The sequence below is a fragment of the Ostrinia nubilalis genome, chromosome 26 (genome assembly GCF_963855985.1).
Source record: "Ostrinia nubilalis chromosome 26, ilOstNubi1.1, whole genome shotgun sequence".
In the NCBI taxonomy this organism is placed as follows: Eukaryota; Metazoa; Arthropoda; class Insecta; order Lepidoptera; family Crambidae; genus Ostrinia; species Ostrinia nubilalis.
Genome location: NC_087113.1, coordinates 2624986 through 3201701, shown reverse-complemented (window position 1 = coordinate 3201701; position 576716 = coordinate 2624986). Strand labels below are relative to the sequence as shown.

Genomic DNA, 576716 nt, shown 5'->3' with positions numbered 1-576716 from the left:
TTTGACTCATCGTTTTGTAAAAAAAAAGTATGAACACTACTGCGGCAAGTTTTTTATAAAGTTGACGCAACTATCCAAGATTCCAAAATGGTATAATACTCTAAGAAACCTAGTCGCAAAAAAGATATGCGTACCATTTTTACAAGCACTTCGCTTGTTAGTTAGTATGGGATAAATCTTACAACTGAATTTAAAACCAGTTCTCCTCAATCAATTGAGCTGAAATTTGGTATACTTGTGTAAGTACGATGACAATGCAATATTATGGTACCATTGAGCTGAATGGAGACTGGAGGTGGCCACAGGAACTTCTAAACGAAACGGCGGAATTGCATCTAGTTTGGGTTCGTTGGATTTGTCTTTTAGAGCACTTTAGTGCTAGATGATGTCCAGGGTCCTGATGATGAAGTCAATATAATTATACCATTTTGGAATCTTGGATAGTTGCGTCAACTTTATAAAAAACTTGCCGCAGTAGTGTTCATACTTTTTTTTTACAAAACGATGAGTCAAAGTGGAGTGAAAGTAAAAATCGTTCAAAATTTTAAGGAAATAAAATATTTTGATTAACTTTTGTGTAAAAACTGCAAGGATTCTGGGGGTTTTAAGAGTTGGGGTGGACAGCAACACTACTTAAGTTGCCGATACAAACAAAAAAAACAGAAATATTTGAAAAATGGTGGTCGTGGTAATGTAAAATATCATAAGGGGTGTCAATATTCGAAGAATTTCGTAATTTATTGTGTAACTTAAAAAATAATTGAGATAGATTTTTTTCCTTATTTTTCCTAAAGTAGTCATGACTATGTCCATCCTGCGGCGCCGGCTTATCCTTGAATTTTGAGACACGTTGACTTTTCGGATAGATCCAGTTAATTCTGTAACCTATTACTGATATCGTTTGAAAGAGCTCGTGAAGCACTTTCAAGATCAGTAAGCAGTTTTTCGATATTTTGTGTAGTTTAGAAATAATCGAATGAGATCACTTATCGTTTCCACCCTGTAATAGCACTCACAGTGAACTGCTCACTAGTCTCCACTCAATAATCAAATCAATAAATAATTATAAAAAAAATATAAATAAACATAAGTTATAAGTTGCACTTTCACATCGACAATAGCAATCACTGGGAAATTTCGGGAGACAAACAGTGTTTTGGTAGACAAAATCTCAATGTTTCCCTGACTTTCCAGGTGACCCCTCTATTTCACTGACTTTCCCTGACTGCTATGAGCTTCCCTGACTTTTCCCTGATTTTCCCTGACTTTCCAGAATGTGGACACCCTGGCTAATGTTATGAATAGATAAAGAGAAGAGTTGAATTTAGCGTCATCCATAATTTAATTGAATGAGCCAGGAGCTAAAGCCGTTAGAAATAATTAATTTTCATTAAGCTAATCTATTTTATAAACTGATGCAGAACGCTTACTTCAATCGTCTATTTTATCGTACCGTCTATGTTCATCCTACTTAAGAAATAATGTGACAGAATTTTTTAATTCAGTTCAATATTCTCGGAGCCTATTCAATACAAACAAAAAATCTTATCTTTTCTCTTTATAATATTAGTGTAGATAGAGTCTCGTTAACAATAAAGGAGAAATCACCGCCACCAACGTGACAATGCGGCAGGAAGGAATCCCAGTTTCACCATACCCTTTAAATTGTTCAGTCATCTATTAACTTCAGCTAATCACAATAACTAGCTATCTTATCGCGAATCTTTTTAAAAACTCCCGTTGTACAGCGTCGCTCCCTAAAATCATTTCTGTCACTGTCGCACACACTCTCATCTCGCTTAGGGTGAGAGAAATAGACAAATCGAAACTCCGTATTAACACAAACAAATTTTGTGGTATTAAGGAGCCGCAGGCGCAGTCATCGCCTCCGGGTGACGTCACCGCGGAAGCGACGGGACGTGCTCCCGCGCAAGGCTCAGGTGACTAACCTGTCTATTGTCATGTGGGCCGCTTGACAATTTATACTCCGACAGCGCGAGAGGCGAAGGCGAGCGAAATTGAAGAAACAAACGAGATCGAAGTGGACGATTGATTTTTTTCTTTACGATTACAATTTGATACTACATTTTAATTTTGGAAGCATATAATGCCCGTCTTCACCATCAATCCCTAATTTTTAAGTGACCCCTATGAAAACAAAATTCCTGTTGTGTTACCATAGGGGTCACTTAAAAATTAGGGATTGATGGTGAAAACGGGCATCAGCGCTATAATTTGATTAGCTGTTGATAAAGTTCAAAACGATTGCATTAAGACAACACATTTTTAGTTTCCAAAACCCCATAAACAATGCGTCAGTAATAAAAACATACGATAAATAATACTAAACTGTCGACAATACAACTCAGTTTACATTAAACGTGAAGTTATATTCATAACATAGAGTTTGAATCAAAACAAAACGTTTCAAGTTAATCTGACATAATTTGTTCATCTCTCAAGTCGCTCGCGAAGATAGAACGGTTATGGTAACGCGCGGCGGTAACAGACGAAAATAAAACGCAAGTAAACAACTGCAAGATCTAAATGCGGAATTAGAGGCTAAGAGCCACTACGCACTGTCGATGGTCACCGAAAAATACCATAGAGCAGTGAACCAATGACAAGTGGGTACAATAATTCGGACAGAGCAATAATTAGTAACGGGTAATTATAACAAAAAGGATCAAAAATAAGTATTTTGTAGAGACTGGTGTCCGTACTAGGATACCCCGAGCTACAGCACACCAGGCCTCCACGGCCTCCACCACCGGCTAATCGATACTGTGTGGTCAATTAATTAATCTATGTTATTTACTTGATCGAAAAAAAAAGGTATTAAAAAATCAGCATTTCATCATTCAACGAATTCCCAAGTTGGATGTGAATTTGAATTTGTATGACATTAAGATGTTCGTATCGATCCGCCAAATAATTTTCTGATACGAAAGACGATCCATCGTCAACAGACGCCTATGGATTTTGACATTTTGGCTTATTAGAGGTAAAGCTATTCTTGGCAGCACAGGAAATACAGGAGTTACAATTGTGGGAACGAGTGGGAATTGCCACGTCACACCAAAGGGTGATGAAACGTAATTTACGATGGCAATACGCAATCTGCATGCCACTTAATGCCAACTCCAGATGTCGGAAGCTCTCCTTTATGATGCAAGCAACACTGACAGAAATATAAAGGGACAGAAACACAACCCAACAAAATAGGGCACGACTATTAAAACACTAACTAATTCTTCCGGTAGGTAATATACGAAACTATGCGACTAAACACAAAATTAATAGAGTTGGGTGAGATTAGTGATGTACTATCGATAGTAGGATTAAACAGGCATGTGAAAGTAAATAAAAGCTTGTAAAAAGCAGTATATCGATGTAGTCTAGTTACTAAGCTGAATTAAGTAGAATCTTAATATCACATGGATAGCTTTCCACCAATAAGTTGGCTTAATAGTGACTGTTGGCGACAGATCTGGCAACACCGATGCTAGGACATGGTCTATGGACTGCAGCCTAGCAACGTAGCAACGGTGTTAGTCATCTTGTTTTTCGTTATAATACTGTTTCTTTGCTTTTATGTGATCTGAAATACAGTTTTGTATTTAAAGTTAAGCACATTTTCATTTCTGCAGCTAACAGTGACTTTTGGATACCTGATGATATTACGTCAAAACGAGGGGACGACCTATTTTGAAGAAGAGACCGTGGGTCGAAATACGTAGAATGGTCTTTGCGCAATAAAAGTTCATTAAATTAAAAATTATACTCGTGACTTCAGTTGGAATGGCACGACATAGCAGTAAAATATATACGGATATTATATTACTAATCTGTCTAAGGCCCGATTCGACCAAACTTTTCTCCGAGAATAACTCTTGGTATAACTTGACAGTTTCATTATGGGAAATATTTCAAAATGACGACTTACTCTGAGATTAATATTTACTCTGGTTTGGTCAAATCCACCCTAAAACTCTAAATAATTGTCGGTCCAAATGATCAAGCCTTTCATGTGACCTTTTGCTATTTTAGCTTGAATATTCTTAGTACCGTATCGATTTCACGCCCGGGCATTTCGCGCGAGTGTCCATTGATTGAGGTTGAATTCTGGCGAACTAAGAATTAGGGTTAACTACGAGAACATAAAATATAACTCAAATATTATCGATAGATATTCGACATCACTACTTCCCTAGGACTTGAATGGCTCAATCAGGTCCTCTCGTCCCACTTTCTGGTTTACTTAGGATCGAGTTAACTAGACCTATTTTTCTTGGCCCCTAATTAATTTAGCTGCGGTTTTCTAAGCGAGAACATTATTCTCCTAAGGGAAATGGATCAATTTGTCTCGCTCTGGAAATTATTACAGTTTAAGAGTCAGTTACAAATATTTATACTTGTCAGTACAATGTCAGTCGTCTATTAAAAGGTCGTAAAATCTATTTACATATTATGTAGTTTTAAAACACAATCTAACGTGTCCTTACAACAACTGTCATCAAGACGTTCCTTGTGCTAATCTCAGGCTAAGTTTCTTCAACACCAACTTTGTCTGTAACTATAACGATAACCGGTGTTTCTTGTATGGAGTTTGACGGGTTTTTGTCATTTGTTATAGTTGAAGTAAGAAACTTCATGCTAATAAAATTAAATAAAGTAGATATTAGACAAAGCCAAGACCCTTGCAGATTTACAGCTCCCATGACAGAAGTTGTTAATGTTTTTATTCTGCAAAAATTGTGAAAGCAATACAGGTGTGACTGCTGTTATTTCTGACCGGAAGATGGTGACATTGGTGCTCGATCTTCGCTTAAGATCCATCTGAGCGAATGATAAACTAGGCACAATGAAGAAAGAACATCAGTAGGATTACTCTAAAGCCAGATTGACTAGACAGTCTAGACACGCTCAGAATAATATGGAAGGTTAAGAAACAATCCATAATTGTAAGTAAACGAAGACGAGAAGAGACTCTCTTCTCGTTAGATCGTTTCTGTCTCTCTCTTCAAGAGACTTCTAAAAACTTTCCAAAATGACTCCGCTGCGGAGTAATTCTGCGTGGTAGAAGGAAGATGAGTTTTTAAATACAAATTATAATTCATAAGCGCAACAATTTTTACACGTGTTTACCCGGACAATGGCGAATGTATAAAATATAAATAAATTAATAATATATATTACTAAGTTACAATACATACAAATTATTCACCGTTTATTGGATGACAAGCAGTGTTCAAGCCGTCCCAAAATGCCAGCCAATGTGTCCTACAGTGGGATTATCGATCAGCGCAATCAGTAGTAAACCAGACATTATTGCCACACGAAAGATAGATAATAAGCTCTGACGACTTATGATTGAGTCTACCAAATGCACCTATATTTGTGTGTAACATTGGCAACACGCCGAAAACGCCGCGATAGCTCGTAAAAAGATTTTATCACTGCTACAGTGACTCGAGACAAACAGTGATTCGATATGAGTGTAAATGTCGTTACGAGACGACTAGGTGTGAATAGGGTTGCCACTTGTCAGGTCCAAAAACCCAAAGGCCGGACTCGGTGCTTAATTTGGCCAGATTTTACCCTGAAAGCCGAAAAATAATTCTCGTTATAGCTTTACTTGTGCGCTTGACTTTCGACTAGGGCGGCAGCGCCGGCAGCCATATAATAAGCCTAACAAAAGCCGGAGAGGCCGGACGAGAGAATATTAGCCGGACACGTCCGTAAAAAGCCAAACATGTCCGACCAAAGCCAGACACCTGGCAGCCCTAGGTGTGAAAGGTGTGGCTTGACACCGCCGCGTGCCAAGTTCCCTCGTATGGAAGCCATATTGAAAAATAACAATAGCATGCGTATACGTTACCATGTCGATCTAATTGGGAAACGGCGATTGATATCACATTAAATGAGAGAATCGAACCATGAACGGTATTTCCATATCGATAATATCGGTGATTTTGTTGTAACAAGCCGTTATGTCATGTAGCGCATTGACTGAATCTTTATTCATTTCCATAGCTCAGAATATAAGGTTAATTCCAATTAGCTGACAATATATTATTTTTCGACAACAAGGAACCTCATAAGCCTGGATCTCACCTGATGGAAAGTGATGATCATAGTAAAATAGTTCCTTCCTGGTTTGGCGCAGAACGTGCACATCGTGAAGCCCTTCTGTGTCTCTTCCCTTTAGAATGGGGGTCTTCGTGCCCATCTTACTTCTATTTCCTTTACTTTGAGCTTTTTCCGCTTTTTTGTAAAAGGTAACTGAGAGAACACTAAAGTGTAAGATCGTTTGATTGATTCGACTCTTACAATCCTTCAATAGAGATAGCACTTGTTGTATTCTGACAAAGGTGACTGAGTTTCTTCCGCCACTTCTTCTCAGCACCAGCCAATATGTTGTCCCGAAGTGGTGGTAGGGCATGCTATTTGGGACGCATGTAAGTGCCTTGAAAAGGGCCTACATACTAATAAAGAATTTGAATTTCCCTTGTACAGACGACAGCACATCCGACTTTACATTTTTATAGCACGAGTAGCCAGGATCTGCAGCTTCTTGATCGCCAACCAATGAAGGTCAAGTTTGTCCTGGGGAAAGTTAAACTGTCATTGGACCCGCAACTTACTTATTATGTGCCGCAACGAAATTAATCAGAAGAATATGTTCTTCTGATTAATTTCCTCCTATGGGAGGAGTGCGAAGTTAAGGCTCGACTTCCCTCCATTGCAAAGCGGATGACAGGTGACTTTACATTTTTATAGCAATATGGCACCTAAGTATCACAAGTAATTAAGATGCCACAGTGCTTACCTTGAAGTGCTGTCTGTATGTATACTGATGTAGGTAGGTACTGAGGCATCTCCAGGTTTCTATCGAAACTCATTAGAATTAACGACTCGATCGGCGTTTTAAGTTAAACACGACAAGGATTAGTGCGTTTCGGGAAATTAGGATGTCGTGACTAGGGATGTGAATGTGCCAAAAAGTATCGATATTTTTGAACGTATATACGACAGCACGTAAGTTAATGTGGGTTCTTATGTAGTTGTAATAGTTGTTATTTTGCAACTAAAATTTAAATTTAAGTTTACCTACCGAAAAAAAATCATTGATTGGTTTTGAAATCGCATATTGGCGATCTTAGAATAGCCTACATCCTAACCTAATCCATCGCAATAATATTACACAATCAAATAAATAGCAAATAAGCAATCAACAAACATTAAGTCTCGTATATCAAATAATCGTTATTTGTAATCAATCACCACGTTAATAAATAAACTGCTTAAAAATTTTCGTTAGTTATTCTGTAAGAAAAACGATTTTAGCGAAAAAATATTGTTTATTATTCAAAATTTTAAATAAACATATCAAAATATAAAATGACGTCCAAAACAAAAAAGCAACAAATTGTATGCTCTTTGAGCGAAACACAGTGATGACCACTTTAACGTGTCATCATTTTGCCTACGTTTCACAAATAAATATTTTTGTATTTGAAAAAAATATGAATTTTATCGATGTTTTTAGACGGGCCTAGTCTTAGCAGTTCGCAAAGTCAAATTGAGGAGTTGATAAACCCTGCTCGCTTTTAATGGTTTCCTGAACCTTTAATTAGGAAACTGGGATGGTTTTATATTTTCTTCTTGTATTTTTAATATAGATTTTTGTTATTAACTTCTCGACATGCTACAAATTAAAATATTTTGCAAAAAAGGGTCTTGAATAGTCAAGTTGTTTAGCTAAATTCTAAATTATAATCTAAGACCTACAAATTAATTGCACGTAATAATAAAAAATATACTGAGCTTGTAACTAAGGTAAAAAAAAAAACAAATTAAGGCAATAATAATAAGTAATAATAACACCTATGCTGTAGGAAAAATATATTATTGTACTGTGTAGATATGATTAAGTCATGTCGTAGCGGTTCATAGTCTACCTAAGTCAGTTGTAGACTTGTAGTAAATAAAAATAAAACCTAATTAGAACAGTACAATTCAAAACAGTGTTTCACTAAAAAGTGTTAAACCCAAGGCTTTCGGTCAGTTATAACAAAAATAAAAGGGACAAAACCGTGTTTTGTTTTAATCATTGTTTAATAAGAATATCAATTTCAGCTTCATTACAAACAGGTTAGAATTACAACGCCTTTTCTCATAAACGTCCAAATTTAATTTTGATTTACATCCGCCGTGTTAGCAGGGACGTATGAAATTAACTTCGCGAACTTCTCCCAAGGAAAATTAATGAAACATTGTAAACTTTGTATATGCTCAAGGGATCGTAATCGTAAGTTAGATGTATCGAGAAAACATAATTAAATTAATTATATTAGACACAATTTGAGAGTGGATGACGTGGATTGATATAGATAGTCTTCAAAATAGTTCAGTTCTTTTTTTTTATATACACAACAAGGAAGCTCTTGGCGTGTATCTCACCTGATGGTAAGTGATGATCAGGCCGAAGGTGGAAGCGAGCTTCACCTGGAATCCTCAACCACGGAGGAACTGGCTATCTTACCATTAACTGCCGGAACACAACATCTTAATTGTTTTGTGGTTTTCATTATTGATTTGGCTTTCTTTAAGTCGGATGGTGTATTATACATGTCACATTACAAAATAAAAATGGCATTATAAAGATACAGACATACATGTGACACCTTGCAAGGGCATAGCATCAGAGAGATGGTTAAAAAAAATATTTTTCGAATTTTACTCACATGATATCGAATAAATAAATCGATAAATTCCATAAACGTCACTAACAATTGCCCCATAGCTGTAAAATCGCAATAAAATATACATAAAAAATACAGGAAGAGTATCTAGTCTATGACAATCGTAATCGTTACGCAAAGTTCCGACGCGGCGCGCGCGCAGCTATTGCAGCGTTTATGTAACGCCTTTTGCGGTCACACGTTTCGTTATTGAGAATAATTGAGATATAATATGCAGTTTCTGCTTGTGTATAAACATCGAATAAAACTGTTTCAAAATAATACCAGAGCCCCGATTACGGTAATTTTTAACGTCTACAATCCAGACACGCTTCTCGATTCTGCGATACGATTGGTCGTTCAACAGCGTACGTCAGCTGTTTTGACCAATCGTATCGCAGAATCAGAAGCGCGTCTGGATTGGAAACGTTAAAAGTTACAGTTGCACCACCTAACTTTGACAGTTACTTACTACGTTAACCGATGTGTTTTGTATGGAGTTTGACAGATTTTTGACGTTTGTTAAAGTTAAAGTAAGATGGTGCAACCCAGCCTAATTTGAAGCATTTTTCTGGAAAATTGAAAATACTTTCTTTTAATTATACTGTGTAATTTTAATTTTATGTACGAATTTTAGTTTTTCTTTCTATCTTTCATAATGATTGTAACCCAGAAAACTCGTTATTGTACCTTACCTCATCTTTTAATGATAATAACTTTTTAATGATATTTAGTCATAGGGGCAATTAGAGAACACAATCGATACTTTACAAAGTATTGAGAGCTGTTATCAAAAATGTATTTCCGATAACGTATTCTAAATGAGAAATTGATAACCTAGATTACTCCCCTCTCTAAATCTAAGGCTGGGTTGAATCATCTTACTTTAACTTTGACAAACGTCAAAAATCTGTCAAACTCCATACAAAAACACCGGTTATCGTTATAGTTACGGTCAAAGTTAGGCGGTGCAACTCAGCCTAAATATCAAATCGTACTCTCCAGGAAAAAATCTTGTCAAAAAGAGTTTCCTTTCTAGCCAAGACGTAAACTATAAGAACTCATAAATAGATCACAAAACTAAACGACAAGGGCCTCGAACTTGACCAGTGGGCCGTCTGTCACACAAAAATTAATCAATTCGGCCAGATTAATATCTTAGCTGTCCAGCATTTGGCAGCGGCATGCACGGATGTCGTCGTGAACACGTTTGATACCTTTTGATACACAATGGAGACATAGGTAGAATGCCCATGCTTTTCTCAGTAGATGGGTTGCGGGATTATATCAAGATGTATTTATTCTACAACCATTTCGTTGTTACTTATTTACAGTTCTGAAATCAAACAATCGAATTCCAGATAGTAATTCATGCTTTTCTAAATGCTGAAATAATTTATAGATTTAGTTACAAGTCTAATACCCCCTTGAATTACCTCCAACTTTGAGGCCACTTTGTCTATGCCCTAGACAAAGTGACAGTCGTAATTCCGTAATCGCTTCGCTCAGGCGTTTGACTTTCTTGAGCCTACTCTTCGCACATCTACAATACAGCAGAATCGAAACGCCTCATTATCTCACGCACGCCGATGAGCCATAGTCGCGCACTTGACCGTGGAGTGAGTCATCGCTGGCGCTCCTCAATCTCTAGCAAACCAGTCTTCAAATAGCAAGTCTAATACCCCCTAGAGTTACAACTGTCACTATGTCTAGGCACTAGACAAATTGACAGTTGTAATTTCGTAATCGCTTCGCTCAGGCGTTTGACTTTCTCGAGCCTACTCTTCGCACATCTATTACAATACAGCAGAATCGAAACGCCTCATTATCTCACGCACGCCGATGAGCCATAGTCGCGCACTTGACCGTGGAGTGAGTCATCGCTGGCGCTCCTTAATCTCTAGCAAACCAGTCTTCAAATAGCAAGTCTAATACCCTCTAGAGTTACAACTGTCACTATGTCTAGGCACTAGACAAAGTGACAGTCGTAATTTCGTAATCGCTTCGCTCAGGTGTTTGACTTTCTTGAGCCTGCTCTTCGCACATCTATTACAATACAGCAGAATCGAAACGCCTCATTATCTCACGCACGCCGATGAGCCATAGCCGCGCACTTGACCGTGGAGTGAGTCATCGCAGGCGCTCCTCAATCTCTAGCAAACCAGTTTGCGAGTGGCAATTCTAATAACTGCTATGAGACGAGACTATCGTAAAATATTGTTTAGACATAGGCGCGTATTGCGAAAGGCACAAACCTCGATTCTAACCAGAAGTTTGTGATTGAAATGAAATGAAAATATTTATTGCCAGAATCAAACAATACAATAACTAAAGGACAGACCTCCAGCTACACACTAGGTATTGCCTGTCCTGTGGAAATTGGGCTAAAAATTGAAATCCTGAAAGTCCAGAATTTGCTTTTTGATTTGAAAATTTCTTGAGATTAAATCTAGTTTGGAACGTCAATTCGTAATATTAGTAATAAATAGAATGAAAAGCTCAATTCCACCTAAAACTAGTTTGAAACATTAAAACCACTCAATTTCTAGGACTTGACCAAGTAATTACATTCTGGCTTTTGCTTGAGCTTATTGAAATTCATAAGCCTTTTTGAGCAAGAGGACTGAAACGAAGCAGCGATTTATGCACCCTCTATATTTTAAATCGCACCTACTTGGTGGTAAGTACATTGATGAACGATGAACCCATTCCTTCTAACACTAGAATAAGATTACTTGGGTTAATTAATAGCTAATTGACTAAGTAACAACAATCCGAGTCTTCACCCGGATCGCAAATATTAGACGCCAATTTTAATGGTATCAAAGGATCCGTCATTAAAATTTTGGTCTAATGCTTGTTAATTAGCAAACATCTCGTTACACAGGATTATATTATGTACTAGCTTTCCGCCCGCGGCTTCGCCCGCGTGGAATTTTGTCTGTCACAGAAAAACTTTATCGCGCGCGTCCCTGTTTCAAAAACCGGGATAAAAACTATCCTATGTTCTTTCCCGGGACTCAAACTATCTCTATGCCAAATTTCATCAAAATCGGTTGCGAGGTTTAAGCGGGAAAGCGTAACAGACAGACAGACAGACAGAGTTACTTTCGCATTTATAATATTAGTTGGGATTGGGATATTCAGTATTGTAACTTCCTAACAATCTTTGAATATTTGCGTCATTTGCTAGTCGGCTGCTATTACCTAAACCAGGATTAATATCAGGGGTATTTCGTTTCTAATATACTGTACAGTCACCAGTCTCCAGTTACAGATCAGGGAAAGCAGCCAGTCTGTCTCATTTACATAGTTATTTAATTTTTAGCGTTAAGAGTTTCATCTCAAACTAATTTGTTTATTTTTTTAAAGATTATTAGTAATTTGTTATTACTAATACTCCCGTTAGCCCCTCGTACTAAACTCTAAATATGCTTGTGTCACGAGTGAGCTCACCACAATAGTCGAGCGGCAGCGGGAACCGAACCCGCGTTCCCCGGATCACGAGTCGTCCAGTCCGACCCCTTCACCGTTCGGCTATCGTGGCTTTTTGAGCTCTCCTTTGCCCGTGTGTTTGACGCCGCTGAATTTCAGCTGATAAAGGTTAAAAATGCCGGTAATGACTTTAAGTACTAGTTAGACAATTATGTAAATAAACATGAATATTTTGTTAATGAGAGGATAAGGGTTATCATCTATTAATGGAACTGATTGCAAAATAGTTTTAGTTATGAGCTATTTTGTGTGATTCACAGCGTTTAGGAGTTTAGTACATAATGTAAGATACTGTATGATAATGTGCGAGTTCACCTCGACTCCGTGTGAGCACAAAAACGATCAGGATGAGCTATGTATTTAAAAACCTCAAGTAAAACTGCTGACAAACGGACTTCTTAACTTAATTTTCTGCAGAAGCCGTTAAATCTTGGCTACAGCACAATGTACAGACGGCACGTCAACGTAACCACTGGGTTCTTGTGCGGTTGTAATAGGGGCGAGTTTGCAACAAAAATGGGTAGCCTGATGTGCTGTCGTGTGTACATACGAAATTTGGCATTGGGCGGGCGATTTGGGATAAATAATCTTGGAAATATTGTGCTCCGAGGGCCAGTTCGGCCCGACTTAATTTCTTTTGGCGTTCCAACTTGGCCCTGTATTTGCCGAGCGTATCGGTGGACGTCTCTTAAGACCAGGTACACGAATATTTAATAAAGACGAAATGATAAATTCCTTTGGTGTATTTTCTTGTAAAGAGCGTTTTTTTTTGTAGCCCTTTAACCACCCCGAATCGAGTTCTAGGGACAATAATAGATGGTCAAGTGTCACGCGGCCTTATGCGAACTCTTGGGTTTGATGGGTTAAAAGAATATTAGTAATTTTTATTGCACAAATTACTAAAGGTCCCATTAACCCCTCGTGGTAAGCCAATATGCTTGTGTTACGAGTGTGTTCACCACAATTAGTCCAGCGGCGGGGTTCGAACCAGCGTGTCTCGGATCTCGACTCGGCCAGTCCGCCACTCACTGTTGGACTATTTTCACCTCATCTGTCATCTGTTCTTTAATTCTAAACGTTCCCTTAATTGCTGATCGAGCATTTTTTGATTGTCAGTTTTGTAGAAATCATAATAAAGAGTACTATCGATAATAGAGCATTTCTAACAGACAAAAATGAATTTATTCGGTCAACGTAATTGATCGTGATCGATTTGGCTGGCATTGCGATATGATAAGTATCATGTTTATCTTTAATCGAGCCAAGTTTTCTATCAATCTTATAGTAGTTCTACAAAAATGTTAATGGATTCCAAGTAAATAGACTCCATCAAGGCGGAATTTTTCTTTATGTGAAATAATTATCTAAATTCTAAATAATAAATTTAAACGTTATAATAAGAATGTTCTAAGCTTAAGGCAAGTTACAGACATCAACCAAAATTATCATACGATTACAGTTACTGTCAAGTGTTTAGACAAAAATAAAAGCACTAACGACCAAATTCGTCCATTCTGAACGTTCTGGTAAAAGTAACAAGTGTTAATAACCACCATTGTCTACGAAACAATGTGACACGCAAACTGTTAACGCTCAACTCGTAATTAACTAAAAAGCCTAGGCAATCAACTATTTTTAATTTCATGTAAATTACTTCACAACAATTTGTAGCTAGAACGTTCTGAAATAGTTGTCTATTTCGGAGTATTTTTGACATTTTAACCGACCGAAGGTTCTCGGTTAGACCTGTATTTTATTAGAGTTGTTAATCGTCCTTTCTTTGATTCTTTGTGTGCGACCAAAACAAAAACAATCACAAATTGATTCCGAATATGACGCAACAAGCAACGAATGATAGCATGTGGTCGCCAAGCACAAAAAATAAACAAAATCAAATCATCAGTCTCAAATGGATTCACTTGAAAAAGTTCATAAATACTAATTGAAGCGTGTGACACGTATAATTTGACGAGAACAGCTGTTCCAATCAGATCATTAATTGATCGTTTCCAACGTTGATGACTTAGATTTCGTCCATCCACAAATGAAGTCCGGTGGATCTGACGAAATGTGGTATAGTCTGGTAGCAAAGTTATCATAAAACTAGTTCGATGAAGCACCTGAATGTCGTGCCCGAGCAACTGCACTCAGGAGGATTTGATGAATGCTGCTGACAACGCCACTCTTGTGGCGGAGTTTTGGGCTGACACTGTGTAGGTTTGTTGTCGACACGAAAAGAAGAAGAATAAACTAGCTTTTAATTAAAAACGCTTCCAGATCGGTGTAACGATTTGTTAATTAGATGACATAGACATGGTCAAAGTAGAGAAGGTAGAGAGAGACTTCCCAACTCATATGGCGTACCAAGGGCACCGTCAGGTTTTTTGTAGGTAGGCTCTGCCCTTCTGGCAGGGTGCCACATAACCCTCCAGCTGCCTCCTGGCTGGTGGGTATATAATTTGCTGTATTTTCCTGAAGATAAAAAGAGAGGGGTCAACTTCTAACTATAAAAAATCTACTGAATCCATTTCTAGTTGTAGAACAGTAAAGAAAGCATTGTCAAAGCGATGTATTGTTTAAGAGTAGCCTTGACGGAGTTCTGCGTTTGCAAAGTTCACGGCATTTGTCATGTGAAAGGGGACAGGACTTAATGGGCCTCGGATTTCGGTGAGATTTCAGTGACGTTTACTAACTGGACCGTTGTTGAAGCGTCATTCTTTCAAAAAATATTTCTCAATTTTCGTCTATGTTTTTTTAATGTTTAAGTTGGATCAGTCTTTTTATCGATCAACATGGAAAGCATTGGGCCTCCCCCAATGCTCAGCAGTGGATGTCCTATGGCTGAACTGATGATGATGATGAGTCTTTTTATGTTTCATAGCAAACATAAATATTCTGTTACGTCAATTTTTTAAAAGACAACACGAACTGCTTACTCTTGAAACCAGATACTTACATGGTGTTATGAATGAGAATGAATGACGCTCGCAAAACGCCTATTGGCCAAATTACAATAAAATCAGTTCCAGTACTGCGAAGAAACAGATAACGAAAAATCTTTTGCGAGTAAAAATACCGCGTATTTTTAGAAGGTCCCCAAGATACTCGACTTTCATTTTTATCTCTACATTGTCGTGCGCCTATTAAATTTTCCCCAGTTTGCCTTACACAGTAATCGAAACGGCCTGACAAGTCTGCGGTCTGCGGGAAATGAGGAGTAGATCCAGCCAATTCAATTTCATTACTCGCACGTAGGGTTGCCATTCGTAGATAAAATTTAATTCTTTGGCCGATACCAGGCGAAGCGACTGTTTTAAAAAATACCTGTTGACATGTCCGGATTCTGGGCTCCAAAATGCGGGATTTTCACGCGTCGCGTTTCTGGTTACCGAATTTTAGAGATGGCAACCCTGCTCGCACGGCACTCGAGGACCGCCAATGACACAATTTAATTACGTAAAGTAGGGTTACAGACTGAGTGTGTGATAATGTTGTCGACCTTGATGAATTCTATTATTGGTAATTTCAATTCCCAGTTATGGCGCAGGTTGTTACTTTACGTGGCCAGAAATACCATATAGCAAGCGTTAAATGTATTCTATAGGACTCTCAAAAAGTAGATTGAAATGATTCATCAAACGAAATATGAATTGTGTTAATTAATAGCTAGGTCTAAAGACTCAGGGCTGAGCATCATGTAGGAGACTTTTGTGCGGCGTCAACCTACTTATAGCTACACTGTTAAGCTACATGATTGATGATAAACTAGGCTTAAATCCACCTGTGGATCTGAGGTGGAATTGTTTAAAGCAATCGTAATCATTTGACAGTTCATAACGTACGATAAAGTCAGTTAAACAAAGCGTTTGACAGAATAATCGTACGTTATGAACTGTCAAATGATAACGATTGCTTTACACAATTCCACCTCTGGTCTACAATTTGTCATGTAAAAGGGGTCTAATATTTCAAAATTATCTACTAAGTTACAAAGGCTTGGACAAAGGTTACTAAATCATATTCAGGTGTGTTAATAAAGATGAAACGGATAGTAGAGAACTGACCGATCCTCTAAAATGGATCGCATTAGGAAGGCGCTTACTCTGCGGGATTTTAGACGAGAAGCGTAGTTTGAAAGATGAGTATGTTGCAATAAAAAATGGGATTTAGAAGATCAATGTTACAGCATCAAAAAATGCTTTAATCATGTACCTACCAGTCGTTATCAACCTAGAATCAATTGAAATACATATGTAGCTGATTCAATCTTTCTTCTACTTGCTAGAACTATTCTTTCGCAGAACTAGAAGGCAAATGACCAATTACTTAAGCAAACTGCTCAATAAACCAACCAGTTGCAATTTGCAGTTGTAAATGCTTTAGAAAGTATTTTTTGCGGCAACTCTGATGCAGTATTGTCAGCTCTCACGACAGGCCTTATATGGAGGTGCCCAGAACAGGCTTTACGGTTTTAAAAGGTAGCCCATAGCACAGGTTTTTCAATGTATACCTACCTGATCTGGGCAATACAGTAAGGCTTAAAATCGTATGATGTCCGTTCGATCCGAATATGAGATTGTTTTCGGTGGGGTATCACGGAATATCAGACCGAATAACCTCGGGCTACTGAATAATTAAAATATCGGTTTCGGCTGAAATATTTCCAGAAATTCGATTACAACGAAAATGCTGATGATTTTATAGACCATTACATTGAACGAAGCTTTTAGTAATGTCTGCCTACAAAATATTTGAGTACCACGTAATGTTTCGCAATTGAATGAAAAATCAGCCTCAACTTTGCAAAGAAATTAATTGACAGGACTGCATTACAGGCCAAACAAGACATCCTTTAATACATTTTTATACTTTAAACAACATTTAGACTATCGCACGTATCAATAACATTTTCAATCATATTTTCCGCATCCTCAGTACTTTAGTTCCAAGACAAAATGGCCTGCTAAAGAAGTTACACAGTACATCGTATGTCCGACCTGCATTATGTGTCCGAGGTTGATCGATACTGCGAACTTTATGAACCTTTGCGGTAAGTAAAATGTTTTATGGTGTCATGTGGTGTCCGTGACGTAGCTGGACCTTTATCAACCCGTTACTGTAACTTATAAATACGATTATGTATACTGTAATCATTAACAATCATCGGTGGTGAGGATGACTCACAAAACCAATGAAAATCATTACATTGAATACAGTAACCTAATGATGTGCTGTTTTTTGGACTAAATAATTTTATTTGATTGGACAGAGACAGAAAAAGGCCACTTGATAAAAGGAACTAAGTAAATGGATACGCCTCCAAAAATAATATTAGTCGTTTAATAATCTGCTAAATTAGGTTTTCTGATAGTTTAATAGCTATTCGGGCAAAAGATATTACCTACAAGGTTAAGTTCATCAAAAAATTAATAAATCGGCCATTCGTCAGATAAAAGCTCTGCGATTGGGACAAATAATAATTGGAATTCTTATTTTTACACAATTTAAATAATTATTTATAAGGTTTTGAAACTATAAAATAGGATTGCGGTACAAGGAAACATACAAACGTATTTGATTACACTGGCCTACAGCCATTTTGGTGCCGGGGATTTAAGACCTGATTTTAAGAATGTCTTACATGGCGATATCGAAAATGTAATCAGTTTTTCTCTATCAGCTCTAGTTCCCGAGATAAGTGAAAAACAATTTTTACAATTAATCTTTATTTTTATTAGCATTAAACATCAAGAAATTGTCTTTTGAGTGTTTTTTTCGAGTGAAACTTACTTGGGCAATCTCGCATGATTCCCAACAGTAGTCGACCATCATATGAGTGTCCCATCTTCCTTGGTATCTGGGCATTTCTCCACTAAATGGAAAATCGCTGTCCCAAGCTAAATTTATGTAGTAAACCTTAAAATTTCTCAGGTTTTTGTATCAATACCGACATAGAATTAGGTATTCTTAGCATGACATAGCATATTTAGTAATTTAATCATGGAATATTCGAATAAATAACCTCAAACGTCTCAAATCACAGTCCCCTGGTACGTCCCTTTTCCAGAATTACACATATTGTTACAAATGTTTATTATATTGCTGTTGATATTTGAATAAAAAATATCCAAATACATTAACAATAACAGTTAGCATCTTAATTCATCACAAACAATGTTTACAATATAATTTTAATCAAAATATCCTTCTGAGAATGCTGTCTTCAAATTATTAAAACATTCCCCTGTTAAAATTTTAAAACCGGTTTAAAGTCATATTTAGTTTTGGCGCAAAGCACTTAGATCGCGAAACGGAACGCAATAGATGTTAAGGTTGTTCAGTTGTGTAGCTAGTGGACAGCCGCTATTTTGTTTAATGCTACTACTGCGTCATCTGGTGAACCACGCGTCTCGGCCGTCAGTGAAAACATTCCCCTGGTGAGCCTTTTTTTTACTATTTTAAGAGTTTTAGTAACGACAATTTGTTTAAATTAATTAATCTTCTAGTATGTAGCCACATAAGTTGCGTTTATTTTAATGTTTTTAAATGATATTGTTTTATGAAGTATTCACGTAAAAATAACATTCCCCTGGCGAACATTCCCCTGTCATTTCATAGCACAGGGTACTGTTCATACCACAGGGGACTGTTCATACTACTGTTTTCCTAGGTTTTGACCACTAAAATAACGTCTTTTGAGTAGGTATTATCTCAAAATTTCACCAAAAAAGAAGCTACGTGAAACATGAGAAGAATTTCTAGAACAAAAACGTATAGCTGCTGCAATTATGATATCATCGACTTGAAACATTACCCTAAAAGAAAAATTGAAAAAAAGAAGAAAAAAGAAAAACTTTAAATAAAATCAGTTAAAGATATGAGTTGTCGTGAGCATAAGGCTGTAAAAAAAGTTTGGAGGGAGCACTGTGCTAAGTTTCGTGCAAAAAAGAAAGTCATGAAGACATAATAAATAATTTGTGTTTCTTTACGAGATCGAATCAGAAATGAGGAGATCCGTAAACGAACTAAAGTCGGTGACATAGCCCGACGGATTAGCAAGCTGAAGTGGCAATAGGAAAGCACATAGTACGCAGAACTGATGGCCCATCGGCAGCAAGGTTCTGTAGTGGAGGCCGCGTGAACGTCCCACGCTGCGTTTTACGGTACACAAGGTGGACCGACGACATTATAAAGGTAGTAGGAAGGCGCTGGACGCAGGCCGCTACGAATCGATCAACATGGAAGTCTTTGAGGGAGGCCTATGTTCAGCAGTGGACGTCCTATGGCTGAATTGATGATGATGATAATGAACAAATAATTTCGGAAGGGAAAATACCTACATCTGATTCAGAAGATTTCGCAGAAGAACAACAGGCGCCTTTAAGATCATCTGACCCAACACGAAATAACAAGAATAGCGTTTCAATATTACATTCACCAGAAACGGAGTCAAAAAACAAAAATTTGCAGTAATAATGTTTTGTGTTTATTACTTTTTGTATTTTTTTTGGTTCTGTTTTAAAAGGCAGGATACTACATTTTTGATTATTATAAAGACTGACTTTAGTGTCATACAATTTAAGTCTTAAAACTTAATTGTTCGTTAAGTTTAATGCTACTGTTATTAGGCTTAAGAAAAGTCATTATAAATTAGTAATATTTGTTTTAATAATAATATTTTTTGTTTCAAAAACTTACATATTTTTATAGCGGCAAAGAAAAATAAAGAGTTTGTTTACTCAAAGAAAAATACTAATTGTTTTTGTCCATAATACATTCCCCTGGGTGGTTGCAACAGTCCCCTGTCGCAATTTTGCGAAAAATCGCTAATAACTCAAAAACTAAGAAGAAAATGTGTGGGCTTTTTTGAGATATGTATTTAAATTACTATTGCCCTGAATTTCGTTAACAAAATTTCTCAACATTTAATAAAATTACTTCAGGACAGCCTTGTATGGACGATTTTCCAAATAGCAGAGAAACACCCATCTACTCTCCATTGTTTTTATATCTTGGTGAAAACGTTTTCCTTGTTCTTAGCTTAGTTCTCCTAAATTTTGTTGGAGTGGATCTGGGATCTGATGAGATAGTTTAATTTTATACCCATATAACAGCATAAATCTTTGAATTGAACTAGCACATCCTATACTTACTCTACATAGTTGTCAGCCTTATGCTTTCCGATGAAATTTTGTAGAACTGGTACAAAAGATATCTACGCAAGCCGTTCCACATAATTCATAGAAATCTCAAATTTAGTGGTGTCTTTTATTAATAGACTTATTTGAAGTCCATCAAAACTAGGGTAAACTACCCAGTTATTGGCCAACGTCAGTTATTGGCCATACTGCACTTTGTCGGCACAAAATAAGAAACGGGGCAGGTCGGGCCATCTGTATTTTTTATAAAGAACTGCTTTATTAATCAGGTTTCATTTTAGTTCATTTTTTTCCCGTTATTGACCATAGTGCCAATTCTAACAGCATTTTTTTGACAGTTGGTACCCGGACGCCCTCGGAGAAGTATTTATGTAATGTATTTGTTAACGGACGGATTTATTTAAAAAATAGTAATATGGAGTAGTTTTCAGTGTTTTGCAGTGGTTTGCAGTGCTATTGTGTTTTTTAAACGGTAAGTTTCAATATTACAGTATCATATTTAGAGTTAATCTCATAAAACCTCAGTTTTGAGGGGTGGCCAGTAACTGAATGACAATTTGTATTTATTTTTGTTTATTGGCCAGACCGGCCAATAACTAAATTATTCTATGCTCATCGAATTTCTGCGGAAATGCACCGTATTTGTAATGTTTTTAAAGTTTAGTATCTACTGGCTAGAAATCATTTATTTCTATCCATAAATTTCAGTTACTGGCATAGGTGGCCAGTAACTAAAAGCAAAGTGTCAATAACTAAATTAACCATTTTTTGTTTCACAGGCATCCATTAAATAAACAAGATTGCATCAAAGCGACGAAAGTATTCTCAAGAAGATCTTAACAAGGCCTTGAAGTTTATAGAAAACAAGGAAGGATCCATTCGACTAGCAGCAAATATTTTCAATGTGCCAAGAAGTACCAAAAAACACTGAATTCGCCCAAAATGCAGGACAAACGCCAAATAGAAAGACTACCGTTTGCGCTTACTTCCGTATCATCATTTCAGCCATAGGACGTCCACTGCTGAACATAGGCATTCCCCAATGATTTCCACAATGGCCGGTTAGAGGCGGCCTGCATCCAGCGCCTTCCCGCTACCTTCATGAGGTCATCGTTCCACCTTGTAGGTGGACGGCTTACGCTGCGCTTTCCAGTACGTGGCCTCCACTCCAGAACCTTGCTGCCCCATCGGCCGTCAGTTCTGCGTACTATATGCCCTGCCTATTGTCTGCTATGTCAGCGACTTTAGTTCGTTTACGGATCTCCTCATTTGTGATTCGTTTTCGTAGAGATTTTTGCTTGTGCCCTATGAAAAAGAGAATTATAGAATGTAATCAGTGCCAAGAAAAGTAGGTATCATTTGAATTGTATTCCAATTGCTCATAGAGTGTATGTACCAGAACAGGATGACGATTCCTTTTTGTGTCATTTATGATGATAAAGTTAGAGTAACACTGATGATCTGATGATGAAGTGGATTATTTATTTGCTGCTGTCTATAAAGAAGCCAAAAAACAAGGGCTTGATTAGATAGTGTTGTTTTTATTTGTTTATTTGAGACTTATATTGAAACTATAGCTCCTAGGTTTGAAATATTCACTTTGTCTATGAGTAAATTATATTGTTTCACGACTGATCTCATACAGTTTTAGATAACGTTGTGTTTTTCATGTTATATTGATTTCTTTAGCTGTAATATATTATTTTATTCTGTGGCCAGTAACTAGCATGCATATGGCCAGTTACAGAATTTTATGGCCAATAACTAGGATTATTCGTATGTTTTTGAATTAAATAAAAATATACATTCAAAAAGTGTTTAATTGTACTTCATAAAGCCATAAGGTTAAAAAGTAAGATTTCCTGGTCAATTTGATGTCTGTTTTTTGTTAATAAGTTATCGCACTAAGAAACCCTAAAGCTTTGAAGTGGCCAAGAGGCTTAAGTGGCCAGTAACTAGTCGATTTACCCTACCTTCTTTTAGTTTTTCAGTACTTAAACCACGAAAATTCTGTGAAATTAACTGCAAAAATTGACTATTTTTGCCATATCATAGGCAATCCAAGCTTCAAAAACTTACGTGTGCCTTTCTCCCATCGTCGCAGATGTTCAACGAATATTTTACATACAATATGAAGTAGCTACACTTAATTTTTGTGCCGAATTTCAATACCAAAGTGAGCAAAATACATATGATTTACCGTGTTTTTAATGGTTTGATGCTGATCTTTCAGTAGTATTCACCACAAACTTATCAAAATGAATCAGGATCGTTAACACAACATCTGGACGTACTAGCCATATTAAAATAGTAACATAAAGTTTATCGATATTAATGTAATAATGACTATTTGCTAACAAGGCGGGAAAAAAATTAAAATGAGGGTAGTCGACAAACTAGAGCTGATGAGTTGAAATGAAGTATGTGAATATATTGTCGATTACCCATTTTATCGACCGTATAAACAAAAAGAGCTGCACCAAAAAAAAACATTTTTTTTGCAGGCCTGTGTTATAGACAATTTCAACAAACATACTATGTCATTGACGTAAAATAATAATCATTTATCCAAATAAATGACAGCAATTTATTTAACAAAGACAGCAACTAAATGCAATAATGGCTGATTTGTTGTATGTTTGTACAAAAATAAATAACAAAAGATTGACCAAAGTAAAAATGAATAGAGGCAAAGGAGACTCTTCTGGTCTAATAAGATATCCTTTACTCAACAATGTCAGTTTAATCATGGTATCAATGAGCAGTAAACTAAAACACCATAAGCATCTTAATATGTAATTATGTTAGGTGGTATTTTACAACAAAATTGTGTAGTACGATATCCTCGACTGTACTTCATGAAAGCTAAATATATTATGTATGATATAGTATTGAGTATGACATCATTATGACACATTTATCGACGAAACGTGGACAGAAGTGGCTAGTTTTTTTAATAGCTCTTCCTTGGACAAATAGATACAAAGCTTGCTAATGTGTGAACATTTTCTTTTAGTTACAATAGCACTTTTTTGTAGAACAAAGCAGATATTTGACTGCAACCACACCTGATTTAGTGAGAAGCACTAATATTTATGAGCATCCTTCAAGTCAAGTTTAAATAAAATTATGTACCTAGTTATTTACTAACTAACAAGATCTGGAAAGTTTACAAAAGTGCCGCAACATTCCCTAGTCCTCAAATCCCGCATAAAATTATCAAAGTTTCAAATGCAAATACTTTGTGATTAGATTCCGATAAAGGCTTGCGAAGCGAGGTTTCCATTAGTCTGGTCTGCCCACACTACAGGTAGTTCATTTATCCTAGAGCATTGGTTCCCAAATTTATTTGAGACGCGCCCCCAACCTACCATGAACAAAAAATTCCGCAGTTGAGAGCAGTTCGACAGGGACTACACCAAGTTACCGGATCCAGAGAGATCTAGCGAATCTCTCAATCGGACCTCGAAGAATTTTCTAATAGAGATGGCGGTTTGAAGATGAGCTTCATCGAGCAATAAATAATCTTGACTGGAGGGGGCGGAATTTTTTGTATGGTCGAAAGGGGGCGCGTCTCAAATAAGTTTGGGAACCATATTCTAGAGCTTGCTTTGTCAATAAGGTAAAGGGAAGAGCTACTGTTGATTTTTTCCCTTTTCGAATGCTGCAAATAAGGCAGATTAAAATATAATGGAACCTATTCATATTAATTTCGATTCTATGACTCAATTTGATCATTGACTTACTGTATGTTGCCAATATACCTACTTAATGAACAGATTGCGATACCAATGATGCAATTTTTATTGATATGCGTGTACTCAATTTCACCCGAAAACGCTTTCGTGATCGAGTGATCATCGAATGATTCTCTCGATACAATACAGTGATTCTAGGTTCGGTTACTTACAAGTATCTACCAGTGTTGCCAACAGCTACCAAAGGCTCGTAGCTAGGAATTTAACAGAAAGTTGCTAGATTGAGTATATTTTTCTCCCTAAAAAGTAGCTAGAAGTAGCTGAATTCCAAAGTAAATAAAATACTAAAGAAATAAATCACTGCAGTTAATAAATCAGCTATAAACTCTTATCAACTTAACTTTAATACTGCGACTACTTAATTAACTAATAAAAAAAGACAATATTTTGATTTATCTGCCGAATTATAATTATCTAAATTATGTACGAGAAGAAGATGTAGCTGCACATGATTTGGAATATTTGTCAAGAACGGCTTTTGGAAAAACGTAATTGTGACAGCACTGGCAGCTTTTCCTGAGCGAATCTTTTATGCATAAAATAGAATTCAGAGTTATAAACTCATTCTATTCCTCTGTTTATTTTTTATTAAATTCATTTGAGAAAACAATCTTTTTACCTCAGCATTTGAATGCGGAAGTGAAAGACATGCTATAGCGAGTTCACTTATGTCTTCAAATACTTTGTAAAAATATATCATAATCAATAGTTGCTAGAAAAAGTAGCTAAAAAGTTTAGCTACAAGTTAAAAAAAATTGTAGCTGCCTGACATCAAAAAGTTGCTAAATCTAGCTATAAAGTAGCTAAGTTGGCAACACTGGTATCTACTGTAAAAACCAGTATGTGATTTTGCTTCCAGTTTTGTTGAGACGTGGTAGGCTTGAATATACCTGATTATCAGATGATTTGGTGTTTGAAATTGACATGTTTTTTTAAACCTGAATTCGACTGAGCAATATTAAACGCCTATGAAAGATTCATTAATTCTGACATTAGGATTGATACCTCCAATTGTTACCAGAAAAACACGGACATTTTTTCTCTATTTCGAGATCTACAAAGAATTGTCTTAAAAAGGCTAACAAGCGACATTAATTTAAATCTTCTTGACACGACAGAACGCTCACAATCCATCGTATACTTAAATATCCGTATATTTTCGTATTCGTAGTGGAAGACAGTCGCCCACGGCGTTTCCCGCGCGTTAAAATTAGATCCTGCATCGGGTGACATAACCCGACTCGACCCTGGTGTTAGAAAGTGCATGCCACTGGATGTTTCACGTCATTTTACCCTTTTCAAGGGTTTATTCTACTATTCTTAATTCCCAAGGTGAAAGGCTTATGTCGAACGAATCAATTCACCTGGGTGAAATGGTTCAAAGATGATATGAGGCACAAAATATTCTACTTTCTTCACCCAGATGAACAATAGTGGAATAATCCTTTTCAAGGAGTTATACTTTATGCTGGTGTAGTTTACGGCCTTGCCTGTTTTCAGCAGTTCAAAAGACAAATGGGTATATCCGAATATCTATTGTCTTGTATTATCAGTTACGTGTGCTAGTATTATATTATTATTTACGAGGTTTAGTCCTCATGCCCATAATCAATCATACGATATTAATCTCGCTCGACTAGACATTATTTTGTTATGAATAACTAACACAGGTTATACTAAGTCAATAAAGTTTTAAGTTATACTCATTCACTTACATTTAGTTGTAAAATAATAATAAATGGTCGCGTGTTAATTGCAAGTGATTTTTCAAGTCATTGTAGGTGACTAGATACACAATAGATTTTTTATTGTTCGTGGCTCACCGGTGTGCCGCGTGGCGTCCAACGTGTTATTATACAATAACACTGGCCACTCATAAAGTGTGAATAATATACCACGTGAGAAAAAATGGTATAAACATTGGCAATATCAAGAGAGGAACCTGATAAAATCTGTTTTATTGGGATAGAGTACTTTAAAATAGCTATAGGTACTCATGATAATATGGTTAGATATTATTTTTTAAGGCACAGTAATCAACGTAAGAGACACCTAAGTGATAAAATTAGATTCTAATACAGAAACAAATAAGAATAAATTACATTATTCCACAAAGTGGAAAACAAGCTCACAACGTAAGGGTATGGCGGCCTTATTATTACGTTAGTGTGCGCCAACCCTGCGTAGTTTATGCATGAGATAGCCTCCGTTTCAGCGTAAACAGTGTCCTATGGTATACCTTAATAGACGTAGGTATAATGTGAGCTTATTTACAGGAAAGTTCTCCTTAGGTTGGGAATAAATAAGGGTCAATATCCCATAAAGGATATTAAAAATACCTTGGCTGATCAAACAACTTTAGGGTTGATAACTGTAGGCATTATTTTTTATTAGTTAAACAATGTTATAGAGATAGGTTATTGATAAATTCATCAAATGTTTTTGATTACAGCAGAACTCTGTATCAAAAAAACGATTATAGAAAATGTTTAAACAAATATGATTCCAAATAGAATAATAATAATATGCTGATGAATCCACCAGCTGAATGTGGCACACATAATATAAAACATTGCAACTTTACACAAAAACACACAGATTGCAAATAAGGCGGAAAGCAATTGCATAAATTCCCCAAATATGTATTTCATCGTTCACAGAAATAATTTGATAATGTGTCATTGCATTCAAATTATGAATAAAAGATATCTAGGTAACTTGTTGTACTATGTTTTGGGTAAGGTTTTACTAAACTATCCTTTTTAAAATCTTACTGTGAACAGTGAAATACTGTGATATTGAATGTTAAAATCAACGAGTATTCAACAAAACATGAATACAAAATTTTCTCTACACAAACACCAGTAACACATTATAATGTGTTGGATATTTTTAAATGTAGATGACACATTGCACATCTGTTTTTGAATAATGTATTGATATGCTATGTAGTTCTGCAAAACATTCAATATTGTATTTTCACCTAGTTTCTTGAACATTTTAATTATTACTAATAATAAATTTTGCATTGTATTTAGGTGTGAGTTTCATAAACATAACACTTTTGAAATATAGGTAATATATTATGAGTAATTGACAAGTAAGATAAAAAATTACACCAGCCATAATCGGTTGGATGTGAAATACCTAATATTCAATCTAATATGTACTTCAGTAACTACTATAAAGCAGGAAAGACTGAATTACTTGCAGTAGGTAGGAGAAAAACGATTAACAATTCCATAATATTTAACTGAATCAATAAAATATGTTACTTATGTACACAAAAATGTGCATTGAAAAGACACATATATTTAATATATTTTGGTACATTTCATTCAATAGAAGGCAACAGAATTGATAGGTGCCTACTAGGAGAAACTACAGCACTAATGTTTGTGTTCTTGGAACTTATAAATAAGTACCAATAAGTGCCATTGTTATAAAGAAAATTGATTCTATTACCTTAATTAAGACAGTAATTAGGTATTGAAATGTCTACTTTAAATATCTAATTACTTTAGATTATGACAAAATTAAATTATTTAAGTTCTTACAGCATTCAGTGGACAATACTTGCAATTTTTTAATTGCCTGTAGTTTTTTTTTGCTAAATATCTTTGTTTGTTTCATTCACTAATTGGATTCATATAAGTATTGCATTTAAAGTAATTACAACACAATTGTTGTTAAAGTATTGAGTGCTGTAATAATCAAGTGAAATAATTGACTTAGTTACGTAAATAATATTATGTCTAAAACAATTTTAAACGTCTTTAACAAGCGCAAATGATCTTGTTACCCTGAAAATATGCTATGAAATAGATCATACTAAACAGAGTGTTCTTAGCTGGCTAAGACGAACTGACATGGTACACTGACCATACTTTCTAGCCTCAGATCTAGGTGTGTTGCTCAATTATTTTCCTCATATTGATGAAAGACTGCGTAGAACAGTAATGAAACTTTAATCACTCTGGCTTAGGTTGGTTTTTCACATTTTGAATTCAATATTCAGCTGTGTAACTTTTCCACTTAGGTAAATATTAAAATTTAGCATCAAAGTAAACAATAATAAATGAATGAAAGAATTATCATAAGGTTACTTCATTACACATCCAAAATGTTTCATGAAAATCTGTGTTATGGCCTGTGAAACTCACACCAACATAGTAAACATAGAATCTGTGCTAGCAAAAGTTGACTCACCGAAAACAGGGGCCTCTCCCTGGCCGGGGCCGACGCTGCCGTGGTCGTGGGGGGCGCCGGCGTCGGACTCGTCACATGGTCCGCCGGGAGCGACTCCGGGACAGTCTGCAGCGTTGGTCGCATCGTAGTCGACATCTTTGCAAGTTCACCAGGTCAAACACTTTACAAACACCTAGCCCGCCGTCACCTCTCGCATCCTCCGCGGGGTCCCCTCGCCCAACCGCCCCCGACCCTCACCAGCACGGATACACAGCACCAAGGAACGACCAACAACGCCCATCTAACCGCATTTTCCACCAGAAAAATACATCGCGAAACTCTACAGCTACAGCCCGAATTATACGATTTATAAACTAATAACACTTTCACGATATGCTAACGATCGTCGAGATGGAAAACGGAAATAGACTTTAATATAGACACGCAAAAAACTATTAGAAAGCTTACGGTGTCTTCTCCTGTCACATAAACACTAAGCAGGAATTCGGCGTATCAGCCCTTTATCACTACGCCACACGATTTATATAACGCGACCGGCTAGTTTAAACTATTATAAATCATACGGCTACGAAATAGTGGGCCATTTAATAGTAAAATTATTTCAGATATTCACATAACTCCGATAAAAGTCCTCACATTCTTGAATTCACTCTCAAGATGGCGGATTTTACCAACTCCTCGTAAATGGGCACAAGGCTGACACGAAAACATCAACCGGCTCTCTATCAATCCCTTTCTTTTCGTATCACATAAAACGAGATAGTGATATGTGAACAATATCAACGGAGTTTTGTGATACGACGAGGATACGTCACTGAAAAAAACTGCCAGTGGACATGCGCAAAAATAACGAATGCTATGAACGCACCCATCATGCGTTCAAGTATTTTTTTCTAAAGTTTATAATTTATTATACAAAGTGTGTGAAATAGTATTTTTTTAAAGTTTTAAACGTTTATAGCCCGACCAGGAACATAAAAACCCTCGCCATATTGCGGAAAACTAATGGTACTAATTTATTTTAATGGCAACCACAGATATGGATTAGAGATGGCAACAGTAACTGAAAACTTCATTGACATGTCACCTTGCATGTCAGTCTATTGCTGTCAAAGTGTAAACAAACTTTATTTTAAATGTGCGCAATTGATTTTGTGAATTAAATTGCTGAAATCTTTTTATAGTCGTGAAAGAAAAGTGGTTTACAATGTGTTAAAGTATTTGTCGAAGAGAAATACTAAGGGTTCGGACAATATTTTCATTGAATAAGGTTTCCGACAAAGGTTGTCAAATTGACTGACATGTTTATCGTATAGTACAGTCCACTATGAAAATTAGTTGTGGTTTGTTTCAACTACCTATTTTAAAAATAAATGACACTTTCTAAGTGTTGAATTTTATGGAATTGGGAAAGAAGTACCGAGTTTGAAGCGTTCATGAGCAGACATTGCAGTTGAATATTCAAGTTCTGAATTTGATTATTGATGAATAATAAAATAAATCCTACTAACTCGATTGATGGTTTCATTTAATTTATTTAAACCAGGTTACCTATAATAATATTTTTTCGTTAATTTATGAAAATATCAAATTAGCCCGTAATCCTGAATCGTGATACATAAAGTTAGCCTATTAATTTAACACAGGTACGACTGTACTCAGTGTTGCACTATCAAATGCAATTGACGCGCCTCTATTCCAGGGTTTTTATGTTCCTGGTCAGGCTATACATAAAATACTAATAAAATAAGGCTTCGCCCGCGAAATGTAGTTTGTCACAGATCGTCACAAATTATAGGCATATATAGCCTATAAGTTATTCTGGGGTTTAAACAACAATACTGTAAAGTTTCATCAAAATCCGTTCAGTAGTTTTTACGTGAAAGAGTAACAAACAAACATCACAAACATCCAGACATCCAAACTTTTGCATTTGTAATATTAGTAGGATATTAGTAAGAAGTAGGATAATGCAAGTTTTTTGTAAATCAACACGGTCTAGCAGTTGTCTTGTAACAACAAGTACAAACTGCTAGCTAGACCGTGCTAGAATAGAACTCTTGTTGTTTTAAGGTAACTTTAGACAAACTTCGTCTCACAAACTCACAAGTGTTTCAGAGTTGTACAATAATGAAGCATCGCGTTTTCGCAACAATAAAATTAGATGAAAAGAACAAAAAGCGTACCTGAATAAAATAAAGATCAATCAAAATGCGATCAAAACGTCACCTTCTGGGGTTTTGTAACACTAAATAGTATTTTTTAACTCATTTAGAGTAGCAACATAGAAGTATGATTTTTGGCAATGGCAAGTTAGGCGCGCAAGCGCCATATTGTAGAAAATGGCTGCCTTGTTGTTGGCGACTGTTGGGTGCTTGTTTGCAAATTAATGTTTATTTCTTTCCTTTATTATGAGTTGAATTAGTTGTTTGTGCTATTTATCGTGAGATGTAATATACGACTACTTCCTTTGGTAAGTAGTGTTTTGATTCTATCTATTTTATGTATTTACTGTAGTGCAGTCGTAGATGTAACTGCTGAATTAAAAAGCAACGTGAGCTTTCCTTGGCCATAAAGTTTCCTGTGTTTTCATAATAATCAGGTTAGATATCGACTATTTCTAAGTATACATCTTTCATCAAAAGGATTTACAAGATCAATAATATGCAATTCACTTATTTACCTACGTTGTGACCTTACAAATCGTCACACGGGGAGTAACAAAAGATTTCAACTATGGTTTCATTGTTACTGCAATTTTCTCGATGTTTTGAAGTTTTCATCTCTGTGTAGCTCAGCCAAGGTTTAAATCGAATTGATGGAGGGTGAAATAGTTAATTTACTGTGCAGCTGGGATGTTGTGTCTTCGGGAAGTCGATTCGTTTGTATTCGTGGTAATAAAATAAAAAAGTAGGTTGAATGAACCATGAATCTATCCGAATAACTGCTTTCTACGTTGCTAATGTTTGAGTTGTATCTTAATAATAACCCACTTAAGCCAAAACACTATCGTTAATTCCATTAAGTCTTCGTAACTACAATGGCGTAATAAATACCACAATAATTAGGGGTTCACTAATGACAGTTAGTCATGAAGGATTACTAAGATGATTTGCATACTTAAAATCCATTAATGTTACGCATTTGGTCATTAGAAATGTACTTGTCAATGATCACTTTACTATTAATTAACTACCCCTTTGAGTGTTCTATCATAAGCTAAGCACCATTTGTGCTAAAGCTCAAGCCCTATTTAGGTATTTGGTTGAAGCAGTAGCAGTTAGTTTTCTTCCAGCTTTGGTTGAGATTATTTGTATCAGATGTTGTGTGTGTGTTTATAAATAAAGTGCAAATAGGCTCTTCATTGTGACTTTTGAGAGAGATCCCAGTTAAATATGATTTCTGGTAAGTTTAGTTTCTAAAGATTGTTAACAGTGTTGTCTTTTGGAACTTTTGATAATTCACTAGGTACCTACCTACATATTTTTAATTTTAAGTAAATTTATTTGCTAAAATAAAATATTACAACTACATAATAATATTTAAAGAAACTACTTAATTAACTAAACTAAACCTAATTTAAAAATAATAAACTAAAATACAAGTCTTTAAATAGTAATAAAATCACAAACATTCATTGACTTTCAAATTTGAACATGATGATACAAAATCAATATGATTTGATTGGTGTAACTTTTTTCTAACTTTAATTTATCTAACTTCAAAGTAAAAAGTATATAAAATAATTGAAAGCATCAAACCTAAGTGAATTTTAATTTGTACAAAAAAATATATTTTTGTCTGTGCTCCATACAATAATGCCTCTAATTAAAATCTTTCAATACAAAAATCTATTTAGAATCTAAATAGAATTCATCAAATTGTATCAAACACTGAATCCAAATTGTATTAAATGTTCAAATTATTAACTACATACTACAATCAATTCTTAGACCAAAAGTAAAACTTAGTCAACAGCATGTGGTGTTTTCTTTATCAGCACCTATTGTTATTGAATTACCTCTTTATTGTTATCACTTACCCCTTCCAGTGTTCTACCTTAAGTACCATTTGTAAAGCTCAAGCCCTAAGTATTTGGTTGAAGCAGCAGTTAGTTTGCTCCCAGCTTTGGTTGGGGTGACACTGTTCTAAGCACAGCTGAAAGGCTCTGTGTCTGTGAGATAGGTGTTATGTTAGTGTTTATAAATAAAGTGCTCTTCATTGTGACCCTTGAGAGATCCTAAGTTCAATATGATTTCTGGTAAGTGTAGTTTATAAAATTGTTGTTAAGCTTCCAAGAAAAATTGATTGAAAATAATTGCAAACAACATACCTACTTATTTTAAAGTAAATTTTAAATTCTTCAAAAGTAGCTCTCTTTTTGATGCATAAAATAATGTGAAAATCTTTCAATTACAAAATCTGTTTAGATTCTAAATAGAATTCAAAACATTAGAATATCCTACTAAATTATTTCAAACAAAACAAAACCAAATTTAATTGAACATATTTGTTGCTTCTACTCATGTTAATTCAGGTGATTTTTTAATAACAAAAATTACAAGATTACCTACTTATGATATTTAACTACCTACATACAATCAATTCTTAGACCAAAAGTAAAACTTAGTCAACAGCATGTGGTGTTTTCGTTATCAGCACCTATTGTTATTGAATGACCACTGTTGTTATCACTTACCCCTTCCAGTGTTCTACCTTAAGTACCATTTGTAAAGCTCAAGCCCTAAGTATTTGGTTGAAGGAGCAGTCAGTTTGCTTCCAGCTTTGGTTGGGGTGACACTGTTCTAAGCACAGCTGAAAGGCTCTGTGAGATAGGTGCTGTGTTAGTGTTTATAAATAAAGTGCTCTTCATTGTGACCCTTGAGAGATCCTCAGTTAAACATGATTTCAGGTAAGTGTAGTTTATAAAATTCTTGTTAAGCTCCCAAGTAAAAAGTGATTGAAAATAATTGCAAACAACATACCTACTTATTTTAAAGTAAATTTTAAATTCTACAAAAATAGCTCTCTTTTTGATGCATAAAATAATGTAAAAATCTTTCAATTAAAAAATCTATTTAGAATCTAAATAGAATTTAAAATATTAAAATCCTACCTACTACCCAATTGTATCAACCACTTAATCCAAATTGTATTGAACACATTTATTTTGTTGATTCTACAGATCTTAATTCTGAATTTTTGATAAAAAAAACAAGATTTCTTATAAAAGCCTACTACAGTCAATTCACAGACCAAAAGTTAATATTAGTCAACAGCATGTGGTGTTTTCTTTATCAGCACCTATTGTTATTGAATGACCACTATTGTTATCACTTACCCCTTCCAGTGTTCTGCCTTAAGTACCATTTGTAAAGCTCAAGCCCTAAGTATTAGGTTGAAGGAGCAGTCAGTTTGCTTCCAGCTTTGGTTGGGATAACACTGTTCTAAGCACAGGTGAAGGGCTCTGTGTAAAGTGATTATTTTGCATAGGTGTTGTGTGAGTGTTCATAAGTAAAGTGCAAGTAGGCTCTTCATTGTGACCCTTGAGAGATCCTCAATTCAATATGATTTCTGGTAAGTGTACTAATTTGAGAATAAAGATTTTGAGACTTTGGTATTTTCTAATTGGTCTTTTTAGAAGTGTAAAACATTAATTGACTTTCAAATCTTAGCATGATGATATACCAATATGATTTGTCTAACTTTAATCAAGTTGAGCCAAAAAGTGCTTAAAAATAATTTAAAATCATTAAACTTATTGTAAATTTTAAATTGTGCAAAAATACAGTTCTGTCTGTTTTCCATAAAATAATGAAAATCTTTCAAATTCAAGTCTAGATTAGATTATCTTACCTATTAGATTCTAACAAACCTAAACTCATAAACACTTTGTTTATTCTAATTTGTTGATTCCACTAAACCTAAAGTATTTTAGATAAGTGATTTTTTTATAAAACATTTAACAAGATTGCTTATTTATTGTCTTATTATTTTAAAAAATCTCAGACCAAACAAAAGTAAAACTTTCTCAAATACCTCTTTTTATGACATGTGTTAATTTTACCTTTTTTATCCTTATCAGCTGTGGTTATTGTTATTTAAAAAGCCCACAAGGTGTCCCTTTTGTTAAATAAAGCCTTTTGTAAACTATAGATAAAACTAGTGAATGTAGGAAACTGAACGTGGTATTCTAGGAGAAAGTTTTAAATAAGTTTTAAAAGATAAGAATACTTATGTTTATCTTTATCTTGATATTTAAAACCTGACTCAAGAAAATCTAAAATGACAAAAATGTTTTAGAATTATTTCTTGTTCTATAACAATACAGTTATTAGCATCATAGATACTTCAAGGTTAGTTGATCATTATATTTTACATTTGAAATGTCATCCTTACAGTACAAAATACATTGCTTAGGATATGATAAAACATATGATAAAAATCTTGTCCAACTAAAGTTAAGTTCAGTGTCTTACATTATTTCACTGTATTCAAAAATAGGTTTCTAAAAATATGTAACTGATAAAAAGTTTGGTGGCAATATTCCACTTTATTTCTTTTAAAAATTGCGAGTCTGTTAGCGCGGGTACAGCGAACAACGTGACTTGCCGAAAGTTCGTCCCTTCACGTTCTTGTACACGTTGTGTAGGGATGGCAACAGCAAAAGCTGAGGGTTTGATTTATAGTTTAACTGAAATTCTGCGGGAAAAAGCTTTTTATGATGAAATAATTTCATGATAAAACGTTTGATCTGTGGGAGGACAAGCGTCGCAACTCGTAACTTGCATTCGCTTGTTCCTGCACACGTTTGCGATATCGGGTTATGTAATTGGTTCTAATAATCTATATTGGCAAATACTACTTTGTATAAAGCTTCTATCTAGGTGATAAAGCAATAATTTTAAAAAGTTACAAAGCTTATTCTTATCAGATAGCAGTCCACTGCTAGACCTCAAGTCTCCCAAAGAACGCTCTTGAAGGGAAAATAGCTCGTTCTCCTGCATTTTTCATTCTGCTACTGACAGCTTCATTTTGGTACTTAGTAGATACTTAAAAGAGTAATAAACCCGTAACATTGAGATGTTTTATTTGTCGCCTCTTACGACAATACGATATCCACTAATATCCAATAGTTCGGGTGGTTCTAATCTGCCGGAACTACTCGACTACGTCTTCTTCTTCTTGCTTCTGCATTTATTTATTTATTTGATCACCAACAAGGTGACAGTGTAGCATTTACAAGAAAAACTTAGAAATACGACACTTGTTAAATGCAAACTTAATTAGAGGTGAAAAAAAGATGCATTATGATTATAGCACCAGCAGTTAGGGGTAAGAACTAACAAAAATTATAATGGTGTAATGAAGACTTTTATAATAAGGAAAAAAATATCAACATTAACATTATTTGACTTAAGACTAGGAGTTGTATTGATTGGACATTCTATTCAAAGGGGAAAACAGCAAACAGGTTGTATCGGGATATCCTAGGCATATTTAAATTCACTTTTGAAAGCATTGAAGACTAAATAACCTTCCACCATTACAAATTGACACTTAGTACGCAATAAAGATTTGATTTGAATTTTGATTATGTATTGCTGCAGGTCGTACCCCGCGGTCTAGCTACTTCCCCAGACAGCGCCGAGCCAAAATGTGGCCCGCGTCGCAGTACCACTCGGGCGCCCACCAGCCGGGCAAGCCCAACGAGCACCAGAACCAGCAGAACCTCAAGACGCTGGGCATGACCTCCGCTATCTCTATGGCAGGTTGGTTGAGGGTTTTATTAATTGAGTAATTGTAGGTATTTGTACGTTAGCGCCGTAACTAGAGCGGTTCCCACAGGCACAAAGCGCAACTGTTTGGACAGGCTGATTGAAGATATAACCGCCCGCGTATAATTGGGTAGTTGACATTATTAACCGGCAGACAGTGGTGACTGAGTTTGTTGCGGCGCTTCTTCTCAGCACTTGCCAAATGTTGGTCTCGAAGCGCTGGTAGGGTAAAAAGATTATGAGACATGTAGAGGCTCCTTAAGAGCAAAATGACGATTTGTAAGAACTATTTATTAGTCTAAACAAATAACGAAATTTTGACTTTGACTTTGAATCATTTCTAAGAAATTACTTTTAAAAACACTGCATTCTAGCTCTGAAAACCGACCTGTCAATTTTCCGTAAAACTTGATTTATAGTAGCTTTAGTATCGATAAAATTCAATTGTACTAGTAGAACTGGTCAAGTCACAGATCTTCTTTTTGCCATACAAAATCCATAGGAGTCGCGTTTGGACAGCTAGAAAGAAGTGGTATCTTGTAATTATTGGTTAATTAATTGTCACAACTACCCAGTTACGAACACTAAACATAGTGTCACGAAATTGAGTAGTAAAAAACTTACACCATATCTTCTTAACAGGTCCAAAGCCGATCGACATCGAGAAGACGAATGAGCTCAAAGAGTCCCTCGTTCCCTTCAACGTGTTTGAGTCAGAAGACGAGATGCACCATCGTATGGAGGTGCTGGGCTCCTTACATCGCCTGGTCCGCCAGTGGATCCGCGATGAGTCGCTCCGCAAGAACATGCCTCCCAACGTGGCGGAAACCGTCGGCGGGAATATATACACCTTCGGATCGTACCGGCTCGGGGTAAGTGGTCCGAAGACTCCTGGTTTAGTCCTTCTTTAGTATGGAGGTGTTGGGTGCCTTGCATCGCCTGGTCCGCCAGTGGATCCGCGATGAATCCCTGCGAACTTCGGATCGTACCGGCTCGGGGTAAGTGACCCAAAGACTCCTTGTATAGTCCTACCTTCGTATGGAGGTGCTGGGCTCCTTGCATCGCCTGGTCCGCCAGTGGATCCGCGATGAGTCGCTCCGCAAGAACATGCCTCCCAACGTGGCGGAAACCGTCGGCGGAAATATATACACCTTCGGCTCGTACCGGCTCGGGGTAAGTGACCCAAAGACTCCTTGTATAGTCCTACCTTCGTATGGAGGTGTTGGGCTCCTTGCATCGCCTGGTCCGCCAATGGATCCGCGATGAATCCCTGCGAACTTTGGATCGTACCGGCTCGGGGTAAGTTGTCCAAAGACTCCTGGTTTAGTCCTCGCATCGTATGGAGGTGCTGGGCTCCTTGCATCGCCTGGTCCGCCAGTGGATCCGCGATGAGTCGCTCCGCAAGAACATGCCTCCCAACGTGGCGGAAACCGTCGGCGGGAATATATACACCTTCGGATCGTACCGGCTCGGGGTAAGTGGTCCAAAGACTCCTTGTATAGTCCTCGCTTCGTATGGAGGTGCTGGGCTCCTTACATCGCCTGGTCCGCCAGTGGATCCGCGATGAATCCCTGCGAACTTTGGATCGTACCGGCTCGGGGTAAGTGGTCCAAAGACTCCTTGTATAGTCCTCCCTTAGTATGGAGGGGCTGGGTTCCTTGCATCGCCTGGTCCGCCAGTGGATCCGCGACGAGTCGCTCCGCAAGAACGTGGCGGAGACCGTCGGCGGGAATATATACACCTTCGGATCGTACCGGCTCGGGGTAAGTGGTCCGAAGACTCCTGGTTTAGTCCTTCTTTAGTATGGAGGTGCTGGGCTCCTTGCATCGCCTGGTCCGCCAGTGGATCCGCGATGAATCCCTGCGAACTTTGGATCGTACCGGCTCGGGGTAAGTGGTCCAAAGACTCCTTGTATAGTCCTCGCATCGTATGGAGGTGCTGGGCTCCTTACATCGCCTGGTCCGCCAGTGGATCCGCGATGAGTCGCTCCGCAAGAACATGCCTCCCAACGTACCGGCTCGGGATAAGTGCAAGACTCCCAGTATAGCAGGGGTGGCCAAACTTTTGACCTGTGAGGTCTACTTATGCTCGAAAATATTTCTTGCGGTCGACTACAACTGCAAGGTACCTACAGTTTAGAAGAGTGAAATAATACATTTTTCATTTTCAATCATCCTGTTCAGTTTAACTCTCGCGGGCTACCAAAATAGTCTTCACGGTCGACCTCTTGGCGATCACTGCAGTATAGTATAGGACAGGCCCTCGACAAGTGTCACTGTATGGAGGTACTCGGCTCCTTGCATCGTCAGGTCCACCAATGGATACCAACAAACTTAAGTGGTCATGTCTAATCGATGTTTTCTGATTAATTTCGTTGCTGATCCAATGACAGTTAATAGAAAAACTTGGCCTTCATTGGCTTTCAATTTTGATGGTGATCATGATGTAGATCCTGGCCACACAGGAGTTACAACGGTGAAAACTCGAGTTAAAAATAGATATTAGTTATTTTATTTATGTTATTTTCGAAGATGACAGTCACACATTAACCTGTATCTGATTTCCATGTCTAAAGTTTTCCTTATAGGTATAACAATAACGACGGATATACTTTATTTTGTCGAGGAAAATTTCTCGATGCTACTCAATAGCATCCATACAAGATCATATTGTTGTGATGACATGTACATACCATACTATCCTTGCCGAACAATCTAATATTACAATATCGCTTTTTAGATTAGACTATGAATGAACATTGTTTTCTGTTTTAATATAATCGACTAGCGGCCGCCCGCGTCTTCATAAGCATTTTACCCCCTTAGGGGTGGAGTTTCGTAAAATTCGGTCTTAGTGAGCACCTTAGTGAGAAAAAGAACCCCCATACAAAATTTGAGACTCCTAGTACTTGTAGTTTCTGAGATTTCGTGATGAGTGAGTCAGTCAGTGACCTTTCGCTTTTATACAATGACTAGCGGCCGCCCGCGACTTCGTACGCGTGGATCCCGTTTTACCTCCTTACTAAGGAGAAAGGATTTTACGAAACTCCACCCCTAAGGACTCCTTAGGGGTGGAGTTTCGTAAAATCCATTCTTAGCGAATGCCTACGTCATAACATCTACCTGCATGCCAAATTTCAGCCCGATCCGTCCAGTGGTTTGGGCTGTGCGTTGATAGATTACTATGTCAGTCACCTTTGAGTTATACATATTTAGACTTATTATCTTGTTATCAATCGATGTCTCACAATCGTCGTTTTATTCGCAGGTTCACCACCGCGGCGCCGATATCGATGCGCTGTGCGTGGCGCCACGCCACATCGACCGCACCGACTACTTCCAGTCCTTCTACGAACTGCTGAAGCAGCAGCCGCAGGTAAGTCCTCTCTAGAGTTCAGTATGTAATTAATTGATGTACGGACTAGCACATCACTGTAGCACCTTATTTCATTGTAATTGGTGCTATTTTGCAACAACATGTCTACAATTTGGGGACGTCCACCCACATGGTGGACCGACGACATCATAAAGGTAGTAGGGAAACGCTGGACGCAGGCCGGTCGATCACCAATCGATCAACATGGAAAGCATTGGGGGAGGCCTATGTTCAGCAGTAAACGTCCTATGCCTGAAATAATGACGATGATGATGTCTACAATTTATTTATAATTTTTATAAATGCAGTTACGTTTTGGAAAGTCCAGGGTCGACGGGAATCTGATTATCGTCATTTCGAATCCTTTCAGCTTTCTTGGGGCCGTTTTTCACCAAAACGGAGACGATGAGAGGAGAAGTGATGTTTTGTGACCTACTAAAAGAAATTAGTTATTTACCTACACGTCTTTCTCCGCTCAGCTTCAGAAGAAACGGTTGAGCAGAGCTCCGCTTAGGTGGGAACTGCTTACTATGCTGCTTTGGTGGAAAGCGGCCTTTATAATCTGCTTCCTGACTTGTCTGTTTCTTTGTAGGTCAAAGACTTGCGAGCGGTGGAAGACGCTTTCGTACCGGTAATCAAAATGAACTTCGACGGCATTGAGATAGATTTGCTTTTCGCGCGACTGGCGCTGAAGGAGATACCTGGTAAGTAAATTAAATATTATACTCAACTCATCAACCGTCTGTGTTTCCTAGTTTTTTAGACTATTGCGGATCTGAAAATAAATGACATTTTAATTGTTTGTCTCTTAGATTCATAAAAAATAGCAACTAAAATTAGGTAAACGGTTAGTCAAAGAAATCGGTAAAAATTGGCATTTTAATTTTGAAATCCAGGTCACGAGCTAACCATTTCCATTTCGGTCACTAGCACACATAAGGGTTAACATTTATTGGCATGATGACAATGAGTTCAGATTATTTTCTTTGAGTAAATTTTATAGGTAAAAAATATTTTTTTAAATGGTTTTGAGGAAAGGAAGAACTCTGAGAGTATATGAACAAAAATATGAAAAAAATCAGCAGTCTATACTAGATAGAGTATAGGCTAACGCCCGTATTCACAAACGATGCTTGCTTATCGAACGCACAGCGTTGAATAAAGCTCTTTGATTGGTTCGTGTATAACCCTGTGCGTCCACGCGCTCTGTGAGACCTCAAGTAATGTTTGTGATTATGGGCGTAAATCCTTCTGGTAAATAGAAGAGGGTCGTGTTCTTGCACTGAAGTTGGTTGGATAAAGATGATGACATTAAAAAGACCACCATTAGGAACCTAATCAATGTTCTCTCCCCAGATTCCTTCGACCTCCGCGACGATATGCTGCTCAAGAATCTGGACCAGAAATGCGTGCGCTCGCTCAACGGATGCCGCGTCACCGATGAGATACTCCGCCTCGTGCCCAACATCAACAACTTCAGGCTGACGCTGCGAGCCATCAAGCTGTGGGCCAAGCGTGAGTGTTATAACGTTACACGTTAACTTATTTTGGTAATCGAAGTAATTTATTCATAATAATATTGATATTTGTATGCATTGTACTTCTTAAGTGTCGAGAGAGTCTCCTGGACCAGAATGTAAGGGACATGCCTAGAAGCTGGGTACACCCATTTCTGGGTGTTATTATAACGTATACAGTATAGAAAACCCTGTCCGACCCAAAAGAAGATAACTCTGGTTTGGTGCTCAAAAATTATAACTTCAAATACAAAAGGACCAAAATTCAATGAGGGCTATCGTTTTAGCGCTCACCAGTTAGCGCCACTGTAGAGTAAGGTCCTGTCACTTGCTAGTAGCGAAGACAGTGGCACCAACTGGTGAGCGCTAAAGTGGTAGGAGGACTATCGCATTTGCACTCATCAAGATAGCGCCATTGTAGAGTAAGGCCCTGTCAATCGCCAGGGATGCCAACTGTTAAGTATAAAAACGATAGCCCTCATTGTGAAAACACATAATATGTCCTTTGAAGTCGATAATAAATTGAATTATGGTAATCAGAATATTTTACATAAGTACAAGTAAAATTTGGCACACTACATGTGGAGAACGTATACGAAAACTTCCACGTGTACAGTCAGCGTCAAATAAAATAGAACATAATTTACTGGCCAAAAAGTTGACAACACAAGCCAAAATTTGACTCTCTACAAGCCTCAAAAGTCGTAATTTTTTATATAATTTCTTGTCCTATCTCCATCAGGCCACGGCATCTACTCCAACACGCTCGGCTACCTCGGCGGCGTGTCGTGGGCCATGCTGGTCGCTCGCACGTGCCAACTATACCCCAACGCGTTACCCGCTACCCTCGTGCACAAGTTCTTCCTGGTCTTCAGCCAGTGGAAGTGGCCGCAGCCGGTGTTGCTGAAGCAACCTGACGCCGTCAACCTCGGCTTCCCCGTGTGGGACCCAAGGGTAAGTCTTCATCATCCATCATCGTCACCAGCTAGGGAAATGGCCGCAGTTGTTGCTGGTAATAAGACGCCGTCAACCCAGACCTTCCTGTGTGGGACCCAAGGGTAAGTACTAGGGCCCGTCATCATTGTCATCGGGCCAAGGCATCTACTCCAACATGCACGGCTAAAGTCCGGTTGCCGAGCCCATATAATTTCGTTCAATGACCCCAAGCGACTGTGCGACGGGCGGCCGCAGTGAGTGTGTGAGCGCGACAGCAATTACGCGCGAATGATAAGGATGGGTAGCTTGGGGTCATTGGACGAAATTTTTTGTGCTCGGCGACCGGACTTTACCTTGGCGGCGTGTCGTGGGCCATGCTGGTGGCTCGCACGTGCCAACTATACCCCAACGCGTTACCCGCTACCCTCGTGCACAAGTTCTTCCTGGTCTTCAGCCAGTGGAAGTGGCCGCAGCCGGTGTTGCTGAAGCAGCCTGACGCCGTCAACCTCGGCTTCCCCGTGTGGGACCCAAGGGTAAGTCTTCAACATCATCGTCACCAGCTAGGGAAATGGCCGCAGTTGTTGCTGGTAATAAGATGCCGTCAACCTCGGTTTCCCCGTGTGGGACCCAAGGGTAAGTAACTACCACCCTCGTCGCTATTATCATCAGGCCAAGGCATCTACTCCAATACCCTCGGCTAAAGTCCGGTCGCCGAGCCGAGAGTCCGGGACCCAAGGGTAGTCATCATCATCCATCATCGTCACCAGCTAGGGAAACTAGGCCGTTGGTGCTACTGAAATAATAAGACGCCGTTAACCTAGGCTTCCCAGTCTGGGACCCTCGGGTAACTTCTCCTTCCACCGCCATCACCTTCAAAATCCGGCTCGAAGGACCAAAAATTAAAAAAAAAAAGCAAGTGAGTGCTGAAAGCTGATCAGCTATCTTATACGCATAGATCTTTTAAACCACGCAACTAATTTTAATGCGGTTTTCATAAATAGTGTGATTCAAAAGGAAGGTTTATATTATGTTTAATACATACAAAGCCCCGGCGGGTTCATCATCATCATCGTCTCGGCTACAACTTCTTGTAGCCGAGACGATGATGATGATGAAGCCACTGCTGAACATGGCAACCCCAAATGATTTCCACATTGTCCGCTTGGTAACAGCCTGCATCCAGCGCTTTCTTTCCTGCTTTATTTACGCGGCGAATTGCTAGTTTCTAATAAAACACGTTTGTTTGTACGCAGGTGAACGTAGCGGACCGCTTCCACCTGATGCCGATCATAACGCCCGCCTACCCGCAACAGAATTCTACCTTCAACGTGTCAGCGTCTACAAGGACCGTCATCATGGAGGAGTTCCGGCTTGGTGAGTACCAGCGTCTTGGAAACAAACTAAGCAGCTTCTCAGCACTGGCCCGTATTAATCTATTAGCCCGTAACAGTGGTAGGGTTGACTAAAAGATAAACATGAGAACATCAAGCTTGGCCACGGGACTATTCCCACCTTTCATTCCCATTGCTGAAACTCCTGTGTAGCCAGGATCAACAGCTTGACTGCTGATGATGAACAATAAAGGTCAAGTCCGTTCTCATTTTAGCGCGAAGATTCCTTTTCTTAGACTCAATCAGTTGGATTGCCATTTAGTGTATCGGGTCATTCAGTTCCCATTGCAGGAACTTAAAAAAAGTCATAAAAGTAATTTACTTTCTGCAAATAGGCTTTTTAGCCTAGGCGCAGACCACCAACTTTTAGTTGGCCGATAGTAGGGCCTGATTTTAATTTGTATGAAGAATCGGCCGATACCAAATCGGTGTAATGCGCGCACTTCCATACATCTCAATACTGATTAACAGCCCGACCCAACTATCGGCCAACTAAAAGTTGGTAGTCTGCGCCTAGGCTTATAAAGTACTTTTACACGTCCCAATATAACTTTAACCCTGCCACTGCTTCGGGACAATAAGTGGACCAATGCTGAAAAGAACTCGGTCCTTTCAGTCACTCTCCAATCAATCAGAGGCAAATGGAGGACTTGGATTATTACTCCCTAAACTATTTTATGCAATAAAGGCTTGACTATCACAATCTAATGTGTCTATCTATAACACCTACTATGTTTTACAATTTGAAACTATAACGCACCGTTTTCCCCAGGGCTGGCCATCACAGACGAGATAATGCTGAACAAGTGCGGCTGGGAGCGCCTGTTCGAAGCGCCCAACTTCTTCTCGCGGTACAAGCACTTCATCGTGCTGCTCGCCGCCGCCGCCTCGTCCGACGACCAGCTGCAGTGGTGCGGACTGATCGAGAGCAAGATCCGACATCTCATCAGTGAGTACATGCAGGCCTTTGTCAGGGTTCCAAATTATCAAGATAATTACGCTTCAAATTCAAATGCAAAAATGTTTATTGCGTGTCACATTACAATTTATAATCATCTGATAATGATCAACAACATGAGATACATTTGTCATATTGTTTCATAAGTCTGATGTTACATTGTTTCAAGTCGAGTTATTCATTGCGAATGTTGCTTTATGTTTAATCGCATAAAGCGTCGTGGAAAATAGAAAAAAAATGTGACGCTAGATAACGAGTGATCGTTGTGGAGGCAAATAGATAGGATTTATAACTATATTTGTTGAATAACGTCCACCAGTAGACGCAAATGCGGAAAAACACGTTCGAAAACTTCGATTACATATCACTTTCACGTTTACGTTAGGTGTGCTCGCTAGCGAGTGCAAAAAATCTTATAAATATTTTAGTTCTTGTAAGTAACCGCTAAGGACGCTGCAGCTGTACAATCTGTCATTCATTTTATGTCCTTTTTACGCTGTCGCTAGCGAGCACACCTAACGTAAACTCATGGTAAGCATACTGTTCATCTCCCCGAGTAACCATCGAAAACAAAACACGCACACGCAAAACAAAAGACAGTCAGTCGCATCGGCACAGTACCGACTGACAGCACTGATGTAAACGAAACAATGCTATTAATGATGACATTGACCAGATATCTCTTTAAATACCTTCGTGAAAACCGTATAAAGTATTTTTCTTTATTGAGGATTGTCTCGAAGTTCCTGGGATCCGATCCTAACTTGGAGACATTGGGATGGGACTGCTACTTGAATAACACTTGCAAATCGGTTCACAATTGACGTGTATAATTTGACTCAAAAATGAAAAAAATGAGACAGTCGAACATATTCTTTTTTATGTCACTTAACCGCTTGAGTCCCAGACGGCATTCATTAATGTCATAACAATTGATTATCTATTGTGTCTAGATTCGCGGGCCTTGAAGGATTAAAATGAGTTTTATGGTCGATTCTAACTCGTGGTCAATATTTACTCGTTCCTCTCTCCACAGCTACGCTGGAGCGCAACCAACACATCACCATCGCGCACGTCAACCCAGAATGCTACACCAGCGTGCCCTTGAACACGAACGACGGACAGCCGATGGCCTTACCACCAGGTGAATACCTCTATAACAGTGTTTTTCAACCTTTTTCATGACACGATCCCTAGATACACTATAACAGTGTTGTTCAACCTTTTTCATGACACGACCCCTAGATAACACTATAAGTACTACAACAGTGTTTTTAAACCTTTTTCATGACACGACCCCTAGATACACTGTAACAGTGTTTCGCAACCTTTTTCATGACACGACCCCTAGATACACTGTAACAGTGTTTCGCAACCTTTTTCATGACACGACCCCTAGATACACTGTAACAGTGTTTCGCAACCTTTTTCATGACACGACCCCTAGATACACCGTAACAGTGTTGTTCAACCTTTTTCATGACACGACCCCTAGATACACTGTAACGGTGTTGTTCAACCTTTTTCATGACACGACCCCTAGATACACTATAACAGTGTTTTTCAACCTTTTTCATGACACGACCCCTAGATACACTATAACAGTGTTTTTCAACCTTTTTCATGACACGACCCCTAGATACACTGTAACAGTGTTTCGCAACCTTTTTCATGACACGACCCCTAGATACACTGTAACAGTGTTTCGCAACCTTTTTCATGACACGACCCCTAGAGACACTGTAACAGTGTTTCGCAACCTTTTTCATGACACGACCCCTAGATACACTGTAACAGTGTTTCGCAACCTTTTTCATGACACGACCCCTAGATACACTGTAACAGTGTTTCGCAACCTTTTTCATGACACGACCCCTAGATACACTGTAACAGTGTTTCGCAACCTTTTTCATGACACGACCCCTAGATACACTGTAACAGTGTTTCGCAACCTTTTTCATGACACGACCCCTAGATACACTGTAACAGTGTTTCGCAACCTTTTTCATGACACGACCCCTAGATACACTGTAACAGTGTTTCGCAACCTTTTTCATGACACGACCCCTAGATACACTGTAACAGTGTTTCGCAACCTTTTTCATGACACGACCCCTAGATACTACCCATTCGCGCTAAGTTTTCCGGTCCGTGGAATGCGCGTCCCCTCCCAACCGCGATTAAACGCAATTAGTTGGTGATTAAACGCAATTAATGTCTTATTTTACGCAAATACACAATTTTTATCAATAATAATAAATAAAAAATATTTTAAATATAGTTTGCTTAGACGCTTTTCTTCGAGTGACGTCATATCGCCAGCGGCAAACATAAAGCGAACGGATAGTACACTCTATAACAGTATTTTTCAACCTTTTTCATGACACGACACCTAGTATGAAAAAATATTTTGAGATCATCCGGTTACCGCTACTGTTTGCTTTTATTTTCATGCATTTTATAATGTTACAAAGATGTTGTAGGGACCGAATACTTCAATCCATACAACATTTATGCATTTGCATTTAGATTTCGGATAAATACTCTATTTAATTTTACTTTTGTTTCATATTTTTGATGCTGTTTTGTGTCGCTAAATAAAATATTTCATTTCATTTTCAAAATATATCTTTATTTATAACTTTACTGTTTTTTTACTAAGGTAGTCTTTTCGACCTCTCGCGACCCCCTCTATACTGACTAAAAACACTACTCTATAATATACAGCATAAGGTTCGATTTCGACCCTCCGGTTACCGCTACATTTGCATTTAGATTTCGGATAAATCTATCTTTATAACTTTACCGTTTTTTTACTAAGGTAGTGTTTTCGACCTCTCGCGACCCCCCTATAGTGACTAAAAACACTGCTCTATAACATACAGCATAAGGTTCGCATTTCATTGTGCGTAACAGCATTGCTAAAGTCCATTTTTGCTCGCAGGCTCGACAGTGTCTACAGATCCTGCTCCGGAGATCAGCAATGATGACAACGTAAGTGGAATCTTGCATTTGTTTTTACATAAAAATAATATATTCTAGTAAATTCAGTCCGTTACGGTTTTCAGCTTGTTCATTTATATCAATTGTTTAGAATAAAAACCAGTTTCTTGCATTTTTATGAGCTTTTGACCCACATTGGATTTCTGTTTTTCAAAATTATGAATTGACAACTTAGGATCCCTATTTAAGTGTAAAATTTGAACATCCTCTATAATCCGGGGCAATAGAAACTTTCAAATAAAACATGAAGTAATGTTGTAGAATAGATATTCAGACTTATGTGGAGCTGAAAAGTCAGAGGATTGAGTTGATATTTATCACAATAATCAAAATTTCCACATCGCACGGTTGGTAGCGCCTCCCTGTTACCTTTATCAGTAATTGGGGAGGCATATATTCAGCAGTGGACGTCCTGTGGCTGAAATGATGATGTTTTTTTATGCAACACAAGGCAAGTATTGACCGCAATCGCACCTATGAGATATTCAACCTTGTCGAATTACCAATAAACAAATTTAAGGTACATATAAAAAATACCCTTATGTCCAAAGGGTACTACAAGGTTCGAGACTATATTGATGACAAGGATGCGTGGTCAGTTCAGTCTGCACATATTTGATGTACTCGAATTTGGTTATTCTTAGCGTTAGATAATTCCCGGCAAATTAGTGATGACTGAGTTTGTTCCGGCGTTTCTTCTCAGCACTTGCCATATGTTTGTCTCGAAGCGCTGGTAGGGCCCAAAAGATAAGGAGACATGTAAAGTGCCCCATAAGGGCTAACTTTTCTTTTTTATTATTTTCTATAATAATTTTGACGTTCATAAATGCCACTTGTGGTCTAAACTGAATAAATACTTTTGATTTTGATTGAGTGAGATGCAGTCTAGGATCCAAATTTTTCTTTGGCAAGAAAAGTCCAGCAACTAACCCATATCTCGTTTCCAGGGCGAGAGGATACCCAACCTCTGTTCCATGTGGTTCATCGGGCTGGTGTTTGAGAAGACCAGCGTGACGGTGGACCTGACCTACGACATCTCGTCGTTCACCAAGGCCGTGCACTACCAGGCCGACCATAACAGCATGTTGCGCGCCGGAATGACCATCGAGGTACGTATTGTATACTCTGGGCTCGTTATAGGGACTGCACCCTTGTTTGATACAGTAATTACCTGTGTGATTCAGTTGTTATTTGCATAATCTGCTGCTGTTTTTCCCGAAGACTATAATCCGGGCCTTTTCAAGGCGAGAGTGAATAGGCACTCACAGGACAGATATGTACCATCCTAGACTGCATCCCACTTAACACCAGGTGCGATTGTAGTCAAATACCTGCCTTTTTATGCATAAAAAAAAATGCAATAGTTCTCTGTGTGATGCAGTTGTTCCCTGCATAATGCAATAGTCCCCTGTGTGGTGCAGTTGTTCCCTGCATAATGCAATAGTCCCCTGTGTGATGCAGACGTCCCCTGCCGATACAGAAGTCCCCTGTCTAATCAGTAGCTAGCGCATTATATGATGCAGAGTGCTGCATGGGAACTGTCCCATACGTATCGGGAGTGATTGAGTCTTATCTCGTACTAGCGGCCGCCCGCGACTTCGTACGCGTGGACCCCGTTTTACCCCTATAGGGGTTGTATTTTAGAAAATCCCGTCTTAGTGAGCACCTACGTTCTAAAAGGAACCCCCATGCAAAATTTGATTCTCCTAGCACTTGCAGTTTTCGATATTTTGTGATGAGTGAAGCGATCTGCATGCGTTGGTGTGGTAGAAGCTTAGACGGTGACCTTGCTTTTATAGATATAGGTCTCGAGTCCCAAAGGCTTAAAAGGCTCTTACGTGACACAATCATATCTAGACATTTACCCAGTAATCTAACGCCATTTTCTCCGCAGGCTCGGCACGTGCGGCGCAAGCAGCTGCCTCAGTATCTGTCCGCGTCGCTTCTTAAGCGCGAGCGCACCGCGTCGGGCACCAAGCGCCGCCTGCCCGACGCGCGCCCCGCTCCCACTAAGAAGCACAAGAGATTGTCTGAGAGCAGCGTGAGTATAGTCAGGCCTGTTCATCTCCGCGAGTTTACATCGAAAACAAAACACGCACGATGGCCCACCTACAGGATACTATTCGACAAGGCCTCACATACGAGCGAACATTGACTCACGCACGCGTATTCTTGTGTATGATGGAAGAAAATAAAGAAAATGGTGTACTAAATACTGTGTAGTATTTAACTGCCTAAATAATAATAAAAACACAGAATGTACTTTTTTAAGTTGCCTCAAGACACTGAGAGGTAAATAAGTAGTTAATATTATTCATGATAATTCATGCTAAATCATGTATTTCCTCCGCCATTTTCCGCAGTTTGGCACCTCACGTCACATCATTTTACCGAAGTCAGCCCTATAGCTTCGGCGCAGTGCCGATCACTGACATTTGTCAACAAAATGGTGCTTGACTCTTGAGACAGGCTAAATTACACCATATTGTTAATGACATTGAGCATACATTTTTTTAAATACCTTCCCGAAGTAAAACTTCTGTACGTAGTACTTATTATTATTCTGTGGTATAGTTCCAAAATACTGCCCCCCTAGACAAAACGCACTTTTTGATCGAATCGAAAATCGAATCCGTCAAAACTCCATACAAAAAAGGGGCTTTTCGACCACTTTTCAACTGGTTTGCGATTATAATTTGCACTTTGTCTAGACCCCCTGAACTGTCCTATGCATGACATTGACAGTGGGGCGCCACCGTCAATACCGGATCGCTGGTTCCGATTTTTGCCATGTTGGAAACCATATAGTTGAACGATGGTAGCGCCCCCGTCATTGAGTTTGGTGGGACAGTTCAGCGTGGGTCATCCATACACTTACTGTTGTCATCAGGGGGCGTAGTGTGAGTTTAGTGGCTTCCAATGTCGACTGCGTAAAAAAGTGGCATTAAACGTATGACGGATTGTACAGCGCGCGAACTTTCAAGAACTAAACTAAATCTTCACATATTTTTTTAACGCTCTCGCTAGTGAAATTGATGTAAACTCCTCTCGCTAGTGAAATTGATGTAAACTCACACTAAGCTCATTTAGGCTTGGTCCAGACACGCGCGATGATAACCGCGTGGTTTCTGGGTGATGTGGTTTCTGGGTGATTCTCATTGGCGAGGCACTGAGGCGGTAACTGTACATCATCATCATCATCTCAGCCTTAGGACGTCCACTGCTGAACATAGGCCTCCCCCAATGCTTTCCATGCTGCCCGGTTGGTAGCGGCCTGCGTCCAGCGCCTTCCTGCTACCTTTATGATGTCGTCGGTCGACCTTGTGGGTGTACGGTTACTGTTTAATATAAATGTACGAGAACTGCCCAACAAACGGTACGATTATCACTGTGTTTGAACCAGGCCGTAGTCTATTGCAGGAGCACTACCCTCTCCAATGTACCAGGCAAAGAGGCTTTGACCTACTCATAAGCTTCTAAAAGCGCTTTTACTTGTACTGTGCTTCAGGACAATAATGTGGGCCAGTAAAGAGGTCCAAGAAACTTCAGTCATTGGCAATCTTTTTTTTTTCAAAGGTTTAACTTTTTTATTTATTTAAACACCCACTTCAGTAGTGTAGCTTTCAATTCGGCATTTGGACTAAGTCCCTTTGGACCACAATAAAATTGTGTAAAGTACGGCCAACTAGCAGCGATACAAAAGGTCGACACGACTGTCGAGTTGACAATATATTGTCTCTTCCCATCTTGTGTATTTGTCGTAATGTCTCGTTCTCCCGCCAAAATATGTCAAAGTCAGACGGGTTCACCCATGACATTGGGTTTGTTTACATTTGGTATCGCTTCTCGTTGGCCGTACTTTAGTAGTATAGGCTTCAAACGGATTCTAATTTATTTCTCCTTCCAGACGGACGAAGTCAGCATCCTGTCCTACAACGAAGACTCAAACTCGTCCAACATGTACGAGGTCAACATCCAGAACGGGACCGCGCCCGCGCACGCCGCCGACAAAGACAAGGAGCCTTCCACGTCCGCTTCGATCGCTTGCACGTAGCACTACGAGCAATGGCGGACGCGCTTCATCTACGGCACCGCCAAGCGGCTGTGAACGCTCGCTGCTCGTGATATGAACTAAAGTGAAGTGATCGTGTTGTACAGTGGACCTTTTGAGGCTGAAAGTGAAATAAGGCCGGTCAAAGCCGAATCGTTATGAACTTTTTTGATTATTTTGGCAATGGATCGCAGGTAGAATGTACTCAATGAAAACCTGCGATTGAAGCAACTTGAATTTGGTCTGCAGTTATGGCTGATTTTGTGCTACGAGCCATTGGTCGACTCTAATCTTACTGTAAATAATGATCAATTGAGATTGGAGTGAGCCTAGCCATATCTTTTTAAAATGACTAGGCGTGGAAGACAAATATTGCCAATTGATTTTTAACCATGATGACTTGAAATAAAACCCCAATTTGTGTGGGTAATGTGCAGTCCGGATAAAGACGGGTGTGCGGATCTCCTATTGTACATAGTGCTAGGAGTCCGTTAGCTAGCCAAGCAATTGTGGACTTTGCGAACGTGTGAGTGACTTGTGTTATTGAACTCTATTGGATGTGATCTTACTTACCGCAGTGCATCGAATTTATTCATTGGTAAGTAAGAGGCGGTAACAGTTTTGATTGTAAGTGAAGCAATGCGACGTCGTGAATTGCCACCATGGCATTGTAGGTTTACCTTTACTTTAAAAATGTCAAATTACCAATGGGAATCCTGGGTGGGTTTCGGGCCAACAGGATGTAGTAATTTTCACAAGTAATTCTATATATTAGCAATATTCTCAATGTTGTTTATTCATCTATTTGTCTTGAAATCATCAATGTAGATGATGGTGGACTTTTTACACTAAAGTTTGTCGAAAAACACTATTTTATGCAGGTTTAGCTTTTAATGAGACAGACTTATAGGTCTACCATCTGGTTCAACAAGAAAATTGGTAAAAATTAATGGGTGTAACATTTACAAAATACACCTATGGGTTGTGTAGATATTTCAACGATAACAAGCATTTTGACCCACTGAAGATAGTTTAGGTCAGATAACCTTCTCTAGGATAATCTACGTCTATAATTTAAATTGTAAGCAATGTCTGACTTTAAATTTTATAAGTAAAAATATATATTTTATTTAAATTCATATTCTCTAGATGTCTCGGGACGACGATCGACATCGTGGCTACGTAAGTTTTGAATGCATTAGAATAGTGGATGCATTTTGATTAAAATTTAAAAAAAATATGTTTCTAGGTGTTGTTTTCGATGTTTGACAATAGCGGGGTCCGCTATTCTTTAAGTTGGTCGGTCTTTGCTTGCAGATGTCTGGCGGGCTACGGCGGCAACAAGTAAGTTGGTTTACACAAAACACTGTCGTTTGCAAGGGTACTAATTAAATGCTCCGCTTAATCACAGTAACAAACATGCACATTTTAACCTCAACAATACCCATATTGAACAAATTTAGTTTTAACTACTAGACGACTGATAACTCATTAACTGGAGAACAAATTAACAATGCGATGGACAGAAGCACTGAAGTAATCAAAACTGTGATATCTTTAATTCATGAAATAGTTCAATTTTAAATAGTAACTCCTTGCAAACGATTAGATAGTACAAAGTGGAAGAAATCCATTATTATTTTATAAAAACTATAAATACACCTCTTACAAAGTGCGATGTGTACTTAGATACTTGTTGATATTGTAAATTATTGGAATATACGGTAGGTTTGTTGTATCGTTTATTTCGCATTTTCTATCGGCTATCTCTACGTCATTGTGAAAGGTGTCATTTATAATTTCCAATGACTCACTCTCTTTGTTGCATAGGTATTACTTGACAACTTATTTATGGATCTCCCAAAATTATTATCGAAATCGGTTTAGTCGTTTGAAGATTACAATATTTGCGATTTTTTTTTGTGCTGTCTTAATCAAAACAGTTTCACAACTAACAATTCCTTGTAGATATATACTAAATTACCATCATCATACATAAAAAATGCAAACACAATCATCTTCCATGAAATAAATTGATGTTGTCTGTATTAAATGTTAATTTTTCAAAAGCTGTATGTAAAATTTTCCTAAACTAGCATAATATGATCTGTCTTCCTTTCTTATTGCATTTAATTTTAGCCATCTTCAATTTCAAACGAAAAACTAACTGCCTAATCTCTTCTACATTAACCATGATATTAAAGTTGTCAAGTAATACCTGTTAGCCATGATTTGCATAGTATTTTTATTAAAAATATGCAAATGTCTTCTGCTTTTGATTAAAACAATTCAGGGTATCCTTTGCTTATATTTCCCGGATAATATTCGGTAGGTACCCGCACTTTTACTTAGATATAACGAAATGATTCCACCTAGATATAAGACTCAATGTAGTTGATGATAAGGACCTTCTCTATTGTAAGTTGTATATAACGATAGCCAATTGATTATTATATATGGAGATATATATCTGGAAAAAATATTAAAATTTGAAAAAAAAAGCGAAATAAATGTATATACAAAACATATTGTTTCATTTCTAGATTCTTAATTCCTTGCACTCTTTACATTTTCAGGTATTACAAAGCTCACAACATTGTTTCCATTCCATTTTAAGCATAGATTGAAACCAAAAAATCACAATATTATTCACACACACAATACAGTACAAAGACATTAAACGACTCAGTAGCCTTTCTGGGATTTTCACTACGCTGACAACCCACCTATCTTTCTAATCTAAAGCTTTGAAAAACTCACTTATACTAGTCATATAACTTACAATAAATTACATGAGAGAGAAGAATTGAAACACAAGTAAACTTTAAAATAAGTTTATTTTCATGTTAATAATACTTATAAAATAATAAATTAGACTATCTAATTAAAATCATGAGATTGGTCAATACTGTATAACAAGATCCACAATAAATACCTGAAACAAAAAACATGTTTAAATCGTTTAGACATACAACAGTGACACAAGTGAATGGGTAGGCTATTATTTATTTACATGACTCTAATTTCATCATCAGGTTATTAATTAGTCTACTACAGGAGCACGACCAGAGGCAAATCGAGGATTTGACTACCTCCCACACTGGCCAGATAGTTTGGGAAACCTTTTACGACAGCCACAAGCTAATTATTTACAGTCAAATAGAGGATATCACACTCCTCGCTGGGTTGGCCGAAACAAATCATCCCTCCTATAGATCGTTTCATCCACGAAGACGCGCCCCACCATTCTTCTGCTAATGTTTGACACGCTAAATGATCCATGAGTGCACACGCACACTACAATAATGCCGCTCGGATTGCTCGGATCAAACTCCCCGCACCCCGCGCGACCGAGACCAAAAATTGGTGGGGCGCGTCTTCGTGGATGAAACGATCTATAACACTACCATGATTGAGGTAATACTCCCGGTCCGGCGTCGGTTATTCAATCGATGGCTGAACCGGGTAAAAACTGGCTCGTCAACATACGCCGCTATTCATCCTATTATCACTTACCATGATAGTGGATCTTAGCTGCTATCTTGCGGAGTAACAGCTCGAGCAGTTTGCGTTGCCTTAGCTACTGCCACCCCAGTCCCCACAATGGTCTGGTGCCCAATAGGATGTTGGGCTACCAATTTGAAGGTGATAGATGATAGTACTAACCATGTAATTATGTTCCTATCGCGCTCGCACACTCACTGCGGGCGCGCGTCGCACAGTCGCGACAGCAATATAATTACGCGCGAGCGATAAGGATGGGTAGCTTGGGGTCATTGGACAAAATTCTACGTGCTCACGGACCGAGCTTTAGATGCACCTGGCAAAGTAACTACTCGAGCAGTTTGTGTATGGATGGCGGGTCTTAAGGTAAACGGCTACTAGTTCGTGATAGTACGTAAGTTCGTAAGTTTTTTTTCTAGCTCAAATAATAAGCAAATGGAATATTATTTATAAAAATTCTTCATTACTACAAAAACTCTATTATTTAAGCTATCTAAAAAACCAAGTACCAAGATTGTGGCGCCAAAAATGAGAGCAATACGAAGCTTCAAACTCTCAGAGAGCCAAAAACAGCCGTGCGGCTTGCAAAGGTTGCTCTCACCGTAAGGTTAGCGCTCCAACTTCTTAAGCTTATAAAAAGGCGAAGGAACGTCCATTTAAATAAAACTTGTAATAGTGGTTTCATGTGTTCCTTGACAATTGATTTGGCTTAGAAAAAAGTTATATGAAAACGTAGAATTCCTTTAAAATTGCGATTAATTGACTCACGAAATAGCGTACATATTATTTTTCGGGTGTCCCCTATTTCGTGACACTACCGATTCAAGGATATTATGCATAACATTTTGATGCTTGGTTTTTAAATAATTATTTATAATAATTTAAATGTAAGTTATGAAACAAATAATGCATTTATTTAAGTTTCTCGTGACCTAAATTAGGTATATGTTTCGTTCACTAGAATTTATATGACACGAGTTTGAAGTTCACATATATGACCAATTTTAAGATAAATTAGCATAAGTAGTACCAGCATAATTTTGGTTTTATTTCGATTTGTTTTATTTATCTTTGTTTATTTGTATTGTATATGGGATAGATAATAGTTAATTGACACATTTTGACAATAATCCATGAATTTTACTTGGGGAATTTGGAATAATCAGTATCACGAAACAAGGAACCGTATTATTGTTACTTTTTTCCAAGTTCGTGATATATAAATGTATGGTGTTAGGTACTTTTATGACACACACCATCAAAGAAATCGACATATTTTTTAGTTTTAAATACTTACCTACCTAAGAAATTAATTAATTACTTACTTTTTATTATGAGTCATTGGCGTATCTGGGGTTATTTTCTGGGGGGGGGGGGCTACCCTCACTTGAAACAGCTCCAGGGGTGGGATTATGGGGAGAAGGGGGGGGGGTTTACAAATCAAAATTTTATGGGTACGAAGGGGGGGGTGGTAAGTCCCCCCCACATTTCTAATGGTTAATATAAATATTTTCACATATCGCTAGAAATAACAAATCTAAAATTTATGGGTACGAGGGGGGGGGGGGGGGTGTAAGTCTCCCCCTACATTTCTAATGGTTATATAAATATTTTCACATATTGTTAGAATTAACAAATCAAAATATTATACTAGACTCACATTATTTCTTATGAATATTTCAGGTAAGTAATATCGTCAATTTCACATAATTATTTTATTCTAAATTTTTATTATCGTTTTTAAATTTATTAAAACCTTAATCATTATTAAAATATCCTAACTGTATGCATAAAACCTTATCCCGAAATAGGGGACATGAGTTCACGAACTTAGAAACAGAGCAAAATTTTGTCACGAAACAGGATCCAAACAAGAGGTCCGCAGAACAATTAATATAAAAAAAAAGTTCAAACTATATAACTATAAATTATGTATTAACTTACTGTCAAAAGACCAAAGTTTAGCATACAAAAGCTTTCATACTGATATCATGCTTGGTTATTTTTAAATAAAATGTTAAAGTCGTAAGAGCCTTAATATACCGAAGTAGGGGGCACTTACCTTAGTCAGTTAGTCTCCGTCACTTACCATGATAGTGACCCTCAGCTGCTGTCCTTCAGCGTGGCTTGAAGCGCGCGTTGGCGCAACGCTTGTGGTCTGCTAGATGCACCTGGCAAAGTAACTGCTCGAGCAGTCTGTATGGCTGGTCTTAGTCAACAGCTTGAAGCTGCCAGTGATAACTGCTCGAGCAGTTGGTATTAACTGCTCAACAAATCTCAAGCGCGCGCGCCGTGGAATGAAGAAAGTGGGCGGCGCTAACTGCGCGAAAGCTGTCGACAGCTCGAGCAGTCAGTGTATGGCTGGCGACTGCTTGACCGCACGATGAAAATTCACCGCGCTGTCGACCGCCCGAATCAGTTGCAACTGCTCGAGCGGTTCGTGTATGTGCGTCCATAGAACTCTGCAGTTCACTGTGCAGTCGCAGCTTGAAGCTGTCGACCCTGTTTCAAGCGGTCCGTGTATTGCCGGTCTTAGTCTCTATCACTTATCATGATAGTGACCCTCAGCTGCTGTCGTCCAGCGTGGCCTGCAGCGCTAGCGTGGTGAAATAGAACAAATGAAATGGCTGGTCTTAGTCGCCGTAAAACTCACTATGTCGCTGTAACACTTACCATGATAGTGACCCTCAGCTGCTGTTCTTCACTGTGGCTTGAAGCGCGCGCGGGCGCAACGCTTGTGGGCTGCTATAGTCTGGTCCGTTATAAGCTACCCATCCTATCGCTCGCGCGTAATTATGATGCTGTCGCGCTCGCACACTCACTGCGGGCGCCCGTCGCACAGTCGCGACAGCAATATAATTACGCGCGAGCGATAAGGATGGGTAGCTTGGGGTCATTGGACAAAATTCTACGTGCTCACGGACCGGGCTTTAGATGCATCTGGCATAGTAACTACTCGAGCAGTTTGTGTATGGCTGGTCTTAGTCTCTATCACTTACCATTGATAGTGACCCTCAGCTGCTATCTTGTAGTTTGCGCTGCCAAACCTAACACAGTAACAGCTCGAGCAATTTGCGCTGCCAGGTGTACTTGGCAGAGTTACTGCTTGAGCAGTTTCTGTATGGCTGGTCTTAGTCGTCGTAATTAATATTTACCGATTGTGACTTATCAGCTGCTTGTATGCTGCTCAAGCAGTTGCTTGAGCAGTCTGTGTTTGGCGGGTCTAAGTCAGTTAGTCTCCGTCACTTACCATGATAGTGACCCTCAGCTGCTGTCCTCTTGTGTGGCCTGCAGTGCGAGCACGTGGTGTTGTAGCGCGACACTAAGCTCGTGCACGGGCACGGGCGCGGCGGCGGGCACTTGAGTAGAACGCGCGCGACGCTATGCACCGGGCAGAGTAACTGCTCGAGCAGTTTACGCTGCTAGACCTAGCACAGTAACAGCTCGACACGAACCGAGTACATTGCTCTGGCGCTGACTAAGAAATAATTCTTGTCTGCGCTAGATACAACACGCGGCGGATGTCTACGCGAGACGATACGACACGTTAGTTAAGGAGAAAGGAGCTCGAGCAGTTGGCGCTACTAGGTGCAATTGACAGAGTTACTGCTTGAGCAGTTTCTGTATGGCTGGTCTTAGTCGCCGTAATTAATACTTATCAATGAGGGCTATCGTTTTAGCGCTCACCAGTTAGCGCCACTGTAGAGTAAGGTCCTGTCACTTGCTAGTAGCGAAGACAGTGGCACCAACTGGTGAGCGCGAAAGTGGTAGGAGGACTATCGCATTTGCACTCATCAAGATGGCGCCACTGTAGAGTAAGGTCCTGTCACTTGCTAGTAGCGAAGACAGTGGCACCAACTGGTGAGCGCTAAAGTGGTAGGAGGACTATCGCATTTGCACTCATCAAGATGGCGCCACTGTAGAGTAAGGTCCTGTCACTTGCTAGTAGCGAAGACAGTGGCACCAACTGGTGAGCGCGAAAGTGGTAGGAGGACTATCGCATTTGCACTCATCAAGATGGCGCCACTGTAGAGTAAGGTCCTGTCAATCGCCAGGGGTGCCAACTGTTAAGTATAAAAACGATAGCCCTCATTGTGACCTATCAGCTGCTTGTGTGCTGCTCAAGCAGTTGCTTGAGGCATTGCTCCAGCAGTCTGTGTTTGGCGGGTCTAAGTCAGTTAGTCTCCGTCGCTTACCATGATAGTAACCGTCAGCTGCTGTCGTCCAGCGTGGTGAAATAGAACTGAAATGAAATGGCTGGTCTTTTTCGCTGTAAAACTCACCGTCGCTGTAACACTTACCATGATAGTGACCCTCAGCTGCTATCCTCTTGTGTGGCCTGTAGCGCGAGCACGTGGTGTTGTAGCGCGACACTAAGCTCGTGAACTGGCACGGGCGCGGCGGCGGGCGCTTGGGAAGAACGCGTGCGCGCTCGGGCACGACGCTTATGCGCTGCTAAATGCACCTGACAAAAGAATATAATTTAGAGGGTCTCATGATCTCATCGCTAGAAAGCGATTTCTTCCACTCTAAGGACAATTGTTAAAAATATTTTAAAATATTTCAAATGCAATCCTAAGTCTCATGTTGGGAATGGGCAAAACCAAAGACTACCTACTGGAAATAGCGGAATTGAATTAGGCATAGAGTTCAACTCAATGCAAGCAGGAGCTCAATTATTATCAATAATGGAGCTGTGCGTAGTGTGTGAGCTGCGGGCAAACAGTATAACATAGCTTTAAATTTTCTCAAGTCCGTGTGAGATTTCAGTAAGTAAAGTCAAACGGGGAGTAGGGTAGGGAGATATAAAAATTGAAAATATATTTTTTCCAACAGTGGACAGTAATGAAACGGTGATGTTAATGATCACATACCTTCTTGACGTGCGTGTTGACCATGGAGCGCAGATGGAAGCGCGCGGGGCACAGCGGGCAGCGCCGCAGCGGCGCCGTGTGCGCCGTCAGAGCGTGCTGGTTGCGCCGGTTCACCGACACGAAGCCGCGCCCGCACGTCTATAGACACGACACACTTTCTAAAGCCTGGTCCGTGAGCACGTAGAATTTTGTCCAATGACCCCAAGCTACCCATCCTTATCGCTCGCGCGTAATTATGTTGCTATCGCGCTCGCACACTCACTGCGGGCGCGCGTCGCACAGTCGCGACAGCAATATAATTACGCGCGAGCGATAAGGATGGGTAGCTTGGGGTCATTGGACAAAATTCTTCATGCTCACGGACCAGACTATAGCCAGCAACACGACACGGCACGACCCACGTGTTATGTGACGTCAACTGTTTTGACCAATCGTATCGCAGAATCGATGAAGCGCGTCTGGATTGGAAACGTTAAAAATTACCGTAATCGGGGCTCTGAGCAAGCTCTATGATCAGAGGATTAGGGTCTTGGGTCGGCTTTTGCCTGCCCTGCCACCCTATAGTTACGCCACTGACTACACTATGGCGTCACAATGCTCTGCCTCCATGGTCTATGTCAATCGTATGCTGCATAGACCATGGAGCGCAGATGGAAGCGCGCGGGGCACAGCGGGCAGCGCCGCAGCGGCGCCGTGTGCGCCGTCAGAGCGTGCTGGTTGCGCCGGTTCACCGACACGAAGCCGCGCCCGCACGTCTATAGACACGACACACTTTCTAAAGCCTGGTCCGTGAGCACGTAGAATCCCGTCCAATGACCCCAAGCTACCCATCCTTATCGCTCGCGCGTAATTATATTGCTGTCGCGCTCGCACACTCACTGCGGGCGCGCGTCGCACAGTCGCGACAGCAACATAATTACGCGCGAGCGATAAGGATGGGTAGCTTGGGGTCATTGGACGGGATTCTACGTGCTCACGGACCAGACTATAGCCAGCAACACGACACGGCACGACCCACGTGTTATGTGACGTCAACTGTTTTGACCAATCGTATCGCAGAATCGATGAAGCGCGTCTGGATTGGAGACGTTAAAAATTACCGTAATCGGGGCTCTGAGCAAGCTCTATGATCAGAATCGCGCCCGTACCTGTACGTCTAGACTGCACGACACGACGACAAAACATACATTAGTTAAGGCCGGGTAGCAGAGAAAATGGCGAAAATGAGGTTTTCATTTTTCATTTTTGAGGTACTAAACAGTAAAATTAAAGGCTAAGATTTTTATTGGGCATAGTTGAGGATATTTTCTAGGGCTATTAACGGATGGAAACACGATTTGATGAAGTTGACTCGATAGAATAAATTCCCAAAGTTACCTCTATTCGTTTTCTATTTATGGTTTTATTTTTAAAATAAGCGATTTGAGATTCTAAATCTTTTATAGCCTGACCGGGAACATAAAAACCCTCGCCATGTTGCGGAAAACTAATGGTACTAATTTCTTTTAATGGCAACAGTAACTGAAAACTTCATTGACATGTCACCTTGCATGTCAGTCTATTGCTGTCAAAGTGTAAACAAAGTTTATTTTAAATGTGCGCAACTGGTTTTATGAATTAAATTGCTAAAATATTTTTATAGTCGTGAAAGAAAAGTGGTTCACAATGTGTTAAAGTATTTGTCGAAGAGAAATACTAAGGATTCGGACAATATTTTCATTGAATAATGTTTCCGACAAAGGTTGTCAAATTGACTGACATGTTTATCGTATAGTACAGTCCACTATGAAAATTAGCTGTGGTTTGTTTCAACTACCTATTTTAAATTTTTTGTCACTTTCTAAGTGTTGAATTTTATGGGATTGGGAAAGAAGTACCGAGTTTGAAGCGTTCATGAGCAGACATTGCAGTTGAATATTCAAGTTCTGAATTTGATTATTGATGAATAATAAAATAAATTCTACTAGCTCGATTGATGGTTTCATTTAATTTATTTAAATCAGGTTACCTATAGTAATAATATTTTTTGTTAATTTATGAAAATATCAAATTAGCCCGTAATCCTGAATCCTGATACATAAAGTTAGCTTATTAATTTAACACAGGTACGACTGTACTCAGTGTTGCACTATCAAATGCAATTGACGCGCCTCTATGCCAGGGTTTTTATGTTCCTGGTCAGGCTATACTAAACTAAAGTTCAGAAATAACTTGAGGGCTTTTAACGGATGAAATTTTTATATTGCGTCTTATTTAGTTACTATGTTAAAAAATGTGGAAAAAATCGTCCATGACGGCTTGGACAATCTCAATCAGTCGCGCGGTGGCGCTTACGGAGGACGGACGCGTGTCAGTTTTTTGGCCGTGACAGTTCGCGATTTGTCAATATTTTTGACAATGATAACTTTGATGAGTCACAGTATAATAATATCAGTGTTACTGGAGAAAGCTTAAATTTTTGATAATTAAAAATTATCAATTTTGTCTACCTATTGAAATTTAAATCGTTCGCATCCTTTTAAACGAAGACTCTACTCATGATACATAGTACATTCCTCAAATATGAGACAAAACCAATGAGTTAAAATTACATTTTAATAGTACCTACATACAATCGTCTTACACTCTTTAGAAGAGCACACTGACACAAATAAATAATAAAAAATACTGTCTAAGTTCTGTAGCTAAAGGTCTAAGCTGTAAGATAGAAGAATCTTCTAGCCAAAAAGATGGCAGATGCAGCAGATGTCAACGGATTTAAAACTGGAGTTCATATGACTCCTTGTAGACTTGAGTGTCTACAGCGTCCCTTCCTCCACCATGCGTAAGAATTTTCACAAAAATACTGTCTAAGGTCTGTAGCTAAAGGTCTAAGCCGTAAGATAGAAGAATCTTATAGCCAAAAACATGGCAGATGCAGCAGATATCAACGGATTTAAAACTGGAGTTCATGTGTATCCTTGTAGTTTTGAGTCTCTAGAGCAGTGGTTCTTAACCTTTAAGTCATGAGGGACCATTTTACCAAATTTCTGTCTTGTCAGGGACCACCTCATAATCGGTCAAAACCAGTTGACTGCAAAAATCAGTTAAAAGTGGTTTTGACCAAGGTGTGCAATTGCACATCGTGGACCACTTGGAATGCCTCCAGGGACAACCAGTGGTCCGCGGACCACCGGTTAAGAACCACTGCTCTAGAGCGTCCCTTCCTCCACCATGCGTAAGAATGTTTCAAAAATACTGTCTAAGGTCTGTAGCTAAAGGTCTAAGCTGCAAGATATAAGAATCTTCTAGCCAAAAAGATGGCAGATGCAGCAGATGTCAACGGATTTAAAACTTAGAGTTCATGTGACTCCTTCTAGACTTGAGTCTCTAGAGCATCCCTTCCTCCACCATGCGTAAAAGTTTTCCAAAAATACTGTCTGAGGTCTGTAATAAAAGTCTAAACTGCAAGATAGAAGAATCTTTTAGCCAAAAACATGGCAGATACAGCATATATCAACGGATTTAAGACTGGACTGGCACCACCTTGCAATGTCATCCTCTCATTGTTATCTGTAATGTAAATTATTTTTAAAATGTATTTAAAAAATAAAATGTTCGTTTTGTTATTTCAATAATCTGACCTCTCAACTCAACTACACTACACAAACACCTTTGTTCGCAACTGTACTGACGAAACCTCGATATTATACCGTTCATTTAAGATGGCAAGCTTTTTGCTGCGGTAATGCACTCCAGGTAACCGTGTGTGATGCTTATTGCTCATAGTGATTTTCGATACAAAGCCCCGTACATACTTTATACATAAATTATGGAAAGAAAACACCCAGACCAATACAAACAAATATGTATGCAATTTTAGTATGATATTTTTATTTATTAATAAACAAAAAGACTGAACAAAATTGATGCGTGTACTGATTAATGTAATTAACCACATGCAAAGCTTTGTGAATTGCAACAACTATAATTTATTATCCAAGCTCTAAATAATCGCTACTACGAGTAACTGATCATAAAATGTTTTTCCAATCGCTCAAGCTCCCGAGGATCTACCGATAGGCGTAATCTTGAAATTCTTTTAGCCGGCGCGGAACTTCCGGAAGGTCGGGTGACGCCACGCCTCTTTGAATCGTGTTTACTTTGGCAGTTATATTCTATATTTATTCGATTCTAAAATATATTCCCAAAAATTTTGAAAGTTGTTTTAATTTGTATCACTTGGATATGATTTGTATTAAAAAGCGCTGTGAGTGTGACGCTTGAACGGAAGGAAGTCAACCTAACCTAACCAACTGCGTATTTCTAAACTGCGTATTTCTATACTGTGTAGCCGCGAGAGCTCTTTGGCGCGCTGTCTTCGGCGAAGTATTGCGCGCGCAGATTTTGACAGCGCGAAATACCTACTTTAGCAGAAATACCAAGCCTTAAGGAACCAAGGTCTTATACTTAGTGGCACGTCACATGCTGACTTTATGCTTAGCGGCCGCACGTTTGCGACACGACACAGTTCTGTAAGCCGCACCCGCCTCCGCGACACATGAGTTACACAGGTAGCGAACAGCGTCACAAACTCGCATCGGCACGTCGCGTCGCCATCTTGACACGAGAATAAGGCTTGATTTCCTTCTACGCTGACATTGATCGCGTACGTTAGACAAGCGTACTATGGCGTCACAATGCTCTGCCTCACATCGTGTAGTGTTTACGCGTACGCTGATGACTGCTAAACCAGGTTTATGGAACCTAGATCAGCTCAACACTTGATTCAGACTCGAGTGTAGAGTCATGAGTCATTGTGTTGTGACATAGACTATACTAATTCTGTGCATGTGGCCCTTGGCGTATCTAGGATTCTTTTCCAAGTGAGGGGGGGGGGGGGGGGGGCATCTCGATAGGGGGGGGATTAGGGTCTTGGGCCGGCTTTTGCCTGCCCTGCCACCCTATAGTTACGCCACTGACTACACTATGGCGTCACAATGCTCTGCCTCCATGGTTTATGTCAATCGTGTGCTGCATAGCCCATGGAGCGCAGATGGAAGCGCGCGGGGCACAGCGGGCAGCGCCCGCACGTCTAACATAACATGACATAAAACCTTTAAGAAAAAGATTATACCACGGACAATAAATTAAATTAAGGGGGCCTATCTTATCAGCAATTAGCAACTACCTGCCAATAATATTTTTCACAAAATCGCTTAAAAGCACGGAAATTTTTAAACCTTTGTTTGTCACCTGTCATCCGCTTTGCAATGGAGGGAAGTCGAACCTTAATTTCGAACTCCTCCTATGTTCTTCTGATTAATTTCGTTGCGGGTCCAATGACAGTTTAACTTTCCCCCGGGACAAACTTGACCTTCATTGGTTGGGTTTTTGTGGCGGTCAAGCTGTAGATCCTGGCTACACAGAAGTTGCAGTGGTGGGAACGAGAGGTGGGAATAGTCCCGTATAACATGACATAAGTAATGGCGCAATTTCACTAGTCGATAGGGTCCGCATGCGGCGTGCGGGAGATTTCTGGAACGCATGCCACAGGGCCCGCATTCGTGGAACCGTTTTCATTCGTCGATAGGGTTCCGCATGCGGAGTGCGAGAGATTTCTGAATCTGGATAGAAACAGGTATGGCGCGTCAGAAAATCTGAATGATGAATTTCATTGGTCGATACCACGGTCGGTATAATGCATGCGGGGAATCCCCGCAGGCGTTGTACCGAAAGCGTATCGACTTGCAACTTTCATTGGTCGTTATCTCGCATGCGGGGAGTCCCCGCATGCTGTATATCGAACGAGTTATCGACTAATGAAAATGCGCCATTAAGGAGCTAACTTATGGCGCAAGTATACTATGCGGAAAGTTGCCCAATTTGAGGCGCTAGCTCGCACACAAGTAACCAGGATAGTATTTACACTATTACGTCTTCGCCAATTTCCCCCATAGTGTATTTGCGCCATTATACTTAGAGACACGATCGCACGAAGTCGCGCGTGACTCGACACGACATAATACACATTAGTTACGGAACTAGTTCTATGCCACAATAGTTACAGAGCAAAATCTATGCTCAACATTACGACACATGAGTTGCTGAGCGAGCTCTATGCTTAGCGACAATCTCACATGGAACCAGGCGCTACACTCAGCAACACGTCTGCCACCACGACACCACACGGCTTATCAAATAGTGAACCAAGCTCTGTGCACAGTGACTCCAGCACAAAGTGGACTCTACTCTACACTCTACAGGTTGCTGCCGGGCGATATGGAAATGACACTCACATTGCAAGTGAACGGGCGCTCGTTAGTGTGCAGCCGACTGCTTTTAGCACTTTCCATTAGGTCCGAACACCTTATTTTTTCACTAAAACACAGCAATTGTTCGTGAAGTGTTTGAGAAAAAGTAGCTTTCTATCAGCTTTTACACAAAGACGCAGTAGCGTTTCGTTTACGTTACAGCCTCGTTTGAACTAGCTGTCAAAGCGACACCGCGATACGGATTTGTGCAAACAGCTGATGTTTGTTCGTCGTCCAGTCGCGTTTCAGTTGAAAATATTTAGCGCAATCCGGGCGGAGGATCTACAGCTTGACCGCAATAAAATCCCAAACAGTGAAGGCCAAGTTTGTCGCGGGGGAAAGTTACACTGTCATTGGCAATGGCTGTTCTTTTTACTGGTCCTGTTTTTTTGACGTTCATAAGTTCCTTATTTTTGACTAGCGTCCGCCCGCGACTTCGTACGTGTGGATCCCGTTTTACGCCCTTCATCTATCTTACGCGGTTTAGATTTTTCATACAAAAGGATTTTCCCGCTAATTCCCGTTCCCGTGGGAATTTCAGGAATTCCTTTCTTAGTGAATAGAATAGAATGTATTTATTGCTTTTTCTGTGTACAGTTTGCAGTTGTTAAGCTGCTATTCTATTCTATTCTATTCTAGTGCACCTCTACGGTACTTAAGCTACGTCCCTTCCAAATTTCAAGTGCCTACGTTTAGCCTTTTAGGCTGTGCGTTGATATGTCATTTGAATACTCACATCGCAAGTGAACGGGCGCTCGTTGGTATGTAACCGGCTGTGCCACAGCAGCGCCCGCTGGCCCAGGAAGCCGCGGCCACAAAGCTCGCAAGTGTAGTCTTTATTCTTCGCTTCCGCTTCGTTCGCTGCGATCAGCTTCTTAGCTTCTGCGGTCGTGAATGGACGCTTCTCTTGCTGCTTGCGTCTGGAAGATATCAGATAAAATATCAGTTAGGGATTTGAATTCGCTGCTTGATGCTGTCTTTCCTGAACAATATAGGCCTTTTTAAGGCGAGAGTGAATAGGCACTTACAGGGCATATAATAATATGTATCATCCTAGACTGCATCTCAGTTAATACCAGGTGCGATTACGGAAATACCTGCCTTGTTTTGCTTTAAGAAAAAAGCAACTCGAACTCTTATATTTTAACAACTAACGGTTAAATGCTAAATGTAGGTAACTATGTCCATATTATTATGAGTAAGTTGCAGTCAGCGTCAAATAGTTCGTGACACCCAAAGTGGCCAAAAAGTTGACAACAAACAACTAGTCGGCCGATAGTTGGGCCCGAATTTAAATTGAAAATAAAGAATCGGCCGATCCAATGTGCGCACTTTCATAATGTCCGTACCAACTATCGACCGACTAAAAGGCGGTGGTCTGCACCTAGGCTCATTCCAATTGTATCAAAGAAGTTGCGAACTTATTGGCTACTTTGTGTGTCACAAATTATTTGACGCTATCTGTTCAAGGGAGGTACAAGTAGGTAACCATATTTGGCTTTGTATTAAAGCTATTATAGCACTAGATGGCGCCACTAGCAAGTGACAGGACCGGCAGGACCTTAATGAGGGTTTTCGCGAATGAAAAATCCGCCAGATGGCAATACGTAGACGCGAGGTCCAAATGCTGCATGATTGGTTATTTTTGACATGACATTGACATCCACCAATCACGCAGCAGTCAGACCCCACATCCACGTCCGGCCATCTAGCGGATCTTTCATTCGCGAAAACCCTCATTGCCAGAGGCGCTAGTGAGCGCATATACGATAGCCCTTTTTAAAAGTTTTACCATAAGTAGAGTGTATGACCTAATCTCTAGTAGGGATAGCTATGAACATTTTTAGACCTGTAAGGTAGAGTAGGCGCCCAACGTTGATTTTTAGTTGGCCGATTTTAAATTGTATGAAGAATCGGCCAAATCGAATCGGCGTAGTGTGCGCACTCCCATACATGCCCATACTGATCAACTGCCCGACTAAACTATCGGCCGACGAAAAATCAACGGTGTGCGCGTCACTTTAGTCTTTACTAATACTTTTGTACATTTTTCTAACTAACCTCTCCTGCGCCTTGGTATACATTTCATGCTTCTCAATATGCTTATCATAACTGACTTTTCCCTTATAAACTCGTCCGCAATAGTAACAGGCGTATTTCTTATAATGGTTTGCATTAGTATGATTTAGTAGAGACTTCTCATCTGCTAAAATCATACCGCATTGCATGCACACATATTCAGCGTCGTCCGATGATATATGTCTGATCACCGCGTGCTCTTTCATATGATTTATTATCGCATCACGTTTTTTAAAGGTCACAGTACAAATGTCGCATCTGTATATGTTTGTATGGGTTTGTATATGAAACTTATGGAATTCCTGATCCTCTGTAAGTGCATCGCAAACCTAAAAACAACAAATAAGTTACATATTATTGATTTTGAATCAAAATATGAATTAAACAATCTAATTGAAATCATGAATATGCCTTTTTTAGAGCAATATTCTTACAATAATTATTGTAGCACTTGTTTTTGTACACTTATTGATTATATTAATCGTAATCAATATTTTTTTATTTATGCCAAATATACACACCTTACAAGAATATAATGTGACGCCATGCTCCTTTCTCATGTGCTGCTTCAGTTTAGCCGTAAATCTATATTTTATAGGACACCGGGTGCATTTTTTGCTGGTCATGGGCTCACGTTTCTTCCTTTTCTTGATCATTGCATAGTTATTATCCTTACGGGGTTTTAATTTGTATTCTAACTTAGTTAACGTGCCATTGGGCTGCATTTTATAAAACGTTGACTGCTCATTTTCTTTCGAGACAATTATAAAGTCCTCCTCTCCAGTTTTAATTTTAGATTTCTTTTGAGGTTTTTCAGATTTGACTGGGAATTCCTTTTCGTCAATTTCTGTTCCGTTATTAACTTCCATGATTTTATTACCTTTTGCTTGACTTTGAATATCATAATCAAAACTGGTTTCCGGTGACACTACAGGTAATGAAATACAAATAGACTCTCCTGATATATCATCAGCCATATCTATCGTTTTGAGGTAGGACTCCAATTCATCGGCATAGTAGTGAAGCAATTGATCGTTGAATAAGGTGTTTACGTAGAACTTGTAAGCATTTGATGCGGCAATAAAGCATTCTGAGCACGCATTATAGTGGTCAGTATCTGAAATCTTTAGAAATGTGATGTTTTAAAATGTGTCTGTTTAAATTAAATATTTACAAGAGAAATTAAATTGCAAATTCTAACCTTAATATTACATAGGTCCCTCAAAACATCAGCTATGCAATACTCCTTGTCTTCCTTGCAGATCTTCGTAAAAATATTTTCACAATCGTCGGTCAGAGGCTTCAAACAAATTATACACAGGTTTTCACAAATCGTGCCATTTGCAAGATGTTTTAACACGAGCTTCAAGTCCAGGTCTTCGGCCATAGTCCTGCTTGGAATTTGAGGGGCCCTGGTAAAATAAAAATGGTATTTTATTAGGGAAATTCATTTTCAACACTGTTTGTGAAGTTTACTTTGATTTATTTTGGATTTTACCTCTCAATCGGTAAAGATGCGTTTTCTGATAAATTATTTTGACAGCTGACAATGGAAGCGTTCTAAAAAATTACGAGCCCTCCTGTGATGTGATGCGTGCGAGTAGTAGTGATGTCCGTTTATTTATTTAATCTACCGGTATTTTATTGTACAGCAGACCATTACTAAATACCTAAGTTTCACAATAAATAAATAAACTAACTTATTAAACACAATTTGACTCCTACCAACCTGGCCGTTTAGCAGTCTAAGCGATATAATTAACATAATTATTTATTTAATTAATTACCTACACATGTTTTAGGCCTTTTTACGTTGTTTAAGTTTAATAATGTCTACACTTTGAACTGAATATAAACAAAATTGTATCTTGATTATTACCCTGTATTGTAAATACAGGTGTTTCTAAAGGCTCTTGAATGAGCAAGCATTTTAGTTTCTTTTTTACATATAGGTGTCCATTTAATAAGTAGAATTAGCTATTTAAAAACAATAATGTGTATCAATGTGTATCTCAATATTATTTACTGAGTCGATTATTTGATAATATCGATATAATTTTTTTCAACATAACAACACTACTACTAATGATGGCCAAATGAAATAATCCAAGTCTGTAAAATTCCAAAAAACGATAATTTCCATTTCGATGGAAAATGGAATGGAATGCCAATAAGAAAAAAAATATTGTCAAAAAAATGGTTGCCGATTTGTATTGTTGTGTATGATATCGTTTTTTGCGAATAACTTCATCACAAAGCTGTTTAAATTAGTAATTTCCACACAAATGTATTATTAACTATAGATGGAGTGTAAGAAAAAGGATAATTACTATTGATTTCGTAGCGTTGCTTGGTAAAGAGGTAAGTATATGTACGGTACGAAACTACCAGTTTATTTACAAATTCCAATGTTTTATGCGGTTTTCTATACAAGGCGACTGTTGTTTGAATAATTCTCTTGCATAACAGCTAGTGTTCCCGGGGCCTATAGGCTTTTAGGCTTAAAATTAAGCCTATTTAGTTCTTTTTTTGGCCATGATAGACTACTAGGCTTTTAAAAGGCTACTCATTATAAAAAGCCTATAGGTTTAAAAAAAACCTATAGGCCTAAATAGCCTTTTAGGCTTTATTTCCGACTAAAGTCTTTTTCGAGTAGTAGGCTTATTATAAGGCTATAGCCATTATTCAGGTTATGGCTTAGTATGAATTAAACAAGTATTTTGTATTGCATTTATTTTAAAATTAAATAAAAACGAATATTATTTGAAATTGGAAATAATTAAGTACGTAATTGTTATACATTATTATTATCATATATTTCTAGGATCCCATCATCAGATCCTGACTTGGTGACAATGGGACCACCTCAGAAGTGTACCCTATCGAACAAAAAAAGAATTTTGAAAATCGTTCCACAATTGACGGAGTAATCGGTGAACATACATAGAAAAAAAATACATACAGTCGAACATAATAACCTCCTTCTTTTTTGAAGTCGGTTAAAAATAAATATTCATATTCATATTCATTTATTGCATCCTGTTGTACAATTAGGTGTTTAAAAATAAATAAAATAGACCTAGCCTAAAGGACGAAAAATCTTTATAGGTTTTTAGCCTTTTAGCCCTTTTGTAGGCTAGGCGCAATATGCGCCTAGCCTACAAAAAGGCTAAAAGCCTATAGTCATCGGGTGGACAAAAAAAGGCTATGAAAAAGGCCTAGCCTAAAGGCCTAAAAGACCTTTTTAGGCTTTTTTCCCGCTGTAGCCCCTAATTCATAGGCTAGCCTTAAAAAAAAGCCTAAAAGCCTATAGGCCTCGGGAACACTAATAACAGCCCTTTTAATATCAGTAAAACACATTTATTTTGTATATTTAATGATAGTCAACATATCTATGAACTGTGTAGCCTGTAGGTCTTAATTTCGTTGTAAATCCTCGCAGAGTTGGTCTACAATATTGATAACATTGCTGCTTATTTCCAGACAACATGGAGCAACTTAATTCAATACCAGATGCTCTTGAAAACAATGTAGAACATAAAGAACCGCTGGACATAAAATCCGAACCAGATGTAAATTTAACTCACCAAGAAAATGTTATGGTTAGGATCAAAAATGAGGAGCAGGCTCTCCTTGAACAAACAAATGAATCTAATATGTATTCCGATCCATCCTTTGATATGGGACACCTACAGGTTAAGGAAGAAGTTTCGATGGAACATGTCCCTAATAACTATGAGAATGCAAAAACAAATGAAGAGAGTCACAATTCAAATATTGGAATATCTGATAGTGCAAATAAAGATATTACAAATGCAGAAAATACAGAGCTTGAAGCAAATGCAGATGTTAAAAACGAAATGATAATGAGCGAGGACTCCCTAGTTTCGTACGATTACCCAAGTTTTGATGACTCGGTGAGCATGGACAGCAATGACATTGCTGCTTTGGGTAATGTAGAAACATGTCTGCAGGAAGAAATACATATTAAGCCTGAATGTCTTGATGGTGCTGAGGTAAAAATATTAATACTTAATTTTAGAATTTTAAATATTAACTTGTGAACTGAAGTATTCAGAAAATAATTAATACTTACTTATAAATTTATCCTATGCCAAAATATTCATCAGTGCTGCATTGCCATTCAAATCAAAAGTAATTCTAATAAGATTTTTAAACCATTTTGGGTAGCAAAAACACATACTATCTCGATAAATCTTCTTATTGTGTTCTAAAATTGCATTTTTCAGGATACACACAGAGAAGAATATCACAACATAAAACAAGAAACTGATGTTGTGACAGAAACACATTTAATATCAAATAAACTTATCAACACCACGTCAACGGTCACCAATCCACAGGACGGAATGATTGAATCTCACACCACAAAGACTTTAGTCATGGAAATATTACCTGTACCTCATGGAGAGGTAAACATTTCCAAAATAGGGAATCCAGAAGAAATCCTACCCACAGTATACAACGAGATGGACTGTGAAGACATGTTCCAATTAAATTCTATTACGGGAAATGTGTTATCATTGGAACAAGAAGCATACGGTTTGTTGAAAGCCAAGAAATCTCAGAATCACAAGGGCGTTATGCATCCATGTCTAAAATGTACGAAGGAATATAAAACTGCTGCTTTGTTAAAAAGACACATGTCCATTCATAGTACAATCGAAAAAAGAGCTATGGGCTTCATCAAAGGACAGCTAACTAAGAAAGCAAATCGTAAAAAACATTTCCAGGAAATAGAAATGGAAAGTGAAATGATTACCTTGGAGACGATAAAAGCTGAACAATGTGATTTAGATGTAAAGCCAGAAATCAAGAAGGAAGATTATGAATGTACCTGCGGCAAACTGTTTCAAAGAAGAAGCAGAATGGAGACATGTCTACGTTCTCACAATGAGTACGCAGATGCTAACCCAAGCCACCAATGTTCTACTTGCTTGAAATACTTTAGTGACAAGAACGATTTAGCTACTCATCGAAAAAGAGCGCATACTAAGAAATTTCACTGTAAATTTTGTCCTACAGACTACAACACGAGGAAAGAGCTATTTAAACATTTGCAGGCACATCAAAAGGTTCAGTTGATGGAGTATAAAGTTATATCAGAAGTTGTGTTGGGTAAGCAGAAGTTGCGATGTTTTATGTGTGGGAAAAGCTATGTTGAACTATCAGAATTGAAATGTCACGTCATGGAGGATCACACCAGTCCGTACAGCTGTATGCATTGCAAGAATACATTTGCAAAGATTATTGAATTTGGTGATCACATGAAGACTTACCATCCGGATGTAGAAGGGCAGTCGGTTTTGGACGTCCTCGAGGCGTTTTCTTTGTTAGTGAAAGCTTGGAAGTGCGAGGAATGTGGCTTACAATTTCACGAAGCAGACAAGCTCGCCTTGCATCAGATAGAGAAACACAGTCCAGATATTAAAGCAGATCCGCAGTTTCAGTGTGAGGATTGTAGAAGAGTGTTTATTAGTCAAAAAGGTCTCACGTCTCATAGACGGGTGCATCACAGTGAGGCGGTTGAAGAAACTGAGCCGACCATAAAAGGCATAATGTGTTTGGAATGCAGAAAGATCTGTAAAGACATGGATGCGTTGACATCACATATGAGGCTACATTCCCCGGATAGGAAATACCCTTGCAAGTTCTGCGATTTCCGGTTTTCGACGCCTGAAAAGAGGAAAACTCATGCGGAGTTGCATACGGGGGACATGAAGTATGTGTGCTTTATTTGTGAGTACCAGTGCAGTTCTGAAAATCGGTTGAAGCATCACAAAGGTTCTGTGAAGCATTTGAATATGAAGCAGTATTTGGCTTCTGGGGTGGCGTTTGCACAAGAACAGTCAACGACTGAAAAGTCACAGCCCGAGAGCGAAGTCAAAGGGAATGACATTCAAAGCAGTGAAACGGTGCCTTGCGATGTCTGTGGAGACAGTTTTCCCTCGGAGAGGGAGATGTTAGACCATAAACAAACGCACCCATTCATAGAGTTCCCCAACGATGATAAACCCACAAGAATATTTTTCAAATAAACCACTCTTGCCTAACTTAAGTGTTAACACACATTTAATATGTACAAAATAGGTTAAAGTTAGTAACTTGTATTACAAAGATGCATATTTTAGAGGTATTGGTTTGGTACAGAGTTATATTTAAAAAGCATATATTATTAAGAGGTATTTAAGCAAGAAGAGGTTTTGTTTTTAGAAGGTTTTTATTGGTTTATGTTTGATAACAATTTTTGTGTTTAAAACCGTTTGTACCCAAATCCAATATTCTAAACTTTATTAGTAAGGAATAAGTTAGATCAAAAAGGAACCATCAATGGTGAAAACCATTAATGGTGAAAACGGGCATAAGACTTAATTCTGAATTTTCGAAGTATTTAGCGATTATTTTATTTTATATTTCGATTTGATGGCTATGATTTCGTATTCGAATTGAATTTTTGATTTTTATAAAACGTAACTAGAGGCAATATTACAAGCGATTCTATCTACGTTCGGTGTTTCATAAACCCAGTATGTAACTATTAGTTTTATATAAAGTTTTTTCTATCCACATTCGGTTTTTCATAAACCCACTAATATGTAAAAATGTTTGTTTTATATAAAGTTTTTACTATTCTAAAGGGTGCAAATGGTTTTAAACCAGATTTTTTTTATTTTCTTTTGCCAATAGGCGTGCAATATTGTCTTGGGAGAGAGGGATACTTGAAACCATTAAGGTTGCCTGTGATTTGACTATAGTTAGATATAAAGTAATATGCAGCTTCGTATTATATCGGCAGTCTAGTCTAAATCATGTTACTTTTAAGCTGTATAATGTACCTATCGTCCAGTTTTTAATTCGAGTCTGTAAATTGAAGCCTAAATGCTAATTAAGTCTCTACTTTAAAAATGTTATAATTAACATAAACATATTGAATTATAATTAATATAAAAGCTGTGTACATAATTACACAGGTGTCTATTCAATATGGAAAGTTTTAGATGGATGGATATCACGTCATATGCTAGGCGCGCGAAGGTTTACTCAATGTTGTCAATAATATGGTGTAACTTGCTTTTGCGCACCACACGCGTATTTTTTCTTCTTTTCAGAGCGAATATTTTTTATACAATGGGTTCACCCATTGCCCCCGTTTGCGCTAAAAAATTTCAATTGTAACGCGATTGGACGACGAACGAAAATCAACTTTTTGACAAATCCGTATCGCCGTATCGTTTTGACAGCTAGTTTAAACGAAGCTGAAACGTTAACAGAGCGCAACTGCGCCCTTACGTTAAAGCTGACAGAAAGCTACTTTATTCTCAAACGCAATTCAAACGCTTCACTAACATTTGCTATGTATAAAAAATAAGGTGTTAGGACTTTAAATGGAAAGAAATCGAATTGTAGATTAGCTGGCATGATATTGGAGCGCAAGTCGCGCGAGACTGGAGTTGAAACGCGAATGAATTGGAAAATCAAAAAAATCAAAAATATTTATTCAGTTTAGACCACAAGTGGCACTTATGAGTATGAGGAGTCATTACATATTAGCGCAATCGGGGACCTGTGCCCCGATTACGCTAATTTTTAACGTCTCCAATACAGACGCGGTTATCGATTTCTTCGATTCTGCGATACGGATTTGTTAAAACAGCTGACGTCCGGGCACGTTGAAGATGAAAATTTTTAGCTTAATCGGGGCCCAGGTTTAATATTCAATAGCGTTCGACTATTAGGTATCATTTGATTGACTCGAATAAAAGACTGGACTATAAAAACAGGGTGACCTTGTCATTGAATTAATATGGGATTTTCAATCAAGAAACTGGACGGATATTGTCTGTTTGACATCCTGTTTTTACCCGCAGAAGTATTTGGATTTTTTTTTGCATTTTTTTAAATGCCTTTAGTCACACTCACAAAGCGCGTTTTCCAGTGAAACTGTTGTGCCTCAAAATATAATATTACAATTCTTTTAAATAAATGATAAATTAATCAGTTTGAAAGACTACGTATCTAGTGTACATGTTCTAAAGATGGTGCGGGACAAAGCCGAATTTTCGAACGCATTTTGTATGGAGTTGGGACTCTGAAGTTCGACCAAACCAACGCGATCAGCCCGCGTGCGCGATGGCGATCCTACTGATTTTTACTATCGCCATCATTATCGCGCACGCGTTGGTATGGTGCTTTGCTTTTGGTGTTTGGTAGGCAAACGAGCAGACGGATCACCTATGACTTTAAATCGCTCGTATCTCGAAAACGGTACGTCCTAGCGCAAAAATAAAGTCAAATTTGCCCCCTCCCCGTAGACCACCCCTATAAAAGTATGAACTATCAGATGAAAGAAAAAAAGGCATTTTTGGCTTTTTCAAAAAGTTTAATATTTTCTAAACTTAACTCCATAATAATCATCGTCAAAATTTTTCTTAGTCTCAATTTTATACAAAATGCGTTCGAAAATTCAGCTGTGTGTTGGAAACTTTTTTGTATTTTTTGACCGCAGTTTTTCACCGTTTTCGTGAAAATTAAGCGTCATTTTTAGTGCACCACCTCTATGTACTTAAATCTGTAAGAATTTAACATCGATTTTGATTAATCCTACTTAAGGGAAGTGCAATATTGTGAAAATTATGATGAATATTTAAATCCAGATTTCAAATTGTGTTATTTATTTACAAGAACTGTAATAATCGTGGGCTCAATGACCAATTTGAGTGATTTTTTCTCATATTTCTCGTTGTGTTCACATTAATATTATTCCTCCACTTGTCATTGATATAACACAAATGTAGTTGTTAATGTTTAGCTGTTATTCTCAGTGCCTGATATTGTTTTGTTTTGGCAGTGTACGTGTAAGGGAAATTTCACATTGGTGGCTTTTTTCATACAAATAAAAAATATTAAGTTATTTGTAAAGAGGCAACTTGTTTTGTCATGATTCTGCTAATGTGTAGGTTCCCTTGCGTTTATGAGGTTAGATGTTGGGGATAAGTTTTATTAATCTGTAATTTTGATTCATATCAATTAATTTTAAGGCGCAAGTAGCTTACTAACAGTTTTTTTCATTCCATCTAACAGTTCTAATTTGTATAATGAAATTACACTATTCTCCATCTTCAATTAGCTTAACTCTAGATTAAAACAACTACAGTTTGTTGTTTTTTTTTTTCAGTTTAAACAATGACTAAGGTTGTGTGTAAACCTAAAAAAATTACAGATTAATAAAACAATTTATTATGCGTTGTCGAAATAAAACGAGTGAATATTCAAATGTTGTTTATTATCACATACATACACTCCATCGTCATTTACCCGTCCGATCTCACTACCCAAAGTGCCTGTTTAGAAATCAACATGCTAAAAAGTTAGTATTTGATGAAACAGTTACATTTTGAATTCTAAATCAAACACGTTGAGTTCAAAATACATATTACAAATGGGTTTAGTTAGAAAAACTTGCAAGCAAAATTGCTTTCTCATAACAATATTTATTGTTCTTAGATGCCTGACAACATAGCTAGGTGAAATCACCTAGTATTTCATAAATATTACAAAATATTCGTGTCAGTGGTTTTGAAATCATCTTAGTTTCATCAATAAACATGAACGCTGACTCTCAGTCTATGACTTGATATACCTTTTACCAAGAGTTATCTTTAGGTAACTCGTAAAGGACATTGTCAGAAACCGCCTAAAAAACCGCCCAAAAACATTAACCCATCATAATTATTTTCTATTTTTTTTAATACATTAAGCACCCTTTCATTCTAATGGACACTTAAGCATTGAAAAATTAAATAAATAAGTCTTTTAACGTTTATTCTATAATACTATTACAACTTCCGGACGTTTTGGTGCGTGGCATGGTCTAAAACCTATCAAGTTCCATAATTTTTGCCGATAAAATCTGTACGAGGCATTACCGTACTTTATTGCTGGGAGTCCATGTATAGTGATGTTCCTGCGGCCATCATAGACAATAAAATATCGATTTTGAAAATAAAATAAATCGATTAAACTGCTTTGAAGACTAGATTTGCGTTAAAAGCTAAAAAGATATTGACAGTTTGACACTATTACAAGAAGATATCTAAAGTGTCCAACTGGTCGAAGGTCGTAAATAAAATAAAAATAATTAGGACCATAAACTGATATTCATGGTATCATAACTGTAAAAGTGTCAGAATCCGATGTTGAATCCAATGCCAGTTGAAGTGTGAGAAACATATATATTTTTTTTTTATGTGACAGGAGGCAAATGAGCAGACGGATCACCTGATATCAACCTAGTATAGTTGCCAGTCTCTCATAATCTATGCCAATGAGGGTTTTCGCGATTGAAAAATCCGCCAGATGGCAATACGTAGACGTGAGGTCCAAATGCTGCATGATTGGTTATTTTTGACATGACATTGACAGATATCCACCAATCATGCAGCATTTGGACCTCGCGTCTACGTATTGCCATCTCGCGGATTTTTCAATCGCGAAAACCCTCATTCATAGCACATGTATAATAATAGACCAAATGAACTTTTATAGATTGTGAAAGAGAAGATAAAGATTTTATTATTTTATTAAAATCTTGCCACGAGGTAGTTTTTCAGTAGAAACCAGGATTGGATAATCGCTACAGGCAAGTATCAGAACATTTTATAAATATTTTTAATCGATTATATCCATGTGAATCGTTTTAATAAATTGTCATTTTACTTTTTCAATTAAAACTTTTTCAATCCCTAGTCTTGTCAAACTGTCATAATGTCAACAAATTATAAATGTCACGTCAGTTGACTCAATTTCAGTCTTCTGTGCGTTTATTGTATTTTTATTTCAATGAAATAGTGCTAAAGGGTTAGTACTAAAACTGAAAGCCTTTTTTCAGAAAGAAAACCAATGTGGTGCCCTTATTATTCATGCTGTTTGAAAGTTACAAGTCAGTGATACAGAGTTGCCGACATTATAACTCCGTAGTGATACCATACCAAAGAAGAAGTTTTCCTAAACACTTGTGTTGTTTTTATATGTGATCGAATAAAAAGGATTAATTCTACTGCTCAAATGGAATAACTTATCCCAAGAGACCGAATATAAAAAAAACCTCTCCATAGAAATTATCACCATCACGAGGATGTGAATTTTTTTGAGAATTTGATATTGGTCCTGTAAGAAAAGTAGTTGTATTTCAGTAGTAGAATCAACCCATCTTGTTTCATCAGCAAGAGTAACTATAAAAACGCCCTGTAGGTAGGTATTATTAAGCTGAAGAGTTTGTTTAGTGTCAAAGACTGTCACACAGTGTAACTTAAATTGGCATATTATGATAATGAACATAAAAACTTAAATAAATATTTATGTTAATATTTTTTCTATTTATTTATTTTCCCAAAGCTTCACAGTGACAGCTGAAACAGCAATACTGTTAACAAAACAGTAAAACTAAACTTGGAACAAACTGTTACAAATATGAGGGGTTTAATATTTTACAAATTAAAATAAAACCGCATGTTGCTTTACTTTCTCGTATAGGTAATAAATGTAATTAATGGCTAGATTATTAATGTTACTTTGTTACCCTCAATAGTGAGGAAATCTTATAAAATGGTAACCCTGATTTTTATTGTCATTCAAGTGCTCTTTCTTCGCATAGGCTTCTGTGATTTGGCCAAGGGCCACACACATTGCGATAACATTATGCGACATTGATTTGACAGCAGCAGAGTGAAGTCTTGCGACTATACAAAATGATACCCTGTAATCGTAGCGCATACAGACATAGACGGGGCGGGGCACATAGCTCGTAGAGCTGATGGCCGCTGGGGCAGGAAAGTTCTTGAGTGGCGACCACGAGCCGAAAGACGTAGCGTGGGCAGGCCTCCCACTAGGTGGACCGACGATCTGGTGAAGGTCGCGGGAGGTGCCTGTATGCGAGCGGTGCAGGATCGGTCTTCGTGGAAATCCTTGGGGGAGGCCTTTGTCCAGCAGTGGACGTCTTTTCGGCTGAAACGAACGAACGAACGATACGTATTACCACTATTTACCAGACATTACTATTTATTGCATACTCGCCGGATTACACGTAGGAGCACGCGCGTAACAGCTTCGGCCTTGCATTATTATAAGATCTTGTTCCGCCCTTTTACGAACTTCCTCCGTGAGGATATCCCCGCCGAATTCTATGATGAACCTATCAAAAGTCATATTCTGCAATGTCAACCCACCACAAGGTGGACCGACGACCTGATAAAGGTAGCGGGAAGGCGCTGGATGCAGGCCGCTACCAACCGTGCGATGTGGAAGTCATTGGGGGAGGCCTATGTTCAGTAGTGGACGTCCTGTGGCTGAAATGATGATGATGATGAAGAAATGAATGAAAATGACAAATCTTCGAACGTGTATAATACCGTGCCAAAGTAATCATATAATTTTGGCACCTTAATAACTATTGCCGTTTTTGTTGTAAAGATCATGCAGCGCTACTTGCGGATATTATTGGAAAGAAAACTATGTGGGCTCTAGATCTGAAGCCGCTTTAACGAACACGAAGTGCTCATACAATGCGGCGTATTTTCTTCCAGTCTTTAGTCAGGACTTTAGTCGAATTAAAACCCCGGTTGAACGTGATATAGCCGCACTAGAATACGATGCTTTTTTGCATAATCGCAAGACTTCGTTCCGGTGTCGACCGAATGTTATCATGATGTATGTGGCCCAGGGGTTACCGTAGCCGCTAAGGTTTGAAACTTCTTGCTTAAAATATTGTAGTCTTTGGCATAGACTACGATGGTAGTCATGGAGATAGGAGTTTGTTATCTCGTGTCAGATGTAAATGGTGAAAAGAAAACTCATGATTCGTGGTATTTTTATGTAATATGTAGGTATTTTATAAAAGTGGAACCCCGAGTGATCTCCAAAACCCATTCTATTATTATATACGATTCGGCTTCGATATCTATAATACAATAGGAGTTTATTTCATGTGTCAGATGACAAGGGTGGAAACAACCTACGATTCATGTTGTTTATTTACGTGCAATATGTGGGCATATTGTAAAAGTGGAATGCCGAGTTGTATTTCTAAAACTTGTTCTATTATTTTATACTATTTGGCTGCGACTCGGCGTGACGACAATACAAAACATTTTTCGCGAATCGGTGTTCATACATTCACACAATACATTAGACGCCATGTTGTCATAAACGACATATTATAAAATCGCTGTGATTTAATATTCTTAATCATTAATTTTATGGCAAGTGTCCATCAGGAATCATTGTTCTTACACACAGAATCGTATTATTTCGCTTTCGGGTAGTAATATGTCAAAATTGTTGGTTCTTTAGGCGAACAATGTATGGAGAACGAACATTGTCCTTTCATTATTACTAAAGTCCGGTCGCCGCGCAGATAAAATTTCGTCCAACGACCCCAAGCTACCCATCCTTTTCGCTCGCGCGTAATTATATTGCTGTCGCGACTGTGCGACGTGCGCGGCGGCTGCAAATAAGGATGGGTAGCTTAGGGTCATTGGACGAAATTCTATGTGCTCGGCGACCGGACTTTAGACTCTCAAATATTTTTTTGATTACTAAATAATGTGCCCGTCAAGGAATACAAACACTTTAACGAATAATAGATACTTAGGTAAAAAAGGGTCTAATCTAATATTAAAAATGTCGCCTCTGTCATTCGTATTATCAAAGACTAACGAATAGTTTTGATACAAAAATGCCACTCTTTTCAAACCAAAATAGCTACTGCCAAAATGTGATTATATTAAACAGATTTGATACGAATGCCACAAACGACACTGCCTAATTACCGGATTTTTAGAATCGGTTCGTTTTTTCTACATACTGTATTAGAGGTTATGCATAGAGTATTATTACGTTTTATACTCAAATCTACTATTTATTGCATAGAACACTTGAATGGGACTCCAAAATACATATTTTCAATCCGAAAGACTAAATCTTAAGTAGGTACCACTATTGCGTACAAACATGTTATGTACTATAGGGCGAGCGCTTAACTCAGTGCTTAAGGTATGGTAGCGGCACGGGAGAGGTGACATTGACATACTATCCGTTCGCGATAAGTTTGCCGCTGGCGATATGACGTCACTCGAAGAGAAGTGTCTATAACTATAGCAAAGTATATTGAAAATATTTTTTATTTATTAATATTGATAAAAATTGTGTATTTGCGTAAAATAAGACACATTAATTGCGTTAATCACTAACTAATTGCGTATACCGGCAAACTTAGCGCGAACTGGTAGTATGACGTTAATGTCACCCCAACCATACAAATATGCAGAAGATCTGAAGTCTCGCTGACCAACTGCAACGTCACAAAAACACCCTCCCCTGCTACTACCATATTATGTATATTAATACATAGTCAGTGTTAGGGTTACATAATGAACTATTAGATAAGCTTAAAATCGTGTATGTACTATCATATTCAATAATTTACACTAGAAGTAGGACTACATTAGGGATGTTATGGATATGTAGTTTCGGTTATGGATACGGTTACGGATATTGGAATAACTTTGTTACGTCTTGTTTGAATAGTGTAATTGGCACTACCGTTCTATTCATGAATAAATAAATTGTAAATTATACCGGTTACGGATATTTTTTTATTTCGGATATACGGAAGTTTCGGTTACGGTTACGGATATCCATAGCATCCCTGGACTACATCACTGATTTATGATACTGTTTGTCAGTTTAAGAAAATAGCTAAGTGCTATTGTTTAGAATAATAAATAGATAATACATAAAAAATGAATACACATCAATAGCTTAATGTCCCATGTATGTGTTACTTTTGTCAAATATGTGGCATAAAGTGGACTATAGGTTTAACGCTTAAATCAATTAATGCCTGAGTTATGAGAGCGGTACGGAAGGGGTGACATTGACATAATATTATGACGTGACAGCATAAAAATCTGAAGCCTCGTTGACGTGTGACTTCTCAAAACCCGTGCCACTCCCTCAGGTACTGACCGAGTAAGGCTAAGAACTCACGGCGCGATTTTCACCCGCGCCCGCAGCTTCTGTAGAATGCAGATACTTATGTAAAAACTAATGCACAACTCACGACGAGGTTTTTGCCCGCGCGAAAACCGCCCGATCGGCGGGCGACCATTTTGTACCAGTGACTTAGCACTTGAGTTCTTAGAATAACCGCACAAATAACCGCTCCCGTGAGTTTTGAAATAAAATCGCAATTCCACAACAGCCGCGGGCGCGGGTGAAAATCGCGCCGTGAGTTCTTAGCCTTAAGCGGTAGATTTAAGCACACTTACATTTTCTAGCCTCAATTCTTTATTACAAACGTGAATATTCTGTAGTCACAGGCCAAAGACATCTAGATTTACACCACAAAGGTTATACAATTAATAATCTAAGATTGTATCTAATATGACTTGGGGTTCATTAGGTGTACAATTAAAACGGTGAATAGAGTGGTTTCAGTAGAATCACAAAATAGGAGCAGAAGACAATCTACATACAAAGTACGTTCGGGCAACGCACACGGACACGATATCGTTAATAATCGCAAACCAGTCTAAACCAGTGCGAGCGCGAATGCAGCCCGTTTGAGACGCGTCAAATCAGTCTAAACCAGTGCGAGCGCGAATGCAGCTCGTTTGAGACGCGTTAAACCAGTCTAAACCAGTGCTAGGGCGAATGTAGCCCGTTTGAGACGCGTCAAACCAGTCTAAACCAGTGCGAGCGCGAATACCGCCCGCTTCAGACGCGTCTGTGTGCGTATGCATACAGATTGCCTTCTGTTACTGTTTTGTGGTAGAATTGAGTGTTGACTGTAACCAAAGGGTTTAGAAAAGCGTCCAACGCGACTTTTTAAAGAGGAGTAGCCTCAGGGCCGTATCGCGAAGCTTAGACATCGATTGGAACTCAGGCCTGGATTTTGTTTTCTTAACCTTCTTTCAGCTAAGCCAAATATGTATTTGCGTTAAGAGTTGGTTCACCACAACAGTCGAACGACGTCAAATAGATAGACCATCATTGCTATTTTCCTCTCCAGACTCTTGATCTCACCACGAGTAAAAAAGATTTACTTGTAGTTTCTTAGGGTAGTATTCCGAAAAGTGTATCGTGGCGTACTAGTAATAGTCTAACGTGCTTCAGAACAATATTTTATCACCGAAAGTTAAATAGATTGAATGTCAATGATTACTCCGAATTTGGATTGTTTATGCTCAATTAAACAACACGACTATTGTTTACGGGGTATTTCAAAAATTTTCCTATTTCCTGGATGCATCTTGAACACAAAAACACACGGAAAACTAGGGGGAGGTCCTCGAGTCTGAAGGTACAGTAGAATCCCGATTATCCGGATCAATTAAAACCAGGGGTGTTCCGGATAATCGATTTCAAAGTAAAATCAAACAATAATTAACTTTTTGCAATAGAAAGGTTTTCAATACGTCATTTTAGAGTCTAACAATCTAAATTTTAGACCATTGGTCATCCATTTCTTTTAACAATGAACTAAACATACGTCCGTACCATGCATGTTACGGTGGCGGCGCCTTCGGTTTTTATGGGTCCAGATCCTGAATCGGTTATTAGAAACCGTGAAGAATGAGTCCGGATAATCGGATATCCGGATAATCGAAGTCCGAATAATCGAGATTCTACTGTATTGTACTTAACCAACGACCTGAGTACCCGCTTGAAATCCAATCGCCGTTCGATCTTTCTCACCTCACGCCCTGGGCTCCCTTAAATTCTCTCAATAACTGAACCGTATAGTCCAGGGCTGGGCCATAGCAGCCCCTGGCTTCCTTATGACCAGGACGTCGTTCCCTTTGTGCAGCGTCATGGGCAGTGCCACGGATGACCCGGCCTGGTGGAGCCGAGCGGAGGCGGGTGGCGATCGCGCGCCGCATATGACGATGCGTTCTACCCACGATTTTGTGGGGTAGACGGCTTTTTCGTTGATCATGCTGGGGATAAAAGTTAGTTAAGTTAGTTTTTGTGACTATAGGAACTGTTCTCACTTCTCAAGTGCGCTGTTATTGTTGATCAAAGAAAACGTGTACTTCTGCGAGCTAAAGCCTGGTCCGTGAGCACGTAGAATTTTGTCCAATGACCCCAAGCTACCCATCCTTATCGCTCGCGCGTAATTATGTTGCTGTCGCGCTCGCACACTCACTGCGGGCGCGCGTCGCACAGTCGCGACAGCAATATAATTACGCGCGAGCGATAAGGATGGGTAGCTTGGGGTCATTGGACAAAATTTTACATGCTCACGGACCAGGCTTTAGAACCACAAATTAAAAAAGCCTTATCGCAAATGTTTTTGTTGCTATGGGAATTATAAAATAATCTATCTAAAAGTAAAGGCTTATTTTCATAAGCCACCAACAAAAACCCAACTAAGTTTGTCGCAATGGAAAGTTTACTTGAAATGAAAAAATGAAAAAAATGAAAATATGAAAATATTTATTGCCAGAATCAAACAATACAATAACTAAAAGACAGACCTCCACACTAGGCATTGCCTGTCCTGTGGAGGAGAGAATAACGATTAACAGGTAGAATTAAGTACGGCTAAGCTGAAGCGTTATTTAAGGAACCAATAAATCGAAAATATGAAAAGTACACAGAAGACGAAAAGGCATCAGGGATGGATGTAGGGTGTGTGCTGTTGTGTGTAAAAGTGTAGATGTGTTGTGTATTAGTGTGTGTGTGTGTGTGGGGGGGGGGAGTATTTTCTTCTTCAATTATTTATTCTAATAAATTCTTCAGACTCATCATATGTCCAGTTCATCAGGGTCCGTGAGACGAGAACCTTTGCTTCTCTGACCGTGCAGTATTTATAATCACACAACCTGACAAGTTTATTGTAGATGTGTGGGAAGAGGAAGTTACCAAAACGCCGAGCAAATGAAGTTTTTACAGCGGGACAGGGAACTCTAAAAACACGCTTTTCGAGCAATTCGCCGTAACAATCAGAGTTCAGAACAGATTTGTGCATGGACACAGCAACCCTTAAGTAAAAGAGTCTTCTGACGCTGAGAACCTCGGCATCCCTGTATAAGGCCACTGTCGAGTATCGGATAGGTTTCCTTAGCGCCACTTTTAAAACTGCTCTTTGGGCTCTTTCGAGAGATATAAGAGTAGTAGATGCCGCTCCACCCCAGGCTCGAATACAGTAACCCAAGACAGACTGACCCAAAGCCATGTATACAGATTTCAGGGTTGTACCATCAATTGAGTCCCGAAGATTTCTCATTACGTAGATTAGTTTCCTAACTCTCCTTGACATAGCACCGATGTGATCTCTGAACGTAAGTTTATCATCCAATATCACCCCCAGATACCTGATAGTCTCCGATTGTTCGATTTGTTCGCATTTGCAGGTGCCACTGTGAGAAAGAGATGGGCAGCAGATTGAGTGAAGTTTCAAAGATTGCCCTTCCAAGGGTGCCGATGCAGCAGTTTTATGAAAGCGGAGAAACTTTGTTTTTTTAGTATTGAGAGAAAGCAGGTTAGAGTTAAGCCAGTCCGCCACCACCATCATACCATCCTCGGCTCTCATGTGGGCCTTTTGCCAAGACTTGTCATAAAAGATAAGTGCTGTGTCATCAGCGTAGCACAAGATGTCAGCATTTTTCAGTTGGAGAGAGGTAATATCATTCATATAAAGAAGAAAAAGGGTGGGGCCAAGAATGCTCCCTTGCGGAACACCAAAAGTTATCGCTTTCAACTCACTAGTATGTTCGCCAATCTTGATGCATTGCTGACGGTCCGTCAAGTAACTGGTGAACCATTTTAGAGCGTTACCACGAATTCCGTAAGACTCAAGTTTCTTAAGAAGGATGGGAATGGAAACCGAGTCAAAAGCTTTTGACAAATCGAGGAAGACACCGATGCAACTCTGCCCAGAATCAAGGTGAGAGGAAACAATATTTGTTAAGAGAGTAACAGCATCCTCTGTGGATTTACCCTGGCGAAAACCAAACTGCCGACTCGAGAGCATGTCATTAGTCTCAATGAAAGAAACAAGACGTTTATTTATTAATTTTTCGAGCAGCTTAGAGATACTTCCGAGCAGCGATATAGGACGGTAGTTACCAGGGCTATCTTTAGGTCCATCCTTGTATATAGGAACTACGGCTGCAATTTTCCAGACTTTCGGGAAAGTACCCTCTTCAATACTCCTGTTAAAAATAACAGCCAGTGGCTCAGCTATTACATGTGCAGTTGCTTTGATAATTTTGTGATTTATATTGTCGAGTCCCGGAGTACTATCTGGTTTAAGCATTTTTATGAGATCTAATATTTCTTGTGCATCTATGGGTGATATAAAAAAGGAGCTCAATGGTGAAGGTGGGTTATGTATATTTGCCTCTGCGGTTAGCGTTTCATGAGTTTTGTGAAGTCTTTGCAGGATGGAATTTGCAAGATCTTGGCCAACTGACGTGAAGTACATATTACACTCATTGAGAGAGTCTTTTACATTACTTTTTATTTTTAGGAGCTCCTGAGGGGAGTCACCTTTGTTTTTTAGAGATCTATGGGATATCCGATTTACACATTGCCAAAGTTTTTTGGGGATGTTCCTATTTTTGTTAAGTTCTGCGCTCTCATATTCCGCCTTCAATTTACGAAGCAGACCGATGTAAAAATTTCTATACCTCGAGTAGATAGTTTTTTTGATTTGGTCATTAGGGTATTTTCTTACTTCAGCATGTAGCCTGTCTTTATGCATGGAACACCGAATTAGACCCGGCGTCATCCATGGTTTGATGTTGAATTTACTATGGCTGATTTGGACCACACGGGAGTTACCGGATACTAAATCTGATAGTGTAGACGAGAACCTGGAAACCACTTCGTCAAGTGAGGAGCAATTAACTATAGCAGGCCAGTCGATTTGCTCTGCAGCTTGTGCAAGACCATCAAAATCAATTTTAAGCATTTTTCTTTTAAAGGGAGGCGGTCTGGGTAAGTCCGGTGAGATACCTGCCATGATCAGACTATGATCCGTAAGGTCTACGGGACAGACAACAGCTTCTGCTTTGGTTGTTGATGGGACAAAAAGGTGATCAATACAAGACTGGCAGTGAGTAGGGGAGTTTATGCTTGATATCAGATTGTGCTCGGCCAGTGAATTTAGGTAGGCTGATGAGTTGACATCGTCTGTTAAGATGTTTATGTTCGTGTCTCCGACGACTATTACACAAGGGTTGCGATTGATTGATGAGAGGGTCCTCCCCAAAGAATAGATGAAGCTATCTGGGTTCGTGAAAGAAGGTGATCTATATAGGGCAATAAGAGTAAAAGCATTCGGAATATCTAGCATGAGGCTGTTCGCGTCTTCAATTTCAGGTTCTGTAACATTACCAGACCATTTGTTATTTACATAGATAATTACACCTCCCGATTTGTTGATAAACTTAGTGGAACTGTAGCACTTATACCCCTCAATCTGTTTTAATATGGACGAGTCATTCAACCAGCATTCACTGAAGACTATGACGTCAAATAGAGTGTTCAACCTCTGAAGAACAACTAAAAAACTCTCAAAATTACGTTGCATACTCCGTATGTTCGCGTGTAAAATTTTAACAGAATGTTTACTTAAAATTTTACCACAATTTTCAATAATAGGAATTAAGTGGCATTCAACATTTAGAGATTGATCAATTTCAGTCAAGAGCTCAAGGGTATCCATAGTAGTAAGTAAAATATATTAGAGTTATGTTTAAGATACGTGTTGAGTTGAACGCCATCAAAAACTGTGTGGTGCTGAGGAGTAGTGTGGTTATTGTGATTGTGAACTTCATAACTAAGTGAGTGAGTGTACGCGGGGTGTGTTTGTAGTGAGAGTAAATGGCAAAACTGTGAGACTGAATTTGAAAAGTGTGGTTGTATTTTAAAAACAGAGGTGTGTGTGTGTTATGAGTGTGTAGTCTGAGAAGATGCCCGACTATAACAATGAAAAATAAATATAACAAAAAACAACACATAGTCTCAGGAGAGACCGTTTGGGGCAAATTATGAAACCGTAAAATACATATTATTATAAAGCATTGCACAAAAAGGTCATACAGCCGAAGAAGGTAGTTATTTGCCTCTTGCAGCAGACATCCTTTCCAGGTCCTCAAAACTGCGTATGTGAATAGGTGGACTGCCCTCCTTGCCTTCTCCTCTCCTGATGTAGACGTTTCCGTGGCGGGTCCAGCAGTATTTGTAACCGTTGTCACGCACAAAGTTCCTGGCGCCACGAAAAAGACGTCGGCAGTCACTTGTAAGCCGCTCATTTACGTACACTCTTCTTTGCGGTCCGGACGCCACTATGTCCTTACTATCAAGCGAGCGGCGTGTTTTTGCTTGTTTAATAAAGTCCTCTCGCTTACTTCTTCTCGTGAACGAGACAACCAGAGGGCGCGGCAAACGGTTTGTGTCACCTGAATCCTCCTTAAGCCGAGGCCCAGTCCGTGACACATAATTAAGATCGCGCTCATCTAGGTCTAAGCCAATTTTGACGGCTGTCGTGAGAACGAGGTGGTAAGGGTTTTCATTTGGGGTTTCAGTAATACCCAAGATCTCTAATTCTGACTGGAGAGATATATGGGCTTGTCTATTTAGTTGATCTTGCAAATGCGCGACCTGTGTCTTGAGGAGCTCATTTTCTTTTTCTTTTTCAGTCTCCTCCAAAGATTTAATACGCAGGTCGTAGTCCGCCAGTTTGGAGATTAACGCATCGAATCGTTCGGCAAAATCCGACTGCATCTTAATCATACCTTGATGTAAGAGACGAATTTCTGAGGCAATCGAGTCAAGGCTGGCCGGGGCCGAGCAAGGTGCATCATTTTTGAAACTTGGGATAGATTTACTTTTGTCCCGGAAGGTAACATTCTGCCTAACGGGAGTGTCGGTGTTGTCACCGCCCCTCTTTGCCAACGCCCGACAGTCTGGGCACGTCCAGTCTTCCAGCTGTGAAGGGGTTAAGCGCAAAGCATTGGCGCATGATTTATGAAATACTTTCATACAGCTATCAGTTGTGCATACTATGCACTCCTCCTTTGATATGGGTTGCAGACAGCCCGAACACTTCATGTTGATTGTTGACAATAACAAGCAAAGAAGTGATATTGGTTCTAAAGTACGCACGGACCGACTCGTTCGACCGGCGCGAAGCGGGAGGTGTAGTGTAGATTGCGGTGACTCACCGTTCCGTGAGCGCTTCGCTGTCTGTTGCCGTCCGCAGTGCGTAGGTATTTGAATTTTGCAACGGCAAGTTAGCTTCCCACTGTGATAACTCTTCAACCACGAAACACAGCCAAAAACAAATCGGATCAGCAGCTTCCGGGTGTGCACAGCTCCACGACAATACCAATCAATGCCAAAAAGTGTCAAATACTTTGCACTTTTCGATTCATTGAACGCGGACGAACAGAATTGAGGTGTTTACCGCTCGCCGTACGCGGCGTCGACTTTCATTAGAAATTATAAGAAAAAAGTAGAATTTAGGATTTTCCAAGTTAAGGATTGACTTTCCAGTCACTGGAGTCCAGTGCAAAGTGAATGACAAGTGACAAAAAATCTATGAACTACATGCTTCCACTTTAGGACAGTTTTTATATTTTGTAAAAGCTTTATTAACAATAAACAAAACATTTTTATATACCTGTACGTAATCGCGTCTTTCGTGTACGTGATCTTGGCGTAAATGTACTTCTGTTTCTTGTACTCGAACGTTTCTCCGTCGTCTATGTACAGGGTGCCCTCAGCCGTGTTCTGGAATTGGAAAAGTAAAACAATATTTTGTAGGTTTTCCCACTAGGTACCTCGTACTGAGCTAAAAAAAACCAATAAGTTTCATGTGTATTCGATGAACATCTGGGTTAAAACGAGAATGAGGTTAAAAATTAGGTGGGAAGTATTTTCCCACTACCTTATACTGAGCTAAAACAATAAGTTTCGAGTGTATCCGATGAATATCTGGGTTAAAACGAGAATGAGGTTAAAAATTCGGTGGGAACTATTTTCCCATTACCTCATCATGAGCTAAAACAATAAGTTTCATGTGTATTCGATGAATATCTGGGTTAAAACAAGGGAATGAGGTAAACAATTCGGGGGGAACTATTTTCCCACTACATTATCATGAGCTAAAACAATAAGTGTCAAGTATATTCGATGAATATCTGGGTTATAAACAAGGGAATGAAGTAAAAATTTTGGTGGGAAATATTTTCCCACTACCTTATCATGAGCTAAAACAATAAGTTTCAAGTATATTCGATGAATATCTGGGTTAAAACAAGAGAATGAGGTAAAATTTCGGTGGGAAATATTTTCCCACTACCTTATTTTGACCTAAAAAAAACAAAAAAAAGGAGAAGTTACTCACATTAGCGTCAAGCGCAATGACGAGCGTATAAGGGTCGTTGGCCATGAGCGCGGACGACCGTCGCACGCGCTCCTTGCGCGGGACTATACTGCCTCCTCGCTGGTACACCGGGATCTGGTGGGAAATTAATTGATTCATCATAATGTATGCCCCAGCTTCGACTCCCAGTGAGGTCCAGGGCATATGGACAAATTCATCAAGTTGTAAGTCTGCCTGACTAGTTACTAACATCTTAAACTGAATTTGTTGCAGCGCTTCTTCTCAGCACTTGCCAAATGTTTGTCTCGAAGCACTGGTAGGGCAAAAAAAGAATGAGACATGTATAGGCTCATTAAGAGCATTTAACAATTTGCAAGTACTAATTTAATTAGTCTAAACAAATAAAGAAAATTTTGATTTTTGATTTTGATCTTATTTGAATCTATCACAGAACTATAACGTTGACATCATGGTTGTGAAAATTAACGTTAGAAAAGAGGACCAACGACTATATTGCAGCGTTACAATTAAATAGTAAATATTTACAAGTTAGGTAGTTATAATTAAATTATTTTATATTTATTTCGCTATAAATGCGAGCCAAGCAAGTAATGTCCGTGGACTCTTATTAAAAAATCGTTTACAATGATTGCAATCGTTTTTATTTATTTTGTACTTAAAGTATAGGTTAGAAAAAACAAAAAAATACACCAAAACTTTTTAACACTGACCTTAGCGATGTTAACTTCTTGCGTGAAGTACCCGTTAGCCTTGTGCGCCTGGTACGAGTCCACGTCGTACCAGATGGTGTGGGATTCAGCTCCTGGTAAGTACACTTGTACGGTGTTCGCGCCCGCGGCTGTCACTGGCCGGACGAGAAGTTTGTTGCCTGGAGGTGACGTAAATTTTTATAATAAATAAGTCTTTCAGTAAATATTAAATATGAAAGAAACTTAAGACTAAGCCGGGTCCAGACGGTTGTAACGCGTAATGAAATGTATCGTGTAATGTAATGGAAATAGTATGGGCAGCACTTTACATGTAATGCTCGTAGTGCTGTCCACCGTAGAAATCGTGTTATAGCCTGACCAGGCACATAAAAACCCTGGCATAGAGGCGCGTCAATTGCATTTGATAGTGCAACACTGAGTACAGTCGTACCTGTGTTAAATTAATAGGCTAACTTTATGTATCAGGATTCAGGATTACGGGCTAATTTGATATTTTCATAAATTAACGAAAAAATATTATTATAGGTAACCTGATTTAAATAAATTAAATGAAACCATCAATCGAGCTAGTAGAATTTATTTTATTATTCATCAATAATTAATCAAATTCAGAACTTGAATATTCAACTGCAATGTCTGCTCATGAACGCTTCAGACTCTGTACTTCTTTCCCAATCCCATAAAATTCAACACTTAGAAAGTGACAAAATTTTTTAAAATAGGTAGTTGAAACAAACCACAGCTAATTTTCATAGTGGACTGTACTATACGATAAACATGTCAGTCAATTTGACAACCTTTGTCGGAAACATTATTCAATGAAAATATTGTCCGAACCCTAAGTATTTCTCTTCGACAAATACTTTAACACATTGTGAACCACTTTTCTTTCACGACTATAAAAATATTTTAGCAATTTAATTCATAAAACCAATTGCGCACATTTAAAATGAAGTTTGTTTACACTTTGACAGCAATAGACTGACATGCAAGGTGACATGTCAATGAAGTTTCCAGTTACTGTTGCCATTAAAAGAAATTAGTACCATTAGTTTTCCGCAACATGGCGAGGGTTTTTATGTTCCTGGTCAGGCTATACATTACACATTATACCTGTCTGGACCTGGCTTTACAAATTATGTACTCAGGTTTAAACAGCAGATAAAGTACAATTACTTTGTGTTTATTTCAAATGTTTTAATTGAAAGAGAACTTTCACATTGTACTCAATTATTTATTTGTTTATATACTTTATACATCTGAGTGTCACTAGTTTCGGTGACAACCTGTATAATGATACATGTCAGTCAATTTTGTGCAGGTGATAGGTTAAATAACTATTATTGAACCCGCAACGAAATTAAGCAGAAGAACATAGAAGTTTAAAGTTAAGAATAGAGTGTAATTATTTATTTGACTAATACCCGTTTTCACCATCAATCCCTAATTTTTAAGTGACCCATGTGGTATAACACATGAAAGGAATTTTGTTTTCACTTAAAAATTAGGGATTAATGGTGAAACCGGGCACTATTGTACTTGACTCATCATCATTTCAGCCACAGGACGTCCATTGCTGAACATGTGCCTCCCCCAATGATTTTCACATCGCCCGGTTGGTAGCGGCCTGCATCCAGCGCCTTCCTGCTATCTTTATGAGGTCGTCGGTACTTGACTGACCCTGTATAATTTGATAAGATGTCCTCACCCAGTAGATAAGTGTCATCGATGGTGAAGGTAGCCTCTTCTTGAGGATATTCTTGGAATAGTGGCCTCATGACCGGTAGACCGTCACGCGTGTGCTCGTAGAATAGGGTGTACCTGGTTTTTGTATCATTTATTAGGAAAACTTAGCAGAACAACATGTAATGGGTGTAAAATACTAAATATGATATAGATGTAAAGCCCGGTCTGTGAGCACGTAGAATTTTGTCCAATGACCCCAAGCCCATCCTTATCGCTCGCGCGTAATTATATTGCTGTCGCGACTGTGCGACGGACGCCCGCAGTGAGTGTGCGAGCGCGACAGCAACATAATTACGCGCGAGCGATAAGGATGGGTAGCTTGGGGTCATTGGACAAAATTCTACGTGCTCGCAGACCAGACTATAGTATGTAGATGTACAACCGAGACCAGAGACTGACGCCCGTATTCACAAACATTACTACGAGGTCTCACAGTGCGCGTGGACGCACAGGGTGACACACGAACCAATCACAGAGCTCTATTCAACGCTGCGCGTTCGATTTGCTGCTTCACTTAAGCAAGCATCGTTTGTGAATACGGGCGTTAGTTTTCAAAGGCGGAGATTTTTTTTGCCTCAGCGTACAGGGTACCCACTGAAAACCGGTGTCTTGGCACTTTGCAGTAATATCAGGCCTGTTCATCTCCGCGAGTTTACATCGAAAACAAAACACGCACGATGGCCCACCTGCAGGATACTATTCGACAAGGCCTCACATACGAGCGAACATTGACTCACGCACGCGTATTCTTGTGTATGATGGAAAAAATAATATGGTGTACTAAATACTGTGCAGTATTTAACTGCCTAAATAATAATAAAAACACATAATGTACTTTTTTAAGTTGCCTTAAGACACTGAGAGGTAAATAAATAAGTAGTTAATATTATTCATGATAATTCATGCTAACTCATGTACATATTTCCTCCGCCATTTTCTGCAGTTTGGCACCTCACGTCACATCATTTTACCGAAGTCAGCCCTATGGCTACCGATCACTGACGTTTGTCAACAAAATGGTGCTTGACTCTTGAGACAAGCTAAACTACACCATATTGTTAATTACATAGAGCATACATTTTTTAAATACCTTCGCGAAGTAAAACTTCTGTACGTAGTACTTATTATTATTCTGTGATACGGGCGATAGTTTCAAATATGTAGTTATTTATACGTTACCAGAAATCGAGCAGTGCGTAACGGCGTCTAGTAGCGTCCCGTAAGAGCGCAGTAGTGGCGGGTTCATATAGCCACGGCTCGCGGCGTTTGGTCTCGATGTGAGAGTGCGCTCGGAAGAAGGGCTGGTAGGCACCCGCCTGCAGAAAAGAATATATTGTTGATTACAATGGTTATCTACGTCAGGGTTTCCCAATTTTTTTTTGCCAAGGAACCCTAATTGATTATACTTTTCCTAGCGGAACCCCCGTACTACTCCGCCCGCACGCCCTGCCCCTCCCTTGTGCGTAAACAAGTCGGTGCGAGCGAACAACGTCGGTCACGAAACGTGGCATAATATTTTTTACGGAACCCTTGCGGCCTTTCCACGGAACCCCAGAGTTCCGCGGACCACCATTCGGGAACCGCTGATTCTACGTACTTTTAATTGTGAAAATTTTTAAACGTTAAAATAACAGTATTATTACAGCCAATGAGCTGCTATCGTAGTGACATTGACGTAGTAATGTCAATGTCACACTAGAAACGTCAGAATAGAGGGACGCGCGCGAACGACTCAGTACGCTTTTGTGCTAAATGATGAATAAAATTGTATTTAAAATGAGGCAATATAATGAGTTAAATATATGTACAGTGTTTTATTTATGAGAATAGATCTACCGTAGTAACCGTAAATAAAGACTATTAAATTTTGGCGAATTTTTTTTTGGTTCAAATCCGGCTCGAAGGACCAAATATGTAAGAATATTCTAGGCACTGCAGTGAATAACGTTGGTTACAATGGCGAATGTAACTAGATTTGGACCCCTTGGAGATTGTGTAACTGGCGTAAAGCGGGTCCATATACAATCCGGCCGAGTTAACTGTGCACTTGGCAGCCGTGACGTCACATCGACGCTCTGGTACGAGTGAAAGTCATAAAACTCATTTATTTTTGCATATAGGCTTTTAAAAAGCACTTTTACACGTCCCAATATTAACCCTACGGGATTTATTACGCCTTCGGGACAATAAATGGGCCAGTGCTGAGAAGAAGCAGCGCAAGAAACTCAGTCACTATTTATAGTGAATGCGAGGCAGAGTCTCATTCCAGCAATGTGTGCAGTTAGCTCGATCGGGTTGTACACTAGATGTCTAGTCCTGACCTGGTACCAGCGCGTCATCAGCTCGGCCTGCGGGTACTGACCTGGTACCAGCACGTCACAGCTCGGGCTGCGGGTACTGACCTGGTACCAGCGCGTCATCAGCTCGGCCTGCGGGTACTGACCTGGTACCAGCACGTCACAGCTCGGGCTGCGGGTACTGACCTGGTACCAGCGCGTCATCAGCTCGGCCTGCGGGTACTGACCTGGTACCAGCACGTCACAGCTCGGGCTGCGGGTACTGACCTGGTACCAGCGCGTCATCAGCTCGGCCTGCGGGTACTGACCTGGTACCAGCGCGTCACGGCTCGGCCTGCGGGTACTGACCTGGTACCAGCGCGTCATGAGCTCGGCCTGCGGGTACTGACCTGGTACCAGCACGTCACAGCTCGGGCTGCGGGTACTGACCTGGTACCAGCGCGTCATCAGCTCGGCCTGCGGGTACTGACCTGGTACCAGCGCGTCATCAGCTCGGCCTGCGGGTACTGACCTGGTACCAGCGCGTCACGAGCTCGTGCTGCGGGTACTGACCTGGTACCAGCGCGCCACGAGCTCGGCCTGCGGGTACTGACCTGGTACCAGCGCGTCATCAGCTCGGCCCGCGGGTACTGACCTGGTACCAGCGCGTCTACAGCTCGGCCTGCGGGTACTGACCTGGTACCAGCGCGTCACGAGCTCGGACTGCGTGTATTGACCTGGTACCAGCGCGTCACGAGCTCGGACTGCGGGTACTGACCTGGTACCAGCGCGTCATCAGCTCGGCCTGCGGGTACTGACCTGGTACCAGCGCGTCATCAGCTCGGCCCGCGGGTACTGACCTGGTACCAGCGCGTCATTAGCTCAGCCTCGGGGTACTGGAAGAAGCCGCCGACGTCGGAGCCGCAGAAGCTGACGCCGGCCACGCCCAGCGACAAACACATGGGAACCGACGCCACCAGGAAGCCCCATTCGGCCGCGTTGTCGCCCGTCCATACTGCCGCGTACCTGGAGGAAAGGTGGCAACGTTACCTGAGGCAGGCCTGTTCATCTCCGCGAGTTTACATCGAAAACAAAACACGCACGATGGCCCACCTACAGGATACTATTCGACAAGGCCTCACATACGAGCGAACATTGACTCACGCACGCGTATTCTTGTGTATGATGGAAGAAAATAAAGAAAATGGTGTACTAAATACTGTGCAGTATTTAACTGCCTAAATAATAATAAAAACACAGAATGTACTTTTTTAAGTTGCATCAAGACACTGAGAGGTAAATAAGTAGTTAATATTATTCATGATAATTCATGCTAAATCATGTATTTCCTCCGCCATTTTCGGCAGTTTGGCACCTCACGTCACATCATTTTACCGAAGTCAGCCCTATAGCTTCGGCGCAGTGTCGATCACTGAAGTTTGTCAACAAAATGGTGCTTGACTCTTGAGACCGGCTAAATTACACCATATTGTTAATAACATTGAGCATACATTTTTTTAAATACCTTCGCGAAGCAAAACTTCTGTACGTAGTAGGTACTTATTATTATTCTGTGCCTGAGGGCTTAAAGTAGGCGCACACCGTTGATTTTTCGTCGGCCGATAGTTTAGTCGGGCAGTTGATCAGTATGGGCATGTATGGGAGTGCGCACACTACGCCGATTCGATTTGGCCGATTCTTCATACAATTTAAAATCGGGCACAACTATCGGCCAAATAAAAATCAACGGTGTGCGCCTACTCTTACACTCAAGTTTTTAAGTAATTTTATAGGCTTTTAAAAATTAAAATTCCACTGGTTAATTATAATAACCTTAGGATTGATTTACAACATATTTCAAAAAAAGGTGTAAGACCCTATTGGTGAAAAATATTAATTAATCATTAATGTAGCGTTGCTTACCTCTGAGTGCCGGCGAAGACGGCGCGGGTGAGGATGAAGGGCCGGTACTTGCCGTCGCTGCGGTCCAACATGCCCTGGTGTGTCGCACGAATGTGGAACAAACCGTACTCGTTGTGGATGTGTCTGGAAGTCATGGCATTACGGTCACTCATAGTAGACTCTCTGGTTCATTTTATAAACTGCTATAGACAAGTAAAATGGTCAATGAGGACTATCGTTTTTATACTAACAGTTGGCACCCCTGGCGATTGACAGGACCTTACTCTACAGTGGCGCCATCTTGATGAGTGCAAATGCGATAGTCCTCCTACCACTTTCGCGCTCACCAGTCGGCGCCACTGTCTTCGCTACTAGCAAGTGACAGGACCTTACTCTACAGTGGCGCCAACTGGTGAGCGCTAAAACGATAGCCCTCATTGAAGCATGTGTATATTTTTGTGTGAAACAAGGATGGATGGATGATAAATTTAAGTGTGTGTGGTTGGCAAATTCAAAAATTATAAAGATAAAGCGAAAACTTCAGACAGGAGTCACTTTTACTATTACAGTAAAATAATTAAGATCACTACTTCGCAGAATTTGATCCCTATGACGATTGTATAAAAATACAAGATATCTCTTTCTATAAAAACGTATAGATCCAATTTGAAGCAAAATGGATAGAAATAAAATGTGTAATGAATCACAGGGTCTATTTGCTAACAACCAAACTGCAATATACAGGGTGTTAGGTAAATGGGTATATGAGCCGACACTAGCCCATGTTAACATGGGCATATAAATGGTATGGTGAAGTCAGAAATTTGATATCATCATTTTATTTTTCATACAAAATAAATTTAATAAAATCCGATTTGTATGAAAATTAAAATAATTACAATGAAGATATCAATTTTCTGACTTCACCATACCATTTATATGCCCATGTTAACATGGGCTAGTGTCGGCTCATATACCCATTTACCTAACACCCTGTATATTGTTTCAGCTCACTCACCTGTGTTCCCAGAAGGTATGCAAGCCTTGAGCATCTTCATCATGCTCGCGGTAGTGACGGCAATCCTTCGGCATGGTGATCTCAGGCCCGTTGAATACCTGCCGGGAAATATCACGTCATCATCATCATAATTCAGCATCATTTGTTTATTAACCCTTAAGTAACATCCTTATTTTTGGTTACACTTTGAACACCCTGGGGCAAAAAATTACCCCAAACGGAAATTGAAAAATTTTAAGTAAATATTTAAAATCAATTTAATTTTGTGATTTACAATGTATTAATGGACTCACTGAATTATACGATTGCTTTAAAAGAACGTCTATCTAGCGAAAAGAAACACCTTAAATCAATCATAACAAAAAAACAAATAATTTGTCATTGGCAACCAATAGTCTCCACAATGGTCTTCTAGAAAAATCTTGGAAAGTTATTGTGGGAACCAAAAACTTACACTAATCGGACATTAAATAGATGTTTTATGCATATTTTAAACACAAAATGAAATAAAACGAAAATTTCTGACTTTATAATAAAGCAAAATAAAAAAACTAATTTTTTTTATAAAATTATGAAAAAAATATTTAATAATATTTTTCATTTATTTTATTAATAATTTTTTTTTTAAAACACATCAGACACGCTGAATTACTGCGTAATTATCACTTTTGAGCCCTATTTCTGTGTCGAATTTATGAACACTCTGTTCTGAGGGGATGTCTTAAAAGTTCGAAAAGTATCATGTAAACAAGCTCTAATTATCTCTCTGCATTCTAGAGACAATGTGCTACTTAATCGTCATATAAATATTTACTCATTTTGTTTCAATGTTGTAAAAACCTATTAATAACATGTTAGGTCATGATAAATTAAAGTATGCGTAACTAACACCCTGGGGTAAATTTCTGCCCCACCTACCTGTACAAGTCAAATGGATGATTTTTTTCACATCCCGCATCTACGAGCTTAAAGCGCACACTCTGGATTGAGAATACACAAAACGACATTGCACTAACTACGCTAGAAAAAAAGACATGTCAATTTTTATGCGCCTGGGGTAAAAAATTACCCCACGGTGTTACTTAAGGGTTAACCTAAATAAAATAAAAATAACATTTTAACCGCCTGTGTGTTCTCAGCGCCGGCCGATATGTAGTCTGTCTGTTTAAAAAACCGAGATAAAAACTATCCTATGTCCTTTCCCGGGACTCAAACTATCTCTATGCCAAATTTCATCAAACTAGGTTCAGTCGTTTAAGCGTGAAAGAGACACAGACAGACAGAGTTACTTTCGCAACTATAATATTAGTATAGATTGTTTTTTATTTAATCATAAAGTTAATATTCCTTTACAGAGCAAGAACCACACATAGAGCAGCAATCACGAAATCTCAGAAACTACAAGTGCTAACTCCTAGTCTCAAATTTTGCATGGGGGTTCCTTCTAGAACGTAGGTGCTCACTAAGACGGGATTTTGCAAAATTCAAGCCCAAACGGGATCCACGCCTACGAAGTCGCGGGCGGCTGCTAGTACTAAAGTCTGGTCGCCGAGCACGTAGAAATTCGTCCAATGACCCCAAGCTACCTATCCTTATCGCTCACGCGTAATTATATTGCTGTCGCGACTGTGCTACGGGCGGCAGCAGTGAGTGTTCGAGCGCGACAGCAATATAATTACGCGCGAGCGATAAAGATGGGTAGCTTGGGGTCATTGGACAAAATTCTACGTGCTCGGCGACCGGACTATAGTACATCATATCATATAATACTCACGCTAGGCTCGTTCATGTCGTTCCAAAAGTGCACATCCTTGGACGTTCCGGGGAAGTTCTCGAAGCGGAATCGCTCGGAATAATACTTGCTGACCTCCGGGTTCAGGAAGTCCAGGTACGATGAGGAGCCGGGCCAGCACCAACCTGGGGACAGTTGGGAGATTAATATGGAGTATTTTTATTATTGGTTTTTTGGGCCTTCATTTGCGCCAGTTCGACCAGGTTTGATCTATTGTGGCAGCCCTTGTGTTTAGAGTTCACCGCTTAGTCCCGTTGTCTATAAATTTCCAGATTCTTTGCGCGTGATATCTGCTATCTCATCCGGGTGCATGATGTGTCGCCCGAGATGGATACTTAATATGGAGTAAGACTATTCCAACCTCACGTTCCCATCGCTGCAACTCCTGTGTATCCAGGTTCTACAGCTTCATCATCATCTCGGCCATAGGACGTCCACTGCTGAACATAGGCCTCCCCCAATGCTTTCCATGTTTCCCGGTTGGTAGCGGCCTGCGTCCAGCGTCTTCCTACTACCTTTGCGATGTCGTCGGTTCACCTTGTGGGTGAAAGTCACACGGCACGTTTTCCAGTAAGGATTTACAGCTTGACCGCCAATAAATAAATATGGAGTACAGAGGTAATGTGCCAAGTTAGGCCCATTCGTACATGAGGCTTCGAAAATATTCGATTCCCGACGATTGTGGTCTCTAAGCGACCTGTTGACCAATATTTTGTCACTGTTTTAAACTTTCATGGTCACTAACAAAATTATTATTATTGACGGGATTGCTAACATCTCACCCGCAAGTTTCTTCAGTTACTCCGTGACCATGGCGCTTGCAACAGTGCCGAAATATCGGAAACTCAAAATTAAGGTACATGGTAGCAATCCCGTCAATAATAATAATTTTGTCATTGGCCCATTAATCCTCCCAGTCCTAACGTACCTTCGTAGTCCTTCCCGTCCTTGTCCTTAACGTAGAGTCCTTGCGAAGTAGCGTCTTCGTGCAGGAAATATCCTGCTTCACGCTTGATATGAGGGTCGAAGATGGCCACCAGACGGCATCCTTTTGCCGTGTGTACCCTCCCAGTTTTAGTGACGTACCTTTGTAGCCCTTGCCGTATGTACCCTCCCAGGTCTCGGGACATACTTTCGTAGTCCTTGCCGTGTGTACCCTCCCAGTTCTAGTGACGTACTGGTACCTTCGTAATCCTTGCCGTGTAATATTCGTGACGTACCTTCCTAATCCTTGCCATGTGTACCGTCCCAGTCCAAACGTACCTTCGTAGTCCTTCCCGTCCTTGTCCTTAACGTAGAGTCCTTGCGAAGTAGCGTCCTGGTGCAAGAAGTAGCCTGCCTCACGCTTGATATGAGGGTCGATGATGGCCACCAGACGGCCTCCTGTTGTCGTGTGTACCCTCCCAGTCCTAACGTACCTTCGTAGTCCTTGCCAGGTGTAGTTCCCTCTCAGTTCTAGTGACGTACCCTCGTAGTCCTTGCCGTGTGTACCCTCCCAGTCCTAACGTACCTTCGTAGTCCTTGCCGTGTGTACCCTCCCAGTCCAAACGTACCTTCGTAGTCCTTGTCGTGTGTACCCTCCCAGTCCTAACGTACCTTCGTAGTCCTTGCCGTGTGTACCCTCCCAGTTCTAGTGACGTACCTTCGTAGTCCTTGCCGTGTGTACCCTACCAATCCTCGTGACGTACCTTCCTAATCCTTGCCGTGTGTACCCTCCCAGTCCTAACGTACCTTCGTAGTCCTTGCCGTGTGTACCCTCCCAGTTCTAGTGACGTACCTTCGTAGTCCTTGCTGTGTGTACCCTACCAATCCTCGTGACGTACCTACATAGTCCTTGCCAGGTGTAGTTCCCTCCCAGTCCTAATGTACCTTCGTAGTCCTTGCCGTGTGTACCCTCCCAGTCCAAACGTACCTTCGTAGTCCTTCCCGTCCTTGTCCTTAACGTAGAGTCCTTGCGAAGTGGCGTCCTCGTGCAGGAAATATCCGGCTTCACGCTTGATATGAGGGTCGATGATGGCCATGAGACGGCCTTTGTCGTGTGTACCCTCCCAGTCCTAATGTACCTTCGTAGTCCTAACCATGTGTACCTTCCCAGTCCTAACGTACCTTCGTAGTTCTAACCATGTGTACCCTCCCAGTCCTAACGTACCTTCGTAGTCCTTCCCGTCCTTGTCTTTGACGTAGAGTCCTTGCGAGGTGGCGTCTTCGTGCAGGAAATATCCGGCTTCACGCTTGATATGAGGGTCGATGATGGCCACGAGACGGCGTCCTTTAGCCGTAAGATTGGCCACCATTTCAGCTGGGTGGGGGAATTTTTGCGCGTCCCATGTGAAGTACCTGAAAATTAATGGTTATGTTAAGATTTTTGTTAAAAATCACCCCTAATACATTAATGTAATAGGGCGGATAAGATCCTTTATTACAACTAAATTAAGGTACAGTGTAGGAGGTGCTGGAACTTCTGTGCATCCCATGGGAAGTACCTGTGAAATGACGCCACATCTTTGTTGCAAAATTGGTGGCGATTGGTTGCAAAACTCTTCGCGACCTATTATTTTGATTACTTTGTGTGTGTGAATTTCTAAAGAGACATTTGGTTTCGAACTCAGCGGATTAGTTGGCATCTCTCGATATTTCTATGGCGGTGTAAGAGAGTCGCTGTGCTAACAATAATGGTTCTTATTTCTATAGCAATAGGGCTCACTTCTTGCGGTCGGTGTACTCTATATCCAGCCAGATGACGTCAGCTGGTATGTCGTGGTGGACGTCAAAGTTCTCGTCGACGCCTCGCATTAAGACTATACTTCTTATTACTACTGTGTTAGAGCTCATTCTTACTGTCGGTGTACTGGATGTGTGGTGTGAGTCGCTATGCTAACACTAATGGTTCTTACACAGATCACAGAAACTAAAGTAAAGGGAGATGTGACAAGGGGGCGGGGCCAGTGTCGCAGCAATATTCCCAAAAACAGAACACATTGCTCGCGACAGCAATGATGACAGCAGCGACGTCATAATGTAAACAATTTACATTGCTTGCGTAATACTAAAGATTAGTCGAACGTTGAGTACTGATACCGCAGTGGATAATGAGCACGTATTTTGATTACTTTGTGTGTGTGAATTTCTAAAGAGACATTTGGTTTCGAACTCAGCGGATTAGTTGGCATCTCTCTATATTTCTATGGTGGTGTAAATGAGTCGCTGTGCTAACAATAATGGTTCTTATTTCTATAGCAATAGGGCTCACTTCTTGCGGTCGGTGTACTCTATATCCAGCCAGATGACGTCAGCTGGTATGTCGTGGTGGACGTCAAAGTTCTCGTCGACGCCTCGCATTAAGACTATAGTTCTTATTACTACTGTGTTAGAGCTCATTCTTACTGTCGGTGTACTGGATGTGTGGTATAAGAGTGCTTTCACATATAGGCGTTTTTGTCGCGGGACTGTAACGCTTCTAAGTCGCGCTGCAGTAGCGCGACTCGTACCCATACATATTTATTTATTTAGTGCAGCTGCAGCGCGACAGACGCGCGACTGCAGCGCTTCGATCTGGCGATGGCAGTATACGCCGCGTGATCGCGTGCAATCAGTCGGCGTTAGATCAGTATTGCATGCCGCATGTGTATTGTGTACATTATAATTATTGTCAATAATAAAATGTACATTATAATTATTGTACATTGAATATTTGTTGTTAAACTTGTAGTGCGACTGTGAAGCGCGGCTGTCGCTATCAACGGCATCGCGATTTAGCCGCGCTACAGCTTAAAAAAACTTTACTGACTTATTTAATTAATAAATGTTATTATAATATATCTGAATTCTTTGACGATAAATCTAATTAGTTTATGTAATTGCCAAATTTTATTGTTGTCTGACAAATTGTATGCTCTTTGAGCGGAACATAGTGATACTACCTAATGTAACATGTCACCATTTTACCTATGATTCATAATAAATGATTTTGTATTTGTATTTGTACAGCCGCTGTAGTGTGAAGGGATTCGCTGAGCAGCACATCAGTCGCGCATATACTCACTTCTTGCGGTCGGTGTACTCGATATCCAGCCAGACGACGTCAGCCGGTATGTCGTGGACGTCAAAGTTTTCGTCGACGTCGCGCAGTACGTCTTATTACTACTGCGATAGAGGTCACTTCCAAAGTCGCCGTTGGCAAGGTTCCTAATGGTTCTTATGACTAGTGCAATAGAACTCACTTCTTGCGGTCGGTGTACTCGATATCCAGCCAGATGACGTCAGCTGGTATGTCGCATTGCGACTGTATCGATGTGAACGCGCGACAGAATCGCTACTGCATCGCTACAAAAAGGCGAGGGGTCTAATGGTTCTTATGACTAGTGCAATAGAACTCACTACTTGCGGTCGGTGTACTGGATGTGTGGTGTGAGTGAGTCGCTGTGCTAACACTAATGGTTCTTACACAGATCACAGAAACTAAAGGAAGATGTGAAAAGGGGGCGGGGCCAGTGTCGCAGCTATATGTCCAAATACAGAACACATTGCTCGCGACAGCAATGATGACGGCAGCGACGACATTATATTTTATGTGGTAACAATTTACATTGCTTGCGTAGTACTAAAGATTCGAACGTTGAGTACTGATACCGCAGTGGATAATGAGCACATATTTTGTTTACTTTGTGTGTGTGAATGTCTAATGCGACACTGTGTTTCGAACTCGGCGCATTAGTTGGCATCTCTCTATATTTCTATGGTGGTGTAAATCAGTCGCTGTGCTAACAATAATGGTTCTTATGACTAGTGCAATAGAACTCACTTCTTGCGGTCGGTGTACTCGATATCCAGCCAGATGACGTCAGCTGGTATGTCGTGGACGTCAAAGTTCTCGTCGACTCCGCGCACGTCTGCCTCGTCGACGTAGTTCCAGCGGCACTGGTGGTAGGCCAGCGAGAATTTCTGGGGAGAGAGAATACGTTTAAGAAAGAAAGAAAGAAAGAAAAACATTTATTTGGTTCCAACTTAAAATATAGCACACAGAATCAGATAACAAAAAACAGATAACAGATACAAGTTAGAACCAAAACTGGCCACCGCTCAGCATGTGTCATGTGTCATGTCTGGTGTGGTAAATAAAACCCAGAACACGACGCTGTTATTCTGCGGTGACCATTTTTGGAGAGAGCTGGGCAAACATGAGACAATACACAAAAACAAATAAAAGAGAAAAAACAAAATAAAAAATACAATATTAAAAGAAAGAAAAAAAAAGTAAATGGATTATGCCCAACATTATCCGTCATGACGCTGACAGGAGGGCGCCACCATCACGTACGGGTTTTAGTAACACGTTTACGGAGTTGGAACTTATACAGAAGCTCAAAGTTGCACAGCGTGCTATGGAGAGGGCTATGCTCGGTGTTTCTTTACGAGATCGAATCAGAAATGAGATCCGTAAACGAACTAAAGTCGCTGACATAGCCCGACGGATAAGCAAGTGGCAATGGGCAGGGCACGTAGTACGCAGAACTGACGGCCGATGGGGCAGCAAGGTTCTGGAGTGGAGGCCGCGTACAGGAAAACGCAGCGTGGGACGTCCACCCACAAGGTGGACCGACGACATCATAAAGGAAGCAGGAAGGCGCTGGACGCAGGCCGCTACCAACCGGGCAACAAGGAAAGCATTGGGGGAGGCCTATGTTGAGCAGTGGACGACAATTGACAAAATTTTATAGAGCGACCTGACACACGCATAAGCATATCACTTCTTAAATGCATAGAAAATTCATTGACTTTAGGGGTTAGGTAGTATCTTTACTGGGAAAGACCTAATGTTCAGCAGTGGACATCATATGGCTAAAATGATATTGAAAACTCACCGGCGGTAGAGGAGCGGCGCCTGTAAGTCTGGTGTACTGGCGGAAGACGTCAGCCGGCTTGTCTCCCATCATGATAAAGGTGTCGATCAGACCCGATTCCGACATGAACCTGGGAACAAGGGAGCATTTTAGTATTCTAACTGTGGAGTCACGAATGTGCAGTGTAGTGAAATCACTTTTAAAATGATGGTTACAGTGATACGTTTAAATTAGTGCCCAAGGTTAGTCGGTTTTGCGACAGTGACCCGACTTCAACACGTCTTAATTAGTGTCAGGGAAGAGATGGGAGAGTATTGATACAGCAACATGATTCAAATAGTGTCTGAAGGGGTTATTGCTACATTATGACGCCTCATCTAGTTTGGTACGAGTACAATGACACATTTCACCTAGTGCCAGTGACAGAAGGCACAAAAGGAAAGGGATTTCGCTAAAACCACCGTGTCTCTCTAAACACTCGACATTGGCAAAACTAGTGTGCTTCAAATTCGCACCATTGAAGCCATTAGACAGAATAATAATAAAATAGTGACACGACTGGATGAGTTAAGCACAGTTTAGCTTTACTAAAATTACTCAAGGAAGCAAAAAAATGACTTGCTACAGTGAGGAGGTTTTGCTACAATGACACTGTTGTTAGTGTGTCAGGAAGATTAGGAGGAAGTCTAGCTACAGTGGCAAACTCACTAAGAGGAGACGAGGAGCTTGACATATTTCTCCTTTTTATGAAATTTTTCTACAAGGAGATGAGTATGGTAGGTCATTTAACACCTTCTCTCACTAGAGGAGGTCTAACCAAAGTGGCACTCTCACCTAGAGGAGACGCGGCGCTTGTGACCACCAGTGACGACGTTGACGAGCGAAGACACGACGGTCTCGTCGGCGTAGTTCACGATGTCCACCCACGTCTCGGCAGAGAAGTTTGCTACATTGACACCATTTACCTAGTGTCAAGTGAAGGAAGGCACAAAAGGCACCTATTGGGCTAGGGAAGGAAGGAAAGTGATTTATCTAAAATATAGACATATCTCTGTCTCAGGGGAAGGGGAAACAATATTCCTAGTGATGCTAGGGGAAAGGGGAGGTTTGTTACATTAACACACCTCACCTAGCGCCAAGAGTGAGAGGAAGGGGTTTTGCTACAATGACATACTCACGTAGGGCTAGGAAAGTCAAGAGGAAGTTTGGGAACAGTGGCACACTCACGTAGAAGGGACGGGGTGCTTGTTGGCTAAGACAGGTGGTTTGTCATGACATGTCACACCTAGTAACATCATAAGTGAGAGGAGGTCCTACTGCAGTGGCACGCTCATTCAGAGACGCGGCGTTTATTTGTTAAGAGGTTGACGTAGAGACCTAGGAAAGATGGGAGGAGGTCTAACCAAAGTGGCACACTCACCTAGAGGAGACGCGGCGCTTGTGACCACCAGTGACGAGGTTGACGAGCGAAGACACGACGGTCTCGTCGGCGTAGTTCACGATGTCCACCCACGTCTCGGCAGAGTTGTGCCAGAAAACACCGACTGTTCGCTTCGTTCTGTAAGGAAACACGTGGGTTTGTCAGATCTAAAAACCTTTATGGTATTTAGTCCATGTACCAAATATATTAGCGTTAAAGATAAAAGTGTTTTCACCACGGGTGTGGAATTGTGGATACTATTCAGAAATTATTTCTTTTCTATAAATTAATCAGAGGATCAGAAGATTATTGCCCTAAAGGGCGTTAATTGCTTGTAACAAAAAAATGTCAGCCTTTGAAATGGCCGAAGGTATTTTATTTTGGCTGTCTTGCTGAACACAACTTTTGTGTGTGTCTGTATTTTATTGTGATGTCAATCACAAATGTCTCCTAGACTTTTAAAGCGAGTCGTGGCCAGTGACCCGGAAGGTCTAGCTGACTCTTCTGGTTGGTTTAGACTTCTAGAGCAAGTTATACAATTCGGGGGGCCCGCCGGAGGTCCTGGCCCCCCGTGGCCCCCGCGTGCCCACTCACCCGTGAGCATAGAGCACTGGCACGGAGCCGTAGATGGCCAATCGGCTATTCAGCTCGTATTCGAACACGTCTATAGTCTGGTCTGTGAGCACGTAGAATTTTGTCCAATGGCCCCAAGCTACCCATCTTTATCGCTCGCGCGTAATTATGTTGCTGTCGCGCTCGCACACTCACTGCGGGCGCGCGTCGCACAGGCGCGACAGCAATATAATTACGCGCGAGCGATAAGGATGGGTAGCTTGGGGTCATTGGACAAAATTCTACGTGCTCACGGACCGGGCTTTAGTATACGGGTGTTTCTCTGCTATTTGGAAAATCGTCCATACAAGACTGTCCTGAAGTAATTTTATTAATTGTTGAAAAATTTTGCTAATGAAATTCAGGGCAATAGTAATTTAAATACATATTTAAAAAAGCCCACACATTTTCCCCTTAGTTTTTGAGTTATTGGCGATTTTTCGCAAAACTGCGACAGGGGACTGTTGCAACCACCCAGGGGAATGTTTTATGGACAAAAACAATTAGTATTTTTCTTTAAGTAAACAAACTCTTTATTTTTCTTTGCCATTATAAAAATATGTAAGGTTTTGAAACAAAAAATATTATTATTAAAACAAATATTACTAATTTATAATGACTTTTCTTAAGCCTAATAACAGTAGCATTAAACTTAACGAACAATTAAGTTTTAAGACTTAAATTGTATAACACTAAAGTCAATCTTTATAATAATCAAAAATGTAGTATCCTGCCTTTTAAAACAGAACCAAAAAAATACAAAAAGTAATAAACAAAAAACATTATTACTGCTAATTTTTGTTTTTTGACCCCGTTTCTGGTGAATGTAATATTGAAACGCTATTCTTGTTATTTCGTGTTGGGTCAGATGATCTTAAAGGCGCCTGATGTTCTTCTGCGAAATCTTCTGAATCAGATATAGGTATTTTCTCTTCCGAAATTATTTGTTCATTATCATCATCATCATTTCAGCCATAGGACGTCCACTGCTGAACATAGGCCTCCCTCAAAGACTTCCATGTTGATCGATTCGTAGCGGCCTGCGTCCAGCGCCTTTCTACTACCTTTATAATGTCGTCGGTCCACCTTGTGTACCGTAAAACGCAGCGTGGGACGTCCACGCGGCCTCCACTACAGAACCTTGCTGCCGATGGGCCAACAGTTCTGCGTACTATGTGCCTTCCTATTGCCACTTCAGCTTGCTAATCCGTCGGGCTATGTCACCGACTTTAGTTCGTTTACGGATCTCCTCATTTCTGATTCGATCTCGTAAAGAAACACAAATTATTTGTTATGTCTTCATGACTTTCTTTTTTGCACGAAACTTAGCACAGTGCTCCCTCCAAACCTTTTTTACAGCCTTATGCTCACGACAACTCATATCTTTAACTGATTTTAATTAAAGTTTTACTTTTTTCTTCTTTTTTTCAATATTTCTTGTAGGGTAATGTTTCAAGTCGATGATATCATAATTGCACAGCTATACGTTTTTGTTCTAGAAATTCTTCTCATGTTTCGCGTAGCTTCTTTTTCAGTGAAATTTTGAGATAATACCTACTAAAAAGACGTTATTTTAGTGGTCAAAACCTAGGAAAACAGTAGTATGAACAGTCCCCTGTGGTATGAACAGTACCCTGTGCTATGAAATGACAGGGGAATGTTCGCCAGGGGAATGTTATTTTTACGTGAATACTTCATAAAACAATATCATTTAAAAACATTAAAATAAACGCAACTTATGTGGCTACATACTAGAAGATTAATTAATTTAAACAAATTGTCGTTATTAAAACTCTTAAAATAGTAAAAAAAAGGCTCACCAGGGGAATGTTTTCACTGACGGCCGAGACGCGTGGTTCACCAGATGACGCAGTAGTAGCATTAAACAAAATAGCGGCTGGCCACTAGCTACACAACTGAACAACCTTAACACCTATTGCGTTCCGTTTCGCGATCTAAGTGCTTTGCGCCAAAACTAAATATGACTTTAAACCGGTTTTAAAATTTTAACAGGGGAATGTTTTAATAATTTGAGGACAGCATTCTCAGAAGGATATTTTGATTAAAATTATATTGTAAACATTGTTTGTGATGTATTAAGATGCTAATTGTTATTGTTAATGTATTTGGATATTTTTTATTCAAATATCAACAGCAATATAATAAACATTTGTAACAATATGTGTAATTCTGGAAAAGGGACGTACCAGGGGACTGTGATTTGAAACGTTTGAGGTTATTTATTCGAATATTCTATGATTAAATTACTAAATATGCGATGTCATGCTAAGAATACCTAATTCTATGTCGGTATTGATACAAAAACCTGAGAAATTTTAAGGTTTACTACATAAATTTAGCTTGGGACAGCGATTTTCCATTTAGTGGAGAAATGCCCATACATTCAGGGCCCCACTCACCCGTGTGCATAGAGCACCGGCACGGCGCCGTAGATGGCCATGCGGCTGTTCAGCTCGTACTCGAACACGTCGAGTTTGTAGAGGCGGTAGAGCTCCCCGCCGGTGGTCCTTCCTGGCCCCTTTTTGTCCCGCGTGCCCCCCGATTGCCCCCGTTCAACCAATATGCCCCCCGTGGTCCTCGATCACCCCACGTGAACCCATTCATCCTATGTGCCCCATGTGACCCCCTTCACCCTGCGTGCCCCCCGTGGCCCCCACTCACCCGTGAGCGTAGAGCACCGGCACGGCGCCGTAGATGGCCATGCGGCTATTCAGTTCGTATTCGAACACGTCGAGGTTGTAGAGTCGGTAGGGCTCGCCACCCGTGGTGGTGGATAGGGCCAGGCCGTCGGTGTGCTCGGGGATACCTGGGGAAAAGAACGTCAAGTTCCTTAAAAAAAACTCATAAAAACTCTTTTAAAAAGCACTTTTACACGTCCCAGTATTAACCCTACCACTGCTTCGGGACAATAAATGGGCTAGAAAAGAAGCAGCGCAAGAAACTCAGTCACTATTGTCAGCCTCCTTTTCAAGGGTTTACAGTGCTTAAAATATACAACTTATAGTCATAAGTATTGATGCGAGCTAGGTAGTTAAACATTCCAAACATTTTTATCTTTTATTTAATCATCAACTTTATACAGTGTGAGTCACGTTAAAGTGTACATATGAAAATAGATGAAACTAGACCTATTTTTATCGACAAAAAAGAGGTAAATTTTTTTTTGAGATATTTTTTTAATTTTTTATAGAATTTTTTTTCTTCCAATTACTTATTGTAAAGAAAACGTAATAACTTTTAAACTAAGCGGTATATCCTGATAAAATAAAAACAGTAATATTGCTAAATAACGAGCGATACTAAAAAATACATAAAATACACAAAAAAGGCCAACAAATAATAAAAATTGATACTTTTTGAAAAAAATCTGCTTAAAAATTCGTGTCTTTTTGGTTATTTGATAAATTTCTCAAAAAAAATGCCCATATAACAGGTGGTTTTTATTACTTTTTATTATTCTCTATCGTATTACCTTCGTAAAACCTAAAATCGCATGTCTCTATCCCTATCACAACATTTGCTATGATCTATTTTCATATGTACACTTTAACGTGACTCACACTGTATAGGGTGTTTTTTTAGAGGTATAGAACTTTAAAAAGAAATAAAATATATAAAAATATGTTTGATTCACATGGTATTGGTTTTGTTTAACAGATGTTCTTATGCCATTTATGCTTCAAAATGATTTCGGGCCAAAGGGCGCCACGGTTGGCTCAAATATAGCGTAATCGAGATGTCCAATTTTCAATTACTTTTTCGAGCAACTGGGGCCATACATCGGCAATAACGCGACGAATGTTGGCATTGAATTCCGTAGTTTATCTGCTCAGTAGTGGACTTCAGATATTCCCAGAGAAAATAATCCATATGTGTGAGATCACCCGATTGTGGAGGCAAATTCAAAGATCCATCGAGTGAAATTATGCGCTCATCGAATGTTTCCCTAAATAAATTGAATGTGTCGCGTGCTGGTTGGATGGTAACACCATCTTGTTGAAACTATAGCTTAATATCATTCATCTGAGGAATGAAAAGTTACGAAAATTACGTCGACCGTAATATAGGACGTTTGTATGGAAAACTGAACCATGCTTTTTAAAACACATTTTTGCACAATTTGCAAACGTTGTTTTAAAGTAATTCTATTTAATTATAAAATGGCAAAACCTACTGTCCACAAATGTACCACCAACTATCAAATTAGCTATCACTAGAAACAGTGTAGCCAATTTAAAGTTGTATACCTCTAAAAAAAACACCCTTTAGTAGCCCTTATTAGAATAAAGAAGATAAAAGGGGTTAAGGCCGTGTCCAGATGACGCGTTTTTTTTACATCGCGCGATTGAGATTCTTAGGCAAAACGCACGACTGCATGTAAGTAATAATAAATAGCTCCTGTGCACAGGCTGGGGATGGTCTCTGGCTCATGATATAGTCAGAGACTAGATCCAGCATGTGCACCAATTTCACTTTTGTCGATTATTTTGCACTTAAAACGCCCTCTACGTGTTGGATCTGTATCCCCACGCAAGCCTTATAAAGGACCGGGCCACTTTTGACCCGTGAGCTCCAAAGCGTACAAACATAATAATAAATAAATAATCCTTGGACATTTAACACTGCGCCGCTAGCTCGACTAAACAATCGGCCGACGAAAAATCGGTGGTCTGCGGCTAGGCTAAGATATCATGTTTGAATACACTGAAATGTTCTATATTCTTATACAAGTTCCCGCTCTATACTCTATGGCCAAAACTACGAATACACTTACCATAGACCTGGTCAGCGTCAGGGAACGAGAAGTCGAGCGAGATGGCTTCATTACCACGCGGCTTGCTGTCGTGGTGCGACTTGAAGTTCTCGCCCCACATCCCTTCTTCTTCCTGCTAACAAAACAAATCATCATCAGGTCATTTAGTTTCCTCACAGACCACCGACTTTTAGTCGGCCGGCCGATAGTTAGGTCGGTTTATTCACCACCTATCACCTGGGTGAACAAATTAGATTTTTTTGTGTCCTCATTTCACCTCGGAACCATTTCACCCAACTTTATTTTCCAGGTGAATTGAGTGCACAAAAGTGGTCGCTTGTCGCCTTTGTTCACCTAGGAATTCATTCACCCAGGTGAACAGATGCGACTTTTTTCACTGATCAAGTGGACTTATATCACCCGCATAAATTATGTTAGAAATGCTTAGAAACTGTCAAATTTCTATGTGCAAAATTTTAAATAAATAAATAAGTTTGATATGCCTGCTTGTGGCATCGTAATTCCCAAACAAATACAGTAATACCCCGCTTTACGCGAGGGATATGTTCCGGAAAAAAAACTGAAATTCGCGTATAACGAGGTATATGATTAAACATAGTCAAAAAATATTTTTTATAGAATACCTACAATAAAATACGAATCAATAAATGCTAAAACAGGACTTCTAACCGAGCTAAACACGACGGACCAAACAAAACGAACGAGGGAATCCCCATGGAACAAAGTCGTAGAACGGGGAATGCCCAATTCTTCAATCAGAATGTTCAGAGGTAGCGAGGATTCCGCGACCAAAGAGAAGTTAATAACTACATTATGTTTATAACATTCTTTCGCATAATTCGAGGCATTTGAACGCGAAATTTGAAATTTGCGTTAGAAACCGCGCAATACGGGGTCGCGTAAAGCGGGGTATTACTGTAGACCGATTTTGAAAGGTTTTTCGTTTAAAAACCGACATAGTCAAAATGGTTTTTATATGTGTATGACTATCGGCTACCAGCTACAAGTTACAACGCTAATTTGCAGTTACCGGTTCGTTAGAGTAATTGAAGTAACTTTTAGAAATGTTTTTACTGGTGAAATTTTATTATGTTTCATTGTTTTTGCATTTAGTATTAAAAAGACAATAGTAAGTTGTGACCATGTGCACACAAAATGCATGACGTATTATCAGCCTATTTACTTTTACATTTTAAGGATTGGCTAGTCATAGTAATGTATAATTTATTACTTATTAATAACTACAGAATGTAACACTCGCGACCTACACAGATAAGGTGTTAATTATTATGTAATTAGGACTAATATGCGTGTAAATTACACGTTGCTCTGGATATGACCTCACGTAGACAATAAATTGTACAAGTCATAACACTGCACTCATTAGATAACGCGTGTCACAAATAATATAAACAAGTTCATTGTAAATTCAATCAGTAATAGGGATGTTTCCTGGGTAAAAAGCAAGACTTTTAATTAGTCCGGCAGTAAGCTTATCAAAAACTACTCGACAAGTATTTTTCACTTTTTAAAACTAATGAAAATGTAAAGAGATAAAGCGTACCAAAGTTCTAAAGAAAAGGCCCGTGACGTCAGTGAGTGCGTAAAAGTGCAGTGCACTTTGTGACGTCGCGCGGAACTTCGGCCGAACCAAACAACGGCCCGCGCGCGGGCCATATCCGGCCCGCCACTGCCATCAATCTGGCCCGCGAAAGCTTAAGTCTAAGCCTATGTTTGCCCACCTTTGTGGGCAGAAAAATAAAATTGTGATGGCCCTTGTAACATACCGAAAAAAATATTATGGCCCCAAGGCTTCAAAGTTTGAAGAACCCTGACGTAGAATCACGAAAAATTAAGGTTAAAATCAGTTATTTATTTTTATTCCATCTGGATCTGGAAGAACGTATCTCAAGTTCATTGAAAATCTATATCCAACAAATAATAATCTAAACCAATAAATTATCAGACACTGATTGATTTGTAAATCACATAGAATGACATACTTAAGTACTCGTACATTGATATCTCTTTACGTGCTAAATTACACTAAGCGATAAGAAAATTGGATTGACGGGACATGGATTTCGGCATAACTGTAGTTTGTTAGTTTGTTATTTTGTCAATGACGGGCTAGGGTAGGAGTAGGAACGGTTTCGCACTACGTCCGATCCACTTGACCTTCATTGGTTGGGTTTTTATGGCGGTCAAGCTGTAGATCCTGGTTACACAGGAGTTGCAGTGGTGGGAACGAGAGGTGGGAATAGTCCCGTTTAGGTCCGATCCAAACCGTTAAAATACGGATCAAGAGAACAATAGGTCTTGCGGTCTAATCCATTATATCTGATGAACATAGGCATATTTAAAAAAAAGTAAGGGACACATGAAAATTACCGGGCCAGTTATAGGTCTTACTTAGTCAGTGCCTGAGGTATGAGAGCTACACGGGAGTGTTTGAGTCGTCAAACTGAGTTTAGCACCTACAGTTGTGTAAATAAAGTTCATCTTTCCTTACTTTACGTAAACAAATCGAATCTATAACGATTGTGACGTAGTCTAAAGTCACTGGTATCTTTTACTGAAGATACAGATGATCATTGTCATCGAAAATGACACGAGCGGAGCCGCGGGTGAAGGTTAGCGCGCGACACACGCGAAAACGTTATCAGTCACGTACAGATAACGGAGATCAATGGCGGGAGTCATCGATCCCATGTACAAAACAATGTTGACACGTTTTGTGATCTTTTGTCTATTTATCTATTGAATTAGTCATTGAATACCTACGACTATTATTGATCACATTATTGTTAATACAGACCGACACCAACACTTGGTCTCATGATTAGAATCTGAGAGGTTCTGGGTTTGATTTCCAAGTAGGACACATCCTAAGACCTCCAAATATGTAAATATTTTCGTGTATTTACTTCCAGTTTTGTTCGGGCATTGCGGGAAGCTGATTTTATTATAGAAATATCAAATCACATGCTTGCCGCAGCCTGTCGTGTGCGCCTAGACTTACGCTCGTATTCACAAATACTACTATGAGGTCTCACAGTGCGCGTGGACGCACAGGGTGACACACGAACCAATCCCAGAGCTCTATTCAACACTGTGCGTTCGATTTGCTGCTTCACTTAAGCAAGCATCGTTTGTGAATACAGGCTTTAATTCCAATCAGAAATATAAAAACAGTAACTTACCACTTGAACAACTTCGCCGTTCTCTTCATTCTTCTGTTTTTTCTCAATCAACGGTTCGACCAACAGCTGTGAGTTCTCGTTCAGAACCACAGCAACCTCTCCCTCCTTGTCCAGAAACTCGATCTTCAGAGGGCTGGCTGTTATCACCACCTTGTGGCCTTTGGAGTTGGCCACGATGAGCTGCCCGTCCTTCTTTGAGACTTGGTCTAACCTGGGAGAGGAGATAAGTTTAAACTTTCTCTTTAAAGATGAGATCTGCACTGGAGAGTGTAGAAATACATAAATAAGTAGGGTTTTCAGTGTAGAAGACACTTAATATGTAAAGGACACTACAATTCATCTACACATAGTTGTGACACTGACCGCAGATGAAGCAAAGAACAGATCAGTAATTTAGGAAAAACATTTCGGATAATATATCTGTTTAACTATAGATCAGCATTGTGAGAGCTGGTTCCTATTGTAGATTTTAAGAAAATCTGGTGGTGAAATTATCACCAGGCCCACTCCGTGAAATCTATTTTATTAAATAATTATACATTTCAATAATTGGTAGATTCCTAGAAGTACAGTGTTGGGTTCTAATTAAATAGACAGGCTATACAAATGATGAGATCTGTTGATTTGTTGTGACGCTTGCTGTCTGAATAAAATCATTGGTACCAATCAACAAGCAGTGACATGTGATGGGTTTTAATTCTTCATTAGCCGGCTGGTTGAGTTTGAGAAATCTCGTTTAATTATACTTTTCTATGATGTTAAGATTTTTAGAATAACATGCAAAAAGTCTAAAGCCTGGTCCGTGAGCACGTAGAATCCCGTCCAATGACCCCAAGCTACCCATCCTTATCGCTCGCGCGTAATTATATTGCTGTCGCGACTGTGGGACGGGCGGCCGCAGTGAGTGTACGAGCGCGACAGCAACATAATTACGCGCGAGCGACAAGGATGGGCAGCTTGGGGTCATTGGACGGGATTCTACGTGCTCACGGACCAGGCTTTAGTTGTGTAATAAAATAAAAGCGTCTTACTTATCAGCCAACGGAGTGTCCTTCAACGCAAGCATGGTAGAGAAACGAGGGTACAACGGATTGACCTCTTCCATCTCCACTCGGAACGTGCTGTCCACCAGAGCCGATAACTTGAGCACATACCGGAACTGTGAACAATTTTTTTGTGTAATAACAAATTACTAATATGAAAATTATAAATAACTTGAAAAAATCGAACTGCCTAAGGCGGGAATTGAACCCACGACCTTCCGCTTGCCGGGCGACTGCTCTTCCAACTGAGCTACTTAGACACTGGCTGAACCCGTCGAAATTTTCAAGTGTAATACGCTGTTACGGCCAGCGTTTGTTTCATCAATGTTGAGTATACCTACCCTACATCTAACAGAAATATTGTTGCAAATATTTAACTGTCAGTTAAGATGAAACAGCTCTTTTACATAGTTACTCTTATGCGACTCTTAACGCTAAAAATTAAATAACTAAATTACTAATAGTCCCGTTAGCCACTCGTGCTAAGCTAAATATGCTTGTAGCACGAGTGAGAGAACAAATGTGCGCTAAACGTTATTGTTGTTCTTTGGAGAATTCGCTAATTTACGGTTTTGTTGTTTTTGGATAACAATGGTTGGATATTTAAATAGAAGTTAACATTTTAGAATAGCTTTTATAGGTACCTACAGGTTTGTTCAAAATAAAGCAGACTTCAGAATCTTAAGTTAAATATTAGTCGTTTGTTTCAGCCAATGTCCACTGCTGGACAAGGTTGCAGGAAGTACCTGGATACGGGCAGCTTAGGACCAGTCGTTATGGTAATCCTTGGAAGAGTTTATCAGTGAATATTATTATTGTTATATAGGAAAATAACCTAAATGTGTTTGCACAAGGAAAATATTGTTTTCATTTTGCTAAATAAAGGAGAAAGATTGTTTACATAGCACTTAATATACTGCCAAGGTACCTGTATGGTTTCAAAATAATACATAAGGTAAGGGTATTGATTAAATAGGATAAAGACAAAATTAGGATTCATCAGAAGTTGGCAAACATAGCAGCCTATCATATCAAGCATAAAATTATGACTCCATGCAGGTAAATACACTTGTTGCCGTTACATCATGCATTATTGGCAGCCGTCCAGCGCCTGAATGCCACCAGACTTCATGATTTACTAATCTATAGAAAGTTAATAAATCATTATCAAAAATTACTTACCAAAACTGTCTTTGACTCCGATTCCAGGTCGATAGAATTCACGTCCGCGAACAGAAGGTTGTCATGGATCATAATATTATCGAAATCAACAACGTAGTGAGATTTTTCAGGCTTGAAAGCCCTGAGGCGTTTACAAAATCCTGACTGTTCACAAGTTTTGAAATTGTTTCTATCGACACCAAAGCTACCGCTGATGGCCAAAAAGCCAATCAGCAGAGGACCTAAGGTCTTCATCCTGTAAGAGAAACAACACTGCAATTAATTATAGCAAAAAATATTCAAGTCTATCCTAGACAAAGGCCGGTGGCGGTCACAGCCACTTGTAATTCGATATTTAATTCAATTACCTGGCAGTATTACGGAGTTCTCCGATGTAAAAAGAGTAGCGAAACTCCCAATTCAATTACTGTATGATCATTGCCGGCAACACGTTGATAAAATAACGCCGATTTTTTAGATTTTGATAAAAATTGCACGCTCGCGTTACGTGGAGAAATCTTGTTTGACAGCCAGCGGACCAGGGTTGCCATTACGAAAATAAAACCGGCAACTGTCAAAATGGCGCTAGTGCAGAGCTGTTTCAGCCTTGTACGCATTAGTCGAGTAATTTAGAATTTAGTCGATTGAGTGGCGAGTATTTTAGTTAAATAAATATCAATTGTCTCTACGTTGGGGCAGGAAAGTTCTCGAGTGGCGACCACGGGCTGGAAGACGTAGCGTGGGCAGGCCTCCTACTAGGTGGACCGACGATCTGGTAAAGGTCGCGGGAAGAGCCTGGATGCGGACAGCGCAGGACCGTTCATTGTGGAAAACCTTGGGGGAGGCCTTTGTCCAGCAGTGGACGTCATTTGGCTGAAAAAAGAAAGAAGAAAGAAAATATCAATTGGCATATTTTTTACACTATGCTTCTAGTCCCAAACTAAGCAAAGCTTTTACTATGGGTACTAGACAACGGATTTAAACATACTAAAGTTAAGATTTTAGTAGCCAAAGCATAAGCCAAAGTGTCTGAACACTAATTTTAGTCGAGTTAAATTTTTGAACTCTCTAATATTGTTCGAAGTGGCGTCCTTTATTTTGCTAAATGTATGGAAGCTGGAAGCATTGAATTTTGGGATAGATCCAGTTAATTCTGTAACCTATTATTGGTACCGTTGGATAGACCTCGTAAGGCACTTTCAGGATCAGTAACCAGTTTTTAAATATCTTGTATAGTTTAGAAATAATAGAGTGAAATCACTTGTCTTATCTTTTCAAACCAAATCAAATGAAATCATTTAAGTATTTACTTTATTTAACAACCAGAGTAATTTTTACTCAGGGATTAAACTTTTCTTCTAACTTACGTCCTCGCTGTTAGTATCCACTTTTGCAAAAGCTCGGTGTTAATGTTATAAGCTTTGTTTGTTAGAACAATGGCTCGAAGTTCATACGAGTGCCTACACTATCAAACTTAACTTTCTTTGAGAGATACAGAAATCCTGAACGTCAATGTTTCAGTTTTTGACAGCAGCTCAAGAATTTATGGCAGAAATGTTTTTACATGGGCCTTTTATTTTGTAATGTTTTGTCGGAATAAACGAAAGTAAAAGATAAAATGTTAGAGGATAATTCTAGCACAGAACCTAGTGTCATTATAGATATAGCTGTTTCAGAAAGTACTAAAGAGGAACTAAAAGAACATAGTGATAAAGAAAGGAAAAGTTCAAATAAAAAAGACTATGTTGTGTACGAGTATTATGGACAGAACATACCGCCGTCCGTTACATGGGTACAGTTTTTCGGAACAGGTGTGATATAATATTATACAGCTGAAGAGTTTGTTAAAATATTTTTTCTTTCTTTCTTTCAAATTTCATCATCATCATCATCATCATCTCAGCCATAGGACGTCCACTGCTGAACATTAGGCCTCCCCCAATGCTTTCCATGTTGCCCGGTTGGTAGCGGCCTGCGTCCAGCGCTTTCCTGCTACCTTTATGATGTCGTCGGTCCTCCTTGTGGGTGGACGTCCCACGCTGCGTTTTCCGGTACGCGGTCTCCTCTCCAGAACGTTGCTGCCCCATCGGCCGTCAGTTCTGCGTACTATGTGCCCTGCCTATTGCCACTTCAGCTTGCTAATCAGTCGTGAAAAATTATTTTAGTGTTGTATAGCCCATTTATCGAGGAAGGCTTTACCATCCTACAGAACCACCCTACGCTACTACGGAAGGCATCACACACACTACAGCCAATAGGGGCGGAGCAGTAAACAAAAACGTGCGAAATCGCGGGCACAGCTAGTGCATAAATTGATAAAATTGCCTTCGTTTTAGATGACACAGAAGACGCTCGACCTGAATCAAACACTCCATTTGATCCAAAAACCAGGAATGCCTTTGTACGGCTTGTGTTTATGATCGTTTTCGCCATGATTCTCGTCACTATGATCATTAATCTTATCTTTAGATTTACGTAAGTATAGTCTTCCATTGTAAAGGTATTTTTAATAGGTAGGTAAGTTATAGGAAAATATTATGATTCTGGCAAAGTAGAAAGAACTGCCCCTACCGAGAAAAGCTAAGCTTCGGCCAAACCAACGCGTGCAGCTCGCGTCGACGATGGCGATATGGCAATGGCGACCATTGCGAGTGCATACTGCATAGATCGCCGCGACCATGACAGGACGCGTTGATGTGAACTTATCGCCACAAATTCTGAACGCCACCGCCACAGCCATCGCAATGCAGGCTGCATGCGTTGGTTTGGCTGAACCTTAACGACTATAATAATAAGAGTACTATAAGAGTAATATGCGACTACCCATGTTAGACAGATGGGTTGGGGAGGCCTGCCCCTCTCGACAAAATGTGACATTTTTTGTCGAAAGATGGTCGAAAGCCTTTTTTTGTATGGAGTCCAAAGGGATTCGATTTTCGATTCGATTAAAAAGTGTTACCCACTGATGCCCAACCCACGTTACATGGATAGTAAAGCCAAATCCTCCATTTGATTGATCCTAAATAACCTGATCATGATGACGAAGTTACCTAGTAGGTACCTAAATGAAATCTGCAACTTAAATTATTACAAATGTAAAAAAAAACTTTTTTCTTTTTTTACTTGCAGACCGCCCTTAGCCAGGCTTTTAACTGGAAAATCTGGACTTATTATAGCGATCGTATGTATGTAAGTTTATTTATTTATTTATTCCACTAATACATACACAAACGGATATAAGCAAACTTTAATGTTTTTTTTTTATAACAGAATTGTTTATTTCGTTTTGACAATCTCGGTCGCGTCTAAATGCGCCTGGTATCCGCCTGGTAACTACATTATACTTGTATCATCGGTAAGCTCTCTTATTATTGATTTACAATAAGTAACTAAAGTCCGGTCGCCAAGCACGTAGAATTTCGTCCAATGACCATTTCCTTATCGCTCGCGTGTAATTAAATTGCTGTTGCTGCACACTCACTGCGCAGCTGCGGCCGCGGCCGCCCATCGCGCGAGCGATAAGGGGCCATCCATATAGTACGTCACACGAATTTCATGATTTTTTGACCCCCCCTCCGTCCTTGTCACAGGTGGTCACATTTCTGAGACCCCCCCCTCCCTAGTGTGACGTCACATGTTTTGCAATTTCACATCGAAAAATTATTAAATTAACAGCAGTTCCGAAATTAGTTTTATTTCCATTTAAATTAAGTACTTTTTTTTATGAAATCAACATTATATCAAATATTCGAAACAATTGAAATGTGATGTCACGAAACTTAGGACCCCTCCCACCCCATGTCACACCATGTCACACTTCGTCAACCCCCTCCCCCCCTCTTTACGTGTGACGTACTTTATGGATGACCCCTAAGGATGGGTAAGCTTGGGGTCATTGGACGAAATTGCAGTGCTCGGCGACCGGACTTTATACCTACTAATGCCTTAATATTGTCATCTTTTTTAGGTAATTGTGTTTAGTATCATCACAGCGTACTCCACAGTGTATACAAAGTCTGTAGTAATTATATTGGCCATCATCGCAACTCTAATTGTGGTCTTAATTTGTTTTTTTATAGCATGTTCTTCGGTAAGTTACAAATGTTAAGGTAAGTTGGTAGTCGGTTCGTAGCTGCGTAGGTTCGAAAGGCATTGTAGCGACGAACGCTGTTGCGATTTTTTTTCCACTGCCTCAGTTCGAAAGACGTGGTAGCGAAAAACGCTGTTTCAAAAAATATTTTCACTGCGATATACGTTTTTAAGATCCTAATAGTTACCTACTTAGTATGGAGCTTCAACCACACCAACGCGTACAAATCGCCATCGCCGGCCGCGACCAAAGGCCAATGCACAGATATGACAGGTCGCGCGACCCATGACAGTTCACGCGACCTGCCATTTCCCTATGATCGCGCCGTGATGATCGCGCCGGCGCGATGGCGATCTGCACGCGTTGGTGTGTGGTTGAAGCATAGATTTTTTTGTTTCAGTGGGACTTCACGAAGTTTCTTACTTATATATTTGTGGTGGCCACAGCCTTCGCCGCCATATCCATACTCATTACGGTGGCGATGTACGCCTTCAAGATAAAGTTTAAGCCACTGGTTTTGGCTTTGCTTGTCATCGGCGTTCTTATCCAGAGTGTCGTAAGTAATGTTTTTGTGACACACTAGCTGAAATTTAAATGTAACTGAAGTCCGGTCGCCGAGCAACTAGAATTTCGTCCAATAACCGCGCTCGCACGCTCACTGCGGCCGCCCGTCGCACAGTCGCGACAGCAATATAATAATTACGCGCGAGCGATAAGGATGGGTAGCTTTGGGATCATTGGACAAAATTCTATCTGCTCGGCGACCGGACTTTTAGTTCATCTATAATCTGCTTATTGTGATCGCGTGTGGTAGAACGGGTGTCTTGTGGAGACAAAAGAGTTTTTTTGTCATACGTATTTTCTTTTCAGGTCCTCATAGTACAGCTCCAGTTGACTCTTGGAGGGAAAACAGTGGCGACTGGCGAAGAGTTTTACATTATATGTGCGTTTTCGTTGTACACATCAATCATTTCAATATTCTTACAATTATTGAGGTTTATAAAATTGGTGTCATAAAGTTTGTAAAGGACTCTACTCACTACACTGTTTCAAAACGGTATAGGTACATCATAGAGATATTTTAGTTGGAATTGAGTACTAAGCTAAATATGCTTGTGTCACGAGTGGGCTCACCGCAATAGTCGAGCGGCGGCGCCGGGGACCGAACCCGCGTTCCCCGGATCACGAGTCGACCCCTTCACCATTCGGTTATCGTGGCTTGTGTGTTCACACGACAGTAAAGTTTTGCGGGATAGGTACTGCATTACTGCACCCCGTAAAACTGGATTGGCGTGGGAACACGCCGACTATTTATTGTAAGTCTGGTGGAGGGCGTTAACGACTATCATAAAGTTTTTCAATAAAACTAGTACAGGCGTTAACGTTCAACCGTATAGTCTCATCATTATGTCGCCAACACCTTGTCCTTGTGATGATGATACCATGTAACAATTTGTTCAATTATTTATATCTATTTGAACACGTCACTCGAAGTGGTCACGATATGTACGGTGTAGTGGGTAGAGTCCTTAAATTGTCTCAAATTGTGTTTTTATTTCTGTAAATTAGTTTAAACGGGTCGCAGTACAATCTGCGTCAATTAGTTCTTGACACCCAAAGAAGCAGCCAATAAGTTCGAAACACGTCTTTGTTACACTGACATAGCCACGTTAGCCGGTGAAGAGGTCGTACTGGCCGACTCGAGATCCGAGGAATGCGGGTTTGAACCCCGCCGCCGCTCGACTATTGTGGTGAGCCCACTCGTAACACAAGCTTATTTAGCTTAACACGAGGGGCTAACATAACTATTAGTAATTTGTGCAATACAAATTGCTAATAATCTTTTAAAAAAAAATTGACCGCTTTAGGTGTCACGAAGTTCATGACACCTACTATTTGACGCTGACTGTACCGACAAATAATAGGTTAAACCATTGTAGTTCAATGTCATCGACCATATATCTTTGGTAACCTGAAATAAAGGCTGTTTATTTTTAATTAATTGGACTTTTAATTATATTTGTATTGTTAAAGACTTCATTAGATAACTTGGCGTGAGGCCGCGATGTTCTTTATATTGATCCACATAATAAAAAGGGAAGGTTCTGAGGGAGTTCTTGAAAGTTTTCGCTAGGGGCGCTGTACAATCCGTCTTACATTTAATGTCATTTTTTCACGTGAGCGCGTTTGATGTAAACTCACTCAGCCCTCCCTCTGACCTCTGTAATCATAATAACTCCATTTATTGCTGATATGAGTAGTTAGTATATTATTTCATTTATTTAAGGCACAAATACAACAAACACACAAAACCACTACGCAGGTATTTAATGTGGATGAAATTCATGATGATCGTGTGTGTGTCCCAAAAAGAACACGTCACACCAGAGGTGGTAAGGTTCAGTCTTGCGATCGCAATGCATAACGCTACGGTATGCGGTGGCGGACACATAATCATATGAAAAACGTCTAGAATGGTCTCTTGTTTCGTCGCAATATGCGACAGTGGTGAAGAGCAATTCGTCGCAGTTTGCGTCGAGACTAAAGTCCGGTCGCCGAGCAGATAGAATTTCGTCCAATGACCCCAAGCTACCCATCCTTATTGCTTGTGTCGCGCTCGCACACTCACTGCGGCCGCTCGTCGCAGTCGCGACAGCAATATAATTACGCGCAAGCGATAAGGATAGCTTGGGCTCATTGAACGAAATTATATCTGCTCGGCGACCGAATTTTAATACAGTTACGATCGCGAGACCGATACTTACCTTTGGTGTGACAAGTTTTGGGACACTCTGTATGTTTACTAAACAAAGTACTTCTTATCGGGCACCAAAAGGATATCTACGGACGATCCCTCAATATAGTTCATTCTTCGACTGCTTAGGCTACAGGTTTCTTTCGGTTTCTGAGAAAAAAAAGCATTAACTAACCATCAAATTAATATTTAGTTACATCACTTTTTAATAGTTATCATTTTAGTTTTAATATTTTAAATTACTATACAGTTTTGCATAAAAACACTTAATACTTAATAGGATTTAGTTCTTTTACCTGGCCTATCTTCTTACGCAGTCGTATACCAAATACTGCACTTTCTGAGAGATAACTGAAAAAAAAACAGTTAAAAATTATTTAATACTAGCTTTCCGCCCGCGGCTTCACCCGGGGTTTTCCCGGAAATTATTCGAATTTTTCTCGCCGTAAAAAACATCCTCGGACATCCACGAACATTTAAAAAAAATACTTAATTGGCAAAATTGGTGCAGGCGTTATTGAGTATGCGCTTACCAGCACATTTTGCGATTGTCGAAGAATTCATTTAGAATTAAATCCTCATTTTGTATAATTTTTGTTTGTGCAGTAAATTACGCTTTCAATACACACACTAACATATTATGGACTAAGAGCCAGTGACCGAACTTTAGCATTTTATACTTACATGTTCCACTAAAACGTTAATAAGCATCATTAGCTAAATAATCTTGACACAAAAAATATGACAAACTCATCTTCAAAATGGGTAACCCATGGTTTTAAGTTTGACGCATTTTTTGGTGTATTAAACTTAAGTTATGAATTGTCAGCGTGGTATGTCAAATCCTCCATCTGCCTCTGGTATTTTTTCCATTTTATTACAATTGTCATGATGGGATAACTTACCGTAAATTCACAATGTCCATAGCAATTACCACCGCCACCACCACCAATCCCGCCGCCACCGCCACCGCCGCCGCCGCCGCCATATCGATCATCATAATATTCGTTATCCACCAGCTAGCAAAAATGTGACAATAGTTTGTGATATGTGATTTGAGATGCTACTATTAACGCTTAAAAATTAATAACTATGTGACAATACAGGGTGTTTCAAAATACCCCCTAAAGCCTGAAAGGGCACAGAAACTGAAACAATCTGAAATAGAAGCCGTTGTTCCTATTGTCATATCTTGAACGGTTTTGGAAATAACGTACATCGAAAGTTTCCAAAAATATCGATATGAATTCCCTCACTATCGATCAGCTGCAGCGGGTCATAATAAGAAGTTGCAAAAATTTGGCATGTGGCACGATCCCGTTCGCACCACTTTGCACTGCGGAAGCGCCGAAAGATCGCGACACCGGCCGTCGGCTCTTCTTTGATTTAGTCGTTCATATGCTTCGTGCGTGATCGGTGTGTTTTCCTATCGTTTAACTACTTTCGAAAGCTTTGTGTTTTGTGTTGTTTTGCTACAATGGCAATGTTTTCTAATTCCGAATATTATGAGATGATGTTGTGTGTGGGTCGAGCTGATGGAAATTTAACTCAAGCCCGTGAACTTTATCGGGAACAGTTTATCGAAGGTAGACCGGCGGCTGACCAGCGACGGCTTCCGTCGTATCAGTGTTTCCATGATATGGTGACACGTCTCCATTCTACGGGCTCTTTTCATCGATCGGGTTCTAGTGGACGCCCAAATACAAACGAAATGCGTGCAGAAGAGGTTCTGCAACTCTTTGAAGACGAACCGACGACCAGTACAAGGCGCGCCGGGGCGCGACTTGGAATGAACCATGTTTCAGTTTGGCGAACACTGAAAGAAGATGGTCAACATCCGTACCACTACCGCCGCACACAGGAATTGATTCCTACTGACTTTGCGCCGCGAATAACCTTTTGTCAGTGGTACCTAGCGCAACTGGAAGCCGACCCGAACTACGTGAACCGTGTTATTTGGACGGATGAGGCTACGTTCACTAGGAGCGGGATTTCCAACATCCACAATGAACACGTTTGGTCGCACGTAAACCCCCGCGTATCTCGCCAAGGAAATTTCCAGCATCAGTGGCGCCTCAATGTGTGGGCCGGAATTTACAATGGCCATGTCATCGGCCCTGTCATTTTACCCGCGCGCCTGAACGGAGATAATTACCTCTCCTTCTTACAAACGGACTTCGAGGACGCTATTGACGACATTCCAGTCATCGAAACGGAGTACTTTGAACAGCAGCGAGACATGGTATTCCAGCACGACGGCGCTCCCGCACATTTTGCTCGTAGTGTACGAGCGCATTTAGATCGAAGATTTCCAGGAGGCTGGATCGGACGCTCGGGACCGATACCTTGGCCTGCCCGTTCTCCTGATATTACCCCGTTGGACTTTTTTTTGTGGGGTTTTGTGAAAAACCAAGTTTATTTTACGGACTGCCATACCGTGGAGGAAATGGAACAGCGTGTGAGGTCTGTGTTTGCATCAATAACGCCTACCATGGTGCGAAATGCAACACAGGCCATATCAAGACGGGCAAGAATATGCGTCGGCCATTCTCAGATGAGCTAGTTTTTGCGTGTCCGGGCTGTTAAATCGTTTAAAATGACAAAATAGAGACATGCAAGTATTTTTATATGTTACTTAACAACCCTATCCAGCTGTGCATTAAATCATAGGCCTTTATTTTATGTATTTGTGTCTAAATTAATTTCACGAACCTCTGTTCTCTAATTACCGTTACGCGTCCGCACACCGACTTAATGTTAAAAGCTGGCTGTAATTTTTATGTCGTAAAGATTTGGTTTACTCCATTCAACATTTTAAAGAGTATAATAGATTGTCTTATGCATAGCAAAATATCTATTCAATAGAACCATTCTGTAAATAATTAGAATTAAAAAACTGCTTGTCCGAGCCAAAATCCTAATTCCCGTGACGTTTTTTGTTTTTGGGCACACAAGCCTAAATAATAATATTTGACACATCATTTACGCATGCGGCGCGAGCCCTTAGTTAGTTCTATGACCTGTTAGCAAGTAGACGTCTATTGCGTTGGCGTACCGTCGATGAATTGCGTAAGAGTATAATTACCATATCTTTGGTTTTCAATTTTTCTATTTACCATGTCCTTATTTTTAAACTAGATTTTTGAAGGTAGATCCACGTTGTTGATTTAAATAGAATCAGTACTTTGGCCTCCATACGTTATAGTAAGACAGTATTTGCATACCCTGCAGATTTTGGAAATTTTGAAGAAAAACTATCGTTTTCTAATTTCCATGTACTAATTACCAAATATTTATAATCACCGTTGTATGAAGTTATTACCTACATGCATGCATTAAATTACACTCACGATTGAATAAGTATGATTATAAAATACCTAGACTTTCGCATTACAACTTTACGGACTTTTCTTCCAATCTGACATCAAAATTTTTAAAAGCTTTCGTTAGAGTTACCTCGAAATAGATTCGATTTCATGACGAATGTTCAGCTTCAGTTGCTGCATGGTTGTTGGATTTTAGAGTATATTTTAACCCCTAAGGTAACCCCACAAAAAGAAGTTAGCTGGAGTGAAATCGGGGCTTCCTGATGGCCAGGAGATGTCACCCCTGTGTGAAACATGTCTCGTACCAGATATTTATGTTTACTATAAATATCATTGATATTAACATGTTAAATCATTAATTAATTCTAATATAATACCATTAAAATCTATCCATGTTAACTTTGCCCTAAGAAGATGAGATTGTCCAACAGTAACACTTACCTGGTGTGATCACATTAAGAACAAAAAGGAACAAATGAACAGACAATGGGCCTTTTCAAGACGAGAGTGTTTAGGCACTTTGTACCATCCTACACTGCATCCTACCTGCTTTGTTATGCATGCATAGAAAAAAAACTTCGTGATATGCAATGGATACTGGGCAGAAGAAGCTTGGAAAACAAACTAAATACAAATGCATCCTAAGACCCATGTAGACATATGGCATCGACTGGTTTACAAAGTCCACTGAAGTGATACCAAACGTCAAAGACCCCCTTTCTACACGTAGAAAATTCCTGTAAAGCTTACAAACAAAGACTAGAACGTCATGAAATCTATTTGCTGCATCCCTTTTAAATTCTGAGAATTCTGCATTCAGGCTCAGGAGAAAGCGAATAGCATCAATCTGAAAACTTATTGTAAAAGAATCGAGGTGACAAATCATGGGATATGCAGAGCTGGAACTATCATTATTACAAATTCAATTTAATCTGATATTGGGTAATGGCTGATCACAGATAGATTAAAAAGAGGAAAAAACACTTATATCATTAACACATTTTTCGATATATGCATTACCGAAAAGTCAAATTTGTGAAACCTCCTGATCCATTATCTGTATCCATCGTTTGTACCACATTTAAAGCAAATAAATGATGATTCAGATTCTGATTCAGCTAAATGCTCTTATTTTAAATGTGACACATAGCCCCTTCTTGCTGAAACTAAGTGTTCCTGTTATAGCCTCGATTCTTGCAGTATACTGAAAATATGATACAATAAATAATAGAAATTAGTGTTTTTTCTTTTTTGCAAAGGGTTAGTAAGAGTACCTACAGCCTTTTATATGACGCTATATATGTATTTGTGTACAAATTTATCAATGCAAGATGTTGTTTTTTTGCTATTTTACACATCTTTTCTAATTACCGTTAGATTAAGTATTAGCCTTATCTAATTACCGTGACCATAAAATTTTTGGGTCTCATTTACGCGAAAACCGCTTTGAATAATTTGACGCCTTTACGATTGTTAAATTCGTACTTTTCATGTGTTTTATATTTAAATGCGTTTAAGTCAATTAAGCCAAATTTCAAAAATAATATGGTAATTAGGCTGAGAACGCCTAATCGTGAGAATGACCGGCGTACAGCAAGGAGGACGTCATTTTGAGCCACTTTTGTAGGTATGTACCTAACCATAATTTTGAATGCTTGTTGTTTTGTTAACGACGTGCGTGTATTTTTTTCTCCGTAGGTATTAAATAATAATAAAATAATAATAAAAACATTCTGTGCGCCTAGTAAATACTAGGCGCACAGAATGTTTTAAAGAGGCGTGGCCGGGGGCGTGAACATAGAAAGTTGCTCCTGGTCACTCCTGGTAGGACAATGAACCCAAATTAGTGATGGGAATTTTTATAATCGATATTTTTATTTTACATAAATTTACCCGAAATTTGAATATGTCGCTATGACTGTAAGAAATTAACAAGGGACTCTTTATAGACGTCTATTAAATACCCTTCAGTTATTAGGGGTTTTTTTGTAACACCCTGTAGATCATCCATCTCTTAGGCGATTATCACACTGCACCGCGCTCCGCCGCGGTCCGCGTGATTACATATAACGAATCCCGCGCGCAGACGCGTTGTCAGTGTGTTGTGCCGCGCGTGTTTTAGCTATGCAAACTGAGGTACTTGCATACAATGATTAAATCTATCGTCCCGCGTACCGCGGCGGAGCGTGGTGCAGTGTGATAATCGCCTTATCATTGTATTGATTGCCCATCCTTATAGCTTGCGCGTAATTATATTGCTGTCGCGCTTGCACACTCACTGCGGCCGCCCGACGCACAGTCGCGACAGCAATATAATTACACGCGAGCGATAAGGATGGGTAGCTTGGGGTCGTTGGACGAAATTCTATCTGCTCGGCGACCGGACTTTAGCATAAAAACACTTAATATTTAGTTCGTTTACCTGGGCCAACTCATTACGCATACAATATCCATCGCAATCTCTATCAAAAAATCTGGTGCTTCCGTAGGCAGTGTAGCCTTTGAAATAATTAAGCTGTAACAATAGAAAATCATATTATGTTACGCAACGCGAAAGTTTAAAAATAAACTTCATTCAATTAACTTAGGCTGAGTTGCACCACCTAATTTAGACTGTAACTTTAGCGATAACCGGTGCTTGTTGTACAGGGTGTTAGGTAAATGGGTATATGAGCCGACACTAGCCCATGTTAACATGGGCATATAAATGGTATGGTGAAGTCAGAAATTTGATATCATCATTTTATTTTTTTTAATTTTCATACAAAATAAATTTTATAAAATCCGATTTGTATGAAAATTAAAATAATTAAAATGAAGATATCAATTTTCTGACTTCACCATACCATTTATATGCCCATGTTAACATGGGCTAGTGTCGGCTCATATACCCATTTACCTAACACCCTGTATAGAATTTTGACGTTTGTCAAAGTTAAAGTAAGATGGTGCAACCCAGTCTTATCTAGTTAGTAGGTACAAATTTTACAGGGTTACAAACCGCTTAAGTGTTAAACTCAAGTAACGTATTATTTCCAAAAATCAACATTTTATAACTTTTTAAGCATTCGTGAGCAAAATTGTCGTAAATGAGCAAATTTCCATTGGATACTTTCAAATAATAAATCATAAAAATGCATTATACCTACACGTGAGTGCACAAGTGTTGTTATTAACATTAACATTGCCTATTTACTACAGCGATGTCACAGTGTGACATCTATTTCAAATGTTCACTGACCTTTTCCTTCTTCACATCTTTCGGAAGTGTGTCCGCTGTTAAAATAAGACATGACGTCACTAGACTTATGACCAGCAACCGCATCTTGCCTCAGGCATTACAGCCTTTACACATTATAGACTTTAAAAATAAAAGAAATGTGTGAAGTTTGAGCGATGTAAGTAAATTAAAAATTTCGAAAACACGGCCATTTTACCGTGCTTAATTAGCTTACATTAGGTATTAACCTTAGGTAGGTATTTACTTACATCGCTCAAACTTCACACATTTCTTTTATAAGCAAATGGAATATTTAGTCGCTTGTCACGTGCGGAAATATTAATTAATATTTCCGCAGGTGACAAGCGACTAAATATTCCATTTGCTTGCTTTAACAATGGTGAAAAAAATTAGATACTTAAACGTAGACCGTAGGCCATCTACGAAAAACCGTAGACAAATTATTGATCGTAGTCACTTTGTAGCTACGAACGTCACTACTACGAACTTCACGAGTAGCGTAGCAAAGGTCTACAATGCTACAGCGTAGCGTCAACGACGTCGACGAAATAATAATAAAAACCGTGAATAATAATTTTCCTGATTATTATATTTTATCGTTATAAAATTTTATGTTGTATTATAATTATTTAATAACATTCAATAAAAAAAAAATTGGTTGGTAATTAGACCGGCTTCTTTTTACCCGACTGCGCCAGAAGGAGGGTTATGTTTTCAATAGCATTTTTGTCTTCTAAAAATCTATATTGTCATGGGAATTACTAAATCAGCCACCATGAATGCGCATCTAAAAATGCTATTTCAGCCACGTCTTCGATGTTAGCTTCTGTAAATATAACTTAGCATGGTAGTTATTTTTTAGCATGTAACTTAAATTCAAGCAGTAAACTTGTAAATTATATTGGTACCAATCAAATTACTGTATCGCAAATAAGTAGTCTTAAAAAATTTGTGAAACATCTTTTATGACTCGCCCTATGATCATCAAAATATACCATGGCTATCGAAAAATACTAAAATTGTTATCTAATAATAAATTAAGGAAAATATTTCCTCATAATTTGAAAATGTGAGGCAAAAATGTTTGTTTTTTTTTACAAAACTTTGAAGAGCAGATATTATCTCGGTTCATACAAATTGTATGAGATCAATGTCATGTTTTTTTCCATAATGACACGCATGCTATATCTGGCAAATTATTGTGTATTTTTCTATTCTTTTTACTAGGGACATTAATTGTGCAAAGCAGGGTGTCGAGTAAGTTTTAATTTTATTAAATAAATTTATTTTTATTTATTTATTTTAAATAAATAAATATTGATATAGATAACCTAATGTGAAAGAAGATAAATAAAACACATGATTTGAAAGTCACAATTTCGGTTCTGTTTTATTTATTTTAAGGAACTAATAAACAACAATTACGCATACAAACCAGTTCGTAGTTATTTAATGTGAATTAAATTCATATAATGATCGTGAGTACGTATGCGTCATGTTTATACAGAATGTGCCAAAATTAATAAGTCACACTCACACAGGAGGTAGCTGGGCCTAAGACACATGAAATAAGCAAAGTTTCGTAAGTTTGAGATATAACCAATTTTAGTTACTATAGTCCATAGAAAAGTTTGATGAGTTTTGAAATTATGAACTGATATTAGTTATTTTTGAAAATGGACTTAATAGACCTGTTCGCTGCTTCTTAAGCTCATCTACCTCTGGTGTCAGTGTGACGTGCCAATTTGGGACACCCTGTATGTTTACTCGACAAAGTACTTCTTATCGGGCACCAAAAGGATCTCTACGGACGATCCCTCAATATAGTTCATTCTTCGACTGTTTAGGCTACAGGTTTCCTTGGATTTCTGAGGAAAAAGCATTTTTTATTTAAATAATTTACAAGATTACTTTTTAAATATATTATTTCATTAAAATATAACTATAGTTTTAGCATATAAACCCTTTAAAATATTTAGTTCGTTTACCTGGCTCAACTTCTTACGCAGGCGACTAATATAACTGAAAAAAGTCAGTTAGTATTATCAGTTAAAATTATTTAATATTATTCAGAATTTTTCATTTTGCGAGGAGAAAATCTTTATTAAAACAAGCGGAGGAGGGAATTGGAGGTTCCCTCGAAGCCAGAGAGACTCGCTTGCGAGCGAGCTAGCCTAAGGCGGAGCTACGGACGAATGTCCAAGCTAGGACACTAACTCGCGGTTCCGTTTCATTGGGCTCCTGTGAACACCGTCGGCTTTTAGTAGTTAGGTCCCACCTTTAGTGAGCAGGCGGGAAGAGTCCCAGAATAACCCACTGGCCGTCCCCATCGACCAATATGCACAAAGCATTTCCCGACGTCAAAAAAGGGCTCGCGAACTGTAGCATTTTATACTTACATGTTCCACTAAAATGTTAATAAGCATCATTAGTTATAAAAACTTAAAAAACTTATCACAAAAAATGTAATTAAATACCAAACTCATTTTAATATGCGTAACGCAATGTATTAGTATTTTTGGCGCATTTTCGGATTTGAATTAATGAACAAAAACAAAAAAATTCAGAATTATTACTGCAGCTGTAAAAGTTTAAAAAAGCCTACTTGCAAAAATAAAACGGGGTTGAGGTTTTTTTTTACTTCAGGCCTCCCCAGCCCAATTACTTCAGGCAAATCTATGCCAAATCCTTCATCTGCCTCTGGTAAATTATTTCCACAGTGAATACAGTGGCGTGCTCTTTCAGTGGAGTCTAAAGGATTTGCCATACTGGATGAGGTCTGAGGGCCTAGTGTGAGTTTTCATCAATCGTGCTCACTAGTGAGCGCGTCAAAAAATGTCATTAAATGTATGACGGATTGTACAGGGCCCCCGTAGCGGGAAACGTTCAAAAACTAAAATTTTCATATTTTTTAAACCCTCTGAGTGATGTTCATGCACGATGCGGGCTGCGTTCACTGTCACCTGAGCAGACCGCGTCCAGTGGACTTAGGTGACATTTATCCGAAAAAATCTCATCCGCGAATGAGTTGTCTCCCTTTCAAATTTGTTAGGTGTCGAATCATCCGCAAAATGATCAAATTCTTCGCATGAAACGTCACCGTTTCAAACTTGGAAGTGTCGTCTCATCCGAAATATATTCATTTAATTAAATTAGATCTATCTTCCAAGTTAGAAACGGTGACGTTTCATCCGAAGATAAATATTTAGCGGATGATTCGACACCTAATAAAGAAAGAGAGACAACTCATTCGCGGATCAGATTTTCTCGGATGAAATGTCAACTAAGTCGTCCAGTGTGGCAAATCTTTAAAATAACTCGACTGCCGCGTGCTGAAATTTTTACCATCATGGGATAACTATCAAGTGGCAGTGGGCGGGGCACATAGCTCGTAGAGACGATGGCCGTTCAGGCAGAAAAGTTCTCGAGTGGCGATCACGGGCTGGAAGACGTAGCGTGGGCTGGCCTCCTACTAGGTGGACCGACGATCTGGTAAAGGTCGTGTGAAGAAACTGGATGCGGGCAGCGCAGGACCGTGCACTGTGGAAAACCTTGGGGGAGGCCTTTGTCCAGCAGTGGACGTCAGTTAGCTGAAACGAACGAACGATGGGATAACTTACCGTCCAGACACAATATCCATAGCAATTGCCACCGCCAGCACCCCCAATTCCGCCACCACCACCACCACCACCACCGCCATAGTAATAGCCGTAATAAAGCTATAAAGTAAATATAATTATTGCAATGTCCGGTCACCGAGCACGTAGAATTTCGTCCAATGACCCCAAGCACCCATCCTTATCGCTCGCGCGTAATTATATTGCTGTCGCGACTGTGCGACGGGCGGCCGCTGTGAGTGTGCGAGCGCAACAGCAATATAATACGCGCCAGCGATAAGGATGGGTAGCTTGGGGTCATTGGACGAAATTCTTCGTGCTCCGCGACCGAGCTTAATTAGATAACTAATAAAAAAAAGTACAAAAACAATGAAGAGAAAAAAGGAAAAACAATGTTGCCAGAGAGGTCACCCACTCAGTATCATCTTGACAGTTGACATTTTACTGCCAAGTGCCAAGACACTGGTTTTCAGTGGGTACTAGGTACTTTGTACGTAGGGGCAAAAAGAATGTAATAAAATAAATTCAAATTAATTAAAATTACATTAAAATAAAAAATTACAATAACAATAAAATTATCGAAAAACAATACAATTACTAATTTCAATTAAATATTTTATGTCAATAATATTTAAAATTAAAATTCACAATAAAACAAAAATTACAATAAGAATAAAATTAACGAAAAAAACAATACAATTAATTTCAAATAAACATGTCAAAATAAATTAAAATTATATTACGTAACGCGAAACTTTAAAAATACTAATTGTTTTATCGCCTGCAAACCTTCAGGTATTTGATTATGAAAGAAACAGCTGGGCACAATTTCACTGACCTTTTCCTTCTTCACATCTTTCGGAAGTGTGTCCGCTGTTAAAATAAGACATGACGTCACTATACTTATGACCAGACACTGCATCTTGCCTCGTGCCTTACAGCCTATACACGATATTAAAGACTTTTAAAAACAAAAGAAATGTGTGAAGTATGTGCGATGTAAGTACATAATTAAAAATTTCGAAAACACGGCCATATTGCCGCGCTAAGACCGTACTTAATTACTTAATGAGCTTACATTAAGTTAATTATGATTCAGTGTTCACATTGCAGCTGATAATTTAAGCAAATAAGCATAAATGTACTATCAAACATTTAGCAGACAATATACAGGGTGTTGATTTCAATCCTCTTACTTATAAACTAAAAAAATTACAAACGAAAGTGGAATTTTTAACGAATATTTTCCGTGCTGTCTCTTGATGTCTCAACTGTAATGTGGCTTGCTATACGATATGCTGCAATACGTTTACACTGCGGTCTGCGGCCACCAACACCATCGAGCTACGCGGATCGCTCGCTTATCATGTCGGATAGCTTACTCAAGGAAGCCACACAAGAAGTATTTTTCTTTGACTAACTAAAGTTAAAGTTCGAACGAACGACGAAGGATCAGAATAAGCTACTTAATCAACTCCCTAAATATGGCAAGGATTGAAATCAACACCCTGTATGCATAGAAGCGAAAAAATAAAGACTTACTAATAATAATACTACTCAGGGTCCATCATTACTTATATCTAAAATAATAGCATTCCAGCTCCATTCCATAATCATTATGGAAGCAATAAGTATTGAGTATATTAGAAACTAGCTGACCCGGCGAACTTTGTTCCGCCTTAATGGCAATAAATAAGCAGACTTTTTTTTTAATTTCGAACGGGATAAAAAGTATCCTATGTCCTTCTCCTGGCTCTAAACTACCTCCCTGACAATTTTCAGCTAAATCGGTTCAGCCGTTCTTGAGTTATAAGTGGTGTAACTAACACGACTTACTTTTATATATATATCTATAGATAATTCGTAGCTACGCAACGCCAACTACGAAAAACCATCCGTAGACAAACTGTACTGACACTTTGTAGCTACGAACGTCGCCTCTACGAACTTCAGGAGTAGCGTCTACAATGCTACAGCGTAGCTACGTCAACGAAAAAATAATAAAAACCGTGAAAATAATAATTTTCCCGATTAGATTAGACTACTCAATAAAATACCCAAAAAGAAGTGTGTAGTGCGTGAGCTGGACCCCATTACCCCAAGCGATTTATAGTTAGGGGGGCAAATAATTCAAAAGCTCCCCGATAGGCGTTTCTGCTAATATCTTTGTCCTCAACACTTCGTTCGAATTCCCTACCATTTTCGAACTACACGTTCCAGAAAAGACAAACATTTTCATTTTTTTTATTTTCGCGTTGAAGAGTAACAAATACATCTGTGACCAAACTAAAAAAAAATTCTTCTAATAAAATTTTACTTTTAAAACATATGATTTTTTGCTTAGTTACAATTATAAGCGTAGAGAATGTTATAAGGCCATCATTTTCCTTTTATTTTACTTGGAGTTTAAAATATGTAAAGAATCTACATAGTAGATGTCCGATTAGTACAAGTTTTTGGTTACGGTATAATTTTCCGAAACTTTTCTAGAAAACCGTTGTTATGGAGACTGTTAGTTGCAAATGAAATATTATTATTTTTCTTGATAAGGCTGATTATAGATGTTTCTACAGTGTGTTTGAGTTTTTCAATATCTGTTCATTCTGTAACCGAAAATAAGGATGTTGCTAAGGGTTAAGGAACAAATAAACACCAATTGCAAACACAAAGCCACTTCGTAGGTATTTAATGTATGTATGTACATCCTGTATTTCAAGTAATTAAATAATATTATAAAATTATAGTACATGCTTAAAATACAGAATGTCCCAAAATTAACACGTCCCCGGCGGTAGTTGGGCCTCGGTTTAATCGAACGAGCCTATTGTTCGCGCCACTTTATGGCCTTCCCTTCCATATAAACCTAATTTCATAAAACGCACTTGACAGCCAGTGCTATTCAAATGCGTTTTATAAAATGAGGTTTATATGGAAGGGAAGGCCATAAAGTGGCGCGAACACCTGTGTCCCAGAAAAGTTTCTTAGGTTTTGAGATATAACTAATTTTAGTTATTAAAGTCTAGAAAAGTTTGATGATTGTTTAAATATTACTGATGTTAGTCTACTATATAAAAATAAGTCGGGTTTTCCTCCCTGACGCTATAACTCCAGAACGCACGAACCGATTTCCACGGTTTTGCATTCGTTGGAAAGGTCTCGGGCTCCGTGAGGTTTATAGCAAAGAAAATTCGGGAAAAGGGGGTAAAACGGGATCCACGCGTACGAAGTCGCGGGCGGCCGCTAGTTACTTTTAAAAATGGAAAAAGATAAGGAGACATGTAAAGTGCCCGTAAGTGCTACCTTTTTTTACTGTATTTTGACGTTCATAAGTGCATAAAGTTGAATAAAATAATTTTGATTTGATTTGGACTTTAGACTTGTTCGATGTGACTTATGCTCATCTACCTCTGTTGTTAGTGTGACGTGCTAATTTTGGGACATCCTATATTATGTCTACTCGACTAAGCACTTCTTTTCAGGACTTCTTATCGGGCACCAAAAGGATATCTACGGACGATCCCTCAATATAGTTCATTCTTCGACTGCTTAGGCTACAGGTGTCCTTCGGTTTCTGAAAAAAAGCATCAAACCATTTTAATTTTTAATAGGGTAAACTGCCAGCTATTTTACACGTCTTCAAGCCGTGCAGTCGAGTTTTTGGAAAGATATTTTTTTATAATATAATTTATATTTTATTATTCATTTCATTTTATTTCTTTTTTAATTACAATACAGTTTTAGCATAAAACCACTTTATGGTTCGATTACCTGGTTCAACTTCTTACGCAGACCCACAATATATCTGAAAAAAAAAACAGACACAAAATAAAATAAATAAATGCTTTGAAGACACACAAGTTCTAATAATTCGCCATAGTTAAAAAATCACGTAACACCTCTGTGTAAAAAATATCAATATCACATTATTTACACTTAAATAATGAATGATTTACATAACATATCAATGAAAATTAGATTGATTAGGTGACAATTTTGGAAAAACCTTTATAAATATTGTCGATGAAATGATATCTGATTTTCGAAGATGATATCTTCGAAAATATGCGTTTAGGAATACATGTTCCTAAAATACATTTTTAACTAGTTTTTATTCATGGAATACCCCTAAAATTTCCAGAAATCAAAAAGAGCACGTTGTTGGTATTATTATAACCAGAGGCGGCGTAAGGCGTGGGCGACGTGGGCCACCGCCTACGGCCTCGCGGTACAAGGGGCCTCGCGCATCAAAAATTTTGAAAAAATGTATACAAGGTGGAGATGACAATATCACAATACGACAATAAATGCAAACATTGACTATTAAATATAAGGGTATTTCTCATCGCCACGGTTCTTATCGTCACCTTCGTGGCGAATTTTATTTCTAACTTATTTCAACTTTTTGTAAACAAAAATTGTAGCGCTTGATGTGAAGATTGTATTCTCAATAAATCAGTCAAATAGTGAGTCTCGTTTGGAAGCTTTAACGTTTTGAATTTTTTGATGCCACGAAAGTGATTCTGTACTTCACAGCAATAATTTTTTTGAACTTTACTACTGTAAATGACTCTTAAGTATTTATAAAACATATATTTTGTCTTATTTTCATAGGTAAATAGCAATAACATAATATAAATAGGTACCTACTTAAATACAAGATAAAATTTTACCGATTACGTCACCTACTAAGTTACAAGATTCTACGCAATTGGTTTTAAGGGTGGGTGGCATTCTGAAATGCTAAGGAAGCAAAAAACGGATTATCAGTTCCTCAATAAAAAAAGAACTCTAACTGATTTATCAGTCCCTCAACAAAAATATATTTTTTATTTAGGTCAGAGGGCACAACTTTTAACTCAAATTTCAGATTAAATTTATCTTACAAACAGATACACAGTCACATATACAGACAAACATACAGGCATACAGACAGACAACAAAAATACGAGGCCCTTATTTATTTATTGATGTATTGATCTCTACTTACCACGTATAATTTATTAGTTATTAAAATATTGTAAAAACATAAACACCAGTCACTATATTTTAAAATAAACCAAAGCAAGAAATCACTTTCGTGGCCTAAAATCACTTTCGTGTATAAAACACCACGAAGGTGACGAAAATTTTGGTTTTTTATGAATTATCCTTAAATTTGAATTTAACGGTTCACGTCGAATACTACACAAATAAGTCTAACATGTTAAGTTTTCAATGGCAAAGTTTCAATTAAATTGTTTAAATTTTAGAGGTAGAAAATATTTTTCAAGCAAGCGACGGTAAGTCGATGGATAATCACAAAAAGTTACGTATTTTTTTCGCGGAGCGACGATCGACCTATCTCACCTCCCCAATGGTCGAAGCGCAACTGACGTTAACCGAATACAACGCTGTGATTGGTTGCTGGTGTTCGGTTTAACGGCAATCTTGTATTAATACTCAAAATTTTAGGTACCTAAAATCGTGTGACCAACGTATTTCGCTTTCTCAATTCAAAATAATTATAAGAAGATATTTTTTTGACTATTGTGTGGAAAGTATATTTAATAACGATGATTTTAGTATATGCTACACACAAATTGAATGAAAATTGTGAATGCAGTAAACAAATGTTTCATTGCAACCGAAGGTGTGACACGATGAGAACGCGAAAAATGACCCCGTTTTTGATCGTTTCATGTGATTTTTTCGTATTATTTTTGCTTCTATTACGATAAAATTTATTTTGTATGTAGCTAAATAGATATTTTATCATCTAATTTCAAAGTTATTGTTCTAACTTATACCGTTTACGAACTATTATTGTGTGACCATCAAATTTGAGTGTAAATGAGAAGTACCCATAAATTCTTGATAGCTAAACAATGTAGTTAAAAATAAAAATAAATATTTTTCCAAACAAATTCAGCCATAATCAGACACAAAATTAAGCAACAACACGGTTTTAAGTGACGAACATAATTCTTTGGCTCAATATTCCTTTAAAAACTGTCAATGTATAGACCTTTGACCCTTTTTTTTTTATTATTTCATAAAATCCGTCTTCAGGTCGCCACAGAACAAGGCCTCGCGAAATCTGTCTTGCCCACATCAAATTTAGGTCTTGCCCCGCCTCTGATTATAACAGCAAAATGTCTTCAAACGGTTTTTAAATAATAGGGAAACGGGAAACTAACAAGGTTTACTTGAATTTTATACTTACAATGTCTAAAATGTTAATAAGCATCATTAGCTAAATAATCTTAAAAATCTTAACACAAAAATATATAACAAACTCATCTTCATTGACAGGGGGACGCCACCATCGTTCAACTATATAGTTTCCAACATGGCAAAAATCGGAACCAGCGATCCGGTATTGACGGTGGCGCCCCACTGTCAATGTCACGGATAGGATAACTTACCGTTATGACACAATTATGGCAATTGAAATCGCCTTTTTTGTTGTCATAGTAATAAAGCTATAAATAATAATAGGAAATGTAATTATTGCAATGAATTAAATTATGCAACGTGAAAGTTTAAAAATAAAATAAATATTGAAAGTACAAATTATACAGGGTTACTAGTATTCCCGTCGTCAATACGAGTTAGAAGAGATCAAATGCAACAAAGACCCTAGGGCAGGGATGGCGAACCAATGGCACGCGGCACAATATTTAGCAGCATTAAGTGGCAAGTCTATTTGTGTCTATGACTACATCAAACATTTTTTTAGAAATTTGCCTCATAAATGTCCGCCATTCCTGCCCTAGGGAGAGCGGGGCTAAAAGTGCCGGGGGTAAATAGTGCCGACGCGAATATCTCAAAACAGAAATCGTATTTTTGTTGCGTAATGCCAAACAGTCGGGCACAGCGTTGTTACACTCACAGTGTGACATCTATTTCAAATATTTTCACTGACCTTTTCCTTCTTCACATCATTCGGAAATGTGTCCGCTGTTAAAATAAGACATGACGTCACTAGACTTATGACCAACAACCGCATCTTTCCTCAGGCCTTATAGCCTCTATAGACTTTTAAAAACAAAATAAATGTGTGAAGTGTGAGCGATGTAAATACATAATTAAAGATTTCGAAAACAATGCCATATTGCCGCACTAAGACCGTACTTAATTAGCTTACATTACGTTAATTATAATTCAGTATTCATTGATTAATTAATATTTCCTTCATCGCAGGGGACAAGCGACTGAATATTCCATTTGCTTTGCATACTTATATATATGTTTTATATGTATAGTTTCTTGCGCTCAAAAAAAGAGAAGAATCTCAGCACTGGCTCATTTATTGTCCCGAAGCAGTTGGTAGGATTAATAGGGACGTGTAAAGGTGCTTTTTAAAAGAAAATAAATCAATTTTATACGATTTTTTGGAGTTTTATATGGAAGAAAAAATTAAGAAAATAGCGAATAAAATAAGTTATTTTGGCAAGGAGTTTGGCATGAATGTTTAATTATTAAACAGTTTTAGAGACAAGACGTAAATGTCTTGATCGAAAACGATTTATTCTCATTTTGACGATTCCTATTAATAGGTATGTGGTCTTCCATGCCGCGCTGTACCAACGCTTCGTAAAAGACTATTAGTATAATGTGGTAAAAGTGCTTTTTAAAAGCCTATTTTCAAAATAAATGAGTTTTTTTACGTAAAAAGTAGTCTCGTTCTCTTTTTAGGGTCCTGATAAGGAACCCTTATAGTTTCGTCATGTCTGTCTGTCTGTCCGTCCGAGGTTTTGCTTGGAAACTAAGTATTGTCACTAAAGAGTTGTAATTTTGTGGCGGTATACATCATAATCACGCCTACAAGTAAAATAAAATTTTTAAAAGTGGAGAGGTTTTTATTTTTCATCGTCTACGATCGTGTGGGTATCGTTGGGACTTTTAAAATGGCTTAGGGGTTTCTAAAACTATTTTTCGATTTAGGGATCTCGTCGTCGTCGTCGTTTCAGCCGAAAGACGTCCACTGCTGGACAAAGGCCTCCCCCAAGGATTTCCACAAAGACCGGTCCTGCGCCGCTTGCATCCAGGTACTTCCCGCGACCTTCACCAGATCGTCGGTCCACCTTAGTCGGTTCTCACGTCCGAAATACCGCAGTGTCTCAAGTCAAAAGTATTTGACCAGTGTGTGTTGCCAGTGATGGTGTATGGCTCTGAGGCGTGGTCGCTTACTATGGGCCTCATAAGAAGGCTCAAGGTCACCCAAAGAGCGATGGAGCGTGCTATGCTCGGAGTTTAGGGATTTTTTTGTTCGAGTAGGATGTCCTCCCCTATCCTATCCCATAGCTAAACTATTGACTTGAAACATCTGGAAAAATTCATGATAATAGTGCATTTCCTGAACTTTCAAGAAAAACTATAACGATTAAGAAAGATCATCTCATGTAGGTATTAGAAAATTAAATTAACTTTTAAAAATACCTTAAGAAAACATTAAAAGGACTTGAGATGAAATAATTGCTTGCTTCTAAATATTGTATAGTGACGCCGGGCAACTAGAAACTCTACATTGCGCGTGGCACGACATGCACTTGGTTAACTATTTTAAGTTATTTAACTTATTGTAAACGACATCGAAAAGTTAATTCAAATACAATCAGGAATAATAAAACACAGTTTGAAAGTCACATTACCTACACTTCGGTTCTATTCCATTTATTTAAGGCACAAGGTACTTCCACTTCGTACAAATTCATAATGGTGATCGTGTGTGTGTACTTAAACGTGTTTAAAATACAGAATGTCTTAAAATTAATACGTCACTCTGACACAGGAGGTAGCTGGAACTAACACGTATCGAATAAGCCTAAAAGTCCATAGAAAAGATTCATAAGTTTTGAGATATGACCAATTTTAGTTAAGAATGTCTATAGGAAAGTTTGATGAGTTAAAATTAACTTTATACCTATTATTCACATCTACCTCTGGTGTCAGTGTGACGTGCCAATTTTGGGACACCCTGTATGTTTACTCGACAAAGTATTTCTTATCGGGCACCAAAAGGATCTCTACGGACGACCCCTCAATATAGTTCATTCTTCGACTGTTTAGGCTACAGGTTTCCTTCGGTCTCTGAAAAAAAAAACATTACAACCCATTTAATTATTAAAATAATATAATTACCTAGACAACATTACGTTTTTTATACCTGCTTATTTAATTATTTTTTTAACTTTAAATTATTATTTGTTTTCGTTTACGTAATAGTGTAGGTATTTGAAGTAGTGTGTTGAATTGGTACCTATTGTTTATAATATACCGTGCTTATAGCAAATACATTATATTATGCACCACTACATTTTTATCACCGAAAAAAAAAATTCTGGGTAATGAGTTATTGATACTGATCCTATTTATGCAAAAAAAAAGGTAAATAAAGCTACTCAAAATTTCATCCCAAAATTGGTAATATTTGGACACACGCGTCGCTAGCAATATTTACGCTCAACGCGGCAACGCAAGGCCGCCCGTTACTATGGAGAGAGATGCGACGTTGCCGGCCCGACGCTTCCTAAAGGCGGCGGTGTACGTTTGTTGTGCGGCGGCCATTATCACCCGCGGCCCCGCGCCGCCGTCTCGCTCGCTCGGCCGTAGGCATGGAACATTTCATGAATAGCAGGTGAAAAATCATATGAAATGAATTTCATTAATCACACCTGCTATTTCACTTCACATAGACTGCTATAATTTCACAGTCAACGAAATCACGAATCACATGAATTTCATTCATTCATTCGAGCGAAGTCCGTGAGCGCAGCTCTGCGAAGCGACCGAGTGAGTAAGAAGGAATGATTTGATCATATGCGTGTTAGAAAAGAACAAGAGATGTGATGACGGACGAAACTGGGCATTTTAAATATGAACTTTAAACTCAAAGGTGTAAGGTTTAGATTTCCTTGTCATGATTCGTATGATTTCATTAGATAGCAGGCAGATGAAATGAATGATTTTCACTAGTCGCGCGGTTATTGATGTGCTGTGAAACTGTTTGTTTTTTGTTGTGCGACATAAAATGAAACAGATATTGTTACATTTCATATTTTAGCTAATTAGCAATCCTTTATCATAATTCATACTTCATTAAAAGTAGCACATTATATGAAAGAGCTACATTAAAACACTGCGAATAAAAATCATTGCCTGTGAAATTTCGCATGTGAAATCATATGAAAAACAATCATCATTTCATAGAATGAAAATGAATGAAAAATAGCAATCATTTCCATGCCTACTCGGCCGCCGGCCGCGGTCAGTTGCGCGCGCGCGAGCTCTTGATCGGTCGTGAGCTGTCTTGTTAACATTGTATCAATCAAGTCAATAGTGTCGTGCAATTATTACGTTGTCTTACCAATTCACCTCACGTGAATACGTGTTAATAATACGTGCATTATTATTCTTGGCCGGAGAAATTGTGTAGTGCGGTTTTGCGACTGTACCGGGACAGCCACACTTCAGCACGATGCAGGGTGCTTATCAAAGCATTGAATTTTGCCGGTCCTAAGGCCGATCCTAAGCCCGGGTAAGTATGAAGGGAAAGTTGAATTATTTTATTATTTTACCTAAGCGCCTACTAAAACCACCATCTAAAACTGTTCGCACCACTCAGCTGTTATGGCGGATCTTAAATTCACGAACTACTAACGACGCGCGATCTCAATTGGAGTTACACAGTAGGTATTATTATTAACTAGTGTTAAAAACTCACAGAAATACAACGTGACGTATTACGTAATTACTAAATTACTGTTTTCGTCCTTTGCCCTGCGTTTAATTACAATTCTAATTACCTACTTGAAATGTTGCAATAAAAATAGCCTAAGATAGGTAGCTAAGTAATACATTATTATTATTCTGTGATGATAACACTGAAAGCCGCTGTTTTGGCAGATCTTTGAATTACAAATTTCTTTTAAAGTAGAGTAGTAGTCGTAGTAGCCTCGTAACGACACATTGGTGTGTATTCGTAACGTATTCACAGTAGGTAGGTATTTCATTGTATTATTAACTTACAATTAGTGTTAACAGTCAGAATACCACGTAAAGAAGTACGTAAGTGTAATGAAACACTTATTAGAACTCAAAATTACTTGAAATGTTGCATTAAAATGGTCTAAGTTAGTAATAATAACACTGGAAGCGTGGTCAAGGCGTGAGCGAGACAGACAGATCAATGTGCGAGCGCGTACGACTACTCTACTGAATGAACGAGCAGCGGAGTGGCCCAGCTGTGACGCGTAAAATAGGGACTAAAGAAAATTTAATAAAAAAATTAACTTTATAAAAATTTAATTTTTTTTTTTTACTTTATAATTTTCACACATTTCTACATAACCTGTTAAAATTTTTCCGGTGATAAAAAAGTAGTGGTGTATACTACGCGGCTTCTCAGTCGATTGACATGGGTTTCATAACTGGCCGCCAAAACACAACATTTTCAAAATGGCCGACTGTAAGGCATAATAATTGAGTATAATTATTATTATTCTTTGGTATTGGTACCAGCTTCCATATAAAATGTTTGAACTTCATTCATAACCAATAAAAAAACCTTAGAGAAAACATTAAAAGTGACTTTAGATGAAGTAATTGCTTGCTTCTGAAATACATAAATTGTGGTAACGACGGGCAACTACGGAACCCTACACTGCGCGTGGCACGATACGCACATGTATGGTTAACTGTTTTTTACAAGCTTTTTTTTACCTTGCTTAACTTCTTACGCAGACCCACAATATAGCTGAAAAAAACAGTTAGTTATTATCAGTTAATTATTTAATATTAATATTAGACTGGTGGAGAATTCATTGCATTAAATCCACATTTTGTATCATTTTAGTCCAATAAAATTAAGCTTTCAAGATATACTAAGAGCCAGTGAATGCCAGACCTTCATAATAAAAGCTAAAAGTTTGTCAGTGTAAGTACGTTGAAGCGTCCTGAAGTTTAGGTCATCGTGGCTATGGCAAGTCTGCTTTTCTGGCAAGGGGTTGGCAGGCCGAAGGTGGAAGCGAGCTTCACCCGGAATCCTCAACCACAGAGGAACTGGCTATCTTACCTCTTAACTGTAACACACTTAAGCTTCAACCACAACAACGCGTGCAGATTTATTACTCTTTTATGGCCAGTAGATATCAGTCATTTTTGCTATAAAATTACAAGCAATTTTTATCTGGGTGCTTGGCGCTAAGCTTGAAAAGGTCTGGCGCAGTCTGGCGTTCAATGACTCTATCTCTATCACAAAGTTTTAAACATACGAGTAATAGATGTTATCTTATGTATAAAAAAAAATGTCAAACGATTTTTAAATAATAGGTAAACTAGCAACCAGCATTTACTAGCATTTTATACTTACACGTTCTAAAATATTAATACGCATCATTAGCTAAATTAATCAAAAAATATCTTAACACCAAAAATAATTTTAAACTCATCTTTTCGATATTGCGTTTTTACGCCTGCCCGCACGGTCACGCATTGAACAAAATTAGTATAGAGACCGACAATGTTTTTCATGATGCGGGCTGCGGCCGGATATTTCTACTCTGACAAACGTTACTGCCAGTCAGGACTGCCAGTGGCTGAAATTATTATTAAATCACGATGATAACTTACCGTCCACGAACAAGTTCCATAGCAATTTACAGCGCCCATACCACCAATTCCGCCGCCGCCACCGCCGCCGCCGAACAAATTTTGAAGCTTTCAATGGGAAATGTAATTATTGCAATTAATTAAATTACTCAACGCGTAAGTTTGAAAATAGTAATTGTATTTATAGCTTTCAAACCCTCAGTAAATATTGATCATGAACGAAACTTAACTATACCTGTTTATTTCATATGCTAATGCGATCATAGGCCAATGACAGGTCGCGCGGACTGTCATGGGTCGCGCAATCTGTCATTGGCTTATGATCGCTCCGGCGATGGCGATCTGCACGCATTGGTTTGGTTGAAGCTTTAGGTACAAGTAACAGAGTTACTAACTCAATGTATTGTTAATATGAAATAAAAGAGCTCAAAATAAATGCAATCACAGACCCTACGTCCGGCCAAAAGTTAAATGGTTATTGAGTAACTTTCAAATTAGGTATTATTTCTTTTTATTTAGGAAAACAAACAACTGGACAATGCATATTTCATTTAAATAGGTAAATACAATCTGAATATTTTAACTGCTTAGTAGTGTCTTAAAACTACATTCACATCTAGGTATCTTTATTTTCACTGACCTTGTCCAACTTTCCATCTTTAGTGGCTGCTGTTAAAATAAAACATGATGTCACTAGATTTACGACCAGAAACCGCATCTTGCCTCAGACCTTTATTTTTATTTTATACGCCTAAGACTAGTATAGACTATACAGGGTGTTTGGTTGAAGGTTAGAGAAACTTCGTGGACGTTTAAGTAGGGTCATTTTGAGAATACCTACTAGTTAAATTTTGGCAACTTATAACTAGCTCTCAAGTCACTATTTGGATCTAAAACTAGACCAAAGACATTAATTTCTTTATTAAAAATCGGTTGAAAACATGCGATAAACAATATTGAGGCAGTTGTTTGGGTCCAACTTTGAAAAAAAAAACAATTTAAAAAAAAGTAGCTCACTTAGGGTTGCTGCGTGTAGAAATTCAAAATGCACATTTATATTAATAACGTTTATTCTAGTAAAGCGTTCCTCATTATTATCTCCATAACATGTATTCTCAAAATGACCTTACCTACACAAACACGAAGTTTGCTAACCTTCTACCAAACACCCGGTATTTAAGACTTTTAAAACAAAAGAAATGTGTGAAGTGTATGCGATGTAAGTACATTATTAAAAATTTCGAAAAGACGACGCGCTAAAACCGTACCTAATTTATTAATTAGACTACATTAAGTTAATTATGATTCAGTGTTAATTGATTTATGAATATTTCCTTCATTGCAGTTGACAAGCGACTAAATATTCTATTTGCTTGCTTAATATGCGGTATCAAACGTATTCTACTGTGAAGAAGTAAAAACATAACTGAGAGTGCGGAGCGAAAGCTTGTAGTATAGGATCCCACCATATAACGACCTTCACCGAACTGGTTAATGGATGAAGAGTATTTATATTTAACTAGCTTTCCGCCCGCGGTTTCTCCCGGGGTTTTCCCGGAAATTATTCGAATTTATCTCGCCGCAAAAACCATAAAACAGCCGAAACTGATATTCTTAATGTTTTTACTCGTTATGTTTCGGAGGGCGTGTTTCCGAGTATATGGCGTCGCGGATTTATTAAAATAATACGAAGGGTAGGCGAAGAACAGCCCGAAGAACCTAAATCGTATCAACCTATTACATTAATATGATAAATATCATGCATAGTTCACCTCTCGGGTGTTAACCTCTATTGTTACTTTGAAAGTTATATGACTGCTTTTATTATCTAGCTAAGTATCACATGAGAATAATAATTAATTAATTTTACGGCTTTAAAAAAATAGAAGGATAGGAATGTTATATAAAATAAAATACTTAGGTATGTGTTCAACAAATTCAAATTCTTTATTGCTCCAATGTTGGTATACAAAGGTTCTTACATTATATTGTGGATAAAATTCTTAAGATAATCGTGTGTGTGTGTATGTATATGTTTGTACATGATGTTGTCACTGACACTGGATTGGAGGTATAGTCTGGTCTGTGAGCACGTAGAATTTTGTCCAATGACCCCAAGCTACCCATCCTTGACGCTCGCGCGTAATTATGTTGCTGTCGCGCTCACACACTCACTGCGGGCGCCCGTCGCACAGTCGGGTAGCGTGGGGTCATTGGACAAAATTCTACGTGCTCACAGACCGGGGTTTAGCAGATAACGCATCGAATAAGCCTAGGCGCAGACCACCGACTTTTAGTTGGCCTGTATGTTTACTCGACAAAGTACTATTTATCGGGCACCAAAAGGATCGCTACGGACGATCCCTCAACATAGTTCATTCTTCGACTGCTTAATCCACAGATTATCTTCGGTCTCTGAAAAAAAAAGCATTTACAAATCAGTTTAACATTACGTTTTTTTAATGTTTAATTAATTTTTAAAATTTTTAATGACATTTTACACTTTATACTCGTAGTTCGTTACCTTGCTCAACTTAAGCGGGGGATCTATAAGACTGAAAAAAACAGAAGGTAAAAATTATTTAATATTTTCGACTGACGGGCTTGTAAAAAGATATACCTAATAGGTATTGTATATTTATGTTACGGTAAATGTGATAAATATTCACATTTACCAAATCATGGGGTAATTATTTCACAATAACCGGCGATTATTCATAATTTTCACATTTATCACATTTACCGTAACATAAAACTTAGGTAGGTATATTTGTAACGGAAACAGACCCCACTACGATCAGCTCACCTAAAAACCTGAAAGAATACAACCGGATCCAGTGTGGCAAATACTTTTTTACTAAGTGGACTGCCACTGGCTTAAATTATTAACATTGATAGGATAACATACCGTCCAGCAATTATTGCAACTAGCGCCGCCATGGCTTTCATAAATTTGCTATAATAAAAGGAAATGTAATTATTGTAATTAATTAAATTACGTAAAGTTTAGAAAAAAATACCATATTTATTGCCTTCACTTTATATTACCTTCAAAAATTTAATTTTGTAAAAAATATTATTTACTAAACCATTTTTTCATTGCAAACTTCAAGACGCTAATAATTCGCATTTTGGCGTGTTTATTAATGTTATTTAAGTAGATCCTACCCAGTTAGATATATAATCGATAATATTTGCTTAAAAAATAAAATCATTTTTTAATATAAGAATTGTCATGTCAGCACTACTTATCAACTAAAAAAATTAAACCCGACTCTAAAAAGTAGAAAAATAATTACGTTATTTATTTGGACAAATATATACCATGATTTATATTCTCGGAGTCAGGAATACAGGTTAATAAAGACACTTTAAATATCGGCAACTAAAAAGTATCATCTAACCCCTACGAAGTTTATTTAACCTTCCATGATCAGCTCACCTTAGTAATCTGAAATAATACAACTGTTGGTAAATACGTGCCTAAAATATTTAAAGTATTATCCTCCAACTCCTAAGCATTAAGGAGTTTAACCTTCTCACCTCATCAACATTAGATCATGACTACCAGACACATGTATTCTAATATCTTAATAATAACTTTATCTGTGATAATAAATAAGAAAAACTTCATGCGTGCCTACAAAATTTTAGGTTTTCCCTCATTTCCCCAGGATCCCATCATCAGATCCTGACTTGGTGACAATAGGACCATCTCAGAAGTGTACTACTCTATCGAACAAAAAAATAATTTTGAAAATCGGTCCATAATTGACGGATAGGTAATATAGAACCTCCTCCTTTTTTGAAGTCTGTTAAAAATTAAAATGGCAAAGTAACAACGTGTTTAATATTTTCACTGACCCTGTTCACCACCAAATTTTTCGGAGGAATGTATCTTACAGTGTCTACTGTTAAAATAAGACATGACGTCACTATACTTATGACCAGACACCGCATCTTGCCTCAGGCCTTACAGCCTTTATACTATATTAAGGACTTTTAAAAACAAAAGAAATGTGTGAAGTATGTGCGATGTAAGTACATAATTAAAATTTTCGAAAACACGGCCATATTGCCGCGCTAAGACCGTACTTAATTACTTAATGAGCTTACATTAAGTTAATTATGATTCAGTGTTCAGTGCAGGTGATAATTTAAGCGACTAAATAAGAAAATTGCGACCAAAATTAGATACGATTGTTTTAACTTTGCGATTTTGGCATGCATGTCTTATCAAACATTTAGCGGACAATACATAAAAGCGAAAAAAGAAAATACTTACTAATTACTACTGCATCAGAATCCATCATTATTTGTATTTTTCTTCATATCATAATATTGAAATAATAATAGTCTACGAAAAACCATCCCCCCGTAGACAAACCGATCGTAGCAAGCACTTTGTAGCTACGAACGACACTGCTACGAACTTCACAATTAGCGTAGCAAAGGTCTACAATGCTACAGCGCAGCGTAGCGACGCGACGTCGACGAAATAATAATAAAAACCGTGAAAATAACAATTTTCCCGATGATTATTTTATCGTTTTAAAATTTAATAAGACATTTAATCAAAAAAAATTTTTTTTTTATTTAATGTGACATTTCAAGTGAACCAGAATATCGGTGATCTGTTTGCTCGTTTGCCTCCTGTCACATAAAAAAAAACTTAAATTGCCTCACTTTTATTAGGCATATCAAAATTCCACCATTTTGAATTCTCCTCTAAGTTTAAAGTGGTATACGAGTTTAAGAATACTAAAAAAAAAACTCATTTATTTCTGTAAATAGGCTTAAAAAAAGCACTTTTACATACATACTTTTACATACATAACTAAAATGTCAAGGGCTTCAGAAATAAATACCAGACTAGCTTCAGAAGTGCATCCCTAAGGTCTTCATTATATTCACACAAACCATGAAATCAATCACACGCGTTTCATACAACTTCATACAATATCAATGTCAAGTTATGTGACACACGCATCATGTTATCAGGCACATTATTGTGTATTTTTCTAATCGTTTTCAATGTTGACGCGTGGAGAGAGAGGATATCAAAAGCAGGGGGTCGAGTAAGTTTAAATTTTATTAAATTCACTAGCTGCGCCCGCGCCTTCGTACGCGTGAAAACAGTTTGAATAATATTTTCCATTTTTTGCAAAATTTTTCTTAACTGCTCCGCCCCTATTGGCTGTAGAGTGATGCTAGCCTAGCCTTCCTTGATAAATGGGCTATCAAAACGAACCAGTACCTACCTAGTTCCTGAGATTAGTACGTTCAAGCGTTACGTTTCTTCAGCTTTATAATATTAGTATCTATAGAATATTATACATAATAAATCTGGCGAAGGTCGCGGGAAGCACCTGGATGCGGGAGGCGCAGGATCGTTGTGGAAGGGCTTTGTCCAGCAATGGAGTCTATAACCAAAATGCAGTCGAATTTAATATCCCATTTTTTTCTATCCTATAACGAATGATCATTTTTACATATCTAGGTACTTACTGACCGGCATTTTTAATTAAAATTCTTGATTCGATACGATATTGCATCGCTAAAATACAAAATGAAGTTAACTGAGTGCCATGGTCAGGTACGATACGACTAATTAAATTGACATAAAGGAATTTAACTTATTTTTCAGCAAAACAGAAGAAATATTATTTACGAATATTTGGTATGTAGGTATACTACCTACCTCTGCATAGTTTAATCGAGAAGCGACGATAGCCGAACGGTGAAGGTGACGAACTGGCTGACTCGCGATCCGTGGAACGCGGGTTAGATTCTCGCAGTCTTTTTTTGTGCTTATACAGGGTGGCCAAAACAGTGAGGTCTAAAAGAAAAATTTAGATTCCTTACATCAAGGTGTACCTAAATCACCCCCATGTATATAATACGATTGTGCTTAGTTTAGGAGATAGAGTTAATTTTGTGATATTTTAATTGGGTTGGCTTTTTTTTGGGTTGACTTTTTTCGGAATTCTTTTTTTCGACAGATTTGTTATTAATTGCAGATGTTTGAAAAAAATAATCACCTTCCTATCGTTGATTCAAGATACAAAAGTTTTGCTAGAAACATTAAAATTATGCTTTTATCAGAATACTATCAAATTTTCAACTTAAAAGTTTAAGTAAAAATAAGAACTTCCATAGGTCCAAAACCATTTTAAAAACTGCGCCGTTTCCTGAACATTCATAATAATACAAAAAAACATGTACTTAATGGGCCACTATTTCCTGTAATCGGTCCACTAAAGTGGTAAGTCGGAGATTCCGTTACATGTTTTTGACTTTCTTAGAGTGAATTAATATTGGGAATCCTCTAAGTTTACATTACGTAGAACAGATTTAGAGCAGTAACTGGACAGAACGCGCCGCTGCCGCGCCGCTGTTTTCGAGAATCGCGTTGTCTATTTGATTTTACGCATAAGCAGGCTTGTTCTTACTCGGACACTTCTTTATTACTATCACCTTAAAGTACAATGTCGCAAAATACTCGTAACACACTCACAGAGCCGAATCCATCTCGCTCGGGCGCGCTTGTCACCAATTTCACGTCTCGTTCACACCTATTCATTCGTGATCTGCTGAACGACCAAAAAGGAATAGTTCGTTCTAGCTTACATAAAGGAATTGCTTCCTATTAGTACATAGTACATGTACTGCACAAGCCTACGCATAAGATCCTGCCGCTCCCGCGCCCGCCGCCACCGCCCCGCTGCCCGCGAAATTCGAGGCTGAGGCCTCAAGGCAGCGGGAATAGTCTTGAGGAAAAGCTGCTTCTCCCACGGCCAGTGGCATGCTGGAAGCTTGGTGATTCTAACACCCGTAAGAAAATAAAAAACTAAGTTGCGGGCAAAAAGCTATTTGTAAAATAATTAGACTAAATTATTAAAAGTGCCTACCCAAAGTCATTATTCCACGCGGACGAAGTCGCGGGCACAGCTAGTGTATTATAAAATTTCTTAACTAGTAAAAATTCCTTAGAAGAAAATATTAAAAGTGACTTTAGATGAAGTAATTGCTGCTTCTGAAATATATTGTGTTAACGACGGACAACTACGGAACCCTACACTGCGCGTGGCACGACTCGCACTTGGCAATTGTTTTAAGTTTGTATGGAGTTTTGAGTTTTCAGCAGTGGACGTCCTATGGCTGAAATGATAATGATGATGGAGTTTTGACGGTTTCGATTTTCGATTCGATCAAAAAGTGCAACTTGTCTAGGGAGGCAGGTTGCGCTGTCGACTTTTTGGCCACTTTGGGTGTCATAAACTATTGCAAACCGTACAATGCAATAATGAATTTTTTTTTGTTTTATTTGCAGACGCCAGGTCCCAAACGTATTTTGTGCTTAATATCAGCATCTGAATATTACTGCTTGGGAGAAGATTATGACGTAAGTCCTAGAAACACATTTTATTAAAGAATTTTAGTAATTTTGTTTTTGCCCCTCGTACTAAGCTAAATATGCTTGTCTTGTCACGAGTGGGCTCACCAGTCACCACAATAGTCGAACGTCAGCAGGGTTCCCTAATAATAATTTTCCCGATTATTATTTCATCGTTTTAAAATTTAATGTATAATTATTCCAATTTTTGTATAATTATTTCAATTTCTTCCATAAACTTTGATTTCTTGACAAAACTACATGTGATATATCATCGGAAAGAAGAAAACTTAGAGATGTTTTTAAGATCGTTGGCAATCCATTATCACCATTCGTTTTTTTTAAACCGAATTCTAAGTAGAATTTTTTATCGTGGTTTGTACTTTTGTTCAACTTTGGCGGCTCGTAACTAGCCATCCAATCATTATCTGGATCTGAAATTTATTTTATTTGACTAAAGATATATTCGATATTAATACCAAATCAAAAAATCGGTTGAAAACACGCGAGAAAAAAAATTGAAGCAGTTTTTAGGTTAAATTTGCTTAAACTTGTATTCTTAAAATGACCTTACCTATACATCTACGAAGTTTGTCTAACCTTCCGCCAAACACCCTGTATATTAAAGTCTGTAAACCCTTGAAATAAAGGCTGATAAGTTTCTTGCGCTGCTTCTTCTCAGCACTGGCCCATTTATTGTCCTAAAGCAGTGGTGGGTTAATACTGGGACGTGTAAAAGTGCTTAAAAGACTTACGTACTTGCATAAATAAATGAGTTTTATGAGATTTTTTTATAACGAGTTGCCAGTCCGACGGTTCCGACCGCTTCACCGTTCGGCTATCGTGGCTTCGTATTCGTTTATGCTACATATTTTCTTTTGTAAGATAATTTATTTTTTTATTAATATAAGAATGTTGAACCGACGACCTGATAAAGGTACCAGGAAGGCGCTGGATGCAGGCCGCTACCAACCGTGCGATGTGGAAGTCATTGGGGGAGGCCTATGTTCAGCAGTGGACGTCCTGTGGCTGAAATGATGATGATGGATATAAGAATAAGTATCAAATAACAGTTCTTCTTACCTTTCAGACTAATCTACCATTTAATGTGCTGGTATATTACTTTATATTTTATTACTCTCCTATAGTTAACGTTATTGTTCAGTCATTTTACTATGAGAAATCTTTAAAAAACCATAACCCATCTTAACACACAAACAGTAACAACAAAAAATTCTTGATTCGATACGATATTGCATCGCTATAATAGGAAAATGAAGGTACTACCATGTACCATGGTCAGGTACTACTATGATACGACTAATTAAAATGACAAAGGAATTGAACTTATTTTTCAGCAAAACAGAAGAAATATAATTTACGAATATTTGGTATGTACCTACCTCTATTTATTTTAATTAAGCGACTACAGCCGAACGGTGAAGGTGTCAAACTGGCTGACTCGCGATCCGAGGAACGCGGGTTCGATTCTCGCAGTCTTTTATGTAAAGTACGGCCAACTAACAGCGATACGATAGGTCGATACGACCAGAGTAAATACAAATGAGTAGGTCATCTTCATAGAAACGCACCGAGCGCGGTTTGTATGTGAGCGCGCGTCAATACGTATGCGGCGCGGCGTCTTTCCGTTCTATACGAGTACATGGCCAGAACGCACCCATAGGAAACTGCTCGTGTATATTTTGCAGTGCCGTATTATCCATAAGGCACTTTAGGCCAGTGCCTAGGGGCCCACTATGACCAGGGGCCCAGCACTCCCGATTAAAAAAGGAAAATAAAAAAACATAAATGTTAAAGATTATTTTTATACAACAAAACTCAAACCTCCTCAAAACTTCGCCTTATTTTGGTTTACACATTCAATCGTCATATTTCGACATTGTGGAAGTTAATTCATTTTCGTAACGTTTAGGCCATAGAATTAGATTTTAAATCGGAAATAATTCCTACAACAGATTTTATTGTTTTAATGGCTTCATTTGTTGCCCATTAATACCATCCAAGGTTTTCGACTTCGGCGGAGTTGTGCTTAAGTGGTGGGGCCCCTCGAAAGGGCCATTTTTGCGGTTTTACTGTTATACCGCGTAAAGGACTTACTGTATCGAAAACTGATCTTCATGACGGTTGAAGGACATTCAATCCTGCATTGAATAAGACCAAATTCATATGTTTTGGATAAAATGTTCTACATTCATCGACAAAGTAGATAATATACCCGCAGGGTCCCAAACCTTGAAAAGGGCCGCCTTAACCAGCGTATCCCTGTCAAGCCTCACGAGTTGGATTTACCTATCCTTGTTCCTCCTTCATCCTTAACTACGGTTGCTGCACCTCTTCTCTGCACTCTCCTGAACGGCTCTGTGTTTTCTACTATGGCTGACCCTCTTCCTTGCACCCTACTGCACGACTGCGTTGCCTAGCCGTACGCCTGGTCCAAGGTTCGAGGCCACAAAGTCAACTTCATACGCGTGAAAATAGTTTGAATACTATTTCCCGAGCTTGCAACATTTTTCTTTACTGCTTCGTCCTTATTAGTCGTACCATGATGGTATAATATATCCTATACTATAGGCTATAAGACCTATCGTCGTGTCAGCCGAAAGACGTCCACTGCTGGACAAAGGCCTCCCCCAAGGATTTCCACAAAGACCGGTCCTGCGCCGCTTGCATCCAGGTACTTCCCGCGACCTTCACCAGATCGTCGGTCCACCTAGTGGGAGGCCTGCCCACGCTACGTCTTCCAGCTCGTGGTCGCCACTCAAGAACTTTCCTGCCCCAGCGGCCATCAGCTCTTCGAGCTATGTGCCCCGCCCACTGCCACTTGATTTTAGCGATTCTGCGGGCTATGTCAGTCACTCTGGTTCTCCTACGGATCTCCTCATTTCTGATTCGATCACGCAGGGAAACTCCGAGCATAGCACGCTCCATTGCTCTTTGGGTGACCTTGAGCCTTCCTATGAGGCCCATAGTAAGCGACCACGTCTCAGAGCCATAGGACCTATAGCCTTTCTCAATTTACGAGCTTGACCACACAACAATAATTATTTAAATCAAACCACTAGTTTCTGAGATTAGCGCGTTCAAACAAACTAAAAAACAAACTCTTCAGCGTTTTAATATGAACCTGTTGTTGTTGAATTTTGGAGTCGGACCTTGGACCAGCTGTAAGACTTGGCAACGCAGTCGTGCAGGAGGGTGCAAGGAAGAGGGGCAGCCACAGTAGATAACACTAGAGTCGTTCAAGAGAGTGCAAGGAAGAGGAGCAGCAACCGTAGTAAAGGAACGGCTGCACTGGGATGAATAAGGATAGACGAATCCAACTCGCGAGGCTTGACAGGAATATGTTGGTTAAGGTGGCCCTTTTCAAGGCTTTGGAGCTTGCGGGTCACGAGCCATTGGACGAGAGAGAGTTATTAATTAAACGTATATTTTCTACTTTGTCGAAGATAGGCACGAGAACGGTTTGTCCAAAATATACGAATTTGGTCTTATTCAATGCAGGATTAAATGCCCTTCAATCATCATGAAGATCTGTTTTCGATACTGCAAGACACGGTAGGTATAACCGTAAAACCGCAAAAATGCCCCTTTCGGGGGGCTACACCACAAGCGCACAACTCCGTCGAAGTCGAAAACCTAGAACAGTCTTAAAGAGTAACAAATGAAACCATTCTACTAATATTATAAATGCGAAAGTTTGGATGTCTGGATGTTTGTTACTCTTCCACGCAAAAACTACTGAACGGATTTTTATCTGGGGGCACGGCAGTGCCCCCACCAAGTCGAGCAAAAAAGCGGCACGGCCGTACCATCCTTTTCTCGAAGCAATTCAGGCCATTTTCGACCGCCTGTAACTTCGTTGTGGATAAAACTAGAAGGCTGAATTTTCATTAGCTATGCAGGCATTGTAAAGACACGGTATATTTAAAATTTCATTCAATTTGAACCAGTAGTTTAAGAATTATAACGGGTCAAAGTTACTTAATTTTGTCACTCACTGACTCTCTGACTGACTCACCGATCATCAAAATTCTAAGGCACTTCTAGCAGACCTAGAAGCTTCAAATTTGGAATATAAGTAGTGTTTGGTGTATGAATCAAGGAAAAACTAAAATATTTGGGGGCACGGTAGTGCAACCGCCAAGTCGAGTAAAATTTTTCAATTTCGGTCCAGTTTTCTAGATACTGCTGTCTACAAAATACAAAAAGAAATGAGATTTGGGGGCACGGTAGTGCAACCGCCAAGTCGAGTAAAATTTTTCAATTTCGGTCCAGTTTTTTAGATACATAACTGCTGTCTACAAAATACAAAAAGAAATGAGATCCAATATATTTATGTAAATTCATCAATATATTTATGTAAAACGTTAAAGATTTCCTGGCCTGGACTTGGTATTACATGGATCTCACAACTTTTTACCGTAGAACAACTGAGTTGCGAGACTTGTTTTTTTTGACAAATATTGTTTTTGATGGGATGAAACTTTACAGTAAGTATTATTGTTTATAACTTAGAATAAAACATATAGGCTATAATTTATGACGATCTGTGACAAACGAAATTTCACGCGGGTGAAGCCGCGGGCAAAAGCTGGTTAAAACAAGAAAACCTTTTGTAGGAACTGACCTAGTTGGCATTACTGCTTTGGTTTACATGACTTTATGTACATTTTTATTTTTAATGTTTATGTTAGTTTTATAAAAATATTATGCAAGATTTTCCTATTCTTTGTTTCATTTTTAAATGACTCCGATACTTGTGCTGTGTGATACGTGCTGTACTAGATAGTGGCGAAAGTCTTTTCACTTGAAGGAAGGCGTTTACCTTTGCAATGTGATTAGTGAAGTCTGTTGTTGATGATGATGGTACCTTCATTCTATTTCGTAATGTAGACAGTAAAAATTTCCAAATTGCGGTTTTGTGGGGGGGCCCGAAACGAGCTGTGCCTAGGGGCCCCGAGATGGTTAATCCGGCCCTGATATTTTGTAGTGCCTGTTTGTAAATCTGTGACTACAAACTATACACGAATTTTGCGTACTGATCGTGTATAGTTTGGAAGAGCTTAGTAAAAAGTCATTTCCAAACTATACTCGATTAGTTTCTACTACACCACTTACACTTGACTAGAGTGTGTTTCGTTGATATTGATTTAGTAAAATTCAGTAAAATATGGAATTATATTTAAAATTACATTTATTTGATATTATTACATATAATATTATTATTTTACTGAATCTATAATAAATCTAGATTTTTAACACTATTCTAAGTGGTTTTTGAAATTAAATTGATTAGGTAGATTTCAAATTAAATAACAATTATTAGTGTAATCATAAATTCATTTAAAATGAGAGAGAGTGAGAGAAGAAAGTTCAATATTATGCGAGACTTTAAATGCTAGGTTTGTATTGTCGGCCGTTTGCTGTAGTGGTTCGAAACGGACTACTATTCCGGAGGTAGCGGGTTCGATTCCCGCACAGTACAAACATTTGTGTGCATGAACATATTTGTTTGTATTGGACTGGGTGTTTTCTATGTATAGTATAATAAGTATGTATTTACAAAAAAAAAGTATTTAAGTATGTTTATATCCGTTGTCTAGTACCCATAGTACCTACAAGCTTTGCTTAGTTTGGGACTAGAAGCGCAGTGTAAAATGTCTAAGGATATTTATTTATTATTTATTTTATTTATTAACTTTTAACTCAACAAAATCATTTTGACATATTTCCATACCTACATAATTCTTAATTTAAGAGTTATTCGAGAATTGGTGAAATATCAGCCCCAAAACAAATATCTTTTCTATGGCAGAATAAGAAACACCAAAAAATCCTTTATCAAAACAATGGCACGTGTCGAAAGATGATTCAATGTTTAAAGTAGACAAGCAGATATGAATTAATATGTAATAGAAAGAGAGGTCAATAAGTCAAAATGACTAGCATGCAACTACTCGCGTATAAATTGTAATCACGCACTTATTACAATACATACATGATTAGTCCGTATGCGTACTGACGATGTCTATTTTGGAGCAAGATAATTGACCTAAGTCACTACAAAGTATACGCGAGCAGTACGCAGCATATGCGTACCTACTGGTCGTGTATAGTTTGGAGGAGCTTAGTAAATAAAGTCATTTCCAAACTATACTCGATTAGTTTCACACCCTTGCGTTCTGGCTATGTATAGAACGGAAAGACGCTACGCTGCTGTACCATCGGCAACAGTGTTAACTATCCATTGCCTGTCATGTCGTCTCGTTCTATCGCAAAGAATCGCCATTTAATGAGAGCGAGAGCAAAAACGGAAATGGATAGTTAACAGTGTGGCCGTTTGTACACCCCGTACAATGCAATAATGAAAAATTTTGTTTTTGTTATTATTTGCAGACGCCAGATTCCAGACGCATTTTGTGTTTAATGTCAGCATCTGAACATTACTGCTTGGGGGGAGATTATGACGTAAGTCCTAGAAACACATTTTTTTAAAGAATTACAGTTTTTTTTTATGCAAGACAAGGCAGGTATTTGACCGCAATCGCACCTGATGTTAAGTGAGATTCAGTCTTTGTTTTTGCACAAATTACTATTAGTCCCGTTAGCCCCTCGTACTAAGCTAAATATGCTTGTGTCACGAGTGGGCTCACCACAATAGTCGAGTGTCAGGGTTCTCGGATCGTTATCCGACCGACCGTTACTCGTGACCGTAAGCGGTCGGACTGGGAGTTATTAACACAGTGGTGGTGGTGGTGGTGGGTTAATACTGGGACGTGTAAAAGTGCTTAAAAGACTTACGTACTTGCATAAATAAATGAGTTTTATTAGATATTTATAACGAGTCGCCCAGTCCGACCGCTTCACCGTTCGGCTATTTTGGCTTCGTATTCGTATACCTCCTTCTACATATTTTCTTTTGTAAGATTAATTTATTTGATAATAGCTTTCCGCCCGCGGCTACGCCCGCGTGGAATTTTGTCTGTCACAGAAAAACTTTATCGCGGCGTACCTGTTTAAAGAACCGGGATAAAAACTATCCTATGTCCTTTCCCGGGACTCAAACTATGTCTATGCCAAATTTCATCAAAATCGGTTCAGTGGTTTAGGCGTGAAAGCGAGACAGACAGACAGAGTTACTTTCGCATTTATAATATTACATAATATATTAGTATAGATTAATATAAGAATAAGTATCTAATAACAGTTCTTACCTTCCAGACTGATCTACCATATAATGTGCCGGTATATTGCTTTATTTTTATTACTCTTAATCTTCCTATAGTTATTATTGCTCAGTCATTTTACTGTGAGAAATCCTTAAAAAACCTTAATCCATCTTAACAAAACAAAAAAGTAACTACAAAAAATATTTTATTATGAAGTATTATTTTCATTCAAAATTATTAATATTATTTAAATACATATTTTTACAGGACTCTCAAGAAAACCATACAGCAGCTAATGTGTCATAAGAAGAACCATTACGTTGTAAAATAGCTTAAGTAAAAGAGATGACGACATAGAGAGCCGGTATATTATACGAAGTCATCAAACGACCCCGAGCCGTTATACAGGGTGGAATTTTGTAATGCCACCTGGAGGGAAAGTACCTACTCTTAATACTGCAGACAGAAAATTTTACTGAAAGAAAACATTCCTTTATTTTTGAAAAGAAAGAGAACTACATTCATAGATTTTCGAAAATTCACTACCATACCATACATTTTTCTGTACATGATTAAAATAATTTAAGATTTTATGAATTTCCTTTCATTTGATTTATCAAGTTTGTTAGAGAGATTTCATCCTTATACTTGACCCTAACGATCGATGCAATAAAAATACAGGGTGTAATTTTTAACAGATTTTAGTTGGTTCGATTCCCGGGTGTGGCAAGCAAATTTTTGGAAATCTTAGAATGCAGTTCTATTTCTTTTCAAAAATAAAGGAATGTTTTCTTTGAGAAAATTTTTCTATCTACAATATTAAGAGTACTTTCCTTCCAGGTGGTATTACAAAATTCCACCCTGTATACAATTTTAACGATTGACTAATCAAGAATGTCAATGTCAATTTATCTAGCCAGTTCCTCCGTGGTTGAGGATTCCGGGTGAAGCTCGCTTCCACCTTCGGCCTGATCATCACTTACCATCAGGTGAGATACAGGCCAAGAGCTTCCTCGTTGTGGATAAAAAACATGATAAGAACGAAACGATTACGAAGGAAAACGCGACTTCATCGAATCCTCACGTAATAACTAATGGAAAATGAAAAACAAAATGTATAAACAGATTTTTAATTCAAAGATTGTTCATTGAGAAATATAAATCAACTTAATTTACACAAATTAATTAAGAAGTAATTCACTTTTTAATACAAAATGCATGTCTACAGTCTCTTTAAAATGATGTCGGTTTTAATAAGGAAATTTTATAATAATCATAATTTATTATAATTTAGTAATACATTGTTTATTTTGCCAAAATCCTATATGAAATAATGACGCATTCCTAGTATGAAAATTCGGCCTGATCATCACTTTCTATCAGGTGAGATGCAAGCCAAGATCTTTCCCGTTTTGGTTAACGAAAGAAAGTACCTATTTCATAATAAGTAGAAATATTAACTTTATACAGCTTTAGGCTCGATTTCCACTAAAGCGAAGCGGAGAAGACATAATGAAATCTGATTGGTTATTGAAAACACTTTTCCTTTTAAGCCTTTGTTTGTCACCTGTCATCCGCTTTGCAATGGAGGGAAGTCGAACCTTAAATGTCGAACTCCTCCTTAATGTTCTACTGATTAATTTCGTTGGGGGTCCAATGACAGTTTAACTTTCCCCCGGGACAAACTTGACCTTCATTGGTTGGGTTTTTATGGCGGTCAAGCTGTAGATCCTGGCTACACAGGAGTTGCAGCGGTGGAAACGAGAGGTGGGAATAGTCCCGTATTCTCCGTTCCGCTCTTGGTGAAAACCGAGCCTAACAGCAACAAATATGTCGTCAAACCACGAGGTTAGGTGAGAACTACCGGAATTTTGAAGAACTAAACTAATTAAGAATAACTACCCAAAATATTGAGTATTTGACATTCAATTGACATAACTTTTATAGGTGACCAGTGACGTCACTTATTTACCAACTCATTTGACTATAGGTAGGTAGGATAGGTATTCAAATTTGATGCTCTATCACATTAGTTCCCAAACTTATTTGAGACGCGCCCCCTTTCGACCATACAAAAAATCCTCAAATCAAGATTATTTATTGGTCGTATCGAGCTGTCTGGAATGCATTCTCTCAGCGGCAGGGTTCGAAATTATCAAGATAATTATGCTTCATGATAATTATCGGATAATTATCAACAGTATAAGATACATTTGTCATTTTGTTTTATAAGAAATGTTACTTTATGTTTTTGGTTGCTGATTGTTGTCAGGTTATCCATCGCTCGCTAGTCGCATAATGCTTAGAAAATAGATAAATATTTTGACGCTAGCAACTAGTGATCATTTTGTAGCTAAATAGATAGGTTTTATAACTATCTATGTTGATTAACGCCCACCACTAGACGCAAGTGCGGAAATACACGTTCGGAAACTTCAAATACAATTCATTTTCATGAGCGCATATTTTTGTTATTATCAACCGATAATTATCCATCTGTTATTATCACGATAGTTATCCTTTCGAACCCTGCTCAGCGGTCGCATGTTTTTTATACTTAAGTACACGGATGGCCCGCGCCCCCCTTTAAAGGTCTTTGCGTCTCCCCTGGGCGGCGCGCCCCCCACTTTAGGAACCAATGCGCTATCACGTCAAAATTTATGTCAATGTCAGTTGTCCCCCGTCCCGTGCCGCTCCATATCTCAGGCACTGACTAAATTTAGCTCAAGAACTATAATTTCATAGATTTTAAATCAATGAGGGCTATCGTTTTAGCGCTCACCAGTTGGCGCCACTGTAGAGAAAGGTCCTGTCACTTGCTAGTAGCGAAGACAGTGGCACCAACTGGTGAGCGCTAAAGTGGTAGGCGGACTATCGCATTTGCACTCATCAAGATGGCGCCACTGTAGAGTAAGGTCCTGTCAATCGCCAGGGGTGCCAACTGTTGAGTATAAAAACGATAGCCCTCATTGAAATCTTATTTCGCAGTAAATTGAAACGGGTTGAAGGACTAAAATAATGGTTTGGTAGTAATTAAATATCAATTATTTTAGTCTCCAAAATCTGGTTTTAATTTCAGTGTCGCCAAAAACGCAGTCAATCTATAGTATTATTTAAATTTACTTTTAGTGTAAGTGAATTTCATAGTAAAAATCTAACTGTTGACTTGTCTTTTATTGTTATGTGATATTTTAGTATTCTCCATACATTTCTCTACATTTAACTAAGTGTCCTTTTGCTAATATATTTATATTGTGACACAGTATGACGAACATTTTATTTTGGCAGTTATACGCTATAATTCAAATTATGTCTAAGAATTAAACTTAAAGTAATACAGTTCTCATCGTTACATAAAATGGAAATGATTAATAAATGATTTGGTTATATTTACAAGTATTTGTCATTAACTCGCTCTAGGCCCGAGCTTCCTTAGGCAGGCAAGACCCTGGAATAAACAAACAAGTGATGGTTAATCTAAGATAAGTTATATTTATTTAAAATAAATTAATAAATAAGCGTTGGTTAGATGCATGTTCATTCGTGCTTTGAATGCTTAAGGGTGAGTTTACGCTAGACGAGCAGTGCTCGAACTCAGTGCAAATACAACGAGCCGTCAAAAAACCGTATGCGACACATAAAAAACCGTCAGTTGGAGCACCACAGCCAATAAATCAGCTGTTGTGACGCCGCCATCTTTGTTCGCATAAACAACTTCTATTCCACTTTTCTTCATGATTCGCCCAATATTTCGTTAGGAATATCGAAAAAGGTCCACCCGACTTTTTACTGGGCACATCGCGATATGGCCAGCCAAATCATGAAGTGCCGGCGTTTCACGATGTGCCCGCGGTATATCACGATGGATTATTCCACTTTGTTCAGCTGGGTGATATCACCTGGGTGAATAAAGTGTGATAAATCCATCACGATGTAGCCATTTCAATTTTCAACGACGACTTAATGTATACAGGGTGTTAGGTAAATGGGCATATTTATAATTGATATCTTCATTTTAATTATTTTAATTTTCATACAAATCGGATTTTATAAAATTTATTTTGTATGAAAATAAAATAAAAAAATGATGATATCAAATTTCTGACTTCACCATACCATTTATATGACCATGTTAACATGGGCTAGTGTCGGCTCATATACCCATTTACCTAACACCCTGTAGATGACAGAGTTTGTAGAAATCATTGGCTCAAAAAGGTGCTATTTTGCAATAAAAATGTGAAGTCTAATGTGCTGTCGACTGTATATAAAATATTATGTATCTCTGCGGTCTTTTGAAAGAAAGAAAGAAAGATTTTGTAGTTGAGATTTACCGTTGTTTGGACGCATTCAGGTGAACGTAAACAGGCGACATGACCTAATTCCCATTACCTGTTCCTGGTACTCGTTCCGCGACAGCCAGAAGTTGTCCCGGTTCTTGCAGACCTCGGCCAGGACTGCGCCTCCGATGAACACCATGTCCTTACGCCGAGGCGGGTCCTCAATGCGGATCTTGAATTTCTGCAATAAACAGCCAATTTTTAAAGGGACTACTCAAACTTCACTGGTTGGGTTTTATCACAGAAACTAAAGGGAGATGTGAAAAGGGGGCGGGGCTGGTGTCGCAGCAATATGCCCAAAAACAGAACACATTGCTTTTAAAGCAATGATGACAGCAGCGACGTCATAATGCAAACAGTTTACATTGCTTGCGTAGTACTAAAGATTATTCGAACGTTGAGTACTGATACCGCAGTGGATAATGAGCACGTATTTTGATTACTTTGTGTGTGTGAATTTCTAATGCGACACTGAGTTTCGAACTCAGCGCATTAGTTGGCATCTCTCTATATCTCTACGGGTTGTATTGTAAGCCAAACTGGAAATCCTAGCTATGCACGAGTTGCGGTGGTGGGAAAGAGGTAGGAGGTCCCATAAATTACAGGTAGAGACGGGACGATTATTTGTGTACTCCCGTTTGATATCTGTGGTGAGATGAAAATCGAAAAAAAATTGCAATACTAGGACAATGCTACAGAATTCTTAATCTCAGCTCAAACTAGGGTGCCATTCTAGAACTCAAATGCAATTATTGAAGGTAGTTTTTATTTTTTAATCACAATGGGAAGCTTTCGTCATGCGTCTCGCCTAATGAAAAGTGGTGATCAGGCATAAAAGAACCAACTGTCGACTGTGCCGCCCTGTATACTCACGGCGAGCTTGTCGCAGTCGTTGCGCAGGACTCGCTCGAGGTACAGTTGTTTGATCTCGCGCTCGAGCCGCGAGGCAGCCCGGGTGCTATTGTGGCGGGTGCTATTGTGCGGGTGCTATTGTGCCGCCCTGTATACTCACGGCGAGCTTGTCGCAGTCGTTGCGCAGGACTCGCTCGAGGTACAGTTGTTTGATCTCGCGCTCGAGCCGCGAGGCAGCCCGGGTGCTATTGTGGCGGGTGCTATTGTGCCGCCCTGTATACTCACGGCGAGCTTGTCGCAGTCGTTGCGCAGGACTCGCTCGAGGTACAGTTGTTTGATCTCGCGCTCGAGCCGCGAGGCAGGCCGGGTGCTATTGTGCCGGGTGCTATTGTGCCGCCCTGTATACTCACGGCGAGCTTGTCGCAGTCGTTGCGCAGGACTCGCTCGAGGTACAGCTGCTTGATCTCGCGCTCGAGCCGCGAGGCAGGCCGGGTGCTATTGTGGCGGGTGCTATTGTGCCGCCCTGTATACTCACGGCGAGCTTGTCGCAGTCGTTGCGCAGGACTCGCTCGAGGTACAGTTGTTTGATCTCGCGCTCGAGCCGCGAGGCAGGCCGGGTGCTATTGTGGCGGGTGCTATTGTGCCGCCCTGTATACTCACGGCGAGCTTGTCGCAGTCGTTGCGCAGGACTCGCTCGAGGTACAGTTGTTTGATCTCGCGCTCGAGCCGCGAGGCAGGCCGGGTGCTATTGTTACGGGTGCTATTGTGGCGGGTGCTATTGTGCCGCCCTGTATACTCACGGCGAGCTTGTCGCAGTCGTTGCGCAGGACTCGCTCGAGGTACAGCTGTTTGATCTCGCGCTCGAGCCGCGAGGCAAGCCGGGTGCTATTGTGGCGGGTGCTATTGTGCCGCCCTGTATACTCACGGCGAGCTTGTCGCAGTCGTTGCGCAGGACTCGCTCGAGGTACAGTTGTTTTATCTCGCGCTCGAGCCGCGAGGCAGCCCGGGTGCTATTGTGGCGGGTGCTATTGTGCCGCCCTGTATACTCACGGCGAGCTTGTCGCAGTCGTTGCGCAGGACTCGCTCGAGGTACAGTTGTTTGATCTCGCGCTCGAGCCGCGAGGCAGGCCGGGTGCTATTGTGGCGGGTGCTATTGTGCCGCCCTGTATACTCACGGCGAGCTTGTCGCAGTCGTTGCGCAGGACTCGCTCGAGGTACAGTTGTTTGATCTCGCGCTCGAGCCGCGAGGCAGGCCGGGTGCTATTGTTACGGGTGCTATTGTGGCGGGTGCTATTGTGGCGGGTGCTATTGTGCCGCCCTGTATACTCACGGCGAGCTTGTCGCAGTCGTTGCGCAGGACTCGCTCGAGGTACAGTTGTTTGATCTCGCGCTCGAGTCGCGAGGCAGGCCGGGTGCTATTGTGGCGGGTGCTATTGTGCCGCCCTGTATACTCACGGCGAGCTTGTCGCAGTCGTTGCGCAGGACTCGCTCGAGGTACAGCTGTTTGATCTCGCGCTCGAGCCGCGAGGCAAGCCGGGTGCTATTGTGGCGGGTGCTATTGTGCCGCCCTGTATACTCACGGCGAGCTTGTCGCAGTCGTTGCGCAGGACTCGCTCGAGGTACAGTTGTTTTATCTCGCGCTCGAGCCGCGAGGCAGCCCGGGTGCTATTGTGGCGGGTGCTATTGTGCGGGTGCTATTGTGCCGCCCTGTATACTCACGGCGAGCTTGTCGCAGTCGTTGCGCAGGACTCGCTCGAGGTACAGTTGTTTGATCTCGCGCTCGAGCCGCGAGGCAGCCCGGGTGCTATTGTGGCGGGTGCTATTGTGCGGGTGCTATTGTGCCGCCCTGTATACTCACGGCGAGCTTGTCGCAGTCGTTGCGCAGGACTCGCTCGAGGTACAGTTGTTTTATCTCGCGCTCGAGCCGCGAGGCAGCCCGGGTGCTATTGTGGCGGGTGCTATTGTGGCGGGTGCTATTGTGCGGGTGCTATTGTGCCGCCCTGTATACTCACGGCGAGCTTGTCGCAGTCGTTGCGCAGGACTCGCTCGAGGTACAGTTGTTTGATCTCGCGCTCGAGTCGCGAGGCAGGCCGGGTGCTATTGTGGCGGGTGCTATTGTGCCGCCCTGTATACTCACGGCGAGCTTGTCGCAGTCGTTGCGCAGGACTCGCTCGAGGTACAGCTGTTTGATCTCGCGCTCGAGCCGCGAGGCAAGCCGGGTGCTATTGTGGCGGGTGCTATTGTGCCGCCCTGTATACTCACGGCGAGCTTGTCGCAGTCGTTGCGCAGGACTCGCTCGAGGTACAGTTGTTTTATCTCGCGCTCGAGCCGCGAGGCAGCCCGGGTGCTATTGTGGCGGGTGCTATTGTGCGGGTGCTATTGTGCCGCCCTGTATACTCACGGCGAGCTTGTCGCAGTCGTTGCGCAGGACTCGCTCGAGGTACAGTTGTTTGATCTCGCGCTCGAGCCGCGAGGCAGCCCGGGTGCTATTGTGGCGGGTGCTATTGTGCGGGTGCTATTGTGCCGCCCTGTATACTCACGGCGAGCTTGTCGCAGTCGTTGCGCAGGACTCGCTCGAGGTACAGTTGTTTTATCTCGCGCTCGAGCCGCGAGGCAGCCCGGGTGCTATTGTGGCGGGTGCTATTGTGCGGGTGCTATTGTGCCGCCCTGTATACTCACGGCGAGCTTGTCGCAGTCGTTGCGCAGGACTCGCTCGAGGTACAGTTGTTTGATCTCGCGCTCGAGCCGCGAGGCAGCCCGGGTGCTATTGTGGCGGGTGCTATTGTGCGGGTGCTATTGTGCCGCCCTGTATACTCACGGCGAGCTTGTCGCAGTCGTTGCGCAGGACTCGCTCGAGGTACAGCTGTTTGATCTCGCGCTCGAGCCGCGAGGCAGGCCGGGTGCTATTGTGACGGGTGCTATTGTGGCGGGTGCTATTGTGCCGCCCTGTATACTCACGGCGAGCTTGTCGCAGTCGTTGCGCAGGACTCGCTCGAGGTACAGTTGTTTGATCTCGCGCTCGAGCCGCGAGGCAGCCCGGGTGCTATTGTGGCGGGTGCTATTGTGCGGGTGCTATTGTGCCGCCCTGTATACTCACGGCGAGCTTGTCGCAGTCGTTGCGCAGGACTCGCTCGAGGTACAGTTGTTTGATCTCGCGCTCGAGCCGCGAGGCAGGCCGGGTGCTATTGTGGCGGGTGCTATTGCGGCGGGTGCTATTGTGTCGCCCTGTATACTCACGGCGAGCTTGTCGCAGTCGTTGCGCAGGACTCGCTCGAGGTACAGCTGTTTGATCTCGCGCTCGAGCCGCGAGGCAGGCCGGGTGCTATTGTGCGGGTGCTATTGTGCCGCCCTGTATACTCACGGCGAGCTTGTCGCAGTCGTTGCGCAGGACTCGCTCGAGGTACAGCTGTTTGATCTCGCGCTCGAGCCGCGAGGCAGGCCGGGTGCTATTGTGCGGGTGCTATTGTGCCGCCCTGTATACTCACGGCGAGCTTGTCGCAGTCGTTGCGCAGGACTCGCTCGAGGTACAGTTGTTTGATCTCGCGCTCGAGCCGCGAGGCAGGCCGGGTGCTATTGTGGCGGGTGCTATTGCGGCGGGTGCTATTGTGCCGCCCTGTATACTCACGGCGAGCTTGTCGCAGTCGTTGCGCAGGACTCGCTCGAGGTACAGTTGTTTGATCTCGCGCTCGAGCCGCGAGGCAAGCCGGGTGCTATTGTGGCGGGTGCTATTGTGCCGCCCTGTATACTCACGGCGAGCTTGTCGCAGTCGTTGCGCAGGACTCGCTCGAGGTACAGTTGTTTGATCTCGCGCTCGAGCCGCGAGGCAAGCCGGGTGCTATTGTGGCGGGTGCTATTGTGCCGCCCTGTATACTCACGGCGAGCTTGTCGCAGTCGTTGCGCAGGACTCGCTCGAGGTACAGCTGTTTGATCTCGCGCTCGAGCCGCGAGGCAGGCCGGGTGCTATTGTGCGGGTGCTATTGTGCCGCCCTGTATACTCACGGCGAGCTTGTCGCAGTCGTTGCGCAGGACTCGCTCGAGGTACAGTTGTTTGATCTCGCGCTCGAGCCGCGAGGCAGGCCGGGTGCTATTGTGGCGGGTGCTATTGCGGCGGGTGCTATTGTGCCGCCCTGTATACTCACGGCGAGCTTGTCGCAGTCGTTGCGCAGGACTCGCTCGAGGTACAGTTGTTTGATCTCGCGCTCGAGCCGCGAGGCAAGCCGGGTGCTATTGTGGCGGGTGCTATTGTGCCGCCCTGTATACTCACGGCGAGCTTGTCGCAGTCGTTGCGCAGGACTCGCTCGAGGTACAGTTGTTTGATCTCTCGCTCGAGCCGCGACGGGAGCCCGGGATACATGGTGGAGCCCCCGGATAGGACTATATGCTTGTATAACTCGTTGCGCATGTCTATGTCGGCCGCCTGGTGGAAATACAAAAACATAAATCAAAAATATTTATTCAGTTTAGACCACAAGTGGCACTTATGAACGTCAAAATATAGTAAATAATAAAAAGGAAAAAGGTAGCCCTTATGGGGCACTTTACATGTCTTCTTATCTTTTTGGCCCTACCAAATCATCATTAAGACGAAAAACTACGAGTTGAAAGCCAAGTGAGCGGTGACGCAACGAACTAAATGGGACGCACAATGGGACGCAATGGGTCGCGCGTCCTGTCATTGGCCTATGCACGCACAGTGATCGCCATCGCCGACGCGATCTGCACGCATTGGTTTGGCTGAAGCTTAACACGATCAAACTGCTTTACAGAGTAGACTCAACACAGAGGAAACACGTATTTTCTTATTTTCTATAACTTTTCTTAGAAAAAAGTGAATCTATATTTAAAAAGCGTGACTGACTGACTCACTCACTCATCACGAAATCTCAGAAACTACAAGTGCTAGGTGTCTCAAATTTTGCATGGGGGTTCCTTTTAGAACGTAGGTGTTTACTAAGAACGGATTTTACGAAACTCCACCCCTAAGAGGGTAAAACGGAATCCACGCGTATGAAGTCGCGGGCGGCCGCTAGTTTAGTATAATTAGGAAAGAGGAAAGATTAAATTTTTTGTTTGGCTCCGTAACTATTGGACCGATTTGAAAAATTATTTCACTATTAGAATCCTTATTTTTGATGGACATAGGCGGTTCTAAGTTCGCCGGGTCAGTTAGTCATTTTTATAAAATGGCATCTTAAACTATTTTGTAATAAAAATAGGAGGATTTCTCTCTGATCCCGGCATTATTTCCTTTGTCTACCTTGTTATGTGTCTAAAGATAAAGTGCGTTTTTAGCACGCAGTAAATGGCTTCAGTTTAATTTAATTTGCTATCTCAGAACTAGAAACAACAGACAAAAGCATTAATCTGCGTGCTGTAGATTGTGTCAAATAGTTTGTCACACCCAAAGTGGCCAAAAAGTTGACAACACAACAAAAAAAAATCAAAAATATTTATTCAGTTTAGACCACAAGTGGCACTTATGAACGTCAAAATATAGTAAATAATAAAAAAGAAAAGGTAGCCCTTATGGGGCACTTTACATGTCTCCTTATCTTTTGGGCCCTACCAGCGCTTCGAGACAAACATATGGCAAGTGCTGAGAAGAAACGCCGGAACAAACTCAGTCACCACTTATTGCCAGGAATTATCTAACGGTAAGAAGAATAACCAAATTCAAGTACAATAAATATGTGCAGACTGAACTGACCACGCTTCCTTGTCATCAACATAGTCTCGAACCTTGTAAAGCCTGGTCCGTGAGCACGTAGAATCCCGTCCAATGACCCCAAGCTGCCCATCCTTGTCGCACGCACGTAATTATGTTGCTGTCGCGCTCGCACACTCACTGCGGGCGCCCGTCGCACAGTCGCGACAGCAATATAATTACGCGCGAGCGATAAGGATGGGTAGCTTGGGGTCATTGGACGGGATTCTACGTGCTCACGGACCAGGCTTTAGTACTCTATGGACACAAACCTTATTCCAATTGTAACAAAGACGTGATGCGGACTTATTGGCTACTTTGGGTGTCACGAACTATTTGACGCTGACTGTACCTTCCTAAAATAAGTTCCGTACCTGTATGGTGTTGAAGACGAGCTCGGCGATGCCCTGTCCCTCTACATTGATGAGATGCGGCTGGAATAACGCCTCGGGAGCCTCGAAGCGTTCGCCTCCCACTTTGATCACCCGCCCGTCAGGCAGCTGGAATATTCATTCACTTAAGAGTAGGCGCACACCGTTGATTTTTGTCGGCCGATAGGTTAGTCGGGCAGTTGATCAGTATGGGCATGTATGGGAGTGCGCACACTACGCGGATTCGATTTGGCCGATTCTTCATACAATTTGAAATCGCATAACTATCGGCCAAAAATCAACGGTGTGCGCCTACTCTTAGGGCTGAATTTTCAATCGTCAGATATCTTTTATTTAACTGAAGAATAAACTTGTCATTTTGACACATTTGGAAAATTGAAACTGTCAATGTGCCAAACATATTCCTCAGTTAAAAGTTATCCGACGATTGAAAAATCAGCCCATAATAGAGAAACAGTAAGAATATTGTAAATCGATCGATACTTTAATTATGGCCAAAATAACCGGTTAATTGATATTATTGGCTATCGTTAACTAAGATAATAAATAATATAATCGATACTCGTTATTTAAAAATCGATTATCTTGGAGAACAGCACAATTATTTTAAATTGATAATGCTCCAATCTCCAGACACTAGTGGAACCTTATGAGGTATATGTAGGATACACAAAATGCTTGATTTTTTCAGATAATACACGTCTGTTTTGAATAAAACTGTAATAAATAGCTGTCGTATTTATACACAAGTAAAGATCACAGAACCTTATAATTAAAATTATATTACTCAAAAATCCTTCAGCTCTCACTGCCATTGCAAAATGCACTCAACCACTCACCACATACGGTTCGACCAGCACCGTGGTCTCCCACGCGAGCTTCTGCTCCTGTTCGATGTTGTAGCCGATGTAGCATAACTTCTCCTTCATCATGCGGACTGTCTCGAAGTCCGCTGAGTGGTTGAAGGCGTAACCACGGAGTAGGAGCAGCTGAAACAATACGAAAGATATTAAAAACTAGCTTTGCCCCGCAGTGTTCCCAGTAAAACGTAGTTTTTGTGTTAATCCAGGGTAACAAACATACACACTCACAAACTTAACCTTTATCCTACTTCCTACTAATATTATAAATGCGAAAGTTTGGATGTCTGGATGTTTGTTACTCTTTCACGCAAAAACTACTAAACGGATTTTGATTAAACTTTACAGTATTATTGTTTATAACCCAATAACATATAGGCTATAATTTATGACGATCTGTGACAAAGTAAATTTCACGCGAGTGAATGCCGCGGGCAAAAGCTAGTAAAATATAAATGTGCCAGTTATACCACGGAAAAAAGTTTGGTCGAATCGGGCCTAACAAAGAGAAGTAAATAAGTGACAATTTAAAATAATTGACAGGAAAAAGAATTGGGATCGTATAATTTGGTTTCATTTCAAATGGACGAATGTTTGGTTGTTTATTAGATATACAATGAAAGGACACTTCGCCTGCTGTTATACCTTTAAGGATCAAACGTTACCTTGATAAGGTATCTAGTGATGTCCCGGCCCGCGATGTCTAACCTCCTGGTTAGATGCGGGAGAGCGAACTCCTCGTACACAGGGCAAATGTGCGTCACGCCGTCGCCTGAAACAAAAAAAATATCTTTAGAAAGTTCTTTTCGATGAAGCCTAGACTATAAACAAATCTAGTACCCATAGTACAAGCTTTGCTAAGTTTGGGACTAGATAGTAAAAAAAATTGTTGTAATGACAAAAAACGAAAAGAAAACAAATGTTTTAACAAATTAGTAAATATAGATTTAAGACAGATTGCTAAAATCTATCCAAATCCGTCCATAAACTGTCAAATTTAAATCTGTATTTGGTCAAAATATCTACGGTTTTCGATATTTTTGCATTTCCATATTTTATTTTTAATATCGTTTATAAAACTGTTTTAAACAATATTTAATTGTAGAAGCATCGAAAATTATGGATATTTGATCGAAAACAGATTAAAATTTGACAGTTGACGGAGGGTTTTGGATTAGAATTGGTTTTATTAGCAATCCAGCGTTAAAGCGGTTTCGCACTACGTACAATCCGAATCCGTGAAAATACAGTCGTAATCGTGGAGCTATTTGTATCGCAGTTAGACGGGACTATTCCTACCTCTCGTTCCCACCGCTGCAACTCCTGTGTAGCCAGGATCTACAGCTTGACCGCCAATAAAAACCCAACCAGTGAAGGTCAAGTTTGTCCCGGGGAAAGTTAACTGTCATTGGACCCGCAACGAAATTAATCAGAAGAAGGTAGGACTTCGAAGTTAAGGTTCGACTTCCCTCCATAGCAAAGCGTATGACAGGTGACAAACAAAAGTTTACTATCCTTTGTATCGCAGTTAACATTAGATCCGATTTCCCTAGATTCTTTTCTAGATCCGTATTTTGACAGATTTGGACTGGTACAAGTACAACAGCTGGTACTAAGTCCAGTCAACAGCATAACATACTATATTGCAAAATCGCCTTTATTACCAGTACAATAAAACTCATTTATTTTTGCAAATAGGCTTTTAAAAAGCACTTTTACACGTCCCAATATTAACCCTACCACTGCTTCGGGACAATAAATGGGCCAGTGCTGAGAAGAAGCAGCGCAAGAAACTCAGTCAGTCAGAATCATAAAGTAGTGTACCTTGATGTACCGTCATATCTACGTACCTGAATCCACCACCACGCCAGATATAAGTCCCTGGGCATACAGAGTGAGCACCGCCTGTATGGCTATGTACGCGCTGTCGAAACCGTATTTCTCGAACATCACCTGAAACAAAATTACTAGAAATTAGAAAAAAAATTGTATTATTTATTACATAAGAAAAGAATAGCTGTTTAGCTGGATTATTAGTCGGAAACCGGTTATTTGGCCAATCATTTAACCGGATATCCAGTCAAATATTAGCGCATGGTAGTTAATGATTTATCTTTCTGGTATTGTTTATACACACAGGAGGAAAATGATAGCGACATCACATACTGAAATATCTTAAATAACTCCTTATCCAACTCTTAAACTTTTATTTAATAACTCGCTAAGTGTTATGTTATGTCTAATTAATAAATTTCAAGGAACCACTTCAATAAAACATTTTAAACGTTATTTTTGCAAAAAATCGTGTTTGCAAAGAATACTAGCTTCCAAAAACATCTTTACTAATATTATAAATGCGAAAGTAACTCAGTCTGTCTGTCTGTCTCGCTTTCACGCCTAAACCACTAAACCGATTTTGATGAAATTTGGCATAGATATAGTTTGAGTCCATAGGATAGTTTTTATCCCGGTTTTTGAAACAGGGACGCCGCGATTATTTTTTTCTGTGACAGACAAAATTCCACACGGGCGAAGCCGCGGGCGGAAAGCTAGTTTGTACACACGGCCACACTGTTAACTATCCATTTCCGTTTTTGCTCTCGCTCTAATCAAATGGCGATTCTTTGCGATAGAACTAGATGACATGACTGGCAATGGGCAGTTAACACTGTTGCCGATAGTACATAAATCTTGACACATACCTATTTCTGAGATTGGCATAACAATATTGAGTTTTTAGCCTACCTCAATCATCTTCTCCCTGTTCTTAGTGGGGTTCATGGGCGGTTCGGTAAGCAGGATCTTGGTCTCGTGCGGGTCCACGTTCATCTTGCTCGGCCCGAAGGTGTAGTCCCACACGTGGCACATGTCCTCCCAGTTGCGTACCACCTGGGGAACATTGACAAGGTTATAAAAAAACTAAAACTGACTGTGGGAAAAAATCTTTTTGTTCGGCTCTAGGCTCTACCTTAAAATGTAGCCTATGTGTTACCTGGGCCACAATAACGAATCGATTGACACTTTAGTCATCTGAATCGGATACACAGTTTGCACTATGAGGGAAACATACCTACGCCCGTATTCACAAACGATGCTTAAGTGAAGCTGTAAATCGAACGCACAGCGTTGAATAGAGATCTGTGATTGGTCCGTGTGTGACCCTGTGCGTTCACGGGCACTGTGAGACCTCATAGTAATGTTTGGGAATACGGGCGTTAAATACCTACAAAACACTCATGCATGGACTGCTACAATCATGAACTAATAGCAAAGAAAATAACGGATGGATTCTCTTTATAGCACTAAATAAATGTCTGTAGATATGCTTTATGCATTTAAAAAAGCTTGAAAAGGCAGAACTAACTTTAGTAAGCAATCTCTTCCAGTCAATTTGTCACGCATGTTACTTTGTCTAAATAGATTCATCATCATCATCATTTTCAACCATAGGACTGCTGATCATAGACCTCCCCCAATGATTTCCACAATGGCCGGTTGGTGGCGGCCTGCATCCAGCGCCTTCCCGCTACCTTTATGAGGTCGTCGGTCCACCTTGTGGGTAGACGTCCTACGCTGCGCTAAGAGGATTGATAGAGCAATATTTATATTTATGTTATTCAAAAGAAACTTACCCCATTCTCCATGGGGTAGCTGACTTCCAGCATGGATCTGAGCTGGGAGGCTTCATCTCCTACCATTAAGTCCTGAGGAAAATAATAGTCAATATTTTAGATATCTTGCTAACAAACTCACAAGCCCACAGTCCTTCTCAAATTGATATAAAGATTATAGCAAGAACATGGTAACACCAAAATAGCAAAAACATTACTTTTTTCTGCAACTGAGTCAAAGTTTTTCAGCAAGATATTGATTTTTATACATTATCTTAATTACTGATTTAAATAGATTTATTTAACAAATAAGTCTAGTCATAATTTAATCTATTTTTGATTTATTTCTATCATTATTTATTCCAAATAAACTTTATTTATTTGATAAGGACTGTAATGGTATTCAGTTAGTATAAAAACTCAATCAGACAGCATGTTATGATCATAACATAAATGCCTACAAAATGTTGCAATCAAATAATAAAACCAACTAGTATCTAATTTAAAAATAAGGTAAGCTTTATTATACAGCAGTTCATAATAATAATGTTGAAATAGTTCAGAATTTACTCCAAGTTTCTGCATTGTGTAATATGTCCAATTTGTGATTGAAAATTGTGTGAAAATGTTAATAATATTATGTTGTCTTTAGAACATACTTCTGTAACAATTATTGCATTTTTGAGCAGATATAGTATAAATTTGATCCCTAAAGCATGCCCAATCGTTTAAAGTATTTCTGTGGCAAACAGAAATCTACTTAAACTAAGCAAAGGCTAGTTTCTCATAGTTTTGAGAGTGTTGCTAGTTCTAAAAATTGTGAAGCGATTGCAAACTAATGTTTTGCATTCAGCAATCTATTGTGCCTTCAACTAACAGGTTACCTGGACGATCTCTGGATCGAAAGTCTGGTGTGCGTGAAATATTCATCGGATTAGTAACAAAACAGTATTCGTCATGCCTACTAGTTTAGGCATAAACTACAGACATCCCTAGATATTTAACAGTTCGGCTAGATATTATAACTTTCGAGGAAGTTATTAATAGTATGATATTTTGTGTAATGATTGGAAAATAAAGTTTTCAACAGCAATCTCTTTTTGAAAAAAATTTGGCATACAGCAAGTTATTCTCAAAGCTATATTTTGTGCTCAATCATCAATTTTATGTGTTTTATATAATTTATCAATCAACTGGGTCTTATTTTAGGTAGTAGAAGTGTTTTCATTCAGGGACATAAGACAAACCCATACAAATCAATACAATTAGTTTCATACAAATTCAATTTGTTATTTTGAAACATCTTATAGAATTCTGATCAATTCTAATAGGTTATTCATGCCGAAAACACAATGTTAGATGTAAAAACACATGCTTAAACGGTTTGTAACTTACTCCAATACAAATATCCTGTAACATTTAATTCTGTTTAGAAATTTTCTTTCCACAACATTAGAAACAGATCTTACACAATCACTATAGTGCCTAATTGCTATTGGCACTGTAGTCATGTAGATTAACAGGAAATAAGGATTAAATTTGGTTAATTTTGCAAATGGTTTGTCTGTCAATATAATAATAACTTTATATTGCATTTAATAACTTATCTTTAGCATACAGATAACTGATACATGTTAACATCCAAAGAGGATAATATAAACCTAAACTGTGTGATAATTTTAAGTTGAGATCTCCAGCAAAGAATGAGTGCACCAACCTTAACATCAATATCTCCGATTTTGTTCTCCGCTCTGATGATAGGCCTGCCTACCATCGACGGGAATATGAACGCGGGGAAGTTGCTGCCAGCGTATCCACATTTTACGAACTAGAAACAGAATATTTTCCTTTAGGATGTGATGATTCAGTGAGCTTATCACAGCGTTGATAACTTGAGATTTTCCATCAACTTACACCTGTGCCGTTGTCGCAAACAATGACTTTCCTTCCTTGGTCATCCATTGTTGTATTTTGGATTGATTATTAGACAAACTATTGGTTTCTTTTCGAAATATTTACAATATTTCCACCTGCGATAAAACCACTATCCCCGCAAGTTTTTTTTTTAAAGTAATGATGACAAATCGTCAAAATAGTAGTTAAATCTAAATTTAAATTGAACCGTATGTATAGGAATTAGTGTTCAAAATCTAATGCAATTTATATTTGATACGCCTAAATTAGTGTTGCTATTCTTTTCAATTAATTTTCAATTTATTCCCAATTTGATTGAAACGTTTATCAGCTGAAATGAGGACTGAAGCCTCTTTTAATCCTTGTAGGATACTTATGCGGAGGAGTAGAAAATCATAATTTACCTCTCAAAACCAAAACTCTCAATGATTGATTAGGTAATTTTGGGTCTTTAATCATACTCTGGCATTTAAGCATGCTCTCAATTCCGTAAACAATGGTAGTTTTTATAAAAAAAAAGTACTGTCAAGCTGACATTTTCAAATGTCAAATTTTGACGGCATGGTGCGCATTTCACGTGTTGTAAATTTTAAAATTTTCACATAAATTTATCAAAATGAAGCACAAAAGGTTTGAGGAAAATATTTTAGTCGATGAAGCTTACACAAATTATGGTAAAGTTGACAAAAATGCTGATGGAAAGAAAAGTCAGGGTATTGCAAAACATTTTGCGGAGACACTCGAATATGAGGAGAAAAAGAAATGGTTTCATCAGGTAAATACTGGTTATTCTTAATAAAAGGCTAAGATTCCTAATAATACTTAAGTTCTCATAATTAAAGACTAAATATTCGTGTTGAAAAATGGCAGAACAATTTCAAACACATTTTCTTCTTACATTATTAGGAGAGATTTGTCGTCTAAATTGCGGTTAAAATGCATTTTACTCTGTTCTCACAGCTCCCAGATGAACCCAGTACAATAACGAAGGTGCTGACACCAGAACAGATAGAAGAAGTGCGGAAGGAAGCGAGCAGTGCACTGCATGGTGACACAGCGGCATACGAAACCAGTAAGTCATGTTTTTAAATAATGTGTGGATCAGTTAAATGTAGATTATGTCAACAAATGTGGCAAAAAAGGTCTGTTCTTATATTACTTTTATGGAAGCAATAAACTTATTGAGTATTGAAAGAAAGAAAGAAAGAAAAAATGTTTATTTGACACCAGTTCCCTGCTCAATAAAAGAATAGCTCTTCAACAATTATAATACAAATCATGACCTAATGTAGACTAGATAATGATAAGCTTTTATTATAAAAAAAAGACTCAATTATAACTCTGTGCTCAAGATCTGATTGTACTAAAAATTAAAACAATCTCAGGCATAATTAGGTGTCTGAGTTTGTATCAAATTTTTAGTCTTATTCTACAATAAAATGTCAACAAATCCCATTATAGTGAATATTTTTAGTTAAAAATGCAACATGAAACTTTAAAATAATTATAAAAGTATCTTATGTTTTCAGAATCAAACAGAAGTGGTTCATCAGACCAGCAGTGGGCCAGGACTCTGTTGAACAAAGGAGCTATAGGAGACAGGGTAGCAGCAGCTACAATATTGATTCAGGTAAATAATTTACCATAAATTTCCAAATTACTATGTAAATCCTATGTAATGTAATGTCCATTACAGAAATTCCTATAATGTTTATAATATTTTATTTATGAAAGTTCACAACTTCCTGTTTAACATTATAACTGTACACATGCTAGGACATTGTCTAATTCATTATTTAAAAAATATTATTCTCTTGTAAATAATTGAAATACAGCAGGTCATATTTATATATCAGATAGTTATAAGAGTTTTCAATGCTTGTATCATCTTTAACAGTTAAAACATATCTGTTTTGTGACATGCAATTAATTTTTTGCTATATTTTTTCAGGATAACCCTCTCTACAATTTGACAGCACTCAGAAATTTGGTCAACAGTGTCAAACCAGCCAAGAAAAAGGATGGAATCATTGTTATAGGTAAATTATTTTGGAATCAGCAAATACCTACATATTAACATATTAGATATTGACTATTTTACTAATCACCAAGTCCCAAACTGTTGAAATTAAATAATCTTCAAGGTGAGAGTGAATAGGCATTTAGAGCTGGAACATGCTGGACTGCAGCTCACTTTGTGATTGGAGTCAAATACCTGCCTTATTCTGCATAAAAAACGTAAGATTAATCTATATGTATAAAAGCGAAAGGTCACTGACTGACTCACTTCATCAGGAAACCTCATAACATCTCTAAACTTTAAATTGTCATTATAGGGTGCAGACATCCGATAAGAACGGATTTTACGAAACTCCACCTCTAAGTGGGTAAAACTGGATCCACGCGTACGAAGTCGCGGGCGGCCGCTAGTCACTATCACTACATATTATAAAACAAAGTCGCTTTCCTGTCTGTCTATCCCTATGTATGCTTAGATCTTTAAAACTACGCAACGGATTTTGATGTCATTTTGATGTTTAGATAGAGTGATTCAAGAGGAACGTTTTTGAGTATAATACATTGTAACTGTGCGAAGCAGGGGCGGGGCGCTAGTTTATGACAACAAAAACTATGACTACTTTATTTCTTCCACCAGATGCACTATCAGAGCTCCTAATATCCGAACTCCTAATCCCTGATGCGAAGCTGCGGACACTCGAGCAGCATCCACTGGGCCACCTGGACGAGATGACGTCAGGCAACAAGCAAGCGCGCAGGAATATACTCAAGCTGTGGCACTATGAGGACCAGCTCAAGGAGTTGTATGGAAGTAAGCTTTAAAATTATGTCACTGTATTTTCTAAGGCTTTATGTTAAAACAATATTCGGAAGATCTGTTTACATGCAGTTTATAAGTGAGTTGTTTTTAAAGTCTAGTGAGCTCCTAAACATAACCTGTATTATAACATGGAATGTAAAATTAAATTGCATAGGATTGTTGAGTTAATTTTTACAAAGAGGAAATTTAATCAACAATAAAAGAGTCATTCCATAAACGGTAAATATCAATAGTCAAATATGTATTATGTTTTTCCCACATTTTTTGGTGAAATTCGTATTTGGATTCATTCATCTATTTCATTATTGAAAACTTGTTGCACACAATATAGGAGTACACAAGACGAACTGAATGCCCTTGTAATTCTCATCCATGCGCTGTTCGTTCGTTTCAGCCAAATGACGTCCACTGCTGGACAAATGCCTCCCCCAAGGTTTTCCATAATGAACGTTCCATGTGCTGTAATTACTCATATTTTAAAAAAGCCTGTTACATTTAGAAACTATTTACTTGTTTACTATAATCCAACCAAATTGAGCGTTCCAAAATGTTCTATTTCCCTCCCCAGCTTACGTAGAAGCGTTGAACAAGTTCGCCCACGACTCGGTGGAAGCGAACAAGGAGAAAGCCGTCAGCGCCATGTCTTATCTGCTCATGCATCACCCGGAAAGAGAGAAGGTAATACAATATTACTATACTCGACGCAGAGACTCGTGAAAGGAGGGGCCATAAGTAATTTTTGAAACAGAGATGCACACTCGCCAATATTTTATTAATTACTAGCTGACCCGGCGAACTCTGTTCCGCCTTAAAGGCAATAAATAAGCCATCGCAATTTTTCCTTATTTGCTCACCGTTTAGACCTACCCTGGACTACGACAAACATTTTAAAACCAAAATCAGCTCAATCGGCCCAGCCGTTCTCGAGTTTTAATCAGACTAACGAACAGCAATTCATTTTTATTTATATAGATTACGTATTATTAACAACGCTATGCCTGCCTCTGTGTGACGTCACCCATAACCAGTGTGAATGTAAAAGAAAACGTGATATTTACTGTTTTATTATGACATCGGCTGCCACGAGTCTTCGCCCCGAGTATAGCATACAAACTCCTGTGTTCTTCTGATTAATTTCGTTGCGGGTCCAATGACAGTTTAGCTTTTTCCCCGGGACAAACTTGACCTTCACTGGTTGGGTTTTATTGGCGGTCAAGCTGTAGATCCTGGCTACACAGGAGTTGCAGCGGTGGGAACGAGAAGTGGGAATAGTCCGGTAGCATACGATTTTTTTTCGCAAACCTAGACACATTTTTTACTGACACGGCACACCGTCAGAAGAAATGGAGTTCTTTTATGATGTCAAGTGGACACAAAAAGTGTCTACGTCTTCGCAGCCTCTTATGTCTTAGCGCGGTAGTTTTTGCTTAGTTGGATTTAGGACTACATGGTACAGTGTAAAAATGACAAGGATATTAAAATCTAAAGGGAGATGTGAAAAGGGGGCGGGGCCAGTGTGCAGCAATATGTCCAAAAACAGAACACATTGCTCGCGACAGCATTGCTTGCATAGTACTCTATGGCTGCTTCATTTAAGCCATTATTATTTGAGAATACGGGCGTTATTGTATTTTAACCTTTATTTCAGATGCTGTTAACGAACATAATCAACAAACTGGGAGATCCGTCACAGTCAGTAGCGTCTAAGGTGATATACCACCTGTGCCAACTTCTGTACAACCATCCCAACATGAAGTCTGTGGTGTTAGCTGAGATTGAGAAAATGCTGTTCAGGTATGTTGGTATTTTGGCTGGTATAGACCTTGGTATTATAAGCTAAACGGTTTTCAATTTTATGTGGTTGTGGTTGGAGTGATTTTGGAACAAGAATGTAGGATGACGTGCTATTCTATGGTTTTGCCAGACATCTGGCAAACACTCCATACATATTAAATCGTTTTCTAGTTAAATTTATATGAAAAAAAGTTAAAAGTGCCTTCCAAAGTACATTGTGTACTATTTGAACAGTCAGTTGTCTTACTAAAGTATCAACTCACAGGGACAAATCATCATTTTAGTTTATGTGCCGAGTGGGTAATCGAACCCTGAACATAAATCCAGTGAAAAGATTCCTCCAACTCACCACTGACAAGCCACTGGGTGTGAGATGAAGTTTTGTAACTTATTTTGTTTATTTGACAATAATGCTTTTTCAAATTGACTTCAGAAAGTACATTTACGTTTTTAAAGGGTAATACCTATTACCCAATAGGTGTATATTTCTGACGTATTTTGTTTCGTTCGCAAACCAACATATGTATCGCCAAAGCTAATATCACCCAATGTATATTTCTGACTTAAAATATTTTGTTTCATTCTAGGACAAACATATCGCCGCGTGCGCAATACTACGGCGTGTGTTTCTTGAATCAGTTCTTCTTGGGCAAGGACGACTCCAAAATAGCGGAGAACCTTATCAGGATCTACTTCTCATTCTTCAAGGCTTCGATTAAAAAGGTAAAGTAATAAACCTTATTGTAGAAAATATTATAACTACCTATGTAATTCCAGAAAAATAGCCTTATACTATTCTCAGGATCAACCCCCACTCCACAGCTCGCACTAAGCGATTCGATAATCTATACTTCTATACTAATATTATAAAGCTGAAGAGTTTGTGGAAAACCTTGGGGGAGGCCTTTGTCCAGCAGTGGACATCATTTGGCTGAAACGAACGAACGAAGAGTTTGTTTGTTTACTTGAACGCGCTAATCTCAGGAACTACTGGTCCGATTTGAAAAATTCTTTCAGTGTTAGAAAGATCATTTATCGAAGAAGGCTATACAGAGTGTTAGGTAAATGGGTATATGAGCCGACACTAGCCCATGTTAACATGGTCATATAAATGGTATAGTGAAGTCAGAAAATTGATATCTTCATTTTAATTATTTTAATTTTCATACAATTCGGATTTTATAAAATTTATTTTGTATGAAAATTAAAAAAATTAAAATGATGATATCAAATTTCTGACTTCACTATACCATTTATATGACCATGTTAACATGGGCTAGTGTCGGCTCATATACCCATTTACCTAACACCCTGTATACCATCACGATACGAGTAATAGGAGCATAGGAACAATGAAAAATTATGCAAAAACAGGTTTTAACGCGTACGAAGTCGCGGGCGCAGCTAGTTCTTTTAAAATTTGAATATCTAGGATTTGGAAATCGTTGCCTGCTGCTGTCTTTCCGGAACACTATAATCCGGGCTTTTTCAAGGCGAGAGTGAATAGGCACTTACAGGGCAGATATGTACCATCCTAGACTGCATCCCACTTAACATCAGGTGCGATTGTGGTCAAATACCTGCCTTGTTATGCATAAAAAAAAGGAAATAGTTGTGTATGCCTTCCACTTGGTGGATCGACGACAACCTAACACAACCTTTAGGTTGTAATATGCGGGCGTGACCGGTCGTTGTGAAAAACCTTTGGCCAGCCGAACCTTTAATTCTACCAAGACGTAGAATTAATGTTTCGGCCAAACCAATGCTGCTGCCGAACCGAAAGCCGAATGAAAATTAAAATTGTATGATATATCTTGACATTCTGATTTATTTATATTTTTATTTAATTTAATGTAACGTAAAGAATTGAAGGAATGATTATTAAAGAAATGTTTTTACTCTTTGAAAGAATTGTATGATCTAAAAATTAATTTGAATTTGCACTTACATTTATTAAAATAATTTAGATTAAGCTTAATTAATATTATGTATAATGTTGCAATGCCCTCACAGGGCTCATGTTCTGGGACTATTTTATTTTTAATACCTTGTTTGTACCACATGAAGCAATAAAGATATTATGATTATGATTCCAGGGAGACATCGACTCTCGCCTAATGTCCGCCATACTAACAGGCGTCAAACGCGCGTACCCATTTGCCAACAAAGACCGTCTTTCCGACACTCCTGCGCACATCGACGCTATACATAAGCTAGTACATCTAGCTAGTGCAGGCGTCGCTATACACGCATTAGCTTTGTTGCATCATACTTGCATGGCTTCTCAGGCCGCTGCGGACCGGTGAGTGTGAACTTTTAGTCCGCCGCATAAGGCACATAGTCGCGTGCAGCCGGCCAGCGTAACATAGCAAAAATAAAAAATGTATCTTTATTAATTATTCTTTTTTACTGATTGTCCAAATAGAATAACGAGTCTATGCTTTTAAGCCCGGTTTCCACTAAGGCAGAACGAAACGGAGCGGAGCAGAGCAGACAAGTGTTTTGAATAACCAATCAGATTTCATCATTCCACTCCTCTTCTCCGCTCCCGGATAAGGATAAGGCCCGGATTCCCCGCCTTGGTGGAATCCGGGCCTTAGTCATCGCAATTCTACTGTTGCCTATAATAGCAAATGATAAAGTTTTAATACCAAGATTGATACAAGGGTACTCAGAGCGATTTTGCACTACGTTCAACCATCGACCCTAATGCATAGAAATTAGATGACAAAAATCAGATCTACTGCGTAAACTCCCACTTAAATGCTTCTACGACTACCCCGGACCATATTTCACGGATTCTCATTCAACATAGTTCGAAACCTATATCATTCTCACTACACTATGCCCGTTTTCACCATCAATCCCTATTTTTTAAGTGACCCCTATGGTAACACAACATCCATTTTGTTTTCAAAGGGGTCACTTAAAAATTAGGGATTGATGGTGAAAACGGGCATATCAATCTTGTAATTTAATCTAATTTTCATTCCAGCTACTACACCGCACTATACCGAAAACTAGCAAACGTCGACATATTTAACACAACGCATTCCGCTCTTCTCTTCTCGCTCATTTACAAGTCGTTGAAGCAGGACAAGAACACTTCTCGAGTCGCGGCGTTCATCAAACGTTTGCTTCAACTTTGTTGCTACGCGACTCCCGCGCAATCGTGTGGAATGCTGTTTCTGGTGTCGCAAGTATTGAAGGATGGGGATATGAAGGATGCTGTCAAACTCGTGTGGACTAAGAGAGAAATTAAGGAAGAGGTTAGTAAAATAAATAAATATCCTTGGACATTTTACACTGCGCTTCTAGTCCCAAACTAAGCAAAGCTTGTACTAAGGGTACTTTTTTTTTGTAAATACATACTTATTATACATAGAAAACACCCAGTCCAATACAAACAAATATGTTCATGCACACAAATGTTTGTACTGTGCGGGAATCGAACCCGCTACCTCCGGAATAGTTGTCCGTTTCGAACCACTACACCAAACGGCCGACAATTAATTTTTATTAATATTATTTTTCATTGTTAAAATCTATGAATCTTAATAAAAATTAAGTTACTTATTTCAAGGGGACACCCTAGTCAATTGAAATACTTTTTTAGAGCTGTCAAACGAGGCTCTCCCATACAATTTGCATCGAAACAGGAACCATAACTTCTTCAAGTCACAAGAACTAAATATATATTTTTTTACAGTCAATTAAAAAAGCTAACCAAGTTTAGTTTTTTCTTTTAAGTAAGCCTATTGCAAAGAGTGAATAAAAACGTACTTTACTAAACTGATACGTATGTACTATCGACAACAGTGTTAACTGCTCATTGCCAGTCATGTCGTCTCGTTCTATCGCAAAGAATCACCATTTGATGAGAGCGAGAGCATAAACGGAAATGGATAGTTAACACTGTGGCCGATAGTATGTCGAACCATTGACTGCATCAACACAATACCTCTAGCATGAACAACTTTCGTCTTCGAATAGTTTGCGTATTAGATAAAATTCGATATTCAGCCTTCTAATTCAACTATAATGTGACAATTTTTACTGTCAAAATTAGTTTCATTCTACCATTTCTCATACTGAGTTCACTTTACATCACTTTCAGAGGGTCTCTGTTTAAGTTTTCATACTAAATCTTTTGATGGCGATTCGAATACGCAAACGATTTGAAGTCGAAAGTTTTTCGTGCTAGAGGCACTGGTGTCTTTGCCAAATACCTGCCCTTTCCAATTTAAAAAAAGTTGTACCTACACAATATTCACCTTATTTTTGTAGGAGGTAAAAGATGAAAAAGAAGAACATTCAGATACAGAACAGAACGATCCAGAAAAGAAAGGTAAAGAAGTTAGTGATTCAGATAATGAGACAGAAGAACTGAAAACAGAAGAAGAAAAAGAGGAACAGAAGAAAATTGATCTTTTGAGAGGAGACAAGAAAGATCTGCTGATGGGTAAATATGAAAAATAACGCATTTCTAAAAAACTTCACATATTTTTTTTTTAAATAGAAAGAAAGAAGAAAGAAAGAAAATAACTTTATTTTGGCAACAACAAATTCAGGCAACATAGACATACACAAAAAAATAATAACTAAGTTGCCAAAAAAGGTCACCCACTCAGTAATATCTTGACAGTGTGACTGCCAAGACACTGATGTTCAGTGGGTGCCTTTTGCAGCGCTATAAAAAAAAAAAAGAAATAAGAAGAAAAAAATAATAATAATAAAAACCATAAATTAATCATTCAATAAATTTAAAAAAAAAATAGGAAGTCAATTCAACAAGTTTTTTGCCTACTACAAGTGACGTAGAGCCAGTATGGCATAAAATATTGGTTTGATGCTTACTGCCAAATAACGTCATCATGTATTTCTACATTCTATTTTGCCAATCTCGCTCTTAAAAGTATTAAATTGTTTGTGTTTATTTGAAAACATATTTTGCTGTTCACATCAATGCAAATAGCTCTAAAAACTGATTTCCTGAACTGTAGTTATTACATTTTCAATGTTGTCTTTATTAATTTAATCTACTCCAAGATCTCTTTCTCTTAATATAAACATTATCGTATCACAGTGTTTGTAACAAAACTTCTTTGAAAACAGATTGACCGATTACAGTAGGTCTAAAAATAAGACGTACTTAAATTATTCTTCATATCCCTACTAATCCCTAGGTGATAAGGGTTTTTCACGCGTACGAAGCCGCGGACAAAAGCTAGTCTTAGGCCCAGTTTTTTGATTCATAGTTAAAATTACAAATTGTTAAATTTTGCTACTAATGGTTAAATATTAACAAAATGTTAACTAATAGTTAAAAAATGTACTAAAAGTCAAGCTAACCATTGTTCGAAAAACATTTTTTTCTGATATTTAACCACTTGTCATTGGCATCTGTCAAATTTAACCATTGGTTATTTTAACTACGAATCAAAAAACCGGGCCTAAGTATAACAAACGCTTATTTACCTCCACCAGATGACGACGAAGAAGAAACATACGTGGACCTGAAGATAGACGACGAAGGCAACGTCGAGCCCGCGAGACGCCGGCCCGCCGCCGCCGCCGTCGGCTGGTTCCACGCCAAGGTCAAGACGGAAGAGGCTGTGGAGAAGCCGGACAAGAAGTTGGAAACCAAGATACAGCTGAAGAGGACCGTTAATATGGATAAAGTGAGTACACGAAATCTCAGAAACCATAACACTTACAAACTTGGGCAGGGAGGCTGTGGAGAAGCCGGACAAGAAGTTGGAAACCAAGATTCAGCTGAAGCGGACTGTTAATATGGATAAAGTGAGTACACGAAATCTCAGAAACCATAACACTTACAAACTTGGGCAGGGGGGCTGTGTTTTTCGCAAATATTCACTGTATTATTTTAGATAGAAAAGGATTGGACTCGTGGACGTTGACGGAGATAATGCTAATATCAGATTTCCTCAAGCTGTACAGACAGGTCAACAATAATCTAGAATAAAAAAACGAGCGTAAGTATTCACAAACATTACTATGAGGTCTCACAGTGCGTATGTACACACAGTGTCACACACGAACCAATAAATATATATCTATAAAAGCGAAAGGTCACTGATTGACTGATTCACTCATCACGAAATCTCAGAAACTACAAGTGCTAGGACTCTAGGAGTCTCCAATTTTCCTCCTAGAACGTAGATGCTTAATAAGACGGGATTTTGCAAAATTCAACCCCTAAGGGGGTGAAACGGGGTCTACACTTACGAAGTCGCGGGCGGTTGCTAGTAACATAATTAATAATAATAGAATAGAGAGCCGGCTGGTTCCACGCCAAGGTCAAGACGGAAGATGCTGTGGAGAAGCCGGACAAGAAGTTGGAAACCAAGATACAGCTGAAGAGGACTGTTAATATGGATAAAGTGAGTGTTTTTGCGAATCGTTAGTTTGTTTCAGCCAAATGACGTTCACTGCTGGATAAAAGATTTCCACAATGACCGGTCCTGCATGCAACCAGGTACTTCTCGCGACTTTCAGATCATCCTATAATCTGAGTGACTCACTCTTTACGAAATCTCAGAAACTACAAGTGCTAGGAGTCTCAAGTTTTGCATGGAGGTTTCTTTTAGAACGTAGGTGCTCACTAAGACGGGATTTTGCAAAAATCAACCCATATGGGGGTGAAACGGGGTCTACACGTACGAAGTCGCAGGCGGTTGCTAGTAACATAATAATAATAGAATAGAGAGCCGGCTGGTTCCACGCCAAGGTCAAGACGGATGAAGCTGTGGAGAAGCCGAACAAGTAGTTGGAAACCAAGATACAGCTGAAGCGGACCGTTAACATGGATAAAGTGAGTACACGAAAGCTCAGAAACCATAACACAAACTTGGGCAGGTAGGTTCTTTATAGGGTGTAGATATGAAAGGATTTTACGAAACTGCACTCCTGAGGCCTCGTTCACACTATGCCGGACCGGCAGATTTGCCGGAAACTGGACGCCGGACAGTGTTCATATTACACCGGATCCCGCAAGAAAATAGGACAGTTAACAAGTTTACTTTTATCAAAAAATGCGAGCGAATAAGAATAATGACGAAGAAGAATGATAGGGTGTAGACATCCGATAAGAACAGATATTATAACAAAACTCCACCCCTAAGCAGGTGATACGGGGATCGTCGCGTACGAAGTCGCGGGCGGTTGCTAGTAACATAATAATAATAGAATAGAGAGCCGGCTGGTTCCACGCCAAGGTCAAGACGGAAGAGGCTGTGGAGAAGCCGGACAAACAGCTGGAAACCAAGATACAGCTGAAGCGGACCGTTAATATGGATAAAGTGAGTGTTTTGCAAATCGTTGTTCGTTTCAGCCAAAAGACAGTCACTGCTGGATAAAGGATTTCCACAATGACCGGTCCTGCATGCATCCAGGTACTTCTCGCGACTTTCAGATCATCCTATAATCTGACTGACTCACTCACTCGAAATCTCAGAAACTACAAGTGCTAGGAGTCTCAAATTTTGCATGGGGTTCCTTTTAAAACGTAGGTGCTCACTAAGACGGTTTTTTGCAAAATTCAACCCCTAAGGGGGTGAAATGGGGTCTACGCGTACGAAGTCGCGGCCGGCTGCTAGTAATAATAATAAAATTGAGAACCGCCTGGTTCCACGCCAAGGTCAAAACGGAAGAGGCTGTGGAGAAGCCGGACAAGAAGTTGGAAACCAAGATACAGCTGAAGCGGACTGTTAACATGGATAAAGTGAGTGATTTTGCGAATCGTTAGTTTATTTCAGCCAAAGGACAGTCACTGCTGGACAAAGAATATCCAGAATGACCGGTCCTGCATGCAACCAGGTACTTCTCGCGACTTTCAGATCATCCTATAATCTGAGTGACTCACTCTTTACGAAATCTCAGAAACTACAAGTGCTAGAAGTCTCAAGTTTTGCATGGGGGTTTCTTTTAGAACGTAGGTGCTCACTAAGACGGGATTTTGCAAAATTCAACCCCTAAGGGGGTGATACGGGGATCCTAGCGTACGAAGTCGCAGACGGTTGCTAGTAACATAATAGAATAGAGAGCCGGCTGGTTCCACGCCAAGGTCAAGACGGAAGAGGCTGTGGAGAAGCCGGACAAGAAGTTGGAGACCAAGATACAGCTGAAGCGGACCGTTAATATGGATAAAGTGAGTATTCTGGCTGTTAGTTCTTGTAGGGTACGGGACTATTCCCACCTCTCGTTCCCACCGCTGCAACTCCTGTGTAGCCAGGATCTACAGCTTGACCGCCACAAAAACCCAACCAATGAAGGTCAAGTTTGTCCCGGGGGAAAGTTAAACTGTCATTGGACCCGCAACGAAATACGAATTTAATCAGAAGAACATAGGAGGAGTTCGAAATTAAGGTTCGACTTCCCTCCATTGCAAAGCGGATGACAGGTGACAAACAAAGGTTTAAAACCTTTAAGAAAAGATTATTGCACCACGGACAATAAATTAAATTAATTAAGGCGGCCTATCTTATGAGCAATTAGCAACTACCTGCCAATAATATTTTTCACAAAATCGCTTAAAAGCACGGATCTCTTCTTGTAGGGTAGAAAATGACCGTAGTAGATAGTGCACAGTCTGTGATACCAGTGATGAACTATGGTACGGGGAAACGTGACCTGACGTGAGGTCGAACCATAAACGAAGACATTCGTAAAGCGACGGCGATGACTTCATAAAGATTGTGGAATTTGCTGCAAATTGATCAGCTTTAAATACTGATTTTAAGTGATTAAGTAACAATCCGATTGAACTGTAGACCGACAAAAACTGTAGTTAGCTCTTAGGCCGGGTTTCCACCAAGACGAAGTGGAGCGGAAAAGCGTTTTGAGTAACCAATGAGATTTCATTGGTTATGAGGTAACCAATGAGATTTTTGCAAGTATTTTTGCAAGTTTATAGAAATAATTGACAGCCCGTCGACTTCTCTTCTCCGCTCCGCCTTGGTGAAGACCGGGCCTTATCGTCGATTAAATCTGGCTGAGCTAACCATGTGTTTCTGCCGGTTCTCGTATTCACTTGGCCAGTGGCGTAGCTAGGTAATCAAGGGCCCTGTCGCCTGGGGCAAATAAAAAAACGGGGCCCCACTGCATTCTAAACTGGTTAGGTTTTATCAAATTTATTGACATTAAGCTTACTCCTGATGCAGCTTACGAATTTGTCTCTATTTATTTTGAAAATGGGAGTTTTCAAAGTTCAGTTCAATGAGGGTTTTCGCGTATGAAAGATCCGCTAGATGGCGGGACGTGGATGTGGGGTCTGACTGCTGCGTGATTGGTGGATTTTGACATTGTCAATGTCATGTCAAAAATAACCAATCATGCAGCATTTGGATCTCGCGTCAACGTATTGCCATCTGGCGGATTTTTTATACGCGAAAACCCTCATTGAGATTTTCTGGTAAGGATTCGGATGCCCCCTGAGGTTGGGGGCCCCGGGGCATTGCCCCGCTTTGCCCCTTAGTAGCTACGCCCCAGCACTTGGCAACAATAAGCGCTCCTGCACACGACGCCGCTACCGCGCCGCCGTCGCGCCTTTGCATTGTTTATACGCGCCGCGTGAACACCGCTGCCGCGCCGCCGCCGCGCCACGTGCGTAATTAGGGTTGCCAGGTCCAAAAACACAAAAGCCGGACTATGTGCTTCATTTGGTCGGACATTTTACCCTAAAAGCCGGACATGCGACGGGGGGGGGGGAGGCTGCAATTAGTGAGCTCACTACTATCATCATCGGTTGCCTGATGCGTGCGTGCCTTATTCTGTGGCTCGACTTTCGCCTGGCGCGGCAGCCAAATAAAAAGCCGGACAGGCCGGACATCGGTTATTTTGGCCGGACACGCAATCAAAAAGCCTAACTATGTCCGGCATTATTCGGACGCCTGGCAACCCTATGCGTAATTATGCTTTGATAGCGCGGCGGCGGTTTTACTCGGTGCGTATGAAGTGTAGCGGCGCGGCGACGGCGCGGTGGCGGCGTCGTGTCCAGAAGCCCTAACCATTTTCTCCCTTCCCAGGTGATATCCGAGTACAACCCATTCGCCCGCAATCCATCCTTTGCGGGGGCAGAACACAGCGCGTACGTCGAGCTGTTACCGCTGGCCAGACACTTCCACCCTACCGTCAGGCTGTTCGCTGAAAAGCTGCTGGCTGGTAAGCATGAGAGAACAAGTTTATTTGGTTTTAAGAAGTAGACATCCACCCACAAGGTGGACCGACGACATCATAAAGGTAGCAGGGAAGCGCTGGACGCAGGCCGCTACCAATCGATCAACATGGAGGCCTATGTTCAGCAGTGGATGTTTCAAATGTTTGGAAATGAGAAGTTATTGGTAAGGAAAGAAATAAATAAAAAAAAAAATTGGTTTTTTGTTTGTTTGGAAATTAGAAGCTACTGGCTGGTAAGAATGAAAGAAAATAAGTTTATTTGGTTTTAATGGCAAATGTTTGTAAATGAGAAACTACTGACTGGTGGTAAGAATGAGAGAAGAAGTCTAATTTTGTTTAAATAGCAAATGTTTTTAAATGAGAAGGCACTGGCTGGAAAACACTGCACAAACCTAAAAGAAAATAGAGACATATTTATTTAGAAGTGTGAAGAATTTTCATTCGGCATTTAGAAGCACTTGTGGCAAGTAATAAATCAAGGAATCTAAAATGTAGACGTTGGCATGACATAGGCTGAAGGCACAAAAAATGAAAAATAAAAAAAATATAGTAATAAGTGAATCGATTTAACAGTATCGACTTCAGCAACTTGAAAAATGCTGTTGTACTAATGCTGAACACTATTCAGCTACATGATTTTCAATAAAATGTGACACTTCTAATCGACCTTTTTCATAAATAGTAGAAATTAAGTTTTTTTTTATCATTTCATATATCATGGCCATTTCACACAATTCCAAAGTTATTTTCAGGCGTAAATCACACTTTTTACTGCAATAAAGTACCTTACTTTCCCACTTACAACTCAATCCCATTTCCAGAGCAAATAGTCCAATACAGCGGCGACCCGCTGAAAGACTTCGCCGGGATCCGATTCCTGGACCGCTTCGTGTTCAAGAACCCCAAGAAACGCGCCGACACGCAAGATGGCGACGTCAAGAAGGTCAAAGGATCGCACCCCAAGTTTGCTATCAGAAAGAACTATACTGCTAAAGGTCAGTTTAAATTGAATTTGTCAGTGAAAAAAGAATCATAATATCTCTGAAACGGTGATACTTTTACTTAGTTTTTGTTAAATACATTTTTTATTTTATTTATTTTTAAATGGTCATTCATTAGTTAGTCTACCTTCTGAAGTTTGACACAGGACACCCTGTATAAGTATACTACTAGAGAAGTTGTACAGATTTACATTCTGTTTAGGTTAGTTTATTATTATATCCCTTTTTCTTCTGGTAAATTAGAGAGCGTTGTTCTCAGATAAGATTAAATGACGTGATTACGATGATGTAGGTTTGCTACTGGATAAACTATAGTTCAAAATATGTAATTAATCTTTACAGAAGTTTGAATGAATCACTTTTTGAACCTAAAATGGCAACCACTTAGCATGTTTCTCTAGGATAGCAGAACCTAGAAGAATAGTACGTCACAGTGACGCAATGAACGTTATGTTTTCACCAACATACCCACATTTCATCACAACGCGTACGCTGCAGCGCTGGTTACCTAAATAAGTTATCACATATTTTTAGCACTAACTATTTAGTAATTAATTCTACTAATTATTTTTATTCATAGGTCTAAAGAGCTTGCCAGTGAACTCATCGGTATACCTGAACGAAGACGCCAAAAAGATACCAGTTGATGAGAGGTTCCTTTACGAGTGAGTATTGCCAGAATAAAAAACAACTGTCTAACCTTCTTTCACTTTCCTCATAACGTCGCTTGCCTCTCTAACTGACGTATCTGAATTTTTTTTCGAAACTGAGTTATCTACACCATCTTAATCAATTTCGCAAGACGAATCGATCTGTCTAATCACCTGAAAATTTTGCAAAATGTCAGTTACGTCAGTTAGAGAGGCAAGCGACGATAATATGTACGAGTATTTTATTTTATTAGTATTAGTAATATTTGGGAATGTCTTTTTTTAATATGATTTACCATTTTACCAAGAAATGACAGGGTTTTTTCTATTTTAAATCATACAAGTGAAGCAATACAAAAAGCCTTTTTTATACCTATCCTTTAGATTTCGAAGTAGTTTTCTCGACCACTATACCATTTATAATTGTCCTATAAACCTTTACCAAAGTTTTAACCTTTATATGTTTGTCCAGTTTCCTACAAAAGCGGCGCGAAGTGAAGGACTCTGATGACGATGACAGCGATGACGATTCCGTGACTAGCGAGGACTTCGAGAAGTATCTTGACAGCGTCACCGGCTCTCGAGCCCAAAGTTTGTTTACCAAATATAATAATTTTGTGAAACAAAAGATGTCTCACTAATCTTAGTACAGGGCAGGACGCTCAATGGACTGAAAATCGGAGGAAAATAGCTGGTTAAAAAAATCTGTTGACCAGTTCATCTTCTAATTACTTACTTATCTTACTTCTTACTAATATTATAAATGCGAAAGTTTGGATGTCTGGATGTTTGTTGCTCTTTCACGCAAAAACTACTGAACGGATTTTGATGTAACTTTACAGTATTATTGTTTGTAACCCTGAATAACATATAGGCTATAATTTATGACGATCTGTGACAAACTAAATTTTACGCGGGTGAAGCCGCGGGCAAAAGCTAGTTCATAATAAAAAAGCAGTGAAGAATTTATGTTGAGTATTATAATGTTTATGAAAGCAATGAAGATATGGAGTTGGGCGGGATATATGTTTGTGGTCTCTTACATTCATTCAAGTCAGACGCTTATGGCTGTATTAAATAGTCTGACTGATTAAATCAGTATTTTTCAATAAAATCACATTCATTAAACTGATATCAGTCTGCAATATTTTATGTTTAGGTCCACTTCCTTCCTTCTACGCAGGCTGCTACCAATCGATCAACATGGAAAGCATTATGGGAGGCCTATGTTCAGCAGTGGACGTCCTATGGCTGAAATGATGATGATGATGATTCCTTCTTAATCACATAACCATTTCTGTTTTTGACCGTGTCTAGTCTACATCGCATCCAAATATCTTCTTTGTTTTGATTAAGTAGGACACTGAAGTTGTACCCAGTTCTTACAACCACTAAGAAACAAATGACTAAAATAATAATAATAATATTTTTTCTCACAGCCGATTCAGACGAAGAATTAGACTACCTAGCGGATATGGAGGCGAACAAACAGAAGAAACAAAGCAAGAAGAAGGCTGGTGATGACCAGCTGGATGAGCTGGGGACTGACGATGATGATGATGTGGATGACGAAGACATTGGCGGCGGCAGTGATGATGGAGGTATATGTTTCTGTTTTATATTCATTAAAATTTTGTACACGGGAACGGCGGGGCACATAGCTCGAAGGGCTGATGGCCGCTGGGGCAGGAAAGTTCTTGAGTGGCGACCACAAGCCGGAAGACGTAGCGTGAGCAGGCCTCCCACTAGGTGGACCGACGATCTGGTGAAGGTCGCGGGAGGTGCCTGGATGCGAGCGGCGCAGGACCGGTCTTTGTGGAAATCCTTGGGGGAGGCCTTTGTCCAGCAGTGGCGTCTTTCGGCTGAAACGAACGAACGCACGAAATTTTGTGCACCGTATTTTTGATGTCTTTGGTGCGGCTCATAGACTTACGTTAAGGTTGTGACTTTAGCCGTGTATTCATTTTAGCCTAGGCGCAGACCACCGATTTTTAGTCGGCCGATAGTTGGGCCCGATTCTAATTTGTATGAAGAATCAATCGGTGTAATGTGCGCATTTCCATTCATGCCCATACTGATTAACTGCCCGACCAAACTATCGGCCGACAAAAAGTTTGCAGTCTGCGCCTAGCCTGTGGCCTAATTCACGTATATTGACAGTCAAGATCTCGCTGACGTTCACAAGTCTTCCCATTGAAAAACAGTTCTAAACTAAATCCTCACAAGGGTCATTTTGATAGAACGATTACTCGATAGGATCGCATTCAGCGATTTGTTGTCGTTGAAGTTTTGTTACGTGAATAAGGCTACTTGTTTCCACCAAGGAGGGAGCGGAACGGGGAAATGCTTTGAATAACCAATCAGATTTTATTATCCACATCTCTCCGCTCCGCTCCGCTTTGGTGGAACCGCGCCTCAAGTTGACAGACAGCAGAACAGTCTTGTATTATCATGACTGTTCTATGTCTGCATAAGTTTCTCAAAATAAAGAATAATGCCCGTTTTCACCATCAATCTCTAATTTTTAAGTGACCCCTATGAAAACAAAATTCATATTATTTGTTACCATAGGGGTCACTTAAAAATTAGGGATTGATGGTGAAAACGGACATAAGAGTATGACAACCTTTGTCATTGACAAGCCTTTCATATTGTACAAATATAAATATGTTTTTATGTATTCCCAACAGATAGTGACGGCGAACTGAACATGTCTGGTGATGAAGATGAGCCAGATCTGTCTGGAGACGAAGAAGGTAAGTTAAATGACGTTTTGTAACCATTCATAAGTTATATAGGGGGCTCTAACACGAGATCCGACTATAAAAGGTAAAGCTGTCCGGTAACGTAGAAGGATGTTCGGGTTATAGCCAGAGACCACCGAATTGACATACTGAATATGCACACCTGTGTATATTTATGGCGCTCTTAATAACAGTTAGAATAGTTTTGTAGCCGCCAGCGACCACAATAAAAAACGTCTTCGAATAGAAACAATGAATGTTTGCAGCCGAAGCCACAAGCAACTTTCGCACAGAAACAACACATTCGTCATCATCATAGAAACAGGAATGTGGCCCTGACAAGAGCCGTTGCATAGCTCTAAGAAGAGCTTCTATTAATGAGGGTTTTCGCGAATGAAAAATCCGCCAGATGGCAATACGTAGACGCGAGGTCCAAATGCTGCATGATTGGTTATTTTTGACATGACATTGACAGATATGTCAAAATCCACCAATCACGCAGCAGTCAGACCCCACATCCACGTCCCGCCATCTAGCGGATCTTTCATTCGCTATAACCCTCATTGTACTTTCGCATCATTTTTTGTTGCAATATCGCATTTATTACAACAGAGAAAGAGAGAATTCTAATTGCACCCTTTCTCTCAACAGAACTGCTGTTACAAGACAGTGACGACGAAGCAGACGAAATAGAAATCCCAGGGAAGAAGCAGAAAGGAAAACCTAAGCTTAAACTTAAAGGTAATAAAACAATAATTATGAGTTTGATCATTATGATTTTCAAAACTAAATTCTATCATTAAATTACTTTCGCAATACACACCAATGACGTCATTATTTAGTTATTGAATTAAAATGTAAAATGACGTCATTATTCGTCTCAATTGACTTAACTTTTGAAAGCAAATAAAACTAACATTTATTTATTCTGCCCTCAGGAAAAGATGATCTCGGATCCCTATTCGCATCAGCTGAAGAATTCTCAACACTTCTAGAAGAAACCGCGTCCAACAAAAAGCAAGGATCCAGCCAAGCCGTCTCCAATACTGACAATTCCAGCCACAAGCAACTGGCTTGGGAAGAGAAGCGAGACACGTGGATAAAAGGATACAACAGAAAGATATTGGGCAACAAAAAAGCCGGAAAAGGCAGGAAATTCAATAAAAACAAACAAAATGGTGGCTTCAACAAAATGACTGACAGCAAAAAAGGCGGGAAACGGAAAGGCGGAAACGCAGACGGTGGGGGTGGGAAAAAGAAAAAGTTCAAATAATGAATTTTATTTTTAATGCGTAAATAAAATTATTGTGTTATCCATTTTCATGTTGTTTCATTCTTGTATTATAGCATAATCATCACCTCAAACCTAAGACAATTTAATTTTAAGAAATGTTTTCTTGAATTTTTAATAAATTTAATTGAACAATGTAATCATGAAATCAGACATTTTAAATTGCTCTAAAGTTGGTGCCAATATCTTAGTCTAATTAAAAATAGCCTAGAATCTGTGAAAAAAAACCTAAATTAATAAACTCACTGGATATCAATAGATTTATAGCAAACGTAAGTAGTAATCAACCTAAAGTTTAACCCGACTCCGTGAAACGGAACGTATCCAACATTGTTTTCGTTTTCCTCTTCCACGACGAAACTTGTTTGTAGATTGGCTTCTGTCAAATGACGAACAGGCAAAAATAAACCTTATCGTTATCAGTCTAACAGGAATTCCTAACAATTATCACATGTTGGAGATTCTAATTGCACCGAAATCGTGCCTATTTGTAGTAAGGAAAATGCCTATAAAATTCTGATGTTCGCGCGCATTGTACGTAAACTAGAAAACTTCTTGTTTGTTGACATACTACATCGTATAGTTGTGTTGCGCCCCGCGCCATCGCGCGCCGTCGTATCTTGCATTTGTGCTGTGCAATTAAATTAAATTTTCAACGTTTAAGAACATAAACTGAACAGTGAAATCAATTTTGTGGACTATAGTGACGCAAGACGTACTAATAACTGTTAATTTCGACTGTGAACTAAAAAGAGCGGGCAAAATCAGTGTGCATGTGATTATAACGAGCTATTTATAGATACACCTACATAGCGGCGACGCCGTTTCTGTCTCTGCAGAAGTGAATTTGGATCAATTGAACATTCCAGCAGTATTGTGTACCTAATAACATTATTAATTTGCTAAATTGATTCGTAAATTAGATCGCATTTCTCTAGAAAACGAAACCGCGAAACAAGTTTGACAGCTCACGGTTGCACACATTCATAGAAAAGACCGCCTCGCGCAGTGCGCATGTGTGCGTACTAAGTGATGTGAATTTCTTGCGCTTATCGATTGGCGAGATAATTTCAAGGACACCAATCGAGACTCTATGTATGAAGATTAATTTTTGTATGATAACAATACACAAAAATTGAAAATTGATCAAAATGGATTCTCCATTTTTAGACAGTAAAAATTCAGATCTGATGTCTGTAAGAACTTCAACCAGTTCTAATCAGTTATTTATAGCTGAGAGTTCTGATTTACCTGATGATGCATTCCGCACAAGCGTCGACAACATTTCTGTTATCGGCGAGAATGTGACTGTCGGAGACAGGAATTTGTCAATAGATAGCAGTTTACTGAGTCCTAATGTCGGTACACCCGTTATTGATATAACTACACCGCTTCAAACCCCTGTACCGGAAACTCCGCCTCTAGATAATTCGCTGCCAATAACTGAAACTCCCAAAGTTGATGAAATAAATAAATCTGAGACTCGCCGACCGGAAAATTTATTGATATTATCGCTCACTAAAAAGAATGAGAATGATATTTTTGTAAAGCCGTCCCCAGTGGCGGAGGTCATGTCGCCGGCTAGGATGTTGCAATTCGAGGTCGATTTAGCTAACAGTGCGACGCCGACGATGAAGCGAGCCGCTATAGACTTCGACTTCTTCAGTAAGAACAAGTTCGAGGAATACTTTGATGAGGATGAGAAACCCACCGTAGTAGTGGAAAGGGAGCCTGAACAGTCAACAGAAGATAAAGTTTTTGAAGAAACGCCCGTTATCGTAAAGCCCGACACCGTTAGACACGAAATCGGCTTTGGTAAGTATCATAAGTAAGTACATTTAATTAGTTAATTTAGTTCCTCGAAAAAGTCCGTCCGCAAATGGATTATTTATCACATTAACCAAAATGACGCACATAGATAATTAAAATGTTTACTTGTAAGCGGCGTGTCAACAATCATTTTGCGGTCTAATGACATTTAAAATAACATTTTTAATGAAGCGCTTGACAAAGACAAGTTAAGTAATACTTGGTTACAAAACTTAGCCATTGAAGTGAAGGTCACTTGGTTGGACTACAATTGAAATTGTTCAAATCGACGGTAGAAGCAGAGTAGGTACATAGGTACAGTTTAAAGGTTTAAACACAAATGACTTCTTCTTCGTCAACTTGGAAGGGTAAGTAGTAGGTATAATTTTTAAAATAAGTACTGTAAGGGTTTCGTTCGATTAGAGTACCTACTAATTTGTGCCGTAAATTTTGATATCTTTAAAATGGAGTTTGCTTAACAAATCTTTAGCTACTCGTGGATTTGAACTCTCTGCAATAAACTAGTACAACAAAAAGAAGGGAACTGGGAAACAGGAGAAAATATTATAAATGTTTTATGCGCCTAACATTAACTTAAGTTGAAGATGGTGTTTTCTAAGAACAGATTACCAGCTTTCGTTAATCGCGGTTAACTCTCTAAATAAATACCCATAGTAATAATACGTCGAAGAAAAGTTTATCCTTATTGAATATTTCTGTCAAGCTTCCAATATAGTACCTATTCTTTTTATTTATGGACCTTATAGCATAGTATTTGCCTGTTGAATCATTACAAATTACGTAATACATAATAATATATTATGTTTATCAATGCCTTCATTTACAATGCAAAGGTTCTGAGCAACTTCCTCATCTTACAAATTATCCCCAAGATTCCGAGTTTTTTCGTGATAGAATGCTTAACGATCGTCAACATTTATCGGAAGCAATTTCAGAGGAAATTTCTCAACCTTCCAAAAATAATTAGAAATCAGAAACAAGCCTTCTTATTGAGACAACCAACAATGATCGACTAACTATGAACTTGTCGCTAGATGATTCACGATTTCACGCAATGCAGTAATGTAGGTCAAAGCTTACTAATTTGCCAATGTCTTTACAAACATCCGTTGTAAGTATTATAATTGACCGAAATTTTAATTAATACACGAATTGCCTGATAAAAAAATAATTGCGAATGATATGCCTACAGCGTGAGAAATTACATGAAATAACCTTGTTGATATTTATGTTGGAGAATTGAAACCGGCTCAAAACTTGTAACACACTTGCGTTTAAAAATTTCAATTATTTCATTATGACTTACGATTCTATTAAAAGTGAGAAGAAATGTTGCGCGTTTCACTGTGCTGATCAATACTGTCTATACTGATGATATTGTACAAAAGATCGTCAGTTTCATCGCAATCATCTAATCAAACAAGAAAATTAAAAACCCAACTCATCTAGTACCTATTAGACCTAAATGACCTACTTTCGTTTTACTCGTATATGATGTATAGGCCTAGGTAGAAAGATAAAGGTCTCAACATCGAACCTTGCTAAGCTTTAGCATCTTAAATTGGGCATAATTAGGGAAGTCTTTTCGTTGTTCAGTAGTTAGTACCAATAGGAGATAGCAAGGGTAGCAAAGCGTGTTTAAAGCGTGACGGAGGTGAGTCTGTGGGGTTTTCTGCGCACCAACGCCCTAGCATGATTTATTTTTTTACTGATCGAGAACATAGACATCATTGTAGTTCGACTTATTTCCTTCCTGGCCAGCCATTTCAGATCCAAGAGGCTTGATCAAGATGGTAAATCAATCCCGATCCAGTTTAAATCACCAAGCATCTGATTGTCACCAACTGCCTCTCCCTATTGTTCTGTCTAAGATCTAGTGAGAAAATTTTAGATTTAGGTAGGTAGGTAAATACGAGTTTGGTCCATTTGCCAGACTCAGACAGAATCTTTGTTGAGCATATTCTCCGCTGTTCCATCCAATCGCAAGCTAATTTAATTAATCATGACCTCACCCAACATTATTTTTTAAAGAACATTCTCGCATCACTGCCGGATCTAATTCGATGTTTTGTTTCCGTTTAATCAGAAACCGAGAGCCTAATTTCTTTCCATAGCATACAATTTTGGGAAGTCTTTTTTGTGATGTGCAAATAGGTAAAAGAAAAAAATACCACGTCTTTTAGTAAGTAGTAATTTATCTACGAGTAGTAATTACTTTCAGACGGTAAAGGAGCCAGAAGCTTGTAAACAAATTTGTTTATTGCCGTTTACCAATAATAACACACCGATTGCGGTTTATTTATTTGCGACCAAACATTTAATCTTGTGATCACATTTCTTGTTATGTACCTATTTAGGTATTTCACCGATGCATGTCGACAATAACAAGGTTCTCCTTGTTTCATTTTTCATTTCATTCTTGAAATGAAATAGTAATAGCTAACTATCCACTTATGTCTGTTAAGATGTTAGTGAGCGAGCATTGAATAAATATTGGCAATAAAATTCCAGTAAGTAGGTATTTTAATGTTGCAATAATGACATTAATTGATATTGGAAGCACCGAGATAAGAACAAAAATGATTCTTTTTAAATCCTTAATTTAACTCGACTATACGCACACACAGCTCTAGAAACAAGCGAGCGAGACTTATACATCTGTCTCAGAGTGAGCTTGCTATCTCACTCTTTACTATGGATAAGCAATCGCTGTGTCTCTTTTTGTTTACGTCCATGAAACGGTGACTTTTATAGTATACTGGCTAAATGCAGATAAACCGAATACTGCATTGCAAAAGCTACTTTAGCTCACCGCAATGTTGAAAACGAAGTCCCTTATGAGATTCGAATTTAAAAAAATGGGATCTTCTTTTTTAGATGATTGTCCATTTTTATTTTCAATTGTTGATACCAAGAATATTATGTATCTATGAGATTGATCTGCGTACCGATTTCAATCAAATGATAAGATAGTTCTGTTATGAAATAAATGGGCTGTGAAATTAAACTAGATTTTCTTAGATATTAGTATTTTTTGCACTTGAACATTTTATAACAAGGCATCCTGTTTTTTGATAAAAAATCATTTAATCTATTCCTTTCCAATTTTAATCTAGACCCTGTTATGGCATTAGGTTTATAGGTCAATCATTAGTGGAGTTTGATGAGGTAACATAATATCTACAATAAATAGTCGATCGTTTTCCATTGGCACCTTTCCAAGGTGTTCGTTGGAGATTGTCTGTCTCAGATCAGTATAATCAGAGAATTCGACAGAAGCAATGGCAAACGAATATCGAAAGCTAACATGATAATGATTTGGATAATACCGATTTCAGAGTACAATAATTTCAAGTAATCTTTTGGAATTACTATTACACACGTACAACGCGTTATATCAAAATTAGTAACCACAAATTTTAAAGAAAATTAAGTTTAATTCTTAATTCTTAAAAAAAGTTGAGCTCGTAACCGTCTTCGTACAGCTGGGTCTCCGACGCGTGTTTTTCTCTACACAATCAACAAAAACATGTCAACGTTCAACAAAATCGTCTACAAAAAATGTTGAATGCTTTTGTTGATTGTGTAGGGCAACACACGCGCTGGAGATCTGGCTTACCGTTATTATTTCGGCCACTCGTGGTACTTTTTTCTTGATTCTTAGGTGGCCAAAAAAAACCACGCGCTTCCATCTTGGTTTCGCTTGGGCCTTGGTATAATACATATTGTTGATAATAGATAATTTAGCTTAGTATTCATAAAAGTGGAGTATTTTTTAGCTAATTTATGAATTGTTGTGAATAATAAAAGATATTATTTTAATCTCAAACTTTTGTCATAAATAAATAATTTCCAAAATAAAGATTTGTTTCAAATGGTATTAAATTTATTTTAAATGATTGTTGTTAAATGAAAATTATTTTGAATTTATTAATTCTTGCGAATAAATACAAATTATAAAAAAATGAAACATGAAAAAAACCGATTATCGATTTGTCTGCGCATTTCGGTTGCACTATCTGGCCTCGTAAATCGTAAATGGTGGGGGAAGCGCCGCTCGCACGTCGCACGGCACGGTTTCTATTTTGCGTTTCTTTCTTGAATTCAGTTACTTTATCGCGCTGAGTGAGGCCGTATCTCATTCGCGCGTGCATTTTGTAATTAATTTATTTAGTGTACATAAGTTTTGTAAAAAGGACAAATTGAAGTAGTGTAAATTAGTGAAACGATACAAAAGATTAGAACGGAACAAAGTGGTTCGATGGACTGTGTTGTTTGTGTAGTGATTTTACAAATTTATGGATTTGGATTGGTTTTCGTACTAACCCCGTTCAAAAGGACGACGACGAGCAGGCTGTGATTTTTGGAACTCATACCCTGAAAGAGGAAATTGGTTGAACTCAAATTTTGACATTTCATTAGTGTGAAAGTAGACGAGAGTGGAATAATCCGAACGAATAACGAAGTGATTTCGGTAGTGGGACCATTTTGGATTGTTAGCATCGTTTGTTTTCGGTCGGCTTATACCGGACGGTGGCGCCATCTGCGAAGAGAAGTGCGGTGTGAACTTCGCCCGATCCGGAGTATAGCTCGTCGCGAAAAAATGCTTTACGTGTCTGCACTTTCGCTGGCAAAGTTGGTGTGCTAGTTGCGGGTCTCCAGTCTGGTGTCCTGATCTTTTTGGAGTCGCTCAGTGCGGGACTGTCGCTGTTGTGAAGGAAATCCATGGACAAAAGCTAAGTGTGCTATTCTACATGGTGTTGTTGAGGGGCTAAACCATGGCCACCGCCGAAATGAGCCTTCCCGACAAGAAGCCGGAGCACGAGTCAGGATATTACGAAGGTAGCGACCAGGAGGGCAGCATGGAGTGCGGGTGCCCGTCCCCGGTCAGTTCTCGCAACTCGTCGCATTCCACCAAGCTGAAGCGTCGCCACAGCGCCCAGAAGCACAAAAAGGTGCCGATCAAGAAGGCCAAAGCTGATCCGCCCGTGAACGGCCACAGTGACTCCAGCAGCAGATTGAATACGGACAAGAGTGTAGAAATAATTGAGTGTTCAAGTGTGCCCTCGGTGAAGGATCCCAAGAATGTTGAGGAAGTGCCCCCGGTGCCCGGACCGAGCTCGAAGAGAAGCAGTTCCGTTGAATTGATCGGTGGGACCGTACCACCACCAGCGAGGGATTCTGTGGACTGGAACCTGGTGGATGCTAGTAAAATTAGGAAAAGAAATAAACGTAAGTAACATAACTTTTCATTTTCACCTATTGTTTTATTGTCATAACTGACCAACCAAGCTCCTGGGATTCATGGTGGCAGTGGTGGTATGTATAGGAAGCAAGGCCATGTATGGATCTAGCTTGTATTTCATTGATTAAAAATTAGTTTCAAGTTTGTAAGTATTACCCAATTTAAAACTTTCTGTGGGTTGGTGTAGTCAGGGCTGTCTTTAACCTACTGGGCGCTGGGCACTTAAGGATCAAGGGGGGCCCTTATCATCTGAAAAAAGGTCTTTTGAGCAGACAGGGGCCCTGGGCATGTGCCCAAAGTGCCCAGTGGAAAAGAGGGGCCTGGGTGTAGTTCACTTTATCCTTAACCTCTTACCTACGGGAGGCACCTATAGTTGCCAAGTCAAAAGTCACTTCTCAATATGGGTGGCATCTATTGTTATTTTGGCAAAGCCAATACTAAATCACGGTTTACGACAAAAAAACAATAAAATTGCAAATTAAGTGTAAAATGCGCTTGTAATCATGAAACTAAATTAGTTGCAGAATACAATATTCCAAATTTCAATACCGTAAGTCTTATACTGTTTAAAATATCTTGATGTAAAGTGGAGCAAACAATTTTATAGGTTAAAATACCCCGTATCGAGAGGCGACTTTGGTTTCCAAGGGCCCGTAGGTAAAGGGTTAATTGATTTGCATAACTTGTGCAATGCAGATCTACTAAAGCTGAAAGTTGTAGAACACATTTTTTGATGAATAATAACAACTGTTATGATTTCTAATATGATGACAGTAGTAAAGATTGCATTAGTAGTACATGCACTGTAGGTATTATAGTTTCACAATTTTCGTTTGCCTAAATGGCAAAAATACAATAAATTTTTGGCAAAGCATTTTTGTGTTACATAATTTTAAGTTATGTAGGTAACACCTACTTGCAATCGATGAAAGAAAATAAGGAAACATACCTTCTCTTAAAATGTAAAATCTTTAAATAGGTATTCGATTCAATGTGTAATTAGTGATACAAAGCAGATGTTTCAAATGCCTTCTTTAATTTGTCCTTAAAAATGTAGCAAAATTAGTTAAGTAGGTAGGTAACTGGTTGCTACCTAACTGTGGAATAGTACTGAATGAAATACCACTTAATTAGCTTAATGATAATTAATGACTTCATTTTTAATGTCATATCTCATTAATGACATGATGTAACTCCAGGTTGGGAATCAAGTAAAATAATTGCACAAATCAACCTACTTAATGTGGGTTTTTATTAATTATCGTCATTAACTTACTCCCTTTTATTAAAGTTCTTTCTTTAGAAAATTTGTATTCTCAAGCAAAATTCTCAATTTATAAACTGGGACATAGTTTTAATTAAATTGGTCTTACATAATACATCCTTAAGTCCTTAGAACAATGTCATTTGAAGTTCCCTAGGCCAGTTAGGGCCAAATTATCTTAGTCATCATCAGAACACCAATTTACTGAGGTCTTGGTGAAGGTCAATTTGTAACTTCTGGGTTAGTTAAATGCCTACATACTGTTATCATCATCATGAGGTTTCCACAACCTTCTAATTACCAAGGCAAATCAAAGATTTGGACTACACTCCCCATGCTGGCCATAGGTTATGGGTTAGGATGGGTTTGACTAATATGACCCCCCATATGCAGGCCAATATTGCATAATTTTCTAATGTATAATTTCTCACATAAGTATCTTTAATTTCAAACACCATCAAACATTTCGACTACAAATAAGATTATCAAACATATTTTGAAGCATTATCCTCAATTTACACAAAATACCACACAGATAAAGGCTAGTTATTATCACATGAATATTATTAGTTAAAATTAAACAACAATACACTTGATAATAATGGTCATTAAAGTTTAACTCTATTTATAAAGTGGACTATGGAAAGTGCAATTAAAACAATGTGTTGTGAGAATTTAAATATTAGATTTATAATTTTTTTTTTTTTTTTATTTATTTATTTAATAGGACAACCAACAAGACATACACTGTCATAACCTAATTAGTTAATGACTTTGATAAATTAAATTAAATTAGACATATTTTATTGGTCCTCATCCAGAAATCAAGATTATGTATTTCTGAAATTGTTTTCTCATTGATTTCACATTGCATTTATTTAAACCTTCAATATCAGTTACAATTTAGATAAATAAATAAACCATAAAGTCCCTTTACTCAATATTTCAACTCAAATATAAGTTTCATAATTAACCCGGCGAGGATGTGGTACAAAAGGTATAAGTCGCGGATGTGGAGGGTCTTTATGACCCTGTATTTGATTTGTAGATTTTTCCCTACTAAGCGGTAATTAAAGTAATATTTATCAAGAAACTTAAGTAATAGTTAGTAGTTAATGGATTTAAATTGAAAAATTCACCAATAGCCATATACACGTTTAAATAATAGAGATATTCTAAAAGTCTAAAAAATAGTGAAATTTGCGTTATCTTGTAACAAAAAAGCAATTTCATCATATTACATAATATTAATTAGTATTTTCTGGTAATCAATATCTTATATCATTAGTTATTCATAATTAGTCTTCTAAGGTACAAATTAGCTCATTCTTAACAAAATAGAGCAATGTGATTTTGGCAAAATTTCGTCATTTTTACGTTTTCGCACGTCTATTTTCTTTCACCAGCGATGGTTGATTCACTAGTGGCGTGAAAAGGGTAGCAGAGTTCAATTACTCCAGCTACTGAGACTTTCAACAGCACACGGCTACGGGATAAATAACTGTACACACAAATATGAAGCACGGGGTCAAATTGACCCCTCCACATCCTCGCCGGGTTAATAAAAAACCATTATAATCACTCAAGAACATTAATCATACAAATAATTTACTATTTCAATATCTGTGGTGATTTTAACAGTAATAAACCGTAATTAAACAGTAATTAGTAAATACCTAGTTAGTTTTTAAATGTCAATGTTTACACATACTGATAAAAAAAATTTATGCCAACTGACTAGCCTATTTACTTACAATTTTGCTTGTATTCTTTTAATGTTTGTTAAAACCCTTCACTAACTTTTAAGTATGTTTGTAAATTATGCAAAAAAGATTTTATCCAAATAAAATATTTTTCTTTCTTTCTTTGTAAAAATAACAGTATCAGTAACTTATAAAAAGTTCACATTATTTTGTTTATTTATCTTTAAAAGGAACATACAGCCATATTTTGAATAAATTATCTTAAAACTAAATTATTTATTAATTCTCTTTTATCATGTTAATCAATGATCAATCTAGTGAAATTATAATTGTAAAAAGAAATCATTCAGTAAACTCGACAAAACAATAATATTTTATCTGTGTAGGAGGTCCATGCTACTGTTATCAGTAGGCCTTGGCCGACCGCGATAACGCAGTGTATTGTATCAGTCTTTATGGTGTCCCACTGCAGCCTGTTATCGACGTTTAATACCTGAAATATTGAAAGAAATGCGGGCCGAAAAAGTGGTGTGGAAACTGGCAATTTTGTGTAAAAAAAAATGTCACAAACTGAGATATAAATTGATTCAGTATCCTTAACATTACTTTAATAACTTCCAGTGACTTCGTCCAATATTAGCTTGGTCCACGAGTCAAGCTGCTGGATTGAATTTTTTTTTTTAAATTCTCCCAGCAACTGGGCCCACTAAGATTCTTAGGAAGATTTTTGTTGATTTGGTGTGTAATTAATTAATAAAAACATTGAAGGTGGGCCCAGTTACTAGAAGAAAAAATATTTAAAAATTCAATCCAGCGACTTTAAATTAGGCCAAGTTACTGGAATACTGATTATTCAGGTTAAATCAAACCACTATTTCATAGACTGTTCGGTGTCAATGTTACAGCCTTATTTGTTAGAAAGAAGCGATTTACACTGAATAGTTTCAGGATTTAAATACTGCAATATTTATGCCGGTAATCTATTATAATTGTTATCAAATTAACACTTTCACTCTGGAAACTTCATTTAATTAGCGAATATTTTTCACTTTTCCTTCTAAATTGACGCTCTACACCGATAATGTAAGGATTATCTGAATTAGTTTTAATTAAAACTGAAATTAATGTTACATTGACTCAAACAAGATAAGTTGTGTTACTAATTTGAAACCCTGTATGTAATAAATAACTGTTGCAACATTATCTACACCATTCCAGCACTCATTTAAAGTGTTATCAGAAGAAATAATTAACTTAAAAGATCAACAAAGATAATAACCATAATATCTTCCATCCAATGTTCATAAGTAACTATGTAGGTACTTAGAGTTAAGAGGAATTAATGAAGTAGAAAATTAACTGAAAAGAAAAATGATCTGTTCTTACTTTTGAGGCCTACTTTGTAATCATTGACAAAGACAGAAAGGTTTCTCAGAATCACATATTCGGCCTAAAAGATAAAACAAAATTCATTTCAAAAGATAAACATTTGTGTACTTACAAAAGTGTGCTACTAATATATTTATGTCTTTTTTATCTAGTTAACAAGCCATAATTATCATAACATACTGTGCTATGTCTGAAGAACGCAGTTGCGAACAAAATTTTGTTCCAAAAGGTATTATAATTTGCTTTTAATATTACTAAAGTATGCTCCCGAAATAAGTCTTTTCTATCAAGGTAATATCATAGCTTGTCTGAGTGCCACTAGCACAGTCTACGAGGCTCGAAGCGACCTCTGTGTCGGCGGGTCGACGCACTTTTGACTTTGGTTCTATCGTACGAGGCGAATTATGTACGATTAATTTCATTGTAGCGTTGTTTACTAGATGTGCGGAAAAATTCAGAACGATTAGTATGACTAAATTGACAAAAACAAGGAGAAAATTACGCGCTAATAGTAAAAAGAAAATTACGTAGTAATTTAGCTATCTGTCTCATTCACTCTGGTCATATGAAATAGAAGACAAAGATGGATAGTAGCGGTTCCTATACACTCTATTATTTATTTGTTTATTTAGGCTGAGTTGCTCCACCTAACTTTTTTTTTTCGTTTCGTTTAAATTTTTGACGTTTATTAAAGTTAAAGTAAAACGGTGCAACCCAGCCTTATTTAAGCTTATGCACTGTAAGACATCTTAAACATCATCATCTCAGACTAGCATATCCAGTAGCTCTTGACTCTCCATTACTTTTCAATGTGAACTCTACATAAGATCCTTAACCCTGTAACCTAAATGCCACCTTATTTTTGTAAACAAGTCTAAAAGTTAAAAGTTCGAGCCGAATATATCTTTCACCTTTATGTCAACGAATCCTTAACGTAACCTCGCTTTCGACATTAACCATGTCATTTTAAAGGACACAATGATTACAATCACTGGTTTAAACTCGATTCTTCTCGCAAATTATGTATGAACTTTGTTTCTTACTTTAGCCCCTAATGTCCTTACCGTGTCAGCGTGTGAAGTACTTGACATAATTCATAAACCCCTTAAATAATTTTACTTTTCATCCTTCTGTCAACATGCTGCTATACTCACGTAGATTTGATGTCAGAGAGTCTCTAAGTGAACGGTCGTCTAAATTATCTATCTATCTATATGAGCCTTTGGGGGTCTCGTCTTCGGACTTCTGTCCCTGGCCACCCGCATCCAGTTTACTCCAGCCTGTTGCATCGTCTGTCCACCGTTTAGGCGGTCTTCCCCTGCCGCGGGTGTTGTTGCGGGGTCTCCACTCCAGGGTCTTTCTGGCCCAGCCAACGTGGTTCATCCGTGCATTGTGTACTAAATTATTCCACAACACTATTTTCATATAGTTTCACTATTGACTTAAAAATTATGGCTTTCCTATGTAATCTTATTCGTCATCTATGAAGAATGTAGCCCAATTTCTTCTGGTCCAATCTGGTTATTTATTTACCAAAAAATATGAAAATCGGTTTGAATGTTTCGGAATAAACACGCAAGAAATCTAAAAAGACTCCTTATTATGCTGCTACAACAAAATTATGTAGCAAAAGTACCTACTTGAGTCAATGAACCCAAAGTTGTTGGAGAAATATCGTTTCGCACTTGATACACTTTATCAACAATTTATTGTATGCTAATCTGGCACTTATCAGTATGTTTATGTTTGCAAATAATGTTAATAATCATATTACATCGCTGTACGACATTTATGCATAGTTTTGTCATGGTACAGCCACTGAATTCAATTTATTATGAAGTTGACAGCAGGTACTAAGGAGTTTCATATAACCTTTATTAAGATTCAACGTATTTGTATTGTAAGCAATTATTAGCACAGTAATAAGATTATATTCTTCGAACTTGTTTCCTTAACTTTCCAATGTCAATCTAACGTAATAATATTTACGTGTATTTTTCCTGTTATGCCGCTCCTTACATTTGATGAATCAAGAAAAATATTTAGCTAGAAAATTCCAGAGTGAGATCGATAACCTGACAGCAAATATTTTTATTACTAATTTTGTTATCCTCATAGTTTTGCTAATTAAAGTGATAATTCTATTACAACAGGTGCTAGCATTGAGACCTTGTTTGCATGGTATTGTGACTTGAATGCAAAATAGGACAAGAAACATAGTATAATCGCGACAGTGTCCTGTAATTTTTATAAACGTCTTAGGCCTTTCTGCAAGGTAATTCCCCCCGAGCAACCTTGCACCGGGAAATACCCGCTTTGAAGATATTTGCTGTAGCTAATTTTATTCTTTAATTGAGTATTGAGTATATTATGTCGGCCGTTTGGTGTAGTGGTTCGAAACGGACTACTATTCCGGAGGTAGCGGGTTCGATTCCCGCACAGTACAAACATTTGTGTGCATGAACATATTTGTTTGTATTGGACTGGGTGTTTTCTATGTATAATAAGTATGTATTTACAAAAAAAAAAGTATTTAAGTATGTTTATATCCGTTGTCTAGTACCCATAGTACAAGCTTTGCTTAGTTTGGGACTAGAAGCGCAGTGTAAAATGTCTAAGGATATTTATTTATTTATTATTTATTTTTGTGCCAATTATATCTCAGGGTCATTCGAAATTCCGCGGTTTCCTAACAAATCTACCGCCCACATAAAATTTCTTTTACCGTTAATTCATTTGAAACCTTTTTGTGACCAAAATAACTTTGGGAATTGCTTCGTAAAGGCCAGCCGATTTACTAATCATGTTTACGAAAATAGGTACTTATTATCGGCGGAGTGAAATTGTTCGTAGTATTTCTAAAAATAGATCTGAGGCTTCCTTTTAGATATTTGATGTTGCCATCATATTGGGATTCTCGGATTTCATCATATAACCTATTTTATTTACCTGTGTAAAGGGTAAATGTAACAGTTATTATTATTTACAACGTATACCGGTATTACATATTAATCCAAAAAAGAAGGATGTTCAGAGAGGTAAAATAGGGTAATTGCGCCGGTTTTCCGTCCAGCTCCTGTTTTCGTCCATTTAACCGACTTGCCACAAACAAATACGGAAAATTAGAATACAAACCTAACTTTCCGTGCAAGTTTGGACTTGTTACAATCTATAATATCTAAGTAACAGTTCTGCCTGCATGAAAATGTAATTTGACAAGTAATAACTCCAAAAAAATCTACGGAAGTTGCTGCTGCACACAGGTGAATGGAAAACGTCGTCAAGTTAGAAAAAAAACGTGCCGGTAGGGTACTTTCATGGTATGTTTAATTACTGTTTTAGCTACTTTAACGTAATGTTTTTGGCACGTATGTCTAATTATTAGCATAATAAACACTATTTTAAGGGTTTATTAAAGTTTTTGTACAGAAATCTTAGATAATTAAGTGGACTAATACTAGCATAACAATTTTGCAAGATTTTGGTTTTCGTCCACGTGGACGGAAACCCTGACACCTAGTTAATATTTTTAATAATCATTTTACTTCAATGGACCTACAAAATACAATGTTTTTTCTTCCAATATGATCTTTATTGCTATTACATTAAACATTTTAGTTTACGTCCACTTTTTAACAGTGATAAACCCATAAAAACCGTTAAAAAGATGTGGACGAAAACAAAAAACAGCTTTAAACGTTGTTGTGTTTTCGTCCATGACGTCATGAGCAAGCACTGGGGTGGACGAAAACCAAAATTATCCGTTCCTGTAGATTAGTTTTCGTCCATTTGTCCTTCGACCTATTGCAATATTTTCCTAAATTTAGGTAATAAACTTATTTAAATCTTTTTGATATCATTTGAAAGCTAACAAAATTACCTTTCAAATGATATACCACAATCCATAGTTACTGTATTATAGAATTGGTTTTAAGTTAATAATTCAACTGCACCCTTTTTTCTACACAGTGGTCGAAAACTAGCGTACACTAGGACGAAAACTGATTTTTTTGGACGAAAACTAGTGAAATCGCCTCTTTTGCATAAAATATTTTTTATAAAAAAACCCGTGGTATTTACTTAATGTCATATAATTTTAACGTAAAGTAGACTATATAAGGACTAAAATGACATATAAAACATATGAGTAAGGGTATTTTAAGATACTCATTTCGCATCACGAAGTTGGCAACTCCGATAATTGGACGAAAACTAGCGCACTTACCCTAATTTTCCAGAGAGGGACTAATTTCTTTATTACTAGGCGTTATTTATCAGACGACAGATAGACTCAATAATACGAAAACGATTTTCAGAAGTGGCCCAAAAATATTGTAAATAACACGTAGGTACGGGGCGTACTAGTATGTATTCTGTGGTACTATGTAAATACGTTAACTTAAAGCGCAGTTACTTCTCTCACACGCACAATACACACATTGTGTGGACATTAAACTTTTTACATCTCTCGGTTAGTATGCTTATTTAAGTACTGATGTTTACTCTGATTAGTTAGTTTTGTTAAATTCACACGGTGAACATGTACCTATTGTATGAATGGATTTGACTGCCGGTCATATTAATTAATATCTTTCTTACGTTACATAATGAAATTATTAGAAGATAGTTGATTGTTATAAATAATAATATTTCTATGCAATATCAAATAAACATAATAGGTATATCTGTGACAACGTTGTGTTATTATGTATTATGAAATGGATAAAAATGATAACATGATGAACATGATCCATAGTCTACCTTGATTTTGATAAAAATATTGCTTATCACAAACCGCTATTTGACCTAATAATTTTATGTTGGTAAAGAGTGCGCACGCACTTGTATATTCAACAAAGTTCAACAATGAATATTATGTATTAAATTAAATTAAATGCCTTGATAATAGTAAATAAAGGTAGCAAGCCTGTAAGTAATGTGATGCTAACTAATCTTCACATAATGTGATTATCCTCGTATACACTTATACACTCGACATCAAATAAATCGCACCTCCCGCGACAAGCACTTTCAAACGTATGCATCCCCACTTCCCACCAATATTGGCACCATTTAAAAGCCTAGTTCTAAACTTCATTTCATTAAAGGAAAGGTTTTTACCCCAAAAATGTGTCTTTAGAAGGATCCAGAGTCCAGTTGGGATTAATCGCTATCCATCTGTTAAAGAGGACACGTGAGATCATTATTTGGTTTTATTAAAGCCCAAAGTGAGGTCTGTTTTCAAGACACATTTATAGGGCTAGGGATATTTATTGGGCTTTCAAATAACACCAATATTGTTGGGGCACCATGATTGTGTCAGAAGAAAATCTTTAAAGTTCGCGTCGCGGAAGGTGCGGTTTATTTGATGTTGAGTGTATTTATAAAACAAGGAAGTAACATTTTGATAGCCATGTGCCAAAATAGTCATGTTTTTGACTAGGCTAGGAATAAAGTTGTACTAAGTACTCAATAATTAACCAATTGTGTTTTGTTTACAGTTAATCTAAATGGAGCTTCAAAAGTGGACATATCACATTTCGACTTGCTCAAAGTCCTCGGCACGGGAGGTGAGTGTTTTATTTTACTTTTATTCGTACACAATATTTCGTAAATTCAATATTATACGCGACTAGCGGCCGCCCGCGACTTCGTACGCGTGGATCCCGTTTTACCCCCTTTTCCCGAATTTTCTTTGCTATATAAACCTCACGGAGCCCGAGACCTTTCCAACGAATGCAAAACCGTGGAAATCGGTTCGTGCGTTCTGGAGTTATAGCGTCAGGGAGGAAAACCCGACTTATTTTTATTATACGCGATATTCGGCAATATTGTTTAAAATAACGACTCGTTTATTGACCTGAATTTGATCACGTCAAGCTTTTTGTCGTTTGACGACTGAGCTATTATTGAAAAGTAGAGTTCTTACAATAGCAAAAATATCATAAAAAAATCTCATGAAACTCATTTATTTATGCAAGTAGGCTTTTAAAAAGCACTTTTACACGTCCTAGTATTAACCCTTCCACTGCTTCAGGACAATTCATATCATAGTCGGTAACCTAACAGTCTAGCAGAATCTTACAATTTTTCATAAATGCTATCTAGCCTCTGAATAAAATAAGCATCAGCAGAATTTACACTCGTAAAATTAAGCCATAAACTGTCCAATTTGCTGACAATAATAAAATAATTGAATATCGCACCGTTGTTACGTGCGCGAGCGCACGCATCAATGCACCCGCGTGGTCACGTGGGGTCACTGGCCCGCCCCATGGGGTGATGATTTGTTAACTATCTAATTACCAGTCTGCCTTTAATGAGGGCCGGCATCTATGGTGAAACATGCCCATGGAAGTTTTAGGGAAACGTATTTCGAGGAGTTTTCGTGGTGCATATGGACTAGTTACTAAAAGATGTACAAAAAACAGTCAAAGAAGTAAATAGGAAGATGTCTAGACGATGGCACGTCAAGATAAATACTTGGGCATCTATTTACCTTGGATAGGTGCTATATTGCAACAGAAGTGTGTCTAGTAAATATTATGAAACAGTTCCTATTACTCATCATCGGCTATCAGCTCTACGATAAAATTTGTGTGATTATTTTATATACGAGTACATATCCTCATCAATTGCACAATAAGTAGACCGGAAAAAACATTATGAAAGATGTATAAAATGGCATTACCTTATCCTTTTTAAACTGTGCCCTAGCACTTTTTGATGTCAAATAAAAATTGTTTTAAAGTGCATTTTTGTACTAAAGCAGGTGCACCAAACGCCAACATTAACCATCATTGGCCCTACAACTTTTCAAGGCGAGAGTGAATAGGCACTTGCAGGCCATCCTAGACTGCATCCCACTTAACATCAGGTGCGATTGTGGTCAAATACCTGCCATGTTATGCATAAAAAAAAACTTGACACTCAACACCAACCCTAATTGACCTCAAGCTCAACCAAAGTCAACAGTATCATCAGGAACAGTCCACACTAGGGTGGTCAGTCCTATGTGAATGCACCCGGTGCATAACGGTTGAAATAATCGCAACACCGTATCGGATGGGGTTGCTGAACTCTGCCTAACATTTTTTCTGCGTGTGCATGGTTTCGTTCTCATTCTAGTATGTAGTAATACTGTAATACTTCTTGGGTATTTACTCGTTGATTTTAAAGAACTCGTAATGGAAATGGAAGAGATGGCAGGTTCCATTGTGTGTTAGTCCCAAAATTAGGACCGTACTGACCTTTAAAGTAAATTAAGATGAATTATATCGCGTAGGTCGTATAACAGCCGAGGTTAACCCTAATGTCAGCCTTTATGAACCGCCTTTTCTATGTCTGACATCGCTCAATCAGATCAATGGTTGATGTGCTCTCTAAACTAAAAATCTAAAGCATGGATTCACCTTTCAAGTCAACTATTTTCTAATCAAACTGGGAACAATTGCACCAAGTTTTCTAAAACTAAATGTCTGCTAAATGAAGTAAAAATATAACCAACACTTTAGTTACTGGATAGCAGTTGGTTGTTAAAAGAACTGTGGCATACTGGTCACACTGTAAACCATTATCTTTTTACTCTAAAGCATGTGGTTGACGTGTTTTTTGAAATGCTGTATAATTTCGCTACATAATATCAATTTACGACTAAAACAATAATGAGATAGGAACAAGCTTATCGCATATATGCCTCACAAGCTTTTTTAAGCTCTCTTGTTACCAACATTGTCCACATGTTGATCCCAATGGGACTATCTATCAGTGATAACAGAATTGCCGCAGTTTAAAATAACATGACTGTCACTCAAACATTTTTTGCCAAATTATCATACTAATGATTTGACAATATCTCTTTAATAATAAATAATAATAATAAGTCATTTATTTCAACACACAGTCATAGGTTTAAGGTTACAGTTAATAATTATAATAATAATAAAATATTAAATAATATTCTTTGAAAACTTTAGAGGAAAATGAACTTGTGTAACATTGTTGTTTAATTTCTTGAAACAATTGGTGTTATTTATAATTTTACGGCTTCATTTTAAAGATAACACTAATTTCCTTACAAACACACACAAATACTATACCCATGACAATATGAGTTTCACATACAATGTGGTAATAAAAATCTGTCAAGTCAATATCGGTTGATTTTACGACGGAAAATAACCGCAATATCAAATACAATGGACACAAATTTACATCATTTCAATACTTATCCATATCCAGTAATGTGCTTACATTGAAAATGCTTTAGTACAGTCAACACAACAACATATTTTTTTTATGTAAAATAACACTTATTGACATCTAAATAATATGCCACGCTATTCACTTTGATGTGCTGTCGTAATCACCATAGATAATGAGGTTATCGCTTTACGTTTTTGCGTCAAGACATGCTCCGTGGTCTTATGCAAGTGTGACGTATTGTACTTAGATGCGCGCACGCAACAACGTCATCACTGGTCGTAATGCTTACTCTATTGCAGTAATGACGTCATAGAAGTATCATATGCATTCCAAGAGTCCAAGACTTACGCTCGTATTCACAAACGATGCTTGCTTTAGTGAAGCAGCAAATCGAACGCACAGCGTTAATTAGAGCTCTGTGGTTGGTTCCTGATAGTAATGTTTGTGAATACAGGCGTAAGACCCTTGCAATCGTTTTGTATTATGCTCATTACGATAATTATGTAGCTGTTTAATTAGCATTAGTATGAATAGTATTGTGTAATGGCGTTTAATGGGGGACCGATGCCTAGTGAACTCAAGTCTGATGATGCGTAAAACTAAGGGTGGGTTCATCATGGGTCGTATTATAATAGTAGAGAAGTAGCTAAAAAATTACGCGACGGTTTCACACTACGTTCGATCTGAATCCATGAAAATACAATCTGGAGCAGTCGTAGAACAGTTCTACTCAAAATATTGCCCGAAGTATTCGTAGAACACCTTCTACTAGAAATATTTGTATGGTTGTTACTTGATCAGATTGCCATCATTCGATATTCTCTAGTTCTGAATTTTGACGGATTCGGAAGTGACGTAGAGCGGAACTGCTCTATGACTCGTCAATTGTAAAATAAAATTAATGAAGACATTTTATTCTACATTTTAGTAGATTTAATTGTTAATTTCAACTTAATCGGCAGTTGTTTAGGCAACAGTGACGTATGAGGTTGTCCCAAGCCAGGACGTTCGTCTCGGCAGTTCGTTGACCCCCGAAACTGGCGCGCTGTGGCGGCCGGTCGTTACCCGCCCGTCCTTACCGCTTATGACCTTATGCGCACCTGGTACTTTGTCGCTCCTTGTTTTTCTATACAGTTACTTAATTAATGATTAACTAAGTTTATTAACTAACTATTGCTATTGATAACTATTGTTAATTAATGATTAACTAAGTTTATTAACTAACTATTGCTATTGATAACTATTGTTAGAGCCCGGGAGATCTATTCTCATAAATAAAACACTGAATACTCAACTTTCACATTAAATTGCCTTAATTAAGGTACTTGATACAAATAAGGCCTACCTAACTTTAAATGCTTATAGTTCAATAAATATTAACGCCGGTCAACAAAAACAAGGTTAATTAACTTCTTCCATCCTTTAATTTTAGCAATATTACAAAAAATAACACAATTTTTGACCAAATCTATTCAAAATAAGCAAATTACGAAACCACTGATTTTGGCTTTAATAAATCACCTACACGGAATAAGGCCTATATGATTCAAACGCCTGTAGACTTTAAAATTGAGGTTGTATTAAACAAAATGCGGTCTTATAACATTAAACATGTCGATTTGTTTGCGTTATCAAAATTTTACATACCAAGTAAACAGAAATATACTGTATATCTCGAGATAAACTTAAATTCCACTTATTAAGAATAATACATAAATTATAGAAACAATTAAATATTCATAGTAACAAAGTAAGGATTCCTTACTTAAATTATCAAAAAAAATATCAAAAACAAACAATATTATTTTTTTGTATAGGGCTTATTAAAACACCGTGTTCGAATAAGGCCTACACATAAAACCTTTTAAATAAATCAGTTTAGGAACATCATTTAGTCTTGAATTTTTGTAAACAAAATGAGATCTCAATTATTGTTAGAACCAGGGCATAAAAAGGCTTCTGAATCATCTTTACGAACTCCTACACAATCTTTGTGATACCACCAAAAGCAGTTCTTTATGGTAGCATATCTGCTACATTGTCTTCGAGACAGACATGATAATACCAGCTTTTATTCTCCTTTCCTTTAGAATTATACATACGGCTTTTTTTCTTATTTTTTATTGGTTTTGTATTTTGTTTCTTTTTTTTTAAAGGTTTAGTATTTTTTTTCGACTCTGTTTTCTTTTTCTTTTCTATGCTGTTAGTAACATTCTTATTAAATAAATATTTAGTTACTCTTTGACTCATTTAGTTTAATGAATTTGTCCGTAATCAGGTGTTATCATAAGTATCTAATATGGCCTACCATGCTGAAATAAGGCCTAGGCCTTATTAGATATCTTGCTCTTGTTGTCTTTAAAAATTTACAAATAATGCATCTATAGCCAGTAGTACAAATTAAGGTAATTATTAGCTACTAAGAAATATTTAGAAACGATTACTAAGAAAAGCTTAATCTAAAATAGCGTCATTTTACCGAAAATTTAAGATGAAATCGCCAGATTTTTATAAGAGAGCACGAAATCACCCACCACCTTAGAATAACGCGTGCCAATTGGTGCTGGGATCGTAGATCGGGACGCTCTTGCACTCTACTGGGTTTTAGGGCATATGAGTACGTGTTCTTGAAGTATTATCCCGGTTGGATTTATTTATCTGTGTTTTCTGATGTATAGGCCTTATTAGAACGTAGGCCTTATTTGTATCAAGTACCTTATAAATACAATTCATCACTCAGCATCAAAAGCGCGCGGTTTCGTCACCGCGCGTCCCTCGTTTCTCACGTTTGACCCTAGTGTGACATTTACATTACGTCAATGTCACTATGAAAACAGCTCATATCGTTATTTTAACGTTTTAGATTTTTCACAATAAAATTAACACTATTTATTTATGAATTAATCAATGTAAAGGCTACTGACCCCAAAAGCACAACCGTTGAAAATGTAGAGCGCAGGTCATATACCTGGTAGGTGTACTAGTTCTATAAAGTTTATTAACTACTAGGTAACCCGGCGAACTTCGTACCGCCTATGTTGTTCGGAAATAATGTAGAATTTTAATAGTGAAGAATTTTTCAAATCGGTCCAGTAATTTCAGAGCTTATTTAATACAAACAAACAATCAAATCTTTCCTCTCTACAATATTAAATTTATTTATTTATCAATCATTGCCAGGGCTATTGACCCCAAAAGCGCGAGGTTGAAAAAGTAGAGCGCTTGAAGTTTGAAGGATCTCAGATTTTATGCGCACCTGGTACCTCCTCATTTTTCTATACAGTTACTTAATTAAGTTTATTAACTAACTTAACCATTAATTTATTGATCAATCATTGACCCCAAAAGCACGGCGTTTGAAAATGTACAGCGTTGAGGATCTCTCATAAACTGCTATTTCTCTGTCTCCGTCATGAAATACTTTTTTAAACCTGACGTATTCAAAAGTAAAGCATGGTCTGAAATAAAAAAACACATTATCGTAGGTCTTGGTCTTGCACGTATCGCGATCACAACCACGCCGTGAGGGCATTGCCCTAACCAAATAACGGATTGCGGCGAAAAATTCGCAACACGATCGCGGATAATTCGACCATTCGTTTTCCGAACGTCAATTCGGCTATGTCATCCTTCGAGTCATTCATTAAAGTGATTTCGCAACGATTTGTCGTCAAAAACTTCCTAGTTCGTCGTAGATTTATGTTACTTCTCATAACAGTAAATTAATTGCTGTTAGATAAAAAAAAACTGTATTAAAACTATCTTTTGCTTTGCTGGAATTCAGTTTGTCACAAGAAAGAATAATTTATTCTGATATGTAAGAAGAATATACTGTAAAGTTTCAACGAATTCTGTTCAGTAGTTTTTGCGTGAAAGAGTAACAAACATATACATCCTTACAAAATCAATAGGATTGATCCAAGAAGGATGAAGTCTACTAATCATCTTGTAAATCTTAAACACAATCAGTTACACGAAAATACATCTATTGAACAATATCGTTACATACTGGGGGCGTAGCACATTGACACCATCGGCCCACCCATACGAGATAAGTCACCCCAACGCTCGATGGGTTTATTTTTATTAATGAGCAGAGCACTGCTCTAGTGCCGTCCATTCTGTGCATGCACACTTTCGTTGCATAACCACACCTATTGCAAGTAAATAAGGTGGCTTACTTTTTAGCTTGATATGCCAACTGAACATTCTGTAATCTCAGGCAACAACTTACTTTGACCGTAACTTTAAAATAACCGGTGTTTTTGTACGTAGGTTGACAGATTTTTGACATTTGTTAAAGTCAAAATAAGATGGTGCGACTCAGCCTCAGGCTCGTATTATGTAAACTAGTTAGGTACTTACTTAAATTAGTTGATCTTGATCCATACTTATGTGATAGTTAAGTATGTAAACGGAGGAGTTCAATGTGCTACCTAAACTAACGGGTAGAATGATGACGTAAATTATATTTAACGGCTGGTCCGGTGGTTCACATCAACTATAACGCCATCTGTCGTTCGAATCCTGCGGGGAGGAAATTTTATGTTAGTATGATGAGTACGAGTGTTTTAATTACCTAGAGTCATTGAATAGGAAATATCATATCCGTTAATTCCGTTATGTACCACAAAGAACAAGCTTTTGACATGGAGCTTAGTAAATTTTGTTTGTTAAAGACATCTGTGTAACTTGATGATGAAAAAGCTGCCAAAACTTAACTTATTTTGGGCCCAAAACATTATAAATTCTTGAAGTGATCCATGACGGTAAGGTTTGAAAATTATGCAAAATCAAACGACAGGATAATTATGCCCTATTATGCATGGTCTGAAATGGAATCAAGGCTTGGTCCTCCACAATGGAAAAAATAATATGAGATTTTATAAATTTCCTCTTGCACTTCCTGCTCTTGGGTTATGCCTCTTCTTTATTAACATCTATGGGCCATAGACTATGGCTGTTCTATTTTCGAGGCATTTTTTTCTCAATTTTCCAAACAGTTCATCATTCGTGCCTTTATGAGTGCACGCACACTACAGATTTTTTGGGCGATAGTTTTTTCGGGTTCTAATTTGTATGAGGAATCTTTCGATACCAAATCGACGTAATGGGCGCATTTTCATACATTTTAATACTGATTATCAGCCTGACTACACTATCGGCCAACAAAAATTCTGTAGTCTGCGGCACTTTAAAACATCTCAAAGACTCAGTGGTCTTTTTTCACTTAAGAAAGATATCAACAATAAGGGATAAGTGAACATTTCAGTAGTGCCCAACAGCCGTGCGGTTTTTTGAGCCGTTACCGCGTTGCAAGCAGGAAGACGGTGCGGTAGGTCAAGATACGCTGGACGCTCGCAAGTTGAAGTTGCGTGCGCGCAGACGGATGTAACTTGCACGTGCAGAACTTTTGGCCAGGTGGCGTGTCTGGGAGGTTATGATTTGCCGGCCGGTTGATGTGGGCTTTTTTTGGAATATTGATCGGAAAGTTATAAACTTAGAGAAAAAATCTAAACGTGAATTACACGTCATATAAAATTATCAAATTAATGCTAGACACTAAGCCTAGGCGCAGACTATTCAGAATCAGAACTATCGGCCGACTAAAAGTTGGTGGTTTGCGCCTGGGCTAAGTTAAATTATAACATTGTGATGAAGAAAATTAATTACAAATAATAATAATGGTAAAAAAAATTTGTCACAATGGTGAATTAAATTTTTAGGTAATAAAATAACTTTTACATTTTTATCAGCGTCATTTAGTCTCAAACTATATTTAAAAAATCCTTTTCAAATCATGCGTAGAAAACTAAGTCAGACCAATACTCGTACAAACAGATGTTATCACGCACATAAATGTTTTATATCGTGCGGATAGTGATCCCGCTACCCCTGGCTGTGCTCTGGCATAGTAGTCCAGACAGCTGTTTTATCTTTATCATTTGGTCTTATTATTAAAGTAAGTACATATTTAATTGCAAAATAAAAGATACTCCATTGTATAACGAGGAAAACGAAACAAAAGTTGATCGCATGCTGAGGGCTCGATAACATGTTTCATACATAAATCATGATCGTGTCGCATAATAATATAATCTTAACAGCGACTGAACATAATGTGGTCATTGGCATGTTCAGCTTAATTATTATCAGCGACGATAATACACTTACTTTAACTTAGTTATTTAATGTTGCATTATTTAAACTTAAACCTTGCGAAAATTCTTAAAATCCAAATAGTTCCCAAATTAACGTAAATTAATATTCGATTTAATACTAATGTAAATATCTTTTTAATTAACTGGTTTTGTATTTGTTTGGCAGGTCTTAATACAAATTTTACATTATGGAAACTTTACAGGGCTTCTGAACTTTGCTTTGAAATTGTTTCATACAGTTAAAACTGAATATTATGGTTTGGATTAAACTACTAAGGTCACAGTCCTTGGCGTCTTAAATAGCTGTGGAACAACTCAATATTCCTCCTAATCAAGTGACCATCCTTAATGTATGTGGCGATTTAATTTGTGGTTTTGTACAGAATGTAATAAATTATTATACCGCGTATAGCTGTCAAAGTGAGCTACCAACTACCGCAGAATGCAAACAGGTTTAGAAAGCACGAGTAAAATATGCCGAGAAGAGGCAAAATACAAATTTTGTTAAAATCGTCATCCTCTCTTGCTCCTTCTGCCAATGAGAAAGCGAGAGGCCAGATAAGTCTAGTTATTGTGAAACTACTCTCCCTTTAACTGCATTGTGAAAACATGATTAAAAATTCAAAATAAATATGTCAAGATGAAGCAAAATACTAATTTTGTTAATACCTCTGTCTCGCTCCTTTCGCCAACGAGAGAGCGAGAGGTCGTATAAGTCTAGTTATTGTCAAGTGACTCCCGAGGGCGAACTGCATTGTGCGTGCGCGCAAGCGACCAGGTGCGACGTTTTTTATGCTGCGCAGATGGCATGCGCAGTGCGTTTACCTTGCACCGAAGATTGCCTGTGGCAATTTTTGTTAAGTTAGTTTTGATGGGGATTTTGTTGATAAATTTTGGTAATATTTGATTGAAATTAGAATAAAGGTAACAACACCTTCAAAGAAACCGTGGTGGCTTGCAGTTTGTGCTCTGCAGTCCATCTTGGACTTGTACCATAAATAACAATAGTAATAATTAGATGCATTATTATTTGCATTTTATTCATATTGATTTCTATTATTGCAATTTATTCATACTTAATTTCTATTTTACAAAAGTAGTTATAAGTTATTTCTAATGTTTTGTTTAATTTGCTATTTCTTACATAGAGTCACAGTAAAATACTGGTGAGCTTACCCTAAAGAAATCTTAGCTTATGCATTAAAAAAGCTTACTAAAAATAACTAGAGAGTTATTTCTTACACGAGTATTAGATAAGTAGTTACAATTTATCGATTTAAAAAGGTTACTTGTGATTTCATAATATTTTTTCAGCAAACAAAGGTTACGATTATGCCAATCTCATAATTTCTTTTGTTTACCTAAATTAGAAACAAGTGTTGCTTAATTCTAAAATTATCCACGACAAAAACGAAAAGTATTTGCGGTTCTTAGGAAAAGTTCAACAAACGAAATAAGTATATGAAAGCTTTGTGCTTTTGTAAGTTTGCCTTGTTTCGACAGAAACGAAAAATTGTACCGAAAAATTCCACGATTTAATTAGATTTCTATGAAAAGCGTTTGAACGAACTCGTGTTATGTTGAAGTAGGCAAAAGAGAAAGAACATTAAATAATAAACCTACAATGTGAAGTAATAAATAATAATATGAAATGATTACCTATTTAGATTCTTTTGAAGGTAAAAAATGACTTAATGAATATCCCGAAAAGAGAGGAGCAAGAATTTTTTGACAAATAGATCTTTTAATGTTGTAATATGGTGGTTGCCTATTTAATAAACTCGTTGATGTAAGAGGTTATTAACCATCGCAGTACCAGCGACGTATTTTGAATTGTTCATTCAGATAAGTTTCTTGTGCGAAAATAAGTCTTTCGTCTGCCTAAGCGACTCTACATAATGAATAGAATTTAGACCAATTCATAAATTTTCCTTTTGCCTCTGTAAAACTTAACCTATTTATAAAATCTCCACTTGTATCTAAATAAGAGATAGTCAATGGTCATGCTCCTGCAGTGGCGACTAAATGACTTGATGATGATTCATAGAAACGAAATACATAGGGGAAAACATAATGGACGTACCAAAATTTCCAAATAACAAAAATCTAACAACAACAACTTTGAAACCTTTTTGGTATAAATTACACAATGACAGGGAAAGTGATAGCCAAATGAAATAAGTAATTTATAACCGATTCTGTGAGTATATTTACCAAGATTGGAGTAATTTACATTCTTCCTAACCGGATGCTATCACCTGTTCGTCTTGGCCGGGGGCGAATTCGCACCGGGTGTGTTTATTGCTACCTAAAGAAAAATAATAAAAAGTTCTAAATTCCTTGACTATTTTAGGTCCTTCTTAGACCTTCACAAGGACATGGTTAATGATTAGAAATTTTATGATAAAAAAAGAAAAATAAACAATAAGTTTAACCAAGTATAGATAGAGCGTTTGCATGTATGCTAGAGGTTTTTTTTTTATCCGCAACGAGGAAGCTCTTGGCCTGTATCTCACCTGATGGTAAGTGATGATCAGGCCGAAGGTGGAAGCGAGCTTCACCCGGAATCCTCAACCACGGAGGAAGTGGCTATCTTACCTCTAACTGCCGGAACACAACAATGCTGTTAACATTGTTGTTATGGCGACATACTTAGGTAAGATGGTGGTAGCTAGCCAGGCGGACTTAGAACAAGCCCTACCACCAACCAAACCGAACAGAAAAATCTGCACCCACTGGGAATCGACCCCAGGACCTCTGCGTCTGAAGCAGGTGGTCTTACCATTATACCACAGAGGCGGTTAAAAGTCATTGTTTGTCAGGTACTAATTGCTTATTTAAAAACTGTTTCCCAGGTGGACTTTGCCTCTTTGTTTAAAGGCATCGCTCGCTTTTATCAATGTTGTGTTTTTAAAACAAATTATAATCTAACACGGCAAGTTGTCATAAATTGATGTAACATTACCATAAATATCTTACACAAGTTAGTGTCAACCTAACGGAATGCGTAACAATTCTCAGAGGTTCGTCGACCTGCCTTTTGCGAATTAGCATTTTTATCACAACTGTTATTGCGTTTAAAACTTAAGTATAATGTTAAAAAGGAAAATACTGTTGATTAATTAAAATTTAGTTGAAGTTTTTTAATGTTTTCCTATTTTTTAGATTACAAAAGTAATAATGGAAAGCTCTCTTCTGAAAATTAAAAACAAACGCCTAAATATCATAGCATTTTTTAAAAATATCTTTTTCTTTTTTGTTACTAACGTTGTAAATCGATAAACATGGAATAAAACTTGTTTATAGGATTCTGAGAATTCTATGATCAAAGTTCTCTTTAAATTCATTTTTTTTATTAACATGTAGGCCCTTTTCAAAGCACATTAAAATGTCCCTAATATAGCTTGCCTTTCCAGTCCTACCACCACTTCTGGACAACATATAGGCTGATACATACATATTGAAAGCAAAGTCGCGAGCAATAACTGAGTAACAAGGCGAGAGTGAATAGGCACTTACCTACAGGGCAGATATGTACCATCCTAGACTCACTTAACACCAGGTGCGATAGCGGTCAAATACCTGCCTTGTTACGCATAAAAACATGTTTATAGTAAAGTGATATACATAATTAAAAAAATTAATATTCCCCTTCCCACAATAGAAACGTTATCGCCGCCAAAAGGTTTCTGTCATTGTTCCGTCGGCCATTTACACTTGTTTGAAAACGAAACCGAATCTTCCGAACTTTAGACTTGCCCTTTGAAGGGCTGTGAACTCTGTCGCTACGCCATTTCTCTTACATATAAATCTTGTCCTTGGAAATCGAATATACGTCAAGTTCAACGAATAACTTAATAACGTATGTATATTGTTTACTGATTGCCTCGTGTAAAAGAGGAGTGAGAATTCCTATTCACGTGTAGAAATAGCAAAACAAATTGTTTTAAACCACAAAAGGGTATAATCATCTAAATATGAGTTACAAAAACAGTAATCGATCTGTAAATGACTAAAATGTAAACGCTGAAGCATATTGTTTCATTACTAAAGGTAATTTAAAAGACAATGCTTGTACATCTTGAAATAGACGGCCTACAGGTTCAACGTTCGTCCTGCCGGTCAAAAGTACGAGCGGTGACCTTCACCTAGCAGAATTTTTAAAGGAGGATGAGAGCGAAATGTTGGTTCTATTTTGATTTTCGAATAAAATTCAGAAGAACATTTTCCTCTTGGATATTCGGGACTATCCCACCTCTAGTTCCCACCGCTGCAACTCCTGTGTAGCCAGGATCTACAGGTTGACCGCCAATAAAAACCCAACCAGTGAAGGCCAAGTTTTTCCCTTTTGGATACGTTGACATCGATATGTGTAAAGTAAAATCAGACGTAATAGAAATATGTTCCCCTAGCGGTTCCACTATTAAAGTAGTTAATGTAGTATTGATTGATTCTTTCTTTAGTGGCGAGGTTGATAGCTCTGTTAGTGTAAGTGGCAATAAAAGCAATTACATTTTATTTGGCATCGTCCTCGTCTATTTTGATACTTGTGATGACTTTTAAAACTTTGTGGACAATCATCTTGATGCTAGGAATTTTTGAATAATACACAGACTCATAGCAAATTATCTATTCAGTCTAATAATGATGTCGACTAGTCAAACAAAGGTGTTTGTTGTACAGTCGGTCGCTAGTTCCATATTATGACAACGCTAGTACCAGTATAGTACAGTAAAGTTAAACATGTACTCGACGTTGTCAAACGCAAGACGCACGTTGGGAATTGTTGCGTATTTGTTTACACGTGTTTTTTATACTTAGGTTTCTCATTCTACGTTTTCTTTTTGATCGTGGGGTTTTCACCGGGATTTTTCCTACTCATCTAAGTTGTACTCTTTAACAATGGGGCAAGTTTTTCACTTTTTCTACCATGGAAAAATACTCGAACATTGCTACTTGTGAGCCTTTCTTTTGTGAAGGGTACTTTTCCAGCTTAATCCTCATAAGGAAGTTTGATTAATAAGATTCTCGTATCAAAATTTTCTTCGTTTTTAACAATAGAAGACCTTGATCCTGCCTTGATTAAGGTTTGAAATCAATTTGAGAAAAACTGTGGATAATTTTCTCCTTTTTTATACACAACGAGGAAGCTCTTGGCCTGTCTCACCTGAATTATCTCCTATTTAGCCGAAGTCAATAATAACATGAGTGTTATACATATTATGGTATTGTATTATATTAATATCGATATTGTAATACCTATTCAATATCACATCATCACCGTGCAAATCGGTATTCGGTATTTTCGGCTCTACTGTTATTCGTTGAGGGATCGTTGACCGTTCTAGGTCGCTCCCGGTTGCATTTCGCTGGAGTGTTTCGTGCAGCCTTTACAATGTTTGTGATTTGTATGGTATGAGTTTGGTGCCCTGCTTCTTTGGTAGGTACTAGACTTACGCCCGTATTCACAAACGATGCTTGCTTAAGTGAAGCATAAAATCGAACGCACAGCGTTGAATAGAGCTCTGTGATTGGTTCATATGTCACCATGTGAGTTCACGCGCACTGTGAGACCTCATAGTAATGTTTATGAATTCGGGAGTTAGTTATTAGACAGAAACATCTTCATGCAAAAGAATTCATTTTGGCTCAGCTTCATTTTAAGGTACCTACTACCTATGTAAAAGTAACGGACCTGACGGCCACAAGAGTTAATGAAAAGGTTGGCATTCAATGAATTCTTTTAATATCAGTGAAGTTTAGTTTTTATATTTGAATAGAAATCATACTCGTAATCGTAAATCGTCAAACTTAAAGAACATTATAAAGTGGAATTCATCAAAGCGTTTGATTGTGTCTTCAAAGTTAAAAACTATTATGAAAAATGTATCTACAACGAATATAAAATATTAGTACTACTCTACTACTCAAGAATGTAAAATATTAACAGTTAGATATGTCTGAAAATATATTGTCTTTAGTAGAGAGAGACATGGGGAGTGTGGTGTATATGTAGACTGACATAGTATATACCATAGCCTAGGCAATTAGGCAATTTGGAATTTTGAAGTAGTTATCTTATTTATCAGCTTATATTCCCGCCAAGAAACCTTGCTTTTATCCATTCTCTAGTTTATTTTGACATCAAAATTGTGTCGTCGTTCCACCATAAATTGCAAAAGCCATGCTTTTGTTTTGCATTTCACGGTGAAGTAGGAGTTACGCAAGGTGCTTGCTCTATTTGTGGACCACTATTTCTATTCGTTTATTAGATACAGCAGTACTGAAATAGAAAAACTGAAGCGGTTAATACTCGGTCGTTTGTCTGGTGCACTTGAAAATATTACAGCTACCCACGCTTCGGGGAATTTAGACGACAGTTTGTAGCTTTGTTCGTGTTGTGTTGTTATTGTTTCGAACAATTTATTTTAGACATTCGTGTATCATTACGAAAATATTCTTTGATAATTTTGGTATCTTTAATAATTTCTACTTCAAGTTTATGAGTCAATAACTTATAATGTTTGTTAATTCCCGATTCCGAGATCCTCCTTATCTCCTTAAGTAAATATCTGTTCATACTTGATAGTGGAAAATCTAAGAATTGTATCCAATGTAAACTAAAAACTCAGTCTTCATAGTTATTGTCGCTTCTATCAAAGATATGATATTTTAACAAACAGAGCACTTCAGGATAATCCGACGAGTGTTCCAATCCCGTTACAGAATTCTCCCAAAACTGACTCTTAAACAAACTCTCCCTAAAAGAAAGGTAAATATAAATAGTCCACAATATTGATAGGATCGTCAAACAATAGTGCGTGATCGTGTGATCATCCACCGGTTTTTATGGCCACTTACCGTGCTCATCTCGAGCCGGTTACACCGGACGTATCCGGTTACCGGGTTACGTTACAGCTGCTTCCTCGGTTGTAGGGTCCATGAGGGGCTAGTTTCATTATTACCCGTATTATCCCCCATTCATTAGATACTAGCTCAGTACAGACTAGAGAGATGCAGTTCGATTTTACCCTCTTGTATCATACTCGTTAGTTCTGATTTAAGGACTAAGGAAATTAAATTTAAATTGATATAATCACTGCTGCATTCTGAGTCTTGAATATCTCGTGATCTTGTTTTCAAAATATAAGCTCTAGTTGAAAAATGACACTGAAGTACATACGGCTCTACAGTCCATTCTACAAATTCAAATCTGTGATTACTTAAAAAAAAATCAATTCAAGACTAATATCGCAGGCTTGAGTTTATATCGTTTTGATCGTAGTATTTAACCTCGGTTAGTCCCGGACTTCTAAATCCTTATTACCACCGTCAATCAACTCATTAGTTATCAAATGAATGTCTAGTTCATCGTTCATTCAACCTAGGCTGGCCGAATAGACGTATCTAGGTGAACCGAGCGACCTCCGATGACCCGTCCCACAAGTCATAGACATTTGGAATCAAGTGAACTTGTTTCAAGTATTTTTGGATAGACAGTCATGTTGAAACAGATTTAAGTATGTACTATCTAACTAATATTATAAAGCTAAAGAGTTTGTTTGTTTAAACGTGATATTTTAGGAACTACTGGTCCGATTTGAAAAAAATATTCTGTGTTGGATAGCCCATTTATCGAGGAAGGCTTTAGGTATATCATCACCCTACAGCCAATAGAGGCGGAGTAGTAAAGATTTTTTTTGCAAAAACGGGAAATATTATTCAAACTATTTTCAATTTTCACGCGTACGAAGTCACGGGCACAGATAGCTTAGTTATAACTCTATTATGAAATTTGCTTTGCCCCTTATCGCTATTTGTATTGAGAAACATCTCCGGTATTCGTTGACAGCAGACGAACACTTGTTGTCGAAAATATACTCAGCTGACTATATTATAACACTCAAATATTACACCGCGAACAGAAATAACATCAAGGACAGGTAGCACAAAATATTGCTCACAATAATACACGAGTCGAAGAATTTACAATTTTTAACTGCGCGATAGAGGTAGGCCTATGTTCAGTAGTGGACGTCCTGTAGCTGAAATAATGATGATAATGAACTATGCACTATCAAAAACATACAGAGAATACCGCAATAACTAAGATTCATAATGAAGCTGTTTATCAAGCCCATAATTTAGCTGCTCTACAATTTCGCTCAGCTTATTATCTACGCTACTTCTGGACATTGTCCTTTGAACAGTAATTGTTTAGCAATTTCTTATATCCTTACCCCATTGTTCGGTCTACCTGGCGAATTCTCATAATATTGTTGCGGGCTTGCGGAAACTAGGCCTTTTTTTACTTTTCCCCATCATAAAAGCGTACATACAACAATGAAGACCGTTTCAAACGTTTTGAACAATTAAGCTGAAGGCCGTAAAGGTGTTTTAGCACCTTTCTTCAAATCGGCACGGTTATTGTGGTAGTTTTCATTCAATACACTTCTATTCAAAATCTTTTTGTTAGAAGTTCATTGATATTGCCGGTATGAATGTTTAAGTCGCTATCTTATTTTGTCTTGTCTGGTTACTTTTAATTTATTTGGCTGTGAACAAGAAATGAAGTACTGCAATGCAGATAATTTAGATTTGAATTTGTTTCGGGACTTATTTATTTGGCAACCATTTGTCTCTAGTACTTTAATAACCTGTCTAATCCAAGATCCCTTCTTCAAATTGTGTTATTAATCTACTAAACGCTGAAAGATTACGATGACAACGGCTCTATCTTGTAAATAAATAAATAAATAAATAAATCTTTGGACAATTTCACACAGCGCCAGCTAGCCCCAAAGTAAGCAACTTAATGCTTGTGTTATGGGTGCTAGCTTAACGGATATACTACTTATATACTTTTTTTTAAATACATAAATATTATACATAGTCACACCCAGTACAAAAAAAAATAAAGTAAAAGAAACTTTATTTTTATTCACGAATCGTGTATGACGATGTATTTATTGTTTGTTACGCCTAACTAGAAGTAAAATCCACCAAGTATTCGTGGTATTACTGGTATTGAGATTCTTAATAAAACTGTTATTAACGCAATTAAGGTGTATGGCAACATTTAGCCTAATATTGTTTATGTGATAAAATAATCCCTTATGTTCTTCAATGTGTGCGACATGTTTACAACATTGTATTAGCCTATGTATTTAATTAACCTCCAGGCTTATGTGTGAACATAACACTGTTAATCACATCCGCGTAGACGAAGGCGACGATATTAATTTATGGGACATTCAATCTTACATAAGGATAAAGTCTACTAGACTGCTATCTTACTCACTCATTTTATGTACGAACGAGATGGAATTTAAACTGGACTCTTCGTGCATTGCACCGCAATGTTCCATCGGATTTGAATTCACGTGAATCATATTATTAAAGTGCTTTTTTCTTTGTTTCAGCTTACGGCAAAGTGTTCCTAGTAAGAAAAAGATGTGGTGTTGACGAGGGTAAACTATACGCAATGAAAGTTCTCAAAAAGGCATCAATAGTACAGAAGTTAAAGACAGCGGAACACACTAGGACAGAAAGACAGGTAAGCACCAGAATATACTCATAATTATTAAAAACTCCCCTCAGACTACAGAGTTTTTGTGGGCTGATAGTTTGATCGGGCTGTTAATCCCGATTTGTCATACAAATTAGAATACGATCAAACTATCGGCCGAGTCTGTAAGTCTGCGGGGTCTCCAAAACTGTTAGAAAGCTAGCATCGCACTATCATCTATGAAAGGTACTGTCGATAATGCATACAGTAGAGACTTACGGTGTTCCTCAAGGAGGTATTTTAAGTCCATAACTATTAATCTTCACAAATGAGTCGACAATCAAGGAGGTGTTTTAAGCCCATAATTATTAATTTACAGAAGTAAGTCAACAATCTTTTCTTTCTCAGGTCCTGGAAGCAGTACGAGCGTGCCCATTCCTGGTTACACTACACTATGCCTTCCAGACTGACGCTAAGCTTCACCTCATATTAGGTAAGTGTTTTTAACATAAAATATCCAACGCAAAACTCATTTTTAGGAAGGGATTTTATGGAAAATTCCAGTTATGTTTGAAGGAAACCTCCTGATTTTTCGAAAAGTAATAGTTCAGTGCTCTAGAAGGCACGTTTACTAGCCATAGATAAATGAAGGCATATGACTCTTGTGGTATGATCATGAACTCTGACATCAGACCCACAGATCACATGGAAAGAAGAATTAATAAAGGAGTAAATAATAAAACACTTATTACAGTCGTAAATACAGTCTTATTAATCTGATGATGGAAATTTTCGTTAAGGCATCCCTTAATATAATTCATATATCCTTCGGGATCGCTCAACTGACATCGCTCTTAATTTCTTCATCGTTAATACACAAACAGGTTCCCAAATTACCCCGAAACGGAACAATTACCGCGATTACCATGGTATTCGCGATCTGGTTCCGTTATTTGCATTATAATCAGGTTCCATGCTGAACTACTGACCTTGTTCGGCGTCCCAAATAACGAACTTAACTAATTGGCAGTTAGACGGTAATTTCAGAAGTTATTGGGATTATTGGCTGGTATTTAGGTAATTATTGCACGAATATAGGGTAATAATATTTCTTTGAAAATAAGGGTCATAAACTGGGCAATAGTTGAAAAGTATGGTTTAATACAAGTATAGTTGTTAAATGGCTATAAATAAATTCAATCGGAACTTTAGTCGTATAAAAGCCTGGTTCATGACGTCAATACCACCAAGTTTAGTACAAGTTAGTTGTTACTTGGTTATAGGTTATACATATCGTTAGCCGTTAGCTTGGTCTAAAATAGATGATATATTTTGATCGTGTACGGTATTAAAGTTTGACTCTAGCTACTAAAGGGTCTTGTCACAAAAAAAAAATGGCCCTCTGCCTCCTAGCGACCAGCCCAAAATCGATAGGACCATTGAGACCTCAGCAGACTCCTCGCACTCCGAACTCTAGTTGTATAAAAGAATCAGAATCAGAAATATTTATTTGCTTTTTCACATGAAAATTGTGTTTAAAGTAAAATTGTAGAGATCAAAACAAGCTCGGGTCTAGTAAAGGGTCCCAAAAAATGGGCCCTCTGCCTCATAGCGACAAAGCCCAAAATCGATAGGTCCAATGTGACCCCCATACACTCTTTAGCTGCATAAAAGCCAAATTGTAGAGATCAAAACTACCAATTTTAGTACAAGTTAGGTGTTACTTGATAGCGATATACAAGCACTAGCTTTCCGCCCGCGTGGAATTTTGTCTGTCATAGAAAAACTTTATCGCGCGCGTCCCTGTTTCAATAACTGGGATAAAACTATCCTATGTCCTTTACCGGGACTCAATATCTATGCAAAATTTCATCAAAATCGGTTCAGTGTTTAAGGCGTGTAAGCAAGACAGACAGAGTTACTTTTGCATTTATAATATTAGTAGATGGGTCTAATAAAGGGACACAAATTGGCCCTCAGCCTCCTAGCGACAGAGCCCAAAATCGATAGGGCCAATGTGACCCCACGCGTCTGGCGGAGGGCTCGAGACTCGAGTCAAAGCCCCGCGGGTCCTTACACTGTGACGTAACAGGTCGACGACGCGTAGCCTGCTTTGGCCCAAGGTCGCGCAGGTGGGGATTTGACCTTATTAGCGGAGTTCATCTGGGAGGCTTGAGGGAACTGCATTTTGTATTTAACATGTTGTATTGCACGATATGAATGGAGACGTCACACTATGTGACGAAAGGCCGATCTAGATGGACAATATTATTTGACAATATTAATTAGCTTTAAAAGGCGGTATCTATTGATGATTTGACTATATATAGCAAAAACAGTCATAATTGCATTTAGTTTTGGTATATTTAACGCTATAATACATAAACCAGTATACGTTGATACACGGTTATAAAGAATTACTACCTGATAGGAGGTCAGCTTAAAATGGACATGTTTCTAAGAAGAAAAACAAAGCTGAATTCTTTATGGCAATTGAAAATAAATAAAAAGGATGAGTGAATAAAAGTATAGAATGCCATGCCAGCCACTTTCCAGCCAATTGTTACAACAAATTCGGGAAATGTTCATTTCAATATTTCATAACTCCTCCGTTACCTCGTAAGTTTCGTATTTTATCGAAATATTCATTCCGCTTATTTTTTTCATTTTTGGGATATTTTATCCATTGTTCGTAAAACTCCCTTCGGGATATAAATATTACGTATTCTGAAATAAAAAAGAACGAAAAAAAAATTTTGGCATCAGCTTTACTAAAAAAATTTACAAGGTTCCGCACCAGTCCGCACTTTCTAATTTACTTTGAGCAATACAATATGAATGAGACTACAACATATATAAGTTGCAGCCATGGTACAACAAAGTACATGTAGTTTCTGGTCCAACAAACACAAAGTTCGCATTAAAAATGTAATATCCATCACATTCGACAGCTATGTTTTCGGCAACTGTAAAGTTATTTGCAATGTGAATGAATAAAAATGGTAGTTCTTACCATCAACTTCACGATCCATCATTAACTTTAGCACTATTAATTTTATAAACACTTTGAAATAGCGACAGACCAAATGCAGAAAAGTGAATGATTTCTTCATGAATTCCACCCGTAATGACACTTCAAAAATATTTATTAATTTATTGGAGGGTACTTGCACAAAATTATCACCATAATCGTGACCTCCAGATTGTCGGCTATCGATTTTGCTAGTATTATTGGAGATTTGAATTAACCCTTTTTGTCCATCTAGATCGGCCTTTCGTCACTCGTCACATAGTGCGTCATGTGGATCGGTTGGGAACCTGTTTTTTTAAGGAATATTAGTAATTTGTATAAAAATCCCTTAGTCCTTTGTGGTATAAGCTAAATTTAATTGTGTTTTGAACCCGACACCGATACATTTGGACTGTCGCTTTGGTTCAGTATTGTTTTTACCCGACTGCGCCAGAAGGTGGGTTTTTTAATTTCCGGGGTTAATCAATGTTTTTAGGAAGATGTGAGAAGTTTGATTGTAAAATTAACGTATTCCACTTTGAGCACGTTTAGAAATACAAGACAATTGAATAAAAAAACGGCAATACAATTTATCGACGCCCTACTTATTACGGTTTCCGTCATTTCTGTCTGTCGCAGGCAATTTGCGATATATCCATCCTCTTCACTTATAGTCAGATGCTAGCATGACAGATAATGATTAAACATGAAATTACGGATCTTTAGTCTCATCAATTCAATTTCTGCAGGTAATATTCATAATAAACTGCAGGTAGTAAGTCGATACAGATACGCGTGCGGGGCGGGGGTGACTCCACGTGCGAGCGGTTACCTTGAACTGCACTTCTGACAATCAATAACTAGGTATAGGTACGCCAGGACACTGCATGAGTTATTATACTCAGCTACACGCCCGTGCAAAGGCTTTATATTAGTACTGATATCTGATAATCGCGTTTTCAGAGTTAACCAACTGAGTGAGACATTTGATGATGTGAAAACGTTTGATTTTAAAAGTCCTCGTTCACCATCTCTGAGTGTTACTCGTTGCTTTAAATCACGAGTAGCAACGAAACCGTCGTCGTTTCAGCCAAATGACGTCCACTGCTGGACAAAGGCCTCCCCCAAGGTTTTCCATAATGAACGGTCCTGCGCTGCCCGCATCCAGGTTCTTCCCGCAACCTTTACCAGATCGACGGTCCACCTAGTAGAAGGCCTGCCCACGCTACGTCTTCCAGCCCGTGGTCGCCACTCGAGAACTTTTCTGCCCCAACGGCCATCGTCTCTGCGAGCTATGTGCCCCGCCCACAGCCACTTGATTTTAGCAATTTTGTGAGCTATGTTAGTGACTTTGGTTCTCCCGCGAATCTCCTTATTTCTGATTCGATCACGCAGGGAAACTTGGAGCCCGCTCCATCGCCGCATTTAATACGTTAAATTGAAATGCCACTTAATGCATGTAATGTAATACTTAATGCATGTAATGTAATTATTCGTTTAGTGCAAATGAAAGAGGCCCATCATCACGGACGTATCACAAACATGCATCAATCACTCGAAATTACCTAAAACGGTGTAAATTGTCTTGGCGAGTACATCAAAGGAAGATGATTTCGGTTGTATTACTATACGAAAATAACGTGTGAACAACACGACAATCTTATTTTTTGTATTGTTTGCTTTTTGGTCACTGTCAGTCCGAGATTTTTATGTTTAATGTGTATTCTCCGTCGGGAGACACCAAAATACCTTGGAATAAATGTAAGACATGTATTTCCTTGCTGCTTCAAGCCCAAACATTAGATGTATTATCTTACGCATTTTGTCACCTGTCATCCGCTTTGCACTGGAAGAAAGTCGAACCTTAACTTCGAATTCCTCCCTTGTTCTTCTGATCAATTTTACCCTTTTAACCTTCACTGGTTGGGTTTTTATTGGCGGTCAAGCTGTAGATCCTGGCTACACAGGAGTTGCAGCGGTGGGAACGAGAGGTGGGAATAGTCCCGTTGCGCATATTTAATTTACTTTTACGCATCCACTGTATATTTCTCGAAAGAATCGGTGTCAAAGTGAGAATGTCATACGTTATATCGACGTCTGAACTTACTGACCTCTGAAATCAACAATAAACAAAAATCTTCAATTATTCTGGTTGTCTCAAGTATAAAGTACGATTCAAATAATTCGTGCGTCTCGTGGAATCTTTTCAAACATTATTATACCTTTCATTGCTTCTAATAGAAATATTTTTCTTCGATTTAAATGAAATTGTCAAGGTGAAAAAAGTGACTGACATTCTTTCTTTACTTTTTTGTGTTAGGGTAAGCTACATTTGATTTATCTACTAGTGCCCTGAAAAGGGCTTTTATTGTTATAATAATAAGGGCAGATTTTTCAATCGTCGGATAAAATTTTTTTACTGAAGAACAAGTTTGGCACATTGACAGTTTCAGTATGGGAAACATGTCAAAATGACAAGTTTATTCTTCAGATAAAAGTAATCTGACGATTGAAAAATCAGCCCTAAAGAATATAAATTAACATAAATGTTACGGAAATGTATAGTTTGACAAATACGAGTATGAAATTGGATCGAGATACAACATCACGTTTTCGTAAACGCACTATTAAAAGTTTCATTCGATTTGAATAAGCGATTTCAGGTCGAGACAAATCGATTACTCAGATGCGTTCGTAATGAATTAGTCAAATCTGCTGGGCTACTCCGAAACGCGTTTACGTAGTTTCGGCTCTATCTGTCACCTTCGCTCATGCTGGCATCTCGCTTTGCGCGAGAGAGATGGCATCGTTCGAAATTTCGGATAACGTTTATCGGAGTAACCGCTGTATCGATTGTATATCGATTACGCGATCGAGTGCAACGATTGGGCCCGTTAGCCGCAGATGTCTGTGGGCATTACAATTTCAATGGGGCGTTAGTTTGACGCAATGCATCGGCCATTTTGGTTTGTTAATATGTTTGTTGATAAATCGTCGTTTAATATTAATTGTTTCTTGTATTTTATCGTGTAAATTTTGGTTTTTATGTAAATGAGTCATACGGTCATAATCTAATACGTGTAGAATTTTATAAAGTTAACTTTTAACATAGTTAATAACATATAACAGTTTTCATAGCTCATTAGTTTCTTCATGGTCCCCTGAAACTCCGTGATCCTATGTGACCTTATGTAAAATGAATGTCTTAAAGTCAAGGAAACTCTTTACTATTAACAAAAAATCTGAAAAATTAACAACGTACATCATGTAAAACCTTGCTTGCTGCATAGTTTTTATTTAAATCGATTATTCTAAATCTATCAGAAAGAGTGAAGCTGAGAAAATGGGAGAGTTGTAGTTTGATGTATGGCAGTTTGAATATTGAATTGATATCTATTAGAAATGGAATAAGGTTAAAAATTGAAAGTCTGAATATTCAGTCAGACTGGGTCTCCTCATTAAAAGAGCCTATGATCTGGCCTGAACTATGTAATTCTAGTATTCTTTTTTGTCTTGAACATAATGAAGTTCCATTTACTGTAACGTTCTAAAACAATTTACTATTGAACGATTGTCGCATCCAACCCGCCTGCCAAGCGTGGGGATTATGGCAAAACCCTCTACTATAGTGGAGGAGGCTCATAGTCCAGCAGTGGACTGTAAAGGGCTGTTGATGATGATGATGATTGTCGCATTGTCACCCATTAGTATTTATTAATGACCTGTCGTTCTGCCTGGTTTCCAACCTGTTTAGCCTAAATGTGACAGAACTGGTACACATTATTCGGCAATTTAACACTAATTTGTCTAATATACATCTACATTTTGTGGTCGAAATAAAATACTGTTATACGTTAGGGTTGTCACGTAATGTAATAATAGTGACTTAGTCCACTTTTAGCTTGGTCCACAGGCCAAGTTGCTGGATTGATTCCTACTCTAATATTCTAGAGTAGATTGTTGTGGTAGGCCCATTTACTGGAAGAAAAAATATTAAAGAATTCATTCCAGCGACTTGGCCGTTGGACCAAGCTAAGAGTGGGCCAAATCACTGGAAGACTCATACTAGTCTTGCCTTGAAACACGATTGATTAGCATTATTTTAGTAACTTAGTTTTGTGTTTCATACAGCATACGATAAACTAACAGTTTTAACGCGATCTACCAACGGACGGGAAGTTTGTAACGTGACTAAGCAATTTAAGAAGTACTTTAATAAACCAACCTTTGGTTACGTTAATCGTCACGAGTCAAAGTCTACATTAGACGGATGGTGGTAGTAATTATTTAGTTTGTAGTATGAAGTTATGTAACTGTTCATTGTGGTACTTTTGTGCTAGACTTTTTATTTGGTTGGTTTTTGGTTTGTTAATATGCAGACAAAAACTTTACAAATTATATTTTATTCGTTAACGCAGATCTTATCTTAAACGCTGTCTTTATCAGCTAGCTAGCCAGACTTTAAATTAAACCCTTGATTTATTTAATTGTTAACGACCAACCAATGAATCTTGTCTCTATAATACAATATAAGCTATCCTCATAATGTAAACTCAGCTGTTCATCATTCGTTGCTTCTATTTCAATACTAGTATTAATGTGACATTCAATCGATAGAATTTAACGTTTTTGACAGCCCTATGACGTCAAACAGTTACCAAAAACACAGTTGTAACTAACCGCAAATTCGTCGATTTCGTGCGAAATACATAAAAACCATTTGCGGTCAAGGTTGAGCGTTTAAGTTGGCGTTGCTTGAGTTGAGAATCTCATACAATTAGTTTGTATGGTTTACGCACAAATTAATGTTGTGAAACTACCGAAATATTGCTCAACTATCAAGTTGGGATGCCAATTAAACTCGACCTTTGGTTTGGCGTTATTATAATATAAATAACTTTCCATAATTTGTTAGAACATTGACAGAGGGTTTGCTGTCGGTTGGTCAAAAAAATGAGACGTTTTCATAGACTTTAATTCAAGAATTGTTAGTGTTGGAAAATCGCAGTTATTTCAACTGCATAAAGTCTAGTGTTTACCTTGATGTACCATCGTCAGTATTCGGACACATTACCCCAATGTTTAATATAACCTACATGATACATCACAAAAACTCAGCTATAGGGAAAACTGAATCGAATCAAAGCAAACATAACAGTAAGTGCATCAATAAAAACGGGAACTAAGTGATCCGATTAACTTCCATAGACAAAGAATATTCATTGCCACAGATCTGAACTGAGGCAAAAACAATGAGACATAAAAACGTATGCTACAGATCCCGCTCTTGACCTTTTAATCCTCGGCCTTCATAGATAAAGGCGTGTCCTCACTTTCCGCAATTTGCGACAAAAAGAGTTCAACAGTGAATCTGATTATCTGTCGTCGCGTCCAAAATATTTTCATCTCTGATAGTACAGACGACGGTATTCAAGCTGTCTTATGCCCGTTTTCACCATCAATCCCTAATTTTTAAGTGACCCCTATGAAAACTAAATTCCTGTTATTTTTTACCATAGAGGTCATTTAAAAATTAGGGATTGGTGGTGAAAACGGGCATTAGAACCTTTAATAGGTTGTTATGTCCGATTTTGTAACATTTACTGTTGCATGTACAATATGTAGTTAAAACAAAAGAACGACGATCAAAATGGCCGCTTAAACGTGTCACTTTCATCTCAACATAACAGGCTTACTGCCTCTTACTTTCAGTTTTCGTCATAGTTAGAAAATCTTTCACTGTACTCGTACAAGACAAGATGTTGTGGCTAGTATGATTTTCCATGAGATTTTTTTACAGTCTGGTGACTTGAAAGGCGCGTTCTTCTAGTTCGAAAGAAAATTAAATTCGTCTTCCGCTATCCTCGGGATCACAACCCAAGAACGTTAGGAGTTGTTACATCTCTCCAGCATTGTACCGACAAAGGAAGTAAACGAAGGTCGGAGAGCTTATTATGTGAGCCAGTTACTCCACAAATAAATCGTTATTGTGGATTATCTGACGTTGAAAGTACTCCATCTTACCTTATTCTTTGGGTTATTTGTCATTCACAATTGATTTGGCTTCTACACAATATAAAGGATCACTTGTATTGTAGTAAAGAGGTAAAAGATGGTCGTTATTTGTTAGATAGTTTCGTTTCAGCCAAATGATGTCCACTGCTGGACAAAGGCCTCCTCTAAGGATTTCCACAGTGACCGGTCCTGTGCTGTCCGCATCCAGGTGCTTCCTGCGGTTTTCACCAAATCTTACGCACAGTGACAGTGGGAAGGCGTACCCACACTACGTCTTCTGACCCTGGCTGATTGTAGGTATCGTATATCGTATCAACAGCCCTTTACAGTCCACTGCTGGACTATGAGCCTCCTCCACTAAAGTGGAGGGTTTTGCCATAATCTCCACGCTTGGCAGGCGGGTTGGTTGGCTCGTTCTCTGTTGAATGTGTAGTCCCTAAGTCGCCTCTTACTCCTCTGATTAGAGACATTTCTTCGTAATTACTGACCAAAAGATACATGATCAAATACGAAACACTTTTTATCTCGTCACGTGTATAATCCCGGATCTGTTCCCGGAGGACTCTTTACAGTTTCGTGAAAAACCTTTGTTCAGTCCTTCCTGGAACTTCTGATTCGATATTAAAATTTCCACGCAGTCAGAAAGTTAGTCTATTCCCGTGTTACCTTATCCCGGGAATGAACGTTACACATGGTGATAAGCTTTTTCTGTGAACTACAGCACTCTTCGGAATTACATTTACTTATGTAATTAATGGTTAATTTACATGTATTCTCAATACAGGGAAGTTGTAAGTAAACCAAATAATTATCGCTGTGAGATCATCGTGAACTTTTCGCTTTTGTTCAATATTTAAACAAATCCAACCTAAATTGATATTAATGATTGCTTTAAAATTGATCAATTAAACTGCCAAACTATAAAAAAATACTCAAAAAAACGTCTTTGCGTAGACATGCAAATACGTTTTTTAGAGTATTTTTTTATGTTGGCAAAGGTGTTATTTCAAGGTCTACCCAAATTGCATTACTAAAACATGTAGTTTCCACACAAAAAATAACTACACAAGCACAAATCGCGAACAATGAAGTACCAAGCAAAAAGACATCTGTCTAATATTGGCCAACGGTACCGCGACACCGTTTTGGTCACCTTGACATACTCTTGACTTGCAGTGTACAGAAAGAGCCTTTCCAGTGACGATAATTTGACGACAAATATCCGGTACGTTTTTTATACATATAAAACTAGCTTTTGCCCGCGGCTTCACCCGCGAGACATTTAGTTTGTCACAGATCGTCATAAATTATAGCCTATATGTTATTCTGGGTTGTAAACAATAATACTGTAAAGTTTCATCAAAATCCGTTCAGTAGTTTTTTCGTGAAAGAGTAACAAACATCCATCCAGACATCCTATTCCAAACTTCCGCATTTATAATATTAGTAGGATGCGACCTGTATTGGGTGCCTACCCTAGCTAATCTCCTCTAAATGGGTAATTTAGGATGTATAAACTAAAAATAAAATTCTTCTAGTTCCAACTGTCATGAGCTTATGAAAAAAAAATTAATAAGGAACAGCTGGACTTTTTAATCTGTCTCGTTTCTTTCGTTTCAGCCAAATGACGTCCATTGCTGGACAAAGGCCTCCCCTAAGGTTTTCCACAATGAACGGTCCTGCGCTGCCCGCATCCAGGCTGTTAGTCTGTCTAACTCGCTACTAATAATAGCTTGTAAATTATATTTCCTGTTAGAAACAAAAGGCTAAATAGAAGTGCTTCAAGATAATTTGGCCAATGCAAGTCCATAACCTTCACTGCAATATGTTTCTTACCACGTTACCCGAAGAACCGTTCCACAAAAAGATCCATTTTGACCAAGATTGGCCAACTGTTGTGGCACACTTAACTCACCTTGACACACTCCTACTGTTCGGATCCTAATAGCGCACGCATCTCTAGTGCCGTAAGGAGATTGCGTCGGCGCTGACTGTACTTAGTCTTATTTATCTAAGGCATAGAGGCGGTAATAAATTACCTCTTTATTTTAGCTTTGATTCTTCTTGTCGCGTCGACAACAAACCTACACAGCGTCAGCCCAAAACTCCGCCACAAGAGTGGCGTTGTCTGTAGCCTTCATTAAATCTTCGTGCGTGCAGTTATTTGGGCACGCAGGACACGACATCATGTGCTTCGTCGACTGGGGAACAAAACCACACTTGCACTCCAAGTTTGAGCCATCCAAGAATCTCCAGCTGAACAGATACAATCAAGAGCGCAATACCTATATTTCACTAAGGAGACAATCCCTACCTCTCGTTCCCACCGCTGCAACTCCTGTGTAGCCAGGATCTACAGCTTGACCGCCAATAAAACCCAACCAGTGAAGGCCAAGTTTCACTCGGGGAAAAGTTAAACTGCAACGAAATTAATCAAAAAAACAACAATGTTTCAGAGACCATTATAATTATTTTTCAGGTTCTGTATTTTAACATGAGACTAATTTTGCCAACTTGAAAGAAACTATTCCTATTTCATAACACTAATTGTTTGTTCTATTAGTAGGTAAGCAGTTTATCTTGTCTGTTTACAAAATGGTTAATTAATTAATTTGTTAATTTTGTTTGGCTTATCATTAGTGATAATGTTTTGTCAATTGGTTCCGTTTACATATTTTATGGATATTCATTGATCCTACACTATCTACATTAATATTATAAAGAGGAAAGATTTGATTGTTTTTGTATCGAATAGGATCTTAAACTACTCGACTGATTTGAAAAATTTCATCATTAGAATTCTACATTATTTCTGATGAACATAGACGGTACAAAGTTCACCGGGTCAACAGTCAACACTGACTGACTGAGTTTCGCTATACCAAGAGGCGTTATATGATCCATGTGACATGTCAGACGCCATAAAGTCTAATACAAGAGTCATTACATCCCACACATTTAGAAGATTGTTCAGTAATTTGACTAGTTCTATGTAATACGACAGATTTACTTGCTCTACCCTTGTTAAGCTCTAATTACAATCAACCTTTTGGCAGACACATGCCAAAAGGTTGGTCAATTATCACAGATTACTTATATTTTTGTTTCTAAGTACTTAATTATGTATTTCTTTCTTTTCTTCTCTTACTTTACAATAAAGTATCTACTATCTACTTCAATATTTTTGACATAGTGACGGCAAATGTCCTCTCCCGGGGAGATATCCCCTTTATTGGTGGTCAAGCTGTAGATCCTGGCTACACAGGAGTTGTAGCGGCGGGAACGAGAGGTGGGAATAGTCCCGTTCCATAAAAAAACCTATAGATTGAATTATTCATTGTGAAAGTAATACCAATGCTCGCACAACTATTATGAAATTGTCAAACGACTTTAATTACTCGATTTGACGAAGGTCAGTAACGTCGTTAACTAATAACCATTTATTTAGGTAGTTTGTTAAAATAATATCCGTTTCGCAGTATTTGCTCTGTGGTGTTTGTAAAAATTGTGACTTTAATAAACTAAATTAATTACATTATCATCTTTAAATCTATAGCATATCATTTCGGTGTTTTCAGTAAAAAATTGTGAACGTACGACATCAACCCACTAATCATTCAAAACCCAATTTTTTTAATGTTATTTGACTAACTGAATGAAGTTAAAAATCTAACCGTCTATGGCCTAGCAAGGGCCTGAATACTTAGTCCTACCTATTGCGATTAAGGTGCGATTTAACAACAAATATCCTCTGTCATTCCTTCTGATCGCATTTTACTAGTGATGTTTGTTTATGTACACGCTAAATCAGTACTATTGTTATCTAATTTGCTACTATTGTTATTTATTATCATCATGACCAAGAAACCGGAGCGCTCATAGCTACTGTACCTTCATTAGTACACACTGATAACGCACACACGTTTGACACATTTATTGTGATACTTGTTGTGTAAGGCCCAGAACACACGGTGAAACGCAATCACAACGAAACTGCAACTTCTAGTTACTTTTGAGTTGCATCTAAGTTTCAGCCATAGCGTCCGTTGAGAGACAACACATTTCATGACGCGACCAGTTTGAAACTTTCAGTTTCATTCATCAGAATAATCACAAAGTTGCAGTTTCGTTGCAGTTGCGTTTCACCGTCTGTTCTGGGCCTTAGTCAAACTGATTGCACAACGTTTTCACCGCAACAGTATGTTCTGGAAAAAAACATTTTATTTCGTCTCTTTACTCCCGGGGATTCCCACGATGATAATCGTTTCTCTTATCTGTGGTCGAAAATGTTAATGGAAATTTTCCATAAGGTGACCAGGTATCTTGCGCTGGCGCTGCTTCTTCTCAGTACTGGTCTTTGTTGTCCCGAAGCAGTGGTAGGGTTATAGTAATACTGTGACGTGATAAAGCGCTTTTTAAAAGCCTATTTGCAGAAAATGAATGAGATTTGATATGACTTTCCATGTTGCCCGGTTGGTAGCGGCCTGCGTCCAGCACCTTCCTGCTACCTTTATGATGTCTTCGGTCCAACTTTTGGTTGGACGTCACACGCTACGTTTTCCGGTACGCGGCCTCCACTCCAGAACCATGCTGCCCCATCGGCCGTCAGTTCTGCGTACTATGTGCCCTGCCCATTGCCACTTCAGCTTGCTAATCCGTCGGGCTATGTCAGCATGTAACATGGAAATCATTAGGGGAGGCCTTTGTTCAGCAGTGGACGTCCTTTGGCTGAAATGATGATGATGAATATGACTATGAATAATTGCCTCCAGTTAACAGCTGGCTTTTGGAAAGTGTGAGTCAGCACTATTATTCTTTGGTTTAGTTTGGGTAATTCCTATTGTGAAAGGTTTGCATACCATCGAATAATTTCCTTATGTTATCGTTTGTTCTTATCAGTAAGTTCCTGACTGTAACCACAGACATGTTGGAACTTGAATTGCTTTATTGATGTTATTGTCATTTTTGTGTGCACATTATCACGTATTTGGGACTGTGGTTTAGATAAAGGTCTATGGTCTAAAGTTCTAACTCTGCGTAATTAATAACTTTATTGGATAGCGAAAAATCTGAGATCCGGACTATTCCCACCTCTCGTTCCCACTGCTGCTGCAACTTCTGTGTAGCCAGGATCTACAGCTTGACCGCCAATAAAAACTGGGATGTTATGTGTTTCATTAGGAACTTTTGTATTCCATGAGCCAATCGTGCTATTTTCAATTCTTTCTTATGGCAAAACCCCTCAATAAATTGTTACGCTGTGTTGGGTGGGGCTAAAGTGACACATCTTTAGGAAATGCTAAAGCTTTCTATCAGTTCTTACGCGTTTAAAGTTTTTGACCTTTGCAAACTTTCGTTTCGATTCTAAAAGGTAATTAAGGAGTGGTACGTTTCTGATAAATCCTTTGTTTCAACTTTGCGAATATTCGAGGAAACAACTCGAGTAACATTCGCGTTTCATCTTAATTGGCATTTGGCAGCTTTTATGCTCGCTAATTAGAGATTTTGACTTTCGTGAGATGGATATCTCATTTTTTGTTCGTTACACACCGTTTGTGATTGTTCTGTAACCTCCAAATTAAGGATTAATTACCTTTTTAAGTCTTAGCGTACAGTTGGCGTCAAATCAACACAAAGTGGCCAAAAAATTGACAACACAACCTTATTCCTATTGTGATAAAGCGTGTTGCGATTTTTTGGCTACTTTGGGTGTCACAAACCATTTGCCGCTGACTGTATAGTGAAGTGAACAACACAATAACATTTTTGCTGAAAAATAGCACTTATTTCAACGTCATAAGATGCCACAGTGTAAGCTTGATGTGCTGTCGTTCTTACAAGTTGTTACAGTGGGCTTGCGCCTTGCGAAGCAGGTTAGGTAAACAATCAATATCATGATTGGTTCAGTAAAGTTCAAAGAAATATCTACTCTTTAAGTTGGAGATAAAGTGCAAAATGGAATGTGATAGGTTTTATATTTATCCATTATGCCCACGCGCATGTCACAAGGAGCGAAATCAACGCGTGAGCTTTTTATTCTTATTCTCTGTGCAGTTAGTATTTTAAAAAGCATTTCAATCAATTTGTACGATTCTACTATTGCATGTTATGAAACTATACTTTAAAATGAGCCTGCTTTATTCGCTTCTACAGTGGAGATCTAGAAACTAGAAATTAACAGTCAAGTAGGCTTGAAAGTAAAATTAATTAGTTGTTTACATAAATTGTATAACAAGTAATGAGATTGTATCAATTTCTCTTCTAACATGACTGCGAAAGACAATTTGCTTTAGTATAATCTTAAAATTAATTTGTTACTAAGTAGGTCATTGGTATTTCTTTAATTTAGCCGTATTTTTACAGTTAATTAAATCTGTTGTAAATATGATACAGGGATCTGTGTGCTTACGATGAGTTTATATTAGGTGTGCTCGCTAGCGAGTACGTAAAAAAATCTATGTAGATTTTAGTTCTTGAAAGTAGCCGCTAGGGGCGCTGTACAATCTGTCATATATTTAATGTCATTTTTTTACGTATCTGCTAGCGAGGACACCTAACGTAAAGTTATGGTAAGCACACTGTATAAGGACACGATCATGAGTATCCCAAGATGAATTATATTTATATCATCCCAAGCGTCAATTCCAGTAAAACAATTTCATTAATTACAACGTAATTCTAAATCAATCAATGAAACCAACAAGCAGGAAGTGCAAATCAACACAGTGCATTTCTCTATCGAAACACAGCATTTCATAACGCTTCCCCCGCCTTGACCCGACTTGCGCGCGCGCACCCAATCGCGCCTATTGTTCTAACGGTTGCACGTGTTTGGTTTGTACTTTAACTGTTTTAACGCAGTTTATAGGAGATTGGTTTCTTTGTGTAAGTTATCGACCGGGCAAAATGAACAAATTATAGAGAGATGCCAAGCCAACCAATGCGTTGAGTTTGAAACTCAGTGTCGCACAAGAATTCACGCACACAAAGTAATCAAAATATGTATGTGTCTCCCCCTTGTCACATCTCCCTTTAGTTTCTGTGATCTGTGGGACAAATAAATGTTAACCACAGGATTGATTGATTCAGAATTCAGGTGAAAAGTCAAAATTTCAGCATTGTGAAATTTTGCCACTTACATTTCTATATCTTTCTTTTTTCAACACTTGCCGGGCTAGGATGCGCCGTGATAAAATCTTAAAGATGATTTTAGACGACAAATGTATGGGCTTATCGCGTAGAATCGATAAAATGGCGTGATAAACGCTTATCGCGGCGCGCATACTAGGCCTATTGGTTTTTAGAACTCCTGACTGTTTATATCATGATTACATAAATGTAATCCTTCGTCATCATCATCATCATCTCAGCCATAGGACGTCCACTGCTGAACATAGGCCTCCCCCAATGCTTTCCATGTTGCCCGGTTGGTAGCGAGCGGCCTGTGTCCAGCGCCTTCCTGCTACCTTTATGATGTCGTCGGTCCACCTTGTGGGTGGACGTCCCACGCTGCGTTTTCCGGTACGCGGCCTCCACTCCAGAACCTTGCTGCCCCATCGGCCGTCAGTTCTGTCCATTGCCAATTCAGCCTATGTAATCCTTAATTAAACGCAAAATGTAATCCTTAATTAAAATAAAAGTAAAATCAACAATAAATCTTTATTAAAAACGATGATTACAAACACTCGCAGCGTGTTTGTCGATCCAGTTGGGGCAGACGATCGTTATTGCTTCAGTATTGAGGTTACCAGGATACGTATGCAGTCTGCCTGAATAAACATAAGCGAATAACATTTCAAAAATAAAGGTATGATAAATATTATGTTGTTAGTTGTTACTGTCAACAACTAAAAGTATGTAAGTGTCCCAAAGACGTCATAATACACTCTTAAAACTCCTGGATTAATCCAGAAGACAGTTTGATAGTAAGTGTTATTTGACAACCATCTGTTGAAGAGATTAATCATACTTTTACTTATAAAGTTTTTAAGATTGTAGGAAGTAAAATCTCTGAAACTACTGAAAAGGTTTTAAAAATTCTTTCACCAGCAGTAAGCAACGTTACTCCATTGAGTAAGATAGAGGCTACTTATTTATAAAATCCTCGCGGGTGAAGCCGTAATGGTGAAATATAATAAAATGATTAGTTCTTTTAGTAACTGACTTGAAACGATCTTCTTTAACAACAGAAAAACGTATCTAGATTAATTAATTGAATTTCAGAAAACCCTCATCTAGTTTGAACTTGAAATTAATTCGCTCGTGCTCTATGTAGGCCGCGTATCGCTCTGGCCTAGATGTGTTCTGCGAGCCATACCTACGTAATACTGCTTCAGAACCGTCTGAACGTTCAAATATGTCATCTACCGAGATAGATATCTAGTTGGAGCTGTAATTTTGTATTTTAAATAATTAAAACATGTGTTTATTGCCTTCGAACCATTAAACATTTTAGGGAGTTTAGCTTAAGTAAAACATCATAGGGTAAAACTACCAGTCTTTGGACCGTTATTTTTTTAATTAAAAATTGCATTTCTATTTAAAAAACTAAGAGACTCCGACTGTTGGAGATAAACGGGCGTAAGTTGCAATTTGCATTTGGAGTAATGTTCATTTTAAGGACGTTCAAGGTGTATTTTGTCAATGACTGGAAGTTAACCCTATGTAAAAATCAATGACAATAACACAGAAGACAATAAAACTAATATAGCCTATGTTATACATGTCTTTTTTCCATAAAAGAGCAAAATACAAATGAAGTTTCAGATTCTTTTGAGTTTTTTACATTATTTCATGAAGGAAGCTATAAAAAGCCTAAATTACTTTAATAGAGAAGTTCTGTTTAGTTTGAAACTTTCTCAAAAACAAGTTCTTCACAAGTGAAGAAATCTACAGTTAATAAAAAACTTGAAACAAACTTTGCAAACTTGACCTGAAACCGTTGAGCCTTGGAGTAAATGTATTTGTTCACATTGTAATTTTTTATCGTAGGCTTCACTTGTTATTCTTCAAGGTATTTTGTTATACCTACAACATACACATTTATTTCTTCAAAAAATGTTAAGTATTTTTAGTTACATTTTTAAATAATATGACGTGATTTATAAAATTTTCTGGTACAATGTCACGTTTTAAACAAATAAGGTCAGTGTTAGTTAACCAACTAAAATAACATAATATTATGAAGTTAATTTAGATAACTAATCGTTTCTTCTATTGTCACAAGCCTAGTTAACAGCCGGGCTAGGATGCGCGCCGTGATATAATGTTATCGATGATTTTAGACGACTTAAGTATGAGTTTATCGTGCTTAGTCGATAAAATATCTCGATAAAAATTTTTCGTAAGTTTAGGTATTAGGATGGCGCTGGATCTGGATGCAGGCCGTTACCAACCGGTCATTATAGTAGAAATTATTGGGGGAGGCCATGTTCAGCAGTGTACGTACGTCCTATGGCTGAAATGATGATGGTGACGATGAAAAGTTTATCTTGGTATGCATCCTAGGCCTCTACTGGTGTCTGACTGTCTCAATAGTCACTATGTAAACCTTCATGTTATTTAAATACACAATTAGTATAATTATGTTTTACGATGATGAACACTCGGGCATGCAACTTAGGATTAGAGGAAGCTATTCTATTGATTAATAAAATACAATTATAAATATTTTATAGACTGTATTTATCACAGTAGATCATAATCTGACTGACCCTGACTGGCAATTTCAGTTGCAAAATGGCTCCTAATTCTACTACATAAGAATCCACAGCGTCAAGCTTGATGTGCTGACGTCCTTGTGTCATCTTTTATGATAGCGAATGGTTCAAGCCTCGTGTTCAACCAATCAGAGAAGTTAACGATCCTTGGACGTGCTGTTATTTTTTATTACTTGAGCAGGGACCTGGGGGATAAGCAAAGGAATCTATATATATAAAAGGAGAAACTGACTGACTGACTGACTGACAGATCGACGCACAGCCTAAACGGCTAATCGTAGGCACTTGAAATTTGAAAGGGACGTAGCTTAGGTATCGTAGAGGTGCACTAAGAAAGGAATTTCCGAAATTCCCACGGGAACGGGCCCCTAAGGGGGTAAAACGGGATCCACGCGTACGAAGTCGCGGGCGGCCGCTAGTACTTCATATAGGGCTAGATTTGTTTTTCAAGCTATATCATCAAAACATCTCCATAGCCGTATGTAGCAGACTAAGTAGTTATATCATTGACGACTAGTAGCGATTGCATTGATCTAGAATTGCATTCTGTTCTGCAAACTTTCTGTGTTCGAAAATATGGTATTTGACGAATATAGAGCTATAATATTACCTACTTCAAAATAAACGCATGTTAACTGCTGCTGGACTTATTAAAAGTGACAGTTTTATCATTATGATTCTAAGCTCGCCATTTGTAGTTTGATCAACAGTTTGAAAATTGTAACATCCCAAGGTTGACCTACCACCTCATAAAGATAGCAGGATGGTACTGGATGCAAGTCGCTACTCGCTACCAACCGGTTAATATTGAAATCATTGGGGGAGGCTTATATTCAGCAGTGAACGTCCTCTGGCTAAAAATGATGATGAACGATGACTGTATTAACTTGTCCCCGGCAAATAATCTTAGAACTAACGAAACCTTTTTCTTTGTTCCAGATTACGTAGCCGGCGGCGAATTGTTCACGCACCTTTACCAGAGGGAACACTTCAACGAGAACGAAGTACGGATATACATAGCCGAGATCATACTAGCTTTGGAACAGCTGCATAAGGTAACAAAATTTTATTTATACTTGTCAAATACTGGGAAAAACTGAATTGATTGGGGTCGCCATTTTTACTCCATGAGGACTAAAGTTCGCGTAAACTTTTAAATTGCTTCGAAAAAATACAAAATAATGACATTATTTTGTAAGTCTAGCGCATAACTGATTAGGAGCGGCACAGGTGGGTGACATTGACATAATATGAAGTGACAGACCATACAAATCTTAAGTCTCGCAAACGTTTGACTGTTTGACATCACTTAAACACCCTCCCGACTCCCGCGCCGCTCCCATTATCCCATACCTCAGGCAACTACAACACGATACAAATTGTCAAGTGGATCAAAAATTCCAAACCCTTTTACCTACTTAGGGCTGTTTTTAATCGCCAGCCGGGCTAAGATGCGCGCCGTGATATAATTTTATCGACGAATATAATTAAATGTATGTGAAAAATCGATAAAATGGCGTGATAACCGATTATAGCGGCCTACAGATCACTCTTATTTATCATTTTCAGTTCAGTTGATTCAGTTAAAAGTTATCCGACGCATGATAAATCTACCCTTACACGTGTCTAGATCCCTCCAGAATCTTATTTATTGTGCCAGGTCCGAAGGTCGTCCTGACCCTTTGAAGTTAGATTAAACTAGCAACTAGAACGAGCTATTAAAATTATTACACACTGTCAGACCTTACAGTTAATACTCAAGACGGCCGTATTCACAAACATTACTATGATGTCTCACAGTGCGCGTGGACGCACAGGGTGACACGAACCAATCACAGAGCTCTAATCAACGCTGTGCGTTCGATTTGCTGCTTCATTTAAGCAAGCATCGTTTGTGAATACGGGCGAGACATCTTATTTCAAAAACAAACATCGTGAAGGTGTTTCAGAAAGTGATAAAAATCTCTTATCGTCTTACGACCGGTGACAATCAGCTGTAAGGTCATCAACATACTGTTGGTTATACACAATAGTCCATGTATAATACATATTATCTCTTACTATGCTTTGTAGAGATCTATAGACTCAATGAAAAAGTTTATAAAACTGTAACGCGTTTGGCTCGGATAAGCGTGCGTTTACCCTAATAAATTGGAGCCTATGTTACCCGGGTCATAATAACGAATCGATTGATATCTTATTCATCAAAATCGGATGAATAGTTTAGGCGCTATGGACGTAACTTCATACGTTGACTGCTTAAATCATAATCGTTCATTTGACTTCGCCGTAGTCGGATAAATAAAAGACTTACTATCTCCTTGACTTTCACAAAATTCAGACGTACGCTAAATTGATTCGGGTCTGCGGGATTATTCCGAAAAACGTTCCGAAGTTTCGAATGTTGCCATCCCTCTCACGCAAAGCGAGATGACAGCATGAGCGACGGTGACAGACAGACTCGAAACTACGTAAACATTTTCAGAGTAGCCGCTAGTCTGGGTCACGCCCCTCCAGACTTTGGTAATATTCCCTACCCAGTTTGAAAGTAAGATAATGGGTGTGTCTGGAGTATATACATTTTGATTATCTACTTACTTTGTTAAACAAGGGACTGAGGAATGTTACATTGTTTTCTCCTCAGCTTATGCTTAGAAATGGCCTTATAAACTGGTGGGGTAATAGGATACAGTTATGTTTACAGCCTGAAAAAAGGAATCTTTTCAGTTGATATTAGTTTTTCAGTTTATTCAGAAGTGATAGTAGCTTGATAATAATGTTTCAGTAAGTTTATCATCGTAATATTACCTTAAAATAGGTAAGAGTACGAATCAGACGAAACGCTGCGATTGCGACGAAGAGCTAATTTCGCAGAGCAACTGTTACACTCATAGTGCCTTTGCACTTTAGCATAATTTATGTTTTTTTTAAGAAGAATATTAGTAATTTGTGCAATACTAATTCCCGTCGCATCGCCCCGCCATCGCTCGGCCGTTGCCAGTTTTGTGCCCGCAGACTTAGGCCTTGTCCAGGAGGGCGAATTTTCGACTTGCGCGTGTCTTGTGGGGTGGACGCAATGTATTGGCTGCTAGTATCTCGCCAACGCGCGTATGATTCTACGCGCGACGAATTCGCCATCCTGGACAAGGCCTAAAGGCCTATTCAGACCTAAGCGGTATTCGCTACCGTCTGCGGCAGAGAAAACCCAGTGGGTATGCGGTAATAATACTGTTCAGACCTAAGCGGTATTCGCTACCGTCTGCGGCAGAGAAAACCCAGTGGGTATGCGGTAATAATACTGTTCAGACCTAAGCGGTATTCGCTACCGTCTGCGGCAGAGAAAACGCTCTAGCCGCGGTACTTGATACTAAATACCTCAGCGAAACCCGCGTGGTATGTACCTCTACCCACAGCGGCAGCGAATATCGCTCAGGTTTGAATAGGCCTTAAGTGTTTTAAAAAAAAAATACGTTTTTATAATTCTTATACCCAAACCATATTACAGCAAGTTACCTTTCTCCCCACAGCTGGGCATCATCTACCGAGACATCAAACTGGAGAACATCCTCCTGGATGCGGAAGGTCACATCGTGTTGACCGACTTCGGTCTCTCCAAGGAGTTCTGCGGCGGCGAGAGCCGGGCATACAGCTTCTGCGGGACCATCGAGTATATGGCACCAGAGGTCGTCAGGAGCGGCAGTCAAGGCCATGATATCGTGAGTACAGTTTATTTTAAACCTACGCACCGTATTCACAAACATTACTATGAGGACTCACAGTGCGCGTGGACGCACAGGGTGACACACGAACCAATCACAGAGCTCTATTCAAAACTGTGTGTTCGATTAACCACAACGAGGAAGCTCTTGGCTTGTATCTCACCTGATGGTAAGTGAGGATCAGGCCGAAGGTAGAAGCGAGCTTCACCCGGAATCCTCAACCACAAAGGAACTGGCTATCTTACCTCTTAACTGCCGGAACACAATAATGCTGAGTAACAGCATCAATGTAAGGACTTTTTAGGGCAGACTTTAGGATATACGGAGTTGTTAGCCAGTGATCAACATACATGGCATTTGCAGTCATAGTCAATTGAAACACCGTGCTGACAACCGCCCGATGCAGTCAGAACTGCTCGAGCGGTTCCGTGTATGTGTGCTATGCAGTGGCGGCTTGAAGCTGTCGATACTAGCTGCTTCAAGTTGTCCGTGTTTATTGAATAGCCTTAGGGCTCTCGCCCACGGCGACTTTTTGTAGCGATGCAGTCGCGCTGCTGTAGCGCGTTGGCATCACTTCTGTAGTGCGTTGCAAATGCGACTAACGCGCGTTAGTAGCGATGCTGTCGCTCGTTTACGAAACGCGCGACAAAAAGTCGCCGTGGGCGAGAGCCCTTAGACAGATTTTCCGTAGGATGTAACAAAAAAAAGCGTTCGTTCTTTGGTGTATGTGTAAAGGAGTACAAAATCTCCGAGATACAAGTAATTCCAGCACTAATAGGTCACAATACTCCACACGGGGGTTCTCTCAAACCATACCTCAGTGATATTCGTAATAACTCAATTGATAGCCAGGCTATGCCGCCTACGCATGCGTCCTTGGCATTGTAATGTTGCAACCAGAGCGACTGTCAGCTGACCTTTTATGTATTTAACGAGATATAGGCAGACGTTACGAGAACTAAATGGAATAGACCAAAGAAGTATACATCAGAGAAGCGATTCTTTCTCTATTTGATACAAAAATTTTTTGGGGACTACTATTTACAAAAATTCATAAAAGTGACCTGCTTTTTTTGCTTTCTATGAATAAAATACCAAGTTCACGAGATTATTTTTTTTTATTTTATTTTATTTTATTTAGGATAACAAACAATTGTACAATTCAGATATGCAGTAAAGTTATACATCGACATTTAGTTATTGTACAACCCGCACCGCTATCCCCATCTTACAAACATGCTTTGCCTCTTTGCACCACTAGCTGATTTATGGAAATGAACAGAACAATCAGTGGAGCCCACGGCCACGGATACCTCTATTCATTAAATTAATTAAATTAAAACTTATGTGCTTAACACTTTTTTTCGAAAACTACTACCATGACTACCATGGTCATACCATACCAAGTAGGTACGATATAACCACCAGCAATAGCTTGTGTTATGGCGACAAGATAACATATGAACTGCTTTAAATACATTATTATGTACTTACTACTACTTAAGGTATATCTTCTGCATTTCCTTCAAAAGATCTCTTAGAACTGACGACCAATAAATCCGAAGGACAGTCATCACCACATTATCCAAAACATTCTCGTTGCAAAATCGCACTTATTACAAATCTACAAGATTCAGCATTAAACTTGATATGCCGCCTGTACCAGTGAAACAATGATCAGTTCCCGTGCGTAGGATGTTGTTGACATTCCAAAGATAACGCGATTCGCGTTGATACGGACATCGTCATGAGAATCGCGACCTTATTATAACAGTTCTGGGTCGAAATTAGCACAGCTGTAAACATGACGGATATACCATAGGTTTGGTTGTAAGGTTTCTAGTAAATGTAAAATTAGATCTGATTTTACGTACTTCCGAAGAGTATTTTAGGTTTTGGACGTTATCTTACCGCACATTGTGCAAAATAGTATACTAGCTGACCCGGCGAACTTCGTACCGCCTATGTTCATCAGAAATGATGTAGGATTCTATGCTGAAAGAATTTTTAAATCGGTCCAGTAGTTTCGGAGCCTATTCGATAAAAACAAACAAATCTTTCATAATATTAGTATAGAAAAACCTTTTTAGAGCCTGTTACGGCGAATTTGGATAAAAAGAGCAAATTTTTATCCGTATTCTCCTATAAATTAAATACATACTCCTAGACACACCACACGTTTTATGGTCATCGCTACTTTACTATCAAGTAATCAACTTAGCATCGGTACTCTGCCATATATGTCAAAATCCTATCGATAGAATCGTCTTACGTCACCAATTAGAATAAGTCCGATGTTATACGTCCTGTCGAGCCAAAACACGCGAGTTCATCAAACTGTGGCCAAAATGTGGACAATCGACAGTCGACACTCGAGTAGAGTCTCAATAGTGAGGTGACTCACGCCGCGTTTGATCTTGGCTTATCAATACGGGTCTGGTTGTGAAAGAGTGAATGTAGATGGAGAAATTGTTGGTTGATCCTGTTGTGGGTTGACTACTGAATATTTTGAACTATAAGAAAAAGAAACTAAAGAAGAGGTAACCAGTAGAATGAAGAAGGTGACTAAGGGAGAAATATGCAAACATTCTGACCTCCCCAACCCGTCTGGCCAGCGTGGGAAATGTGGGTCAAATCCTCCAATTACCTGTAGTAGAGTCTCTAATCTACTCCCTCTATCTCTAATTTAGAGAGATTACTCCTGCAGTAGAGTCAATGAGCTGAATTGAGTTGATGATGATGACACCACTTATAAAAAATTCAAAAACTAACAATTTATTTCGCATGTACCTATACCTAACTGAAATAACCCACCATATTACACAGATAAATGTCCCATGTCTCGACCCATCACTGGCATATTTAATCATCTGGTGAAAAGTCCCCTGTCGCCCTAAAAACTCATGACAATAATAAACTGTTTGATTTATTTTAAACTGCAGAAACTTTATAGCTCCACGAGTTTGAGTCTCCGTTGAGTCATACGCCGTACGGACAGACGCGAAGTCACAGCTAAGCTAGGGACAGTAAATCTATTGAATTGATTCGATTAGAAGGCTTCTCAGAATGATTTTTAACTGCTCAGATGACCTACCTTTTCTATGGGAAGGGACCACTATTATTAGAAATTAGAATATGTGTGTGCTTGAGACTTATTTACATAAAAGCCTAGGTTCCTTCAAACAGACAACTTGTCGATCGAAATAATATTAGATTTCCTGTAGTAAAACAGAAGATATTCTTCTTGATTACCTTATTTTATTTTTCTTTATTAAGTAAACTCTTTATAATACCTTATGGGTTCTCTATTTTGCGGAGCTGATTTTTTCCTTCATCATCATCAGCAAAGCAATTAATCCTAGGGCAGTCCATTGCTGTTGCTGGATGAAAACCTACCGAAGAAACACTACAGAGCACGATCACCCACTTCATTCATCCACACTTCCTTTCTTCTTAAGGTCCATCGATCAGGAAACGTAGCATTTGGCATTGACTTTCTGCTCCTTCTGCACTGTGACGCAGGGCTTCATGGGCGGACGTTTGGCAAGAATTCTATTTTCAATTAAGGTTACGTTTAACTACAGTCTCCCACGGCCGGCCTCCCAAAATGGCGGAATTAAATCCAAAGTAACTTCAATATTGTGCTTAAACTTCCATGATAAACAAACTCTAACGACACTGTCAGTTCATCGTTGCCCCAAATTGTAGAATTAATCGCCTCTATGGACTATTGACCCCAAATAATAGACTAAAGTCCGATTTTTAATTCGACGGAATTCTGACAGCTGTCATTTTTTGACAATTCAGATGTAATAAGCCTTTTTTGCTTTGAATTATTAATAAATAATATGAAATGAAATTTCATCAACTACAACTTACAAGAATGAACTATTGTTTGTTTCGTGAATTCAATGTACACTAATTATTATGTACATTTTAGAGATTAAATAGAAAAAAACGTGTTTTTAACACAGTAAAACAACATATTAACATTAACGAAAATATGTATTAATCATCAATCATCATTATCTTCATCATAATCAACTTGGATTATAAAATTGGCATCTTGTTAAATTGATTATTTTATGAAGCTAAGATTTTATTAACAAATGGATTTTCATAAAAAAGGTTTGTAACCCATGGATTATTGGCCAGGGAGACCACTAATAGAACAATAATATCCCAATTTTTTTTGTAACTTCTAAAATATGATAATAAAAATTCAAATAACCATTTTGAAATGATCAGTACATTTTTAAGCCTTAGTTTTTTAAGTGAAACCTTAAATTCAAGAAAGGATTATTTTTTAATTTGTGAAAATGCTCTCCATCCTTAGTGGGAATGTTTCAATGTTGGCAACACTTCTGAAATGTCAAAATTCCGTCGAATTAAAAATCAGAGTTTAGGTATTTAATTTCGTGATAGACAACGGTTTATAACGACCAAAGTCATCCAAATAAATATGTGATAAAATTGTAAGTGGGTAATGAATCACTTGAGTATTTATTACTTGGTTTGGAAGTGGAGCGTGGGGTGCATACAGAATTAAATAATGTCTACCTAGTATGTTACTGATAAAAATCAATGCCATGAAACTTGTAAATGCCTACCTACCTCTAAATAAAACTGCTAGCTACTACTAACTCTACATAAGTAATTACATCAACTTTATTGACGGAAAAGAAAGATCCATATCAGAGGGCACTTCGAGCTTAACACAAAAGTCGTCAAGCCGTGACCCCAGCTGTTTCTACACGATAGATAAATAAATTACAATTTCAAATCGGAATATAAAATATCACGATACCGTTAAAAATATATCACGAAATATTGACTATGGAGTGAACGTGACACTGGTTCACGTGACGATCCCAAAATAGATGTGTGGAGATAAGCGAAAATACTTACCCAGACGCGACGGTTGTGAGTTGTGACTGAATATTTAGAATAATTTGTTCTAACAAAACAATAACATAAAACTTAGATCACTATGGTCCAGAAATCGGGCTTTAAGAATTATTTTGGCTTGAGCGTGTTCATCTTCTGATCAAGTTATGAACGTTCATTTTTTTTTATTTACGAGGATGATGATGATGGAAAGTGATGATCAGGCCAAAGGTGGAAGCGAGCTTCACCCGGAATCCTCAACCACAGAGGAACTGGCTATCTTACCTCTAACTGCCGGAACACAATTCTTGATTCATCCTTGAGTAGAAATGAGCACGCTCAAGCTGGAACTCTCAATTCAGAAACTTGGCCTAAAAGCCTTAAAGGTTTTAAACCTTTTTTTTGTCACCGCTTTGCAATGCAGGGAAGTCGAACCTTAATTTCGAACTCCTCCTATGTTCTTCTGATTAATTTCGTTGCGGGTCAAATGACAGGTTAACTTTCCCCCGGGACAAACTTGACCTTCATTGGTTGGGTTTTTGTGGCGGTCAAGCTGTAGATCCTGGCTACACAGGAGTTGCAGTGGTGGGAACGAGAGGTGGGAATAGTCCCGTTAAAACTGGGCCTATGATCTTCTATAAATGAGAATGATTAATTGAAGTCATATTCAAAGGACAATGGGCAAAATGGTACCCGGCTCCAATAGATATGTGTCTAGTATCGTTTGAAAGGTCTTACCAAGATGAACAACTTTTACTATGACCACCAGCCTCAGATCTGGTTGTGTACGAAGATATACATACTTTTTTGCAGAATGGTACCCGGCTCCAATAGTTATGTTTGTAGTGTCATTTGAAAGGTCTTACCAAGACGAACAACATTTACTATGGCCACCAGCCTCAGATCTGGTTGCGTTCGAAGATAAAGATACTTTTTGTGTAACCTAAGTATCATACAGTATGAAAGACAGACGCGCTCGGGGCAGGGCACCGACGAGATGGTCGGACGCGGTGAGGAAGACGGTGGGCGGGAGTTTGCATCGTGCGGTCCACACAGCTTATGACCGCAGTCTGTGGAGGAACACTATCTGTGGTCGCGATCCTCATCAGTGAGGGACCGAGGAAGAAGAAGAAGTATCATACGTGTCCATCGTATGGTACTTAGGTTATGCGAGGCAGGAAGGGTTTACTGCTCCAGCATCCTTCCTTAACTCTATAGTTATTGATGGGGATAATTGTGAAATAAATATTTTTATATAAAGAAGTACTACCCCCTTATTAATAAAAAGTTACACCTAGGAAGAACCTTGGATTAAAATGACATTTCCATATCAAATGACAATTTAAGCTAGAGTTCAACTAGGGTATAACTTTTATTAATAATTAGGGTTAAAGTTTTATTACTTCTTAAGGGTTTTATTATGGGTTGCTAAAGTGAATAAACCCACAAGACCCAATAAGTCCACCCACAAGATGGACCGACGACCTCATAAAGGTAGCGGGAAGGCGCTGGATGCAGGCCGCCACCAACCGGTCATTGTGGAAATCATTGGGGGAGGCCTATGTTCAACTGGACGTCCTATGGCTAAAATGGTCATGATGATTATGATGAAAGCGAATAAAGGGCTAATAGCTTGGGTAGTTCATCGTAGGTATAATCCTTTCCTTTTCAATGCTTCTTTTAGTTATATTAATAGATTGTAGTCATAATACATACTCGTATACATGGATGATTGTGTTATACTTTCATTATAATACTTAGTGGAATTACTGCTTTCAAAACGTGAATTAGAACTGGCCCCATAGCAGACATTTTCCTACATCTAAAGGCCTTTTAAAATATATATTGGTTATGGCTATTGGAGCGGGTACCACTTTCCATACATTTGTGCCCATCATCCTTAAGGGACTATGTTGGAGGTTGCATTAAATGCTACATCAAAAGCTGGTGAACTTATTTATTATATCTTAGCTCCAACCGACTTCCAAATCAGTTTTTGTGGTATGTCTTGCTGTGATAGCACTTTATTTGAATCGTAAGCAGTAAATAATTATTTAGATTCATTGAATAAACATTTGCATCAGCGAATTCTCAAGAACGCCATCTTAAAGAAAAAGAAATAACTCAGGTGCTTCATTGTAAGTTGGTTTAACGATATTTGCAATTGAGAAAACATTGTCTCGTGCATAAAATAGCATAATAATGTGCAGATGTCTGTGTATTCAGTAGTTTAACACGTTCAAATAGTAAAACACGTTTTTACTAAAGAATTACTACAGAAACAGTCACTGGGACATCTTCCATTTATATTAAAAATGGATCATCCTAATCGGCATTCTCTTAGATCAATTATCGAATTAGTTTCAGAAGTTTTCCATACATAAACCTATTTAAAATAATTAAAAACAAATAAACCAACATTAATAACTGGCCAATGTAAAATAATCATCAGTAATTATAACACAAGTAATGCCTTTCTGAGCATGCGATTGTTCTAAAGGTAGTTTTTGCGTTCAAGGATTCTGCTAGTACAGTCTATGTAGAGTACACACTGCAGAAATGCTTAGTAGCTCTTGTAGAGATAGACAATGGTACATCAATATACTGTATAAACGCTTTAAAAAAGCTTATTAGCACAACCAACGCAAGTAAATATAAGCAGTGGTGCTATAATCGCTGTGTTGATTCTGCAGACGACAGCATATCAAGCCGAACAGTGTGGTACCTTAAGAACTTAAAATGTGAGCTATTCTACAACAAATATATGTGGTCTGATATGCTGTTGACTGTACTTCTTATCTACTTATTAATTGAAATAAACTAAGTATATTAGCCAAAGCTGTGTGTACCTGTTATTGGCATGCATACACACTAAACTTCTATATGTAAGATTTTCATGTAATTACTTTGTATGTAATGTTGTTGGTATACCGTAATAAATAAAATAAAAATAAAATATTAGAAGACCTTACGACTTTTAGTAAAACACTGTGGGTAATGTGTGCCATTTTGCAGCAAAAATGTTTTAGTCTTATGTACTTTTGACTGAGCATCAAGGTAAAATTTTATGGTTCATGTGGTGGTTTGTTCAATACAGTAGAAAATACTTGTAAGGCTGTACAATGGTAATTATGGGGTTCTTTTGTACTTATAATAGGTGCTCTTAAGCAACAAAATGTATTAGTCTCATAATCATATGCTTTTGACTGTACAAGGTAAACTTTATGATCCATGGTGGTGGCTTGTCTACCTTCTTCAGGTCATCATAAAACCATAATGCAGTAAAAACATAACCCTCCTTCTGGCGCAATCGGGTAAATAGTAAAGTAATACTTGGATAGTTGAATCCCTATCACACGCTGACTGGGTGCCATTTTAGTTCAGAAAATACTTAATTCGTGCACACTGTATCTGTATTTGTAAACTATGTATTTTAAATTGAACTAAATGAATTATATTTTTCTTTCTAATACTTGTAAGGCAATGCAATGGTAACTATGAATAAAATATAGCTAGGAAGCAAAAAATACTACTGGTGCATACATCATTGTCTTTATTGTGACTCCAGTGTACCTAGACTTGTGATTATAGGCAATCAAGCAAGACACGTGCACCATGCAACCGTGACCGAGATTCACATGAATCTAGCCGCTGCTGTGTTGTAATAGCGACTACATTGGCGTGTCGTCTCCGATGCACTTTCTACTGTCAGTTTCGTTCGAACAGCTGACTTGGTAATATTGTAAGGAATGTTGAGAGTATTGTACGGGGTATTTGTGTGAAAAGTGTGGGTTTTTCTTACATAGTCGATGTTTAATATTCTTACAAGTTTTTGTCTTTAAGAATGGCTGACTAAATGATCACATTTTTACACGAACTCCACCACTGTGCCTCTATGTCAACACAGTAAAGTTTCCCCTTTACGCTTCCGTGCAAACTAAAATCAGCTGATATATAATGCGACGTTGCCACTCTTGTCTGCGACGAATTTTCAAACGGCAATACAAAATGGCTTCTGCGGCGATCTTGGGCCGAAATTTCACTGTCACATTGGACGTACGCCAACACGTATTTCGCTGGGTATCTAACAAAACAATTGTGCCCAACACTGTGTTAATAACTTGACTTTTACGTTCTTAATTTACGTATTTCAAACTCGTTGACTGGCTGAACCACCTGAATTAGTCTCCTCTCGCTCTCGCTTGTTTGTACCTCGTATACTCTGTCTCGTTCTCTCTCAGACCGTGACCTAGATGCTAGAGTTGCTCGCTGTGCTAATTCGGTACTATCACCGAGTGTAAGTACATAGTGTCGGGTTAATTATAAATTATTCAATATCTTTGTTTGTTTTTCATCTTACATTACATTTTCTTTTAAATTGCCGGGTGCCTTTTTGTCAGAGGGGCACAAGCAGCTATCTGTCCATTTGTGTGTCTCTTTCATTATGTACCTATGTCTTTCCTGCTTGTATGTCTTTCTTTCAAATAAAAACTATTCTATTATACTCTACCACCCGTATTCACAAACGATGCTTGCTTAAGTGAAGCAGCAAATCGAACACACAGCGTTGAATAGAGCTCTGTGATTGGTTCGTGTGTCACCCTGTGCGTTCACGCGCCTTTGACCTCATAGTAATGTTTGTGAATACGGGCTTACGACTCTACGTAAATTTAATGAAGAATCAACCTTGTTATAATCTTCTCAATTGGTAATTAAATACTATCATTAAAATCAAAATGCTTCCATGACCGATTTAAGGTAATCACTAATTTATTATGCGTTTGATTTCTCAATTTAACTGCTGACCTCTTTTAGTATTATGCTTTTTCTTTGCTCTACTTTCTGTGTATAATTAATTCATAATTCAATTAATAACAGTAACGTAACTGTTGTAGGATTTTTATCTTATTTTAATCCCAATAAGAAATTCATTTCAGCAGTTAGTACTTGACACCCACCCGCATTTAATTCAGGTCATTCGTAATCACGCAAATGTACTGAAATAACGGAAATTCAATAATAAAAGATAGTTGGTATAAACCCCGATCAAATTAATTTAAAAGAAATTAACCTTACTTGCATTCTTACTTGATAGAAAGTGACGATTAAGCTGTGAAAGTCGAAGCGAGCTTCTCTAGGATTGGAATCACAGAGAATTTTATAATTAATTCATGGATGAATCCATTCTTATTTTACCCAATGATTAACTTTATTTATTTCCTTTCATGCATCATACTTATCTACTGTATAACTTTTTCTCAAAAATCAAGTCATCTGGTTCTGCATAACAGACTGTAGTTACTTTCTATTTGAACCCTTTTTAATACAGATTCCGCTAGCTCTGTCTAGAAGTTAGGATTAATAATTTATTGTGTTGTGTCTTAGATCTAGTAAAACTTTTATTCTATTTGTCTAGAGAACAATAGTGTCTGGATTCTGGACAAACCTCAAGAGGATTTAAGACACAACTTTAATTAAAGATATAGCGGTTAAATATATGTAATAATTAATTAAATAAAATAAAAATAGCTCTCACCTTATTTATCTTATAAGACACTGATCTTTATAGCTTTCTTTAGCTCACCTAGGTACAGTTAAATATAACCTAACAATCAGTCATATCATCAGCATCGCACATGACCTTGCCTCCAATGCCGGCCGTGCGGTGATAATTTGCTAATCATACTGATAAGCTATCAGAGGTCACGTATTTAGTAAACACGGTGTGAGGAAGCGCGGATCCTTATCAACTTTCGTGACATTTTACTGTTTGGTTTATCTTTTAAAATCACGTAAGATGATACAGAGGACTAGTGTGAATTTACATTAAACGTTGTCACTAGTGAGCGCCTTTAAAAAATCTATGAAGATTTTAGTTCTTGAAAGTATCCGTTAGAGTCGCTGTACAATCCGTCATACATTTGTCACATTTTTACGCAGTCACTAGTGAAGACGTTTGATATAAAAAACTCACACTAAGCCCACTGAAGTCTGTTTTACTGGTGAGGTGTTATAAGATCTTTTGATTATAGGATTAGGACTATTTATTTTACACAACTCGACTCAAAAAGATTTGGAGTATAATGATTATTTACATGTTTGGTATCTTATAAGCTGCGTAGTTGAACTTCGTACGAATGAAAATAATGTAGGAAAACAACGCAACTGCGCACTGGAATTTTATGTACTGGGCGTACACATGCTTGTATTTTCAATAGAAAAGTTTTTTCGGCCATGGTTGAGTATTCGAATCGCAGCCTATGCTGGCGTTGTATTAGTTGGCAACTCATCAGAGACTAGAGGTAGAGATTTATATTGTAAAATCACACAAAATTCCTGCAACACGAGATATAGTATACAGTTACAGTTTAGCTTCTTTTCTGTACAATAGTCCAGTCCAGGTAGCCATCATTATGTATGAAGACGTCAACAAAGTAACCCCACACAAACAGTGTGACTAACTGACTACAAGATACAATTTTAAATTTCCGACGGATTGCCAACGATAAATTATTATAAAGGCGGTATTGCACAAGCTGCATTGTGCAGGGCCAGTGACTCATTATGGGAAGCGAGGCAAGATGTATACTTAGACAAAAATAGTAACACTGATAGAACACCATACTACAACTAAACCGATGTAACTAAAACTAATACGAATAACTAAAACCATTCGATAACTAAATCGATTTAGAATTTTGAACAGTAGTATAATTTCTTTCCCCACTTTGTAAAAATTTATTTTCGTAGACCAAAAGTCATCGTTCAAAGCTAGAGGTGGTTAGAGTTAGAGTACGATATGAATACGCAATTGAAAACAATGTTCAATAAAATTTTGGCGGTTTCTCTTTCTCTTCTTTGATAAAACGTTCAAGAACAAGTAAGTTATGAATCGACTAGCCCAAATGGTCCTCCGAATTCATATTTCGACTCTAGGTCTCCCACTCATTCTACATTTCTTTTCTTGCTACAAGAATAAAATGATTAAACCTAAAATAATTTTGTGCAGGCACTTCATTTCATTCAGATTTTATTTATAATAAGGTACCAATAGCATCGTCATATTCGAAGAAATTCAAAGGAAGTCAGTCGTTCATTCATACCCATATTATGACAACGCATTTTTGGATAAAACTTATTTTTGTGTTGATATCCACTGCCACATTTACTCGTAGTACTAAAATGTTGAGTTGTTGTCCCTTAAAATTGTCTCTTGAGAAACAAATACTTAAGTGTTCATAACAATTTTTTGTACACCAATAAGGTGGATGGTCTGACGAACGCCTAAGGAATGCTTATAAACAAGCTAGGTATGTATGGAGCCGACGACCGATGTTTCGTCACTCAAGAAGACTCGCCTAATTGTATTGAAATAAGTCTCAATTTACAATGACATCGAAATCAATATGCAACAGAACTAAACTAAAAACAACAGAAACCGAATAACGACTTAAAGTGACAGTGATTACAGTTGATAATGAATTAAAAAATCACTAATTAGTTGATCATAGTGTATTAGATTGTATTAGTTTCATAATAATTAGTACGATGAACTGTGCTTAAAAATTATCAAGTACTTAACCTCAATTCACTTCTCCTAAGAAAAGTCAAATAAAGTTTCATAATTTTTCACAAATTCATAAGGTCCTTTTAAAATTACTAACAACATCATTCCCAAAATCAGTAGGACTCAAACAATATTTGAGTACATTCCCAAGTTAGCAACATATTATCTAAACATGGTGTTAGGTAAATGGGTAAATAAATAAATTTTGTAAAATCCGAATTATATGAAAATTAAAATAATTAAAATGAAGATATCAATTTTCTGACTTCACCATGCCATTTATATGACTATGTTAACATGGGCTAGTGTCAGCTCATATACCCATTTACCTAACACCCTGTATATATAAAAATGAAACCCGTTTTCCGTTGTCACGACATAACATGAAAACGGCTTGACCGATTTGGCTGATTTTTTTTTGTAGTTTTCTAATACTCTGTACAAGGTTTTTACGGAAAAAAATATAAAGAAAATCTCTACGCTAAGGCGGTACGAAGTTCGCCGGGTCAGCTATTTGAAATTAAATCCTGTAGTCCTATGTAGGTACAACAAAGACAATGAGGGCTCATAAAATTTAACACTGCTGTGACATCATATAGGTATTTCGAATAAGTTTTATTTTCACCAAAAATGTAGTCTCATGTTTAGGAAACTGTATATTACCTACATGAAGTCTTATCACGTCATTATCTCCTACAATACCTCCTTGATCAAAGGTCTTGTCCTACCCTCATTGCCTTAGATTCCATATCATTACCACGCAGTATCACAAGCTGTACCCTCCTTTCGTATTATTGGAGTATAATTTTATCTCGGTGTATTTATAGAAATGGATCAAGCTGTGCACTCGCGTCCAGAAATATACCTTTATCAGGAATATTGTTTGTGCCAGTATCATTATGGGGAATTTCTGTTGATATTTATTGGAATTATGTCCTATAAATATAACGGTAATGGTGACATGGTAGTTGATATGAGCTGCTATTTCGGTCTTAGTTTTTGTCAACATTGCACATTTGACACTGATTTGTTGATTCGCTTCTGTTAAAAAATCCGTGAATTTATTTTCTCATCTACAAAGCAAAGCGTCTACCAGACAACCAGTGGTATACATACATACATTTTGTAAATATGGAAAACACCCAATACGCCTATAGGTATTTGCTTATGCACACAAATGTTTGTATTGTGCGGCCATCGAACCACAACTTCTGGCGCAGTAGCCGAGTTTTGTTTTCCACTACTGTGACGATCGTCTTTCGTTATCTCGCTCTACATCAACAAATATCTATGGTACGCCATAGTGAATCATGTATATGAGAAAGACTATAAAAGCCAACACACGTACGCTCAAGCGTATGTATACGTTTCACCTTCGTTCGCCTCGCCGCTATGAAATAAAGCGGGACGGCATTACTAGCTCGTACAGCGTGAAAGAGACGGACGCACATGTTCTAATGGTTTTGTATGGCGTTGAAAAAATGCGATAAGTACTGGAAGTTATTCACTTTTCAAAGCAACATAGTTCACACAGTATAATGGAACAATATTATGCGCGTGACCTCCATGCTAAGATCACAAATCTTGGAGTTTTTGTTAATCACTTTATAATGTCATCTGTGTGGTGAAAGTGTGGCATTTTTAGATACATATCAAAATTAATAATCCGTATACATGTCTACATTGTAGTTATGAGGATCCTATTGTAATATTGATAGAAATCACTTCCTCGGTCTAATGGTTAGAAAGTTGGACCCTCTCGATCCGGAAGACCTAGGATTTATTTCCACATAAGACATTAGACTCCGTGTAATTATAATTTTCAGTTTAGTTATGACATTGCTTGAAAGTTACTCAATGGCCCGAAAATTTCATGTCAAGGTCCGATAGAGCCTTGTCAAACATCTATGGGGGCTCAAAAAATCTGATATCGGAGAAACATTCACTATAGAAGACGGAAATAAAGAAATTAATGATGAATTGGTGCTCATATAAGAAACGAAAGAATCTCTACCACTGATAGATAGTTAAAGTGAAATATCCACAAAATTAAGCATTAAAACTAGTCAATCAATAAAACGAAAAATCTCACTGACCTTTCAACATGCCCGAGGTCGTTTCCAACCGTATGTAATGCAGTGTTGTAACACTTTAATTGATTGAAACCAATAAAGGTGGAAGTGACCGATTGGCACTTTCAAATTCTCAAGCTACTACAAACGAAAGTGTCGAATGAAGCTCAAGGCGTATCAAATGAATTGCTTATTGTGTTCTTGACGCCATTTTGATTTTTATCTTGATTGGACATCTCACAGTGATCTCACCGTCCAAATGTAATTAATTTCAGATATTTGACTATTAAAATGCTGTGGAAAGGTCAAACTTTTGTGAGCAAACCTATTAAATATTAAAATTTTTGGCTATTCCTGAACTTCATCGAATTTGTTTCATGAAGACAGTTTTAAAATATCAGAAACTGAAATGATTTCAGAAACTTCTTGATAAGGGAAGAAGAAGATCAAAACATAGATTTTTTTGTTGAGCAGATGTTCTAATTCATCAATGGAGTGTCCTAGTACAACTGACACTAGTATCGATCTAGTGATCGCCACTGCATGACACCTCCGAGTCACGTCAAGCATCAAATATCGTAGTTAACTTTCGTTATTTTTGGTGCATCGTAAAATAAGAGTCCTAGTATCACTGACTGATATAATATTGTGATCGCCACTGTTACGTTACGCCTCCGAGTCACGTCATGCATCGAATATCGTAGGTAACTTTCGTTATTTTTGGTGCATCGTAAAATAAATAGCCCATTAAACGCTCTACTTCTCATTGACATTGACAAGTGCATGTCTAGAGCTAGTGCAAAACAATTATCACTACAACACGGCCGGTGCGTCCTTTTTGCCTAACTTCGACTAATCAACCCAAATCGCGGTTTCGTTCAAAAAATGAGTAAGAGCCGACACGAAGGCTCTTGTAGAGGTGTATCGATAACATCGATAATTTAATTATGTCGACCGATTACAGTTATAAATGAGAAAATGGATCAACGTGCTTTCGCTTGAGTGCAGGAAAAGGTAGAGATTTCTTCTCTACAACAAATCTTCGAACTATTCATAGCTTTTATTTCCGCGTCTAAATGTATCTAGTCTGTGTAACAATATTATTTACCTTGAACTATTTATATTGTGATAAATTAGAAACATTTTTAATGCTAAGAGAAAAAAAAATACTTCATAGGTATTCGTAATGATAAAATTTCCTGTAAATAAAGCTAACTTACTCCAGAAACAAATCACACTATCGATGATTTTTTGTTTATTTTTAGCTATGTGAAAATTGTATCTCAAAACATCAAAATAACAAACAATACATTCTATCGATGCTTTTTTCCAAACGAACATCCCTACTCGTATCGCCGTGACCCACATAGCGGCCGGCCATTTTGTATGTGCGCATTGCGCCCGCGCTGCTTTCTGGTGGGACATTTCACATGATACTGGCCTTATCTGTGCTGCTCTCAGATCATAGAAGGGAATAGATGTGAAACGGGGGCGTGGCGCGTGTCTCCGCGATATGCCCAGAAACGAACATCGCCCGCGACGCCAGGTTAGTCGCGATTCAGTCGTACTGAGGAAATGTTCTCCGATATTGTTGGATAATGCGTCGTAACGTGCAATAACATAAGTGAAACGAAGAACTACAGGAACAATGAAGTCATTTACCACATGTAAGTATTGCAAATCCATTGGTATTTTGCTTATAAATAAAAAAAACTAAACATTTTTACGAACGAATTCAGTGCCGTGACATTTACTGCGATATCGAAATTAGTGGTGATAAAAATTCAAACACGTTGTACATTGACGATTTAGTTAGCAACCACTTTATGTCATGCGTAACTACTGCGCAATGTATTTTATTTCTTCCGATATCCACTGACGCGTGAAAATACACAGTACGGCCGCATGTGCCGGTCGTACCATAGTGCAGGGCTCGTGTTCTAATACGGTTTCCTATTATCGATAAATAGAAGTAAATTATTATTTTCTATTTTCTAATTTTGAATGAAAAAATCATGAGTTGCTTGCGATTTTTAAGTTTTTACAAAAACAATAACAATAGTAGAAGGGATTAGTAACTGTCAACAATGTAACTACTATAAGAGCTAGTTGAAAGCCTAATATAGGCATTATTTTTGATAAACATAGGCGGTACGAATTTCGCCATAATTAAAAAGTTAATGCGCGATAGTAGTTAATAATAATTACAGTGATCCTGTTATTATTATTAAAGTAAATAATAGTTATATTACCAATATTGTAAATACTGGTAAAAATCGCAAGTACCTAAAAGTCATGGGTTAAGCCCATGACTTTTCATACAAACTTTGTCAGTCTATAACTTCTATACTCCATCGATAACGACATTGAGCTTTGGTTGGGGTAAATTAATATAAGGTAACTTCATTTAGTCCCAATAATTGATTCTGAGCTTTTCGTCCATACAAAATGGAACTGACTCCTTTATGAAAAAATCGTTAAAGAACATAATAATAACGTATAATAATAAAAAGGTTTTCATACAAGCATTTTTTAAACCAATTTCGAGCCTTGCCCCCAGGATTTAAAGTATCGATATCTTATCGACTCCATTTTATCTTTCTTCTCTCTAATTGCTTTTTTCAAAGTGTGCGTCACGTCACGCGGCCATTGATTGGCCATAAGGCACGCCTTCTGGCCAATCACAGCACTTTTAAGCCGGTTGCACATGTTGTCGTAGACTCTCAGTCGCTTTGTTTTTACACGGTTGAATGTGTGTGTGGGAGCTGTGGTGGGGGAAATGTGGGGACACTGGTTCTCGTTGTAGTTACGCGCGACTTCATATCTATTCTCTTTCTATGATCTGAGGTGCTGCTTTACTTTTTTTGGGTGCATTCCAAATTTGAATTGTAGTTTTTGAACATTCATGTAATTTTTTTTAAATCAGGGATTGTTTTAACAACTTTAAAGGAATAATTTTATTGTGGAGGTTGAGTAACGTTACAGTTCTTATGATATAATAACACGAATAAAACCGTAATAGCTAGGTGTCATAAAGGCTTCTAATAACCACTCATTACACTACAGCGGTGATTTCATCTGCCACTCATAACAGTACACTAATGACACATTGGTTAATCTTAACCCAACGCAACAATGTCAGTACTTCAGAAAACACTTCTAAAGCTGTAATAAAGAATCAAATTCAGACATAATACCCCGAAGAGTGCATTAAAACACAAATACGGCGCATAAAGCGAATATTATGAGCAATTTGGCGTCTCTACCACGTATTAAAGAGACGTAAGAACATAACGTTCTGACTGACATTTCGTCTCGGTGTTTTGGGAAGTGAAAGTGACACGAAATTCAGTTTTGAAATCATTAAAAAGCTAGACTATTGAATAAAGCAAGCACTATTCTTTTGAGGCTAGCTTAGATGATGTTAAACTCCATTGATATGGTTTTTATTGACGGTCAAGCAGTAGATCCTGGCTACATAGGAGTTGCAGAGGTGCGAATAGTCCCGTAGCTTCAGTCGTGCGATTGCATTGGGAACACTGGTTTGGCCAACTGTAAGTCTGTAACAGAGATATGGCTTGTTTCATCTGTGTTCAGGGCATGACTGAAGGTAAAAAAAATAGGAATCGACTGATTATCCTCTTCGTGATTCGTGAAACGTCAAACCATGACTGCTAATCTATAAGAACAATGGGCGCTTAACCACTGTATGAATATAGCAACACTGCTAATATTATGCCATAAATTTAAATCTCTGAAGAGAAATTCGTCCTAGTTTTTCTTGGTAAACTTTTATGGAAATCAGCAAAGATGAGCGAAGTTCTACGAATATATCCTTGACGTTTACATAGTTATCTAGCCGATGTTCAACGTGCTTAAGCACGATTGTTATCCAACATGTATTTCTCTCATTCATAATAATCAATCAAACATAATAATTATGCCAGTTTGTACGGTAATGATCGTAAACATCGGCACTTTATGTAATTGTTGAAGCTTGTCTGTACACAATATTAGATTTACTGCCTCGAGATTTCCGTTACCATTCGCGATCCGAGAAGTGAAAGCCGACGAAATAATGCGTTTATCAGAGCATGACGCTCTTAGGCAAGCGACTCCATTGACATTCGCCAAAAATACAAACTAGTGAATGAACACAATATTTCTATATTTAATTTATTTATTTTCGCGCGTACTCCCCGCTCGACCGCTCACATGCGTAGTCGTTCGCGGAATGGGGTCGGACTGTTCCAATTTTAAATTTCAATTGTCAGATGAGAGGTTCGATTTCGATACTCACTTTCACTCGCGATTTTTTTTTCAAGACTGGGACGTTATTGTTATTTAATTTATTTCCGGCTTGGCTGGCCTGCGTTCTGCCTATAAAATGTCAAGCGCTTTCAAATCGACATTGTCTCTAACTTTACATCCAGCTTTTATTTTCTTTGGTTTGTGTATCTTGATTTTATTTCATGCTTCATGAAATTTTGGAATTAACGAGTTCAATTTATCATTCCGCTCGTACTTGGCACCGTTTATGACAGAACAAATAAACCATTTTGTGCTGGATCAAATACCTCAAGTAACTTACTAAGTATTTTTAATCCAAATACTTGCCTACTTTGATAGTTTCTTTATAAAAATGCGTTTTCTAGCATCTAGAATTTCAGTGTCCATTTCTTGTAATTGCAAATCAGTATAGCATTGCAAAGATAACTCCTCGTTCAGACAGCACCAATCAATCCAGGCTCCCAGAATATGTCAGTATGCGATTTCCTCTAAGCACAAACGACTTTTGGCAAGTCCCCAGCGGTGATTAGCTTCACAAACGGCTGCTAATCGAATATATTGGCGTTAATTTTAATCAAGAATCATATCGGTTAACCCAAATGACACGGCGGTCCTGTTATAACGAACTCGCTCGGTCCAATTATAAATAGTCCGATATGTTCCGTTACACGCAGCCTGTCCCGCTCGCGCTCGGAGATAAAAACGCACGTGCGAACGAGACGACAACAACCACAACGAATCTCCATCGCGTGCTCCGGCGCCGCGAGTCGGGTTTCCCCGTGCGAGTACACTTTCCTTCGCATGCGAATATTGTCACGTTCCATTTTCAATGGTAAAACAAACAGTGTACGGTTCAGTATCGATTGAACTGTATCCAAGATTAGAATCTTGTTGCGAAATTGCCGTAACCTTAACTCACCCTTTTTATGCCGTAATGTTTAGTCTGTCCGAAGAATTAACAAGCAAACGGCCTAACAGTTGGCCCTAGTTAATTTACACGTCGGAAGGGACACCTTATTTGCCACGGTTTATTATGCAAGGAAAAGTGGTCTCAAAAGCACACAAATTCCCTTTTTGGTTACTACCAGTCGAGGTTCATGTATAATAATGGAATTGGAAATTACCATAACTTGTTGGTAGCGAGCTGGTAATCCTAACGAGTCTGGACATCTGAACATTCTGAACAGTAGTACCTAAGAAGGTGTACTGTTGACATAGAAAAGCGAAAAACTGCGTCATAAGTCTCAACATCATCAAGCGATATTCTAATCTAAGAGTAGTTAGATTCCAATTGCAAGATCCATTTTCCCACGTATATCCGAGAATAAAGGGCTTCCTGTCAGAAGGTGATCGATACATCAGGTCAATGTCACGATGACAGCGGCACCTAAACAAATAGATGAAGAGTACAATAACTCATTGGAAAGTATACAAACATAAGGGATGTTTGCAGGGATGAAAGGGGATGGATATTGATTCCAGTTCTGGGTACAAGGTGAAGGAACTGAGAGATCGTGTTTGTGTACCAACAACGAATGAATAATTTAATAGAATACACAGATAATGGAGGAAAAGTAATAGCTTTGCCGAAATTAACTGTTATTAAAATTGAACTATTGTTGTCTGTTATGGAAACTGCCGTGCCTTAATTAATTGAAAATTGGTGGTTTTTTTAAAAACAGGATTTGCTACCATGCCAACCTTTGCTTCGAATTAGAATCGTTTACCTTGATGACAACAAGGGGTATTCTTAATTTTTGTCAAGATTGGCTAAAATTCTAGAGTCACATTCAGTCATTTTGAAACAACTCTGAAGTATGAATAGAACATCAGTGTGTTTCTGGGTCTCTAATGTAAGAAAAGATAAATAAATACATAGATTAAATTAAAAATTTAACCAATCACAGGCTTGAATCTAAAGATTTAAGTGAGTTCAAGATACTAGACAATGTCCTGGTCACTACCAACCAAGTTTATGGCTATCCAGTTATTAATACATCATTTTATAGACAGTCTAACCTCAAACTAACGATGTTATAATAATTTAATTTACAGTTTGCAATTAAGTAGGTAGGGTGATTGCTACAGTTATTGGCCCTTTAAGAGCGTTGTGTAAGTTAACTTGTGTAAAATGTAACAAAAACTCGACTTTTGTTTACTTTTTATATTTTATTATTAGAAAACAATATTGCTGCTATTTAAGCTAGTACCTATTTGGTGTTATACGATAAGAATTACAATAATAATTTTAAAAATATCAGAGATCACATTAAATTTAGCTATTGGCCCCAAAATCACAGTAATTGGCTCCTAGAAGTACAGTTATTAGCCACCGAAAAAAACCCATAAAAATCACTGAAACTTCACGCTTTGTAATCCTAACTCATTTTGTCTTTCCTTAAGATTAGCTAAGGATTCGTCATCAGTATCACTCTTATCGATTTCTTCATCTATCTCATCATCGTCAGTACATTCAGTAACATTGTAACAATTGTGACAAAGATAACTGTCTCCTTCTTCTTCAGGAATATGCTGTTGCACAAGATTTATGAAAGACACGGTGACATTCAGAGCATACTAAAAGTCTATTTTTTATAAGCTTTTTGCAAATATTACAGATTTGATTGGATACAGATACATTATTCTTACTTTTTTTATTTTAGCAGTTTTCTTTTCTTCAGCTTTCAGTTTTCTGTCCTCTCTTTTATGTTCTCTTTCAATTTTCCGTTACCTTTTTTCTTTCTCGAGGATTTCTTTTTCTTCCAGAATCCTCTGATATTCTGGTTACGGTAACGGTTCATCTCGTCGTTCTCGTTCGTCTACAAGTACCTATCTCATCTTCTTGGGTCCCAGTTTTAGGGCCTTTTGTCTCTCTTTCTTTATCTCTAGTTTGAAGTTCTCCTATTTCACTCAATGTTGATTCTTTCTCCCGACTTATAGGTTCAGGTTCATCTGTAACTTCCGCTTCCATTTTGCTTATAATAAATAGTCCCACAAACGATAGAGAATAAAAAAAAAATATTGTTTTGCATTTCAGGTATTATTTGTTTTATTTTTTTAAACTGATTAAGTGTTTCTGTTCCAACTACTTATACCAACCTTAGTATACTGTGTTACCTACGGCATCTTGTAACAATCTAGGTAAAGTAAATCAATAAAAATAGTTATTGGCCGTGCATAAGTGTCAGTAATTGGCCCCCCGGCTAATTACTGATCCTAATAGGTTAGGACGTTAGTATTTTAATAGCAAATATTTAAGGGTTAAATTAACTTAATCTTGAATAAAAATACAATAAAAGTAAAATTTAATTATTGGCCACCCATGGCCAATAACTGAAATAAATTGAAACGTGGTATAGTTATTGGCCGGTCTAATTTTAAAGTTATTTTATTCCAAAACAAAGTAACTTAATCTATCTACATAAGCTACCATTTATCTCTTTACAAAAAAACAGTAAAATTACTATAACAAGCAAAAACAATTAAATTACGAACAATATTCATAAATATTTACCTTAAAATTTTGACAAGCATGCGGCTACTCGGACGACTCGTTGTCGAAAGAAAGCTTCTGCTGTTTAGAGTGCCATCTGTTCTTACTCTGACATACTACATTGGACAGCGTATTGCTCAGAGAAAGTATTTGTGTCTCTTTTCCACTCTTAATAACGTACTTATGCTTGTTTATTTTTATTTTAGCCAAGGTGGCCAATAACTATGTACAGGCCAATTACTATAGCAATCACCCTACATGTGTTTTTACCATAAAGGCAGAGAAACCTGATCCAATTTAAGGTCACCGTGTCATATGATCAACGTTATGTTTCCGCTAGAGACGGATTTAGGATTAAATAACTTATGTCATTATTATTCTCATCTTGTTTTGACCGATTTTACATTAATACCGGCTCAATATTTAGGCGCATTTGAAATCAGATCTTTGCAACATGAACCGGACACAAAAATAGTTGTATCTTTCACAGCGCACTCCCAGGTCAGATTTCAACGAGTCAAACGGGCTTGACCGGACGAGGTCCGAAATACGTGAGTGCGCCCACGACCGCGCTCGACATTCCCGTAATCTTTCCGCATAACACTATACCCCGTTCGGAACGTAAGAGTTTCACCGGTCGGTAACGGATGACACAAGCGACGCCGCTGTTACGGTACCCCCTGCTTGCCGACTTTCAAACTCACGCGCACGATCCGAACGCGCTCGCTACCACTTCGGCCATCTTCGGAGACCGCAGCGAGTATCCAACCCGAATTCAACTTTATTCCTTTTTTGAACGATCGCTTTTCCTCCGATTTTCAACGCTGACAGCCACAAATCTGATACGAAACAAGTTGACGCTTGTCTGTATGATGTTAAAGTACAGTTTGGTCCGGTGGAAATTCCGTACCGTTAGCAGTGAAAGTGCTCGAGCAAAAGTGAAACGGATGATTTAGAATGGCGCAACGCGCTCAAGATTGGCGTAAAAAATCGCGATCGAGGAAATGTGAGAGGTTACAAAGTGGATTTGAGCTTTTTTTCGATTTTGACCTCTTAAAATGCTCTTTCTTGTCACTGTTTTAGATATATTTTTTAAATTTTGACACGGTTACTGCGATGTACGAAATTTTTATATCATTTTGAGCTCTCTCAACTTTCTAAACGACATTTTGTTGGGGTGACTAACCCATTTTGGGTAAATCGTTCATTAAAGCGAAACGTATGTGGCCCGGATGTGTAGTTTCTTTTAGTCGACGCCTAAAAAGGTTCGTTTCGATCGAAAATTTATACAAACCGTTAGGTACATCCTTTGATTGTTCCGAAATGATTTGGCAAGCATTCGGCTTTGGAATTTGAAATTTATGTGCCTATCCTCATCGAAGAGATTCAGACACGGAAAGAAGATCGTAAATTCATTGGGCATCATAAAAAGTTTAATTCAAGTAAAGAATATGACTCCAAAAATGCTGCAATAATAAAGAATTACAGAACCGGGATCAGAATTGTGACATCTGCCATCACAATAGATCGAAACCGGTCGTACCAATGCTAGGACTGCATTGAACTAGAACAGTTAAAAAAAGGAAATCATTATCGACCGGTTCGCCATTCAAGGAATGCCTCCACACAGCGATAAAGGCATATTTCCCATGCTCACAACAAAGAACGTATTGATTAAACTATTAATCAAACAATAAACGTATTTGCCAACTAAACTAACGAGGCACTTGTAGTTTCTATCATTAAAACACAGATTACTTAACTAGTTTGGCAAGGAATACTGATAATGAAGAACATAAATAATGCAATAACATTAAAAATGATATAACAAACTTCGTAATGGAATTGAACGCAACAAATTTTATGAGTAGGTATATCAATATTAGCAATCTAATTGTGATCGAATCCAAAATGAAGACACGGGCTGGAATCCATCTATTTACTCTTTGTAAGCCCTCCATGCCCTATGTCATTTCATTTATCTATTTTACACTGATTGCATCCAGTGCTATCCTGTTATCAGACCTTACAAGACTGTCCAGTTTATAGAGACATCTGAAGCTTTGAATCATGTTTCATGGGACGATGCAATTATGAATCATCTTTATTAATTCTTTTCCGACTGCCGATACACCGATCGCATCCAATGCTATCCTGACTGACCTTATAAGACTGTCCAGTTTAAAGACGGAATAAAATTTCTTCAGGGATGATTCATTTATGAATCATTTTGGTTACTCTTTCCCGACTACAGCCGACTCATCAGTTTATTCTGTAGCTCATTACAACACCGAAATTCATTTTCGGCACAAAACGATATCGAAATAAAATAAACACACGCACAATAACTGTTGTGAGTCACCAGCAATTGTCTAGCGGTGTCGAATACACGGTGCCGGGTATCTGGGTCAGTTGGCCAGAGGCCCCCTGGGTCTGTCAGTTGGTCTAACTCCATTTTTGGTCTAACTTCAGCAAGATTATACTGCAGTCGTAAATTATAGATGTCAACCCCATTGGTATTAAGTTCGGGAACTATGTACCTATCGAAGATACTTATACCTCCCGTAGCTGGATTACAAATTCTATTTTTATTACTAAAAATAACAGTTTTAAGTTTTAAAAGAGCATTAAATGAACTAGCAATGGAATTATCAGCCACGCTTGCGTATGTAGGTTAGTCGGTCAGGCGGAGGCACCTGAGTCTCGGACTGTTGCTACAGGCAAGAACCCGATTGGTAGATGACCCACTATTGCCGAATCTGATGATTGACATTGCTATAGTTAATTAACAAGAGTTTTTAATCCTAGAGATCAGATTATCTAGTTTGATATAATGACATTGCGGGATGACGTTGCACCAATAATTTTCACTAACAAGGTTGCTGATGCTGGTCCTACTATTGCCGAATCTTATGATTGACATTGCTGTAGTTAATTAACAAGAGATTTTAATCCTAGAGTTCAGATTATCTTGTTTGATATAATGACATTTCGGGATGACGTTGCACCAATAATTTTCACTAACAAGGTTCCTGATGCTGACCCACTATTGACGAATCTGATGCTTGACATTGCTGTAGTTAATTACCAAGAAATTTTAATCCTACGATAGTTGAACGATTCTGAAACGTCAAGTGGCAAAAATCAGAAACATAAACCCAGTATTGACGGTAGCGCCCTCCTGTAAATAACATTTCAGTGTTTTCCCATGTGGCAAAAATTGGAACTAATAACCCAGGATAGTAGCCTTCTGACTGACAATGTCATAGCTGAGACGGTTTAGTGTCAGACAACTATATCTTGTCTTTGACATAACTAATGTCATTGTGGGTGGGATGACGTTGCACCAATTATTTTCACTAACAAGGTTAGAAATCCAAGAGATGACAGTGCAATGTAAGTCTTGGTGTATCTGAATAGCTTTTAAATCTAATTAGCTCCAATGATCCGCTCCAACAAGTTTCCTCAAAGCCACCGACAACACGGCGCAATTTGTCTTATTGCTGAGGGAATTCCTAATAATCCTTTTTAATAAATTATATTCACGGTGTTATTCTCTTATGGCGCAAATTGATCGCATTCCCGATTACGACCTTATCGCAAAGCAATAAGAGTTATGCGTATCAGCTAATTTATTTGAAACCAAGTTTCTGTAGATTGCTTTCCTGTTCAGTAAAATCAACGTTGCCTCGCTTCTCCGTACTGGGAGGCCAGTGGAAAAGGTTATAAATATTTTTACGACAAATACGAGGAATTTGAGGTTGCTCAGGTGAATATTTGATATACCATAAGTTCTTTTTAGGGAATGCTAAGCCCGAGGCTGTATTTCGATATTGCAATAAACTTAATGACCTTGGACATACTAAAGAAATGGGCGTGGATTCTAAGCGCCGTAATACGATGGAACTCCAGACAGACAGGTCGATATATCATTAGATATCCTTAGAATAAAACTGATACGGCAGACGTAGAGATGAAAGGGCGTAGGTTTTCCCAAGAAAAACTGGATAAAAGCTTTGATATTGTTAGAAAATAGAAATATTTGTATTACATTCATGTAGGATGAATCGACCGTCAGAATATGATGACCAGAACGTGACTTTGTATACCTTGAAAGATAATTCACGAAATTGGTGTCACCTTGACGCTATATCGTTGAGATTTTAGAATAACCGTTTCGTATTCTAATAAACGTGATATCTGAAACACCAAGTAGAATGACCACATTATATCCTAACAGTATCTGACATTCTTTCCTTTCAAGACGACAATGACAGCATAATTACCAAATATGTGAATAACTGTACACGAAATTTCTCTAGAGATGTTTGTTATGTTATCGATATATACCGGATTCCCTTAAAGGGATATGACGTGTTCCAAAATTGGTTTTGGACCTTAAGTCAAGGGAGCAAGGTAAAAATATGGTGGAAACTGTACCAGAGCTGTTCCAAATTACTGCACAGCTATTACCCGTGACCAATACTAGTAATAACAATCTGTGACATTCTAATTTCCTCCAAGAACCCTATTTACCAGTAATTCCTTATGGAATTTTAAGAAGTCACCGATTACCGGTACTTTATTACTCCGGATTTCCGGGACTGTTTCTTATTTTACAAGCACCATGGTCTAAGGCAAGATACTTTATGACATTTACAGCGGATTATTTAATAGTTATTATTACTGCTATAACTCTAATACCTGGTCATTTAGATACATTCAAGGCTTTGCTAATTATCTTGACGTTGTAATTTTTTAAGGTGTTTAAAGTAAAAAAAAAATAACAGCTCCTGGCTGCACCGGTGAGAGTAGAGACAGCACATCAAGCTAAATACAGTGGATTCTTGTGTCTTTGTAATACGGGCTATTTTACATCAAAAATGCATAGTCTGAAATGCTGTCGTCCGTACTAGGTGCGCTAAAATATGCCATCGCGTCAGTCATACGAGGTCGCGCAATCCAGGTCACGGGGCCGCACTAAGTGGGCCTCGCGGATCCGCTCGCAGCCGTGAACTTGACACGGGATAAGCGTCGTTATTGCGCAACCGTATGTGCGAATGTTGCTTGATGACGTCTGCCCACGTCACCGGTGGACCATGGTCAATGTTGTGACGTGCAGCAGCATAGTCAAACGATTTACGCGGTCGCAATCGTGGAAATAAATTCATTATTACCAGCGCTGATTGACCGAAGTTGATTGTTGAAAATGTTGACGTAAGTGATGACGTATTGTCGTGGTTCTTTCGCCAGGTGCGTTAATGACATGCATTTTAATATTATTTTGCATAATCAGATGCAATTTCCCTTTTTACCTGAATATTAAAAACAGTTAAAACAGGCAGGTTCTCCATCATTTCTTTTAAGTAGGTTAATGTTTACAAAATTAATGTGACCTACATTTTTTTTTTCGCTAACAATCTTATAGAATTTCCAACAATTACTAAGACTGACAATATAATAATCAAAATTACTTCATTCACATGATCTTTTTGTATAGCAATCCATTCACGATAGATTGTCAATCAGTCAATAGTGCAAGTTAATAAAAATAACAGTGTATTGAACGGGACTCCGAGCGTCTTGTCGCATTGCAAAATGTGTGCTATAGTGTTGTGCCTTGAGCAACTATCGATAGTGTAAATATCGATAAAATCAACTTCACAGTCTACACTACAGTATGTACATTTTTAGTACTTATGGATTTCCCTTGTGGTGTTCATGTAGTGTTTTTATGAAATTATATTTTTCATTTGTGATCCTTCCTTGAATTATTTCGATAATTAGGTCAATGTTTGGTCAATCATAGTGACTCTCCATTCTGACGTCAACCATTTTCCTCGATATATCGATAGAAGTAATATTTATTTTCACAGAAACGTTGATAATTAGGTCCATATTTAATCACTCATAGTGACTATTCCGTTTTGAAGTCGACATTTTCCTCGATATATCGACATAATTGATGAATTATTTTCACGGAACGTCACTAGTTTGTTTAGTATAATAACTTTCGCTATTGTAATGTCAAGCGGCAAATTGCTTAACACATTCAATAGGAGCGTCTGTCGCAACATGTAATGTGTATCGATCGGAGTCACGATCTGTATTTAAAATTATTATTTTATAATGACACCTACGTACAGACAATAGAGCCACATAGAGCCGTGATTAAAATTATGGCTGCTTTTTGACAATCTGTCTTTAAGGGGTGATCTATTGCTGCTTTTACACTGCGCGGAAATTAGCCAAGTCAAGTTAATGTGAACACTTATCGAACAGTGGGGTGGGGATGAAAATCATTCATTTTTCATCCCCACCCCACTGTTCGGTGTGTGTTCACATTGACTTGACTTGGCTAATTTCCGTGCAGTGTAAAAGCAGCATGGAAAAAGACAAAGAATACCTATATATGGGATAACAACATAGGGTGGTTATGGTGATATAGTGTTTTTGTCCAAAAAGACACCTTTTCACTCGCCATAAGAATTCGGACCACAATTCCGCGTCCAGACGATCTTATTCCAAAGCAATTTATTGCATGAAAAATTATATACTTTGATCCATTTTGTCGTATTTTGTATTTTGTGTAAACTACAATGAGGTTCTTAAACAGTACTGGTTTTAAATATCATAACAAAGTAAATCTGTACGAATTGTGTAATAAATTAAAACGTAACCGACAGATAAATTCCAAATAACTGGTTAAAAAGTCCCAGTTCACAAGAAAATGGACGTGAAATTTTAAAAAGCTCACACGAGCCCGAAGAATCTGAAATACACAGAATATACGGGTTAAAATTCAACAGTTCAGCGAGAGTTCTTTTAAAAGAAAAATAACATGCTTTCTGGAACATGCAATTTGTTTCGTTTTTTCCGTTAACTGTGTATTTGGAGTTAAATGAAGGTTTCAGCTAGTATTATTTGTCTGTGGTTTCAGTAACGCTAATGTTATATTCTGAGTTAACTGGAATTATACCTACTCACTCAAAGAATTTAATGGTGGAAGAAACTTTTAGTGATGATTGATTAACATTTTGTAATTTTGGGGCTCTAATAAAAAAGAAAGGAAGAATAAATAACATAAAATGTGGGTATTTAATGCTACACGTGTCAAATCGTATAAAAGTAACTCACAGGCCAAAGCCTTTTTTAGTTTTTAAATAGCAGTCAGCAATTTTTGACTTGTGCTATTGTTGTCCGTGACCTTTGATTTAGTAAAAGTTCTTTCTTTCAATTCGACATTTCAACTTTCACCTCTGCTATTCTTAGTGATTGTTTATGATTGAAAGGCTGATAGCCTATTTGGAAAATATCTGTCATATTCGTTACAAAGTCCTGGGATATCTTACGTGCAATCAGCAACCTTATTTGTTAGAAATCGTTGTCAATAAGATGACCATCTGAAACTTTATCATGAACCGATGAAACTGACCGTTACCTACTGTTTTGGATTTCAAACTAGAGCAAGTTTGTGGCCCACCAATCCCACCATGTATGGTAATTATATGGAAAGTTTTGACTTTTCCTCAGTAAACGGGACTGTTCCCACCGCTGCAACTCCTGTGCAGCCAGGATCTACAGCTTGACCTTTTTTGCAGCTTTTCCTTAGTAAGCAATCTGTATGTGGACTGATGCATAAAAATGAGGATAAAGAAAACTCAAGAGTAGTAACTAAAACCCCAAACCAAGGAAGTCTTGCAAGTGAAAGTGCCTTGGCACGGCCCAGTACATTCACTTTCGTTTATTTATATTTATTTACCGCCATCAGCCATCGCTACTCTCTTGGCTAATGTAAAGTAACACATTTTATTCGCATATTATATCAGTTCCTTTCACTGTTTGCATACTGCCTACTGCTTTCTTTCATAACCTCTTTCCACGATCAAGGACGTTAGAGAAAATTCACCAGGTCAATAATTTATTTCTTTATGTTTATTAAAGAAACATACAGCCTTTTTTGATTCATGTAGCTTAAAATTAAGTGGGCTAAGTACACAATTTAAACTGGGCAACTTTTTCACATCAACAAAATTTATAGATTTAATTTTGAGTTAAACGAAGGTTTAGCTAGTTTTGTTTTCTGTGGATAAAAAAAAACAAGTAACTTGATGGGTTTTGAAACCAAAAGAAGATTAATGAAAGCCCTTACATACGCAAACCTAGTTTCAGTTCTCTTGGGTATAGATAACTAAATAAAAGATACTGAACAGTTAAGCACAGAATTATTTGAAAACATTCCGCAATGGAAATTTTCTCATATAATCATGTACGTTCAGCGATTAATATTTCAAAGCTCGGATCATCAGCAAAATTTAATTACCGACCTTCTGTCTACGTTGATAGAGTTCTCATGACAAGGTTGCGCACTCGAATCTAGACTTTAACGCAATAAACTTACGACCTACGCCGGTCAACCTTTCAGCACTAATCAATTGAATCTAGACTCTCCTGTCACGAACATAAAGACCTAAACTCAGGGCTATCAACAATTCTTAATCTCTAAAATACTCTAAAAGTCTAAATTAAAAGATGAAATTAAAGAAAACGGTACAATTTTTGAAGATTATGTTTTACAACGTTGAGACGGGTCGCTTATTCAGTAAATAAGTAACTAAATTACATTTTATTTAGATTTTTGGAGGTTGTCGAAGGTTGTATACTTTTTAAGTAAAAAATATTTCTTTTGACGTTATTTCATATTTTTTCTTTTTTGTGTCTGTCTGAAGTTGGTCTCTATTTCTTCATATCATTCAAACAATGCTTAATTACTTTGTACAATATTATCTACAATGGAAAGTCACAGAATTACACCTGACTCAATTGCCAATAGAGTAAATTGTAACCCAATACTCTACTACAAATTGCCTTTAAAAGTACTGGCAACCCTAAACGTGTTAGAGAGACAACGTGCAACACTCACGTGGGGGCATGTCTCTGGCGGGTCACGTGACCACACTCGTAAATAAACCTTGGCAATTGGCAATAATGTACACTTTTCTGTTATCTTTTTCTACAATATATTGATAATTTCAAAGGCCGCCCGTATGTGCTGGATTTTAGTTATGACTTGGTCGCTTTTTTTGGGAAACTTTTCATTACATACGTATAAAGTTACTCCTAAAATTGCTGTCACAGTAACTTTTATACACAGGGAAAATTTTATCTATATCTATAAAAGCGAAAGGTCACTGATTGACTGACTGACTCACTCATCACAAAATCTCAGCAACTACAGGTGCTAGGAGTCTCAAATTTTGCATGGGGGTTCCTTTTAGAACGTAGGTGCTCACTAAGACGGGATTTTCCAAAATTCAACCCCTAAGGGGGTAAAACGCACGCGTACGAAGTCGCGGGCGGCATAATAACATAAAGTTAACTCCCTAACAAATGATAAGGAACCTAAAAAAGATCCCACGACACAAGATTACGTTATCAAAACGTACCGTACCATAAATAAATCACAATTATGCCATGGAGACAGATTCGTTACACTCATTTGCAAACCTCCAGCGGATTGTGAAACTGTGCGAAAAGTTAAAAGTATGGTTTCTTCTAACATTTCCAAACTTCCCCACCTCCCCATCTCCCCACCTCACGTTACCCCACGCTTTGAGGTTTTCAGATGGCGCCGCACGTGGTAATGTTTTGCGCAGAATTTCTTTGCCATGAATATGTCAACGTGAAATTGTGAACTCTGTCAGTTTATAATATAACGCGTTAGATTGTAAACTAACAGTGGGTTAGGTTAGATTAGATTGTAATTTAACTAGGTACGTCAGATTATAATCTGACGGAATTCACAATTTTACGGTGACAAATACAATACACTTAAAGTAAAAGTAGAGTCAATTAAGTTTTCTCTCTGGAAAATTCTAGGACTTTCAAAGTCTGCTTATTTAAACAAAATATTTTTGTTTTGTTAACTTTTATCAGAGGACATTCAGTGTCATTAACCTTCAATAGCATCAAAATAAATACGTGTCACTAAAATAACAATTCAGTCACGTGTTCACTGCGAATTTAAGTTTTATTTGTCCCATTTACAATTCTCAATGAAATCGAAAGCGTATTTGATCTTGACCAATTCGAATAAAGTTTATCGATTAACATTTTAGCACCTTTTCGCGATGCAATTACTGATTCGATTCGGCACGTGTCATTCGATGCGTGTTTGTTTGTGGAAATCTTTACAATGGAGAGTTGCAACTGTAATTGTACAGTCAGTGTCAAATAGTTCGCAACACGTCTTTGTAAGGCTGGTTTTAGTGTCACGCGGACTGTCAGTGCGGATCGCTCCGCACAGCCGATCTGTATGAACTGCTAGGGAGCGAGCGGTTCCTCCGGACCGCATTACTCTAAAAAACGCTCCCTAGAAAGTTCATACAGATCGGCCGTGCGGAGCGGGTCCGCACCGGACGGTCCGCGTGACACTAAAACCAGCCTTACAATTGGAATAAGGTTGTGTTCTCAACTTTTTGGCCAATTTGGGTGTAACGAACTACTTGACGCTGACTATACCGCAGATGTAAACAACAACGCATAACCAAATAAGGCCAATGTCCCCAACGAGCTGTAATTTGAGGATAAACCCGTTTAAAAGAAAACTTCCATTTGGATTCTTATAATTCTTACGTCATCATCATTTCAGCCATAAGACGTCCACTGCTGAAAATAGGCCTCCCCCAATGATTTCCACATCGCCCCATTGGTAGCGGCCTGCCCGCGCCTTCCTGCTACCTACATACTTAATTTATTAAAAAAATCTCATTTTTCTCAATATGGCCTTACTAATCTGTACATTAATTTTGACAAGTTTCTTTTATTATCTTCGCTTACATAATATGTATTTGACCTTTCACTGTGAATTTAGAAATTTAATAAATGTGTAAACAATCTCCTCGAAATCGTTTCGCTAAGGCCAAAAACTTGTTCCTTTACTATTTTCTTACAAAAACCACAGATTAGGTGTCCACAGCGAGTGACAGATGACAACTAAATTGTTGTCAGATGTTTGTTGTCGATGTTAAGTGACAGTTTCCGGGTGGCGATGGGAAATCGATTTCCATTGTGTAGCTTAACTTTAGATTTTTGTCTATTGTCTGATAAAGCTTTTTGGTTTCTGTAAAAAATTATGACACCTTTAGAGATAGGTATCTATAATGGCTTTATGTGCCCTTGGTAAAGTCAAGTCGCCTATCCATTAAGGCTGGGTTGCACCATCTTACTTTGACTTTGAGAAATGTCAAAAATCTGTCAAACTCCATACAAAAACCACCGGTTATCGTTATAGTTACGGTCAAAGTTAGGTGGTGCAACTCAGCCTAAGCAGATGTATCATATTGGTAGAATTGCCAGATGGTCTGTAAGTAAGCCTTAATAAAAGTTATACAGTAAAATCTTCTTTTATTGTCAAGGTCAAATAACTGACACGGGTTCATTACCGAGTTGAATCTAGAAATTAGTAATTACCCACAATAAAGGTTAAAATCGTGATAGATTATCCAATTCCAATATCACACGGTGTCATTAGTGTAATAATAAAAAGACTCCTAAAACCGCGTTATAAGGAGCACGGCCTCGTCTGGACGTTAATAGGAGCCCCCAATGTCATGCAAATTGCTCTCGCGATTTGTTCTTGCGGGTTAATGTAGATTTGCCACAAAGTCGATTCGTCACGAAAAGTCTTAAGTCAATAGTTCAAAAATTAAGTGTGACGAATTTACACCGTGCTTTTTTTCGTGACGAATCTAGTTTGTGGCAAATTGACAATAACCCTTCAGATCGCATGTATACAAAATTTCAGCAATATACCTACTGTTTTGGCCCTTTTTTGGAGTTTCCTTACTTCTAGCATAATATCCGAAACCACGATAGCCGAATGGTGAAGGGGTCGGACTGGCCGACTCGTGATCCGGGGAACGCGGGTTCGGTCCCCGTCGCCGCTCGACTATTGTGGTGAGCTCACTCGTGACACAAGCATATTTAGCTTAGTACGAGGGGCTAACGGGAGTATTAGTAATTTGTGTAATAACAAATTACTAATAATCTTTAAAAAAAAAAAAAAAAAAAAAATATCACCACCGGCAGGCCTATCCATCTCCATACAGTCCACTCCATCGTTTTTAACATGAGACTGACAATGTTATTCATACATTATGTGGGATGCGTTCACTTTCTGACCGGATCCAGTGTGGCAAATCCTTTAGATAGACAGGCCATGGAATGCAGTAGCACAGAATAAGTAATAGTACAGGTACAGAAGGATTACTCCGCAAGACGATTTAAATAAATGCGAGTCTTGCTACGACGCGATACAGTGGAATTCAGCTCGCACAGCACTACGTACCTACAATTTTATTCACCTACAAGTTTTGTCTCTTTCTATCGCGTGCCTCTGAACTCTTCTTACGCTGTTAGGGTTGCTGTCTAGTGAAAAAATAATTAATCTACTTATTTGTAATGAGGTACGTATGTAGGTAAGTATGCATTCATTATGGAAAACCTTGGGAGAGGCCTTTATCCAGCAGTGGACGTCATTTGGCTGAAACGAACGAACGAATTCTGAACAGTAGTCATGGTAGGTTAGGTTCCTATATTATCCTAAGAATTATTGATTACCTACATGGCCAACATACCTTTCAGCATCTTTGGGAAGCGAAAAAAAAATCCGGTAGATTTCTTTTCGAATTTAAACACCCGAACGCCGCACAATATTTCTTTCTCTTTATGTCCATTTTTAAATAATACTTCGATCATAGAATTATAATCATACTACAACGCATGCCAGCGTCCTGACGGGCGCGCGCGTGACACTCGACTGATATAATACCCGCCGGCGGGGCGCTTCGCTGTAGGTAATTATCGGATGTACCGCGCGGAGTGAGCCAGGCCTGGCAGTAGTGAAGAAGTCAGCTATATCTTATTCCTTATGCCTTGTATGACCCATCATGTGTAGCAGTTGCATGCAAAAGACGCTCTTATTTTGCGGGAAATAGGATTGGAATCAAGGTTAACGTGTTTATGATGAGCTATTGTGTGCTTTTTGTTGATAACTGAGAATCAGTGTAACCATTAAGATATTCACTTGTGAAAACAATTAAACAGCTATTTTTAAAATATCTTAATTGCTGTCTTCGAAGTTTCAAAATAAGTAACTCAAAACTGTGTCAAGAGCACATTTCAATAAAAACTTTGCAATAAAAACAGTTAAACGCTAATATTACTCGCCATAATGCTTTATGTGTAGCTCTGAGGTTGGTTCTATTATTAACAATAAGGTTAGTAATCCTTTAGGCAATATAAAACAGAGTAGCATCAAATTTTATTGATATAGATCCCTATTCGTGCCACTAGGTCTCTGGCAGTAACGCTTATATTGGCCACCCTATTGACTGGCCTAATAAAGCCTAAATAAATACTTGATTATGCGCATTAGCATCGTACGTTAACCCGGTTTCCGCTGGGAATATTAATTGATTTACCGTCTTTGTTTATATCAGCCAATAAACTCTGATTTGTAAACAATGTTTTTTTTTGCCTGCGTTTGATAGGACGTGTCTATCGTAGACCCTCTTTTTAATTTTGTACACTTAGGCTGAATTGCACCACCTTATTTTAACCGAGGTTATAACCATAACCGGTGTTTTTTGTATAAAGTTTGACAGACTTTTGACGTTTGTAACCCAGCCTTAGATTTGCGGTCTAATTATTGAAAAAATTTAGGGCACAATACACAAAAGTGACAATTAAAAAGAAATATAAGTGGGAAATGGGACATTTAAAAAGGTTATCTATGTCGTGGTTATGAAAAAAAAAATGGTAATGACATATTAAGTGATGTGGCCAAATAAGTTCTTGTCTTGTCACTGAACAACTGAGGTCACAACACTAGTGTCAGATTTAATGAGCTGTCTTAGACCTTTATAACAATACAGTAAGTAACTTCATTCCGGCTTGCGTGTATTTTATTTATTATAATCATTATGTGTGTACTAAGTGGTAAGATAAAAAACAATTAAGTCGGTAAACAAAATAAATGCTTTTATGTTAACACTTTAATATGCTGCTTTGTTCTTGAAATTTCTGATAAAATATTTGCTTGACTACCTTCCGCATAAGATCATTGTCGTTAACGAACGTGATAACTTGATAATAATTTCCTTAATATCATATTTTTTATACAAAGACAATAAGTTAATAAAAATAAATTATAAACATTAATTCTTGCTATTACAAAGTAAGAATATATTGTATTTTTTTACAAAGTTGTAAAGTACATTATGTTATTTCTTTGAAGTAAGTAAATAAGTTTTTGCTGTATGTCACGTGAGTATTTTACATTATTTATCTATATGTAAATTTTGGCCTTGTAGGCAAGAGAGTATGTATGTAATAATAAACGTACATATTTAAATAAATTCACGTTGGCATGGTGATATTTTTTAGAAATGAATTATATGTACATACTTGCCTTGGTATTACGTCACTGATATTGAGAAAATCTGAAACAAAAAACTCCCAAGTCTCGATTTCTGTCCGAACGAGAAAGTTGCTCGACACTAAATCGATGTTTTCGCGATGCTATTGATCAATCTGTCCTTACATAAGTTCAATCTGATTGAATGAATACCGATCAGTAATCGATTAACTTGACTATCGAGTATCGATTACTTCCTTACTTCATTACTTCAAAACATAGTTTAAATTCTGTTATTTTTTATAAATATACCAGTGTTCACGAATATAAAGTACTATTTAGACAGTAAGATAGAGTCGCTTAATAAGACTCACTTACACTATTGTTGTAAAATAAAGAGTGAATTTCTAAAATATGGGACCTTATTAGGTGAATAGATATCATTTGCGCAATTTGTAAAAATGCTAGAATTGAAATAACGAGGTCTATCTAGAAAACGTTTTAGCGACAAAAGTGCCTTTATTTTTAGAGTAAAACAAGTTTAATGTTCTTGCCCAAAGGGTTTGCCAAAATGAAAGAGAATTATGTCGTCTATAAATTGTAGTCTGTCTACAACTTGCGGGTAGGTATTGTAACGAACCTAGTTTTGCATTGAAAATTCAGTCTTTAAAAATGCTACCTTTTTAAGTCTCATTCTGAAAGATTGTAGAGATAGTTATAATTGAATTTATTGTTTAGAGTATCAAAATAACGTTGTTCCCCGAGTTTAAATGCTTTTTTTATTGGTCCAAGACTCTAGCTAGAGCAGTGGTTCTTAACCGGTGGTCCGCGGACCACTGGTGGTCCCTGGAGGCATTCCAAGTGGTCCGCGAAGACGTCGTAATAAACAAGTGACGTGACGTGATGAGTCGAGTAAACACAACGCAAACGGCGCACAGTGGGCGAAAAATCTACCTCCCCTTTCATAGGATTTTGAAAAAACAAAAATAAGTGGTCCCTGACAAGATACAAATTTGGTAAAATGGCCTCGTGACTTAAAGGTTAAGAACCACTGAGCTAGAGTATTTTAAATAAATTAAAAACAAATTGCTTAATGTGAACCCATCTTAGCCAATTCGATATTTTTAAGTTATTTTATTTTACAATGTGTATGTTTGAAATGCGACTTAATGCTAGAAAATTTAAATAATATACTTGGCTAGACTTGGCCGTAACAATGTCCTTTTACAAAAGCAACGCTCGACTGTACTTACTTGATGAATGTGAATTGCGAAGTCTTGCCTCTTGTTGCTAAGTGAGCATTGCCAAAAATCACTACAAATGACCTAGATTAGCCATCTCTACAAGTTAAGCCAATATAGACTTTATTTTCTTGCAAATATTTCACATTTTACTTCACACCTCTTAGAAAATTATAGTTACAGCAATTTGAACCTTATTTAGCGACGATAAAGCAGATGAAACGTAATTTTAGTGTAGATGAATATGGCGCAGGTACACTATCGAGACAGATAGTGTAAACATGAGTTTCAGGAAGTCTCGCCATGAGTCGCTCATACTTCGGTGTGCGTTTTCGCGCTTCTGTTCGATCAATTTTCCGCATAGTGTACCTGCGCCATTACAGTAAGACCTTCCGCAAGACTACCGCGGCCTCGCTTCTACCACGATCAAGGTTCTGCGTCTGCACGATGCAAATTAATATGAACTTTAGTAATAAAGGATTAAGGTTTAGATACTGTTGCGGATTTGCCTCAGAGAAATTCTGAAATTGGCAGATGTATTTTTATTAGAAATGCGCGATGAAAGTTTAACAAATTGAGTTTATTTCCAGTTTTGTAGTTATTTATTCACTTTTTTTTTGTTTGGATGTGATTAATCTTTCTACTTAACCTATTGCAACTTTATTGAGTGAAGAAACAACAAAGATTAAACAGCTTGTCATTTAAAAATGCTATTATTTATAGTATAAAAGCTTTAACATATTATTCCAGTATGTAGAGCCACCTAAATGTGTGGAAAACTGTAGATACCTGAGAAAGAGTAATAAAATTGTAATTTACATTAATTTTACTGCTTCAACAATAAATAAATTGAAAAACTAATTAAATAAAATACATCACAACAAAAATAGCTTTCGATAACTAAATTATTGTGAATAAAATAACACATAATTGCTTGTTTACTGCGGTCGGGTAAATGGTTTACTCAATGATATCGTATGTATGTATATCTTTGTGATGGCTGATGGCACGGTAATACTTATCTATATTACCGTGCTGATGGTGAACTTACTTCAGTATATGGTTATGGAAGGTAGAGGTCGCGTGCAGTGAAATAGGGTTACATAATGTTTATTTATTTATTCATTGCTTATTGCACCGAAACTGTTGTCTTTCCGTCTTCTTATTATTTTGTGTATGGGATAAACCAAAGTAAAATATCTCAAAAAGATGACAATTCGTTCTGTCAATAAATGGGCGAGATATATCAGGATTTGCAATGTGCTATACATGAAAAAACTAGACTAGGCTAGTGCAATTGAATTTGTGAATGATGTTTTCCATTATTCTAATGAGAATAATTTTCCATTAAAATCTTTTTTTTAAACTCTACTTAGAAGCTTTTTCCTTCAACGACAGCTTGACATTTTTCAAAACTTTTTAGATAACGAGCTAGTTTCGGCTTAATGACGGTTAGGCCGCGCACCCACTAGGCAGCCCTAACGAGCCTTCGCCAAGGTTCCACGCGGAAGCCGCGCGCTCGGCTAATCTCATCGAAGGCCGAACGCGACTGTTGTGATGGCTTTGGGGATATTTTTATGAAATATTCATTTTGATGGCTAAAAATAACTGATATCTCTAAATAAACGTTACAAGTTGTTGTATGCTGATTGCTGATGCGTAATAGGAAAAATATGAAATAATGATATGCGGGTAGATCGCAAGTGGACAAAAAACACGACAAAAAGAAAGGCACATAATATGGCTTTTCTTTTGGAAAGAGAGACCCAGCTAAAAATCTATCTAAGCGTAATGCAATGTTTTCGCAAAGCATAGGGTGTATTTTAATGGCTAGGTTCATTGGAGGTTGAAAAATATTGACCAAATTCACTTCGATCGATTTTTCAACCTCCAAAACGGTGGTTACTTAAAATAATCCTGCATTTATTGATTAACTTTATACGATGTTTGTAAGACAAGTTCGTAAGGTGACCTGCCCAAGGGTACTGGCCAGTGTTTACTCGTCTCGAGAGGAGGCCTAGCTGCGTAGTTCGCAAATTAAAGGTGGCCACCCACTGGGACCAATCTTGTGTAACGTAACAAAGACAAAGATAGAACAAAATACATTATTTAACGCTCGTTTCGGTTCGATTCACAAATTAAAGGTGATCACTCACCGGGATCAATCTTGTGTAACAAAGACATGTAACGTGCAAAAGTCGGTTTTGAGCGAAATGACGTCGTGTTGTAATGGAATATTTGTAGTTTCAAGTATATTGTAGTTTTTAAACAACTATAGACGTCTACGTACATTCTGGAAACAGTAATGACATGGAAATAACTTGAAAATGATTCACATATTATTCAAAGGTGGAAATATAATCTGTTTTGTTTGGAAAAGCAATGGACTCTTGAAAATATCATCGTAAAATCTTAAAATATATCTTGTGGTTCATATAATATGTTTCTACAACATTCGTGTTGGTTTCAAATATACCTACTTTTTGATGCATCACTACATAGTATTAAATAAAGTCGCTTTCTGCTGTCTGTCCCTTAGATCTTTAAAACTACGCAACGGATTTTGATACAGTTTTTTTTAATGGATAGAGTGATTCAAGAGGAATGTTTATATGTATACTTAGCACCCGCGCGAAGCCGGGGCGGGTCGCTAGTCAAGTATAAATGGGAAATAGGATGAATTTGTGGGCCTATTATGCCACTATAACTCTTAGTTCTATATTTATGTGCGTAATTTACTTGTCTTTATGAAGCCTTAACAATTTTCCATGCATTAACCGGAACGTCTTATTAAACCTCCATCTCTCTTGTCCCCAGGCCGTAGACTGGTGGTCAGTGGGCGTCCTGACATACGAGCTGCTGACCGGAGCGTCCCCATTCACGGTGGAAGGCGAGAAGAACACGCAGCAAGAGATCACCAAGCGCATCGTGCGGTGCAGCTACCCCATACCGACTGACGTCAGCACCGATGTGCAGGACTTTATCAAGAGGTGAGTGAACAAGTAACGTGGGACGTCCACCCACAAGGTGGACCGACGACATCGCAAACGTAGCAGGAAGGCGCTGGATGCAGGTCGCTACCAACCGGTCAACAGTGGACGACGGACGTCCTATGGCTGAGATGATGATGATGAACAAGAAACTGGAAGATTTGCTTTTAAAATAGGCCTTTGGTGAGGCTTCAAGGCCACTGACGATCTTTCGCTCACCAGACTACTGCTCTGGTCACTGATTGAAGTCAAGAGTATCTAAAGCTATTCTGTAGCTCTTTATCAAGAGGTGAGTTGAAGTAGGTGGACCGTAGATGGTGCTTTAGAATACTGGGTCTTCAAGGGGACTGATAATCCATCGCTTGCCTGGTTACTGCTCTGATCATTGAGACAAGGAGACGTTTGTATACCTGTCAAAGCCAAGGTAATTTGCGCTGTGCATGACAGTGGCTTTAAAGAAAGACAGCTTGCTCAGCACCAGCATTGCGAAAGCTGTACCGAATATAGATCTATATTGTACTAAATCGAGTCTATTTTCTATTGTGCTGATCGTAACGACTGAGGTCACAACCAAATCCTTCAGGAGACATCTATTTGACGGGTTTTAATCGGACTGACGACTAATCATGCCCTTCATATTTTTTTATTAAATGTAGATTGATCAGTCTACCCAAGACAAAGAAAAGGACATAGAAAAAATTCTAAGTCGTTTGTCCAGGGCTCGAATGTCCTTCACTGCTTCCACTACTACTACTACTAGTTCCACTTGGAAATACTACTTTTTCATGTCCATTTCTAAGAGAATATTCTTCTATTTCCAGGCTCCTGGTGAAGGACCCTCGACGCCGGCTGGGCGGCGGCGATGACGACGCGGAGGAGCTCAAGAGGCACCCGTTTTTCCAGGTTAGATGGTCGTTCCGAGGTTAGTTGATGGCGGCTTTGAAAATAATTTATTATTAACTGTGCTAATATACAATAGAAGACAGTAGCTTGCTTAATCCATTATCGATATGCGATAAAAATGCTCTACAATAAAATATTTCCTGAGTTAATCAAAATTCTCCACCAGAATCAAAATCTAATGGCAGAAAAAAATGGAGCCCTAAATGTTATTAGTTGGACACCAATCTAACTTTGAAAATAAAAAGGGTGCAGATATGCATATTCCCAGAGCAGCTTTTGTTTCCATCTGGGTCATGATACTTCTCCAGATTTCGTCAGCTTTTAAAGCGTAATAGTTTCATGAAAAAATATACGGGCTTATTACAAAGTTAACGCCTTTTGAACACTTTTCAACTAGTCATTTGGTATGGGAATGACATTTTAAACCAATGTTAAACGCGTTGTTAACTTTTTTGTAATAAGGCCCATAGTGCATCTTCATCATTTTAATCCCAGTCTTTTGTATACAAATATTCCTAACCACTAACTTCGTCATCCACAGAACCTAGACTGGGAGGCGGTGGCCCGTCGTGAAGTGCCCGCTCCATTCGTGCCTCAGCTATCGCACGCAGCAGATACCTGTAACTTTGCGGATGAGTTCACGCGTATGCCGCCTACAGACTCACCAGCCCAGGCGCCCAAGCACCACGACAAGCTGTTCCTTGGTAAGTCCTGATGTGCTAGTGCCTTTATCTGGAATACTAGAAGCCTTGGACAGCTGCGAAAGTGACTAAACACCACGATTAGTTGACCCTTGGTTACTTATTGACAGCTGAGTGAAGCTCTAGATGCTGGAACACCGCGACAAGTTAATTTTTAGTAAGTTGATGGAAGCTGGGACAAAGGGTGGATGCCGGATCACTATGGCAAACTGCTCCTTGGAATGGGGGCTAGATAATACTGCTCAGTCGGTTAAAAACAGCGATAAGTTGTTCCTTGATAAGTCTTGTCGTACATCAGAGGATGTGCTAGTGTCTTCCCAAATCTAGGCGTCCTTGGTTGAGAATTTTCTGCCTTCCATTGCACCTAAGGCAACTAAACACTGTAAGCTGTTCTTTGTTAAGTTATTAAGAGCTGGCTAAACGCTGGAATACCACAACAAACTGTTCCTTGGTCAGTTGATGGAAGCTGAATGAAAGGTCGGACACCGGAACACTACAACCAATTGTTCCTTGGCAAGATATGGAAGCTGGAAAAAAGGCTATTACAAAGTAACTAGGTATGTCTTTTGAAAATAATATGCGCACGGTTGTAAGCAAGATTGCGTCAAGGTTCCCCATATGAAAGGAGGTGCTCCAATGACACATCTTCGACCAGCTGCTACATACAAAAAAGTTTTTCAAATAAGTTGTCTTTTGTTGCAGGATACTCTTACGTGGCGCCCAGTATACTGTTCTCCGAGAACATCATATCGGACCAAATCTGGATGCAGGCCACGGGACAGAAGCACGACAAACTTAAGGGATGGGTCGCCAAGGTATGTCATATTCCCAGTAACTATAGAATATCTTAATTGGGAAATATTTCTGATACCTTCTAAAACATGCAGGAGAGCCATTGGAAGAGAGATCCGTTGCCTTTAACTTAATTATTTACCTCTTATATGGAATTACAACGAATACCTTTCATTCATTTATAACTTTGCAACAGAGGAAACATCATCCACGTTTCATGTATTTTTGGTCCAAAATCAAAAGTGCCGGCCAACAAAAAAAAGTGCTGTATTCTCACAGAATACGTCTGCCTTAGCATTTGTTACTATGGCACCAAAGCCGTAGCTCCACTGTGCGTCGAGTATTTGAGATCTAAAAGTCATCGACTATTCATACATTTTTTGTTCAAAATCAAAAGTGTCGGCCAATAAAAAAAAAAGTGCTGTATTCTGACAGAATACGTCCGCCTTAGCATTTGTTACTATGGCACCAAAGCCGTAGCTCCACTGTGCGTCGAGTATTTGAGATCTAAAAGTCATCGACTATTCATACATTTTTTGTTCAAAATCAAAAGTGTCGGCCAATAAAAAAAAAAGTGCTGTATTCTGACAGAATACGTCCGCCTTAGCATTTGTTACTATGGCACCAAAGCTGTAGCACCACTGTGCGTCGAGTATTTGAGATCTAAAATTCATCGACGATTCATACATTTTTTGTTCAAAATCAAAAATGTCGGCCAATATACGTCCGCCTTAGCATTTGTTACTATGACACCAAAGCTGTAGCACCACCGTGCGTCGTAGTATTTGAGATCAAAGTCAGTCATTTCATATATTTTTAGAACTCAAATACTACGATGCACAGTGGTGCTACAGCTTTGGTGCCATAGTAATAAATGCTAAGGCGGACGTATTCTATCAGAATACAGCACTTTTATTTTTTGGCCTTCACTTTTGATTTTGGACCAAAATGGATGATGTCCTTTAATTTTATATTTTCGAAATCTTTCTTTAATCTTCTAAATTCTTTACGTGCGGGTTCCAAAGCTTCCTCAACCTTCATTGGTTGGGTTACTTGGGTTTCAATGGAGGACAAAGATCCTGGTTATAGGACTTGCAGTGGTAGGAAAGGTAGGAAATGGTATTAGATCTCATCCAACTGACTGATTAACAAGTGAAGTGAGTTTCTTCTGCCATTTCTTCTCGACGCCAGCCCATAATATTGTTCCGAAGTGGTAGGTAGTAGGGCAAGCTATAAGGGCCTTAATACTGAATATAAGATTGACTTTTGAATTTATTAAAACACATTTATTTCTTCTTCTGCAGGATTCGCCGTTCTTCCAAAAGTACGCGGTTGATCTCAGCACGCCACTACTGGGCGATGGCTCATACTCGGTGTGCAGAAAGTGCATTCACAGGCAGACTGGCAAGGAGTATGCCGTTAAAGTGAGTACACAGGGTGTTTGTGTTCAACCTATTTTTGGGCTTATTCCACTATTCCCCGTTGACAATCCCCGTCAACGGGGATTAGTGAACTTTTTGTTCACTATTCCCCGTTAACGCCAATTGGAGCTTATAATGGGGAATAATGAACTTTTTAGTTATATTAAGATTTTATTTTGAACGTAATGAACATTTTAGTTCATTATTCCCCATTATAAGTTCCAATTGGCGTTAACGGGGAATAGTGGAATAAGCCTTTTTTTGCTATTTTTTTTGTTCTTAATTTTCTTTACTTAGCCTGAAGGTTAACTGGCAGAGAACGCCTTTATGGCATGAATTTGGCCCTATGTACCATTTATATGGCATACTGCTGTAAGAATGGGACTTTTTCAGTGTTCTATCTCCCATTTTGTAACGGAATCAAGTCGGGATTATATTTCGAATTCCTTCTGATTAAATTCGTTGTCGGTTCCTAAACAGTAAGCTATCCCCTGGGCTTATTTAACCTTCACTGGGACAGGGATTCATTCGAAACCTAACTGTAGAGAGGCTATACAGGACTTAGTGATGGGAAAGAGAGGTGGGATTAGTCCCGAACCAGTGATATCATATCACTACATAAAACAAATATACTTAGATCTTTAAAACAGGCAACAGATTTTGATGCGGTTTTTTTAAATAGATAGAGTGATTCAATAGGAACGTTTATTATGTGTACTTAGCACCCGCGTGAAGCCGGGGCGGGTCGCTAGCTCCCATATAAATATGTGTTTCAATTGTCTCTAAAAATACATTTTTATTTGTTGCAGATAATCTCAACACAGAAAAAAGATATTAGGCAAGAAATTGAACTGCTCAAGGCGTGTCAAGGGTGTCCCTACATAATCACCCTGCACGAAGTTTTCCACGACTCGGTGAGTAATTGATGGTAGATATATCCATTACTTAACGAACATACGTCACGGGTTTTGGTATTGATGTAATTATAAATATATGGCCTAACGAGTCTTTTTTGATCCGCTAATGCTTTTGTGTTATCAAAAAATGTGAGCCATTCCCGTCAGCATATCTTTTGTAGGGTGTTAATACTAAACGCATCAATTAAAAGTAGTTAAAGCTAGCGAGCTACTTAGGTGCTAATGTTATAAACAGCGATTCAAAACCTGCTTGCGACCACAATAATCTATGCCATAGATGTCAGCTATAGAAACAGTCATTGAGAAGTTCTGTGTGATTATAAAAAAATTGAGCCATAAGCGTCAGCAAATTCAGCACAATCTTATGTGTATCACGAGCTTACAGTTGTGCAAGATATGTTGTTTGGTATGATTCATGTGTGTGCATTATTTTTACATGTTTGTTTCTTCCACAGGCCTTCAGCTACATAGTAACAGAGTTAGCGCGTGGCGGCGAGCTGGCATCCCAACTGACCGGAGCACTAGACGAGCGTCTGGCACGACGTGCATTGGCTCAGCTCGCGCGCGCCGTGCGACATATGCACTCGCGCCGCGTCGTGCACCGCGACCTCAAGCCCGAGGTGAGTGCAAGCGTCAGCGTCCACTGTAGCTGACAGTGGGCAGACTGAGCCATCGACGTCAGCTAAATAGTGATGGAGCTGGCGTCCCAACTGACCGGAGCACTAGACGAGCGTCTGGCACGACGTGCATTGGCTCAGCTCGCGCGCGCCGTGCGACATATGCACTCGCGCCGCGTCGTGCACCGCGACCTCAAGCCCGAGGTGAGTGCAAGCGTCAGCGTCCACTGTAGCTGACAGTGGGCAGACTGAGCCATCGACGTCAGCTAAATAGTGATGGAGCTGGCATCCCAACTGACCGGAGCACTAGACGAGCGTCTGGCACGACGTGCATTGGCTCGGCTCGCGCGCGCCGTGCGACATATGCACTCGCGCCGCGTCGTGCACCGCGACCTCAAGCCCGAGGTGAGTGCAAGCGTCAGCGTCCACTGTAGCTGACAGTGGGCAGACTGAGCCATCGACGTCAGCTAAATAGTGATGGAGCTGGCATCCCAACTGACCGGAGCACTAGACGAGCGTCTGGCACGACGTGCATTGGCTCAGCTCGCGCGCGCCGTGCGACATATGCACTCGCGCCGCGTCGTGCACCGCGACCTCAAGCCCGAGGTGAGTGCAAGCGTCAGCGTCCACTGTAGCTGACAGTGGGCAGACTGAGCCATCGACGTCAGCTAAATAGTGATGGAGCTGGCATCCCAACTGACCGGAGCACTAGACGAGCGTCTGGCACGACGTGCATTGGCTCGGCTCGCGCGCGCCGTGCGACATATGCACTCGCGCCGCGTCGTGCACCGCGACCTCAAGCCCGAGGTGAGTGCAAGCGTCAGCGTCCACTGTAGCTGACAGTGGGCAGACTGAGCCATCGACGTCAGCTAAATAGTGATGGAGCTGGCATCCCAACTGACCGGAGCACTAGACGAGCGTCTGGCACGACGTGCATTGGCTCAGCTCGCGCGCGCCGTGCGACATATGCACTCGCGCCGCGTCGTGCACCGCGACCTCAAGCCCGAGGTGAGTGCAAGCGTCAGCGTCCACTGTAGCTGACAGTGGGCAGACTGAGCCATCGACGTCAGCTAAATAGTGATGGAGCTGGCATCCCAACTGACCGGAGCACTAGACGAGCGTCTGGCACGACGTGCATTGGCTCAGCTCGCGCGCGCCGTGCGACATATGCACTCGCGCCGCGTCGTGCACCGCGACCTCAAGCCCGAGGTGAGTGCAAGCGTCAGCGTCCACTGTAGCTGACAGTGGGCAGACTGAGCCATCGACGTCAGCTAAATAGTGATGGAGCTGGCATCCCAACTGACCGGAGCACTAGACGAGCGTCTGGCACGACGTGCATTGGCTCAGCTCGCGCGCGCCGTGCGACATATGCACTCGCGCCGCGTCGTGCACCGCGACCTCAAGCCCGAGGTGAGTGCAAGCGTCAGCGTCCACTGTAGCTGACAGTGGGCAGACTGAGCCATCGACGTCAGCTAAATAGTGATGGAGCTGGCATCCCAACTGACCGGAGCACTAGACGAGCGTCTGGCACGACGTGCATTGGCTCAGCTCGCGCGCGCTGTGCGACATATGCACTCGCGCCGCGTCGTGCACCGCGACCTCAAGCCCGAGGTGAGTGCAAGCGTCAGCGTCCACTGTAGCTGACAGTGGGCAGACTGAGCCATCGACGTCAGCTAAATAGTGATGGAGCTGGCATCCCAACTGACCGGAGCACTAGACGAGCGTCTGGCACGACGTGCATTGGCTCAGCTCGCGCGCGCCGTGCGACATATGCACTCGCGCCGCGTCGTGCACCGCGACCTTAAGCCCGAGGTGAGTGCAAGCGTCAGCTTCTACTGTAGCTGACAGTGGGCAGACTGAGCCATCGACGTCAGCTACATAGTGACGGAGCTGGCGTCTCAACTGACCGGAGCACTAGACGAGCGTCTGGCACGACGTGCATTGGCTCAGCTCGCGCGCGCCGTGCGACATATGCACTCGCGCCGCGTCGTGCACCGCGACCTCAAGCCCGAGGTGAGTGCAAGCGTCAGCGTCCACTGTAGCTGACAGTGGGCAGACTGAGCCATCGACGTCAGCTAAATAGTGATGGAGCTGGCATCCCAACTGACCGGAGCACTAGACGAGCGTCTGGCACGACGTGCATTGGCTCAGCTCGCGCGCGCCGTGCGACATATGCACTCGCGCCGCGTCGTGCACCGCGACCTTAAGCCCGAGGTGAGTGCAAGCGTCAGCGTCCGCTGTAGCTGACAGTGGGCAGACTGAGCCATCGACGTCAGCTACATAGTGACGGAGCTAGCGTCCCAACTGACTGGAGCACTAGACGAGCGTCTGGCACGACGTGCATTGGCTCAACTCGCACGCGCCGTGCGACATATGCACTCGCGCCGCGTCGTGCACCGCGACCTTAAGCCCGAGGTGAGTGTAAGCGTCAGCGTCTACTGTAGCTGACAGTGGACAGACTGAGCCATCGACGTCAGCTACATAGTGACGGAGCTAGCGTCCCAACTGACCGGAGCACTAGACGAGCGTCTGGCACGACGTGCATTGGCTCAGCTCGCGCGCGCCGTGCGACATATGCACTCGCGCCGCGTCGTGCACCGCGACCTTAAGCCCGAGGTGAGTGCAAGCGTCAGCGTCCACTGTAGCTGACAGTGGGCAGACTGAGCCATCGACGTCAGCTACATAGTGACGGAGCTAGCGTCCCAACTGACCGGAGCACTAGACGAGCGTCTGGCACGACGTGCATTGGCTCAGCTCGCGCGCGCCGTGCGACATATGCACTCGCGCCGCGTCGTGCACCGCGACCTCAAGCCCGAGGTGAGTGCAAGCGTCAGCGTCCACTGTAGCTGACAGTGGGCAGACTGAGCCATCGACGTCAGCTAAATAGTGATGGAGCTGGCATCCCAACTGACCGGAGCACTAGACGAGCGTCTGGCACGACGTGCATTGGCTCAGCTCGCGCGCGCCGTGCGACATATGCACTCGCGCCGCGTCGTGCACCGCGACCTTAAGCCCGAGGTGAGTGCAAGCGTCAGCTTCTACTGTAGCTGACAGTGGGCAGACTGAGCCATCGACGTCAGCTACATAGTGACGGAGCTGGCGTCTCAACTGACCGGAGCACTAGACGAGCGTCTGGCACGACGTGCATTGGCTCAGCTCGCGCGCGCCGTGCGACATATGCACTCGCGCCGCGTCGTGCACCGCGACCTCAAGCCCGAGGTGAGTGCAAGCGTCAGCGTCCACTGTAGCTGACAGTGGGCAGACTGAGCCATCGACGTCAGCTAAATAGTGATGGAGCTGGCATCCCAACTGACCGGAGCACTAGACGAGCGTCTGGCACGACGTGCATTGGCTCAGCTCGCGCGCGCCGTGCGACATATGCACTCGCGCCGCGTCGTGCACCGCGACCTCAAGCCCGAGGTGAGTGCAAGCGTCAGCGTCCACTGTAGCTGACAGTGGGCAGACTGAGCCATCGACGTCAGCTAAATAGTGATGGAGCTGGCATCCCAACTGACCGGAGCACTAGACGAGCGTCTGGCACGACGTGCATTGGCTCAGCTCGCGCGCGCCGTGCGACATATGCACTCGCGCCGCGTCGTGCACCGCGACCTTAAGCCCGAGGTGAGTGCAAGCGTCAGCGTCTACTGTAGCTGACAGTGGACAGACTGAGCCATCGACGTCAGCTACATAGTGACGGAGCTAGCGTCCCAACTGACCGGAGCACTAGACGAGCGTCTGGCACGACGTGCATTGGCTCAGCTCGCGCGCGCCGTGCGACATATGCACTCGCGCCGCGTCGTGCACCGCGACCTTAAGCCCGAGGTGAGTGCAAGCGTCAGCGTCTACTGTAGCTGACAGTGGACAGACTGAGCCATCGACGTCAGCTACATAGTGACGGAGCTAGCGTCCCAACTGACCGGAGCACTAGACGAGCGTCTGGCACGACGTGCATTGGCTCAGCTCGCGCGCGCCGTGCGACATATGCACTCGCGCCGCGTCGTGCACCGCGACCTTAAGCCCGAGGTGAGTGCAAGCGTCAGCGTCTACTGTAGCTGACAGTGGACAGACTGAGCCATCGACGTCAGCTACATAGTGACGGAGCTAGCGTCCCAACTGACCGGAGCACTAGACGAGCGTCTGGCACGACGTGCATTGGCTCAGCTCGCGCGCGCCGTGCGACATATGCACTCGCGCCGCGTCGTGCACCGCGACCTTAAGCCCGAGGTGAGTGCAAGCGTCAGCGTCTACTGTAGCTGACAGTGGACAGACTGAGCCATCGACGTCAGCTACATAGTGACGGAGCTAGCGTCCCAACTGACCGGAGCACTAGACGAGCGTCTGGCACGACGTGCATTGGCTCAGCTCGCGCGCGCCGTGCGACATATGCACTCGCGCCGCGTCGTGCACCGCGACCTTAAGCCCGAGGTGAGTGCAAGCGTCAGCGTCCGCTGTAGCTGACAGTGGGCAGACTGAGCCATCGACGTCAGCTACATAGTGACTGATGCGCAACTGTAGGTAAAGAGTCATTATGGTCAGCTACATAGTCACGCAGCTGACGGCGGTAAGCCATTATTGTAAGCTATTTAGCGGATGCAGCTGACAGCGCCGCGGTGTTGAGCCATTATTGTCAGCAAATAGCTGATCAGTCATGCAGTTGACAGTGGTGAGCCATTATAGCTATCAGCTACATATTGCTGCAGCTTACGAAGTTGAGCAAATCTCGCCAGCGATATGGTGACGCAGCTGACGATGGAGAGCCATTATCGTCAGCTACATAATGACACAGTTAGTGATCAAACTGACAACGGTGAACTTTTTTCATCGGAAACTTAAAGACGCAAATGAAGACAGTGAGCCTTTATCTTCAGCTATAAAATGATACAGCTGAGTACAGTAAGCCATTATCGTCAGCTACAGTCACGTAGCAAAAAAAAATGCTAAAATGCTGCCAATATCAAAAGTTATACTTACCTCAAGTTATTACAAAAATTGAGCTATGACAACAAACATGTTTAGAATACAGGTTTAGCTCGTTCAAATTTTTAGGGGCCTGTAGATCTATTCTCATAAATAAAACACTGGATACTATCACTTAGCACCAACTCCGCGCGTGTCCCATTACGTCACATTACGTCAATGTCACTATGTCATGAGCTCATTGCCTTTAATGATACCGTTATTTTAACGTTTTAGATTTTTCACAATTAACAAAACTTAATGTCTAATGCAATGATATATTTCCAGAACATTCTCCTGACGAGTTCCCGTCTGAGCGAGGCTAAAGTGAAGGTGGTGGACTTCGGCTTCGCGCGCCGCGCGCCCGAGTGCGACGAGAGGCAGCGTATGATGACGCCGTGTTTCAGGTAATAATATACTGCTATTTGCTACTAAATATAACATTGGTATGTTTATGAAAAAAGAGATTCTTAACTGCTTCTTAACCCTTCTCTTCCCGTGCAAAGATTAGGGGGCGTAGTGCAAATTTACATTAAACGTCATCGCTAGCGACTGCGTAAAAAAATGACATGAAATGTATGACAGATTGTACAGCGTCCGTTGCGGATACTTTCCAGAACTAAATCTTCATAGATTTTTTGACACACTCGATATCGAATACGTTTCATGTAAACTCTCACTAAGCCCCCGGGTCCCTCCAACCCATCTGGCAGAGGGGAATAGATATAATAGTAGACCAAATACCTTATTTTTCAATGAGAAATTGGCAATGAGAGCTATCGTTTTAGCGCTCACAAGTTGGTGCCACTGTAAAGTAAGATCATAGTGGCGACAACTGGTGACTTTGTTATAAAAACGTTATCCCTTATTATTCTGGTGTTGCATTGACCACCAACACATGATCAGAAAAACCGTTCATCTCCCCTCAATATAAAGTCCTAGAACAATGTTCTTATGTTAGTAGGATTGAGAGATATACTTACTTTTGATGATATTGTGAGTTTAAAAATTGCTAATCATCTGACGTTATACTTGCTATTCCCCGAAATAGTAGTTTTTTTATGCATAATTAGGTAGGTATTTGACCACAATGGTGTAAATGGGATGCAGTCTAAGATGGATGGTACATATCTGCCCTGTAAGTGCCTATTCACTATCGCCTTGAAAAGGCCCGGATTATAGTCTTCGGGACAGACAGCAGTAATGGACTGTTTACAAATCCTTATTTCATTTATATTTATTTACGTATTTTGTTTCCCACAGCTTACCGTACGCGGCGCCAGAGGTGGTGTCTCGCGCGCGAAGCTCGACCGCGCCGGGCTACGGGCCCGCCGTCGACCTGTGGAGTCTGGGCGTCATCTTCGTGAGTATTTTTATTTTTTATTTTTATGTGACTGGTGGCAAACGAGCAGCGGATCACCTGATGGTAAGCAATCGCCGTCGCCCATAGACACCCGCAACATCAGTGAAGTCACAAGTGCGCTGCCAACCTTTTAAATCCCTTTCCCCCCCCAATTGGGCCTCCGGTACCCTCACGGTACGTACCGTACGGTATTTACGGGACTATTCCCACCTCTCGTTCCCACCACTGCAACTCCTGTGTAGAGAGAGCATCGACAGCTTGACCGCCAATAACCCAACCAGTGAAGGTCAAGTTTGTCCCGGGGGAAGGTTAAACTGTCATTAGACCCGCAACGCCCCCTCAATTTAATTTATTGTCCGTGGTGCATAATCTTTTCCTAAAGGTTTTAAACCTTTGTTTGTCACCTGTCATCCGCTTTGCAATGGAGGGAAGTCGAACCTTAATTTCGAACGCCTCCTATGTTCTTCTGATTAATTTTGTGAGGATTTGTTGCTATAGCCTCCTTTAGGTTGTAAGAAACTGGGTTCGATGTTCAGATGGGACATGTAATAATAATAATTTAAAGAAAAAGATCTCCGATCTGAATAGGAGGATTTTTTGGTAATACAGTAGAATCTCGATTATCCGGACTCATTCTTCACGGCTCTAATCACGGATTTAGGGCCTAGACAAATCAATACGGCACAACGCCACTTGTGATACGGCTCGGCATCGCCACCGTGACACGGTTCAGACGTCGTATTAGTTCATTGTTAAAAGAAATGGATATGTAAAGCTTTTCTATAGTAAAAAGTTAATTATTGTTTGATTTTACTCTGAAATCGATTATCCGGAATACCTCTGGTTTTAATTGATCTGGATAATCGGGATTCTACACAACTGTTTGTTTTTGTATCTGACCAACATCCTTAATCAATCGAAAAAGAAGTGATAAATGTTAAAATAGTGCAAATCCACTGCTCAAATGTAACAACTTTCACTATGAGAACAATGTCAAAAATATTTTTACTAATTCGTAAGTGGAGTTACCGTAAACCCAAACTCGTTTCTACCGTCAAATGACGTCCACTGGACAAATGTACAGACGACGGAACATCAGACTACCCATTTTTGTTGCAAATTCGCATCTATTACGCCTGCATAAGTTTCCACATGTCTAACTTGACGTGTCGTTGTCTGTACAAAGATTTCTTTATCGAAAATTGTATGCAAATGAAAAAAATTCGTTTCGTTGAATTCATTCATTTATTCTAATGTAATTTGTGTTTCTAGTACTGCATGCTGTGCGGCAAGGCGCCGTTCCAGCCGGGCTGCAAGAAGGAGCCCGTCACCGTGTTCATGGACCGCATCCGCAGCGGCAGCTTCTCTATGGAAGGTGAGACAGCTTTTATTCATTATGGTTATACTCGTAGGTATAGTGTTGAACTGAGTCAGTGAGGTATGGGAGCGGATGACTCCCGTTAGCCCCTCGTACTAAGCTAAATATGCTTGCGTCACGAGTGAGCTCACCACAATAGTCGAGCGGCGGCGGGGACCGAACCCGCGTTCCCCGGATCACGAGTCGGCCAGTCCGACCCCTTCACCGTCCGGCTATCGTGGCTTCAAGACTTCCAGATAATTCATTGCATAAGCCTTGGGCCTCAAAGGTCATAAGCTTTAGGTCTGGTTTCCACCAAGATGGAGCGGAGCGGAAAAATGTTATGAATAACCAATAAGTACCGGAAAACGCAGCGTGAGACGTCCACCCACCCACAAGTGGAGCGACGATCTGATAAAGGTAACAGGAAGGCGCTGGATGCAGGCCGCTACCAACCGCGCGATGTGAAAGTCATTAGGGGAGGCCTATGTTCAGCTGTGGACGTCCTATGGCTGAGATGATGATGAATATGAAGCGACGATAGATTAGAATAGAAAGTATTTATTTGTCTTAAAACAGGATACATTTACAAATTATCACAGTGTACATCAGTTACGGTAACGGTAGCCGAACGGTGAAGGTGTCGGACTATCCGATTCGTGATCTGATGTATGATGTATCAGAAGCGAATGGAGAATTTGAATGTATTAATAGAATTTGATTCATTATGTATGTATTAGAAAGAAACCGGTTGCTGACTACACCGTTCAATTGATTAATGGATGGTGCATTCTACCATTAGTTTTCGTTGAAATGAAATCGATGATTTGTCTTCCAGGATACCGTAGGGAACCCCATTGAGCAAATGTTTTTATCTACAACTATCATAATAATGTATGTTTTCCGCCAGGCCCGCACTGGGAGCACGTGTCTCCGGACAGCAAGCGCCTGGTGTCCGAGCTGCTGTCCGTGGAGCCGGCGCGCCGCCCCAGCGCTGCCGAGCTGCTGCAAGCGCTGGGACACGCTGACGAAGCTAGCTTCCAGCTCGCTGTGAGTACACAGACATCTGCAGGTTACTGCCATCCCCGGTCTAGAAGTCATAAACATTTTCCATCTAGAAGTCATGACCATCCCCCATTTCGAAGTCAAGACCATATTCAATACAGAAGTCGTGACTGTCTCTATTTAGAAGTCATGACCATTCCTTATCTACAAATCATGACAATCTCCCAACTAGAAGTCATCGCTATCCGCCCATCTAGAAGTCACGATCATATAGAAAGAAAGAAAGAAAGATACATTTATTACAATTGACATCACACAAATACAGGCAATTACATAGACATGATAGTGGCTCATAATAATAAAAGAAGAAAAAATAAAAACAAGAGTAAACTGAGCAGTGCCACCCATTCACCAACAAGATGCCCACTGCAACGGGACCCCACTCAGCATATGCCGTGGCCCACGGTGACGAAGGCCACGGCGCTGGTTTTCAGTGTGCCCCATGCCGAGTGAGGGTCACGGACCATTGGTAAAATAAATAAAATAGTAAGCTGCATAAAATTGTCTAGATAAACATACATAAATAGTAATATTAGTGCACAGATAAATACAAAAGGCGGGAAATCGGTAAGGGTGATAAGACTACGTTTATATGACAATCTTCCATGTAAAAGTCATGACCTTTTTCTATCTAAAAGTCATGACTATCTCCTATCTACAATACATCTATTATCCCCTACCTACAAACAGTCACCTTTTCCCATCTCCAACTCACAACCATTCCCTATCTCTAAGGTCTATTGCTATTGCCACACATTGCAATAAATATTGCGGATTAGCCAGCCTCATATTGTAATGTCCTCTTTATCAGTTTCTCTATAATATCTCCATCAAATTCATTTCACGAACACCAAACTAACGTACAATATCTTCTTCCCCAGGACATGACCAAAGCGGATCTGTACAAGCGTCGCAGCAAGAACAAGCGGCCGCCCAGCACTGAAACGTCCGAAGAATTGCTCCACACTCTCGGCCAGATACGCTCTCATGCTAGTTCCATCGACCGCGACCTGGAGCTCATCAAGGCTCACACCCTGCCTACGCCCGCCGACGAACCGCCAGAACCTACCTTCAACGACGACGACATACCCTCAGTCAAACCAGTCGAGAAAACCTACGCGAAGTCTCGCTCCAAACTCGACGACTATATCTATATCGAATCCAGCCAGGGCCTGGACGAAACAGAAGTCGCGTTCCCGAAATCGACTCGCACCAAAAAGAGCAAAGAACGACAGTCCCCACCTAGGAAACGCAGAAAAATCGACGTCAGAGACGCAAAGAAAAATCAACTCAATATCAACGGGGATAGAGAACTTCGCAGCAAAACTGAGGAGAAGGTAGAACAACGCGTGTTGAGAAGCAAGAGCGCTAGTGAAAAGGAAAAAGACAAGAAGAGGCCCACTAAGGAATCAATAGAGAACGAAAAGACGGTCACTCGTGTCACCCGCAAACGGAAGTACGAAGAAACAACCAAACCGGTTCTCAGAGAGAAGGGTCAAAACGGGCATTCCTCCAGGAAAAACAGCGCCGAACCCGAAGTGTCTACTAGGAAAATCGCTCGCGCGAAGAAAACTAAAGCGCCCATGCCCCCGCTGAAGCTGGATTTAGAACAAAACGTACGAATGACTCGCTCCCGGCGGAGACGTCTCGAGATCAGTCTGTCTCCCTCTCAAGTGAAGAGCGTCGCTCCTGCTTTCTCTTTCGAGTCCGACCGACGAGTGAACTCCGTCGAAAGCTCCCGGTCCGCTAAAGTCAACACCAAGAAGGCCCCGGCCCGTAAAACCAAAACCAAAGCTAAAAAAACACCCGTTCGATCCACCCGCACCCGCGCCACTAGAAGGTGAAAAAATCAAAAACCAATCACGTTTCAAATCACGCCATCCGTTAACCTGAACGCGATAGTAGACTGTTTCTTCTAGTTTAAAATTCCAAAATGGCGTCGTAACCTCAAATTCCAAATAACGAGACAGTGATGCAATAATGGACGCTTTGCTCACGATTAGAATAGCGAAATGAATAAAGATGATTATTTATTCGACAGAGTAAGTTTTATTGTGTAACGCGCGATCTAGCTCGCGTCTCGCGATAGACATGTTTTTATTTTTTAATCCTTTTATTTAATGTTACTATTAATTTTTAAGACACTTTTTCCCTTATTAATTACCATTAGAGTTAATTCTTTGACGTTGGTTATTATGTATTTTGAATAGATAGATAAATAGGCTAATAGAACCGGTGTGTCTGTCCACTCCATCTTTAGTCGTTGAAATTGATGTTAGAGCGAACACTTACAAACATCCTTCGGCCGTCGTCCGCTAGATGGCGCCATCAGGTGTCTGTCAAATGCACAAAAATTTTGAAAGTACCCTCGTGAACATTAACCGTTATGTATTCGACCGCATCCACATTGATACGGATAATGTTTTGTAACGAATATATTGTGGTTAATTAAATAAATTATTGTGAAACAAAGGCAGATACCGTCTAACGATGACGTCACCTTGTGAGCAAACGGACGACGCCCAACCAAATAGTTTTAATTGCAAAAGTTTTTCAACTGGAAACAACATTTTCCAGTTCAAAAACTAGGTCCATATTTTACAGATCTCTTTCAATAAATATGAATTTAGGTTGTTTGTGTGTGTATATTTGTTTGAAGTATAGCATAATAGGTTAAATTTGTAAATGTTTTGAATTAAAATAATGTAATATGGCAATGTTTACCTTCCACATAATTGCAAAAATAAAAAATATAAAAAAATCTTTATGAATGGTGAAAGTGCCAAAGCATGCTTGAATTTTATTGTTAAAATAGTATTGTAAAATCGATTATTAAATCTATCGGTTTCTTGATAACTTCCTAAATACTTTTTTCTAATCGTAATTACTTTTGCTGTAAGCGCTTTTACCAAATTTTGTTTTGATTGATATTTTTTCCATGTAAATAAAAATGTAATAGCATTTAGTACAAAATCGGTGGAAGAATTATTTATTATTATATTGAAGAAAATCTCAATTTTGTAACGTTCGGAGTGAGGAGACTTGGCACAGGCGTGTACTCTCGACGCATGTTGTTGTTTTCATTCAAAGTTTAGGAATTGATGATTATAAAGGTGATTTTAGTGTACAATTAATCAAATACACTCGAAGAACCCAAAAAAAAAAACACCCAAAACAAAATAACGTGTTGACAAATCTTAACTGAAAAAATCGCCTTGAAGTAATGTACCTTGATTTAAAGGGCTAGCAATACAGTGTAACTAGTTAAAAATGTTTTTCATATTTATATCGTCATAGTTTGATGTCTCATGTAATATAGATTGTTTTTAACTTAATAAATTCTATGATTAAATCGACATGTTCAATGACGATATCGTAACAGCTCTCAGTCATGATTTTGGCAGTTTGTCACTATCTAGTCTTAAGTCTATAGCCCAATTAATTGTTGAATTTGTCATCAGATACAAAAATATTGATGCACCAATATCCATCAATATTGTTACAATGTAATCAGTTGTTATGGCATTATTTTGAGTTTCAGGTAGAAACAACAGACTGCGAAATGTTCCCAAATAGATATAAGACCTGTTTCAATTTGTTAAACATTATTGGGTTCAATTGTTTGGCAAAATATATAAAAATGTAATAAGTTTTTAAAGACAGAAATGAATTAAATTTATATGTGTAAGGTAGGAGGAAATTCTTCTGTTATGCCCGCAGATGTAATAGTAATAATTATATTTTGTATTTGTTACATGCAATGAGTATCTAACACCAACAGAGCGTTCGATTGTCGTGCGTGTCTTTCGTTTGATGTAAGATAATCGCGGTGGTTGCTGCATGAGCGCTTTAGTTCAATATCAGTTCAATAGAATAGTGTGTGATCATGGCGGTGTCGCGTGTTGCCTCCCGCTCGCACTCCAACGAAGCAATCGGCGTGAGAGGGACGCAACACTCGCCTCGCCGCGTGCCGAGGCGGACTCGCGTCCTTACATCGGAGATTGAGAATCTCCACGCTTCGCATAGTCTCACGTGCTACGTGATAAAGTTTGTAAAAGTGCACTTAAATGGATTGTACCAAAAGATTATATAATTTTATAATAAAGTGTTAGAGGTTTATGCGTCGGCGTTCAACAAATTTTGTAAGTTCAAGGCGCCGGCCGGAGATATTGGATTGTAATAAATATACCATTTTAACATTACATGCTTGTGTTATTATTTTTACTAAGATGTGATATTTCGATTTTCCCTTAATAAATACACAGCGATACACCACCACATCAAACAGTAATATACAGGATAAAAAAGAAATATTAAGAAAATGAAAAAAGAAAGAGACAGCCACAAAATGTAACAAACACTAGAATACTGCAGACCCAGCTATACACTTGTTTCAGAATGTCAGTCATCTTCAAACCAAACTTCATCAAAATCTGTCCAGCCGTTCTTGAATCATATTAATGGTATAACTACCTACCACCACCACTGTTTTAATAGATACTCGCCCTCGCCCATTTTAAGATTATTTCGGTTAGGTACCTATATTTAATAAAAAATAACTGAACTTTATTCATCATCATCATCTTCAATAATGAAGTAGGTAAGGGGGCGTCCATTAATTACGTGAGACAATTTTGGCAAATTTTTAACCCCCCCGCCCTCCTTGGTGAGATTTGGTGAGATTTTACCAGACCCCCTCCCCCTCCCCACAATCTCACGCAGTGGCGGCGTAGCATGGGTTGGTACCCGGGGCGATATTGAAAGATCGCAATCGTACGCACCCCTCCCGTATCATGACATAGACCGCAGATTTGCCATGCAGATGCGCCAATGAGTACTAATCTGCGCGACTTGTGTCACCCCCTGATGCTTGGCACCCGGGGCGGACCGCCCCCACCGCCCCCCCCTTACGCCGCTACTGATCTCACGTGAGATTTTTTAAAATACATATTTCCAATGTTAAGGGTTAGCTTCGATTAGGATTTCATATAAAAAAAACTGTTTCTTCTAATTTCTTTACTGTTTAGACGGTTTAGCTCCAACTTCGATTGCTATTGAACCTATGAATGAACTAAAGTTGACGAACGAATTTTGATGGCTGCCGGGCATTAGAGGACATTTTCTCGAAATTTGACCCTTTTTTTTGCTGAAAAAAATTACGTGATATTTATCGAGACCCCCCCTCTCCCCTACGTGAGATTTAGTGAGGTTTTTCTTGACCCCCTCCCTTCCCTAAACGTCTCACGTAATTATTGGACGCCCCCTAAGGCAAGTTCGCGGGAAGCACGCGGGAAGCTTCTGTGTGAGTCGCTGCAGGAACGGTCGTTGTGGGAATCTGTTTTCCTAGAGAAAAAAATACGCGTAATTTTTTTGTATTTCCTAAATTATGAATTTTTTGCGTAATCACAGCTGTAATCAGTAAGCTGTATAGTAATTTGTATCTTTGCCTTTTGTGCTTTTACTTCACCAAAGTGATACATGATCTTTGTCTATGGCATGACCAGCAGGGCTAAGATGCGCGCCGTGATAAACTGCTATCGCGGCGTTATATCGATTTTGACGTCACTATATCGTTTTATCTACCGGCGCTAACATGGCACCCCGAAAATTATCATGTCATCTGTCAAAATGTGATAGTGATAGATTTGTTTTTTTTTTGTGATAAACCTGGCAAGCCCTAACATGAAGCGCTAACTATATCATATTTTGACATCACGATAGGATAGGATGTGGTGTTTTTATCGTCCTCGATCCTTGCCCACGATAGCAAGACGATAGGAGATTAACTTTTTTGCAAGCTACTTTAACTCTATTTATTTATCATTTACAATGGTAAATGACATTTTACGATTAATTTGAGGCTAGAAAAATTCAAAGAAAGGAATCTAGCACCTTTGTGATACTTTTACTTCTAGGCTTAGATTAATAAAACCTAGATGGATAGTCTTCATACAAACGCTTCGTCAAGAGTGAGGCAAAAATCTTATGTCATTAGTGTCAATTTTGTTGGGGAGTGTAGACAGTGAAGGCGATTTTCCCGAAAGTAGGGAAATTTTTAATACGTTTTTAATAATTTTATAATTAACAAAAACAAAACGCATCATGTACTTACTTATTTATTGAATTCAAAGTACCTACCTAATAACAATAAGATAAATCGACTTAAAAGTCTCGATTTCATAAAAAAGGAAGTGTATTTGTACGGCGAACAATTGGGAAATAAATTTTCTTGTTACTGGTATCATTCCCATATTTAATTTTTGAAAGCCAAATTCAAGCAAAATACGCGTCGAACCGTAGTACTTACTTATGAAATGTAACACTGGTCACTTTCTTTTGTTTTTCTGATGTATTTTAGACACCCTTTCACAGCACAAACCGTTTTAATTAATTATAACTTTTAAAAAAAATAAAACCGACTTCAAATGCGTGAACACAAAAAAAACTAAAAATTGAAAATATTGCGTATAAAAAAGTTCATCCCCAATTTTCCACCCTTGGGGGTGAAATATTTTCTTCAAATTCGCATGAAACCACCCTTTTGATAATACCTATTCAACAAAAAAATAATCGTTCAAATTGATTTATAATCGGCGGAGATATTGCGTATAAAAAAGTTCATCCCCAATTTTCCACCCTTGGGGGTTGTTTTTTCTATTATTAAATTTAAATGGGACCACCCTTGAGGTATTACCTATACGCAGAAAAAAGATTTGTTCAAATCGGTTCATAATTGGCGGAGTTATCGCGTAACAAACATAGAAAAAAAAAAAAAAAAAAAACATACGGGTCGAATTGAGAACCTCCTCCTTTTTTGAAGTCGGTTGAAAATTCGTCGGACGTGTTTACCAATTTTTCACTTTGACAGTTCATGTGACGTTTACGGGTAAGCCGTGCCGGCTCCCTAAAAACTGCCTCACCTTTCGTGCACTGACTATCTATCTAGGTTTTATTAATCTAAGCTTCTAGGTGGAGATTGAGTTTTAGTTCAAGAGTTTATCAGAAGCAGCATTTTGTAGGTAATTATTGCAATGGATGTGAGGCGAATCTTGCGACAGTTTATAATCATTAACTGCAAAATCTAAACTGCTCCCACAGTCCCACCCACATTTAATTATTACATTACCTACCTTGTAAAATAACCATTACTTACCTACTTAGGTAGGCAGTCAACAACAGTAGGTACATCAGACAAATATTAAATTGCAAATGACGTGAGATACCCCATAGTGTTTAGCTTGATTTAAGTACCTACTGTCATCTGTACATAATCTTGTAAAAATTATTGAAAATGGGGCGGAATGTGGTGACCGAGCTTCTTATGTCTACATTATTTTCAAACAGTGGCAAGGTCATTGTCAGAAATTAGCATTGGGTGCGATATGTAATCAATAAAAATTGCTATAATAACAATGAGAATAAATGAATTTTACTAATTTTATAACTTGACGGTGATACCATACATACATTCCACATTACTATAAATCTAATTCCTCCGTTTGGACTTTTTTAAGGGCTTTAATGTGACAGGATGATAATCTTGTACAATTTATTCCATTATAATAAATTCATTCATCATCATCTCAGCCATAGGACGTCCACTGCTGTAATGCTTTCCATGTTGCCCGATGGGGCAGCAAGGTTCTGGAGTGGAGGCCGGGTACTGGAATACGCAGCGTGGGACATCCACCCACAAGGTGGACCGACAACATCACGCAGGTCGCTACCAACCAGGCAATAAATTCATTATTGCAGTGTAATTTCAAAATAATTCAACCATTATTTACAAAATCTTTATTTGGAAAACTTTTGTTTTACAATAGCTATTGATAATTTCAAACACTAACAGAATTCCATGAATTGGTTAGCCTAGCCAGTATCCTTGAAGTTTTTTGCTGATTGTTATTGTGAATTTTCATGACAGTGAGCGAGACTTGCTTATGTCTGCTTTAGAATGAAATAATCACTCATAATCCCACACTTCTTCATCCACTGTCTGAAAAAAGAAAGAATATTATTTAAACACAATTATTACAATTACATAAACAGTTCATAAATACAAACATTTACTTAATCCTATTTGTATTTTAAGTTTACATACAAAATGTTGATCATCAATATTATTACACAGTGAAAGAACTATGTGAAATAAATATAGGAAAGAAGGTGAAAGCCTATTTGTAGGAATAAAGATATTTTTCCTTTTATCAGGTGCTTTACTTAGGAAAATCAAGATGTGCGGAGTATAGCTAATATTTTAGACTTTAGGTACTTACTTTGCTACTTATGAGTGTAACTTTATTTCTCAAATCTCAATAAACTTTCTGACTGCTTCATGTACGTTGAATTTACTGTAAACCTCGCATTATGGGATAGGTAGTGGAGTTCGGTTATTCTGTTAATTTTGAAGACTTCATTCTTTAATACTATCGGTATGATTAGGAATTCTTCATTGTTTTTCTTTAACTTGGTTATCTCTTCGTTTGATATTTTCCGTACTTTAGAAATATTAAAAATAAGACTGGAAACATAAAAATACAATTTTAAAAACACAAACAAATACAATCAAGCAGTCATGTAATGTCAACAAAATTGACATAACTTTTTTTTAATGACGTTCTCACTGCTTTAAGATATGTTTTTCAGCCGAATTAATAGCAGAAATGAACGAGATTGAACGAATGAGCTAAAATATTTCAAGGTTGGCCAACATAATAACGCAAATTTTTCTTAATATGGCAACAATTGGGTTATCACGCGATAGCGGTCGATAGACTTTTCTATCGATGGTCCCATGTTAGGGAAAATGATAAAATTATCTACGTGATCGAAAATTGTCTTATCATATCATGTCATTGTCGATGCGCGCATCTTAGGCCTACAGATGGACCAGCCATAGACATTTAGTGATACCACTTTTGGGTACAAAAATAAAAATAGTACATTTTATGAGCACTATCAGAATTAAAATTAAGTAAGTTTATTTTTATAAAAATTTGAAATAATTTAGCCAGAGTCTAGTACTTATTCTTCTTTCTGTTTCTGTTGGATTGAAATTGCGGGCTAATAACTGACTAGTAGGCCTAAGATGCGCGCATCGACAATGACATGATATGATAAGACAATTTTCGATCACGTAGATAATTTTATCATTTTCCCTAACATGGGACCATCGATAGAAAAGTCTATCGACCGCTATCGCGTGATAACCGAATTGTTGCCATATTAAGAAAAAATTGCGTTATTATGTTGGCCAACCTTGAAATATTTTAGCTCATTCGTTCAATCTCGTTCATTTCTGCTACTAATTCGGCTAAAAACACATATCTTAAAGCAGTGAGAACGTCATTAAAAAAAAGTTATGTCAATTTTGTTGACATTACATGACTGCTTGATTGTATTTGTTTGTGTTTTTAAAATTGTATTTTTATGTTTCCAGTCTTATTTTTAATATTTCTAAAGTACGGAAAATATCAAACGAAGAGATAACCAAGTTAAAGAAAAACAATGAAGAATTCCTAATCATACCGATAGTATTAAAGAATGAAGTCTTCAAAATTAACAGAATAACCGAACTCCACTACCTACCCCATAATGCGAGGTTTACAGTAATTATTCAACTTACATGAAGCAGTCAGAAAGTTTATTGAGATTTGAGAAATAAAGTTACACTCATAAGTAGCAAAGTAAGTACCTAAAGTCTAAAATATTAGCTTTACTCCGCAGATCTTGATTTTCATAAGTAACAGCACCGAAGAAAAGGAAAAATATCTTTATTCCTACAAATAAGCTTTCACCTTCTTTCCTATATTTATTTCACATAGTTCTTTCACCGTGTAATAATACTGTGATCAATATTTTGTATGTAAACTTAAAATACAAATAGGATTAAGTAAATGTTTCTATTTATGAACTGTTTATGTAATTGTAATATTTATAATTGTGTTTAAATAATATTCTTTCTTTTTTCAGACAGTGGATGAAGAAGTGTGGGATTATGAGTGATTATTTCATTCTAAAGCAGACATAATCAAGTCTTGCTCACTATCATGAAAATTTACAATAACAATCAGCAAGAAAAACTTCAAGGGTACTGGCTAGGCTAACCAATTCATGGAATTCTGTTTGTATTTGAAATTATAAATAGCTATTGTAAAACAAAAGTTTTCCAAATAAAGATTTTGTAAATAATGGTTGAATTATTTTGAAATTACACTGCAATAATAAATTTATTGCCTGCGTCCAGCGCCTTTCTGCTACCATTATGATGTCGTCGGTCCACCTTGTGGGTGGACGTCCCACGCTGCGTATTCCGGTACCCGGCCTCCACCCCAGAACCTTGCTGCCCCATCGGGCAACATGGAAAGCATTGGGGGAGGCCTAAGTTCAGCAGTGGACGTCCTATGGCTGAGATGATGATGAATTTATTATAATGGAATAAATTGTACAAGATTATCATCCTGTCACATTAAAGCCCTTAAAAAAGACCACATGGAGGAATTAGATTGATAGTAATGTGGAATGTATGTATGGTATCACCATCAAGTTATAAAATTAGTAAAATTCATTTATTCTCATTGTTATTATAGCTAGTTTGATTACACATCCCACCCAATGCTAATTTCTGACATTGACCTTGCCACTGTTTGATGTAGACACAAGAAGCTCGGTCACCACCTCAGAATACAGAACAAACCAGAAGGAGTGTTCGATAACATTTCTACGCGGCAACTTGTGTCCAAAATACTTCCCCTCCCGCGCCCCTCTACCCCCTTTAGTGTTACTAGCGCCGTGTGACACCCCCATTTTTGGGGTAAAATTATGTAATTTTTTAAAGAGATGTTAAACAAGTAAAAAATAAGTAAGTGAAATAAGTACACACGGCCAGTGTTAACTATCCATTTCCGTTTTTGCTCTCGCTCTTATCAAATGGTGATTCTTTGCGATAGAACGAGACGACATGACTGGCCATAGGCATAGATAGTACCTACCTACCTATGAATTTAATTTTTACTCCGAAGTAACTAAGTGTAAGATGATTATTTATTTCTATTAAATAGTGTAATATATGTACTATATTTTATGTAGGTATAATATGTTATTTAAAAGTCAATTACAAAAGTCGAATATAAATTTTAGAATGCCAAGTAAAACAAAAAAGAAACTTAAGGTTCTTTATTATGTAAACATATCGACAACAAAACATTTGTTTACGGCGCAGTAGTGCTTTTAGTTTAACTTTTCTTGGAGTCAAAAACAGAATCCAAATCAAAAACATCACCAATACTTGAATTTGATTGCGAGGCAACTCTGGCTGTGTATCCTGAAAAAAAATCAGAGTAAGTATGTAAGCAATAATTAATTACTTAAAATTATTATTAAATATACAAATATTGCTGCTGCTGATCTGTTGATACCAATGCCTTACTTTTGAATAAATGGGAAAGTATGAAATTCACGATAGTAATTTATTATCTCCTCATTATTAGGGAGTAATATTATAAATTAATTCAATATATTGAAATCAAATCAAAATCAAAAATATTTATTCAGTTTAGACCACAAGTGGCACTTATAATTTAATTAATCAGGTTGTCATGTCATGGATGAAATTACACTAAAAACTAATTAAAACAAAAAGGATGGGGAAAATATTCCATTATTCTGTGGTAACGCTAACAAAATTAACGCGTGAATTTTTTATAAGTAGACAAATGTAATTCAATATAAAAAAGTAGGGTAAAATATTCCGTTGACCTGTGGCAACACTTACAAAATACAACCGTGATTTTTTTTGAAAATTATTATTTAATTAAAATGAATTGGAAATGTGCTACTTACGGATAAAACATGATCCCATGCACTTTCTTCGTAATTCCAGTAGCATTCTTACATGTTGGAACGGCACAAGACGGCATAATTTAATTATAAAGTGTCAATCTGACGGATATGTAAACAATGCGCGCGCCGGCCATTGACTGATTGCTCTAAAGTCAAAGTAGTGCGATTTGGAGTACTTTATATGAATACACATTTACGCCCGTTGACGGTTTCTGGTTTGTTCCGTATTCTGAGGTCACCACATTCCGCCCCATTTTCAATAATTTTACAAGATTATGTACAGATGACAGTAGGTACTTAAATCAAGCTAAACACTGTGGGGTATCTCACGACATTTGCAACTTAATATGTATTGTCTGATGTACTGTTGACTGCCTAACTAAGTAGGTAAGTAATGGTTATTTTACAAGGTAGGTAATGTAATAATTAATATGTGGGTGGGACTGTGGGAGCACTAAGATTTTGCAGCTAGCGATTATAAACTGTCGCAAGATTCGCCTCACACTGATAAACTCTTGAACTAGAACTCAATCTCCACCTAGAAGTTGTGGCGTTCGGATTTCTGAACGCATCACTGACACAAGCTGTCAAAATTGACGGAACGGGACTTCACATTTTCCCGCTCACTGGGCGTACATTTGGTTGTTCCAAAAACTACTAATTTAAGTACACATATTATTATATTAATCATACCGTATGCTGTTTGTGATACATACAAGCTTTACGCTGATTACCAAACAATTTGAGTCTGACCTGTTTCGACGCCTCATGGCTCAATTCGCCACAAAACGGATCCGTACGACAGCATACCATCCAAGTGCAAACGGCATGATTGAACGAGTCCACCGGCAGCTGAAGGCTTCTCTCATGTGCCACGATAACACATGGACTACATCCTTACCATTTGTACTACTGGGCATGCGGACGGCCTTTAAAGAAGACATCAAGGCCACAGCAGCAGAAATGGTATATGGTGAAAACTTACGTCTACCGGGAGAAATGCTAGCACCTTCCGTTAGCATCCATTCACCCGAAAACGCCTCTGACTTTGTTGAGAAACTGCGTCACAAAATGGCAGATATCAGACCCATACCTGCTTCGCGTCACTCCAAACCGTCCGCTTTCATATTTAAAGACCTGAGCACAGCTACTCACGTCTTTCTCCGGGACGATACAGTTCGACGTCCTCTACAACCTCCTTATACTGGTCCGCACCCGATCATAGAACGCTCCCATGACGGCAAGTCTCTGACCATCAACATCAAAGGAAAAAAGTCTAATGTAAGCATCGATCGCGTAAAGCCAGCTTACACCGACAGTACTACTGAAAACCTATACGATTCCCAGCCAAAAGCCATAGAAACTCTGCCACCTGCACCTCCTCAGCCTGAACCAACAGCCGACAGCTCTGAGAAGCGGTCCTACACTACTCGTGCCGGTCGACATGTTAAGTTCAAAGATTTAAACGAATATATATTTTTCACATAACCTATCCTTCTCCGTGGGGGGGTGGTGTGTCTTTAGACATGCTCTCTAATCTGTGGTGGTGTGGCGTTCGGATTTCTGAACGCATCACTGACACAAGCTGTCAAAATTGACGGAACGGGACTTCACATTTTCCCGCTCACTGGGCGTACATTTGGTTGTTCCAAAAACTACTAATTTAAGTACACATATTATTATATTAATCATACCGTATGCTGTTTGTGATACATACAAGCTTTACGCTGATTACCAAACTGTGTTTAGAGTGACATTTCGTGTTGTGTGTACAATGATAACCGATTACACATCGTCTCAACGCTAACCGGTGTTTCATTTGGCTTGGGGGAACGCCACCGCATGAAGCCCCAAAAAGTAAAAGTATCACAAAGGTGCTAGATTCCTTTCTTTGAATTTTACTAGCCTCAAATTAGTCGTAAAATGTCATTTACCATTATAAATGATAAATAAATAGAGTTAAAGTAGCTTGCAAAAAAGTTAATCTCCTATCGTCTTGCTATCGTGGGCAAGGATCGAGGACGATAAAAACACCACATCCTATCCTATCGTGATGTCAAAATATGATATAGTTAGCGCTTCATGTTAGGGCTTGCCAGGTTTATCACAAAAAAAAAAACAAATCTATCACTATCACATTTTGACAGATGACATGATAATTTTCGGGGTGCCATGTTAGCGCCGGTAGATAAAACGATATAGTGACGTCAAAATCGATATAACGCCGCGATAGCAGTTTATCACGGCGCGCATCTTAGCCCTGCTGGTAATCAAATGAATCGTTTAGATTAAATCATTTTTGAGAGATCCTATTATTATTTTATTATTCTTTTTTGTTATTCACAGGTGATTTTATTTATTTTTGATAATTATTTAAAGTTGCGTTTCTTTCTTTACTCAAAATTTTGCTTATTTTATATTAATCTAGTCCAGGAAGATTGATAAAAGTGCACGTTATAATTACAGTGTTTTACCAAGTCTTATTTGAATTTTCGTATTGTTTCATAATACAACTAAATTATTAAATAATATTATGTCTGTCAACGTGAAATTGGGAACTCCGTCAGTTTGTAATATAACTCGTGAGATTGTAAAAACAGTAGGTTAGGTTAGGTTAGATGTTATGTTAGTTAGATGTAATCTAACTAAGTCAAATTATAATCTAACGTAATTGAGAATGTTACTAGGTATGAAAAATCACTTGAAACCTATGTTACAGTTAAGCTTTTACATATACAAATACATTTGTTTTTATTTCATTCAAAAATACCAAGTAGTTATGATTTTATAGGCATTCAAAGTTCGCTTAAATATCGAGTCCCGCCGACGGTCACGTGACCCCGCGTGACGTACATTCACAATGTCCGCTCAGTAGACAACGGGATATAAACATACTTAAATACATTTTTTTTTGTAAATACATACTTATTATACATATTAACACCCAGACCCATCACAGAAATTAAAATTGAACCAAACCCAAACTTGATGCGATTGTGTCGTTTTATTGCGAATTACCTTCCAGCTCCATCATCAGACCCTGATTACTATATAGAATTAAAGTACTCATTAATACAAAACGAACGAGCCCAAACTCGATGGATTTAAGTCGTTTTATTATAGAGTTCCTATGGCCACCTTCCAGCTCCACCATCAGATCAGCTCCATGTCATCATAATATTGCATGGTTATCCAAATCACATGTGTATGCGAAATTTCAGCTTAATCGGTTGCCCGGAAGTGGGTCTTAATTTAGCTTGCAAGATTCCATCCATACAAAATGAGCCAGTCACTGTAATATGACGTCACGCGCATAAAATGGCGGGCCGGCCGCCGCCCGCACTTTTAAAATTCAATATCTTGGAAACTAATTGACGTATCGAAATAATTCTTTCACGTGTATTTTTAATTTTTAACAGAGAATACAGAAAGCTAAAAAACAAAATTAGTGAACATTCTTCATTCACAATTTTACGGTGACATGTCCATTAATTTGTTGAAATACTACACAATTAGTACAACTAAACTCTAGTTAATGGCAACACCAAAAATGGCACTGTGGCAGACGTCAGGCGGGGAGATGTCGACTCTTGTGTTGAAAAAATAATTAATTTGTCGACGTTATGTGTTAATAATTATGTGAATAATGAGATGAAAGTGTAAATAAATGTTAGATTAGTGTTCGCTAGTGATTATGGCGCATAGTGGTGGTGTTTTGAGTTCAGATATATCGCGTAGAAACCCTCAAGATGAGTATGAACTCATTCAGAGAATCGGATCTGGGACCTATGGCGATGTGTACAAGGTAGGAGGCCTTTCTAGAGCTTATTTTTTCTCTCATTATTAGGTTGTTAATACCGCTCGACGATGAATCACTCTCTCGCGTGAGTGGCACAGGTTTCTTGGTCCATTGAGTTGTGTGTTATTACAATGTCAGTTTCTACTGTCGCAGTTGAATAATTGTAATAAAATCAGATTTGGTGTTATCGTTATTCGCTTGAGATATATTTTCGATAAAGTACACGTGTGTGCAGCGGCCTTGATCGTGTGGTTGTGTCGATTTCAAATTGGCTACACCCATCCCAGCTGCATCCACCTTATTGCTTTGTCTTATAAAAATTATCATCTATTTATACTTCTCTCTGCATTAAAACTGTTTAAAATGTTTATAAACACATTGTTATGAACCAAAATTCATTATATTATTGTTAATTTTTTTAACCAAAATGTAATAAAATGCAAAACACTTCACAACTATTTCAAATTTCTGCCACTTTGTATTCATTAATTCAACAAAGTAGAATGTTAGTTTTAAATTGAAAATGTAAATATTTCAATTGGCAATTGATGTAATGCAATGAATATGTATGAGTATGCAAGAGCTAGTCAATTAACTGTTTGTAATAGTAAAGATTGTTACACATCATGCTAAGTAATGAATTTAAGGCTCTATTGGTAATTTTAACTACATATTCACTTTCACTAATTTCTGTTTTATATTGTTTGTGGAACTTCCTGATAAACATATCAGCTGTTAACTTACTTTTTATCAATATTGTTGAATTAATTTTTGCATTTCTCTATCCTTTTCTATATTTTATATTGGGGAAGTCACTCTGTGGGTCGTAGTATCCAAAATGTGGCCATAAACCACGCAAGATGAAGAAACCAGACTTATTTAAGCAATTTCTCCTGTCTAGAATTTTTATAATATTCTATAGATGTAAATAGAATATTGTGGTTCTGCTAGTTCTTAATAATGTACAGTTTGCTTATTAAATAAGTTAGGTAATCTCTAATTTATTTTACTTGATCAAACCATTGTTGTTGTAGCTAAGTACTAAAGCAGATGTTATTACAAGGACTATTATTAATATCCTTTAGTTTGGTTCAAAATAGAAACAATATATTTTTTTAAATAATACCTACTTCATTTATAAAAATTAAACATCACTCTTGCATATGCACAAAAACCCAATTTTTTTTAAAATTGTTTGTTTACATTCATAGTAAATTATTGTAAACAATAAATAATTTACCATTGAAATATTAACGATGAAACCAAAATGGTGTAACATTAACCTGTCATTGTGGTTACGTTAGCCGTTAAAATGAAGAAACCCACCGTGATTATGACTCACACTGAATCATCAAATTGTCTTCTACCATTAAGCTGTTAGTTTCCTCTCGATGATTGCATTTGAAACGTTAGAAAAGGTAAATGTGTAATACAGAAGCTTTAAAATTTTAAAGTATTAGGAAATGAAACTGAACTCTGTTGAATACCTAATATTAATACTACAATTAATTAACACTACGATATAAAGGTTAAATAAATTGATGATAGTGTGATATCTGGACATAATAATAGGATTCTGATATTTCTGGTAATTCCATAATTGATAAAAGAAAATAAATAAAAAAGTTACATTACATTAACAAACAACTGCTTCAGGTGGGACTTGAATTCAGGACTTAGTTTGTGCTTTTTTTTTAGTAAATTCTCTGCATGTAGATGTTCCATCAAGTAGGTACTATGTATATTTAAAGTTGTAATACCCAGATAACAATATTGACAATAATATCTGGCGACTCTAGCGTCAGATGAGCATGAGTACACAATCCAGTAATCATTCGTTCCAACTATCACACCTATTGTTTAGTCCCAAAACTAAGCAGAGCTTGTACATAATGATATTAACTAGATAATGCAGTTATTAAAATTTCTACCGTCAAGAGTTGCATCTCAAACTAATTCGGGTTTGATTCCCACCTAAGTAACTTTTTTTTTCAAGTTGTTTATAAGATAGATAGTGCTTGTATTAATTAGATACAAATCATCTTTTCTCCCTTCCGTAGCATATGATTTCAAGGAAAATCGATCACCACACCATACATTGTCCTAAATTTCCCTGCATTGTTGTCTATTTTTGTTAATTATCAGTTAAATGGGCCATGATAGTGTTGCTCGAATGTTGGGTACTTCCTCTAACATGGACAATGGGCGCAGGCGCATTGTTTCAACCGTGAGTGCTTGCGTTATGTCATCAAGGTCGGTTTGGATTTGTATTAATCCCAGCGATGAAGATTGCATGACTTTTTAATGGTCTCGTTGATAACAAAGGACGGACATGTGGATATTTTCTTTTACTGGGTAAGACGTAGTTTTTTTATAACTTTATCTGTATGTAACTTTAATAGAAAAAAAAAGTATTTAAGTATGTTTATATCCATTGTTTAGTACCCATAGTAGGTACAAGCTTTGCTTAGTTTGGGACTAGAAGCGTAGTGTAAAATGTCCAGGGATATTTATATTTATTTTATTATTATTATAGAATAGATTATAGTGTCAATATGGGTGCAGTATTACTTCAAATAGCAGAAAGAAGCATATTGTACATAGTAATACATATAGGTACCTACTAATTTTATTGACCGAATTACTTTTATCTACACTATACATATACAGGGTGGAAACGATAAGTGATCTCACTCGATTATTTCTAAACTATACAAGATATTGAAAAACTGGTTACTGATCCTGAAAGTGCTTCACAAGCTCTTTCAAACGGTACCAATAATAGGTTACAGAATAAACTGGAACTATCTCAAAATTCAATGTTTCCAGCTTCCATACTAAATGTATGCCGACGACACTATATTAGAAGTGTAATTTATTTTTTGTTAAATAAACTTAAAAAGTCGATTAAATAAACTCGTAACTTGTATCTTATTTAAAATTATTTGTGAAAAACATTAGTTAGTCTTTACTTGCTATAAAATTATCAAGAGATGAGTGCCATGACTGTGATAGTACTAAATGTATGGAAGACGGAAACATTGAATTTTAGGATAGATCCAGTTTATTCTGTAACTTGATATTGATACCGTTGAATAGAGCTCATGAAGCATTTTTCGGATCAGTAACCAGCTTTACGAATCTTGTGTAGTTTTTAAAATTATGTAACTTTACCAAATGTATGAAAGCTGGAAACATTGAATTTTCGGATAGTTCCAGTTTATTCTGAAACCTATCATTAGCACCGTTTGAAAGAGCTCGTGAAGCATTTTCAGGATCAGTAACCAGTTTTTCGATATCTTCTATAGTTTACAAATAATCGGGTGAGATCACTTATCGTTTCCGCCCTGTATGTATAATATTATAAAGAGGAAAACTTTATTTGTTTGTTTGTTTGGTTGTAATGAATAGGCTCAAAAACTACTGGACCATTTTTAAAAATTCTTTCACCATCAGAATGAAACCTAGTAGGTACCTAGTTCATCCAAGACCGTGGTTTTCCATTAAAGTAGTGTTCTTCGCCTATAAAATTCCTAGTTTCAAATTAACAAGTTGCAATTAGAGTACGATTTGCAGCCCATTTAATGTTCGGTTTGTTTTTGTTCTACTCGATCGCTATCGTCATCGGTCCGTAACGATATAGTGTTTTAGAGGAAACACTAGTTATAAAATAACACTGATTGCGATATTAATGATAAAATGAAAAGATAACTCAGCCTATGCAGTAAACAGGTTTTCTTAAGTTTTACTTTATAGTCAAGCGTCTAAAGCAGTAAATTTTGCTATCTCTACAGAAATATAAAAAGATTTTTTTCCAAAATACAGAGGGTACTGTATGTCAGAGTCATATTATATGTAGTTCGTGACTCGTGACATCCTTGACAACACAACTTTGTTCCAATAATTGTAACTAAGACGAGTTGCGAACTTTTTGGCTACTTAGGGTGTCACGACGAACTATTTGACGCCGACTGTACTGTTAGTAAGTAGACCTAACCATTTGCCCTTTTAAGTGATATTGATCAAAGAATTAGGGTTTATTAATTCATCACCTTCACGTTTTTGACGCCAAAAACATCTCTATCTACACACAAGATTCATCAAAATTGGTTCAGCAGTTTTGATACAGAAACATAACAGTTTATGTAAATATTAGATTTGCATCAGCCCATATCAACCTTCCGCATTGTGCATCCAGTTATAGGCAGATTGCTTGATATTCATTGGCATTGAACTAAATGTAATACACTGTACATCATACTATACAGTTTTGTCGTAAAATAGCATCTATTTCCACCGAATAGAGTGCTATATGGTAGCTTGATATGCTACCACTGCACACACCTGGGTTTTCCGTGTCAAAATCCCGTAAAACTATTGCTAGCGTGAATTTCGGCTTTGTCAGGAATCCCACAGTTTCTTCCCACTTATGGCGAATGACGGAGCACCGGGGTCTTTTTAGTGGGTATGCTTTTGTCCTTCTGACTTTTTTTCCCCGAAAAAGGATGCTATATTATGCTAAGATGACATAACGTTGCAAAATTGCATCAAAATCTGTCAAGTAGTTTTGGGGCGAAGAAGTAAACATATCGACCACAGAATTATAATAGAACAAATCGAAGATAGTAAAGTCAGCATCAAATAGTTGGTGATACCCAAAGTGGGCAAAAAATTATTCCAATTGTAACAAAGACGTGTTGCGAACTTTTTGGCTACTTTGGGTGTCACGAACTATTTGATGTTGACTGTACCTATAATATACGTTTTCTGGCAATATCAGTCATATTAATTTGATTTCCATGTAGGTATTTAAATATACGCGAACAAAGTCGCAAGAAAAGGCTGTAAGATTAATAAAACTACTTATTAATAGCAAAACAATGGACTTCTTAATGGCCTTCAGTACAACTCGATAAGTTTAAACAACGCCTTGAGTGCAATACAATGTGAAATAAAAACATCGATATGTCACGTGATGTAGCGAAACGAATCGATAGCGTACGATACAATGATATTATATAAAAACAAAAGCAGATATGTTATAAGCGCTCGCGCTGTGAATACTCAAATACGTCCCAATTGGGACGTCTTGTGTTTAGTCTTCGTGTGGCCTGCGTCGTGCGCAATCGCGTGTACCACACCGTAAATTCCTGTGTTCTTACCAAAATAAATAAAAAATGCCATCGTGTGTGTTTCGAAAGTGTACCAATTATGACTCTAAAGTAAACAAAATACAAGGGATCTCTTACCACATGTGATTATGCAAAATTATTTAGTATTTATATTTTCAATTATTTATGCAAACAATCAAGACGCCATGCGCCATGTTCAAGTTAAGAAAGAGAAAGCGATCTTGTTTTGACGTTAGAGCGATAAGGATGCGTGCGCTGCGGACATAGATTAGTTAGTGCAGAATCGTTAAAACTATAGCTATCTCTTTCATTTGCGTGCTATTTCGTATCTTTTGTTTCACTTATCAGTTACATTTGTCAATGTGTGCAATTTGGAATAGCTCGGCACGGATTAAAATCGTAATTTCTATGAACGTAACATATCTATAGTTCTTTAATATCATTGGTACGATAGATATTTTATAAACAATATAAATGTTTTGTTCTAGCTGACTAGATTGAGAACAAGTGGTTTTTAATTTTGTCTGTAGCGAAATATTCTAGTCTAAACTCCATTATTCGGTCAGTTATTATAGAGGACTAACATAAGTAAGATTGGTACTAATTTAACTCTCATTTTTATTTTTAGCAACATCTTTTTCACTTCCTCTCAGCGCCATTGATATGTTGTCCCGGAAAGGCGGTAGAGCAAGCTATATTTGGGACGTGTAGTAGTGCCCTGAAGAGGGCCTTTAATAGTTCGTTCGTTCGTTTCAGCCGAAAGACGTCCACTGCTGGACAAAGGCCTCTCCCAAGGATTTCCACAAAGACCGGTCCTGCGCCGCTCGCATCCAGGCACATAGGCAAAAAGGTGCCTGGCTGCCTTTACTAGTAAACATTTTAATTTGGATTTGTATCTCACCAGACCCCTCTTTTCCACTGATTACTCTGGGCACGTGGAAAACAGGGCCCAGGGCCCCGCGATCGAGAAAGCCCCTTTCTGTTCTCATAAAAGATCTTTCTCCAGGTGAGAATAACCTCTCTGATCCTTATGTGCCCCCCTGGGCACATAAGGATAAAGACGGTAGTAAGGTTAAAGACGGCCCTGTATCTCAGGTCCTTTTTTGTCGGGGAAAATGCATAAAATTGCATACCTAGGTACTCTACGGGGCTAGGATACGTTATGTGGACTTACCAGGATAATGCGTGCTTACTAACGTAACCTATAGTAGTGGTCTAGACACTATTCATTATGTTAGTACTTGTATTTTGTTATTGTAAATGACTGTAACCTGTATGAGTACTTTTGAATAATTAATAAAATAAAACCAGTCTTATTTTTCGAGACAATAATCATAGAAAGCAGCGTAGAAACCTGTCACTGTTTTCAGTCTCTTTTCAATAACTTTAGTTCAATTAAATTTACAGTTTCAAACATACATGTTCACGTAATTTTCTCTATTATTGAACATCTGAAATGTTGTCTACAATAATAAAATACTCAAACTACAGTTTATTCTGCAGACAAGCGAGCCACCAAAAGTCATTCACTTTCTGCAGTAGGGGAAAAATGCAATAACCTCTCTTCCCCTCCCCAAGTCAATTTACATGCGCGAAGAGTGTATTATCTTATGGCACTTATCGAGTTACCTACGGGAAATGCTACCGGGAAGTTAATGCTCGTGTCACGGGAAAATTACCCTTATGGTACTCAATAAAATTGAAGAGTCGCCTGCCGCCGGAATTTTTTGCCTTTTTCAACTTCAGTTTTCCCTGTAAAAGTCAAAATGTATTTATTTGCATTGAGCAAAAGCGGCGCCTGTTCACAGACATGACGAGTGAACCAGCCAACCATATTATAGTGAATGAAACGACTCACTCTATCCTACTAAGGGTGGATTCGACTAAAGACCAAGAGCAAATATGAATCTCAGAATAAATCGTCAGTTTTGACATATTTCCCATACTGAAACTGTCAATGTGCCAGTTATACCAGGAGTTATTCTCGGATAAAAGTTTGGTCGAATCGGGCCTAATAAAATAATGTAATAATGTGAGAATCGATAGAAGTTTCTTCTTTGTTACTCTACCATTACCGATTTAAATGAAATTTAGTATGGAAATAGTTTCAGACTAAGGAAAACATTAGGATAGTTTTTTCCCGATTTATGAAAGGTTGAGACTATTTGTGATTATGCTTTAGTTTCTTAGTAAATAAATGGACAGGCAAAGCCGCGGGCAAAAGCCAGCTATAAATACGCCGTTGTTCAAATAAGTACTTGAATATCAAAGGAATTTTTACCCACAATACTAATAATAATAATAATAATATAAGCCTTTATTCAGACATACAGAGTTTAAAATTGATCGAGTTTAATATTATTCTAATTGACACTTGTCTGTGTGCCTTTTTTGGCAAAGGCCTCCTCCAACTGTTTCTATTCTCCTCTATCTCCTGCAACTGTTGCCCATCCACCTCCAGCTGTGGCCTTTATTTCATCTACCCATCTTCTTGGTGGCCTTCCCCGTTTTCGCTTAAAATGCCTTGTGAACCAGTTCATTGTAGATTTAGACCATTTCTCTTTTCCTCTAATTGTGTGTCCTGTCCATCTCCATTTCAACTTTCTGATAGTTACTGTTACATCTTTTGTTCTTGTACAATTCTTTATGGTGGTGGTTCTTACTCTATCGGAAAGTCTTTTCCCCATCATGCTTCGTTCCATTGCGTTTTGGCATGTTTCAAGTTTATGGATATGAGTTTTATTCAGCGCCCAGGTTTGGCAGCCATATGTAAGGACAGGCAGTACGCAAGTATCGAAAAGTTTTCGTTTGACAGTCATGCTCATTACAGGGTTTTTCATCACTTCTTTTAAACTCCAGTATTGTTTCCATGCATTACCTATTCGCCTGTTGATTTCCTTAGATGTAAGATCCATTGGCGAGATTGTTTGACCGAGATAGATGTATTCGTCTACATAATCAATTATGTTGTTGTTCACGTTGATAGGTTCCTGGTTCCCGTTTGTCATGGCCTTAGTTTTTTCTGTATTCATGATTAGTCCAACTTTACGACTCTCTGTATCCAAATCATTTAGCATAGTCTGTAACCCTGCCCCTGATTGCGAGATGATAATCAAATCATCTGCAAATCTCAAGTGCGACAGGTATTCACCATTGATATTCAGTCCACATTTCTCCCAATCTAATTTTTGGAACACCTCTTCCAGAACAGCAGTGAACAGTTTAGGTGATACTGGGTCGCCCTGACGTACACCTCTTTCTATTCTTATTTCCTTACCTTGCTTTTCTAGCTTGATTTACAATACTACAGCTGTTAAAAACAAAAAGAAAGAAGTGACGTAGGCGTCTATCATTAACGTCTGGGGGACATGTGTACGCATTGTCTGCCGTTGCATGTGGTACACTAGGGATGTTATGGTTCTGTAGTTTCGGTTATGGATACGGTTACGGATATAGGAATAATATTATACCGGTTACGGTTACGGATATTTTTTTATTTCGGAAAAAACACACAAAAGTAATAAAGAAAATAAAAAATGTTACTAGATGGCATTGTAAAGGTAAATCAGGCTGTTATGCCTTTACATAATGCTATACAAAAACAATTTAAACTGCCTACATCCGAAACTTTTGAATCGGTTACGGTTACAGATATTTTTTTATTTCGGATATCTGAAAGTTTCGGTTATGGTTACGGATATCCATAACATCCCTGGCATACACGGCATATCAAGTTGTATTATGCAGTGCCTTATGTACTTGTGATAGAGCCCATTTTAGAACAAAAATGTGAAGCCTGATATGATTTTTGTAGTACATTGTTGATAACTCTTTGGTTTTTATTTTGAGACGGCATGTTCGTAATCTTCGTAAGTTAAGGCAAACATTGGAGCATCTTATAATTGTTGTTATAAGAGCGATTTTTGAAGAAAGTTTTTACTTTTTGTTGAGGGTTTTATAGGCCCGCATGAAACGCTTCTCATTTATGAATCTATTCTTAAGCATATGTAGTTACTAGCAATTACAGATCATTATAAATTAAAGCCAAGTTGTTCTGATGTATAAACAATAATACTGTCAAGTTTCATCAAAATCCGTTCAGAAGTTTTTGCGAGGAAGAGTAAAAACAACCATATAACCTCACAAACTTTCGCAGGACTTTTAGAAGGACTATTAATTCATAATGGGATATTATTAATTGCACATCAAATAACTTATCGCACATCAATTTATTTTCATCAACTTTTTTTTTTATTTTCATCAACTTTTTTTTTTGTTTTCATTTTTTTATTTTCATCAATTTATTTTCATCAACTTTTACATCAAATATTTTATTGCAAATAAACAAATTGTTTAACAAAACTAGTACTAGAAATAATTCAAAAATACACATCAAAAGCATACTAATTTTTTTCTCAAACGCGCAACAAAAAAGTTGTACTTACATTTACTGTGCGCAAGTTATTATTAGATGTGCATTCATAAAATAGCTTTACTTTTTAAATAAATAGCAATGCGTCACGAACTTAATTGCTGCTAAGATTTAAATATTTTGAGGTAATTATTTTGCTGTGCAATCAGTATTTTTTCTTAGAATTCGGATTTTTTTAGTATGTAAAAGGATGATTTTTTGACTTGCAGTTAAATACTACCCATTCATAATGCCCCAGCTTATGTACCTACTGGATATCCTTCCAAGATGTATGAACCATAGAGTCTATAGTTATAGAGTAAAGAGTCGGCGTGGGTGCCAATTTGAATAGCCATTCACAAAACCCTGTAACTCCACACAATTGTCACGCAATATCTAAATTATTCCATCCAATAAATACATCAAAACCGCCTGTATTTTACATTTGAAAGGCTAATCTATTTATGTATGTTTATCTAGACAATTTTATGCAGCTTTTTTATTTTTTTATTTTACCAATGGTCCGTGACCCTCACTCGGCATGGGGCACACTGAAAACCAGCGCCGTGGCCTTCGTCACCGTGGGCCACGGCATATGCTGAGTGGGGTCCCGTTGCAGTGGGCATCTTGTTGGTGAATGGGTGGCACTGCTCAGTTTACTCTTGTTTTTATTTTTTCTTCTTTTATTGTTATGTGCCACTGTCATGTCTATGTAATTGCCTGTATTTGTGTGATGTCCACTGTAATAAATGTATCTTTCTTTCTTTCTTTCTTTCTTTCTAATCTACTGAAATGGTAATGCGTTTGATGCGGTGTGAATTTACAAATTAGTATGATTGTTTGGTGCGGAGAAATAGTGAAGTTATGTACAATTGTACATACAATATCATCTCTTGGTAAAATTAGCTGTGTGGTTCTGGCACTCTTGTGGCGGAGTTTTGGGCTGACACTGTGTAGCAGCGTTGCCAGACGTCCCGATTTTGGCGGGACGTCCCGATTTTTAAATCAAATTTAAATGTCCCGCGCGGGACAGGCTCGGTCCCGCTTTTCGGAGAGAGACACTCACTTCACCAGACTATTGTTTGAAACGCCATATTATTCTAAAAAATAACACTTTTTAATTTTTTTTCTTTTTTTATTCTAAAGACGAATTTAACGATAGAGTAAATCTGATTTAAAATATTATTTTTTTGTTTAAATACATTTTCTATGGCTACTTTTGCTATCTATTGTCACGTAAACGTAATTTTAAGTCAAATAAAAAGAAAAATATTTGAAAACCTATACGTTTTTTTACTATGTCCCGCTTCTGACGGAAGAATCCCGCTATTTTCACTCAAAAAGTATCAAAGTCCCGACTTGGCGAAAAAAAAAAGTGGCAACGCTGCTGTGTAGGTTTGTTGTCGACACGAAAAAAAGAAGAAGTGTAGAATAGGGAGTTTTACAAGAACTTTTCACCTTACATCCATGGTGACGATAGCGGAACGGCCATGACAATACCTATTTTGACCAAGGTGTAGAGTTTGTGAAGTTATGGCGAGTATAGGCGCACCACCGATTTTTACTGATTTTGAGTCGGGCTGTTAACAGGATTCGAAAGGATAATTATCACGATAATTATCATGATAATTATCGGTTGATAATAACAAAAAATGCGCAAGTGAAAGTGAACTATATTCGAAGTTTTCGAACGTGTATTTCCGCAGTGGTGGACGTTATTTATTTAACAATTAAACAGTATGGTATATACCGATTTGGTATCGGCCGATTCTGCATACAAATTAGAATCGGGCCCAACTATCGGCCGACTAAAAGTATGGAGTTTTTGTTTGTATGGAGTTTGACAGACTTTTGACGTTTGTTAAAGTTAAGAGTAGGCGCACACCGTTGATTTTTAGTTGGCCGATAGTAGTGCCCGATTTTAAATTGTATGAAGAATCGGCCAAATCGAATCGGCGTAGTGTGCGCACTCCCATACATGCCCATACTGTGTGCCTACCATGAGTTTACGTTAGGTGTGCTCGCTAGCGACTGCGTAAAAAAATGACAATTAAATGTATGACATATTGTGCAGCGCCCCTAGCGGCTACTTTCAAGAAATAAAATCTTCATAGAATTTTTTGACGTATTCGCTAGCGAGCTCACCTAACGTAAACTCATGGTAGGCACACTGATCAACTGTCCGACTAAACTATCGGCCGACGAAAAATCAACGGTGTGCGCCTACTCTAAAGTAAGATAGTGCAACCCAGCCTGTAATTTTTTTTCTGTCTGTGTCATTTTTGTAAGCTATTTCTTTCTTGTTGTGTCATTAAAGTAACTAAATCTTAGCAGTCACGGATCCGGTTCCTCAGTGTCATTACCAGGTTCGACGCCCAGGCAAGGCCGCGCACCGTGAAAGTAGCGGTATTCCTAGGGTTGCCACTTGCCAATATGGTCGGTATTCTCCCGACCTTTGTTTGTCATCTCCACTCCTGACAAAATTCAATTTCCCGACAGACAACTTCATTTTAGTGCTCTCCCCCGCCGCACTTGGCGCCTGTGACGACAACAAGAATTTTGACGTTTTTGATATTATTTTCTTTTAGGCTGGTTTTAGAATCACGCTGACGCACGATGACCGTCAGCGCTGAGAGCCGAAATGTATGAGGCTGGTATAAGAATCGCGCTGACCGCTCGCTGATCGTCGGCGCTGACTGATCAATATGTATGTAATTGAAGGGAACGTTCCTGAGTGACGCTGATCGCTCGGCGCCGACGCTTCATATATTTCGGCTGTCAGCGCTGACGGTCAGCGTGACTATAAAACCGCAGTTGCACCGTTTTACTCTTAACACTAACAACTCGTCGAAAGTCTGTCAAACTCCATAATAATAACACCGATTATTTTATTTTATTTTATTCGGAAAACAAACAGCTTACAAATAAATTGCATAGATACAACATAGTTGGCCAAAGCCTATGGTTATACATAGTTACGGTTAAAGTTCTGTGGTTACGTTAGCAGTAATATTGTTTCTCCTGACCAAAGTCCCAAAATCCCGAATCAAAAAAAAAATATTCTCCTAATAAGCGGGTCTTGATTCTGGCAACCCTAGGTATTCGCTGTGACTAATAACAAACATTCACAATGTTTGTTTGTGTTATTCGTCTATTGGAACTGCCCGTGACCTTTACGCTTTGGTATTTGGGTTTCTTTTAGAGAAATTTTTAGGAATTATTGACCAATTAGGATTTAAACCTCATTGTAGGCGATGTAGGTCGATGGGTGAACGAAAGATGATGAAAAGATGAAATGAAAGTCCAGTTTGTAGTAGAAAAACCGAAAGGCGCGTCCGGGGGTGCGTACGTGCGTTCGCGGAAGTTGTTGGATCACGACTGGGGCGGCTCTCGGCCGCGTGTGCGGCGCGGTGGGCCGCGAGTGGCTTCTGACCATAAAAGGACAGAGGCCTCCGGCCAATCAGCGGGCCGCATCGCTAACGGCTAGCTCTAGCATGTTCTAGGCGCGACAATATTATTACCTACGCGCACCCGGAGTTGCGTATTATTTATTGATCCCAAAATCAAACAAACATTGTAGGTAAACAATCGTATTAAACATTTGGATATAGTATAGGTAACATTTTAGTTTTGTAAGAATAGATAATTGCACATAGGTACAATAGCATTCTAAGGACATATTTCAGTTACTCAAAGAGGCAAATCTAGTAACAGATAAGTTTCATAAACAAAACACAAAGATAATTAATAATTATTTTAGTTACATATTTCTCAAGGTACATAAATACGTAGATCTAGCTACCTAGTATCTACTCTTGATGGCCATCGTCAACATCCTCCCCCCTAGTGTCGCTTTGCGACACTCATAACCTAAGTTATACCTACTACGCGCGTCACTGGTCACTTCATCACAGCTGTTGGTCCCAGACCTTAGTGCCAGTTGCCTCAAGCACGGCTCATCCAAGCGTTGCGCGGTTCTAATACAGTATTCATAAGTAGGTATTAGGATAGGACGATGTTATAAAAACGATAAAGTATAAACAATAATTTTCAGTTGCACGCAGTAAACGTGATCAATCGTCAAAACCAAAGAAAAGAAAGATAATTTAATACAGTAGTAAGTAACTAAATATAAATTTAAGATAACAAATTAACTTTTTACAAAATTTAATCATTAGGTAATATTTATTTTCGTTAAGTACCTATCTAATCCTGTACTATTGCGAGATCTTTTTCGTGGCCACCACGAACGATCTCCGCGAAGAATCAAATTTCTGAGCTCAGATTCCAAGCGGTCAAAGGTATTTCGATAAAAGTCCGGCAAAGTAATGACGTCATGCGTCCACGGCAAGCCCTCAGTCCAAAAACCGTCCACAAGTTTTCCTAAACTTTCTAAAATATTAATCACATATAAATCTTTATATTTACAAGGTTCATTCATTATTCCTAATGATTCTAAAGACAAAATTTGCAACTGTAACAAATCATGTTCGTATTGTGAACAAAATAATCTATCAATAATATTACATTCGACAGGAGGCACATCATGTATGCGCAACGATTCTCTGTTTGTACATTCGCTAAATAAAGTTGGTGAATCTACAGTGCCTAAACACTCATCGCTAGTGAGATGGAGCGCGCGCGCTGCCGTAGGTATGTAAGCAGCGGCGTCGGCAGATGCGTGGGGCCCGAGTGGGGGCGGCTCGCACGCAACGAGTGCGAGGGAGGCCGCGTTATCGGCCAGCGCGTCGCTATGCACGCGGGGCCCAACTGGGGCACGACTGGGGCACAAAATATAACAGAAGGTAAACTCATGTATGTACCTCGCTTTGCATACCTCTCTCGCTCGCACGCTCGGCCGTCGCGCTAGGGATGTCTTGTCATGTGTTGCGTTTATTTCGCTATGATAGAAAAATGTTACTCTTAATACTATGGAAGAAAGACAATAACAGATATCCACGTATACTTATACAGTTATATTTAGTACGTTATTATAGTAATAGTTTGCAAACAAATACACGACAAGGAAGTAGTATTTAGTTGAGTGGTTGACACTATTATCCAATAATTCCTAAAACCTCTCTAAAACAATTCGATATTCCTAATAATTGAGTTGGCTTTCAATTTGTCAACGTTAAACGAACTATTGAAATACAAATAAATACCTTACTTACCTCCCGGAATCAACCGTTAGTTTCAAAAACGAAAATTTAGTTTTTAATGTTGAGTGTAAGCAACCGTCTACTTAACAAATGTTATAAAATACTCCTTTTTTGTTGTTCACTAATTTTCGCACAAACAAAATAATTTTAGGAACGCGTGAGCAGCGTCACTCAAGCGAACGCAGTCGCGCCTCGCATTCGTCCAAGACAGTCTTAATAACGCGTACGTGAGCGGTGTCTATGTGTGCGTGGCTCGAGCGCGCTTAGTATGGAGTTTACCTTCTGTTATATTTTGTGACTGGGGCCTGCTCGCACGCAACGAGTGCGAGCGGGACCGCGCTACCAGGCAGCGCGTCGATATTATTACAATAGGCGACGGTTTGAATCGGTTCACGGGATTCATAACACAAGTTTGTGGTAAAGCAAACAGATGAATTATTATTTACCTTTGTTGTTGTCCCGTGCACGCACCATCCTAGGCACGTCTTTGTGATGTATGGCTCACCTGGATTTCCCCTTATACACTCAATAGGAGCGATTAAGTCGCAATTATCTTGCCCGATTAACAACATTGGCTGGGCGTCGCATTTGCACAAATCAATATTTACAGATTTATATTTACACAAATCAATATCAGGTACACATTGCAATGGCAAATTGAGTTCGGGATTTTTTCTTGCTTTTAACTTAAAACACTTACTGTCTCTATTTGCGATTTCGAAGTTCACAATTTCCGTCTCACATGTCAGTTCGTTAGAGTCCCATGCACCACGAGCGCGCATGGTATGCAGTGTTGCCAACTTAGTGGATTTTCCACTAAATCTGGTGGTTTTGACTTACCTACTAGCGGACAAATATGGGTTTTAGTGGCTAGTGGATTTATCTAGTGGAATTTAAGAATTAAGGCTTTTTTTTCTTAAACATTGGAACAACGATTATATGGTCCACTCGTATCGTTTTTGGAGTTTAATTTCATCGTGCAGGCAACACTGTTCGAGCTAGCGAGTAAAGAGACCTAAGAAAAATGACAATAAATTATTATCGGGGATTCCCTGAGTTCCCTTTCCTAAAGTCGCAATTTTCGTTCGCGCTCATTGTGTTGGTGGCTTAGATTAATAAAACGTTGGTGGTTTTGACGGTTTTGTTTCATGTTTCGTCATTGATAACTATGCCAAAACCACAGTATACGCAAAAGTTTCGGGATTCTTGGTAATAAATCTTAATAAATATATCTTAAAAATATTGTTTTCTTTCAAAATGACCACAAATCTGCCAGACAAAAAAATAGTGGAAAATTTAGCGATTTTTACGATGGTGCGATTTTTATTAGTGGATTTCTGGTGATTTTAGAGGTCAATTCTGGTGGGGAGCTTGATACTTCGTTGGCAACACTGATGGTATGAGGTACTCCGTGCAGTCCGACCTCATCCGCGAGTCGCGACGCGATTAACGTGACGGTCGAACCGTCGTCTAGTAAGGCGTGCGTGTGCATACTGCCTTTCGGACCGAACACTGTAACCGGCACTATTTTCAGTAATACTTGAGGCACGTTTTTGCACTCAAGCGCGGTATGATTCACTGTTTCACTTTCACTGAGTCGCTGTTGGTCGCGTTCTGCTGTCGTCTGCTGCTGGGGTCGCGGCTTCGACCAATGTAGAAGGCGATGGTGGCCGAGTCCGCAACCGTCGACGTCACACTCGGGGGCTGTGCACGTGGTATCGGCGTGTAGTGGTTTCAGGCATTTGAAACACAACTTCTGTGTACGTGCGAAGCGCCAGCGATCTTTTCGTAGGGCTCGCTTGAACTTTAGGCATTGTTCAAGCGAGTGTTTTTGTGTCTTGCAGAACTTGCACTTATCGCTGTTGTGTTCGTCGTTTGTAAACACGAGTACATTGTTTTGCGTGTTTCTAGTGTACTCTGGCTTACGTCGGGGCTCAGATTGATTTTGCACGAAACTAACACCGGCTGCGGCGACCTTTTGCGCTTCTAGGTATAAAAAGTCCGATAGGCACTCTAACTTCGGCTTTTCGTTCACTTCACTGTTCGTGTACGCGTAGTCAGCCCACTTGGTTACGAGTAGCGTAGGTAACTTAGACACGATGAGAGATACGAGTTCGGGGCTCTGTAGGTACTCGCGTTGTTTGATAGCTCGCGCCGCTGCTACGTGGTTTCTTATTTTGACCGCAAACTGCACCAATTCAGTGTGGTAATTTAGTGACAGTGGTTGTAGTTTTCTCAGCTGTGCCACTATTTTATTCATGACGATTTCAGGTCGGCCAAATCGAAGCTCTAACATATCGATAATTTCATTAGGTGATGTGCAATCAATTAATAATGAAGACACTGCGTCTTTGGCTTCGCCTCGTAGGCATTTACGAAGGCGCCACATGTTTTCAGTGTATGTGTATTTACATACCGCAGTGGATTCGTAATAAGCGTTGCGGAACTGTAGCCAGTCGAGGGGGTCACCGTAGTAGATGGGTAGATCTTTAGAGGTGGCCAATCTTGACAACAGCTGGTCGTTGAGGTTTGTTGCGGCAGCGTTGGAGATCGCACCTGTGAGTGCCGCCGCCAGCTCTTGGATATCAGTACGCTGCTGGGGCGCGGTGCAGGTGGCATTCTCCTCCCGACGTGTTGCTTCGACGTGTGTTGTGTCAAGCCAGGCCTCAACTTTCTCCGACGATGACATCACAGATCTCTCCGAGCCGAGCTCGGCAAGGTCGGCGTTCAGCTCCATATCAATGAGCGACTTACGAATCGCGGCTTTTTTCGCGGCGGCCTCCGCGGCGGCTTCAGCGGCGGCTTCAGCGGCGGCGTTCGCGGATGCTTCCGCGGCTTTTGCGGCCGCTTTCCTGGCGGCTTCTGCTGCTTCGATCGCTTCCAATTCGACTTCTGCCCTCTTTCGTGCAGCTTCAATGGTGAGTCGCCGTGCTGCAGAGGACGTGCGCGTGGACCGGCTGCACTCACTTTTCAGCATTTCACTCGCTACTTTCACGTCGGTGTCAACTTTATGTGCCTCGTTTTCGACCATCAACTGTCGGCGTGTTTTGACTCCGGCGCCGCGGGGGGTGCGAAGCAGAGACATGTTGACATATCACTCACTCTTGGTTCACAATTATCGATGATTCGGCTCGTAGGACCACTTTGTAGGCGATGTAGGTCGATGGGTGAACGAAAGATGATGAAAAGATGAAATGAAAGTCCAGTTTGTAGTAGAAAAACCGAAAGGCGCGTCCGGGGGTGCGTACGTGCGTTCGCGGAAGTTGTTGGATCACGACTGGGGCGGCTCTCGGCCGCGTGTGCGGCGCGGTGGGCCGCGAGTGGCTTCTGACCATAAAAGGACAGAGGCCTCCGGCCAATCAGCGGGCCGCATCGCTAACGGCTAGCTCTAGCATGTTCTAGGCGCGACAATATTATTACCTACGCGCACCCGGAGTTGCGTATTATTTATTGATCCCAAAATCAAACAAACATTGTAGGTAAACAACCGTATTAAACATTTGGATATAGTATAGGTAACATTTTAGTTTTGTAAGAATAGATAATTGCACATAGGTACAATAGCATTCTAAGGACATATTTCAGTTACTCAAAGAGGCAAATCTAGTAACAGATAAGTTTCATAAACAAAACACAAAGATAATTAATAATTATTTTAGTTACATATTTCTCAAGGTACATAAATACGTAGATCTAGCTACCTAGTATCTACTCTTGATGGCCATCGTCAACACTCATTAAATGTAGATTAATTAAACAATGATTTGTCACTAATTAACTCCCTTGAAGATACTGTATTTTAGCACTTTAATCCCAATTAGTTTTCAATAAAAACTGTATTTATAATTAGATTTTTAATTGACGACCTAACGAGCTGGCAAACCAGTGATGTCATAGGTTTTAATGGTACAAAATCCACCAGAAACATGTTTTAACAGCTCTCAAAAAGTATGTCAATTGATTGGCCAGTCTACCCAATTGGAGGTGTAATTTATTTTAGTTTGTCACAGAAATACTTAGCACAGAAACCTAGTTTACATGCACATAGCACATCACTATTAATTTTTGTATGTACCTTTTAAAAATCTTTAGTGATTTATCGCTAAAATCGATAGGTACAGTTAGCGCCAAATAGTTGGTGACACCCAAAGAACGGATTTTATAAAATTTATTTTGTATGAAAATTAAAAAAAAAAAACTGATATCAATTTTCTGACTTCACCATACCATTTATATGCCCATGTTAACATGGGCTAGTGTCGGCTCATATACCCATTTACCAAACACCCTGTAGATTAGGAGCAGTAATATAACAAAAATGTTAGGCTAAAGTGATCTGTACAACTATTAATGTCTATTATTTTGTCTAATGACAAGAATGCGTGTGTAATTAAAATAACTGCTCCTAAATCTATAATGTATCCAGTACTGTTACTTCTTGATTTATTTTTAACTGGCAGACAGTTGTAACCGAGTTTGATGTTTGCGCTTCTTCTCAGCACTTGCCAAATTTTTTATTTGAGCTGACAAGCTGTACAACAAAATAGTGTGCTTTTCAGATTTGTAAACTTATAAAGAGTGCTAACTTTTTCATCTTTTACTAGCTTTGCCTGCGGCTTCGCTTGCGTGACTTTCAGTGTCACAGAAATTCTATAGCGCACGTATCCTCTTTCAAATATCGGGAAAAAAATATCCTTGTTATGTTCCCTGGGGTTCAAACGACCTCTACATACAATAGGTAGACTGGTAATAGTGGTTGGGCTTCATTGAAAGAAAGAAACATTTATTACAATGAACATCACTTAGTTAAGGACAGAGAACGTATACGGAAAAAAGACAGAAATAGCACATAAATATTACAAGGAAATAAAAAGTGAACTGAGCAGTGCTATCATGTCGCAACAGCGATGCCCATCGCAATGGGACTCCACTCAGCATATGCCGTGGCCCACGGTGGGGAAGGCCACGACGCTGGTTTTCAGTGGGCCCCATGCCGAGTGGAAGTCACGGACACCAACCTAAACTGCATATCATATCAACAAGACCGTTTAAACATTGGAGGCCAAGCTGTAGATCCTGGCTATACAGAAGTTGTAGTGGTGGGATACGTCTCGTAATGTACGAAATTGTATTTTTTTAAAATTAGTCGACTGAAAAAGTCCCAAGTTCCATCGACCCGCGAGAAAATTAAATAATGTTTCATTGACCGAGCTTCCGCTCGTCTGTGACTAACGTAGTCTGGTTCAGTAACTCCTGTACACCACAGCACATCAACCTACACACTTTTGATGCAAAATCACCCTTAACACAACTACGTAAGAGCCTTTTCTGTTTAGTTTGAGGTGCTATTATCTGTACAGCAGCGTCAAATAGTTCGTGTCACCCAAAGCAGCCAAAAAGTTCGCAACACGTCTTTGTTACAATTGGAATAAGGTTGTGTTTACAACTTTTGGACACTGGATGCAGAGGCGGCGTAAGGCGTAGGCGACGTGGGCCACCGCCTACGGCCTCGCGGTACAAGGGGCCTCGCGCATCAAAAATTTTGAAAAAATGTATACAAGGTGGAGATGACAATATCACAATACGAACATTGACTATTAAATATAAATTCTTGATAGCTAAACAATGTAGTTAAAAATAAAAATATATATTTTTCCAAACAAATTCAGCCATAATCAGACACAAAATTAAGCAACAACACGGTTTTAAGTGACGAACATTATTCTTTGGCGCAATATTCCTTTAAAAATAATCACTGAATCAATAAATCAGAAACTGTCAATGTATAGACCTTTGACCCTTTTTTTTATTATTTCATAAAATCCGTCTTCAGGTCGCCACAGAACAAGGCCTCGCGAAATCTGTCTTGCCCACATCAAATTTAGGTCTTGCCCCGCCTCTGACTGGATGTCACGAACTATTTGACGCCGACTGTACACGACAGCACAGTCACAGTCTGTTGTATTAGGGGTGAATGGGTGATATGCCTCTCCCAGTTTTCCTGAAGGAACCTTTAATTTTCTAGGAATTTAGTAATATCTGAAGAACTGTATTTTGGAAAGAATCAAAATTTCTGCCTCTCTTTGGTGAGGGTTATCTTCTAATCTATACTCTGCTAGGGGCTACAATCCCATTGGATCATGTCAGAGGTCTATTTTGGCTCCCAAAATCTTTGTTACTACTACCTTCAGTGTATAAAGGACAACCCACATTATGAGAGAAGGTAATCAAAAATATCTTTCAGTCTACTATAATGATCTATAGGATATGCATTTGATTATACTGTTGGATGATAATGGCTCTACCATTCGTAGATCCTTACAATACAATGTTAAAGACAAAGGATTGCACATGTGTATGTGTATGCCACGTGTAGTATTGTTTACCAAATAAAAACTGCTGGCGGGATGGGCGTCTGCCACAAAACTGCCAGTGGGTATTTGAGGTTTTATTACCAATTTGAAATTAGAAATAACAATCCAAATTATATGTCCACTTATATTTTCGTGCCTACATTGCTTGGGTTTTATGGCGGTCAAGCTGTAGATCCTGGCTACACAGGAGTTGTAGCGGTGGGAACGAGAGGTGGGAATAGTCCCGTTATATTTTCAAAAAATAAGATGACATTCTTAGATTCTTTCCACAACGATGAAGGTCTTGGCCTGCATCTCTCTCAACTAACAATGTGATGATTAGGTTACAGATGGAAGCGAACTTACCATAGCTTTCCAAAATTAGCAAAGTTGGAATGGACTATCCTATCTTTACGAATCCTTTTTGCCCAAGAATTAATTTTACTAAGGAAGTTTTAAGGAATCAGGACATGACACATGCTAAGTGTTTATACTGTTGACTGCTGACATGATAAATATTCGATACATCATAATCAGCATTCAATTCACTCACTGCTCGATTCGACAAGCTTACGCATGTGCGGAAAGCTCGAACACCAAAGCATTCCACCAAAATTAATCTCCCATCTCTCATTCAATTTTAACTGCTTCAATTCACGCGATATCGTCGCGGGAACAGCCGTAATTTTACGGCGCGTTATCGAATCGGATCCGTTACGTTTTCGGCGCGCAGGTACCACAGTATATATATGAGCTAAAGCAGTACGGAAGCTTAGCCCTTTCGGCGAGTTAAATACCTACACTTCAACTGAGTGTTAGGGTTGGCACTCTTAATCTTTATAAAATTAATAAGGTTCTACTTACTTATTTATTAAAACGTTTATTTAGGTTTTTTATTATCAAATAACTAATGGAATAAATTAATTGACTAAGTACTTAACAAAAAAATAAAACGTTAATTAGGTTCTAATAATGATCGAATAAATAATCGAATAAATTGATTAAGTACTATTAGAGGCCGGTAGAAGATCTATTCTCATAAATAAAATACCGGATACTTACTTTCACATACCTATTGCCTCATTTTAAATACAGTTCATCACTTAGTACAAAAGCGTGCGGAGCAAATTACTTTATCAAATAGAACACATTGTTAAAAAGCGTAATTACGTAATTTAAAAAGAACTGTAAGATTCCATCTCAGAAGGTAGTCAATTCAAACGACAAATTATAGTTAAACAATTATATTTATTACAACACTCACGATAGACAAATCAAATAACAAATTATCATCACTAACCTTAGTGTTCACAGCAGGACGGCTCGTTCGAGAAAGGCGGCGGGCCGAGTGCAACAGTCTGAAGTGAGCGCTTGGCTGTCAAGTCAAAGTGACATTTTCGGACAACCGTTAAAATAACGAATAACGTATCGAATAACGAAATAAATAATAAACTAAGAAAATAACGTTAAAGGAGCACTCGATAATACTAAACGATATACTATCTGTTACAATCGGCCATCCTCCACGAACGGGTCCCTGCGTTCGCTCTATTATATAACGATACAATGCATAGATTACTCTCAATCGTGGTTTTAATTCATAAATAACGTAAAGAAATGCTAAAATTATCATAATTATAAATTCACTAAGTAGTCAACTTAATCAGGTAATTAACTGAATTATAGATTTACATAAATGTCATTTTAGAGACTTATTTACCATCGTAATTTAAGTATTATGTTATGGGCATTATGGCAAAGTAATATTACGCAAGAAACAGTCCAAACTCATAATGCCAAATTATATTAATATTATGATATCAAGACGATCTAAATGTGTGGCTGTACATGAGCCAGTGTTCTCTTTTATGATATTTGTTAGTATTAAAGTTACATTATTCAATAATCACTGATAAATATGATTTAGAACTTATCACTTTTACCTCGACTGTCGATAATTTCAAAACAACAATCTCAATGAGTCTTAATTATGACCGAATGGTGCGAGGGCTACTTCCTTCGCCATTCATCACGCACCATATCGGCCGCAATGTTCCAAGTCACTCCTGGGCGGCGAGTTCATACGCCAATCATGCCCGACATGGAACATCCTCACTCAAACTATTCTATAGTCGTGTAGCGTGTGGTTACTTCCTTCACCATCAGCACGTTACTACGACTGCGATGACTCAAACAATTCAAAGGCGGCGAGTTCATACGCCAATCATGCCAAATTTGAGTCACCCCTCACTAATCATCGTAATTCACTATACTTTGCAAAGAAAACTCATCAAACAAAATTAAGTATCACTAAGTCGCATAATAATCATAGTATCATAAATATATTATATCACTAGATAATAATTCAACTCTATTATTATTTTCTCTGTTAAAATAATGTCATTAATTTACACTATCATTATCACTATTGTTATCTTCACTTGAAGAACAAGCAGGGGCACTAAAACTTAGCCACGGAAATATTTTGTCGATCGCAACTACCGATTCATACTTTGCACCCTTCCTGGTTAAAGGGGTGTCCTCCACAAGGAACCTATCGTTCGGTAATACTTTTTTAATTCTGTAGGGTCCCTGACACTTTGCCTCCAGTTTTTTGGATTGACCTGGACCTGTCACTATAGCCCTAGTAATCCTAATAAGATCACCCTCTTTATACTCGGTGGCCTTTTTCCTACTTTTATCGAACCTAGCCTTATTTGCGTCCTGATTCTCCTGTATAAGTTCGCTAGCCTCTGATCGAATCACCTCCAGATTTTCCCCTTTGTCTTGATCTATGTCATCAATTACGGTATTAAGTAACCCCTGGGCTGGATTTGGTACCTTTCTACCAAATAAAAGTTCAGTCGGTGTCTTTTTAGTTACGCTGTGGACCGTTGTATTTAACCCTAACTGTATTTCTGGTAACAATTCGTCCCAAGTACTATTTGGCTTACCGTGCACCATAGAACCCAGGGAGGCTAGGATCGTACGGTTGTACCGTTCGACCTGCCCGTTTGCCCTCGGCGTCGCGACAGAGTTTAAAATATGTTTAATGCCGATCGACTGTACATAGGACTTGAATTGTTTACTAGTAAAACTTGTTCCACGGTCTGTTATAAGTCGTGAAGGGGGTCCAAAATAGCTAAACAAAGTTTTAAAGGCTTTTATGCTCTCTTTTGATTTCGTGCTACGTACTGCGGTTACGCTCACGTATTTAGTGAAGGCGTCGACAATCACAAGTATGTACATGGAACCTCGCTTGGTACGCGGAAACGGCCCGAGATGGTCGGCGTGTAAGGTATGGAAAGGTACGTCGACCTTGGGGATTGGGTGTAGCATCCCTTCTTTCCTCCCAGATGGTAGTTTATGGTGGGCACACTCAAGGCACGCTGCCACATATTTCTTGATAAACTTTCTCATCTTTGGGAACCAGAAATGGGATCGTATCCTTTCCAAAGTCTTTTCGAAGCCGAAATGACCGACTTCGTCATGATTAGCCCTTAATAATTGCCAACGTACTCCTCTCGGTACAACCCATCTCAATTCGCCATCCCCTAGGATTTTAAATACACGTCCATTTTTAATTGTGTACTCTTTATAGGTATCTGCAATTTTGGCCGTTTCGGGATCCACTAAAACGTCCCTAATTCGTCTAATTTCATCATCAGACGATTGTACCGTGGTAATCCAGTCCTCCGTCCCAACAGATAAGATGTCAAGTGTATGAATCTGATCTGCAGAAGACGGTGTGATAGGTCCACGGCTGAGGGCGTCCACGTGAGACATCCTTTCTCCAGGACGATATTCTATGTCACAATTGTACTCTAAGAATTGTATCCACCAACGGGAGATTCTTGGGACAAGGTCTCTTTTGGTAAAGGTGGAGCGTAGAGCATTGCAATCTGTGACTATGGTGAATTTGATTCCAATGAGGTACGTACGAAATTTATTCAGAGAACTGACGACCGCGAGTGTCTCCAGTTCGAAGGAATGTAATTTCATTTCGTCAACCGAGGTCTGGCGGCTAAAATATGCCACTGGCCTCCATGGTTCGGAATCTTTTCTCTGGAGTAAGATACCAGCAACCCCAAATTTACTGGCGTCCGTATGCAGTTGTGTGTCCGCGGTAGGGTCGTAAATTGCGAGAAGTGGTCTTGCAACCAGTAACCTTTTGATTTCCTCAAAAGCACCAGCCTCAGCATCACTCCATCGCCACGGAACGTCCTTCTTTAGAAGGTTTGTCAGGGGTCTTGCAATCAAAGCGAACCCCTTCACAAACCTTCGAAAGAAGCTAGCGAGACCGAGAAACCTCCTGACTTCATGCTGGTTTTGAGGGGTAGGAAACCCTGACACAGCTTCAGTCTTTTGGACACCTGGCTTAATACCATCCTTACCTACCTCAAAGCCCAGGAAGTCGATTTTCTCTTGGAAAAAGTTACATTTTTCCATCTTAAGAGTAAGGCCAGCCTCACGTATGAGGTCGAGTACCTCTTCCAAGCGAGCTAATCCCTCCTCGTAGGTTTTGGATGGTATCAATATATCGTCCATATAAATAACGACATATCCTACCTTTGCCTTGCTCAAAATTTTATGTATGGCCCTCTGGAATACGGCTGGGGCATTCGCCAGCCCGAAGGGCACACGATTATACTCGTATTGCCCATCGGGCGTAACGAATGCGGTCTTATCTCGCGAGTTCTCCGCTATAGGGATCTGGTGATATCCAGAGGCCAAGTCAAGAGTGGTAAATAAGGACTGACCTGACAACTGGTCCAGTAGATCCTCTATTCTTGGCAATGGATATTGATCCCTATTAGTGCGACTATTTAGAGCCCGATAGTCAACGCAAAGTCTCTTCTCTCCAGACTTTTTCTTGACGAGTACGATCGGGCTCGCATACGGCGATGCAGATTCTCGCACTATACCATGCCTGAGCATATCACCTACCATATCTTGTACCAACTTGCGCTCTGAGTGGGGTAGGCGGTACGGCCTATAAACAACTGGTGTGGTATCCTTAAGATGGATCTCCATCTCAGTCACGTCAGTATATCCTAGATCGTGCATCCCGGTCGAGAAACAGCTTTTATATTTTTCTAACAGATCGATACAACGCTCTTTCTGACTATTAGTTAATTGACTTCCACATTTTGGCATTACTGATTCTTGGGGAGGTGGAACATTGTGAACATCCATGACCTGTAGGCTGTTGTTTCCTGACCCTACAAAGTATGCTCGAGTAACTAACGAGTTTTCCTTAAAATACAAAGTATTAGGGCTAACGTTTTGTATTAAAACGTTGCATTCGAAACCTTGGATCTGGTATTCCCCTGGCAACAAGTAATACTCCCGTCCAGCATTACCTCTTACCGATCCATTTACATATATCTTACCATGGCACGGAATATTCGATCGGACTGGGACAGATGCCATTTCCCCTACTTCTATCGAAATATCGCAGGTCATGATGAGGTGTAACTTTAGTTCGTCATTCGGTTCTATGCGCTCAAACTTTAGACATATAGGTGTCTTTACAATTTTCAAGGTTGGACGTTCGGTAAAGCTGTGTCCCAACAGTACGTCAAAGCCTATTATACTGTCATCTACGATGAAAACTTCAACATCGGGTTCTAAGATCCCCTGAACTTCAATATTGACCAACGTACGACCTAGTGGTAAATACGGTACGTTACCTAATCCTCTCAAATACGGACCAGTCACACTTGCCCAATTCAGTCCTAACCTCAAAGCTTCGCTTTCTCGCAGAAGTGTAGCTTCACTACCTAAGTCTAGTTGACAAATGGACGTGACTCCATTAATTCTGATTGCGATCCTATATTTATCGTTACTACTTTCAGTCATGGTAACCTCGAGAACGTTTTTATCTTGCGATGGATTTCGTGGTTCCTTCCCTTTAGGGCAGCGAGATGACTCATGGCCTAAGTAATTACAGTTACTGCACTTTACAATAGGCTTGGGACATTTAAAACTAGGATGTCCGACGCCATTACAGTTAAAGCACGTTAAAGGCCCTTTTGTGTTATTATTTTTAAGTGACCCGGAATCTGTGTTCTTTGTGGAGGAAGTATTTCCTACATTATTAGCAGAACGTTTATCACGACCAAAATCTCTATGGATTTCGTTCTGAGACCGGTTATTATGCTTAATAGTCTTAAAGAATTCGAGTACGTCTTCAGGTTTATCAAATTTAGCTGCTTGAGCTCCTACCCTGACCCCTCTGTCATCTATACCGTAAAGTAAACAGTCCACTGCTTGTTTTCCAAAGATTTTACATCTATTCAATAGGTTAATTTTCGAAAAATAATACAGTTCAAACGATTCACCAGGACGCACCCGTCTATTAAGCATTTCTGTCAAAAGTTCGGCATAGTTTTCCGTCGCGGGAAATGACTCTTTTAACATAATTTTCCATTCGGACCAGGTATGCTTAATAGAGGGTAGGCCCTGATACCATGTTTTAGCAATTCCAGTAAGTTTAGGTAGGGCATAGTGTACCGTTTGCCTATCCGACCAATTATAGATTTCTGAACACTCATCAACTTTATCAAGCCAGACGTTGACTGTCTGCTCTTTAGACAAGGGATCAAACTCCGGAATCACGTTATTCATGGTGGCAAACGATTCACGATCCCCAGACCTAGACCTTAGCACATTCAAGAAGTTCTCAAACAAATCCATTGTCATAATTTTAGATCGTTTCGGGTTATCATAATCAGCGTTATCATCAGCGCCAGATGTACGCCGTTTCGTCGGCGTTGCCAGAGAATGATTACGTGGACTATCATCACGTCTGTCATGTCTCCTATCGCTCTTACTCAACTTAGGCGTGTCGAAACGCCTATGGGAATAGTCCCGTTCACAATATGTCAACCGATCACGTTCTTTACGTACCTCCCTTTCGAGTGTCCGCAGGCGTTCCCGTTCCCGAGACAGCATGCGTTCCCGGTTGCGCAGTCGGCGCTCGCTGCTGTTACTGCGACTTCGATTGCGGCTTGGACGATGATCACGCGCTCCCGTGCGGCTCCGGGACCGTCGAGCTCGTACCTCGTTTTCATCGCGTCGGCTTCGACTGCGACTGCGCCTCACTCTTTCTTGATTGTCTCTGCTACGACTTCGAGATTCCGGATTATGGCGAAGTGGCCTCCTCGTCTTCGATCCGGAATCACTCATTTTCTGAAACTCGAAACAATTATTTCATGTACTCTGTATTATAAATAATTAAAAATATATTTGAGGTGGATCACAGACAAATGAAATAATAAATTAATCTATTTGCATCATCAAAACGTATTGTTTAAATGTCGATATGAATTTCGTTTGCTATTATTGGTTACTTAAACTTCATTATCTAGTTAATATTTCATGGAAACACCAAGTAAAAAGGGAAGAAAAAAAATGTTTAACAGAGAACGTTCAAACTAAATTAATGCTTTTATGATTTATATCCATTTGCATCCGGTTAGAAATACAATATTTTACAGTGAGAAGGTGTTCAACGTAGTTAAACAACTGTATTTTACTTCATGTGCAAAGTATTTTGAACATTTGGTTCAGCAATGATGTGAACGTAAAAATAAAATAAAAATAAATCTATTTGCATCGGATACGTAATGGTCGAAATCAAGAATAAAATGTTACAGGCTCAATCAATATGTGTTATTCTAATCACCTTGAGATATATTTTAGATATTTATCAATATTTTAATTACTAACCGTCAGTCTTGTGGGGTGGTAATTGCAAAACGTTTCGTTTTGAACTATCCCACTTCTGAGATGTAAGATTCCATCTCAGAAGGTAGTCAATTCAAACGACAAATTATAGTTAAACAATTATATTTATTACAACACTCACGATAGACAAATCAAATAACAAATTATCATCACTAACCTTAGTGTTCACAGCAGGACGGCTCGTTCGAGAAAGGCGGCGGGCCGAGTGCAACAGTCTGAAGTGAGCGCTTGGCTGTCAAGTCAAAGTGACATTTTCGGACAACCGTTAAAATAACGAATAACGTATCGAATAACGAAATAAATAATAAACTAAGAAAATAACGTTAAAGGAGCACTCGATAATACTAAACGATATACTATCTGTTACAGAACTATTACAAAATCATAAATGTAAGCACTTTACTTAAAAAGTAATATTTAATCATTTTTACAATTCAGAATTATTACGAAGTTGAAAGTTCTGGTTTTGAAGATGCCGAGTTCAAGCAGCCGTATACTACGTAATACACATACACTCGTAGCATGTTTTTAAAAATACAGCGGACAGTGCATGCAATAAAATTATTATTAAAAACACAACGCGCGCGACACTCGCGACGGATGGACTGCGAGGTTCGCTTAGAGCTCGTGTAAAGCGTGCGTCTGTGTGCGTGAGTCTGATTTCGAGCGTTTGTATGAAGCTTCCGTACTGTTTGATTTATCTACTGTGCAGGTACCGTTGCGCGCGCGCACTGCAAGCCAATTAGACCGCTTTTGGGATAATAGGGTCAACGCTGTATCGCTGCTGTGCGGTACGACAATACCATGTGGTGGCATGCTATTTATGTCCTTAAAACAACACTACACACTTACACTACACAGACAGAAAAAGTGTATTTTTTCTATTTTTTTTAGTCAGTTTAAATGTTTATTTTTTTTTACTCATTTTTTTTTTCTAAGCCCCCGTGACCATTTTCTCGACCAACACCTCAAGAGAAATGGTGGTGGCTGAAAACCAGCGCTGTCTAGGGCAGGTAGTCCTTGGCGGCACATGCTGAGCCACCTCCATTTGCTTTTTCTTTTAGCATATACAATAAGTTATTTTAAGCTTATAATATAATTTTGTTTCTTGTAATTCCTTTTCTGTGTAAAAAAAAAGCAATAAACGTTTATTTATTTATTTAAAAAAAACTTTGGGTATTAATGAATGGGATGACTTTTGGTGGCGACAACACGTCTGGTTAAATACTTTGTAACAGGTGTTGTTTTGCAACTGTAGTAGATAAACCTAGGCTTAAGAGATACTCTAACTAAGATGTTGTTTTAATAGAGATTATGTCAGACAACATTTTAATTCATTTTAAACAAGTTTCTGTCAATACAGTAGGTAGCCTGTGTACATGATAACATCTAGCTTGCGTTGCGTCACAAAAATAAATATTAGACATTGTTGCGTGTGGATCTAACAGAGCTGAATTAAACCACTCCCACTCTTCCCGTGGATGTCAAAGAACGGGACTATCATTCCCACCTGCAATTCCTGTGTAGCCAGGATCTACAGCTTGACCGCCACTAAAAACCCAACCAGTGAAGGTCAAGTTTGTCCCGGGGGAAAGTTACTGTCATGGATGTCAAAGAAGATTAATGGACAAATCTGACGAATGACTGGTTTCCTTAACCCTTCGCTTCGTGATTCAAGAATGTGTTGGGCGGGGAACTAAACCCGCGATCTTTGGCCAAGTTCATCACTACTGCGCCTTAGCGATTTCGACGAAAATTATACTAACTAAATATTCATTGCAACTGCTTCGTCCATTGTATAATGTTATTATTACATATCATGAGAACGTTCCATTTACAATATCGAAGTAATAACAATAACAAGGTCAGCTCTAAAATTAAGCAAAGTTAACGTAGCATACAATAATATTTTTAGCTAAAGTAATGACTTTTTATATTTTCAGTAACGTAATTAACGTAACTATTAAAATTCTTGCGCGATTATTGCTTATTGTTACGCAGTATGTTGTTTAATTCTAGAGTTCCGTACTCAATGGAGGCTATGGAACCCTATTAGTATGCTGTCTGAAACTAGAACCTTAACTTCGAACTCCAATGTTCTTCTGATTAATTTCGTTGCGGGTCCAATGACAGTTTAACTTTCCTCGGGACAAACTTCACCTTCACTAGTTAGTTTTTATTGGCGGTCAAGCTGTAGATCCTAGCTACACAGGAGTTGCAGCGGTGGGAACGAGAGGTGGGAATAGTCCCGTTTTATTCTGTCTAGACTTAGTTGAAACAATCTATTCAAATTCAAATTCTTTATTATACTATAGGCCCTTTTCAGAGCATTTATACTCGTCTCGTACATGTCCCAAATACAAGTACCTATAGCTTGCCCTATCCACTTCAGGAGTTTCAGGACAACTCATCGGCTAATTAATAATGTGAATAATATAATTTATATCAGGACAAAGGTTTTTTAAGCAGAAGTTTTATTTTAAAGGGAAGTGAAATTTTCTCCATCAGCGAATAAAACTCATTTAATTTATACTAAACTTTTTGTTCGGGTGTGTTCTCTCTATAAAGACTTTCTATACGATCGAAGCATTGTTCCAATAAATAAAAAGAAGACAAAATGTAGCTATAAAATATTTTCCCATACATATAAAAATGAAATAATTAACAATGCAATTATCGTAGAAGCACATAATCATACTGAAATTCTAACCGTAAAGACTAACGCCTGTATTCATAAACGATGCTTGCTTAAGTGAAGCAGTAAATCGAACGCACAGCGTTGAATAGAGCTCTGTGATTGGTTCATGTCACCCTGTGCGTCCACGCACACTGTGAGACCTCACTGTAATGTCTGTGAATTTGAAACAAAGGCGAGAAATCGCACCCTTTAATATGACGGCCAGGCGACCCCACTTGCAAACTGAATCAGCGAATTAACTTGACAGAATAAACGCGGTTCAGTGACCCGGCGGACGGACGACTTTAGTGATTAGTGACCAAACACGGCCGATCTTTAAATTATGACGGATATTTTTTTGTTGTTTAGATTTGGTTAGGTTCTATGGGTGAGCGTTGACGTTTTAGGAAGGTGGAATAAATTGGAGTTGTATTAATCGTTCAAATTAAAACTTTGAAGAATATTAAACATATTTTTTTATGCAGGCTTTGGCCCACGACTTTCTTGCATGAATTTCCACCTGTTAGAAAAACCTTTGTTCAAAAACATTTATTTCTTAGCAAGAGTTTGATATACATTTTTACATTTCCAACATACAGGTAGCTTCTTATACACGGTAAAAGTAACACAAGCCTAGTCTTCCAATGCTCCCAGTTTAGACCCCTTAGACAAAGTTACAAACATGTCAGTTTAATTTCAAAATCTAGTAGGGGCACTGGGGCAGGTCACGTCTGTCTGTATCGAAACTTACTGACGAAGGCACATCTAACTAAATACTGGCCTCTTATTGTACTATATTCCGATAAATATTAAGTCTGACGTAGTAAACAAGAGTTTAATAAGGAGGTAGAATAGTTAAGGCGCTCACCAAACAATAACTAACGTCACCCTATCTTTCTTTCCAGGCCAAAAGGCTTAACGGCAACGGAGAGCTGGCCGCCATCAAGGTGATCAAGCTGGAGCCCGGTGATGACTTCGCCATCATCCAGCAGGAGATCCTGATGATGAAAGACTGCAGGCATCCAAACATCGTCGCGTACTATGGCTCCTACCTCAGAAGAGATAAGCTGTGGATCTCCATGGAGTATTGTGGAGGGGGTAGCTTGCAGGTATGGTTTACTTCGACCTATGAGTTTCCATTGGGTCGGTTAAATTGCCTTTGATAAATCAGAGAGGGTCCACCTGAGAATTTGTTCAGTTGAGAATCTGTCCACTTGCTATAGGTAGAGGTCGTGTCGTGCTCCTGCAATGGAGACTTAAAGTGGCACCCATGTTTTAACAACCTTTTTTGGGGTTTGAAAAGATAATCTTTCTTGAGTGGCCAACTGGCTATGCACCTCGAAGATCTAACGCAGGCTGGCCTCCCACTCAAATCAATGGAATGACGACCAAGAAAAGGTTGCGGGGAGTATCGTCTCGTCAGTTGTTGTGTAAATCTTTAAAGGAGACTTTATCTAGTTGTGGACGTTTTCCGGCTAAGAAGAACCGTCTGTGTATGCTTGTAGGCTCTTTCCAATTAGACGGCTCTTTTCCATCATACTTGACATAAAATTTTCCGTGTGCGGTCTTGCAAACGGATGACTCAAAATGTCTTATTTGTAAGCCCTACTATCCTTGAGGACTGCTTTTGTCCAGGAGTCTTCGTTTTTGCTGTGCGTCCACTCCACATTAATTGTTTGTCTGGTTATGTTGCAGGACATCTACCACGTCACCGGCCCGCTGACGGAGCTCCAAATAGCTTACATGTGCCGGGAGACGCTCACCGGCCTCTCGTACCTGCACAGTATGGGGAAGATGCATCGGTATGTCAAAACTAAAGGTCCAAGATGGGCTGCAGACTGCAACCGCAGGCTACACTGCGACTAGAGGCTGCAGTTGACCGCAGTGAAAAAGAAAATGTCAAAGGAACCGTGGTGGCTTGCGGTCTGCAGTCCATCTTGGACTTGTACAGCAGTGTCAAATACTTCGTGACACCCAAAGTAGCCAAAAAAGTCGCAACACGTCTTTGTTACAATTGGAATAAGGTTTTGTTGTTAACTTTTTGGCCAGTTTGGGTGTCACTAACCATTTGACGCTGACTGTACCTTAATGTGAAATGTACCCATTTATAGGTCTAGCCACAGAATAATAATAAGTACTACGTACAGAAGTTTTACTTCGCGAAGGTATTTAAACAGATGTATGCTCAATGTCATTAACAATATGGTGTAATTTAGCCTGTCTCAAGAGTCAAGCACCATTTTGTTGACAAACGTCAGTGATCGGCACTGCGCCGAAGCTATAGGGCTGACTTCGGTAAAATGATGTGACGTGAGGTGCCAAACTGCGGAAAATGGCGGAGGAAATACATGATTTAGCATGAATTATCATGAATAATATTAACTACTTATTTACCTCTCAGTGTCTTGAGGCAACTTAAATAAGTACATTCTGTGTTTTTATTATTATTTAGGCAGTTAAATACTGCACAGTATTTAGTACACCATTTTCTTTATTTTCTTCCATCATACACAAGAATACGCGTGCGTGAGTCAATGTTCGCTCGTATGTGAGGCCTTGTCGAATAGTGTCCTGTAGGTGGGCCATCGTGCGTGTTTTGTTTTCGATGTAAACTCGCGGAGATGAACAGGCCTGGTCTAGAGCGCTTAATTCAGTCAGTGACTGTGCTGACACTTTAGGAGGGGCATGGGAGGGTGTTTTTGTGACGTCAAACTTCTTATATTTTCAGGGTATTTATCCACGTCCCAATATAGCTTGCCCTACCACCACTTCGGGACAACATATCAGCTAGTGCCGAGAAGTGCCGGAAAAACTCAGTAAAATTAATGAATGTTCTTTCTTTCTCGTTTTTATGTTTTTTTTTGTTGGAATTAGTATTAATTTAGCACAAGGCAATATATTCAAATTCACAAAATAAAAAAAATACAATCGAATTGAATATCTCCTCCTTTTTTGAACTCTGTTAAAAATTATGACGATTCTTGCCACGCGATTTCAAAGTTCAAACAATAATGACCTCTATTCCAGTGACATCAAGGGCGCGAATATCCTGCTGACGGAGTGCGGGGACGTCAAACTGGCTGACTTCGGAGTATCAGCACAGATTACGGCCACCATCAACAAGAGGAAGTCCTTCATTGGCACTCCTTATTGGATGGCGCCGGAGGTAACAAATTCCATAAAAAGTTTAATATTTCTCCCCCGCCTTGCAATAAAAGGAATTCGATATTGTATTTAGTGTGTTGCCAGTGATGGTGTACGGATCTGAGACGTGGTCGCTTACTATAGGCCTCATAAGAAGGCTCAAGGTCACCCAAAGGGCGATGGAGCGGGCTATGCTCGGAGTTTCCCTGCGTGATCGAATCAGAAATAAGGAGATCCGCAGGAGAACCAAAGTAACCGACATAGCTCGCAGAATTGCTAAAATCAAGTGGTAGTGGGCGGGGCACATAGCTCGTAGAGACGATGGCCGTTGAGGCAGGAAAGGTCTCGAGTGGCGACCACGGGCTGGAAGACGTGACATGCAATAAATAATTTGAATTTGACGTAGCGTGGGCAGCCCTCCTACTAGGTGGACCGACGATCTGGTAAAAGTCGCGGGAAGAGCCTGGATGCGGGCGGCGCAGGACCGTTCATTGTGGAAAACCTTGGGGGAGGCCTTTGTCCAGCTGTGGACGTCATTTGGCTGAAACGAACGAACGATTGTATTTAGAATGCCTCTTAAAATTCTTTTGGTCATCCAAGGCTGTAATCTTCCAAGACTATTAAACTTTAATTGGTTGGGTTACAATGGCGATCACACTGTACTGAGTTAACTGCGTACTTAGTGGCCGTGACGTCACATCGACACTGGTACGGACGGGATGAACGTCCCCGAGGTCTGCGGGAGGAAGAGTCCATTCCAACGTGGTGCGCAGTTAGCTCGATGGGGTTGTAGATCCTGGCTACACTCTTAAAAATATTAAAGTAAACACATGCGTTATCCAGTGCAGTGTGTTTTATTCGTAACTTTTTAAAATGTAGTCAAGACGCAGTGGCAATGACAAATACTTATACAGCCTAGATAGCGCTATTGGGTACATATTTTGATATAATTAAATTATTAATTACAACAAAAAACACCCAAAAGCCTTGGAAAATAGGTAAAACTTGGAAATTTACCTGTATGAATTGCTAAGAGGAAAATTTTTGTGTGAGATTACAAATGGAAGAGGTATTTAAGGTATTTCATTGTTAAAGAAAATATTATTATTTTACAGGTAGCAGCGGTGGAGAGGAAAGGTGGTTACAATCAACTCTGTGATATTTGGGCGTGTGGAATAACTGCTATAGGTATGTTTTGTAAGACTCTTATAACTCACTTTCCAAAACTTAAAGCGACAATAGCACAATGGTGTCGATGTCGGACTGGTCGAATTCATTAAAATTAATATATTTTTCGCAAACATGCTTTTAAATATTTGGTGTCTTCTCTATTTGTGCGTGTATGAAGGTCCATAAGATAAAAGAAACGTACACTTTAGATGATGATTTATTAGACACTGACTTGTCACATAAGATCTCAAACAGTTTTGTATAACGCTTTACATAATAGGAATACGTATGAGTAATCTCGCTAATGCCCGCTACAATACATCCCCCTTTCTTAAAAATAAAATACATGGTTAAACATTGTAACATACATGGTTACATAGATGGTTAAAAATACAATACCTATTCAATTATGCTTTAATTAAAAGATAACACTTTTTGAAATAAGGTAATAGTTAATAGTAGGAGGTACCTACATACATGAGTATACATAAACGAGTAGATACACAAAATACGATTACACAATTATACGATTACACAAATGACTTCTTTTTTTAAATTTGCGCACTTTTGGAACTTTGCACTTTCACTTTTTCACTTTACACTATCACTTGTTGTGTGTGCTGGGCGTGAGGGGAGTGGTTGATGAAGCCTGACTCTCCTCTGCGTACTGCTAGCACAGGAAGTTCTTGAAGTTCTCTCCTTACGTATCTTCCATAGTTTCTTTTCACTCTCTTCCAATAGAAATATGCGATAATTATGATGATGAAAATGGTAATAAATATCAGGTAAAATTCCATTCTCTCTCTATCCATTTGTGTAGCGCGGCGGCAGCGGCGGCACTATTTCCGGCTCCGGTTTGGGCAATTATGATTTTTTCGTCAGCAACTTTACTTTGACTTTTTCCCATTGTAGATAAAATCAAGTAGCAAAAGTGATTCGTGATTACGGGGCGAAGCGCACAACAGGTTTGACTATTCGTCCCGATCTTGTGACTTTGGGCTCATTGTTTACATTCGTCGTTGCCTTATTTGTCGCAACGGGATCATCGGGTAGCACGACCTTATTTGTCGCGTTCGCTTGTTCATCAATCTCTAGCATAAATGCAGGTTTTAATCGATCTATACTAATTATTTTCTCTGACTCTCCTTGCAATATTTTAAAATATTTATCAGTCTTGCAAATAACCTTATACGGGCCTGTGTAAGGTTGCGTTAAGGGTTTAGTCACTGAATCACATCGGACAAATACGTAGTTGCACTCATGTAACTCTGGATGTACAAACATTTTTCCTTGTTTAACATTTCGTTTAGGCACAGATGACAAGTTAATTATCTTGTTTCGTAACTCCTTTAAAAAATCAGGGCTATTGGAAATTTCTCGCGTATTCGGCTGGAAGAAATCTCCCGGTAGTCTAATGGTTTCTCCGTATACCATCTCGGCTGCGCTTATCTGAGTATCTTGTCTTATGCTTGCTCGTAACCCTAGCAATGCTGATGGTAACTCTGATACCCAGTGCTCTGTGTTTCCTCTACACATAAGTGCTGCTTTCAAAGAGCGATGCCAGCGTTCCACCATACCATTCGCTTGAGGGTGGTACGCGGTAGTTCTTAATTTCAAAATGCCCATTCTTTTCGACAATTGGTTGAATAATGTAGACTCAAATTGTCGACCTTGGTCTGTCGTTAAACGCAAGGGACATCCAAAACGTGCAATCCATCCTGAGTAAATAATATCGGCAACTGTCTCAGCGGTAATATCCTTAACAGGATAAGCCTCTGGCCAACCCGTGGCTCTGTCTATCATAGTTACTAAGTATCGGTAACCATTGCAGTAAGATAGTGGACCCACAATGTCCATGTGTAGATGTTCAAATCTGTCACTATTTTGGAATTTTCCTAGTGGTGATACAGTATGTCTTTGAACTTTGGACTTCTGACATTCAAGGCATGACTTAGTCCAAATCGAGATGTCTTTGTTCATTCCTTTCCAGAAAAATCGATCGGTGATCATCTTGCGTGTTGTACGTATGCTTGGGTGGCTTATTTCGTGTATGGCTTTGAAAGCTGATACGCGAAACGCTTGTGTCAAATATGGTCGGGCCGCTTCTCTAGAAACTTCGCAGTAAATCGGGATGATGCAATTTGGAATAGATATTTGTTTAAAGTGTAATGTCCTCGATTGCATCAGGTTTTTTAATTCGGCATCGTTACTTTGTTCTCGGGCTAATTTTTGGTAATCGATGGGTGAAGGCATGTCAATAGATGCGATGCGAGATAATGTATCGGCTACAATGTTATCAATGCCACTGATGTGTTGAATTGATGTACAAAATTGCATAATAAAATCGAGGTGTCGTATTCGTCTCGGCGTGTCGTTTTTTCCAACTGTGTTTTTCATTAACGAATATACTATCGGTTTATGATCAGTATAAATCGTTAAGGGTCTGCCCTCTATAAGATGTCTAAAGTGTTGTATCGCCATGTACATTGCAAGTAATTCCCTGTCGTGGGTACTATAGAGTTGTTGTGTATTGCTAAGCTTCTTAGAAAAGAAACCTAAAGGTTTCCAAGTATTGCCATCTTTTTGTTGCAATACAGCTCCGGCACAAGTATTTGAGCAATCTGTCATCAATGATAAAGGGGCGTCCGGCGATGGAAATGCTAGCGTGACAGCTTCCAAAAGATTTTGTTTACTTTTTTCAAAGGCTTCGATACTTTCTTCGGTCCACGAAATAATAGTTTTGTCTTTTTTCTTTGAATTATGTAGGTAGTCATTTAATTTTGCATGTATTTCCGATGAATTTGGCAGGTGATTTTTGTAGAAATTAATCATTCCCAGGTAACGACGTAATTCTTCTACTGTCTTTGGCCTAGGAAATTCTGAGATGACCTTGACCTTTTCAGGTAACGGCTGCAAACCATCTTTCGTCACACGGTATCCCAAGAAGTCTAGTTCCGTTTTGCCGAAGTCGCACTTTGCTAGGTTTATTGTAATACCATATTTGTCGAGTCGTTCAAACACTTGTCTGAGGTGTTGTTTATGATCAAATTTTGATGACGATGCAATTATTACGTCATCTAAATATATAAAAATACTGGGTAGTCCTTGTAAAACTTCATCATTTAGGAATCTTTGGAAAGTTTGAGCGGCATTTCTCAAACCAAAGCTCATTCTCGTAAATTCATATAATCCAAAAGGTGTTGTGATTGCAGTTTTTTCGATATCACTGTCAGCAATTTTCAAATTATGGTAAGCTCGTTGTAGATCAATCCGTGAGAAAATGGTTTTTCCGTTTAACAAATAAGTACAATCTTGGATGCGTGGTATTGGGTAGCGATCGGGTTTCGTTATCGCGTTGAGTTGACGATAGTCGCCACAGGGTCTGATTTCACCGTTCTTTTTATTCACTATATGAAGAGGGCTCGCCCAACAGCTTTTTGAAGGACGACAAATACCCATTTCTTGCATACGTTGAAATTCCTCTTTTACTTTTCTATATTTGTCAGGTGGCAAAGGTCTCGGTCGCGCGAAGACAGGCGATCCCGTTGTCTCAATATGATGTACGACAGAGTGACGTGGCGCATCCTTGAAGCACATAGGTTTGGTAATGTTCGGATATTCCAATAACAAATCACTATATTCACTATTGCAGTCTATTGTTCGTATTGAAAAGTTATCACTTAATGTCACTGAGGCGATAGAACAGAGGTTGGTAACAGAGTCTATAAGTTTTTGTTTGTTCACGTCCACTAACAACTTATGATTACTCAAAAAGTCAGCACCGAGGATTGGTTGCTTGACATCGGCTATCACAAATGTCCAACGGTATGGTCGTCGAAGTTTAAAGTCTAAATCGAGAGTTTTAACACCAAACGTTTTTATTTCTGAACCATTCGCTGCATACAGTTTATAACTATCACATTGTCCAAAATAACGTTGTTTTTGAGTCACTGGTAAAACAGATATATTTGCACCTGTGTCCACTAAAAATTTAAGTCCACTGTTATTGTCCAATAAGGTCAGGCGGTGAACAGGATTGATGGTGCAAATCGCCGCCTCCGACTGCACCACGTTTAGTTTTCCTTTTGTTCAGGTTTTTTCCACGCACACGGTTCCACACATTTAATTGCTCTTTGTCTAAATTTATGATGATAGTAACATAGCCAGCCTGGACTGTCCGGCGTACGGCGGCTCATGTTACGGGCACGAGACGTCGAACGTGATCTCGAGCGATTATTGTTAAACCTTTTATATTGATTTCGACTTCTCTCCATGTCTCTGATTTTTAAGCTCAATTTAGCTATTTCGGCCAAAATGAACGAACTGTCACTGAGAGGTGTTGAGTTCACTTCTGCCACTTGTAAAGGTCTTGATGTTTCCATAATTTTATCCGCAACTGCTGCCAGGTTCTCCAGGTCTTGACTCTCACTCACTGCTAGCACGGCACGGACGGAAGAAGGCAAATGTCCTTGCCACATGATGCGAAGAGTTTCGTCAGGAATCTTTTCACGGGCCAAATCTTTCATTCGGCGCAGAAGCTGTGAAGGCTTCTGATCACCTAACTCCATACCACTCAAAAGTTTTTGAAACTGTCTTAACTCTGATTCTTCATAAGCCTTCAATAAACGCTCTTTCAATGCGTCGAACTTTTTGGTATCTGGTGGTTTCAATAATATGTCACTGACTTGCTGGATAACCTCTTTTCCCGAGCTTGGCTACGACGAGGTTGAATCTTGCCTCATCACTCAACTTTTGTGGTCCCAAAATGGCTTCACATTGTATAAACCACAAACGCGGCTGGTCGCACCAAAATTCCGGTATTCTCGACGAGACTGTTACTGATGCCAATTCGGTAACTCCGCTGGAGGTGGCAGTGCTGGTTGATGGTCCTGTTTGCGAATTCATGTTGGTCGGGGTCACCACTTTGGTGTCTACTCTATTTGTGCGTGTATGAAGGTCCATAAGATAAAAGAAACGTACACTTTAGATGATGATTTATTAGACACTGACTTGTCACATAAGATCTCAAACAGTTTTGTATAACGCTTTACATAATAGGAATACGTATGAGTAATCTCGCTAATGCCCGCTACAAATACATACTTTCTGTTCTATTCTAAAAAGCACTTTTACAAGAGCTCAGGAACGCGGGTTCGAACTCCGTCGCTGCTGGACTATTGTGGTGAACTAACACAAGCATAATTATTTAACTTACCACGAGGGACGTCCTCCCACAAGGTGTACCAACGACCTCATAAAGGTAGCATCAAGGCGCTGCATGCAGGCCGCTACCAACCGGGCGGTGTGGAAATCATTGGAGGAGGCCTATGTTCAGCAGTGGACGTCCTGTGGCTGACAGATAATGATGAGGGATTAAGGGGACTTCTTTGTTCTTGTACACAAATACACTTGCTTGGCGTAAACTGAATCAAAAATAAAATCAAAATCAAAATTATCTAATTAAATTAGTACTTACCAATCGTCAAATGCTCTTAAGGAGCCTATACATGTCTCATTCTTTTTTTGCCTAACCAGCGCTTCGAGACAAACATTTGGCAAGTGCTGAGAAGAAGTGCCGCAACAAACTCAGTCTCCACTGTGTGCCGGTTTAAAAATATAAAAAAGTAGGAAGTTACAATACATTCAGAAGCGAGTTACTTACCACGCGTTCCCGTTGATAGCACGAGACCACGAACTGAACTAGCCAAATTTTATATTATAACTGATCTTCCATCTTTTCAGAGCTAGCCGAACTGCAGCCACCGATGTTCGAACTCCATCCAATGAGGGTGCTGTTCCTCATGTCGAAGTCCGGCTTCAAGCCGCCGCAGCTGAAGGAGCGCGAGCGCTGGTCGCAGCTGTTCCACGCCTTCCTCAAGCTGGCGCTCACCAAGAACCCCAAGAAGCGGCCCACAGCCGACAAGCTGCTGCAGGTCGGTCACCCATCCTGATGCAGCCAAGGCGATAGGTGCTGCACTCATAATGAGAAACTTAAAGGACGATATGGGCTGATGGATCGTATCAGCCCATGTCAAGTGTCTATAGCTGATGGAGCAACACGAGGCTGACAAGCTCCTGTACGTTGTTCAGTGTTGGTCACCCATCTGGTACAACTATGGTGATAGATGCTGCTCTCATCATGAGAAACTCAAATGATGCTACGATCTATTAGCTCATTTCAAGTGTCTATAGCTGATGGAACTGCATACGCGTGACAAGCAATGTCTTTAGATACTATCACTGTCATGGCCATACCCTTAGATACTGTCAGTGTCATGGCCATGTCCTTAGATACGCTCAGTGTCATGACCATGTCCCGTGAGCCTCGCGTCAAGTCGGGCTTCAAGCCGCCGCCGCTGAAGGAGCGCGAGCGCTGGTCGCAGCTGTTCCACGCCTTCCTCAAGCTGGCGCTCACCAAGAACCCCAAGAAGCGGCCCACAGCCGACAAGCTGTTGCAGGTCGGTCACCCATCCTGATATAGCCATAGTGATGATGCTGCGCGCGGCGTTACTAACCCAAAAGACGCCAAGATCCATCAACCCATTTCCAGCTGATGGATGGTCAGCTATAGACACTGAGTAGCATAAGGCTGACAAGTTCTTGCCGGCAGGCTGTAGATCCTGGCTGCACAGGAGTTGCTACGGTGGGAACGAGAGGTGGGAATAGTCTTGTAGGTCGGTCACCCATCCTGGTGCTGCACTACTAACCCAAAGGACGCTACGATTTAACAACCTATTTCAAGTGTCTATAGCTGATAGAACAGCATACGCGTCACAAGCGATGACTTTAGATACTCTCAGTGTCATGGCCATGTCCTTAGACACTCAGTGTCATGGCCATGTCCTCCTTAGCTACTCTCAGACACGCGTTCTCTCCTTTGCATCTTCGTCACATGAAGGTCAGTAAGCAGTGCAAGCAAAACGAGACTACGTGCAGGTGTTTTAAAGCGATTCGGTTCCATTATCCCGTGAGCTCTCTCCTTTTCGTCTTGGTTAAGGTCAGGGTAAGCGGTGTAAACAAAATGAGACTCTACGTACAAGCGACTCGGTTCCATTGTCCCGTGAGCCTCAAGGTCATAAGCAGTGCAAGCAAAATGCGACTCTACGTGCAGGTGCTTTAAAGTTCAGTTCCATTGTCCCGTGAGCCTCGCGTCAAGTCGGGCTTCAAGCCGCCGCCGCTGAAGGAGCGCGAGCGCTGGTCGCAGCTGTTCCACGCCTTCCTCAAGCTGGCGCTCACCAAGAACCCCAAGAAGCGGCCCACAGCCGACAAGCTGCTGCAGGTCGGTCACCCATCCTGATATAGCCATAGTGATAGATGCTGTGCGCGGCGTTACTAACCCAAAAGACGCCAAGATCCATCAACCCATTTCCAGCTGATGGATGGTCAGCTATAGACACTGAGTAGCATAAGGCTGACAAGTTCTTGCCGGCAAGCTGTAGATCCTGGCTGCACAGGAGTTGCCACGGTGGGAATAGTCTTGTAGGTCGGTCACCCATCCTGGTGCTGCACTACTAACCCAAAGGACGCTACGATTTAACAACCTATTTCAAGTGTCTATAGCTGATGGAACAGCATACGCGTCACAAGCGATGACTTTAGATACTCTCAGTGTCATGGCCATGTCCTTAGACACTCAGTGTCATGGCCATGTCCTTAGTATCTCACACACGCGCTCGCTCCTTTTCATCTTTGTCACTAAGATCCGGTCAGTAAGCAGTGCAAGCAAAATGAGACTACGTGCAGGTGCTTCAAAGCCATTCGGTTCCTGTGAGCTCTCTCCTTTTCATCTTGGTTCCTTTAAGGTCAGGGTAAGCAGTGCAAACAAAATGAGACTCTACGTACAAGCGACTCGGTTCCATTGTCCCGTGAGCCTCAAGGTCATAAGCAGTGCAAGCGAAATGCGACTCTACGTGCAGGTACTTTAAAGTTCAGTTCCATTGTCCCGTGAGCCTCGCGTCAAGTCGGGCTTCAAGCCTTCAAGCCGCCGCCGCTGAAGGAGCGCGAGCGCTGGTCGCAGCTGTTCCACGCCTTCCTCAAGCTGGCGCTCACCAAGAACCCCAAGAAGCGGCCCACAGCCGACAAGCTGCTGCAGGTCGGTCACCCATCCTGATATAGCCATGGCGAACGGTTCACGACAAATCCATAGGACGCCACGATCTGTCAGCTCATTTGTCTCAGTGTCTATAGCTCGCGCGCCACCAATCTTGATCGTCAGTTGTTCAGCTGTGTCTATAGCTGACAAGCTGCTGCAGGTCGGTCACCCATCCTGCTGCAGCCACGGACATAGGTGCTGCACTACAACTCGAAAGGACACCAGGCGATCTGTCAGCTCATTTGTCTCACTGTCTATAGCTGGTGCGCCACGAAGCTTGATCGTAAGCAGTTGTGTAAGTGTCTATAGCTGATGGATGGAGCTGCACAAGTCAGGTCGGTCACCCATCCAGGTACAGTCACACAGACTCACCATACGAGAGCAAAATTAGACTTTACGTGCAGGTGTTTTAAAGCGACTCAGTTCCATTATCCTGTGAGCTCTCTCCTTTTCATCTTGGTTAAGGTCAGGGTAAGCAGTGTAAGCAAAATGAGACTACGTACAAGCGACTCGGTTCCATTGTCCCGTGAGCCTCAAGGTCATAAGCAGTGCAAGCAAAATGCGACTCTACGTGTAGGTACTTTAAAGTTCAGTTCCATTGTCCCGTGAGCCTCGCGTCAAGTCGGGCTTCAAGCCGCCGCCGCTGAAGGAGCGCGAGCGCTGGTCGCAGCTGTTCCACGCCTTCCTCAAGCTGGCGCTCACCAAGAACCCCAAGAAGCGGCCCACAGCCGACAAGCTGCTGCAGGTCGGTCACCCATCCTGCTGCAGCCTCCAAGATAGGTGCTGCACTCAGCAGCCACATACGAAGACACGACCTACGTGATATAGCGATCCATCAGCATATTTCTAGTGTCTAAACTTGTATAGCTAATTGAGCAGCTGCTGCAGTTCGGTCACCCATCCTGCTGCAGCCACGGACAAAGGTGTTGCACTAACAACCCAAAGGACGCCACGATCTGTCAGCTCATTTGTCTCAGTCTCTATAGCTGGCGCGGCACTAGGCTTGATCGTCTGTTGTTCAGCTGTAAGTGTCTATAGCTGTCAAGTTGCTGCAGGTCGGTCACCCATCCTGATATAGCCATGGCGAACGGTTCACGACAAATCCATAGCACGCCACGATCTGTCAGCTCATTTGTCACAGTGTCTATAGCTTGCGCGCCACCAAACTTGATCGTCAGTTGTTCAGCTGTAAGTGTCTATAGCTGACAAGCTGCTGCAGGTCGGTCACCCATCCTGATATAGCCATGGCGAACGGTTCGCGACAAATCCATAGGACGCCACGATCTGTCAGCTCATTTGTCTGTGTCTATAGCTGGCGTGCCACTAGGCTTGATCGTCAGTTGTTCAGCTGTAAGTGTCTACTGATGGATGGAGGATAAGCTCTTGTTGGTCGGTCACCCATCCTGGTGCTGCACTACTAACCCAAAGGACGCTAAGATCCATCAACAAGTGTCTATAGCTGATGGAATAGCATACGCGTGACAAGCATGTCTTTAGATACTTCCATTGTCATGGCCATGTCCTTAGACACTCTCAGTGTCATGACCATGCCCTTAGATACTGTCAGTGTCAAGGCCATGTCTATAAATACTCTCAGACGCCCGCTCTCTCCTTTTCATCTTCATTTTAAGATCAGGGTAAGCAGTGCAAGCAAAATGCGACTCTACGTGCAGGTACTTTAAAGTTCAGTTCCATTGTCCCGTGAGCCTCGCGTCAAGTCGGGCTTCAAGCCGCCGCAGCTGAAGGAGCGCGAGCGCTGGTCGCAGCTGTTCCACGCCTTCCTCAAGCTGGCGCTCACCAAGAACCCCAAGAAGCGGCCCACAGCCGACAAGCTGCTGCAGGTCGGTCACCCATCCTGATATAGCCATGGCGAACGGTTCACGACAAATCCATAGGACGCCACGATCTGTCAGCTCATTTGTCTCAGTGTCTATAAGCTGGCGAGCCACTAGGCTTGATCGTCAGTTGTTCAGCTGTAAGTGACTACTGATGGATGGAACAGCACAAGGCAGGTCGGTCACCCATCCAGGTACAACCACACAGACTCACCATACGAGACTAAACACAAGGTATGCTACGATCTAACAACTTGTTTCAAGTGTCTTAGCTGATGGAACAGCATAAGCAACGTCCTTAGATACTCTGTGTCATGGCCGTGCTCTCAGTGTCATGGCCATGCCCTTAGATACTGTCAGTGTCAAGGCCATGTCTATAAATACTCTCAGACGCCCGCTCTCTCCTTTTAATCTACGTCACTTTAGGTCAGCGTAAGCAGTGCAAGCAAAATTAGACTTTACGTGCAGGTGTTTTAAAGCGATTCGGTTCCATAATCCTGTCACCTCTCCTTTTCATCTTGGTCAAGGTCAGGGTAAGCAGTGTAAACAAAATGAGACTCTACGTACAAGCTATTCAGTCCCATTGTCCCGTGAGCCTCGCGTCAAGTCGGGCTTCAAGCCGCCGCCGCTGAAGGAGCGCGAGCGCTGGTCGCAGCTGTTCCACGCCTTCCTCAAGCTGGCGCTCACCAAGAACCCCAAGAAGCGGCCCACAGCCGACAAGCTGCTGCAGGTCGGTCACCCATCCTGCTGCAGCCTCCAAGATAGGTGCTGCACTCAGCAGCCACATACGAAGACACGACCTACGTGATATAGCGATCCATCAGCATATTTCTAGTGTCTAAACTTGTATAGCTAATTGAGCAGCTGCTGCAGTTCGGTCACCCATCCTGCTGCAGCCACGGACAAAGGTGTTGCACTAACAACCCAAAGGACGCCACGATCTGTCAGCTCATTTGTCTCAGTGTCTATAGCTGGCGCGGCACTAGGCTTGATCGTCTGTTGTTCAGCTGTAAGTGTCTATAGCTGTCAAGTTGCTGCAGGTCGGTCACCCATCCTGATATAGCCATGGCGAACGGTTCACGACAAATCCATAGCACGCCACGATCTGTCAGCTCATTTGTCACAGTGTCTATAGCTTGCGCGCCACCAAACTTGATCGTCAGTTGTTCAGCTGTAAGTGTCTATAGCTGACAAGCTGCTGCAGGTTGGTCACCCATCCTGATATAGCTATGGCGAACGGTTCACGACAAATCCATAGGACGCCACGATCTGTCAGCTCATTTGTCTCAGTGTCTAGCTGGCGTGTCATCAAGCTTGATCGTCAGTTGTTCAGCTGTAAGTGTCTATAGCTGACAAGCTGCTGCAGGTTGGTCACCCATCCTGATACAGCCATGGCGAACGGTTCACGACAAATCCATAGGACGCCACGATCTGTCAGCTCATTTGTCTCAGTGTCTAGCTGGCGTGTCATCAAGCTTGATCGTCAGTTGTTCAGCTGTAAGTGTCTATAGCTGACAAGCTGCTGCAGGTTGGTCACCCATCCTGATATAGCTATGGCGAACGGTTCACGACAAATCCATAGGACGCCACGATCTGTCAGCTCATTTGTCTCAGTGTCTAGCTGGCGTGTCATCAAGCTTGATCGTCAGTTGTTCAGCTGTAAGTGTCTATAGCTGACAAGCTGCTGCAGGTTGGTCACCCATCCTGATATAGCTATGGCGAACGGTTCACGACAAATCCATAGCACGCCACGATCTGTCAGCTCATTTGTCTGTGTCTATAGCTCGCGCGCCACCAAGCTTGATCGTCAGTTATTCAGCTGTGTCTATAGCTGACAAGCTGCTGCAGGTCGGTCACCCATCCTGATATAGCCATGGCGAACGGTTCACGACAAATCCATAGCACGCCACGATCTGTCAGCTTATTTGTCTCAGTGTCTACAAGCTGGCGTGCCACTAGGCTTGATCGTCAGTTGTTCAGCTGTAAGTGTCTATAGCTGACAAGCTGCTGCAGGTCGGTCACCCATCCTGCTGCAGCCAAGGGGATAGGTGCTGCACCCGGCGTTACTAACCCAAAAGACACCGTAATCCATCAGCTCCTTTGAAGTGTCTACAGCATCACAAGGTTGACACATTCACATGAAGCCACCCACAGTACGACAAACTTAATCCAGGTCACCGAGCTTCCGGGAGGGGCTGTGGTAGAGAAGGCTTTGTCCGGAAACTCACAATTTCCTCCCTCGTCCTTCTGACTTGGTGAGCCTCACAAAACCTACCCTGTCCCTACAGGGTAGGAATGCGATTCAACGCATTTTTTCTCCGTAAAAAAAGGTCACCGAGCTTGAACTTTGGCAATTCTTTGCAACAGCTGCTAGCATTGTATATCAATCATCAGCTCTAAGTGTTTTCTTAAGAATACCTTTGGAAAGCAGTGTGTAGGCTTGACCCTCCATTTGCTTCTAGTAAATTAGAGAGCGTCGTCCTCCAGTGGATACCAAATGACCTGATGATGATGATGAATGATGTTTGTTGCAGCACGCGTTCTTCCAGCAGGACATGAGCAAGCGGCTGGCCATCGAGTTACTACACAAGTACTCCAACCCTTCCAGCTGCAGCTCCACCGAGATCGACGATGATGGGGTGAGCTATACTTACTTATTGACATATTGTCTTTTTATTTATAAGATTTTTTATTTTGTATTTTAACTAGCGGCCACCCGCGACTTCGTACGCGGTTTAGATTTTTTCATACAAATGTTTTTTCCCGCTAACTCCCGTTCCCGTGGGAATTTTGCAATATCCTGTTGTAACTAAGCTTTAAGTTTACTAAGGTACCTGCATGCCAAATTTCAAGCGTCTGACTTAAACGGTTTAGATTTTTCATATAAAAGGATTTTCCCGCTAATTCCCGTTCCCGTGGGAATTTTGGGAATTCCTTTCTTAGTGCACCTCTACGGTACCTAAGCTACGTCTCTTCCAAATTTCAAGTGCCTACGTTTAGCCGTTTAGGCTGTGCGTTGATCTGTCAGTCAGTCAGTCAGTCAATTTCTCCTTTTATATATTTAGAATTGCCCTTTGCTTAATCTTGCAACGGGGCGTCTTAGCTAGCTCAGTCTGACACCCCGCTGTTTAGTACTAAGTCCCAGTTCGCTTTCTGCGATGAGGGATGTGTATCTATCCAGGATGCCTACAGGGATATTCGACCAAGGAAACGCACAATCAATAACACAATGGCACTTTATAATTCAGGTTCCACAATAGTTTACTTATTCTAGTTTCACTGACTCTAAATTACTATTATTTGAATAATGAGCAAGTTGTTCCACAATTGCAAATCTACTACGACAAGAGGGATAGCGACGCGCCCGGTTCGCGTCCCGAGACTAGTTTACGTATCCGCGAGAGGGGCGGCGCCCTGTGCGAGGTTTAGCGAGTGTTAGTTTGGATACTTATAACTAGGGGGGTAGGACATGGTTCAATAGCTCGAGCCAGAGACCAAAGTCCTCTGATGAGTATGATACCACTGGGAAAGGGCGTCGGACCTACGTGGCGAGGGGGTATGAAGTTCAGGAGGGGTGGCAGCGGGATTGCTACCGCAGGTCGGGAATGAGTATCACATGCACTACTCGGTAAGGACGAGAACCGATAGGCTTTCAACGATAGAACGTCTCGAATCGACAATTAGATCACCTGACCGAGTTAACGAGGTATCGAATCAAGCCAGAGCCGAACAGTTAGGGTTAGTGGGAACAGTGTGGGTAGCAATTCGCTAGGGACTCTGTGCAATGCAGCCGAGGGAACGATAGACGCGCGCGCGAACGTCTGGCTGTTGCAATGGCTCCCGAGCGAATGCTAGGCGCCCGCGGTCGCCGCCGTCTCATATATTAGCTCGGTCCGTGCGGCGTGCGGCCGCGCAGCCGTAGGGTTGTCAAAATCTCTGCGCTCGGTGCCAGGGCTGTCGATGCGTCGCGGGGCGCGTCACATCCTCCCTTGTTTTGGAGATTTTTACCTGGAAAAATCACAACTCTGGTACATAAAGGTTCTTCAAGAACAACTAAAAGTCATGTCAATAATAAGTTATTTTTGGGTAACTTCATAACGAGTATAAATTAAAATGTAAAACATGACTGAACTTGTACTTGATCATTAGCCCAATAATAACTCTTTGTTTAAAACATGACAGTACATTTATTTACTTATAACAATATTAGCTAACTTGGTCTTGAAACAATGTTATTAAGGTACCCTTAATTTTTTTTTGCTTACAATGAACTAATTAAGCGCTAATTTTAGCTAACTTAGTTTTGAAACAATATTATTAAGATACCTTTGACCTTTTGTTTACAATTAACCAATGAACTAATTAAACGAGTCTGTTGTTTACTTTGTTATTACGAGTATTCAATTATTACTTAAAATATTTATTTAATACAATAATAGTATGCATGGCACTTGTTATTATTATTTCTAGTTTACTAGTTTAATTATTTAAATTAGCATATTCAGAATAGGTATCTGATTAATGTTAATAATTTCTACAATTATTAATAGTTATACAAGACAATGGCAGTTAATAACCCCTTAACTTAGTTTTAATTACAATAATATTATTTCTTAATGTAAATGGAATGCAGCCTGGCGCGGCGCGCAAACATTAGGCAGGTAAAATCTAGTTATGAGTCATCTAGTAAGCGAGTGCTGTTGATCGCCCGTGGCGTATAGAAAAAATGCGTTTCACTGATAATATGCAAATGAGTTCGCTCGGTGAATCGTTCTTACAATGTTTGTTTACTATTTAAAAGTTATCGAGAAACTGGTAGTACTATTGGCGCGTAACAAACCGGTTTGTTATTTATGTGAGTTTAGGTTGTGAGTTACGAGTAAATAACAATGTGATTTGCGTCAACTGTTATTTAACGAGATTAAATAGAACAATTGAACGATTTAAATTATACAGGGTTACTATCTAATGATAATTAATACTTATAGGTTATTGATATGTGATATTTAACGAGATTAAATTCAAGAACTGAATGATCTAGACTATACAGGGTTGCTATGTAATGTTAATTAATACTTTTACATTATTGACTTGTTTTTGATATTGATGAATTTACTTTAACGAGAACTGACTAGACAATTACTATGTACTTTGTATCTATCTATTAGAAACCTGACTTAGGTATAAAGTTAAGCTACGAGTAATTAACGTTACTGGCCTTGTTCAGCTGGTTCTGGATTTGGCCGCGCCTCTTCTTTCTCCCCGGCCGCCTCCTGGTCTGGTTCTCAGCTCGGGTCGGCTCCTCTCCAGGGCCGGACTCGCGCCAGTCCAGGTCTTGTGGGTGGTCGACGGTGTCGACATCGAGGATTTCGGTCCACTCTGTGGACCGGTTTGATGATATGGGTAGTGGTCTACTCGGGTTTGTAGACACTACGCTCCAGGTTTTGCGTGCGTTGTTGACTTGACAGGTTTTGCATTTCTTGACGTACGTTGACGCATCTCTGTACATACCGGGCCAATAATATCTCTGTGATATTTTGTTCAGTGTTTTTGCTGTTCCTAGATGGCTTGCGGTTGGTGTATCGTGGTTTTCTTTTAGAATCTGGTCTTTTTCATTGTTGTTTATGCATAATTTCCAGTCTGATGATGTTTCTGTTCTCGGTCCGTATGCGTGATTTATTATTTTCTTGTATAATTTGCTGTTTGTCATTTTATAGTCCTTATTTCCGGTTTTTTGTATTTCTCGAATTTTCTTTTGGATCCAGTCTTCTTTTGTTTCTTGTTTTAAGCGTGTTACGTGTTTATTTATTACTTCTTGACTTTTAGGGTTCCGTGAATAGTCTTTTTTCTTGATTGGTTTTTCGTGTGCGAGTTTGCTCTTGTGTTTTTTCTTGCTTGTTAGTGTTTCGGCCATTTCGTATGTGGGTACGATGTTGGCTTCTGTACTTTTTCTTGTTGTTGTTCCCACTTGTTCCTCTTGCTTGGTGTTCTCTTTGGGCCATTCTATTTTGGCTCCTATTCTATTTAATATGTCCATGCCGATCAGTATAGTCGTGATTTGTGGATGATATAACGCTTGGTGGTTAATTGTTTTTCCTTTTATATTAATTTGCAAGTCTAGTGCTTCTTTAATTCGAGTTGTGTGCCCATCTGTCATGCTAGCTATTATGCTTACTGTTTTCGGTTTCAGATTTCTTTTTACGAATTTCTTGTATACTTGGTCGTTGATGTATGATCTTGTGGCGCCGGTGTCTACGAGTGCTTGATATTTTTCGCCTAGTATCGATACATCTACGAAGGGACGGTTATCTTTAGTTTGCGGACTTGTCTTCATTGTCATGGCCTGTGTGTACTCACTTGTTTTCTTACAACACTGTTTACTCATTTTGCCGATCTTGCCACAACCGTTACAAAATAGTATTTTCTTACTTCTGCAATCTTTCATCGAGTGTCCTTGTTTTCCACAGCTCCAGCAGCAAGTATTTGTGTTGTAATTGAGTATGTATGATGCCGTCTCCTTGTGTCCTTGATTTGTGCTTGTTTCGTGGTAGTTATTTTGTGGTTCTCGTTCTGTGAAGTTAGTTTGACGTTCTGCTGTGACATTTTCATAGTCGTTTGCCAGTTGTATTAATTTGCTTACCGAGTCTGCTTCTGATTTCTTGATATAAAACTTGTATTTTGCATTCATGTTTTCGTAGATTCTATTTATTTCTTCTTCTTTTGACATTTTTGCGTATCTGCGCATGAGTGTTTGAATTTCAATCAGGTAGTCTGTGAATTTTTGGCGGTAATGTTGCCTATAGTTCACTATTTTAGCTAACAGGTCACTGTCACGGCTCACAAATGTCAACGTGAAGAGTTCTATGAATTCGTTCCATGTAGTAAACGAGTTTTTATTATTTCTATACCACAGTACGGCCTTTCCTTTCAGGAATCTGGGGAGCACTTTGAGCACTTTATCTGGCTTGACCTCGCCCGATGACATGAGTTCGTCCAGTTGCTCTAGGAACTCCACTGGGTCATTGTATGTGTCAAAACTTAGGTTCCATCTGGTCGTTATGCTTTCAGTCTGATCTACGGTGTACGACATGTTTGGTTCTTGCTGCATCTCTGTGTCTTCAAAATCGGTTTCTGACTCACTGTTAGACTGTTCTTCGGAGGATTTACTGGCGGACTGGACTGGTTGATGGGACTGCTTGGTTCTGAGTACTTCTGTGAGGTTCTGTCTCAGTTCTTGTACGGTTCTGTTTTCCGTTTTTATATTTCTTCTTTTGCACTCGTTCTCAAGTTCTGTCTTCTTCAGTTTATATATCCAAGATGTCGGTTCTGACATGTGTGATTATCAATTTGGTGCGAAGTTTTGCTTTCCTTTTGGTCTTTCGCTTGTGTCTAGCGATCTGGTGGTCCCTGTAGGTTCCGTGGGTTATTCAGTTGGGCGCCATTGCAACGGGGCGTCTTAGCTAGCTCAGTCTGACACCCCGCTGTTTAGTACTAAGTCCCAGTTCGCTTTCTGCGATGAGGGATGTGTATCTATCCAGGATGCCTACAGGGATATTCGACCAAGGAAACGCACAATCAATAACACAATGGCACTTTATAATTCAGGTTCCACAATAGTTTACTTATTCTAGTTTCACTGACTCTAAATTACTATTATTTGAATAATGAGCAAGTTGTTCCACAATTGCAAATCTACTACGACAAGAGGGATAGCGACGCGCCCGGTTCGCGTCCCGAGACTAGTTTACGTATCCGCGAGAGGGGCGGCGCCCTGTGCGAGGTTTAGCGAGTGTTAGTTTGGATACTTATAACTAGGGGGGTAGGACATGGTTCAATAGCTCGAGCCAGAGACCAAAGTCCTCTGATGAGTATGATACCACTGGGAAAGGGCGTCGGACCTACGTGGCGAGGGGGTATGAAGTTCAGGAGGGGTGGCAGCGGGATTGCTACCGCAGGTCGGGAATGAGTATCACATGCACTACTCGGTAAGGACGAGAACCGATAGGCTTTCAACGATAGAACGTCTCGAATCGACAATTAGATCACCTGACCGAGTTAACGAGGTATCGAATCAAGCCAGAGCCGAACAGTTAGGGTTAGTGGGAACAGTGTGGGTAGCAATTCGCTAGGGACTCTGTGCAATGCAGCCGAGGGAACGATAGACGCGCGCGCGAACGTCTGGCTGTTGCAATGGCTCCCGAGCGAATGCTAGGCGCCCGCGGTCGCCGCCGTCTCATATATTAGCTCGGTCCGTGCGGCGTGCGGCCGCGCAGCCGTAGGGTTGTCAAAATCTCTGCGCTCGGTGCCAGGGCTGTCGATGCGTCGCGGGGCGCGTCACAATCTTACCCTCTTAGGCCCAGAACAGACGGTGAAACGCAACTGCAACGAAACCGCAACTTTCTGATGATTCTGATGAATGAAACTGAAACTGATAGTTTCAAACTGGTCGCATCATGTGTGGTCTCTCAACGGACGCTATGGCAGAAACTTAGATGCAACTCAAAAGTAACTAGCAGTTGCAGTTTCGTTGCAGTTGCGTTTCACCGTCTGTTCTGGGCCTTAGCAATAAGTTCGCAATACATCTTTGTTAAAATTGTAATAAGGTGGTGTTATCAACTGTTTGGTCACTTTGCGTGTCATGAATTATTTGATGCTGACTGTGTATCTACTGTTAAAACACAGAATATCTGTGGTCATTTGATTGTAGACCTAATGCTAACTGCAAACTGTATGTTTTACAAAGATTAAAAGTCGAAGTCGACTATAAGTAGCATCAGTGTCACTGCGACTTCTGGTTTCTGTGAAATACTTTTGATAAAGTGTCGCGGAACGGAAGGCTACGAAATTATACCTTTATGGATATTTATCAACTTTATTGATATAATGTCACATCAAACATATTTTTGTTGACTTTATTTAAATTTCGTATAGCCATTTACGGACAGAGAGAGAGAGAGAAAGAGAGAGAAATATACGAATATCAGACCTTCCCAACCCGTCGGTAGCGTCGGGACTATAGGCGATGTAGGTTCTCTTCAAAACTAGACATTTTTATGTACTTTAGCAGAAGTGTTTATCCTTATTTGTATCCCAGGCTGTGTCCAACGTGCCGCAACGCATCGCATCGCGTCACACGGGCCGCGGGCGCCGGGTGTTAGCCGACCAAGCAGCGGCGCGGCCCACGACGCGTCCGCGCAGCTTGTTACCAGAGAGAGATGTGTCTGGAGATGCACCCGCTGTGGCTAGGACTGCCAGGCTGCCTGATGAGGGTAAGTAGTGATCTTAGACTACATACACTTTAGATTATAGCAACGACAAAAACATCTGGCATCGGCAAATATACTCGCTGTCTGATGAGGGTAGGTAGCCAAATGGTGAACAATAACTAGCTGACTGTAAAAACACTAGCCGAATAAATGCGCGTATCTATAATAGCAACGTAGTCCCCCCATTAAACCATCATCAAACTACACGTCACCTCGTCCCCGAAACCTAATACAAAGATAGCGCCATCTCTTGGTCGTTAAGAAAAGCTTTCACAGTATCATTCTGTCTAGGTTAATGACTCAAGGAATGGTCAATCCAGCAGAGTACAGAAGTGTCTGCCCGCATACAGACACGGTTAGTCTAGTTACCTCAGTCATAAGGTCGACAATAGGTAGTGATCAACTAGACACTAGACGTCACGTCATGACGTCACACGGGCCGCGGGCGTGCAGCTTGTTACCGGAAAGAATTGTGTCTGGAGATGCACCCGCTGTGGCTAGGACTGCCAGACTTCCTGATGAGAGTAAGTAGCTAAAACAGACACTTAAAAGAACGTTAAACACATCAGTAAATAACCTGCCCCAGATAAAGCATCAACGAAAAACACTCCATTTTGTATTCGCGACCTAATATACATACAGCGCCATCTCTCGGTCATATGCGCGCCCGCGCAGCTTGTTGCCAGAGAGAGACGTGTCTGGAGATGCTTCCGCTGTGGCTAAGACTGCTAGGCTGCCTGATGAGGGTAAGAAGCAAACTAATAACCCCCTTTCTCCATTAAAGAAACGATAAACAAGTCGCTATTTGATTAAGGTAAGTGCAAAAGAGTCACCCCCCCCCCCCTTCAGTAAAGCAAACTACATAAACAACTCGCTATCTGGTGAGGATAATTTCAAAATAATTGCCCTTCCCCTCCCATTGAAACATTGACAAGCACTCGCCATCTTGTTTTTGCGACCTAATATACAGATAGCGCCATCTCTCGGCCACAAGTCAAAAGATATCCAACAGTCATCTGTCAGAAACTAGCAAATCAAGCGCTGGTGTCGCCCATGCATCTCGCCCTCATCTAATATACAGACAGTGCCATCTCTCGGTCTTAAGTCACAAGATAGAGGATAGGTAGTGATCTACTAAAGCCTGGTCCTGGACGTAATTATGTTGCTGTCGCGCTCGCACACTCACTGTGGGTGCCAGTCGCACAGTCGCGACAGCAATATAATTACGCGCGAGCGATAAGGATGGGTAGCTAGGGGTCATTGGACAAAATTCTACGTGCTCACGGACCAGGCTTTAGACACTAGACGTCACGTGATGACGTCACACGGGCCGCGGGCGCCGTGTGTTAGCGGACCAAGCGGCGGCGCGGCCCACGACGCGTCCGCGCAGCTTGCTACCAGAGAGAGATGTGTCTGGAGATGCACCCGCTGTGGCTAGGACTGCCAGACTTCCTGATGAGGGTAAGAAGCAAACTAATAACACTCTTTCTCCATTAAAGTAACGATAAACAAGTCGCTATTTGATTAAGGTAAGTGCAAAAGAGTAAAACCCCCTCTTCAGTAAAGCAAACTACATATAAACAACTCGCTATCTGGTGAGGATAATTGCAAAATAATAGCCTTTTCCCTCCCATTGAAACATTGACAAGCACTCGCCATCTTGTTTTTGCGACCTAATATACAGATAGCGCCATCTCTTGGCCACAAGTCATCTGTCAGAAACTAGCAAATCAAGCGCTGGTGTCGCCCATGTATCTCATCCTCATCTAATATACAGACAGTGCCATCTCTCGGTCTTAACTCACAAGATAGAGGATAGGTAGTGATCTACTAAAGCCTGGTCCTGGACGTAATTATGTTGCTGTCGCGCTCGCACACTCACTGCGGGCGCGCGTCGCACAGTCGCGACAGCAATATAATTACGCGCGAGCGATAAGGTTGGGCAGCTTGGGGTCATTGGACGGGATTCTACGTGCTCGCTCACGGCCCAGACTATAGACACTAGACGTCACGTGATGACGTCACACGGGCCGCGGGCGCCGTGTGTTAGCAGATCAAGCGTCAGCGCGGCCCACGACGCGTCCGCGCAGCTTGCTGCCAGAGAGAGATGTGTCTGGAGATGCTCCCGCTGTAGCCAGGACTGCCAGGCTGCCTGATGAGGGTAAGTTGCTAAAACAGACACTTAAAGAAACCACGAAGAACACTGGCCTCTCCCTAGGGCTGTCCAAATGCCTGGCGAGAGTAAGTAGCTAAAAGTCTAAAACACACACCTTTAAAGTAACAACGAAGAACTCTTACCTAGTCCTAGGGTTGCTCGACCGCCTGACGTCACATGACGTCACATGCGCAGCTTGCTGCCAGAGAGAGATGTGTCTGGAGATGCTCCCGCTGTGGCCAGGACTTCTAGGCTGCCTGATGAGAGTAAGAGGCTAAGAATTAACCTTTCCCCCTTCATTAAAGCAATGACAAACAACTCTAGCATAGCCCGAGGGTTGAACGACTGCCTGACGAGAGTAAGTAGCTAAAACAGACACCTTTAAAGTAACAACGAAGAACTCTTACCTAGTCCTAGGGCTGCCCGACCGCCTGACGTCACGTCATGACGTCACACGCGCAGCTTGTTACCAGAGAGAGACGTGTCTGGAGATGCTCCCGCTGTGGCTAGGACTGCTAGGCTGCCTGATGAGGGTAAGTAGCAAAGCAAAACAGACACTTAAAAGAACGTTAAACACATCAGTAAATAACCTGGCCCCAAATAAAGCATCAACGAAAAACACTCCATTTTGTATTCGCGACCTAATATACATACAGCGTCATCTCTCGGCCATATGCGCGCCCGCGCAGCTTGTTGCCAGAGAGAGACGTATCTGGAGATGCTTCCGCTGTGGCTAAGACTGCTAGGCTGCCTGATGAGGGTAAGAAGCAAACTAATAACCCCCTTTCTCCATTAAAGTAACGACAAACAAGTCGCTATTTGATGAAGGTAAGTGCAAAACAGTAAAACCCCCTCTTCAGTAAAGCAAACTACATATAAACAACTCGCTATCTGGTGAGGATAATTGCAAAATAATAGCCTTTTCCCTCCCATTGAAACATTGACAAGCACTCGCCATCTTGTTTTTGCGACCTAATATACAGATAGCGCCATCTCTCGGCCACAAGTCAAAAGATACTCAACAGTCATCTGTCAGAAACTAGCAAATCAAGCGCTGGTTTCGCCCATGCATCTCGTCCTCATCTAATATACAGACAGTGCCATCTCGCGGTCTTAAGTCACAAGATAGAGGATAGGTAGTGATCTACTAGACACTAGACGTCACGTCATGACGTCACGTGGCCCACGACGCGTCCGCGCAGCTTGCTGCCAGAGAGAGATGTGTCTGGAGATGCACCCGCTGTGGCTAGGACTGCCAGACTACCTGATGAGGGTAAGTGGCTAAAAATTAACCTTTCCCCCTTCATTAAAGCAATGACAAATGACTCTAGTATAGCCCGAGGGTTGAACGACTGCCTGACGAGAGTAAGTAGCTAAAACACACACCTTTAAAGTACTCTTACCTAGTCCTAGGGCTGTCCGACCGCCTGACGTCACGTCATGACGTCACACGCGCATGTGCAGAAGAGTAACACCCCCCCCCCCCCCCCCCGCACCTTCAGTAAAGCAAACTACATATAAACAACTCGCTATCTGGTGAGGATAATTGCAAAATAATAGCCCTTCCCCTCCCATTGAAACATTGACAAGCACTCGCCATCTTGTTTTTGCGACCTAATATACAGATAGCGCCATCTCTCGGCCACAAGTCAAAAGATACCCAACAGTCATCTGTCAGAAACTAGCAAATTAAGCGCTGGTTTCGCCCATGCATCTCGTCCTCATCTAATATACAGACAGTGCCATCTCTCGGTCTTAAGTCACAAGATAGAGGATAGGTAGTGATCTACTAGACACTAGACGTCACATCATGACGTCACGTGGCCCACGACGCGTCCGCGCAGCTTGTTACCAGAGAGAGACGTGTCTGGAGATGCACCCGCTGTGGCCAGGACTGCCAGGCTGCCTGATGAGGGTAAGTAACTAAAACAGACACTTAAAGAAACCACGAAGAACACTGGCCTCTCCCTAGGGCTGTCCAAATGCCTGGCGAGAGTAAGTAGCTTAAAGTCTAAAACACACACCTTTAAAGTAACAACGAAGAACTCTTACCTAGTCCTAGGGCTGCCCGACCGCCTGACGTCACGTCATGACGTCACACGCGCAGCTTGTTACCAGAGAGAGACGTGTCTGGAGATGCACCCGCTGTGGCTAGGACTGCTAGGCTGCCTGATGAGGGTAAGTAACTAAGAAGTAACCTTTCCCCCTTCATTAAAGCAATGACAAACAACTTCAGCATAGCCCGAAGGTTGAACGACTGCCTGACGATAGTAAGTAGCTAAAACACTCACCAATAAAGCCAAGAAAAACACCGTATCACCGGTGTAGTAGGCAAATATACTCGCAAGTCGCTAGCTGATAATGTTAAACACTAGCCAAGTAGACTGTGTGCGTCCTGAATTGCTAGATAAGTAGCTACTTAGCAATCTTATAAAAGCATCAACAAATAATACGTCATCTTGTCTCTTAGACCTAATTTACAGACAGCGCCATCTCTCGGTCACAAGTAAGAAGATAGAGAACAATCAGTTATCTGTCAGATCTAGCGCTGGCGAAGCCAAGCATCTCATCTCCGCGATCTAATATACCAGGGGTGGCCAACCGGTCGATTCGACCGGTCGATCGCGACTATTAGTCCAGTCGACCGTGGCAAGGCAAAAAATGCTACATGATTATGTTCTAAACTATGCTGTTTCATTTAAGATTTCAAGAAGTATGTAAGTGGTAGATCACCCAGGGTTTCGTTAGTAAACAGTAGATCTTATGTCTATCAAGTTGGCCACCCCTGTAATATACAAACAGCGCCAGCGACAAGTTAAATGGAGTTTTAGGTGTGTATACTATAGTCTAGTTATTGTTGCAGGTCGCGTGAGCTCCCGGTACGACGACTCGCCGATCATAGACCTGGACGCGGAAGACGATCTGTCCCGCCAGAATCTGTTCCCGGGACTACCTGCCCGGACCACCAATGTGGGAGACACCGTCAAACGAAACGGTAAGACTTGGAAATACTACCACAGAATAATAATAAGTACTACGTACAGAAGTTTTAGTTCGCGAAGGTATTTAAAAAAATGTATGCTCAATGTCATTAACAATATGGTGTACTTTAGCCTGTCTCAAGAGTCAAGCACCATTTTGTTGACAAACGTCAGTGATCGGCACTGCGCCGAAGCTATAGGGCTGACTTCGGTAAAATGATGTGACGTGAGGTGCCAAACCACGGAAAATGGCGGAGGAAATACATGATTTAGCATGAATTATCATGAATAATATTAACTACTTATTTACCTCTCAGTGTCTTGAGGCAACTTAAAAAAGAACATTCTGTGTTTTTATTATTATTTAGGCAGTTAAATACTGCACAGTATTTAGTACACCATTTTCTTCCATCATACACAAGAATACGCGTGCGTGAGTCAATGTTCGCTCGTATGTGAGGCCTTGTCGAATAGTATCCTGTAGGTGGGCCATCGTGCGTGTTTTGTTTTCGATGTAAACTCGCGGAGATGAACAGGCCTGTTATAGCTCGTAGATTATTGTGAGTTTACATCAAACGTCGTCACTAGCGAGCGCGTTAAAAAAACATATGAAGATTTTAGTTCTTGAAAGTTTCCGCTAGAAGCGCTGTACAATCCGTCATACATTGAATGTCACTTTTTTACGCAATCGACATCGAATGCGTTTGTAAACTCACACTACGCCCCCTGATGGCCGGTTGGGGCAGAAAAGTTCTCGAATGGCGACCATGGATCGGAAGACACGGTGAACTAACGATCTAGCGAAGATTGCGAAAAGCATCCAGTAATATAAGATTATGTTTAGCAAATTACCATAAACTATTGTTGATTTGGCCATGTGGTTCGGGCAGAGTGGAATATGACCACCCACACTCTTTCTGTGGATGTCGTAAGGGACAAATATGCGAACATAAGGCCTCCCCAACCCGTCTGGCCAGGATGGATGTTAAGGCCAAACCCTCAATTTGCCTATATGTTGTTAGCTAGTAGTTTAAAAAACACATTCAAGCGAAAAAGGGATTACTCTAAAATGATTTTTCTTTCACAGTGTACCATAGACAATCGAGCGAAGACTGGAGCGTGGCGTCCCTAATGAGTTGTCCCAAGCACAACCCACTGCAGGACCTCGCAACAGACACGATGCCTTCTAGCGAGAAGTGAGTGAACTATCACGTTTGTAGTTTACATTGCTTTTTATATTTATGTCTTTAGTTGGTTTCCTTTCCTTTGGTTGATGGTGAGAAGACGGTTATGAGAAATGAGCGGTGCCTATTTGATTTTAGAACTTATTGACTTGTATTAAGATCCAAAAGAAAACTCAAATTCATAGCTTGTTGTGTCCCTTTAAGGCCCAGAACAGACGGTGAAACGAATCTGCAACGATAGTTACTTTTGAGTTGCATCTAAGTTTCTGCCATAGCGTCCGTTGAGAGACCACACATGACGCGACCAGTTTGAAACTTTCAGTTTCATTCATCAGAATCATCACAAAGTTGCAGTTTCATTGCAGTTGCGTTTCACCGTCTATTCTGGGCCTAACAGTTCGACTTTTAAGCATAGATATTTAAAAAAACACACACGTTAATATTGTTTGGAATATTTTAATTGTGGTCACTCAACTCAAATTTTATTTGAAATTAACTAGCTCCTGATTGAAAATAAATCTTCATGGTTCTTCATAAAATATTCTACTGACTTTAATCAATAAAAAACTAGAGCCAGGTAGACTCTAGGCTTTGCCTAATCAGCCATATGCACAGTACTTTCCTGCCTCAATTCCTATTTATAGGACTCTCCAAGGGTCACTACTATGTCTCAATTTTTTTATTCTAAAAATAAATCAACTCAATTTTCAAACGTCTTCTCATCACCAACCTATAGTGCCATTTTTTTATGTAACCGTCTTATTTATTTACTTGATATTTATCATTATTGTGTTATAGCAAGTGGTGTCGGGTGATCACTGGGGATGATATTATGAGAATGTCTCTGAGGTATTTTATTTGGAAACTTTAAGTTGACAAATTCAAAATTTTTTCAACGATTTGAGTTAACAAAACTTTTGGCGCTGAAGCTTTTTGTTCTAACAACGTGTTATTTTTATTTCTTGATTATTTTTATCAAAATTGTGTGCGTTTTTTTTTTGGTGGAGGATTTTTATTTGTTTTTAGATGTAGATTCTTTTTTGAATATTTTTCTCATTTATAGTGTGTATGGTATTGTAAATGATATGTGGAGTGTCAATATGATTGCACATTTGTGATTAGTATAGTCACATTGACTTTTTTATGTTGGCAATACAAAGATGCGCCCTGCTGCAATCTGGTGGTAAGATGTGGAGTTAACGGAAGCTCGTGTTCTATCTAGCTTTGAGAAGTTCCAACTCAAGTTTAAGCGACAATAACCTAACGGTTTAGATATCGGACTACAGATTTGATTGTAGGACGCTAGTTCGATTCCCGTTGGCAAGTTAGTAGATTATTGTAGTGACCCCGCCCCTTAGACCGATATTAATTTGAGTTTTTTAGGATGGCGGAAATATTACTATACTATAGCCCGGTCTGTGAGCGCGTAGAATTTTGTCCAATGACCCCAAGCTACCCATCCTTATCGCTCGCGAGTAATTATATTGCTGTCGCGACTGTGCGACTGGCACCCGCAGTGAGTGTGCGAGCGCGATAGCAACATAATTACGCGCGAGCGATAAGGATGGGAAGCTTGGGGTCATTGGACAAAATTCTACGTGCTCACGGACCGGGCTTTAGAAATATTTAATTCAACCAATCATAGCTTGGTATCAATCCTTCTTTATATTCTCAGCTAACTTTGGAAATAAAACTCATTTTGTGTTATTCATAAATGAGTGAATGGGACAAACTTATACCAAAGAATATTTGATTTAGTTATATTTTTTTTGCTATCTTCAACTATATCCAACTTCCACATTTAACCACCAGGGGCGCTCGCATCTTTACATTGTCAATATTATGTGCATGTATAAAAAAACGCGATTTTGTCTGTTTGGCTTCTTTTTTTGGCCAATAAATGTGAACAAACATTGGTGAATAAAGGTAAGATTGTACGCGAACTTTGAAAATATTAGCGAATAATAAATAAGCTTTGATGTGATATTGTCATTGAGTTTTAGATGTAAATGCGGTCTGAAGTTGCATTAAAATATTATTTCTGATTTTTTAATGTGGGTTAACCCATCTAAATTTTTATCAAACGATTTAAGCTTTATGCTTAAGAAATTAAGTTCAAATTCCAATGTATTTTAAAACCTTTAAAAGATGATTTGTTCTTAAATAGACTAAGTATTTGAATCTTTTATAAGGCACTAATGGCTGGTTTACACGTATTAAGTAGGTAACTAAATTTTAACTTAAATTTAAGTGATGAAATTGCATCGTATCTAAATTTTAACTTAATTCCAAACGTCAAGCTCTTGTTTACTATGAAACTGATTGTCAAACGAGTGTCAAGTGACAAGCCACGCCCACCAACTTGACAGAAAAATCATGTAAAAATTTAGTTACCTACTTATCTACTTAACACGTGTAAATCAGCCTTAAGAGTATAGTAACAAGCTTATTTTGAACTCTATCTACTTGTCTTAAAGTCAAGAATAAACTGACTAAATATGGATCCATAATATCGCAATGATGACAAGGACAACAGCTGTTATAACTCAAACTCGTCAATTAACTTCAGACCGTATTCCTACACACATTAGGTCTACAGTGCGGTGTGCGGCACTTTGTAAGCTGTCTCTGTTTGTTTTAGGAGCCTCTTGCAATATATTGACGAAGAGTTAATGCTAAGGTAAACATATAAGAGGGACAATACATTGCATGTACAGTTTGTGTGTAGAACGCTTTGTATGTATAGTGTTGCCATGGTAAAATTTAAAATTGTACCAAAAAATCAATGGCCAGATCAAAAAAATACTTACTGGTACTTTCGTTTGGGAAATATTTAGTACTTTTTCTGATAGTTCGTGTGTCTAACAACTACGCTAGAGGTCGCGGGTTCATTACCCGCACGAGACAAATATTTGTATCAATGAACATTTCTGAGTATTTTCTATGTAAATATTAGTAAAAATAAAAACAAATACGTTTATTCGTTGTCTGGTTTTTTACCCATAAAAGCTAAGTTTGGGACTAGATGGTGATGTTAAAAAAGATCGGGATATTAATTTCTAGCAATACTACAAAATTAAATCTATTTTTGGTATAATTTTGATTTATTATGGCAACACAACTACTAGTCCTGTTCGGAATAAAATTGGTTTGTTTGGTTTTTTTTTGTATCGGCTTAGTTATCATAGAAAAAAATAGTAAATTAATTTTATATAATTTTTGTAATTGGTAATATTAAACTCTAGGTAAAAAGGTATATTGGAAATTATATTCTTTGTATAATAAATTAACTCTTTAAAATATTGTATATTATCTAAGTATTTGTTAGTTTTGTTTATTCCGAACAGTATATTTTTAAGATTATGTACATGTTTGATATAATGTAAATGGTTTTGCGTAGATGTATTTTTATTTTTGCCCAATCCTAAACCGTACGTCATGTGAAAAATACAATCACATGATATGTGGTTTCATAGCATGTGGCATGGATTATTTTTGTTATTTAAATAGGCTTAGCAATAAATAAATAAAAAAACTATAAAAATGTGTAGAAATGAAAGTAATATAACACAAATAATATTATATTTTTGAACCCTTTTACGTATTTTGAAGGTATTACGTTCCACCAGCACCACTTGTTATTTAACTAAAATAAATAAATAACCAGCTTGATTTTAAAATAACATGAAATAAAACGTATCTAACCGCACAACCCCCGGCTTAAAAATAACAGCACTGCATCCAACGACGCAGCTTCTACTAAAACCACCGAAAAAACTACCAAATTGGTAACTTTTATTATTTTAACAGGGCAACACTGCCGCTTACGGCCGACACCGCAGCGATGGCGCAAGCTGGCAACCCGGGGCTGTCAACGCACATACACGACCAGCACCTCTCACAATGCATTCAATTGAAGCAAAACTTCCTTAACAACTCCACCACGAATATCTATCAAAATCTAGCGTCGAATTTCCAAAGTCCTATAGGAGCGTCTAGAGTTTCAATCGACGATCCTTTATGTAGGAAAATGGGGGAGACAGACATCATGTATGTGGATCAACCGGAGAGTGACGCAATCGTCGACTCGCCACAGATTAGGAACGCGAATTGCGAGTGTGGTCTGTGCCCAAAACCAGAGCCAAGAGACGACAACACGCTAAGCGACTTACAGAGGTCTGTGGCGTCCAAATGCTCCTGCGACGCTTGCAATTCTAATGGAGATATACTTAGTTACTACCGCAACTGTTCTAAGCAAACTTCCGACTCAGGAATCGTGCACTGTGATAATTGTAAAAAGCAAAAGATATCCGTGTCCAACTTCAGAGCGCTACAAATAGCGAATCGTTTACGCATAGCTGACGATAAGTTAGAAAACGGCGGTCAATCGGACGACGATTTGTGTAGGAAAATAGATATGAGTTTAGATATGGATGATAAGAATTATGAGCACAGAAAGAGACATAATAGGCATAATTCTGACTCGGTGACAGCTGGTATAGACTTGAGTCAATTCTGTCAGTGCGAGTTGGAAAATAATAAACGGAAAACGTCGTCTGTGGATGAGATATTCAATATGGTGGATGAGGAGAAAGCTAAGAAAGAGTTGAGTGAAGAGGAGATGAAGGTCAGCCAGAGACAGAGGAGTCTGTCGGATAGTCAGAGGGACAAGGCGAAAGTGGAGAATAAAGGTATGTTGAAATATGTAAATGATGTGGTAGTTTTGGTTTAAATATTACTTGGATTACTTTTCGGTATTGGTCTTGCCTATTTCACTATTAGAAGTGAAAAAATACTGTTTTTTATGTATGTCCGGTTATGAGTAGATAAAAGTAGGCGAGATATTCAAAGATTTAGTATGTACCAATTAAAGCTGTTCTGAACAAGATACTGAGTCTTGTGTCAGTTACTTGAGTTGAAATAATCAGAAATCACGTAAGACATCGTTTTATCGGTCTCATTCAATCAAAATCAAAAAATCAAAATCAAAAATATTTATTCAGTTTAGATTAGACCACAAGTGGCACTTATGAACGTCAAAATATTATTATAAAAAATAATAAAAAAAGAAAACCCTTATGGGGCACTTTACATGTCTCCTTATCTTTTGGTATTATCATTAAATGATTTCTAGTGGTACAGACACGGCAAGTTAATCAATACATTGTGGCATCGTATATAATAGTTGATATAGGGGCTATTTTTCAACAAAATTGTAGTATGAACGAATTTCTAACAAAATAGTATGGTCTTATGTTGTCTCTACAAAGAAATCTCTACCCTATTCCAAGCTTACCAAGCTCCACTTTCCAGTGGACGTGTCGGGAAGCGGCGCGGCGCTACTTTTCAAGTTGTATAGTTTGATGTCTGTACAAAGCAATTATCTACCATATTACCCTCTCACCAAGCTCCACATTCCAGTGGACGTGTCGGGCAACAGCGCGGGGCTACTTTTTAAGAAAATTGTAGTATGAGCGAATTTCTAACAAAATAGAATGGTCTATATTGTCTGGTCAAAGAAATCCCTACCCTATTACCCTCTCACCAAGCTCGACATTCCAGTGGACGTGTCAGGCAGCACCCGCGCGAGGCTACTTTTCAACAAAATTATAGTATGAGCGAATTACTTAATAATGATCTTACGTATACTTTTTAACAGATGGATAGCGATTAATCCAAATTTAACAGTTTTATAGCCATAAAAGTTGGCTCAAGCGTAACTACCTGTCGCTCTAAGAAGAGACTCTGGATCCTTCTAAAACACATTTTTGGGGTATTTTCCTTTAATGAAATGAAGTTTATAACTAGGCTTTCAAATGGTATCAATATTGATGGAAAGTGGGGTTGCATAGTTTGAAAAGTGTTTGTTGCGGGAGGTGCGATTTATTTGATGCCGAGTGTAAAGCCTGGTCCGTGAGCACGTAGAATTTTGTTCAATGACCCCAAGCTACCCATCCTTATCGCTCGCGTGTAATTATGTTGCTGTCGCGCTCGCACACTCACTGCGGGCGCCCGTCGCACAGTCGCGACAGCAATATAATTACGCGCGAGCGATAAGGATGGGTAGCTTGGGGTCATTGGACAAAATTCTACGTGCTCACGGACCAGGCTTTAGTATGGTCTTATGCTGTCTGCTCAAAGAAACCTCTACCTTATTCCCCGCTAACTAAGCCCCACATTCCAGTGGACGTGTCGGGCAACAGCGCGGGGCTACTTTTTAAGAAAATTGTAGTATGAGCGAATTTCTAACAAAATAGAATGGTTTATATTGTCTGGTCAAAGAAATACCTACCCTATTACCCGCTCACCAAGCCCCACATTCCAGTGGACGTGTCGGGCAGCGGCGCGGCGCTACTTTTCAAGTTGTATAGTTTGTCTGATGTCTGTACAATGAAATCTCAACCCTATTGCCCACTCACCAAGCTCCACATTCCAGTGGACGTGTCGGGCAACGGCGTGGGGCTACTTTTCAAGTTGTATAGTTTGTCTGATGCTGTAGTACGAAGTAATCTCGACTTAGGTGGCATTTCATCCGAGAAAATTAGATCCGCGAATGAATTGTCTCCCTTTCAAATTTGTTAGGTGTCGAATCATCCGCAAAATATGTATCTTTGGATGAAACGTCACCGTTTCTAACTTAGAAGATAGATCTAATTTAATTAAATTAATATATTTCGGATGAGACGACATTTCCAAGTTAGAAATGATGACGATCCATGCGAAGATTTTGATCATTTTGCGGATGATTCGACACCTAAGAAAGGGAGACAACTCATCTGCGGGTGAGATTTTTTCGGATGAAATGTCACCTAAATCGTAACCTCTACCCTATTGCCCGCTAACCAAGCTCCACTTTCCAGTGGACATGACGAACTCCGTACAATGAAATATCTACCCTATTACCCGCTAACAAAGCCCCACATTCCAGTGGGCGTGTCAGGCAGCGGCGCGGCGTTTTTTTTTTTGTTGTATAGTTTGTCTGATGTCTGTACAAATAAATATCTACCCTATTGCCCGCTCACCAAGCTCTGTGATCTCTGTACAAAGAAATATCTACCCTATTGCCCGCTCACCAAGCTCTGTACAAAGAAATATCTACCCTATTGCCCGCTCACCAAGCTCTGTACAAAGAAATATCTACCCTATTGCCCGCTCACCAAGCTCTGTACAAAGAAATATCTACCCTATTGCCCGCTCACCAAGCTCTGTGATCTCCGTACAATGTAATATGTACCCTATTCCCCGCTAACTAAGCCCCACATTCCAGTGGACGTGTCGAACAACAGCGCGGCGCCGGTGGTGCCCCCGCGAAGGGGGCGGGGCCGGCGCGCGCACACGCCCCCCCGCCCCGCCCCCAACGGGTTGCATTAGCTGTAGTACGAAGTAATCTCGACTTAGGTGGCATTTCATCCGAGAAAATTATTGTCTCCCTTTCAAATTTGTTAGGTGTCGAATCATCCGCAAAATATGTATCTTTGGATGAAACGTCACCGTTTCTAACTTAGAAGATAGATCTAATTTAATTAAATTAATATATTTCGGATGAGACGACATTTCCAAGTTAGAAATGATGACGATCCATGCGAAGATTTTGATCATTTTGCGGATGATTCGACACCTAAGAAAGGGAGACAACTCATCTGCGGGTGAGATTTTTTCGGATGAAATGTCACCTAAATCGTAACCTCTACCCTATTGCCCGCTAACCAAGCTCCACTTTCCAGTGGACATGACGAACTCCGTACAATGAAATATCTACCCTATTACCCGCTAACAAAGCCCCACATTCCAGTGGGCGTGTCAGGCAGCGGCGCGGCGTTTTTTTTTTTGTTGTATAGTTTGTCTGATGTCTTTACAAAGTAATCTCTACCCTATTCCAAGCTAACTAAGCTCCACATTCCAGTGGACGTGTCGGGCAACGGCGCGGGGCTACTTTTCAAGAAAATTGTAAATTGTAGTATGAGCGAGTTATTAACAAGTTTGTCTGATGTCTGTACAAAGAAATCTCTACCCTATTACCCGCTCAATAAGCCCCACATTCCAGTGGACGTGTCGAACAACAGCGCGGCGCCGGTGGTGCCCCCGCGAAGGGGGCGGGGCCGGCGCGCGCACACGCCCCCACGCCCCGCCCCCAACGGGTTGCCGCCCACGCCCAAGGTGCATATGGGCGCTTGCTTCTCCAAGGTACGTACACATAAAGTTCAACTGTCCAATAGACATTTTGACACCACCAATCAATTGACGTACTTTTTAAAACCATATTGAAATTTAAAAAAATATTGGACTCGCAACTCATCAGTCGATATGTTTTTTTCCATAACTGTAACTTTGTTCGTACCGATAGCTTTACATCAATAGTGTTATCGGTAATAAACTCTCTATCGCTATCTCTTTTACTGACAGGTTGTTAACAGTTCAGATGATAAGTAGTCAACAGATCACCGTAATTTATAGTCATTTGGCCGTGGTGTATATCATAATTTCATCTGTCTCCTGCTCTGGAATGGAGGGTTACTCCGAAAAACGTTCTCCGAAGTTTCGAATGTTGCTATCCCTAACACGCGAAGCGAGATGCCAGCGCGAGCGACAGTGACAGACAACTACGTAAATAGCGTTTCGGAGTAGACCCGCAGGTTATGTGAAAACCATCTTTCATATCGGCTTACCATAATTCAGAACTGGTCAACACTAAAAGTAATCTGATTTTCTATTTCATTCTAATAAATATTTACGGTAATAATATCTATGTCTTCAGGTATTCAACGGCTGCCCGCTCAGGATAAACTGCACGGCCTCCTGGATACACCCCGACACGAGGGATCAACACATACTCATTGGTGAGTCTACAAACTTAACTTATTTTTAAATTCAAGTATTTTATTGCTAAAACTTAGGTATTGTCAGTATCAAATAGTTAGTGACACTCAAAGTGGCAACAAAAAATAACCTCTTTCTAATTGATTAATTGTAAGAAAGACGTGTTGCAAACTTTTTGACTACTTTGAGTGTTACCAATTATTTGACGCTACTGTGGTTTGGTATTTATTTCATGAACTTTGACAGGACTTTAATAATTATTAAAATAAGCTGTCATCCAATAACATTAAATTTCCTTTTGGACAAACTTGGCCTTCACTGGTTGGGTTTTCATTAGCGGTTAAGCTGTAGATCCTGGCTATACAGGAGTTGCAGCGGTGGGAACGAGAGGTGGGAATAGTCCCGTTTCCCCCAGAAAATCCTTTGCCTTCACTGCTTGGGTGTTTATTAGCGATCAAGATGTAGATTCTGACTACACAGGGGTTGCAGCGGTGGGAACGAGAGATGGGAATAGTCCAATTTCCCCCTGGACAAACTTGGCCTTCACTGGTTGGGTTTTTATTGGATGTCAAGCTGTAGATCCTGGCTACACAGGAGTTGCAGCGGCGGGAATAGTCCCGTTTCCCCCTGGACAAACTTGGCCTTCACTAGTTGGATTTTTATTGGCTGTCAAGCTGTAGATCCTGGTTGGACAGGAGTTGCAGTGGTGGGAACGAGTAAAACTCATAAAACTCATTTATTTTTGCGAATAGGCTTTTAAAAAGCACTTTTACACGTCCCAGTATTAACCCTACCATTGCTTCGGGACAATAAATGGGCCAGTGCTGAGAAGAAGCAGCGCAAGAAACTTGTCACTATTTGTTGCACACAGTGATGGGAAAAGCCCCGTAGTCTGATTGGCTCTTTGTATCGGGGATTTTGGTACTTTCTGTGTACGTTTTATCTATCTATTATCTACCCCCAGGTGCTGAAGAAGGCATCTATACTCTGAACCTCAACGAACTCCACGAGACGGCGATGGACCAGCTGTGCCCGCGGCGCACTATCTGGCTTCACGTCATCAAGGATGTGCTCATGTCCTTGTCGGGTAAGTTACGTGACGTCACTCGTGTGACGTCATCTCATAAACAAATGAGACTGGACTTGTGTAGACGACAGAACAGATACTAGACTTGTTTAGATGACGAAATTGAGACTAGACAAATAAGACTACTCATGTATGTGACACATAGACATAATGTCGTGTAAGTGGCACAATTGAGACTAGGTCTGACTGCACGTCATCAAGGATGTGCTCATGTCCTTGACAGCTACGTCTCGTGACGTCATTCTCTAAGCATCTACTTAAACGCGCCTGACTGAACTGAAACTAAAGCCCGGTCTGTGAGCACGTAGAATTTTGTCCAATGACCCCAAGCTACAGCAATATAATTACGCGCGAGCGATAAGAATGGGTAGCTAGGGGTCATTGGACAAAATTCTACGTGCTCACGGACCAGACTATAGATTCGTGTAGGCAAGATCAGATGTGCCGGGTACTTGAAATGACGTCACTCGCGTGACATGCCCTGAGTATGTACTCGCGCCTCAGAACTGCACAAGACGATGAACAAGATGCTTATGAAGTTTCAGAATATATTTTCCCCCTCAACATATTTAAGATGTCTCATGCGACCGAGCCCATGCTACCTTTTCTGCCCTAACAGCCTTCAGTTTAAAGAGTTGTGTCACACCTTATCCCTGTCCCTAACATAAAATGTTGTTGGTATACCTCAATAAATAAATAAATTAAATATTAATAGGCTCTTTCCATCAACAGGCAAGACACCCTCCCTCTACCGGCATGAGCTCCTAGCGTTGATTGGAAGCGCGCGCGGCGGCCGCTCGCTACGGGTCTTACCGCCCAGGCTGTTACCCCGTCGCTTTGCTCTAACTACCCGCGTGCCAGACACTAGAGGTAGGTGTTACTTAAACTAAATACAAATACAAAATTATTTATTGTGAATCATAGGTAAAATGGTGACATGGTACAGTAGGTAGTATCATCATCATCATCATAGTAACTAGAGGTAGACGTTACCAAACTAGAGGTAGGTGTGACTTAAAACAGCAGGTGCGTGTTACCAAATCCAGAGGTGGATGTTACCAAAATAAAGATACGCGTTACTTAACTAGAGGTGAGCGTTACCAACACCAGAAGTAGGCGTTATTAACACTAGAAGTAGGTAAACTTTACACTAGAGGTAGACCATACTGGACCTTATTGGCAATGAGGGAAGAGTGTCAACAGGCAAGACGCTCTCCCTATACCGGCACGAGCTCTTAGCATTGATCGGAATCGCGCGCGGAGGTCGTTCGCTACGGGTGCTACCACCCAGACTGTTACCCCCGTCGATTTGCTCTCACTACCCGCGTGCCAGACACTAGAGGTAGGTGTGACTGAAGCTAGGCACCTCTAGCTTTAACGTTACCTAACTAGAGGGTGATGTTACTTACCAAACAAGAGGTAGGTGTGACTTAAAACAGAGGTGCGTGTTACCAAATGCAGAGGTGGATGTTACTAAAACTAGAGGGGAATGTTACCAATACCAGAGGTGGGTGTTACCAAACGGAGCTCCTAGCGTTGATCGGAAGCGCGTGCGGCGGCCGCTCGCTACGGGTGCTACCACCCAGGCTGTTACCCCGTCGATTTGCTCTGACTACTCGCGTGCCAGATACCAGAGGTAAGCCACATCATCATCATCATTTCAGCCACAGGACGTCCACTGCTGAACATAGGCCTCCCCCAATGACTTCCATAATGACAGGTTGGTAGCGGCCTGCGTCCAGCGCCTTCCTAGCTACCTTATGAGGTCGTCGGTCCACCTTGTAGGTGAACGTCACACGTGGCCTCCACTCCAGAACCTTGCTGCCCCATCGGCCGTCAGTTCTGCGTACTTTGTGCCCTGCCCATTGCCACTTCGGCTTGCTACTCCGTCGGGCTTTATTTAGAGACTTTAGTTCGTTGAGTCAGATATGAGGAGGTCAGTATCCTCATTACTGATTGCTGTCGCGACTGTGCAACGGGCGTCCGGAGTGAGTGTGCGAGCGCGACAGCAACATAGTTACGCGCGAGCGACAAGGATGGGTAGCTTGGGGTCATTGGACAAAATTATACGTGCTCACAGACCAGACTATAGTAAAGAAACACTAGAGGTGAGTGTTACCAACAGCAGAGGTAAACGTTACTAACACTAGAAACAGGTGAACCTGACACTAGAGGTAGGTGTTAATACCGACAAAGAGGTAAAATTGTAGTGAAAAGAAATGTGTCTTTCTTTAGGAATACAGACGCACCAAAAAAAATGTGGTCTCGCCACCAACGCTAGACAAGACTTTTAAAACCAGAAAATGTATAAATATTTAAGCAGTCATTGCCTTGGGGGCGTTTGGCGGAAAATAGCGCTAGCTAGCGCTAGTAAGTAAAATGGCGTCTTTTTAGCGGTAGGTGCTGTCACTGTCAAAAAAATTTATGGGAAACGTCACTTTTGAAGTTTAGCAATCTTGTCCTAGTCGAGAACATGCTAGTTTTCGGCGGTTGCCATGGCAATCGCCATTTTGGTAGCAAATTCTAACAATGCTATTTACGGCTGATCGCAGCCATTGCCATATCTGTTGTTCACACAAAGAACTATATTGTTTTAGGGTGTGTGAGATGTGCGGTGGCGAGAAACCCATACAACGGCTACAAATACTTGTGCGGGGCCACGCCGGCTGGACTGTTTTTGATGCAGTGGTACGACCCGCTACGGAAGTTTATGCTGCTCAAGGTTAGTATAATGAAAATATTGACATATGCAATACTTTTTATTAATTGTCACTATTCTAGTCTATTGATGATATTAAGGCTTGGTGGCTCGATTAATGCTGAGCGGGCGCCTTTTTGGCACAAAAATATGCGTGTATAGTTTTAAGTCCCTTTGTTCTGTTTTTTATTTTTTTCCTTTTTGTGTCAAATAAAGTTTTTCTTATTCTTATTCTTAAGGCTGCCGCGACACAAGCACAGCTTAGTGCAGCAGCAGCGGCTGCAAAAAAATTACAGTCTGTTTATCTAGCGAGATAAACAAACTGTAATTTTTTTGTTGGCAAATAAAATACTTTACTTTATATAAAACATATCTTCGCGCGGAATTGACTGTGCCTGCCTTAAACATGGTGGTGACGTCACGCCACCTACTCACGTGTCATGTTAGCCCACTGCATTAAAAAATTACTTCTGTTTGTCAATATTTTTTTTAAATAACATCTGTTGTCTAGTTACGTTTAAACTGTGGACATGCGCAAATGATAGCTCTTATGGTGTCAGTTTGCTGTACGATATTCAGCTATAGGGGGTTAAGGGTTATTCTTGATTGTACCACAGAATAATAATAAGTACTACGTACAGAAGTTTTACTTCGCGAAGGTATTTAAAAAAATGTATGCTCAATGTCATTAACAATATGGTGTAATTTAGCCTGTCTCAAGAGTCAACTTGAGTCAAGCACCATTTTGTTGACAAACGTCAGTGATCGGCACTGCGCCGAAGCTATAGGGCTGACTTCGGTAAAATGATGTGACGTGAGGTGCCAAACTGCGGAAAATGGCGGAGGAAATACATGATTTAGCATGAATTATCGTGAATAATATAAATAAATAAATAATAATAATAAATAAATATCCTTGGACATTTTACACTGCGCTTCTAGTCCCAAACTAAGCAAAGCTTGTACTATGGGAACTAGACAACGGATATAAACATACTTAAATACTTTTTTTTTGTAAATACATACTTATTATACATAGAAAACACCCAGTCCAATACAAACAAATATGTTCATGCACACAAATGTTTGTACTGTGCGGGAATCGAACCCGCTACCTCTGGAATAGTAGTCCGTTTCGAACCACTACACCAAACGGCCGACAAACAATATTAACTACTTATTTGCCTCTCAGTGTCTTGAGGCAACTAAAAAAAGTACATTCTGTGTTTTTATTATTATTTAGGCAGTTAAATGCTGCACAGTATTTAGTACACCATTTTCTTTATTTTTTATTTTTATTTTATTGTTAGGAAAACAAACAATTTTCTTCCATCATACAAAAGAATACGCGTGCGTGAGTCAATGTTCGCTCGTATGTGAGGCCTTGTCGAATAGTATCCTGTAGGTGGGCCATCGTGCGTGTTTTGTTTTCGATGTAAACTCGTGGAGATGAACAGGCTCTGTACTCCGTTAAAGTGGCGTGACGTCACACTCTGAGCTGTTTTAGCAACTTTAAGTCTCTATAACTTTTAAAGTAGAGATATTTTCACGATTCTTACACACTTATATTTAAAACTGTAATTTTTTTGTTGGCAAATAAAATACTTTACTTTATATAAAACATATCTTCGCGCGGAATTGACTGTGCCTGCCTTAAACATGGTGGTGACGTCACGCCACCTACTCACGTGTCATGTTAGCCCACTGCATTAAAAAATTACTTCTGTTTGTCAATATTTTTTTTAAATAACATCTGTTGTCTAGTTACGTTTAAACTGTGGACATGCGCAAATGATAGCTCTTATGGTGTCAGTTTGCTGTACGATATTCAGCTATAGGGGGTTAAGGGTTATTCTTGATTGTACCACAGAATAATAATAAGTACTACGTACAGAAGTTTTACTTCGCGAAGGTATTTAAAAAAATGTATGCTCAATGTCATTAACAATATGGTGTAATTTAGCCTGTCTCAAGAGTCAACTTGAGTCAAGCACCATTTTGTTGACAAACGTCAGTGATCGGCACTGCGCCGAAGCTATAGGGCTGACTTCGGTAAAATGATGTGACGTGAGGTGCCAAACTGCGGAAAATGGCGGAGGAAATACATGATTTAGCATGAATTATCGTGAATAATATAAATAAATAAATAATAATAATAAATAAATATCCTTGGACATTTTACACTGCGCTTCTAGTCCCAAACTAAGCAAAGCTTGTACTATGGGAACTAGACAACGGATATAAACATACTTAAATACTTTTTTTTTGTAAATACATACTTATTATACATAGAAAACACCCAGTCCAATACAAACAAATATGTTCATGCACACAAATGTTTGTACTGTGCGGGAATCGAACCCGCTACCTCTGGAATAGTAGTCCGTTTCGAACCACTACACCAAACGGCCGACAAACAATATTAACTACTTATTTGCCTCTCAGTGTCTTGAGGCAACTAAAAAAAGTACATTCTGTGTTTTTATTATTATTTAGGCAGTTAAATGCTGCACAGTATTTAGTACACCATTTTCTTTATTTTTTATTTTTATTTTATTGTTAGGAAAACAAACAATTTTCTTCCATCATACAAAAGAATACGCGTGCGTGAGTCAATGTTCGCTCGTATGTGAGGCCTTGTCGAATAGTATCCTGTAGGTGGGCCATCGTGCGTGTTTTGTTTTCGATGTAAACTCGTGGAGATGAACAGGCTCTGTACTCCGTTAAAGTGGCGTGACGTCACACTCTGAGCTGTTTTAGCAACTTTAAGTCTCTATAACTTTTAAAGTAGAGATATTTTCACGATTCTTACACACTTATATTTATTTTTACTTATATTTTCAAAAGTTAATAGAAAAAAATTGAAACTTCGTCATTGAGGAAGTTTATTTACAGAAAAAAATTGTGTGTTTCTTCACAGAATATCGAGTGCGTCCTGCCTTCTCCATTAGCGGCCTTCGAGCTGATCATCACGCCGGAGCTGGAATACCCGCTGCTATGCGTCGGTGCCACCAGGAGCCCTGTGCGCCTGCACCTGCTCAACATCAACTCCGGTCAGTTTGGAGAATGTATCCTAAGGGGGGAGAAAAGTACTCGAAAGTGGGGAGAAATCTGCCCTGAAGGGGATAGAAAAGTACTCTAAAGGGGGTAGAAAAGTACTCTAAAGGGGGTAGAAAAGTACTCTAAAGGGGGTAGAAAAGTACTCTAAACTGGGTAGAATAGTACTCCAAAGGGGGGAAAAGTACTCTAAAGGGGGTAGAAAAGTACTCTAAAGGGGGTAGAAATCTGCCCTGAAGGGGGTAAAAAATTACCCTACATGGGTCAGAAAACTACCCTAAAGAGGGAGGAAATGTACCCTAAAGGGGGGGAAGAAATTACCCTAAAGGGGCAGAAAATTATCCTGAAGGGTGGAGAAAACTACCCTTAGTGGGTTCTACCCTAAGGGGGCTATCTGGGATGAGGGGGGTAATCTGGGGGGGGGGGGGGGTTCTGGCTTAGGGAGTAGTAATCTGGCTGACTTAGGGGAAGGCAGTCTAGCTTCGAGCGTAGTTTGGCCTCGAGTGTGTCCTGCCGTCTCCATTAGCGGCCTTCGAGCTGATCATCACTCCGGAGCTGGAGTACCCGTTGCTATGCGTCGGTGCCACCAGGAGCCCTGTGCGCTTGCATCTGCTCAACATCAACTCCGGTCAGTTTGGAGAATGTATCCTAAGGGGGGAGAAAAGTACTCGAAAGGGGGTATAATCATCAAATAAACAAATCACGCCGGAGCTGGAGTAACCGTTGCTGTGCGTCGGTGCCACCAGGAGCCCTGTGCGCTTGCACCTGCTCAACACCAACTCCGGTCAGTTAATGTATCCTAAGGGGGGGGGAGTAATGTACCCTAGTAGGGGGAGAAAAGTACTCTAAAGGGGGGAGAAAACTACCCTGAAGGGGGTGAAAACTAACCTGAAGGGGGAAGAAAACTTCCCTGAAGAGGGAGGAAATGTACCCTGAAGGGGGTAGAAAATTACCCTGAAGGGGGTAGAAAATTACCCCGAAGGGAGCAGAAAACTACCCTAAAGGGGGTAAGAAATTACCCTGAAGGGGGGGAAGAAAACTACCCTGAAGGGGGTAGAAAATTACCTCGAAGAGCAGAAAACTACCCTAAAGGGGGGAAGAAATTACCCTGAAGGGTGGAGAAAACTACCCTAAGTGAGTTCTACCCTGGGGGCTACCTATTCACGAGAGGGGGAGGGGTTATCTGGGATGAGGGGGGTAATCTGGGGAGGGGATCTGACTTAGGGAGTAGTAATCTGGCTGACTTAGGGGGAGGCAGTCTAGCTTCGAGCGTAGTTTGGAGCGAGTGTGTCCTGCCTTCTCCATTAGCGGCCTTTGAGCTGATCATCACGCCAGAGCTGGAATACCCGCTGCTATGCGTCGGTGCCACCAGGAGCCCTGTGCGGCTGCACCTGCTCAACATCAACTCCGGTCAGTTTGGAGAATGTATCCTAAGGGGGGGAGAAATGTACTCGAAAGGGGGTAGAAATCTGCCCTGAAGGGGGGAGAAAACTTCCCTGAAGGGGGGAGAAAAATGCCCTGAAGGGGTAGAAAACAACTCTAAAGGGGGGAGAAAACTTCCCTGAAGGGAGTAGAAAACTACCCTACACGGGGAAAACTACTCTGAAGGGGGGAGAAAACTACCTTAAGAAGGAAAAACACTACCCTAAAGGGGGGAAAAAACTAACTTAAAGGGGGGAGAAAACTACCCTGAAGGGGGTAGAAAATTACCCCGAAGGGAGCAGAAAACTACCCTAAAGGGGGGAAGAAATTACCCTGAAGGGGGAGAAAATTACCCTAAAGGGGCAGAAAATTATCCTGAAGGGTGGAGAAAACTACCCTAAAGTGGGTTCTACCCTAAGGGGGCTATCTATTCACGAGAAGGGGGGGGGGGGTATCTGGGATGAGGGGGGTAATCTGGGGGGGGATCTGGCTTAGGGAGTAGTAATCTGGCAAACTTAGGGGGAGGCAGTCTAGCTTCGAGCGTAGTTTGGCCTCGACTGTGTCCTGCCGTCTCCATTAGCGGCCTTCGAGCTGATCATCACGCCGGAGCTGGAATACCCGCTGCTGTGCGTCGGTGCCACCAGGAGCCCTGTGCGCTTGCACCTGCTCAACATCAACTCCGGTCAGTTTGGAGAATGTATCCTAAGGGGGGAGAAAAGTACTCGAAAGTGGGGAGAAATCTGCCCTGAAGGGGATAGAAAACTACTCAAAAGGGGGGACAAAACTTCCCTGAAGGGGGTGAAAACTAACCTGAAGGGAGAGAAGAAACTAACCTGAAGGGCGACTATCTAAACTAAGGGGCATGTACCATTAGGGGGGTGAAATCTGACTTAGGGGGAATCTGGCTTAGAGAGGGGCAATCTGATCTAAGGGGGGGATCCGGCTTAAAGGAGCAATCTAACAACGGTTGGCTATTTAGGCACGAGAGGGGGGAGGTGGAAATCTGGGATGAGAATAGGGGGGTAATCGTTGGGGGGGGGGGGGATCTAGTTTAGGGAGTAACAATCTGGCTGACCTAGGGAGAGGCAATCTAGCTTAGGGTAGTTTGGCCGTCAGCCATCGAGTGCGTGCTCCCGTCATGGCGGCCTTCGAGCTGATCATCACGCCGGAGCTGGAATACCCGCTGCTATGCGTCGGCGCCACCAGGAGCCCTGTGCGCCTGCACCTGCTCAACATCAACTCCGGTCAGTTAATGTATCCTAAGGGGGGAGAAGAGTACTCGAAAGGGGGTAGAAATCTGCCCTGAAAAGGGAGAAAAATGCCCTGAAGGGGAGAGAAAAGTACCCTAAAGGGGGTAGAAAAGTACTCTAAACTGGGTAGAATAGTACTCCAAAGGGGGGAAAAGTACTCTAAAGGGGGTAGAAAATTACCCGGAAGGGGGAAAAACTACTCTGAAGGGGAGAGAAAACTACCTTTAGGTGGAAAATCACTACCCTAAAGGGGGGAGAAAACTAACTTGAAGGGGGGAGAAATCTGCCCTGAAGGGGGTAAAAAATTACCCTAAAGGGGTCAGAAAACTACCCTAAAGAGGGAGGAAATGTACCCTAAAGGGGGGGAAGAAATTACCCTAAAGGGGCAGAAAATTATCCTGAAGGGTGGAGAAAACTACCATGCAGGGGTAGAAAACTACCCTAAAGGGGGGAGAAATTACTCTAAAGGGGGGAGAAAATACTCTAAAGGGAGGAAGAAATTACCCTGAAGGGAGGAGAAAATACCCTAAAGGGAGGAAGAAATTACCTTCAAAGAGGGAGAAAATTACCCTAAAGGGGCAGAAAACTATCCTGAAGGGTGGAGAAAACTACCCTAAGTGGGTTCTACCCTAATGGGGCTATCTATTCACGAGAGGGGGAGGGGTTATCTGGGATGAGGGGGGTAATCTGGGGAGGGGATCTGACTTAGGGAGTAGTAATCTGGCCGACTTAGGGGGAGGCAGTCTAGCTTCGAGCGTAGTTTGGAGCGAGTGTGTCCTGCCGTCTCCATTAGCGGCCTTCGAGCTGATCATCACTCCGGAGCTGGAATACCCGCTGCTATGCGTCGGTGCCACCAGGAGCCCTGTGCGCCTGCACCTGCTCAACTTCAACTCCGGTCAGTTAATGTACCCTAAGGGGGGGAGAAAAGTACTCTAAAGGAGGTAGAAATCTGCCCTGAAGGGGGTAAAAAATTACCCTAAAGGCGGGAGAAAACTGCCCTGAAGGGGGTAGAAATCTGCCCTGAAGAGGGAGGAAATGTACCCTGAAGGGGGGAGAAAACTACCCTAAAAGGGTGCAATCTTCCCAAAGGGGGGAATCTACCCTGAGGGGGACGATTTACCCTAAAAGGGGAAATTTACCCTAAGGGTAGGCAATCTACCTTTAGGGGGGAATAATCAACCAGCGCTGGTAGGGTAAAAAAATTATGAGACATGTAGAGGCTCCTTAAGAGCAAAATGACGATTTGTAAGAACTATTAAAATTTATTAGTCTAAACAAATCAAGAAATTTTGACTTTGACTTTGACTTTGAACCGTAGGCGGGCAAGTCAGTGTCAGTGCGTCCTGTCATCCCCGCTTGCCGCCTTCGACAGTTCAATCTGTCTTTGAGTTGTCATTATTTACTTTATAAATAATGAATGTAATTTTTGTCAACAGGAGCGACGTGGTTCCACTCTGACGAGTTAGAAGCTTGCGTGGGCAGTTCCAATACGGTCATCCCGCGCGCCGAAAGACTACACACTTTAAGAGCGGTGCATCAGTTGAATAAGGATGCTGTAAGTCATCATCATCATCATCATTTCAGCCATAGGACATATAGGGTATATTTTATGCTAAACATACGTTTCCCCCAATTATTTTCACAAAAGTCGGTTGGTAGCGGCCTGCATCAAAAATGTCGAAAATCTTTGAATGCAGTTCTCTTTCCTTTAAAAAATAAAGGAAAGTTTTCTTTGAGTAAAATTTTCTATCTACAGTATTAAGGGTACTTTCCCACCAGGTGGCATTACAAAATTCCACCCTGTATGATACAAACAAACAAACAAAATATTATTAAAATATTTTTTTATACACGAACGGAGAAGCTCTAAAGCCTATATTGCCTGATGGAAAGTTATGATCAGGCCGGAGATGGAAATATAAACCTTTATAGTCTGGTATGCGAGCACGTAGAATTTTGTCCAATGACCCCAAGCTACCCATCCTTATCGCTCGCACGTAATTATGTTGCTGTCGCGCTCGCACACTCACTGCGGGCGCGCGTCGCACAGTTGCGACAGCAATATAATTACGCGCGAGCGATAAGGATGGGCAGTTTGGGGTCATTGGACAAAATTCTACGTGCTCACGGACCAGGCTTTACATATTTTTCGAACTAGGTAGTATGCCACTCACGAATGTTTTTTATTATATTTTTTTATGCATGACAAGGCAGGTATTTGACAACAATCGCACCTGGTGTTAAGTGGGATGCAGTCTAGGATGGTACATATCTGCCCTTTACATATGTTTTTTGTTTCCCAGGTGCTAGTATGCCACGAGAACGTAGTGGACATAATCCCAGTGCTGCCGCCGTCATTGGAGTCCCGCTGGCGCGATGACGACCGCCGCCGGAACAAGCTAGTCTCGCGCATACAGTTCGACTTCAACATCGATAGTATACGTGAGTTTATGAATAATAATGTACTATAGTCTGGTCGCCGAGCACGTAGAACTTTGTCCAATGACCCCAAGCTACCCATCCTTATCGCTCGCGCGTAATTATATTGCTGTCGCGACTGTGCGACGCGCGCCCGCAGTGAGTGTGCGAGCGCGACAGCAACATAATTACGCGCGAGCGATAAGGATGGGTAGCTTGGGGTCATTGGACAAAATTCTACGTGCTCACAGACCAGACTATAACTTTTGTCCGCAGCTTCGCTCGTATTAAATGGACCCTGTGTCATACTAACACGATTATGGACCACGGTCAGATAACAAATGTTTTCAATTCGATTCAATTTTAGTATCCTTAGTGGGTAACCTGTCATCCGCTTTGCAATGGAGGGAAGTCGAACCTTAATTTCGAACTCCTATGTTCTTCTGATTAATTTCGTTGCGGGTCCAATGACCGTTTAACTTTTCCCCGGGACAAACTTGACCTTCATTGGTTGGGTTTTTGTGGCGGTCAAGCTGTAGATCCTGGCTACACAGGAGTTGCAGTGGTGGGAACGAGAGGTGGGTGATTATTTTCGCATCCCATCCTTAGTGGGTGATTATTTTCCTTTCTTAGCGCATGTCTACATCATAATAACGTTTCAGCGCAATCCATTCAGTGGTTTGCGTTCCCTTTGGCCTTTTGTAATTTTTGACAGTTGCCTGCTTTGGTACTTCCACTGCAAAAGTTTTACTCAACAATGCACAGATTCATATTAGGAAAAAGTCGATCGATTGACTGGAGGAGAATGCCATAATATGGCTTGAAATTCGCCAATCGCCTTATGTACCGTTTTATGTACAGTCGACAACACATCAGACATTTTTATTACAAAACAGTCTGTATTACAACAAGATAAGACACTCCCCTTGTATACCTTGATGTGCTGTCGTTGATACATACAGGATTTGAATAAATAAATATTAATTTGTTCCGCAGTATGCCTGGCGGACTCGGTGCTAGCATTCCACCGGCACGGCGTGCAAGGCCGGTCGTTACGTCACGCTGACGTCACGCAGGAGATCACGGACCACTCGCGAGCGTATCGTCTGCTAGGACACGACAAGTGAGTATACAGGGTGTCACATAAAGATTGTGCCAAACTTAAGAAGATAGATACATACAGGGTGTAATTTTTAGCAGACTTTAGTTGGTTCGATTCCCGGGTGTGGAAAGCAAAGTTTTGGAAATCTTTATATGCAGTTCTATTTCTTTTCAAAAATAAAGTAACGTTTTCTTTGAGAAAAAATTTCTATCTACAATATTAAGAGTACTTTCCCTGCAAGAAAGGATTTTTTCCTGGCGGCTTGGTGACTGGAATTGAACCGCCACCGGTGCAGACGGAGAAGATGGTGAGTTGTCTGCACGCGAAAAGAGGTTGTCCGGCTTGCAGAAATTTATATAAGTTACCGTTCCTTGTGTGAAATTAGAAAATGTAAATAAAACAGCTCCCTCTCAATTGACACAATTTATTTTTATATCGTATGCTCGTATATAGTTAACAATTACGATATTATAATAACTACTGTAATAGTGCCAATCTCAAGGGATTCAGGGTCGTTAATTAGGTTCGGTTTGGTGAATATTATTGCCACTACAAATTTCTTAAAACTCAGCCTAAATATTAAAAGACTCTAATAGTTAAGATAACTGCACGATGTCAGGTCGGAAAGACTCCTACTTGAAGGATGGAAAAGTGGGTACCTTGGAAGCCATGCGGTTATAAACCGTTACCCTGAACGTTCCTCTCTTCTTCCGGGGTCCAACGGGTCTCGCACACTTTTAGGCTCCAAGCAGCGTCCTCCACGGCCTCAAGCGCGCAGTGCCAGATGAAGCTCTTGCATCTCTTCGACAGGTAAGCGTTCAAACTCTTGCAGAGACAGAGGTTTGATGACAAGGAGGAAATGCGAAGAGATCAGCAGTTTAGAAAGGAGAAATATTTCATACGAAATGAAGAGAAATTAAAATATATGAAATATCATCAAAATATTATGTTTAAATTATAAAATGTGTAAAATTTGTAGTATGAAATTGTTTAAACTACAAAATATTGTAAAATCCCGCATCTGAAACGAAAAATACGAGTGTCAGAATCACAAGTGGAACGTGGCATTAGGTTATGAAAAAAAACCGCAATGGGAAACAAATACTCACGAAAACTGCTCGCTAATTTAAACTTCACTCGCAGTTTTCAGCATCCCAGTCCTCGTCCAACATAACGTTTAGGAAATTTCTGAAAGAAACGATCACATGAAATACCACGTACTGGAATACGAAAATTATCAATCACGAAAAATAAATAAATTCTCCGACGGGAACTTACCTCATGTGTGAATATTTTTAAATTATATTAATAAATTATCGTGGATGCATTCTGCATCACACGATTTGAAACATAGGGGATCACATCCCCGAAAATAACAAAATTGCGGTTGCGCAAGATCGACCAAAATTCCAAAGTGATTTGACAGCTCAACTGACAGCCGCGATTCATAGAGATGTCGCGAGACGTTCCGTTTCGCCGCCCATTAAAAAAAAGCAAATACTAATAAAAACCATGATGAAAACAATCTCCTGAACACTGAAAATATTCTATTAAAAAATAGAATAATCAAAATAAAAACCCTGGGAAATGTTTCATCAAAATATATTTCAATTAACTGAGCAAAAAGCGCCATCTATTGCAAATTAGTTCTGAATCACGCCAATAGATGTCGCTAGTGGTATCCAAAATCAGAATATCGAGAAAGAAAATCAATTTGTGAAAAACAGCCAAAACTGCAACGCTACATCCCTCCAGGTGGCATTACAAAATTCCACCCTGTATACTGATGGTCATTATGATCATTTAAAAGTATCACCGGCCGATGGGGCAGCAAGGTTCTGGAATGGAGGCCGCGTACCGGAAAAAGCAGCGTGGGACGTCCACCTACAAGGTGGACCGACGACATCGTAAAGGTAGCAGGGAAGCGCTGGACGCAGGCCGCTACCAATCGATCAACATTGAAAGCATTGGGGGAGGCCTATGTTCAGCAGTGGACGTCCTATGGCTGAAATTATGATGATGATGTAAATTATCACCGTTTCAGAGATTATGATTCTTTTTTCATATTTTTAATAATTGACTCACTTATCGATCGGCAACTAATCGAATGAAAATGCGAACATCCGGCCCTTCATCCGTCTGACCAGTGCGGGGAGTGTAGAGAAAACCCTCTATTTGCCTCTGGTGAATTAGAGAGGGACGTTAATTATAGGAGATTAAATGACCTTATGATAATAACCCAGACTACACTTTGGAGAATGTGCGAAAGAATTACACGAATTAATTCCACCAGCCCCCTTCCATCATCGGGGAACCAGACGCAGGTTAGCGTACCATCCCTATATTGTTGACATTCCACCATCTCCCACTAAGCGTTTCGATGACTCTTTTATAATACGAACGGTTAGGGACTGGAATTTGTTGCCTGCTGCTGTTTTTCCCGAAGACTATAATCCGGGCGTTTCAAGGCGAGAGTGAATAGGCACTTACAGGGCAGATATGTACCATCCTAGACTGCACCCACTTGTGCGATTGTGGTCAAATACCTGCCATGTTATGCAATAAAAAAATTATAATAATAACCCTTTTTTACAGAGTGGTGGTGTTGGAGTCGCATATTCTCCAAAACAACACGCTGTCCAGCGAAGACGGCAACGACCTCTACATTCTAGCAGGACACGAAGCCTCCTACTGATTCCACCCGTAGACTCACTTAGGGTAGTGGAAATACAGTAGCATTTTGAACCTTAACGACCTGTCTTAAGGTCGAAAAGCGTAGGAGAAAATACGAGGTAAAAATGCACTGTAGAAAGTCTACAGATTTAGATCTTGGACTGTCATTTGACGTAGAAATGCCCTCAGTCCAAGCATAGACACGGAGTTATATTTTATCGCGAATTAATAAATGCTTAACGCGGATTCTGATAATAAAAAAGTATATGGTGTACATTGTCTATGGATTATTGAAATCCAAAATGTAGGTTGTAGAGCTGGCACAAAAGATTTAAAAATTAAATTTGGAATCGTAAAAAACGAACGAAAGACGCACATTCGATTTTCAAAACGTTGAGACGTCTAGCGGATTTTTTTGGAACTAAAACAGTGACAGTTGAAATCTGGCATAGACTAACGAAGTTGCGGACTCGAGTAAGACTTCGTTCGTTCCATACTCGCCAGCTCTCTCAGACTAAAGTACCTAAATAAAAGTTATCGGTCAGTAAAAATAAATATATTTATAATTACATGAGTGAGATATTAGGATTTAATCTTTAAATGTATGTCCCGTTCGGTGTCGTAAATTATAAATGATTTATACAGGGTGGCTAGTTCATCATAGAATAACGTATGACGCTGATTTATTTCTTTGTGATTTTATAGTCTTTTTAGCTATTAGTCACCCTGTATATTTGACAGGCAAATAGCGCTCGAATTTGACATATTGGTGGATATTCGGTTGTGTGTTTTAACTAGAGTCATCTCTTTTTGATCTGTGTAAGAAGAAAAGGACAACAACATACATTGTGTACAAGTATTTAGGAGAAATAAGTGATACGAAAATTTTGTCAGACAATTATGGGTACCTATGTGGAAACAAAAGAAGTATTTGCTTGGTGAGGAGAATATCTCAACCGAATATCCACCATTATTTAACCTATTTGAACTTTAAATTATCCACTAGCCTAACATAATAAATTAACTTAGCTCATTACTTTGAAACTTAAATATTTTTAAATCGTTAGTGAATAGGTTTTAATTTTTTCAAATCTTCCAGTGTTCTCATCACAATAATAATATGTTATTTTTAATAACTTTGAACCTTATTTGGTGCTAACTCTAATTGTATTGTCGTTAAATGACGTTGTATACAGGCTGGTTAGGCGTTTTGTTTATAGAATGAATCACATATGATTCACGACAAAAGATTTCTTGTTTGTAGCAAAGAAAGGGTTAAATAAAATTTAGCTGTCGTCTAGATGTTTATTGAAATCTTTTTTGGTATTTTATATCGTGAAATAAGTGGTGTAATGTACGGAATAGAAATATTTTCCCCGCCAATTTAATATTGATAACTTTAGAACATAGTAAAGTTTAGCCACCCTGTATAAGCTATATCCATTAACGTAAATGGAACACCACCTATTGAAATAACCGATAAGCAATCCATACATCACTGCCATTTTTAGATATTCATTCCAACGAACATTTTTTATTAGAATATGCCTTTTAAAACGATGACAAATTAGAGATATGCGCAGCTTAAAATATATAAAAATACGCGCACACAAAAAAAATGTTCCTCTAAATTTTTAAGGGGAACAAATCGATTATATTTCGGATCTCTTTCTCTCTCTTGTACACATTGTCAGAGCGAGAGAGACAGATGTATCGTGCACGTGTCAATCGGTTATTAGTGAAGTAATTTTACACTAATTAACCCTTTTGTGTCGATTGCAATGAGTTATAAACAGGACCAAACTCGATTTTATTGATGTCTACAAATAAAAATGTTTAGTTACTATTGCGGTGTACAGTCAGCCTTAATAGTTCGTGACATCCAAAGTAAACCAATAAGTTCGCAACACGTCTTTGTTACAATGAGGGCTATCGTTTTTATATTTAACAGTTGGCACCCCTGGCGATTGACAGGACCTTACTCTACAGTGGCGCCATCTTGATGAGTGCAAATGCGATAGTCCTCCTACCACTTTAGCGCTCACCAGTTGGTGCCACTGTCTTCGCTACTAGCAAGTGACAGGACCTTACTCTACAGTGGCGCTAACTGGTGAGCGCTAAAACGATAGCCCTCATTGGAATAAGGTTGTGTTGTCAACTTTTTTGTCACTTTAGGTGTTCCGAACTATTTGACGCTGACTGTACGTGAGTAAGTCAGTTGCACAGATTATATTAAATATTGAGCTTTATTCGCATGTAATAGAGTTCAATTTTTATCAATTGTAAACATACTGTAGTCCTAAAACAATGTCAAATTAGCTTATCACGCATTTGTGGTATTACTGGACCAGATATTTTAATCGACTAATTTTATTCAACATCTAACTGACATTAACATGTTATTCGTATTTGGTAACGATATGCTGTGATCAGAGATTATATTTTAGAGGTTATTTTGATTTTTAATCCATCAAAATTGGAGATTGGCAAATAAAAAAAAGACACATAAAGATACAATGCACTCAGTGTTGCAGCGTTTAAAAATAGGATTACTATGATATAAATAAACATACAATCTTATTCATTAATCAAGATATTAAGCAATTTGTCTTCACCCGAATAGGGTGGTTGCAACTTTGTCTCTTTTTCATTTGCCAATCTCCACCTCTGTAAATTGTATATTTTGTGTTTCACACAAGTAGATCTTGATTTTATTTACATGCATTTCGATGTAGTTAACAATGTATTTATTAATAAATTAATATACCCTAATTATGCTGCCCCGTAGGACTTGCTACCGCTTTTTGCCTTACGAGGGCGGTGCAAATATAAAACCAAATAATTGTGATTGTTAATGAATTCGAAAGCGCTGGGTAGCAGGATTTATAAAAGACAATTTTTCGGTATAACACGAGTAGAAAACGTGAGAACTTTATAACAACTAAAAAAACTATATTTAAAACGCTCGCTTTTGTGTATGTTTTGTAAATATTACAAATATTCCAATTAGTTATAGTCAATTGTATAATATCACTAGTATAGATGTAATTTTAATGTATTTAATTTTTTTTATGGCAACCCTGTGTTTCGGAGAGTTAGTGTTGCAAGGAAAGTGACGGACTGGCGATTTATTTATATTTTCCTGCCAATAATATTACCCTTATTATTTTTATTTCTGTAAATGATAGATTGAAATATTTTTCCAAAAATGTCTTAATTGTAAAGATACTGTTATACATATTTACTACGAGATTATGACAGATGTATGTATTTTACTATTTTATGCCCGAATCTTGTTTAACTGAGTAGAAAATTAGTGACTGACTTGTTTGATTGTTCATTTTAAATCATCATCGCACGTGTAGTCTTGAAAATGCAAACAATACAGGTTGGTAATTTTAAACAAACAAATGAAATAAGATTTTTTTATACTAATGCTTATTAAAACTTACTATGAATTATTTTCAGAGCATTGTAAAAGTTACTAATTTTCTGCTCAGTTTACCCGCATTTTTGTTATCATCGACGGAATGTGTCTCGCTTTAAAATCCCGTTTATTTATGAATTTCCCCACAATAAACATTTTATTTTGTACAAATTTTGTTTTTATTATTTTTTCCTTGCTTTGTTTTTTACGTTTACGTTGGTTTTAATAGATTTTTTTTGTCATTAGAATACTGAATACCAGTCGAGATGGTCCAGTTTTTTACTGACTTCAGAAAAGGAGGATGTTCTCAATTGTATGTTTTTTACTTGTCTTTATATCTTTTTCTTGAGCAGCCTTCGATTTCACCTTCAATATTGCCAAAAGAGCTATTGTTTAAGAACACGGACTGAAAATGGCTGTAAAAATAATTGTATCAGATCCAGTAATTTTAAATTGTGTAGTTCCCGGAGTAGTATAGGTGTATTTGTAGATATAAAAGTATATGAACTTCTATAATCGTAGGTTTAAAAGGATTGAACACCATGATTATTTAACTTTACAATTCTGCTGTTTTTTAGTGATATTTGTGGAAATGTATTGAGTACCTCAATAAGTGACAATATAGTAGTTTATTTGTAGGATTTTTACCCGACTACGGCAAAGCAAAAGGAGGGTTATGATTTTGACAGGCTATGTATGTATGTATGTATGTATGTATGTATGTTCATGTGTTCCCTCGTAACTTCTAAACTACTTATCAGAATTCGACAAATGACATATCATTAGAAGCGTCTTAATTGTCCGCTGGTTATAGGCTATATGGGGTTTCACCAAATCTAATGTGACGCCCTCTAGCGGACAAAACATACAGAGTGAAAAAATAAAGTTAAGATAAATATGCCGTGTTTGATATCATTTGAAAGCGCTTTACTTGTACATTTTGAATATATATATATTACTAGCATTTGCTTGTGACTTTACCTGTATTCATGGGCTGATTGCATATAATTCACATCTTTTCGTTCGTATCACCAAAATAGTACAAATAATAAAAAGTAAAAAAACTAAAACCCAACTACGACAAAAAACGACGCTGAAAAAGTATAAAACAAGATTTTCAGAATACTGAACTGAACAAAGTTGCTAATGTAGTTGCATAGTAATTTTCATGTTTGGAAAGGCGTAGTCACACGTTACATGTATACCTACTTACCGTAGCACTTTGACAACGTGTGACTACGCCTTTCCAAACATGAAAATTACTATGCAACTACATTAGCAACTTTGTTCAGTTCAGTATTCTGAAAATCTTGTTTTATACTTTTTCAGCGTCGTTTTTTGTCGTAGTTGGGTTTTAGTTTTTTTACTTTTTATTTAATCAAGAGTTTTAGGACGTGTGTTATTTTTTTTTAAAGGTAAGGCGACTCGTTTTTCGAAAGACCAGGGAAGGTTGTATTGAATGGAGACTTGATTTGGATTTTCAATCACGAGCAGTGGACAATTTTAAGATGCAAGTTGGAACATAAATAGTTTGGTCATATAAACTTAGTAGTAAATAAGATGGTTTGTCAATTTCTCATGTTCTTGGGGGCTTCAGAATCTTCCTGACTTTTTAACAAAAGGCGACATACAGGTGAGATACAGGTCAAGAGCTTCCTCGTTGTGGATAAAAAAAAATAAAAAATAAAAAAAAAAGACATTGCCGTCTTTCTGTCAGTCGCTAGTGAGACCTACCCTGTATAGATTGGGTGATGTCATGACATGAGTTTGAAAAACTTAAATGCAGAATTGTAAAGTTAATCGAATATCTATCCTAGCTCTAGTGATTAAATTTTAAGAGTCATTCAATTATACTTTAAAATCTTTGCATAGTACGTTACATTTTATTTATTTAAAAAGATAAAAAAGAACTCTCATGTACAGTCACGGAATGAAAAGGTTCGTCAGTTTTCAAATTGATTCCTTCAACGAATCGCGAGCACATAATACCTTTTGAAACTATGTTACAGAATAGTCTCGAGTTAGAGAAAATAATCTTTAACTGTTCGTCAGTAAAGTTCAAAATTATTCAGATCAAAGTTGTTTGACGATTTAACTTGTCAAGAAGATTATTATGATTGATAAACTAAAACCTTCTTGTTGGTTCAACCTGCCATTATCTATTAAATAAAAAAAACTACATTTTGTAACATTGCCCTGTGGGTCTAGACAAAGTGCAAATTATAATCGCAAACCAGTCGAAAAGTGGTCGAAAAGCCCCTTTTTTGTATGGAGTTTTGACGGATTCGATTTTCGATTCGATCAAAAAGTGCGTTTTGTCTAGGGGGGCTGATGGGATAGAAAAATAAACAAGCAAAACCTTATTCGTTAGCAAACGTCATATTTATTTAAATGTTAACAGCACTGTTGCTTGCTTGCCACTTGCCCTGTTATGTTGGCAGGTTTGACTCTACCTAGTGCAAGCGAAAACCGACACTAAGGTGACGAACCTTTTCATTCTGCGACTGTACCTATTCTATGTAGGTACGTACAGTCAGCGTCAAATAGTTCGTGACACCCAAAGTGGCCTAAAAATTGACAACGCAATCTTATTCCAACTGTAATAAAGACGTGTTGCGAACTTTTTGTCTATTATGGGTGTCACGAACTTTTTGACGCTGACTGCACTTACATGAAATTGGTTTTATTTACAGGCCAATTTTTTTTAACACATTTTACCTAAGAGGTAAAGTAGGATAGCAAAAGATTTTAAAGAATATTCGAATGATTGCAAAATTTTGAATAAATCATTTTAAGGCTCTTTAGATTTAAAACAATATTCAAAGTCTGGCGTCTAAAGTCTATTAAAAGTGCAATATAAAAATACATGTTGAATGAAATTATAGCATAAAATGCTTGTTCTATAATTTATTTAGCTAAGATGACAATATAGATTTGTTTGAAACAGCTTTCTAATAAATACATAATTTTAGTTCAAATCCAATTCTTATTTGCTATAAAATTACAAAGATAGTACATAAAATCGATTTTGATAGTGAATAAGTCTTTCCATTTTTCTCTATTTATAAAATTGATAGTATTCACTCTAACAATAAAATAAAAAGTTTGAATTATAATCAAAAGAAATTATAAATTAGATATTAGTGTTCGACAGGATATTAGAGATATGGATATTTATTTTCGTTATCTCGGAGATTAGATCGCAGTGGTGTACATAAGAGGCGGTAGCTAGCATAGTTCGGTGACGGCAGAGTTTAATGTTAACATTCATGATTGTTCCCAACAGATTCTATTCCTGAATAAAGTGAGAAACAATAAAATGTGTTTTATTTGAAATCATTTTCCATATTTTCACATAATTATTCACTAGAGGTGGATAGTGCAGGCAAATAGATCCAAAAAAAATCATTGTATCTGCTGCCAACCTTGAATTCTTAAACTATCTTTCCCTCGGGATTCAACTTACATAATTAGATTACAGTAGTGCAAAACACCTTAACAAAATTGGGTAGGTTATGATCATATGGGCAGGTAAAAAATAACACAATAACTTTGATTAAAAAAGATTTAATATAACTTAATAATACCTATAACCACACCAAATATCACATTAATCGTCCTCAATCGTTTCTACGTCGTCGCCTTCTTCTTTCTTCTTGCCTGCGCCCGATTTCCGCGCTGAAGCAATTTGTTTGTACTGCTCGAATGCTTCTCCCAAAGGCTCCACAAATCTGTCGAATTCAATGTCCCTCATCGCGTCCAGCACATCCTGGCCTGTTAACGCCTTCCTCTTCTTATTTTTCACAATATTTGTCGCTGCAGATGTAACGTAGAGAACAAAAACAGAAGCTGCTTTGGCGAGACCGGTCCGCGCCTCTTTCGATATGGCCACTCCATCAGGTAAAGATTCTTTCACTATTCTAGTTACTACAGTAAGCGGAAGGTTCAGATCTTCAAGTTTCTCAGCCATTTTGAGAGATTATTATAGCTTTTTAACTAATAAACATGAAAAAAATTTTTTGACCGGGAAAACAGGAATGTGTTTATAATTTTGACACTGACAGATGACATGACAGACAGTTGACGTTACTGTACTACGTTCGGAAAAAAATAAAACCGTTCATTATTTTCTTGTAAATAAGTTAAGTTTAGTCAAAATTCAATGAACAACATTGATCGCAAAATCATAAGAGTATTTTACCTATAATTATTTAAAAAAATATTGTCCTTCTATCCTAATAAAATGTTTCCAGCATTTGTATGTTGCGGGACAACACGACTATTTCAATTTTGTAGGCGTTACACGTAAGAATCAAGATGTTTACTTAGTTCCTTTATTTGTTTTTTCTATGCTCACAGGATGGTCAATAAGCTGCACAGGATTTATGCGAATCGAAGTAAATAAACTTCAGAATATGTTACGAAGTAGTTTTTGTCCCAAAAAACTATCTTAAGATTGGCAGGTAGTTTTAAAATTACCGGTGATTCTTTTTCTATTGACTATCTCGGGAGACCCAAGTTACTAAGTTACGAGTGTGTTTAAACTTACGTACAAACTGTCAACTTATTCGACTGGAAGCAATGATATTTTTATATAATATCATTGACTGGAAGAAATTTCTTTAAAAATAGCTCATCATTTGAATTTGTACTGTGATATTTTCTACACTTGTATGAGTAGGTACAAAATGAAGTTTTATTTGTAACAAATTAACAATCTAGGTAGGTACCTACAAGCGCTTAATCGCGGGTAGCCTAACAGACATAACAAACGGTGGATAAATGGATTAGTTCAAGCAATGCAGATTGATAAGGAAGGCTGATTCACGTCTTTGCTATGCTCTTATCAAGAATTCTAATGCATTTACACCTACCTAAATCTCATTTTCGTATTGCCTGATCTACGAGAAGTAGGATCATCAGGCAAAAGCAATGTAAAAAAAGTTAATTAGGTTAATGTGTGAAAAGTGTAAAGCACGAGGTTTTGTTGGACAGTCATTGAATTAAGATACAGCATGTACAGTATACATTGCGCAAACTCGGGCCGAGACACCACGCCATCATTTTACTTAGTGCGGTACTCGCGGCGGCCAGAGGGGGACGTTGTTGCGCCAAGCTTATCGATCTTCGCGTTAAAAACTGTTTTTGTCTTGTTTTTAATTAAACAAACACAACTACCTAATACAAAATAACTCAGTCAAATATTAACAAGTTCGAGTATCGTCGCAGTTTTGGTTAAAATTCAGTTTGTTTATCGATTGTGTGAATACAATAGTGTAGTGCTGTGGTTTTTAATTTAAATTGATTTTGAGGTGAGTTAATGTTTGTTTTTAATTGTTGCAACATTTTTTTAGCTTTTTTATTTTATTTTTAAATTAGGTCTTTTTGTGGGTCAACAATACTGAAGCCTTATTTTTAAATAGGTCATCGACATGAAAGAAACATGTTTTACAGTTTACTTATTCTAATTTTTTCAACTCTGATAATTTTAAACCGGTAAAACAATGTAATAAACAATACTTATACAACAGTATTCGTAACGAATATGTAATGTGTAACGAACTAGCGATAATATACTGATTTCCATGACATTGTTTTATAGTTCGCCGGCAATAAAACAGTTCTGCGGCGTTACGTCTTCGAATATTCGATTTCATTGCTTCCTTAATGTTTATTACATGAAGTTACAAACATATTTGTAGAGGTAAAATGTAACTTTGTAAAACTATGAAAATTACTTTAACATAATCGACTCTTATTATTTTTCTTTGCCTTTGAATCAAACAGCATTGTTTTATTAAAAATTAACGTACTTAACTACATTACAACACTACGTAATAAGTTCCATAGAGCGGTCGCGCGTTCGATTCCTGGCCTGTGACAGTAAGTTTTATTGATCGGCTTTGAGTAAGTGAATAAATAATTATGAGATTTGCTTATAACCTAAGATAATAATTGTTAATGATGATTATTATAATATAGTTAAGATTTTTACAAAGCAAAGAGCCGGAAGGTGGGTATAATAAACATATTAGGCTACACATTTATTACCTATGTACTTTACCTAATCTACTTTGTATTACCGGAAAAACAAACGGAAATTACTGCACTTTGACATATTACCAGTCAAGTTAAATAAAACTAAGTGGTAAACATAAAAGCCACGTGTGTCGTGAATACAAAATAGTTAAGTAAATTGCAACATACAAATACAATGAAGTGTGAAAAATCACAGAACGTTGCAAAGACAATCTAAATACATATTCTACATTGTTAACACGAAAGTTACCCAGTTTTTTTGTTTCGTTTTACTTATTCATACTTAAACCGTGGGACCAATTTTGATGAATGAAAAATGATGAAGGTCCCAAAAAAATTACGGGTGTAGGGGATCATAGTTTACAAGGGGGACGCACGAGCGATCATCATCATCATCATCATCATCATCATCATCATCATTTCAGCCACAGGACGTCCACTGCTGAACATAGGCCTCCCCCAATGACTTCCACATCGCACGGTTGGTAGCGGCCTGCATCCAGCGCCTTCCTGCTACCTTTTTCAGGTCGTCGGTCCACCGCACGAGCGATGCTGGGTCAGAAAATTACTTTAAAAATATGTAACCGAAAATGTTACTCAAAAAATAATAAGCGAAAAATGTTTAGATTAACATTTTTATTCCTCTTGCAAATCGTTCAATCAATGCTCTTACGGAGCCTTAATATAAGTACATGTCTCATAATTTTTTTGTCCTACCAGAGCTTGCTACTTGTAATGAGTATGTTTATAGATCATTAATACATCACTATAGCCTGTAATACGATCTCGGCAAAGATTGTCTTTGAAGATATGCATCAGACAAGTAGGTATAGTAGTAACATATCTATGACAGGTCGATTGGTATGATATAGATAATTGTTATCTCTATCATCCAGACATCGGTATTTAAAAGGTTTAAGAAGTTGGCTTATTAGTAAACTAATGATTCGTCTTTGACGGATTATTTAATTAAAAGTTTAAGTAAGCAAGTTATTTAGGTATAACTGTGTACCTATTCTAATCTATTCATCTGAGAATGACCACAAATAACTGAGAAGTATATTACATATTATCTTTATGCATCGATTACTCTAATTTTCTGTTTGGCTTAACGTTTAACTGGAAGAGCATGCTATTTGGCATTAAATTCGCCTTTTGTGCTCTGATACTTACCTACCTATTGTGTGTAATATAAAGTTCTAAGTAAATAATCTTTGTTTCTAACATAGTATAGCTTAGTATTGTAATTTTTTACTCTTGGACAAAAAAACAGAAACCGCCATGGGTTTTCTTCCACTAACATCTCTGATTATTTACCATCTAATAGGAAGTAATCCCCCCAGACATAGATTAATTATTTCTGGGTGACATGCGACTTTTCCTGGTAATATTGCGATCCAATCGCGCATCCCGTGACGAATAGGAGTCTACGCAAGCGGGCATAAAATCAATATTGACATAGTCAATACTTTAAGTCAAAAAGTAAAAACATAAAGTTAGATATTGGTGAAAAGAATTAGGTCATGAAGACAAATTGAAATAATAATTAAAAAAATATGTGGAATTCTTACAACACTTAGATTAATAAAACCTAGATAGATAGTCAGTGCACGAAAGGTGAGGCAATTTTTAGGGAGCCGGCACGGCTCACCCGTAAACGTCACATGAACTGTCAAAGTGAAAAATTGGTAAACACGTCCGACGAATTTTAATTAATTAAAACGGTTTGTGCTGTGAAAGGGTGTCTAAAATACATCAGAAAAACGAAAGAAAGTGACCAGTGTTACATTTCATAAGTAAGTACTAAAATTCGACGCGTATTTTGCTTGAATTTGGCTTTCAAAAATTAAATACGGGAATGATACCAGTAACAAGAAAATTTATTTCCCAATTGAGAATGTTACTAGGTATGCAAAATCACTTGAAACCTATGTTACAGTTAAGCTTTTACATTTACAAATACATTAGTTTTTATTTCATTCAAAAATACCCAGTAGTTATGATTTTATAGGCATTCAAAGTTCGCTTAAATATTGAGTCTCGCCGACGGTCACGTGACCCCGCGTGACGTACATTCACAGTGTCCGCTCACTAGAAAACGGATATAAACATACTTAAATACATTTTTTTTGTAAATACAAACTTATTATGCATATTAACACCCAGACCCATCACAGAAATTAAAATTGAACCAAACCCAAACTTGATGCGATTGTGTCGTTTTATTGCGAATTACCTACCAGCTCCATCATTAGACCCTGATTACTATATAGAATTAAAATACTCATCAATACAAAACGAACGAGCCCAAACTCGATGCATTTAAGTCGTTTTATTATAGAGTTCCTATGGCCACCTTCCAGCTCCATCATCAGATCAGCTCCATGTCATCATAATATTGCATGGTCATCCAAATCACATGTGTCTGCGAAATTTCAGCTTAATCGGTTGCCTGGAAGTGGGTCTTAATTCAGCTTGCAAGATTCCACCCATACAAATATGAGCCAGTCACTGTAATATGACGTCACGCGCATAAAATGGCGGGACGGCCGCCGCCCGCACTTTTAAAATTCAATATCTTGGAAACTAATTGACGTATCGAAATAATTCTTTCACGTGTATTTTTTATTTTTAACAGAGAATACAGAAAGCTAAAAAACAAAATTAGTGAACATTCTTCATTGTTCGCCGTACAAATACACTTCCTTTTTTTATGAAATCGAGACTTATAAGTCGATTTATCTTATTGTTATTAGGTAGGTACTTTGAATTCAATAAATAAGTAAGTACATGATGCGTTTTGTTTTTGTTAATTATAAAATAATTAAAAACGTATTAAAAATTTCCCTACTTTCGGGAAAATCGCCTTCACTGTCTACACTCCCCAACAAAATTGACACTAATGACATAAGATTTTTGCCTCACTCTTGACGAAGCGTTTGTATGAAGACTATCCATCTAGGTTTTATTAATCTAAGTTACAACAACATTAGTCACTGGACTCAAAATTACTGAACCTTGAAGAACTCCTTAAATATTAGACTTTGTTATTATTTTATCCTTGTTTAATTTAAGTAGGATTTTTTAAATAAAAATGTATTGTTTATTTACATCTTACATAGTCCTCTAAAACCTAGTATTGTCTCATGACTTTAGGCAAAAATTATTAAAAATAAATCTAAAAAATTACATACAAAATTTCCTTAAAAGCAAAGGCAGTTAAATCATACAGCCTATTGCTTTGGTTTCAACAACATAGCAACATGGAGTTATAAAGTCTTATCGCGCGTACCAATGGTCACTAAACGAGCGAGGCAGGTTTCTCGGCTTTATCATGGTTTGGCTACGTAATCAACAGTTTTAGCCGACCTTGGGCCAAGGCTGTGACTTTTAAAATAAAAATTCGTGTCTTTAGCGATTATTTAATTACGATGGCAGCTACATAGGAGTACTTGATGGCATGGGAAAATATGTACTTACCCAGGTAGGTACTCTCTTTATGTAAAACTCTTTTTCTACTCAAAAGTATACAGGATGTTGATTATCTATGACATAATAGAGCACCTAAATAAATATTGCGAGGACTGAAATCAACAGCCTGTATAAGACAAGCTTACCTTATTCTAAAACCTCAAAAATTTAAACCCTTATAAATGTGAGGTCTCCTGCTTATAAAACAGAAAAAAATTGAATCACCGCACTTTTACTTAATTTTTTTCAAACCTTAATGGTTCGGCACGACGACCTTCATATCCTGACAATTATTTCGTTAAAATGTTAAGTAATTTACTTAATTGAAGTGTTTCGTTGGAAGTGGAAATAAAAATACGTATGTTTATAGCCACTACATACTGTGAAAATTACCCCAACGGTGAAGGTGTTCAACTGGCCGACTCGAGATCCGAGGAACGCTGGTTCGAACTCCGTCGCTGGACTATTCTGGTGAACCTACTCGTAACACAAGTATATTTTACTTAGCATTTATTATTTACACAGATAAAATAAAGTAAATTAAATTAAATAACTTAACATAGGTAAATTACCTATTTGTTTCGAAAAAAATTATATCTCTTACGATGAGAAAACATATTATTATGAAGATACTACTTAATTGAAGGCTAAACTACTTCTCAAAACCAATGCTCAAAACCGCCAGTCACCGTTCTCTAACTGGGATGGCAATTTTATAATACTGAACAGTTTTGCAGACATTACAGTTAATTTAACTGTTGGTTAATGATAGTGCGACCACAAAATAAGTGGTTATCTTGACACTGATACTACGGTTATAATAAATTGCGGTGTTGTTTTCCGCTGTCGTAATTTTGTAATTGTTAAAGCCATGACCATCAGTCTAACTTCAGGGACAAATGAAAATATGCGAACATCAATCAAACAGGGGCGTATAGCTACTAAGGAGCCCACAAGCTCAGGGGGCCCCCGAATCCTTATCAGAAAATCGCAATTGAACTAAACTTTGAAAATTTCTCCCATTTTTAAAATAAACAGAGAAATTCGAAAGCTGTATCAGGAATAAGTACATAGTTAAGCTTAATGTCAATAAATTTGATAAAACCTAACCAGTTTAGATTGCAGTGGGGCCCCATTTTTTTATTTGCCCCAGGGCTCTTGGCTACCTAGCTACGCCCTACGCCACGGCAATCAAACCTTTGTTTTGTCACTTGTCATCCGCTTTGCACTGGAGTAAAGTCGAGCCTTAACTTCGAACTTCTCCCATGTTCTTCTGATTAATTTCGTTGCGGGTCCAATGACAGTTAACTTTCCCCCGGGACAAACTTGACCTTCACTAGAGGTTTTTATTGGCGGTCAAGCGTAGATCCTGGCTACACAGGAGTTGCAGCGGTGGGAACGAGAGGCAGGTCTCATAAAGGTAGCAGGATGACGCTGGATGCAGGCCGCTACCAACCGGGTGATGTGGAAATCATTGAGGGAAACCTATGTTCAGCAGTGGACGTCCTGTGGCTGAAATGATGATGATGAACATAAGGCCTTCTCAAACCGTCTGGCCAGCGTGGGGAGTGTAGGCCAACTCCTCCATTTGCCTTTGGTAAATTGGAGAGGGCCGTGCTCCTGCAGTGGAGACTAAATGACCTGATGATCAGTAAAGGTAGAAATTATGAAATACCTACTTTATTTCAAGGATCAAGAATGTATTCAATTAATACGTAAATGATTTAAAAATCTGCATAAAATGTAGAGTATTTTCAGCTCTAAAACTGCCATGCATATTGCATATTAGATGATGGATTTCCTATTCAATCATTACTATGGTAATTAAGTCGCGAGTAAAGTGTGAAATTCGATTTTATAAGAAGTGGCTAACATTATCAATTAAATCAGTTTTAAAACGTTGATATCTAATAATTCGTCACCGACGCCGCAATTGGGCGAACTTTTTCCTACTTCTTCTTCCTCGGTGCCTCACTGATGAGGATCACGACCACATACATATTGTTCCTCCACAGACTGCGGTCATAAGCTGTGTGGACCGTATAAAATTATACAGGAGAGCAAAAAAATGGCACAGTGCCTGAAGAATGGAACATTTTTGACCGTCTGTATGATGTTCACCCCTTTGCGGCGTAGGCGTCGAATTGAACTTCTGTTGGAAGGTTTCAGAAAATCATAGCCTACACTTCCCACGCAGACAGTTTGGGTAGGGCTAATGTTCGCCTTTACCACAGATAATATGTATAATACTATCCTTTGCAGTCGCTTTTTACGACATCCACGGGAATTTCATCCTGATGTAAGCTCAAATCATCATCATCATTTCAGCCATAGGACGTCCACTGCTGAACATAGGCCTCCAATGATTTCCACATCGCCCGGTTGGTAGCGGCCTGCATCCAGCGCCTTCCTGCACCTTTATGAGTCCTACCTCCCGTTCCCGCCGCTGCAATTTCCATATTGACCGGTTGGTAGTGGCCTGAAACCGACCCCACCGGTTGGAAGCTCAAATAAGAAGACTTTTCCAAAAAGTCTGATTTCCCACTTCTCCCACTACATTTCCAGCCGATCGGCTCGTGTGCTCGCGCCGAGATGTGAACCAACGGACCGCGACTAGAATGCGCTTGACACGCTGCGCATGCGGTTTATTTGACCAACTTTAGTATTTTGTGGTTTAGGCATCATCAAACACTACAATGTCCTGTTTGTTTAATTAGATCACCAACAGCTTACATTTGTCAGCATCCACAAAAAAAACTTTCTTTACTAAGTAAACTAATTAATATTGTAAAGCTGAAGAGTTTTGGTTGCACACGCTAAATCTCAGTGAACAACCGGTCTGATTTGAAAATTCTTTAGCCCATTATCGAGGAAATCTTTAGGCTATTTATTTATTGTTACAAAAACGGGAAATACTTATTATACAATTCAAGAAATCGCGGGAACGGGTAGTTGTTACATACAGCAACAGCAATTAGGGTTAATAAGTAGCAACAATAAAAAAGGGTTACTCAAGTAACAAATGGTGTACAATCGCTAAGCTTGTGTCTAGAAAAAAAATTTGGGCAGCTTTAGCTGGTTCACTCTATGTAGGTAGGTACATACATCATCGTCATGGTCATTTAGTGTCCAGTTCAGGAGCACGATCTCTCTTTAATTTACCAGAGGATAGTCTACACTCCCCACGTTGGACAGACGAGTTGGGGAGGCCTGATGTTCGCATATTTAAATTTTGTTCTTCCTTTAGTCGCCCTTTACGACATTGCGGGCGTCGCGACTCGCGACACAGATTGACTTGCAATTGTTACTTAATTTAGATTTGTTTCAGTTTAGGACAGCCTGTCTGATGGATAGGGAAGTATTTGACTGATGATGATAAAACAATCAAGAATCATAATAAAACAAAAAGGTCATTGTCCGATAATTCTATATTTTTATCACGTTATGATATGAAAAGAATTTATTCTTAGATTTATATAAAATATCGACCACCAGGAGGTATTGAACTTATTATTAATTGCGTATTTATTTTGTTAATTAATTAACACACACTTTAATTAATTAATTATTAGACTATTAGTCTATTCATTCATTATCTAGGATCGGCAAAATGAAACAATGTGTTGCTCTTGTAAAGTAGTGATATTTTCAACAATATTCTATCATCTATTCACACAGAAATTGTTTACGAATCACAACAGAGAAACGACATTTAAAGTTAATTCATCAGCTTGTCGATTCCTTTAAAATTATTATACATTTTCATCTTCTAAAATAATAAAATTTTCACTTTAATAACACCATGTCAGATGTCACATGTCACATGTCAACATGAAAAAGAAAAGTAGCTCTGCTCTCTGCCTAATTAAAAAAACAACTAAAGAGGATTTATTCTCTTATACACTAGAAAAACTAAACAGAATTAATGAACCCTTATGAAATGGTTATTACGTCTTAAACAAACGTATATAACGTAACTTTAATTTTCTTTCTTTCTTTCTAACTAGCAGCCGCCCGCGACTTCGTACGCTTGGATCCCGTGTTACCCCCATAAGGGTAGAGTTTCGTAAAATCCTTTCTTAGCGGATGCCTTCATCATAACATCTACCTGCATGCCAAATTTCAGCCCGATCCGTCCAGTGGTTTGGGCTGTGCGTTGATAGATCACTATGTCAGTCAGTCAGTCACCTTTGAGTTATACATATACTTAAACATATGTATATTTAGATAACCAAGCACAAGATTAACCACCAAAATGAAAATATAATAACAAAATTAATGGTTGAGAGAAAAAATCACATAATTTTGAACCAAAAATTCCAGTCTTTTCCTGAACTAGTATTAGTATTGTAGATTTATTTTACAGGCAAACATTAATAAAACAGTTTAAAAAGTTTTACTTTTCCATTCATGTCTACTTACTAGTATGTACATAGACACTCGTACGATTCCTAGCAATACACAGAATTAAAATGTAAGCTCCATTGCGTGAGAAAAACAACTTATGTTTTCTGATCAATAAAAGCTCCCGAAGCTTTAGGTGTTCCACGTCTGGCTTCCATCAAACTACAGCGGATTAGTTTATTAAAATACAAGTGTTTAACCTACTGAGCTACTGAAGAGTATTGTTTCAAGTGGTATATTTACTTAAATAAAGTTTTTAGAAAGGCCGTAGAGTCAAAAAGGAGTCGACCTTGGGATCCTATATTGACAAGAACAAGTTCCATGTTGAAATTTCCTTAAAAATTTTATCTCCTAAAGCTTTCGACTTTTTTGCACCGTAACATTTTTTTAAGTTTTATTATTTAGTAGGTAGATGTCGATTGATTATTTATTTTAGTTTAATAATAATTAGTTAGATAAAAAAATCAAAACATACAATTATAATGTTTTTGCGCTTATCTGCAACCAGTCGTAAACTATTAAACTGTGGCAACACTATGCAGATTTGAATTAAAATTATTTTATTATTTTATAAATATCTAAAATGTACTAAACAGTGAGAACAAAATAATTTGTAAAATAGTAAGTAGCCTTCGTACCTACATCTTACTTAAAAAACATTAAAATGAGTAATTGCTTTGAAAATCTGTCTTATTAAAAACAACACCTGTGTTTTTTTTCGATCTTCAACTAATAACAAAATAACAAGTAGCTAGGTACCTACCTTGTAACCTTTAGTACCTACCTACACAAATAGTTCGTACACTCAAATTAGCCAAAAACTTCGGAACACATTTTTGTTACAATAATTGGATAAGGTAGTGTTGTTTTTGGCCACTTTGGGTGTCACGACGAACTATTTGACTCTGACTGTTCTATATGATAAAAAAATATAGTATGTACATTGTACAACATTATTTCTACAAATCAAGAAGTTTTCATGGTGTTTACGTCACTATCTTAAGTAAATAGGCCTAGTTAGCATAAATATAGCGCCATCAGACCATAGAGCCAGGTCGGCGCCCTCCGCTGTGACGTCACGCGAAGGTTTTTGCGGGTGATGTCATGGGCTTGCGTAACTTGAGTTTTTGTCTATGCCACAGTCAAAGAGAACGGAAAATAATTTTAAAAGCCGTTTGGGACTAAAAAGTAATTATAAAATAAAACTGTTTTAAATGAATTGAGGCGTTTGGGGCTTAAAAATGGAGCTTATAAATAAAATAAAATAATGAAAATAAGTAATTTTTACTTAATTAAAGAATTCAACTCTACAAACTCTTTTTAAAATTACATCCTTCTTATAACGTCAAAGTTTCTTGACTTTGTTGGTTTGCATTGGTATCACTTCGCTTTACTTACTGGGCATTTCTACGGGGACGACCGATCGACCTACTGGGGCGAAAAAAGTACCTTTAAAATTGAAGTACGGACTTGAAAAAAATCACACGTATTTATAGGACTCTTGACTTGATGGAGAGCATATTTAGAAGACCGCCAGGTTTTACATCTCGCCTTGAAAAAATCCGAAAGTTCAAAAACGGGCGAAATTTGGCCTAAAATGGAGTGTCCGGTTTCCAGAATTTACTCGTTTTTGCTTCATAACTTTTGAAATAATAACTTCCCCATTATGGAACCCACATTCACAGAACAAGGGATAGTTAATAAAGCTATATAAATGAGTTTCTTTATTGCAAGTCCTTGGGTTTTAATACAGTAACACATTTAAATTTTGTCCGACGTGTGTGCCTCAATTCCGTGATTTTTACTTTTGTGCTCCTATATCACTAACAACGCACAATACGAACACCCACGCCTGATTCCCATAAACTAGCAGTTGCACTCGAGTGGTCGAGCAGTATAAAAGAGGGATCAGTCGCTTTGAGGAGCATTTTTCAGAGGTTTGAAATCACTCATAATTTTTGGTCACTGGTCATTTCTCAAACCGGTGTGCGACATTAATAATGTTCATGAAGTATTTAATGAGATTACTGCTGAATTAATTAAGTATTTAACTGATATCTGCCATTACGTTTGGTAGAAATCGTTGTAATTTATAATATTTTCGAGTAATTTGATGAAATGTGATTTTTCCTTAATTCCGTGGATCTCAATTCCGCGGAATATGGGGCATCGAATTGAGAAAACACGTACACCGAATTGATATTAAATGAAAATAGATACTTTTATTGTGCTATAAATTGTTTGTGTAACTTAAAATAATAATGAAATCAATAGAGCATCATAATAGGGTGAACTACCAATCATTGGACCGTACCAGTCATTGGACAGAAGACAATAAAACTAATTTTTTGAGGTTTCATTAAAAAAATACACTGCTATTGCTATCTTATTAAAATAATTCTTCCAGGTTCTTCGCTCGACCTTCACCAGATCGTCGGTCTACCTAGTGGGGGCCTGCTCACTGGTCCGTGGTTTCCACTCGACAACTTTTCAGTCCCAACAGCCATTATCTGTACGAGCTATGTGCCCCGCCCACTGGTACTTGATTTATGCAATTTTACGGGCTATGCCGGTCACTTTCGTTCTCTTGGTAGAAGACTTTTGTCTTAAGACACTGCGGTATTTCAGACGTAATAGCGAAGCTTCCCGATCGATGCTTAGCTGAGTTGAATTCAGCGATAGACCTCTTTCTCAAAGTTGGACCTAACTATCTGGACTCTTGTCCCAGGTATACACAATTGTCAACAACTTCGAGTGTAGTCTCCAACCTTCAGAGGAGTGGGTGCAACACGGACATTTGACATGATTTTTGTCTTGTCCATGTTCATTTTGAGACCCACTTGTTGAAAGGCTCTACGGAGGCCATGACTCCGATATCATCCCCGATATCGCGACTCCTTAGGCCTTCTGTATAATCTGCCGTAGCGTACCTGTGTACCATAATACTAAAGCCTTTTCGGAAACAAGCTTGTTCGGAAGACTGGATGTCTACTCACGGACATTGCCCGCGGGCGGCGTGACCGGAGGGAGCGGCGAGCGTTCGGCGAACGAACGAGCAATGTTCGGTTCGCGAGCGAACATCTAAGAAGACGATCCTGACGCACTCTCTTCAACGACTTTGCACTAAACGGTCTCAATATCATTGTTAATTTGTACCGAATAGACAATTAATTTCATACAGTCCTCTCTTTTCATTCATAAACTTCCACTACACTCACTATCGAAGTAACACTGGAAGTCGTCGAGTCTGCGAGCGAGATGATTCGTCAGGACTCTCGAAAATAGCTTGTAAGCACGCCTCATAAGTGAGATGAGTCTATAATGCTATCACCACACTTCTGTGCCATGCCGGAGGCGTTTTTTCTTCGAGAATGACGGAATTGAACTGCTTCTGTAGAGCCTTTAGTACCGGCGAAGCTCAGCTATAATGCCGTAACACCTGGTGCCTTGTTGTATTTCAGCTATTTGAGTGCCATTTTAATCGTGTACAAACTGAAGTCCTATATAATATCTTCGGTATAGTGTCAGGTCAATCTAGCTCTTGGGTTTTGAAATATTTGTTTTATGTTTAAGGTTAAGAATAAATAAACAAAGAGACCCTGTGTTATGTATTTATTTGTTTTATTTAAATAAAATTAAAATAATGTATAAACATTAAGAATTTATTATAGTTCCTTATTAAAAAATTAAACATATTGATAAGGATTTTTGTTTTATTCCATTGGTATTTCAGACAGATAAACCTAAAATGAACCATCTAACTAATAGACCAGCAATCAGATATCAAAACGTTTTAAGTATTTATTATATTAATTATTGAAATACATTAGGTATTTCTTCATAATGTCATCAATTCTAAGTTTGCGGAGCGATTTTTATATTTGGAGATTCATTTCTCAATTCCGTGATTCATTTTCTCAATTCGGTGCTCTCTCAATTCGATGCTTAACATTTCTCATAAACCACTTCACAATATTTAGTGACAATGCTATTTTTACATTCAGAATGGAGTAACATTTATTTTTTTGTATTGAAACTACTTAAAAAACTAAATATAAATTTTAGCACCGAATTGAGAAAAAATACACCGTACTGTAGAAATGCCCTACTGTGTCACTCCATTTAACGATTACTCTCTATAACGTCGAAAAGCTCAGTCCCTTATGTGTATTTTATAAAAGAAAAATTCAAAAAAATAAAGTCAGTTAATAAAAAATAAATTAAAGCTACTATCATATTTTTATACTGTCTTTTATCCGCGATCATTGCATCAATGTCAGAAAAGCTCGCTGTATCTTTTGCGCAGCAGCATTCTTTTTAACTCTTTTTATTAAATTTTAGCAAGATTCTTTTTTACAAGATGATGATGAACCTAAAATATTTCTTTTAGGATGGTTTTTATGCTAATGGATTAGGCTGGTTGGTGAAAAACCAGAAATAGTAGTGTTACGGTACTTGCGGTGTTCATAAATAAAAGATTTATTTTTATTTTAGAAGGATAAACTTATTTATAAAGTAAATGTAATGACGATATACCTAATTCTGTTATAATAATAATAATTATAGCGTATATTTTTAATAATTAATCCATAGTATTAAACGAAGCTCGGATTGACACTTTAATCTGCGATTGGTTATTTTTAAAGCAATGGTTCAAATTTAATCTATTTTTGAGTCAAGGATCAGAAAGTTCTAAAATTAGAATCTCTGCAAAGTATCTAAAATCTAGACTAAACCTGTTTACAACAATAGGATGTTTGTTAAACCTTACTCACCTCTGCGATAACAATGGACTTCTAATTGCGATAACTGATAGTTAAAACGTGTTTGAAGTGTGCCACTGTGCAAGGGCAGATCGTGTAAAGTGGACAGAAATAATTATTATTATTAATGAATGAATCAGTTGATGATGTAATCTGCGTTAACGAGAAGAACAGATTTTTACGATTTAAAGAATTAGGTATTGTGTTTTTTTTGGTGTGAACCGATGTCGCGATGGTCAATTGTGACCGATTCAAAATTAATATTTTATTCGATAGATTTGTCAACAATTTTGAAGATTTGATGATGGGAACCTAGAGAAATTGTAAGTATTTGCCTAGTTATCATCTGCATTTCGGCCATTCTCAGATGAGCTAGTTTTTGCGTGTCCGGGCTGTTAAATCGTTAAAAATGACAAATTAGAGACATGCAAGTATTTTTATATGTTACGTAACAACCCTATCCAGTTGTGCATTAAATCATAGGCCTCTATTTTAAGTATTTGTGACCTAATTAATTTCATGAACCTCTGTTCTCTAATTACCGTGACGCGTCCGCACACCGACTTAATGTTAAAAGTTGGCTGTAATTTTTATGTCGTATAGATTTGGTTTACTCCATTCAACATTTTAAAGAGTACAAAAGATTGTCTTACGCATAGCAAAATATCTATTCAATAGAACCATGCTGTAAATAATTAGAATTAAAAAACAGCTTGTCCGAGCGAAAGTCCTAATTCCCGTGACGTTTTCTGTTTTTGGGCACATAAGCCTAAATAATAATATTTAACACATCATTTACGCGTGCGGCGCGAGCCCTTAGTTAGTTCTAAGACCTGTTAACAAGTAGACGTCTATTGCGTTGGCGTATCGTCGTTGAATTGCGTAAGAGTATAATTACCATATCTTTGGTTTTCAATTTTTCTATTTACCATGTCCTTAATTTTATACTCGATTTTTGAAGATAGATCCACGTTGTTAATTTCAATAGATTCAGCACTTTGGCCTTCATACGTTGTAGTAAGACAGTATTTGCATACGCTGAAGATTTTGGAAATTTTGAAGAAAAATTATCGTTTTATAATTTCCATGTACTAATTACCATTTATATTCATAATCACCGTTGTATGAAATTATTACCTACAAATTGCACTCACGATTGAGTAAGTATGATGATAAAATATGAAATATACCTAGACTTTCGCATAACAACTTTACACGGACTTTTCTTCCAATCTGATATCAAAATTTTGAAAATCTTTCGTTAGAGTACCCTCGAAATAGATTCGATTTCATCACAAATGTTCAGCTTCAGTTGTTGGATTTAAGAGTATATTTTAACCCCTAAGGTGACCCCACAAAAAGAAGTTAGCTGGAGTGAAATAGGGGCTTTCAGATGTCACCCCTGCGTGAAACATGTCTCGTGCCCGATATTTATTTTTACTATTAATATAATTGATATTAACATGTTAAATCATTAATTAATTCTAATATAATACCATTAAAATCTATCCATATTACCTTTGCCCTAAGAAGATGAGATTGTCCAACAGTAACACTTACCTGGCGTAATCACATTAAGAACAAAAGGGAACAAATCAACAGACAATGGGACTTTTCAAGACAAGAGTGTATATGCACTTTGTACCATCCTAAACTGCAGCCTACCTGCTTTGTTATGCATAGAAAAAACTTCGTGATATGCAATGGATACTGGACAGAAGAAGCTTGGAGAATAAACTATATACAAATGCATCCTAAGACCCATGTAGACATTATGATATCGACTTAGCCTCGCAAATGTAGAAATACTTTAACGTTTTCAAAATAAAATAATAAAAATCTTGAGCTGTGCACCTTGGTTTACAAAGTCCACTGAAGTGATACCAAACGTCAAAGAGGATGTAGAAAATTCCTGTAAAGCTTACAACCAAAGACTAGACCTTCATGAAACCTATTTGCTGCATCCCTTTTAAATTCTGATAATTCTGCATTTAGGCTCAGGAGAAAGCGAATAGCATCAATCTGAGAACTTATTGTAAAAGAATCGAGGTGACAAATCATGGGATATGCTGAGCTGGAACTGTCATTATTACAAATTCAATTTAATCTGATAATGGGTGATGGCTGATCGCAGATAGATTAAAAAGAGGTAAAATCACATATCATTAATTAATTTTTCGATATAAATGCATATGCGATCAAATTTGTGAGACCTCCTGATCCATTATCGGTACGTTAAATCGTTTGTACCACATTTAAATCAAATAAATGCTGATTAAGATTCTGATTTTCAGCTAAATGCTTTCATTTGAAATGTGACACGTAGCCCCTTCTTGCTGAAACTAAGTGTTCCTGTTATAGCCTCGATTCTTGCAGTATACTGAAAATATCTTGATACAATAAATAATAGAAATTTGTGTCTTTCTTTTTGCAAAGGGTTATATAGTGTACCTACAGCGTTTTTTATGACGCTATATATTTAAATACAAAATTATCAATGCAAGATGTTGTTTTCTTGCTATTTTACATATCTTTTCTAATTACCGTTAGATTAAGTATTAGCCTTATCTAATTACCGTGACCATAAAATTTTTGGGTCTCATTTACGCGAAAACCACTTGGAATAATTTGACGCCTTTACGATTGTTAAATTCGTACTTTTCATGTGTTTCATATTTAAATGCGTTTAAGTCAATTAAGCCAAATTTCAAAAATGATATGGTAATTAGGCTGAGAACGCCTTATCGTGAGAATGACCGATTTGATGATGATGATGAGCTAGTAATGGAAGGTAAAACTTAGACTTCAAAGATGACTAGGGAAAATATAAATATTAAGGTCTATTAAAAAAATACTATCGGCCATTTCATAAATCGCCCAATTCATCCTTTTGTCTGCAACGTGAACTACGCTCTATATAAAATCACTAGCTTATAAAAGTGCATTATTTATTTATATTAACTGAGTGTGAGATCACTGATACGAATTGGGTTTTGCTTAGTGTTGGGGATGTTGATCTCGAAAAATATTCTGGATATCGATAGTACCGCCATGTCTAATAGTATAGTTTACGCCTGATATTCATTTTAGCCAGAGGACGTCCATTGCTGTACATAGGCTTCCCCCAACATTTTCCAGACCCTTTTGTACCCTTTGCACCACCGGCCTGCACCACTGGTGGTGCAAAGGGTATTTTTAAATCCCTCTTGCACCACCAACAAATAGTGCTGTGCTACCATCGACTGTAAAACTAGTATACTTGTTATAAATAAATCAAAACCTACCTAAAAGTTTTAATTTGTGTGTGTGTAAGTGCCTATAAACATTTCACTTCAGACCCACGATACCCCGGGCCTACATCCTACATACAACGAATAAAGTACCAGGGCAACATAACCATAAAGGAGCTATTTTATGATACATGTTTATTTCTCGGATCAACCAAGAAGAATTTGATATATGTAGCTCCTTTATGATTATGTTGCCCTGGTACTTTAGGAATTATTCGTTGTACCTATGTAGGTATGAATGGTTGTTATTTTTATGTTATGTTGTCAAATCTGTCCAGTAGTTTCGGAGCCTATTCAGTACAAACAATCAAATCTTTCCTCTTTATAATATTAATATTATATGATTATAGATAATCGTTTTACAGTTAATGGTAGGGCGGCACTATTGGTGGTGCAAAAGGGATTAAAAAATACCCTTTGCACCACCAGTGGTGCAGGCCGGTGGTGCAAAGGGTACAAAAGGTTCCAGACTGCATCCAGAGCCTTTATGAGGTCGTTGGTCCACCTTGTAGGTGGACGTCCTATGCTGCGCTTGCTGGTACCTACGTGGCCACGAGTCCAGAACCTTGCGACCCCATACTATGATAGATGTATAGCAAAAACTGCCAGAAATATCCAAAACAATCGATATGATGCTATAGAAATGACAAGGCCGACCAAACTTGACCTTCAACTTTATTGGCGGTCAAGCTGTAGATCCTGGCGACACAGGAGTTGCAGTGGTGGGAATAGAGGTGGGAATAATCCCGTAATACAATCCATAGTATGATAGTATCGTACGTAAAACTATCGGTAGTAATCAGTATTAGGGATGTCATTGTTTCCTGGGTAAAAAATTCCTGCCCTACTAATACTATCGATATCGATACTACTTATTATTTTTGACTTTACACTCGATAGTCCACTATCGACAAGCAACACTATTTCACATCAGTGTATCCGTGGCCTTTACTGTGCGCAGACGCAGCATGTGTGTAAAAGTTTAAAACGAGTTTTTAGTGCAAAATGAAATGAAAATACGCAGTTAAACTTGAACGAAGGTCAGTACAATGATAATTGTATTAACCTTACATTAAAACTGATATTTTTACTTAATTTTATGTTGTTTACTTAATACTTTACTGTTTTTGGGTGACCTTTTATAGTAATTAAATAATAAGTAAATTGGGAGTTCAATTAGGTGATTAAGTTTTGACATGTGTCAGACAAAACAGAGAATAATGGTGTCAACCTTCATAGTGACTTGTCAAGGCTAAACTTTGATGAGGGAGTTGCAAAAGAATAGGATTGTAAAAACTTTAATAATCAAAAATGGGTAATTTTTTTATGTGTGTGAATCTCATCATTGAGTAAGTAAATCAATCAACACGGATTTTATAAATTAAAGAAAACAATTATGTAAAATACTTATCATAATATTTAGACCTATTTTTGCGGCACATCATTCAACCAAACAAACTCTTCAGCTTTATAATATTCGTTATAGATAAGTCTACGTACTTATTTCCCACCTATATTTTTAGATTTTTAAATCTATGCTACTTAATGCTAACTCATCCAATTAGCATCAATTAAACATCACTAATTCTAAGCCCTTGCTTCGGTCATTCATTAGAACGTCACTAGTCATCGATTAGAAGTGTTAGCAAAGTATACAGTCATACAAGGAAGTTGTATTTATGACTTATAGCTGTGCTTAAAGTGCGTTTTAATTTAACCCGAATTAAGTATCTAGTTAAATACCAATAGTAAGAACAGAAAAAAAAAATCTGAAAACGGATGTCCCAGAAAACTCATAAAGTAACTAATTAAGATTGTGAGCATTCTCTACGAATTCCCGAATTATCCTGAATTGATTTGAGGTTACTCAAGCCTAATTCTCAAAGTTTTTCATGCAATTTAATAAAGGATGAATTCAAAAACCGGTACGAAAAAAAAACCTACTTGTCTCCAGGACTACAATAAATTGTTTCTTTTTCCAAAATGTATCGCAAAACCCATTATTTTGTCCAAATTCTTATTTGTACAGACATAATGTCAATGGCGGGTTAAAATGTCAGCCACAACAGCATAATTATCTTGTTAATAAGCATTTTAAATTCAACGGTTATCGGCCGACCTCGTGACATCGCCACAAGGACACGACACACTTCGGCGCCGGCGCAACTATGTGATTGTGTTCACACAATATGCAAAATGTCTTAAGTCTAGGCTGCATGCATCTCTCACTCTCTCACCAGATGGAATGTTAAGGTTGTAGAACGCGTTGCTAAAAACCTAGTAAGTCGAATTCAAATTTGCAAATCCATTATCAAAACCTAGCAAGCTACAAATTCGATGGCTCCTACGTATACTGGCGTAAGTGAAAAAAGTAAATTTTACAGGAGAGCCATTTTAGTGGCCAGAACCATATTTTTGGGTCATATCTTCTGACCTACTAAAACGAATTTAATGAAATTTCACATTTAGCCTTAACATGTAATGCTTTTGCTACTGCTGTTATCAATTTTTATATTTTTCTTATATATTTTGAGATTTTACGCATTGCCCTTTTACGTCGGCATATTTCTATAATTTCATGTATATTGTTCAACGTAAAGAGACTTAAATGACAACGTAAATATAATATTTTAAGCGATTACTCTCTTTATTTATGCATGTAATTATTTTAATTGTTATCATGTGCTATATCAATAATAAATCAGTTAGAAAAAGTCGTTTAATGTACCGTTTTACGTTTTAACGCAAATACGCCCATATACTGTGCTCGAGATTTAGTTAGGTCTTTTAACATAATGTGTCATATTTTTAAAAAATATAAATAACTTGAAAAAATCGAATTGCCTAAGGCGGGAATTGAACCCACGATGCCTTAGGCAGTTCGATTTTTTCAAGTTATTTATAATTTTCAAATTACTTTGAGATGCGACTCTTAACGCTAAAAATTAAATAACTATATAATGTGTCATAATTTATAAATAAAACAATTTGCTAAATATTTTCATGGCTTTATTTAAGATTTGGATTATAAAAAATATATGTTTATGTAAGCAACTACTCGTATAGATTGACGAACCGTATGATTGGGCTTTATACGTGGCGTAGTTTTGCACATACGCCTATTTGCCTAAAATTTTATTTTGTATCTAATGGAAAAAAAATTTTTTTTTCTTACTGATGTTATAGATTAGAGCAAAGTGAAATCATTGCTTAAATAATTGGAAAAAGGCGTAAGCGGCAGTTTCGCCCTTATACGTAGGAGCCATCGCAATGACCATTTTAAAACCTAGTAAGTGCATGGACTTACTAGGTTTTAAAATGGTCAATGTGACTTACTAGAGGTAAAATGCTACTATAATTTAAATATTATTTCGAATTCTGTTGGCTAACACTCTATAATCTTATCAAAATCTGAGAACTACATGAGTACTGATTTATATTAGATTTTGATTTTTGTTTTACTTTTGTCAATAAATTAATTTTTAGTGTTAGTAAGGGGCATAAAACTTGCAATTTTTAACAAAATATATATTTATTCCATAAAGTATACTCCAGTTACTAATATTCAATATAAACATCAGAAGTTATCCAAATCTTTAAAGCATCGCAAGGCAAATGAAAATGCGTTTTTTCGCTCTCCTGTAAAATTTACTCCGCTGCACTCTTACTAGGTTCTTAAATGGTTCAGCTTGCTGGAAGCCTTTTCTGGCCTATTTTTTGGACTACGAGACTATTCCCACCTCTCGTTCCCACCACTGCAACTCCTATGTAGCCAGGATCTACAGCTTGACCGCCATAAAAACCAAACCAATGAAGGTCAAGTTTGTCCCGGGGGAAAATTAAACTGTCATTGGACCCGCAACGAAATTAATCAGAAGAACATAGGAGGAGTTCGAAATTATTTTTTGGACTAGGAATTCTGTTCCCCTTTCACTTCTGGGTCCGGCTGCGTTCTGCAAGTAGGTAGTTATTTTTGACAAATTTATTGAAATAGTAATCAAACCGGAACTGCTTGTGTTTAAAATAAAAGCAATTTACTGCTCCACTACGAGTACGCTATCGGAGCTTTATTGTGTGATGACTTAATTTATTTAAAGTCTATTCTTATTCAAACTTGAGTCACTCGACTAACTTGGGGTCGAACCCTTTTGTGCCCATTCATTACATTTATGTCAAGGAGAGATGACGTGTGATTAAAGAAATAGAAAATGTGAAATTTTTAGGGGATCGGGAAGAATTTAAAGAAGAAGCAGAGCAGTTTTACTCGACTTATTTATCGTTCGTTCAGCCAAATGATGTCCACAGCTGGACAAAGGCCTTCCCAAAGGATTTCTATAACTACTGGTCCTGCGATTACTTTAACTTTAACAAACGTCAAAAGTCTGCCAAACTCCTATACAAAAAACACCGGTGGTTAAAGTCACGGTTAAAATGAGGTGGTGCAACGAACTCACTCACCCTTAGTTCTTTTTTTCATCATCATCATCATCATCATCATTTCAGCCATAGGACGTCCACTGCTGAAGTTCTTATTTAACTAATTATAAACCGTTTATAATTGAGTTTTAAGCATAAAGCATGTAAAATGACGATTCACGTAGCTAGAACATTCTGTTTATTTGTACCATAGCAAGCAGGTATTATCAATATTGGTTTTATGCAAATTCCACGTAGTTATGTACAGTAAAATAAACAAATGACACTCAAAGTATACATACAGCCCATCAGATTATACATTTTTATTGTAAAACCTCACTTATTACAATGACATCTATATTTATAAAAGCAAAAGAGTTTGACTGACTGACTGACTGACTCGCTCACTCATCACGAAATCTCAGAAACTATAAGTGCTAGGAGTCTTAAATTTTGCATGGGGGTTCATTTTAGAACGTAGGTGCTCACTAAGAACGGATTTTACGAAACTCTACCCCTAAAGGGGTAAAACGGGATCCACGCGTACGAAGTCGCGAGCGGCCGCTTAGTCCTACTAATATTATAAAGGTTATAGTTTGTGTGGATGTTTGTTACTCTTTCACGCAAAAACTACTGAACGGATTTGGTTAAAACTTTACAGTATTATTATTTGTAACCCATATTAACATATGCTATAATTTATGCGAATCTGTGGCACTAAATTTCACACGGCTGAAGCCACGGGCAAAAGCTAGTAAAATATAAGGTATTAGTTTAGCTGGATGTGCAGTACTATTATGACATGTTGTATTGACTTTGAGTCAATAATTATTTAAGTAATTGTTAGACTGTGTTTGTGCATACTTTGCTGAAGGTTGTGTGTACGGATAACAGCACAAGTTCAATAGTGCATTATTTATCACGTTGATATAATTATGAATTATATTGTTACCTATTCTGCTTCTAGTAAGCGTTGTTTATTTATTTATTTAAAATCTTTATCGCACATACAAAAAAATGCGGTAGAAAAGGGGAACTTAATGCCGTGTGGCATTCTCTACCAGCTAACCTTTGAGCTAAACAGATAATTTGAGTTCATGTATTTTAAACTATGTATCATGAGTAGAGTCTTATTTTAAAAGGATGCCAACGATTTCAAAGTCACCCTGTATACTGTGAAACCAAAAGTTGTACATACTTGTACATAGTATCTAACAGATCAGTCTCTAATGAACTAACTCGAGAATCGAACCAGCAGCCACTATACGAGTACGTTCTGAAATAACATTACTCATCGGGATGCATGAGTGTGCTGTGTTATTTTGAAACTAAATCATTTATGTTGTTTGTTTCAGATACGCTACCATGCTACAGTCGTGTCAACAAAGAACCACGGATAACTCTTTGAAACGAAACTGCGATTGAATACCGAACGAAAAAAAAAAACTAACAAAAATAACGTTAAAAAATAATGTTACCAGCGTTCAAATAACGGTATCTCGGGATAGAGAGCTACGTTCTGAAAATAGAACGCGCGAAAATAGAAAAAAAATGCCTCGCTCCGCAGTCTCGGGCGGTCAGGCGGGAAAACCGCACGCGTCCTGGTGGGCGACACCATGGACCACTATGGCCGACCTCGCCGAAGCGGTTGACGACTTCATATGCAGCTTCGATTATATGGACACAGCCATGGACAACCTAGTAATGCTCATTTTTATCTGGATGCTCTTCTCCATCGTACTCCTGGGTATCGCCAAGTGGGCATACACCAAGTACGGGCAGAGACTCGCCGTCCAGGAAGAGGTGAAACCGCCAAAACCCGAGGAGCCGAAGAAATCTACCGCGAACGAAATCATAAACAGTGCTGACAGTGTTCTAGCGACCAGTGCGAAAGTTAAGAGCGCTTCTTTCAACTCCTACAAGCCACCGAAACCGTCTGGGTTCGTCCCAGCTACTCCACCGAACAAGCGAAGACTGGGGCGTATGTCCCCTGGGCCAGAGCAGTTAACTTTAAAAAAACACCAGAGCATCATCGTCCCCACCTGCACAGGGCCCGACCAGCCGAGCGTCCAATGGGTGAATGAACTGTTGACGTGGTTATATAATGATCTTGTTATTGTGAATGAACTAGTGCAGCAATGGATTGTATCCATGAACGAGTTCTCCAAAAAGTCCGTCGAGGAGGTAAGGATTTAAACTTTTTTTGTTAGCGTAAGAATTGGCATTGAACCAGCGGTATTTTGAACAGGATCTACCAAGTTTTTAAATCCAGCCTCTTTTAGGGATGCCTAAAAATCCAGACTTTTATACATCAATTAAAAATAGAACTTTATTCATATTGTAGGCATACCAAATAGTATGAATCAAACCTTCTTGCTCAAAACGCGTCGCCCAAAGCTGTAAAAAACTATTTTCAAAGTAAAACTCTTGCATGCCAGCATTTCCTGTCGAAAAACAAAAAAGTTTTAGCTGTCAGAACATGTGAACTGCAATTATGAACCTTATGGCGTAAACATTAAGGTGAGGACATTTAGCATTGGCGAATGTTTTGAAGCAAGGAGGTCGATTCGCAAATAAAAAATCTTAATCAGGAACGGGCGGGAAACGATATTTTTTTTCATGAAGAAAATGTTTTCCACATTTTTTTATTCCATGTTTCTGTAGAAATGGGGACAATAAGTTTTTGCTTATTCACCTACATAAATCCGTTGACATACCTACATAGGCTAACGCGGTTATTTTAGCTATTTAAGGAGAGGTTTTCCTGTTAACCTTGAGGAATATTAATAACATTCCTCATTATTAATTATACTCCTATGAACTTGTGTTACATTATTGTTTTTTGTAGGAATTGATTCTTGCATCGAAATGTACGATGTTCTTTTAGATTAGGTATTTTGAAAACAATAATACCTAGAGTTTTCACTTTCTGCTAATAGTGCAGCATTTGCTATTTGTGTTAGGTATTTGATTTTAGTTCGTATTTCAGTTTAGTGAATTATATTCATAATTGGCCTACATATTTAGATAGTTGATGTGTTAATTTGTAAATAGGAATCCTTAAGATTTCATCAGCGTATATCCGACCCGTAAGGAACAAAAGATCTGCTGAAAAATTATGGTTTTCATTAATTTCTCGGCGATGTTGTTTATATGAGATAGTTTTTATAAATTCATTGCATGCATTGCATTCGTTACTCAAAACATTTAAGCATTGCATAATTATACATTAAAATACTTTTTCTGTCGTTTATCTAAATCCCAAATCATATATAAAAAGGGAAAGCATGATCTTTACTTGTAAACTGGTAATTTTATAAGATTTTAAACTTTCGCGTTCCATTTCAACTAAAATAGAAAGACACGTTAAGACATCAATATTTTTCTTCAAGAATCTATATCTATACCGTAATTCTAGAATAATGTAAAGTTAAACCTTCCATAGCATAATGTGTTTTTAATTCCACTGAAGTCTGAACATGCACTAATTATAACATTGAACACGCTATTGACATTGATTGCACGTGCGTAAATCAAGTCTCAATTGACTTCCCTCCAATGCTGTGCTCTTGACTTGTTTTATTTTAAAACTTTACATTTCAGACTATCTGTTTTCAGCAGTTTTTTTTATATTTTCATCATATTTCCTCCGAAACTAATATTTCTTCTCCTATACTTCTACTATTTACTACTTTAATATCCCTTTTCCTTTATTTATAATCCTTTAACGGTAGCCATCAATAAGTATTTTTTTATCTGTGGGCATATGTTTGACGTAACTTTTCCCTCCATTTTTTCGGTCTTAGTTTTTACTTACAATAGAATAGAGGCTGACAATAGTGTCTGAGTTTCTTGCGCTGCTTCTTCTCAGCACTGGCCCATTTATTGTCCTGAAGCAGTGGTAGGGTTAATACTGGGACGTGTAAAAGTGCTTTTTTAAAGCCTACTTACAGAAATAAATGAGTTTTACTGAGTTTTTTACTGTATTCTTTGACGTGGATTTTCTCGCCTTTATTATTTACGTTATTTTTGCAACTGTATGAAGCGAATAGTCTTATTTATTTTAAGATAAGTATTCAATGAATACTGAGTTGTTTAAGCCAAATCGGCTTTAACTTATTTTGGATCTCTGCTTTCGTAATTTTCCACTTTTCTCATACAAATTGAAAATAGACTACAGATTAAACATGCTGATAATGTTTATTGTTTTGGATGCGTGATGGACAGCTGCCATCGCAGATAGAAGCAGTGCATTTGCCAACGTCATGGAGGCCTTGCTGATTTCATAGCATAGAGAATTTTCCTAGCTACAAAATTAAGCGAAAATACATATTATTATTCTTAGCTCACATAGCTGCCGATTGACGTCCATTGCTGGACAAGGCCTCCCCCCAAGGATTTCCACAAAACTCACATAGTAAACTTTTATAATATGTAGGGCCCATTGAGTATAATGCACTAGCGACCCGCTCCTGCTTCGCACGGGTACAATACTTTAAAAAAAACCTTCCTCTTGAATTACTCTTCTATTTAAAAAAAACCCCATCAAAATCTGTTGCGTAGTTTTAAAGATCTAAGAACCATACATAGGGACAGACAGACAGGAAAGCAACTTTGTTTTTAAATGTGTAGTGATGTTCCTTTGTCCGGTGAAATATTACCAAATATTACTAAGTCTTCAAATATGGATTTTTATTAAATTCTGTATGATAAGTCTCAACTACTACGCATGTCAATTATAAAGACTACGAGCGTCTTGAAAGGCATAAAGAAAATCAATTTGCTTCGTCCTTGGTGGTTAAATTGATCTCGTAGCACCTAAGTAATGTACGTTGTAAACAACAACTGAACATTGTTCCATATAAATTAGAATCTAATTTCTTATTTTTCTGATGATTTTATTAAAAGGTTTACTAAACCTTTGTTTGTCACTTGTCATCCGCTTTGCAATGGAGGGAAGTCGAACCTTAACTTCGAACTCCTCCTATGTTCTTCTAATTAATTTCGTTGCGGGCCTTGCGGGTCCAATGACAGTATTTTCCCCCGGGACAAACTTGATCTTCACTGGTTGGGTTTTTATTGGCGGTCAAGCTGTAGATCCTGGCTACACAGGAGTTGCAGCGGTGAGAACGAGAGGTAGGAATAGTCCCGTGATGATTTTAATAAACAACATCACCACAGTAGATGATGCCTTTTTCCTGTGTTGCGGATTTCGGCACGCGTGCGGATTTGATCCGCGTGCGTGTACACGCTGCTTGTTGCACGCAGGACAAAGATTTCGTGTTCAGTGCCCGCAGCCAATCCGCGTTCCGCGTGCGTGTAGCCTACGTGATAGGAAAAACATGTATAAAATGCAGCCAAAGGCAGGCAAAAGAAAATAAATAAATTTAACCGCCTCTGTGGTCTAGTGGTGAGACCACCTGCTTCAGACGCAGAGGTCCCGGGTTCGATTCCCAGTGGGGGCAGATCTTTCTGTTCGGTTTGGTTGGTGGTAGGGCTTGTTCTAAGTCCGCCTGGCTAGCTACCACCATCTTACCTAAGTCTGTCGCCATAACAACAATGTTAACAGCATTGTTGTGTTCCGGCAGTAAGAGGTAAGATAGCCAGTTCCTCCGTGGTTGAGGATTCCGGGTGAAGCTCGCTTCCACCTTCGGCCTGATCGTCGCTTACCATCAGGTGAGATACAGGCCAAGAGCTTCCTCGTTGTGGATAAAAAAAAATAGATTTCTTATTATTGTGGCAAAATTTTTCATACAAATAAAACCGTTACAGTGATAAGTACACCAGTACCAGTAGTATCAATAGCAGGTAGGCATTACTAAAATACTATATTTATCGAGGAAAAACAAACAAAACTCGAAATATTTACATTTGCTGCTTGAAACCGTACTGTTAGTATGTACCTAAATGCTCTACCGATGAGTAATGTTTAAAATGGAGTACGAACTACGAGGCGTGGATTTTAGAATTTTACTAGATTTATTATCACGTTAGCTTTTGCTCATAACTTTGGATTTATCGCACCTTGTTCCCCGATCAATCACATTTCTTCTCATTTTCATGAAAATTTTGTATAACTATGATTCCATATTCCACCATTTCCACCCTTTCAAAATTATATTTTTGTGACCAGTTCCTTCTTCGAGGTTCAATCTCCTTTATTAACCGACTTCACAAAAATGAAGTTCTTGTTTCGTCGTAATATTTTTCCTTGATTAAGACTTAAAGACGTCTGAATCGATTTGGAAAATTGACTTGTAGTTTGAAGCATACCTACTGTCCCAAGTTCTTCACTGTAAGATTTACATGGAACAAGTCTGTAGTTTTTTCAGCATCCTGAAAATCTTGCCTGTTTGCATTGCAAGTTCATTGAAGGCATGTTTTAGGTACCAAACTCGTGTAATAGCTCTTTTGCTAAATGCAAAATATGCGTTTCTTTTGAGTATTCTTTCTTTTCTTGTTTTGTGTAGTGCTTTAAATACTTATCTAGGGTATTTTTTAAACATCGTTGGGGCTGCACAACGTTAAACTTTAAAGATGGGATGGTAGGCATTTAGGCCTTTCACTCTTCACCTCACCTTGGGCCCGCCCAGACATTGTCTGAGTCACGTCCATGGCAGACGGTGACGTCACTTTGTGGTGACATAACGTAGCGTGTTATGTTTAAATACGCCACTTGCGCCAGTGAACTTGAAAATTGGGTGTAGTGACAGGTGATGTGTGACATGCGAGCGAAAAATCAGTCCTCAGCTTTTCTATAAGATTTGAAATTTTTGCGTTCCATCATCATCATTTCAGCCACAGGACGTCCACTGCTGAACATAGGCCTCCCCCAAGCGCTCGCGTTCCATTTCAAGTAAAATAGAGAGAAACACGGGTCTTAACGCGACATTTTTATATGAGTTACATGTACTCACGGCTTGACGTTTCGGCTGGGTCACAACCAGAATGGCTCCCGGCTGCAGCATAGCAGCAAAAGTTGTAAAATTCCTTTTGTTTATTTACATTACTTACACCTAAGTTAATATTATGTTAAGTGTTCTACTTACATAAGATAAAGATACTATACATACATGTTCTTCACACGTTTCTTCATTCCTCTATTTCACCTTTTCCCAAAGTGGGTGATAACGCCCCCTTGTGCCCGTTGCTGGCCTAAAGGGGGCGGTAAGAGTCCCAGAAAACAAATCGGGGCGTTGTGTAGAGGTTTGGGAGGCGATTAGTAATTTCATCTACTAAGAGGACTCTTAACACCGACTTGAGCTCTCGACTCTCAACTACAAACAGGGGCGCTAAAGAATAATAATTTATTCTCAAAGTGGGCAGTAGACAAAATAAGTTTGGGAACCCCTGCTCTATTTGACCAACTTGTTGTTTGTTATTCAGGATTAGATTTGCGGGCAAAGCCACGGTCAAATATACAGTCTAAAACTTTTAGGATCCGACTTTAACAGTCGTCAAAACTCTAAAACGTCTGATGTTGACGCCAAGACGTTATGTGCCAAATGAAACGTATGAATCGATAGATTATATTCATTGACTCGATTATTAATCGAGTGGTGATCTAGCCGGGGTTTGATGACGAATAAATCTCGCTTTTAAGGTCAATGTGAGTCGTGAGCAATGCGCATTTGAACTGCATCTCATTCTCTAGTGATGTTTATGAACATTTTTGGATTAACAAGAAAGATCTTCAAAGGACCCGTTTCAAATCAAATCCAATCATTTTTTTTATCCATAACGAGGAAGCTCTTGGCCTGTATCTCATCTGATGATAAGTGACGATCAGGCCGAAGGTGGAAGCGAGCTTCACCCAGAATTCTCAACCACGGAGTAACTGCCGGAACACAACAATGCTATTAACATTTGCTGTATGTGTGGTTTGACAGTTACCCATAATCTTCTTTCCTGAAATACGTTTACATACATCTCCACTTCGTGGACCGACGATCTGGTGAAGGTCGCGGGAGGTGCCTGGATGCGGGCGGTGCAGGACCGGTCTTTGTGGAAAACCTTGGGGGAGGCCTTTGTCCAGTAGTGGACGTCTTTCGGCTGAAACGAACGAACATCTCTACTTATCTTCATTTATTTCTTGTTAGGTATTCCTCAAATTCTCTGACTAAAAGAGGGTCATCATTATAAAGCATGATGTCGTGAATACTTGTATGGTAAACTAAGGCTGGGTTGCACCATCTTACTTTAACTTTGACAAATGTCAAAAATCTGTCAAACTCCATACAAAAAACACCGGTTCATTTCATGGATCGGTTATTGTTATTAGTTGCGGTTAAAGTTAAGTAGTGTAACTCAGCCTAAGTATTCGGATCAACGCTTGAATAAATTGTCTTAGGATAAGTACCTTATTGCTTGGAATATCTTCAACCATATTTTTATTCACATCTTTAAGCCCTCTTATAACTACGGCTCGTTAAACCATAAAGTTAATATTCCTTCGGAATAGAGCAACAATCACGAGCTGTCAAACGAAACCAAAAATGAGATGTCATATGTGTGTGTAAAAATAAATATGTGTGCATGTCAGTGATGTATGTATGTCGTTACTTTTCACATGAATATCGATATCGATTAAATATTAATTAACACCTAACAGTAATAATATAAATAGAATAGGATGGAATGGGATTGTAGGTATATGGGAATTGGGAGAGTGGCCAAAGAAAATAAAAAAAAACTCAGAAGATTAAAATTATTCAACTTATTTATTTGGAAGAATGAGAGTTACAAACATCAAGACATCCATACAAACTTTCGCATTTATAATATTAGTAGGAGTAAAACAATAATTAAAAAATGATAATTCTGACGATAACGTAAGAAAATAGGATTCTAACGATGTAATAATTAAGAATCAAACGAACTTACCTGTGATGTTTGATATCTAATTATACGAGTGTCTTGACCGAAGATGATTATGTTTTACATGCAGCAGTACCTGGGATGATGCCGTCCTTATCACACTTTTAGAGAATATTTATTTAAAAATATAAGTTTTAAATATAATAAAGTACGTGTTTTGACTCCTCAGCACCGTAGTACATTCCGCGGTCCGCCATATTTCTTGTCATTATTTTAGAGCAAATTTTTTCGATCGGTTAAGGGTAATTATTCTCGGGTGAGGTGGGACTGTAATCATCTTCGGTCAAGACACTCGTATAATTAGATATCAAACATCACAGGTAAGTTCGTTTGATTCTTAATTATACTTCGTATCTCTCCCGAAGATGATTATGTTTTACATGCAGATGTTTAGAGCATCGAAAAAATTACAACCGTAGAAACTATTAACTTGTTCAAGGTATTTTAGTAAATAAACAAAACATTGTTTACTTTCGTAATAATTAATGATGGTTTTGAAACAAACAGTTAACAAAATCACAATCACACAAAAAGTTAAATTAAGTAAGTTTCTAGTCCAATATTTAAGAAATGCCTACTTGACAAGATTCGGTCCACCAGCTTGCAAGCCTTACGAATGACTTACAAATTTTAAATTATTATTAATAAATTAACGCCAGCCCGGTGGACGCAGACGTAGCCCGTATGGCGGGTATTATGAGCGCTATAAAAATCGATATTATCAAATTTGAAGTTCCACTGAGTAACCACTTTTTAAGTGGTTTATGGTAACTGACAAAAAGATTATCATCTGTGCGTATACCAATAGTCCTGTCAATGTAAGATTTAAGTGTTGAGGCTGGGCATAGTACAAGGTTGTCCATAATGTACGGTAATATATAGGTACAATAATAAATGGTGTAATGGCCCTCCAAACACTAGTATTGTATTATCTGTGCTCTGACGCTCGAATTCGGATTTGGCGGGCTTGAGTTTCGCGGGTTCGCGCGCTCAACCGGCGCGCTCTTTTCAACGGCCGCCGCGCTTTGTGGTCCGCGAAACTCGACCTTATTGACCAGTCGCGCCCATCGCCTCGACGCGTGCGAACGAGCTATCGTTTTAATGGTAATTAATGTAACTCCGCCATTACAATGGCGCCCAACGTGGGGCCTCGCGTTCTAACTTCGAGAACGTTCGAGAGAAACCACAAGTACCGCGACCCCAGTGAGTCGTGTTGATTGAAAATTGTGTTGAAGTGAGAAAATGCCACCGAAGACACGCCGAGGCACGGCCAAGGATAGCCAAGAAGAGGAGAGATATTATTCCAGCGATGACGAAAACGACGACGCGACTGTGAACGCGGGGCCCGGCGCCGCCATACCCGCCCGCGAAGCTTCGGCGACGACGCCGACTACTACCAGCCGCAACGACGTCATCGGCATCACAGAGGACCAGTTGGCGAGACTGATCACCAATGTCATCAGAGGTTTACCGACTCCGACCCCGGCCGGCGACCTACACGGGCCGCCGCCCGCGACTCCGACCCGACTTACCGACCCCGCGGCAGCGACCGCGACCGCGCCGCAAGGCGGCAACTTCACACGGTGCACCGCACGCTTCGACGGTGCCACCCGGAGCGCCGAGGTACTGGAGGCGTTCATCGAGAACATCGTCGTGTACAAAGAGTGCGCCGCAGTGAGTGACGAACACGCGCTGCGCGGCCTCGCCATGTTGCTGACCGGAGACGCCGCCGTCTGGTGGCAGGGCGTACGGACCACCGTGACGACCTGGGACGACGCGATACGCCGGCTACGCTTCATGTACGGCGCCCCTCGTCCCGCCTACCGCGTGTTCCGGGACATTTTCGCCTCGGAACAAGGCGAAGAAAACGCCGATTCGTTTATATCGCGAGTGCGCGCTAATCTCTCGAGATTACCATACAAACTGGATGACGAAGTGCAAGTTGACATCGTGTACGGCCTACTTAATAATGACATTAAAAAATTAGTGCCGCGTAACAATATTGTTAACCTTGATAGTTTACTCGCGCAGGCGAGGTGTGTTGAAGATATTTCGCGTGAATCCAATACCACGATACATGTTAACCCATCCCGTGCTCAGTCTAGTTATGTTGACAACAATCATAATAGCACGGCCTCTTCTAGTACGAACACAGCGAAATCTATACGTAATCGTCCACGTTGTAATGTCTGTAAGCGTTTTGGGCACGTCACCGATGAATGTAGATCAAAACCTACACCTACTAAAGCGAATGTTTCACCACCTGTTCCTATTAACCGACCGGCAGGTAAGTTGTATTGTTATGGATGCGGTCAGGAAGGTACAGTGCGCTCTAAATGTACCACTTGTGCGAATAAAAGTGCGAGTGTGAGTAGGGAAAGTAACAAAGTTGACTTTCAGAATGTTATTGTTGACAACACGCGCGCCGCGCGCCCACTGGTTAACATCACGGTGGCCGGCCGCGCGGGTGTCGCGATGCTGGATACCGGCGCTACTCACTCCGTGGCTAGCCCTGGACTGTACGCGATCCTTCTGGAGAATGGTGTTAAGTTTCACGCCGCACGTCACACAGTAGGACTCGCCGATGGAACCTCGCAGGTACGAGATGTTTTGATTTGTAATACCGCCGTTGTGCTGGCTGGACGCAGCATACCTACCACTTTCTACGTGATACTTGGGGCTGAGAATCGTACCCTCCTCGGTCATGATTTTATAGTGCGCGCTGACGTCATGTTAGATATACCACAACGTAGCTGGAGTTTTTCCGATTTACCTGAACAGAAGTTTTCTTTTGTAGATACTTACGACCTGCTGACACCAGCGCCCCCGCCGACCGCCGACGCCGCAGAGCTGATGCGCCTCGATGCCGCGGCCCTGACGCTGAGAGATGACGAGGGTTGTAAGCTGTCACCTGTTCAGCGAAGACAATTGAACGAGCTGCTAGCGCGCCGCGCCGACCGGTTCGCCGAGGTTGGCCCACCTACCAGCTACGCTACGCACCGGATCCGGGTCGATGAGAGGCAGGAACCTATCGCCTCACCGCCCTACCGCTTGTCACAAGGCAAGAAGGAGATCCTGGAAGAAGAGCTTCAGAAGATGCTGCAGGCTGATATTATTGAAGAGTGTGAGTCCCCCTGGGCTTCGAACGTGGTTCTTGTCAACAAGAAAGATGGTGGAGTACGCTTGTGCGTAGATTACCGCAAGCTGAACGCCGTGACAGAACCCGACCGGTACCCGCTGCCCAGGATTGAGGACGTTCTTCATGCAGCCAAGACCACCAGCTTCATGACAACGCTAGACCTGAAATCTGGCTATTTTCAAGTGGCCGTCGCTGATGAGAGCCGTGACGTCACCGCCTTCGTTACGCCGTCCGGTACCTACCGTTTCAAGAGGATGCCGATGGGACTTCGCAACTCTGGCGCCACGTTCCAGCGACTAATCGACAGATTCAAAACGAACCTGTTCGTTAACGGAGATAATGCTGAGCCAAAGGACAGAGGAGGAGGCACCGCTGCTCTGCAGAATAGGAGGCCTGTAAACGTCCTAGCGTATCTCGACGATATAATTATATTATCAGAATCGTTCCTTGGACACCTAGAAGACCTTGAAGCAGTACTCGACAGGTTAGAGAAGTTCAACTTGCGCGTAAACAGGAAGAAAAGCTGCTTCGCCCGAGACTCTGTCAAGTTCCTGGGCCATATCATCGTGCCCGGAGGCCTACGGGCCGACCCGGAGAAGACATCAGCGATCGCAGACATGCCTGCCCCGAAGAATGAAAGACAGCTGAAGGGTTTCCTGGCCACATCCAGCTGGTTCCGGCGGTTTATACCAGGCTACGCTGCTGTTGCTAAGCCGCTGACTGACCTCCTCAAGAAGAACAGCACCTGGGTGTGGAACGAAGAACAGCAAGCTGCATTCAACAAGATCAAGGAGCTCCTCGTCACCGCGCCGATACTGCGCCAGGCGGACGAGACGAAGCCTTTTACCCTGAGGACGGATAGCAGCGGATACTGCCTCGGAGCCGCTCTGATGCAGGGGGAGGGCGACGAGAGGCCTGTAGAATACGCCAGCCGTCTCCTAGGACCTGCAGAACGAAACTACACGACCACCGAGCGAGAAGCCCTTGCCGTCGTCTGGGCGGTGACCAAATTTAGAGGCTACATCGAGGGATCGGAAGTCGTCGTGAAGACCGACCATCAACCCCTGCGCTGGTTGATGAGCTTAAAATCACCCAGCGGCCGCCTGGCGAGGTGGGCGCTGACGCTCCAGGCGTATAACTTGCAGATCCAGTATACGCCCGGGAAGGTTAACGTCATAGCCGACGCACTGAGCCGCCCCGCCTGTTGCGAAGAGAACCCAGGTGGATGCGACGTATGCTTGGTGACCGTCGACGTACCGCACAGGACACCAGCTGACGTGCGTGAAAACCAGCTGAAGGACCCCGAGCTGAAGAAGATAATTGAAGACCTGGAAGAGATCGACGATCCATTCAGGGGGAGGAACTGGTCGAACCGAGGATACCTGATATCCGACGGTATACTGTATAGATGCTTACCTGAGTCTGACGATGAAGATTGCACGTGTCTCGTAGTTCCACAGCACGAGAGAGAGCAGATACTCGCCGAGTTACACGACGCTCCGACCGCAGGACACTTCGGCGTCGATCGCACTCTACAACGCATCCGGAGCCGTTACTTCTGGCCAGGCATGAGAGCCTTTGTTACCGAGTACATCAAACGGTGCGTTGCATGTCAGCGTTACAAGGCAGACAACAGGAAGCCGGCCGGACTACTCCAGACCCCTGCTTCAACCCGGAGATTTGAAGTCGTCTCTGTAGACTTATTCGGACCCTTACCGAAGACCGCGAAGGGAAACCGCTGGATTTTAATAATTGAAGACGTTTGCAGCCGTTGGGTTGAGCTCTTTGCCCTAGAGAGCGCCACTAGCGCCGAGTGTGCTGAAGTCCTCGTCGCAGAAGTGTTCCTGAGGTACGGAGTTCCCCGACGGATGATCAGCGACAACGGAGTGCAGTTCGTTGGTGAAGTAATGCAGCAGGCTTGTCACGTGATGGGTATCAAACAGTCGCTGACGCCGCTTGTAATGGCCCTCCAAACACTAGTATTGTATTATCTGTGCTCTGACGCTCGAATTCGGATTTGGCGGGCTTGAGTTTCGCGGGTTCGCGCGCTCAACCGGCGCGCTCTTTTCAACGGCCGCCGCGCTTTGTGGTCCGCGAAACTCGACCTTATTGACCAGTCGCGCCCATCGCCTCGACGCGTGCGAACGAGCTATCGTTTTAATGGTAATTAATGTAACTCCGCCATTACAATGGTTGATAAAATTAATCGAGTCCGGTTTTAATGTTTTCATCAATTTCATCTACCTACTTTAATTTATATTTAGTCTGGACACAATAAAATATTATTAGTAATATTATTAGATAAACTCGGAGTATTCATTATCTGTGCAGAAACCAGAACTAGAAGAGGTATACACTTAACTGTTTTTTTTTTTTTTTTTTTTTTTTAGGGAAATGATAATTTAATACCAAGTAGTGTCATATTTAGGCGGTCTGAGGCGAAACACGCTTTTGAGAAAATGTTTAATACAGTCATTAGTAGTAATATCCTGATATAACAGTATAGAAAAAGTCAAACGGTAACCATTGAGAGTACTGTACTGTAACTAACACGAATAATTTAATTTGTCCGTTGAGTATTCCAATAAATGAGCTGAATTGGAATTACAACCATGATTTTAGACCTGAAGTATATTGTGTAATATTAGTATGTACTATGTGAGAAAGATGTCATTAACATATCCAGAGAATTAGTAGGTGCGCCTCTCCTCACTGGCTAACTGCGATTGCCTGATAAGTTGCCGACCATCAGGGTTAAATCCGCATGGAGAGGATGATCAACTCTGAAGGGCGAACACAACAGATTTTTGTTAGGTTCGAAACGTATGACTTTTGAAACGAGGAGCTTTGACCACAATAGGTACCACGGTAGTAGGTCAGAATGGTACCACTACTATGCCCTTAGCGCCATTCTTTTTTTTTTTTTTTTTTTGTATAAAACTTTAGAAAGTAACATTAAAATGTGAAAGTATTAATAACTTCGGAAATATGGTCTAACTCCCAGGATGCATTCGTAGAACATTGGTGATTTTGAATAGTAAATGTACTTGCAAATAAGACGAATTCTGGAATACCAAAAGGTAATGTAATTTCTGTAAATGCGTAGTCTGCTAAATTCATAGTACGTGTCTATATTTGATTGACGAGATTCGAAATCTGTGACCGCGTTGTCACACCCAACCACACCAATTCCATAACTCTCGAACAATATTATTTAAAGTGTGCTGTACCTATACTACCCCTTTTTTTTTATTAGGCAATAACCGTTGTATTGTCTATTCTTAATAAGTAGGTGAGATGCAAATGTTTCAAGATCATAGAGTGCAGCGAGCAATTCCAGGGTATTTAAATGTAAAAGTAACTGTAACTAGGACCAATTTCCGATGGCTGTTACACGATGCGCGATTGCGGTTGAGGTACACCAGTGGTTGAGGCATCGAAACAAATCATTTGATTGCAGGGTACATGATGTGCTGTGTCAATGTAATCTCTCCAGTCTCCACTATGCTAAATTATGTTTTAAATACTTGGCAGATGCATTATAATGTTTATTGTAGTTATTTGAGTAATTGAGTGCCAAGATGTTTTTCCCGGTAACTTCGTGTACATCCAGCCGTAATTTTAACGGCGGGGCACGCTGAGGTCAATAACCCCAAGAATGAAGCAAATTACTGGAATAATATTTTTCGTAGTTTTTAGCATTACTAGTGTTTTGCACTTTTGTTAAGTTAAATTAATTTCTATCGTATTAAATGTAAATTTTAAATGTAGGTAACATTATTATTTTGATTAGATAAAAAATCTTTTGTCCTCCTACCCTAGTTGCTCTTATAAATATCCCGTTGTTTGAATATTATTCCAGCATTCTGACCGTTCCAATACATATAAATTGGTACAGGTATTGGTACAGATAGATGGCCGAGTGATTGCAAAAAGTGTAAAACTGCTTTTAATAATTTTGTAAAGACAAAAGGCACCATGCGGATGTAAGACAAAAACGAACGATCACGAAGAAATTCAAACAACTGAATATTAAAGTGCTTGGAGTTCCATGACAAACGAAGCCAAATTCATCCATTTTCAGCAATTGGTAATAAAAGATAGGAGTCTTTCAAATCTAAGGTTTTCACATAATAAAATGTATTGTTATATAATTAATTATGTAAAGTCAGTGGTAGTATTGCATTTTAAAATAGTTCATAATATTAATGAATTTATTTCATTCCTTTAAATTTAGAATAAATCTATGTCTACAATTTGGCTTTTGTACAGTTGTCGAATATACCTACTACTCCCCTCAGGTGTAGTATGTGACCTACATTGGGGTACTCCAACTTGGCATGGTTAAGTTTAAAATGGAATTTTATAACCCTGATCCAGGACAAAATAGTAGTATCATTTAATTTTGTTATGTTAGGTAAGCCATTTATTTTAGTAGTATTTAAGTCTACCAGTTACTAGCACCTTGGTGCCTATCTGCTGAATAAAATTATCATCTCCGATTCGGTTGATGATAGTTGGGTCTCGGGTTAACCGGAGACGGCCCCGCGGCGCAGGCGGCGGCGGCGGAGCCGGCGGCTGCTGGGCTGGCCGGGGTTCACTCACTGCTCAGCGGCTGCCGCTCACAATGCCCCCCTTGCGTTTAAAGTCTGATGAGTTGTAGACGTGCTGGGCTGGTATTACTGAATTATATTAGTCATAGATGATTTCGAGTGGTCTGATAAATCTGAACCAAACAAGAGATTCGTTTTGATAAATCTTTTATGATATCTCTTTTTTTGCTTGCTAATGGAATTTGTGATAGCGTATCTTCTTGACAGTGATTCTCTAATGAGTGTCACAAAGTAACCGCCAGCATCGCTCAAGGTTTTCATAATTCCTTACGGAATATTATTCCATTTGTGACATAGCTAGGTCATCAAATCATATTGAAGGCTCGGTGAAATCAGTTGCAATAAGGAGGCGTACAGCAAACAGAAGCAGAATCAGATGTTCAGTTGTATTGCTGCCTTTGTTGAAGTAATTATTATGTGCAATTTTTAGCAAGTAAATAATGTTTCATCAAGTCTTTTTTATTTGTAGGTAGGTAATCCATTAATCAATATTTTCCAACCTGTTGCTAGATCCTTGTGAAAGTCTTTGAAAGGCTTTGTCTTGAAAAATACCCGGTATTTTCGTCTGATGTAGGTAATTATTGTATGCTATTTTAGTAATACTTCACAATAAAGATTTTTGTATTTGATAGGGTAACAAATTATAAATACCCCATGTATATTGTATATTATTTTATTTATAATTATGTTATACTATTTTACGACGTGTTGATACGTCTACCCACGTTATATGATAATACGTTAGGAAAATAATCAAAGCAAAATGCAATCCGTTTAAAAATGTCTTATCCACACACGATATATGCCGGGATAATTAATACGCTCAAAGGCAATAAAGCATCGACACACGATATACGTCGGGATGTTTATGTATTTTGTATAACACGATTTTTGTACGTGTAGTTTAGTATCCACACACGATATACGCCGGGATAAGCAATAAATCATCCACACACGATTTACGTCGGGATGTTTATGTATTTTGTATAACACGATTTTTGTACGTGTAGTTTAGTATCCACACACGATATACGCCGTGATAAGCAATAAAGCATCCACACACGATTTACGACGGGATGTTTATGTATTTTGTATAACACGATTTTTGTACGTGTACTTTAGTATCCACACACGATATACGCCGGGATAAGCAATAAATCATCCACACACGATTTACGTCGGGATGTTTATGTATTTTGTATAACACGATTTTTGGACGTGTAGTTTAGTATCCACACACGATTAAGTCGGGACACAAAGTATTACCACGGAGGGTAGTTGAAAATATTCATTTTTAATACAAAAAATAGAAATTATTCACATTATTTCATAACAATTTCAAAATACACGATTCACAACTTACCAGAATGTTTTAAATATGTGTATGTATGTATGTCTGCAAATCTGCAGTGACTGCACGATGGAGACAACGATGTTTTTTCTGGTTCATCATCATCAGATAAAACTATAATTTGTCATTGTCTATGTACATACGAGGTTTCTTAACAAACTTTTCACCATATCACTATTATCGCCATTACTTGATCGTTTCCTTTTACCCATTTTTACGCTAAGTTATTTTTATTGAAAAAGTACGTGTGAGTCGGACGAACACCAACACAAGTAATGACAAGAAATATGGCGGACCGCGGAATGTACTACGGTGCTGAGGAGTCAAAACACGTACTTTATTATATTTAAAACTTATATTTTTAAATAAATATTCTCTAAAAGTGTGATAAGGACGGCATCATCCCAGGTACTGCTGCATGTAAAACATAATCATCTTCGGGAGAGATACGAAGTATAATCGTTGTTGGCCGTATAGTGTAGTGGTTTGAAACGGACTACTATTCCGGAGGTAGCGGGTTCGATTCCCGCACAGTACAAACATCTGTGTGCATAAACATATTTATTATTATATTTAGTATGTAATATTTAGTTTAGTTTATTAACTAACAGGTAATTACAAAATAATACTTTTCTATATTCACATACAAACGCCATTTATGTACCTACATAATCAGCAGTGACTGTGATAAACAGCGCAGAAAATATATTTATCGATTGTGGTACAACCCTAGTGTAAAACGAAAATTATTTCTTTACACAAAATATTCATAAATTCTGGATTATGAGCATGAAATCTTTGCTTACAACTTAAATTAATGTTTAAAGAACATAATTATCACACTTAGTGCTTAAAATTCTAAGCGCATTCACAAAAATAAAGCTAAAGTTTGGAGGTGTCGATTTCAATAAATTTACCTGTGAAATGAATATTTTGCAGGATTATTCCTTTGGTGTACATCACAATCAAGGACGGAACAGGTCACCATTATATAAGAAAACAAATTTTCCAAAAATAAACAGGATTTTACGATATTTTTATAAAAAACTATAATTTAAAATTTTCTTTGTGCCTCTATGTGTCACTGCCTGTCAAATCTTTTGCAAAAATGGTTCTATTGACGTGACGATGATAGCATCACACATCTCTTTTTATCACACAGGATTGCAGATAGTGACATCTCGCTCGCTCATTCTTTGTTGCTCTATTCCGAAGGAATATTAACTTTATGCGTTAAACCTCTTAATTGAAAGCAAGCTTCCCTTCCGATAAATCACAAGTTCACAACTCCCGACCAGGCAATGTCACTGGTACATTACAAGCTAAACTCAGTGGCGTCTTATCTCATTGCAATAGAGGCTATTTTTCAACAAAATGTATGGTTTAATGGGCTGAAGACTGTACATTACGCAACACGACGTCTGCCAAAACTGCTGAACGCATTGTTGTGTGTTGTTACTGGGTTCATAGTTAGAAATTTGTCTAGCCATTTTGATGGGGAAAGTTCCCCTGGGATTATTCTAGGTTATATAATTATTTTGATATAATGTCAGTTATTGCATCTCCCTTTTCATCCTTCTTTCGAAAACTAGGATAAAAAATATCCTCTTTTCTCAGAGTCTCAAATTAAACCTTTACCAAATTGGTAAGGTGGTCGGAAAAATGAAAGATTAACTGACGAATACGTATTGAATACCTAAATATGTAGTACTAGTACCTAAAATAATATATTTACTTAATGAAACAATACTTTAGATTGTAATTATCTATGACTTGACTCTGATTGATGTAACATAAATTAATTAGCATCTATTGATGAAAACTGCCGCATTAAAATCAGTTTTGTAGTCCAAAATATCTAAGCGTTCGGATCGGACAGTTAGATCGACGTACCCTTTGTTGCACATCTTACTTAAAACTGTAACAAACGTCAAAAGTCTTTCAAACTCCTTAAAAACACCAGTTATCGTAATAGTTACGGTCAAAGTTAGGTGGTTCAACTCAGCCTTAGTTTTCTATCATGTAGAGCCAGGGCTGGCCAACTTGATTAGACATAGATCTCTGTTTACTAACAAAACCCTGGGCGATCTATCACTTACATACTTCTTGAAATCTTAAATGAAACAGCATAGTTTAGTACACAATCATGTAGTATTTTTTGCCTTGCCACGATCGACTGGACTAATATTCGCGATCGGTTGGCCACCCCTCCATTCCAGAACCTTTCTGCCCCATCGGCCGTCAGTTCTGCGTACTATGTGCCCTGCCCATTGCCACTTCAGCTTGCTAATCCGTCGGGCTATGTCAGCGACTTTGGTTCGTTTACGGATCTCCTCATTTCTGATTCGATCTCGCAAAGAAACACCAAGCATAGCCCTCTCCATAGCACGCTGTGCAACTTTGAGCTTCTGTATAAGACCTATAGTGAGAGGCCACGTTTCCGAGCCATAAGTTATCACTGGTAACACACATTGGTTATACACTCTAGTCTTCAGGCATTGAGGTAATTTGGACGAAAAGATGTTGCGTAGTTTCCCGAACGCTGCCCAGCCGAGTTGGATTCGACGATTGACCTCCTTCTCGAACCGAAAAACGGCCGCGTACCGGAAAATGCAGCGTGGGACGTCCACCTACAAGGTGGACCGACGACATCGTAAAGGTAGCAGGGAAGCGCTGGACGCAGGCCGCTACCAATCGATCAACATGGAAAACATTGGGGGAGGCCTATGTTCAGCAGTGGACGTCCTGTGGCTGAAATGATGATGATGATGATGATGGCCACCCCTGATGTAGAGACATCACAATCAAATCAGCATCATAATAAAAATCCACGTGTAGCTTTACAATGAACAATTCCTTCTATTTAATGTTCCAATAGACCACATAGATGGGATAGCAACGCGCAACGGTGGTGACGAATTAACCGAGCTACCTTGAAATGAAAACAATTCTGAAGTTTTGGCATCAAACCGGTACAACAGAATATTTGTTTCAGTATTTACTATAGAGCTTGAAACGCTTTGAAATATCTACTAAACTACATACATTACATTACACTTACTACTTGAGATGTGTGTGAGATCAGAGAGAGTGATCAAGAACTATGGAACTTTTAATAAAACAATCATATTACGAATATTTCTTCGGTACCTAGGTCATATACTACTTGAGTACCTATTTCCCTTCTATGATCTGAGCTATTCACTGACAATTTAAATCATATTATCTAATGGATAATGGAATTTATAGCTAATCATTTAACCGAAGTCGAACCTTATCTTCGAACTCCTCCAATGTTCTTCTGATTAAATTCGTTGCGACTCCAATGACAGTTTAACTTTCCCCGGGACAAACTTGATCTTAACTGGTTGAGTTTTTATTGGCGGTCAAGCTGTAGATCCTGGCTACGCAGGAGTTGCAGCGGTGGGAACGAGAGGTGGGAATAGTCCCGTATTCTAAATCACCATAAACAATTTACAGCATCATTCAGAACTCCGACCAAAGACAATTTGGCTTTATTTTCAAGCATTAGCAAAGGAAGCCGCGCGGCATTCTAGTCTAAATTTAACCAGCCTCACCTTACCATCATGTTGGCTGATTGTCAGTTGTTCAGCATGTTTATTTTTATGTTGATGGGTGAGCTCTGTGATGTCACGCGTGACGGAGCGTGACGTCATCGGAGGACCTTCTTTGGTGTAGCCAGATGGGTCTTTAAGATTTCCTCTATAACTCGACGAAATTATTACAAAAGCGCCCAATATTTTATCAGTTTTACAAATACTTCTTCTGTCTTTTTACCCGACTGCGCAAGAAAGAGGGTTAGGTTTTTATACAAAAATAACTCTACAGTATAAATACTTAATTCACGTTTCTAATGTGTATCGTTTTGGTAAGGGGCCATCCATAAAGTACGTCACACGAATTTCATGATTTTTTGAGCCCCCCCCCGTCCTTGTCACAGGTGGTCACATTTCTGAGACCCGCCCCTCCCTAGTGTGACGTCACATGTTTTGCAATTTCACATCGAAAAACTATTAAATTAAAACAGCAGTTCCGAATTAGGGAATCTCGATCTCGCGAGATCTCGGCCTTTTTAGCGAGATTAATCACGGACATATTTTTTAGTTTAATTAATATTTCAAATTACGCGATTAGTACCTCTAGATATATTAGATTTTGAAATGTGATGTCACAAAACTTAGGACCCCTCCCACCCCTTGTCACACCATGTCACACTTTGTCGACCCCCTCCCCCCCTCTTTAAGTGTGACGTACTTTATGGATGACCCCTAACAGATGGGTAAGTAGTTTGAAAAAGAATTTTCTTTTGGTTAATTAGAGATGGTCGTGATCAAATGACTGATGATGAATGAATGAACAATTTTAAGAAGGAATCATTTGTATTATTTAGCCTTTTTTAGCCATCTCCTTCTTCAATTCATCATCATCATCATCATCATTTCAGCTAAGTATAAGACGTCCACTGCTGAACATATTGCTCCTTCAATGATTTCCATAATGTCCGCGTGGTGGCGGCTTGCATCCAGCGCCTTCCTGCTACCTATGAGGGCATCGGTCCCCTTCTTCAATTAGACTGAGTTAAATATCTTTCCAAGAATTTCTGTAGTTTCATATTCTCATATTCACCCATCAAAATTTATGTCCATATTTTAACCCCCCTAAATCTTCCCACAGGTAGTGAAATCCCCCAAATTTTCAGGAAAAACCTCCCGCCTGTTTTTCAACACGTTTTCCGTGTTTCCAGCTCTATCCCTGTCGCTCATGAAGGCATGTTGAGACGTGTGAGAGAGACAGATATCGTCTTACAGAGGGAGCTGTATAATCGACCTTGTCAGATGAAGTCATAGTGCTGGTTTTGATTTTAAGACTGCTTAAATAATATACGAGGTCACGATCCGATGATTTGGTAATATTAATGAGGTCCGAAGCTATCTATACTTGTGAAATCGTGTTACCTGATTAACAACACATAGACAAAACTTTTGCTGTTGATTTTTTTTGCAATTAATTAAAGCTTTTACATGTAATGCATTCCATTGGGGCAATAATGTAGGTAGACCAGTGCTAAGAAGAATAGCGACTTCAGAGGGCTTAGTTAGTGTGAGTTTACATCAAACGTCACTAGTGAGCGCGTAAAAAATGACAATCCCATCAAAAACAATACTTGTCAAAAAAACCAAGTCTCGCAACTCAGTTGTTCTACGGTAAAAAGTTGTGAGATCCATGTAATACCAAGTCCAGGCCAGGAAATCTTTAATAACGTTTTACATAAATATATTGACTTGGCCATCGCATGAAAACACGTGTAAATTAAATTATTTAGTGCGATGGCCAAGTCAATATACTATTTATGTAAAACGTTAAAGATTTCCTGGCCTGGACTTGGTATTACATGGATCTCACAACTTTTTACCGTAGAACAACTGAGTTGCGAGACTTGGTTTTTTTGACAAGTATTGTTTTTGATGGGATCTCATTTCTTTTTGTATTTTGTAGACAGCAGTTATGTATCTAGAAAACTGGACCGAAATTGAAAAATTTTACTCGACTTGGCGGTTGCACTACCGTGCCCCCAAATATCATTTCTTTTTGTATTTTGTAGATAGCAGTTATGTATCTAGAAAACTGGACCGAAATTGAAAAATTTTACTCGACTTGGCGGTTGCACTACCGTGCCCCCAAATATTTTAGTTTTTCCTTGATTCATACACCAAACACTACTTATATTCCAAATTTGAAGCTTCTAGGTCTGCTAGAAGTGCCTTAGAGTTTTGATGATCGGTGAGTCAGTGAGTCAGTCAGTGAGTGACAAAATTAAGTAACTTTGACCCGTTATAATTCTTAAACTACTGGTTCAAATTGAATGAAATTTTAAATATACCGTGTCTTTACAATGCCTGCATAGCTAATGAAAATTCAGCCTTCTAGTTTTATCCACAACGAAGTTACAGGCGGTCGAAAATGGCCTGAATTGCTTCGAGAAAAGGATGGTACGGCCGTGCCGCTTTTTTGCTCGACTTGGTGGGGGCACTGCCGTGCCCCCAGATAAATGTATGACGGATTGTACAGCGCCCCTAGCGGAAACTTTGAAGAACTAAAATTTTCATATTATTTTTTAACGCTCACTAGTGAGGACGTTTCATGTAAACTCACACTTAGGGTGGGTTGCACCATCTTATCATTACTTTGACAAACGTCAAAATTTGTCAAAATCCATACAAAAAACACCGGTTATCGTCATAGTTACGGTCAAAGTTAGTTAGTGCAACTCACACTAAGCCCTCAGTATCAGTAACCTAAGCTTTGTCAGCCTTTTTATAGAGACCATTTGATCCAGGTCCATTTTATATGCATTATGCATGCACGTAGGTACGCATCCGGAAATGTGTTTTTTAAATTTTGGACAATACATTTCTCGAGCAATATTATTTTCTATTAAAATATTAATAGGTACTTGAAACTTAACAGACCATAACATTATACTAACCTGAATTGACCGTACCTATTATAATAATAGTATTGGAATTTCACAAATCGTAAATATATTACTTAATTGAATTAATGTTACGTGTGACTTCACATGCAGAGTGATATTTTTATTACTTTTATATTTTTCCGGGCTGCATAACATAATTGCTTGTCACATAATTTATCTTCCATTTTAATTAATTTTTACGAGCAGCATAGAATGTTCCTGTGTATTCTTTATTTTATTAATTCCTTTAATAAGTGTGATTTAATCTATACTAATATTATAAAGCTCAAGAGTTTGTTTGCTTGAACGCGATTATCTCAGGAACGACTGGTCCGATTTGAAAAAAATATTTTTGTGTTGGATAGCCCATTTATCGAGGAAGGCTTTAGGCTCTATAACATCACCCTACAGCCAATAGGAGCGGAGCAATAAAGATAAATTTTGCAAAATCGGGAAATATTATTCAAACTATTTCCACGCGTACGAAAATTTTTTTTGAAGACATGATGGCGCCTAAACTTCGCCATTTTGAATTTTTTAAATTTTAATATAGCCAAAGTCACTCTCACGGTTAAGACGAATCTAACGACACCTTTCACGTTAAAATCGGTCAAGCCGTTTAGGCTGTAGGCCGTGCCAAAGAAATATACATACATACACTCGAAAAACATAACCCTCCTTCTGGCGCAGTCGGGTAAAAAGGAACAAAATGGAGTGAGCAATGTTTACAAGATTTAATTGCGTCATTCCCATCGCTATGCAGGCCGAATGTGGCCTGGATACCAGCTCGTACTGTCGGCATCAAAAGCTCTTATTTGTAAAGTTCCATTTAGAAACTTATTTAACTAAAAACTTTTGTTGTTTTAACTTGTTACTAGCGTTATTTTAAAAGAACGCTAGTTTTTACATAAATATTTTTACTAATGTGGGTAGTGTAAACAATTTTTATGTGCAACATTTGAAAGATGAGGTGTGTCGCAGTACTATCCAAGTCTTATAAGTACACTGACGTAAATAACTATAAAGTTTTGGAGCGATTGTTTTGAGATAAATTTATCATGACTGATTTAAGGTAAGTGATAGAAAAAGTGAACTCCGTAACAAGTGGGTTAAAGGAAATTACTTGAGTAAGTACTGTTTTTTTTTTCAAAACTAGAAAAATCGTCTGATCTCGTGATAAAAATCAAGAAAACAGCATTGAATGAAGCTGTTATGTTATGAAACAACGGGAGACGTGCTTTGTGGCTAACAAAATAATGAGGATAAAAAATCTGTGTTTTTGAACAAGCGAAATATGTATGTATTATGTTTATTGCCTTAAGACTTTTACAGAACTATCATTGAATCCCAAAAAAAAAATTGCAAAAAAAAAGAAATCAGTTTGAAGATAGATGGGTATATTCGTTGCAAACGGTTCTTTTGATTGATTAAGTTCCAATATTGAGACTCATAATTGAGAGTTTTTTAGAATAGGACTATGAAATTGTTGGACTTTTTCCCATAAACGCATTCTCTTTTATTGGTTCATCAACACCACAGACTTCTTTCCTATTTTTATTTCAACTATGTTTTTTGCCTTTTTTTCCGACTCTACCATACAATGCAATCATCTGTGCAAATTAGATTAAAGATGTTAGACTGGTGACTAACACCCAAACTCTAACACTGCCTCGACCTCGACTTTACACAAGATTGGTCTAAAAATAAATAAAAATGGCTCTACATTTGTCAAACTTGATGAAAATGTTGCATGAAGCACCTTAAAATAATTATAAAACCTTCTTATTGAGGTTATTGTACTACTTAGGCTGGATTGTACCATTTTACTTTAACTTTAACAAACGTCAAAAGTCTGCCAAACTCCATACAAAAAACACCGGTTATCGTCAAAGTTTCGGTCAAAAAGTAAACTCAGCCTTAATTTTTCATTTTTTTTCTTCTTTTTATTTTGTTTATGGCCAGGCCTGGCATATAACGAGTATTACGGCCCACAGAGTGATCTCCTCAATGAATTTCGCCCAAGTCACGTTAATGTTTTTTACGAAATACGTTTTTTTAATTTACGGCCATTCTCAGATGAGCTAGTTTTTGCGTGTCCGGGCTGTTAAATCGTTAAAAATGACAAATTAGAGACATGCAAGTATTTTTATATGTTACTTAACAACCCTATCCAGTTGTGCATTAAATCATAGGCCTCTATTTTAAGTATTTGCGTCTAAATTAATTTCATGAAACCCTGTTCTCTAATTACCGTTACGCGTCCGCACACCGACTTAATGTTAAAAGTTGGCTGTAATTTTTATGTCGTAAAGATTTGGTTTACTCCATTCAACATTTTAAAGAGTATAAAAGATTGTCTTATGCATGGCAAAATATCTATTCAATAGAACCATTCTGTAAATAATTAGAATTAAAAAACTGCTTGTCCGAGCGAAAATCCTAATTCCCGTGACGTTTTTTGTTTTTGGGCACACAAGCCTAAATAATAATATTTGACACATCATTTACGCGCGCGGCGCGAGCCCTTAGTTAGTTCTATGACCTGTAAGCAAGTAGACGTCTATTGCGTTGGCGTACCGTCGATGAATTGCGTAAGAGTATAATTACCATATCTTTGGTTTTCAATTTTTCTATTTACCATGTCCTTATTTTTAAACTAGATTTTTGAAGGTAGATCCACGTTGTTGATTTAAATAGAATCAGTATTTTGGCCTCCATACGTTATAGTAAGTGTACAACCCTACGATAGCGAGGTGTGCATGGGAAAATGAAAGCTATTTTACAGGCAATAGCATTGTTTATTGAGATTCAAAGCTAAGCTATGTGATGAACCTAGTTGAACCTAGCTGAACCTAGCTGAACCTAGCTGAACCTGGGTGGGCATACATTTCCAGAGGGTATATAAAGCCAGGAAAAAAACAAATGTTAGCGCGAGCTAAAGGAGCACAGCGCCATCTGTTATCCCAAATATAAACTATGTTTTACTTACCCATTGTTCTTGGTGGACTTGCTTTTCACTTGACACTCAAACTTATACATACCGCCCACCAAAAACAATTTACAACATTGTTTTTTCATAAATGTTAAGACTTTGTTCAAATTTTATTTACAAATTACCCGCCTGACTTTACCTAAATATTTCCCTAACTTAACTAATGCCGCCCACCGTGAAAAAATACAATACAATGTTTTGCTTAGATGTAACACCTTAAATTAGAATAACTATACAACCCATGAACATTTTAACCTAGTATTACATCCGTATCCTTACCGAAAAATCAAATTAAATCCATAAAAAAATAAATCATTCCCATACATGTGAAAATCATAAATGTTACCATAAACAATTACAATACGACTTTCCTTTAAAATCATATTATATCTACATACATACAATTAGTTTTAATTTGTCAAAATTCACAACTTGGGAACAGCGCTGCATGATCTTTACAACAAAAACGGCAATAGTTATTAAGGTGCCAAAATTATATGATTACTTTGGCACGGTATTTACACGTTCGAAGATTTGTCATTTTCATTCATTTCATCATCATCATCATCATTTCAGCCACAGGACGTCCACTACTGAACATAGGCCTCCCCCAATGACTTCCACATCGCACGGTTGGTAGCGGCCTGCATCCAGCGCCTTCCCGCTACCTTTATCAGGTCGTCGGTCCACCTTGTGGTGGGTTGACATTGCATAATATGACTTTTGATAGGTTCATCATAGAATTCGGCGGGGATATCCTCACGGAGGAAGTTCGTAAAAGGGCGGAACAAGATCTTATAATGATGCAAGGCCGAAGCTGTAACTATACAACCCATGAACATTTTAACCTAGTATTACATCCGTATCCTTACCGAAAAATCAAATTAAATCCATAAAAAAATAAATCATTCCCATACATGTGAAAATCATAAATGTTACCATAAACAATTACAATACGACTTTCCTTTAAAACCATATTATATCTACATACATACAATTAGTTTTAATTTGTCAAAATTCACAACTTGGGAACCGATCTTTGCTTTGTAAGTGACAACCCTCGTGATTTCATTAGCCCTAGACGTTTTCCGTGATTTTACCTACCGATTAACCTACGCACTAACCAAAATGCTCCACAACCTTTGCAACATCTTTTGGGTGTCTACCCTACGAGAACTTAAATGAAGATAATGTACTTACAAAAATAAAAACCAAAGTTGTAAACCAAGCCCGTTCCGCTAAACTTAACTACGGAAAGCCGCGATAAAAACCTGTGTAGTAAGATCAATTTTAGTGCCCCCAAGAAAACTACACGAGTTCCCAGCCCGTTACGGTAAGTAACCCATTCTTTATTTATGTCAGCAAGAACTTGTTCATACCTATCTAAACCCGTTAACCTAAAGAATCGACCAGTCTTGCCTGTGATAATATTTTCCTTTTTGTTATAGATTCCCTTAGCTCCTAGAGATTCACCGATTATCTAAATCATTTTGTTTCCGATCCCAGGTAAGTCCGTCCCTGTCCCTTCACTATTTTAATTAAAACTTCATCTTTGTTCTACTTCTACATTTTCTTGATACAAATCCTCCTTTCATTAGTAGTTCATTCATTCCCTTGTAAATTTCTACCGCTTCTTCTACTTTGTCACAACCTGTCATACAATCATCTTGAAATACTGAATCTTTCATCAACACATCATTTATCGTTATCCCATCCTTTCCTTTCCATGAACTGTCGCACACAACCCGTACTCGTGTGCTGTCCCTATCTTCCTGTCTTTTTACCCTGTACAACTTTTCACATTTCATTTCTTCCTCATTCATCCACCTCTCATCCCTTTCCTTCTTCTCGTTCTCTAATTTCCTAACTCTCTTCAAAGTCTCATTATGATCAACCAGTTAATGCATTACTACCATGCTATTCGACTGCTTCTTTAAATCAGTTACCGTACCCGAAATGATCCATCCTAAACTGGTAGCTTGTGCAATTATTCCACCCGGTATACTCTTCCTGAACCCTTCTTGTAGAACCTGCCCGTACACATCCGCTCCTAACAAAATGTCAATTTTGTTGGGTGTATGGTATTCAGGATCAGCCAAGATAATCCCTGTTAAGTCTAAACCATTCAAATCAACAACTTTTTTAACTGGAAGAAAAGCTGTGATTTTACTCAACACGTAAGCCTTAACCGAAATTTTGATTTTAGGATCAACCCGTGATTGCAAATTGATGACAACCGTAGAATTTGTGATAACCTTTTTGTTCCCACCCAAACCTGATACAACGTTCTTTGCCCTTGACTTTTTTAATCCCAATAATTGTACCGTTGATTCGGTTACAAATGACGCCTGCGATCCTTGATCTAACAAAACGCGTACCGATTGCCGTGTCCCGTTGTTCGCTTCAACCTTCACCACAGCTGTAGCTAACAATACCTGTTTACCCGTTTCCGCCGAAAAACAAGAAGTGATGTTTCCCTCCCCACCTACTGCCTGTTTAGTAAGTGTGCAACCTACTACTGCTGCTGACGACCCTTGCTCCCTATCCTCACCTGACCTTCCCGATCTTCCCGTAATTTTGTTGTTTGTTTCAGATGAAGCTGATGAAGAACCCGCCAGATGCAGCAAAGTGTGATGGAGTCTCCTACAGATTTTGCAACGTGTGTTATTTTTACAATCCCTAGCCAAATGACCCAACCCCAAACAATTGAAGCATAACCGTTTTTGCCGCACAAAATCACGACGATCATCAACCCTTATTTTCATGAATTGTGAGCAATAGATTATTTTATGTTCCTGTCCGCAATAAACACAATTTTGTTTTAAAACATGAAAAGTTTTTAATTTACCCTGATTGTTCTCAACCTGTACATTTCTGTGATATTTATTTGGTTCTATAAACTCTAAAGCCCTGTATCTTTGTGTAATAAAACATTTAAACTGTTCATATGTTGGCAAACAATCACTACCCACATTACTACTGACATGTAACTCCCATTGTTTTTTAGTTTCCGGATCTAACTTCAACGACAAAATGTGTATTACCAATATATCCCAGTTACTGACATCAATATTTAAATTCCTTAACCCATCCAGACAATCGGTTGTTGTGTCAATCAAATCCTTCAAACCTGAAGATACTTCGTTACTGAGGTTTCTTTGACTCAGCAACCGTTTGATTATACAATTTGACATGTACTTTTTATTGTTGAACCGCTCATTTAGTAGAGTCCAGGCGCGCACATAATTATCAGCCGACACTGGAATCTGTCGAATGAGTTGCTCAGCTTCCCCTGTTACATATCCCTTCAAATAATGAAGCTTTTCCACATTACCCAAACTATCATTACAATGAATCAAAGACGTGAACATATCGTTGAAAGTTTGCCATTCGGAATATTTACCTGAGAATTGAGGAATACAGATTTTTGGCAATTTCACTGCATTACTATTACCATTACTAGTCATTACATTTACTGGTTTCCCCGATTCTGATGACACTGGTGGACACAACTTACTCAATGCAAACCTCAACACACTCTTAAATTCTATGAAAGTGTCCTCAGTGTTTTCAAAGATATCCTCATCAGCATAGAGTTTGTAAAATTTATTGTCAGAGTCGGCTTGCCTTACTATTGCCGCGTGATTATCGATGAAACTTTTCCATTGTTGTTCGAGATTTTCCAACCGAGTCTGACAGTAAGCTTCACTTAACCTCTCCTTTGGAGATTTCTTGAAATTAACTAGTCCCCTTGAAATTTGACTTCTAATATCTGATTGTAACCTTATTAATTCCTCCATTATTGCAAAAAGCTAAAAGTTGTAAAATGTTCCAATAAAAGGACAATGTTCGTTCTCCATACATTGTTCGCCTAAGAACCAACAATTTTGACATATTACTACCCGAAAGCGAAATAATACGATTCTGTGTGTAAGAACAATGATTCCTGATGGACACTTGCCATAAAATTAATGATTAAGAATATTAAATCACAGCGATTTTATAATATGTCGTTTATGACAACATGGCGTCTAATGTATTGTGTGAATGTATGAACACCGATTCGCGAAAAATGTTTTGTATTGTCGTCACGCCGAGTCGCAGCCAAATAGTATAAAATAATAGAACAAGTTTTAGAAATACAACTCGGCATTCCACTTTTATAATATGCCCACATATTGCACGTAAATAAACAACATGAATCGTAGGTTGTTTCCACCCTTGTCATCTGACACATGAAATAAACTCCTATTGTATTATAGATATCGAAGCCGAATCGTATATAATAATAGAATGGGTTTTGGAGATCACTCGGGGTTCCACTTTTATAAAATACCTACATATTGCATAAAAATAACACGAATCATGAGTTTTCTTTTCACCATTTACATCTGACACGAGATAACAAACTCCTATCTCCATGACTACCGTCGTAGTCTATGCCAAAGACTACAATATTTTAAGCAAGAAGTTTCAAACCTTAGCGGCTACGGTAACCCCTGGGCCACATACATCATGATAACATTCGGTCGACACCGGAACGAAGTCTTCCGATTATGCAAAAAAGCATCGTATTCTAGTGCGGCTATATCACGTTCAACCGGGGTTTTAATTCGACTAAAGTCCTGACTAAAGACTGGAAGAAAATACGCCGCATTGTATGAGCACTTCGTGTTCGTTAAAGCGGCTTCAGATCTAGAGCCCACATAGTTTTCTTTCCAATAATATCCGCAAGTAGCGCTGCATGATCTTTACAACAAAAACGGCAATAGTTATTAAGGTGCCAAAATTATATGATTACTTTGGCACGGTATTTACACGTTCGAAGATTTGTCATTTTCATTCATTTCATCATCATCATCATCATTTCAGCCACAGGACGTCCACTACTGAACATAGGCCTCCCCCAATGACTTCCACATCGCACGGTTGGTAGCGGCCTGCATCCAGCGCCTTCCCGCTACCTTTATCAGGTCGTCGGTCCACCTTGTGGTGGGTTGACATTGCATAATATGACTTTTGATAGGTTCATCATAGAATTCGGCGGGGATATCCTCACGGAGGAAGTTCGTAAAAGGGCGGAACAAGATCTTATAATGATGCAAGGCCGAAGCTGTAACGCGCGTGCTCCTACGTGTAATCCGGCGAGTATGCAATAAATAGTAATGTCTGGTAAATAGTGGTAATACGTATCGTTCGTTCGTTCGTTTCAGCCGAAAAGACGTCCACTGCTGGACAAAGGCCTCCCCCAAGGATTTCCACGAAGACCGATCCTGCACCGCTCGCATACAGGCACCTCCCGCGACCTTCACCAGATCGTCGGTCCACCTAGTGGGAGGCCTGCCCACGCTACGTCTTTCGGCTCGTGGTCGCCACTCAAGAACTTTCCTGCCCCAGCGGCCATCAGCTCTACGAGCTATGTGCCCCGCCCCGTCTATGTCTATATGCGCTACGATTACAGGGTATCATTTTGCATAGTCGCAAGACTTCACTCCGCTGCTGTCAAATCAATGTCGCATAATGTTATCGCAATGTGTGTGGCCCTTGGCCAAATCACAGAAGCCTATGCGAAGAAAGAGCACCTTGAATGACAATGAAAATCAGGGTTACCATTTTATAAGATCTCCTCACTATTGAGGGTAACAAAGTAACATTAATAATCTAGCCATTAATTACATTTATTACCTATACGAGAAAGTAAAGCAACATGCGGTTTTATTTTAATTTGTAAAATATTTGTAATAGTTTGTTCCAAGTTTAGTTTTACAACAGTATTGCTGTTTCAGCTGTCACTGTGAAGCTTTGGGAAAATAAATAAATAAAAAAAATATTAACATAAATATTTATTTAAGTTTTTATGTTCATTATCATAATATGCCAATTTAAGTTACACTGTGTGACAGTCTTTGACACTAAACAAACTCTTCAGCTTAATAATACCTACCTACAGGGCGTTTTTATAGTTACTCTTGCTGATGAAACAAGAAGGGTTGATTCTACTACTGAAATACAACTACTTTTCTTACAGGACCAATATCAAATTCTCAAAAAAATTCACATCCTCGTGATGGTGATAATTTCTATGGAGAGGTTTTTTTTTTATATTCGGTCTCTTGGGATAAGTTATTCCATTTGAGCAGTAGAATTAATCCTTTTTATTTGATCACATATAAAAATAACAAAAGTGTTTAGGAAAACTTCTTCTTTGGTATGGTATCACTACGGAGTTATAATGTCGGCAACTCTGTATCACTGACTTGTAACTTTCAAACAGTATGAATAATAAGGGCACCACATTGGTTTTCTTTCTGAAAAAAGGCTTTCACTTTTAGTACTAACCCTTTAGCACTATTTCATTGAAATAAAAATACAATAAACGCACAGAAGACTGAAATTGAGTCAACTGACGTGACATTTATAATTTGTTGACATTATGACAGTTTGACAAGACTAGGGATTGAAAAAGTTTTAATTGAAAAAGTAAAATGACAATTTATTAAAACGATTCACAAGGATATAATCGATTAAAAATATTTATAAAATGTTCTGATACTTGCCTGTAGCGATTATCCAATCCTGGTTTCTACTGAAAAACTACCTCATGGCAAGATTTTAAAAAACATACGGGTCGAATTGAGAACCTCCTCCTTTTTTGAAGTCGGTTGATAAAATAATAAAATCTTTATCTTCTCTTTCACAATGTATAAAAGTTCATTTGGTCTATTATTATACATGTGCTATGAATGAGGGTTTTCACGATTGAAAAATCCGCGAGATGGCAATACGTAGACGCGAGGTCCAAATGCTGCATGATTGGTGGATATCTGTCAATGTCATGTCAAAAATAACCAATCATGCAGCATTTGGACCTCACGTCTACGTATTGCCATCTGGCGGATTTTTCAATCGCGAAAACCCTCATTGGCATAGATTATGAGAGACTGGCAACTATACTAGGTTGATATATGTTTCTCACACTTCAACTGGCATTGGATTCAACATCGGATTCTGACACTTTTACAGTTATGATACCATGAATATCAGTTTATGGTCCTAATTATTTTTATTTTATTTACGACCTTCGACCAGTTGGACACTTTAGATAGCTTCTTGTAATAGTGTCAATATCTTTTTAGCTTTTAACGCAAATCTAGTCTTCAAAGCAGTTTAATCGATTTATTTTATTTTCAAAATCGATATTTTATTGTCTATGATGGCCGCAGGAACATCACTATACATGGACTCCCAGCAATAAAGTACGGTAATGCCTCGTACAGATTTTATCGGCAAAAATTATGGAACTTGATAGGTTTTAGACCATGCCACGCACCAAAACGTCCGGAAGTTGTAATAGTATTATAGAATAAACGTTAAAAGACTTATTTATTTAATTTTTCAATGCTTAAGTGTCCATTAGAATGAAAGGGTGCTTAATGTATTAAAAAAAATAGAAAATAATTATGATGGGTTAATGTTTTTGGGCGGTTTTTAGGCGGTTTCTGACAATGTCCTTTACAAAATTATTCTGTCTTAGAATTTTTTCCAAAATTATTCTAAGTGTTTGAACTTAATTAAATCCTGAGTGAAATCCGGCATGGATTCCCCGTCCCGTCGTTTTTCATAAAATTATTCTAAGTCCTAAACTAAATTCTACAAATTTTTCTAAGTCCCAATTTTCTTCAAATTTTTCTAAGTCCCGATTTTCTTCAAATTTTCTAAGTCCCCAAATTTAATTGAATTTACTAAGTCCCGTGACACTTCAAACACAACACTATTTCCCGTTAGATAGACATTTGACCGTACTCACAGTTTTCCCGCACTTTTCACCTCACTACCGACTCCCGCCGGCACCACACCTTCCCGAAGCCGCACGTCGTAACACGTGCTGCTGCTGCAGCGCGCCGCCGCTCGGACTGCGCCGCCGCTGATGATGCAGCGTCTCCTCGTAGACGCCGCTCCGATGTGGGCTGGACCCGATGAACCGACTGCGCCACGTGCAGTCGCCGTAAGATGGACGGACGACCCACCGTCGTCGTCCACTACGGTGATGCGCTCCAACCAGGAACGCTGAAACCGGAGAAAGTACTATTATAGTACATCCGGCTCGAAGGACCATGTACAACCCTACGATAGCGAGGTGTGCATGGGAAAATGAAAGCTATTTTACAGGCAATAGCATTGTTTATTGAGATTCAAAGCTAAGCTATGTGATGAACCTAGTTGAACCTAGCTGAACCTAGCTGAACCTAGCTGAACCTAGCTGAACCTGGGTGGGCATACATTTCCAGAGGGTATATAAAGCCAGGAAAAAAACAAATGTTAGCGCGAGCTAAAGGAGCACAGCGCCATCTGTTATCCCAAATATAAACTATGTTTTACTTACCCATTGTTCTTGGTGGACTTGCTTTTCACTTGACACTCAAACTTATACAGTAAGACAGTATTTGCATACCCTGCAGATTTTGGAAATTTTGAAGAAAAACTATCGTTTTCTAATTTCCATGTACTAATTACCATATATTTATAATCACCGTTGTATGAAGTTATTACCTACAAATTGCACTCACGATTGAATAAGTATGATTATAAAATACCTAGACTTTCGCATAACAACTTTACGGACTTTTCTTCCAATCTGACATCAAAATTTTGAAAAGCTTTCGTTATAGTTACCTCGAAATAGATTCGATTTCATGACGAATGTTCAGCTTCAGTTGCTGCATGGTTGTTGGATTTTAGAGTATATTTTAACCCCTAAGGTAACCCCACAAAAAAAAGTTAGCTGGAGTGAAATCGGGGCTTCCTGATGGCCAGGAGATGTCCCCTGCGTGAAACATGTCTCGTACCAGATATTTATTTTTACTATTAATATAATTGATATTAACATGTTAAATCATTAATTAATTCTAATATAATACCATTAAAATCTATCCATGTTAACTTTGCCCTAAGAAGATGAGATTGTCCAACAGTAACACTTACCTAGCGTGATCACATTAAGAACAAAAGGGAACAAATGAACAGACAATGGGCCTTTTTAAAACGAGAGTGTTTAGGCACTTTGTACCATCCTAGACTGCATCCTACCTGCTTTGTTATGCAAAAAACTTCGTGATATGCAATGGATACTGGGCAGAAGAAGCTTGGAGAACAAACAAAATACAAATGCATCCTAAAACCCATGTAGACATTTATGGCATCGACCGGTTTACAAAGTCCACTGAAGTGATACCAAACGTCAAAGAGGATGTAGAAAATTTCTGTAAAGCTTACAAACAAAGACTAGACCGTCATGAAATCTATTTGCTGCATCCCTTCTAAATTCTGAGAATTCTGCATTCAGGCTCAGGAGAAAGCGATTAGCATCAATCTGAAAACTTATTGTAAAAGAATCGAGGTGACAAATCATGGGATATGCAGAGCTGGAACTGTCATTATTACAAATTCAATTTAGTCTGATAATGGGTGATGGCTGCTCACAGATAGATTAAAAAGAGGAAAAAACACTAATATCATTAATACATTTTTCGATTTATGCATATCCAAAAAGTCAAATTTCCTGATCCATTATCAAATCTGTATCCATCGTTTGTACCACATTTAAAGCAAATTGCTAAATTCAGATTCTGATTCAGCTAAATGCTCTCATTTTAAATGTGACACATAGCCCCTTCTTGCTGAAACTAAGTGTTCCTGTTATAGCCTCGATTCTTGCAGTATACTGAAAATATAATGATACAATAAAATTAAATAATAGAAATTAGTGTTCTTCTTTTTGCAAAGGGCTATTAAGAGTACCTACAGCTTTTTATATGACGCTATTATTTGTGTACAAATTTATCAATGCATGATGTTGTTTTTTTTGCTATTTTACATATATTTTCTAATTACCGTTAGATTAAGTATTAGCCTTATCTAATTACCGTGACCATAAAATTTTTGGATCTCATTTACGCGAAAACCGCTTTGAATAATTTGACGCCTTTACGATTGTTAAATTCGTACTTTTCATGTGTTTTATATTTAAATACGTTTAAGTCAATTAAGCCAAATTTCAAAAATAATATGGTAATTAGGCTGAGAACGCCTAATCGTGAGAATGGCCGTTTAATAAACTGGCAATATGATGTGTTATGATGACGCAAGAGTGACTTATGCTGTAAGCAGATGACCTACAGCATGTGACGTCATCATAGTCCTAATAAAAAAAAAAGTTGCGTATTTTCAGTGTTTTTAAAAGAAAATGCATTCAATGGGTGAGTATGGCGGGAAAAAAGCGCTTATTTAAGCAAAATAAAGATCTCTACGACAATTTTCAGCGAGGACACGTTTGCTAATATTTGCTAACTTCAGTAGTGATGTGTTTCATTAATTTTTAATAAGCCATTTTGCTTATAAGCGCTTCCAAATGCTATTTTCCACCAAAAGCACTCAATCAAGTGCTTCGAAAAGCAGTTAACAATTCTGACAAAATAGTAAAATCGACTTTTGCATAAATCCCAGTGTTCTCCGATGGAAAAATTATTTGTTTTGAAGCTAGTAAATTATATCTGTTGAATCGATGCCAAGTTTTGGACTGAGTCAGTCGATAGAATTCTGTTACTGTGCGTAGCATGGAAGACCTCTCTACTGAAAGGTCAATGTATCCCAGATACTTAACTTCTGAATGAATTTTTAAATAAAGAAATAACTAAAAAAATACAACAAAAAAGTTACGTTTCAGATTTGACCTGACCTCCCCACGCTGGACAAACGGGTTGGGGAGGCCTGATGTCCGAATTTTTGTTTCTTTAGTTACCTAGTACGATTTCCACGAAAGGAAATCCACTTATTCTTATTTACTTGGCCCGAAAGCAGTGGGAGGTTAAAATCACACTGAAAAGTGTATAGGAGCATTTTAAAAGCTTTATTGCAAAAGGAACCGGGGCTTTTTAACGACTTCAAAGCATGTTGAATGTGAAAACATGAAAATGAATTGTGAAGTAAATACTAAGACCTACTTTATAAATATTTAGGTCATATTGCAGGAATTTGCTAGAGGCAAATGGAGGATTCACTCTCATATCTCTATATTTATTCTTTTGATCGAAGACGAATTATAAAGCTAAAAAAAACTTTTTAATCCATTTTGAAGCTAATACATTACTCCTGGTTTAATTAATTGTCTAACTAAATCGGTAACAAGCAACGCTCAGACAAACTTTGTAATTCGAATAAATCATTTCGTTCTCACGCGAAAAACAAATGACTCACCCACCATCCGCTGCAATGCGGTGCAAGTCGTGGGACGTAGCCTGTATGCAGATAGGGATGCAGTAGGTCCACTAACTAAACCATTAAGCCTTTGTTTGTCAGGTCTGTCATCCGCTTTGCAATGGAGGGAAGTGGAACCTTAACTTCGAACTCCTATGTTCTTCTGATCAATTTCGTTGCGGGTCCAATGACAGTTTAACTTTCCCCCGGGACAAACTTGACCTTAATTGCTTGGGTTTTTATGGCGGTCAAGCTGTAGATCCTGGCGACACAGGAGTTGCAGTGAGGGGAACGAGAGGTAGGAATGTCCCGTTTTTTTATTTGTTTAATGTTATTATTTCATAAAGGAATGCACTGATGTTCTTGAGATTCTTCTCAGGTCAAGCATTGGCAGGGTTGACATTTTACTGGGTTCAGCTTCAGCTTCAGTTGAGGGTTCAAATAAAGCCTGATAAATTAACAAATTAAAATTGAGGAAAATTCGGTCTCAAAGCTTGTATGAGCCCACTGTAATGCGTCTGTATTTTAACTTCGTCAGTTAATAGCGTTTTAACGACAAAACTAAACCATGGGTAAGGATGGCGAATGCAGTTGGAAGAACTCCAATAAACGTTAAACGTTTAAGGTTGTTTTTCAAAAGTTCATAAATTACTCAAGGAATTACTTTACTTAGGAATTGTGTTCGTTTGCCAAGAAAGGAGCTCGCTTAAAATATAAAAAAAAAAGATTTTTCGCCACTTCGCGAATATCCACAACCCACCACCATAGCTGGGCACCGTTAATCAAATAGTTAACTTCGTCAATCGTTAAACCGTTAATAAAAAAATTAACTTCGTTAAACGTTAAAACGTTACATTTCGCAAGATTTAACGCAAGTTAACGTTAATCGTTAATCCGTTAACACATGATAATAAAACGAAAAAAATATTTGTATGCAAGGTTCAAATAATTTCGAAAGCTTGTATCGCGCATGGAATTTATTCCTCTCAATGATATTATATAAAAACAAAAGCAGATATGTTATAGGCGCTCGCGCTGTGAATACTCAAATACGTCCCAATTGGGACGTCTTGTGTTTAGTCTTCGTGTGGCCTGCGTCGTGCGCAATCGCGTGCGTACCACACCGTAAGTTCCTGTGTTCTTACCAAAATAAATAAGAAATGCCATCGTGTGTGTTTCGAAAGTGTACCAATTATGACTCTAAAGTAAACAAAATACAAGGGATCTCTTAACACATGTGATTATGCAAAATTATTTAGTATTTATATTTTCAATTATTTATGCAAACAATCAAGACGCCATGCGCCATGTTCAAGTTAAGAAAGAGAAAGCGATCTTGTTTTGACGTTAGAGCGATAAGGATGCGTGCGCTGCGGACATAGATTAGTTAGTGCAGAATCGTTAAAACTATAGCTATCTCTTTCATTTGCGTGCTATTTCGTATCTTTTGTTTCACTTATCAGTTACATTTGTCAATGTGTGCAATTTGGAATAGCTCGGCACGGATTAAAATCGTAATTTCTATGAACGTAACATATCTATAGTTCTGTAATATCATTGATTCCTCTTTTATGTTTGCGCTACAAGCTTTCGAAATTATTTGAACCTTGCATTAAGTACAATTATTTTTTTCGTTTTAGTACAACTGCATTTTAGAATAAAAGCTTGTTTTTAAAAAAGTTTTTTAATTAAGTATTATAATTTTATTCACTTTTTCGTAGTAAGTATCTCAATCTCAGAGCCTTGGTTCAATTACAATACAATTTAGCACCAAAGTGCTCGAAAAGACAAATCCAGCAAACCCAAACTCGATAAGTTTCCACCGTTTCGTTTAGGAATTCCTATGGCCACCTCCTGACTCCATCATCAGGACCCTGAACATCATCTAGTACTAAAGTGCTCGAAAAGACAAATCCAACGAACCCAAATTCGATGCGATGCCGCCGTTTCATTTAGGAGTTCCTATGGCCACCTCATGACTCCATCATCAGACCAGTTCATTGGTACCATAACATTGCATTGTCATCGTACTTACATAAGTATACCAAATTTCAGTTCAATCGGTTCAGGAAAACTGGTCTTAAATTCAGTTACAAGAGTTGTCCCACACATACTAACAAGTGTCGTTAGTGATCTGGTTACAAAAACTGTTGTTTTGGGTTCTGGAAGTTCTGGAAGCCCTAACGTACTTGTCAGAACGCGTTTTTCTAGCGTTTTTCAGCGTGCCTGCTGTATCTTTTTGGTAAATAGTAGGTACTGGATTAACGATTAACGGACTTAGGATAATTTAACGGAAGTTAACGAGTCCGTTAACATTTTTTAAAGTTAACTTAAAAGTTAATCCGTTAATAGAAATGTTAACTTCGTTAATTAACGATTAACGGATTAACGAGTTAATGCCCAGCTATGCCCACCACGAATTAAGCATCCAAAAGTGAGAGCTTGTTCTTAAGCTTGAGTTCTGGCAATAAATAAATAAGAAACTTAAAAATCGCTTAAGTAGTTAGGTATATTAAACTAAGTAAGTGACAATGCTCCCATCCCTCGCTTGCCATCGACTAAATGAGTTGTTGATAGTTCTCACTATGTTATTGAGCAATAATATAGTCTCAGTTCAGTTCAGCAGCCCCCCATAAGCAAAGTTACAAAGTAGGTAAAGCCTGGTCCGTGAGCACGTAGAATTATTTTGTCCAATGACCTCTAGCTACCCATCCTTATCGCTCGCTCGTAATTATGTTGCTGTCGCGACTGTGCGACTGGCACCCGCAGTGAGTGTGCGAGCGCGATAGAAACATAATTACTCGCGAGCGATAAGGATGGGTAGCTTGGGGTCATTGGACAAAATTCTACGTGCTCACGGACCAGGCTTTAGTTACCTATTTCCGAAATTGCTTCGCTTTGTAATTTTTTTGTAATGGACTTTGAACCGTGAATAGAATAGAATGGAAATGGTTTATTGACACAAAAAAAACCACAAAAACAAAAAAAAACAACAAAAACACACAATATAAATGTAGGTACTATAACAAAGAGGTGAAGGTGAGAAAAAACTGTGCCAATAAGAAGCCCGCTCAGCATTTATCGTGACATGTTCAAAAGGTCACGAAGCTGGTCTTCCGCGGACGCCCTGAAGTATTTTTTCGGAATTAAACTGTCACGAATGTCACTTTGTCAAGGGGCTAGGGTACAGTCTATCACATATAAGACTAATTACACCTTGGCAGCTATTACAACTAAATAATAATACATAAACAACCACAGATGAACTAACATGTAGTTCTAGGAGGTATTTAACACAACAATCTTCACCACTGTACCAATATTTTGGAACTGCCAGCCCTGGAGTTTCCCGTTCTGGATCCATAAAGTTGAACCGTAATGACATTCGGTTAATCGCGACTCGTGCGCAGCAAGCCGTTGCGTAAGTGTTCTGAAAAACTGTTTGTTAGGGTTTCCTTATTGTTATTGTACTCTTTAGGGCTATTTTTGCTTGCTTAAGTAAGGGTTTTACTGGAATTTAAGTAAGAGAGTAATTAACGACAGTATACACAAATGATGCTTGCATAAGTCAAGCAGTAATCGAACGCACAGCGTTGAAAAGAGCTCTGTGATTGCTTCGTGTGTCACCCTGTGCGTCCACGCGCACTGTGAGACCTCATAGTAACGTTTGTGAATACGGGCGTAAGTTTCAATAATTAAGTTTTTAAGACGAGATATAAATCTGTAGGTCTAGATAGTAGAGCTTTTTTTAACGGTGAAGAACAACCGTTAATGAAACCAACAGATGTCACATGTTTTTTGTAAATTGTCAGTGTTGTTGTTAGTCTATCTACGATAAACAGAAGAACATTTTTAGAACAAAAATAAGCATGTATTTAAGATTTTCATTTGATTTTTCTTTGACTAAAGGAAAAATAAATTCAACGCCCATAAATCTTTTTTCTATTTTATTTCGAACAGTTGACAGATACATTTTTTTGTGAACTTCATAATTTGCATAATGACCAGTGTCACTGAAAAACTTACGCGGACTTTTTAAATTGAACTTGTGTATTAATTTAAAAGTAATCCAGTCCTTCAACTGGCCGAAAATAAAATTCCATTTTCAAATCAAAAAGAAAAGTCAGCGTTGAAACGGAACGACCCCAAGAGGCGCGAAAGTAGGTCGATTGGCGCGAGATTCTAAATTCGGATCGCGGATGCTTGATGCGCAGGGCTGCCACCTGGAGGACGTTTCCGGCATTCTATCAAACTTTTAAATTACCGTTATCGGTATTTGGCACGTTATGAAAATGATTTTTCTTTTGAAAATGATTGTATTTTTTTAAAAAACGAGGAAGCTTTTGCCCAGCTTCTCACTGATGGAAAGTGATGAACGGGCTGAAGGTGGAATCGAGCACCACTCGGATTCTTTAATAATACATAGAGGAACTGGCTATCTTACCTCCAACTACCGGAACTATTAACATTGTTCATAATCATAGTTATTATAGATTTAGGTAACTTGGTTCCCAATGGGTATCTGGCATAATAGAACCATTGAAATTCATATTATATCGCCAAACAGAGCTTACGCTATGAAGTCTATGTTCAGTGATTAGGTAAGTATATTAGGCCACAAACAAAAACAAGGTCAATTGGTTTAGCAGCTTAAGCGTGAAAACGTAACAGACAGACAGACGGTTAGCTACTTAATATTAGGTTACCAATAAGGTTAGTAGGGGATTAAATGGTAGATTTAAAGGATGATGTCACAGATTACAGTCACAGAAGTTAGGCGAAAATGATTTGGTATTGAAACTTTTTTTTTGTTAAAACGAAGTCTGTATTTTGTCTAGCTAGACCTTTAAAATAGTGTCTTACACACATAAATCCCTACCTGACGATATTGGTTTACCCCCTTACTAATAAAACTTACACGCTCGTTGAACAATGTTTTAAAGTGACGTTTAGTATGGAAATGTTATTTTAAAACAGTGTTCAACTATATTAAGTTATAGGTTAATTTTTATAACGAAAATGCACAACCCTGACATCTATCGTCCTAAAAATAACAAAAATAACGTTATCTGGTATGAATGTGTTGATGATACGCATCATGGTGTACAAGTAGGTGCCTATATGCAGAGTTTAGGGCATAGCAGACCTATCAACTCGGAAAGGGATCAACACCGTATCGCCTTTCGCGTGCTGTCATCGCCTTTAGCGCGCTGTCAACGCCTCACCTCGCGATTGACAGCGCGCGAAAGGCGATGACAGCTCGCAAAAGTGTCCCTATCCGAGTTGATATGACGTCTGCTATGACTTTTACTCGTAAATAAACAATTCGTAAAAGAAATAAATACTTCTGCATCAATCAAGCGACGTAAAAATGTTTCTATCTGTTAACAAATTATCATTAAATTTATTTTTACTACTTATTTACGAATTTTATTACGTGTATGACGATTAAAAAAAAGATGTTAAACACTTCAAAAACTGATTAATTTATCAATAAATAACAAAGCGTGTTACAGAAATACTTAAAAACTGATTAATTAATCAACAGAGCTTCTTACAGAAATTGTAATTTATATTATGTTCATTAAAAATTATATAAGTATTTCATTTGTTGCGAATAATTATATTAAATATTAATTATTTGATTTTTTTTCTAGTCCTAGGTTGTGTTTTAATTTTATAACTCTAAATTAGTCTATAATAATCGAATTTTACAATCGTTAAACAGCATTTGGTACAGAATTATACTATCAGATATTTATTTTATCAATAGATCTTACACTTTAGATAATAATAATGAAATATAGATACATTCATCTGTGATATGCATGCAATATGGCATGTAATCACGGTTAATTATAACAATAAAATAAAGATTTTATTTTATAAATAAATCCAAGCGATTGATGTTTATTTTATACAACATACAATTACAATAACTTATAAATATAATTAGTTATTATAACTACATAAATAAAAGTGATAAATAAGTGATGATGATGTAATCGACATAATGTCTTTACAATGTTTGTAATTTTAAAATTACAACAGGAAACACTAAATTTATTTACACTTGTTAATAAATTTACTAGTCTCTGCTTCGCTCACAATTAATATTTGTATTTCCTACCTAAATAGTAGAAATTATATATGTATTTATAAAGTAGGTACAACTTTAGCCCGCTGCTTCGCCCGCGTGAAATTTTGTCTGTCACAGAAAAACTAAATCGCGCGCGTCACTGTTTCAAAAACCGGGATAAATAAAAACTATCCCATTGTCTTTTCCCAGGACTCAAATTGTTTCTATACCAAATTATTAAAACGAAAGTAGGTTAATTTGCCTACTAATAATTAGTTTAGAATTAGTCTAATGGTTTACATAATTTCGTAAGTTATAAGGCTTCAGGGTATTTAAGAGGCCGTACAAGACCTTTGTGTTGTCTTTTACTTACCTAACGTCTGCTTATTAATTGCTAGAACTTACCGGTAGACCTAAAAGTTTTATTTATTTATTTAATGACAGCTAACAAGACATACACAATCAAATGGAAAGAACATTGAAATCTATTACATGTTTATAGTGTAGTCTTAATTAGAAGCTGCCACGATATGTGCATTGCGTGGAAGCGTAGTCATCATCATTTCAGCCATAGGACGTCCACTGCTGAACATAGGCCTCCCTTAATGCTTTCCATGTTGCCCGGTTGGTAGCGGCCTGCGTCCAGCGCCTTCCTGCTGCCTTTATGATGTCGTCGGTCCACCTTGTGTCCACTCCAGAACCTTGCTGCCGCATCGGCAGTCAGTTAGTATCAGTGCAGTATCAGTATTTTTTGTTAAGAGAAAAAAAACTAAATGTGAACTAAATCTGCCGCCCCTTAAAATTTTCCAGGCTCCTACTCAGCCTGCTAGTAAATCCGCCACTGTAGAAATCATTGGTGGAAGCGTATGTTCAGCAGTGGTCCTATCTGAAATGATGATGATGATGTATTTGTATATTAGGCGTACGTACGAGACGTACGTGGCAACCCTAACTATCAATGCTAAAATACCTTCAGTTTGCTCATACTATGATAAAATTATCTCCACTCTATTTCAACAAATGACTCATTCCCCTTTGGCCCGTGATATCACCAGGTCAACGTGACAAATGTATCAATGCGAGCTCAATTTATATGATTTTTAGCTGTGAAGGACATATTTTATATGTTAGCTAATTAGTAGCAGTTAATTAAGTCAGTCTGGACTGGAGATTAGAGAATTTAGTTGAATTATGTATTACATACATCGATGATCTATATGTAAATTAAGTTACTGTCATCACTCGTTCTAAATCTTTTAATTGACTGACTCACTCATCACGAAATCTCAGAAACTACAAGTGCTAGCAGTCACAAATTTTGCATGGGTGTTCCTTTTGGACCGTAGTGCTCAGACGGGATTTTGAAAAATTCAATAGTGTATTATAAATACCAAAGTAAAATAACTCCGTCTGTCTGCCTCTCGCCCAAACAACCGATTTAGATGTAAGTTAGACACAGTTAAAAGTCCCCAGGGAAAAATATCTATAGGTTAGTTTCTTTATTCCGGTTTTTGAAACAGAGACTTTGCATTTTCCGCTAATCTATATATATAAAAGAAAGTCGTGTTAGTTACACCACTTATAACTCAAGAACGGCTGAACCGATTTAGCTGAAAATTGTCAGGGAGGTAGTTTAGAGCCAGGAGAAGGACATAGGATACTTTTTATCCCGTTCGACAGCATTCCCGTGTGACTTGACATGAAACGTCAGTCACTATAAAACGTGGTATAACAAAAAAGAATCAGACTTGGAATAACAAACCACGCGGGCGAAGCCGCGGGCGGAAAGCTAGTAGTATAATAAATGTGACGGGCCGAAATTCACGCGGGTGAAACCTTGGGCAAAAGCTGTACCGAATAAAATCAAATTAAGGTAAGTGCCCCCTACTTCGGTATATTAAGGCTCTTACGACTTTAACAATTTATTAAATTTAAAAATAATCAAGCATGATATCAGTATGAAAACTTTTGTATGCTAAACTTTGGTCTTTTGACAGTAACTTAATACATAAATTATAGTTATATTGTTTGAACTTTTTTTAATATTAATTGTTCTGCGGACCTCTTGTTTGGATCCTGTTTCGTGATAAAATTTTGCTCTGTTTCTAAGTTCGTGAACTCATGTCCCCTAATTCGGGATAAAGTTTTACGCATCGAGTTAGGATATTTTAATAATGATTAAGGGTTTAATAAATTTAAAAACGATAGTATACATTTAGAATAAAAGAATTCTGTGAAATTGACGATATTACTTACCTACCTGAAATATTCATAAGAAATAATGTGAGTCTGTCTAGCTAGGTAGGTACGTACCTTCGTATAAAGTTTTGATTTATTATTCTAACAATATGTGAAAATATTTATATAATCATCAGAAATGTAGGGGGGCCTTACCCCCCCCCCCCTCTCCCCTTCGTACTCATAAAATTTAGATTTTTTATTTCTAACGATATGTGAAAATATTCATACAAGTCTAAGTTTAAAAAATGAGGGGGGAGGGGACTAACCCCCCACCCCTGGAGCTGCTTCAAGTAAGGGTAGTCCCCCCCCCTGAAAATAGCCCCATATACGCCAATGGCTCATAATAAAAATTAATTAATTTATTACTTAGGTAGGTAAGTATTAAAAACTAAAAAATATGTCGATTTCTTTGATGTTATGTGTCATACAAGTACCTAACACTATACATTTATATATCACGAACTTGGGAAAAAGTAACCATAATTACGGTTCCTTGTTTCGTGATACTGATTATTCCAAATTCCCTAAGTAAAATTCATGGATTATTGTCAAATTGTGTCAATTAACTATTATCTATCCCATATAAAATACAAATAAACCAAGAAAAATAAAACGAATCGAATTAAAACCAAAATTACGCTGGTAGTACTTATGCTAATTTATCTTAAAATTGGTCATTTATGTGAACTTCAAACTCGTGTCATATAAATTCTAGTGAACGAAACATATACCGAATTTAGATCATGAGAAACTTAAATAAATGTATTATTTGTTTCATAACTTACATTTCAATTAACATAAATAATTATTTAAAAACCAAGCATCAAAATATTATCCATAATATCCTTGATTCGGTAGTATCACGAAACAGGGGACACCCGAAAAATAATATGTACGCTATTTCGTGAGTCAAATAATCGCAATTTTAAAGGAATTCTACGTTTTCATATAACTTTTTTCTAAGCCAAATCAATTGTCAAGGAACACATGAAACCACTATTACAAGTTTTATGCAAATGGACGTTTCTTCGCCTTTCTATAAGCTTAAGAAGTTGGAGCGCTAACCTTACGGCGAGAGCAACATTTTCACGCCGCACGGCTGTTTTTGGCTCTCTGAGAGTTTGAAGCTTCGTATTGCTCTCATTTTTGGCTCCAAAATGTTGGTACTTGGTTTTTTAGATAGCTTAAATAATAGAGTTTTTGTAGTAATAAAGAATTTTTATAAATAATATTCCATTTGCTTATTATTTGAGCTAGAAAAAAAACTTACGAACTTACGTACTATCACGAACTAGTAGCCGTTTACCTTATTTTAAGTTTATGCTTTGGTCTTATTGGTAAGTAACTCTTAATTACTTTCCCAATTCGTCTTTCTTTCAATGTCGCCGTATTTGTCTTAATGGTCCTTCGAGCCGGATTACAAAGTAATTACATCTGCAGCCGATATGAGATGAGAAATCCAAAATGTTAGTAACAATAAGATTGAGCATTGGCTAAGAGCCAGGAGAAAGGTTATTGGCTGAGGTACAGTCGACAACATAAGAGATTAGACAATTTTGTCGCAGAATCGCCTCTAATACAACTAAGTACGTAAAGAGTGTGTGTCACAGTGTTTATTTATTAAGATGTGCCGTTGTTTGTACATATTTACAAAGTGATGTTATGACGAAATTAGTAATTGGATGTTGTCATATTAACAGAATATAATAAATAGGGTATATTTAGAACACTACGCGTATTATGATGAGACACTCAAATAATGATTCACACTAACAAACTGTCATTCACATTAAGCAGTTTGTATGAGTTAAACCTGTGATTAGTTCAAATACCTTTTAAATTTCAAAATCTCCGGTTTGCCGTGTGGTTCCGGTAGAAGTCGAACTTAACCACTTCAATTCCTGCGAATCGCGACCATTCCCACCTCTCGTTCCCACCGCTGCAACTCCCGTGTAGTTAGGATCTACAGCTTGACCGCCATTAATGCCAATAAACGTCCCCAGTGAAGGCAAAATACTGCATTTGCCGCTACTAAATTGTAGTGGGAATGACCTAATTATGATAATAATTTTGGTGACAAATTGACAAATGACGTTTAAGACAGTATTTTGGCCAATCAGATTTCATTATTTCCACTTCCAAATCTCCTCTCCGCTTCACTTCGGTGGAAATGGATCGCGCGGAGAAGAGAAAAATGTCGCGCGGAGTCATTTTTCTATAGAATTTGGCAGCGGTTTCTCGGCTATTCTCCGCTCCGTTTTGGTGGAAATAGCCTATTGGATTCGCCGCACATAATCTCGTCTCCGCTCCGCTCCGCCTTTGTGGAAAAGGGCCTAAGACTCGACCCGGTGCGTGCACTTCTCCTTCTTATACAAATATCTTACGCCCTGCGTAAGCCCCGCAGCAATATGACAAGTTATACCCTAAGCCTGAGTTGCACCACCTAACTTTGACAATTACTATGACGATAACCGCTGTTTTTTGTATGGAGTTTGACAGATTTTTGTTGACGTTTATCAAAGTTAAAGTAAGATGGTGCAACCAAGCCTAAGACTACGGAAACCATGCGTAACCAGCATCGATTGGCAAGCGTCCTTGGCAAGGACAAAAGGTCGATGGCTCAGCAGTTTATTACATAAATAAACATGGCAGACGGAAAGGCGCCTGGAAGGTGACCTAATAACAAGATGACAGGCCAATTTATCATGGACCTCATAAATAAATTGTTTCTCTCATACAATAGTTAGCACCAAACAAAGAAGAGCTAACTATAGTTAGCCAGGAATCCTCAACAACCACACAGGAAGTAGCTATCTTACATCCAACTGCCAATATTGTTGTCAACATTCACGGTCAAATAACTCAACTATTTAACCAAACCAAGCAAAAAATATTGCTCTCACTGGGAACTAAACCCGGGTTCTCTGACATTTTGTTTAACTTTTTGCTAAATTGCAACATCACTTTCAAGAATTTCAAATGTCTACATGCTAGTGTTATTTAGTAATGGGCAATTAGTTCTTCGACCAAAAACAAACCCATTCAAGACGTGTGTCAAGTTAGTTGCAAAACTAAAGAGACGTGCAATGGTTTTAGGTCGTGACTACGAAACTAATGTGCCAATACAAACTGTGGTGCAAGCTAGTGTCAATAGATCGTCTTCATCTATCTTTTTGGAAAACTCTTCTTCGTAACTGCTTATCTTATTATGTAAACAAATAAGAGAAACTGACCTAACTATAGACTAGGTACTAGCGGCCTCCGATTACGTACGCGTGGATCCCGTTTTATTCCCTAGGGGTTGAATTTTGCAAAATCCCGTCTTAGTGAGCAGCACCTACGCTACGTTCTAAATGGAACCCCCATACAAAATTTGAGACCTACTTATAACTTGTAGTTTCTGAGATTTCATGATAAGTGAGTGATTCACCTTTCGCTTTTAATAAAGATAAAACCTTTTTATCATTCACATTTAAGTTTCAAACCTAAAGAGAGAAAAACTAACCGAGTGCTATTTTTTCCACAAAGCAAAGTCATCTAGGGCTCTATTGAACCAGCTGAAATCACAATGGTGTTTCTTAGCCTAGATGACATCATTGCCCTTCAACCAGACCGTGAAATGTGGTCTGTTAGATCGTAAACAACGCTGTCTACCATCTAAGATGGATAATAATAGATTATTGAATTAATTTCCCATCTAGTCATCCATATTTCTGCTTGGAAATAGCTATAGCAAGCTATAGGCAAGTACTAAGATTAACTACTTACCTAGGTACTGTTTTTAAATTCTAATATTCGATTCAACGTTAATCATTAATTTCTGTGGAGTTTGTAAAAAGCGAAAGGAACAAAATTATGCAAATATCAAACCGTTTGTAGGCTAAATTATCAAATTAGCATGATTTTCTTTATAGATTACTTAGGCTGAGTTGCACCATCATAATTTAACTTTGACAAACGTCAAAAATCTGTCAATCTCCATACAAAAAACACCGGTTATCGTTATAGTTACGGTCAATGTTAGGTATAAGTCAGCCTTAGGCTGGTTTTTAAATTATTTAAGCTGGATTTGAAACTTAATTTGATTTAAAACATACTGAGGCTGGATTTAAAACATACTGAGGCTGGATTTAAAACTTACTTATGCCGGATTTAATATTACTTAGGCTGGATTTAAAGCTAGTCAGTAGGTAGGTACTGCTTAAGCTTCAACCATACCAACGCCATCGCCGGCGCGATCACGGCGTGATCATAGGCCAATGACAGGTCATAGCTCATAGGTCGCGCGACCTGTCATTGGCCTATGATCGCGCCGGCGATGGCGATCTGCACGCGTTGGTGTGGTTGAAGCTTTAGTGCTGCGATTCTGGCCACTAACAGCATCGTTCTGTTCCAGCAAGGCATTGGCGTGGAGCTGGTGCGAGCGCTGGAGACGCATCCGCCGCAGGTGTCCAACGTCTTCTGCGAGTGCGACTCCAAGGATGACGTGGTAAGTCGCTGTTTATAAAATTCCGTTAAAACTTGAAGCTTTATACGAGTATCATTTTTTATACACAACGAGGAAGCTCTTGGCCTGTATCTCACCTGATGGTAAGTGATAATCAGGCCGACGATGGAAGCGAGCTTCACCCGGAATCCTCAACCACGGAGGAACTTGCTATCTTACCTCTAACTGCCGATGCTGTTAACATTGTTGTTATCGCGACAGACTTAGGTAAGATGGTCGTAGCTAGCCAGGCGGACTTAGAACAAGCCCTACCACCAACCAAACCGAACAAAAAAATCTGCCCCCACTAGGAATCGAACCCGGGACCTCGGCGTCTGAAGCAGGTGGTCTTACCACTAGACCACAGAGGCGGTTTTCTGCTTTCTGTTCTGTGGTCCACCCCAGGATTTTGGCCTACCGATTTGAAGATGATATTGATAGTACTCACTCATGACCCAGTGTCAACCCCCCATCCCCCTTCGTATCATGTCATGTGAGGGGCCAGGCCCCCTCTGAAAAATGACCCCTATACGCCAATACTTACTTGAACCACATGAGTAAAGAAACTGCATGTGATTGAAGACCAAACAAATCAATTTAAAATAATCGCTTAGCTAATACATTCGACATACAATAATGATGTCATTTCCATCAATAAAAGTGGATGACACACTGCAGTGTCACATCAATACTAAGGCTAACTTTCATCATCATCATCATTTCAGCCACAGGACCTACCTTTATCAGGTCGTCGTACTTTAACTTTGACAAACGTCAAAAATCTGTCAAACTCCATACAAAAAACACCGGTTATCGTTGTAAGGATTAAAGTTAGATGGTGCAACTCAGCCTAAATGACATTATGACACAAATTCACTTACGACAATCACAACATCCTCCTTTAAATTGTTGTATCCCGTCGTAACTGTTAAAGCCATTTAGTTAACATACTGTTTGTAAACTAACAATGTATTATTAACGTAAAATAAACTATTAATTATGCGTGGGTCTAAAAAGCTCACAAAAAAGTTTACAAGTTGAATAGGCCTCCGTAGTCCATTGGATAAGAATAATAATAATCCATAATATAAAAATGAATCGCAAAATGTGTTGGTAAGCGCATAACTCAACAAAGCCTGGACCAATTTTACCAATTCTTTTTAGGGTTCCGTAGTTTTTTTTTTTAATTTTCGTTGATGTCCAAGGATGGCTCTTACGCCGAGAAACATCCGTTTTTCCGGGAAAACACCGGGCGAAGCCGCGGGCGGAAATCTAGTATAATAATAAAATCATTTATTTACAAGAAAGCTAGATTCTTTTGACTTAGATCTGGGGTTTGAGTTTCAGTTGGGACACACAACGCAATTAAATATCATTTGGAAAACTGTTGACGCATCAGAATGGTTTTTATTTTATTTTAATAAAGCTTTAAAAAGTTTAACTAATATTCATTTACTAAAATAATTAATTAATGATTTGACACCCTTCAAATACTCATTAAACGTTACTCCACTGTATTGCAGCTGAAAGCTCGTTCTGTGTCAAGAAAAATAATCAAAAAACATTTCAACCCTTAGGGGACACCCGGATTTGAACCGGGGACCTATCGATCTGCAGTCGATTGCTCTGCCACTGAGCTATATCCCCTGTTGAGTGAACACTCCAAAAACAAAATCATATTCTAATGTCAAATCGCTATCTACTAGTGTGGGTGGCTACCCTACTATCGCTTGTTTTTTTATATTGAGCTTTATCTCTTTGTAAATAGTAATTAAAATTGAGTGCCTCCTAACTGTCATAAATGAGATAAATCTGTAGGTATACTATTGGATGGAGATCGACTCTTTCTTCGAATTTAGAGGTCCTGGGTTTGACACCTTGAGGAGTGTTTTATTTTCTTGAGAATTCGAAGTGATAATCGGCTAGAAGCTAAATACCCTGATACCTAATAACAAGATATTATTTTATCAACTCCCGATCATTTTAGCCTAGGCGCAGACCACCGATTTTTAGTTGGCCGATAGTTTGGTCGGGCTGTTGATCAGTATGGAGATGTATCAAAGTGCGCAAATTACACCGATTTGGTATCGGCCGATTCTTCTAAAAAATAAGAATCGGGCCCAACTATCGGCCAACTAAAATTCGGTGGCCAGCGCCTAGGCTTAATTAATGAAGACTGATAATTGATAAAATAATAATAAACCGCAACAAAATTAATCAGAAGAACATAGAAGGAGCTCGAAAGTATAACACATTATTTAAGAGCATACCTATTTATTTTGTTTAACTTCTGTTCCAGACAATCACCTGTGACTGCGAGGCGACTCCCGCCTTCCAGCTGAAAGCTTTCAGCCAGAGAGGAGAGAAGGTCGAGGTCTCTCACTACAGGGTCAACGTCAACAGGTAACATGGAAATAATTTTATCGACACAGTACTTAATAATTTGTATGATCCACCCACAAGGTGGACCGACGACATCATAAAGGTAGCAGGAAGGCGCTGGACCAGGCCGCTACCAACCGATCATTATGGAAATCATTGGGGAAGGCCTGTGTTCAGCAGTAGACGTCCTAAGGCTGAAATTATGATGATGATGATGGAGTAATAATTTTGTACCACCGAATACGCGACTTTATCTCAGTTTGGCCCTAAGGTTGACTGGAGGAAAATGCCGAATGGCAATAACTTCGCCTTATGAAATGTGCATTTTAATTTGAAATAAATAAAAACATTTACAACAGAAGGTAGTACCTACCATTGGTAGGTCTATATTGCGCATCCTTTTACAGAAGACATTGACTTAAATTGAATTTCTAAAGGATGAAAATAAAATAATAATATTTTTTTTTTTGAGTTTTTACATTTCCTGTGTAGTAGTAAATTATCTTATTGTCTGACCTGAAAGAAGGAGGATTTTGGTGATTTTTGTGGACAACTTTTCATGGCACAATAGTGAAGTCCGAAAATTACAATTTCCATCCATCCATAATATAAATTGATCTACAATTTGCTAAGTAAAGTACCTATAACAAATTGAACAATAAGGTTAAAAGTGTGAAATGTTATCCTCTAGGACCGAACTCCGAGGGGAATTCGTAATTTGTCGTGGGCCCCATCAATATACCAATTCCCCAAATTACAAACTTAATACACTTAGTAAAATAAAATGCCTCGTATTTTGTCATTACGTTAATTTGTAAAACGAGAATGTTAAAATTTCATTACTTTGATGTAGGTAGGAAGATAAAAGACCAAAAACATTTTGCGGTTTTGTTTTCCCACCCAAAAAATCGATAAAATCAACAGTAATAACTAACTAAGTACCTATTATATTTGTATTTTACTCCCATTTATGTGGGAAAAAATATATTTTTACGACATTGTCCTTGTTTGATGAATGTTTCTTAGCTTTTGTGAGTGTCACGCATTTTAAAGATTTTTTAATCTTAATGTTTCCAATAGTGATATATTAAAGTACTTAAACATAGCCGGTCGAGACTGCGCACCTAGCGGCCGTGACGTCACATCGGGTGAGTGCGACGGAGAGTCGCATTCCAGCGAGGTGCGCGGTTAACTCGATTGGGTTTTTGGGGCTTTTCTTGCGTTACACATAGGTTTTACGCCCGTTTTCACAAACGATGCCAGCAAATTGAACGCACAGCGTTGAATAAAGCTCTGTGATTGGTGCGTGTGTCACTCTGTGCGTCCACGCGCGCCGTGAGACCTCCTAGTAATGTTTGTAAATACGGGCGTTAATATGTTTTTTGTGATGATGTCCTATGTTATGACTTGACTTACTTGACTTATGGTCCTATGTCCCCTAGATGGGGCAGAGGGCGTCCACAACAGTCCTCCATCTCGTTCGGTCTTGAGCTTTTCGCTTGATCTCGCTCAGTGCCGGTTTTAGTACTACCAGCGCCCTGGGCGAGATTTCTACGGCGCCCCCTAACTGCAATTCAAACCCATACGAAAAAAGGCGAAGGATAATAATGAAATAACCATTTATGAAAAGAAATAAACATTTATTAAAAAAACTAATAAAATTTTACTTTTCTAGCCTTTCTATCGGCGAACTCTTTTATTAAGTTATCAAAGTCGATGTTTTCAGCAATTTCATTTTCGATTGACAAAGTTGCCAAGTTTGTCAATCTAGATTGAGATATTGTCGATCGCAGATAGGTTTTTATCAGCTTGAGCTTAGAAAAACTCCTCTCTCCACTAGCAACCGTTACGGGAATAGTTAATAATATTCGTAATGCTATCCAAACATTAGGATATAGTTCTTGTAAGTTGCGGTCTTTGATAAAATTTAAAACAAAAACAGGAGTAACCACTTTCTGATCAGGCAAAAACGATTTCAGACTTACTAGTTCATCGCACAACATACATCCATCTATATCTGATTTGGAATTTACATTTAATTTCAATTGAAGATCACTACAGAGTTTGATAAGGTCGTGTTTTTCTGGAATCTGTTTTAAATTGTACAAAAAAGACCAAGATTCCGAGTACTCACATAACTGTTCAAATCTTTCGTTGAGTGAAGTTAACGTCGTGTCCAAAAGACAGTTGAAAAATTCAACCTCAAATTTTTTTTCTGGAGAAGTTATAGGCTCATCTTGGGCAGTTTCACCAGCTTGGCGCTTAACACGTCGAATTCTTGTTGTCGCTCTAAACACAGGTTCTATTTCTAACTCTTCAGCCAATTCCTTCGCAGTTGAAATGGCGCTTTTAAAGCCTGTATTTCTATATTCTTCCAAGAAATTGCAGCATTTTTTCAACATGTCTGTGCATTTACCGAGATCCATGTCTGTTGATTGTAGAGATTTACTAACGACATTAATTTGAAAAAGTATGTCATACCAGACAACCAATGAAACTATGAAGCCGAAATCTTTTAGCTGTTCGGCTAGAGTAGTAGCCTCATGAGAGACTTGAACATCAGTTTTCTGAGTTTCAATAGCCAAAGTGATTAAAGCGTCATGGACGGCGCTAATTTGATAACGGACTGCTTTAACACTGCCAATTCTTGCTTCCCAACGCGTGTCACTGAGTTTTTTTATAGTGTACAATCCCAAGTGATCGGTCAGAATTTTCCATCGATGAACAGAAGCTGAAAACAACGTAAACAACCTCTGAAGTACTCCAAACAAAGTGACAGATTTTACAGATGACTTAGCGGCATCGCATAGTACGAGATTGTAGCTATGACAGCCACACGGTACATATACAGCTAAAGGATTTATGTCCAGAATTCTCCTTTGAACTCCAATATTTTTTCCTTTCATATTTGCTCCGTTGTCATAGCCCTGACCTCTACAATCGTTCAATTCCAGTCCGTATTTATTTAAAATATCAATAATAACTTCAGTCAGCCTTTCACCAGTCGACTCATTAACAGGTATAAATTCTATGAAATGCTCTTTTACTGATATTTTATCGACATCTGATGATAAATCAACAAATCGTATTGTCAGTGAAAGCTGTTCTATATGACTAATGTCCGGAGTACAGTCAGCTATAATAGAATAATATTTCGATTTCTTTGCACGTGATATGATTTCTGACTTCACTTTTTCACCCATCAGCTCTATTAATTCATTTTGAATGTCTTTTCCGCAGTAGTGGTCAGAAACATCACCCTTTACAGCTAATCGCAAGTGCTCCTCCATAACTGGATCAAATTTGGCTAGTAGTTGTACTAAACCCAAGAACTTTCCATTATTTGGCGTATATAGTTTGTCGGAAGTACCTCTAAACGCCATATTGTTTTCAGCTAAATACAGTGTAATATGCATTAATCTAGACAAAATATTATTCCACCTTGTAGTTTCCTTTCTAATCAAATGTTGCTCTTGACAATCTATTGTTTTTCCCGTTTTTAATCTTAGTTCAGCCTCAATCCATGAGAGGTAAAACTTCTTATGAAAAGTGCTACTTTCATGAACTTTTAACATTTCTGATAAGTGTTTCCAGTCGTTATATCCTTCAGATACTAAATTCGACGTTGAGCTGCTATCAAATAGCCGGCAACAAAAACAGTAAACTCGATTTTTAGAAACTGAGTATATTAACCAACGACGCTGAATTATTTCATTGTTTGCAAGTTTTTTGGTAAAATGAGAATTTGAGAAATGTCGCCCTGTATCATTCTTTGGATAATTATCAATGTGAGTTTGCACTGGGCCATTAGTTATTATATGATCAATAATTTTGCTATTTCGAGTGAGTGGCCAAGTGGCTGGATCCGATATATTTGGAACAAGAGAACTAACGTCATCTAGAATTTGTATTTGTTGTACATCACCAATAGTGTCATCCTGAGCAGCATCTGTAATTGTAACACAACTTGTCTCCTCACTTCGGGAAACTTCGTCCACAATCTCTTCAACAGCTAACTGATCTGACTTGTCAGACAGAGACTCCACTACCGATGCATTCGCTTGTATTTCAGATGTAGATGCCACATTAAGGTCTTGATTTTTTGTTGTGATAATATATTTGCCTATATTCATAAACTTTTTTGTTTTTTCAAATTCCTTTTCTTTTTCTGCTTTTCGTTTTCTATATTTTGACCCAGATGGTTTGCTTTTGAAAGGATCAACGTGTTCAGACATTTTGTACTAATCAAATCTGCAACAAATTAAATCTGCGTAAGTCCGATCATTTCTATAAATTAATTAAATATAACGCTATTGAGTGAGGACGACCAAAAACGCTTTATATTCAGGAAAGCGTTAGCATACACGTGAACTACGATCGAAAAATCTAGGTAAGGTAATATTGTCATGGCAGCGGAATAATTGTGAAATGTTATATTTAAAAGCTTGTGTTACGTGATAGTGCTTAGATTTGTATGAAAAAAATCACGATCATCCACTCGTTCCCGAAAAAATGACTTCTATGTACAGTCATATGCAAAAGTCGGTGGACACTTTTCACCTTTAACACAAAGGCTTACGAATGAACAGTGTTCATCCACTTTTACACTTGACCGTACCTCCTCGACATTCATTTATTATCTCCGTGTTAAAATTTCATCAACATTATATAGTCAGTTCCAGAGATATTTTATAATATATAATTTACTTTAAATAGATTACCCCACTCCAAACATAACATAAACAAACAAACAAATGTTACCTCTTTAGTATAATAAGTAAAGATAGTTAAAATAAAATTGTACTTACCTAATTAGTGAAATAATCCGTCATAAAGCAAATACCTACTTAAACACTATTTGTATTTCAACTTTTTGGATAAAACCTATGTCACTCTGTAGTCGGCGACAAAAAGAAAAAAACATGCACTTCGTAACTTAGCGTGGACCGCCAGATTACTGCGTCTGTTTGTTTTAAAATATGTAATTGCGATAACTGTTTTTAAGTGCGTGCACCGATTGAATGAATAAGAATGAGCTGTGTTCCGCTCCATCAAAAATAACGCCAACTCTTTTGAACTAAAATGTTAAAAAGAGATAGATAATGTGTTTCTCTGTGGTCGGGGATTCCCAGTAAAATAAACTGTATGTATGTAGTGCTACGACCGAACGGATTGAGCACTGCGTTCCATTCTAGTGTTGCCAACACATCGTTTTTTTTTTTTCGCTTACAGAGATGGGAATATAAAGGGGCGCCGCTTAACGGCGCCCCTCAAAGTCCGGCGCCCCTGGGCGGTCGCCCAACCGCGCCCTACCCTAACGCCGGTACTGATCTCGCTCCAGGTTTTGCCGATCTTCTTCGCCTCGTCCGCTACAGTGCGCCGCCAAGGTTGCCTGGGTCGACCACGTTTGCGATGTCCACGTGTCCTATGTTATAAATCTTCCTATTTCTTTCTTTCTTTCTTCCAGGTTCCGTGCCCGCTTACACGTCACGTGCGTGACGGACAAGCTGACCGGCGACCTGAAGTGCGACGGCTGGCCCGAGGTCAAGGTGGCCCTGGCCCCCGTCGGGCCTCTCAGGCCCAATGCCACTGAGAGCAATCTGCAGACTGCTATAAGGTAGAAACAAACATTATTTTGCATAAAAAAACGCTAACGAGTTCTATAAGCCAAGGGAAACTGGGTATTTCTAACCAGTTTCTGAGTTTCTGCCATCTTCTAGGCATGAAAAGCATCTTCTGAACGCAAGCTCTTTTCACCATAAATCGCATCTGCACCCCTGGGGTGAGATTGTTATCCTTATCAAAAGCAAACACAAAATTACATAGTAAAGTATTTCCTGTTATAAATAAGAGGCTGACAAAGTTGATTTCTCAGGACTAACCTAGATGTCCCGTTATGGTAGAAGGGCTAGCTATGTTTGTACCATGTAAAGGGCCTACATAAATAAAAGGTGTCCTATGGTTTTCTTCTTGACAAACACACACATAAAACCGCAAGAACATCAGTTTAGTTTAATTTTTGAGTTTATTCGTAAACCACTAGGTAGGCCACATAAGCCATAAGCCGAATATTCGCGCTATCGCGATATGCGTATCCAAGTACATAGTTACAATGAACATAATATATTCCCGTATAGGTAGGTACTTCAGTGCTTTTTTGCACATGTTAAACGTGATGTGTGTGGCCCAGGGGAATAAACAGATAGAGAAGGCTTTGTTTCATAATGTACCAAGGTATTTACAGTATGTTTTTGTATGTTCCAGCGACATAGTGGTGAGCGCGCTCCGCAACACGCACTTAGACTTCAACCTGTCCATGTACCCCACCTGTCCCCGACTCAGGCGGCATTTCGACACCGGCCCGCGGCTGCCGCTGCACTATGACTCTATGGTACGTGTGTTTATGGTATGAAAAAATAAAAATTTGGCCCAAAGAAGCCTTTCATTTGCCGCAATTTTCTGCAGTGGATACTAAATGATCTGATAATGATGATTATGACGGTTTCCCTCCTAGTAATTGCCGTGAAGCGTTGACATTATGGTCGTGGGGATTTGGGGAATATAAATCAAATTCTCTATTTGAAGAGGGTCTTGTCCTGCAGTGTAGATTAGATAGGCTAAGTAATGCCCGTTTTCACCATTAATCCCTAATTTTTTAAATAACCCCGATGTAAACAAAATACCTGTTATATGTTTTACCTTATGGGTCACTGAAAAATTAGGGATTGATGTTAACGCTCAGAACTCGATTCAATATCAGTCATACGAGTTAGATTCTGTCCTGTAAATGGTCTAAATGAAATTCAAACTGCTTAAAAGATTGAATCGAGTTTTCAGCGTAGTTCTGTAATATGGTGGAGGAGCGTTCACTGGCTACCGGTAACAGACGACTGGGAAAAACCTCCATTTGCTTCTAGTAAATTAGTATCGTGCTTCTGAAAATCCTGCAATGGAGACTAAAAGAGCTGATGATGTTGATAATGTTGACGATGACGATATTGATGATGACGATAATAATAATGGTGTAGATGATGATGAAGAGGTTGATGAATATGAATGTGTTTCAGCTCCAGCACGATCGTCAAATGTACACGTCGACGCCCAACTCGACGGCCGGCAGCGTACAGCTGCTCGGAGAGAAGCGACTGCTGGTCAAAGTGGTCGCTGCCAAGGATATTGGAGGTAATTGTGTTAAATATTTCTTTTTGTGTAGGATGGTAAGTAATCTATGTTTTCACATTTGGTTCGTCGTCATTTGAAAGCTGATATCATATTATCGTAACAAAATCTAACTGTGGAAATATCTGGTGGACAATCCGGAACTTGAGAGCTTCCGTCTTTTACAGCAAATGACAAAACCATTCCACTTTCTTGGAAAAAGAGGAATAACATCGATTAAAGTTTTACGTTCATCCTCATCCGTAAGACGTTCATCCGCAAGGTGGACATAATATTTTGACCTTTTAAAGGTTGCGGAAAAGCGTTGATTGGTTGTCGCGGAAGTCTAAGGCTACGGCCAGATACTCGCGACACCCCCACTCGGGCGATGACGGAACGCCGCGGACGGAGGTTTTAGTGGGTATACCCCGTCCCTTACAGGACGGAGCAGCGCCCTTTTCAGGGCTCCGGAAGTTCCACACACCACCCTGTCCCCCGGCAGTGGTGACGGCGCGCAAAGCATTTCCGCGACAAAAAAAAGGCGTTGGTTGGATGCAGGCCGCCCAAACGGTCAAGCTAGAAATCTTTGGGGGATGCCTATGTTCGGTATTGGACGTCCTGTGGCTGAAATTATGTTGATGATCTATTGTTATTATCTCTCAAATGTCATAAATGGTCTGTTTCCAGGCAAGTCGGGCTGCATAGCGCCGTACTGCGTGGTGGAGATGGACGAGCCTCCGCAGAAGAACCAGACCGCCTTCAAGAAGGACACCACCTGCCCGCAGTGGGAGGAGCACTTCCTCTTGTAAGTACTATAATAACTGAAGTTGTAATTTGAAACTTATTGACTTATGGTAAGGTTGACATTTGAACCTTATTCATTAAACATAAGGTCATAAAGGATTAACAGCCGCCGAAATGCACTCTTTTATTGCAATTCACCATAGGCCAATGATCTGTAAGCATTTTGTGTTTAGAACAATATCTCACGCTTTTATTTAACACCACGTTGGGCGCCATTATTCAATTGCTGCTTACCACAAGTAAGTAATCTGTGGTTTTGCCTACAGTTTGATAAGGTCTGAGTGTGAAACCAGTAAAACGCTATTTCCCAATGTTCAAATTCAAATTGAAAATATTTATTGCATGTTATCAAACTTGCGATACAAAGTTCAAATACCAGTAAGGCGTCAATATTAAATTTTTACTTACGACATACTAGGTAAACTGTGGTTTTGCCTACAGTGTGATAAGGTAGAAATCTGAGTGTGAAACCAATAAAATTATTTCCCAATATCAGCATTTACTACTAACCCTATACTTGGCAAAGACGGTTTTGGTTAATATTTGTGATTTACACTATAAATATTGGATTTAGGACGAGTAAAAATCATGTAAAAAATACGAAAAAAAATCTTAGGTATGTAGTTTTGGAAATATAGTATGTATCTTTAAGTGCACATTGCCAGCTTTGTAGTAAATTAAAACATGCTTTATTTGTTAGTAAAAAATAGTTATTTAAATGAAAATTACTACAAAACCTTAAGCTATTCCTTATTTGAGAAATAAAAAATAAGTATCTTTTACAAAAAACTGAAAACAAAGTAAAAAACCCACTTCAAAGTCTGTAACGCCTTGCAAGTATAGCTGCATTTGGATGTATGAGAACCACTCCATCAGCGTCGTTGGAGTACCTCCTGAACCTCACACCCCTCTTACTATCCAGGAGAAGCAAATGCAGATAGGACACCATAGGAATCCTGCAAGAGCATTAAAAAAATACGAGGGGTATTGACACCAACAGGTACCGAACTGTGTTCACGTCTTCGATTGAAGATAATTTGATACCCAACTTACAGTGGAAACGCAAGATAGCGGAAATGGATCTCTGGAACTCTCTGGGAAACTATGCAGCAGTCGAACTGGCTGAAATTCTTCAATCACCAGCTTTATAACCAGAAACATGCAGCAGCCTGGATAGGCTGCTCACTTTTTGGGGGTGATCTGGGTTGTTTGGAGTAGGAAGATGACCACTCAAGAGAATCAGGGGGCTAAGTGCGGCTTCTAATTCATCAGCTGAGTGTCACCGCCACTAACTTTCGACCTGGTTCCAGATTTTGGAACCAGAACCAGCATTTTGCGCGCCTGATTTTGTTGCTGGAGCACAAAGTTGTCCAAAAAACAGCATTCTCTATTACATGAATTAAAACTCACATCGTCATATAATTTACAGCTTTAAATATTACTAACTAATAACATGATCCCTTTTTTATGCGATAAAATCTATGAAAAAGATCATAAAATAAAGTCAACGAGAACCTGGCAATGTGTCTTTAAAGATACATTCAAAATTGAAAGTAAATTATTACGTATCTGACAGTGTGCATTTAGAGATACATTCGGACAATCCGCATCGTAAAAGAATAATTATACAGGTTTTGGGATGAAAAAACAGCACTATCATCAAGAAACCTTTATTTACTATCCATATTACTACAAATAATCACCAATATTCTTTAAAAAAAACACCGAAAATAATAAAAATTATTAGCCGGTGCGTAGACGCCTGTCAATTGTCAGACATTTTGCATATTACTGATAAATCTGTGCAGCCTGTAGCGATTCTATACTGTGTAATACAATCTGTAGTATTTGGGTTAATGATATATTAAAAAAACAATTAAAAATAGTTTTTGGTTTCTCGCCCATATTTTTGTTTTGGTGAACGTATCTTTAAATGCACAATGCCAAGAAAAGGGCTAAGTTCTAATACCACGTTGGGCGCCAATTTCCTATAGCTTTCCTATACATACATACTAAGTTATTTGTGGTTTTACCTACAGTAAGATATTAAGGTAGAAATCTGAGTGTGAAATTAACACAACTCTAGGTATTTCTCAAAATTATCAACCTTGCGACACCAAGTTCTAAACACCACGTTGGGCGCCAAGTTTCAAATACCAATGTTTACTCATAATAATTCTCGTTCTTCCAGCGACCTGTCTCCGCAGACAGCGGAGCTCCTGTTCGAGGTGTATGACCGCACTGGCCCCCCCTCCCCCGGCGGAGGTTCTACACAACATAGGTTTGTATTGAGTTAAAGCCCGGTCTGTGAGCACGTAGAATTTTGTCCAATGACCCCAAGCTACCCATCCTTATCGCTCGCGCGTAATTATATTGCTGTCGCGACTGTGTGACGGGCGCCCGCAGTGAGAGTGCGAGCGCGACAGCAACGCTTAGCTTGGGGTCATTGGACAAAATTCTACGTGCTCACAGACCAGACTATATTAATGTATAAAATTAATCTTCTTTCTTTGAAATGTTGAAAAGTATGTATGAAATAAAGTTGATATCATGAAACGAAGAAATGCCAAAGTTCACTCTATTGGCACTCGGGATCTTTGCCGTCATAACGGCAGACAATAGGTAATCGGCTGTCGGCAGTTAGAATTTCAAATCGCATAATTTTTACACACCTAGAATCAATCAATGAGTTAAAATACTGCAAATTCACCCAATATTTAACCCTACCACTACTTTGGAATAAAGATGTGGGGCAATACTGAGAAGTACCTACTGCAAGAAACGCAGTCACATTGATCAGCTTCTTCGTTCGTTTCAGCCAAAGACGTCCACTGCTGGACAAAGGCCTCCTCCAAGGTTTTCCACAATCAACGATCAATCCAGGCTCAGATCAGCTTCTATTCAAGCCTATATTAATGCGAGCTAGGCAGTTAATATTTCCAAGGTTATAAGAACTCTATAGTTATAACAAAACAATTCTCTTTTCCAGGTTCCTCGGTCTAGGCCTGGTAGGGATAGACGAGCTCCTGGCCGCGCCGTCCCAGCGACAACAGATCGCGCTGCAGACCCGGCCCATGGAGGAACACGACGTGTCCGGGACACTCACTGTGGAGGTATGGGACACTTTATAATGAAGGGACAGAAGCGTAATAGGAAACCAATGACTCTGGTGTAAAAAATATTGTTTGTTTTTGCTGAATGAGGGCATCGTTTTAGCGCTCATCAGTTAGCGCCACTGTAGAGTAAGGTCCTGTGACTTGCTAGTAGCGAAGACAGTGGCACCAACTTGTGAGCGCTAAAGTGGTAGGAGGACTATCGCATTTGCACTCATCAAGATGGCGCCACTGTAGAGTAAGGTCCTGTCAATCGCCAGGGGTGCCAACTGTTAAGTATAAAAACGATAGCCCTCATTTTACTAATATTCTGTCATAGAGTTGCCATTTAATGTCGCGTTGCAATTTTATTGATTTTCCGAAGGTGTGACTTTTCAAAATTTGCATTCAATACGAGGTTTGTTGGTCCGGTGGCCCCATAAGCCAGGACTGAACATACACTGCTCTATGTAGTCTTCACATAGCCTTTGATGGAGGGCCAGTAGCAAGCATATCAGAATAATTGGGATAAGTCACAAAAGTTTTGACGCTCGCCTGGAAGAAGTTGTTATTCCGGATTCTTCTCCAGATATTTCCTTATACATAGTTACTCCTACGTCGATCGGTGAAACGTTATCAGAATGAAAAATTATAACAAATAAGTATGAATATTTTTCGACTCGAGACCGCGCGTTAAAACAAATTATTTACGACTCTACCCGTTTTGTTCCAGTTCCTGTTCATAGAAGGCGCCGACATCCCTGACTTAGGCTCGCGGCCGTTCAAGATCAAGGAGAGCCTGCGAACGCTGTCTCCCCAGGGACACATGACTACCACAACCAAGACTGTCTTCAAGCAGAATGGTAAGACTGGCAACGAATTTGTACTATAAGGTCTCTTTAACAAAATATTGGTAAAATTGGTATCTGTGGTTATACCTACAGAGCGATGCATAGCAGAAATCTGAATGCAAACGAAAAATTTTTTTTCCAATATTAGCCTTGCGATGGTAAGGCTGACAACGAAATTGATAAACTGTAGAAACATTGAGACTGGTTTTTACATTATTATCTCATCAGTCCTACAAACTACTTACATTTTATGTAAGGATGGATGTTTGCATTGTTTGCCACTCTTTCTCGCAAAAATACTTTGATAAAAAGTGTAGTTTAAGATCCAGGAAAAAACATAGGATATTGGATTGGAAGTGGACACGCGCGATACTTTCTGTAATAGACCGAAGAGTAATATTTTGAGTTTATGACTCCATTTTTTTCTTCCAGGTCACGACAACAGCCAACTAACGGAGTCGGCGCTGCGAGAGCTAGAGCTCAGCCCTACTAGTGCTGCCAATAAGTCCACCCTCATCATACACTCCGTACAGAGGGTAGGCATACATAAACATAGGCAGTATGATCTAGGGGGGACAGTTCTGATAAGGGATTGGGAGGGGAAATCTAGAGGGGGTAGTCTGATCTAGAGGGTATAATATGGGGGTGGGGCAGTCTACAGGCGGATGGTAGTTTGGACCACGCTCATCATACACTCCGTGCAGAAGGTAGGCATACATAGAGACAGGTAGCCTGATCTAGGGGGGACAGTTCTGATAAGGGATTGGGAGGGGAAATCTAGAGGGGGTAGTCTGATCTAAAGCCCGGACTGTGAGCACGTAGAATTTTGTCCAATGACCCCAAGCTACGACTGTGCGACGCGCGCCCGCAGTGAGTGTGCGAGCGCGACAGCAATATAATTACGCGCGAGCGATAAGGACGGGTAGCTTGGGGTCATTGGACAAAATTCTACGTGCTCGCAGACCAGACTATAGAGGGTATAATATGGGGGTGGGGCAGTCTAGAGGGGGATGGCTCATCATACACTCCCTGCAGAGGGTAGGCACACATTAGAGACATAGATAGCCTGATCTAAGAGGGATGCAGTCTGCTCCAGAGGGGGAGGGTAGTCTGATCTAAAGGGGTATTTATTTATTTAATTAAAATGCAAGTGAGCTTACACAAAAAGATCCAAAGCGCTCACATCACAAATTACATTTAGGAGGGGTAATCTGATTTAGGAGAGGATAGTCTGATCTAGGAGGAATAGTCTGATCTAGGAGAGAGAGGGATACTAATCTAAAGGGGATAGTCTGATTTAGGAGTGGGTAGTCTGGTCTAGGAGGGGGTAGTCTGATCCAGGAGGGGGTAGTCTGATCTAGAGGGTATAATATGGGGATGGGGCAGTGTAGAGGAGGAGGATGGGGCAGTGGTAGTCTGGACCACGCTCATCATACACTCCGTACAGAGGATAGGCATACATAAACATAGGCAGTATGATCTTAGAGGGCTGCAGTCTGCTCCAGGGGGAGAGGGTAGTCTAATCCAGAGGGGGTAATCTGATCTAGGAGGGGTTAGTCTGATCTAGAAGGGGTAGGGATACCTTTGTTGGGATAGGTGTACCAGGGGAATTTGATTCCAGGGGGTAAGGGGGCAGTCTAATCCAGGAGGGAGTAGTCTTTAGAAGTACGTATGTATGGTATTTTAGAAAGGGTTTAAGATTCTAAAGAACTAAACGTAAGGTATCAGAACAGATATTCTTAGACTAGGTATTTGTGTTTTTTATTAAAAACTTAAATTTCGTTAGTTTAACTCTGTGAGTGTGAGAGTTCGTGTGTGAAAGGAGTGATTGTATTTGTCCACCCCCATAATTAATTGTGTGATATCATAATCTTGTAAAATCGTTTGAAAACGATTTATTCATTGCCTAACTGTATTGTAAAATAGGTTTTATTATAATGTCATTTTAACACTGTCTGGTGGTAACTTTGAGACATTTATGTAACATGTCCCTTACGTTATTTTTTATTTTCTTTACTTATTTTTCTTTCTTTTGTTTCTTGTTTTTTTTTTTTTGTTTCAATAATGCAATGATGTTTCAAAATTACCACCAAAGAGTAGAGTGATCGTGTTAACGTATTTTTGTTTTTTTTTTTCATCTGCGTGGTGCATGACCTGAAATTATAGGAGCCGAAGAAATCTATAAAGGTGGGTTCATGTTCATTTTAATAATAAATAACGATTGGGTCTTTTTATCGAAATAAATAACATAAATTACCTACTTTAATTTTAATATCTTTTTATCGATGAAAAGTACCCAACTGTATTTTTGTGTTAGTAAAGTTGCATTTTTATACAGTCCCTTCTGTACAGACCTAGCTAGTTTTTCCAGCATGTTCCATGCCCTAGTTTAGTCAGTCTATCATTTTGGATGTCATTTCACTGAGTCTTAATCTTATCAGAGATTATTCTGGAATCTTATAATTGTATAAGGAAGAAAAAGGTAATGTAGGTACTTCTCATAAATGCCATTTTTATAAAGAATATTAGCATTCTCTATTTATACAGCTCTTCCTGTCATGATGAGAAAACGGAGCTTTTTAGTGCCATTTCACTAAAATAAATTAAATTTTAAAAGTAGTTAATCCAATTCCTAGTAAAATGACGTCCAATTTTGTGTTGTTTGTTTTACACTAACATTCCAAAACTCTCACAAAAAGGTTGAACTAACCGATTCCGGCAAATTCGTCGAAGTCGAACGGGAACGGGAGGTCATAGACAAGGAGGCCCAAGAGAAACCCATAGAGGAGGTAGAGGAGGGTGTGAAACAAAAGTCGGTCACCCCCAACCAATCTCCAGGAAAAAGTGTGAGGATAAAAGAAAATGGGGACAAAATACCTGAGAACGGAGAAGCGGTGAGTTGCAAGCCGTTGATAGCTACACTTTTTTGACTTGGTGGTGGGAAAGCAAACTAGAATATGGACATAATGTTGTTGGTTAAAAAAGCGATACCATCCTGCTCCTTAAAACAAAGAAATATCTGTAGCAGAATCGATTTCACGGTCTCATGGAGCGAAATACCTTACTTAGTTTACATACTATCGGCCACAGAGCTAACTATCCATTTCCGTTTTTTCTCTCGCTCTCGTCAAATGGTGATTCTTTGCGATAGAACGAGACGACATGACTGGCAATGGGCAGTTAACACTGTTGCCGATAGTACGAAAGGAGAGATCTAGATAACAGTTTTGTCTACTTAACCACTGAGACAGAAAAGTCAGTAGCTATGATCTACAGTTGAAATATCATTTTAAGTTATTGTCACCTACTTTTTGGTTATAATTCTTATTCAATCCACTAGACTTGAAAGAAGAATTCGAAGGGTATTTACATAAATGAATCCTAAAGTCATGTAGGTACCTTGATGATATTTCAACTAAACGGCATTTTTATAGTGTGTCGTTTTTAAAACTAATTTATTAATTAACTAATAGTTATGCGCATGACTTCACTTTATTCTTGTAAATATGGTAAGACGCACATATTATTTTGAAACGATTATATTTAAGTATTTATATCGCATATTATTATACAATTTATATTTATTTGTAATTTTATTACTACCCTACTAGATAATACAGAGCACAGCATAAATGAAGCACAAGTTTTTTGAATTTTAAGGTAGCAGTTCTGTAAATAAACGTCTCGTACAAAACAAAACAGAACTGACACCCATCTATTACACTTTTTTCATTGTTTACACTTTACTTTTACATAGAAATAACTATGTAATACATGTAAATTAGGAATTATTTTAACATTATTAAGGATATAAAATGTAGATCAGCATTAATAAAAAAAAAATTGTTCATATGAAAAAAAATATTTTTTCCAAACAAAATGATCGTTGAAATTTGTGCCCTATTAAACTTAACATAGCGTTGACAATCCCACAGCAAGGGGACTACGTGAACCGAGAGAACGCGCCCCCCGAGCCCGCCCCCCGCCAGAAGAGAAGGAGAGACTTCTTCGGCACCATCAAGAGAAGGTAACTACTTATTAATTACTTAAATAATCCATAAACTTATACACTTTCCTTCAAAGGGGTTACCTACGTGAGTGCGAAAAACGTTACATCGAATTTTGTTTCTTCGAAAACCTTTCTGCGAAGTTACTATACTGCGACGCCTTGTTATATCGATGCCTTGTTACTGCGATGTTACGTTACATCGAAAAACTTTACTGCGAACGATTTTATAGTCGTATTTTATAATTTATTTATATTTATGTTTCTATTCTTATGTTATTTAATCAAAGATGTAACTGTTAAATATATGTAATAAGTAAATAAAATGTAATGTATTTATAATCTTATTTCATCTATAATTTTGTACCGCCCACTTTATTCTATGTATGTATGTATGTAATTTCATTTTTTTATCTATCTGCTAAGTCTAATAAAGAAGGCTTCGCATTAAAATCGTTCGCAGTAAAGTTTTTCGATGTAACGTAACATCGCAGTAACAAGGCATCGATATAACAAGGCGTCGCAGTTTAGTAACTTCGCAGAAAGGTTTTCGAAGAAACGAAATTCGATGTAACGTTTGTCGCACTCACGTAGGTAACCCCCTTCAAAGTAACTCTTAGACATTCATTTTATGAGGTCACACCCGTGTAGACAATTGTGCCTTTAAAAACATGACACAATATCGTAAAATGATATTCTATAATCAATATTTCACTGGCGCCCAACGTGGTTTTTCATTGGCGCCCAACGTGTTGTTTAATTGCGCCCAACGTGGTGGGTCAGTGCCACCTAACGTGGTATTTCATTACCATTTAACATGGTGTTCTATTGGTGTGTCCAATGTGGTGATTGATGGCGCTCAACATATTGTTTCACTGGCGCCCAACGTGTTGTTTCATTGGTGCCCAACGTGTTGTTTCACTGGTGTACATTGTGTTGTCCAGTTAGCGTCAAATAGCTCGTGACATTCAAAATGGCCAAAAATTTGACAACACAACCTTATTTCAATTGTAACAAAGACGTGTTGCGGATTTTTTAGTTACTTTGGGTATTACAAACTATTTGACACTGACTGTCCAACGTGATTGGCGCCCAACGTGGTGTTTTCAAAACAAAAAGGACTTATCTAGGGGCATAGTTCTAACCATTTATTACTTATTTTCCCAGACTTGGTCGCTCCCGCACTCGCGGCGCGTCGCTCGACCTTCCAGACTCGGACATAGACAACCAGAGTCGCATACGCAGCGTCAGCGCTGAGAGAAACAGCCATGGTGAGTATATAGGGTGTTAGGTAAATGGGTATATGAGCCGACACTAGCCCATGTTAACATGGGCATATAAATGGTATGGTGAAGTCAGAAATTTGATATCTTCATTTTAATTATTTTAATTTTCATACAAATCGGATTTTGTAAAATTTATTTCGTATGAAAATTTAAAAAATTAAAATGATGATATCAAATTTCTGACTTCACCATACCATTTATATGCCCATGTTAACATGGGCTAGTGTCGGCTCATATACCCATTTACCTAACACCCTGTATAGAATTGAAAATGGTATTGCATTTGAAAATTGTAAAATTTGTAGTAAGTAGACTTTTGTACGACTTTGGAGGAACCTTTTCAAGGCGAGAGTAAATAGACACTTACAGGGCAGGTATGTACCATCCTAGACTGCATCTCACTTAAAACCAGGTGCGATTCCGGTCAAATACCTGCCTTGTCATGCATAAAAAACTAAAAGCCATTATTTGAATTATAGACAACAACTTGCTGAGCACGTTTACATGTTTTTTAAACTTGTTGGTGTTGCAAACAAAGGTGCCTCTTTAAACGACTTTAAGCTTGTTATATAGTTAATTATCTTCGGACAGCGCATTGCTTTTAAATTCTAGCCTAGATAAATTATCTACAGCATCGCATTTATCATCTAGCCTGATTATAGTTCTAGGTTTAAACTGTATTAAACTATTCTGACAAATAATATGCTCTTTGAACGGAACATAGTGACTATTGTAACATGTCACCATTTCACCTATGATTCACAATAAAGATTTTTGTAATTATTGTATCCTTTTTTACTTAAAATATATTAGGTACTGCAGTAAGCAAGATGATAAAAATCATGTTAAGTATCTGATTATTGATTGTATTTAATTTTTATTTTCCAGAAAAAGCCTTATCCGTCCCAAATAGAAACGTATATTCGGCCGGCGCGTCGCCCGCGCAATCCGGCGACGAATCGAGGACTTCCAGAAGGTACGGTCTTGTCCACACTCCTTGTCATTCAGGAATTGGCTGCTATTTGGTCAAAATTCTTCTTGTATGGTCTCTATAGGGGATGTGTGGGTCTATTAATTGAGTGCAATATTGGATACATAATATGCCAGCGAAAAAAATCTTGTACACATAGTACTGGCATGTTTGTACAAATATTTGCCGTATCTCTTTGACTAAGAGTAGATTTTTTTTTTTGTTTAATGGCAACCAAACCTCTCTGGGAGGTTTATTTCTGCCAATGTCGAGTGAAAATTGACATAGTTGTCAATAGAACGTGGGTGTTTCGGTTCTATTGATGTTTCATGGATTCCGTGGAGTTAAGTATGCCCGAAAGCAGGTTTCAAGACGCCACCGGGTCCAAAGCGGGTTGTTCATACGACAACCCACTCGACACTCGATGCGCGCTCAAATTCGAAGTATTTCAATGTTTTTTATAATTTATCACTTCACTGCACTTTAGAACACAAAATAACACCAAATTTGTACACTAAAGTCCATTAAATAATAAATTGAAACCATTAAAACAGATCGACCATGCTTCCCGTTCAACTACCCTCCACGGAATCGTAGATTTTTCTATCCTTAGATATCTTTTGACTGATGAATAAACTTGTCATTTTGACATATTCTCCATACTAAAACTGTCAATGTGCCAATTTTATTCTTCAGTTAAAAGTTATCCGACGATTGAAAAATCAGCCCTAAAGTAAATAAATGATAAACCTTACATACCTACTAGACTTAGTTACAAGTGATGACTTTTGCTTCAATTACGTAAATATTTTACAGAGTTTAAAAATATTCACAAAAAATTGATCAAAAATCAACTGGGGGTACTTTTCTTGTCAGAAAAATCTTTTTTTTTAAACTTATTCATTTATTTGGTATTTAAAATTATATTCTCTACTTATTATTTATAAATATATAAATAAATCAATTTTTGCTGTGGCATGGCAAGGCTACATTATACACAAATAATGATATTTATTTATTCTAACTAAATACATAAATAAATATGTAGTTATACTAACTGCTTTTAACTTTAAGTAATGCTGTCTTGCCATAAAGAATAATTACAATACATTTTATAACTTAATATCCTCTGTAATAATAAAAAAAAACTAAAAAGTGAAAATCTTAATTCTTCGATTTATCTTATTTGAAGAAGAATAAAGAGCTTTTATATTATTACGAGGGTATTTAACGAGTGGATATTATATTAGCATAATTAATTGAGCATTTTCTCTCTTTTTTTCATCTACCAACACTCACAACCGCTGGGGGTAAACGCACTGCAATCTGGTAACACTGGTTTTTCTTACTAATGGTTCTACTTTTTAATAAAACTACGCTCGAATGATTCGCTTTATTTTACTTTTCAATCTTTCGCATGTCTGTTTTACAAATTATTTCATGAATTTTGATTTTAATATCATTATTATATTTCTTTTTCAAATGCTTGTCTCTGATTTTGCACTCGCTGTTATTTACAATCCTTTTGTCATTTATTATAATGAATACTTTTGCACTACATTTCCCGCCACAAAAATCATTCTTCAATTTCTCTTTTGATCTACCAAAATTCCATTCCATCTGATTCCATAAACTTCAATCCGAACCACACCTTTCCAAACGACCTCAATCCACCTACCCCTAAATCTCAATCCATTCCACGTAACCCCAACCCATTCCACGTAACCCCAATCCATTCCACGTAACCCCAATCCATTCCACGTAACTCCAATCCATTCCACGTAACCCCAATCCATTCCACGTAACCCCAATCCATTCCACGTAACCCAAACCACGCAACAAAATGTAACCCAAAAGGTCCTCTCTCAGCGAAGTGTCCGGATTCAGTACGGCGTCCGCCCGGACGTTTATCCACGAAGCATCTACCCTGGTGCTGGAGACCATAGAGGCTGGCATCAAGAAGCACTACTTGGTTCCCCTGACTGTGGCGCAGAGGTCCCGGTGGCGACGGAAGGGCGTCAAGCTCCATATCTACAACGAGCACACGTTTATCGCTAAACATCTGAGCGGGTGAGATATTTTTGTTGTGAAATTATTGTAGATGCGAGTTTTTATGTTTTATATGAAATCACAGCGTATTTTGCGCTTAGTAGTGTAGTGTGTAGGTCGAAAGTCGTAATTCCAACTTGGGCTTGAAACTTTTTACAAAGGCTTTTAAAATATGCAAAATTACATTCGGCACATTAGTATGAATGAAACTAAAGAAATATGTTTAACAGAGAATCAAACTCTCTCGCGTAAATTAGAGAAGCAGCAGTAGAGTAAAACAAAATGACATGATGATGGAAGAAAGAAAATGAATGAAGTGGTGGAATTAGGAAACTTACACAAACCTGTATCCAGAGAGTTCCAGCCGTTCAAGTTTAGCTGAATTTGAAAACCAGGGGGCCTAAAATGTCATTAAGTATGACGGATTGTACAGCGCCCCTAGCGGAAACTTTCAAGAACTAAAATTTTCACTTATTTTTTTACCGCGCTTACTAATGAGCGCGTTTGTTGTAAACTCACACTCAGCCCACAGATGGCATTGTGCAAAAGTTGTGTGATTGAAATTTTGTCGTTGAACTTTTCATTCATCATCATCTCAGCCATAGGACATCCAATGCTGAACATAGGCCTCCCCTAATGCTTTCCATGTTGCCCGTTGGTAGCGGCCTGCGTCCAGAACCTTTAGCTACCTTTATCAGGTAGTCGATCCACCTTGTGGGTGGACGTCCCACGCTGCGTTTTCCGGTACGCGGCCTCCACTCCAGAACCATCCATCGGTCGTCAGTTCTGCGTACTATGTGCCCTGCCCATTGCCACTTCAGCTTGCTAATCCATCGGACTATGTCAGCGTCTTTAGTTCGTTTACGGATCTCCTCATTTCTGATTCGATCTCATAAGAAACACCGAGCATAGCCCTCTCTATAGCACGCTGTGCAACTTTGAGCTTCTGTATAAGGCCTATAGTGAGAGGCCACGTTTCCGAGCCATAAGTCATCACCTTTTCATTACGATAACGATTCGAATGTTTCCCATTCCAGCGGCACCGTGTGCGAAGTATGCAGCAAGACAATAGCGCGGCGCCTCGGCAAGCAAGGCTACGAGTGCCGCGACTGCAACCTGCGCTGCCACAAGCACTGCCACGTGCGCGCGCCCGGCACCTGCCCGCACTCCTCCGTGCACAATATGGAGCTGTAAGTGCGGGGAATAGGGTCTATATTCCTGTAGTTAGACAGAAATAGAGTCAACATTTCCAGACACTTCTCAGAGCGAGAGGGTGCAAAGTCGTGTAGCAACGCCCATGGGCAACTTACATTGTTTTTAATCACTTGCCCGTATTCCTCCGTGCACAATATGGAGTTGTAAGTGCGGGGCATAGGGTGTACATTCCTCTAGCTAGACAGAAATAGTCAGTGCACGCACAATATAAGTGCGAGGGATAATGCAAAGTCGTGTAGCAGCGCCCATCAACTTACATAGTCTCTAGTCATGTGCCGTATCGACACTCCTCCATGCACAGTTTGGAGCTGTAAGTGCGAGGGATAGGGTGTAAATTCCTGTAGCTAAAGTACGGTCGCCGAGCACGTAGAATTTCGTCCAATGACCCCAAGCTACTCATCCTTATCACACACTCACTGCGGCCGCCCGTCGCACAGTCGCGACAGCAATTTACGCGCGAGCGATAAGGATGGGTAGCTTGGGTCACTGGTCACTGGATGAAATTCTACGTGCTCGGCGACCGGACTTTAGAGAGGAACAATAGCGCGGCGCCTCGGCAAGCAAGGCTACGAGTGCCGCGACTGCAACCTGCGCTGCCACAAGCACTGCCACGTGCGCGCGCCCGGCACCTGCCCGCACTCCTCCGTGCACAATATGGAGCTGTAAGTGCAAGGAATAGGGTCTATATTCCTGTAGCTAGAGAGACATAGAGTCAAGAATTCCAGACACATCTCGGTGCACAATATAGAGCTGTAAGTGGGAGGGATAGGGTGCAAAGTCGTGTAGCAACGCCCATCGGCAACTTACATTGTTTTTAGTCACTTGCCCGGACTCCTCCATGCACAGTATGGAGCTTTAAGTGCGGGGGATATAGTGCAAAGTCTTTAATAGCAACGCCCACGGGCAACTTACATTGTTTTTAGTCACATGTCCGCACTCCTCCGTGCACAATATGGAGCTGTAAGTGGGGGGATAGGGTGTATATTCCTGTAGCTAGACAGAAATAGAGTCACTTCTCAGTGCACAATATAAGTGCGAGGGATAATGCAAAGTCGTGTAGCTGGGCATATCGACAACTTACATAGTTTCTTTCTAGGCGCGTGCCCGCACTCCTCCGTGCTCAATATGAAGCTGTAAGTGCAAGGGATAGGGTGTACATTCCTGTAGCTAGAGAGACATAGAGTCAAGAATTCCAGACACATCTCAGTGCACTTCATAAGTGCGAAGGATAGGGTGCAAAGTCGTGTAGCAACGCCCATTGGCAACTCGCATAATTTCTAGTTACGTGCCGTACCGACACTCCTCCATGTACAGTTTGGAGCTGTAAGTGGGGGGAATAGGGTGTAAATTCCTGTAGCTAAAGTACGGTCGCCGAGCACGTAGAATTTCGTCCAATGACCCCAAGCTACTCATCCTTATCACACACTCACTGCGGCCGCCCGTCGCACAGTCGCGACAGAAATTTACGCGCGAGCGATAAGGATGGGTAGCTTGGGTCACTGGTCACTGGATGAAATTCTACGTGCTCGGCGACCGGACTTTAGAGAGGAATAATAGCGCGGCGCCTCGGCAAGCAAGGCTACGAGTGCCGCGACTGCAACCTGCGCTGCCACAAGCACTGCCACGTGCGCGCGCCCGGCACGTGCCCGCACTCCTCCGTGCACAATATGGAGCTGTAAGTGCAAGGAATAGGGTACAAAGTCGTGTAGCTAGACAGAAATAGAGTCAACATTTCCAGACACTTCTCAGAGCGAGAGGGTGCAAAGTCGTGTAGCAGCGCCCATCGGCAACTTACATTGTTTTTAATCACTTGCCCGCATTCCTCCGTGCACAATATGGAGCTGTAAGTGCAAGGAATAGGATGCAAAGTCGTATAGCAACGCCCATCGGCAACTTACATTGTTTCCAAGTACTGTCTACACTTCTCTGTGCACAATATGGAGCTGTAAGTGGGGGGATAGAGTCTAAATTCTTGTAGCTAGAAAGAAAATAAATAGACTCAAATAGTTCCAACGGAAACTTTCGCCCGTACCTATTCACAAACGATGCTTGCTTAAGTAAAGCAGCAAATCGAACGCACTACGTTAGATAGAGCTATGTGATTGGTTCGTGTGTCACTCTTTTCGGCTACGCGCACTGTGAGACCTCATAGTAATATTTTTCGGTATTCTCAGTGCACAATGTGGAGCTGTAAGCACTTAGGGTGTATATTCCTGTAGCAGCGCAGAGAACACCTGAGATAGTGATTGATAATTAATTACATAAACTCTAATTTCTTACATCATGTGCAATTTCCCATCAACTATTGTATACTTATTGTTTTATGTACATTTGTACTACACTTTGGCTACACTATAAGCACATTACAACAACATGCTAGCCTTTAGACTTAAAATACAATAACACACAACAAGAGGCCAGGAAATCAGTAAAGGTGATACATAACTATGTGCTTGCATTCATTCATTTCTTACTACCACATTATTATCATGTAGTTTCTGCATCAATTAAACAATATGCCATCTTGTTCAAGCTAATTATTATCATTTATGGGAATGATCTGCCTTTTTCTAAAAAAAATAAAGCACTTAGTATAAAAAACATAAAAATAATACATATCTGGTGAAAAAAATCACAAATGAAGTAAAAATGATGGCACAAAGTATAAAAATATAAATGAAAAGATAAGAAAAAGGCAGAAAATATATGGAAGTTTATGAGAATGTTATAGAAAATGTGCTTATGATTATGTGGTAATTAATAAATTTAAAGAAAATTACTCAATGTCTCTTAAACTTCTTCTGAAATTATTTTTATGCTGCTATAGCTTATAAATAACTTTATTTTTAATGCTGCCAAAGGTCACATTCCCATAGCTTTGGAAATGGAAGGTACTTACATAGTTTAAATTAGCTTTTTGAGCTTTGCCATCATATCTTTTTATATATTTTATTTTCTACGTACTTATCTATAATTTTACAACTATCTAAATTTATTCATCACAAATGCTTTGATATTTTTATTTTAGTAGTGCGTACTTAGTTATTATCTTATTTTGCCACATATTATGTAGTAACAGGATTATGTAGGTACTTAAAAATATATGAAATTAAAGTTAGGATTATACTTATTTTTATATTTCATCCATTCATCAGCTTTTGCAATTATTCACTAAGATTTTAAGTCGATGAAAAGAGTTTCAGTGATTTTGTTTAAACTTTTTTTAGATATTTCGACATGATATTTATTTAAATATTGTTATTCTTCTAGATCCATGCTCCCTGTGCTAAATGAGTAATCGAGATAAGCAAGAAGACTGCAAGAAAAATATATTTAAAAAACACAAAAAAATACACGAGCAATTTCCATTCAGGTTCTTTGAAAATGTTAAAGTTTGTAGTCGCCATTCTGTTTTAGCTTCGTGTGGCATGATTTTATTATAAATTCTACTTCAGATTTTTTTTATTATTACTAACAGCACATTTTATTTATTTTACCTTAATAGTTTTTCTTTTTGCATATGTTTCCACTGTTTTATTTATTTAAATGCATGAATTTGGTGTCGTAGCACAATTTATTTAACAATCTTCAGAACTGAAGCATTTTGATTGCGTTTATTGGTTTAGATAGTTTATTTTAGGCAAACCACAATACTGTGCGCCTAAAAAGGTTTTTTTGCATAGTCAAGTGTAATATTTGGTATTGTAGATTGATTTTTTTATTATTTTAAGATTATTAATATTTTTTTCTTTTTCGCAGGACATACATTTCGTCACCATACACCGACAAGAATATACGGATGTTGTGATTCATGAAGCGCTTAAACTGCACAAAACATCACCAATATACCATCTACTTAAATTATAACAAAATATATACCACAAATCTCTCTAAGTACAACACTTATGTACGCTATTATATACATAGGCTTTTTTACAAATATATTTATAATAAAAAATATAATTCTAGTTTTAAGAGAAACAAACGTAGAGGTTCTGAAGCGTCGCTGAAAATATAAAATACTTTTGAAATTTTCCGCTTTCTGTCACTGATATATTGGCATATAGAGTTAGTTTAGGTATCGCTAGAACCCACCATCAAAACCATTATCTCTAATGCAAATAATTATTAGATATTTATATTGGTCATCACCACACATTGCCTATGACGCCAGCTTAATCAAAAGAGAATTTCAACAAAATCTCTACCTCATTTCCTCAAAGTTACGACAATATATAACTTTATTCAAAGTTACCAGAATATACTATCGTTTTTGTTGTTTTTATGTTGTTATAAAATTTTTAAAATGAATATTGTATAACTCGAATAACTATTTATTTTAGTGACCTAAGTGCTTTTGCACGAAATGTGATCTGTTATTTTGGGTTATTCCAATAAACCCATGGAAAAGGGGGTTTCTGGAATTTTTCTTTGGAACTTTTTGGACAAAAAGTTTAGCAGAGGTTTATTGGAATAGCTGTTATTTTTAATGTGCAATAAAATACTTGCGCTTAGAGCTTCAAACCTACATTTTAAATTAGTCTTAAATAATTTTGGCCATAGTACAGTGACCACCAAGTTTGAACCAGTACTCGTAGATTTCTTATTTGTAAGTGTGAAATTGAGTTTCGAGTGACTGATTTTGTAATGTGCTACAAATTTTTCAATTATTTTTATTTTATAATTGGCACCTACCTATATTGGTATATCACCCTGTTCTCTCAAAAAGATTCTATGTACTTAAACTTTTTTACTATCGCTTACCTAATTCAAAAAAGGCATACTTAAAAAATACATAAATTCTTGAAAAGCCTCGCTAATCGACAAAATGGTCGAATATAACGAATAAATAAGTCAAAAATGGCCTAAAAAGTGTGTTCTTAGTTGTATACATGAAATATTTGTAGCATTTTAAATATGATAATTGTATTCATAATAATTATTACATGACACGTCTATTTGTACTCTTTTGGTGAGATGTTAACGTATAATGTTATGTGGTTCAGTATAATACAAATAATACAACAATTTATTTATAAATGTTGCGCAATGTGTTTACCGTCTGTAATTTTATTTTCCTCTTTTTAATAAAATGCCTTTTTTACATTATACGTTTTATTTACCCGTACAACAGTGTAGGTATCAAAGAATTTCGTATAATATAAAATGGTATAGACAATCTATGGAGAAAGTTAGGTAGGTATTATACCAAAAATCCATTTCTTCTTTATTATTATCAGTCTGAATTTGTTTTAAATCTGTTAAAAGAAGACCAAAAACTTAATTTATACGACACTTCACAAATAAGACAATTAAAAATTATGCAAACCATTAAAAAACTAGATAGGTGGTGGTGCCTACTGTGGCTACTGTTACGAAGCACTTCTAGAAATAAAACATAGTGTTTCTCTTATCATTTTATTGACTGGAGCGTATGTACATACAACAGGAAGCTAACCAGAGGCGGCGTAAGGCGTAGGCGACGTGGGCCACCGCCTACGGCCTCGCGGTACAAGGGGCCTCGCGCATCAAAAATTTTGAAAAAATGTATACAAGGTGGAGATGACAATATCACAATACGAACATTGACTATTAAATATAAATTGTTGATAGCTAAACAATGTACACTCGCGAGCAAAAGTATGGAATCACTTACATGAAGTTGTTTCCACGCGATCTTGTGTACTAACGAATTTGTTAGTAACAAAAACAGTGGCACCATTGTAAAGATTAAACTTTTAACTTTAAATTTTTACCAAATTCATTTAAATCACACCAGTATTTAAAGAGATATCCCGCCTGATGTGAAGAAGTAAGGAAAAAGACATGTATCAACTGTTTGATACGTCGCGAGTTGCGGCCTATTTACCCCCTATAAAAGCACGTGTTTTCGGATTTTTGCTTTTACACGTTGATCCATACACATCTCCGCTTCTTGTGACACTTTACCTGGGATTCTACACCTTCAGAAGCAGCACAAATCGTTGCAATATTGCAAGAAGGGTTCAGCCAGCGGGCTGTCGCACGTCTGCTCCACCTAAGCCAGTCCTGGATTTCGAAAGTTTTAAGACGCTTTCGGGAGACTGGTGGCTTTTATCTCGAGACCAAGTTTTGAACAGCGCCGGTGCACATCGCAGAGAGATGACCGTTTTTTCATGTCAACCTCTCTATGAAATCGTCATTTGACTGGTATCGACGTCCAGCAAGAGCTCAGAAATGTTCGTAGGATAGCTGTTAGCGAGTGGACAGTTTGTCTAAGATATAAGCAATAGCATTTGACTCCAAAAAGGCCTGCCACAGGCTTGAAACTGACGGCAGGTCACCGATAAGCACGCTTTCAATTTGCTCGTACACATCTCGATGGGAAGTCGAGCAAGCCACCCCCATAAGCCACTGTTTCAGCGAACCAGCACTGCACAAATCGCTCCCCAGGCCGCCTATAGACCCGACCTTTTCGACTACTGCACTGCAAACACAGTCTGCATTCATCAGAGAACAAAACTCGCCTCCATTACTCGCCTTCCCATCAAAATAAGTGCGAGCTAATTGAAGGCGTGCTTGTCGGTGACCTGTCGTCAGTTTCGAGCCTGTGGCAGGCCTTTTTGGAGTCAAATTCTATTGCTTATATCTTAGACGAATTGTCCACTCGCTAACAGCTATCCTACGAACATTTCTGAGCTCTTGCTGGACGTCGATACCAGTCAAATGACAATTTCATAGAGAGGTTGACATGAAAAAACGGTCATCTCTCTGCGATGTGCACCGGCGCTGTTCAGAACTTGGTCTCGAGATAAAGCCACCAGTCTCCCGAAAGCGTCTTAAAACTTTCGAAACCCAGGACTGGCTTATGTGGAGCAGACGTGCGACAGCCCGCTGGCTGAACCCTTCCTGCAATAGTGCAACGATTTCGGCTGCTTCTGAAGGTGTAGAATCCCAGGTAAAGTGTCACAAGAAACGGAGATGTGTATGGATCAACGTGTAAAAGCAAAAATCCGAAAACACGTGCTTTTATAGGGGGTAAATAGGCCGCAACTCGCGACGTATCAAACAGTTGATACATGTCTTTTTCCTTACTTCTTCACATCAGGCGGGATATCTCTTTAAATACTGGTGTGATTTAAATGAATTTGGTACCAATTTAAAGTTAAAAGTTTAATCTTTACAATGGTGCCACTGTTTTTGTTACTAACAAATTCGTTAGTACACAAGATCGCGTGGAAACAACTTCATATAAGTGATTCCATACTTTTGCTCGCGAGTGTAGTTAAAAATAAAAATATATTTTTTTCCAAACAAATTCAGCCATAATCAGACACAAAATTAAGCAACAACACGGTTTTAAGTGACGAACATTATTCTTTGGCGCAATATTCCTTTAAAAATAATCACTGAATCAAGAAATCAGAAACTGTCAATGTATAGACCTTTGACCCTTTTTTTTAATTATTTCATAAAATCCGTCTTCAGGTCGCCACAGAACAAGGCCTCGCGAAATCTGTCTTGCCCACATCAAATTTAGGTCTTGCCCCGCCTCTGAAGCTAACATCTCACAGCATCATTGCAATCTCAATACCATTACTTTAGATTCTTGTACACAACACGACCCTTATTTTGAAGACCTTCCATTTGCAAATTCGCCATCTGGCGGTATATGTTTGAATTCTAAACATGCGTGTTATGTACAAAAGTAATTTAAAATCACACGTTAATATCTGTTTAAAAATTTGCATTTTGTATGGAGTTGGGAAAATTTTTTGGGGATATTTAGGCAAAGTTTTTTGATTCATAGTTAAAATAACAAATTGTTAAATTTTGTTACTAATGGTTAAATATTAACAAAATGTTAACTAATAGTTAAAAAATGTACTAAAAGTCAAGCTAACCATTGTTCGAAAAACATTTTTTTCTGATATTTAACCACTTGTCATTTGACATCTGTCAAATTTGACTATTGGTTATTTTAACTACGAATCAAAAAACCGGGCCTTAGTATATTTGCAACTTTTTCAAAAATGACAAATTACTTTTTTTTCTTTCATTTTTTGATAGTACGTTTTTTTAAGAGAGGGGTTTACGGGAGGAGGCAAATTTGACGTTATTTTAGGAAAAATATTCACGTACGCGATTCTAGGACTTTACGTTCGGCGGTCGCTGCCGCGGCACGTTCGATCTTTTTGTAATCCAGCTAGTTTTTGAAAATAACTTTAAATCGCTCGTATCTCGAAAACGGTGCGTCCTAGCGCAAAAATAACGTCAAATTTGCCTCCCCCCGTAGACCACCCTCCTATAAAAATGTGTACTATTAAATGAGAGAAAAAAAAAGTCATTTTGAGCATTTTTCAAAAAGTAAAAAATTTTCTTGGCTATAGTAATAGGGGTAACACAGTAATAGTTACAGTTGACAGATATTTACGTACAATTGTTTTTATTAACGATAATTACGTTTTAGTGACATATTCTGTAACATAAAATACAGAATATCAAGAAAATTAATGGGACATATAAAATAACAACCAGCAAGCCAAATCGTAATAATGAATACAGGGTGTTTCAAAATATAGAGAACATAGTCTTTGGTGACGCTTCTCTTGTTTCTTTCTACCAATCCATCCAAATAGGATGTCACTGCTGAAAAATGTAAAAAACATCCACAGAGATGTCAATTATAGCTTCGAGCCGTTATTGGATTTAACCATAGAGATATAGAGAGATTCCAACTAATGCGCTTTCATTAAATTAATATTAAAATGCAGTCTAGGAAACAATATTCGAATTAATAAGTAGTGAATAGATATAGGAATAAAAATTGTCAGGTTATCATACCAGCTTTGCATTCATTTCCTTCAAAACCCAGTCCTACTCAATTTTAGATTAGTTTACCTTGTAGGATTGTGTAAAATATTGCATGATAATTCGTTATTTTAAAATATTTATCTACATTTAATTTTCACTCAAAAGAACAAGTCTAAAATAATAAGTTATCATTTTAAAAAAATCCAATTAATAAATAAAAGGATAGTTTTTTAAATATTCTAAAATAACAAATCACCATTTGAGGTTAAAAACACGGCAGTGGATGTTTGAAACGAAAAAAAAAAACAAAATACGATCACAAAAAATATAATTCGATACTAAAAAATGTATGTACAATACATAAATCAAATGACTACAAAAATTTAAGGACAAAATTGTATAAACAACGTATGGTAACCTATTCTAGCGACGTTAACTAAAATACAATGCAATAAATTACAAAAAAAATCTAAATATTCGAGAGAATAAGCCCCGAACATCGAATGCACCGAAAAATAATGTCTAACAAAAATATCCATTTAAAAATCAAATACTGAGAGCGATATTACAAAAACATAATATTTTTTTATTATAATAATTAATCGCAGTACATCGTACAATATTTAAGTTGAAAACTAGTTGACATCCATGGTAAAGCCTGGTCCGTGAGCACGTAGAATTTTGTCCAATGACCCCAAGCTACCCATCCTTATCGCTCGCGCGTAATTATATTGCTGTCGCGACTGTGCGACGCGCGCCCGCAGTGAGTGTGCGAGCGCGACAGCAACATAATTACGCGCGAGCGATAAGGATGGGTAGCCTAAATTCTATGTGCTCATGGACCAGGCTTTAGAAAACCATCAGAAAAAAATATATTTTAGTATTAGCCTCAAAAAGACGGTAGGCAGAAGTTTTCGTTTGTTTTGTATTTAATACTTCCTGAAATTGAATTCTGGACATCACTTAGTTTTCAAAATTATTTAGGCACAAAAGAAAAAGTCTACATAATGGCATAATCATTTTCTACAGAATAAATAGTCTTTGACATAGCTGAGACCAATACATAATATTTATATAGCGTTAAGCTAGACCCAACTAAAATTTGGTTAGTTTTGCTTTATATTAAAATGATTTTTAATACTAACATATTACATAGTATCTTACATATTACATAGTTATATAGTAAATATCACTAAGTGTTAATCACTTGCTATAATGGTTTTTCATAGTGGAATTCTACTGTGGTATCGAAAAACAAAACGTAATAAAAACTCATAAATGCACTTTCAGTCGAACGACCGAAAAAATATTGGAATCACTTCACTTTGAGCACCAGTTTTGTTTTAAAAAAAGCCAATCGTTTATTTTTTCGCTACGTTATTCGTTAGTGTCACGTACAAAAATGTAAATAGTAAAAAATTGGTGTTTACGGTCTGTTTTGTACGTTTAGAAAATCATAGGCCTTCACTCGGTCTGTGATTGGAATGGTATATCAGTCCAACTTCTCTTATTAACTAAAAAATAACGATCAAAACGTATTTTTATGAATCCTCATTTTTTTTTATGTACTGCTACTGACATGTACTTTTTAAAATTGTGTGATACATTTTGTATAGTATACGGCGTTTTCGCCTCTGTTGCCGAGAGAGATGGGTGAGATTACTATAAACCTTATTTATATTTAATGGGAGCGATCTATAAAGCGTCTTAATCTAGTTTGGCCTATCATGTGATTATAATGGACACCTGAGGTATAATTCTGGCCAAAAAAACAGTGTTGCCTACAAAAAAAAACTGAATAAAAAAGAAAATAAAAAATAAATGTACCATTTTCACTATTTCAAAAACTCGAAAAGAAATTATTCATATTCAAACTGAAACAGTTAAAACTTATTTTTATGGAAGACTTTCTCGATAAAATGTTTTGTATACAGGGTGTCCAGATATTTTAAAAGTGAAATATACATTAATCGCTCGGCAACAGAGGCGATGCCATAGCATATGTATGTTATGTAATATAATATATTACTTTATGTATAATATCTTACGCTATACCGTCGCTTGACGTAAAGTCAATAAATATAGAGTAATACTAATTACACTACATGAATATTACACATATTTATTTTTATCAACGTTTACCGGAATTCAATATTGAGTTTTATGTAACAGATACATTATAATAAAGTTTGTAACTCTGATTTATAAATTGTTTTTAAAATTAACACTCAAAGACTTTGGTATTTGCTATAGTTTGAAATTGTAAAGCTATGTATTGTTATTACAAAAATAAATAAACATACATCGCAGTTTGATTTTCATATTTGCTTTTAAATTTAAAACTCAATACTGAAGACAGTATAAACAGTATCCTTAAAAACTACGTACATAATACGTATCCGAATAAATATTTTTAAGTATAAAATTAAAAAAACACAACTTGCTCTTTTTATGCTTCGATTCGTGCGCTAATTACTAATTATACCAATCTCGATTATACGAACCAATCGGTTGATTGTCTCGACAACAGCCTTTTTATAAACACGTCATTTCGAAATATACGTTGATAGAAATCGACATCGAAGCGGATGTAGACCGATTTTTTGTGCTGGCAACACTTGAGGATTTGGTAGTTTTTCTTTATTTACACTTGCAACACTGACATCTTAATCTAATGAAAGAGAGACAGTTTTATTATGATTAATAAATACAAACACGATGATTATGTCAATAATAAATAAAATATGGCATCACACCATCTTATCAAACCATCTAAGATGCAACAAAAAGCAAAAGAAAATTATGAAAACAAAACTGGCAACACAAAAATGTTTTTCAAAAACTGTAATCATCAGGTGTTGCCATTGGATAGTCGTTGTTAGACCGCGTCCATCAGACAGACGGACCTTATTTTATATACGTAGTACGTTGCTTTGATCACAATATACCCCCGGTACCGACGAACAAATATTTTTGTTCTGTTTTACTCCACGTATCTCACTTTAAAAGGTTTTTAACCTTTGCATTAAGTAAAATCAAAGATATTCCATAAATTATCTAAAGGCCATTTGCAACAAAATTAGGCTATTGAAATTACTTTTATTTATTTAAGTAGGTATTGGGATAAAGATTAAAATACTAAATCAGTTCAATATCAGCTTTAGAACATTGGGTAAATATTTTAGGCGTCAACATTTACATACATTTCGCTAAGAAAACTCTCAAAAATGTATACAATATTAATTATAGAATACAAATAGTACATTGATAAATAGTCAAAAAATGTATATTAGCATTAATTGCAGAAAAATTAGCTAAAAGCAGTCATATTAACGAAATAATTCGACCTATATTTAATCAGTGCTAGATGCATTTTGTGTTTAACTGGGTAAGGTTTCAATTATAAGTTTTAGGACATTTTCTATTATTTGATATTTACTAAATTATATTTGTGTATTCCTTCGTCCTCTCCGGTCTCAAATTTAAAAATAAAAATGTCACATAGACAGCCTCCTTTCATTTTGTTGTATGGAGCGCAGATGACAAAAAAACTAAATCAAGGCAATACACTTACCTCAAAAAGCGCCAAATTATATTTAGCTCAGCTCTCAACAGCGCCATAGCTAGACAATGACAAAATAACTACACAAAAAGTAGTAAAGACATCTTCACAGAAAGCGCGGGAAGCCGTAGACAATCTAGAGTTTTGTGTCAAACTGACAGCTCGTGAATAGTGTTGTGCATCAATATCGATTACCGATTGGTAGTTGTTATAACTATAGTATTAATGCTGATTTTTGGTGGTTTCTCGTTGATATTAGTAGAATGGTACCGTGCTGGTGTTTTCAAATATTTGTTCGCGGTCGCTGGCGGTGGACTAGTTTGTCACTCGACGACCTAGCGGCTCTCTTATCTGCGCGCGAATTCCGCCTTCATTGCTGTAACAATACGGTTCATATTAGCATATTCGTCGTCATTGTTCATGAAGTTTAACGTCGGTTTGAAGATAAAGTATGAATCCGATATGAAATATGTGCTTTAAGAATTTCAGAATTGGCATACAAATTAACAATTTAAGTACGTACAGACAGAATCTCGTTGCAATAAAAACCATTTCTGAAATCTGAAAAAATCTGAGTACTCGTGCTAATGATTGCTAACGATTAGCGAACTGTCATATAGTTGCAGGTTCTGTTACGTCGCATCACACATCTCTTTTTATCATACAGTGTTGCTGCTAGTGACATCTCGCTCGCTCAGTCCTTTAGTTGGTTAATTCTGCTAGGTATATTAACTTTATGCTTTAGAGCTACAAGTTATGGTCCTACGTGGCGGAGGTAGATATTAAAAGTATTGACAAGCAACGAAACTTTTCATATGGTCTTTCGAGCCGGATATGAAATTATGAACCAGCGAACTATAACTTTCTACATGGTCCTTTAAGCCGGTTATAAACAGCGAGCTTTATACATGGTCCTTCGAGCCGGATATGAACCAACGACTTCTAAGTTTCTAAGTCTAACCACTCACCGTCTAGTATTTCCTTCTTGATCAGCGTGAGCGGCTGAATTTTCTACATGGTCCTTCGAGCCGGATATGAACCAACGACTTCTAAGTTTATAACCACTCACTGTCTAGTATCTCCTTCTTGATCAGCGTGAGCGGCTGACTTTTCTACATGGTCCTTCGAGCCGTATATGAACCAACTATTTATAACCACTCACCGTCTAGTATCTCCTTCTTGCTTGATCTGCGTGAGCGGCTGACTTTTCTACATGGTCCTTCGAGCCGGACAGATCTAATAGCTTCTGTACCAAGGAGCTACGTCCAGTGACTCACCGTCTAGTATTTTTTTGATCAGCGTGAGCGGCTGACTTTTCTACATGGTCCTTCGAGCCGGATATGAACCAACTATTTATAACCACTCACCGTCTATTATCTCCTTCTTGCTTGATCTGCGTGAGCGGCAAACTTTTTATATGGTCCTTCGAGCCGGATATGAAGCAACAACTTCCAAGTTTCTAACCACTCATCGTCTACCAGACTATAGTATCTCCTTCTTGATCAGCGTGAGCGGCTGACTTTTCCACATGGTCCTTCGAGCCGGATATGAACTGACTTATAACCACTCACCGTCTAGTATCTCCTTCTTGATCTGCGTAAGCGGCTGACTTTCCTACATGGTCCTTCGAGACTTTTCTAATTCTACATGGTCCTTCGAGCCGGATATGAACTGAGTTATAACCACTCACCGTCTAGTATCTCCTTCTTGATCTGCGTGAGCTCGCGGCGCATCTCCTTCATCATCTCCTGCTTGAAGGCGTCCCATTCAGCCGCCGATACGCAGCCGCCTTCGTTGCCGCCGTTCACTTGCTGTGAAGACGAATTTATCGTAAGTTACGTTATCGTCATTTATAAGATTTTAAACTTTCGCGTTCCATTTAAACTAAAATACACTCGACAGCAAATAAATCGCACCACCCGCGACAAGCACTTTCAAACGTATGCATCCCCACTTCACACCAATATTGGTACCATTCAAAAGCCTAGTTCTAAACTTCATTTCATTATAGGAAAGGTTTTTACCCCAAAAATGTGGCTTTAGAAGGATCCAGAGTCACTTCTTCAAAAAATTGTTAGTTACGCTTGAGCCAACTTTTATGGCTATAAAACTGTTAAGTTGGGATTAATCGCTATCTATCTGTTAAAGAGGACACGTGTGATCATTATTTGGTTTTATAACCATAAAATTTGGTCTAATTGATCCCAGAGGTGAGCCCAAAGTGAGGTCTTTTTTCAAGTCACATTTATGGTATATGTTATTCATTTATTAAGAAATTAAATGTGTTTTTCTTTAAGGATATTTATTGGGCTTTCAAATAACACCAATATTGTGTCAAAAGAAAATCTTTAAAGTTCGCGTCGCGGGTGGTGCGATTTATTTGCTGTCGAGTGTAGTAAGACATGGGTCTTATCGCGACGTTTATTAATGTGTTACAGTATGTTCTCACGGCTTGACGTTTCGGCTGCTATGCTGCAATACGGATAATGTGAGTATTGTGTGTCGTGGACTCGTGGTAACATCACTAGTGATAGTGTAACAAATGGCAATATGAGGGTAGTTAAAAATTTTCAAGCCCAGCCGAACGGACGAAGCCGCGAGCCGCCAGTCTGCTTGTGACCACGGCTGCAGCATAGCAGCCGTGAGTACATAATGTAACTCAAGCTGTGAGTACATTATGTACTTCATTAAACGTCGAGTTAAGACCAGTGTCTTACTATAACAGATCATTTAGTCTCCACTGCTGGAATACGACCCTCTCAGGATTCCCTACACGACCCTCTTGAAAAAAAGGAGAATTTGGCCTAGAGTCTCCTGGCCAGACGGATTAGGGAGCCCTGATGTTTGAATATTTGCCCTTAAGGGCTCTTACAGCGTCTTAAACATGACGTTTTGAGCAGAACGGAAGCACCGATAACTGTTGTTATAGCCTGACCAGGAACATAAAAACCCTCGCCATGTTGCGGAAAACTAATGGTACTAATTTCTTTTAATGGCAACAGTAACTGAAAACTTCATTGATATGTCACCTTGCATGTCAGTCTATTGCTGTCAAGTGTAAACAAACTTTATTTTAAATGTGCGCAATTGATTTTGTGAATTAAATTGCTAAAATCTTTTTATAGTCGTGAAAGAAAAGTGGTTTACAATGTGTTAAAGTATTTGTCGAAGAGAAATACTAAGGGTTCGGACAATATTTTCATTAAATAATGTTTTCGTCAAAGGTTGTCAAATTGACTGACATGTTTATCGTATAGTACAGTCCACTATGAAAATTAGCTGTGGTTTGTTTCAACTACCTATTTTAAAGTTTTTTGTCACTTTCTAAGTGTTGAATTTTATGGAATTGGGAAAGAAGTACCGAGTTTGAAGCGTTCATGAGCAGACATTGCAGTTGAATATTCAAGTTCTGAATTTGATTATTGATGAATAATAAAATAAACCCTATTAACTCGATTGATGGTTTCATTTAATTTATTTAAACCAGGTTACCTATAATAATATTTTTTCGTTAATTTATAAAAATATCAAATTAGCCCGTAATCCTGAATCCTGATACATAAAGTTAGCCTATTAATTTAACACAGGTACGACTGTACTCAGTGTTGCACTATCAAATGCAATTGACGCGCCTCTATGCCAGGGTTTTTATGTTCCTGGTCAGGCTATAACTGACATTTTTATTCCAACGTACCTAGTTGTCATACAATTATTATTATACGTCCGGCTCAAAAGGTTATTGTCAATTATTTGTCAAACAGGTTACGTTCAGAAATTAATATTACGATTTTAAAGATGAGTAATGCTTCAACCACACCAACGCGTGCCGATCGCCATCGCCGGCGCAATCATAGGGAAATGACAGGTCGCGTGAACTATCATAGGCCAATGACAGGTCGCGTGGACTGTCATGGGACGCGCGACCTGTCACTGGCCTTTGATCGCGCCGGCGATGGCGATCTGCACGCGTTGGTGTGGTTGAAGCTTTAGTGCCCGTTTCCACCATCAATCCCTAATTTTTAAGTGCCTGTATGTGTTATCATAGGGGCCACTTAAAAATTTGGGATTGATGGTGAAAATGGGTAAAAGACAACTTTTTATTTTGGCGGTACTGACTGACTTAGTGACAGATCAACGCACAGCCTAAACGGCTAAACGTAGGCACTTGAAATTTGGAAGGGACGTAGAGGTGCACTAAGAAAGGAATTCCCGAAATTCCCACGGGAACGGGAATTAGCGGGAAAATCTTTTTGTATGAAAAATCTAAACCGCTTAAGTTAGACGCTTGAAATTTGCCATGCAGGTACCTTAGTAAACTTAAAGCTTAGTTACAACAGGATATTGCAAAATTCCCACGGGTACGGGAGTTAGTGGGAAAAAACGTTTGTATGAAAAAATCTAAACCGCGTAAGATAGATGACGGGGGTAAAACGGGATCCACGCGTACGAAGTCGCGGGCGGCCGCTAGTTATGAATAAATATTATATTATTTACCTTAAGTATGGTCTCCTCGCTGGCGGAGCCGAACCTCTTGCGGACAGAACGCGGCGACGCGGGCGCCGCGGCCGCCGCCGACTCCGAGCTCGCTGCGGGAAATAAGACCGTGTTATTATGGAGGTAGGGCGCAATTTACATCGCTTATGGATATTAGTGTATGTGTTACGGTCAAAGTGATAAATGTGAAAATTATGAATAATCGCCGGTTATTATGAATAATTACCGCATGATTTGGTAAATGTGATTAATATGAGGTCATTTATGTGTGTATAAAACTAAATAGGCGGCTTAGGGGTGGCCCAAGGGCCACCACCGCCGCACCTTAACCTATTTTTCACTTTAAATCAAAACATTATGTTATAGGCATCATGGAAAAGTAATATTATGCAAGAAACATTCCAAACTCATTATGTCAAATTATATTAATATATGATATCAAAACGTTCAAAAGTTTGGCTGTACACGAACACGTACACAAGATGTTGTTCTCTTTTATGAAATTTGTTAGTACTAAGGCTGAATTATTAAATAATCACTGTTAAATGTGATTAATTTATCACTTTTACCGCGACTGTCGGGAATTATTCATAATAACCGGTTATTATTAATAATTTTCAATTTATCACATTAACCGTAACATATGCACGGTTCGAGATCGCTCGTGGAAACAGGACCGTGTTATTCAGGAGATAGGTTCCAATTTGCATTGTTTGTGGACTTTAATATTATGCTATTATTTATCTTCACTAAGCATAGGGATTCCGAGCTCGCTGCGGGAAACAGGACTGTGTTATTATGGAGGTAGGGTGCAATTTGCATTGTGTATGGATGGGCTTAAATACGAGGCTATAATTATGTTAAGTATGCGGACTCCGAGCTCGCTGCGGGAAATAAGACCGTATTATTATGTGGGTAGGGTTAATTTGCATTGTGTATGGATGGGCTTAAATACGAGGCTATAATTATGTTAAGTATGCGGACTCCGAGCTCGCTGCGGGAAATAAGACCGTATTATTATGTGGGTAGGGTTAATTTGCATTGTGTATGGATGGGCTTAAATACAAGGCTATAATTATGTAAGTATGCGGACTCCGACCGAGCTCGCTGTGGGAAACAGGACCGTGTTATTATGGAGGTAGGGTGCAATTTGCATTGTGTATGGATGGGCTTAAATACGAGGCTATAATTATGTTAAGTATGCGGACTCCGAGCTCGCTGCGGGAAACAGGACCGTGTTATTGTGTGGGTAGGGTTCAATTTGCATTGTGTATGGATGGACTTAAATACAAGGCTATAATTATGTAAGTATGCGGACTCCGAGCTCGCTGCGGGAAATAAGACCGTATTATCATGTGGGTAGGGTTCAATTTGTATTGTGTGTGGATGGACTTAAATACAAGGCTATAATTATGTACGAGTAAGTATGCGGACTCCGAGCTCGCTGCGGGAAATAAGACCGTGTTCTTAAGAAGGTTGGGTGCAATTTGCATTGTGTATGGATGGGCTTAAATACGAGGCTATAATTATGTAAGTATGCGGACTCCGAGCTCGCTGCGGGAAATAAGACCGTATTATTATGTGGGTAGGGTGCAATTTGCATCGCTTATGGATATTAGCGTATGCACGGTTCGAGATCGCTCCTGGAAAGAAGACCGTGTTATTCAGGAGATAGGTTCCAATTTGCATTGTTTGTGGACTTTAATATTATGCTATTATTTATCTTCACTAAGTATAGGGATTCCGAGCTCGCTGCGGGAAATAAAACCGTGTTACTAAGGAGTTAGGTTCCAATTTGCATTGTTTGTGAACCTAAATACGAGGTTATACATATTATGTTAAGTATAAAAACTCCGAGCTCGCTGCGGGAAACGCGACCGTGTTATTAAAGAGATAGGGTGCAATTTACATCGTTTATGGATATTAAAAAGTGGCAATGAAGTTGAAGATAAAGTGTACAATGAAAATCCATGGAGATTTCATTTTGCTAAATGGCGTTAAACTAAACAAATGCTTTCCTGCTGATCACACTAAGTAAATGGACTCATTTGTTATAAACAAGTATAAATTGCATCAAAAGCAAGAGGTGCTCTTATCTCCAAGCAGAAAAGTGCAAAATATTCAAAATCTGATGGCGTGCATCTTAAACCAGATGGGTGAACCGATTCTGTGCAGCAGTAGGTAGCGATGGCCGCCATTTTATTCAATCAATTCATACATTATTTAGTAGGTAAAAGAAAGTTGAAGACTCTGTTGTTACTTCTGTTTCCCACATGCGAATATTTATTATATTATTAATAATTATTGGGTAGATACTCACAAGCGTTGCCGTTGCATGCGGCGGGCAGCCGGTGCGGCAGCGTAGCGGAGCGCTCCCAAGTCTTCATTGGCGTGTTGTTCACTGAGTTGTCGTTCGAGGACTCCTGAAACGAATAATGATACTTGAGATAGTGCAATACATCATATTACATCAATACATTAGAAAATCATCATCAGCTCCGTAAACCGATCTCGAAATTGAATCTGTCACATTTTTTATAATTTATATTGATACTTTCTTCGATTACAGTCGCTGTATGAATAATATTAAACTAGTGAAAGGTCATTCGTTCACGTCTAATCAATAGACATTTAAAGAAAGCATTTTGGAATGCCTGTACTGTATGTATGACAGGTGACACTCCTACGTATTTTGCCAGCGCTGTCCGCATCTAGGTTCTTCTCGCGACCTTCATCGATTGACTAGCGCGTTAAAACAATCCATTCACCCACCTCAGCGCGGTCGAGGTGCGCGCGGCGGCGTGCCAGCGTGCGCGCCATCTCGTGCATCATGCAGTGCAGCGTTCTCCCAAGTTACTAAAGCCTGGTCCGTGAGCACGTAGAATTTGGTCCAATGACCCCAAGCTACCCATCCTTATCGCTCGCGCGTAATTATATTGCTATCGCGACTGTGCGACTGGCACCCGCAGTGAGTGTGCGAGCGCGATAGCAACAATTACGCGCGAGCGATAATGATGGGGTAGCTTGGGGTCATTGGACAAAATTCTACGTGCTCACGGACCAGACTATAGTTACATTTTGTTCTAGTGTTTTTGGAGCGATGAAGTAGCGCGTTAAGACAATCCATTTACCTCAGCCCGGTCCAGGTGCGCACGGCGGAGTGCGAGCGTGTGGCACGAATAGATCTTGCATTAAAGTAAATTGGGAGGTCAACCCTTTGTTTTCTTGGCTTTCGTTTCATTTAGCTACAACGGCTAGGTCAATGTTAATAACACTAAGAGGTAGGTACTTCGGCAGAGAATAAGTAAGTACCTACTTTTTTACTCTATCCATACGTCTACCGTAGACTTGATCTAATGTGCCGCTAGCTGTATAAGGATCACCGAATGACTAGTGCGTTAAGACAATCCATTTACCTCAGCGCGATCGAGGTTAGCTTAATTTTTTTTTGCTTCCACGGTTTGTGTATCTACAACGGAAAAGTTACAACGGAAAAGTCAATCTTTGACTCTTTTTCTCTCTTTATAGGAGCAAATAGATATACTGTCACGGTGACAAAAAGTAATCCCTACGCTACGCGCCTAGTTAAGAGTGATCTTGACGATAATAGATAAGTAACATTTGTAATTCAATGTGCTATTAGCTGGTACCGATCGACTAGTGCGTTAAAACAATCCATTCACCCACCTCAGCGCGGTCGAGGTGCGCGCGGCGACGTGCCAGCGTGCGAGCCATCTCGTGCATCATGCAGTGCAGCGTCTCCCAAGTTACTAAACAGGGGCATCTCAGAGACAGAGTGCGGCATCTCAGTACCTTAAACGCGGCTCGACAAAGCACTCGCTGTAAATCAATCTACCAATGTCACGACGACGGCAGAACGGGAGCTAAAGCCTGGTCCGTGAGCACGTAGAATTTTGTCAAATGACCCCAAGCTTCCCATCCTTATCGCTCGCGCGTAATTATATTGCTGTCGCGACTGTGCGACGCGCGCCCGCAGTGAGTGTGCGAGCGCGATAGCAACATAATTACGCGCGAGCGATAAGGATGGGTAGCTTGGGGTCATTGGACGGGATTCTACGTGCTCACGGACCAAACTATAATTACATTTTGTTCTAGTGTTTATGGAGCGATGAAGTAGCGCGTTAAGACAATCCATTTACCTCAGCGCGGTCGAGGTGCGCACGGCAGAGTGCGAGCGTGCGGCATGAATAGATCCCTTTGTTTTCTTGGCTTTCGTTTCGTTTAGCTACAACGGCTAGGTCAATGTTAATAACACTAAGAGGTAGGTACTTAAGTAAGTACCTACTTTTTTACTCTATCCATACGTCTACCGTAGACTTGATCTAATGTGCCGCTAGATGTATAAGGATCACCGAATGACTAGTGCGTTAAGATAATCCCTACGCTACGCGCCTAGTTAAGAGTGATCTTGACGATAATAGATAAGTAACATTTGTAATTCAAAGTGCTGTTAGCTGGTACCGATTGACTAGTGCGTTAAAACAATCCATTCACATTCACCCACCTCAGCGCGGTCGAGGTGCGCGCGGCGGCGTGCCAGCGTGCGCGCCATCTCGTGCATCATGCAGTGCAGCGTCTCCCAAGTTACTAAACAGCGGCATCTCAGAGTCAGAGTGGCGGAACCTTAAACGCGGCTCGACAGAGCACTCGCTGTAAATCAATCTACCAATGTCACGACGACGGCAGAACGGGAGCTAGTTATGTTTGTTCTAGTGTTGGAGCGATGAAGTAGCGCGTTAAGACAATCTATTTACCTCAGCCCGGTCCAGGTGTGCACGGCGGCGTGCGAGCGTGCGGCACGAATAGATCTTGCATTAATGTAATTTGAGAGGTCAACCCTTTGTTTTCTTGGCTTTCGCAACGGCTAGGTCAATCTTAATAACACAAGTAGGTACTTTGGACAAGATAAGTAAGTAGATAAGTAAGTAGACTGAATACCTACACTCTTTACTCTATTCATTTGTCTACTCTACCGTAAACTTGATCTAATGTGCCGCTAGATGTATAAGGATTAAAATGACTAGTGCGTTAAGATAATCCCTACGCTACGCGCCTAGTTAAGAGTGATCTTGACGATAATAGAATAGTAACATTTGTAATTCAATGTGCTATTAGCTGGTACCGATCGACTAGTGCGTTAAAACAATCCATTCACCCACCTCAGCGCGGTCGAGGTGCGCGCGGCGGCGTGCCAGCGTGCGCGCCATCTCGTGCATCATGCAGTAATAGCTCTTGCATTAATGTAATATTGGGTGGTCAACCCTTGTTTTCTTGGCTTTCGTTTCGCGGATTGCGTTAAGGCCTATTCAAACCTGAGCGATATTCGCTGCCGCTGTGGGTAGAGGTACATACCGCGCTAAAGCCTGGTCCGTGAGCACGTAGAATTTTGTCCAATGACTCCAAGCTTCTCATCCTTATCGCTCGCGCGTAATTATATTGCTGTCGCGACTGTGCGACTGGCAGCCGCAGTGAGTGTGCGAGCGCGATAGCAACATAAACGCGCGAGCGATAAGGATGGGTAGCTTGGGGTCATTGGACAAAATTCTACGTGCTCACGGACCAGACAATAGTTACATTTTGTTCTAGTGTTTATGGAGATAAAACAATCCATTCACCCACCTCAGCGCGGTCGAGGTGCGCGCGGCGGCGTGCCAGCGTGCGAGCCATCTCGTGCATCATGCAGTAATAGCTCTTGCATTAATGTAATATTGGGAGGTCCACCCTTTGTTTGGCTTTTGTTTCGCGGATTGCGTTAAGCCGCAACGGCTAGGTCAATCTTAATAACACGAGTAGGTACTTTGGACAAGAATAAGTAGGTAGACTGAATACCTACACTCTTTACTCTATTCATTTGTCTACCGTAGACTTGATCTAATGTGCCGCTAGATGTATAAGGATCACCGAATGACTAGTGCGTTAAAACAATCCATTCACCCACCTCAGCGCGGTCGAGGTGCGCGCGGCGGCGTGCCAGCGTGCGAGCCATCTCGTGCATCATGCAGTGCAGCGTGCCGCGCGCGCTCCCGCCCGACGACGACGACGAGCCCGAGTGCTCCGCCCCGCCGGGGGGCGACGCCGCCTCCGGGGCCGCGCCACCAGTCTGTTGAGGACAAACACACATTTTTTTATACTACTCGTACATGATTTTTTCACAGTCTCGATAATCATCTTACAAACAAGATCACCGTGACTTTCGATAGTTTTCAATTTATTTTTTTACAACATACAGGATTATAGTTTGCATTCGTGTTACGGATGTAAACTAAATACTTCTGAATCAACTAGGCCTTAGTATTCATCTAAGAATAATAAAAAAGTCAGGCATGTAACTTGACTATTCACGTCACAGTGACCAAAAAAGTGCCTAAACGCAATTTTTTTTTAAGATTATTAGCAATTTGTATTGCCCAAATTACCAATAGTCCCATTAGCCCCTCGTGTTAAGCTAAATAAGCTTGTGTTACGAGTGGGCTCACCACAATAGTCGAGCGGCGGTGGGATTCGAACCCGCGTTCCCCGGATCACGAGTCGGCCACTCCGACCCCTTTACCGTTCGGCTATCGTGGCTACGATGTGTGGCTATGATAATTAAAACAATCATAACTCGAAAACTACCAAAAATCGCGGAACATACAGGGGGTGATTTGGATAGCCCTAGTGATGCTCTACCTCTGGGCTTCGGCTTTAACACAACTTTTTGGGACACCTTGTATATGATGCAATAAAACATTTATGACTATGACTACCTTAGCAGTGTTGTTCCCGGCGCCGCTAGTCGGCGGGGTCCGGCGGCGTCGGCGGCGGGGATACGACGGCAGGCGGCGGGGTGGGCGTTACCTTAGCGGGAGTGTTCCCGGCGCCGCTGGTCCGGCGTAGGCGCGCCTGCTGCAGCTGGTGCTGTAGACCGGCGGGGTCCGGCGGCGGCGGCGGCGGGGCGGGCGTTACCTTAGCGGGAGTGTTCCCGGCGCCGCTGGTCCGGCGGAGGCGCGCCTGCTGCAGCTGGTGCTGCAGGCCGGCGGGGTCCGGCGGCGGCGGCGGCGGGCGTTACCTTAGCGGGAGTGTTCCCGGCGCCGCTGGTCCGGCGGAGGCGCGCCTGCTGCAGCTGGTGCTGTAGACCGGCGGGGTCCGGCGGCGGCGGCGGCGGGGCGGGCGTTACCTTAGCGGGAGTGTTCCCGGCGCCGCTGGTCCGGCGGAGGCGCGCCTGCTGCAGCTGGTGCTGTAGACCGGCGGGGTCCGGCGGCGGCGGCGGCGGGGCGGGCGTTACCTTAGCGGGAGTGTTCCCGGCGCCGCTGGTCCGGCGGAGGCGCGCCTGCTGCAGCTGGTGCTGAAGACCGGCGGGGTCCGGCGGCGGCGGGGACACGACGCCGGGCGTTACCTTAGCGGGAGTGTTCCCGGCGCCGCTGGTCCGGCGGAGGCGCGCCTGCTGCAGCTGGTGCTGTAGACCGGCGGGGTCCGGCGGCGGCGGCGGCGGGGCGGGCGTTACCTTAGCGGGAGTGTTCCCGGCGCCGCTGGTCCGGCGGAGGCGCGCCTGCTGCAGCTGGTGCTGCAGGCCGGCGGGGTCCGGCGGCGGCGGCGGCGGGCGTTACCTTAGCGGGAGTGTTCCCGGCGCCGCTGGTCCGGCGGAGGCGCGCCTGCTGCAGCTGGTGCTGTAGACCGGCGGGGTCCGGCGGCGGCGGCGGCGGGGCGGGCGTTACCTTAGCGGGAGTGTTCCCGGCGCCGCTGGTCCGGCGGAGGCGCGCCTGCTGCAGCTGGTGCTGCAGGCCGGCGGGGTCCGGCGGCGGCGGCGGCGGGCGTTACCTTAGCGGGAGTGTTCCCGGCGCCGCTGGTCCGGCGGAGGCGCGCCTGCTGCAGCTGGTGCTGTAGACCGGCGGGGTCCGGCGGCGGCGGCGGCGGGGCGGGCGTTACCTTAGCGGGAGTGTTCCCGGCGCCGCTGGTCCGGCGGAGGCGCGCCTGCTGCAGCTGGTGCTGCAGGCCGGCGGGGTCCGGCGGCGGCGGGGCGGGCGTTACCTTAGCGGGAGTGTTCCCGGCGCCGCTGGTCCGGCGGAGGCGCGCCTGCTGCAGCTGGTGCTGAAGACCGGCGGGGTCCGGCGGCGGCGGGGACACGACGCCGGGCGTTACCTTAGCGGGAGTGTTCCCGGCGCCGCTGGTCCGGCGGAGGCGCGCCTGCTGCAGCTGGTGCTGTAGGCCGGCGGGGTCCGGCGGCGGCGCGGGCGGCGCGGGCGGCGGCGGCGGCGGCGGCGGGGACACGACCGCGCCGGGCGGCGGCGGCGGCGCGGGCGGCGCGGCGGCCGGTTGCTGCTGTGGGTTGAAGATCAGACTTAAGTTATCAGTAAATAATTACAAGAGAATCGTCAAGTCTTAGAATAAAAAAAATAAAATAAAAGACTAATTAAAAAAATACTTTAAAATTTTTGCTCTTATGGAGCCTTCACATATACACTAATATTATAAAGAGGAAAACTTTGTTTGTTTATTTGTTTGTTTGGTTGCATGCATTACTTGTTTATGTAAAGTTGTGTTGTTGGTAGATCTTTGTCAATAAATAAATAAATAAATAATGAATAGGTTCAAAAACTACTGGACCGTTTTTAAAAATTCTTTCACCATTCGAAAGCCACATTATCCACGAGTAACATAGGCTAAATTTTATTTTGGGAAAAAATAGGGTTCCGTAAAATATGTAGATAATGTAGTCCACGCGCGCGAAGCCGCGGGCGGAAAGCTAGTGTCTCATAATCATTTTGCTCTAACAGCGCTTCGAGACCAACATTTGGCAAGTGCTGAGAAAAAGCGCCGCAACAAACTCAGTCACTAGTCATTATCCAATGATCGCTGAAAACGAGGCGTGAGACGTCCATCCACAAGGTGGCCCGACATCATAAAGGTAGCAGGAAGACGCTGGACACAGGCCGCTAATAATCGATCAACATGGAAACCATTCTATGGCTGGATGATCCAATGATTGCAAAGCTTCAGCATTGAGGATATAACTCACCATAGGTGGCGGTTGCGGTGCCGCAGGCGGCGTCGGTGGTGCAACTGGCCCCTGAAAAACACATAACATAATTAGCCTCCAAAGTTTTCCTTTAGCGTGTTGTATGTATCTAAAAGAAGTATCAACAAATAGTGATTGAGATTGTGAGTAAGTAAATGAGTGACCCTCTGTCAATGAATGAGTCAAACGAGTGAGTCTGTGAGAGTGAGCGAAAAAAGTAAACGGCAAATGTGAATAACCACCCAAAGTTCATGTTTAAAACAGCATCAGTAGAGTTATAGTCGTTGGGACAGAAAAATCCTAGAGGGGCGACCACGTTTCGGAAGACGTAGTGTGGGCAGGCCTCCCACTAGGTAGACCGACGATCTGGTGGTGTCACAAGGCCAGTCGTTGTGAAAATCCTTGGGGGAAGCCTTTGTCCAACAGTGGACGTCATTCTCTGTTTTATGTGTAGTCCCTAAGTCGCCTCTTACGACACCCGCGGGAAGAGTAGGGGTTGGTGACAAATGTATTCTACTCTGCCGTCACCACACGTGGGCAGCAGCGCTCTCTGAAAAACATCAATCTTTTAAACTGCGATCTCCAACCCGCCTGCCAAGCGTGGAGATTATGGCAAAACCCTCCACTATAGTGGAGGAGGCTCATAGTCCAGCAGTGGACTGTAAAGGGCTGTTGATGATGATGATGATGATGGACGTCATTTGGCTAAAAGGAACGAACATGTTTCACGGAACTGTCGGTAACCAAACGAATGTGGACTCACGTTGTTGAGCGGCGCGGGCGGCGCGTGCGCCAGGTTCTGGTGCGGCGGGACGGGCGGCGCCGCCGGCGCTAGAGTCATGTTCGGCGGCATCGGCGCGCTGCAACACACATCACTACTGTTAGTACTGGACTGACTGGATATTAAGCCTATGGCGATAGGGTCACATAATAGGAATGTTTCCTGGGTAAAAAATAAGAGTTAGAATTAGTCCGTCGATTAACTTATCAAAAAATACTCGACACGTATTTTTCACTTTTTCAAACTAATGAAAATTTAAAGAGATACAACGCGCCAAAGTTCAAAAGAAGAGGCCCGTGACGCCAAGGCGTGCTTAAAAGTGTAGCACTTTATGACGACACGCGGAACTTCAACGCATCTTAGCTTCGTAATTACTTGTTTGATTGACAAATAAAAATATATGTGTCCAATATTGACGGACTAAAAAGGAAACTAGCCTATTCTGGGATTGTAGTCAAATTGTTCCCCTCCCCCACATTACAACTATACATAGCCATAGCGGCAGAGACATGTTCGGCGGCATCGGCGCGCTGCAACACACATCACTACTGTTAGTACGGATGGGGGCAACGCCGAAACACTGTTCACGTAAAGTACGGCCAACGAGAAACGATACCAAATGTAAACAAACCCAATGTCATGGGTGAACCGTGAACCCGTCTGACTTTGACATATTTTGGCGGGAGAACGAGACATTACGACAAATACACAAGATGGGAAGAGACAATATACTATCAACTCGACAGTCGTATCGACCTTTTGTATCGCTGTTAGTTGGCCGTACTTTAGTTTCGTTATAGGTCATATACAGGGTGGAATTTTGTAATGCCACCTGGAGGGAAAGTACTTTTAATACTGTAGATGGAAAACTTTACTCAAAGAAAACATTCCTTAATTTTTTTAAAAGAAAGAGAACTGCATTCAAAGATTTTCGTATTAAGAGTGCTTTCCCTCCAGGTGACATTACAAAATTCCACCCTGTATGGTCTTTGTGTGAGATGAGAGAGATAGCAACTTCTGATGCTGGAGACGTACTCGGAAACGTTCAGTGAACGATTTTGGAGCTCGAGCTGAAAGATTTCGGGCTTCGGAGCTGGATGAGCTAGAGCTGGAGCGTGAACCCAATACGACTTAAAAAATCTCACGCAAAATTTTGGGGGCGCGCCGCTGCTGGTTACCTGTTAAAAGCAACAGGCGCGTGCCTCTCGCATGAGAACTTATGCCCGTTTTCACCATCAATACCTAATTTGTAAGTGATCCCTATGGTAACAAATAACAGAAATTTTGTTTACATAGGAGTCACTTAAAAATTAGGGTTCGATGGTGAAAACGGGCATTAGTTACTCAGAAGCATTTTCCTGGATGCAGGCCGCTACCAACCGTGCGATGTGGAAGTCATTGGAAGAGGCCTATGTTCAGCAGTAGACATCCTATGGCTGGAATCGGCCGTTTGGTGTAGTGGTTCGAAACGGACTACTATTCCGGAGGTAGCGGGTTCGATTCCCGCACAGTACAAACATTTGTGTGCATGAACATATTTGTTTGTATTGGACTGGGTGTTATCTATGTATAATAAGTATGTATTTATAAAAAAAAAGTATTTAAGTATGTTTATATCCGTTGTCTAGTACCCATAGTACAAGCTTTGCTTAGTTTGGGACTAAAAGCGCAGTGTAGAATGTCTAAGGATATTTATTTATTTATTTATTATGGCTGGAATGATGATAAAGGTAGCCCACGGCTCACCTGTTGGTGCGATGATGCGTGGGCGTGGGCGCGGGCTGGCTGGGCTGGTGCGGCAGCGTGTGGTGCACGCCGTGCGGCGGCGGCGGCGGCGCCGGCGCTGTCGCCGGGCCCGCCGGCGCTTGCTGGAAGACATATTGATGTCACATCACTGGTTCATATTGATAAACACATGCTTCAACTCATGTTGGCCTTACTACTTTTGATTGCAAGTAAAGTTAAGAAAACTGATGCAATTTGGGGTACACTGTCATTGTAAAAAGTATCGTACAGTAGTTTAATCCTTCAAGGCCCGCGAATCTAGACACAATAGATAATCAATTGTTATGACATTCATTAATGCCGTCTGGGACTCAAGCGGTTAAGAGAAACCCACACACTTCAAATACTGACATTAAATGTATATTAGGAAATGTTTATAGTTTACGTATAGGTCTAGGCCTGAGGTATGGGTGCGGCACGGGCGGAAGGGATGACATTGACATATTATGACATGACAAAGCATACAAATCTGAAGTCTCGCTGACATTTGACGTAACAAAAACACCCTCCCGTGCCGCTTCCCATACCTCAGACACTGACTGATTCATTAAGCGCTGAACCTATAGCTAAGCTAACTTTTTTCTTTGACTACAAAGTGTGATGTTAATAAAATAAAGAAGAACGGTCACGCCCCATACAAAAAAGAACCCAGACCTGACAGAAACGAGACATACCTCAGTTTTTTTGTCATGTCTTAATTAGTTAAATTATATATTTTTTATATTCGAAATCTATGTATAACACCAAATTATTACCCTTTGTTTTTGTTCAGGCGTCATACAAAAACTAATACAAAATGCCTATTTATCACCAAAATTGGTAAATGTATGTACCTAAATGTCTATTACAGCTGCTATGGAATGTATCTAGGTGACCTGGAGATACAGCCGGATTATACAGGGTGGTTATACATATGGAACGATAAGTGATCTCACTCGATTATTTCTAAACTATACAAGATATCGAAAAACTAGTTACTGATTCTGAAAGTGCTTCACGAGCTCTTTCAAATGGTACCAATAATAGGTTACAGATTATGGAAGCTAGTAACATTGAATTTTTGGTTTTTGTAACTTCTCGTTTCCATCCTGTATAATCCGGCTGTATCTCCAGGTCACGTAGACATTCCATAGCAGCTGTAATAGACATTTAGGTACATACCAATTTTGGTGATAAATAGGCATTTTGTATTAGTTTTTGTATGACGCCTGAACAAAAACAAAGGGTAATAATTTGGTGTTATACATAGATTTCGAATATAAAAAATATATAATTTAACTAATTAAGACATGACAAAAAAACTGAGGTATGTCTCGTTTCTGTCGGGCCTGGGTCACAGATGACCGTTCTTCTTTTGATATTTTTTGACTGTAACAATAGCAAAGTGTAAAGTAAGATTTTGTTTGTCAAAACCTTTAAATAACATTCCAGCATGGTAATCTTATCCTAATCGGAGTAATTACAAAACCCGTTTAAGTAGATTTTTATCAAAATAACAATTACAACTCGTAGTGCCAGTTTAAAAAAAAAGTATCTCACAGACACGACATTTACGAGAAATCAAAATTTACAAACACTGCCATCAATAACAACACTTTTAATACATAATACTCGATCAAAAATACGTAAGCACTGAATAAAAGCAAAAAAGAAATATTTAAACCTATTTTACAACATAAAATGAAATAAAAAATAACGACAAAAGTTAATAAACCAACGCCAAAAGAAAAAGTAATTTTTAGTCCATACTTTTTACAGAATGCAATCCTCTTTTGCTTTTAGAACTTATTTTACAACACTCGTGTACATACAAACTATCTACAGCATTACTAACAAGCGTGATAAAGAAAAATGAACCCTATCGCCAACGACATAAGCACTAACCTGCTGATGGGGCGGCGCGTGGTACTGACTGGGCGCCGCGTGGTACTGCGCCGGTCGTTCCTATTTATTTAGAATGGTTTATGGTTAATGTATGTGATATGTACAAGCGACCAGCCTATGCTGACCTTTGGGATAGATTTAGTAGGCAGTTCGTAATGGCGCAGTTACACTATGCGAAGTTGATCGAATACAAGCTAATCAGAAGCACGGAAGTATGGGCGAAACGAAATGAATTGAGTGTTTACACTATCTGATTCGCGCATAGTGTAGCTGCGCCATTAGGCGAAGGGAAATGTAGTGATATGAAAATATCTAGACTGCTATTACTAATTTCTAAGCAAGATAGGCTGGTAGCCTGAGGAATGATATTACGATATTGACTGTACTTTTTTAACAATCTATATTCTAGCTTAGAAATTAGGTAATAATAATCTAGAGTAGACAGAAATAAAAACTTGTGATTGTGATATTACGACAGGGTTTTTATACAATGAATAAAATGTTAGAGCAAAATATATTATTAAGTTTAGTTAGGAGCAGAATGACAGCTGCTAGTTGTATCTATCTATTCCACAACTGTTATCATGACAATATCACCTGCGTAGAACGGCTGACGTTATAATATGTTTAATTACGTTGCGTTGGAGTCACGTGCCTTTTGATAGAGTCGCGTTACATTCGAATCGCGTCGCTATCGCGTCGCGTTAGAGTCGCAGTCACGCTACCTTCGCGTCACAGTTACGCTACAGTCGCGTCGCGTTAGCGTCATATGCTTACCTGCGTGGGATGGTGGTGTGGCGCATGGTATTGACTGGGCGCTGCGTGGTACTGAGGCTGCGCGTTATGAGGGGCGTGGTATTGGGGTTGCTGCAATATGGCCGCGTCTTCTCGCGTCATTGTTCTGGAAGTAAAACACTTCTGGTCAAAATATGTGAAGACTGAAGAGAAATTGCACACTCACTGCGGGCGCCCGTCTCACAGTCGCGACAGCAATATAATTACGCGCGAGCGATAAGGATGGGTAGCTTGGGGTCATTGGACAAAATTCTACGTGCTCCCGGACCAGACTATAGCAGACTTTGGAAATAGAGGGTCTATGATCACACGAAATTGTCTTCGCTTTTCCTAGATATCAAGAAAATCTAACGAGGAACGCCATCTGCGTTTGTCGTTATCTCAAAAGAAAGAAAGAAAGAAATAGACTTTATTGAACACAGTAAGCCCAAATTATAAACGATAACAACAAAAAACGAATATAGAAAATAGTGGGCTACTGTGTCAATAGGCTCCCGCTCAGCATTTATCCTGACATGCTCGTAAGAGCATGTCAAGAAACTGGTCTTCCGCGAGAGCCCTTTTTGTGGCTTCGCGCAAAGACGTCAATTGTTGGATAAAAGCCTCTCCTCCAGGATTTTCAAGGCGAGAGTATTCACTCTCGCCTTGAAAATCCTGGAGGAGAGGCTTATAGGCAGCAGCTACTTACAGGGCAGATTTGTACCATCCTAGACTGTATCTCACGTAACATCAGGTTCGATTGCGGTCAAATACCTTGCCTTGCATTGTTATGCATAAGAAACATAATGACTGATCCTGCTAGGTTTGGCTACGAAATGATCCAAAGGCCATCCAGAAGCTTCTTCACAAATGTATTTTGACATACAAATAGGTAATTTATGGTGTGTAGGGAAGGGTCCATGCACACAAAGTCTTTTAGACACTCTCGATGCGCTTGCACTTGCACTTCTCTGCCTGCTCCGCTCTGCTTTGGTGGAAACCGGGCCTAAGGCCGGCAATACACGGACCGCTTGAAGTAGTCAGGGTCGACAGCTTCAAGCTGCGACTGCACAGTGAACTGCAGAGTTCTATGGACGCACATACACGAACCGCTCGAGCAGTTGCAACTGATTCGGGCGGTCGACAGCACGGTGAATTTTCATCGTGCGGTCAAGCAGTCGCCAGCCATACACTGACTGCTCGAGCTGTCGACAGCTCTCGCGCAGTTACCTCCGCCCACTTTCTTCATTCCACGGCGCGCGCGCTTGTGATTTGTTGAGCAGTTAATACCAACTGCTCGAGCAGTTATCACTGGCAGCTTCGAGCTGTTGTCTCTTGACTGCAGGAGCGGTCCGTGTATGTTAATCACTGACTAACTGCTCGAGCTGTCCGTGTATTGCCGGCCTAAGAGCGCTAAGACGCGTCGGCAGCATCTCAAAAGAAAGAGGTGTACATAGGCCCTAAATGTTTACTAATCTCTAGTTACCTATACCCCATGTGCAACCCAGCCTAAGTGTGGGATGCAGTAGGAGTTTCATACAAAGAATACTGACCGCCTCGAGTTGATACGGTTACGATCCCTTTCCGGGTTGATAAGTGTGCTACGTCCTTAAACGTGTGTTGGGGAAAAAGTCAGAGACGTTGTTGGTATTTAGTTTGCATTTACACGCGCAGTAGTAAATGGCCGTACAAGCAGCACGGACGTAATGTGTAGCGCCATCTATGGTTTTTTATATGAATTGGTTCGTTTACTCCTTAATCGTTCGTTCCGAAATCGCACCTTACTGCTACGCTCACAAGAGCGCAATTTTTTTTGTGTTCAGAATTGATCTACGTCACAGCTCAAGCGTCAGGGCTTGAGCTGTGACGTAGATCAATTCTGTATAAGCAAAGTAATTTAAATAAAACTTAATTTTAAGAAGCATTTATTGTATTTACGATTGGTAAACTTTAATCTAGTGGTGTTTGTATAATCGTACCATCTCTAAAGTCCTAATTAATAAACTTCAGTGTTGCGATAATTCGAAATTGGACAAACAGTTTTAAAAGGTGTAGTGTCGGAAAATAGTCACGGTGAAGTAAAGTTATTGTTTTTATTAGCTACAATAATTTTTTTGCTACAGTGTTTTGTCATAAGTATTTCAAAATTATTTAAAAAGTGTAGATGTTTTAATTATTTAAATTACTACAGTCAATATTATTCCTAAATATTACGATTTTTCATTAAAGAAGAATAACAGTGCTGTTGGAACAATAAACGTTGATGGCGACGATGATCGACCGAGCGTGTATAGAAATACGCGTGTGTTCACAGGCGCGTGGCGGTCCTGACTGATTTGCAACTTGAAGTTGTCGCGCGCTGTAGGTAATTATCTCGGCCGGCATAGGCGAGTGACGGAGGCCTGACATGTGTTGGTTTGGAACAACGTGTCTAATCTCTAGTTACCTATACCCCATGTCCTCGTCGTAGGAGTGTGCGTTGTTGTGCCCGTTATACGGCACGGGAGGGTTCGGCGGCTGCGGCGGCGGCGGCGCGGAATTGCCGCTCGGTTTGTTGGCTAGGATCTGGAAGAGAAAAGAATGAATATGAAGATGGTAGTCAAGAAACCAAAACAGCTGCCACAATGGGCTGTTAGCAACACAGCTGACATAATGTACCTATATTGAGAACAACTTGTCTAGGTGGTAATAGAGATGTGCCTGATTAAGTATGTGTAAGAAAAAATAGTCATTTTAGGTAGGTCACCATAAGTATGGGCCATGATAAGTTTAAGTAAGAGCTACGAGAAGTTCTTTTACCCAAAACTGGGTCAAATAGTTGATCTCTGATTGTTGACACTGTTGTTGAGACACGAGGTAAATAAAAAGGTATCATCATCATCATCATCATTTCGGCCGCAGGACGTCTACTACTGAAGACAAGCCTCGCCCATTTTCTGATTCGTTGGTTAGAAGCGGCAGCATCTAACGCCTTTCTGCAATGTTATAGTCATGTTCACTTTGTGGGTAGACGTCCTACGCCTCCCTTGCCTCCATTTTAGAACTTTGCTGCCTCACAGGCCTCGGGCAAAGACCAGGAATAAACTATTTTTCGGTGCAAAAACGAGGATATTACCTCCAGCGTGTGCATCATGGCTCGCGCGAAACTGTCTGCGTCCTCGCGACACGAGAAGTTCAGTCCGTAGACATGCCTCGCGTCCCGCCATTGATGGAACGTCGCCGTCGCCTGGTTGTACTTGAGACCGCGGACGATGCCGCAGTTTATCACCACCTGGAATTTGATAAAAGGATGATTTAGCTGGAAATATGATCTGAATATTATGCGAAATTCAATCTTATTCGTTTCACAAAACTCGGCATACAAAAGAACGAACAGTTCAATTCAGTTCAGTTTAAAGTAATCCCGCTGAGCTCTCAAATGCATTACCTTCTGTAATGCTCCCAAAACGTTAGAAGACGTTTCGAATGTTGCTATCCCTCTCACCCAAAGCGAGATGCCAGCATGAGCGACAGTGACAGATAGACCCGAAACTACGTGAACAGAGTTACGGATTAGCACTGCTGAGGGGATCCAGCCATGAGCCTACCTTATTGTTCATTCTTACCTAAGTATCTAAGAGCGGAAAACTCGGCCTAAAAGTCTTAGTTCCTCCTCTGAGCCAGTCTACCCTTTAGTGAGCCAGACTGCCCCTTTCCAGAGCCAGACTATCCCGCCCTTTCCTGAGCCAGATTGCCCCTTTCCTGAGCCAGACTGTCCCGCCCTTACCATGGCCCAAAAGTCCATAGATCCAGCGCTTCAAGTTGTTGTCACGTTTTGGGCAGAACAGCGCGTGAGGATGTGTTTATAAAGATACTGACCTCATGGTCGTTGAGCTTCCTGCCCACCACGCGGAAGGTGTTGTGCTGCGTGTGGTGGTAGATGTGCACCTTGGACACGTCCGCGCTGAAGCCCGACGGAATCCAGCGCTTCACGTTGTCGTCGTACACCATGACGGGGCTAGTGGAGCTTGACGTCACACGGCAGCGAGACTTCAGGGATGAGGGAGCTCTGTTACGTCACATTACACCACCCGCTCTAGTATCGTAGAAATCTACTCAGTTACGAGCAAATCCTGGCCAGGGGTTTACAAGGGGTACATATTTAGGGCCGCTGCTCATCTGGAAATGGTACGTCCCTACATCAACCTTTCGTCCTAAATGTCAAAGCGCGAAGGATCCTGCCAAAAAACTTATTTAACCCTCCCTGGGACAGACTGCCCCTCTGGCTCCTGGTTTTTATGAACCACCTGGGGTACCTACCCTAAAAGCTACCAGGAGCTGCCTAAAGCTGCCTATGTATCTACAGGTGTAGATACATAGGCAGGCAGCTGCTCAGAAAGGGTACGCCTGTTTCTTGATAGAAGAAAGATACTAAGGTATTTGAGTGCCACAACTCAACGATACTGACCTCATGGTCGTTGAGCTTCCTGCCCACCACGCGGAAGGTGTTGTGGATACTTTGCTGCTTGAGTCTTCTTCTTCTGTGCCTTTTCCCATTTCATTTGGAGTCTGCCTCCCTCGTTTTAAAGGTGCCAAGACAGTCTTAGACTAAGCTACTTGTACCCTTAAACTTGAGGATACTGACCTCATGGTCGTTGAGCTTCCTGCCCACCACGCGGAAGGTGTTGTGGATACTTTTCTGCTTGAGTCTTCTTCTTCTGTGCCTTTTTCCATTTCATTTGGAAGGTTTATAGGTACTAAGATAGTCTAGCTACTAAAGTGCTCTTAAACTTGAGGATACTGACCTCATGGTCGTTGAGCTTCCTGCCCACCACGCGGAAGGTGTTGTGCTGCGTGTGGTGGTAGATGTGCACCTTGGACACGCCTGCGCTGGAGCCCGAGGGAATCCAGCGCTTCACGTTGTCGTCGTACACCATGACGGGGCTAGTGGAGCTTGACGTCACACGGCAGCGAGACTACATGCACTTGAGAGCTCAGCGTTAGCCGAAGTTTCGAATGTTACCCCTCTCGCTCAAAGCGAGATGCCAGCATGAGCGACAGTGACAGATAGACCCGAAACTACGTGAACAGAGTTGCGAAGAAGCCCTGCCAAGGGGATCCAGCCATAAGCCTACCTAATGTTTCATTCTTAAGTGTCTAAGAGCGGAGGCTCTGTGTATCTTAGATGCTTCCTTGGGCCAGACTGCCCCCCCCTTTACTGGGTCAGACTGTCGCACCTCCGCCCAAAAGCACACTGATCCAGCGGTCATAAGATTGTTAGATTATCCTTGAGCAAAGACAGCTACTTGGCGACTTGAGCCTTCTTCTGTGTCTGCCTTCCCCGTTCTAAGGTGTACCTCGGTGTTGTGGATACTTAGCTGCTTGAGTCTTCTTCTTCTTTCGTGCCTTTTCCAATTTCATTTGGGGTCTGGTTCCCTCGTTTTATAGGTACTAAGATAGTCTAGCTACTAAAGTGCTCTTAAACTTGAGAATACTGACCTCATGGTCGTTGAGCTTCCTGCCCACCACGCGGAAGGTGTTGTGCTGCGTGTGGTGGTAGATGTGCACCTTGGACACGCCCGCGCTCGAGCCCGAGGGAATCCAGCGCTTCACGTTGTCGTCGTACACCATGACGGGGCTAGTGGAGCTTGACGTCACACGTCAGCGAGACTACAGGCACTTGAGAGCTTAGCGGGGTTACTCCCAAAACGTTAGCCAAAGTTTCGAATGTTGCCATCTTGCTCACCCAAAGCGAGATGACAGCATGAGCGACAGTGACAGATAGAACCGAAACCACGTGAACAGTTACGGAGTAACCCTGGCGAGGGGATCCAGCCATGAGCCTAATTAATGTTTCATTCTTATGTGTCGAAGAGCGGAAAATTCGGCCTAAAAGTCTTAGTTCCTCTGAGCCAGTCTACCCTTTCCTGAGCCAGACTGCCCCTTTCCTGAGCCAGACTGTCCCGCCCTTACCATGACCCAAAAGTCCATAGATCCAGTGCTTCAAGTTGTTGTCATGTTTAGGGCAGAAAAGCGCGTGAAGGTATGTTAATAAAGAAGATACTGACCTCATGGTTGTTGAGCTTCCTGCCCACCACGCGGAAGGTGTTGTGGATACTTTGCTGCTTGAGTCTTCTTCTTCTGTGCCTTTTTCCATTTCATTTGGAAGGTTTATAGGTACTAAGATAGTCTAGCTACTAAAGTGCTCTTAAACTTGAGGATACTGACCTCATGGTCGTTGAGCTTCCTGCCGACCACGCGGAAGGTGTTGTGCTGCGTGTGGTGGTAGATGTGCACCTTGGACACGCCCGCGCTGGAACCCGACGGGATCCAGCGCTTCACGTTGTCGTCGTACACCATGACGGGCTAGTGGAGCTTGACGTCACACGGCAGCGAGACTACAAGCACTTGAGAGCTCAGCGGGGTTACTCTCAAAACGTTAGCCGAAGTTTCGAATGTTACCCCTCTCGCTCAAAGCGAGATGCCAGCATGAGCGACAGTGACAGATAGACCCGAAACTACGTGAACAGAGTTAAGGAGTAGCCCGGCCGAGGGGATCCATACCTTGTTTCATTCTTAAGTGTCTAAGAGCGGGGGACTCTGTCTAAATCTTAGATGCTCCCTTGGGTCAGACTGGCCCCCTTTTCCTGGACTACTTAGCTGCTTGAGTCTTCTTCTTCTTCTGTGCCTTTTCCCATTTCATTTGTAGTCTGCCTCCCTCGTTTTATAGATACTAAGATAATCTAGCTACTAAAGTGCTCTTAAACTTGAGGATACTGACCTCATGGTCGTTAAGCTTCCTGCCGACCACGCGGAAGGTGTTGTGGATACTTAGCTGATTGAGTCTTCTTCTTCTGTGCCTTTTCCCATTTCATTTGGGTTCTGCCTCCCTCGTTTTATAGGTACTAAGATAGTCTTAGACTAAGCTACTTGAGGGTCCTAGAGTCTAGCTACTAAAGTGCTCTTAAACTTGAGGATACTGACCTCATGGTCGTTGAGCTTCCTGCCCACCACGCGGAAGGTGTTGTGGATACTTAGCTGATTGAGTCTTCTTCTTCTGTGCCTTTTCCCATTTCATTTGGGTTCTGCCTCCCTCGTTTTATAAGTACTAAGATAGTCTTAGACTAAGCTACTTGTACCCTTAAACTTGAGGATACTGACCTCATGGTCGTTGAGCTTCCTGCCCACCACGCGGAAGGTGTTGTGGATACTTTGCTGCTTGAGTCTTCTTCTTCTGTGCCTTTTCCCATTTCATTTGGGTTCTGCCTCCCTCGTTTTATAGGTAGGTACTAAGATAGTCTAGCTACTAAAGTGCTCTTAAACTTGAAGATACTGACCTCATGGTCGTTGAGCTTCCTGCCCACCACGCGGAAGGTGTTGTGCTGCGTGTGGTGGTAGATGTGCACCTTGGACACGCCTGCGCTCGAGCCCGAGGGAATCCAGCGCTTCACGTTGTCGTCGTACACCATGACGGGGCTAGTGGAGCTTGACGTCACACGTCAGCGGGACTTCAGGCACTTGAGAGCTCAGCGTTAGCCGAAGTTTCGATTGTTGCTATCCCTCTCACCCAAAGCGAGATTCCAGCATGAGCGACAGTGACAGATAGACCCGAAACCACGTGAACAGTTACGGAGTAACCCTGGCGAGAGGATCCAGCCATGAACCTACCTAACGTTTCATTCTTAAGTGTCTAAGAGCAGAGGACTAGGCCTAAAAGTCTTAGTTCCTCCTCTGAGCCAGTCTACCCTTTCCTGAGCCAGGCTGCCCCTTTCCAGAGCCAGAATATTCGGCCTTTTCCTGAGCCAGACTGCCCCTTTTCCGAGCAAGACTGTCCCGCCCTTACCATGGCCCAAAAGTCCATAGATCCAGAGTCTTCTTCTGTGTCTGCCTTCCCCGTTCTAAGGCGTCAAGACCGTCTAGACTCTAGCTACTTGAGTGCCGTAACAAAATGGGCCCTTATACTTGAGTATATGGATACTTAGCTGCTTGAGTCTTCTTCTTCTGTGCCTTTTCCCATTTCATTTGAAAGGTTTATAGGTACTAAGATAGTCTAGCTACTAAAGTCCTCTTAAACTTGAGGATACTGACCTCATGGTCGTTGAGCTTCCTGCCCACCACGCAGAAGGTGTTGTGCTGCGTGTGGTGGTAGATGTGCACCTTGGACACGTCCGCGCTGAAGCCCGACGGGATCCAGCGCTTCACGTTGTCGTCGCACACCATGACGGGGCTAGTGGAGCTTGTCGTCAGCGAGACTACAGGCACTTAAGAGAGCTGAGCGGAGTAACTCTCAAAACGTTAGCCAAAGTTCCGAATGTTGCCATCTCGCTCACCCAAAGCGAGATGCCAGCATGAGCGACAGTGACAGATAGACCCGAAAGTACGTGAACAGAGTTGCGAAGAAGCCCTGCCAAGGGGATCCAGCTATGAGCCTGCCTAATGTTTCATTCTTATGTGTCCAAGAGCGGGGGACTCTGTCTAAATCTTAGATGCTTCCTTGGGCCAGACTGGCCCCCTTTTCCTGGGCTACTTAGCTGTTTGAGTCTTCTTCTTCTTCTGTGCCTTTTCCCATTTCATTTGGAGTCTGCCTCCATCGTTTTAAAGGTGCCAAGACAGTCTTAGACTAAGCTACTTGTACCCTTGAACTTGAGGATACTGACCTCATGATCGTTGAGCTTCCTGCCCACCACGCGGAAGGTGTTGTGGATACTTAGCTGCTTGAGTCTTCTTCTTCTGTGCCTTTTTCCATTTCATTTGGAAGGTTTATAGGTACTAAGATAGTCTAGCTACTAAAGTGCTCTTAAACTTGAGGATACTGACCTCATGGTCGTTGAGCTTCCTGCCCACCACGCGGAAGGTGTTGTGGATACTTTGCTGCTTGAGTCTTCTTCTTCTGTGCCTTTTTCCATTTCATTTGGAAGGTTTATAGGTACTAAGATAGTCTAGCTACTAAAGTGCTCTTAAACTTGAGGATACTGACCTCATGGTCGTTGAGCTTCCTGCCGACCACGCGGAAGGTGTTGTGCTGCGTGTGGTGGTAGATGTGCACCTTGGACACGCCCGCGCTGGAGCCCGACGGGATCCAGCGCTTCACGTTGTCGTCGTACACCATGACGGGGCTAGTGGAGCTTGACGTCACACGGCAGCGAGACTTCAGGGATGAGGGAGCTCTGTTGCGTCACATTACACCACCCGCTCTACTATCGTAGAAATCTACTCAGTTACGAGCAAATCCAGGCCAGGGGATTACAAGGGGTAAATATTTAGGGCCGCTGCTCATCTGGAAATGGTACGTCCCTACATCTACCTTTCGTCCTAAATGTCAAAGCGCGAAGGATCCTGCCAAAAAACTTATTTGACCCTCCCTGGGACAGACTGCCCCTCTGGCTCCTGGTTTTTATGAGCCACCTGAGGTACCTACCCTAAAAGCTACCAGGAGCTGCCTAAAGCTGCCTATGTATCTACAGGTAGATACATAGGCAGGCAGCTGCTCAGAAAGGGTACGCCTGTTTCTTGATAGAAGAAAGATACTCAGGTATTTGAGTGCCACAACTCAACGATACTGACCTCATGGTCGTTGAGCTTCCTGCCCACCACGCGGAAGGTGTTGTGGATACTTAGGGTTCTTACACACGAACAGCATTTTGCTGTCGACGCATGTAACTGCAGTCGACGTCAGAAGGCGACGGCTAGCTGTCGACATGCTGCCGACGTGCTGTCGACGCGTTCGCGGCTGCCGCCGGCAGGTGGCGACAGCTAGCCGCCTCCGCCATTTTGAAGGTCAACTGTCAGTAGTCCAGGAGCTTACACGCACACCTAATGAGTTCCGAACAAATTGATTTGGAATTGCTAAAAAATTAGTGCTGTCAAAAACAATGAAATAATATGGAACTCGAATTTAGAAGGCTACCATAATAAAACATTAAAAAATAGAGCATGGGCGTCGGTGTGTGTAGTCTCGTTCTCTATTCAATAACATTTCTTAAACCCACAATGACCGGTTCTTTCTCTTTCGTCGACGACGACGGAGTAAATGCATCAACAGTGTTTCTTCAATGAAATCCATTTTCAACTGGCTGGCTCCTGTACAAAGACGTACGCCGACACGGTCGCCGCAGCAAGCTGTCGACTCGTCGACGTCTGCCGTCGACGTGTCGACAGCTTGCTGCGGGCACGTCGACGGCTAGCTGCCGACAAGTGACGGCGACTGCGGTCGCCTTTGCTGTCGTCAATGTGCTGCTCGTGTGTAAGAGCTCTTAGCTGCTTGAGTCTTCCTCTTCTGTGCCTTTTTCCATTTCATTTGAAAGGTTTATAGATACTAAGATAGTCTAGCTACTAAAGTGCTCTTAAACTTGAGGATACTGACCTCATGGTCGTTGAGCTTCCTGCCCACCACGCGGAAGGTGTTGTGCTGCGTGTGGTGGTAGATGTGCACCTTGGACACGCCCGCGCTCGAGCCCGAGGGAATCCAGCGCTTCACGTTGTCGTCGTACACCATGACGGGCTAGTGGAGCTTGACGTCACACGTCAGCGGGACTTCAGGCACTTGTGAGCTTAGCGGGGTTACTCCCAAAACGTTAGCCGAAGTTTCGAATGTTGCCATCCCTCTCACCCAAAGCGAGATGCCAGCATGAGCGACGGTGATAGAAAGACCAGAAACTACGTGAACAGAGTTGCGAAGAAGCCCTGCCAAGGGGATCCAGCCATAAGCCTACCTAATGTTTCATTCTTAAGTGTCTAAGAGCGGAGGCTCTGTGTATCTTAGATGCTCTATTGGGTCAGACTGGCCCCCTTTTCCTGGGCTACTTAGCTGTTTGAGTCTTCTTCTTCTTCTGTGCCTTTTCCCATTTCATTTGGGGTCTGTTTCCCTCGTTTTAAAGGTGCCAAGACAGTCTTAGACTAAGCTACTTGAGGGCCCTAAAACTTGAGAATACTGACCTCATGGTCGTTGAGCTTCCTGCCGACCACGCGGAAGGTGTTGTGCTGCGTGTGGTGGTAGATGTGCACCTTGGACACGCCTGCGCTCGAGCTCGACGGGATCCAGCGCTTCACGTTGTCGTCGTACACCATGACGGGGCTAGTGGAGCTTGACGTCACACGTCAGCGGGACTTCAGGCACTTGAGAGCTCAGGGTTAGCCGAAGTTTCGAATGTTGCTATCCCTCTCACCCAAAGCGAGATGCCAGCATGAGCGACAGTGACAGATAGACCCGAAACTACGTGAACAGAGTTACGGATTAGCTCTGCTGAGGGGATCCAGCAATGAGCCTACCTTAAGTTTGGTTTAGAAGTGTCTAAGAGCGGGGGACTCTGTATAAATCTTAGATGCTTCCTTGGGCCAGACTGCCCCCCCTTTACTGGGTCAGACTGTCGCACCTCCGCCCAAAAGCACACAGATCCAGCGGTTATAAGATCGTTAGATTATCCTTGAGCGAAGACAGCTACTTGAGCCTTCTTCTGTGTCTGCCTTCCCCGTTCTAAGGTGTACCTCGGTGTTGTGGATACTTAGCTGCTTGGTACCTCTTCTTCTGTGCCTTTTCCCATTTCATTTGGAGTCTGCCTCCTTCGTTTTAAAGGTGCCAAGACAGTCTTAGACTAAGCTACTTGTACCCTTAAACTTGAGGATACTGACCTCATGGTCGTTGAGCTTCCTGTCCACCACGCGGAAGGTGTTGTGGATACTTAGCTGCTTGAGTCTTCTTCTTCTGTGCCTTTTCCCATTTCATTTGGCTGGCTGCCTCGTTTCAAAGGTGCCAAGATAGTCTTAGACTAAGCTACTTGAAGGTCCTAGAGTCTAGCTACTAAAGTGCTCTTAAACTTGAAGATACTGACCTCATGGTCGTTGAGCTTCCTGCCCACCACGCGGAAGGTGTTGTGCTGCGTGTGGTGGTAGATGTGCACCTTGGACACGCCTGCGCTCGAGCCCGAGGGAATCCAGCGCTTCACGTTGTCGTCGTACACCATGACGGATGCGCGCGCGCTGCTTATGGATTGCTCGCTGTGGACAAACAATGGGAATTGTTAGAAATTGTGGTCAGCATTCAAGACTGTGCCCATTTATAGGGCACAGATTGTAGGGGCGCAGAAAAGACCTGACTGGATAAAGACAAGGGCGTATAGAAACTTACACCAGGCGTATAACAGGCTAGTAACGTACGGCATTGCTACTCGGCAGGAGACAACTCTCTAAAATTACCAGAGGCAAATGAAGTATTTAAAGGATAGGGGAGGTAGGCTAAGATCTGGTCATGGCCAAGGCGTATACAAGGACAACTGTAAACTGCCTAAGTCCGATCTACAAAAACTTTATTCCTATAGATCCTTTGTATGTTAAACGATAAAATATTTAGATAGCTGTTTCACTGACCTAAATTCAGTCCTAAAAATCGACCCATCAATTATGTGCCGGAAAATAATCAGCTCGTCAATTTCTTATCCATTTACTCCAGTAACCTTGGTTACATTTACATCACCTTAACTACCTTCGAAGAGAGTTCAATTTTGTTTATCGACAACCAAGGTTAAGACATTACCATAAGAAACATGGTGACTGGTAGAATCACTACTGTGATATCAGATCTATTACTTTCAAATAATATGTCGTCCAGGTATTGGATACATACAGATCAGGCTGTGTAAGTGTTGGAAATATTCCGAGGCGATCCCGGTTTTCCTGAAGTTCAGATAACCCTGCCTTGATTAATCTAGCCGATTCCACGCAGCAGCAGTAGACGACTTGTTGTCACGTTTTCTGACGGTATTTCATACAAACACATATACATATACAAGTAGAAACCAGGGCACGACATCATGTGCTTTATCGACTGGGGAACATAACCACACTTGCACTCTAAGTTTGAGCCATCCAAGAATCCCGTGAACAGATTGTCCTTACTACGGTCGACCTGCGTCCGAAGTCTATTTAAAGACTTCAAATTAATACCCAGGCCAATTTATTACCCGTATTCATAAACGATACTTAAGTGAAGCAGAAAATCGAACGCACAGCGATCAATAGATCTATGCGATTGGTTCGTGTGTAATGTTTGTGAAGACGGGCGTAAGATTAAGTATTTTTACTAAGTAGACGATCTTATTATTGCAGGAGTAATGTTGCTGGTTCGACCCGCATTACATCAGCGGACGTGACGTAATGACGTAAAGGGCCGGCCCACGCTCCCTACGCCTACGATTGACAGCCCCATCATGCGCCATCTGTCATTTTTGCACTTCATCAGATAATATTAGAAAAAGTATTGTCTATCTACATAATACGGCAACTGGGCCTCTAAGATTCTAGAGTAGATTTTAGTTTATTTGGTGTTTAATAAAACATTAATGGTGGGCCCAGTTGCCGGGAAAAGAAATTAAAATTGAAACCGGGGTTTGGCCCGAGGACCAAGCCAAAAGTGGGCCAAGTCGCTGGAGACTCTTAGATTGAAATCCACCCAGGCAAAGTCGCGGGCAAAAGTTATATTACTAATAAAATCATTTTTCGGTAATAAATTCGTTTTATTTAATTAATAATCCACTTAATTCATTTTAATTTATATTATACCATTTAGATTTTTGAGGCAATAATTAACACTAATCGAGTATTCTTACTAATAAATACTTTTAACATTGCATTTTATAATTTTAACAAATAAATACCATTTTCCAATGAAAAATATGTTACCTTTTTATACAATCAATTATAAGTTAACGTATTTCAAACATAATCGACTATTATACTGTGAGGAAGGAAACTTTATTTATTAACATTTGGCATGTAACTCCTTTAGGTTTTCCTGTAGCCTCGATTTGCAAGGTGCCTATATTTTATACAATGCCAGTCATTCTTTGTAACGCCTTTTTTTTAACAGCTTATGTGACTGCACCAGACAGTCTGCCAATAGAGAGAGATGGCGGGAGATCGTGCGGAGAGTTGTATCCGCCTCTACAACCGATGTGAACAACGCCTCAACGTGACCACGACCGCTCCGCCAAGAGCGTAACGAATAAGAAGAAGTCATTCTTTAAAGTTTCTTCGTTTTTTCGTTTTACCAAATGACGTCCACTCAAATATTCCCACAACGACCGGTCCTGCTGTCAAAGCCGTTTAGTCTTCTGTAATATTTTCATAGATAAATTGATGAACGTACCTAAGTAAATAATGTCATATACGTGTGATACCATTTAAATACCATACCGCCTAGTTTTATAAGTAGTTTTTTTTGGGTCAGATTGTTTGCTTGCAGTAGAACTAATGCCCGTTTTCACCATCGATCCCTAATTTTTAAGTGACCCCTACGACAACAAAATTCCTGTTATGTGTTACCATAGGGATCCCTTAAAAATTAGGGATTGATGGTGAAAACGGGCAGTCTATCAGCCCCCTAGAAAAGTTGCAAAATGCGACAGTTTTCATGTCGATAAATGGTCGAAAGACCTTGTTGACAACGGATTCGATTTTCGATTTGATCAAAAAGTGCCACTTGTCTAGACTCACAGATCAGTGAACAATGCCAGAAGTATTACTATGTGTTAATTTCATGTAATAAATAAATATCGATTTTCAGTACTACGATACACTCAACCGGTCGATATAACCACCTCTACCCCGGTTATGCAACAGCATTAGTTTGAGAGCGGACGTGGGCCGGATTGCCTGAGAAGGTCGCGCGACGAGCGGACCAGACGGTGTCATAGTACGGGGGCGACGCATCCTCGAATTGGGTCATGTGCCTGTGGAAATTCGAATTTCGAACCAGTAGAGCTATTGGTTAATTTATTTAAAACAGTTGCTAATGTTGATGTCGTGCCCTGAGTGCCCAAGCAACTGCACTCAGGATTTGATGAGTGCTACTAACAACGCCACTCTTGTGGCGGAGTTTTGGGCTGACACTGTGTAGGTTTGTTGTCGACACAAAAAGAAGAAGAAGTTGCTAATGAGGGCCATAGTTTTTACTTAACAGTTGGCACCACTAGCGAGTGACAGTACCTTCAGTTGGCGTCACTGTCTTGGCCACACAAACAAGAGAGCCTTACTCTACAATAGCGCCAACTGGTGATCGCTAAAACGATAGATCTTATTGAGGAAATTCCAATTTTGAAGTAAAAGTATTCACAAACAATACTATGAGGTCACATAGTGCGCGTGGACGCACAGGGTGACACACGAACCAATCACAGAGCTCTATTCAACGGTCTGCGTTCGATTTGCTGCTTCACTTAAGCAAGCATCGTTTGTGAATACGGGCGTATGTCTATTGGCTAACTTTTTAAACAGTTGCCAACTATTTTTCAATATACACTGTCTTTAAAAGGATGTCTCAGGATGCTCTCAGCTGATTCATAATTGAGATTAACCTCAATACAAGTATGAGTTACTTCATCAATACAAATAAAGGAGATAATCCGTTACATAACACAGACTTTGACAAATGATAAGAGCCAAAAAAAAGAGACGGGGGCGAAGGCATTCAAGATGAGAGACAATTCAAAATAATAGCGAGATTAGAAAGGAAAAGTAAATAATTTTCAATGGGAATCATTAAGTAAGAAGTATCTAAGTACTTAACTGTCGCCATAACGACATTGTTAACAGCATTGTTGTGTTTCGGTAGTTGGAGGTAAGAAGATAGCCAGTTCCTCTGTGATTGAGGATTCCAGAGGTTCAATTCCAATTTCTGCCTGATCATCACTTTCCATCAGTTAAGAATGTTGAGATGCAACTTGATGCAAGCCAAGACCTTCCCCGTAATAAGTAGTTAAAAAAACTTTAATGAATATTATGTTCCTTTAAGTTCTATAGGTACAAATCCAATGTCCATTTAATATCCCTAAAATTGCCGAATAATGAATTCAATTACTAAGGAAAGGTCGTAGTGGAGGTAATTTGGGGACATTGAGACCTTTCCAATTTAATTACGACGGAACCCTGGACCCTGGGCACAGGAAACAAATGTCTCTATGGGCGTTTATTTGAACCAAATAATGTTCAAGAATACTCTTGAATTAACTCGGATAATTTAATTACCTAACGGCCCAATAATAATTCAAGTAATGCATGGTATCGATGTAAATATGATTCTCGCTATTAAGGTAATTAAAGAACTTTTTATTGAGGCATAGGATTTAAGATAAAGTTGGTTGCCAAAATAACTAATTCTTAAAAACACTTCATTCTAGTCATGAAAACAGAGTAAATTTTCAATTGGCTCTGAACTTTGATTTTGATCAACTTTTGGAAACAACTATTTCATTTAAGTTCGTGGGTTAATGACGTCATAGTACCTACCTCATTCTCCCAAAATATGTATAAGGGAGAGTCGCGTAACGCGTTTGACAGCTCATAAAAGTATGTCAATTGACTGCGGTGTAGGGTGTTCCCTGCCTTATTACCGACTGCGTTATGTTTTCTTAAATTTCCTCATTCATTTTCAAGTCGCACATCGTTCATACATGTTTCATTCATTAGTAATATTAATATTCACATAAGAACAGTTAGCTAAGAGTTAACAGCAGCTGCATGACCAGCTGGTGGCTCATCTGATAATGTTTACACTATCCCCCGATTGTTTCGGCGATTGCTTTGCGTTTGCATGAGAGGTCGCCGACAGGTTTAATTGCTTTGAAAATATTGTAGACATAGTTTTAAGACGTTCGAGTAGGCACCTAAATTATTTTTTGTCTATTCACAAAGCAGTAATAAAAAAGTTATTAAGCAGTAATAAATTGTAAAATAGAGATAACTTGGGCAAGAAGCCTAAATATTAATTTTAATTTCTAGAGTTTAATTTAATTATTGTTAATACCTAAATACCTATTCATTCAATAATGGACTCCCTTTATGTTCTTAGAGGTTCGACAAGTGTCTTCACAAAGGCCCAAAATCTTTCAATTTAGACTCAATAAAAAAAAGAAATGCTTTATTTATACTAATTGATTGATTTAAAATAACTCGTATTATGAATATCGCTCAAAAATTAATTGAAATAATCCGAGGACAGATTTAAGCCAGTCATGTAATTTGAAAATGTTATATCGTAGTTTGTACTAAAAAGGTTAAGTTTAGATTCAAAACTTAATTCAACCTCAAGAATATCATCGCAACTGAGTTTAATTTAAAATTCAGGTCTAATAAAATTAAAACCGGAGGTAAGTTATCCATATTTACACGACCCAGCTACTTAATACAATGTAAATAACAATATTGATTGAACCACCGGCTCCTAACAACTTCTTATCGGTAGACTGATAACAACGTATTCTCAGAAACTTTTGTTTATATTAAATTACTAGCGGCCGCCCGCGACTTCGTACGCGTGGATCCCGTTTTACCCCCATCTATCTTACGCGGTTTAGATTTTTTCATACAAATGTTTTTTCCCGCTAACTCCCGTTCCCGTGGGAATTTTGCAATATCCTGTTGTAACTAAGCTTTAAGTTTACTAAGGTACCTGCATGCCAAATTTAAAGCGTCTAACTTAAGCGGTTTACATTTTTCATACAAAAGGATTTTACCGCTAACTCCCGTTCCCGTGGGAATTCTTAAGTATACTATAACCTGCCCAGGAGTATCAAGAATAATTGTACCAAGTTTCGTTAAAATCCGTCGAGTAGTTTTTGTTTCTATAAGGAACATACAGACAGACAGACAGACAGACAGACAGACAGACAGACAGACAGACAGACAAAAATTTTACTGATTGCATTTTTGGCATCAGTATCGATCACTAATCACCCCCTGATAGTTATTTTGAAAATATATTTCATGTACAGAATTGACCTCTCTACAGATTTATTATAAGTATAGATTAATTAGAACAGCTAGGATCTGGAATTCGCTGCCTGCTACCTGTCTTTCCCGAACACTTTAATCCGGGCTTCTTCAAGGTGAGAGTGAATAGGCACTTAAAGGGCAGATATGTACCATCCTAGACTGCATCTCACTTAACACCAGATGGCCTAGTGTGAGTTTTTTTCAAACGCGCTCACTCAAAAAATGACATTAAATGTATGACGGATTGTACAGCGCCCCTAGCGGGAAACTTTCAAAAACTAAAATTTTCATACATTTTTTAAACGCGCTCACTAGTGAGGACGTTTGAAGTTAACTCACACTCAGCCCACAGGTGTGATTGCAGTCAAATACCTGCTTTGTTCTGCATAAAAATCGTAAAAGCTAACAAAAAATGCTCATAAAATAAAAAAACTCCTCAGCCAAACAAATTATTTTTATGGGACCAAACGGCAACTATTCCGCGTCGAACAAAAAAAGAATCACGTAAATTGGATCAGAAATTTCGGTATCAGTGCACTGTATATAAAAAAAAACATTACGAACCTCCTCCTTTTGTTGCAGTCGGTTAAAAACCTTTCACGGTGACCCGATTGCATTTTAAATAATAATTATGAGGAGGAATTAATTGTAATTTTTAATTTAACAAGCGTAACAGTTATGCAGGTGTGAAGGTGCATTTTTCAAGGCACATTCCAGCTGTTAGCCCAAATGAAAATAATTGGTTTATGCACCAATTATTGTGCTTGCTACCAACCAATTAAGTTACGTTTTAAACAAATAAGTAAAATACTTAGAAGAGGGACGATGACACCTGGTCCTGTGTGCTTACCATGAGTTTACGTTAGGTGTGCTCGCTAGCGACTGCGTAAAAAAGATGACATTAATCGTATGACATATTGTGCAGCGCCCCTAGCGGTTACTTTCAAGAAACAAAATCTTCATAGAGAATTTTGACGTACTCGCTAGCGAGCACACCTAACGTAAACTCATGGTAGGTACACTGTTAATATTGAAATTTTTATAGTACAGTCAGCGTCAAATAGTTCGTGACATACAAAAGTAGGCAAAAAGTTATTTTGTGTTGTCAACTTTTGGGGCACTTTGACGCGAACTACTCGTACTTGACTTGTCACGAACTAGAGGTATTTGACGCTGATTGTTGTACCTAGTAACTCGTGTGTATTATATCAATTATATGAACCGCATATCATGTAAGTGAATAAATACATAATAGTAAATAAATAAACATTACTTTTAAGGTCAGCGAATGTGACAAAGGTTGATGATAAACTAGAGTACATACATAGGCTAATTAAATATTTTTCCATTTAACTATACTACTACCAGTACCTGTTACTTAGTAACAGCACCAGTATTTATTTAGTTTGTTTTGTGACAGAAAGTACCTTACATATTATACGATGATCGCACATAAATCCTTGGACATTATACACTGCGCTTCTAGTCCCAAACTAAGCAAAGCTTGTACTATGGGTACTAGACAACGGATATAAACATACATAAATACTTTTTTTTGTAAATACATACATATTATACATAGTAACAACACCCAGACCCGACACAGAAATTAAAATTCATCATTTCAATTTCTGCCCGGCCGGGAATCGAACCCGGGACCTCTCGGCATAGTAGTCCGTTCCGAAAGCACTACACCAAACGACCGATAATCAAGCAAAAGACCTTAGATAGCAACTGTAATTGTAATAAATTCTATTATTATTTTGCATCAAAAATATCTGTCTAATAACTGTACTTCTTAAATAAAACGTTTGCCAAAGAAACCAGCCCAATTGCCGTTAATATACGTCCTTGCAACATTTAAAGAAGTAGTTCTACTATATTAAACGTCAATAACGGCCCACACCATAGCCCAATCATGTAACACAGTCTATGGTGGGCCACCATTGCACCATACGGGCGATGTGGGCTCACAATACGGGCAAAAAATTACGAGTGGCTTGCGAAACTATGGTTTCGAGAAAGCAAGGTTTGTGATTATCATAAAGTATGTGATAAATTTGAATTTAACGGTGTACGTGCTTCGGAAAGTAATAATTGGTCTGATGATTTGTGAACTGACTAAATTAGTATGATGAATCTTGAAAAATGGTGTCTGTTTATTGGAATATCTGCTAAGATGAAAGATAGAAATGGACTGTGACATCCGGACTTATTGGTAATCCTAATAGTAGATAGAAAATAGCACTTTCACATTTTATAAATTGATTTATTTTCAACAAGTGAAGTGGCTGTGAAATAGTTATTTTAATAGTTTTGTAATTGTAACATTGACCCTTCCGCTGCTTATGGTAGTAGCAAAAAAACTGGGTAGCCTCTTTTTCAGTAATTTTACAGGACTAGATAAGTACTAGAGTTAGGCATTTACACGTATGTTATTATCAATAGTATAAACAACCTTCATTTGTTCATTATGTAGCCTCATCATCATCATCATTTCAGCCACAGGACGTCCACTGCTGAACATAGGCCTCTCCCAATGACCTCCACATCGCACGGTTGGCAGCGGCCTGCATCTAGCGCCTTCCTGCTACCTTTATCAGGTCGTCGGTCCATCAAATCTTTTGTGTAATAGTAGAGTTCTAATCCACAGTGGATTCCAGCTAAATAAGTCTACATCTCAAGGCTGAGTTGCACTACCTAACTTTGACCGTAACTATAACGATAACCGGTGTTTTTTGTATGGAGTTTGACGGATTTTTGACGTTTGTTAAAAAAGATGGTGCAATCCAGCCTAAATCATCACTGTAGATTACGAGTATAAACAATATAAGGTGCAATAATTAAATTTAACTGTTCCTCTCCATTCCTAATGTAGGTTATGTAGGTAAACACGAACATAACGTAGGATTCCTCGACATCCTTGCAGTATAAACGCATCCTCATAATTATTATGTGGCAATAAGCCAATAACTAATTACGTAAAACTACGTTTCCTACCGCAAATTGGTTAATTACTTGTAATAACAACTGTAATTAAAATTATCTGATAATAATTTTCATGTTAACATAGTTTATGTTTGTTTGTTTATGGTAAACTTTGAAAGTTATAAACGATTTTGTGAGTTCTTTCTCTGAAAAATTAAGTATTTCGAAGAAAAGTAGGTTAATTTTACAAAGCCTTATCGATAGAGATTCATAGAATTCTGTTATTTACAAAAACATAAAACATTAGTAAACACAAGGCTTTATTTCTAAAGTGTGCCAAGCGAGAATTAGTCAAACGCCATTAATTTGGCTTCGTTATATTAAACAATGCGCATTTGCCAATATTTTAATTTTTCTATCATGAAACCATTGACTGGTCGACTGCAGTATGTTTTAAATAAAAAAATTAAGATCAAGAAAATGACGTCGAATCTCATGTTACCTATCTCTTGTGAAAAATACATTATTAGTGTTGGTTGAACTCAACAAAAAAAACAAGTAAAACTCTCTCTAAAGCATTTCACTATTTCTGCTCTTGAGTAAAAATGGTCTGAACCTGTCATCGCTCACTCAAGTATAGTCAACACTTATTGATATTAAGATTAATGATCGTTTTGAAGTGTCTAGTGTAAAAGTACAGTCGACAGCACATTAGACTAACACCTATATTCACAAACGATGCTTGCTTAAGTGAAGCAACAAAGCGAACGCACAGCGTTGAATAGAGCTCTGTGATTGGTTCGTGTGCCTGTCTGTGCGTCCACGCGCACTGTGAGACCTCATAGTAATGTTTGTGAATACGGGCGTTAGGCGTTGCACAATCTTACTTGAACTATAACAAACGTCAAAAATCTGTCAAAGTCCATACAAAAAATACCGGTTATCGTCATAGTTACGGTCAAAGTTAGGTGGTGCAACTCAGCCTTAAAGTGCAACTAAAAAGTTGTATTAGCGGCGAATTTCCAACAAAAATATTTAAGGAATTGTTAGTAAAAATGACACGTGATAACTTACTGAGCCCAGTATTCTTCCCAGTTCTTCTCTTTGGTCGACCCGTATCCCCGTGGTAGCGTTGCAGTCCTGGACCTTCCATTCCCATTCCAGGTCGCATTCGATGCTCTTTTGTCTGGAAGACTCAACACAGACATTCTCTGTTGAGGCTCAGACCGAAAAGACTTCAGCGAAGTCTGAGACCCCATCTCTTCGGACTTCAAACTGGTCTGCGACCCTCGCAACGACTGCTCAATTACTCCATATTCACCATTCCTGAATTCGCCATTTAAAGATTGACTTCCTGAGTTCACCTCACTCATTACTCTGTTAAAAGGAGTCCTAGGGGCTCTACGGAACTCTAAGGTATCCCCTCTATTGAAAGACGACGTCCTTTTAGCCATTTTCGGCGATTCATGGACGCTTGTCAAAGAGGACAGCTTCGAATCTTTCTCCAAGTCGATCTCATGCTCCAGCTGGGACTGGACGCTGGCCAGCATCTCTTCCAAATCCCCCAAATCGGGATCCACGTTCAACTTTTGTCTTCGCATTATCACTGTTTGGAATGCACCGTTGTATCACAGATCACTACACAAAACAAAGTGCTGATGGGTTCTTTTGCCAATTTGTAAAACAATTATTTGTAAGCCGCATTTGCAGTGGGAAAAAACACCACAATCTCCGCTCTGAAAGACCGATACACGGAAATTGTAACACAATTCCTATCGCGCGGAAAAAAATTGAAAAATACCACGCGCGTTCACACGTCCATCCGAGAACGCAAGCCGCGCGCTACTGCCCCGATCGGCACTTATCGGGTGCGCAAACGCAAGACGGTCAACTTTTTGCTTCGACTCCGGGATATCAATTGAAAGCTGGGACTTGACATTTCACAGATTGTGAACACATGACCCACTTTTTTGCGCAATTCAAATCAGTGACGTTACAGGATATCTTGTTTATGCGCTGACACTCGATTGATAAGATTTTATCAATGTATTTTCGATTTCAACCGCATTTCGTATGATTCACGGAATCCAGGAAGTTTTATTCTGAGAAAATGTAGCAGGATTGAAATTAATTCAGAATGAGTAAGATTGCTGACGTTAATACGTATAAAATGTTTGAATTTTTCTTTACAATTTCCTTGACATTGAAGTCAATCTAACCGTAACCTAAACTTTTATCGGACTATTTAGCCTAAGTTAACTAATACATATTTTAGAAAAAAATGCTGACTCTTTTGCACAAAAGCTAAGTATGATCCATCCAGTGAGGAAATGCAAGTAGCCTTACTGCCTTAGGCAGCCTGCCTATCCCTCGTGGATACCTCTCTTCAAAGGTTTATGATTTATACAATATACTGATACCTTTTTTACGGGGAAAAATGCGTTGAATCGCATACCTACCCCGCGGGGGCAGGGTAGGTTATGTGGGGCTCACCACGTCAGAAGGACGAGGCATACCCACCAAAAAGACCCCGGTGCTCCGTCACTCGCCATAAGTGGGAGGAAACTGTAGGTTTCCGGACAAAGCCTTCTCTACCACAGCCCAGTTTAACTTATGTAAAGCATGAAGACGATAAACTCAGAATTTCCATAGACAAAGTGTGTCAACCATTGTCCATTAGCTTCGGTATTGTCTCTGGTGCTACGATATTGTGTCGATGAATTTCTTCTATTGTTTGCCTTACTGAATAGTTACTATTAGGTAACTTTGTTTCGAATTAGTCAAGGTATTGTAGGTTAATATGAGTTTATTTTACAACTGTTAAGTCCAGTATATTATAGTTTTTAGACGGTAGACTTAAACTAGAGTTTTTTAAAGGAAGAGGTCAACAATAGCTCAACGCCTTTGTGTTTTTTTTTTGCAATAAAAATGGTTTGCACAGTGTGGGGACCGGACTGAAACGGTGTACCTACTTTTCGGGATCAAATTTCGAGAGAAATTAATATTAATGTGTTTTATACGTCGCTAGCGATTCATGTCATGGTGGTGCATACTTATTGTTTATGAAATCAAACATTTTTAAAGTTAATTATGATAAGTTTTTTTAAGTATTTCACACGAACTGAATTGAAATTAAATAAGTGGTACATATAATTACTCTATTTTCGTCATCATTAGGTATTATTCTCCCAAACAGATAATAAGACAATCTTTAACTTGTTCTAGGTCGTCTTCTCAACTGATCCACTATCTTTAGCTTGACATAAGATATCTTGAAGATAAAGTTTCCTAGTAGGTATACTATAGTCTGAACAAATCCAATTTGAACCCTATTAAGAACGCCATAAGAGCTATCTGTCCTAGCCAGATCTGTAGACAATGATCGATTATGTTTGTACAAATTGTTGGTATAAGTACAGATGGTCAAATTGTGGCTTAAGTAGTTGAAATAAGGGGTATTTTGGTACAAAAATGGCAGATAAGCTGCCGGCTGTCCATTGTCTTAGATATTTCAAGTAGAAGATTTCAAAGATTCAATTGAAATAATAATAAAGGTGAAAGATGGGGATACTTAAAACTTGTAACAGCTACTGTAGAAAACCCAGGTCCGCAAATAAAAATGATTTGATTTGAATATACCAATTAACTAGCAAATACATATTACCAAAATTGTTTGACTTTTACGTTCCGAGAAGTAACTAAAATCAGAAATGTCTTCCCCATAAAGAAATAAATAACAATCTTTATCATCTTTTCAGCTATAGGACGTCCACTGCTGAACATAGGCCTCCCCCAATAATTTCCACAATGGCCGGTTGATGGCCGCCACCAACATAAGAGTAAATACATAATGTAAAATATACCTACATTATTCAAACTTGACTACAACTAAAGGCTAACCCACTATTAAATAAAGACATAACCAATTAAACAACTACGAGAAATCTTCTGCAAGAAGTTAGCGCAAAAAATAGGAAATCTAGCCCGATATGGCTAAATCTAGTACTACATACAAATATGTACAATACCC

At 39.3% G+C, this 576716-nt stretch overlaps 14 protein-coding genes, 6 long non-coding RNA genes and 1 other non-coding gene across 29 annotated transcripts; 11 read left to right on the top strand and 10 right to left on the bottom strand.

Annotated features, from left to right (window-relative positions):
* Window positions 1-30704: 30704 nt before the first annotated feature.
* LOC135084591 (poly(A) polymerase type 3) lies at window positions 30705-52281 on the top strand. Its single transcript, XM_063979364.1, has 14 exons — window positions 30705-30841; window positions 35979-36140; window positions 36789-37018; window positions 39414-39521; window positions 40114-40225; window positions 40878-41036; window positions 41781-41992; window positions 43228-43348; window positions 44138-44314; window positions 45360-45467; window positions 47268-47317; window positions 48274-48435; window positions 49221-49367; window positions 51234-52281. Exons 2-14 carry the CDS (start codon window positions 36026-36028, stop codon window positions 51378-51380), a joined length of 1848 nt encoding a protein of 615 aa, XP_063835434.1. The 5' UTR covers window positions 30705-30841; window positions 35979-36025; the 3' UTR covers window positions 51381-52281.
* Window positions 52282-54197: 1916 nt separating this feature from the next.
* On the bottom strand, window positions 54198-58237 carry LOC135084539 (uncharacterized). The gene is made up of 2 exons (XR_010259880.1): window positions 58132-58237; window positions 54198-54312 (listed from the first exon to the last, which is right to left on the bottom strand). It is a non-coding gene; the product is annotated as an uncharacterized LOC135084539 (long non-coding RNA).
* Window positions 58238-60134: 1897 nt separating this feature from the next.
* On the bottom strand, window positions 60135-69717 carry LOC135084656 (zinc finger protein 260-like). The gene is made up of 6 exons (XM_063979431.1): window positions 69626-69717; window positions 69329-69539; window positions 68649-69251; window positions 68110-68456; window positions 66785-66968; window positions 60135-60510 (listed from the first exon to the last, which is right to left on the bottom strand). The coding sequence occupies exons 2-6, from the start codon at window positions 69512-69514 to the stop codon at window positions 60373-60375; spliced, it is 1458 nt and encodes a 485-aa protein (XP_063835501.1). The 5' UTR covers window positions 69515-69539; window positions 69626-69717; the 3' UTR covers window positions 60135-60372.
* Window positions 69718-70363: 646 nt separating this feature from the next.
* On the top strand, window positions 70364-75120 carry LOC135084515 (zinc finger protein 98-like). The gene is made up of 3 exons (XM_063979289.1): window positions 70364-70488; window positions 71611-72143; window positions 72378-75120. Exons 2-3 carry the CDS (start codon window positions 71616-71618, stop codon window positions 74184-74186), a joined length of 2337 nt encoding a protein of 778 aa, XP_063835359.1. The 5' UTR covers window positions 70364-70488; window positions 71611-71615; the 3' UTR covers window positions 74187-75120.
* Window positions 75121-84903: 9783 nt separating this feature from the next.
* LOC135084423 (neutral alpha-glucosidase AB) lies at window positions 84904-119634 on the bottom strand. The gene is made up of 20 exons (XM_063979209.1): window positions 119454-119634; window positions 119107-119341; window positions 117913-118040; window positions 116882-117092; window positions 113679-113790; window positions 111566-111710; window positions 108272-108409; window positions 106873-106981; window positions 105813-105952; window positions 103161-103348; window positions 100994-101136; window positions 99220-99317; window positions 98223-98345; window positions 97160-97325; window positions 95203-95339; window positions 93986-94098; window positions 92278-92435; window positions 91568-91681; window positions 90842-90951; window positions 84904-85145 (listed from the first exon to the last, which is right to left on the bottom strand). The coding sequence occupies exons 2-20, from the start codon at window positions 119338-119340 to the stop codon at window positions 84932-84934; spliced, it is 2781 nt and encodes a 926-aa protein (XP_063835279.1). The 5' UTR covers window position 119341; window positions 119454-119634; the 3' UTR covers window positions 84904-84931.
* A 979-nt stretch (window positions 119635-120613) lies between these two features.
* Window positions 120614-124221, top strand: LOC135084638 (uncharacterized). Its single transcript, XR_010259912.1, has 7 exons — window positions 120614-120896; window positions 121422-121560; window positions 122215-122270; window positions 122356-122440; window positions 123053-123175; window positions 123576-123731; window positions 124046-124221. It is a non-coding gene; the product is annotated as an uncharacterized LOC135084638 (long non-coding RNA).
* A 24513-nt stretch (window positions 124222-148734) lies between these two features.
* On the bottom strand, window positions 148735-149876 carry LOC135084427 (uncharacterized). Its single transcript, XR_010259839.1, has 3 exons — window positions 149861-149876; window positions 149346-149435; window positions 148735-148813 (listed from the first exon to the last, which is right to left on the bottom strand). It is a non-coding gene; the product is annotated as an uncharacterized LOC135084427 (long non-coding RNA).
* A 3820-nt stretch (window positions 149877-153696) lies between these two features.
* LOC135084401 (uncharacterized) lies at window positions 153697-165749 on the top strand. Its single transcript, XM_063979177.1, has 7 exons — window positions 153697-153783; window positions 156039-156110; window positions 157192-157215; window positions 157460-157492; window positions 162519-162590; window positions 163344-163367; window positions 165696-165749. The coding sequence occupies exons 1-7, from the start codon at window positions 153697-153699 to the stop codon at window positions 165747-165749; spliced, it is 366 nt and encodes a 121-aa protein (XP_063835247.1).
* On the bottom strand, window positions 164408-181114 carry LOC135084613 (actin-related protein 2). 2 transcript variants are annotated; one of them, XM_063979382.1, is made up of 12 exons: window positions 180965-181114; window positions 180768-180878; window positions 180446-180460; window positions 179072-179143; window positions 178185-178328; window positions 177290-177392; window positions 176105-176211; window positions 175419-175568; window positions 174562-174687; window positions 172748-172900; window positions 167684-167812; window positions 164408-166739 (listed from the first exon to the last, which is right to left on the bottom strand). In XM_063979382.1, exons 1-12 carry the CDS (start codon window positions 181010-181012, stop codon window positions 166698-166700), a joined length of 1200 nt encoding a protein of 399 aa, XP_063835452.1. In that variant the 5' UTR covers window positions 181013-181114; the 3' UTR covers window positions 164408-166697. The 2 variants fall into 2 exon arrangements, with proteins under 2 accessions (XP_063835452.1, XP_063835453.1); XM_063979383.1 differs by lacking the exon at window positions 180446-180460.
* A 402-nt stretch (window positions 181115-181516) lies between these two features.
* On the top strand, window positions 181517-199655 carry LOC135084400 (CCAAT/enhancer-binding protein zeta-like). Its single transcript, XM_063979176.1, has 18 exons — window positions 181517-181739; window positions 181925-182036; window positions 182494-182594; window positions 182916-183003; window positions 183621-183794; window positions 184372-184481; window positions 185452-185597; window positions 186185-186320; window positions 187694-187899; window positions 188593-188866; window positions 189885-190059; window positions 191085-191278; window positions 195644-195779; window positions 196616-196789; window positions 197376-197460; window positions 197918-198036; window positions 198885-199046; window positions 199606-199655. The coding sequence occupies exons 1-18, from the start codon at window positions 181581-181583 to the stop codon at window positions 199653-199655; spliced, it is 2601 nt and encodes an 866-aa protein (XP_063835246.1). The 5' UTR covers window positions 181517-181580.
* Window positions 199656-200139: 484 nt separating this feature from the next.
* On the top strand, window positions 200140-201508 carry LOC135084651 (CCAAT/enhancer-binding protein zeta-like). Its single transcript, XM_063979425.1, has 3 exons — window positions 200140-200201; window positions 200841-200930; window positions 201128-201508. Exons 1-3 carry the CDS (start codon window positions 200156-200158, stop codon window positions 201460-201462), a joined length of 471 nt encoding a protein of 156 aa, XP_063835495.1. The 5' UTR covers window positions 200140-200155; the 3' UTR covers window positions 201463-201508.
* A 5870-nt stretch (window positions 201509-207378) lies between these two features.
* Window positions 207379-318501, top strand: LOC135084519 (ribosomal protein S6 kinase alpha-5-like). Its single transcript, XM_063979291.1, has 18 exons — window positions 207379-208542; window positions 218413-218481; window positions 236700-236833; window positions 237194-237278; window positions 256469-256584; window positions 259057-259245; window positions 300035-300207; window positions 301029-301110; window positions 301652-301814; window positions 302514-302626; window positions 303908-304027; window positions 304834-304938; window positions 305397-305561; window positions 310803-310921; window positions 311778-311877; window positions 313150-313252; window positions 314145-314284; window positions 315181-318501. Exons 1-18 carry the CDS (start codon window positions 208089-208091, stop codon window positions 316141-316143), a joined length of 3393 nt encoding a protein of 1130 aa, XP_063835361.1. The 5' UTR covers window positions 207379-208088; the 3' UTR covers window positions 316144-318501.
* A 3577-nt stretch (window positions 318502-322078) lies between these two features.
* Window positions 322079-323179, bottom strand: LOC135084509 (uncharacterized). The gene is made up of 2 exons (XR_010259866.1): window positions 322576-323179; window positions 322079-322295 (listed from the first exon to the last, which is right to left on the bottom strand). It is a non-coding gene; the product is annotated as an uncharacterized LOC135084509 (long non-coding RNA).
* Window positions 323180-323382: 203 nt separating this feature from the next.
* LOC135084553 (uncharacterized) lies at window positions 323383-324490 on the top strand. The gene is made up of 2 exons (XR_010259885.1): window positions 323383-323985; window positions 324272-324490. It is a non-coding gene; the product is annotated as an uncharacterized LOC135084553 (long non-coding RNA).
* Window positions 324491-325459: 969 nt separating this feature from the next.
* Window positions 325460-326381, bottom strand: LOC135084429 (uncharacterized). The gene is made up of 2 exons (XR_010259840.1): window positions 326141-326381; window positions 325460-325622 (listed from the first exon to the last, which is right to left on the bottom strand). It is a non-coding gene; the product is annotated as an uncharacterized LOC135084429 (long non-coding RNA).
* A 587-nt stretch (window positions 326382-326968) lies between these two features.
* Window positions 326969-327628, top strand: LOC135084399 (uncharacterized). Its single transcript, XM_063979175.1, has one exon. It carries the CDS (start codon window positions 326969-326971, stop codon window positions 327626-327628), a length of 660 nt encoding a protein of 219 aa, XP_063835245.1.
* Window positions 327629-329702: 2074 nt separating this feature from the next.
* LOC135084422 (mitogen-activated protein kinase kinase kinase kinase 5) lies at window positions 329703-419375 on the top strand. The gene is made up of 21 exons (XM_063979208.1): window positions 329703-329945; window positions 362332-362535; window positions 363122-363228; window positions 364454-364592; window positions 365686-365758; window positions 371483-371673; window positions 378202-378306; window positions 384762-384936; window positions 389952-390083; window positions 391157-391265; window positions 395064-395948; window positions 399317-399437; window positions 400009-400090; window positions 401035-401157; window positions 401890-402027; window positions 403755-403879; window positions 406776-406908; window positions 411021-411139; window positions 411888-412026; window positions 412999-413125; window positions 415700-419375. The coding sequence occupies exons 1-21, from the start codon at window positions 329835-329837 to the stop codon at window positions 415797-415799; spliced, it is 3438 nt and encodes a 1145-aa protein (XP_063835278.1). The 5' UTR covers window positions 329703-329834; the 3' UTR covers window positions 415800-419375.
* A 3380-nt stretch (window positions 419376-422755) lies between these two features.
* On the bottom strand, window positions 422756-423254 carry LOC135084518 (DNA polymerase epsilon subunit 3). Its single transcript, XM_063979290.1, has one exon. The coding sequence runs from the start codon at window positions 423172-423174 to the stop codon at window positions 422815-422817; it is 360 nt and encodes a 119-aa protein (XP_063835360.1). The 5' UTR covers window positions 423175-423254; the 3' UTR covers window positions 422756-422814.
* Window positions 423255-424266: 1012 nt separating this feature from the next.
* LOC135084410 (C2 domain-containing protein 2) lies at window positions 424267-526031 on the top strand. Of its 8 annotated transcripts, none has more exons than XM_063979191.1 (21): window positions 424267-424516; window positions 446943-447771; window positions 497025-497117; window positions 499414-499517; window positions 504964-505113; window positions 505761-505887; window positions 506564-506678; window positions 507342-507459; window positions 509650-509739; window positions 510448-510571; window positions 511284-511413; window positions 511834-511937; window positions 513568-513588; window positions 514101-514295; window positions 515337-515428; window positions 516575-516678; window positions 517582-517669; window positions 519521-519733; window positions 520750-521589; window positions 524198-524300; window positions 524687-526031. In XM_063979191.1, exons 2-19 carry the CDS (start codon window positions 447139-447141, stop codon window positions 520904-520906), a joined length of 2658 nt encoding a protein of 885 aa, XP_063835261.1. In that variant the 5' UTR covers window positions 424267-424516; window positions 446943-447138; the 3' UTR covers window positions 520907-521589; window positions 524198-524300; window positions 524687-526031. The 8 variants fall into 8 exon arrangements, with proteins under 8 accessions (XP_063835261.1, XP_063835263.1, XP_063835257.1 ...); XM_063979193.1 differs by lacking the exon at window positions 424267-424516 and adding an exon at window positions 442119-442211 and having other exon boundaries at window positions 519533-519733; XM_063979187.1 differs by lacking the exon at window positions 424267-424516 and adding an exon at window positions 442119-442211.
* Trnac-gca (transfer RNA cysteine (anticodon GCA)) lies at window positions 498690-498761 on the bottom strand. The gene has a single exon. It is a non-coding gene; the product is annotated as a tRNA-Cys (tRNA).
* Window positions 526032-530031: 4000 nt separating the features above from the next.
* LOC135084363 (protein enabled) lies at window positions 530032-574664 on the bottom strand. The gene is made up of 22 exons (XM_063979141.1): window positions 573761-574664; window positions 563824-563989; window positions 555132-555287; window positions 554463-554581; window positions 552020-552143; window positions 551243-551302; window positions 549320-549441; window positions 547556-547652; window positions 546793-546843; window positions 545595-546095; window positions 545384-545551; window positions 544846-545340; window positions 544635-544802; window positions 543736-543897; window positions 542953-543028; window positions 542302-542384; window positions 541193-541245; window positions 540549-540621; window positions 540097-540199; window positions 537777-537868; window positions 534973-535093; window positions 530032-533658 (listed from the first exon to the last, which is right to left on the bottom strand). Exons 1-22 carry the CDS (start codon window positions 574285-574287, stop codon window positions 533630-533632), a joined length of 3546 nt encoding a protein of 1181 aa, XP_063835211.1. The 5' UTR covers window positions 574288-574664; the 3' UTR covers window positions 530032-533629.
* Window positions 574665-576716: the final 2052 nt, after the last annotated feature.

Coding starts and splice junctions, on each gene's coding strand:
- LOC135084591 (XM_063979364.1), top strand. CDS start 36,026: ATGTGGCCCGCGTCGCAGTACCACTCGGGCGCCCACCAGCCGGGCAAG. Junction 44,315..45,359: donor CAAGATCCGACATCTCATCA/GTGAGTACATGC, acceptor CTCTCTCCACAG/CTACGCTGGAGCGCAACCAA. Junction 49,368..51,233: donor AGAGATTGTCTGAGAGCAGC/GTGAGTATAGTC, acceptor TTCTCCTTCCAG/ACGGACGAAGTCAGCATCCT.
- LOC135084656 (XM_063979431.1), bottom strand. CDS start 69,514: ATGGCCGAAGACCTGGACTTGAAGCTCGTGTTAAAACATCTTGCAAAT. Junction 66,969..68,109: donor TATACCAAGGCGCAGGAGAG/GTTAGTTAGAAA, acceptor GATATCTTCCAG/ACGCAAGCAGCAAGAGAAGC. Junction 60,511..66,784: donor AGCGCCCGTTCACTTGCGAT/GTGAGTATTCAA, acceptor TCGTGTCTATAG/ACGTGCGGGCGCGGCTTCGT.
- LOC135084515 (XM_063979289.1), top strand. CDS start 71,616: ATGGAGCAACTTAATTCAATACCAGATGCTCTTGAAAACAATGTAGAA. Junction 72,144..72,377: donor AATGTCTTGATGGTGCTGAG/GTAAAAATATTA, acceptor TGCATTTTTCAG/GATACACACAGAGAAGAATA.
- LOC135084423 (XM_063979209.1), bottom strand. CDS start 119,340: ATGAAGACCTTAGGTCCTCTGCTGATTGGCTTTTTGGCCATCAGCGGT. Junction 94,099..95,202: donor TACGCACTGCTCGATTTCTG/GTAACGTATAAA, acceptor TACAAAAACCAG/GTACACCCTATTCTACGAGC. Junction 91,682..92,277: donor AAGAAGTTAACATCGCTAAG/GTCAGTGTTAAA, acceptor ATTTCCCACCAG/ATCCCGGTGTACCAGCGAGG.
- LOC135084401 (XM_063979177.1), top strand. CDS start 153,697: ATGTTATCAGGCACATTATTGTGTATTTTTCTAATCGTTTTCAATGTT. Junction 156,111..157,191: donor GCTTGGGAGAAGATTATGAC/GTAAGTCCTAGA, acceptor CTTACCTTTCAG/ACTAATCTACCATTTAATGT. Junction 163,368..165,695: donor ATCTACCATATAATGTGCCG/GTATATTGCTTT, acceptor GCCCACCACTAG/ACGCAAGTGCGGAAATACAC.
- LOC135084613 (XM_063979382.1), bottom strand. CDS start 181,012: ATGGATGACCAAGGAAGGAAAGTCATTGTTTGCGACAACGGCACAGGT. Junction 172,901..174,561: donor TCGTCTTCAACACCATACAG/GTACGGAACTTA, acceptor TATTTCCACCAG/GCGGCCGACATAGACATGCG. Junction 166,740..167,683: donor GGAACGAGTACCAGGAACAG/GTAATGGGAATT, acceptor TGTTTATTCCAG/GGTCTTGCCTGCCTAAGGAA.
- LOC135084400 (XM_063979176.1), top strand. CDS start 181,581: ATGAAGCACAAAAGGTTTGAGGAAAATATTTTAGTCGATGAAGCTTAC. Junction 182,595..182,915: donor CAGCTACAATATTGATTCAG/GTAAATAATTTA, acceptor ATATTTTTTCAG/GATAACCCTCTCTACAATTT. Junction 198,037..198,884: donor CACCGGCTCTCGAGCCCAAA/GTTTGTTTACCA, acceptor TTTTTCTCACAG/CCGATTCAGACGAAGAATTA.
- LOC135084651 (XM_063979425.1), top strand. CDS start 200,156: ATGTCTGGTGATGAAGATGAGCCAGATCTGTCTGGAGACGAAGAAG. Junction 200,202..200,840: donor TCTGTCTGGAGACGAAGAAG/GTAAGTTAAATG, acceptor TTCTCTCAACAG/AACTGCTGTTACAAGACAGT. Junction 200,931..201,127: donor ACCTAAGCTTAAACTTAAAG/GTAATAAAACAA, acceptor TTCTGCCCTCAG/GAAAAGATGATCTCGGATCC.
- LOC135084519 (XM_063979291.1), top strand. CDS start 208,089: ATGGCCACCGCCGAAATGAGCCTTCCCGACAAGAAGCCGGAGCACGAG. Junction 256,585..259,056: donor CTTTGGAACAGCTGCATAAG/GTAACAAAATTT, acceptor TTCTCCCCACAG/CTGGGCATCATCTACCGAGA. Junction 310,922..311,777: donor ATGATGACGCCGTGTTTCAG/GTAATAATATAC, acceptor TGTTTCCCACAG/CTTACCGTACGCGGCGCCAG.
- LOC135084399 (XM_063979175.1), top strand. CDS start 326,969: ATGATTGAACGAGTCCACCGGCAGCTGAAGGCTTCTCTCATGTGCCAC.
- LOC135084422 (XM_063979208.1), top strand. CDS start 329,835: ATGGCGCATAGTGGTGGTGTTTTGAGTTCAGATATATCGCGTAGAAAC. Junction 406,909..411,020: donor CCTGCTCAACATCAACTCCG/GTCAGTTTGGAG, acceptor TTTTGTCAACAG/GAGCGACGTGGTTCCACTCT. Junction 411,140..411,887: donor ATCAGTTGAATAAGGATGCT/GTAAGTCATCAT, acceptor TTTGTTTCCCAG/GTGCTAGTATGCCACGAGAA.
- LOC135084518 (XM_063979290.1), bottom strand. CDS start 423,174: ATGGCTGAGAAACTTGAAGATCTGAACCTTCCGCTTACTGTAGTAACT.
- LOC135084410 (XM_063979191.1), top strand. CDS start 447,139: ATGCCTCGCTCCGCAGTCTCGGGCGGTCAGGCGGGAAAACCGCACGCG. Junction 510,572..511,283: donor CCGGGACACTCACTGTGGAG/GTATGGGACACT, acceptor GTTTTGTTCCAG/TTCCTGTTCATAGAAGGCGC. Junction 516,679..517,581: donor CGCTGAGAGAAACAGCCATG/GTGAGTATATAG, acceptor TTTATTTTCCAG/AAAAAGCCTTATCCGTCCCA.
- LOC135084363 (XM_063979141.1), bottom strand. CDS start 574,287: ATGCGAAGACAAAAGTTGAACGTGGATCCCGATTTGGGGGATTTGGAA. Junction 551,303..552,019: donor CACACCACCATCCCACGCAG/GTAAGCATATGA, acceptor CTAAATAAATAG/GAACGACCGGCGCAGTACCA. Junction 540,622..541,192: donor CTAACCTCGATCGCGCTGAG/GTAAATGGATTG, acceptor GTAACTTGGGAG/AACGCTGCACTGCATGATGC.